At 38.7% G+C, this 490900-nt stretch overlaps 4 protein-coding genes, 1 long non-coding RNA gene and 1 pseudogene across 9 annotated transcripts; 3 read left to right on the top strand and 3 right to left on the bottom strand.

Annotated features, from left to right (window-relative positions):
• Positions 1 to 3786: 3786 nt before the first annotated feature.
• Positions 3787 to 35961, bottom strand: LOC136262154 (tubby-related protein 3-like). 2 transcript variants are annotated; one of them, XM_066056312.1, is made up of 13 exons: positions 35610 to 35961; positions 35326 to 35377; positions 35108 to 35153; positions 32940 to 33032; positions 32600 to 32814; positions 32210 to 32541; positions 31439 to 31553; positions 26985 to 27097; positions 7924 to 8038; positions 7771 to 7869; positions 4181 to 4268; positions 4040 to 4123; positions 3787 to 3991 (listed from the first exon to the last, which is right to left on the bottom strand). In XM_066056312.1, exons 1-13 carry the CDS (start codon positions 35648 to 35650, stop codon positions 3858 to 3860), a joined length of 1527 nt encoding a protein of 508 aa, XP_065912384.1. In that variant the 5' UTR covers positions 35651 to 35961; the 3' UTR covers positions 3787 to 3857. The 2 variants fall into 2 exon arrangements, with proteins under 2 accessions (XP_065912384.1, XP_065912385.1); XM_066056313.1 differs by lacking the exons at positions 35326 to 35377; positions 35610 to 35961 and adding an exon at positions 35227 to 35268.
• A 283-nt stretch (positions 35962 to 36244) lies between these two features.
• On the bottom strand, positions 36245 to 80591 carry LOC136262157 (transaldolase-like). The gene is made up of 11 exons (XM_066056318.1): positions 80444 to 80591; positions 74513 to 74611; positions 74329 to 74452; positions 51533 to 51572; positions 47274 to 47341; positions 47092 to 47223; positions 45788 to 45848; positions 45551 to 45665; positions 43033 to 43162; positions 42917 to 42984; positions 36245 to 36581 (listed from the first exon to the last, which is right to left on the bottom strand). The coding sequence occupies exons 2-11, from the start codon at positions 74577 to 74579 to the stop codon at positions 36418 to 36420; spliced, it is 969 nt and encodes a 322-aa protein (XP_065912390.1). The 5' UTR covers positions 74580 to 74611; positions 80444 to 80591; the 3' UTR covers positions 36245 to 36417.
• Positions 53898 to 54398, top strand: LOC136260962 (uncharacterized). The gene is made up of 2 exons (XR_010703771.1): positions 53898 to 54151; positions 54204 to 54398. It is a non-coding gene; the product is annotated as an uncharacterized lncRNA (long non-coding RNA).
• On the top strand, positions 80550 to 471760 carry LOC136262153 (synaptonemal complex protein 1-like). Of its 4 annotated transcripts, XM_066056308.1 has the most exons (32): positions 80550 to 80691; positions 80738 to 80938; positions 80991 to 81142; positions 110573 to 110638; positions 158186 to 158253; positions 158301 to 158374; positions 158423 to 158481; positions 195356 to 195425; positions 206393 to 206466; positions 206524 to 206632; positions 218511 to 218605; positions 218657 to 218829; positions 218883 to 219012; positions 244416 to 244523; positions 265470 to 265564; positions 292468 to 292561; positions 292616 to 292686; positions 304132 to 304213; positions 305328 to 305390; positions 305436 to 305498; positions 305548 to 305610; positions 305660 to 305713; positions 305873 to 305935; positions 305982 to 306044; positions 306092 to 306202; positions 334669 to 334815; positions 371974 to 372045; positions 386135 to 386272; positions 433748 to 433849; positions 455193 to 455237; positions 455285 to 455362; positions 471386 to 471760. In XM_066056308.1, the coding sequence occupies exons 2-32, from the start codon at positions 80782 to 80784 to the stop codon at positions 471584 to 471586; spliced, it is 2940 nt and encodes a 979-aa protein (XP_065912380.1). In that variant the 5' UTR covers positions 80550 to 80691; positions 80738 to 80781; the 3' UTR covers positions 471587 to 471760. The 4 variants fall into 4 exon arrangements, with proteins under 4 accessions (XP_065912380.1, XP_065912381.1, XP_065912382.1 ...); XM_066056309.1 differs by lacking the exon at positions 371974 to 372045 and having other exon boundaries at positions 80603 to 80693; XM_066056310.1 differs by lacking the exon at positions 455285 to 455362 and having other exon boundaries at positions 80603 to 80693.
• Positions 237746 to 239795, bottom strand: LOC136259721 (uncharacterized). The gene is made up of 2 exons (XM_066053237.1): positions 239579 to 239795; positions 237746 to 239396 (listed from the first exon to the last, which is right to left on the bottom strand). Exons 1-2 carry the CDS (start codon positions 239716 to 239718, stop codon positions 237746 to 237748), a joined length of 1791 nt encoding a protein of 596 aa, XP_065909309.1. The 5' UTR covers positions 239719 to 239795.
• Positions 275277 to 276084, top strand: LOC136259713 (zinc finger BED domain-containing protein 4-like; annotated as a pseudogene).
• Positions 471761 to 490900: the final 19140 nt, after the last annotated feature.

Here is a 490900-nt window from a genome sequence, read left to right as displayed (position 1 = left end):
GGAAACATGTAGTTGGTTCTGTTATGGAATTTTTCCAAATCTGCCTGCACCTATACATACAATGAAGTGCATTGATCTGTTTAAAGGGCTTCATTCATCTACTTGTGTAGTTAATATGTATAGCAATACTTAATTCAGGTACACAATTTCCATTGAAAATGCTCTCAGATTCAATCTTGTATTGTTCAAATTTCAAAATTTTCCACTTTCAACATTATTATTCTAACATGCACCTATTCAGTGTTGTGCAATTGTGAGAGGGGTGCATCATGTACTTGGTTGTCTGTACCTACCCAAACTTTTCCATTAACAAAATGCTTCAGAGAGCCATACCTATAATCTAAAGGCAATATATAAAATATCTACAGGCAGAAAATATTATGAATTTTATGTAGAAATGTCTCCAAATTGCAGTATTTTAGCATATATTTTCAAAATTGCAGTATTTTAGCATATATTTTAAAAATTTCCCTGGGGGGGCATGCCCCCAGACCCCCCTAGTTCCAGCATGCTTCACACACCTCTACCCAAGAGATTAGTACCTTGAGCTAGCCCCCCCTTTTATAAATCCTAGATCTGCCCCTGGTACTATTTACAGTATGTAAACAAGAAAAGTATGTAAACAAGAAATTGGATCCTCAAAAGAAGAGTGTATATAGCAGCCGGATAAAGATGCAAACACAGTAAGGGGCCATGTTACACAACTGATAACACTTACGGAGTTCATTTTTTAAGTTGTTAGCTTTGCACTCAGTTAGAACTTACTAGCTACTATGCACGTTGTAATTGTTCTCCTTGCTTATTTACCCAATTTTGTTGTAAATTGTCAGTTATCCACACTTATAATTGCGTATATTATACCATCTGCAGGGGCGTAGGAAGCATGGGTGCTTGGGTACCCATAAATATTTCAAGTGGTCTAACTGATGTCAGGCCATTGTACTATATTACTGAAATGATCAAGATACTCTAATAGAGCAGTCAATGACTCTAATAAAGCAGTCACACCCGCGACGTTTTTTTTTTTGGGTCTTCAGCTTTATTACTGGGCACCCATAAGTTAAATATCTTCCTGCGCCCCTGATCTGATAGCTAAAGTAGCATACACAGTACCATTCATGTGAAGTTCTTCAGACAACATGTGATCATGCACATAAGACGTAGATACATCAGTGGAAAATGCATGGACAAGGCAAGGATAAAATGCATGTGTGCAATGTGCTGATGAATAAATTTATAGTTGCAGCTAAGCAAATTATTATTTTGTGTTCTAAGTTTACTCAGCTAGAAATGCTTGTAAAGGTAGACCCATTGTAGCTAGGTGATGGCAAGGCTAAAAGACACTGAGAAAAGGCATAATACGTATAACATGGTACATACCATACACGTATGCCTATATCGTACGCGTATGGTACGGAAAATCACACCGTATACTGTTTAGCCGTTGGCTGTATGTAACACGTACAGTCCCTGATACATCTTCTAGTTTCCAGTCACTTGAGAAAGCCTTATTGACAAAGTTTAGACTGCTCTTGACCCTCCTGGTGCTCTTCAACGTTCACTCTTTGTCCTTCCAACTAGATTTGGTGGTCTAGGCATTGTTGCACCTGATTCTTTATCATCTATTGAGTTTTCTGCTTCAATGTATGTCACAGCACCCTTACGATCACTCATTGTATCACAGAATTTTGGCTATACTGCCGATACTCGCTGTAGTCTGTACTCCCGTAAGCTTGAAATTAAACAATCCAAGACTATCAATTTGTCCATTCTTTCTAAGGAACTGTTCTCTAAGCTTACTCCCTAGAGGGCTGTTACTTTAGCGCAGGAAAAGGGTGCTTCTCGCTGGCTTACTGCCCTACCTGTGCAGGAACATGGTTTCTCCCTACACAAGACTGCCTTTCAAGATGCCCTTGCTTTGAGGTATGGCTGGATGCCCTCTCGTACACCTTCCCACTGTGCATGTGGTATCAACTTTTCTGTTGATCATGCCCTATCTTGTTCAAAGGGTGGATTCCCTTCAGTATGCCACAACGAAGTGTGGGATATCACAGCTGAATTATTATCTGAAGTGTGCCATGATGTGGAGGTTGAGCCTCATCTGCAGCCTCTAAGTGATAAAAGGTTTCAACAGAAGAGTGCTAACACTCAGGATGGCGCACGCTTGGACATTGCCATGAATGGATTTTGGGGTGGTCGTTATGAAAAATGTTATACGGACGTCAGAGTTTTTAACCCACTTGCACCGTCCAACTGTGGAACCACCCTTCAGTCATGTTACAGGAAACGCGAAATAACAAAGAGAGCTTATGAGTTGCGAATCCGTGAAGTGGAACACAGTTCTTTTACCTCTCTAGTGTTCTCTGCTTCCAGGGGAATGGGCCATGAAGCCAGTGTATTTTACAAGCGATTGGTGAGTTTATTGTCTGACAAATGGAATGACCTTTATGCCACAGTACTAGGATGGATTAGATGTAGACTGTCATTTTGTTTGCTGCGTTCAGCAATCCAGTGCACTAGAGGAGTACGATCTTCACAAGGTCATTACATCAAAAGTGCTCGTGTGGCCTTGGTGCAATCAGAGACTCAAGTTTTTGATTTAATTGTTTAACTGTTTATTTGTATGAAAAAAAAGAAAAAAGATTTCCGGTGAGATAACATCATCTTAATGTAAAAAAACAACAAAAACCATATATGCGTATAGTATGTACGTATGGTACATAATCAACCCACTATCGTGGTTCATGATATGAACAAACAGGCATATTTCAGTTTTGTCTGAAATACACATACTGTTTCCTTTTCACTTGATACTTACTAGTGGACCTATGCTCATTGCAAAGAACCACCAGAGGGTTGTTTTGAGTTGGAGGATGCTTTCCAAGGTGGTTTTTAGGCATGCGTTCTATTAGAGTTTTTGCCATAAACATGGGCGATCCCTATTATCAAGAGTACATAATAATAAAATATTATATTATGTACTCCTGCTATTATGAACCCACTATCGTGGTTCATGATATATGGTTTATGGCTGCTAAGAGTGATCCAACATTAATACAATTTCTTCAATTAAAAACTCAAAACTTTTTTAGTTGCATATTTACATTATTAATTTTATTGTGAGTGTTCTATTTAAAAATGTGTTTCTATTAGTAAAAAAAAACGAGAACAATGCCTACAGCTGAACTCGAACCACTAACCTCTTACTTTGAGAGTTGGTGTCTTACCACTGTACCAAATGTATAATCTGGCCAGCCCCCCTCACATCAACTACTGTACTTCCTCTGCCACTGATTAACAGTTTGGTACTTCCTGCTGCAAGCCTCCAAGTTCAAATTTCAGTGAGTTTCTGGAACCCCAGGAAACCACCCTATATAAGCCCCTGCTTTGTAAATGTGTGCACAAGCTACTAATACTGTAATTTTGGAACCTAAATGGATGTCCTTTATCAAGGGGTTGTCCAGGTCTCTTTTAAGAGGGGTTCCTCTGACCACTGTAATGGTTATTGTGCAGTAACCAAATAATTGACGTGTCCTAAATTCTGCCATTGCAGGCTGAGAGCATGAATGATGCAGTCTTCAAAAGTAGTCCTGTTATTCAAATTGAATGCTTGAAAAATGTAGTCTTCTATTTTTCAAGACAACTTATATCTTACTTGGCAATAACTAATTAGCTGAAAATATTAGTGCCCACTATCCCACTCATAACACTCAGGCACCAGCTATCATCTCACTTATTACCAAACCTTTTATGCAACAATTTAAATTGAACAAACAAACAAATATATAAAACAATCCATTTCTTACAATACAATAGTAAGTGACAGGGTTACCAGTCTGCAGAACACAAAATAATTGTCATTCACAGGCAAGTTTAGAGTCTAGGCTACTAAGACAAATGGCAAATGCTTGAAGAGGACACAAAGGAAATTGAACATCCATTGTAAATGTATCCTCTGACACTCGACCAAACTGTAGCACAATGTACTCAGCTACAAAAGAAAAATTAAGTATTTCATCACAACACTACAAATACCCACTATTTGCAGCATGAACCAACTGGAAATTCTTCACAGAAGCCTGTGTAACACGTCCATGGAAGTTAAGCACATATGCCTGGCTCTCTGTACAGAAACAACAATTATACATAATAAGAAAATTAAAGTGCATGACTATCATACCATCAGACCACTGGGGTTGTTTGTTCATTAGCATCAATAAGTCATCCATTGTGCCCAACTTGTATCTCTCCAGCAGTGTTTCTGATTCCTACAGGTGCACATACTGAATGTATTACCGCTGTTGCAGAGTTACCATGTATTCACAAGAACTTTAACACAACAAAAAGTAGTTATTTGTATTAATATGCTGAGACATTTAGCCTATTTGAATACCAGTATAACCAAAGAAGTACCCTAACTATTTGTTTATGAGTAGAGTTATGAGTAGCTCTCTTAAAGGGGTTGCAATAAGTCTCCTTAAGGGGGTGCAGTCTTTTGGTGTATGCATCTTACTTTACTGAGACTTGACATGATCACCCGGTAGACTAAGATGGAAGAAAACTATTGCTTATGACTTATATACAATACATACAGTGGAACCTCAGTTATCCGGATCCACTTACCTGGATTTTCAGTTAATCAAACTATGGAAATGACCGCTCTATTAGAGTAGTGACTGTTCTATTAGAGTAGTTGATAATACTGATATTATAGAAAATGTTCTTTATGCTATTTTAATGTTATTTATTTATATAAAGTTTCAGAGATATGATTTATGGACGTCTGGTCCCAGGATACCTGAGGTTCCACTGTAGCATGCAAATGTTTTGCAGATTCATCTGCCAGAATCAGTGTCACTGCAGAATCTAGTGTAAGTAGTGTTTTCTCCTTTATGCACACAAACACAAGCACACACAGTGCCATATACACATCCTATATAGCTAGTCAATAGTATAGTAGCACATTAATGATGTCAGATAGCTGCAAGGTGTGTGATATGTATGAGGCAGTAAGATAGTCTGGTCAACATTAAGCCATCTTGATACAATGTGGTTATACACTATGGCACTCACGAATAGTTTTAAATTTAACATAGAGGAGATTGGTCACGCGTCGTCAAACATCTCGTGATCTCAAAGAAAAGTTCAACCTCAGTATTGATATAAAGTATTCTAATACACGAATTGACATCTCCCTTCTTTCATATTTCAACGTAGCGCAATCGTGATCATTGACAGTAGCCCCATTCAAAATGGCGTACGATTGTTGCTATGATACTGACGTAATTTTTGGAATGTGTCTATAGCTGCACCATGGGCCTGAGGACTTTGCCTGATATGTAGCATAGTGGCGTATATAAAAAATACATGCTATCAGGAATACTATTTATACGGAAAGTTTTCATGTTTTATGAAAAGTACACAATTTAACTAATTTTGGGGATAGTGCCATCACAGATTTGACCTTTTGTGACCTTTGCGATTACTTTTGCACAAAAACTTGACCATTTCTGTTTTTATCTCCCCGAGACACTAATTGACGTGTTAAAACATGGTAACGAAGTAAAGGTCTTGTTGAACGAAACAACTTAGTTTTTATTGGAAGTTAATAGCCATAATAGGTAATACCATTTGAAGTTATGATCGCTTTTATTAGCAGCAAGTTTACCTGCCTTTGGGGTATAAATTGCCTGTGGGAAGGTAAATTATCAAAATTCATGGGTATTTTAATGATCATAATAACTTTGGAATGAAATCACCTATTAACTTCAAATAAAAACTAAGTTGTTTTGTTAACAAAAATTTATTCTGGTACCATGTTTTTTAAACAAGTTAATTAATGCCTCAGGGAGATAAAGATAGAAATGATCAAATTTCTGGGCAAAATGGCCATATAGGTCACCAAAGGTCAAATCTGTGATGGCACTATGTTTATATGAGGAATAGTACTTACATGGAGATTTTATGAAAAAGCAGACAATTTTTGCACTATGCCACTGTACTACTCAGGCCTATGGCTCTTGGGCAATCAAATAGCCTGAATTCCCCATGATACAGCTATATTATATAACACTTCCCATCTGGATAGCAAGGATAAAAATTTAACGCTCTTCATCTGAGTGGTTTTCATGGTGAACCCAAGTCGTGCCTGAGTGGTTTTCATGGTGAACCCAAGTCGTGCATACTGTATTAATCCCACAATCAATTTCGGCCTTAAATTCTATATAATTGCTGCCCAGATGTAGCCCGGGTGGCTACTTTGATCTGAAGTGTGAAAGTCTTACATACATACATACATACATACATACACTAGTAAATTAAAAATTAGACTCTATTTAGGCTGTTTTGGGTGGGTAATAAATCTCATATACTCCACCTTGTTTTCTAATATACTCCACGCCTTTAAGCACAATATGACATATGCTCAAAATCGGATTTGTCCAATCGCTATGCGTTGTTCACGTGCAGTGATTTAACGAGCGCGATTATTTAGTCACGTGAGGACGCATAGTTGCCATGGCGCTAGTATTATCGTAAGAAAACCAGCCGCTTTTGCCGAGCCTACAGCAGAAACAATCATGGATGAGGTAAGTGATCTGAGTGTAATGTGAAATAGAGTCTAAAGCAGTTATACGGGCACAATGTGGAGTCCATGAAATTTATAAATCCTCAGGCCCTTAGTAGCGCCCTCGCTTCGCTCGTGCGCTACAGCCCAGGCCTTCGGGTTTATAAATTTCATAGACTCCACATTGTGCCCGTATAACTATTATTTATTAATTTACAAATGAAGTGGGGATCCAAGTGATAAAATTAGCGAAATATGAGATGAATGATGGTATTGCAGCATAGCTTGGTGGGAAAATCCCTATATTGACATGTTATAACAATCATTTTGTTCAATGTCAAAGTAGGTATTTTCCACTGAGCTATGCTGTATTACCATCACATCTCTTGTTTCACTACTTTTTATCACTTGGATCCTTTACATCTGTAATATACTAGTTTGACTTTTTTTTGTTATAGCATACAGCTATACACGCATGAATGTTCTATTTGGGTGACTGCTGTATTAGAGTATCTTGAGTTGGCCTTTCACCTACCAGGGGTATCACTATTTCATATTTTCATTGTGATAGCATTAGGGCAATGATGACGGGGTGTGTCATTGCAATAGATTGTTAAGAGGTTTGGTCTTGGTGCTCTTGATTGATATTAATCAACCAAGATTACGTTAATAGATGTGGCAGTAAACCTATCATGAAATTACACGTATCTACTGAGTATTAAGTGCTTCTGATCAAGGAAAGTGTTGATAGGGAAAACTAATCCCTCGATGGGGTTTCACTGCAACAAGAAGGATGACCAGCCTGATTGAAAAGACAAGGTACACACTTATCAGAAATCCAAAAGGCACATCCCACTGGTGAGTTTGTTATTGTGGCGTAAATATGGTGGCTATGTGTGGTTTTCGTTTGGCTTCCAGCCTTGTCACTGTGGTCAGGCAGGTAGACGAAAATGGTGATTTAAAAAAATCTATATCTAGCCACCTATAATTATATTCTTGTTTTTAATGCTGTATTTGATGTTGGATGGACTAAATATTAATCCATAAAGGTGATTTTTGTTACATAAGGTGTTTTTAGGATGATTCTTAAAGGCAGAAGCGCATCATTTTTGAGGGGGGAGGGGATTCATACTTAAACAGTACAACTGTACTGTTTGATACATACATACATACAGACAGACATACATAATACACATGTATAGTACCTTAGTGGGTTGAACTACATAACGTTCAAACTCTGGAGTCATTGCAGGAATAATAACACTCATTTTTCGTGGACCTTTAAAACCAAACACATTGGTTTCCTGTTGATAAAACTATACATTTGAACAACTTTAAAACATCAAATGCAGTCTCACATAAACAATAGCTGCTAGTTCTTGTCGACAGTTTGAACCACCGGGCAGTGCTTCTCCTTTGCTAGGATTAACTCCATTATCATACACTGTAAATGAGGTACCCACAAAGTTGGCCCTAATAAAAAATAAAAAGCTTTGTTAACTTATTGTATATGCATCCTAAAGGAATACTACATACACAGTATAGCAACACAATACAAAAATTGTGCACTATTTCATAAAAGCATGAAACTTTCCAAAAAGTAGTACTCCCCAACTTTTTTTGACATAGTGCCATCACAGATTTGATTTTATGGCTATTTTTGCCCAGAAATTTGATCATTTCTGCCTTTATCTCCCTGAAGGCATTAATTAACTTGTTAAAACATGGTACCAATATAAAAATCTTGTTGAATGAAACAACTTAGTTTTTATTTGAAGTTGATAGGTGAATTCATTCCAAAGATATGATCATTTATATTACCCATGAATTTTGAGATACTTTACCTCCCCATGGGTAATTTACACCCCAAGGGCAGGTAAACTCAGAGAATTTTGGAGATAATAAAAGCAATCATACACTGTAATTTCAAAATGGAACTACTGTACCTATTTACTTCAAATAAAAAATAAACAAAAAGTTGTTTTGTTCAACAAGACCTTTACTTTGGTACCATGTTTTAACATGTCAATTAGAGATAAAGTCAAATTTCTGGGAAAAAATGGCCATAGAGGTCACCAAAGGTCAAATCTGTGATGTCACTATATCAAAAAATACATGTCACGAGGAATACTATTTATGTGTAAAGTTTCATGCTTTTATGAAAAAGTGCATGATTTGGCTAATTTTAGGGGCTACTCCGCTATACATGATGATAGACAAACATATGGTACGTTATATGGGCCACATTGTCACTTTGTTCTTTTCCTCTGTACCCTTGTGTGGGTATGTATACTTGTTTATGAGCTCTATTACAGTAGCTGACTGTTCTAATAGAGTATTATTTATTAAGAGCAGTGTACCATAGTACATACAAAATTTTGAGGCTTTTGTAGATCGACAAATTTCAGGATTTTTACAATTTTTTTTTTACTCAGGCTATCTGTTATTAGGCGTAGGGCAGTCTTGATAATTGCTAATTTTCGAGGATGAAAGTTTGCAGACAGCTTGGCAACTGTAAAAATTATGCCCCTTGAAGATTTATATGTAGTGGAGAGGTGTGTAAAGGATAAAAAGTGGCGAGGATTACTCCTGAGATACATGTAGAACAATGGAGTCAGAGAGTTGATTCTTCACCATACACTGCTGGGACTGATCGACAGAGCTACTGCTTCTTGACATTCCATTGCAATAGTATAGTGCCACTGTGTAAAGGATTCATCACTTTTGACCATCTCAGCAAAAACCCAACTTGTTTGCACAATTTCTGCAAAAAAAAAATCCTACAGTGTCCAAGGAATGGAATACCAAAGTTTCATCCTTTTGTGGTGAGTAGTTTTGGAATTATAGTGCTAAGACAGTAGGAAGAGCAACAAAATTGATTTGCACAGCAACTATACACTACAGGTACTTTGCAGTCATAAATTCTGTTTGCTTTAGTCTACAACGTTTGAATTTGGCTAAAAAGAATAGCAAATCAACCAAGGTATAGTGCTAGCCCTGTAGTCACACATATACTTGAAAAAATGATGGCGATATTGTTTACATTTACCTCATCTTAAACAAACGCACATGACACACATACCTATGGGCTACAAAACCAAAATCAAGATTTTTGAACTCTCCATGAGCAAATGAATAAGATAGTGTATAGTTTTAATCAATTTGAGCCTTCCTTCTTTGCGCAATTGCCCAATACAAGCTAGCATATTTTGTCTTTGTAGCAACGTAAATTTCATTTTTCTCAAAATGTATGCTTGTGCGAACAAGTCTTGAGACGGTCACATTTTACTACAAGATCTAGCTCAGGTGTAAGTGCTGTACAGCTGTGCTTTTGCATTAACATTTCAATATTTTGCTATTTGTTCCATTAGTAAACAACATCATTTGAGGTTGATATGATGCCACAAACTAGTCTGAGTGGCTCCACCACAGGGTGCTATCGCTGGGTGAAACTGACTTACTGTATCTTCTCTGTCTTACTGTATGGTAGTTATCACCCAGCGCAGCACCCACACACTGGGATTTAAGTCGTAATAGCTACCATCATTGTTTTCACTACTTTTTATAGCTGGAATGATTTTAATTGTATTATGGTATAGTTGTTTTGTGTGTATGGTTGTGACTCCCTCTCCCTGATTGTCTTGCACACTATGTTTACCATGTCTAGTTTTTTATAGCAAAAAACTGTAGCTTATTGCAGTTAGATCATTAAGGAGTGTGGTTATAGCATGCTTTTATTGTTAAGAGCAAGGCAGTATTAGTATAGCGGCATAACCAAAAAGTTGTGTACTTTTTCATAAAGCCATGAAACTTTCCACATAAATAGTAGTCCTCAATACATGTATTTGATATAGTGCCATTGCTGATTTGACCTTTGGTGACGTTCACTGCCATTTTTGTACAAAAAATTGATCATTTTTGTCTTTAACTCCCTGAGGCAGTAATTAACTTGTTAAAACATGGTACCAAACAAAAGATCTTGCTGATAGAAACAACATAGTTTTTATTTGAAGTCACTAGGTGATTTCATTCTTAAGTTATGAGTATTTTTATTAGCTGCAAAATTTGATAAATTTATGCATAATTATCTGCCCAGGTAATTCACACCTCGAGGGCAGGTACATTTATCAAATTTTGCAACTAGTAAAAATGATCATAACTTTGTAATGAAATCACCCATTGACTTCAAATTATAACCAAGTTGTTTCTATCAACAAGATCTTTTGTTTGGTACCATGTTTTTAACAAGTTAATTACTGCCTCAGGACAAAAATGATCATTTTTTTGTACAAAAATGGCCGTAAAGTCATCAAGGGTCAACACAGCGATGGCACCATATCTAAAATTACATGCTATGAGGAGTACTATTTATGTGGAAAGTTTCATGGTTTTACGAAAAAGTGCACAATATTGCCAATTTTGGGGGCTACGCCACTATACTATATATGTTCTGATTATTTAGAGGAATTATATTTCAGAAGGCTCAGTCTCACGTATCAATGATGTTAGGCCTGGTTTCAGCTAGTTAGTTGTTAAAAAATATTAGAATACGAAGCTCATGCACTGTTGCGCATGTACGAGGCATTCATATAAAAACTGCCACGTTTTCACACCATTGGTCAATTTTTCTAGCTAGTGCTAGCCGTTTGTGAACCTACTCTACTGATTTATTGTTGTGATGTCGGGAGACAACTCAGAACTGCTTGCCGCCACGCAGTACACACTTCAACAGATGAATGATCGCCTGATGACTATGCGCGGATGTGGAGAGCTTGGAGTGCACTCAGTTTCCAGGAGGGCAAGAGCACGGTCATCAGCTTGGCACGTTACCAAGTAATATGGCGCCAAGCGTCGTTTCAACGCCTTTCAATGCCAGACAATGTATTCGGTGGTGATGATGAAAACAATGTCGCCACATGCCTGACCTGGGAACAGCAAATGGAGTTTGAAGATGACCCAGCAGACGTCAACAAAGTCGACAGGTCAGGGAAGCGCCCAAAGGGCGAGAAACTTTGCTTGACTAAGGTGGAGGAGAGTACAGAGGATTTTCTACAAGAGGCGTTTACACCCATGTCCAATGAGAACCAGAACGACCTCTGGGGCAAGTTCACTGTTGTAGACACGCCCTTCACCACTCAACCTCGTTTAGACAAACTGATGGCTACGGAATGCTCAAAGAACGTTAAATCCGCACACCAATCCCACTCCTGCATCCAGGCACTATTCCTGGATCCACTCACGTGTTTCAGCGAAACCCGTCTAGTTCGCACAAGCATGTGTATTGAGAAAATTCTAATTTAAAAATATTTCGTAAAATTATGCATGCTACAAGAAAAAATATGCAAGTTTTTATTGGGCCAGTACTTGAAGAAGGAAGACCCAAATCGATTAAAATTATACACCATCTTATTTGCCTGCTCATGGTGAGTTCGAAAATCTTTGTTTTTGTAGCTTCAACAGTATGGGTGTCACGTGTGTTTGTTTACAATGCGGTAAACGTAAACAAGATCGTCATCATTTCTTCTAGCAAACCGCCTTCAAACGCCTATGTACCAGTGACTGCAAGGCTAAAACTATACCTTGGTTGATCTGCCAATCCATGGTGAACATTGTAAGCCAAATTCCAACTTTGCAGACTAATCCAAACGGAAGTTATGGCTGCGAATGCAAGCACCTGTAGTTTATTTTTTGTATAGTTACTGTACAAATCGATTTCCTTGTTCCTCCTACTTTCTAGCACTGTAATTTCAAAACTACACATCACAGAAGGCTGAAACATTGGTGATCCATTCCTTGGACACTGCAGATAATGGCGAGTGAATAGAAAAATTTTTTAATTGTGCGAACTAGTTGGGTTTTTGCTGAGACGGTCACAAATAAAGATAACCCTATTGTTGTGGAGGACATGGAGGCCGCAGTAAAAACTATTCTTACTTTCATGGGGAATGCCTCTTCCCAATGTAACGTTGAGAGGAAGACACTCATTCTGGAGGAATATTACAAGGACTTTGTGGCATTTGGCCAAGATTCCGATCTATTCTCCTCAGCTACGACAACACTTTTCGGACCATCCTTTCCGGAGAAAGTAGTAGAACACCTGACACAGCTCAAGACCCTCTGCCAGACTCAAAGTGCTGGATCCAAGGTAAGCCAGGAATTTTTCAAGGCCTTCTCGCAATACACTCAGCAAGGCGGCAGAACCAAGACAATCTTGAGGCAACAAAATAGCCTACCATACTCGAGATGAGGGACCAGCTCAAGAGGAAAGGGTTCAGCAACTTATAGTCAGCGGGCCAAGCCCAACAAATGACTAAAACCCAACGCAATCATATCTTTGATGTCAAGTTTAAAAGAATGTGTAAATCATATTATTGTGAACCTTACAGAACAGAAAGGCTCAAATGATTAGCCGAATATTCGGATTAATATTCATTTGCTTTGTAGCCAAATAATAAAATTAACAAATGATTAATCGCACGTGATCATTTATATGGTGACACGTGATTAGCTGTCAGTAATTAACGAAGCGGAATTATGGCATCTCTTTCTTAGTAAAGTTATACATATGAAGCCACAAAGCTGTTTGTGGTTATTTGTAGGCTTCTTGGTAGTGGCCACCTTAATTACTGAATTGCAATGAAACCTTACACCGATTATTGAGCGAATATTTGAATACAGTAAACCAGTATTCCTTTGAGTCTTACAGAACAGGGTTTCGTGAAGCCACAGGGAGTAGCACTGTTGTTACTCAAATGTGGCTGGCAGGCTGCACCACTTTGTAAAGAATTGGCAAGCACTGACAAAAGACAAATAGGTAATCGAAACCACACAAGGTTTTCGAATTCCATTCTTCAACCCACTAGTGCAGGTACAACAGCCAAACCCTCCTATCAAAGTCTCTTGATATAGGAGGAAGTAAGTACCCTTCAAGAGAAGGGAGCTGTAATCAACATATCCAACTTGCAGCCTCAGGGGAGTTTTTACTCAACTCTCTTCCTAATACTGAAGAAAGGGGGTCAGATGAGATCAGTAATACCTCAAGAGGTTTAATGAATGGGTGAAGCCCCAGCACGTCAAAATGGAGGGTATAGGAACACTCAAAGAGTTACTGAAGGTAAGCGATTGGATGGTGTGGACCTCAGGTATGCCTACTTCACAGTTCCAATCCATGTGGATCACCAACCCATGCACTTCGATTTCAGGTGGGGTTGGAACACTATCAGTTCACATGCCTGCCAATTGGCCTGTCCTGTACACGGTTCCATAGAAAATGTCACTAAATAGGGGTGCTTTCCTACAGTAATGTTTAGTGCCTCAAACACTAAATTTACTGTAGGGAAGATTTAGTGCCGGGAAAGATTTATTGCCAAGGCATTAAATCTCCTGGTTGGCACTAAATCTCTTGGAAAGATTTCAAGTAGCAACACGGATCTCGAAGGTGGTTGTGATACCATGCATGCCCACAGAGAACAGCTGATACCATTCCGATAAGTGGGTGTGGCTCTACAAATCCCGTACAGACAGCAAAACATATTCCTGAATGGTGGGCGTGGTTCCACATAAGTTTCTTGAGTATTTACAATCAAGCTTGTTAGCTTAAGTCACACGTGATCTCATTCAGGTCACACCAAAATATTCAGTGAAATGGATAAGACCCACTTAACCCAGACAAAGTGACACAAATGACCAGACCCACTTACAACGTTGTTTCACACCTCATTTTAAAGAGAAGCCATATGCCATATAGCACAGCTCAACAACACATTGCAAGAAATGGAAAATATAAAACTACTAGTATTGGTACCTAACATACCATCTCCACATTAAACATTTTAATGCCGGGAACAGAGACCAAGCATTAATCACCAGTACTGCTCATGTTGCTATGTAGCGTGCATGGTGATTTTACTTTTAAAGAGTATGAAGTTTCCTTATGCCATCCTGCTGAAATTAATGATGTAAAACACCAAAGTTTATTGTTTGTGGTTTTGACAGGAATGTAGCTCAATTAGTCTTCCCTACCCTGCATGATCATTTTTTCACCATACATGTGCTTAAAAGATGGTATAAGGATCATTTACTTTAAAGCACTATAAACATGTATGGGTCATTCCATACCAAATCAACAAAAAAAAATCCTGACCCCTTTGGATTTTCATGAAATTTGGTGTAGACATGGACTCTACTAAGAAACTTTCTCACACCAAAATTTGGCCCATTCTATTCATCTCCCTTTAAGATATGACCACTCCAAGTTTATTACAAATACTACACTGGTTTAATAAAATGGTCTTAACCTTGTCATTGATTGTCACAGAACCTTTCTGTTTAGATTTTTGGAATGCTTATTAAATTCTCTTTCAAGTGATATATATAATTCATTATAACTAGGTGTATCCGTGCAAAATGCGCGTGATAATAAGACAATTGTTATGTGCTATTGTGTAAATACACTTAAATTTGAACATTACTAATGGTCAAGGAGTAATCAAATCATCGCATACCAACAAAGACATGATTACGCATAGCACACATAATTTCTTCAATGGTGTGTACATCAACAAAGAGTGACTGATATCATACAGTGGAACCTCTCTTAACAAACTCCCCGAATTAAGGACATAATAGAAAAAACCTCCATAATAAGAACAAATATTTTGGTCCCAACAGGTCTGGTTAATACATTTTTTACCTCTGAATGAGGAAAACCTCTATATTGCAGCAAAAAGTGGCCAAACATTCTGGGTCCCAAAATGTCCATAGTAGAGAGGTTCCACTGTAGTTTATGCAATGTAGGTTGGCCTTGTGCACCGGAATTTCTGCACATCTGTGCAGTACTCATGTAGATGGCTTATTAAGATGCATGTGTACACAGTCCTCATGAAGGTGGCAAATCAACATGTGTCCCATTAACCATGCACATACACAAAAGAGATTGGCTTTTGAGTGGCAGACAAATGCCACATTAGGGATGTACTCTACTTCATTTGGATGATGATGTTGTATGAACTAACAAAGTGTCTGAGTGTGGTATGAGGATCAATAGTTGGTGCATCACCACAATGACTAATTCAACTTGCATTTCACATACAGTGGTATATATTTAGTTAGATTGTGTTGTTAGAGTAACTGAATTGGAGTTACATTCTACTCCTAGTCATAATATTGCTGTGTTGTTTACTTATTACATGACAAAGTGTGTATGCAGTGCAGCAGGGATTTTTCTAGAAAATAAATTCAGGGGGGGCAATCCGAGTTTTTCAGAAATTGAGGGGGGGCAGAACTTAAATTAGGCTAAATTTGTTTTATTGTAGCTAGCCAGCCATCGACTAAATTTTATGATTTCAACAATTTATCATTGTTTCATCATTGGGCTGCTTGAGGCAGAGTTCAGGGGGGGCAGGATGCCCCCTTTGCCCCCCCCCCCCTAGAAAAATCCCTGGTGCAGTATTGAGTATGGGTATTCAAGTTAATTGGCTGTACTGAGCAAGAAGGTCAACACCAGCATGTGCATTTGGGTAGAGAAGAGTTGCTTATTATAGTTGCTCTCAGAATTAAGATATCAGCATAGCCCAGGTGAATCCTTTATAAGAAGAGCGGTTGCCCAAATAGAGGTCGTGTGTGTTCTATTAGGGTACACTGTAAAAACGATTTTGTCATTTTAACAAATTGTTTGTTACATCTTGATGGATGTTCTATTAGGGTAGTTAAACTAATAGAGCTTCTGGAAGTTTCAGCTGTCCCTGTAGAGTTAACCAAAGGAGTGAAAATGTGTCTCCCTACACATTCAAGACTGCAATAGCAACTTCATGATCTCGTCCATGATTCGTTGCTTGGTAAGGTAGATGTATGTTCTATTAGAGTAGTTGAAACTTAATCTTCCGTTCAGTTCCTCGCTCACAATAAAGTCATCCTGCAGGGTGCAGAGTGTGTCTTTTAGGCGAGTTTTCCTTGTGTAGTCTGTTAGGCAACCTGATTGGAGTGATCATCGTTCTCTAACTTGCCACACCCACTATGAAACTCTCCTTTTTTGACTGTTTCCTTCTCCCTTGCAGCGGTGTTGCTGGTAATCCTCCATTTTCGTGTCACAGTAGCAATACTTTGTCTATAGTGCACAGTGCAGCAGGGTACAGAGTGTGTATTTCCGGCGAGTCTGTAGTCTCTGTCAAGTAGCCTGATAGGAATGATCATCCCTCGTAGACTCGCCACACCCACTATGGAGAATTGTCCTTTTATACTGGTGGATGTGTTTGCTGGATGATAGCGTAAACACCAGATCACATGATCAAATTCGCTGATGTGACTGGTTAAATCATGAAAAAGTGATTGATCCTATCTCACTGTAAGCTTTTAGATATTAAATTTTAACCATGACGTCATCTGATTTCTATTCGCAACGCATATATACCGGAACGCCGTATACACGTATCATAAACTTATAATGGCCATTGACAGTGATAAGTATCTTGCAACCAAGGTTAGCACGTAATGATAGACAAGAAAACCACCTTATGACACATTGATTTGGATGGGTAGTTGGTCTAGTGAGTTTGAAGCTAATCGGGGGGAAAACCTGGGAGGAGTTTGTGTTTGAAATTTTTATGGCCTCGATTTTTACGTTTCTTGTTCTGTTGTCCACAGGGGAGAGAAACGTCTAGTGTAGGCTGGGATGGGGAAGGCTGGTAGCACGATAAGTGTCTTCAGAAATTTGTTTTGGCGAATTTGTGTCTTCCTCAGGTAGTTATGGTGGTTTAAAGGGTATTTCCTGTAGTTTAACGAATCGCCACCAATCCTGGATCAAAAGATTTGTCTCAAATTCTAGAATTGAATGGTACCGATCCGATTGGAATCTGACCAAGAATGACGGATCATTGCTCGAAAAACACGTGCGTGGGCAAAGAGAATTAATATCAAGACACACGGTAGTGTGTTGTGCGGCCCAAGAAGCCGGCGCGTAACACCCGTGAGTATATTGACAGGAAGAAAGAAAATGCAATTTTCGCACCTCCATAGCTCTGTGCTACCTTGATGAAACAAGACGATTTTTGCTGTGGAAATGCCCTCCAACTTCAGCATTCCACATTCCAAAATTTGAGCGAAATCGCTTCACGCGTTCCCGAGATATGCGACTTAAAAAATTGGCTTAGTTTCTTCGTTTTTTCTTCTTATCTTGTCGCACACTTACAAAAAATGCTATAAAACGCGAACGCCATATCCGATTGCCTTGAAATTTGGCACACAGAAGGGGGGTATAAAGGCGCATCTCGGTACCAACTTTGGCTGGAATACGATAAACAGGCAAAGAGTTATGAGTGATTATTCATGAAAAATAACACCAATATGTTGTCACGCCTACAGGGTAAACCGCGTATGGGAAGAAGCTGAAAATCGGTGGGTGAATAGGTTAACTATTGAACCTCAAACTTTTTGTGGTTTGAAAGAAATCGAGCTAAAAACCAGGAAGATAGAACGAAAAAACCAACAGTGTGTAACAATTATGCAATCGAGATTAGCTAATAAAAAAAACGACTGCTTGCCACGCCTACCAGATAAACCGCTTGGGGTAAAGCTTTGAAAATCGTTGTACAGATGGAGTAATCATCTTAGAAAGGCTCATCAATAGTGTAGAAGAATCAGACTTAAAGCCACGGAATTATAACACAAAATCCAACTTGGTGCAGCAAGTGCGAGATCGAGATACTCTAATAGAGCAGTCATCCTAATAGAGCAGTCACCCTGAATTCAAGAGATCAGCTAGAAACAAGAAACCTGTATAGAGATCAGCCACACACAAGTCATCCTGTAGAGAGATCAGCTAGAAGAAGTTACCTTGCAGAGAGTTCAGCTACAAAGAAACCATCATGTAGAGAGTTCAGCTACAAACAAATCTCCCTGTAGAGAGATTAACTAGAAGAAGTTACCTTGTAGAGAGTTCAGCTACAAAGAAACCATTCTTTAAAGAGCTCAGCTGCAAACAAATCACCTGTACAGAATTCAGCTACAAACAAATCACCCTGTAGAAAGATCAGCTAGAAGAATTACCTTGTAGAGAGTTCAGCTACAAAGAAACCACCATGTAGAGAGTTTAGCTGCAAAGAAATCACCCTGTATAAAATTCTGCCACAAACAAATTGCCCTGTAGAAAGATCAGTTAGAAGAAGTTACCTTGTAGAGAGAGTTCAGCTACAAAGAAACCATTCTGTAAAGAGCTCAGCTGCAAACAAATCACCTGTACAGAATTCAGCTACAAACAAATCACCCTGTAGAGAGATCAGCTAGAAGAAATTACCTTGTAGATAGTTCAGCTACAAACAAATCACCCTGTAGAAAGATCAGTTAGAAGAAGTTACCTTGTAGAGAGTTCAGCTACAAAGAAACCATTTTGTAAAGAGCTCAGCTGCAAATAAATCACCTGTACAGAATTCAGCTACGAACAAATCACCCTGTAGAGAGATCAGCTAGAAGAAGTTACCTTGTAGAGAGTTCAGCTACAAAGAAACCATTCTGTAAAGAGCTCAGCTGCAAACAAATCACCTGTACAGAATTCACTCAATCTCAATTCAGCTACAAACAAATCACCCTGTAGAGAGATCAGCTAGAAGATATTACCTTGTAGAGAGTTCAGCTACAAAGAAACCATTCTGTAAAGAGCTCAGCTGCAAATAAATCACCTGTACAGAATTCAGGTACAAACAAATCACCCTGTAGAGAGTTCAGCTACAAACAATTCTCCCTGTAGAGAGAGCATCTAGAAGAAGTCACCTTGTAGAGTGTTCAGTTACAAAGAAACCACCATGGAGATTTCTGTTATCAATATATGTATTATATAATTATATATAATTTGTACATTTACTGATAAAATATTTAAAGTACATCTACTACCCATTTCTTGGCCGCCACCTTGGATTATACATCTTTTTTCACCATAGCCTTTTTGAGGGCCGCACACTTTTTTACAGCTTGGCTGTTTTGGATTAGATATAGATTACTCAAGGAAAAGGTCAAACCACAAAAATGTGACTTTTTCCTTTGATCCTACTTTAAAAAAAAAGAAAGGGTATTTCAATTACTTTTATTTTTTGCTCAAATATTCTTCTAATACCCTTCTTTCATGACAGTAAGTGTGAAGTTGGGATGGCAAGTAGATCATGAGTTGTGGCTACGATGTAATTTTACATGCTACCGGGGGTATAAGTATGAACACTACTATAACAATACAAACTTTTAAATTAAATTATGGTATGGAATCTCATCAGAACGTGGCCAAGTTGCTATACACATACAGTTGGAGGCATAGTATAGAAGTATCATAAGGTGATTAAACAAAAGTATCAATACTCACCATTGCTGAAGCCACACCAATATCCCCTATTGCTATGTATATCAATGCAGTTATGATAACAACATGATTTGGGTGCAAACACCATCAGGAGTCCATAATAGAGATGTTATGAACTCCTGATGCCATATAGTGTGAGGGTTTAGTAACAAATTATCATATGATTTGTAAGAGAAAGGTTTGACAGAATTGTGGAAACTTCACAATAGGCCTCTATTAAAATTATGAAGTTGGTACAGTGACCGTATAGAAAGGCCACCGTATAAGGGCCAACTATACATTCTCCAAATGAGATACCTATACACTAATCCACCTGTCAAAAGCAGCCACTTGCCTGAAAGTCTTAGTGACTGGCCCAAAGTTTTGACCAGCTTAGATAGGTTCCAATGTAAATCATTCCTTATTCATTAAATTCTCCACAAATATTTCCTCCACCAAACTTTTCTGTTATTATGTAGTGTCTGCTGACATGTACAGATGTCCTATACAGAATAACAAAAGTTTAGCTGGCGTATTTGGTGAATAAGGAATGATTTATCCTCCAACTTCATAATATTAATGTGAAGTTTCCACAATTTTGTCAAACCTTTCATTAGATAATTTGTTACTAAAACCTCACACTATATGGCATCAGGAGTTCATAAAATCTCTATTACGGACTCTTGATGGTGTTTGCACCAAAATCATGTTATCATAACTGCATTGATAGACATTGGGTGACCTGCAGTTTGAATCCTGGGGTTGGAGGGTTTTTTTTCCTTACTTTGGCCCCTTTTCTGTTACACCTTATCAGTCAGTAAGTTAAGTCATTAGGTCTAAGTCCCTGAAATTAGGCTAGGTAATCCTAAGGCTGCAGCACATGTTGCTGTCAGACCTTCAGTGCTGGTCATTGTAAAGTGCTAATAATAATAATAATAATAATGATATGCATAACAATAGGGGATATTGGTGTGGCTTTAGAAATGGTGAGTATTGATACTTCTGTTTAATCACCTTATGATACTTCTATACTATGCCTCCAACTGTATGTGCATTGCAACTTGGCCACGTTCTGATGAGATTCCATACTATAATTTAATTCAAAAGTTTGTATCATACAGTACGGTAGTACTGTATATTAGGGATCATGGAGATTTGGGTTTTCCTAGCCAAAAAATTCACCCAAAAACCAGCTTCACAACTCTATCCTGGCACCTGGCAGTATTGGTTAGGTATAACCAAGCCCAAAAGTGCCTTCAGTACAATCCTAAAGGCTTCCAATAAATTGTTATGAAATTTAAAAAAAAATTTATACAATGGAATTTTCTAAGTGCTGACTAACTGCCTGCCTGCCTGCCTGATGCCTTCAGGCAAGTGTAACTCGATAACAGCTAAGGCTACGGGTTTGATTTTTTCACTGTTCGATGTCGCTTCGTCCCGAGTTGTGCCTTTAGGCATACCGTAGTATGTACAATGTACGCATCATGGACTTACCTTTGTCCTCCTTTGTGTCCATTTCTTTTTGCTGACAGCCATAGGTGCCGATTTGCGGTAGCGCGATGCATGGCTTCCCTACAGTATGAGAATCGTCCGTATTTTCCGTGGTGACTGGACTGATTGTAGAGATGATTCTAACACTGTTCTTCGTTTGTAACGCTGCTGAAAGCAAAGCGTAATATAGCCACTGCACTTACGAGGCAGTAACTGATAGTTGGGGGCACGCGAATCATCGTATTTTCGTGGTGACTGGATTGTTGCAGAGAGACTTCTTTTACTGTTTTTCGTCTGTAGCGCTGTGTAACAGGCTGAACATAGCTGAAATCAAAGCGTAATGGCCACTGTACTTTTGAAGTAGTTTGTGATAGCTGTGGCGCGTTCAGACGAAAACATTAATTCTGGCGCCATCCTTTCTTTTGATGCGCTATGTGTGGGTTCACCAGTCATAATAATGTTACAAATAAAGTAAACAAACAAGTTAAAGGAAAAATTAGAAATTTTAAGTTCGATTAGGGATCATAGAAAAAAAAGTAGGGAAACAAGGAAGGTTGCCTACACCTCCAGATATACTAGTGAACATTTAATCCCTAATTCAGTCTTGGTCTTGGGTATACAGTAGACTGGATTAGGGATTAAATGTTCGCTAGTATATCTGGAGGTGTAGGCAACCTCCCTTGTTTCCCTACTTTTTTTTCTATGATCCCTAATCGAACTTAAAATTTCTAATTTTTCCTTTAATTGCTATGGTAGTGTTCATACTTATACCCCCAGTAGCACATAAAATTACATACGTAGCCACAACTCATGATCTACTTGCCATCCCAACTCCACACTTACTGTCATGAAAGAAGGGTATTAGAAGAACATTTGAACAAAAAATGAAAGTAATTGAAATATCCTTTTTGAAAAAAAAGTAAGATTAAAAGAAAGTCACATTTTTGTGGTTTGACCTTTTTCCTTTTAGTAATTATAATGAATTATATATCACTTGAAAGAGAATTTAATAAGCATTCCAAAAATCTATACAGAAAGGTTCTGTGACAATCACTGACAAAGTTATGGCCATTTTATTGAGCCAGTGTAGTATTTTGTAATAAAACTTGGAGTGGTCATATCTTAAAGGGAGATCAATAGAATGGGCCAAATTTTGGTGTGAGTAAGTTTCTTAGTAGAGTCCATGTCTATGTCAAATTTCATGAAAATCCAAAGGGGTCGGGATTTTTTTTGTTTGTTGTTGATTTGGCATGGAATGACCCGTATGCTACACAGCAATATAGGACACTAACTAATAGCTACCATATTGACCGGTTAACAGAGTTGGGGTCGTTACACTAAAAATGTAACTAGTTACAGTACATATTACTTGTTACTTTGACGCGATGTACAGTAGCTCGCTACAGTTACATATTATTTACTGAAAAAAGTAATGAGTTAATATTACTCACTACTCTGAGGGCTGTAACTAGGAATAATATTATATATTACATTTGTTCGTTACAAACTATAAAGTAAGTCCAACCTTCTAAACACAAGCTACCAGCCTACAGCTACAAGTGACATCAGCAAGACACGTGTTTCGGGTGTAGTTCAGCCACAAATACATACTTTGTTGTATCTTAGCTTCAATAGCACTCCCCATGCACTATCATTCTTTGTCCATGCCTATAACGCTATCTCCAGTCTTGCCTGGACCCAAAATGCAACCAATCACGTGCCTGGATACAATGCGCCTTAAAAGGAAGTAACGCGTTACATTCGTTACAATTTCCGGATGTAATATCCATTACATATTACTCGCTACTTTGTCTTGTAACGCGTTACATTACTCGTTACTGTAAAAGTAATATTATTACATAACGCGTTACCCCCAACTCTGCTATAGCTGCAGCTCACATAATAGTCACCCCGGATAGTAGCCACAGCGCAACCTTGAAGTACTGTCATAAGAGCCACGGCTTGTATCTGAATATGCTGATACAAGTGTTGATGACACACGTTTGAAGGAGAAACTAAGCAAAGGAGTTGTTTTAAGCCTGGAAATAGCATTTCTGAGAGGAGCCAAGTGGATTAACAGTATTAAACGATGGCTACACAAGGTCAGCCATTTGATAATCTGTATAAACACCGCAGGCTACTGCCACACAAGCTCATAGTAGCCGCCCTCGGATAGTAGCCACCTTCGAATAGTACCCGCATCAGTTATAGTAACTGCATGGCAAGTTAGAATTACTTCCCCACGCTATGCACTTTCAGTTTTAATGTTGTAGTGACACATATACCTCTTGCAATACAAAACCCTGTGCAGGTATTTAAACATCACCATTAATATTGCAGATCTACAGTAAAAGGATATAAGCAGGAATAGTGAAATAGTTGTACAAAGATAAACTACATGTATGGTTTTGTATCCAAGTTGCTTATTTTCCACAGCAGTATGAGGTAGCTAAATCTGAACATTAAGTGGAAAGAACTTTTACATACATACCGGACAAACACACAGTTTGGTGGTAATTTGCCAGCCCTACCACAAAAGTGTTATAAGAGTCCCTATGATGTAAGGCAGCCTATAGCCAATGCTGAAAACTGTGAGCATAAGAATTTGTGGATAAACAATTGCATGGTCAGATAGAACCAAAAGGTGCATCAAAAAGGTCTCATAAGTTTTTTAAAAATTTATGGTTTAAGCGGGGATTGAACCCAGATTGGTTATAATAAGTTGAGTGCGCAAATTGCCACAGTATGATTTGACAGGAATGTAGCTCAACTTTTTAGTGATGCTTTCCTACACCAGTGCTTTCATTGCCCTATGAAGAACAAACAAAAGCGTATTGATTTGCTACAACAACGCTCGAGTTGCCAGATTATGGGCATTTGATTTCGCTAAAACTTTGCGTCGATACGTGCTTTGCATGCCAAGATGCTATGAGCTAAAAGTTGAGATTTAAAAAGGTGTGCACCAAAAGCTACTGTAAAGTTTTCTATATACCTTCACCTTCTACGCGTTGTAGAAAACGAACAGAAGCACATGTGAGCTTGTGATAATAATCTTAGAGTAGCCGGATGATGAGTGCTTTGTTATCGGCATAGATTGTGTCGATTCTCGCCAAGTTTGGAGAGTAAGCAGTGTGACAGTCAGACGGCTTTTTTCAGCTTTACATATATAGATTTCTCCTATGAAGGTATTCCTGCTATTTTTATATACTACCTCAATTTCTCATTAACACGTTCCAGTCATTTCCTAGATTTTGTTGATAATATTTTCTTTAATTACACTTAAAGACGATCGTTAATTTTATTACGCTTGTGTAAGATCTGTAAATAATGTAAGGTTATGCTGCAAAGTTGAGATAGGTCATATGTTATTTGATATAATATATTTAACATAAGCACTAGTTAGTGTAAGTTACTAGATACATAGAATGCCTAACCACTCATACCAGCTAATTAAGCTAAGCGACTGAACAAATGATTTCTAACCAGTGAAAGAACCAGTCAAACCAGTACTTGTAAATTAAATTTTAGCAGTTATGCAAGCTAGAAGGTGTTGTTGTTGAAGTATGTTACTTTGCGTATATGTTAAAGCATTGCCTTGCTCATGCTATATGAAAAATAAATCATTTAAAGCAATACCTTGCTTATTATACATGAGGTGTGTGGCCAAGATGCCAATAAAGCACGAGGTGGTTTTCTAGTCATGTAGCTTCACCATACACTAGGACCTGTAATCAACACAAGTTGCATGAATTATTAGCAGTCTGAAAGCACACAGACTGGTTTAACAAAGTAACTCACACATAGTTTGGCATGGTAGACATTCATTGCATATTTTGGCATGTTTTGGTCACAACCCACAATCGATTCTATTGTGACACATGGTGAAGTATTTCTGTGATATCTCCATTTACATTAAGAAATGAAACAGTAACATTACTTTCTCCCACCCATCATCAAAGCATTTAGGTATGTTTATAAATGCAATCTGGTGGTAGAACCCATGTTGGCTGGGGGTGACTGACCACTCAGCATGGAGCAGGCTATCACCTTCACTGGCTTGGGTGATTAGTCGTACTGGTATGAGCACCGTGGACTATTAGCCTGCACTAGAGCATGTGGGCAACTGTGCTTTATTGCCCACGAAGAGTGCTTTATTGCACTGCAAAAAGTGCTTTACTCATACAATAAAGCACTCTTTGGGCAAGTGTACTTCATGAAATGAAATTTAAAGTACACTCTTTCCTCTCAAGTGTACTTCATGAAATTTAAAGTACACTTTTTCCTTTGATCTTATCTATGCAAAGCTCTATAAATACAATGGTCCTAGAACAATGGCTTGGTGTGAAAAGCATTCATGCAGACCAACACAATTTTCTACAAAGGTGTGCATTTTAATAACGCTGCACCAATGTATGTTGAAATAAATAAAGAATGCACCAATGTATGTTGAAATAAATAAAGAATACAAGTACAATACAATAAAGAGTTTTTGCAAAGACAATGACATCTACATACCTCAACATAGTTGTTTTGGTACATTCAGTGCTACTGGCACTAAATCTTCTCTACATTACTGCAGGAAAGATTTATTACTACTGCCACTAAATCTTCCCTACAGTAATGCAGGAGAGATTTAATGCTTAGGCACTAAATCTTTCCTCAGTAATGTAGGGAAAATTTAGTGTTTGCGGCACTAAATCTTTCCTACATTAATGTAGGAATAATTTTCATTTAGTGACATTTTATCCTATCCCATATCCCACAGGCAGGCAGGCAGGTGGCAGGCAGGCAGGCAGGCAGGCAGGCAGGCAGGCAGGCAGGCAGGCAGGCAGGCAGGCAGGCAGGCAGGCAGGCAGGCAGGCAGGCAGGCAGGCAGGCAGGCAGGCAGGCAGGCAGGCAGGCAGGCAGGCAGGCAGGCAGGCAGGCAGGCAGGCAGGCAGGCAGGCAGGCAGGCAGGCAGGCAGGCAGGCAGGCAGGCAGGCAGGCAGGCAGGCAGGCAGGCAGGCAGGCAGGTAGGCAAAAGTTTCGAGTTTCAGTGATTTAAAAAAAAAACTATATCTGGCCACCTGTAAGTGTTTTCTTCTGTATTTGATGTCAGATGGATTAATACTATCCGTAAAGGTGATTTTCATCATGTAAGACGTTTCTAGGATGATTTTAAAGGCAGCATTTTGGGCAGCGCGTGTCATTTTCAGGGGGAATGCTACTTAAACAGTACTACTGTACTGTTTGATAAAAGGAAAGGCAAAGTGCATAAGTTAGACACTAAATGGTGCCAGAAAAGACACATGCCACCAGTGAGTTTGCTATTGTGGCATGGAATGATGGGGGTAGGTTGGCAAACCAGCTTTGGCAATTAAAAAAAGAATCTGTATCTGGCTGTCTGTGATTGTTTCCTGTTTTTAATCCTGGATTTTAAGATCGATGTACCAAGACTGTTCTGTAAAAGTCTGTGCGTATAAAGTTTCTAGGATGGTTGTTAACTACAGCATTTTAAGTGGCGCCTGTCATATGGGGGGGGATTTGAGTCAGGTAGGGCTTGGAGGCTTTAAGTAGACAATACATTCAACAAATTCTGGTGCTAAATTACATGTACATGCTCATAAGTACCTTAATTTCCCTATAAAACAGGAAGAGTTTCTCTTCAGTTCTAGTGGGTCCACGGAGATTGCATAATTAGCACTTTTACTTTTCTTCCTTAACCGAGCAGCCATCAGAAATACCTATATAAATAGACCATCACAATTGTAAAGAAAAATCATCTACTTCTACATTACGCACATATACTGTGCTTTGCGTGGGAGGATTAAAGCGATGCTGTGTACCGTATCGTCCATACAGTACTTATTAACTGCATAACTATACTGTATGAGTCATACAGAACAGTTATGCAACTAATTGAGCAAATACAGTACAGTTATGCGCTTAATTGGACAAATACAGCATACTTGGGCAAATACAGGTTATGCTGAGATTTATTTAAGGAATGTTACAAAAACAACACATTGTAAATCACTAAAACCAGCCAAAATAATTCTACCAGTTTGTTCTACGGCTAGAAAAATACAGCACTCAGGGGGTGTCTCGAGGCAAATACAGCACTTGGCTTCACCTCGTGCTGTATTAGCTTCTCACCACGCCCCCTTGTGCTGTATTTTCTGTACACACGTGTGGCGGTGCTTTAACTATAACGTACAGTATGCATTCACTCTGGTTTAGAAAAAATTATTTAACCAGCTCACTGCCATAATCACCATAGCGCTATGTTACTTCTGTGAAACGTTTAGTAGCCCTTTTGCTTATTCAATAGCGGTCATGCCCTTATAGTGAACAGGAACAGGGATAACCGGTACCTCGTGCACTATTACATGGCATCACCACTACTTTACTTGATATACGTACTAAGCACTGTACATGATTCTTTGAAGCGAAAATGGTAGAGAAACAGTAAGGAGATGGATTATATGGCATGTGCTACCTTTGTATGTCTTGAATCAGTGGCCTCATGCATATATGGACACTTGTTCAAACACCTAAAAACCAGACTTGGAAATAATCACTTCAACTATCAACAGGTTAGCGATGTTTACTGTGTTATTATAAACAATACTAGTCTGTTGTGAGAGATTTGATGAGTTTTTTTCACTTTAAAGTTACATAATGGTATTAGTGGTTGCATAAAGTGAATTCCCATATATTGTATGGTCATTGGTTTGTAAGTCATAGCAGTTTAGACTGGAGCATCTACAATTTTGATGGTGAGAGGGTTAAAAGTATAAGCTCAGTTTTGAGGGGAACACATACACCTTTATCACTTTTGCTAATTCCGTATAACAGTGCACACTAGTATGCGAAGCATGGTGTATGTGCCCAAGGAAATTTTGACATGTGATAGTGCAAATCTGAGAGTGATTTCAGCAGGCTATCAGAATATTACTAAATTTGACTACTGTAATAGAGTGACTGCTATATTAGAGCATCACAACCAGGATAAGTGTGACCGGATCTGCGAAAACCTGGTATAGCGGTGCAAGTCAGTTTACAGTATAAACCATTGATTGCAATGGGTAAAAATTCCATAAATTTCATCTTGTTCGCCTACTAAAGAAGAGTTCGAAAATTAGATTAACGGATACGTGAGATATGGGTATTTGTTTATGTCATGTTGAAGCGATTGTACACGTTCACTGATTCATCTTTGCATGTAGTGAAGATACATGATGGTGCAAGGTGCAACTCCGTATATCACTGCGTTCTTGTGTAAATTCCTGTAAACCATATACTTGCTGTACAAATCAATCTTTCAGTTGTTGCTACTTTCTACAGTTGTAACTCTGCTGAAACTCGCCAGAGCATACATGTGGTTAAGTAGATTATAAATATTCAATACTAAAGAATTTGAAAAATGCAACAATATGCTGGGTTTTGGCAGATCCAGTCACATATATAGTGTACATACTTTGATGCCAGGAGCTATGGCCACTGCCAAGCTGTAGTTTTCTTCATACATTCGTTACTAGCTTCTAATGCACTTAGCTTTGTTTAGTGTGCATTAGAAGCCAGTAACGAATGATGTGATATTTGCATCAGAGATTATCTGTTTTCCATGACACACAAAAGCACATGCAAAGTAGTGATGTGCGATATATCGAAAAAATATCGATTTCATGATAATTTTGTCGATATTGTTATCGTATCGATTTTCAATACTGCTTTAGCAGATTTCGATATTTATCGAAAAGGTTATATTTTACGATAATTATCGAAATATCGAAGAATATTTCGATAAATTTACAGCATTTAGTGTGTGATTGTGCAATCACGCTAGAAATGAAGGTTGGTTCTGTACTATCTAGCCACTTTAAAAACTTGTCTACCAGTTTTCTAGGCTTATTATTAGTTTTATGCAATAGTTTGTGTGTAAATTGTATTTCAAGCATATTTATAAATATCGGCCACCCACGCATTTACACCACCCACACAATTAAAAATTATCGAAAATCGTATCGAAATTTCGATATTTACCCCAATATCGTATCGATAACATATCGAAATAAAAATCCTGATATCGCACACCACTAATGCAAAGCTAGGTGTTCAGGAGCATGCTCCCCCAGAGAAATTTTTGAAAAAACAGTTGCTCTGAAACGGTATCCGGAGGTCATTTTACATACTGGCAATGGTGTGCTACAGCAGCAAGTAATTCATTTTCATGTCTAATAGCTAGCTGTTACTGTAGCTAAATTTCAGAAATTCTGAAAGTGAAAGCTTACATTTGGAAGTGCTTTTGAAATTGCTCTTGAGAGACATGCATGATCAAATAACCTAATGTAATTCCACGCAGGTGGCACCTTTGAAAAGTACAAGAAAATAAATGGCTTAGAAAAGCCAGTGTAATAAGAACAGTGGCTATATTCCTCTATTAGAATACACTGTATATTGTGATGATTGCTCAGTATCTTGATCTTTTTCCAACTGAAAGTGGTCCAGCCAATGGACTATGGCCTCTGGTCCTGCGTACAGTTCTTTTACACACAAAAACATTAGTCCTGTGTACAAGCCTAAAGTTTATGTGCTTTAAATGTCAACAAGCTTGTGAATGCTTTTGTAGGCCTGAAATGGTAGAGTGTACAGTCTTGTTACAAAATTGGTTACTAGCCTGATAACTTTAACTTAAAAAGGCATGCAGTGTACAGGCCTACTACAGAATCCTAAAAGTGCACACTCCTGGATGCACAAGTCACAGCACTGTAGCAGACGTGTTGGGCTGTAGGTATTTGAGTTTTGTACCTACGCAATGAAATATGACAGCTCTTTGCTATGATATAAAAAAAACAACACTTAATGGGTAGAAGGTAAGTCAATACATACAACTGATCTATGTAGGTGCTCCACTCCTATGTGAGTAATGCAATAACCAGTAGCAACAAAGGTAGCAATAGGAGGGTTCTATACCAAGAAGTTTCATCACTATACCGTAAAGTACTAAACCAACATGCCTGTAATATATAGTATCACAAGCCTGTGAGTCTAGGGATGGGCAGAGTTGCATTTTTGATGAATGGTACAGTATTAGGAAAAACACCTCAGTATCACTATAGTATATTTTACACTCTTGAGTACGTTATATCCCACTTTGTGTTTGCAGTAAAAGCTACAAAGTTTGGTTTGAAGTATGATATCTTAAAAAGGATTTAAAAAAATTGATTGTGAATACTTCCAACACACATATGTCTGTGCTTGTCCACAGTATAAACATGTTGCATGCTTGACTCATGTATGGCCACCACTAAATTAGCAAAACATTTTAAATTCGGTATTCAGTATTTTAGAAAACCACTGAAAGATACCTTTAGAAACTGAATACCTCCCAACCCTATATAGTACCTGTGACTGCCATTAATATTGCACTATCCTGTCACAATCCTATCACCAAACACAAAGTTCATGCTTGCAAGTCTATGATACAGGCCGGCCTAACATATTTAGCGGATTGGTCTCATGGACTGGAATCGCAGACTGGACTCATGGACTGAGCTGGAAACAGCTTTTAAACGGTAATCCGTGCATTATCCATCTCTTGCAACACTGGAGACACCACTATTGAGCTACAAATGCTGGTACTGCTCTTCCTTACATGTCATAAAGGTAGTGCGTGGACTAAGTAATTAGAATACGCTTACAATAAAACATCAACGCTACAATAGCCTTAGCCTCTATCATGCTTTATTACTACTAGTGCACGTACACGAGTATCGTAAGTATATTCTAATTAATTAGTGTACGCACTACCTTTGTGACTTGTAAGGAAGAGCAGTACCAGCAGTTGTAGCTCGATAGTGGTGTCTCCAGTGTTGCAAGAAATGGACAATGCCTGGATTATTATTTAAAGTGTTTCCAGCTCAGTCCGTGAGTCCAGTCCACGAAATATATTAGATCACACAAGCCTGTGACAAGCTTGCTATCATAAAACTGTGTAACAGTCAGAAAGTTTTTGTAAGGAATACCATGTGAAGAAGGCTAAAATAATGCTATACCTTATACATAATTATTAGAGCACATACTTTTTGACCATTACCACGTTCCAGATGTAAATGATAGATAGGATACATTCCATGGTCCAGTCCATGTTTATCCCTAGTAATTCTACACTGTAACATTGTATTCTGTGATACTGGTCTGCAAAGAAAGGAAAGATAGCATGCAATCAAGCGTAAATATCAAACTTACAAAAAGTCAGAAGTAATTGGCATGTGAGATGATTATAACGTAACTGACAAGGCATCAATCATGTGCTTATAACACTTTAGAGGGTTTTTAATTCTAATAAGAGCCTTTCCATAAATACATAAGCATACTGATGTGGCCTGAACTGGCTAAACCTTAGGGGCGGCATAGTAAGACTTTTGGTGATGCAAGTCCCTGATACATAATAATATAGCTAGATAATATAGCAAAGGCATATCTGCCAACAATTCATAATGTTTATTATTAGGGTGACCGTTTTATTAGGGTATCTACATGCCAGCATCTTAGTAGAATACCTCTAAATGCCTATTAGAGTACACCGATCTTGACGAATGCAATTATTGATGTCTGGGTCTAGGCCAGGTTCTGGCTATGCCCCTGCTAAGATGTGAGCCATCAACAGTACATCAGTAAATAAGTGTTATTAATAAATTAAAACGGCCACCAAGTAGTTTAATCCAAACCAGAGCTGTCACAATGGACATAATAGTATGAACCATAACATTAATGACAGAGGAGTTAAGAAGTTACGGTATTCAGATTTCCCTTAGTATTAATAAAATACTGGGGTCCATTATCAAACTCACTTTAGAGCAAACACCTCCAAGTTTCCAATGTTAGGAAGATCTTGCTGAGGTTTAGCAGCCACATCACTTGAGTGGGCCTCCTTTTGCTGTGACTGGGTAGGCTGTTTATTATTATTATTATGTGGCAACAAATCAGGTAATTGCTCTGGACTAGAAGTGGGAGTGAGACCAATAGGTACTATAGGAGCATTGCTATCATCATCACCATCATCCTCATCATTATCACTACTCAGCAACATTGTTGATGATTGCTTATCATCATAATCATCACAATAATCAACACTGGCTGCTATACCTAATTCTGCCAATCGTTTCTGTGTTGTGTTTGATTGCTATTGCAAACACGATGCACTATACATACAGTGTACTTAAATAAGAAAAATGCATCACCTTGTCAGCAACAATTTCAGGCTTAGTAGTAGTATCATTGTGTCTCTCCTTAACCAACAACCCATGATCAGAATCTGAAACAGGTTCCAAAGTGTGTTCTAAAGTATCAGGGTTTTTATCAGGAACTAGTAATTTAGGCTTGCTAGGACTTTGTATATCTGTATCTGTACTTAGGGAGCTACTACTAGACTGCAGCATCTGAGATGAGTTGCTGACTACAAAAACGATCACACAGCATTAACAATATAATGAGTTAGAATAAGTTGATTATGGGCAATGAAACATACTGTGAAGTCGGCTAAAATCACTGCATTGCTACAAGTACATGGCAGACTCTTACTTGTTGATGCCTGCGAGGAAGATGGCCGACTTGAGTTCTTTAACCCTCGTGATGACAGTGGTCTAGTAACACTGGAATTGGCAACTACCATACCTATATTGTAGAAGAATAAGTTGTCACCTACACATACTTCATATATAACAAATTTCTTTTTTCTACGGATTACTAAATCCATAAAACAACAAAAAAATGGGATTTCTGGCAGTTATAAGAACTGCAGTCACATAAGACAAGCACAGTGTTTTCTATACAGTGAGAAAGGGATTTAAGTGTTTTAGGCCACTCCAACTTGATTTCCTGTCCACTGCCCACATGGATTTTTTTATCAAGCAAGAAAAATTTCATTATTCTGCAAACTGACTTATTTTAAGTATCACATGATAATTTTACCCCGAATTCTTTATTAGACACAAGGGAAAGCATGACGCAAGCGAGTGCTGATAAATGCTGCAGGAAAACTGTTCTTAATTAAAAGTTAGTGACGAGGATACAGTCAAGTCTCGCCCACATCGAACAATCCTCATGTTGAACTGAATGGCCACAATTTATGCTGCAGGTGCAGCTGAAGTAGTAGTTAACATGGATTGTCCACTTGTAGCTGTGTAATAGACATGTACAAAACACGTGTAGCTGTCTTCATATGTAGTAGTTAGCATAAGGACGGGGAAACAGGAAATCTAGCTGGAGTGGCCTTATTAGAATAACACACGTGGTTATTGTATTAGGGTGACTGCTCTATTAGAGTATCTTGATCTGGCTGCTGATCTCAGGTGGGCCAGAGAAGTTTTCAACATGATTGATCAATAAGGAGTGTGGTTGCTGTGTCTTAGTTTCTGTGGCCAATTGTTACATGCATATGTGCAGGAAAATTTCTACTGCAGCATTTAATATAAAATGTAGGGATTTTGCCACATAGTTATGTTGTGATGCCATCACTTGCTTCACTACTTATTTATTACTTGGGTGCTTACTTCTGATATTTAATCTAAAATACAATACTGTGTGTATGAATGTATGTACATTATATGTCTGTCTTTTTGTACCCACATGAGTAAAAACAATTATGTTTGTGAGATACGAGTCCGTATATAGCCAGCATTAACTATCCAGGCGGCCAAGCGTTGTGTAAAGGCATTCCCATTTGTACTGGTGTTAAATACAGGTGAACCAAAAACATGGTAAATGCCTTTCCCAATGGGCTACAGGTGAGTATATGGGCAATGTACCACCAGTCCATGAGGTTGCTAAAACAGCAAATTCCTTGGAAGTTGTCTGACTCTTCTACACACATACAAGGTAGTCTTGAGGCTTTAGTCTAACTATAAACTAGTTACAATAGCATACTATAGAACCAAGAGTTACTGAATATTATACATGACTGAATACTAAACAAGGGATAGCTAGTAACTATAATGACTGGGTGCCTGGTTTTTAAAACTAGCAACTTGTTTACTTTGTGAATGTTTGTGACATGTGATGTACATGAGATGTTTCAAATTTAACAGACTACAAGATGCACATAGAAGTCAGTGATCTGTATGCTAGCTAGCTAGCTAGCTATCAAAGAGAAAACGAACGAATATTTCAGCACCTATACTGTGAAGCCTTAATAAAGCATTGTCCATGGGTACTTTGAGATAATAAGTCACTCTCTAAGGTTCCTATGGATAAAAATGCATGAAATTAACAAGGAGAAATATCCTGACTACCTAACAGCTCCTGTAAGCATCCGAGCATAAATTCAATGGCTGCCCAGGGATTTTCTTCTCCTTTCTGCAACTTAGCTACTGCACAAGGAATGGGATTATTTTGTATGCATCATTTTGGCTATAGGCACCATTTGGGCTGTAGGCACAAGCCTACAGACCTTTAGTACACCATGTGTGTTGTCAAATTCTTGTATCTCTGTGTGTACCTAAGCTCATGCTTGTGTGCGTACTATAAAGCATTAATAAATAAATAATTTTTCCATCCCAAAACTGGCAATCAAGTACCTCTCTATCTATTTCAAACCTCAATCCAGACTACGCCTGACTTTGACGTCAAATTAAAATTATGGCTGGTATGTACTTAATTGATTTATTATCCAAGTCACGGGGCAAGCTATCTAGCCTGCTTGACTTTCACATTAGAGAACATGAGTTCACTGAATTAGATTAGATACTTACCAGTGTACATTCTTTGCTGCTTCTTCTTTTGTTCCAGCAAAGCTCTCTAAATAGAATAAATGACAAACAGTGAATCATATCAATAAACATCAAAATTAGTTATATATTCCTAAACTCACACTGATGTTTCTTGGAACACTAAACATTACGTACAGCTAACGCAAAATAGTATATTAACACATTTTCATTACCATGGCGATAAATAAATGAAAACATACTTGTCGATCAAGCTTCTGCTGACGTGACGATTGAAGTCCATCTCCCGATGAGCTAAAATTTCAAAATTTTTACTTTAAAAGCGACGATAGTCACTAAGTAATTATAAAATACGTGCCCATTCCGAAAACAAGAACTACACAGAGTTCCACCAATCCGAATTATCATTATTAACGGTTATTAACACCTCTAGCGATTCCAAAATAGTGTATTAATTCGCACTTCAGCACACGTACACAGGACTTGCAGTTTAACCCAGCAACATTACCGTTAACATTTAGCTCACCTGCTGTACGCTCCCCCACTCGCGTACTTCTCAAACTGCATCACGGTGCCACCTCCAAGACTAGTGCACACAGTTGCGCTTTATTTGGAGTTTTCTCACCATAGTAACGGAATGCAAGGGGGCGGGCGTGTGAGAGTTCAAGGTTCACTTCTTGCGATTGCTGTTATTTTAAGGGGTAGTCACTTCAGTACCGTCTGTTAAAACACTTACGACCGGAATCAAGCGATCAAAGGGCTTTTTTACAATGAATCAAGCGATCAATACGTCCGCAAAAGTGACGATCAAGCACCTTTCAAAGCTAACTTTAGCAACATGATAATTTACTAGTATTTTACGGTAGACTATCAAGAATCAAGGCACTTTTAAAAGTGTAATCAAGCGATCAAGGTGAAATTTCGATGATCAAAATTTCTTGATCCAGGTCGCAAGTGTATCAACTGGCGGTATAGAAGTGACTACCCCTTGTTAGTGTGTAATCATAGATAATAGTATGTGTTCTTATAGGCTCTTTAGCCTTTTACTCTCCCCTGTGAATTTTCACAAATTAATAAAAATCAATCAAATCAATCATATTATGGTGTAAGATGTGTGATCAACTAAATAGAAATTCATTGCAACAAGTTGACCACTAGTGCTCAAACAGTAAACCGCAATTATATTATGCAATAAGGTTGTAGTGTACAGGATTGAAATGCTACATGATAATCAAAAATAGAGTTTACTACTACTACTACTACTACTACTACTACTATCTATCTATCTATTGGTACACTACCTCTAGCAAGTGTAACTCAGTTCTATTGATTTCTTATTGCTGCAATTTCTCACGAATAACTTTCTCCAGTTTGACAGTGTCAGCTGCAAACTTGCGAATTCCCTCAGAAAGTTTGTCTGTAGCCATTTGGTCTTCATTGAGCAGCCATCGAAATTGCTTTTCATCCAAAGAAACCTTTTCTAAATCCAATTGTTTAGCTGTTGTAGTAGATACAATTCATAATAACATGCCAACCATAAATTAAAGTATCTAATAGTTACTTTCTCAAACATAATTATTATATCAAAAATGTATATATTTAGATGTCATACCCTATAGAAGGAGGTTATTTTTGGAACAGAAAATTTCACAGAAGAGGTAAAATCTGAATTTTTAAGGAGTATTTTAAAATCACTAACAGATGCAGTATTCCCACAGTAATGATACTGTTTACCCACTACAATCATTAGTATTAAGCTAAAACTATGCGAGCGAATACAAACTCATGTCAAAATGTTGGATTACATTGAGGGAATTTATTTTCAAAGAATAACAGGACTTGTGAATCTAGTTTTGAAGAGAAGGGTGTCATTGAAATATTTGAATGTCTAAAAATGAAAATTACCTGCTGAACTGTACCAGAGAAACGCATGTCTCCTGACACTTGTAGTTGTAGGCTGGTAGAAGGTTGAACTTACTAGCTTGTAACGAACAATATTACTACTGTAGTTACAGCTGTTAGAATAATGAGTAATATGTAACTTGTTGCTTTTTCCTGTGAGTAATATGTAACTGTAGCGCATTACATTGTGTAGAAGTAACGAGTAATATACAACGAGTTACATTTTTAGACTAATGACCCTAACTCTGTATATATAGTTTGTTAATCAACCTTTTGTTAGAACATAGGTATGAAATACATGTGTAGCTGTCACTCCTGTATTAAAGTATCTCAATCTTGCCACTCACCTATGCAGTAGTGGCTGTGGCACAATTCCTTTTCCCCCTACTGATCTAGATCACCTACCGATCTAGATTGTTGTCGTGGAGTGTTCTGAACTTTTAAGGAGGCGTGGCAAGTGCAGCTTAACAGCTACCTGATGCTACAGTCTGTTAAGAGCCTCAAATATTTTAGTGGCATCTATTATAAATCTGCTCCTTCAAGGAAAGTGTCAATATAGAAAATTAACACCTTGGTATGGTTTCCATGAAGAAGATGATCATTTAATTGAAGATATTGTACTTTGCGTGGGAGGATCAAAGCGATGCCGCGTATCGTATTGTCCATACAGTACTAATCAACTGCATAACTGCACTGTATGAGTCATACAGTACAGTTATGCAGCTAATTGGGCAAATACAGTACAGTTATGTGCTTAATTGGGCAAATACAGCACACTTGGGTAAATACAGTACAGCTATGTGGCGAATATATTTAAGGAATGTTACGTAAACAACACACTGTAAATTGCTAAAACCAGCCAAGCTAATCCTATGAGTTCGTTCTACGGCTAGAAATAGATTATATAAACACTTACTGATCGTCTGATCACGAAACTTTTTAAACACGATACCACTAAGACAGCACGACTGATCATGTGCGTGACATTGTAAATCAATAAAACTAGCCAAACTAATCCTATTAGTCCGTTACTGTATATGACTAGAAATAGATATATGAACACATACTGATATCCATATCACCAAAAATCGTAGCGGTTTGAATACTAGAGAAAATTGCTCCGAGCCAGATGACCAGGAAGTACAATATAACACTTAAAGCACCGCCTTGCTTATGAGTACGAAAAATATAGTACTTGGGGGGTGTCTCGAGGCAAATACAGCACTCTGCTTTGCCTCGAGCTGTATTAGCCTCTCGACACCCCCCCTCGTACTGTATTTTCTGTACACACGCGTGGCAGTGCTTTAACTCTAACATATTGTACTTTGCGTGGGAGGATCAAAGCGATGCCACGTATCGTATTGTCCATACAGTACTAATCAACTGAATAACTGTACTACAGTTATGCAGCTAATTGGGCAAATACAGTACAGTTATGTGGAGAACTTATTTACGGAATGTTACGTAAACAACACACTGTAAATCATTAAAACCAGCCAAACTAATCCTATGAGTTTGGTTTACGGCTAGGAATAGATTGTATAGACACTTTCTGATCGCCTGATCATGAAGCTTTTTACACATGACTCTACTAAGACAGCATGATTGATCACGTGCGTGACATTGTAAATCGCTAAATTTAGCCAAACTAATCCTATTAGTCTACGACTAGAAATGGATCAGTTAAACACTTACTGATACCCTGATCACCACAAGTCGCAGCGGTTTGAGTACTAGAGAAAATTGCTCCAAGCCAGATGACCAGGAAGTACAATATAACACTTAAAGCACCGCCTATGCTTCTGTGTATGAAAATTACAGCACTTGGGGGGTGTCTCAAGGCAAATACAGCTCGAGGAGAAACCAAGTGCTGTATTAGCCTTTTGACACGCCCGATCGTGCCATACACATGCGCGGCGGTGCTTTAACTCTAACATAAAAAGGAATAGCAAAGCACAGAAGGCAGATATTCGTCAGAAAAGAAGGCAGATATTTATCGGACTACAAAAGGCACATCCCACGCTGGCTGGCAGGCAGGCAGGCAGGCAGGCAGGCAGGCAGGCAGGCAGGCAGGCAGGCAGGCAGGCAGGCAGGCAGGCAGGCAGGCAGGCAGGCAGGCAGGCAGGCGAAATGTCGAGTTATGGTAATTAAAGTAATATCCGGATGCCAGTTAGCGTTTTCTTGTTTTAAATGCTGCTGAATGGTGTAAGATTATTTCGTAAAGGTGATTTTCGTTGCATGTGATATTTCCGTGAAATTACATAAGATATGTTTATTAACAATACATTCACTTTTGTACATACATTATCTAAATAATATAATATATACAAGTACACAGAAAATTTGAAAGTTTCAAGTAGAGTAGGGACCCATAGCACATCGATAAAAAAAAAGCTGGATTAGTGCATGATATTAAATCACAGTAAAATAATAAGTAATAGTTGTATCATGTACCCGAGTGATTTGCCTGATATGTACATCCAAGCTTGAGGGCCGTTAGGCCCGACAGTGTGGGTGTACATATCAGGCAAATCACGAGGGCACATGATACAACAGATATGTACCATGTCATGCAGGCTAAGAGCCTGCTGGCGATTAATCACCCAAACCAATACAAGACCGACCACTGAATTTATTATAATTATAGACTAACTAGTGAAATTCGATTATGGGACAGCAACAACTAACGTTGTGACTACGTTTGTTAACATAAATGGGCAAATCCTATGGATATCACGTAAACACTCAATTTAGCGATTTACAAGTGTTTCAAAGTTGCTACATCACTTAAACACTGTTTACACAGTTTTCTAAACATCCAGAGGGGTAAGCTGCGCTGTAGAGTGGTTACCTCGTGATATACAAAGAGTGGGCGTGGTACGTAATCAAACACGCGGACAAGCGCTTGTAAATTACCCATGCCACTAGTTCTCACCTTGAACCTTCGTTTGTCAACTCTTAGGGTGGTAAGGGAGTCGAATTGCCTCCGTCTGAGTGCTGTAGGATGGAAAATCGGCTTCATGGATTTCATCACATGAGCAATAATAACTCCCACAATCGAATGCTGCCAGGATTCTTTTAAAAACAAACCAACATTACCTCATCAGATATCAAGGCCACAGTTTAACTAAAATAAACCATGGCCAGCCATGGTTTAACTTAAATGTACCATGGCAAGCCAGGGTTTATGAGATATGTACCCTGAAATTTGCCTTTGAAGTTAGGTGGCTTCATGGTACATGAAGTGTTATATCCCTACTATGCATTTTTATTATGGTACCTTGAGCACAGTAGGGATATAATTCTTATTGTTCACGGTGTTTCAATATCGTGCACTACTCCAACTTGTTTCAGTACTTTATATCGATGTGCTATGGTCCAGACATGGGGCCAAGTACATGAGTACTTATACTTAAGTACACTTAAGTACAGATTTGAAAGTACTTGTACTTTACTTAAATACTTCCTTAATTTCCCGGTGTACTTGTACTTATACTCAAGTACTTTGCTAAGTACTTGATTGTACTTGAGTACTTAAGTACTTGTAAGTACTGCAAACATTGTGCATAGTTTTTACACAGTGGGTACTTAACAAAATTGCATGAAGGTGCATTGTACAATTCTTCTAGTGCCTTCCCTAACCTTACTATGTATCATGTAGCCACGATTAATGATGTCATAGAATTCTGGCAAATAAAAACAATGCTGCTGCTGCTTAAGTTAGTGTATTTTAAATGTTTAAGAGAGTGAATAGTTGACAAAAACCTGAAAGTACCAACCCCACTAGGTACACTTACATACTACAATACACTGAATACAGTATATATTTTGCTACAGTAAAATGTACTTGTACTTTACTTGAGTACTTCCAGCATGTACTTGTACTTTACTTAAGTACTCTCTTGATTGTCGCCAGAGTACTTGTACTTATACTTGGAAAATTCAAAAGTACTTGTACTTTACTTAAGTACTTTCAAATGTACTTGGCCCCATGTCTGCAGTATGGTCCCTACTCTAGTTGAAAATTCCAAATTTTTCTGTGTACTTGTTTGTTAACTTTTTTCTGTAAATATTATTATTATGACTGGTGAACCCACAAATACCGTATCTGAAATGGCGCTGCGCACCCTAATTATATCAATTATCGTCTGAAAAGTGAAGTATCCATTAGGGCTGGGATGAAGCTTCGAATGTTTCGTGGTTTCAAAGGTTAAGTAAAGTTTGAATTATAAAAGTATCCTTCGAAGCTTCGTAATGCACTCATAGCCTATGAAAGAATTACAAATAAACGTCGTTATCTTCAGCACTTGTGCTGTAAAGCATGAATAAATCTTCAGCACTTGTGCTGTAAAGCATGAATAAATAAACTAGTGTCCATTTGGTTCTACTTCGGGTACTTAGAGATAATGAGTTACTCTCTAGAATTCCTATGGATATAATTACATGAAAATAACAAGGAGAAAGCATCCTGACCACCCGGTAGACTCCTGTAAGCGTTCGAGCGTAAATCGGATGGCTGCAGGTTCGAGGCTACCTAGGTCCAGTCATGGATTTTTTCTCCTTTCTCCAACTTTTCAAACACACCTTAAGTAGTTAAAGTCTAAGTAGCTAAGGTCTTTGAGCGGGCTGTAGGACCAGGTGCCCTACAGACCTTCAGCACTTGTGCTGTAAAGCATGAATAAAAAAAAAATAAAAAAAATAAAAATCTTTATTTCAGCTGCTTATTCGTCTTGCGTGATCAATGTTCGTCTGTTCGCGATCAATTTTCGTGTGTCACGCCCACTTTAAAACCATTGCAGTTCAGCTTGCTACCATAGTTGCAGCCTTAAAACACCTTATAAAGTGATAGATAATGCATTGGAAAACGTACTTTTAGCCAATACTTGGTGTTTACCTATGCATGATTGCAGTACTGAACATGCCCATTTGCAATCAATCGATCACGTTATTCAGTACTGCTGCTATGCACATTCCAAATGCTTACAAACTTATTAAATAAGTTTAGAAAGATAAAACTTAAGACGGATGTGCATAAATACAAGAAAACCTGTAACTTGAAAGCTAACACCGAAGCTTCGAATGTTCAAACATTTTATTAGCAAATATTCGAAGGTGAATTTCAATATTCATCCCAGCCCTAGTATCCATTATGCTTCGTTGTCAGCTATATTCAACTCATTACACAGCATTTTGGATCTAGAACTGTTCGAAAAGCACCTCTGCAACCCATGCATACCAAAAGAAATGGTGCTGTGCACCCAAGTTATATCAATTATCGTCTGAAAAGTGAAATATCCATTACACTTTGTTGTCGGCTGTGTTCAACCCATATGAATCGAGAACTGCTTGAAAAGCACCTCTGCAACCAAAACACCCACTATGAAAAATACAGACAATTTCCATTATGAAGGGAAGCCATAACATGCTATCTCCAAAACGACACTTTTCGCTGTCAGCAAAGATGAATGGGACACAAAGGAGGACACGGGTAAGTCCATGAAGAATGCATTGCACATACCGCGGTATGCCAAAAGGCACTTCTCGGGCTTAAGCAATGTCGAACAGTGAAAAAATCAAGCCCGTAGCCTTAGCCATTATCGAGTTATGCTTGTCTGAAGGCATCAGACAGTCAGGCAGTAGAAAATTCCATTAAATAAATTATTTTAAAATTCTGTAGCAACTTGTTGAAAGCATTTCGGCTTGATCTGAAAGATTGTTTTGGGCCTAACCAATACTGTCTCATCGTCGTCAGGGGTGATGTTATTTCGTGGACCACGCCTACTCCTTTGTGGTCCCTACTACACAGTACTATTACATTGTATAAATAATATATACACACATGTAATATACAGACATACTTTTGTACATACATACATATTATATATGGTACGAGTGAGTACGATGTTACTGTACGTTTGAGCGGTACCATACCTTTCTCAGCATCCAACTGTTTAGTAACTTGCTCAGAAGAGTCCTTCAGTTTGTCCAACAGTGCTGGACTATAACATTCATAATAAAGTAAACAATTTATATAATAACAGACTTACGAGATAGTAAGATTATCACAACCAGCAAGTGCAAGAATCTGTCCTGTGTTACGAAATGATGCTCCCATCACAATAGTCTTGTAGTCAAACTTCTTATAATAGTTGAATATTCTGGTCACTGATTTGACTCCTGTAAATTTCAAAAAAAAAAGAAAAAAAAAAAGTTGATATTGAGCTACTACCACAAACCAAGTGCCTATCCCTTGCATCAAGTATTAAATTAATGGACTTTATCCACAATGACGTCATAAGCACAAGATAGCCACATTATTGGTACAGGTGCTTATGGAGCAATTGTTTTGATCGATCATAGGGAAGGAGATATTGACCTCTAAGCAACAGGTATAGTTACAAAACAATTCAATATATGATTTATATTGCATGCTGGAAAAACATTTGCTTGTTTCTAATGGGTTTTTGTTACTTTATACTCATACCTGTTGGCTACTGGTCACTATATTGCTTCACGAGTGAAATATGATCGATCAAAACAATTTCTTCATAGGTGCCTATACACAAGTCCCCAAATAATGCAGCCATCTTGTGCTCATGACGTCATTGTGGATAAAGTCCATAGAGATTATTATTTTAAATTATTTGTTTTGGATAATGAATGATTATTTATTGTAATTCCACACATATATGTATTTTGTAATTCAATAATTATTTTGTAATTCACTTACCACACCTTATTGTTACTAAGGAAGTGTATCAAACCACTTTAAACCACAAACAAGGCTAAGAACTATCTTTTTAACAGTTTCAAGTTTGTCCATGAAATTTCTTAATTTCCTTGACAAAGTCTTAAGTCTTGTCTTTATCTTCCTTCGCATATGAGAGGGAAACGCCCCTTTTACTTAAAAGAATAATTTCTGGCCCACACTGTCTTTTTTTTGTTCAGCTTATTAGGTAACCTGATCACATTGCATTCAAGAACCAGTTTCATGTATGTTGAGGTGCTCAGAGTACAGCTAACCTGTATGAAATGTATTGCAATGCATTCACACTAATTATTTTAAACATAAAAGTTACTTTGCTGCATAAGTGCAGGTGTGGATGGACATAATAACAAATAAACATACACAAACACATGCAAAAAGCAAAGTAAAACATCTGGCAATCGTGCAAAACACAACTATTTCCACCCAGTGAACCAGCACTGAGATTCCTTTAGTCTTGCGTACTCCTGAGCAGGTATAACCCGCAGGAGGTATCACGGAGAGAGGCCATGGAACCCTACTGTACAGTAAGTTCCAAAACAACTGAAACACCGTTAAGCAAGACAAGGACAGTTGGGCATTTGCTTCCCAAATTAATGCCAGGCCACAAGGTCCCCATTACACAGCTAGGTACTGGTAAAGTTTCTTGCTTAAGAGAACACCAACTTGGCATAACCGGGTGGAATCCCTTTGATTACCAGGCCAATGCTCTATCTACTTGAGTATCATGTATGCATGCACCCATGCATGAACGACCACATGTATGTATGCACGGATGTACGGACACACCCATGCATGAACGTACACACACACACACACGCACGCACGCACACAAAAGGAAGAAATCTCAGAAAATCAGGTGCACGACAACAGTATTTAAAAAACAAACTGAGGCCTTTTGCATATTAGGCATTCAGCTACATATTATTCATGATTGTTGTTACAATCCCAACTAACACTACTAAACAGGAGAGTATATTTTTCATTTTTATGCTACTACTTTTATCAAGAGTAAATTATTTACTCTCTCTTTATGATACACAACACAAAGAGACATATTAGACAGACTGGCCTACATAGTACATACACAAAAACATCTGGTTTTACACAAAAGGGCCTATGACAACTATTAGACAGATTTATGGGGCAAGCATGACTGGGATATTTTACACAATACACACTCATTTCAGTACATGTGAACTTACAGCTGTGGTTAGGCATTAATGACTTTAACACGAAGCAAGATTCAAGCTTTGTCAAGGTAATGATTAGAGTATCCCTTGTCAGACTCCCAGTATCAGGCACAAGAAAGCTGGCATACCACCATAGACGTAGCAAAATATATTTACTGCCGTCTGTGAGTTATGTACTTTCTTTGATGTGGTATGTATTGCTCACCAGTCACAATTATGTTACACAAAAAGTAAACAACAATTACAAGGAAAAATGGAAAAAAGAAGAAATAAGGGAGAAGTCATCTAGATACATGTATACCTATGAAGCTGTAGATATACAGTACTGTACTAGTGGACATTTAATCCTAGTTCAGTCATGGCTATTAGTATACAGTAGATGCAAGTGTAGACAACCTTCCTAGTGCCACTATCTTTTATTTCTATATCCCTAACCAAACTTAAAATTCCTATTTTTTTTGTGCTTGTCTACATACAGGCAATTCATTCTAATGTTCTTAAATTAAAATATCCATACTGCATTTCATTTCCATGACTCCCACCATATTATGGCATTGGGATGACAAAAGCACATGATATCATTATACAGCATGAAACAAACTTTACCAGGGTCATCCAAAGGTTCAAAAGTCTTCTGGTCAGTATTCTTCACATACCAGTCAAAGATACGACCAACAAATGGGGAAATCAGTGTCACTCCTGCCTCAGCACATGCCACAGCCTACATTTGAACCATATTTCTCATGATCACACACACACACACACACACACACACACACACACACACACACACACACACACTATAGGGAGTGTAAAAAGAGGTACAGTAACCACCCTACGTACTTGTGCAAAGTTAAATAACAACGTCAGGTTGCAATGGATACCACAACTGCTCTCCAGTTCCCTAAAAAAGTAATAGTAAATTATAAAGTTATTATACAGTGTACAGCACTGCAGAGATAATTAAACTGGTCACATTTGTCCAGCTAATTAATATAACTACCCACGGGAATGATTCACGGAAGAAAACATTTGCGAAAGATCTACTATTTCCTCATTCACGAGAAAACATTCATGATTTATTGCATAAAGTAATTTAATTGGGTGTGTGCCTTCAATGGATTAATTAATCATGGATAGGGACGCTCGACTATATGGTTCAACACTGACATGTTGCGTACTATGCATACTAGTAGCTATGCATGATCACTGCTTCGCTGGACAATTAGGCATTCATGATAATGATGATAGGTACGCCTAGCCTTGCATGGGGGTGGCACTAAAAGCAAGGCTAAGACACACAATTCCGGCACAGTGAATTGCTGGGCTGCAATTATATTTGCCCCATTTCTCTTGCATGAGAGTAGCACTGATTTTTTCAGTCACTGAAGTTTGCATCTGTGTTTGAATTCAAATCACATGGTCTTGCGCCTCACCGGCTGTCACGCATATATAGCAGTTTAGAGAGTAGCAAGGCGAGTTGCTACCCGCTTGTGCACTTGTTAGACGAATACTGCATCAACTGATCTATGAAAATTTTTTTTTACCTGTAGGAATTTTTTTGCAAGAAAACATTCGCGAATACATCTAAAATCGCGAAATTTGCAAATGTTTTCTTCCGTGAATCATTCCTGTTCTTTAAATGTTATTTTCAACTGTACAAACAAGTGCACTGGGCTTTTGTACATAGTGCCAGTGTGAACATATCCAACCCAACCCAAAATAGCGTATCTGGGCCTCTGGGCATGACACTGATACAGCACTGTAGGTGCAAACATCTTAGAGGGTGTAAGGGCTATGCACCATGTGAAAGTTTCACCCTACATCATAGTAGTACTGTATATTAGGGATCATGAAGGTTTGGGTTTTCTGGCCAAAAATATCACCCTAAAACAAGCTTCACAATACTATGATGTAAGGTGAAAGACTACAATACTAGACGCTCTCATGCTATGCTGATATCTATGAGGGATTTTCCCTCTTGCTAGTACTAGGTTCATATTATCAATGACTGGGATAGCCCGTTTAACACAATACATCCAATTCTACAGAAATCCTTTTACATGAAACTAACAAACCTACTATTACACACCAATGACACTATGCTATGATGTAGACAATGAAATAATCAAGCACATAGTACAAACCTTCCAGCTTGAATACCCTCCCAAGTAGAGCTAAGTTTAATAAGCACTCTATCTTTACTGACGTCTGCTTTTTCATATAATTCAATAAACCTCTTTGCTTTAGCAATAGATGCCTCTTTGTCAAAGGAAAGCCTGGAAAAGGTCAATGGAATCAACAAGTCACTACAGTAAGTACAGCATACCTAGCATCAACTTCAGTTGATACACGGCCAGGAACAATCTTCAAAATCTCTACTCCAAAGTTGACATACTTAAAAAAAAAAGGAATGCCTTTGACTAGTCAAATTTCAGTATCTGTATATAGTAGTTATAGCTACACCAACAAATATCTGTACATGTGAGCAGTTTTAGTTAAACCATATGTATACTGTATACAGTACAGGGTGTGCTGTGCATCCCCACTAGTCAGACAGCTCAAGTTTACTTACTCTAATAGTACACACACCCCTATAATGGTTTAGTGGCTGTAATCTAATTGATGGTGCTGATAGTTCCCATTTAATAGCACTTTCAAAATAAAGTTCTGTTAATCCAGAAGCTGCATGGCTACCATTAATAAAGTCTAAACATGGTGCAGCCACTTATAGGATTGCTAAGCAAAATAGCCAAGCTGAAAATAGGGTGTACCATAACCCTTACACCTGCACAGAACTGTTTACATATTACAGGCATACGTACATGGCAATATTAAAAGAGGTATACACTATACAGCATATTTTGACTCCTTCCTAAGACTACACATTGATCAAAAGTTTGTTCCCTGGACTACTCTTTAGACCATCAAGCTATGGATATCTTCTTATAAAGGGTTTGCTTACACGGCATGTTTTGGCCTTACAGTTTAGTGTTAGGATAAAACCCTAGGTACCATTTAATCCCTATTACATTACCAGTAGAATACTGCGCATTGTGTAGCCACAGGAAGTATGCTTTGTAAGTTACAGTGCTTTGTTTAAGGCACGCGTGTTTTTTAAGTTTAGATCCAGTTACAAATTAACCCTGTAGAGAGCTCAGCTACAACAGATCACCTTGTAGAGAGTTCAGCTACAAACAAATCACCAGAGAATCCTGTAGAGAGTACAGCTGTAGCAAATCACCCTGTAGAGAGTTCAGCTACATTTCAAGTCATCCAGTAGAGAGATCAGCTGCAAACAAGTTATCCTGTAGGGTAATTGGCATGTAATAATATATAATATATATAATTTGTATATAATATATATAATTTGTATAATTAGAGATAAATCAAAAATAGTTAAAGTATTTAAAATATGCTTTAAATATTTTTCTTCTTCCTGTGGTAAAGAAAAAAAGATAGGTTAAAAAGCCTCAAAGCTGGTCTACGGCCGGCTTTGAGGGTATACAAATACAAAGAGAAGTGATATCTAATCCAAACCAAGTGGCACCAAATTCACTACAATTGTCGTTATTAAAATTTTTACCATTAACCTACCATCACAGCCATTTCTTGGCTGCCATCTTGGATTTCACATCTTTTTTCAACTAGCCTTTTTGGGGGCCGCACTCTTTTTTTACAGCTTGGCTGTTTTGGATTAGATAAGTATATACGCGGCAATATTACAACATATATACAGTGTGCTTTGATAAGAGTTTTAAGTACACTGTAGTCTGTTGCTGAACCACATGTGACTATTGTCTGTCTGCAATAACTCTGCATAGCCTTAATTACTGAAGATACATGGTGTCAGAAGTTGTATTCACTGACAATGACTGTTCCTTTACAACCTTCAGTTTTACCAAGGATCGAAAGTAGATTTGAACAATATCAAATACTGAATTGTCAGAGAAAAGGAATGAATGCCAAGCCAGAACACTTCTTTACTGTTTTGGCCCTGACACACATGATATCCTGACTATCACTTATATCTCAGACAAAAATGAGAAAAGTATATCCACCAAAGTTCTAGAGAGGTTTGACAAAAATTTTAAAGTGAGGTACAATGTCTTATTCAAAAGGCTCCCTTCGATCAATGATATGTGAAGCTAGCCTACAACCAATCCGATTACTCCAACTGTTGGAGGTGTAGTGTAAAAATTATGATTTCTGTTGCATTCTAGCCATTGGTGTGCTACCGCGAATTGACACTTTAAACTGCCAAATGGAGGACAAAGATACCGTACAGTAATTTCATGATATGACAATCAAGCTTGCCAGTAGCCTTGGCCATTATTGAGTTGCACTTACCTGCAGGCATCAGTAAGTGATTAAGTTAGAAATTAGATATTTCTACTAAATAAAAAGCAACTTTTTGGAAGCGCACACTGAAGGCTTCTAACCAATATTACCAAGGGACCATGAAGGTAACAGTTTTCTAGTCATTTAGTGTAAACCTTTATGATTCCTACTACACTGTATGTGGTACTGTACTGTACTCTGTGTGTGTATGCATGCAGTGCCAGAAATAAAAATTCGTCATTGACTGGTCAAAGGTCCTAGCAAGATTAAATTTGGTAAGCCGTTTCCAGATTTGATTGGCCATCTTGTGTCCTGGGAACAGTAAGTGGTATGTAGCTGATGTGCTTCTGAGGACAGCATCACAGGATATTATACTATTGGACACCATGAGCAATCCTTCACAGGTCACCAGCATATGGAACACCTAGAAACACTTCTAACTCCACCACATACATTTTAGGAGCCCATTTTCATATGGACTCCTATTAAATTTGTTAATCAAAAATTGTGTGCATTAACTAACTTATTATATGACTAGCTACCTTACAGCATGATGACTAAGATAAAGCACGTGAGCTACGAATATCTATCAGGTTAAATGCCACAGCTTTGGCAATAGCCACACCTCATCTTTAGAAGAAACGTGCTCCAGTACATAGATTAAACGTACTAACCACCACATAACAATGATTCAGCTACAGCAACAACCACTACCATCCTTTACGTTATCCATGCCGAGCCGGCTTACCCTTGGCCATGATTGTGGTGTGATTCATTGTCCGATATTGCTGGTTTCCACTGTTTTACTTCAAGATTACTCACTCAGTATATCCCTGATGTCAGTAACGCGGAAGGGGGCATCACTCCTGGCTAATGTGGCTCAACTGGATCCCGCCAAAAACTAGACACAAGTCACTTTAAATTCCTTCACTCAGTAGACTTGAATATCCTCAAATGTACATAGTCTAAATGCTTCCACTCTTCCAAAGTCTTCACAAAACAACTTAAGTTTAAATCCACCAACGTGTGCACCAAAATATTAGAAGGAGTCTCATGTCGTCTTTGGTCACGTGGTAACATCCTATGGGTTCCCCATCATTGCCGGGACATTGAGCAGCTGTGAGGTACGCTATCAGTTTGATGTGACATCTGTTATAGCTTGCTTGATTTTTAATTTATGAGCTTTTACCAACTGTCTTGCTGCTTGTTGGACGTTTGACTGAACAAGCCTCCAAAAAGTCGGTCAAAACGTGATTTAAAATGGCCGATGGCCAACTGTTATTTCTGGCACTGTGCATGCATGTGTACGTGTATACTATAAATTTAAAACTGCAAAAGCTTGCTCTATATAGTACATACAATACGCATTGAGCTGAGCCCTCAAAAACATTTAACAACTCAAGCATGGAATTACACAAGTTGTTGAAACTTGGCTCATTTACAGTATTGCTCAATCAGCTAAAAATCTTTTCATTTAAATGTCTGACACAACATTTATGACCAATCAAAAATTTTTATCATGGGAAAGCCATCAGTTCACCATCTGTTATGTCCCTTTCCTGAACTCTAAACTAGGGCTGAGCGATACTACCGTTTTAGCGATATATCGCGATATTTTAAAAGTATCGATATCACGATATTTTGTTATTAACTATCGTGATACCATGTCTGTACATTACTGTCATTAAAAATTCATTTGCTATGCGGTACTAGGCCAAGAATCCTTGTAAGTGATAAAGTCTACCCACCTGGTTTCCCCTGCAGAGAGGTGTGAACACCACAACATAACCTCAAAGCATGTGTTACAATAACTGTTACTGTAAACAAGAATGATAGTGGCTAGTTTACTATCACCTATAAGGACTTCCTGCAGGAATGCTGAACAATACAGTATGTAGCAGCAGCTATGATTAACTTATTCATAAGTATCGTGAACTATTCAGTATCGTGAATAGTGGCTTCAGTATCATGAATAGTGGCTTCAGTATCGATCGTGATACTAAAATGGCAGTATCGCTCAGCACTACTCTAAACCCACATGATTAAAAAAAATAAAAATAGGCTTTTTAATGCAGATAACTCTACATGGGTAAACTGTACCCACAGCTCCTGGTACTTTTGACCCTACTAATCACACCGTTGGCTGAAATGCTATTCCTTTTCATGAAAAAAAAATCCACTTTTCTTTTTTTAGCTGTTTTCTCAGGGCTCAGCATACTATAATTGTGCATAACAGTTATCAAATACCAGTTTATCAATAGCAGCTGTAACTTGCTCATCCAAATTACTACAGAACAATAGAACACAAGACAGTAAATAAACGCAACACATACAAAACCAAGTAAACAAATTTAATGGTCAATTAATAAAACAGGCAGCTGACAAGCTGCATGATGTACAGCAATCAAACTAATGTGCAAAGTACAAGTAAGGGGGACTAACTAAACTACTACTAGAGATCCTTCACATTACTAGATGAATAAAAAATTGGAAATTTTAAAATGGGAATAGGGATTGCTGAAAAAAGCCACCAAACAAGAAGGGATCGCTGGGGTGATAATGTAAACCACAAATCCCTATTTTGACTTTCTGTCATAAACCTTTAGTTACATGCTCCAGTCATTTTGAAATGAGTCAAAATAGGGATTTGTGGTTACATTACCACCCCAGCGATCCCTTCTTGTTCGGTGGCTTTTTCAGCGATTCCTATTCCCATTTTAAAATTTCCAATTTTTTATTCATCTAGTTTGTGTACTTTTTTATTAATCCAGTAATGGATTATGGATTTCTTTTGACAATGAAGACTGTTGTGAATAGTGTAATTTTGCATTCTGCATAGTAATGCTTTCAACGTTTCAGTACATACATGAAACTGATCAAATTGCAATCTGCAAACAGAATGAGAGTCTCCCAATATGAGCAATAATTCACATTATACTGGTGCCTTTAATAGCTGTCAATTTAGTGCAAGGGTTGTTGTTATACACTTGACTGCATTATTAGAGTATTTAAGTGACTGCTCTATTAGAGTATTTAATGCACCTATCAATGTAATCCCCGACTACCACTAATACGGGGGAAGGTGGGATTTGCATCACAGAAAATTACTATTCCCCACCTACTGGGGAAGTACTGGCGATGCAAACCCCGACCAAATCTCGACCTGCAAATCCCGGGAACTGGAGCTTGGTGGGGATTTGCATGGTCGTGTGGCTTTGGTCTAGTGATAAGTTAGTTCGAGTGGATTCTGATATGAACGTAGTAGCTAGCACCCGAGACACTACTTCCTAAACTGAATCATACACCTTTGCTGCCTGAGTGAATTTCTATAGCAAAGACAAATCCCCAATATGTCGGGGAAATTTAGCAATTAACTCCATCATCCCCGACCTTTCCCCACCCTCAGCCCATATCAGTGGTAGTCGGGCATTACATTGATAGGCGCATTATATGGATAACTCACTACGTACAATAATCACGGAGTGAAAAACCACCTTGCAACAAAGTCTTCAGCACAGATCAAGCTTCCTGGCCTATACTGAGTTTAATAAAGACAGACTCTATTAGCCACAAGCAGTGCACACCAAAAAACCTAACCATGAGTGCAATCTTGTATGGCTTCTCGTGCATAATGGCATTTTGGCAAGAAGAAATGGCCCAGTTTGGGCTATTTCCATCCGAAAACGAGAATATACTAATTTTGCATTCTGCATAGTAATGCTATTAACATTTCAGTACACACATGAAACTGATCAAATTGCAATGTGGATACAGATTGAGAGTCTCCTAATATGAGCTACAATTTACATTACTGATACCTTTAATAGCTGTCAAATATTGTTGTTATACACTTGACTGCATTATTAGAGTATTTACGTGACTGCTCTATTAGAGTATTTAATCTGGATAACCCGCCCAAGTACAATAATCACGGAACGAAAAAAACCACCTTGCAACAAAGTCTTCAGCACAGATTAAGCTTCCTGGCCTATACTGAGTTTAATAAAGACAGATTCTATTAGCCACAAACTCTGAGTGTGAGCTTGTATGGCTTCTCATGCGTAATGGGGTTTGGGCTGTTTCCATCTGAAAACAAAATCAAAAATAGGTCATGGACATGAGGAAGGACTCAGTAAGCACGGCTATATAGTTTTTAGCACGAAAAAGTGGATAACTTTTGCTGTACATGAATGAAACATAATAATATTATGAATAATATGAATAATGACTAGACATATTAAAAATAAGAAATAGGGATCGCTGATAAAAGCCACGAAACAAGAAGGGATTGCTGGGGTGGTAATGTAAACCACAAATCCCTATTTTGACTTTATGGAGCATTTATAGAGAGAATAGGGATATGTGGTTTACATTACCACCCCAGCGATCCCTTCTTATTTCGTGGCTTTTTTCAGCGATCCCTATTTCTTATTTTAAATTTTTAATATGTCTAGTTTGTGTATTTTTTCCCAAATCCATTTATGGATTATAAGTTAATTGGCACAATAGTGTAGTAAGCTAACAGATTCCTCAGTTTAAAAGGTTAAGGGTGCTAGCGGGTTTTTGAAGCCATTCAAGGGACAACCCACATAACCACATACGGCTGTTACATCATAATTGGCATACTCAAAGTATCCGTGTTAGGCGGCTGTGTTTTGCGCCAAAGGAATTGGCCAAGAAACAGCCTGTTTCGTTTGAAAACCATCACGAAAATGATCGTCTGGGTGTCCAAGAGTGAAAATAGAGTGAATTAGCCTGAAAGTTACTGCTAGTTTTGAAGATACGTGCGAACACAAGCCGAGACACAAGCTGATTTGTAGCCAACACACGTTCTTCCTGCGTTTTCTCGAGTGATAGTGTACGCTGGTAAGTTATATTTGTATTGTACACCTGTTCTTAGGTAGTGACGATGTTCCAGCTGGATTTATCACACATAACAAGACACTGACGGTGTGTTACGAGGCGTTACCTATCGAAGAGCAGGCTTGGCGACTCCACAAGCAACAGGAAGGTGTCCCAGTGTGTAAAGAAAAGGAACAAGAGCTTTTCTTTTGTTTAGAACTTCATTTATAACTGGTTATTTGATAAAGTTGGCATTTGTGGTTTATTGGAATTTGTAGTAATAACTGGTCGGCGTGCGCATGTTCTACACTGCATTGTAAAAGGCGATATTCTGGAATACACGATAGTCGGATCTCTACCAAACTTTTGGTGGACCATCAGTGATAAATTTGTAAACTTTTAGCGCATGGAATTATAATTGTTGTGATCCAGCACGGAGTTACAAGGCCCGGAAGTCGAAGTTCGCTCGCGGGCACTCACTCTTTGTTTTATAACTCAAGAAAGAAGAAGTGCAAAGACAAATCCCTGCGCTAAGTTTCCACAAGTTTGTTGAAGAACCTTCACAGCGAATTTGATGCCTGTGCAAGCAGCCAGTATCTCGGAATAAGAAAAATGTATGGGTTGACTTTGAGGGACTATAGCGCGTGAATGAAACAAGGTACAATCTTATACTTTGGTCTCTGTATAGTAGAAAGTTAGGTCAATCTTCGAAGCAGTAGTTTAGATTTCTGTAGCTTCCTTTTTGCCTGTATCAAAGGTAAAAACAACAGCATTTGTGTGGCTTCAAAAAGGCGCTAGCACCCTTAACTCAATAACTAGATATCTTAACGCATTATTAATTTTGTATTTATAGAGAGTCAAAATAGGGATTTGTGGTTTACATTACCATCTCAGCGAAATTTTTAATATGTCTATTTTGTGTACTTTATTCCAAATCCATTTACGGATTATAAGTTAATTGACACATTAGTGTAGTAAACTAACAGAGATCCCTTGGTTTAAAAGGCTAACTCATTAGATATCTTAATGCAATATTAATTATGATAAAGACTGTATTTTCATCCTGATTCATTTGTACACACACAAAATATAAAGCAGGATACCTAGTCTATACTCAGTGTTTGAGCCATCATCGTCACACTTGGTGCCATCGCTGAAACACACTGCTACCTACCTGTTAGAAGAATTACTGATTGTGCACCTATCATACAGGAGACAGTGTTGATGGCAGCACAGGAGACTTGAAGAAGAACAAGATGTCTTAGGTGTTTATTCTAACGGAAGGACAAGAATGAAACTCTATATATGATACAAGTTATAAGAATGGTAACTGTTAGTGTTATAATTCCTGTAGAGTCCAATTTTTTTTTCCATAAATTTTCACGTGATATAACGATGCATACATCAAGCACGTGCATTATAGGTGTAGAGTTGTCTAGCAGAATAGGTAGTGAAGAGATAGCTATGCATTATAGCTGTAGTGCTATTATTGTAGCGATGATGCTTTACAACACCTTTGTATAAATGAACGTATGAACAGGGCTGAATACAGTAGCAACATTGTGAGTTGGTATTAATCAAGCTAAATAGGAGATGGCTAGGCTTGGCTGTAAAGTCTTCCTATGCCGGTGTCTGCATGTACAAATCACAATGTCACTAATCGTGGCCAGTGGCGTAGCTAGTCTTACATGATATGGCAGTCATTACCCATACATGCAGGAGTACTTTAAACTGGCATATTGAGTTCCAATTGCCAGGACTTAGACTGGGCTCTAGCCCTGAAAAGCCTAGGTGTAGCCTGCTAGCAACAGTGTGTCACAAAGTGGAACACCATAGGTATGGTCAGCAAAGTCTGGTTAGCATGCATGTGGCCATAGCTAAATGTTTGCGACTGTCAATGTCACTAGCTGATTGGAGAATGTGCTAGAAAAAGTACACAGTAGTTAGTTACAGTGACATAAGCACAGTAGCACACAATCGTTCCATATGTAATAAGGCTCAATAATATTATACCTATGTAACACTGACATATACTAACTCAGGATATTTATAACTGACATGAACTGTAGCCGATCATATCACTTTATTGTACGCATGCGTGTTACCACTTGTTACCAGCGTTAGTTACCATGAAATAAAGTTAGTTGTGCCGTTATTGCTCTGTTGACAAGTGCCGTTAATAGCAGCCCACGCTGCAACATTGGAGGTCCTACCGAACCCTGAACTAATTTTAACGTGGTAACTCAAAGAAAGTCTAATTTGTGAGCTAATTTGGCTATGGCCGAGGGAGGCAACTACTCCGAACCGCACTCAGGAGCTGTGGAAATAGTGGAGGACGTTGGAACCATGTTTCCGACAGGGAAAACTTATCCCTTGAACTCTAAGAGGATAGTTGCTGACCAAATATTTGAATTAGCTACACTACTGGACTTACCGAGTGGAGCTTCGGGGACAGAAACCCGCCAACTAATTGAAGGAAGACTGTTAGAGTTGGGACACGAGCCCAGGAACGTGCAAGTCATTGTTCAGCTGGATGATGAAGGCAAGAAAAGTCAGGTTCCCGGCCACTTTCACCAGTAAGCGTTATTTCTTCTTGCCATGAATCATTCATTGATAATAATGTATTTTCATGTTCCACACACCACACTCGGTCTCCAGTTAATAATGGAGACGACGCGCTCGAGTTACGCAATGCACTACGCGAAGCGCGTCGAACCAATGAACAACTCGAAGAGAAACTTTGCCAACAGTCCACGCTTATAGACAAGTTAGTTGAACAACTGGACCAAGTTAAAGAAACTAACGAAAGAATACAATTAAAACTTTCTGAATTACAAACGCCTAATTCTCATGTGAGGAATTTAGAAGACGCGCATAAGGCAGAGTCAAGTAAGTCGAAGCGTCTGTGGATACAGAAGTGTGAACAGTTGCTCGCACATGAATCAGAAGTGGTAGAGAAGGAGTTGGAAATCGCTCGACTATGTTCCATGGTAGAAGAACTTACCTGTGGAGATAAGAGGCACGAGGAAAGGGGACCTACTGATGAGAGAGTGAGTGGCCATGACCACTGCCCCAGTAGAACTTCCACTGCGCAATCGAATACCCAATCACATGATGTCAATAGAGGGCGACATGGCAAGGCACCGCCCATCGAGTACTTCACTGGGGAAAACCCTGAGGTAACTTTAGATGAATGGCTACCCTCCTTACAGCGAGCGTCGAATTGAAATGGATGGACTTCAGAAGAAACTTTAATTCAGTTGGCAGGGCATCTCAAGGGTCAAGCTCTTCAAGAGTGGAATTTGTTAGAGGACAGTGACAAAGTAGGCTGGCAAGAGGCAGCAAAGGTCCTACAGAGCAGACTAGAACATGGCAATCGTACCATGGCAGCCCAAGAGTTTCGGCACTTGCGTCAAGGCACAACAGAAAATGTCAGTGAGTTTATAAGACGGCTGGAACGTACTTTTCGTGTTGCACATGGCAAGGGAATGATGGCAACAGAAAGTAGGGAAGCACTGCTACATGGTCAAATGCAGGAAGGCTTGCTACTTAAGTTAATGGAGAGCCCAGCAGTATCCGGAGCCCTAGACTACAAGAGTCTATGTCTTGCAGCCCAAAATGAAGAGAAACGGCTATCCGAACTAAGCAGAAGGTATCAATACCAGAGAGGGGACGATACTTACCTTAGTTCACAACAGAAGAAAGGTTTTCAGAATGAGAGAGCTTCACATAGGCAAGTCTATGACAAGAAGCAGACTCAGCAAGCAGGTACACAGAAGAGTAAAGGAGTATAGCAAACTCATGACTACTCTCCTAAGTGTTGTAATTGTGGTAAAGCCGGTCACCTTGCCAAGAACTGCAAGGCACCAAGATCAGAGAGTAGTGGACAGTCTGACAGGAAGACTTATGATTCTAACAAGAAGAATTCACATTCGTGGCAGGTTGGTGCACAAGAACCAACTACTACAGAAGAGAGTACTTCCCAAGTAGAAGTTACTGACTTACTTGAATCAGACTCTTCTAGTGACTCAGATGGTGTAAATGCAGTACATGTTGGTACAGGTCCACAGTGTGTCAAGGTAGCAATACAAGGTGTACCCATGTATGGTGTAGTTGACACTGGAGCAGACATTACTATAATCGGTGGCAGATTATTCAAGTTAGTGGCTACAAAGGCCAGACTTAAGAAGAGGAACTTTCACAAGCCTGATACAGTTCCACGTAACTATGATGGCAAAGTGTTTACTCTTGATGGTAAGATGGATCTGAAAATTTCATTTCAGGGCAAGGACATGAATACTCCAGTATACATTAAGATGGATGCCAAAGACCAGTTGTTACTCTTCGAAGTTGCATGCCGGCAACTCGGCATTGTTCAATATCATCCCAATGTGGAAGTGTGGAGAGGAGGTCATAAGGCACAGAGCACAAACCGTCAATCGTCAGTAGTTGTTCCAATGGTAAGAGTCAAACTTGTACAAGTTACTCGATGTCTTCCTCAGCAGACAGCTTTGGCTAGGGTACAGGTAGAGAATGTACTGAGTGAACAACCTGTGTTACTAGAGACTATTTCAGAACTGAGACTGTACTGGAATTAGACTCTGCTGTTATTGTACCAGAGATGAAGATGGTTATGCTTACATTACTATAACAAACAATGGTGGTTACACAGTCAAGTTGGATGCTGACACTGAGGTAGGACATGTTGAATAATTCGAGCCACACAAGGATGGCAAGTGGAAGAAGTCAGCAGTTCAAGTGATGGCTGTTCAGATTGTTAGTGTTCCAGAGAGCTTATGGAATTACTATCACACAGTATTGTGGGATCGGGCACAGATGATCAGCAGAAGGTGCGTAATTTGTTGTTAGAACACCATGAAGCATTTGCTCTTAGTGAGACAGAACAGGGTAGAACTGATCTTGTACACTTTAAGATTGACATTGGTGATGCCATTCCCAAGAAGCAGCCAGTACGCAGAGTACCATTTGCTGTACGCAATGAAGTTCAACACCAGCTCAAACTGATGGAAGAGATGGGTGTTGTTCAACCATCTATTAGTCCTTGGGCCAGTCCCATTGTGTTAGTCAGGAAGAAAGACGGAACCCTTAGATTCTGTGTAGACTATCGTGCACTGAACTCTGTGACAAAGAAGGATACATTTCCTCTTCCTAGAATTGACGATTTACTGGATCAATTAGGACAGTCTTGTTACTTCTCAACCTTAGATCTAGCCTCAGGTTACTGGCAGATTGAAGTACACCCTGATTCTCAAGAAAAGACGGCCTTTATTACACACAGGGATTGTATGAGTTCCGAGTTATGCCATTCGGGCTGTGTAATGCACCTTCAGCATTTCAGCGTTTGATGGAACGAGTACTAGCGGGATTGAATCCTGAGGATGACCCCTCATTTGTTGCTGTTTACCTGGATGATGTGTTAATATTTTCACGTACTCTGGATGAACACCTCACTCATTTACAACTAGTACTGGATAGAATCATTGAGGCAGGATTGAAGCCGAAGCCATCCAAGTGTAAGTTTGTCCAGCAAGAAGTCATGTACCTTGGTCATGTCATTACTCCAGCTGGAATTGAAGCCTAACACAGAGAGTTTCTGCTGTGAAGGACTACCCAACACCACAGAACATTAAGGAACTTAGACAGTTTCTGGGCTTGGCTTCTTATTACCATAGATTTATAAGACAGTTTGCCAAGATAGCTCAACCTTTGCATGCTCTGACACGTAAGAATGTAGACTTTGTTTGGACAACAGAATGTCAAGCTGCTTTTGATGAGTTAAGAGAGAAGCTGATCAGTGCACCAGTATTAGTGTACCCAGATTTTGATCATAGTTTCATACTGGAAACAGATGCTAGTGTCAGGGGCCTAGGAGCAGTGTTGTCTCAGATCAAGGAGGATGGACAGACACATCCCATAGCTTTTGCAAGCAGAGCATTGTCAGCACCAGAGAAGAACTACAGCATCACAGACCTGGAAACCCTAGCTGTTGTCTGGGCAGTAAGTCACTTTCATGCTTATTTGTATGGTCATGATGTTGAAGTTAGAACTGACCACAGTGCAGTCAAGGCTGTCTTGGGCACCTCCAGTCCCAGTGGAAACATGTTCGCTGGTGGACAAAAGTTTATAGTAGTGGGGTGGGAACAGTTATTATTACCCACAGAGCTGGTAAAGAGAACTCTAATGCTGATGCATTATCTAGGAACCCAAGCAATCCCTCCCCTCCTGAAGGAATAGGAGAAGGAGAAATGCAGATCTCAGTAGTGAGAAATAGGTCTACAGCTGAGTCAACCAACACGGGTATAGCTGATCTGTTGTCACAAGGACCTCAGAGTGATCAATTAACTGATTTTGCAAGTGAACAATGTAGAGATCCTGATGTTGTGAAGATCATAAACTTTTTGGAGGATGGTATACTACCATCAGATGATCGACAAGCCAAGAAGCTTGCACTTCAAGGTAATCAGTTTGTACTTGTTGACAATATTTTGTATTGTATAGATCCTAAGAACAATGGGAAGAAGTGAGCAGTGGTCCCCAAACAACTTCAGAAAGGTATTCTGGAGGAGAACCACAGGGTGGAATGGCAGGTCATTGTGTCGTGAGTCATTTGTATGCTGCACTCAGTCGTTCATGGTGGTGGGAAGGAATGTACACTAATGTGTACAAGTACTGTCGTGGTTGCCCACAGTGTGCAATAGCTACAGGGGGAGGAAGGAAGTCCAAGCCACTACTACATCCTATCCCTGTTCAGAGACCCTTCCAGATTATTGGGGTAGATGCTCTAGAATTACCCAAGACTGAGAGTGGGAACAAGTTTGCAATAGTCTTCCAAGATTTCCTGACTAAGTGGCCCATGGTCTACACAGCCCCAGATCAGAAGGCAATTCGAATTGCTCGTCTCCTAGCTGATGAAATTGTGCCCTTGTTTGGTGTCCCAGAGGCACTCCTGTCAGATCGTGGCACCAACTTGTTGTCTTACCTGATGAAAGACGTTTGCAGTTTCTTAGACATCAAGAAGCTCAATACAACAGCACACCACCCACAATGTGACGGGATGGTCGAGAGATTTAACTGTACTTTAATAGCCATCCTTAAGAAGCATGTTGAGAAGTTGGTATGCAATGGGACAAACATATTCCCGGAATTTTGTGGGCTTACCGTAATACGCCTCATCAGTCTACAGGAGAGAAACCTTCGTATCTGTTATTTGGGTTTGATTGCAGATCACCCACAGAGGCATCACTGTTACCAACCTCACCCAATGGTGAAGTTGACATTACTGACTACCGAAGAGAATTAACTTTGTCATTGAAGCATGCTCAAGAACTAGCAGCAGTATCAATACAGAAAGCTCAGACAAAATACAAGGAACAGTATGACAAGTCTGCAGCATCTACACCATTTACAGTTGGGGATATGGTGCTGGTACACTTTCCTCAAGAAGAATCTGGACCTAAAAGAGAATTGTCTCGGCCTTGGCATGGACCATACAGGGTTATTTCAAAGAATGATCTGGAGGTTGAGGTAGTCAAGGTTTACTTCTCACAGGAAGATAAAATTCTTAAGATTTCACCAGTCTAGAGTTAAGAAAAGTTCTCCACATTTCCCAAGTGGATACTAGTGGTATGGGAATAAGAGGCAAGGTCCAGGTCGCCCTCCCAAGGAGCTAGAAGATAAAAATAAATGTACATACCAGAACAAATCAAAACGGTCGAGACGACCTTAAGTTGAGGAGGGAGTGATGTAATAAGGCTCAATAATATTATACCTATGTAACACTGACATATACTAACTCAGGATATTTATAACTGACATGAACTGTAGCCAATCATATCACTTTATTGTACGCATGCGTGTATATTCGTTGGTTACCACTTATATAGACATGAAATAAAGTTAGTTGTGCCGTCATTGCTCTGTTGACAAGTGCTGTTAATAGTAGCCCACGCTGCAACACATATAAGACTGTCGGGCTTCACACCCTGTAAGTTGTTTGCATGGATACCATATGGGAGGGTTGTTGGTGATATGTGGTTAGACCACAAAATATTTTTTAAGTGGTAGGGTTGTAATAAACACCCCACCCAACCGTTTTTTGCATGTGAAAAGCAGCCATGATATCAGCGCTACCATTATCTTCCACCTATAATGGACAAACATTGCACTCACTGTGATGGCTAGGAAGAAGAATAAACTGGATGCTTTGCATGCGTGCTTGAACGGCTTCTCGTAGCGAAGATGGGCAGCTCACTAGAGACCCTATTATGGCGATCTTGTAAGGTAAAAGAGTGCTGCACAACTTCAATCTGCCATTTATTAACTATAGTCGAACAATACCATCCCTGAGAATGAGATACCACAATTGATACTTTTAGAGTTACAACATAAACGTAATTTTACGAAAATATGCAAGAATTTGGCCAAGAGTCAAGCACAGATTTTAGCATAAGTCAAGGGTCAAGGCTTATTTTTCGACTTTGACCGAGGACGAAGATCGGAGTACAGGGTATATAGGAGTGCCACCCCCTTGTCATGCAGTGAACAACCAGCTGATGACCAGTTGGGATACCAACTGATGAGCTCGTAAATAACCAACTGGAACAACAAGGTAATGAGTAATGTAATACTTGTATGGTAGTTGTATTATACATCTTCATCCTTCATCTGGCTTGCTAGCAGCTGGAATTATTTTCACTCGGCTTAATTACTACTCTACTGTGAGTCTGTAATAGCTAAACAAGAAGGTGATGCAGTGCTGCATATACAACAATGTGTAACTATCTCCTGTATGTTGTCCATGGCTGTATGCATAATATTATAGACTGTGATCACTGTGCCAATGCCACACTGCTGATATACTGGCACATCACCAGTGGCCTCTAGTTACAACAGAGTCTGTTGTGCCATATTGGTTTGATTGAGATCAATTGCCAATTGTGCCTTCACCATGTCCCTTGGTCTGCATAGCCTCACTTTACTGCTGAGTTATCTTCAGAGACAAGTCACACCTACAATATATAGCTACTTTCAATATAGCTAACTTAACTTGGTTTTTGTGTAGGTTGTGTTTTAGTAATGTGGTTTTCTGATGCCAATTAAACTCCCTTGCCTGTGTACGTATGCATATGTATCATTTCCACTGGTACACACTGTCACACACTGCTCTGAGTGCTGCCTATGGCACTGTTTATACTTGCCCAATGGGTAGGTTGCAACGTTGGTGTATGTACTTGGTTGTATGTGACGCGGTTCTAGTAATAAGACTAATAATAATATGAACAATTCGCGTAAAATTCGCAATTTTTGAATGTTTCCAAATTTCCTCTAGAACATTTTTACTGCTATATCACCATTTGTCTGAGTTCAGTGTTTGATAATAAGCCATCTGAGTGTTGTTTTATGCTCGAGTCTGCTTTCTAAGGCTGGTTTTAGGTGACTGCTCTATTAGGATTTTCAAAAATTCTTCTGCGATCCCTACTATGAACCCACTATCATGGTTCATGATGAAGATGAACAAAACAGCAAATTTCAGTTTTGTCCCAAAACACACATACTGTTACCGTTTCCTTTTCACTTGAAACTTACTAGTGGACCAATACTCATTGCAAATAACCACCAGAGGGTGGTTTTGAGTTGGAGGATGCTTTCCAAGGTGGTTTTTAGGCATGCGTTCTATTAGAGTTTTTGCAAAAAACATGGGCGATCCCTATTATGAACCCACTATCGTGGTTCATGATACAGTATGCACATACAGTGTTATGTAGTGTAATGTGCACTGTGCAGGGGCAAGGTAAAAGGGTAAAATCAAGTTTGACTCTTACCAATCCACAACTTGCTACTACAGTCATACACTGGGTTCTTTTTGAGGGCACTTTTTTTTTGCACATCATCTAAGGAGGGAGCTGATTTAGAATTATTTGCAATAAGTACCCATGAAATTTCCCATCTTGAAATTTACAGTTTGATCAAATGACATTGGTCAGTAATAACTGACCGACCAATGTCATTTTGATTAAACTGCAAATTGTAAGATGGGAAATTTCATGGGTAGCAGCCAATCCATGAAAAATTTCCCCCTTGGAAAAATCTTGCTATACAGTACATATATAGTGCTAACCCCACAAAGTCAACAATACAAAGAGCGAACACTAGTAAACAGCCCTCTAGTAAATAATTCTCTGGTGGGTCTTTGAAAGGAATATACTAGAAATGAAAAGGGAACGGTATCTATAATAGTTTCTTGTCACCACCTGTGTCGCCATTTTCCTAGTTGCAACAATGATTTCTGGTACCATTGCTGGCTGAACACAGACATTAAAACAAGAAGACTAAGAAAATTGTAATTTGAGTCATGTGAGCTATAGTATCTACAGTAAATTACTAAAAAAAATTGAAATCCACCTGCCTGCTTTGCTATTTTGAATAAACACTTGTACGAGAAACTAATAATACGGGTCTTATTATATTATTTTTAGTGTTGCACCGAAAATCGGTTGAATTATTGATAACTAATTTTACAAGTATCGATATCAATTACGAAGCAGAAATAATTTGCCAATTAACCAAAACCCACAATCAATAATCACTAATGATGACAATTTATTTATTGAAACTTCATAGCATAAAAGCTGAAGGTCTACAGGACTCAATGGTCCTGTAGCCTGAAAAATGCATACGGTGTGTGCATGAGTGAATTACAAGTAAATCATTAATCAGAGTTAATTGTGCTAAAAGCATGGAAGCTAGTTGAAATTGGAATGGCTGAACATCAATAACAGGCAATGAACAGGTGAAAGAAAAACAGTGAATTCAGCAGTAAGTGGTACAAAATTTATTGCTGTAACTGTTTTATAACTGTTTAGGCTTGTTTGATTGCGAAAGTGTGGCTACAAGGCTATAGCAGGCTGTGTACATTGGTTGGCCGGCCATGCAATTAGTCAATCACTCTTCACAAAGGGTCTGGAATCCCACCAAAAACAATGTTTGATAAGCTGGCTATAACTACTTGGCTTTCTGAGGGTTAGTGGCAAAACTGTAGCAAACATAGTAAAAATCGGCCACCCATGCAATCGATAACAGTGATTACATTATCATTACATATGGTATTTACACTTAGGTAACCTTCTGCTCCTCCTTCCCTGTTCTGAAGAATATTGGTTAATATTGGCATATAGGTAACAAAAATAGGAATTGGTATCGGCAAATGTGCAAAAATTTATATCAGTGCAACGCTACTGTAATTATTTCACAGACATAACTAATTTTAGAAGCAGAGTCTTGAAATAAAGTCACAATACTAGTTGAATGGACCAGTGTGCTTGTCTGTGGATTTACTTTTAATTTTGTTTTCAAACAGCCCTGTGTGTGCAAGCATGGATGTATTTGTGTCTTTGTAGTATGTGCACAAGTGCGTTATGTGTGTACACTTGTGTGTGTTGCATTACGACACAAAAGTGGAGTAAAGAGAAAAGGATGGGTAATGTGTCTGAGGTACGTTTTTAACTCATGCAATCAGAGGAGGTTGTTTCATCAAAACCTCAAAAAATTCCTCTTCATGAATATATGGCTTTTGCCAGCTCCAGAAAATAATCCGGTGCTTGACTTTGCAGTCGCATACTGAACAGTACTGACACACATGTATCTAACCTCCTCTGGTGTTACTCTCAAGTGCCAGACGGTGTGTTTGGGGACTGTAAGTAAATCACCTGGTCACTGTTCTTCACAATCCATGACCTATACCACAGCTGGAGTGTTGACAGGGCCAATCAGAGATTACTCTGCACTCTGTGTTGCAAATCAATTATTCACATTCTTTGCACAGTAAAATGGTTGAATGTTTTTTTTGTTGTTGTTGCAAAGTTTGAAAATACAATGGAATTGGGCTCTTGACTTCCTTAATACAGAGATTGGTTAATCTGGTTCACTATGGATTTATTAATATTATCACCTTTAGTACAAGTACTGTAATTTATTGTATTTCATGGAAAAAGTGTGTAACAGTGACCAGACGCTTTTTCTGCTGCCCACACGAAACGTCCAGCAGGTGAGGTGTAATGATTTATTTGTGATTTGTTTACGTAGAGTCTTATTTTGTTCTTTGATTGATTGTAATGCTCAGGTAGTCAAGAATGGCAAAGTTGTGTTTGTTTCTGATGACTCTCCCAGAGCAGCTGGAAACTCACAGTAATTGAAAATGTAACAAGACATGATGGATTATCAGAGTTAACATTTGACATCTGAGTGAGTAGTTGCAGCACCAACAGACCTGATAGCAGACTAGACTGAATAACCACAAGTCACAGAGGTGGTGGAATGTCAATGATTATACAGTTGCGATGTTCACATTCATCTGACATGTGGTAATAGCCTGGCTAGTTGTTGTATAGGGAATATAAACAGTGCTATGTATCCATGGTGATCTTGATGACAGTCTAACCACACTGCTACATGGAAATGGGTCCATATCCTTCATTGTTGAGATCAAGGAAGACACTTCATTGACTTTAAATTCAGTTTACAGTCTGGCGTACATAATAGGTTTTATTGCACCTACTAGTGTCCAGGGAGGGAAACACCCATACAAGTAGGCTAAAGTGAAAAGTTCTGTGTTACTGTACACGTAATCAAATGCTAAATGAGGTGTAATCATCAATGCTGAATTCAAAGGCTGTTAAAATAGATATACTCTAATAGAACAGTAATTACGTATCTTCTGTTGAATATTAATTGATCTCATACTCAACGATATTTGTGGTTCTACACAGGTAAACCAGGGAGATGTGAGAAGGATACCCACATCCTTTTCTTTTCATGTTTAAGCTAAACAATGCAGACTACAGCTTTTCAGTACAGCATGTATATGCTTTTGTTGGAGGAAGTGGAGGGGATCTGCCATTAGAAAGATAGCACGAGAAAGTTGTTAATCTTTGCCGCTTTAGTACAGTGGCTAAGCAAAAAATCGTTCACTTTTTTGATAAAAGCACCAAGCTTGGTAATGTTTACTTGATCCATCCTATTTCTTGAATCATATACTATTTCATACTACACAGTTAGGAAGTTTAAGTTCGATTAGGGATCATAGTAGAGAAACAAGGGAGGTCATCTACATCTGCATACTGTATTTGACCGGTTAATAGCCGCGGCTCGTATAATACAGTAGCTGCTCCACAGCCTAGAATTATTGTCATAAGAGCCGCCCTCGGATAAGAACCGCGGCTTGTATTTGAACATACTGTTGCAAGTGTTGACTAGACACGTTTGAAGCAGAAACCAGGCAAAGGAATTGTTGGAAATAGCATTTTTGAGAGAAGTTAAAATGAATGACAGTATTGACAGATGATTAAACAAGGTCAGTGACTTGTGAATCCATATAAAAGCCACGGGTTGCTGCCACAAAAGCTTATAGTAGCTGCCCTCAGATAGTTGCATAGTAACTGCAAGGTTTTGCTTGCTGAAAGTTATAGTAGCCGTGACTATTAACCGGTCAAATACAGTATATACTAGTGAACATCGATATAGTAGGGATTGAATGTTCACTAGTACTGTATATGTAGGCGACCCTTGTTTCTCTACTTATTTTTTCTATGATGTGCTACAAATGAAGAACAGTAGGAGGAGCGCTTCTGCAATCAATCCAGTTGCCATGAAAAATACGGACAATTTTGTGTGCCCCAACTATCAATTACTGACTTAAAAGTGAAGTGGCCATTACGCTGTACTTCACCCCATTATACAGCATTACAAATAAAGAACAGTACCAGAAGTGCCTTTGCAAAATACGGATGACTTCTGTTTACAAATGTAGAGAAAACATGCATTGCACTACCATGAATCAACACAGTCAGCAAAAAGAAATGGGACACAAAGGAGGGCAAAGGTAAGTCCATGATGTACTGTGGTATGCCAAAAGGTACGTCTTGGGATGAAGCGACATCAAATTTTGAAAAAATCATGCCGTTATGAGTTATACTTGCCTAAAGGCATCAGGCAGGCAAGGGGGTCATATTGAGGGTACTTTGGGCTTGGTTGTACTTAACCAATACTGCTAAGGCACCAGGATGGTATTATGAAGTTGGTTTTGTGTGATCTTTTAGCCAGAAAGACCCAAAGCTCTGTGATCAGTACTACTGTACTGTATGATATGGTGTCATCAAAATTACCAATCATATCATGCTCCAAGAAACTGACAAATGAAACCAATAAAATGTATTAAGGGAAGCCATAAAGGTACTCAATAGTACAGTAAATGTGATGAGACTTTGCACCTTCATAGACAAGCAAGGGATTTCTAAAAGCTTATTAAGGAGGTGTTCATCTAAGTCATTAGCTTGCAATGCTAAGATGCAGCCATAGAAATATATTATTTCTATTGGATTGTGCCTGTACCTTTTACATTGGTTCCATTAGACATATTTTACATTTTGAAATATGTTCTGATAGCATCTGTAAATTTAAATAAAAATGATTTGAATGCACTTGTATGGTTTCTTGGATAGCTAGATATGGGCTTATAACCTAGTTTAGAAGTTTTCAAAGGTGATGATTTTGGCGTGGCACTGTATCTCAATATACCTTATTCAACTTGCTCAGAAAATTTGGTGCTTTTATCACAAAGTGAACAATTTCATCAAAATTAGCTGCTCTATTACTTAATTATCATTCTTCACAATGCTTCAAGATGCCCATTCTTGTGACCAAAAAAGAAGAAGTCAGGTGCCATGAGACTAGGAAAGACATTTGACTTCACTTTTAAATTCCGTCATGCATGCTGGCTAAATAGACAAGGTTTAAAATAATGGAGCTACGTACACCAAACAGTAAGGTAGTACCGTTTAAGTAGGGATAGCCCACAAAATTTTGTAATTCCGCCTTTGAAAATCATCCTAGAGACATCTTACAGGTATGTGACTAAAATCACCTTTTCTTCTTCATCTAACGAAACCATATCAAGGTATTAATTTTCTGTATCAACACTTTCTTTTAGCAGCATACAGGGTGTATTTAGATGCCACAGAATTATTCCAGAAGTGCTTCAGTCCCGGCACTACTATAAGAGGTATACTAGCTAGATATCTGCAACTTTGCGATTGGGATCCCATTCACAATAAGTTTGCGACCACACATATCAAATAAAGATCTACGTGGACTAATAGTGATAGAGTACGGAGACCACACCTCTTAACAATCTAGCTTAACAGTAAACAAGATCACGGACCTCACCCCTTAATGGTCTAGCTACTGTAGCTGCACACCCCTTGAGATACTCTAATACAACTGTCGCTCTAATACAACAATCATGTATGATATTCTAATAGAGCAGTCACAAGTTACACTGTAGCTAGTTGTGCTAACTAAAACTAGTATTTTGAAAAAAATAAAAAGAAGTAGGGATCTGTGCAATAAAACATTGTGAATCATGAGATGAATGATGGTGCTTGGTGGGAAAGTCCCTACTTTGGCACATTAGCTATAACAATTATTTTGTTCAACGCCAAGGTAGGGACTTCCCACCGAGCTATGTTGTAATATCATCATTCATCTCTTCTTTCACTTGCCTACTTCATTTTTAAATTAACGATTTTTAAAAATACTATACTATAGACTGTAAATCTTTGTGGTAACTTTCTAGGTGACTTTAAAGAATGATTATAATTACTAACTGTATTACGGGAAAGCACATCACAGATAATTTCCGTTTATGCTTCCATTGCTAATTCCTTATTATAAGTCTAGTATTTATGATTAAACTGAATAGTAGATTACTGTATCATATAAGGAAGGTGATTAATGAATTGGTATATACAGTTGTAGGTTGCAGGAGTGCATGTTGGTGCTTTATATCTGAACCAAAACAGTCAATCTGTAAAAAAAAAGGGCGCAGCCCTCCAAAAAAAGCACGGTGAAAAGTTAGTAAATAAAAAAGAAGATGCTAATACCAATCATTTTTAATGATGGTTTTTCACCCTGGCCTTTGCTTCACTTCCTTTTAACTTGCTTTTTCTTTATTACAGGAATTGTCAAAAACTGCTATAATATGTAAATTTGAAACTGAATAATCAAACTATTATCATGTAGCTTTAGGGTGACTTGTTATTGTACAGGTTGTTTAGCATATATAGCTGAACTATCTACAATGAGATCAACAGGTGATTATACTACAAGGCTGAATGCTCTACAGGGTGACTTGTTTGTTAGCTGAAGTGACTCTCTATATGGTGACTTGATAAGCCTTGATTGAAAAGGAAGAAAAAATACGAAAACATAAGGACAAACTTTGAAGGCGCATGTCTCAGTGATGGCTGGGCAGATTTGACTTAAATTTGGAATGGGAAGTGTCCTAACCTAAAGAAGCTTCCACAGCAAAAATGTTTTTAAAAATTATTTTTTAAAGCTTTACAGCACAAGTGCTGAAGGTCTGTAGGACACCTGGTCCTACAGCCTGTCTCAAGTTGTTACAGAAAGTGTGTTTGAAAAGGTGGAGAAAGGAGAAAAAATCCATGACTGGAGTGGTTGAATACCGTTCAAGCACTATCAAGCTACGGATACTTGAAAACAGCATTTTCTTGGTTCTGTAAAACAAGACTGCCACACACTGCGCACTGGCGGTACTTGGCCACACAACACACTACTGTGTTCCATGATATAGCCTGTTTTAATATTTTGTAGTACTTTAATAGAGTACACGGTTTTTTAGAGCATTTCTAATACGACACACATAGACTGTTCTAGAACAAGCACTGATAGATCTATGTGATTTAAGTTCTATCATTCTAGTGTACAAACTAGAAATTTCATAGAAATTAAGCAGCTGACAGTAGTGGCAGAGTGGTAAAGGGTTTGGGCATATAGGTGTGGAGGTTCAATCCTGGAGAAAAAAATTCCGACAGCACACACATTCTTCTTGGTGACTGTTCTGTTAAGATTATCTCCATCATGATTGTTTGGTTATTGCTTTATATCTCTGCTTTGGATAATACTCTCAGTGCTTTCAAACAACAAAAGGTTTGCACTACAATAGTTACTTTATGTACAGATCAATTTTTAAGTTATTCCATAAGTGGATTACCCTGTGGGAGTGACAACAATGCCTTTTGCAATTTCAAAATTGAGCATAACTTCCTTCCTTGTTCTTAACTTATCTGTACGAAAATTGGACCACAAATGTGCCACATTATGCTCATAGTACTCTCCAATTTGAAGTCAATCAATTAAAACACATAACAGTTATTGCGATTCTTTTAAAAAAGAAAAAGAATTAAGAGTACGTAAGAAGAAACGTAGAAAGAAAATTTGAAGGTGCATATCTCAGTGATGGCTGGATGAATTCAACTGAAATTTGGAATAGGCAATGCTCTACCCTGATGGACTTTCCATAGCATAACTGGGTAATTTCTGTTTATTTCTAGTGTTGCACTGATATTTGGTTGAACTGATATTAGCTTATTTTGCAAATATCGGTATCAGTAACGAAGCAGAAACAATTAGCTGATTACCTGAAACCCACAATCAAGATGCAAAGAAACATGTGACAGTAAAGAAAGTGGTCAATACAGTGGTCAGTGGTAAAACATTTATTTATTGTAATCATTTTATAATTGTTTAGGCTTGTTTGTCTATATTAAAGATATGGTTGCAAGGCTATAGTAGCGGCTGTGTGTGTGTGTGTTTTATTTATTTATTAAGACTTTACAGCACAAGTGCTGAAGGTCTGTAGGACTCCTGGTCCTACAGCCTGTTTAAAGTTGTTACAGAAAGTATGCATGAAAAAGGTGGAGAAAGGAGAAAAAATCTATGATTGGACCTGGGCAGCTTTGAACCTGCAACCATCTGATTAACGCTCGAATATATATTAATCAGCCACCCATGCAATAAGTAAATATCACTTCGCAAAGGGTCTGGAATCAATACTATCAGAGAAGCTGGCTTAGTGAACTACTTGGGTTCCTTTTCCATGAAAGGGATTAGTGGCAAAGCTGTAGCAGAACTTGTAGACTTGGCTTCCCACACATTACCATTACAAATGCAATGTACGCACAAACTTTAGGTGATCTTGCAGCCCTTTGAAAGAATTGAAGAATATCGGTTATAATATTGGCATATTAGCAACAGGAACGGGAAAATAATCAGAATTGGTATCAGTAAATGTGAAGGAATTATGCATAATAATTGGTAAAACATAAATTGTCTTGGTGCTACAGTGTATAGGGGATTCCACGAATTTACTAGAAGCTGCTTATTAACCCACAACACTGTTTTTCAGTATACTTAACTAAGTAAAAAGACTAACTAAAGTGTATGTATAGGGGATTCCATTAATTTACTAGAAACCTGCATATATATATATTAAAAATTTTCATGGTTGAGGAGACTGGGCGTCCAAAAATTTCTGTGAATATTTCAGAAATTGTTTAAGAATAATTGGGGTGGTTAGTAGTGAAATTAAAGAGTACTTGTTGAACAAGTTGATGTTGTGCTACTTCTAAAAACCAGGCTAGCTAACTCATCTGGAATTAACTATAGACAGTATATGCTACTATGAATTAACCATCTATGTATTACTATTTTACAATAGGGTAGTTTTGGGTTGTGCAATAATATTATTAGATAATTCTCTCGTATTTCGTAATTCATGATTTTTCGTAATTCATTCAATTACGTTGCTATGCACTGCTAAGGGAAGTGTTTGTTAAACAAACCGCCTTTACCAACATATTACGCACAGAAGTATCTTCTAAACTGTTTTATAGTGTGACTAACGTGTTTTTTCCCGCAAATTCTCTCGACAAAGCCTCAAAGCTGCTCTTCATTTTTGTTCGTGTACGTAAGGGATACGCCCCCATTCAACTCGAAGTGTTAGGCTATTCCTGGTAGTGTACGAGGCCTGCACTGTTGTTTTTCAATTGCTAAACGCCTGAAAACCTCAAGGGGAAGGTAGTCTGAGGAAAGTCGCCACACCTGTATTTCAGTCCGTCAAAAAGAAACCACCTCAGAGCAAAGTTCACCTGTGCAGAAGTTTAATACAGACTTCATTTCGCTTTTACTTCTTACGTAAAAGCTGCTTTTACCATTATTTAATGATTTTGCTCACGTGGGTGCGTACAGACAAACATAGGTAGATAGGTACACACACACACACTTTTACGAAAACAATTTCAGTAAACCAGGTGCGCCCACTTAAAATTTTTGAAGGAAAGTTGATAAGAGGGTACGCTAAAATAACCTTAATTTGCGAGAAACCTTGGTTCGAAAGGCGTGATTTGTTCTGTAAGTTGCAGTTTCACAGCTACAATCTGGAAATTCTTTACACAGTACCCCTATGAATCTGTCAACAATATACACCCTGTATGTGTGTTTCAGCCCATTAGCATTGCTCACTTTTGAGATGCTATGAACAACTAACTCCCCATAACCAATCCTGGTTAAAGTATGGGGCGTAGCGTTAACATCTCGAAATGTTAATGGGCCAAGCATACACACATATGTATTGTTGACAGGTTCATAGGGGTACTGTGTAAGGAATTTCCAAATTGTAGCTGTGAAACTATGACTTGCAGAACAAATCATGGCTTTCAAACCAAGGTTTCTCGCGAATTAAGGCTATTTTAGCGTACCTTCTTATTAGCTTTCTTTCAAGATTTTTCGACAAGTACTCTTTAATTTCACTACTAACCACCCCAAAACTTTCAACTATTCTTAAAACCTTCTATAAAGATGGTTTCTAAAATATTTGTGGAAAATTTGGGATGCCCAGTCTGCTTAAGCTGGAAATTTTTTTTTCACCCTACTTGATTGAATGCATCGCATACTCACTAGGGCAACTCCTGCACCATAGGGAAGGTACAAGTACCAGTGCTAGTTATATATAAACTAGTGCAAAACAAATGAATACTCCGAAGTATATTCGCTTAAGCGCATGACTTGCTTTATCAGTATACTCACAGAAATTTTATACTCTTGTTTACACTGCAGCGCTTACTCTTAATGTCACTAATCATTAAATACTGCCATAACACTACTTGCAATGGTAAAACACAAAAACATCATGTACACTAGTGGTTTGCAAAACATCATAAGCGACAATGTTTTAATTTAAGGCAGTACAATACACATGGACTGCTGCTTAGGATTCATTTATATATTATACAGCAGCTTGAAATAAATCTCTTATATGCTGTGTGTACCTTGATGTTTCCTTTGCAAATTTGATTGCATCATCAACCAAATTCTGATATTCTGGCATTTGAGCAGCAGTACACAACAGAGATGGATTTGTAGTTGCATCAGTTGGTTTGAATTGGCCAATAGCTAAATGTACAAGAGACCACAAGTTATACATGTAAAAGCAATCTAATGTGTATAATTTACATTTAATGTCTCCAGTGTCTGCTACTACTGTAGTGTATTGCTTCAATTGCTCCAAAGAATTAGCCATTTTGTTGTAGATTCAGAATACACAAAATGTACCTAGAATAGAGAAGTATCTACAAACATCATCAACTTTACAGCAGAAACCTTTATACTCACACATGTGGCCATTCAGTTGCTTCAGTGTCATATACATGTATATGAAGGGTTCTAACTCAAGGTTGCATTGGACAACATAAATTTAGCACAGCTAAGACAAATCATGACAACTAAACATGCAACTAAGCAACACTATAGGCTGTGTAAAACAGTTGTGACACACACACATGAATCAGTCTCATCAGTGATTCTAAACTCCAGAAATTCATGCAGAAATAGGAAACTACGAGTCTTGCCAGTGATTTAAACTCCAGAAAGGCTGAAGTTTTGTGGTAATGACATAAGGTAATAATAACTTGGCCTAGTGCTAGAGATATCAGTTGTTTTGCTGTTGGATTTAAAAAGTTCTGAAACTTGCTTGTGGTGAAGTGCTTGAAATTTTGTTGCAGAACTGAAGACTCCAGCCTATAGAGTCATGTGACATCACAGGTGCAGCATTCAATTGAAATGTGTGACAAAAATGTGCAGCATTTGTATAGCCAGGTGCTGGAAAAATTGTGTCCTTTTTTTGTACAGCAACTAACATTTTGGTGCCGATAATTGTCTGTTACCTGATAATCATCTATTATCAGGTATTAACATACTAAGTAGTGGAGCATAGCCAGTCTGCTTTATGGCAACATGGTGAAAGAAAATACCATTTGTTCAACCACACATTGGTCTACTTGTGAGTTGGTATTGCTAAGATAAACTTCATAATTGCATCAGGAAAAATTCTTTTAACACAGTGGATAAACTGAATAGGCATCTGGCTTCGTGAGCATGCCAGCAGAAACAGAATTTTATCATAATCTTAGAAACCAGACCAGCTATGCTCTCGACATTCCAGTATGTCAATACCTTGTGATAGGTGAATGCAACACTATACAGTCGTCATACTTGCACTGTTGAAGCAGATTAGAGCATGCAAGCATTGTGGCAACGGATTCTTACCACACGTTTCGCTAAGTATGTCTAATGCAATTAATCCTACGCTATAGGGAATATCCTGACATTATCATACAGTACGGCAGTACTGTATATTAGGGATCATACAGTTTTGGGCTTTCTTTCCCAAAAATATCATCCTAAAACCAGCCTCAAATTTCCTCCATAATAGCTTGGCAGTATTGGTTAGGCATAGCCAAGACCAAAAATGCCTTCAGAGTGACCCCAAACCCTTCCAACAAGTTTCTACGGAATTTAAAAAATTTTCATTTAACAGAATTTTATTCTGACTAACTAACTAACTGATGCCTTCAGCCAAGCATAACTTGACAGTGGGTAAGGCTACAGGCTTGATTTTTTCACTGTTTGACGTTGCTTTGTCCCGAGACGTGCCTTTTGCCAACCGCAGTACATACAATGCACTATGCACATATCATGGACTTACCTTTGTCTTCCTTTGTGTTACAGTTCTTTTTGCTGACAACGTAAAGTGTCGATTTGCGCTAGCGCGAAATGGCTTCCCTCTGGCTGTGTCATGCTTTTCGCCCGCATTTTCTGTAGCAACTGGATTCACTGCAAAGAAGTTTCTTGTACTGCTCTTCATTTGTAACGCTGTGTAACGAGCGGAGCATAGCTACAAACAAAGCATAATGGCCACCTCACTTTTCAGTGCGTAATTGATTATTGGGGCGCGCATTTAGACGTAAAATTATTTATGGAATGCCTGGTGCCACTCGTTTTTTTTTTTTATAATGTGGTACATGTGGATTCAGTAGTCATAATTGTGTTAACAAACAAGTAGAAGGAAAAATTAGGGATCAAAGAACAAAAAAGCAGGGAAACAAGGACACAACTAAAAAGTTGTGAAACAAGGGAGGTTGCCTATACTTGCAGATATACTAGTGGACATCTAATCCCTACCCTTGAGTCTATATTAGGGATTAGATGTCCACTAGTATATCTGCAGGCATAGGCAACCTCACTTGTTTGACAACTTTCAGCTGTTCTCTTGTTTCCCTGCTTTTTTCCTTCTTTGATCCCTAATCCAGCTTAAAATTCCTAATTTCCCTTCTACTTGTTATAAAAGGCATTTACAGTAATTGGCTTTTTGACTGGAGCCCTTCATACTTATTCATCCACAATAATAATGGTTTCTCTCTTTAGTATCAGCAGCATTTTCCCCTTCTTTATATTAATATTTTGCCTATTGCTTATCAACCCCAACACAGAATGGCATAAGTGCTAGACAAAACTGAAAATAGACAATGCACAGTTAAGTACTAGATAGAACAGTCAAGGTGAACCTCTGCTAGGCGCAGCTCAGCAGAGGTAGAGATCTAACAGTTCTACTGCCCCGGATAACCAAGATGGTAAAACAAAGTACACAGAAAGACATGGAGGATCACATATCACATCAAAGATAGAGTCTTGGTATAAGGTGTGCCATACTTCTTGGAGAGTAAATCAGCTAAACGACTGTAGAATATACAGTTGCTTCCCTACCAAATATAGAAAAAAGGGGGGTAAATGTTCCAAACCATATCATCATATTTCACATTTTTTCCAACTAGTGCCTTCGGAAGTGATGCAGGTTGAGTCCTAAGGTAGCTTGGTGTGTTGGGGGTGAAAAACCCTTATATAAAAGAATGCATTCTGGCATCTACCCTAGAACTCAATTGCACAAATATCTACACTGCAACTATCCAGCCATCAAGTTCATTATCTGCTATATAAAGCTGAAAAGCTGTCTGTCTGTCTGTCCGTGATCCAGCTAACTCCCAAACCGTAGCACCAATTCACCCTGGATTTTGCTGTAATCACCAATAAGCTGAAGCTGGCACCAATGAGTTAATAGATAGAAATTTCTAGCATGTTCTGTTTGCTGCACAGTGCTGAAAACTCGCCATTACTGCAAGTCCAACAGGTTTTTCGAGCATAGCTACGTACTTCCCACTACAAGGAATGGCGATTGTTATGTTGATCTATATTATAATGAGCACCCTTGGTGGTAGTTATGTGGTGATTTCTATCGCTAGGATTTCATTATGGAATAGAAGTCTTCGATGTTTTCTGACAAGTGCCACGCCCAAATTTCATCAGTAATTAACTTCAAATTCTACAAGCCTACTCTCTACCCCAAATTGTGTATCAATGGTGGAAATCATGCCTATAACTAATGAACTAACTTACAATCCAGCATGATAGCAAGCAGACAGGAAAATTGAAGTAGAATATAAAATGAATTTACAGAAACACAGTAACCTTCAAATCCTGTTGCTATGTCAATAGTAATAATGTCAGATGCATGTGACGTGTTAAACTATTCTGCGCTATTAAGGAAAATCAGTTTCTGTGCTTCTAGAATGATAAATAGCTGGCAGGAGCTCATTCATGCCTTTGGTGCTTATAAGCTCCTGCAGCAAGGTAGCTACAATGAGGCAACAGTAATGTTCGTTTTACAACATCCATGCTAAACAGCACAAACTTGCGACACTGAAGAGGCTTGATATCTTTGGCCACCTGGAATATGAACTCTGGAGCCTGGAGAAGGATAAGAACAGAACAGGCCAGAACTGTATGGGATAGGAATACAGCTTTGAGTGAGCCAAAGACAAACAGAACCAAATTGAAAATTGACAAGCCCCTACCTACTGGGAGTGATCAAGACTGAGAGTGGTCAAGGCTACGAGTGGCTGAGGGGAACTGAATTACGTATGCTAGACTTCCAAGAGAATTACAGCTGTACGATGGAATTTCAAAGTCAATAGTTTGCACATAAACACAGCAGAATAAGAACTCTGGAGAAGGGAAGGAATAGCACAGTGTAGAACTGAAGGAGATAGAAGCACAGCTTTGAGTAAGCCGGCCAAAGGTAAAAGAATCCATTGACAAGTAGCTACAAGGAGCGAGAGACTAGGAGTGAGAGGTACTGGAACTGACTCACTCCATATGCTGTAACTCCCAAGAGAATTGCAGCTGGCATGGTGGAAGTTCAACACCAATAGTTTGCACACGGGCACAGTATCAGTAGGTATTTGCAGGCCAACCTTTAGTCTAGCTTTAATATCCTGATTCACATGATCATCTGACTACTTTAATTCTTCAATGTGTATTCAACTGATCAATCACAACTAACTCCATACATGTATGTTACATATGTACACTTGCAGTTTGATTTATTATTTTTACAAATACAGATGCATGTGTGCGTGTTAATGTAAAAGGGTATACGTAGACTTGAATATCTGCTGTATCTCCAGTTGGTGAGCTAAATGGATCAGATATGGACACTAGATAGTCTCACGTTGCCGACCCTATTTCACTGCACGATGCCTATCGATTGGAAATTATAAGTGCCTGCTCCAAAAGCAGGAACTTATAATTTCCAATCGATAAGTGCTGTGCACAGAAATAGGATCTGGCGCAATGTGAGACTAGACACTAGAGTGTATTTTGCTTTTACAGAAATGCATGTGTGGTGAAATACAATAATCATCACCTGCATGAGAAGCGCACAATATTATATCAATCACATAGTCCAACCTGCAGGTACCGCAGTTAGTAGTGAATAAACTTCCATGACGGCAAACCATAGCATGATCTACACTGATGGAGGTGCCACAAACACAGTGACTGGAGACTGCCATCCAAATCTAAGATTTAAACTATCACCGCAGTAGCAGCAGTGTGTAACAATACTATTAACACAACATGCCACACGTGTACCTAATTAATCAGGGTTACAACAGCAAACGGGACTGCCTATTGAATGCGGGTCTAAATAGTTCAGGATAATTTTCCTACATCGCACATAACACTTAGACAAATGTATGATGCGAATCAGATAACTATTTCATGCTCCTATTCCCTACAGTTTGGTCAGTAGCCTGCAGGGCTTTCTTCTTAAGGTCCCTGCCCAGGGGTTGGCTGTGCGTATATGCCAAGGGGGTGTCACTCAGGCTCTTGCTGTAGGTAGATCTGCGACCGCGGTCAAACTCTAAGTCAACGGTCAAGGCCACAAAATAGCTCTTACAGTGGGTCAAAAGGGTCAAGACGATACAGAAGGTTTGAAACCCACAATCGAAAACTATACGTAGCTATTATCAAGTTTACGGAATTATACGTAACTTACAAGAAGTCAGTAAGGATCTCCAAGATGTTTTAAAGCTCCAACAGGCATTTCGCCGTAATTATAATGATTTTTCTCTCACAGCTGCTGGTAGCACGCACTAAGAAAATATTATACTAGGTTACAAGCGCAGGTGCGTATAGGAAAATAGAGAAATAAGTGGAGGTCAAAAGTTCGACAAGAAACGCTCAAGTCACAGGTCAAAGACGATAAACGCTGCAAGTCAAGGGTCAAGGTGAAATTTTCCCCGGTCAAGACTTTAACCGCGGTCGCAGATCTACCTACAGCGTAAGCCGACGTGACACCCCCTTGTATGCTGGTGGTCCGTGCTGGTGGTCCATGCGGTGATTTGTAGGTTTGTGTAGGCTGTGTCTTTTACAAATTAAATTAGGTTTAACTTCTAGCTAGAGATCGGGGAGGATGGGAGTGCCATTAGGGCCGGAATTAAAAGATATATATATTTTAAAAATTAGATAACTACCGAACGGTGTCTTCTGATCCAGTGCTGCTGTGCATACCCCGCTGATACAGTCTCGCGTGGCCAGATCACTTTTTTCTCTTTTGTCATCGGGCCTACCGATGACAAGAGAAAAAAACGGTCTGGCCCAAGTGGTCTGGCCACGCGTGAATAGCCGATACAAACTCACTACGCCAACAAACGCTTTTAAATGACCCAAACAAACACTCTATATAAAAGCAAAGATATATAAACATACCAGTAAACGACGCAGAAGTAGATATACTTTCAGTTGACAACCCGTCCAGTTACAGGATATGCAATCAGTTTTTTTGACCTCTACGAGTCTACGTAAAACTTCGTGTGTCACTATAAACTTAATACGGTCGATTAAAGCGCGCGCGCTCGCTGACTCACGAGAGAGGCTTCGTTGCCATGTGTACGTGGATATTATAGAGTATTCTCTGGTACTACTAACGTTATCAGCGAGCTGAGAATACAGTTAATGTGTGAGTTTGCTTTGCAATTTGTGTGTTTATGTTTGTGTTTCTAGGTTAGGTACAAGCTCAGTCAGCTTAACTACTATCCAAACAAGCTATGCAACAACAGCCATTTTTCAAGATGTCAGGCAATGCGCATTATTTCTCGCTAGAGAGATTTAACTCTCATTTTGGACAAGAACCCAAGTCTGCAGTTCAAAGACAGAACACACAAAGTAATTTCTTCAAGCAACCAGCAATGGCTAAAGTTCAAGGCAAGTATTTTGTTTGACTCGACTGTCTTGTATAATAACAATAATTGTGTAGAAATGGGAAGTGAGGCAGAACAGCAGCAACAACAGCATTCATTTGAGTTATCAGGAGATGAAAAGATGTCAGGACTGTATTCACGGATTCATCAAGAAGCCGAAAAACTTCAAAAGTGGAAGACAGCAGTTGTAACAGAACTTAAAGAAAAGGTTAGGCGACTAGTACAACTGCTTGTATAATAATAATAATAATAATCCTAAGTACTAAAGATAATAAGAAATGAGGTTAAAATTACATCATTAATAAATAGATAATTTAAGTTTGAGAAAACTACAAGGCCTACGAACTTGTACTAACTGGCTGAGACGGATGCGGGAGTGTCTCCAAATACTGGTCGTCTCAGCTACCAGGTTCTCTTGCTGGAATGTTTGACGAAAGCCACTTGACTTCTATCACCATGCACCATGAGACGGGAAAGATTCTATATAATGCACACATACAGCTCACGTGTACAACCGCAATTGAAAATACCTATAGCCTAACCTAGTACAATAGGATAAAACATAAACTTGCTATATAAGAGTCAGTCAGTCTTCATTCTCGACATCCTCCGGGCGGCGGCGTAGCATTTCAGTCCATTCACTTAACTGCCTCCTTGCTCTTAAGGCTGCTCCCCTGGGATGTCTGTGAGAGATCTGGTTATTCTGTTGTGCTGGCAGCTCAGGTTCTTGCTCAAGTGTTTCCACGTCTGTTGGAGAATGTGTCACTTCCAAGGGATATAGACGTGCAATTGGACGATTAGTGCGTCCACTTGTCGTGCGCAATGTCACTGATCTGATAAATCCATCCTTCCTCTTCACAACTTCTTCAACCACTCCAAGTCTCCACTGGTTTCTAGGACAATCATCATGTATTTGCACCACATCGCCTGTCTTGACTGTTTGTTCTGTGGTGCCTGTTGTGCGGTGCACTTCTCGTAACGAAGTCAGATATTCCTTCTTCCATCGTGATTGAAAGTGCTGTAATAGCAGGCCTTGTCGGTCTATCTTACTTCTCAACTGGTCTGCAGAGTGGTAATCAGGGTCAGATATCTCTTCATCTGTAACATTTGGATGTGGTAGAGGAACAATTCGGCGCCCACACAACAAATGAGAGGGTGTTAATGGCTCAAGGTCTCCAGTGGCAGATGAGAGGTGTGTTAGAGGTCGATCATTGAGCACTGCTTCGACTTCAACAATGGTGGTTTGGAGGACAGTGAGTGTGATAAAGGCACGGCCTAAGGTCTTCTTCAGAGACATCTTCACCATTCCAACCAGCCTCTCCCAAAAGCCCCCATACCAGGGAGCTCTTTTGGGAATGAATTGCCATGTTGTGCCCTTGTGCATAAGAGCAGACTTCAGTGTAGGTGACTGGAACAATTCATGTAACTCCTTTGCTGCTGATGTATAAGTTGAAGCATTGTCTGATATGATCAGACGGGGCAATGACCTGCGGGCAGCAAACCTTCGGAAAGCCTGTAGAAAGGTTTCTTCTGTAAGGTCAGTTACAACTTCAAGGTGCACAGCCCGGGTACTAGCACAGGTGAACAAGCACACATACACCTTATACTCACCGACCATTCCTTCCCTCTTCACGTACATTGCTCCCGTAAAATCAACTCCAGTCACACTGAAGGGAGGGCCATCTTGTACTCTGGCCTGTGGCAGCGGTGGTGGATCAGGGACAGGGAATGGTTTTCCAGCAACTCTACGACAGATCACACACTTCCGAAGCAACCTCGCCACTACTCTCCGTGCTGCAGGAATCCAGAAACGTTGCCTCAGAGCAGTCACTGTAGTATCTGTGCCCCCATGTAGTTGAGTGGCATGAGTAGCATACACAATCAAGGCGGTTAGTCTGTGATTGGGGGGGAGAAGATAGGGGAACTTGGTGTTGTGGTGAACTGGAGCATTATGTATCCTCCCACCACAACGGAGGAAATTGTCAGAGTCTAAAAACAACCTGAGCTGTCTGACAAGTGGGAGACGTCTACTGGATGTCCGTCCCCTGTGTAAAGAGTGGATTTCCTTCAGGTAAGTTGAATGTTGGCAACTTTGGATCCACACATTCTGGGCATTACTTAGTTCACTGGCAGTGATCGGTCCTACAGGCTTGGATCCATGTGATTTGATACACTCAATAAATCGCAACACGTATGCAGTGATGTACAACAGTTTAGATAGAGTACCATACCTCTCTATGTCAATGACGGCTGCCACAGTAGGGTGCTGATCACCTTTGGTTGTTTCTTCAACTGGGTCCGGTGATTGCAACTCAGCATCTGTAACAGTAAGTTGAACATTTAGTATGTCAGTAGCACTCCATGTTGGCCTTAATTCTTCATGAACAATCCACTCTGGTCCATGTGTCCACATAGTTGAGGCTTGTAAAGCTGAGAACGAAATGCCTCTAGTTAACAAGTCCGCAGGATTGTCTGCAGATGGACAGTAACCCCACCATTGGACAGGGCAAGCTTTAGTGATTGCTGACACACGATTGGAAACAAACTGCTTCAGTTTCTTATCACTGTTGAGCCAATGAAGTACGATTTGGCTGTCACACCACATATGGACTGAGTTGATCCTGTGACGAATTGACGAACTGATCCAAGTAAACATCTGAGCTGCAGTAGTGGCACCCATCAGTTCTAGTCTAGGAAGTGTGAGTTGTTTCAGGGGGGCCACTCTGGATTTCGAGATCACAAATGATGTTTCACTGCCTTGACGAAAGTATGCCACTGCTCCATAAGCCTTAGTGCTTGCGTCACAGAATACGTGTAGTTCAATTGGAGCATCTGTACTTAATCCATCCTTAAAGTAACACCTAGGAAAGGAGATTGCGTGTAGTTGTCAGAGATCATCTAGAAGGCTCTGCCATTGTTGTTGGCTCTCTGCCGGGAGTGGACTGTCCCATGATAACTTGTTCTGCCATAGATGTTGTTGCAGTAATTTGGCACTAATCATAACTGGGGACGCAAAACCCAATGGGTCAAAAATCATGGAGGATTGCTGCAACACTTTGCGCTTTGTGGCTGGAGAATTGTCAAGTGGTAAGGCCTTCTGAGAGAGTGATAAATTGTCATTGGCAGTGTCCCACACAAGTCCAAGTGTGTTTATCTGTTTGCCACTATCCATAACTTGATCCTTCTCTGCTGCAGTAGTCAATTGTGCACTGTTAGATGCCCAGCTTCTTAAATTAAAGTTGGCGTCAGATAGTGCCTTTCTGGCCTCAGTGTAGTACACAATGGACTCTTCTTCAGTAGAACACCCTGACAGAATATTGTCCACATACAAATTCTGAAGAAGATCCTTGGATGTTGTCGAACTACAATGTGTGAGATGACAATGAAGGGCAGCATACAGCATAATTGGCGAGCTGGCCGATCCAAACAGGACAACTTTGAATCGGTATGTTTGAAGTGGGCTATTGGGATCATCAGGACAGCAGGGCCAGAGGAAACGAGTATAGTCACGGTCCTTGGTGTGCAACTGAACATGTAGGAATGCCTTTTCAATGTCAGCACTAATACCAAACTTGTGGCAACGGAATCGGATGAGGATAGCTGGTAGTTCTTGTAGAAAGGGAGGCCCAGTTTCTAGACAGTCATTGAGACCTGCCAAATGCTTGGCTTCACGGCTGCTGCAGTCATACACGATCCTGAGCGGTGTTGTTGCTGAATCCTTGTGCACACCGTGATGTGGTATGTAATGGCATGGCTTGGCTAATTCTGAGATTGGTACCTGCTCAATGAATCCACGTCTCAGTTGTTCCTCTATTATGCTGTGGTAAACTTTAAGCATGCCAGTAGTGTTGCTTAGTTTACGAGTAAGGGACCTCACACGTCGTTCACAAGTGGACTTGTTTGTAGGTAGCACGGGGTGGCTGGATTTCCATGGAAAGCTCACAATGTATGTACCATCACTCTGCCGACTTACTGAGTTGTGAAGGTACTCCTGTAGGAAGTCAAATGATTCCTTACTCAGCCCAAAGTGTGTGCTTTCTACTGGGGTGATACCACTTGAGTCGAACAGTGATGCTGAACTAAGATGAAATACACTGGATGCTATAGAGCTGGTGTAGTTGTATAGTGGTCCTGAAAGTAAGTACCCAATCTTAGTCTGAACAGCAGTAGGACCTGGTCCTCGAACTATGGCTTCCTGCACAATGGACCAGTAAGCATCGGCTCCTATAAGCATTGAGATGTTGATTGCATCACTGTCTGAGATTGCATGGTTAAGGTGTAGCCCCTTCAAATATGGCAGTTGCTTAATATAGGAAAAGGGAAGGTTACGGAGTGGCTGAGCGATTCTCGAAGTGACAAGAACATTGATAGGAATCTGAATGCCTTCTGTAGTTTCTAGGTAGATTGTAGCAACAGGAAGAATCTGGTTGGAAACCTCTGATGCTCCAAATGCAGCAATTGTAACTGATTCTCTTCTTTGAACATTAAGGTGCAGAGAGTTGGCGAGAGTTTGTGTGATAAATGAGCGTTGTGCTCCCTCGTCTAGTAATATATTTGCTTGTGCAGAAAAGTTGTTAGCTCTCACTGTAGCAACAGCTGTCTTCAGAAAGCATACCTTAGTTGGCTGAGGATGTGATATCGTGGAATTTATCAAATTCTGTGCAGTTTGAGTGGGGGGAGTACATTGCTGTTCTGAAGTTGGTCTCTGTGTGTTAGGAGGATTCTGTTGGTGATGTGTCCCTCGACACAAGCTGGTATGATGTCGCTCCTTGCAGTGTTTGCAGCGGCCCTTCGACTGACATTGACCAACTCTGTGGTGACCAAGGCAATTAAAACAAAGCTTATCACGCTTGACAATGTCCATGCGTTTAGACTGGTCTGGGATAGTGTCACACTGTGTAGCTGGGTGTGGTCCCTTGCAAAATACACACTTAAGCTTCCTAGGTTCAGGTTTGCTCATGGCTCCTGTGTGAAATGAAGCTGTGGAGTGGTGTTCGTCTGACTGAGATGGAGAAACTAGGGCACCAGCTTCAAGGACTCTTATCTCTGTGGCAATTGATTTCCTTAGCTTGTCAAAGGTCCACTCTAGGCTGCTGTGCTCTCTGGCCAGGTTTTTTCTCACATCAGCAGGAAGTCTCCCTAGTACCATAGGAACTAACAGGGCCCCATAACTCGTTGTTGATTGACCCAAGGCTGACAGACCACGAACATGATTTTCAATGGCATCATGGAAGGCCCTCAAACCAGTTATGTTGTGACTAGCACGTGGCAAGTTCATCAGTGAATGCATATGGGCATTAATGATTCTCTGTTGATCACCAAACCTGTCCTTCAACAGATCTAAGGATTGCTGGTAATTAACACTGGTCAAGGGAAAGCCAGCAATTGCCCTTGCAGCTTCACCTTCAAGGTGTGCCTTCAGATAGTTCAGTTTCTGAACATTAGTCAACACATTGTTGGAGTGCACAGCAGAATCAAAGGAGTCCCAAAATGTCTGCCACTTCAATGGGTCGCCTCCAAATGTGGGTAATGTTAGCTTGGGGAGGCGGCTGACATTCTGGGACATACCAGCAAAGGTGTTAACATACCCCTGAGCCTGAGCGAGATTTGCTCCTTCGTTGGATTCAGTTCGCTGCTGTTGTTGAGGGGTGTCAGTCACAGATGCATCTTCATTTGATGGTTGAACAATGGCTGAATGACTTGCTGATTGATCACTAACTGTATGGCTTGATGGCTGATCACTGATAGTGTGATTTGATGGCTGATCACTGACGGTGTGATTGGATGGTCGGTCACTAACCGAATGACTTGACAATTGATCACTGATTGAGTTACTGGATGGTGGGATCATGACACTCTGCGGTTGAAAGGGTAGAGCTTGAATATTGAGTGGCTTTGGTCTGGCCAACACTGCTTTGACTAATGTAATTTTCTCAGCCACATTGAACATTATTTCCTCGGAATCCAAAATTTCTGATTCAAGTGCTTCTGGATCCTCAATTGTAGCAACAATTTTTGTGTCAAGTTCCGCAATGGTACATTTCTTGGCTTCGAGTTGCTCTAACGATGTTTGAAGGGTGGCAATGTTTCTCTCATCAGGAGCATCGTTGCTCTCCAGAATGGCGTCAATCTTCCCAAAAACTCGAGTGAGGTGAGCGCGATGAGCCCTTCGTGACGCTCGGAGGTGTGAAACTTCCATCGTCATAATTTGCTTTCGGTAACTGAAATAAAACCAACAAGAACAGAATCAAGATAATGAGTCGCTTGCCTTACTGGGTACCGTTCTCCTTTGCCACGGTACCACGACTTTTAAGCGGCGGGTTAGAAAGTGTAAGGCTAACGACTTGCGACTGCGTCACAGCACCAATGAGACGGATGCGGGAGTGTCTCCAAATACCGGTCGTCTCAGCTACCAGGTTCTCTTGCTGGAATGTTTGACGAAAGCCACTTGACTTCTATCACCATGCACTACGAGGCGGGAAAGATTCTATATAATGCACACATACAGCTCACGTGTACAACCGCAATTGAAAATACCTATAGCCTAACCTAGTACAATAAGATAAAACATAAACTTGCTATATAAGAGTCAGTCAGTCTTCATTCTCGACACTGGCAGTGAACAAAGGCATGAATGTATAATAATTGGGAGTTTTCGTGCCAGTGATTGAAACGGTGCAGCAATTCTATTTAACGTCAATCAAGCACATGATTTACATTCCAATCAGTGCTAATCTAGAGAGTAGTCAAAGCGACGAGCCATCATTGACATAGAAATGTTAGTGTCAATTAGTTTCACTGGTGTATGCTTCTTGGCTATTTGCAGTTTTGCAGGTGACTGAGGTGGCTTAACGGCACTGCCAGTGTTTTGCCTGCTTGTCAGGCATTGGAGAGAGGACGCTAGCAAGATAATGTTGAAAGAAGGGTGAGAGTAAGTCTGTTGCATTGTATAGTACTGTACAATCAAGATACTCTAATGGAGCAGTCAGTCACTTAACTATAATAAAAGTCTAGCTCTCTACTAGTCCTATCCTGTTTACAAAAGCTAAGCTTTGTGTGTCCAGCTTGCAAACTTGGGCACAGATTGATATACTCTAATAGAGCAGTTGCTTACCTTAATATAGTAGGCATGCAGTTTCATACTGGTAATAACAATCTATACATTAATTCTCGAACATCCACACACATGTTTTTGAGTACTGATCTTGGTAAGATTTCAATCGCATTGTTACCATTGTAATCTACGATTGAAGGCGGATCTGTCTATCCGGGTTTGGTGTCGATTCGCTAAACTAAGGAAATACCCCTTTATGCTGCCATTGCTAACAGAAGAAGCTACAAATTCTCTGAAACTCACTGGACCTTCATAGCATGTTGACAGCCATCTGAGTGTGCCTTTGTTAGATTGTACCCATGAGGATTAGTAAATTCAAGGCCATAAAATTTTCAAACACGAACTCCTAGATTTTCCCCCTAATCGTTTCAAACTTGTTAGATGTACCTCCCGTCCAAATCAATGTGTCATAAGGTGGTTTTAGTGCCTATATGTACTGGCTAACCTTAGTGTGGGAACAATTCTCTTAATAATCATCATTTTAAGTTTACGGAATAGGTTCACGGTATTCTGGCAGTCACACCCATCTGTACAAAAGGGAGAGTTTTGAAGTACAGTATGTATAAGTTGAGCTGGATCCTGAAAAACAGCTAAAAGTGGATTTTTTCCCCAAGAGAGTTAACATTTCAGCCAACCAGATGATTAGTGGTGACAGCAAAGGTGTCAACAACAAACATGTACGGTTTGGCTCCATTACAAAGTCTACATTTTATGGCTTCCCCATAGGAAATGTATGGAGAAAATTTTGTTTGGCCGTGAATATTTTGTCAGACATTTGAATGAAAAGATTTTGAAATGTTTTTAGCGGGTCAAGCAGTGCTACAAATTAGCCAAATTTCAAGATTGTGTGTAGTTGCATCATTAAGTTATTAGATGTTTTTGAGGATCCAGCTCAATGCATACATACAGTACTGCCCAGAGGTAACGTTACAATCCCTCGCAAGTGCTCAAATCCAGGACACAACGCACGACTGGAATACATCACGTACGAAGGCATGCAGTTACTGGAGTAGCCACCGTAGGAAGCTCGCTTGTTGCAGCTACACTTGGTGAGTTAGCTAGCGCACACATGCCAAAGGAACTCACGGTTCAACAATGGGCTACATGAGTGTCAACTGCTCACGAGTGTAACGTTACCTTGGGCGGTACTGTACTATAGGTGTGTCAAGATTTTTACTTTCCACTACTTACTGTATTACCAGCAAGGAAAGCTACAAAGAAAAAGACAAGATTCTGCAATACACGTCTCTGCCTGACACCGCTCTGAACAATGAAGAATCGAAGATTACGCTCAATTACTCTAATAGAATGCACATCTACCTTACCAGGCGATGAATTGTGGATGAGATCATGAAGTTGCCATTACGATTTTCGATGTCGAGAGTAGAGGTGTACCGATATAAGAAAACTAAACCGATCCGATACCGATACGATATGGATTAATCATTTTGATACCGATACGATACCGATACGATACCGATACGATATACCGATATAACTAAGTGTAGCTATTTATATTTGAGGAACCACATATGCCATGTTCAACTTTATTTTAGTTACTGAAGACAATTTTAAGATTATTAGCTATGCTTGGTTACCCATGGTGGTGTGGCCTCTATTGACAGCTCAGACTATAAGGCATGCTCTTAGTTCATCTTTTTGCTGTTTTCCCAGGCCCACCACTATGGGTGTTTGCTGTATGATTGGTAAGCTTTGTAACAACAAAACAGTAATTATCCATACACTTAGATGGCTTCGTGTAGCATACTGCTTTTAGAAAAGGAAGACAACTACTGTTTCCCACCCTTGTTAGCTAAATAATAGGCTTTATAATGTGGCTTGATCATTGGACAGTGTCCTCAAGATAGTTCAATTGTATATCGGTGTATCGTATCAGTTTTTAGCAGCAATATCGGCTCCCACTGATATAGTAGAAATGCCTATATCGGCCACCGATACGATATGTATCGGTATATCGGTACACCTCTAGTTGAGAGATACATTTTCATTCCCTGATTAATGCTACAGAGACAGCTGAAACTTCCACTTCTATGACTAGAAGCTCTATTCTGTTTAACTACCCAGGTAGTAGAATGTATATCTACCCTAACAGAACACACACACACACACACACACACACACACACACACACACACACACACACACACACACACACACACACACACACACACACACACACACACACACACACACACACACACACACACACACACACACACACACACACACACACACACACACACACGACTTCTAAATGAGAAACCACTGTTTGTATGAAGGATTCTCTTGGGTTATGCTGATACCTTTTTTCTGAAAGCAACTATCACAAACAACTACATTATATAAATGTTTAGCTTCTTTCTACAGCCAATTAATTTGAATATTATATATATGCAACAACAACAGTACCATAAACAAACGAAACTCCAATTCAGTTACTCGAACAGAACACACACTGATAACAACATCTAAAATGGTCAATATCAACTACTGTATGTGAAACACACAAGTTGAATTCAATCATTGGTGATGGAAACTGATCATGCCTTTGAATCAGCTTGCCACGGCAAGCCTCATATCACTATGTTAGTCCATATGCATGCAACACCATTGTCCAAATTTTAAAGAACCCGTAACTTTATGAATGGATGCATCTTGTTACGCCACCTTCATGAGGACTCTGTAGATGTTAAGGCATGTGTATGTGGCATTTAAAAGAGTCTGTAACTGGAACACATGCATCGTGATATGCCATCTTCATGAGTACTGCACAGATGCTCAAGCAGAGCAGAAATTCCAGGCTAACTGACATTATCAAAGCTATGACATCAGTCACTCTTTGTTTATGTGCCAGGTCACCAATGTGTGACATTATAGATGTTAGTGTGCAACACCCCTTTGAAGAAACTATGCATGCACATTAGTAGCTATGCCAAAAATCATGTTTATGTAATGATGTGATTACTCTTCTATTAATTGTAATGTTCAAATGTAAGTGTATTCACACAATAGCGCATAAGAATCGTCTTAGTATCAAGCTCATGTTGGATGGATACAACTGGTAATATTCATATTGCTGTATCATTAAGTATGGTAGTACTTAATAAGTAGGGATCGGTAAGAAATCATATGGCTTTGTAAATTTTTGCGCTCTGAAAAGCAGCCTTGCAGTACGTGTTTTCCAAAAATAACCACCTGGAATGCATTAGTACAGCTGTAATGATGCTGTACCTTGGTTAAACGTAGTGAAAAGTTGACTGTTACAATGTACAGTGAATTTTAAAAATTTCTAAATTTACCTGCATTTCATCTGCCTGACTGCCATAAGACCCGGTAGTGCTAGGTGTATGCTGTAAGACCCGGTAACGCTAGGTGTACGGCTCCAGAAATTTTAGACAGCCAAGGTAATGACGGCAGATTCACAAATCTGTTGTTTCGATTACGTTTTGTCCACTGCACAATGCTGTTCGTGTTCATCATTCAATGACCTTCCTTCTTCCCAAAAGATAATTGGTAGTTATTGTGCACGTTACTGCCTTAACACGTGATTTTTGTACATGATTTTAATGAAGTGTCACATGTGTGCCCTCATAAGATGGGCGTAGTAGTCAAGAAATCGCTATCTCTAGTTGTTTTATGGTCTTACCAGTTTAGTTTTTGGCGAGGTAGCTAATCATTCCTTTAAATGGAACAAAGGAAAAGGCTACAACCAAAATCACAATTTGGAAAACAAAGAGAAGATAGCTGAGAAAAAAGAAGGAAAAGCAAGGCTGGTATAATAGTATAGCGGCACAACCAAAAAAATGTGAACTTTTTCATAAAGCCATGAAACTTTCCACATAAATAGTAGTCCTCAATACATGTAGATATAGTGCCATCGCTGATTTGACCTTTGGTGACCTTTATGGCCATTTTTGTACAGAAAATTGATCATTTTTGTCTTTAACTCCCTGAGGCAGTAATTAACTTCTTAAAACATGGTACCAAACAAAAGATCTTGCTGATAGAAACAACTTGGTTTTTATTTGAAATCAGTAGGTGATTTCATTCTTAAGTTATGAGTATTTTTATTAGCTGCAAAATTTGATAAATGTATGCATAAATATCTGCCCACAGGTATAGTATAGTGGCGTAGCCCCCAAAATTGGCAATATTGTGCACTTTTTCATAAAACCATGTAACTTTCCACATAAATAGTACTCCCCATGACATGCATTTTTAGATATAGTGCCATCGCTGAGTTGACCTTTGGTGATCTTTACGGCCATTTTTGTACAGAAAATTGATCATGTTTGTCTTTAACTCCCTGAGGCAGTAATTAACTTGTTAAAACATGGTACCAAAACAAAGATCTTGCTGATAGAAACAACTTGGTTTTTATTTGAAGTCAATAGGTTAATTCATTACAAAGTTATGATCATTTGTACTAGCTGCAAAATCTTATAAATTTATGCATAATTATCTGCCCACAGGTAATTCACACCTCAAGGGCAGGTAAATTTATCAAATTTTGCAGCTAGTAAAAATGCTCATAACTTTGTAATGAAATCACCTATTGACTTCAAATAAAAACCAAGTTGTTTCTATCAACAAGATCTTTTGTTTGGTACCATGTTTTAACAAGTTAATTACTGCCTCAGGGAGTTAAAGACAAAAATTATCAATTTTCTGTACAAAAATGGCCGTAAAGGTCACCAAAGGTCAAATCAGCCATGGCACTATATCTAAAAATACACCTATTGAGGACTACTATTTATGTGGAAAGTTTCATGGCTTTATGAAAAAGTGCACATTATTGCCAATTTTTGGGGGCTACGCCGCTATACTATAAGTACTATACGGCTACTATGGCAGTGGCTGTAGCAGGTTTGCTAATTGAAAAGTATCGATACACTCTAATAGAACAGACAGGCAATAAAATACTCTAGTAGAACAGTCATCAAATAAACAACTGATTTCTGTCTGAAGACACTCTCAGATGCAATCTCAGAGTGGCTATTTGAATTTTGTCCCAGATGGAGGCAATCCAGACCCCTAAAAAGCATGCTTAGTAAACAAGTGTTTTGCATAGAGCTTTAGTAGTACCAAGAGTCCATAACAAAAAGGACTCTTGGTATAGAGGACTCTTAAAAAAGAGGAGTCCATAATAAAGAGGACTCTTTATTATAGATTCTTGGTAGTACCCTATTTATAGTATGTTCACGTTGAGCTGAATCCTCAAAAACATTTAATAACTCACGGATGCAATTACACACGGCCTTGAAATTTGGCTCATTTGTAGTACTGCTTGACCCGCTAAAAATATTGCAAAATCTTGTTGTTCAAACGTTTGACATAATATTTATGGCCAATCAAAATTTTCACAATACATTTCCTATGGGGAAGCCATATAACTACAGTGTCCATTACAGCCCTTTCCAAACTTGTAATGGAGCCAAACTGTACGTGTCTGTTGTTGACACCTTTGCTGTTACCAATAATCATCTGGTTGGCTGAAATGTTAACTCTCAATTTTTAGCTGTTTTTCAGGATTCAGCTCAACGTGATCATACTATAGTAGTAACCTGACTCTAGCCATTACTTTGTCTGACCGGGTCATTCCGTACCAAATCAACCAAAAAAAATCCACACCCCTTCCGATTTTTTTGAAAATTGGCACCCATGTTGGGTCCATAGAGAAACTATATCAGACAAAAATTTGGCTCATTTCGATTACTCACCTCTGAGATATGACCGGACAAATGTTGTCAACTTTTGAAACTATAATTTACATTGCATTATTTAAATTACCATAACTTTGTGTGTGTTCAACGTAGAGCCTTGCAATTTGATTTACTGAAATGCTTATTAAATTACCTTTCAGATGATATATAATTCATTAGAATTAAACAAAAGGAAAGGTCAAACCACATTAAAGAGCTAATTTTCTTTGATCTTTATTTATTCAAAAACGGATATTTCAATTAATTAAATTTTTTGTGTCCTTATAGTTGTAACATATGTCTTTATCTACTGTGAGTTTGAAGTTGGGATGAGCTTTACATCATGAGTTATGTGTGCTATATCATTATGTATCATTTAATTAACAGTCTGTGTAAAATAGAAACATTTTATATAAACAGTAAATTATTTAATTGCTAGCACTTCTGTGTGAATTACTCAGTTGAACTGTTACACTTCTTCCATGCCTTAAACTTGTCAGTAGCATACTTACTCTCTTGTTTTGTGATGGTGTATGTACGACCTGTGACAGTTCTAGGATCAACTTTTGTTAGAATATTTTTTTGAGGAACAGACAAAACATGTTGCGTCAAAGGGTAGCTAAAAGCATGAGATGGACCATGAGGGTTCAGTAAAGTTACTAATATTTTCCCGGTCTCTTCTTCTTCCACTCGAAGTACACAGCCAACCCACCAATGGCCACTCTCTACCACAGTGATGAATCCATTGATTTCTTCTAATGATAACTCTGTTGTTTCAGATAATGTAACCTTCTGCTCTTTCTGGGTATCAGAGTTTGAATATACCTTTGTAGATACAGTGGTTTTAGAAATAGGAATGAAACAGTGAAGCTTTTGTGTGCCTGGGATGGTTCTGGACTTCTGAAATCTACCTTGTAATAAAGTTTCTACTCTTGAGTAATCGTCAGTTGTACAATAGGAGAAAACTACATTTGAGATATTTTCAGAAGCCCATTCAAACAATTGCCTAGGTGTCATTATTTGATGATCATATGGTCGCTGAAGGCTGGCTCTTGCAGCCAGCCTTTTGACTGTGCCTCCTATACCATCACAAGGACCTTTGCCATGAGAAGTTGCAAAGAAATGCCATTCAGCATCAATCCCAAAGTCAGCTTTGTGGTGACATAAATTTAAAAATTTTTTACGATTTTTATATTGTGCAGCTGCTCCATCAGAAAAATAAAGAATTTTTTGAGGAACAAATTTTGTCAATAAAAATTCTATAAGACATTTTTGAAATACATAAACAGCAACTGTGTCGTGGTGAAGACAGTCTGATATAATAACATAAGTTAGCTGTTGTAACTTGCCTGATTCCATGTAGTAGACCATGAAAGGGTGAACAGTTGCTTGAGAATTGTTCCAGTGAAAACCTTGGGCTTCGTCTTGTAGCACAAAAGAATAATTTTCAGAAAAATCTGCTATTACTTGGAATACACCTGCCTGTAAATAAGATTTTACTTCCATCTGAAACAAAGACTGCTGCTTGGCAACAAAAGAATGAGTTAGAAGGAGTTTTAACTGTTCGCAAAATAATTCAACAAATTCATCAGCGGTTTTAGTGATGGTTTCAAGCGTTGATCTGTCTGTTGAAACCCACTGTTTGTATTGGACATAGTCAATCATATTGCAGGCCCGTAGCCAGGAATTTTGAAAGGGGGGTTCTTTTTGACCAAAAGTGGACCTTTACTTGCATGATGATTAATAAAGGTACTGAGACTGGGTGTGCGAAGCACACCCAATCTAGGGGGGTCTGGGGGCATGCCCCCCCAGAAAATTTTTTGAAAACAGATACTAAAAGGTTGAATTTAGTGGCATTTCAGTCAATAAAAATAACAATTTTTTTAGGTAAGCTGAAGACCAGCTGTATGAATGATATCTGGAAAAATATCTCTACTGCTACTGTAATTATACCATCTGCACATGCATGTGTCTAAATATAATATATTGGAATGTCACAATGAATAAGAATGGGAAAGATTGAGCACTCTGCCATGATCAACAGGGGCAGTGTAGCAGAACAAAGGGTGTCTTAAACAATGAAATTTACACATTGCATGGAGTTGAAGCATGGATGCTATTCGTGGGCTCTGCATGGAGGGGCTTGTCCACCAAAATCTTATATTTTAATGAAAGCTCGGTTTAGACAATCTACATGTAAATTAAGTAGCTTTTAAAAGAAAATGTAATTGTGACTGTTCTATTAGAGTGATTGTTCTATTAGAGTGGTTGACTGCTCTATTAGAGTATCTCGATCTTGCATTGCATTTAATGCAAGCACTGAATGAGTTACTCGGAGCACTTATTTTAGCTTCTTATTATAGTGGTATCTAGTAAACTGTAGCTAATGGACTTTTGCTCCTGAAAATTTGGACTTGTATACTAAAATTGTGGACCTTTTTGCTAAAATTGTGGACCTTTTACTGAAATTGTGGACCTTTTTTCCAAGAGGGCGGTTCTTCAGAACCCCCCGAACCCCCCCTGGCTACGGGCCTGCATATTGTCATCAATTAATTCATATAAATGCTCCTTCAAGCCTGAAAGTCCAGGGCATGAGTTACAAGCCTGAAAGTAACAATCTGGCTGAGGTGGATTACAAATGATTTTTGCAAGACAGTGGCTGTATTCTTTAAGTGGAACCTCATCTTCAGCAGAAATTTCAGGAATCTTTCCACCAATCATCATCAGTTTAATATTTTGGTGAATGGTACAAACACATACAGCATGTGTCCCACTTGCCCCTGCCAAAACACAGTGTTTTGGACGAAGTTCAGCAAATTTTGAGAAACCTATTTTTTCCAATGGATGCTTTTCCTTAAATTGCTGATATACTTCCTTTAAATTGTTCAGAATTAATCTCTTTTGAACATGAACTCGCCTATCTCCATGTTTGATAGATACAAAATCTTTTTTACCTGGCATTATTCGACTAATTTCATCTGATTCATAAAAATCTTCTACAACAGAAATAGTTACTAGTGGTAATGTGCAGCCATGTTTTGGATTTGGAGATGACAAAATACCCTGTTCTTTAACGAGGTCTTTTACTTTACGTGCCATGTAATTGCTTACTGCAAATTCTTCTTGGATCTGTTTTCTACTCCAACTTTTGGGCAACATAGTGAGAATTCGTACTTGCTGACTTCTATCTGTGGTTTCAATAAACTTTTCTTTTAACTGCTGAATAATTTCTAAGCCATCATCAATTTTAGGCATTGTGCTATTGGAAGGCAACATAGCTTTTGCAGCAGCATCTTTAATTTTGCTTAGCTTTTGTTTTGAATAACTCTTGTGCACTAATTTCTTTTTAACAACTGGAGTTTCCCCAATAGCTTGTAAACATTCATTTAGTGATTCTAAGTTAGTTTGCTGGCTACTATAGCTACTATCTGGATCATCAAAGGAACTGTCAAGTATATTTGGCACTACTGTTAGTTCCTTTCTACAGCTATCACAAATTTTACCTCGCAGCGTCAGAGTTGGGATCTTTTCAATCATCCATGGTTGAACTGGTCTTAGGGTTTTCTTCTTAGAGAAATGTCCCACTTTGTTAAATGGGTTACAGCATGTATTTGTCCATGTTCCTTGCTCCATGTAACTCGCAAATCAAATAATCACTTAGATAGCATGCTAACTCCAAATACTGAATATTAGAAGCTTTAAATTCTATTAATATACTACCCTGCTTATTACATCATATCTTTTTTCAAAAGGATAAGGCTGACCCACTAGTCTTTAATGCCCACTTTTAAGTTTTTGGGATTCAAAATTGTCTACAAGTGCAATTAGTAGCAGACTTATTTAAACACCTGATTGTCTGCTCATGATTATGCCCTGTGTTGGTGTTTGTTTATTTTTCAGCCAATTAACATTAAATTAATTTTATCCTGACTCCAACAATTGATCCAAATTTGCTTTATGTTAAAGTGTACAAAGGGAGCTACACAATCATGACCTATTCACAGAATCCAAAGCTTATCATCAGAGGAGGATGGAAACAATCTAGGCACTACTTGAAAATATTACCTTAATTGCACAGTTTTGTTGGCAGTATCACGTGAACATCAATAGTCCCAATACAAAACTAGCAAATGCTAGATATTTCAGTTGTGCATCGTGTAAGGATTAAGACTACGCACTTTGTTTTCAGTAAAAGCACTTAGTTTTCAAAGTAAAACTGATGGAGCAATATTTCGTGCGTAGAGATTCTAGAACTAGCCAGGTATTTGTATTCTAAACCAGACAATGATTCCAAACTTTGTTACATCATCCACACATTTTAGGTCATCCAGAAACCTATGGTTTTGCATAATTCATTTTAATGGCGCTTAAACCACTTCCACCCTCCTCTGGGTTAACATCACATATGTAAACATTTGTTTTGGCTTGCCACTGCTATTAGCACTATATACAAAGTTAGCTAGGTTCGTTATTTCTTTGGATGAATGCATTATAGTGAAATACTGATAGGAGATGTGCAAAAGTACACAAGTAACTTATATTATAATTATGTAACTCATGAAGTAAAGCTCATCCCAACTTCAAACTCACAGTAGATAAAGACATATGTTACAGCTATAAGGACACAAAAAAATTAATTAATTGAAATATCCGTTTTTGAATAAATAAAGATCAAAGAAAATTAGCTCTTTAATGTGGTTTGACGTTTCCTTTAGTTTAATTCTAATGAATTATATATCATCTGAAAGGTAATTTAATAAGCATTTCAGTAAATCAAACTGCAAGGCCATACATTAATCACACACAAAGTTATGGTAATTTAAATAATGCGATGTAAATTATAGTTTCAAAAGTTGACAACATTTGTCCGGTCATATCTCAGAGGTGAGTAAATGAGCCAAATTTTTGTCTGATATAGTTTCTCTATGGACCCAACATGGGTGCCAATTTTCAAAAAAATTGGAAGGGGTGTGGATTTTTTTTGGTTGATTTGACATGGAATGACCCGACCTGCAAATTGCAGCTTCCACCAGCCCTGCTAAAAATCCAGAAGAATTAGAAGGGCATGAACTCTATTCTTGTGTTCAAATGTAGTGAAAGGATGTGATTGTGTACAGAATAGTTAGCTAGCTAGAAATAAAAAGTTAACAAACTAGTTATTAAAAAATTAAACATTTAAAACAATATGCATGCTATAAAGTAAGGAAACATTTACAAGCTTACAGCTGAAATGGGAATGATCCATGCAGTAAATAGTGAAACAAGTCAAACGACTACTTGCTAAAATGAGAAGCATTTTAATCCATACTTTTGGCTAATTTGATATGGCTAGTCTCATTTCAAGATGTTAGCCAAAAGTAGGCATTCAAATGTGACCGGATCTGCGACCCAACCTAATGGTGCATTTTTCAAATTCTTTATTATTGAATATTTATAATCTACTTAGGCAAGGGTATGCTGTGGCCAAGTTTCAGTCTTGTTTGCCAACACCTTTTGGAGTTACAGCCCTACAAAGTAGCAATAACAGAAAGATCGATTTGTGCAGCAAGTCTTGGGAAAATACATTACAGATGCTACAAAAATGGCTGTAACTTACAAACGTAACGAATTACAGAATTGCAACTTACACTGTCATGTTTGCCATGAACAAGGGGTCCATTACTGGGTAAGTTTTTCCTTCCATCACCTTTCTTCATTACTTACAGAGGCAAAATCAGTGAAGAAAGATCGATCAGCGTTTCCTTCATTGGCTTTGTAGCAAGGCAGCCTAGTGATCATGTCTCCATACAGTGGCTTCTTGCTCTTGTTGGTATTCCTTTCCGCTACTTTGTTTATGCCTGTTATGTAAGTAATGGATTGAAGTGTAGGCATGTGTGAGGATACTATAGGAATCTTTGTATAAAGGCAACCTTGGTTTGTGGCCTGTGGCTGCTTTATAGAGATATGATATTGAGTTAGGTAGCCACCTCTGTAAGGCCAAATATTTCTAGCCTGAAGGTAACCGCTTTAGACAGGTTCCACTGTATTTAAATTATTATTTAAGTAGGGATCTAAGCAATAAAAAGTAGTGGAACAAGAAGTGAATGATCATATTACGGCATAGCTCTATGAGGAAATCCCTACATTGCCATGTTATAACAAATATTTTATTCAATGAAATTTTCTCATTGAGCTATACTATACTGCTGCCTTGTTTCACTATTTATCATTTAGATCCCTTAACCCTTTCCTACCGAAGTTATTTCGTAAAACCGCAGAAAAACCTCAGGAAATGAAATTTTATGGCTTGTGTGATCTTTGCGCAATATGTGAGGACCCCACCCATTAATTAACACGGAACGCTATATACCATATGAAAGTCATCTTTCCCTTCTACCCAAACATCTAAAAACCTTACAACAAAACATATAACTCACGCGCTTTGAAGTGAAGAAAGGCGCATTGTTATTCTTCACCATAGCAGCGAAAGATGGACGCCGCCATCTTGTTATAACCCGGTTAAATCATACTGTATATTTTTAGAATCCTTATCACGTGAGGAGTAGTTTTATTCTTAGTAGAACACACCATGATGCTCAGCTAGAGCGAAAGTTATTGAAATTTAAACAGGTATAATTGTTTTTGATGTGTGTTTGTGTGTTTATAAGTATTGATAGTTCCCCATACTTGTTCTTATCGCTTCGCGTTAAACTTTATTAGAAACGCCTGGGCCTACTCAAAAAACTGGTGGTTATTTCAACTTCATAGCCCTTAGGACGAAAGAGTTATGGGTCCATTTATAAAGGGCACCCGTAACATGCATTTTTTGGCAATATATTAGCCATTCGGTAATAAAGGGTTAACCCTTAAACCCATAGAGAACTTTTGGGGAATGCATGTTTACACAATATGGGCATGCATGCATGGTGACACTAGGTGGGATAATATAAGTTTTACAGCTAGCCTACAAATACACATCGATTAAAAGTTTATTCACTGGGCTAAGTACTTTGAGAAGGTTCAATGAATACTGTAATTACAGTAGCTTACTTGTTATGGAGAGATGAACAGTGGCGAGTCGCGTCTCCATGTTTCAAAATTCTTGCCACATGTTTAATTTTGATTGTGGTTTTACTCATGTGAGTCATATATGTATGGCCTGATAGAAAATTTAATGGCAAATTGAACGGAAGTTGTTGCAAGGTGATAGGGGCAACCACCATCGAGTTATTGATCATTTTACAAAGGTATGTAAAGGGTTTGCGTGTTTCCTTACCGAAAAGTTATTTTCACGGCTAGTTTTGGCCTCACCATTTAGCGTTTGGTTAAAACCCTAGGTATCATTTTAATCCTTGTTATATCACAAGTAGAATGACATAAATTGCATAGCCATAGGATGGATGCTTCAAAAGTTACAGCACTTTGTGCAAAGAATGCATATTTATTAAGTTTAAATCCAGTTTTCTGGAGCTTAAGGGTTTGTTCAGTTTTTATTTATAGCTATACACTTGTGATTCTTCTATTAGGATGACTGCTGTATTAGAGTATCTCAAATCAGCCTGCCATATAGATTGTTAAGAGGTATTATCTCCTTGCTCAACTGTTATTAATCAACTAGGATCGTTAATGGGTGTGGTCTCAAATAGTGATGTGCGATATGGTTTTTTATTTATATTGCATATTGCGACTATTGCATACAAAATTATCACGATTACGATAATTATCACGATAATTAACATTGTTGCATTCATGTAAGTATATTGATGAATACTGGACACACAAGTTTGAATTACATAGTACAAAATTGTAAACTTGAAAAAAAAACCACCTTGCTGCTACAAAGTATTAATCACGACAATTGTACCAATGGTTGTACAGCAGACACTGTTACAAAGCATAGAAACTGTGTGTAAGAACAATACAGAAAAAGTATTCGCTAAATCATAAAAAATACTAGAGGTATAGTGATAGGGAAATTTTGAACCGATCTGATATAAACCGATATACTGAGTCTGAACACCGATACCGATCCGATATACCGATATAACTAAGTGTAGCTATTTATATTTGAGGAACCACATATGCCATGTTCAACTTTATTTTAACTATACTGAAGACAGTCTTAAGATTATTGGCTATGCTTGGTTACCCATGGTGGTGTGGCCTCCATTGATAGTTCAGACTATAAGGCACCCACAAATATTTTAATACATACCCCTGCCAAGATTAGTCTAGATTAGTCCAGATTAGTCCAGATTACTCCGCATTTTAATTGATTGTAGAGATGGCTGTTTGTTTTATGCTGTTCTCTTGGTTCATCTTGAGAGTAAGGATGTTGCCAGCTGTTTAAAATATCTCCTCTGATCTCACGCTGGATGCAGGTAGGGACCACATTCTTTGGACTTGTGCTGACAGATTAGGGTAAGATGCACTCCTTACCTTCCACCACTCTAGAGGGTCACACTCAAGGTCCAGGGTTTCCTCATGACTATACCACAATAACTCGGTCTCAACCTTTTCTCTGTTAGTAAGTGATTGTCCTGTTGGTATGTCATTGTCATCATCGTTAAACAGTATGTTGAGTGCAATTTTTTTTCTTAGGTGGCTGAGCACCAGTGGATTCGCAGGACTGATGATGCTCCACTTCACTGCAGGACTGATGAGGCTCCACTTCACTGACCTCACATGACAAAGACTCGTCTGATGCTGCAAGTAACATCTTCACTTTCATTCTTTCAATTGTATCTCTTCTTTCATCATCAGACAGAAAATTAAGTTGCTTAAATCTAGGGTCAAGAAATGCCGCTTCTTGCAACAGTTTAGCAGTGTCTCCTACATAACGCTCCTTTAGGTCTGACTGAATTGCCACCTTAATCTGCTTTAAATTCTTGCTGTCATCTTCTTTCCTATCAAGGTTTGAGCAAAACTTGTGAATAAGAGGAGAGACAATGCTTATAGTGCCATAGGATGACCCACTTAGCACTGTAGTAGCAAGAGTAAAAGGCTTCAATATGACCATCAACTCTTCAATCACACTCCATTCTGCTCCATCAGGAAGTAAACTACGTATGTACAACCCTGTCTTGACTATCCAGCAATATAGCACAAAGTGCTTGTTGCTGCTCTACTACCCTTTCCTGCATAGCAAATGTTGAACTCCATCTTGTTTCACATTGCTGTACAAGAGCATGCTCAGCTACTCCTAACAACTTCTGTTTCTGTCGCAAAGCATATGTGGCTTTAGTTGACTTGTAGAAATGTTCCACAAGTTTACAAACACGCCCCAAAACACGGGAGACAAACCCAAGCTGTAGTCTTCTATTAATGCTCAGCTGGAGGGTATGCCCAATGCATCCAAAGTGAGTGAACTCCAAACTATCCACAGCATTCTTAACATTTCTAGCATTATCAGTGGTGATTCCAATAACTTTGGTGTCCAATTTCCATTCAGCTATAATAGCCGACAGCTCATCAGCTATATTGTCGGTAGTGTGAGCACTGGTAACCTCACGAGTAGCAAGACAAAAACTCTTCATCTCCCAGTCATCACTGACAATATGAGCAGTCACGGCCATGTAGGAGCGGCTATGGCACCCAGTCCACATATCTGTAGTCAGTGAATAGCAGCTAGCATTACTTAATGTATCTGTCACAGAGGCCTTAACGGTTTTGTACTTGGCAGGTAATAGTACTCGAGTAGAGTGGGCACGAGAGAAAGGCTTGTATCTTGGATCCAGTGTCTGTAGTAGTGCTGTTCCAGTATACTTTTACTAATACTTACTTTGGGGAAAGTATGGCGCTTTTTCTGTTAGTATTACTTACTAATACTATACCACATGTTGATTTACTAAATAGATACTCAATACTTTAGTAAAGGGATGGTTAGATACTAAATACTTACTCTTTGCTTATAATTAGATTTGGTTAGTATTTTCATAAGTGACTGATTCGTTTATTCAGTATTTCAGCTGAGTTCTTACATTATTTATAGCATATAAACTTTTGAAGATTTCTTTACAAAGCCACCACAAGTAGGCAAGCCTTAAAAGTGTTCCTTGTGCTTAGGCTCAAATAATCACTTTACTCATGTTGTTTGGTCTGTCATTAGTATAGAGTATATTAATTGCTTAGTTCGCTTTGGTATCTGGAATAGACGCTTTGCAAAACCACGCCTTCTTTTTAAAAACCATAGTAACCGAGCTGCCGCCATTTTCATTGGGGCCAGTGTTCATAGTGGCGTATGGCATATTCCTTTATACTGCTTTGCAGCACCGCTGTTTAGTTCCTTTTGGAAAAGGAGAAGTGTGTTTTCGGGAAATGATGAAGTGTTGGGTGAACTGAGCTTGGAAATCGACACCCAGCCGCTGCTTTTGGAGAATTGAAAATCTGGCCGTGGTGAAGAAAGTCGTTTTGATTAAAAGTTTCACTCTCCGTAAGTTTGTTAACAGACAGAAGTAATGAAAACTTTTTGTGAGTTGTAATATACAACTCACAAATACTGTCTTCTGTTATTCAATGTGTTGAGACTGAGTCCCACCCCCATGACTTACGCTTGCCACTAGTACTAGCCAGCTACTGTGAGAATATTGGAATGATTACTCTGTAGTACTTGCTGGAAAAGCCAGGAGCAGAATACATTAAGTTCAACATTAAGAGACTATCCAGAAAAGAGGAAGGGCTACATGTTAAGTTATATATTCAAAGTGAAGTGTAAAGCTGTTAGTGTATAGTGTGGTGAGTGTACATACCCCTCTTGCTCTCACTTATCTGAAGATAGCATGCTGTATCTGACAGAGACAAGACGTAGTGTGGTACATCAGTAGACACTAGTACATGAGGATATGAGTTTTAGTTGTGTCATTATGCATATGGCTATCTCTGTACACTCACAAGAGTACTAGCTATGTTACACACAGTATATGAAAAGGAATGGATGATTAACAACTACTTTATGTGTTATAGGAACAATTGATAATTCCACAGCCACGGCAGCTACATGAAATTAGGATGGCATATTGGATGGTGCTGTTGTTTGCAATCACTGCTTGTGGTGCTGACACGTATCTTTGTAGATCCCCAGATACTGCTTTCAAACAGCTTACAAGCTGATAACCCAAACTGTATACATAATTATATACAAACTTTTCAGATATTAATTTGATTTTTCGTTCAAAAGATGTATGCATATACCGGCACGTGGAACAGAGGTCTTGGTGAGCCACATTGCTTGCATGGCAATGGCTTCTCTTGTTTCTGCAATTTAAAATACTCAATGTGTATGGCACACACCTTGCAGAGCAGTACTTTTATGTATTCATTCACCTACTGAGGATACCGTCTTCAAGTATGTGGAACTGAGGTCTTGGTGAGCCACATTGCTTGCATGGCAATACCCTCTCATTTCTACAATTGAAAATTCACACTCCTTGCAGAGCAGTGAGTGCTTTTATGTATTCACTCATCTACTGAAGATACCGTCTAACTATTCTTCAGTGATGTCTGCAGCAGCTGAGAACACAGTATATACCAGCACTGTCGGCTTGTACTGACTAGCTTAGTAGTCGCGTTTTGCGCCCTGTTCAACCCTGTGACCAGCTGCATCTAATCAGAAACACTAATTTTAAAGTTCTGAACACTCCCATAGTCTGAACATTGTTCAACAATATTGCTCTGCTTGAGGTGCTGTCAACATCGAATTTCAATGCTGCGCAATCACAACTATTCGTACCGGCCCCAATGAAAATGCCGGCCGGTTGGTTACCATAGTTTTTAAAAAGTGGGCGTGGTTTTGCAAAGCGTCTATTGTTGGAGTTCATTGTAACTGTTTGGGATTTGGGAGTCATTAAATAATCACATGCCAGTATAACCATTGAAGAGCATAGAATGGATCCATTAGATTACTGGGTTGGGAAACTGAGGCATTTTCCAGTATTTGCTCCTTAATGGCCTGATATTTTAGCAGTACCAGCCTCAACGAACACATTTTTTCAACTGGTGAGGATGCTACTAGTGGAAAGAGAAACAGAAAAATATTTAAACAGAAATATTTATTCGAAGAAATCTGTAGATTGCGCCGGCAGATTCAGACTAATTGTTACTAACTGGCTAGATATAATTATGTTATGTACTAACTACTTATTATAACTTTTGGTAACCTATACTTTACCAAATCAAGTTTTGGTAGTAAATACTTTAAAATACTTACTTTTAAAATTTACATACCAAAAGTAATACTAGTACTTTACTATTGTTGAAAGTCAAGGTTAAATACTATTACCAGATTTCTTAATACTGGAACAACACTAGTCTGTAGTAGTCGAAGAAACGGAACACTGTCAACTGTTGTAAGTGGTTCCATGTATTTGCACACATACTCCATCACCGACTCCTCACATTACTTAAAACGCTGGCTTCCTCGAGTGCAAAGACCTTTCACAAAATAATCCATTGTTTGTTCTTTTTTCTTTGACTTTGGTGTTGATGGAGACGGAGTTGACTTAGCAAGAAGTGAGTGCTCTTCATCGTGACTATGCTTAAGGTGGTGAGTTAAGTTCGTCGTATTTCCCGAGTACAGTAAAGTCTGCAAGCAAACCTTGCATACCACTTCTCTTCTGTTCAAAAAATGGTTCCAGTTCCATCAGTTCTAAATCCAAAATAGCGCCACACTTTGCTCTTGCCACTGGGGAGCAGAATTAAGTTAGACGCCATTTTTCCATTGTTCATGAAACGCGATTAGGGCGCATGCACATGCAGTACCATATCGCGATATAAGCTGTTGGTTAATTGTCATCACGATATTTAAAATATATTGATATAATCGATTAATCGATTTTATCACACATCGCTTGTCTCAAACCTATCAGGCATCTACCAGGTGTCCAGTACCTTCTACACTAGCATAAGCGCTTCAAATATTTTTATGGCATCTAAATGTTCAAGGAAAAGCATTGATATGGAAAATTGACACGTGGATGTAGTTTTGTTGCATGAAGGGGACAACAACCAGCCTGACTGAAAACAAAAGGAAAGACAAGACACAGAGGGAGACGACTGGTTGAAGACATAAGGAAAGACAAGACATGGCACATACTTGTTGGAACTCTAATAAGTACATCCCACAGTTGAGTTTGTTATTGTGGCGTAAAATAGTGGCTGTACGCTGCTTTGTTTGGCCTCCAGCCTTGCGACTATGGTCTGGCTGGCAGGCAAGGAGTTTTTTTTTTAATTCACCTGTGCACGCAACAAGCTTTATAATTTATGCAGGAACAACGAAACCCTGTTTACAATTTTGAACAACATGGTTTGTTATTGCCACAAAGGGACAAATGTGGCAGCAGTGGCTATACTAAGTGAACACTAGCAAAGCTGTAAAACTAGACAGCAGTATAAAAGGCAAGGTGTAACAGCTGTACCGATAGACTAGCTATAGTTATGAATCTAGCTAGCTATACTGTAACAAATGCATTGAGAAACTGGCTCATTATCAGCACAGCTACAGTTGGGCTTTTTAGCTAGCAAGTATATACATAGGTAGAATTTTCAGTTATAACTCTAGTGCTGGTATGCCTGATGGAGGCACTGTCCTATTCATTTAACCCAACAATAAAACTACTAATTAAATCACTGACATGAAATCCCACATGTTAGCGCAAACCTAATTTTAGAATAGAATGCAATATAAAATATTTACAAAAAATTGTAAATTCTTTGAGTGCTTGTTCACAGTGAAGGAAGGTCTAATGGCAATCTTGATAGCATTGTGATCCCTAAAGCAAGAAGAGTTTGTTTTGTGTAAGTCACCCCAGGGAGATGGATAATATGAGCATTAGTCTGTCTTGCATTGGAAGAGCAGCTCACTATCATTTTCTCATGTTTTTGCTTTCACCCTGGTTGTAGAAAGGGACAAAAATTTCCAAGCAATGTATCTGTTCAGGGAGAACCTGATGGCAGAAGTTGCAGACGGCATTCGTAAGTTGACGATCATTTAATTAAGTGCCTGTAATTTGTTTTCCATATCATAAGTACGATAGTACTGTACAGTAGGGACCACAAAGGAGTAGGTGTGGCCCACAAAATAACATCACCCAAAAACAGCCTCAATTTTCCCTGATGACAATGAGGTAGTATTGGTTAGGTAAAACTAAGCCCAAACAAGCTTTCAGATCGACCCGAAACACTTTCAACAAGTTGTTATGGAATTTTTAAAAAATCATTTAACCGAATTTTCTAGTGACTGACTGATTGAGTAAGTAACTGATTCCTCCAGACAAGCATAACTTATAACGGCTAAGGCTACGGGCTTGATTTTTTCACTGTTTGATGTTGCTTCAGCCAGAGAGGTGCCTTTTGGCATACACCGCAGTACGTACAATGCATTCTTCATGGACTTACCAGTGTCCTCCTTTGTGTCCCATTCATCTTTGCTGACAGCGAAAAGTGTCAATTTGGTGGTAGCACGTGATGGCTTCCCTTCGTAATGGAAATCGCCTGTATTTTCATAGTAGCTATTTTGTTAATAGAGGTGCTTTTCGAATGGTTCTTGATTCGTACTGCTGTGTAACGAGTTGACCATAGCCAACAACGAAGCGTAGTGGATACTTCACTTTTCTTCTCTGACGATAATGGATATAACTGGGACGTGTGGCACCATTTCTTTCGGTATACAGGGATTGCAGAGGTAGTTTTCGAGCAGTTCTTGTTTCAAAATGTTGTGTAACGGGTTGAACAAAGCTGACAATGAAGTGTAATGGATACTTCACTTTTCAGACGATAATTAACATAGCTGGGGTGTGCGGCGTCATTCCGAATGCGGTATGCGTGAGTTCACCAGTCATAATAATTATTACAAAAAAAGGTCAACAAACAAGTACACCAAAAAATTTGGAATTTTCAACTAGAGTAGGGACCATAGCACATCGATAAAAAGTACTGAAACAAGTTGAAGTAGTCCATTATATTAAATCACAGTAAAACAATGAAAAATGTTATATCCGTGCATTTCTGTTACGGTATCTTGAGCACAGTAGGGATATAACACTTCTTATTGTTTTACTGTGATTTAATATCATGGACTACTCCAACTTATTTCAGTACTTTTTATCGATGTGCTATGGTCCCTACTCTAGTTGAAAATTCCAAATTTTTTGGTGTACTTGCTGTCACTGATTTTTCTGTTGTCACCACTTTTGTATAATGCAAAGTTCTTGGCTTCTAGAGCTGAAATTTTGGTTGACCATTCTTTGGCTATCTAGAAAATATAATAAAATTTCAAAAAATTGCGTGGGGTTCTTGCAAATCTGGTCACATATTCATCACTTTGAAGTGCATAGCAGCGATCACTCAAGCCTCTAAAATGAAATTTATAAACCTCACCTCAGTTGTCTAAGTGTATTAAACTGTGTCAACAAATTATTCATGCTGCTTTCTGATTAATAGATGACCACTGAAGCAGGGACCGAGAACAGTACTTTGAAGTGTGTGTGTGTGTGTGGGGGGGGGGGGGGCAAGGTGACTGTCAGCAGTTAGGAATCACTTAAAATCACTAAATGTGAAGCATGTCAATACCAGGGGGCCTGTAGTGGGCATGCCCTCTTCCCTACATGAAAAATTTTAATGCTTGAGATTTAATCTGGTACCATATGATAGGAAATTGTGACGAAAGAAAAAATTGACAAACCAGTTACATTCGTCAAATTTTAATTCATCAATAAGTGCCTCAAAAGTCAGCATTTAGATTTGTGATTTCTTGCTTTTTGTCAAATTTTTAATTCATTATTGTGAATTTGTCAAATTTTCCTATTTTCAATATTTCCTGTCGTATGGTAGTAAAGTATAGGATATTCCTTATGGCAATGACTATACTGTACAAGAAAGCGTTTGAGATAGACTCATGCACTTGATTTTGTATATACATCTGAATGAATGTTCTATTACAGTAGTTAGTGTATTAGAGTATCTTGATCTCGTGTACTCCCAATACCATTTCAGATATAGTATTCCACTCATGAATACCTCTCTATTACATCAAGACAATTAAAGAAAGTACTGTCAGTTAGATAAATAGTAAAAAGAGGTGCAATAGTATCAGGGGCGGATATGGGGGGGTGGAAGGGGGCTCTTGACCCCCCTCCAAAAATTTAAGTATACTAAGATCGAGATACTCTAATAGAGCAGTCACCCTAATAAAGCAGTCACAGTATAAGAGCAGTGTAGTGAGCTATTAAAGGATTTTTTTTGTACTTTAATAGCGATAAATGTGTAGCTGGTGAGGTGTGTGGGCAGCTATTGTCAGCTGGCTGTGACCTTCACCTTACCAAACCGGACAATGTAGTGCCTCAGTTCATTTTGACCCCCTTTTCCATAAGTCTGGATCTGCCCCTGAATAGTTGTTGACTTTGGGCAATGGAAATAGCAAGGGGCAGTGCCTCTCCACTCACTATGTAGCAAAGCCTATATCGAATTTAGTATTTGAATAGTTTGAATGGTACAATGAGCAAGAATATTTATGTTATTTAGTATTTAATTGTAATTATCGTGGTACAGTAATAATTTAGCATACAATACAATTACACTTTCACTACCTAATTAATTAGATATGGACATTAATTACAAGTAAAATCGAAAAAAGCTTCCTAAAATCCATCACATATACCAAAATTATTGCTAAAGGTTTAATTGCTTTGTATTTGAATAATTACTGAGGTATTTGAATACTTGCATGAAAATCTGAATGTTTTTTTTTTCAACTGTAGTAGCTAATAAGCTCATACACAATAGTATTTCTGATTTTGAAAGGTTTTATGAAATTGTCACTTTTGAACAGGAGCAGAAGTTAGAAGAAGCTAGTGGTAACAATGAAATGCTAAGGAAATCACTTGTTGATCTACAGGTACATATTCTATTATCATTTAAAATTTTTATGTCATATATCTATGTGTTTACGTACATTCTCTATACCATAATTTGCCAAATTGTGTTACCTTTGTGTTTATCTTGCGTGTATATATAATACAGGTCTATAATTTTGTTGTAATTTTAAGGTACTGATTGTTAAGTAGGGAGTACCCATAAGATGATGTGCACTGCCTAATACACTGCCTAGTACACTGCCTATAAAAAAATACATCTTACACAATGAAAATCACCTTTATGGGGTCCATTAACATCAGAATACAGCATTGAATACACTTACAGGCGGTCGGGTATGCCTGCCTGCCTAATCACAGTTGCAAGGCTGGAGTCCAAATGAATTAGTTCACAGCCACCATTTTATACGAACTCACCACCAATGGCATATGCCTTTTGGAGTTCTATTGACTTTGTGTGTCTTCTGCACAGTCGATCAGGCTGGTCGTCGTCTTCATGCAATGCAGGTGTTGATCGACACTTACCTTGAGCAGCATAGATGCCACAAAATTACTTACAGTACTGTAAAATGGTACTGGACACATCTGTAAGGTTCAAGACCACGCCCATTAGTAATCTAGGTTGATTAATAATGATCAAGCAAGCAAGCACCTCTTAGAAATCTATTTACTCGAACATGATGACCTCATTCCTTATTGGTCTAGCTGTGATAGTATGGAAGTGACCACACCTCTTCGTAGGTGAGAGGCTGACTCGAAATGCTCTAATACAGCAGTCATCCTAACACTCTGTAGAAGAGTCACACTTATATAGCTGTTTCACTACCTTTTAGCTATTCCCTTCTTTTGCTACTTTTTTCTTTGATTCCCAATCCAACTTAAAATTCCTAATATTTCCTTCTACTTTTTATTTATTTACTAGGACCGGGTCACAAACAAGCAAGTACATACACAATGCGACAATCCCCTGCTGAGGCATGCACTACTAAAACAATAACGATACCAAATCAACTGAATATGGTACAGTAGTGACAGATATAACACAACATTGGTATCGTAACTAGAGGCCATCAGTAGCTTAGTGCTGGTACATCATTGGTATGGCAATGGCACAGTGATGTGTACACAGTATGTGTTCATACAAAACATACAGGAGAGAACTATACATTATTGTAGTATCATACAGTACGATAGTACTGTATAGTAGGGGTTGGTAAGAAATCATAAGGTTTCGTGGATTTTTATACCCCAAAAAAATGGCCTTGCAATAAGTTTTATTCGAAAAAACCACCTGGAATGCATTAGTACTGTTATAATGATGCTGTACTTTGGTAAACAAGCGAAAAGTCGAATGTTTTGATGTACAGTGAGCTTTAAAAATTTCAAAATTCACCTACATTTCGTCTGCCAGCCTGCCTGCTGTAAGACCCAGTAGCGCTAGGTATACAGCTCCAAAAATTTCAGACAGTCAAAGTAATGATGTCGGATTCACGACTCTGTTGTTTCGATTACGTTCTGTCCACTGCACCATGCTGTTTGCTTTCATTATTCATCCGCTTCTTTGTTATTCTCAAAGGATAATTAATAATTGCGGCGCTTAATAGTTGCGGCGTGCCACAACCCAAATATGTGATTTTAACGAAGTGTGAATACGTGTGCGTAAGGTGAGGGTGAATGGGTGTAGTACCCAAGGAGTTGTCTCTAGCATTTGTTAACGCTGGGTAGTCATCTTTTTGTGAGGTAGCTAGCTAATAATGTCTTTGAGAGGTGGATCTACTTCTGGATCGAGACTTCTAAAAGCGAGGGTTCCACTCTAATATAGTGGTGGACTCTCCAGTGGTGTTTTACTGTAAAATCATCAACATTTAGGCCATTAGAAGTGCAGCTGAAGTGCAGCTGAAGGGATATTTATACTATGTGGAAAACAAAAAGAGTATAATAAAACAGTTAACAAACTAGCTCTTTAAAAAATTAAAAATTTCAAAAGGAAGTAGGGGTTGATATGTAATAATAGGTTAGATAGCTCACAGCAACTTCTTCCTCAATATCACAACACACTTCTTTACAACACCATGAATAATAATTGTTAGCTAATTTACAACTAAAGTGTACAATCTAGTGCGTGGGTATGTGTTAATAGTATACAAGTAAATATGAAAATATAATAAAACATCAATGTACAGATATAGAAACACATACTAGTGTTACATCATCCCTCTCTTTGAGAAAAGCATGTCCCATGCTTAGTCATCTCCATATCTTGCAGGTCTCCGTCGATTGGATCTCAGTGGGTATCTTCGTTCCTCTTGGTGTGCAAGAGTGTTAGAAGGGTTCCTCCTTTCCCCTTGTGGTTCAGTGTCATCATAACCTTCTACAAGTTGCAGGACTGTGCCAGGAGGTGGTGGTCTACTACTCTGTGTAGGAGTCCCAGCAGTAGTGGCTTGTTGTCGTGGTACATCTGGCTTTGCTTGAGTTCGAATGTTTTGAGGGCAGGGCTTAAGCCGGTCAAAATGTACAACTTGCCTCCTTCTGCTTGCTCTAGTGTCTTGTATTCTATATACACTATCTGACAAGCACTTGACCACCTTGTATGGGCCAACCCAAGGGCTGTGTAACTTCTTTGAATTTCCTTTAGGGACCACTGGATTACACAGCCACACGAGCTGTCCTGGAGTAAACTTATCGCCATGTATCTTGTGGTCATAATTCTCCTTTTGCCTGTGAGCAGCTGTCTGCATATGTTGGCGTGCCAGGTAGTAAGCTGATTCCATTGTTTTCCTTAAATTGGCAACATACTGACAGTGCTCTTGAGTTTGGGTTGGTGCAACTCCATAAATGACATCCAGTGGCATATGTGGCTGACGGCCAAACATTAAAAAGAATGGGGTGTAGCCAGTGGATGCATGCTTGCTGGTATTGTATGCAAGACATACCTTTAGTAAACAATTTTCCCAGTCATTAGACTGACTGTTAGTGGCAGTTGTTAACATATTCTGGATGGTGCGATTGGCCCTTTCCACTAGTCCATCTCCTTGTGGATGATATGGCGTCGTGTGGGTCTTGTTTATGTGTAACATGTTGCATATTCCCCTACTACCTTAGATTCAAACTGTGCCCCCATATCAGAATGCAGCTGCTCAGGGAGGCCAAAATGGCAAAACATGTTATCAACCAACTTCCCAGCTATTGTAATTGCCTCCTGATTGGGAATGGCATAAGCCTCAACCCACTTGGTAATATAATCTGAGGCTACCAAAATGTACTTATTCCCATTTGTAGTAGTAGGGAATGGGCCCTTAATGTCTGCTGCAACCATTTGCACGGGGTATCCTGTTAATATGTTTTGAAGTGGGGCTCAATGCTTACGTGGTGGAATCTTTCTATTGGCACAGTTAGCACAGGTTTTGCACCACTCCTTTACCGCAACAGAATACCCTGGCCAAAAGAACTTTTCCTTAACCCTTGCAAGTGTTTTGTCTTCTCCTAGATGGCAACTCATGGTACCAGCATGTGCCTCTTCTAGTACTTCCTCCCGCAACCGTCTTGGTGTTACGAGTTGTAAATGAGAGGTTCTTCCGCTGCTTTCTTCAAACTGCCGATAGAGAATTCCTTCATGCACAACTAACTGGTCCCACAGCTGGGAAAGCTGATGAGCTTCTCTTGGTTTTCCTTTCAATAATTGTACATCTGGCCTCTTCTGAGCTACCTTTGCCTTTAGAACAAAGCCAATAGCCTCATCTTCCAGCTGCTCTTTTCTCAGGTAGCTGCACTCTGTTGTAGTAGAAGGTTCACTAGAGAGAGACGTCCTCAACACTTGGAGCTGTGGCTCTAGATCACTAGAATCATGACTCTGTGAGTCCGGGACATCTGGTCTCCTTGATGGGGCGTCAGCATTCTGATGTTGCTTCCCCTGTCGATGAAGTATGGTGAAGTTATATTCTTGCAGCTTCTCTATCCACCGTGCAAGCTGCCCCTCTGGCTCCTTGAAATTGTGCAGCCAAATTAGTGAACTGTGGTCAGTTCGCAACGCAAAGTTCCGACCTAAGAGGTAAGGGCGGAAGTGGTTTGTGAATACAACAACTGCTAGTAGCTCCTTTCTGGTGACACTGTACTTCCACTCAGCCTTACTCGGCGTTCTGCTTGCATAAGCTATAACCTGCTCATTCCCATCGCAAATTTGAGACAGGACTGCACCGATTCCTTCTTGGCTGGCATCAGTATCTAGTATAAATGGCCTCGAAAAGTCTGGAAAGGATAGAATTGGAGCACTAGATAAGCGATTCTTTAGGGTGGCAAATGCCGTTTCACATTCACATGTCCAGACAAATTTTCTGCCACGCTCAGTCAACCTGTGCAAGGGTTTGGCGATTTCTGCAAAGTTTCGGACAAATCTGCGATAGTAGGATGCTAGTCCCATAAACTGTCGCACCTCCTGGACTGATGTAGGAGATGGCCAACTGGACACCTTAGCTGTCTTCTCAGGATCGGTTGACACTCCTTCTCTTGATACGATGTGCCCTAAATATGAAACGGATTCCCGGCAGAATGAGCACTTGCTTGGCTTAAGGCGTAACCCAGCCTCCTTCAGTTTCTGCAGGACAACACTTAGGTTATAAAGATGCTCCTCAAAATCTCGTCCAATAATAATTACATCATCCAGGTATACTAGGCATTGTGTCCACTGTACCCCCGCCAACACCAGATCCATGAGTTTTTGGAAGGTAGCGTGGGCATTGCAGAGCCCAAATAGCATTACATTAAATTCATATAGCCCTTCGCGTATTGCGAATGCAGTTTTAGGTTTGTCCTGTTCTGCTACCTCCACCTGCCAGTAGCCGCTCAATAGGTCGAGTGTGGAGAACCATTGAGCTCCCGAAAGGGTGTCGAGAGTGTCGTCTATGCGTGGAAGGGGGTACGCGTCTTTACGCGTGATTGAATTTAGTTTGCGGTAATCAATGCAAAATCGCGTTGAGCCATCTTTCTTTTTTACAAGTACAACTGGTGACGCCCACGGGCTGGAGGATGGTTGAATAACTTTGTGTGCCAACATGTCTTCTAACAGTTGGTGAACCTCTTGTCTCTTACATGAAGGTATTCTTCTTGCCTGTTGCCTTATTGGATGGTGATCTCCAGTGTTAATTGTGTGCTTTAGCTGTTTGGTTCTTCCCAACTGGTCATTACTCAATGCAAAAACATCTGCATAGCTTAATAGAAGATTAAAGAGGTTGTGTTTCTGCTGCGTGTCTAATTTGTTACCACTATTTTCTACCAGCCTCCACAGTATCTCTTGCTCCTCGGACGTCACTTCCAAAGTTGGTTCACCTACTGTCTCCGTAGTACTTGCTACTGCAGCAAATGGCCATTCGAGCGTCGATGCACACGCTACCGCCTTACCCTTATGTAAAACAACGGGATCTTCCGAGGTGTTTAGAAGCCGGATGGGTATGCTTGCAATCTCATTGTTCAATCAAGGAGTTACCAGTGCGTTAGCGACAACTAAGTTGGGTTGTCGGGACAGGTCTTCAACCAAAAGTACGCCAGCACATTGAGCTACGGGTGCCTCGACCTTTGCCATTACTTCCATCACGCTCTGTGGTGGTAAGATCACTTGCTCCTGTATTACAACCTTAACTTCGTTCACTTCCTGGCCATTGCCGGTATTTGGATCCCTGGTCAGAGTTAGGGCCCTCCCCTTGAGATGTAGCACTTTCTGTTCAGTATTAATACAACATTGGTTATTCTCTAAAAAATCAAGGCCCAGTATGGCTTCAGAATTCAGGGCGCTAGCTACAATAAAGTCTCCCTGCACTTCAACGCCCGCAAAATTAATGTTTAAATTCTGAGCCCAAAACTGGGATTGCGCTCCCCTCGACGTCAACCAACTTGTGCCCGTTCCAATTAGCCAGACTCGCCTCTTCACCAATTAGACCCCACGTCCGATCGCTGATCAGGCTAATAGCTGCACCTGTGTCAAGCATAAAGCGCACGTCCTTACCGCGCACGGAACCAATAACATGATACACGGTGGCAGGGTTTACCGCCAACAACAATGTTTTAAAATGATTTAAAATTGTGTTCTGTTGTGCATTAATGTTTATTTGGGTCTTTTTATCACAGCCCTCGCTTGCATGACCCACAGCATCGAGGGCTAATCGTTTCCCGCCTTACGTTGGGCACATCCTCTGGCGAAATGTCCTTCTTGTCCACATTTCCGGCAAACAATAGGTTGACGAGGCTGCTCCAGAGGCTTTTTGCTTGGTGATTGGTAGGCGTGCGACTTCTCTCCACTGGCCACTATCCGTTCTACATGCTTGAGACGGATATTAAAATTACGGAGCATGTCCATCATCGCGTCCTGTTTACGCAACACTGCTGCCACAGATATTGTTGTCTTGGATGGAAGCTGGATGCCTGGAGTGTCCACCTCCTGTTCTGGTATCACTGCGGTTACTGCTGCTGCCGGCCGCGTACTTCCAGTAGTTATCATGTAGGACTCCATCTCAAGAGTGTACGCGACCGCTTCGTCAATACTTTTAGGACGCTTCTGTTTAACTGCCAAAGCTAACTCTGGCTTGCCCAATAACGCAAGGAATCTATCCAGCGAAAGTTGTTCCTTGGCTTCATCTTGCAAATGAGGAAAGGCTTTATCAGCCAATAAACGTAGTGCGTCAGCAAGCTCTTCCCACGCTTCTCCACTGCCACGCTTCCGTGTCTGAAACTCCAACACATACAGATCTCTCCTGCTGTCGGGCTCAAACCTCTTCCTCAGTGTTGCCTTCGCTGTGCCATAGCTAGCTTTGGCTTCAGTGCTGATACGTCTCCACGTGCTCTTGGCCTTTCCTGTCATACGAACCTCCAACCAAAGTAGCCGGGTGGCGTCGTCCCAGTCATTGACGCAAGCAACACTTTCAAAGTGTCTGATCCATTCGTCCCAACTTAACTCCCCATTAAATGCATCAGGGGTAATAACAGGGCGTACCTTCTGTACGGGCTGGTTTCCGGCTCCACCTTGATTATCGTTCTGTGACATCACGTTCCTGGCCGTTGGTGTTCACTCTGCAACAACTGATCTGTATATAGAGAGACGAGAACAACTGCACAGTTATGGTGAATAGTGTTGACCTTCTCCGGTACCGTTTTAGACAAATTAGAGATCATCAAACCACGATACAAGGTTAGTCGCTTGGGGTTCAAACAATTAAGAGTCCGGTTACACAGCATTTCGGATCAAGAACTGTTCGAAAAGCACCTCTGCAATCCATGCATACCAAAAAAAAGAAATGGCGTCGTGTGCCCCAGTTGTATCAGTTGTTGTCTGAAAAGGGAAGTATCCATTATGCTTCGTTGTCGGCTATCATTATACACGGCAGTACGAATCAAGAACTGTTCGTAAAGCACCTCTGCAATCAAAATAGCCACTATGAAAAGTACAGACGATTTCTGTTATGAAGGGAAGCCATTACGTGCTACCGCCAAATTGATACTATTGCTGTCAGCAAGGATGAATGGGACACAAAGGAGGACACTGGTAAGTCCATGAAGAATGCATCGTACGTACTGTGGTATGCGAAAATGCACCTCTCATGCTGAAGCGACGTCTAAACTGTGAAAAAATCAAGCTCGTAGCCTAAGCCATTATCGAGTTATACTTGTCTAAAGGCATCAGTTAGTTACTTGCTCAGTCAGTAGAAAATTTTGTTAAATAATTTAAAAAAAATTTCCATGGCGACTTGCTGAAAGCTTTTTGGGTTGATCTGAAGGTTTGTTTGGGCTTAACTAAGGTACTGAGGGCTTCATTTTCAGCTGTGTTTTTCCCATTACACAGCATCTACTTTTGTATGTACTGTGAGTAGGTAACTCCTTACCCATGGCTAGAAAGTAGTTGTGTACCGATAATCAGATCGCCTAAAATATCGGCCATCGATATGGTAAGTTTTACCCATATCGGTATCGGTACAGAACAACAGGAGGACCGATATCGCTACTGATTTATACAGTAGCAATAGTTTGTACATAAACGGATTATGCATTGGTTTTCTACGTTATCCATGTGGCTCTTTAGTGCCAGTGACTTATTGTTCACTTTGCAACGAGCTTAACTTAGCACTACGCTACGAGAAGCCATACTAAAATACACATGATTCTAGTGTTTGTTGCTGGAAAGCTTATCACAGTCTTTACAAACAAGCAGTTATAGAGTACCTTTGTAATAAAAAGAAAGGTCACAGGATATATCAAGGAAACTTAGGCATTGAGCAAAATTATAGCTAATGTGCCAAAGTAGGGACTTTCCCATCGAGCCATGCTGTAATACCATCATTCATCTCTTGTTTCACTACTCTTTGTTGCATAGATCCCTACTTCATTTTTAAATTTGCAATATTTTAAAATACTAGTTTGTTTAATTTTTTGTTGTAGCACAGTTAGCTAGTTACAGCTTATTAAAGTACATCCTATGCCAAAATTGGAAGCATATAGGCCCATAGTAGCATGCGTAGCTTACCTATGCTTTGATTGTAGTAGCAATGGCGTTCAGATCTATGACCTACATTCTCAGTACGATGGTCCGCGTTCTATTCACCCCGGCCGGAAGTTGTTCGAACAAACAGGCCCTTTCAGTTGTTTGGAGCTTAGTCTCGACTAACAGGATGAAGTATAATACAAAGTACTATCCAATCACATGAATCACTCGATGATCTTGCCATCCGGCACTGAGTGGCTGAGTCAGTGTGTTCAGAGGAACAAGCCGTCGAGTATCAGTCCGTCTCAAGTCTCTTTGTTGATTGCAGTCCAGGCTTTGGCAAAAGTCGAAGAGACAACTAATGTTTTACATGCAACGCTTGAAATTATAAGCGCCCCGCTCTTTCAGCAGCATAAACGCTTTCTGAAATAATTTATGGTGTCTACAGAAAAGTGTTGATGCAGAAAATTAATGCCTCGGTATGGTTTCGATGCTTGAAGAAGAAGACAATTAACCTGATTGAAGATAAAAGGAAATACAAGGTGCACAGGGCGTACACTCTTTGGAACCCCAAATGCACATCCCACCGGTGAGTCTGTTGTTGTAGCATAAAATGGTGGCCATGCACTGCTTCGTTTGGGCTCTAGGCTTGTGACTGTGGTCAGGCAGTGAGTGAGGCAGTGAGTGAGGCAGTGAGTGAGGCAGTGAGTGAGGCAGTGAGTGAGGCAGTGAGTGAGGCAGTGAGTGAGGCAGTGAGTGAGGCAGTGAGTGAGGCAGTGAGTGAGGCAGTGAGTGAGGCAGTGAGTGAGGCAGTGAGTGAGGCAGTGAGGCTAAAATTGGAGTTTTTGCGATTTAAAAAAATTTTATATCCGGCCACCTGTAAGTGTTTTGTTGTACTTAATGCTATTTTACGTATTATATGGATTTGTACTATTCCGTAAAAGTGATTTACGTAAAATGTCTGTAGGATGATTTTTAAAGGCGGAATTTTGGGCGGCATGCAAGACATTCACCACGATCCCTACTTAAACGGTACAACCGTACTGTTTGATGAAAACATTTGTGAGTACCTAATTGCCTGGATCGCACAATAGAAACCCAAGCTGTATACCACCACAGGCAGAGTATAGCAACGGAAACATGCACATGTTGTGGTAAATGTATACTTTTGTTTGCTTAAAACTATAATGCAAATATCGGATTGACTATCGATTATCGGCTTCTTTTGGTTGCATCAATATCAGATATCGGTACATGCCAAAAACCCATATCGGTACACCTCTACTAGGAAGGAATCAAATGCTGGTATTCCAGTATAAAACTTGTCAGTCTATCATTTTCTCCAGCAATTACATCTCATCCAGGTCTCCCCAACAGCACAAATCTCAACATCCTATTCTCTGCCTGTAGTCTTGCAACTAATTTCCATCTGATATTAGAGCTGTGACACTTAACCGGTTAATCGACCAGGTATTTTTATAAATTCAGTTATCAATTATTTTTTCTCATAACCGGATAACTGATCCATTTTTCAACAATGATATCATATTTGTTGTAGGATTTAGTTTTACATATTTGGCCGATACAAGTATATTCAACTATAAATTTTAAGGTGAACATAGCTTAAAAGCTAAGTCCAGCATAAAAATTAGAGAAAATTTCATCAAGTTCAGTTAACCAGATAACCAGCAGTTATGATTTTCCCAGTATCTGGTTATGATATTCAGTTTCACAGCTCTATCTGACATTCTGAAAATGTTATGCTGATAGCTAATATCTACAGTACTTCATACAACACTCAGTGCAAATAGCTCTCATCACCACTCTGACTCGATTGCAAGTACAGGCTACATGAGAGGCTATTAATTCTTTGCTAGCTGGTGGATGATTACTTCTGCTAGTACAGTAACTCCTATGTTGAAATGTCTACAAACATGCTGGTTGATGATAGAGGTCTTTCTTCTTCCTTTCTCCTTGCTACTTCCTTTTCTCTCTCTTCCAGTTCTACCTTTCTGTGATAAAGATCTTTGTTACACACCCCTAAATTGTCAGTTGTGTATGGCTTCAAATTTTTGCTGAACTTGTAGTAACTTGCCGAACTTAGCTGAATACACTCGATTACGTGACTTTAGAACAAACAAAAACATTGGTACCTGCTTTACATGCAGGGCAACTAATGTGACAATAATTAATATATTGGTAACCAAACATAAATATCTGTGTCTTATATTTGCTGTGTAGCATGCACGTTGATAGTTGTAAATTACATGCTTAATTTTTAAAGTACATATAGTGAAATAATGAACATGCAGGGCTAATTAGTTAAAATGCATGCGAGCTAAGGCAATACAGTATACCTACATTACAGGTGGTATACACATGCAGTTTTAGTTTCTACATGATGTGTTTACCTTACTGTCAACAAAGAAATGAACTCGGGCATATAAAGCCAACGTAATTTGCAATGCATGGCAAGCAAAGGTTCAGAACTTGTGCTATGCACTTTCAGTTCTTATGTTGTAGTGATGCATATATCTCTTGCCATACAAAACCCTGGTTTAAAACACCTACAGTGTAATAGGTAATGATGTATGGAGTGAAAGGATGTAATCAGGATTATGTGCCTAGTCAGACATAGCTTCTCAGTATAAACTACGTTATTTGCATGGCTCCAGTAATATCATTTTTCAGATGCACAGTAGTCCCTGTCCTGGACAATCATGCAAGTTACTTATTTACTACAACAGTAATGAGGTGAATTTGAACAAACAGTTTTGCATTTCAGTGCACACCTACCATATAGCGGGAAAATGAAATTTCGCACAAGAAGCAAGATCTGAATTTCGAAGGATTTTAATTTCGAAGTGTGCATATTTCGAAGTCTGGATGGGTTTCAAATCAAAGGAAATTTGTGTCACAAATTATGAAGATGCGTGAATGTTTGCCAAAAACTGAATTACTGATGGAATGATCCCCATTCCTGTGCACTGGAGAGAAGACTGAGGGAGTTTCGAGTGGAGTAAATTCACTGGCTCGTTCATAGCTAGCACAGATTCTAGATCAATTCCCATTCTGGATCACCTGTTTTCTGGTTATTGGCACAGTAATGATACAGTTTACCCATTATCATCAGTAATACTGAGCTATAATTCGAGGAATACACAAGCGAATCGCTGAAAGTTGGATCGTTGCTTTCACTTGTGGGAATTTATTTTCAAATAACAACCGCCCGGACATGGGAATTTATTTTCGAAGAGAAAGGCCTCTTCGAAAGATCCTAAAATAAAAACCTACCAGCCATACAGTATGTGCTTAAAACATAGAAGTAGATATTCTAGATACTGCAGCTGTAAGTGTAAAGAAGCTTTAATACTGCAACACACTGGACCAACACACAGATGGACAAACATGTTGGCAATTCACCTGCCCTACCCCAAAAGTGCTATAACTGTCCCTATGATGTAAGGCAGTTATGTGCCAGTGCTAAAAACTGAGCATAAGAGTTTGTAGATGAAGACTTACATGGAAGAGATAGAACAAAAATGTGCATCAAAAGGTCTCAAAAGTGAAAAAGAAGTAAAGATCTAGGCAGGGATTGAACTAGGGCTGAGCGATACTGCCATTTTAGTATCACGATCGATACTAAAGCCACTATTCACAATACTGAATAGTTCACGATACTTACAAATAAGTCAATCATAGCTGGTGCTACATAGTGTATTGCTCAGCATTCCTGCAGGAAGTCCTTATAGGTGATAGCAAACTAGCCATGTTTACAGTAACAGTTATTGTAACACATGCTTTGAGGTTGTTATGATGTTCACACCTTTCTGCAGGGGAAACCAGATGGGTGGACTTCATCATTTACAAGGATTCTTAGCCAAGTACTGCATAACAAATGGATTTTTAATGACAGTAATGCACAGGAATGGTATCACGATAGTTAATAACAAAATATTGTGATATTGATACTTTCAAAATATCGTGATATATCGCTAAAACGGTAGTATCGCTCAGCCCTAGATTGAACCCAGATTGGTTATAACGCACCTATCAATGTATTGCCCCACTACCACCCCTTGGGAAAATATGGGGGATTTGACACAGGCGAATGTCAAATGCCCCATAGTAAGGCAAACCTATCGTGTCAAATCCCCACTGTTGGCCCCAGTTGCAACACGGGGATTTACTTGGAATTTGACATATAGCATAGAAAGTTACAACAAAAAGCACTTGGGTGCTTGATGAACGATTGTCAAATGCCCCATAGTAGGGCAGCAGTTTCGTGTCAATCCCCCCTGTAAAGCCCCACGTATGCCCAAGGGGGAGTGCTGGGACAATACATTGATAGTGCATAATAACTTGGGGTTAAGGGAGGTGTGCAAATCGCCACAGTTGTGATTTTTGACAGGAATGTAGCTCAACTTATTAGTGATCCATCCTTACACCAGTGCCCTCATTGCCCAATATAAACAAACAAAAGCACGTATTGATTTGCTACAACAACACTTGAGTTGCCAGGTGATGGGCATTTAATTTTGCTAAAATTCCATGTCGTTATGTGCTTTGCATGCCGAGATACTATGAGCTAAAAGTCAAGTTTTAAAAAGGTGTGCAGAAAAAGGTACTGAGTAGAAAGAAAAAATAACTGCCAACATATGGATTTGAACCCACAACCTCCTACATACTAGTCAGGCGTTCTACCACTTGAATAGTATGTGCTGTGGTTATCAAAGGAATGTTGCTCAAGTTTTCTCTATACCTTGGCCTTCTATGTGCTGTAGAGAACAAACGGAAGCACACGTGAACTCATGATAACAATCTTATAGTAGCCATATGAAGAGTGCTTCGATTCGTGCTAAGTTTGGTTAGTAAGCGGTGTGACAGGCGGACAGACAGATGACTTTTCAGCTTTTTTTATATAGATAGAAGACTTCAATTTGCTTTGTTTTGCACTTGAATAAGTAAATATATGTTGTCTTCCACATATGCACTGGGGTTTCTGGCGTTTAACTACTATATACTCCCAGTTTTTTACTTTGATGTAGGGCTTCAGTGGGATAGAATTACTTATATTTCTATGTTGTATCTCCTCACGCTATAGTATGATCTTGGCACGCAGCCAGTAGATTGACTCGGTATGTATGGAGTTAGTAGTTATACCAGTGATAGTATTGCAAGTTTTTACATATACTGTAGAACAAAGTAGTACTACACTTGAATTTGAAGTCAGCACTCCTAAGATGGCAAGTATTAAGAATTTTAAGTTTGATTAGGGATCATAGAAAAACACGGTAGGGAAACAAGGGAGGTCACCTACACCTGCAGATATACTAGTGAACATTTAATCCCTAATTCAGTCATTCACTCTACAGGTGTAGGCGACCCAATCCGCATCAAAAGAAAGGATGGTGCCAGAGTTAAAGTTTTTGTCTGAACGCGTGCTCCAGTTAGAGTTGAAAGTGAAGTGACCTTAACGCTTCGCTTTCAGCTATGTTCAACCCTTTACACAGCACTGCAATGAGGAACAATGGGAGAAGCGCCTCTTCAATCAATCCAGTCACCATGAAAAGTACGGATGATTCACGTGTCCCAACTATCAATTACTGACTCGAATGTGAGTTAGCCATCTATTTTCAGCCTATCACATAATGTTATGAGAGAAAAACAGTATTAGAAGCGCCTCTGCAATCAATCCAGTCACCATGGAAAATACGGACGATTATCGTTTACTAACGTAGGGAAGCCATACATTGTGCTACCACGGATTGGTACCTTGAGCTGTCAGCAAAACAAAATGGGACACAAAGGAGCACAAAGGTAAGCCCATGATGCGTGCATTATACGTACTACGCTATGCCAAAAGGTACGTCTTGGGACGAAGTGATGTCAGTATGGAGTTGGCAGGCAGGCAGGTCGATGCAGGCAGGCAGGCAGGCCGATTTTGTAATTTAGTAACAATCGCAGTCAGGCAGGCACTGATTTTGTAACAATCGCAGGCAGGCCGATTTTTAAATTTCGTAACAATCTATTGGGAGCATTTAGGGTTGTACTAAAGGCTCTTTTGGGCTTGGTTATACTGTATAGCAAAAAAAACTTTAGCAGTAAAAAAGTTTGGCGATAACCCACTATTGCAAAATTGACGAAAAAAACTTTGGCGCTTACCTGAGCTACCACGTACTGTACCCCTCAAATGCAATGTCGCTACATGCGAGTGATTAAATAACTCACCAATTAAGGGTTGTGGTAGACGTTTCGATCCCAAGTCTTTATCCTTCACATTGAGGGACAATGACTCATGATGGAAACGGCTACCACAACCCTTAATTAGCAAGTTTTTTAATCGCTTGCACTTGCGCGCAGCGACATTGCATTCAAGTGATACATATCTACCGTAGAAGTGTATATGCATCGTTCACTGGTTCTAGTAATGTCAAGAGCAATGTTTGGATTTTCGTGAACTCTTGTGGGACAATGAACCTTGCGACAATCAAAGTAAATGCTTGGAAATACCCACGATACCTGTCACGATACTTCGATACCCATCCTTTAAACATGGCATCTGCTCAAGTGATTGCTAAAGATAAGAAACTTTGGTGACTGTAATGCTATTCGCCAAATTCGTCAAAGTTTTTACCTGGCCTTAATTTTTCTACCTGACCTCCGTGGAGCAAATGATGACTCTGGAAGTGTAGTTCCTGGTGTGTTGTGCTCTTCTGATATCAAGTTTTCAGTTGCACTTTGGTTGTCAGAAGGGTTTGCAGACACCTCATTTTCAGGTGAAGCCTGTTGTTCTGGTATTATAGGTTCTTCAGTAGGATCTTCATTTGTTAGCTTACAGGCTGTAGGTTCATTTGTTTAAAATCAAGTGCTGCCGATTGTGTCTATAACGAGCTCCTCCTACTTGGATTTTGTAACTGTGTGGGCCCACCAATCCTCAACAGATTCCAACGCTCCAGGTTGCTTTCCCAGGCAATTTGATTTGTACACTCTGGCTGGTGGGTATTGGTCTTTGCTCCTTTACATGGCGATTATAGTAGGTCTGTTGTCACTTTCGTTGCTTACATTGTGCTTCTGCATCCTTGTCTGTGGATAACGCTGGTTGGAGCCTGGACGTTGTTATATGTTACACTGCCTTCCTAAGAAACGCTGTGCTGGGCTGGTGCCAATTCCCTCTGATGGTGTATTCCTCCAGTCCAGTAAAGCCTGAAATTCTGATTGACCTGATTCCTGACACTTTGAAAACAGCTGTTTAATGGTCTAAACAGCATTTCCGCTTTGCCATTAGATTGCAGGTAGTATGGTGAGGATGTTGTATGTGCAAAACCCCACGCTTTTGCAAATGATAAAAACTCTTATGATGTGAATTGGGTACCATTATCCGTAATCACGGTATCTGGCACACCATATCTCGCATACATAATCTTCAAGGCCTTTGTGACTGTTCTGGTGGTTGTTTTGGACAGGTTTTCCACTTCAATGTAGTTACTGCAAGTCACACAACTAGCAATGTACAGGGTGTATGCCCCCTCAGCTTACAGATATCTGTCCCTATTTTTGACAATAGTCTATCTGTAATATCATGTTGTATTAGTGATTCTTTTGCTTGTGAAGGATGGTGAGAGAGGCAAACATCACACTTTGAAATGTTTTATGTAGCTCTGTCGCCAGTTGTGGCCAAAACACGTTATCCCTAGCTCTCCTTATGCACCCTTCTATCCCAATGTGAGTAACATGCATCATTTCTTTGTGCAATGCTGCAGGAATGACTACTACATCTCCTTTAAATAGTACTAACTCATCTTGAGTAACTAGTTCATCTCGAAAATCAAGAAATGCAAACAATCACACATAGCTCTTTTGTTCTGGGGCCACCCACCCAGTATTGTGCATCAAAGTTGTTGTAATACTGAGTCATCCCTTGATGCGTGTTTTACTTGTTGTAGGCATTCAGCCGTTAACGATAAATAGAGTGTGTGATCGGTATTCTCTAAGCTGTGTACAAAATTTGTACAAAATTTATACAACCAGCATCCTCTAGGTAAACCCTGCTCAATGTATCTGCCACATACATATGTTTCCCTTGTTTGCATATCAACTTAATGTTTTATCTCAGTAGCTTAAGCAGCATCCGCTGCAACCAGCTTGGTGCCTTGTATAAGGGTTTTTGCATGATCAGTATTAAAGGTTTGTGTTCCATTTCTATTTGTATGTTATCCCTTCCATATATGAAAGCATCATAATGCTGACAGGTGAAGACAATGGCTGAAGTTCTTTTTCTATCTGGGCATAATGGACATAATGGGTCTCCGCTGATGTTAAGGCACGAGAGGAATATGCTACTGGCTGTCCATTCTATAGAAGTACAGCACCCAAGCCAGTCTGGGATGCATCACGATGAATCGTTACCTCATTCTGCAGTGAGTAATAGTGCAACACTGGTGTGTTGGTGACTATTTGCTTCAGGGTGTCTAGATCCTTTTGCTGAGGTTGCTCCCAGGTTCAGACTGTTTCCTTTTGTGTTAACTCTCTTAAGGATATTGTGACATCTGCCATAATGCAGAAGGAACTTACTTAAATACTTTGTGAAAGCCGGCAGACACTGAACGCCTGCCACATCCTTTGGTATGGGTATCTCCACTATTGCTTTAACTTTCTATGAGTCCACACAGAGACCATCTTTGGTGGTTACATGGCCAATTAATGGAACCTTGTCTTTAGTGTTGCCTCGATACATCGATAGTATCGATATAACAAGGTGGTGATATGATATGATATGATACCAATTGATACCAATCAGTTATATTGATGGTTGCGCAATAGTGGTGCCACTTAGTGTAATGATGTGGGGGAGGCCAGACATGGTATTTGGCATTTAATTAAGTTATGTGTTGATGGTGTAGTGTGGTAAACAAGCCAACCCCAAAGTAAACTCGGAGGTTTTAAAGTTTCTATGTAGTGCCAGCCACTTGTCTCAACTGTAAAGCAGTAGCAAAATGCGTTTAAAACCTGATAAACAAGAGTAACTTTTGCTTGTGGTATACATTTAAACTTACAGTGAATATGTTTGTCTTGCAAATGTTATAGTTAGTTCTATATATGTTCTCATCGTGATATAAACCTTGGTGATATATGATATAGAGTTTTTCTATATCGTGGCAGCACTACTTGTCGTGTTTGAATTGCTGGGTTTAACTTCATAATATGCTGCTCACATCTGGATAGCAGCCCTCCTCTGTTCTTGTCATGTTCTGCCACTGCCTTTTCTATGGTGTCACCAAATCCAATGACTACAAAATCGTCTGCGACTACTTCAACACCCTTTAGCCCTTCAATCAGTTCATGCATCCTTCTATGAAACACCTTTGGTGCTGATGATATTCCAAATGGCATTCGTATCCAACAGTATCTAACAAAAGGAGTATGAAAAGTGGTGAGTAGCAAGGATGGGTCATTGAGCTTAGCATACCAGAAGCCTGACTGCACATCTATGACTGTAAAACTTTAGCCTTATCAAGCCGTGTTGCATGGGTAACTGATAGTGCTCTCGCTGTATATAGTGATTGAAGTCCGCGTATTCTTAATGTACCATTCTTTTTCAGCACTGCTACCATGGAATTGATCCATGGTGTTGGCTCTGTTACTGGAGCAATAATCTGCTGCTTCACAAGGTGTGCCTTGCGAATGCTCTCTCAATACCGCAGGTACTCTTCTTGGACAATGTTGGGTAGGAATTGCATCAGGACTAAGTCGTATATGGTAATCTCCCTCCAGCATCCCCACCCCCTTCTGAAAAAAACAGTTGGGTGTAGTTTGAGTAAGTACTCCTTGGAGTTGTATGGTATTATCTCTAATGCAAACACTGTCACACCTTTTGTGTCTGATCTATTTATGTCATCATTGTCAAGGTATCTAATTATGATTTTCCGGGTGACTGAAAGCATGGCTTCCCAAATGAAGATAGTCAACAAACATCTGATACAGCAGTGCATACAGTAAAGGCATTAGGGCAGCGCAAACCCAATAGACAAACCCCCCAGCAAAAACGTGCAGACCCCCAGAAACTGCAATGAGAATGCTGGAATTGTGGGCAGGTACGTACATGATGTCACAAATAGGGAGGCTTGCCCTGCATTTGGAAAGGAGTGTAAAAAATGCCACAAGCCGGGTCATTTTGCATCAAGATGTTGCAGTAAATGGCCAGCACCACAGAGGGTAAGAGCTGTAGACACTGAGGAATGTGAGGAATTTCCGATGGAAGTTGCTCCAGTACAATTGGATGATACCCAATTAGTCACACTAAAATTTGAATCTGGTAACTACATTAGATTGCAAGTGGATGCAGGGGCACAGTGCAACGTGCTTCCACTTGCAGTATACAACAGGAGGTTTTAGCTTATTACATGTTATATCAGCACAGACAGCAGTTACAGCAAATAGAGGACACTCAATACCAGTCACAGGTACAGCTCTGCTAAAGGTGTGGTGAGGAGACTACCATTGTAAATTAGACTGCAAGTTAATAAATAGTGACTGGATTCGGCTTCTACTGGGGAGAAAGACATGTGTGGGGATGAAATCTCATCCGTTTTTGCTAGCATTAGGCTACTTTCTCTAAGCAAACACTCTCTAACTTGTCATCTCTTATACCAAACACTAAGCGATCACAAAGGATTTCGTCAGTTGTAATTGTCTGGAACTCACAGCTATCTGCTAGCATTTGCAGAGTGGTACGATATTGATCATATGACTCCCCAGGCTCTTTTGCCCAGAGGTTTAATCGGTAGCGCTCAAACAGTATGTTTTTTATGGTTCACTATATGCTTTAAATTTATCTATCCTTTACTGATCTTTGTTTGGTCTTCCTCAGCCTCCCATCTGTAGGTAGCAAATACTTCTCGAGCTTCTTCACCAATTACAGTAAGCAATGTGACCACTTGTGTATGGCCTCTGACTTCTTATTGAATTCGGTCGCAATAATGTAGCTACTCCAGGCCCTGGTAAAACTTCTTCCATTTCTCCAAGGTATTGACGCCATGAATCTCCAACAGAGGTGGCAGAGACAGACTATTACCAGATGCCATATTGTTTAGTTCAGTGTTCCAATTAGAGTGCCAGGGAGAACAGCAAAAGTAGCGATGACACGTGTAACTGGCTTTAACAGGTACCGTTAGTAGTCTACAGAACCACACGGTACCACAACATGAGCACTTGTACTCCCATCGCCATTAAATGTTATTCAGCACTCATGTTCACTGACTCTGATTCATTCAATCTACAGATCACGTGAGTCGGCCTATTGTACAATGTAACTACATGTTACAATGACTAGAACAATTATTTGGTGGATGCGTATTTCTACCCACCACAAGTAAGCCGTTGAGCAGCCCATAGAACAACACAACCATGTTGGACACATTGAAATAGGTTAGTAACTTATCAAACAATTCGGTCGTGTTATTTAAGTAGGGATTGCCCCAACAATCAATGGCACCTGCCAAAATGTCAAAAACCACCCTAGAAACATCTTAAGGGTTTACAGAAGAGTTTTAGTGTATCTTGAGTCACATATAGCGTTAAGCTTACAAAAACCATATGTATGCCATAATATTGAATTGTTTTTTAGATTGGCCAACCCAATTTTTGGTCTGCCTGCCAGCCTGCTGGTCACAAGGCTAGAGGCTAAACAACTCATTGTATGACCACCACTTTTTGCCACAATGACAAACTCACCAGTGACATGTACCTTTTGGGGTTCCGACAAGTGCTTGCCCTCTGTGCCTTGCATTTCCTTTCTGCTGGTTGTCTTTGTGTTAGGAAACTGTTTTTAGGTGTTAATTTTCTGTATCAACACTTAGGCTCCACAAGTTTATTAAAACACTTACACTGATATATTACTAGTAGGCAGTTGGTAGATCCTGTGCCTGCACAAGGTCATGTGACAACGATAACTAGTACCATGTGGCAACAATAACTGGGTCATTATTAAGAACAATGCATGCTTATATATTGTGTGCATTTTACACGTCAAGGTGTCAATGATTTTTAAAGACTAATTACAATATACAAAAATAAGGTTACCATAAAATCTGTTACTCTGTTATACTCTGTTACACTATCCTCCTCTTTCAAGTGGACTGCCCACAGTCCAGGAACTAGTGTCGTAGATAATCATCATAACGTGTAGGTGGATGTCTTGTTCTATCAGGATACCGGCGTGGTGGTGTCAGAGTAGTAACTACTTCTGGTCTTCCATTGTTTTCAGATGAAGGAGAGTTCACAATTGGAGTTTGTACGTCGTCATCATCATCATCAGGAACCAGTTCTAGATTTTCACTAAACACATGTCCAGAGGTAAGTGTAGGCATGTTTAGCTGTCGGGAAGTCTGCTGTCTTGCTGTGTTATCAAACCTCATATTTGGTGGGCAAGGTTTCAAGCGATCAAAGTGCACAACTTTCCTTTAATTTCTGTGTAGTGTGTGTTGAATGCGATAAGTGGCATTTGACAACTTCTTGACTACCTTAAAGGGGCCAGTCCACTGATGCTGTAGTTTGCTTCTGGGACCTTTCTTTGCGACTGCAGAGTGTAGCCAGACTAAGTCACCAAGTTTGTGTGGCTGTCCATGAACTTTCTGGTTATACAGCTGTTTCTGCCGAAGGTGTGCCTTAGATGCTTTCTCTCTGACCAAGTCGTAAGCAGTTCTCAATTGCTTTTGGAGTGCTACAGCATATTCTCCAGGGCTAGCATTTGCAGGGGAAGGTGGACTAGTCTCATACATTACATCAAGTTGTAAGCGTGCCTGCCGGCCAAACATCAGATAGAACGGCGTATAACCAGTGGAAGCTTGCACACTGCTATTGTATGCCATACACACTTTCCGAATATAATTTCCCACTAAAAAGGATGGTCCTTGGCACATGTTGAGAGCATATCAAGCAGAGTCCTATTAAATCGCTCTACTAGGCCATCGCTTTGCGGATGGTACGGTGTGGTTCTTGTCTTTTCAATGTTCAATAAATGACAAATTTTTGCAATAAGCTTTGATTCAAATTGACGGCCTTGGTCAGAGTGTAGTTGCTCTGGGATGGAAAATTGCATAAATACCTCATTAACAAGCTTCTCTGCTACTGTGGCTGCTTCTTGGTTGGGAATTGGGAAAGCTTCCATCCATCGAGTGAAGTAATCTCCAACCACCATTATATAGGAATTCCCCTCTTCACTCTCTGTCAATGGTCCTAGTAAATCAACTGCCATTATCTGGGTAGGGTATCCAGCTGAAATAGTCCCAAGAGTTGCATGTTGTCGTGGAGCTGGTGTTTTTCGTGTGGCACATGTGGGGCATGTTTGACACCAGTTACAGACATCTGTGTAATGGCCAGGCCAGTAGAAATGCTCCTTCAGTTTGTTAAGGCACTTATCTTGACCTAAATGACCCCCACAAGCCCCTTGGTGAGTTTCATGTAGCACTTCAGTGCGCAGGTTGGTTGGTACTACTAGCTGTTGCCAAGAAGCTCCACTTGTTGAGTGCATATAGCATCTCCACAGTACTCCGTTGCGTACAATCAGCTGGCCCCACTGTTGAAGGAGTCGACAATATTCCAAGCTCTGACCTTTAGCTAGATCTGGTTCAATCTGCTGATTTGCTCCTATCGCTCTGAGAATGGGACCTACACAATTGTCATTCAGTTGGAAGTCATGCATATCCTCAGAAGAGTAACCACAGATAATCTCACTTGCTGCAATAGTTGAGATCACTTGTTCTGTAAGATGGGATTCTCTGCCACACTGCCGACATGGATAACGTGAGAGGGAATCTGCATTAGTGTGCTTTCGGCCTGGGCGATGAATGATAGTAAAATGGTACTCTTGCAACTTTCCAGCCATCATGCAAGCTGCCCTTCTGGCTCTTTAAACTGCTGGAGCCATGTCAAAGCCCCATGGTCTGTTCGGATGGTGAATGGACCACTGAGAAGATATTGCCGGAAGTGCTAGAGAAAATACACCACTGCTAAGAGCTCTTTCCTGGTCACACAATAATTCCTCTCTGACTTTGTGAGGGTACGGCTTGCATAGCAAATTACATGTTCAGCTCCATCAGCATGTATTTGGGACAACACTGCTCCTAACCCCGTGTCACTTGTATCAGTATCAACAATGAACTGCCATGACCAGTCTGGAAGGGCCAATGTTGGTGCAGAGGTAAGATGTATCTTCAATGTTGCAAATGCATTTTCACACTGTTCAGTCCACTTAAAAGGGGCCTTCTTCTCAGTCAATTGGTACAGTGGTCTTGCAACAGCAGCAAAATCCTTCACAAAATGTCTATAATAATTTGCCAGGCCAATGAATTGCTGTATTTCCTTCCTGAACTGAAGTGGGCTTGGGCCATTCTTTCATTTTCAATGTCTTGGAAGGATCTGGTTCTATTCCTGTGGATGACACAATGTGGCCTAGAAAGTTGACACGGTGTGTAAGAACTGACACTTTTGGGGATGTAATTTTAGGCCAGCCTGTTTCAATCGTTCAAGAACTTGCTGTAGGTTCCTTAGGTGCTCTTCGAATGTCCTACCCATGATAATAATGTCATCAAGGTAAACAAGGCAAGATGACCATTGAAGTTCGGCTAGTACAGAATCCATTAGACGCTGAAAAGTGGCTGGAGCATTACAAAGCCCAAAGGGCATTACGTTGAACTCAAAAAGGCCTTCCTGAGTACAGAATGCAGTTTTTGCACAGTCTTCCGGTGCTACCTCAACTTGCCAATAGCCACTTTTCAGGTCTAATGTTGAGAACCAAACCGACCCTGCTAGGGTGTCCAACGTGTCATCTACCCTGAGGAGTGGGTAAGCATCTTTGGTTGTTATGTTATTTACCTCCTATAATCTACACGAAAATGTGTGGTACCATCCTTTTTCTTGACAAGGACAATCGGAGAAGCCCATGGACTCTTGGATGGTGACAGTATTCCCTTATCTGTCATTTCCTGTAAAAGTTGGTGTACAGTATCACGGCCGGAGAGTTGTACCCTTCTTGCTGGCTGGTGGATTGGTGGTGAGGTACCTGTGTTTATGTTGTGTTGTAAAATACTCATTCATCCTAACTCCTCAGGATTAGTAGCTACTACATCAATGTAATGTGGGAACAATGCTATGAATTGTTCTTTCTCAGTATTAGTGATGTCATCAGGAAGGGGGTGTGCTAGTGCAAACTGGCAATTCATTGTTGTGGAGAGATCTCTGTGAAGGTGTACAGTCTTCACTTCTTGTGGTGCTACATATGTTGGAGTCATTTATCAGTTCAGCGATAGCAATTCTGCTCTTTCTATATAGAGTTGCTGGTGTTAAGCCAGTATTCACGACCCCCAGTGGCACAGTATCACCCTGGTTTAATACTAATGCCCTAGCTACACAGATAGGTAATGTATTGGTGTCATCGCTTTCCACCAACCATGTACCCTGTACAGCTGAGTGTACATGACCCGTGATCTCAAGTTTACTGCCAGCAGGAACAGTTACTGTATCCATCACTGTAACCTTAGCACACCCCACTGTCCCAACGCTAGTATGTGATGAAAGTGCAACTATCTTCTCATCTATATGTAATTCTCCCTTGGCAAGGTTTAGCACGCATTTGTTTGCTTCCAAAAAATCTAGCCCCAATATTGTATCAGCTATAATTTGGTCAGCCACAATAAACATATGCTGAAATTTAACCCCTGCAATTGTTAATTGAATAGTTGCTGAGCCTTGCACCTTTATGGGTATACTATCAACCCCAACTATTGGACGTGCCATGATTGGTTCAAGCTTATTGGTCTCAGACTTTACATGTTCCCAAACTTCACTTTTAAGAAAACACACCCCTGAAACGGTATCAATAAGGAAAGATACTGGAAAATTGTTAATGGTACATTATAAGGTGTAACTTGAAACATTATTGATTGCTATAGTTTGCAGATTGTGTTCTTGAATTCTAGCACTGTCTGGTTTTCTTAGTTCTTGGTCTGTTCCCCTTGATGTATTCCTCATGGCACAGCCCCTAGCATAGTGTCCAATTTCTCCATACTTTTCACATACAACTTCATCACAGCTCTGTCGACCAGAGCGAGCTGGCTGTCTATGATACCTCTGTCGTGCATTAGCCTCCAACTCTTCTACTCTACCAATTAATTTCTCCATTATTTTCAGCGTGTCTGTTTGTGTGGATTCATTGGTGGTAACCACAAGGTGGTCATTGTTTGCCTGGAGCTGTGATGTGTCTGGGAGGGGCTCACTGATAAAATGTAAGTAGGATTGAACTCTACAGTGGCACTAACTGCTTCTCGTATATCTTCAGATTGCTGCTGTTTGACAGCCAGTGAAATCTGTGGGTCCTTTAGCTGGTTCATATAATAATTTAATGCAATCTGTTCCTGTGCCTTATCTTGAAGTGTAGAGAACGCCTTGCTGGTTAATTGAGAGAGTGAATCCCCATAATCAGCCCAGCTCTCTCTGTCCAACTTAACTCTTTTCTCTAATTCCACTCTTTACAATTCATGTTTGAATTCTGGCTCAAAGCGACTATAGAGGACTTCTCTTGTGGTCGAGTATGATTGTTTTGTCACGTGAGGTAATCGACCATATGCCACGTATGCCTTACTATTAAGCCTGACCTTTAGCAAACGTAGTTTGTCAGTGCCACTCCACTTGTTAAGGTCTGCCACTCCACTTGTTAAGGTCTGCCACATCTTCAAATCAACTGATCCACTTGTCGAAGTCCCCTTCTCCATCGAAGGTGTCTGGCAGAATCAGTGGGCAGATACGGTGCTCTCCATTCTCCTCCCTTTCTTGGCTGTTCCTCAGCATTCCCTGGCAAAATATCAAACAACAACACGAGTCCTATGGCGGTGGACTTAGCTTGTCGGGTACCGTTAATTGAATTCGCCACGGTACCAAAGCCTCACGCCTGGAATTACAAAATTCCGCTGCCGGTGGTCATAGACCAGTGTACACTCTCAGTCAGTGCGGTCAGGTAGTGCCGACTACGACAGTGTGACAACGATAACTAGTACCATGTGGCAACAATAACTGGTCATTATTAAGAACAATGCATGCTTATATATTGTGTGCATTTTACACCTCAAGGTGTCAATGATCTTTAAAAACTAATTACAATATACAAAAATAAGGTTACCATAAAATCTGTTACTCTGTTATACTCTGTTACAGACATTTTACAAACTAGCTGGACCAATAACAATTGAGTGACATGCTACTTTATTTAGAATGGTGCTATGTTGGCTATAGAGGCCTAAACTGTTGTTGGAATATCCTTCCTGGTCAACACCTTTTTCTCGGTAGTTGGAATGATAATACTGGAAGCAGACAGCTGTTGTAAGGTTTCATTCCCATATCTGTTTGATATCTCTTATTGGTTGAAGTAATAAATAAGATATTGCAGTGCACAAAACTGAGTGAAAGAACATGCTCCTCTCTCACGAGTGTCAGCAAGCCAACTCCGGTGACTAAGCAACACTAGTACTCACCAAACTGGACCTGTTCAACTTCTTCATGTAGCTAAACCATATTGAGGCATTAATTTCCATATTGAACTTTCCTTGAGGAGCACATTTAGATGCCACAAATTTGTGTAAACACTTGTACTACTACTGTAAGAAGTACTGGACACCACATAGATCCTTTGGCTTCATACTAGGTTAAAGATCATGCTCCTTAATGATGTAGGTTCAACGATCAAACACAGAGACCACACCTCTTACAATCTATTTAGAAAATGATGACCACACCCCTTTAGAATGATAACATGATGAAAATAAAGCATACTGAACATGCCCATTGAGATGTCCGTTTTGGCGTACCGCAGTACATACAATATATTCTTCATGGACTTGCCATTGTCCTCCTTTGTGTCATTTCATCTTTACTGACAGTGAAAAGTGTTGATTTGGTGGTAGTACGTGATGGCTTCCCTTTGTAATGACAATTGTCCGTATTTGTTATGTGGCTACTTTAATTGCAGAGATGCTTTTCGAACAGTTCTTGATTCGTAATATTGTATAACGGGTTGAATATAGCTGACAACACAGCGTAATGGATATTTTACATTTCAGACGATAATTGATATAGCTGGGGCGCGCAACACCATTTTATTCTTTTGATGCGGTATGCGTGGGTTCACTAGTCATAATTAAGGCTGAAACAATTACTTTAATACTTGGTGAGTACTCGTTAAGGGTTTTGGTACTTGGATAGTAAAATTGGTATTCGAGTACTCGTTGAGATCACGTGACCCAGCTCACACGATGTAGTTGTCATCAGGAGTGACACGATGAAGGCTGTAGAGTTTGCTTGGCATATTTTTATTCAGGAACACAAGCATCAGTACTTTAGTGTTGTTTTAGTACAGTGGAACCTGTGTTACGGTCACCTGGATTAAGCGGTCACCTCTGCATAACGGCCATGATCACAAGGTCCCAAATATTTTCCCATACAAATGTATGTATTGTGGTCTGCATTAAGCGGTCACCTGTCTAACGCATATAACGGCCAACCAAGAATTCACCTATGAATCACTTTGTACATAACTTCATCCTTCGTATAGCAGTCGCTTCCTTTTATGGTGGCTTGTTAAGCCAATAGTCTGACACCATGGCACTGTTTCAATTAATGTGCAATCATCACACTTCCTGCCTTTCAATGAATGCTATACAAACTATCAGGCTCCATTACTTAAACGTATGCAACAGCTATAACCAACATTCATAACAAGCTCACCTTGCCCTTTCTGTAAAAAGACTAGTAAAATTATACTCTATTGCGGTTGGCGCGAGTCTCTTAATAATAATAATTATTCATTTATAATGGTCATAGCCACTGAAATGCTGCAGACCACCTTATGCAGGTTTTCTCTATAACAGTCACCTGTATATAAAGGCCAGATACATCTGGTCCCAAGGTGACCATTATAGACAGGTTCCACTGTGTTACTATAACTAAAACTAAAATAGTTTTAGTTAGGCATTTTCAATTTTAGTTTACTAATTATATCTAAAATTAATATCCTTAGCATTGATAAATACTAATCAAAACTATAACTAAATTAATTTTCAATTATGGAAACTAATTGAAACTATAGCTAAAACTAGCGAAAATAATATTAGTTTACACTTGTAAAAGCTTCATTACAGTCCATAGCATCATGTGATATCAAAACTAATTTTGTGTGTCAGTATTCTCAGCATCCCTTACATATGCTTGCTTCATAAACAAATACTTTGTGGCACCTGCTTTTTTGCTCTACTGCAAACTAGCTGGATGTAGAATAGTCTGGAAGTTGTTTATTGCAAATCTATCAGTTCAGGAACATTGGGGTTCTACTCAGCTGGGTCCATCAGACACAAACACTGTAAGCACCTGCATCCAAACGATTCAAGCATCTTAATGCACTGATTACGAAGCGTCTACAGGAAGAAGGAACTACATCTAAGAGTTGTACTGATCAATTGATAAACCAATATTTTAACACCTGTGAAGTAATGTAAGATGACACACCTATTATTTACTGGTTACAGCGAAAAGAATTATATAAAGAATTGGCTATATTCACATTGGATATTTTATCAATACCAGCATCATCTACACCCAATACCAGCATCATCTATACCAGTGAAACGTGTATTTTCTACTGCAGGACAATGTACCTCTACAAAGAGAAACAGACGCACTAATCAAAACTTGGAAACTGAAGTTTTAATCAAAAACAACTAGTGTATTGTAATAAAATAGAGAAATGCTAAAACTAAACTGTAACTAAAACCTCAGTATCATGAACCATGATAGTGGGTTCATAATAGGGATCGCCAATGTTTTTTGCAAAACCTCTAGTAGAATGCATGCCTAAAAACCACCTTGGAAAGTATCCTCCAACTTAAAACCACCCTCTGGTGGTTATTTGCAATGAGTATTGGTCCACTAGTAAGTATCAAGTGAAAAGGAAACAGTATGTGTATTTGGGACAAAACTGAAATTGCCGTTTTGTTCATATTATTATTATTATTCATGTTATTATTCTTTTGTTTCACTCATGTACAGCAAAAGTTAGCCACTTTTTCACGCTAAAAACTATATAGCCATGCTTACTGAGTCCTTCCGCGTGTCCATGACCTATTAATACGTAAGCCCGTATTCCACAGATCGCTAACCACCCTACACCTCAAATTTTTCTAAGTTCTCTTCGCCATTCACTATTGGCAGCAGTTCCATATACTAAAGAAGCCGTATGACAATAAAATTACAGGATTCCGTTGCGTGAACTCCTTGGGCTTTGTTGAAGCGTTAGTCAAGGCTGGAAGCTGAAATAGCACTTCTTATACTTACACACATAGCGTCTCTACATGGTAAATATAGTCTACTTCTCCCTGTAAGCGCACAATCGCGATTTGCTACGAGCGACCATACAAGCGCTCTCTCAGAGACATAACAAAGTGCTGATACCAGAGATTATTCATTGCTATGAATATAGTTTCTAAAAACCATATTTCCTTTCCACACAAGTCTAAAGTTGGGTGGAGTCAGTGTATTTAGTCTTGTTAAAATTAATAAACTATTTGTGAGAACCATAGCTAGCTAATTGTCTGACTACATTGTGTAAACAACATGGCTTCGTGCTGCTGATAACCCATGGTTTACACAGCTACACAGTATCTGACTTTATTGTTGTGAATGATGTGTGTGCATGCAGACTAGCTACTGTACAGTCTACAGACTAACTGTTATATGATGTAGTGTATATGAAACAATTTAATTTATTCGTAGATGCCACATATTGTTTGTGGGAAGCCATATGCATTCATAAATGTCCACAGCATAGATTTCACTGTAGTCCGTATAATATTTATTATTGTAGTCCATACAGCCCTGAAAAATCTGTATGATTCTTATTGTGTACGGTCTTGATAAATGCACAAGCACTGAGTGTTTAATTTATATCCTTGTCAGAGCTCCATGCATGTCTTGTGACAAGTAGCTAGCTCAATATCATACCATCTGGTGAGTATTCATGAAAATTGCATGAAGATACTGCAATGACTGAAGATACTACAATGACTATAAGTGTCCTGACACATGTAGCAAGTCAACAGCTGTTGAATATTAGGAATGTGTAATGCATGTAATGTACATGTATAGTCTTGTCCACAGTCATGTAAATACTCTAATAATGCATTCAAGTGTGTCTGATAACAACAAAGCTCATACTGAACTAGACGGCCACTAATTATAATGTAAATTACTATAGGTATTACAGCAATTCAAAAGCAAATCCATTGCTGGATTAATAAAAAGTACACAAACTAGATGAATAAAAAATTGAAAATTATAAAAGGACAGTATGGATCACTGAAAAAAGACATGAAACAAGAAGGGATCACTGGAGTGGTAATGTAAACCACAAATCTCATTAAAAATACATGCTCTATCATTTTGAGATGAGTCAAAATAGGGATTTGTGGTTTACATTACCACCCCAGCGATCCCTTCTTGTTTCATGGCTTTTTTCAGTGATCCCTTCTTGTTTCATGGCTTTTTTCAGCGATCCCTTCTTGTTTCATGGTGTTTTTTTTTCAGCGATCCCTATTGTCCTTTAAAATTTTCAATTTTTTATTCATCTAAACTACGTAATTAAAACTAAAACTAAATATCTCTAAAACTTAAAGTAAGTAAGCTCAGCTAAACTAAAACTAAAATATTTTTTCTATACTAAAACAACATTACAGTGCTTCAATACAGTATGTGTGTGTATACTTGAAAAAGCTATAAGCTGTTTTAAGGTTGGTACAAAACATGCCAAATGGGTATGACTACAAGTAGCTAATATTCGTGAGTACTCGATTGTTAACTCTAGAGAGTACTTGAATACTAAAATTCCATGATCGTTTTAGCCCTAATAATCAAGACACACGGGAACAAAATTTCGTTTTAATTTCTTTGTTTTTTCTTCTTCTACTTCTTCATTTCGCACACTTCGCAAAATCCGCCATAAAACACGAATGCGTGCTCGGATCGGGCTGAAATTTGGCACACTTAAAGGGCTCATTAAGGCGGATCTCTGTACCAACTTTGGTAGGAATCCGATGAACATTCACGGAGTTATGACCGATTATTTGCGTAAAATAAAGTCGAAGGTCTGTCACGCCTACAGGGTAAACTTCTTTGAGGAAACAGTTGAAAATTACTATGTAGATGGAGCAACCATCGTAGGAGTGTCTTTTAGTGGTTTGAAAGGAATCGGGATAAAGACCACGGAGATATGACACAAAACCCGACCTGTGTCAAAATTACGCGATCGATTTTTATGAATAAAAAACTATTAGTTTTCATGTCTATCAGGCAAACCGCTTAGAGCAATGAGCTGAAAATCAGTATGTAGCTGGAATAATCATCATAGAAAGTCCTTGCAGTAGTACAGAAGAATCGGATTACAAACCACTGAATTATGATTCGAAAGGCAACTACGTGTAGCAAATGCAAGATCGAGATACTCTAATAGAACAGTCACCCTAATAAAGCATTCCGCTGCATTTATAATTTACTCAATTATATTACATTGGAAGTTATTCTGTAGGGAATTCAGCTACTAACAAGTCACCCTGTAGTCATATCAGCCAGAAGAAGGTATAGTAATAGAGAGTTCAGCTACAAAGAAACCATCATGTAGAGAGTTCAGCTCAAACAAGTTGCCCTGTAGAGAGATCAGCTAGAAGAAGTTACCTTGTAGAGAGTTCAGTTACAAAGAAACAATCATGCAAAGTGTTCAGCTACAAACAAATCACCCAGTAGAAAGTTCCGCTATGAACAGATCACACTGTAGAGAGTTCAGTTAGAAACAAGTCATCTTGTAGAGAGATCAGCTGCAAACAAATCACCCTGTAGAGAACTCAGCTACAAACAAACATGCCCTGTAAAAAGATCAGCTAGAAGAAGTTACCTTGTAGAGAGTTCAGCTACAAAGAAACCACCATGTAGAGAGTTAAGCTGCAAACAAATCACCCAGTAGAAAGTTTAGCTATGAACAGATCACCCTGTTGAGAGTTCAGTTAGAAACAAGTCATCCTGTAGAGAGATCAGCTATAAGTATCACCTTGTAGAAAATTCAGCTATAAACAAATCACCTGTAGAGAGTTCAGCTACAAACAAATCACCCTGTAGAGAGATCAGCTAGAAGAAGTCACCTTGTAGAGAGTTCAGCTATAAAGAAACCACCATGCAGAGAATTCAGCTGCAAACAAACACCCTGTAGAGAACTCAGCTACAAACAAATCACTCTGTAGAAAGATCAGCTAGAAGAAGTTACCTTTTAGGGATTTCAGCTACAAACAAATCACCCTGTAGAGAGTTCAGCTACAAAGAAATCATCCTGTAGAGAGTTCAGCTAGAAGAAGTCACCTTTTTGAGAGTTCAGCTACAAAGCTACCACCATGTAGAGAGTTCAGCTGCAAACACATCACCCTGTAGAGAATTCAGCTACAAACAAATCGTCCTGTAGAGAGACCAGCTAGAAAAAAGTCACCCTGTAGACAGATCAGCTAGAAACAAGTCACCTTGTAGAGAGTTCAGCTAGAAGAAGTTACCTTGTAGGGATTTCAGCTACAAACAAATCACCCTGTAGAGAGTTCAGCTACAAAGAAATCATCATGTAGAGAGTTCAGCTGCAAACAAATCATCCTGTAGAGAGTTCAGCTATGAAAAGATCACCCAGTAGAGAGTTCAGCTAGAAGAAGTCACCTTTTAGAGAGTTCAGCTACAAAGCAACCACCATGTAGAGAGTTCAGCTGCAAACAAATCACCCTGTAGAAAATTCATCAGCTACAAACAAATCGCCCTGTAGAGAGACCAGCTAGAAACAAGTCACCCTGTAGACAGATCAGCTAGAAGAAGTTACCTTGTAGAGAGTTCAGCTGCAAACAAATCACCCTGTAGAGAATTCAACTACAAACAGATAACCCTGCAGAGAGTTCAGCTAGAGTCAAGTCACCCTGTAGAGAGAATCCTGTAAAGAGTCCATCTACGTACAAGCAGATCACCCTATTGACCAAGCGGCACCAAATTCACCTGAATTGTCGTTATTAAAATTTTTACCATTAACCTACCATCACAGCCATTTCTTGGCTGCCACCTTGGATTTCACATCTTTTTTCACCATAGCCTTTTCAAGGGCCGCACTCCTTTTTTACAGCTTGGCTGTTTTTGATTAGATAATCATTTACAAAAAAGTTAACAAACAAGTACACAAAATCTTTTTGGAATTATTAACTAGAGTAGGGACCATAGCACATCGATACAAAGTACTGAAACAAGATGGAGTAGTGCACGATATTAAATCACAATAAAACAATAAGAAATGTTATATCCCTACTGTGCATTTCTGTTATGGTATCTTGAGCACAGTAGGGATATGACACTTCTTATTGTATTACTGTGATTTAATATTGTGCACTACTCCAACTTGTTTCAGTACTTTTTATTGATGTACTATGGTCTCTACTGTAGTTGAAAATTCCATGTACTTGTGTATATATCAAGACTGACCCAAGAAGCCGGCGCACCACACCGTGAGTATATTTACAGGAAGAAAGTAAATGCAATTTTCACACCTTTGTAGCTCCGTGATTCCTTATCTGATTGAAACCAAAGTTGCTAAAGAAGTGCCAGCTAGGTAGGGGAGTCCACATTCCAAATTTGAAGAAAATCGCTCCAGCCATTTCCGAGATACAAGCGGCTAAAGTTTGGGTTTTTTTTCTTCATTTTTTCTTCTTCTTTTCGCACACTTTGCAAAATCCGCCATAAAACACGAATGCGTGCTCTAATTGGGCTGAAATTTGGCACACTTAAACGGCTCATTAAGGCGAATCTCAGTACCAAGTTTTGTAGGAATCCGATGAACATTCACGGAGTTATGACCAATTATTTGTGTAAACTAAGGTCGAAGGTCTGTCACGCCCACAGATTAAGCTGCTTGAAGGAATGAGCTGAAAATTGCTATGTAGATGGAGTAACTATCGTAGGAGTGCCTTTTTGTGGTTTTAAAGGAATCCAGTTAAAGGCCTCGAGATATGACTCAAAACCCAACCTGTGTCACAATTATGCGATCGATTTTTATGAATAAAAATACTATTAGTTTTCACGCCTACCAGGCAAACCGCTTAGAGCAGTGAGCTGAAAATTGGTATGTAGCTGGAATAATTACCATAGAAATTCCTTGCAGTAGTACAGAAGAATTGTGTTACAAACTACTGAGTTATGATTCCAAAGCCAACTACGTGTAGCATATGCGAGATCGAGGTACTCTAATAGAACAGTCACCCTAATAGAGCATTCAGCTATGTTTATAACTTACTCCATTATAGAATTATATGATATTGCAAGTTATTCTGTTGGGAGTTCAGCTACAAACAGTTAATCTTATAGACAATTCAGCTACAAGCAAGTCACCCTGTAAAGAGTTCAGCTACAAATATATCGCTGTAGAGATTCAGAACATTATAAGTCACACTGCAGAGAATTCAGCTATAAACAAGTCACCTTGTAGAGAGTTCAGCTACAACACGTCACTCTGTAGAGAATTCAACTACAAATAAGTCACTGCATAAGGGTTCAGCTGCAAAAAAAGCTACCCAGTAGAGAGTTCATCTAGATTTGCTACAAACAAGTTACTTTATGCAATGTTCAGCTACAAGTAAGTCACTCTGTAGAGAGGTCAGCTACAAACAAGTCACTCTGTAGTACATACAAGACACCGTGTAACTGGAGAGTTCAGCAACCAATCAAAAAAACCACTCTGTAAAGAGTTCAGCTATACAAACATGCTATAACTCTATAGAGAAAGTTATAACTCTATAGAGACTTAGAGAGATCAGCTAGAAACAATTAGTCATCCAGTAGAGAGATCAGCTACAAGACATCGCCTTATAGAGAGTTTAGTTACAAAGAAACCACCATGTAGGGAGTTCAGCTGCAAACATATCACCCTGTAGAGAGTGCAGCTATGAACAGATCACCCTGTAGAGAGTTCAGCTAGATAAAGTCATCCTGTAGAGAGATCAGCTAGAAGGATCACCTTGTAGAGAGTTCAGCTACAAACAAATCACCCTGCAGATAGTTCAGCTACAAACAAGTCACCCTATAGAGAGATCAGCTAGAAGAAGTTACCTTGTACATACAAAGAAACCATCATATAAAGAGTTCAGCTGCAAACAAATCACCCTGTAGAAAATTCAGCTACGGATCACCCTGTAGAGAGATCAGCTAGAAGAAATCACCTTATAGAGAGTTCAGCTACAAACAAGTCACTCTGTAGTACAACCAAGTCACCGTGTAGCTGGAGAGTTCAGCATCCAATCAAATAAACCACTCTGTAAAGAGTTCAGCTATACAAACATGTTATAACTCTATAGAGAAAGTTATAACTCTACAGTGAGATCAGCTAGAAACAATTAGTAATCCAGTAGAGAGATCAGCTACAAGACATCACCTTATAGAGAGTTTAGTTACAAAGAAACCACCATGTAGAGACTTCAGCTGCAAACGTATCACCCTGTAGAGAGTGCAGCTATGAACAGATCACCCTGTAGAGAGTTCAGCTAGAAAAAGTCATCCTGTAGAGAGATCAGTTAGAAGGATCACCTTGTAGAGAGTTCAACTACAAACGAAATCACCCTGCAGATAGTTCAGCTACAAACAAGTCACCCTATAGAGAGATCAGCTAGAAGAATTTACCTTGTACATACAAAGAAACCATCATATAAAGAGTTCAGCTGCAAACAAATCACTCTGTAGAAAGTTCAGCTATGGATCACCCTGAAGAGAAATCAGCTAGAAGAAATCACCTTGTAGAGAGTTCGAAACCACCATGTAGAGAGTTTAGCTGCAAACAAATCATCTGTAGAGAGTTCAGCCTGAAACAAGTTCACCCTGTAGAGAGATCAGCTAGAAACAAGTCACCCCGTAGAGAGAGCAGCTACAAAGAAACCATCCTGTAGAGAGTTCAGTTACAAGCAGATAACCCTATAGAGAGTTCAGCTAGAAACAAGTCACCCTGTAGAGAGTTCAGCTAGAAACAAGTCACCGTGTAGAGAGATCAGCTAGAAACAAGTCATCCTGTAGAGAGATCAGCTAGAAGGATCACCTTGTAGAGAGTTCAACTACAAACGAAATCACCCTGCAGATAGTTCAGCTACAAACAAGTCACCCTATAGAGAGATCAGCTAGAAGAAGTTACCTTGTACATACAAAGAAACCATCATATAAAGAGTTCAGCTGCAAACAAATCACTCTGTAGAAAGTTCAGCTATGGATCACCCTGTAGAGAGATCAGCTAGAAGAAATCACCTTGTAGAGAGTTCGAAACCACCATGTAGAGAGTTTAGCTGCAAACAAATCATCTGTAGAGAGTTCAGCCTGAAACAAGTTCACCCTGTAGAGAGATCAGCTAGAAACAAGTCACCCCATAGAGAGAGCAGCTACAAAGAAACCATCCTGTAGAGAGTTCAGTTACAAGCAGATAACCTTATAGAGAGTTCAGCTAGAAACAAGTCACCCTGTAGAGAGTTCAGCTAGAAACAAGTCACCGTGTAGAGAGATCAGCTAGAAACAAGTCATCGTGTAGAGAGATCAGCTAGAAACAAGTCATCCTGTAGAGAGATCAGCTAGAAACAAGTCACCCTGTAGAGAGATCAGCTACAATCAAGTTACACTATAGAGAGATCAGCTAGAAACAAATCATCTTGTAGAGAGTTTAGTTGCAAACAAATCACCCTGTAGAGAATTCAGCCACCCTGTAGAGAGTTCAGCTTGAACAAGTCACCTTGTAGAGAGTCCAGCTACAAAGAAATCACCATGTAGAGAGTTCAGCTGTAAACAAATCACCCTGTAGAGAGTTCAGCTAGAAATAAATCATCCTGTAGAGAGTTCAGCTAGAAACAAACCACCCTGAAAAGAGTTCAGCTACAAACAATGAGAGTTTTAGCTACAGTTCAGTTATGTAAGAAGTCACCTTATTAACTACAGTATGTGATAATCATCATTCAATGTTAAATATACAAATATTTCATCAGACAAAAGCTATACACACAATTACTTCCTTTCTTCCACAATTCCTTACAAGTTTAAAAGAAGCATCAAAGCCATATGGCCAGCTTTGTGGTTTGTAATGCAAAAAGAAGTGATATCTAAACCAAAACAGCCAAGCTGTAAAAAAAGAGTGCGGCCCCCAAGGTGAAAAAAGATGTGAAATCCAAGGTGGCGGCCAAGAAATGGCTGTGATGGTAGGTTAATGTCAAAATTTTTAATTGCGACAATTCAGGTGAATTTGGTGCCAAATCCTACAACACAAATTCACCTGAATTGTCGTAATTAAAAATTTTGACATTAACCTACCATCACAGCCATTTCTTGGCCGCCACCTTGGATTTCACATCTTTTTTCTACAACACAAATTCGCCTGAATTGTCGTAATTAAAAATTTTGACATTAATCCTTTATTATCGAATGGCTAATATATTGCCATAACGAGTGCCCTTTATAAACGGAGCCATAACTCCTTTTTCCTAGGGGCTACGAAGCTGAAAATGCTAGCAAACTGCTCAGAAGGACCGGGCGCTTCTAATGAAGTTTACCGTTCCGCGATAGGAAGAAGCATGGGCAAGTTATGGCACTTGGCAATATAAAATAGCGTATACAAAACAATAATACCTGTTAAAACTCCATGTTCGCCTTCTCCCTGCTACTAGGAGGCTTTACTTAGAATTACTCCATTCCCCACGTGATAAGGATTCTAAAAATAAATAGTGTGATGTCATCGCGTTGATTAGTAAGATGGCGGCGCCCATCTTTCAATGCCATGGCGATACGGAGAAGATACGCTTTCTTCGCTTCATAGCGCGTTAGTTGTGTGTGTGATCTGTAAGTATTCTAGCTGTGTTGGTAGAAGAGAGAGATGGCTATCAAACGGTATATAGCTTGATGGGTTAATTAATGGGTGGGGTCCACTCGTATCGCACACAGTTCACACAAGCCATAAAAGTTTTCACACTTGTGGTTTTGTAAAAAAAACTTCGGTAATAAAGGGTTAACCTACCATCACAGCCATTTATTGGCCGCCACCTTGGATTTCACATCTTTATTCACCTTGGGGGCCGCACTCTTTTTTTTTACAGCTTGGCTGTTTTGGTTTAGATATATATACACATACACACACATATATATGTATGTACCACTTTCACGCCTCAGATCAAAGGAAAGCCAGTGCATATATATCACATATTACACTGACTCAAAATGTTAACGAGATATACACACTGCTACCAGTGTGTATATCTTGTTAAGGCAGTGCATATATCTTATTACACACTGCCTTAGACTGAGTGTGGCTCTGACATTGGGTGACCTGCAGTTCGAATCCTGGGGTTGGAGGGATTTTTTCCCTTACTTTGGCCCTTTTTCTGTTACACCTTATCAGTCACTAAGTCAAGTCATTAAGTCTTAAGTCCTTGAAATTAGGTTAGGTAATCCTAAGGCTGCAGCACATGTTACTGTCAGACCTTCAGTGCTGGTCACTGTAGAGTGTTAATAATAAATACTTTAGGTTTAAGGAAGAAAATCCATCCCTCCTGTAGGAAGACTGAGTGTCGTCCCAACTAGACATTGGGTGACCTGCAGTTCGAATCCTGGGGTTGAAGGGATTTTTTCCTTACTCTGGCCCCACCTTATCTGGCACTAAGACAAGTCATTAAGTCTAAGTCCTTGAAATTAGGTTAGGTAATCCTAAGGCTACAGCACATGTTGCTGTCAGACCTTTGGTGTGGTCACTGTAAAGTGTTAATTATACAACTAAGTACTATAGATAATACGAAATGCGTATGTCATAAGTAATGAGTGAATGAATAATAAATGAATAAATAATCAATAAATAAATAATAAATGAATGAGAAAACTACAAGGCCTAAGGCTTCGCACTCACCTGGAATAGAATCCATGTTGTATGAAGAGACAATCGTATAATGGGCGGGTGCTTTCGTGGAGGTGATAGAAACACAAGACGGTTCTATTTAACGCCGATCAAAACAGTTAGCATGTGACACCTACTAGACAGGCGAACTACTGTTTATTTGTGTTTGAAAGTGGGCGACAGCGACTATTTCGACTGGAAGACGATGCAGTTTCTAGCTGGTAAGTTTGTGTGATGATGCATAGCTCTCCACCTGAAGCCTTTTAGTGCCAGTAGTGCCCAGATTGATCACTGATATGGGCCCCAATACATCCCTTATGTATATGTGCCAGTCAATTATACACTAGGATTGTATTACTGTGCATCTTTTCTACCTGTACACACTGTGTTGGCCATGCACTGTTTGTACATGCCCCATTAGTAGGTTGTCCCATTGGTGATTGTACTTGGTTGTATTTGCCCCGGGCCTAGTAATAATAATAATAATGAATAATGAGATATATGCACTGCCACCAGTGCGTATATCTTGTTAACTCAAGACATTGCACATCTAATAGGAGTGCACACTATATCCAGAAATCATCAGATTTGTTTGGTATTATACTGTTATCCTCTTCTCTTATATAGGGAATCAACCAAACTGTGATTGTGGGACTGAATTTTGCCAAAAACCTGTGATTGTGGGATTCAATTTTAATAAATCAACAGTAGTTTATTTTTTACTTTTGTAAATGTAGTAATTAAAACATAATAAGCACTAGTCTCTTAAAATTACTATTTTAGCAAAAGTAAAATCAAAATACTGTTTGATGCACTAAAATTAAATCCCACAATCACAGCTTGTTTGGAAAATTCAATCCCACAATCACAGCTTACTTGGTTCCCTATATAAACGAAGGGCATAATAATTAGAGATTTTTCCAATTAGGTAAGGGGTGGTCCACAATTTTCTGCTTTTTTGCGAGTGTACAAAGAGTACTTTTTTTTCTAATTCCCTCCCCCCAGGCCAAAGTGTACTGTATAAATGTTGACACATGGATGTATTGTACGAATATAGCAGAACAAACACATGGATACTTTTTTAATATTGCAAAATTCATGTATGATATTTGTTTTGTCTTTGAGGCAGCTTATTATTTTGATGCTTTTGAAACTGATACCCTGAAAGAAACATTCCTACACACAGCGGGCATTAGTATCTGATGCACATTTGCAATGTGTACATACACATAATAGAAGCAGTTCTTGGCTATCTTCAACGTGTTCATACAAACCAACACTGGCAGTAGCAACAGTAGTACTAGTTTGTTGGGTATTCACCATAGTCTGAGGTGGACTGGAGTGAGGAGATGTGGGTACACTCTGCAGAGACAGGTTTTCTCTTAGGCAACCCACAACTACCACAACTATGTAGTGTAAACAAATTAGTACCCACATAATCCAGCCTCCCATACCCAACAGTATTCCTAAACCCACAACAACACCTTCTGCAGGTAGAAAACAAAAGCAACAAGCAGTGTAGCTACAAGCTATTCAGTTGTAACCGTTTATCAGTGTTAATTGCTAGGCTAAGACTAAAGAGAAAGAAAAGTAAGTGCTGTTATAAAAGTATATCAAGCCTGTAGTACGCGTTATCACGCTGATAACCGTCTTACCTGTAGATTCAATGAACTTTATCTTTCCTTTAGCTTATTAAGCTTCTTTTCATTGGTAGCTAACCCTAGTTACACTGTTTTCTAGAGTTCGCTGAAGCACAATTTCGTCCAATCATGTGTTGGCTTGGTCCCATTCATTAACAGCATCAGCTCACTTTAATCCACCGTTTATAATTGGACACTGAATAAGTAGCAGTAGAGGTTTACTACTAGAGCCTTATCACTACATTCGGATTCCTCGCCAACTCACGTGATCGACATTTTAAAAAAAGCGTACATGCGATTTTACCCCCTCCCCCTAGTGTACGGTTTGTACGTTCATGAAAAAGCAGAAAATGGTGGACCACCCCTAAGTCTGCATGCTAAAGTAGAACATATTAGTTATGCCACGAGCACTTGTGGTTTGCCTGTATATATGCACTTGCCTTGGGCACATGCGTTTATATATCAGGTAAGACCACCTCTAATAAAACCACCTCATTATAGTAGTTATGTCAAGTAGGTCTGGCCAATGTGTACTTATAATGTAATAAAGTATCAATCAATCAATCAGTGAGTACTTAAAAGTTAAAATGACAGCTGCAGGGTTGTATAAAAGGATATACTATCTTACCGGGCCAAGACCTAAAGTCCACGGTCATGTCACAAATGAAAATGGAGAAATTGCATGCATAATTTACTCCACTGATACTGGAATTGATAATGGATTTCTCATGAATTGTGCATGATTTAAGAGTTGCATAGTTAAATTATTAATGATTTTGTACTTTGTGTCTTGGTAATAGTTAGATAGGTGTCTTCGAGGATTTAAAAACATATCAATAATTACCTACGCCTTAGTAATTATTGATGCCACCTCAGGTTTTTAATCTTCGAATATGCCTATTACGAGTGCCTAACTATTATCAAGACATAAAGTCCAAGATCATTAATGTTGATTTTGTAACTATGCAACTCCTAAATCATGCACAACTCCATTATCAAATCCAGTATCAGGGGAGTAAATTGTGCATGCAATTGATTCATTTTCATTTGTGACAAGACCATGGAATTTAGGTCTTGGCACAGTAAAATAGTATATCCTTTTGTACAACCCTGCAGCTGTCATTTTAACTTTTTAAGTACTGACTGATTGATTGATTGATTGATACTTTATTACGTTATGAGTGCACTTTGGCCATATTTGTTGGACCTACTTGACATAACTACTATAATGAGGTGGTTTTATCAGAGGCAGTCTTATCATACAGGTGGTCTTTTTACAGAGGTGGTCTTTGTTAAGAGATACCTTTTAATATGACGTTTTGACCAATTTTAATTTTTCAGTTTTCCATTTCAGCTGTTTCCAATATCCCAGAGTGCACACCATGTCCAGAAATCATTACCGTATAGCCGGAAATTTTTGAGGGACGAAACTTTCGCGAGTTATGATAGCTTCGTGAAAATATAATCGTGAAATTTTCAGTTTGTACACATAGCTACTACCCGCTTTCTAGACTTTCGTGAATTTAAAAACGTGAAAATCATATTTTTGCACAGTCTCGCGAAGGTTTCATCCCTTGAAAAATTCCCACTATACGGTAGATGTTATACTGTTATACTCTTCTCCTATATAGGGAATCAAGCAAGCTGTGAATGTGGGATTGAATTTTGCCAAAAAATCTGTGATTGTGGGATTCAATTTTAATACATCAGCAGTAGTTTGTTTTTACTTTTGTTAATGTAGTAATTAAAGAAACATAATAAACTTTAGTCTCTTAAAATTACTATTTTAGCAAAAGTAAAATCAAGCTGCTGTATGATGTATCAAAATTGAATCCCACAATCACAGCTTGTTTGGCAAAATTCAATCCCACAATCACAGCTTACTTGGTTTCCTATATAGGAGAAGGGCATAACAATTAAGGGTTTTGCCAATTAGGTAAGTATGCATGCTAAAGTAGAACATATTAGTTATCTAATCCAAAACAGCCAAGCTGTAAAAAGAGTGTGGCCCTCAAAAAGGTTATGGTGAAAAAAGATGTGCAATCCAAGGTGGCGGCCAAGAAATGGCTGTGATGGTAGGTTAATGATAAAAAATTTTACTAACGACAATTCAGGTAAATTTTGGTGCTAAGCCCTTGGATTTCACATCTTTTTTCACCATAGCCCTTTTAAGGGCCGCACTTTTTTTACAGTTTGGCTGTTTTAGATTAGATTTCTCTTCTTTTTGTATTTGTATATCCCAATGGCTGACTTTGGGACATTTTTAACCTATCTTTTTTTCTTTACCACAGGAAGAAGAAAAGATGAAGCAGATGTTAAATACTTTACATATTTCTAATTTTATCATTAAATGTACAAATTATATATATAATACATACATTTATTACAGAATTCTCTACATGGTTTTTTCTTTGTAACTGAAAACTCTACAAGGTGACTTCTTCTAGCTGATCTCTCTACAGGGTTAATTGTTTGTAGCTGAACTAACTACAAGGTAACTTCTTGTAGCTGGTCTCTCTACAGGGTGATTTGTTTGTAGCTGAGCTCTTTACAGAATAGTTTCTTTGTGGCTGAACTCTCTACAAGGTAACTTCTTCTATAGTATGTTCACGTTGAGCTGAATCCTCAAAAACATTTAATAACTCATGGATGCAATTGCACACGATCTTGAAATGTGGCTCATTTGTAGTACTGCTTGACCCGCTAAAGATATTTCAAAATCTTTATGTTCAAGTGTTTGACATAATATTTACGGCCAATCAAAATTTTCACAATATATTTCCTATGGGAAAGCCATATAGGTACATTGTTCATTACAGCCCTTTCCGAACTTGTAATGGAGCCAAACCGTACGTATCTGTTGTTGACACCACCAATAATCATCTGGTTGGCCGAAATGTTAACTCTGTTGAGATAAAATCCACTTTTAATTTTTAGCTGTTTTTCAGGGTTCACTCAACGTGAACATACTATAGCTGATCTTTCTACAGGGTGATGTGTTTGTAGCTGAATTCTCTACAGAGTGCTTTGTTTGCAGCTGAACTATCTACATGGTGGTTTCTTTGTAGCTGAACTCTCTACAAGGTGACTTCTTTTAGCTGATCTCTCTACAGGGTGAATTGTTTGTAGCTGAACTCTCTACAGGGTGATTTGTTTATAGCTGATCTCTATACATGCTGCTTGTTTCTAGCTGATCTCTTGAATTCCCTTCAGGGTGAATGCTGTATTAGGATAACTGCTCTATTAGGATGACTGCTCTATTAGAGTATCTTGATCTCGCACTTGCTGCACCAAGTTGGAATTTGTGTTATAACTCTGTAGCTTTAAGTCTGATTCTTCTACACCATTGAAGAGCCTTTCTAAGATGTTTACTCCATCTGTACAGTGATTTTCAAAGCATTACCCCAAGCGGTTTTTCTGTTAGGCCTGGCAAGTAGTCGTTTTATTATTAGCTAGTATCGATTGCATAATTGTTATACACTGTTGGTTTTTTCGATGTATCTTCGTGGTTTTTAGCTCAATTTCTTTCAAACCACAAAAGTTTTGAGGTTCAATAGTTAACCTATTCACCCAGCGATTTTCAGCTTCTTCCCATAAGCGGTTTACCCTGTAGGCGTGACAACATATTGGTGGTATTTTTCGTGAATAATCGCTAATAACTCTTTGCCCATTTATCGTATTCCAGCCAAAGTTGGTACCGAGATGTGCCTTTATATCCCCTTTTGTGTTCCATATTTCAAGGCAATAGGATATGGCGTTCGCGTCTTAGCAGTTTTTGTTAGTGTGCGGAAAGAGGAAGAAAAAAAACGAAGTAGAAGAAACGAAGATACTAAGCCAATTTTTGAAGTCGCATATCTCGACACCCACAGCAAAAATCGTCTTGTTTCATCAAGGCTGCACAGAGGTGCGAAAATTACATTTTCTTTCTTGTCAATATACTCACAGGTGTTGCGTGCCGGCTTCTTTGGCCGTACGACACACTACCGTGTGTGTTGATACCACGGGCACTGTCTGTATGTATGCACTTGCCCTCGGGCGCGTGCGTATATATCAGGCCACTTGCGCCTGTGGTATCACTTACATATAACACTTTCACACCTCATATCAAAGGAGCCACTTGGGCTACAATTGGGCAGTGATTATATAGATGCTGAGGCTAAAATTGATTGTGGGATTGATTAATACTCATGTGATTAGGATGCATGACTTGGATTTCGCCATGAAAACCACTCGGACAGAGAGCATTTTGTTATCCTCGCCATCTTACGAGTTGAAAAACGTTGGGCTTAGGTGAGAACTAGTGCTATAGCTTATTCACTGATTGTTTTCGCATGTTGTTTTCGAATACGGACACGCCCCCATCCTGAAGCTACCAACCTGCACGGAGTATCCACTCTACAAGCAAACTTATCTATCTAGGCCTTTAGTGAACTCTGTAATTTTTTGCAGAAATGATTCAATAGCACTGATAAGAACATTAACCAAAATTTTCCATGATATCTCTAGGATATGTCCGTTCATTGTAATGCACGTAACCAGAATGTACTAGCTGTTGACCATATTCAAAATTTTTAAGTATACATATATAACGTATCCAGTTGCTGTACTTTTATTGGCTTGGGTGATTAATCACCCTGAGCAGGCTATCAGCCTGATAAGTATTACATATTGGCTATAAAACTGGGCATTCGGGCTTTGCCTGATATGTATGCCCGACTTCCCGAAGACCACAGGGTAGTCGGGCATACATATTAGGCAAAGCCTGAATGACCCATGTTACAACTATTACATATAAATATGCAGCGGTTTTTGTATATTGGCTAGCAGACACTGCATGACACAACACCTGAATTCCAGCTGTACGCGAGACTCAACGCCCACCCATATCTTATTATTATATCATGTGCACATCATCAAATAGACGCACAGAGTTACAGTAGTAGTCACTAAAAAGTTCCTTTTTCATTTGTGTTTCCGTTGGGTTGCTCTGCGTTTGCGCTGCGGTTACATTGCGTTCGCTAAGTGTTGCATTTGCGTTCCTTGTATCCTTCCGGTTTTCATGTGTTTTTAGGCTTACCAGTTTACAGAGCGTTGAAGGAAGGCTGGTAATGAATGGATGAGACACAGGATTCGGCAGCATGATGGTCTATGTATCAGGTTAGCAATCATATAGCTATCTTTTTGTATCTGTACATTTCTATAATTTAGATTCCGTCGAGAGCGCCTACGGTGACCAGCCAGGAAAGTCTACTGAGTAGGAACTGGACTGAAAACTACCACAAGCACACACACTAACACTATGAAATAATTAGCACGTCATATTTATTGAAAGTTTAATAAGCGATTTGTTTGCTGACAGGCTGTGACTGGGCTCAAAAAGTCTACAAAGCAGCTGAGTTAGTCGTGTATGAGGATATATCCATGAAAGCTGCCGTGAGTTACATGAAATACAAACTGATTAAGCTAACCTGTGGCTGTGAGAGAGTAAGTTCGAACCCAAGCTGCCAATCACTAATTGGGCGTGGCAATGGGGTTTATACGGTAAGGGTTTTTTTTTTTCTGTTCTGAAATGTCAGTTGGGGCAAAGCCACTACTCGGCTACGTAAAATGAGCTTCCTCATACTGATGTTAACATAATCCAGAACATTAAATGAATATCTCTAGCTACATAAGAATGAAGAGTTTCGTCTTCGGTCTGTAGGTTAGCCAGTTGGCTGCATCTCCTCTTCAAGCTCCTCTTCCCCAAGTTCGCTACTGCTGGCAAAGTAAGTGTTGGTTGTCTAGCTGGATAAAAAGAAATAGACACACATGGGTTAGAAACAGCTATAAAAACTATGGTAGCTATCGGATAGAGTACAAGCTAGGCGTAGCTTTTGTTTGTAAACACCATTCGCTTGCCATTAGGGACTCACGAGATTACAGCTAAGTTATAACAATAATTATAATAACCTTTGACTATTAACTAAATCGTATAGACAATGGCTGTTATTATCAATGGCTTAGCCAACATTTCACTGTTGTAGTTTGACGGAGGTTTTTACCACCGTATACTTCTTTTTGCTAGTAAAGCGTTTGCATTCTGTTTGCGTTCTTGGAAGCCTTCTCTAAGCGGAGCAATTGCGTTGTGTTTGCATTGTGTTTTTTAAAACGCTAGACAAGCGCAGATGCAACAGGAACTTTTTGACCGCTACTGTATTATTAAAAATTATCACATATATATCACTTATACCATGACTGTGTCTGGTTTTTTGCTGATATATACACCCTTAGCCCTAGGGAGCATATATCAGCAAAATTCCTCACAGCCGTGACTGGTGAACCAGCACATACTGTATTAAAAAACTAGCACTGGGTATAATTGCTTGACTAAGCATACACCGTGGAATTACTGAAAAAATGATTTCACTAAGGAAGGACAGAAAAGTGCAAACCTTTATGATCCCTACTATGCAGTGCTACTAAGAGTACATAATGGTACCCAGGAATGTTTCATAGTAAAAATATTTCTTTCATGTACTGAGTTATTGATGTAAAAATCACCATTTTAGTTTCTGTATAACACTAAGTCACTGATTTGTCTTCCTTTGGCTGCGTTACACACTGTCATGTGTCTTACTCAATCTGTATGTGTATTAGCGTGCCATGACATAGAAAATTTTTATGTCACATATCATAGAGGGTTATGTCACGTCATGTCATATGTCACGACATAGCTAAGTAATTTCACAATTGAAGCTGTTACTTATGAAATTGTATAGCTATTTTGATTCAAACATACAAAGATATTAACTTAAACATCAGCAATATTAACATCATCAACAACCAACATTGTTCATACTCATTGTCAATTTTTCTATTTATTGCATCAAATTTGACCAAAATGAATGGAATAGTGTGCATTATTAGTAGAGGTGCACCGATATCAATATCGGTATTGGTATTGGTATCAGTGAAAAGTTGACTTTTTAGCAGATATGAGCAGATATTACACATACGTATTATAATTGTCCAAACTATGCTATAGTTGACTTCTGGGGCTCAAGTTGTGAGATGGCCAGGGTTCAAATCCTGAGTTGGTCATACTTTTTTTTCTTTTTTGCACACCTTTTTTGCACACCTTTTCACAATTCTTTGTTTTTTTCTTTACATAGGTTTCAAGTGACCACCTTTTAAGCTTTTTGCCACATTTTTAAACATTTATTGTAGTGTCCATAATGAAAACCTTTTATTTTCAGATATCGGTATCAATATCAGAATCGGTAATTTTTTTAGCCAATATATCGGTTATCGGTATATTGGAAAATTTTCATATCGGTGCACCTCTAATTATTAGGAGATATTAATTTATGTTACAACATAAAGAAGCATATGTCATATCATATCATGGAGTTTTATGTCATGACATGTCATATGTCACGACTATCGTGGCATCCCTAATGTGTATGTTGTTGTATCTTTTCAATGTTAGGTAGTGAATGAGAATCTAAGTTCTAACTTGCAAAATGAGAAGTTAGCTAATCAGGAGATCCGACAACAGTCAGTACTAGTACTTTATGAAGTGTCACATTATCATCCTTTTGCAGGATGCTTACTACCAGGAATATGTGTATGGCATTAAAGGACCATGTCACCAGAGTAGAAGCAACCATTGAACAAGGTATGTTTGCTTCTATTATTGTTTAACAATATGTTGTTGCTGATTTAGAAGAGGTAGATAAAGAAATAATAAAAGCAAATGATCAGGACGTTGTCAATACATATCAGGTGTGTACTTCTATCATTTTATGTAACTATGTAATTTTATGTAACTATGTAGTGTTGATCTTTATGTACTATAGTATGTTTAAAAATAAATGGAGTGGGGATTCAAGCAATAAAAAGTAGTGAAACAAGAGATGAATAATGGTATTACAGGTAGGAAAAGCCCTACATTGGCATGTTATAACAATCAAAATTTTTGTTCAGTGCCAAAGTAGGGATTTTCCAACCATGCTATGCTGTATAACTATGATTTATCTCTTGTTTCACTAATTATTATTGCTTGGATCCCTACTTCATTTTTAAATTAATAATTTTTAAAATATACTAGTTTGTTTTGTTTTTTTTTGTTATAGCATACAGCTATACAAGTGTAATTGTTTCTATTAGGGTGACTGTTGTATCAAGACACACGGTAGTGTGTCGTGCGGCCCAAGAAGCCGGCGTTCCACCCGTCAGTATATTAACAGGAAGAAAGAAAACGCAATTTTCACACCTTTGTAGCTCTGTGATCCCTTATCCGAGTGGAACCAAATTTGCTAGAGAGGTGCCGGCCAGCAAGGGGAGTCTACACACCAAATTTGAAGAAAATCGCTCCAGCCATTTCCGAGATACGAGCGAACAAAATTTCGTTTTAATTTCTTCGTTTTTTTCTTCTTCTACTTCTTCATTTCGCACACTTCGCAAAATCCCGTACCAACTTTGGTAGGAATCCGATGAACATTCACGTAGTTATGACCAATTATTTGCATAAAATAAGGTCGAAGGTCTGTCACGCCTACAGGGTAAACTCCTTTGAGGAATCAGTTGAAAATTGATATGTAGATGGAGCAACCATCGTAGGAGTGCCTTTTTGTGGTTTGAAAGGAATCGGGATAAAGACCATGGAGATATGACACAAAATCTCGACCTGTGTCAAAATTACGCGATCGATTTTTATGAATAAAAAAACTATTAGTTTTCGTGTCTACCAGGCAAACCGCTTAGAGCAACGAGCTGAAAATCAGTACGTAGCTGGAATAATCCTCATAGAAAGTCCTTGCAGTAGTACAGAAGAATCGGATTACAAACCACTGAGTTATGATTCGAAAGACAACTACGTGTTACAAATGCGAGATCAAGATACTCTAATAGAACAGTCACCCTAATAAAGTATTCAGCTGTATTTATAATTTACTCAATTATATTACATTGCAAGTTATTCTGTAGGGAATTCAGCTACAAACAAGTCACCCTGTAGTCAGATCAGCCAGAAGAAGGTACCTAATAGAGAGTTCAGCTACAAAGAAACCATCATGTAGAGAGTTCAGCTCAAACAAATTGCCCTGTAGAGAGATCAGCTAGAAGAAGTTACCTTGTAGAGAGTTCAGTTACAAAGAAACAATCATGCAAAGAGTTCAGCTGCAAACAAATCACCCAGTAGAAAGTTCCGCTATGAACAGACCACACTGTAGAGAGTTCAGTTAGAAACAAGTCATCTTGTAGAGAGATCAGCTAGAAGAAGTCACATTGTAGAGAGTTCAGCTACAAAGAAACTACCATGTATAGAGTGCAGCTGCAAACAAATCACCTGTAGAGAGTTCAGCTAGAAACAAGTCACCCTGTAGAGAGATCAGCTAGAAACAAGTCACCCTGTAGAGAGTTCAGCTAGAAGAAGTCACATTGTAGAGAGTTCAGCTACAAAGAAACTACCATGTAGAGAGTTCAGCTGCAAACAAATCACCCTGTAGAGAACTCAGCTACAAACAAATATGCCCTGTAGAAAGATCAGGCTGAGCTAGAAGAAGTTACCTTGTAGAGAGTTCAGCTACGAACATATCACCCTGTAGAGAGTTCAGCTGCAAACAAATCACCCTGTAGAGAACTCAGCTACAAACAAATATGCCCTGTAGAAAGATAAGCTAGAAGAAGTTACCTTGTAGAGAGTTCATCTACAAAGAAACCACCATGTAGAGAGTTCAGCTGCAAACAAATCACCTGTAGAGAGTTCAGCTAGAAACAAGTCACCTGTAGAGAGATCAGCTAGAAACAAGTCACCATGTAGAGAGTTCAGCTAGAAGAAGTCACCTTGTAGAGAGTTCAGCTACAAAGAAACTACCATGTAGAGAGTTCAGCTGCAAACAAATCACATTTAGAGAGTTCGGCTAGAAACAAGTCACCCTGTAGAGAGATCAGCTAGAAACAAGTCACCCTGTAGAGAGTTCAGCTAGAAGAAGTCACATTGTGGGGAGTTCAGCTACAAAGAAACTACCATGTAGAGAGTTCAGCTGCAAACAAATCACCCTGTAGAGAACTCAGCTACAAACAAATATGCCCTGTAGAAAGATCAGGCTGAGCTAGAAGAAGTTACCTTGTAGAGAGTTCAGCTACGAACAGATCACCCTGTAGATAGTTCAGCTACAAACAAATCACCATGTAGAGAGTTCAGTTACAAAGAAACCACCATGTAGAGAGTTCAGCTGCAAAAAAATCAATCACTCTGTAGAGAGTTCAGCTAGAAGAAGTCACCTTGTAGAGAATTCAGCTGCTAATAAATCACCTTGTAGAGAATTCAGCTACAAACAAATCACCCTGTAGAAAGATCAGCTAGAAGAAGTTACCTTGTAGAGAGTTCAGCTACAAAGAAACCACCATGTAGAGAGTTCAGCTGCAAACAAATCACCTGTAGAGAGTTCAGCTAGAAACAAGTCACCCTGTAGAGAGATCAGCTAGAAACAAGTCACCCTGTAGAGAGTTAAGCTAGAAGAAGTCACATTGTAGAGAGTTCAGCTACAAAGAAACTGCCATGTAGAGAGTTCAGCTGCAAACAAACACCCTGTAGAGAACTCAGCTACAAACAAATCGCCTGTAGAAAGATTAGCTAGAAGAAGTTACCTTGTAGGGAGTTCAGCTACAAACAAATCACCCTGTAGAGAGTTTAGCTACAAAGAAATCATCATGTAGAGAGTTCAGCTGCAAACAAATCATCCTGTAGAGAGTTCAGCTATGAAAAGATCACCCTGTAGAGAGTTCAGCTAGAAGAAGTCACCTTTTAGAGAGTTCAGCTACAAAGCAACCACCATGTAGAGAGTTCAGCTGCAAAAAAATCAATCACTGTGTAGAGAGTTCAGCTAGAAGAAGTCACCTTGTAGAGAGTTCAGCTGCAAATAAATCACCCTATAGAAAATCCAGTTACAAACAAATCACCCTGTAGAAAGATCAGCTAGAAGAAGTTACCTTGTAGAGAGTTCAGCTACAAAGAAACCACCATGTAGAGAGTTCAGCTGCAAACAAATCACCTGTAGAGAGTTCAGTTAGAAACACCTGTAGAGAGATCAGCTAGAAACAAGTCACCCTGTATAGGGAGTTCAGCTAGAAGAAGTCACATTGTAGAGAGTTCAGCTACAATGAAACTCCCATGTAGAGAGTTCAGCTGCAAACAAATCACCCTGTAGAGAACTCAGCTACAAACAAATATGCCCTGTAAAAATATCAGCTAGAAGAAGTTACCTTGTAGAGAGTTCAGCTACAAAGAAATCACCATGTAGAGAGGTCAGCTGCAAACAAATAACCCAGTAGAAAGTTCAGCTATGAACAGATCACCCTGTTGAGAGTTCAGTTAGAAACAAGTATCACCTTGTAGAGAGTTCATCTACAAACAAATCACCTGTAGGGATTTCAGCTGCAAACAAATCACCCTGTAGAGAGTTCAGCTACAAAGAAATCATCATGTAGAGAGTTCAGCTGCAAACAAATTATCCTGTAGAGAGTTCAGCTATGAAAAGATCACCCTGTAGAGAGTTCAGCTATAAGAAGTCACCTTTTAGAGAGTTCAGCTACAAAGCAACCACCATGTAGAGAGTTCAGCTGCAAACAAATCACCCTGTAGAGAATTCAGCTACGAACATATCCCCTGTAGAGAGACCAGCTAGAAACAAGTCACCCTGTAGACAGATCAGCTAGAAGAAGTTACCTTGTAGAGAGTTCAGCTGCAAGCAAACCACCCTGTAGAGAATTCAACTACAAACAGATAACCCTGCAGAGAGTTCAGCTAGAGTCAAGTCACCCTGTAGAGAGAATCCTGTAAAGAGTTCATCTACGTACAAGCAGATCACCCTGTAGAGAGTTCAGCTACATTTCAAGCCACCCAGTAGAGAGATCAGCTGTAAATTATCCTGTGGGGATTAATTGACATGTAATAAATATATGCAAGAGTTCATAATATAATGAACTCTTGATATATGCATTATATATATAATTTGTACATTTACTGATAAAATCAGAATGAGTTAAAGTATTTATAAAATCTGCTTCATCTTTTTCTTTTTCCTGTGGTAAAGAAAAATATATAGGTTAAAAAGCCCCAAAGCTGGCCATAGGCTGGCTTTGGGGTATACAAATACAAAAAGAAGTGAAATCTAATCAAAAACAGCCAAGCTGTAAAAAAGGAGTGCGGCCCTTGAAAAGGCTATAATGAAAAAAGATGTGAAATCCAAGGTGGCGGCCAAGAAATGGCTGTGATGGTAGGTTAATGGTAAAATTTTTAATAACAACAATTCAGGTGAATTTGGTGCCGCTTGGTCTTGGCACAAAATTCACCTGAATTGTCGTTATTAAAATTTTTACCATTAACCTACCATCACAGCCATTTCTTGGCCGCCACCTTGGATTTCACATCTTTTTTCATTATAGCCTTTTCAAGGGCCGCACTCCTTTTTTACAGCTTGGCTGTTTTTGATTAGATTAGAGTATCTAGATTCAGCCTTCACATACCAGTGGTATGTCACTATCTAAACCAAAACAGCCAAGCTGTAAAAAAGAGTGCGGCCCCCAAAATGGCCACGATGAAAAAAGATGTGAAATCCAACGTGGTAGCCAAGAAATAGCTGTGATGGTAGGTTAATGGCAAAAATTTTAATTACGACAATTCAGGTGAATTTGGTGCCAAATCCTAGTGGAGGAGGCAACGCAAATTCACCTGAATTGTCGTAATTAAAATTTTTGCCATTAACCTACCATCACAGCCATTTCTTGGCCACCACGTTGGATTTCACATCTTTTTTCATCGTGGCCATTTTGGGGGCCGCACTCTTTTTTACAGCTTGGCTGTTTTGGTTTAGATAAGCTAATCAGTAACAAACACCAAATTATATTTTTATATGGCTTCTCAAAGTGTAGTGCTTTTGAACAATAAGTAAACGGATTATAGAAAACCAATACATAATCTGTTTGTGTACGAACTATTGCTACTATATAAATATCGGTAGCAATATTGGTCTTTCTGCTGTTCTGTACCGATACCAATGTTGGCAAAAATTACCATATCAGTGGCCTACCTTTTAGCTGATCCGATTATTGGTGCACCTCTACAAACTGGTGTTTGAAATGGCTAATAATAAGTGTGTGGCTTTGCCTATAACTTGTGGTATAATTTACTGATACAACTTGGTACCCAAAGAGACTGAAGGTCTCTTTGGGTACCAATCTGGAAGTCTTGAATAGTCCAATCTGGAAGTCTTTTGTGTTGTTATGGTGAGGAAATATATAACGACTTACGCCATTGTCACTTTTGCTAGTAATGACAATCAGATACTTTATATAGATGCTATACACAGTGAAATGTTTTACACAATATGTTGGCACTGGTGGGAACACTATATGTATACAAGTTGTAAGTATCTGAGGGAAGCAATTAGAACCCCTACAACACCGTAATCATCAATGGTGTCAAGTAACTTGGCATTTGACACAAAAGCCCAACAATGTATGTGGTATAGTTTCAATATGATAGAGATGTGCAATAGATATGGTTTATGACAAGATGCTTTACCACATATGAGTGAGTTTGTCAGTAGCTAATTAAACAAGTATTCACTTAAAGTGCTACCTCATCTAATAATGGGTTTCATGACTTCACACAAACAAAGGATTTACTGAGTGTCGGTGAATCCCTTGTCACTCTGTAGTGTACAGACATGAAGACCATTAACTACAAGATGGAGTTAAAGGAAGATTACCACTTATAGATGATTACTTGCTATTCAACGTTACCATTTCTTTGTGAAATAGCCTTCTTCTTTGCCCACACAGAGACGAACTGGCAAATGCTATATGTGACCCAGTCTGAGAAAACCGGTCTTATCGCCCATGTCAGCAGATTCGAGTTTTCACCCAGGACACAAAGCTACATGAATAAACTATCTAATTCCACAATCAAAATCAGTTAGACTTGAGTGGTCTGGTTTTGCTGGCTGCTTTTCTCAAGCCCAGTGGCTATCCGTATGTGTGGTGTGGGGCCTTAATGGAGCTCTGGTCAACCTGGGGATGACTGTATGTGGTTGTACAGCTCTGTGATGTTGCATAAGTACTTCTTCTGTGAATTTCCTTTCATTTTAGCCAGTTTTGAGACCTCACTGGCCCAAAACTTGGCCTAATTCATCCCTTGGCCTTCCTTTTCAATTTTTGAACACCATCTTGCCCACCTTCCAGGGCCCCTCCTCCCACCCAATTTGCAGCTCACCTGATACAGTCAACCTCAGTTTAAAAACTATCTAAAATGGCGGGAAACTTAGTTGTTGGCTACTTGCACAGTGGATCCTCTGGAAGGTAAGAAATTGGTTTAAAACGTGTGAAAATTTGGTACACATAGCTTCAACCATTGGCGAGCTACAACACACTAAATATTTAAAACCGGCATTTCTCGATACTTTTATATAGGCGATAAGCCCAGTTTTCCCAGATTGGGTCACATATGTGACTAGGCCTACAAGAATAGGGCATGTGGGAACATGATTTTTGCCTATTTTTTTCAGCATTTTGTACCAATATGTTATGGTAATGCAGTTTTCAGTGCTTCGTAAGCATTTAAATGGCTTTATGATGTAAATTACAGAATGCAAATATTCTGTTCCTGTACTGCGATATTACCTGTAGTGTGATGAATTGTAGTTTGTGCCCACATGCCTTGTTTTTGCAGGCCTGGTCACATATCTTAGTTGATGTGCCACATGGTGAACAGACTGAATCCAACCCCGTTTTGTAGCTTGTTTCAGTTGTACATTATGATCAATTTAATAAGTGCCTGTAGTTTATTTGCTGTAATGTTTCTGTACAAATCTAGTTTATTCCTGTTCCAACTATTTAGACTATTCATCATAAAAGGCTGAAGCTTTTGGCTGTTTACTCCTAACAGAGAAGCAATAAAAATGAATTTGAGGAATGTGCAAATTTTCACTCAACAAGTCACAATTATTACTGTATATGTAATCTAATCCAAAACAGCCAAGCTGTAAAAAAGAGTGCGGCCCTGAGAAAGGCTATGGTGAAAAAACATGTGAAATCCAAGGTGGCGGCCAAGAAATGGCTGTGATGGTAGGTTAATGGTAAAAATTTTAATAACGACAATTCAGGTGAATTTTGTGCCAAGACCAAGCGGCACCAAATTCACCTGAATTGTTGATATTAAAATTTTTACCATTAACCTACCATCACAGCCATTTCTTGGCCGCCACCTTGGATTTCACATCTTTTTTCACCATAGCCTTTCTGAGGGCCGCACTCTTTTTTTACAGCTTGGCTGTTTTGGATCAGATTTCACTTCTTTTTGTATTTGTATACCCCAAAGCCGGCCTATGGCTGGCTTTAGGGCTTTTTAACCTGTCATTTTTTCTTTACTACAGGAAGAAGAAAAGATGAAGCAGAATGATTTCTTTGTAGCTGACCTCTCTGCAAGGTGATCCTTCTAGCTGATCTCTCTACCGGATGACTTGCTTGTAGCTGAACTCTCTACAGGGTGATTTGTTTGTAGCTGAACTCTCTACAAGGTAACTTCTTCTAGCTGATCTTTCTACAGGGTGATGTGTTTGTAGCTGAATTCTCTACAGGGCAATTTGTTTGCAGTTTAACTCTATACATGGTAGTTTCTTTGTAGCTGAACTCTCTACAGGGTGACTTGTTTCTAGCTGATCTCTCTACAATGTAACTTCTTCTAGCTGAACTCTCTACAGGGTGACTTGTTTGTAGCTGAACCCTCTACAGGGTTATTTGTTTGCAGCTGAACTCTCTACATGGTAGTTTCTTTGTAACCGAACTCTCTACAATGTAACTTCTTTTAGCTGAACTCTCTACAGGATGACTTGTTTCTAGCTGGTCTCTGTACAGGGTGACTTGTTCCTAGCTGAACTCTCTACAGGTGATTTGTTTGCAGCTGAACTCTCTTACATGGTGGTTTCTTTGTAGCTGAACTCTCTACAAAGTGACTTCTTCTAGCTGATCTATCTACAGGATGACTTGTTTCTAACTGAACTCTCTACAGTGTGATCTGTTCATAGCGAAACTTTCTACTGGGTGATTTGTTTGCAGCTAAACTCTTTGCATGATTGTTTCTTTGTAACTGAACTCTCTACAAGGTAACTTCTTCTAGCTGATCTCTCTACAGGGCAATTTGTTTGTAGCTGAATTCTCCACAGGGTGATTTATTTGAGCTGAACTATCTACATGATGGCTTCTTTGTAGCTGAACTCTCTATTAGGTACCTTCTTCTAGCTGATCTGACTACAGGGTGACTTGTTTGTAGCTGAATTCCCTACAGAATAACTTGCAATGTAATATAACTGAGTAAATTATTAGTGTTGTACCGATATCCGAATTAGCCGATTATTCCGATAACCGATATTAAGCAACAGAATTAGCCGATACCGATAACCGATCCGATATACACTGATAACACTAACACTCATCCTCATCATTATTAAATGGCTCATATTAGTGACATAACCACTGACATACAGCTAAAATGTAAAGTTAGATGTATACCACAAGTAAAAGTTACTCATGGTAAACAGGTTTTAAGTACATTTTACTACTGCTATACAGTTGAGACAAGTGGCTGGCACTACATAGAAACCTAAAAACCTCAGTTTATTGTTGGGCATGGCCTAAACCCTGACAGTTTATTATGGGCATGGCTTGTAGTCACCGCTAAACCATTAACACATAACTTAATTAAAATGCCAAATAACTTATGTCTAGCCTCCCCCACATCATTATACTACACAGCGCAGTGGAGATTAACATCGGCCTTGATTTAATCAAAACCGATTAATCGGCTAGTAGCCAATATCGGCCCGATACCGATTATTGAACCGATTATCGGTGCAACACTATAAATTATACATGCAGCTGAATGCTTTATTAGGGTGACTGTTCTATTAGAGTATCTCGATCTCGCATTTGCTGCACGTAGTTGCCTTTCGAATCATAACTCTGTGATTTGTAATCCGATTCTTCTGTACTACTGCAAGAACTTTCTATGATGATTATTCCAGCTACATACTGATTTTCAGCTCGTTGCTCTAAGCGGTTTGCCTGGTAGACACGAAAACTAATAGTTTTTTATTCATAAAAATCGATCGCGTAATTTTGACACAGGTTGGGTTTTGTGTCATATCTCCATGGTCTTTATCCCGATTCCTTTCAAACCACAAAAAGGCACTCCTATGATGTTTGCTCCATCTACATATCAATTTTCAACTGATTCTTCCAAGGCGTTTACCCTGTAGGCGTGACAGACCTTCGACCTTATTTTACGCAAATAATTGGTCATAACTCCGTGAATGTTCATCGGATTCCTACCAAAGTTGGTACGGAGATCCGCCTTAATGAGCCCTTTAAGTGTGCCAAATTTCAGCCCAATCCGAGCACGCATTCGTGTTTTATGGCGAATTTTGCGAAGTGTGCGAAATGAAGTAGATGATGAAGAAGAAGAAAAAAACGAAGAAATTAAAACGAAATTTTGTTCGCTCGTATCTCGGAAATGGCTGGAGCGATTTTCTTCAAATTTGGTATGCAGACTCCCCTAACTGGGCGGCACGTCTCTAGCAAATTTGGTTCCAATCGGATAAGGAATCACAGAGCTACATAGGTGTGAAAATTGCATTTTCTTTCTTCCTGTTAATATACTCACGGTGTGGCGCGCCGGCTTCTTGGGCCGCACGACACACTATCGTGTGTCTTGATTTCATATTTTCACAGCTTTAGCATTATGAATGCAGCTAGACCAATAATAAGGGGTGTGGTCATAAATAGATTATTAAGAGGTATGTACCCGTGCCCAATTGTTATTAACCAACCAAGATCATTAATGGGCGTTGTCTCGAACCTGTCGTGAAGTTACAGGTATCTACCGAGCATAAACACTTTAAATAATTTTATGATATCTAAATATGCTACTCAAGGAAAGTGTTGATACGGAAAATTAATGCCTCGATATGGTTCCATTACATCAAGAAGATGACCAGCCTGATTGAAAACAAAAGGAAAGACAGGGCACAAAAGGCACACACTCATTGGAATCCTAAAAGGCACACGGTGAGTTTGTTATTGCAGCGTAAAATGGTGGCCATGCTCTGCTTCGTTTGGCCTCCAGCCTTGTGATTGTGGTCAGGCAGGCAAGCAGGCACACAAAAATTCTTGAGTTTTGGTGAATTTTTTAATTTTATATCCGGCCTCCTGTGTTTTCTTGTTTTTATGGACTAATATTACTCCAGAAAAATGATTTTCATTGCGTAAAATGTCTCTAGGATGATTTTAAATGTAGTATTATAGGCAGTGTGTGTCACTTTTTAGGGATCCCTACATAAACAATACTACCGTACTGTTTGATAAAGTGCATTTATTACAATAAAGTTTGACATGATAGAAAGATTAAATTGCAACATGCTGTATTGCTTTGTGTCTACTGCTTAAACACGTGCTAGTGTCTACCGTAAAGCTAAATAGTTATATGTAATATCTGTGCTGAAATATTTATTAATAAGCCTATCTGCACAAGTATTAGAAATTTTAGGGATCATAAAAATATATCTGCAGGTGTAGGTGATCTCCCTTGACTCCCTACTTTTTTCTATGATCCATAATCAAAGTTGAAATTCCTATTTTCTTTATACTTGTTTGTTTACTTTTTTTTTGCAACATTATTATGACTGATGAACCTGCGCATACCACATCAAGAGAAAGAATGGCTTAATGTTTTTATCTGAATGTGCGCCTCAGTTACTGTTCTGATCATCCAGTTAGTTATCCCACTGGGTGATAACTAACTTATCACTAGGTAATAACTACGTAACTTATCACTGGGTGATAACTAACTTATCATTGGGTGATCAAGACACACGGTAGTGTTTCGTGTGGCCCAAGAAGCCTGCGCGCCACACCGTCAGTATATTAACAGGAAGAAAATGTGATTTTCACACCTTTGTAGCTCTGTGATCCCTTATCCGACTGAAACCAAATTTCATACAGAATTGCTGGCTAGGTAGGGTTCAAATTTGAAGAAAATCGCTCCAGCGATTTCCGAGATACAAGTGACCAAAGTTTGGGCTTTTTTTTTCTTTTCGCACACTTTGCAAAATTCGCCATAAAACACAAATACATGCTCTAATTGGACTGAAATTTGGCACACTTATAGGACTTGTTACAGCGGATCTCTGTACTAAGTTTGGTAGGAATCCGATGAATATTCACAGAGTTATGACCGATTATTCGCGTAAAATAAGGTCTAAGGTCTGTCACGCCCACACGGTAAATCCCTTGAAGGAATGAGCTGGAAATTGCTATGTAGATGGAGTAACTATTGTAGGAGTGCCTTTTTGTGGTTTGAAAGGAATCCAGATAAAGGCCATGGAGATATGACACAAAACCCAACCTGTGTCACAATTACGTGATTGATTTTTATGAATAAAAAACTATTAGTTTTCACGCCTACCAGGCAAACCACTTAGAGCAATGATCTAAAATTCGATCACGTAATTGCCATAGCAACAAAAGTTTAATTAGCTGCATAGCAACCATACAAATTTCACAAAATAGCTTCTGTGGGTTTCAATTTTACCCAAAATTGTTTGATAACCTGACCATTTAACAAATCTGAGGTATTACAATTAATGTCAGAAAAAAAACTGAGTAATTAAATAGTCCCATAAATCCCTGAAGGCATCATTATGCATACCGTAGTTACGTATGTCTCAATAATTGTCATAGGCCCTGTGAGCACAAACTACACCCTGTCACACAACAGGACGTATCTCAGTACTGGAGTAAAATATTTGCATTCTGCTACTTGTATTATAAAGCCAATCAATTGCTTAATACCTGCTTAAATTTTCAAAGTAGGTATTAAGATGGTACATAAACGTATGGGTGATTAAAGTTAAAAAAAGTAGGTTAATTTTATGTGCTCACATGCCCTATATTCACAGGTCCAGTCACATTTGCTCTCTTGACTTTCTTAGTTTGCTTATTTTAAAAAAAAATGTTTGTTTCGGCTTAAGCTATACTATAATGGTTACCATTACTTTTAGACTTGAGAGAACAAACACAGTTTTTTTATAGGAAATTTAATCTTGCCTTTTCCTATTGAATGCTTCTAAATCATTATGATAGAATCAGGTGTCTCGGTGATAATGATTTGCCTCTGTTTGGTTTTGCTAGTGTGGAAAAGCTCAGTTAATACACCCTTTCTCCAGCTAAAGTCCACGAAGTGCAAACGATTTATCAGGTGTAGTATTACAAAATGTTCCATATTCCATAACATTGGTGCAAAAAATAGAATTTGAGTTTTATACATAAAGAAGTTAATGTACATGTATGTAGATCATCAAATGTAGGCTCAATAACTACTTGCTATACACTTGCAGAGTATGTCACAAAGCACTCACTATACAGTGAATAGCATATGTGTGTTCTTCAACTTTATGCTTATTAACTGCCTGGTGTTTAGATTCCTCACACCTGTTCCACTATCATCTAGCTCACTTAGCTTATTTTCAAGAAATAATGGAAGTTATACCTTATTTGGGGCATCATCATATGTGGTATCCATGCAGTACAGTAGATGCCTCTTGTACCCCCTATATACCCTGAAATGTGGATACCGTGATAACCAGAATATTATTTTGTATAAGGTCCCATTTGTATAAAACACACATATAATTAAGCCTCTGAGATCAGGACAACTTTCCAATAAAAAACAGTATAGTGGGGTCTCAGAATAGTATTGTGAGAGCCTCTAGCTATATTTTATATAGCTAGAGGATCTCACAATACTATTCTGAGGCTTCAGAATAGTATTGTGAGAGCCTCTAGCTCGGAATAGTATCGTGAGAGCCTCTAGCTATATTATATAGCTAGAGGCTCTCACAATACTATTCTGAAGCCTTTGAGATCAGGACAACTTTCCAATAAGAACAGTATATTGGAGTCTTAAGGTGTCCAGAATAGTGTTGTGAGAGCCTTCTAGCTATATTTTATATAGGATACGCACACATGTATGTATGACTGTGTGCTACCTCTCAATCAATATTTTTATGTGCAGTAAATAGATCATGACATGCCCTTTGTATACTGAAGTTATGTCTGTTCTCAGTCACTTCTGTCTGTATCTTTTGTTATTTTCACTGAAATGGCCATCAAATCAAATTCTTTAAGGTGTGCTATTCTGCATGCTGCTCCTCTTGCATGAGAATTTTGGTAACCTTACAATTTGGCATGCAAGAGAGAACTTTCAATGATATAAGTGCTCAATGTACTAGCCATTTTGTGACCAAATTTCCAAGAAAGGTCTTCCACACAACAACTTTTACCGCTTTAATGATTCATAACTTAATTTAGATTTGAAATAAGTTATTGATTGAAATTTTGTCGGCTGTAAGCCATAACATAGAGCATTGGAGGAAGAAAATTTTCAGAAACAAAGTTATTCATACAATTGACAATTGCGTGTGGAAGACACAAATCCAGCCTTTAAGAGCATCCATCACATTATATTGCACAAACAAAAGTGGACTTAAAAGTCTTTCCTGCTGCCACCTGTTTGCTGCACTAGTGATTTCCTCTAGCTCTATTGGCATTTATCAACATCATATGTTGGGGTCAGCAACAGCCTGCCATATGTATGTGTGTGGCATACATATGCGGTACAAATTTGGTTTTACAAATAATTCATAATAGTGCATGCTGAATGCACACATGTACTTACATGTACAGCCGGTGTTCTATGAAATGCAGTGGTAGACAGGGACAGTGTTCGGTTACAACAAATCCATAACAGTCAAACTGTGCAAAGGGTGTAGTGGTACTACAACTGTATCATTCAGAGTTAGCTATAAACTAAAAGTAAAAAGTATTGATCTAGCTGAATTTTAATAATTAGAGTAATTTCTTGGTGATTTACTTCACAGTTTGGCTATTCTGTCTGCAGCATGGCTATTTTGGCATGGATCCCATCATTTACTACTTTACATGTGCTCTATTCAAGGAAGGAAGTCAAGCTGATGTTGAAAACAGAACTTAGACAATTTACTTATATCTAAAACCATTTAGTTAATGAGATTACATTAATTTAACTAGTATAAATTTACTTAATTGCTCAGCATAAAAGTAATAGTGAACTTGTTCATTCCGGTCACCTCTCCCAGGCCTGCCTTATTAAGGAGGTGGTTGCAATAAACATGTTAAAGTCACTGTGTACACAAATGACACAATTAGGAGACTGTTACAATGGTCAGTTTAAATTAGGTGACCTTATTACACAGTGGTCCAGTTGGACAAGTTTCATTTATATAGTTGAATATTAGAAGTATTGTGCAATCACAAATGCAGTAAAATACCACTAAAGGAAACAGGGGCGGAATGTGATCAAAGGAATCAAATGAAACTTGGTGTATGACTTTGACTTATGCTACACTGTCTTTGTGCCAATTTTGAAGAAATTTGAAAAGAGTGGGTTAACATTAATTTTAATTCTTTGATAATTTAGCATGGAATGACCAATATACTAGAATTTCTTGAGTTAATATCCCAATTTTCCCAATGCTGACGGACGTCCAGCAGGTGGTTTTGAGTAGTCCATAGTATGGAGAAACTATTTGTGACATAAAATAAACTATAGACCATATTGCAAGGTTCAGCCAAAAAAGCCACTTATTCTACCGGACTATTGTCATTTGATTAAGATGAAGTAGCTCCTGTGTCAATCATGGGAGCCAGTTGGAATTACGACTGAATCTAATAGCTAGCCCACAGTATCTGTTAATTATGTGACACCATCAGTTAGTAATCTGGTTTCATAAGCTTTGCTTTTATACATTGAAAAGCAGTTTAGTCCATGCACCACATCTGTACTAAGGCAACCTCAAAACGAGGCCATTTCACTATATGGACCACATATGTGCTTACAGTAAACAAGCTTGTATCTGTATTTGATACCACCATTTCATTGATGTTTTGGCTTAGTTATGGTGGCGTGTATGCTATGATGGCGTGTATGCTATGATAATCATCCCATGCATCAAGTGGTGTCTTTGTTTCCATGAGGGACTTACCTGACCTGATGAAAGGGGAATAAATGTGTTGAGTTTCCTGAGTAGTATGGACAGATTCTGACACCTAACCTGACATCTCTGTCACTACCACAATCGCCATATGGAAGATTTGATTATAAATGGCTGTAGCATGACTTTTAAGTACTTCGTAGTTTCTGTCAAATGTTTTACTGACCAATGCACTTATCCTGTAATGGTCAAGCCCTTAAGTGAACATGAGCCAATGCACTTATCCTGTAATGGTCACGCCCTTAAGTGAACATGAACCGGGATAAGTGGTCCGTCACTCATGATTGTGGAAAAGATATAACACTATTGCGCATGTTTTGATGGTGGATTCGTTGAAGTGGTATTGGTAGTGTTGCACCGATATCCAACTTAGCCGATTATTCCGATAACCGCTATTAAGGTTACGGAATAGTTTAAAGTGCGTGGGCGGAACAAATTACAAAACCTGCTTTAAACCAAGCAGGGATAAATAATTTCAACAACTGTGTTGTGTTAGCAATACAACTAATTGTGCTTGTTTGTTTTAACTGCAGAACCACGACTGTTTTTGGGTGTGTGGTCCACAATTGAGTGATGTTTTATAAAAACGCGCCGCCAAGAACCAGACTAACAGATTGCTGAATCCTTACAATTTCAACACAAGTGATTAAATAACTAAAATATCTAGGTCCTGTGGAAGCGATTTTTAAAGTTACTGGTTGTATAGACAATTTATTGAACTTTTAGTGGCTTTTTCGAGTGAAACAAGCTCTTTGAAGGCTTGTATCTGAGTCACTGGGAAGAAACACGCCAAAAACACTTCCACAGGACCTAATAAACTTAATATACAGTATCACTATGCCCAAGAAATGCCAATAGAGCCTACAGCTTTTGCTGTATTTGGCAGCGGAAAAACATGGTAGTGACAGCTGGAGCAGAGCGATGTATCGGCTAGCTTACTTGTGTTACTACAACAACTTGTAGTGTTTCACCTGCCTCAAACTACACTGTAGCTACATAAAAACATTAAATATGAAGGGCTTCACCTTCATTTAAAACTTTTCACACTGCTAGACTGGTTTTATGGGCTTCTCAAAAAGTATCAATAGGCATTCAAAATTTTGAATGATTGCCCGTGACTATACCGTAACCTTAAGCAACAGAATTAGCCGATACCAATAACCAATCCGATATACACTAACACTCATCCTCATTATTAAATGACTCCTATTAGTGACATAGCCATTGATATACAACTCATTCTAGGCTACAATGTAAAGTTAGATGTATACCACAAGTAAAAGTTACTCATGGTAAACTACTGCTATACAACTGAGACAAGTGGCTGGTACTACATAGAAACCTAAAACCTCAGTTTACTATTGGGCATGGCCTAAAACCTGACAGTTTATAATGGGCATGGCTTGTACTCACCACTAAACCATCAACATATAACTTAATTAAAATGCCAAATAACTTATGTCTTAGCCTCCCCCACATCATTATACTACACAGCACAGTGGAGATTACCATTTAATCAAATCCGATTAATCAGCTTGTAACCTGTATCGACCTGACATGTACCAATATCAGTCTGATACCGATTACCTGTACGGATTATTGAACCTATACGAACATTGAACCGATCATCAGTGGATATTGGCACTACTAACAACTAGGGGTGGGCGGTATTGATCAATATATCATACCGTGGTATTTTATTTATAAATATTGTGGTGTTGCTAAATACCCATATTTATACCCACTAAATATGTATATAGCTTCCATTGCATCAATAGCCTCATTGTAGACTCTTCAGCAAATTAGAGGTATTAGTAAAGTTTTTCAACAGAGGTGACAAATACCACTCCCATATTTGGCTGGTCTCCTATTAGTGCATTTCTTGTAGTCCCATGCTCCACTTCTTCTAACGAGTTCTGCCATAGAACTGTTCGAATAATTTAAAAACTGATAATTTTCGGTGTCGGTACGCGGTATTAATAATTGTAATTATTCAGTTAATTTAATTTAACTCATTGAATACTAACTTCCGGGAGATAAAAAAATATACATTTTTTTTTGCAAAATTCATAACTTTAATTCTGCTCATGGAAATATGCTAAAACTTGGTGGAATTATTCAAAATATAGCACATTATGTTTGAACAAAGTCATATAGTCATACCCACTATGTGACAAGAATTGTGCACCTGTCAACATTTAACAATAATCTTTGAAAATTTGTATGCAAAAACTAATAACTTGAAAAGTAAAATAGGTACAACTTGCAAATTTGGAACACAAGTTGGTGGACAACTGTGCCGTACACATACCAAACTTGAAGGAGATTGACCATTCCTTTGCTGAGAAACAACTGCCGCAATCTCTATAAATAGACATTTATTTTTGTAATAATAATCAATTTCTTTGCATATAATCATCACAAATGCTACAAACTCACTACAACTGTTATGTGGCATCAGTAATGACGGTTTAGGATGGTTAGTTCTTGATAAACTTCATCACAATTATTGAAGAGTACAGCAGCGTTGCCATAAAGGATGCTTGCAACTATGTCTTCTAATGGCGTCATTTTTAACTCAACTACTTGCCTCTTTGCCTTCTTTGGTTTCATTGTAGTAATTAGAATGCTGCAGTGGCTGTATTTGGTATCAGGTAGTGAATCCACCAAGATGAGAGTAAAGACTTGAATTCGCTTCATCCCAAATGGCTACGTTATATCGCGGATCTTTTGACCAACTTCACGGCGCTGTATCTCTGGAACACAGTGTTATACCAACTTGTAATCACCACCATCTTGTTGGAAATTTAATTATCTTTCAAGTGGCGCCTAGTATAAGGGTATAGGATGTTTGGTGTACGCGCTGTGCGTAATATTTGAACTCAAATATTTGCAGCTGAACTCTCTACGTGATGGTTTATTTGTAGCTGAACTCTCTACAAAGTAACTTCTTCTAGCTGATCTCTCTACAGGGTGATTTGTTTGTAGCTGAACTATCTACAAGGTAACTTCTTCTAACTGATCTTTCTACAGGGCAATTTGGTTGTGGCTGAATTTTCTACAGGGTGATTGCTTTGCAGCTGAACTCTCTACATGGTGGTTTCTTTGTAGCTGAACTCTCTACAAGGTAATTTCTTCTAGCTGATCTCTCTACAGGGTGATTTGTTCGTAGCTGAATTCTATACAGGTGATTTGTTTGCAGCTGAGCTCTTTACAGAATGGTTTCTTTGTAGCTGAACTCTCTACAAGGTAACTTCTTCTAGCTGAACTCTCTACATTGTAATTTGTTTGTAGCTGAACTCTCTACAAGGTGACTTCTTCTAGCTGATCTTTCTACAGGGCGGTTTGTTTGTAGCTGAACTATCTACAAGGTAACATCTTCTAGCTGCTCTCTCTACAGGGTGAATTGTTTGTAGCTGAACTCTCTATGGGGTGACTTGTTTCTAGCTGATCTCTCTACAGGGTGAACTTGTTTCTGGCTGAAATCTCTACAAGGTGATTTCTTCTAGCTGATCTCTCTACAGGGTGATCTGCTCATAGCTGAACTTTCTACAGGGTGATTTGTTTGCAGCTGAACTCTTTATATAGCGGTTTCTTTGTAGCTGAGCTCTGTACAAGGTAACTTCTTCTAGCTGATCTCTCTATAGGGTGACTTGTTTGTAGCTGAAATATGCAGGGTGATTTGTTTGTAGTTGAACTCTCTACAAGATGATCCTTCTACCTGATCTCTCTACAGGATGACTTTTTCTAGCTAAACTCTCTACAGGGTGATATGTTTTCAGCTGAATTCTCTACATGGTGGTTCCTTTGTAACTAAGCTCTCTATAAGGTGATGTCTTGTAGCTGATCTCTCTACTGGATGACTAATTGTTTCTAGCTGATCTCTCTATAGAGTTATAACTTTCTCCATAGAGTTATAACATGTTTGTATAGCTGAACTCTTTACAGAGTGGTTTTTTGATTGGTTGCTGAACTCTCCAACTACACGGTGACTTGTTTGTACTATAGAGTGACTTGTTTGTAGCTGAAGTCTCTACAGAGTGACTTACTTGCATAACTCAGTGGTTTGTAATCCGATTCTTCTGTACTACTGCAAGGAATTTCTATGATAATTATTCCAGTTACAAACCGATTTTCAGCTCACTGCTCTAAGCGGTTTGCCTGGTAGGCGTGAAAACTAATAGTTTTATTATTCATAAAAATCGGTCGCGTAATTGTGACACGAGTTGCTTTTTGTGTCATATCTCGATGGCGTTTAACTGGATTCCTATCAAACCACAAAAAGGCACTCCTACGATAGTTACTCCATCTATATAGCAATTTTCAGCTCATTCCTTCAAGCGGTTTACCCTGTGGGCGTGACAGACCTTCGACCTTATTTTACGCAACAAGAATACAGCTTTCCACTAAACGCAGCTCAGTGAATTCAGCAGGGAGCTATGTTGTCTAGATTTCTGCTCCCACGAATAGCCAGTATAGCAGAACATAATAGTGAAAATGACAAAGCACAGCGTATCCAAGAAAGTGTCTGGTTGTTAGACATATTGTGCTTCTGTGACAAAGTGATCTCACTCCTGGCACTGAAGGGCTTCAGGTTCAGAGCTATGTATTTTCACACACAAACTTATCAGCTGAAAACTGTGCCGGCGTTAACGTTCTCCACACAATGGCATGCCAGGCCCAATGCAAAACTACTGGTAGCTGAGTGCTGGTACATTAATGGTGTGGCAATGGCAAAATGATGTATAACACAATACTGAACAACATACAGGAGATGCAGTTTATACCAAAGAACTGTATGCAGCAAAGTATTATTGGCACTAAACACTGGAGATGGAGCTAGCAAACCAGGTAAAGGATGAACAACAAAAGTATACAAAATAATACAAATACACAACAAACAATCATGTTAACATACTCTTAATCTTGTTCATCACCTGTAACGCGTCAACTGGCACCTGGCATCAGACATACCAACTCTCACGCATTAGGCGTGAGTCTCACTCTTTGGCTAGTAATCTCCCACTCTGACACCTAACCCTCTGTTTCTCTCTCTTTCAGCTTAGTTCTCACACATTTCTCAAGCCTAGTCTGCTTCATCATTAGCCCTGTGCTTAAAATTGGATGGCCCTGTGCTTATTTATGTACTTTGAACATGCGGCGACCTTTTTTTTTTTTTTTTTTATCTTCACTACCAAAAATCATGGAGCTGCACTTGAGTCTAGTCCACATTTAGTGTTTGAGGTCTTACTCCTAAAATTGTTCAGAGGTTGGCATCTCTGTGGCATTGCGACTTGGAACTCAATGTGCCACCTGAACATACTTGTAATCTTGTTGTTTACGCGTAAAGTGGCCTCTGGCTTTCCTACAATCACTCGTGCCTGTTCACTAATCTTCTTTGCACAATCTGAAATTACAGCATGGATGTGGTACTGGGCGTTATATAGAATTACACGTACGTGGAAGTCATCTGCACGAACAGACGCAATGATTATACAGTTGTACCTTTGTTCACAGGCGAATGATCCCTGATTATAGTATATTCACGTTGAGCTGAATCCTGACAAACAGCTAAAAATTAAAAGTGCATTTTTTCTCAACAGAGTTAACATTTCAGCCAACCAGATGATTATTGGTAACAGCAAAGGTGTCAAAAATAGACACGTACGGTTTGGCTCCATTACAAGTTCGGGAAAGGGCTGTAATGGACACTGCACTTATATGGCTTCCCTATAGGAAATGTATTGTGAAAATTTTGATTGGCCGTAAATATAATGTCAAACATTTGAACAAAATGATTTTGAAATGTTTTTAGCAGGTCAAGCAGTACTACAAATGAGCCAAATTTCAAGATTGTGTGTAATTGCATCCATGAGTTATTAAATGTTTTTGAGGATTCAGCTCAACGTGAACATACTATAGTTTATGTCTCTAGGCCTCGTAGTTTTCTCAAACATTAAGTATTAATTATTTATTTAATTATTTATTTATTTATGACATAATTTCAACCGCATTTCGTATTATTCTTAGTACTTGGTTGTATAATTATTTTTATTTTTGGCAAAGAAGCTAAAATAGCCTGTACACCATATCATGATAGAAAAAGATACATATTATTAGTCCAATGCATATCCAGCTCTGACTTGAAGTCATTCAATGAGCGTGCCTCAATAGTATGCTGCGGTAAACTGTTCCAAGAATTCACTACACGATGAGAAAAAAAGTTACTTCGTAGCAAACAAGAATAATGGCACTTGTAAAATTTTAAATTATGTCCTCTGGTAATTCCTGGTTACTGTATGAAAAAATCATTTACATTGATAATCACTAAATTATTAAATATCTGATATAGAAGTATCATGTCACCACGCTGATGGCGATAATTAAGTGAAGGCAACCTTAATTCTGTGAGTCTTGTGCCATAATCACTATCATGCAAATTGTTAATCAATTTGGTTGCTCTTCGTTGAATTGTTTCAACTTTCTTTTGATCTTGTAGGTAGTGAGGTCCCCATATTACATCACCATACTCTGGTATAGGACGTACCATAGATCTGTAGAGACAAACCAACATGTTGGAGTCTAAATAAGAAAAACTTCTTTTAATCTACCCAAGTATGTGATTTGGTTTGATTTGCTTTTGCTTTATATTTGAAGTTTGCCCATGAAACTTAAGATCTTGACCAATCATAACCACGAATGATATTGAAAGGTTTAGATTTTAAAACATAGTGGGATTAAAATCTTAAATCTTGCTATCAGACACATATACCGATAGGCCAGGAATTAACTAGCTACTTTTATGCTAAATATACACCATTGTTTATCGTCTAGTGGTTTGTGATCAGCTTCTATTTGAAATGTAAGTCCAATTAAGTAGTCATTCACACGCCCATGTCACAGCTAGTGCTTCTTTTCTATCTTAGCATATATTTTCTCCGTTTCAGTGAGAGACCTGGAAATGAAAGCAATAGGACACAAATTGCCTTTTGAAATAAGGAGACATCCACAGACACAATAGTTGGATTGTTAGGATTGTAAAGGCCCACAACTGGACTTGATCCCAGAGCATTCTTGATGTCAGTGAAAGCTTTGCTTGACTGTCACTCACATCCATTGGTTCTTGGAGCTCAGTAAATCTCTTAGTGATTTTGTTTGATCTGCTAGGAAGGGTGAAAATTTACTCCATTAACTGATCATACCTACAAACTGACATAACTTACGAGTGCTTTCGTGACTCTGATAGCACTACTCTCTAAGGATCAGGATGTACCCCTCCCTATGTGATCAACTGGTAAGAAATTTACTTTGATTTGTTAAATTCACACTAGTCTTTGCTAAATTTTAGCCCAGCTTGTTGATATGTTGAATAGGGTGAACATGGTGTTTAACTTAATTTGAGCCATGTCATTCACTAAGCAAACTACTCCATGCTTTATGGACTTACCTGTGTCTTCCTTTGTGCCTCATTTATCTTTGCTGACAGGGTAAAGTGTCGATTCATGGTAGCACCTGTGATGGCTTCCCTACGTTTAACAGTAATCATCTAAGTTTTCCATTGTGACTTCATGGATTGATTGCAGAGGTCCTTCTCCTAGTGTTCTCTATTTGTGACATATCTGAAATATATAATGGCCACTTCACTAATTCCCACATTCAGGATAGTAATGCTACAAAATGTAAAAAAACAAGTACAAGGGGAAAAATTAGGAATTTTAAGTTTAATTAAGAATCATGGGGAAAAGTTGTAAAAGAATGGAAATTGCCTATCCCTAAAGTTATACTATTGGACAATCAATCCCTAATTCAGTCATGGATATTGACTGAAGTAGGGATTTAATGTTAGTGTTGGGAGATATTGCCTTTTTGATAATCTAGATTACTTTTTAAAAAATAATCTCAGTAACTTTTGCTGCTAAGTCGAGGTGTCCACCTTCCTTGGTCATAGCAAAACTTGGATTGACTCTACTTCGAGTTACCACTGTCTCAACTTTTCTATCTCGGTAGGACCTCCAATGTTACAGACTAGGCTGTTTAAATCCAAGAGCGAACTTAGACACTGCTGACTTTTTCTGCCACTAAGTGGTAACTAACATGCGTACAATAATAATAATTTGATTGGCTATAATTCATGTTCTAAATGTCTGGAGTTATGTATACTAATAATACGTCAGTGTTACGTAGATATCAATTATAATATACTTTTTATATAAGTATAATTATTGGGGAATAATAATAATAATAATAAAGTCAGAATCATAAAAGAATAATCAGCATATTGATGAAATTTTGGGGAGAATTCAGAATAGATTAATGTTGGAAATTTGAAGCATAATTCCCACAAGCCAAGCTGCTATATGGCAGCAGTAACCACATTTGTCTGGTAAAAATAGGTCATGGACATGAAGAAGACCTTGAAAGGAAAACTCCCCACAAATTTTCCTTAGATAAGTGGAAAAATAAGAATGATATAACCAAAATGACATATTTCAATTTTTTAGAAGGGTACTTTTATTAGTTCCTTTTGACTTCATATTTTCCAGTGGACCTACATGTATACTTCTTCCCAATAGACTTCTAAGGCTTCACTAGTGGTTGGGGAGCTTTCTAAGGTGGTATTAATATTGAGTGAGTGTTCCATTAGGATTTTAGCAAAAATATTGATGATTTCTATTAACCACCATTGTGGTTCATAATATGATTATTAACAAAATAGCAAATTTCATTTTCATTTGAAATACGCTTATCGTTTCCTTTTCACTTGATACTTATTAGTGTGATACTTACTAGTGGACCTATACTATAGACCTTTTTCACGTAACACGAAAATATAACGTAATTATACGTACACGTTTCCAGTGGTAGGTTGTGCGTAACCGCAGTATAATTAATTATAATAATTAACGGCCACTAGTTAATTGTCATGAATAAGTGGAGAATGCCAACTAGCTGTGTTGTAGTTGATTGCTACAACCATCACCAAACGGGAGGTGGCATAAGTTTCTATCGTTTTCTGGCAGAAGATTTAGAGAGGTGACGAAAGTGGATTAGCTTTGTATCACAAAAGAATGAAGATGGATCGCCCTGGGAGCCAGCAGATGGTGATAGGTATGTTCTGCCCATTTTATCTCTGGAAAGATGTCTGATGATGCTGGTGATCCCAATTTTGTTCCATCCATCTATCCCAAGACAGCTTCTAAAAAACTAAGTTCTACTCGCACAACGGCGAATGTGGAGAGTGTAGCTCGTTTCAATTGTGCAAAACGAATATCTTTGGTTAAAGAGATAGAAGTGGAAGAGAGAGGAAAGGAAGTAACAAAGAGAAAGGAAGAAGAAAGACGTGCTATCGTCAACCAGCACGTTCGAAAGGCATTCCAGCATGACCACGGGAGTTACTGTAGCAGAAGTAAGCATCCACCAGCTAGAGATGAATCGATAGCATCCTCGTGTAGCCTGTACTTGCAGTCGAGTCAGAGTGGTGATGAGAGAGTCATTTGTGCTGAAGTAGGTAAGTCATGTGGAATCATGAATATACCTACTGTAGGTGTTAACTATCATGATAACATTTTCAGAATGCCAGACGGATGAAGATGGAAATGTAATTGCAAGACTGCAGGCAGAGAATAGAATGTTAAGATCTATGCTGTTGGAGAGACCAGAATTAGATGTGCGATGGCTGGAGAACAATGATAGACTGACAAGGTTTTATACAGGAATGCCAACATTTGATTCCTTTTTATCCCTAGTTGAGTACTTAACACCTTAGGCTAAGGAGCTCAGGGCATGTAAAGGTAGCAGTACATCATTAGAGGAGAAGCAGCAACATGGTTCACAGTGTTTTGGTGGCTTATCAATTGCCAACCAGTTGTTTGCCATTCTAGTACGATTAAGACTCGCTCTACCATTGACTGATGTATGCACTCATTTTAGAATGGCAGAGGGAACATACAGTCGAATGTTTACAACATGGATTTGCTTTTATCTAAAGAGCTTTATTGATTTTTCCCTTCCCTTCACGTGACCAGGTTACACAATGGATGCCAAGACGATTCAAGAAGCATTTCCCAAACACCAGAATTATCATAGATTGCTATGAAATCGAATTCCAGCGACCCTCAGGGCTAATGAATGCTTCAGTCACATACTCGCAGTACAAAAGCAGAAATACTTGGAAAGTTCTGGTAGGCTGTACTCCTTCTGGGTTGGTTAGCTTTGTATCAGATTCTTGGGGTGGACGAATTTCTGATTGTGAATTAACAGAGAACTTCGGACTTTTAGACTTGCCTGAACCGGGGGATATGATAATGGCTGACAGAGGCTTTGACATACAGGAAGCAGTAGCCCCTAAAAGAATTTTGGTCAATGTGCCTCCTCGTTTGGAATCTAGACAGAAGCAGATGGCAGCACATGAAGTAGAGAGGACAAGGAGAATTGCTGATTTAAGAATACATGTGGAGCGCGTTATTGGAAGAGGTCGACGTTTTGATATTCTTAATCAAAAATTTCCCAACACTATGCATGATTTAGTTAGCAATGTTAAACTTGTTTGTATGTATCTTACTAATTTTGATGTACCACTTGTTTCATATTAAATATTAAAACCATTTACAGAAGTAGAATTAGCAAGTGTGTATACAATAGCTGATTACTATTTAAGTATGTACATGTTGTAATTACATCATAACAAGCATACATTGTTGTTAACAAGTACAGGACAAGATAACTAGTTCATTATACATGCATAGCCTGTTGACCACAAACCGAATCATTGAACTAACACTTAGCACTGGTATTCCTCTAGAAAGATCCTTCCAGACAAGATCTCAGGAACCATATAACGGACATAGAACTCCTCCAGCTTTTCTTCTAGTGTACCCCAGTACTCCAGGTCTGCCAATATACGGTCAACAACCACTTCTCCATTGCTATACACAACAAAGTCACACCATTCTCTGTTCATTACAGCCAGCTCTCCCTGCACTTGTGCAAAATAACGATGCTGCCGAGAAAGGTGCAACTCTCCATCTTCTCCTCTTTTCAGAAAAAAACTTCTCTCCAAATTTGTCAGCAATTTCACCTGGTGTCATCTCCACAGTGATGCATTTGACAATGCTGTATGGACACTTGATTTCCAAACAACCACTACAGCATGTGTCCACACTTGTGCAGGTAACATTGCCATCAGATGATGCACCAAGATAAGCTTTTTCTGGCAGAAGATGTAACCCACTGTCCTCTACTATCATTGTCTCACCAGCGTGATGTCGATTATCTATGTAGCATTTCCGTGCCTTGTCTTCATTCTCCTTCCCCGATCTAATCCGTGGTGGTAGTATAGTCATTGGCCCACCATATCCCATAAAATCTCGAATTACCCTTCTTGGATTGGTAGACTCTCTTCGATGGAGTATCTCTCCAAATCTTGAACTAGTTATCCTGCCATTCCTCAGTACTATCCAAAGGTCATTCTCTCCTTGCCCTCTTGTTGCTTCTTCAATCTTTGCAGCTTCATCACTTGATATGGTCATATCACGAAGGTAGTCGTAACACTGTGCAACCTCTGGAACAAAAAAATTTTCTTGCACTACTGTAGATGCATGCTGATGTGAAAAAATAACATGCTGCCACAAAGTTTCTACATGGACCTGGCTTCCTGAGTGACCAGGCTGCCAAAATTGTATCACTCCAGTGTTTGGTACAGTTTTCTCCAGGCGGACCATGAGCTGTTGCAGTCTTTGTTTGTGTAATACACAATCTTCAGTGCGACGTGGATCAAATGCACTGCGACGTGGATCAAATGCACTGCGACCTGTAGACTTGCTTGCTTCGTGGACATCACCATGACTTGGTTTAACAAAAGTCATATCACTTGCACAAGCCGGATTCACTGCTTTCTTGGGGGGTTGGTTCCATTTCATAGGGACAGAAGTTTTAGAAAGCTCCACTGGTAATTCAACATCTTTGGCATGGTAGTCCATGAAAAACAATAGTGCTGCTGGTTACAAGCTTGTCCCAGTCTGTATAATAAAATATAATATAGCTAATTAATATTGATAATTTTAACAATCATAATGAGTATAGATAATTAGCTAATACTGATTGATAATTTTAAGAAATCACATAATGGAATCAATTATGTTGGTACAATTTATGATTGTTGTTATCTCACAATGTTAGCTAATGACTTACCCAGAATCACAAGCACATTGTCCAGCGTAAACATCTCCATTATCTCCATTGAGTGACACACACTTCATAAGGAGTGGTGAAAGTGATAAACAAAGGCACTGAAATACAACACTCAAGTTTAACTGGTTTTCACTTGAGCACTGGTACACCCAGACGTTCTTGACATAGCCATCAAAGAAGTACTTGTATGCTTTCAGAGACTTGTTGGCTCTCAATGCTTGCATGTAAAAAGTTTTATCCCGTCCATACACGAGATAAATTACTATATTGATCAATGTGAACTCAGCAAAGACGCCACTCAACTTCTTGCTCCACTGCATAACATTTGAAAGCGACGGCAAACTCTTGAGAAAAGATTTTACTTCTTCGGTCAAGTACGAAATAGCTATCACTCTCTTCGCCAGATGAATCATTAACCGCCCCTATCTGTGCCATTCCAACTATCCTGTCTACGATGTCCTTCTTACGGGTGGAGCCGGTAAGGTGAACGGACAAGCTACTCACAATCTTCCGCAGCTCATTGATCTTCTTCACAACCAAACCGTTCCTTAGTACAGCTATATCGCTGTCTGATAGATCATTTCCTTTCAGTAAACGAGAGTGAATAGATTGATCCAGTTGATCTGCCATGCATCGGTTAGTTTACTTCAAATTGTCATTAAAGTAACATACAGCTACAGCTTTGTTACAACGGAAGTTATCTATTACCTACCACGAAACGGAAAATTGCACTTGAATGGCTTCTCCATGTTATGTGAAAATGGTTTATACTCAGTACAATTAACCTCCAGATAGTTGTTTTGAGTTGAAGGATGTTTTTTAAGGTGGTTTTTAGGCGTGCGCTCTATTAGGATTGTTGCAAAAATATGGACAATCCCTAATATATACAAGTACAAAAAAAAATTTGGAATTTTCAACTAGAGTAGGGACTATAGCACATCGATAAAAAGTGCTGAAACAAGTTGGAATAGTCCATGATATTAAATCACAGTAAAACAATAAGAAGTGTTATACCCCTAGTGTGCTCAAGATACCATAACGGAAATGCACAGTAGGGACATAACACTTCTATTGTTTTACTGTTAATTATTATCTAATCCAAAACAGCCAAGCTGTAAAAAAAAAGAGTGCGGCCCCCAAAAAGGCTATGGTGAAAAAAGATGTGAAATCCAAGGTGGCGGCCAAGAAATGGCTGTGATGGTATATAGGTTAATGGTAAAAATTTTACTAACGACAATTCAGGCAAATTTTGTGCCAAGACCAAGCGGAAAATTCACTTGAATTGTCGTTATTAAAATTTGTACCATTAACCTATATACCATCACAGCCATTTCTTGGATTTCACATCTTTTTTCACCGTAGCCTTTTTGGGGGCCGCACTCTTTTTTTACAGCTTGGCTGTTTTGGATTAGATTTCACTTCTTTTTGTATTTGGGTTCTTTATCATAGAAAGAAGAAAAGATGAAGCAGATTTTAAATACTTTAACTATTTCTGATTTTATCAGTAAATGTACAAAATTATTATATATATATCAAGACACGCGGTAGTGTGTTGTGCGGCCCAAAAAGCCGGCACGACACACCCATCAGTGTATTGACAGGAAGAACGAAAACGTCATTTTCACACTTTTATATCTTGGTGATCACTTATCTGATTGGAACCAAATTTGCTTAACAATTGCCTGCCAGCCAGGGGAGTCTACATTCCAAATTTGAAGGAAATCGCTCCAGCCATTTCCGAGATACGAGCTGCCAAAGTTTTTTTTTTTTCTTTCTTCGTTTTTTCGTCTTTTCGCACACTTGCAAAAATTGCTATAACAAGGAAACGCGTACTCCGATCGCCTTGAAATTTGGCACACAGAAAGGGAGTCCAATGACGAATCCTAGCATCAAATTTGGTGCAAATCCGATGAATGGTTCAGGAGTTATGACCAATTATTCACATAAAACAAGATCAATTTGTTGTCACGCCTACATGGTAAACCGCTTCATGGAATGAGTTGAAAATTGCTATGTAGATGGAATAACCATCGTAGGAGTGCCTTTTGGTGGTTTGAAAGGAATCGAGATAAAGACCATGGAGATATGACATAAAACCCAACCTGTGTCACAATTACGCGATCGATTTTTATGAACAAAAAAAGTATTAGTTTTCACGCCTGCTAGGCAAACCGCTTAGAGCAATGAGCTGAAAATCGGTGTATAGCTGGAATAATCTTCATAGAAAGTCCTTGTAGTAGTACAGAAGAATCGGATTACAAACCACTGAGTTATGATTCGAAAGCCAACTCCATGTAGTAAATGCGAGATCGAGATACTCTAATAAAACAGTCACCCTAATAGAGCATTCGGCTAATTTATTTACTCCATTATAAAATTTTATTATATCACAAGTTATTTTGCAGGGAGTTCAGCTGCAAACAGTTAATCTTATAGACAGTTCAGCAAGAAGCAAGTCACCATGTGGAGAGTTAAGCAAATATATCACTATAGAGATTCAGAACATTACAATTCACACTGAAGAAAGTTCAGCTATAAACAAGTCATGCACCCTGTAGAGAATTCAGCTACAATTAAGTCACTCTCTAGAGAATTCAGCTACACAGAATTCAGCTACACACAAGTCGCTGTGGAGAGAGTTCAGCTACAAACAAATTACCCTTTAGAGAGATCAGCTACAAACAAAACACTTTGCAGAGTGTTCAGCTACAACAAATCAACCTTCGGAGCGATCAGCAATGAACAAATCAACACAAATTTACCTGTAGAGAGATAAGCTAGAAACGAATCACCCTGTAGAGAGTTCAGCTACAAAAATCACGCTGTAAAGACATCAGCTAGAAACTAGACACAATGTAAGGAGTTCAGCTACAAGTAATCACCCTGTAGAGAGTTCAGCTACAAACAAATCACCTTATAGAGAGTTCAGCTACAAACAAATTACCCTGTAGAGAGATCGGCTACAAACAAATCAACCTGCAGAGAGATCAGCTACACACAAATCACCTTATAGACAGTTCAGCTACAAACAAATTACCCTGTAGAGAGATCAGCTAGAAACTAGACACAATGTAAGGAGTTCAGCTACAAGTAAATCAGCCTGTAGAGAGTTCAGCTAAAACAAATCAACCTGCAGAGAGATCAGCTACAAACAAATCACCTTATAGACAGTTCAGCTACAAACAAATTACCTTATAGAGAGATCGGCTACAAATTAATCAACCTGCAGAGAGATCAGCTACACTCAAATCAACTTGTAGAGAAATTAGCTACAAACAAATCACCCTGTAGAGAGATCAGCTAGAAACTAGACACAATGTATGGAGTTCAGCTACAAGCAAATCACCCTTTAGTGAGTTCAGCTACAAACAAATCAACCTGCAGTTAGATCACCTACAAAAAAGCACCTTGTACAGAGTTCAGCTACAAATTACCCTGTAGAGAGATCGGCTACAAACAAATCAACCTGTGGAAAGATCAGCTACACACAAATCAACTTATAGAGAGATCAGCTACAAACAAATCACCCTGTAGAGAGATCAGCTAGAAACTAGAAACAATGCAAAGAGTTCAGCTACAAGCAAATCACCCTTTAGTGAGTTCAGCTACAAACAAATCAACCTGCAGTGAGATCACCCACATAAACGCACTTGTACAGAGTTCAGTTACAAACAAATCACCCTGTAGAGAGATCAGGTAGAAGAATTCACCTTGTAGAGAGTTCAGCAACAAAGAAACCACCATGTAGAGAGTTCAGCTGCAAACAAATCACCTAGTAGAAAGATCAGCTAGAAGAAGTTACCTAGTAGAGAGTTCAGTTACAAAGAAACCATCATATAGAGAGTTCAGCTACAAAGAAATTACCCCGTAGAGAGTTCAGCTAGAAGAAGCCACCTTGTAAAGAGTTTAGCTACAAAGAAACCATCATGTACAGAGTTCAGCTACAAAGAAACCACCATGTAGAGTGTTTAGCTGCAAAAAATCACCTGTAGAGAGTTCAGCTAGAAACAAATCACCCTGTAGAGAGATCAGCTAGAAGAGGTCACCTTGTAGAGAGTTCAGCTACAAAGAAACCACCACATAAAGAGTTCAGTTGCAAATAAATCACTTGTAGAGAGTTCAGCTACAAATAAATCCCCTTATAGATAGATCAACTAGAAGAAGTCACCTTGTAGAGAGTTCAGCTACAAAGAAACCATCATGCAGAGAGTTCAGTTACAAACAAATCACCCTGTAGATAGATCAGCTAGAAGAAGTTACCTTGTAGATAGTTCAGCTACAAACAATTCACCCTGTAGAAAGATCAGCTAGAAGAAGTCACCTTGTAGAGTGTTCAGTTACAAAGAAACCATCATGTAGAGAGTTCAGCTGCAAACAAATCACTCTGTAGAGAGTTCAGCTACAAAGAAACCACCATGTAGAGAGTTTAGCTGCAAACAAATTCCCTGTAGAGAGTTCAGCTAGAAACAAATCACCCTGTAGAGAGACCAGCTAGAATAGGTCACCTTGCAGAGAGTTCAGCTACAAAGAAACCATCCTGTATATAGTACAGCTACATTTCAAGTCACCCAGTAGAGAGATCAGCTGCAAAGAAATATCCTGTGGGGAATAATGGGCATGTAATAAATATATGTACCATGAAACCACCTAACTTCAAAGCCAAATTCCAGGGTACATATCTTATAAACCCTGGCTGGCCATGGTACATTTAAGTTAAACCATGGCTGGCTATGGTACATTTAAATAAACCATGGCTGGCCATGATACATTTAAATGGCCTTGATATATCTGATGAGGTAACGTTGTTTGTTTTTATAAGAATCCTGGCAGTATTCGATTGTGGGAGTTTATTATTACTCACGAGATGAAAACCATGAACCCGATTTTGCATTCTGCAGCACTCATACGAAGGCGATTCGACACCCTTACCACCCTATGAGTTGACAAACTGAAGTTTAAGGTGAGAACTAGTGTCATGGTTAATTTACAATCGCGTGTCCGCATGTTTGATTACGTACCACGCCCACTTTTCGTATATCATGAGGTAGCCACTCTACAGCGAAGTTTACCCCTCTTGATGCTTAGAAAACATTGTAAACAGTGGTTAAACGAAGTAGCAACTTTGAAACACTTGTTAAATCGCAAAATTGAGTGTTTCCGTGATATTCATAGGATTTTCCTGTTTATGTTAACAAACGTAACTGCAACATTACTTGCTGCTGACCCATAATCGAATTTTACAAGACTATCTATATAATAAATCCAGCGGGTTGCCTCGTATTGGCTTGGGTGATTAGTCGCCCACCACAGTAGGCTATTAGCCTACGTGGTGCATATCAGTTGTATCACGTGCCCTCGTGATTTGCCTGATATGTACACCCACGGATTTACAACTATTATACAACTATTACATGTATATAATTTGTATAATTACTAATAAAATCAAAAATAATTTAAGTATTTAAAATCTTCTTTAAGTTCTTTTCTTCTTCCTGTTGTAAAGAAAAAAACACATGGGTTAAAAAGCCCCAAAGCCAGCCATAGGCCGGCTTTGCAGTATACAAATACAAAAAGAAGTGATATCTAATCAAAAACAGTCAAACTGTAAAAAAAGGTGCGGCCCCCAAAAAGGCCATGGTGAAAAAAGAAGTAAAATCCAAGGTGGCGGCCAAGAAATGGCTGTGATGGTAGGTTAATGTTTACATTTTAATAATGACAATTCAGGTGAATTTTGTGCTGCTTGGTCTTGGCACCAATTTCAGTTGTTATTAAAATTTAACCATTAACCTACCATCACAGCCATTTCTTGGCCGCCACCTTGGATTTCACTTCTTTTTTCACCATGGCCTTTTTGGGGGCTGCACCTTTTTTTACAGCTTGGCTGTTTTTGATCAGATATATATATATATATATATTACAAATATTTATTACAGAACTCTCTACATGATGTTTTCTTTGTAACTGAACTCTCTACAAGGTAACTTCTTCTAGATGATCTCTCTTCAGGGTGAATTGTTTGTAGTTGAATTCTCTACAGGGTGATTTGTTTGCAGCTGAACTCTCTACATGGTGGTTTCTTTGTAGCTGAACTCTCTAAAGGTGCAGCTGAACTCTCTACATGATGGTTTCTTTGTAGCTGAACTCTCTACAACGTAACTTCTTCTAGATGATCTGTCTTCAGGGTGAATTGTTTGTAGTTGAATTCTCTACAGGGTGATTTGTTTGCAGCTGAGCTCTCTACATGGTGGTTTCTTTGTAGCTAAACTCTCTACAAGGTGACTTCTTCTAGCTGAACTCTCTACAGGGTAACTTCTTCTAGCTGATCTCTCTAGGGTAACTTCTTCTAACTGATCTCTCTACAGGGTGATTTGTTTGTAGCTGAACTCTCTAAAGGTGTAGCTGAACTCTCTACATAACGGTTTCTTTGTAGCTGAACTCTCTACAAGGTAACTTCTTCTAGCTGATCTCTCTACAGGGCGATGTGTTTGTAGTTGAATTCTCTACAGGGTGATCTTTTCGTAGCTGAACTCTCTACAGGGTAACTTCTTCTAGCTGATCTCTCTACAGGGTGAATTGTTTGTAGCTGAACTCTCTACAGGGTGATTTGTTTGTAGCTGATCTCTATACGGATTACTCGTTTCTAGCTGATCTTTTCAATTCTTTTCAGGGTGACTGCTCTATTAGGTTGACCACTCTATTAGAGTATCTTGATCTCGCACTTGCTACACCAAGTTGGATTTCGTGTTGTAACTCTGTGGCTTTAAGTCTGATTCTTCTACACCATTGAAGAGCATTTCTAAGATGATTACTCCATCTGTGCAGTTAATTTCAAAACATTACTCTAAGTGAGTTTTCTGGTAGGCATGGCAAGTAGCCGATTTTTATTAGCTAATCTCGATTGCATAATTATTACACACTGTTGGTTTTTTCGTTTTATTTTCGTGGTTTTTAGCTTGATTTCTTTCAAAGCACAAAGGTTTGAGGTTCAATAGTTAACCTATTCTCCCACCAATTTTCAACTTCTTCCCGTAAGCGGTTTACCCTGTAGGCATGAAAACATATTGGTGTTATTTTTCGTGAATAATCGATCGTAACTCTTTGCCTGTTTATCGTATTCCAGCCAAAGTTGGTACTGAAATGCACCTTTATACCTTCCTTCTGTGTGCCAAATTTCAAGGCAATCGGATATGGCATTTGCGGTTTATGGTAGTTTTTGTAAGTGTGCGAAAAGAGGGAAGAAAATAATAAGATAAAAAATGAAGAAACTAAGCCAAGTTTTAAAGTCGCATATCTTGTGATCGCTTAAAGTGATTTTGCTAAAATTTGGTATGTGGAGTACTGAGTTGGCGGGCGTGTCCATAGCAGCAAAAATCGTCTTTTTTCATCAAGGCAACACAGAGCTACGTAGGTGAAAAAATTGTGTTTTCTTTCTCCCTGTCAATATACTCACTGGTGTTGCGCTCCGGCTTCTTACACCTCACATCACGCTACCGTGTGTCTTAATCACGGACTACTCAAACTTGCTTCAGTACTTTTTATTGATATGCTATGGTCCCTACTCTAGTTGAAAATTCCAAATTTTGTCGTATACTTGTTTGTTAACTTTTTTTGTAAATAATTTCATTATGACTGGTGAACCCACACATACCACATCTGAAATGGTGCCTTGCGCCCCAGCTCTTTATCATCTGAAAAGTGAACTATCCCATTACGCTTTGTTGTCAGCTATGTTCAACCCATTGCAGGGCTGAAGCCCAGAGATTTTGAGTGGTCCGACCATCCATGGACCGGACTGCAATAGTCATGCACACTACTCAGTTTTTATAGATCTAATATGATCTGTAAATCAGAGATTATCTACTTTGGTGCATTACTTATCTGCATGTGCTATAAGCACACACAGCATGCTAAGCTAGAGGGGTCAGGGGGCATGCTTCCCCAGGGTAACTTTTGAAAATAGATGCTCTGATTGGCATCCGAAGGCTATTTTACATGCAAAGTCTCTTCTTTTATTATCATCAATGGTAATTTTGTGCTACATTACCAATTAGTTGAGTTTTACATCTGACTATTATAGCTAGTAGCTAATTTTATTTTCACGATGTATACAAAATTTCTCAATGTGAAAGTTTAGTTGTAACTGCATGGTAATGCATGACCAATTAGCTCAATGCAGTGTGCCATGCAGATGACTCACTCGGTAAATTTAAGATAGTTAACTGGCTTAGACTATAAGCTATATTCTATACTGAATGCTTTATTAGAGTATTACGATGACTGTTCTATTACAGTATATTTTGATCACTGCTTTATTAGAGTATCTCGATCTTTTCACTAAAATCAAGTAGCTGAAAAGTGATTGTCCAGACTGACTGGACCGTGGGCTCCGGCCCTAACCCATTGCACAACATTTTGAATCTAGAGCTGTTTGTAAAGCATCTTTGCAATCCTCGCATACCAATAGAAAGAAATTGTGCCGCGCACCCCCATTATATTAATTATCATCTGAAAATTGAAGTATCCATTACGTTTCGCTGTTGGTTAAGTTCAACCCGTTACACAGCAGTACAAATCAAGAACTGTTCGGAAAGCACCTCTGCAATCAAAATAACCACTATGAAAAATACGGACATTTCCATTTCAAAGGGAAGCTATCACGTGCTACCACCAAATTTACACCTTTTGCTGTCAGCAAAGATGAATGGGGCACAAAGGAGGACACTGGTAAGTCCATAAAGAATGCATTGTACGTATTGCGGTATGCCAAAAAACACCTCTCGGGACGAAGTGACATCGAACAGTGAAAAATGAAACCCATAGCCTTAGCCGTTATCGAGTTACACTTGTCTGAAGGAATCAGTCAGTTACTCAGTCAGTAGAAAATTCCTTTAAATAAAAATTTTAAATTCCGTAGCAACTTGTTGAAAACGTTTCGGGTCGATCTGAAAGCTTGTTTGGGCTTAGTTTTACCTAACCAATACTGCCTCATCGTCGTCGTGTGGGGCTGGTTTTTAGGTGGTGTTATTTTGTGGGCCACGCCTACTCCTTTGTGGTCTCTACTACACTGTATGCAGTACTATTGTATTGTATGATGAAATAATAGGACTTTCATATACAATTTTGGGATTTTAGAGAGTTGTTAGCAACTCTTTATAGGAAGCTACCAGGAATAGTATATCCTTCAAAATGAAAAAGGATCATTGTATACAAGTTGATAGTCTCCCTTGCTAATGTACTGTTTAATATAGTGACCCCTTCTAGCTTGTTATTTTCCTTATGCTTGTGTGAATGTTAGACTTGCTATCTGCATTATACATATATAGGAATTGATGGATCAGTTTAAACAACTTCAACTAGAATCATCTAGTAGACAAGAAGATCTGGAATTAAAAGGTTTGGATATTTCTGTTACTATAGTATGTTCACGTTAAGCTGAATCCTGAAAAACAGCTAAACATTAAAAGTGGATTTTTTCTCAACCGAGTTAACATTTCAGCTAACCAGATAATTATTGGTAACAGCAAAAGTGTCAACAACAGACACGTACGGTTTGGCTCCATTACAAGTTCGGGAAAGGGCTGTAATGGACATTGTATTTATATGGCTTCCCATAGGAAATGTATTGTGAAAATTTTGATTGGTCATATATATTATGTCAAACACTTGAACAAAAAGATTTTGAAATATTTTTAGCGGATCAAGCAGTACTACAAATGAGCCAAATTTCAAGATCGTGTGTAATTGCATCCATGAGTTATTAAATGTTTTTGAGGATTCAGCTCAACGTGAACGTACTATAGGACCTCAACTAAGTGCACATACACCAACATGACAATCTAACAATATTAATCTAATCCAAAACAGCCAAGCTGTAAAAAAAGTGTGCGGCCCTCAGAAAGGCTATGGTGAAAAAAGATGTGAAATCCAAGGTGGCGGCCAAGAAATGGCTGTGATGGTAGGTTAATGGTAAAAATTTTAATAATGACAATTCAGGTAAATTTTGTGAAGCGGCACAAAAATTCACCTGAATTGTCGTTATTAAAATTTTTACCATTAACCTACCATCACAGCCATTTCTTGGCCGCCACCTTGGATTTTACATCTTTTTTCACCATAGCCTTTCTGAGGGCCGCACACTTTTTTTACAGCTTGGCTGTTTTGGATTAGATTTCATTTCTTTTTGTATTTGTATACCCCAAAGCCGGCCTATGGCCAGCTTTGGGACTTTTTTAACCTATGTTTTTTTCTTTACTACAGGAAGACGAAAAGATGAAGTAGATGTACTTTAAATATTTTATCAGTAAATGTACAAATTATATATATAATACATATGTGATCGGATTTGCGAAAAGGGGTCTTCCACACACATCCAATTTGCCAACTTTGACAATTGATAACTTCAGATTGGAAAGAGCTATTGCCTTGAAATTTGGGCAGTGGTGATTTCTTTGCAGCTGAACTCTCTACAAGGTAATTTCTTCTAGCTGATCTCTCTACAGGGTGATTTGTTTGTAGCTGAACGATCTACAAGGTAACTTCTTCTAGCTAATCTCTCTACAGGGTGGTTTCTTTGTAGCTGAACTCTCTACAAGGTAACTTCTTCTAGCTGATCTCTCTACAGGGTGATTTGTTTGTAGCTGAACGATCTACAAGGTAACTTCTTCTAGCTAATCTCTCTACAGGGTGGTTTCTTTGTTGCTGAACTCTCTACAAGGTAACTTCTTCTAGCTGATCTCTCTACAGGGTGATTTGTTTGTAGCTGAACTACCTACAAGGTAACTTCTAGCTAATCTCTCTACAGGGTGGTTTCTTTGTAGCTGAACTCTCTAAAAGGTAACTTCTTCTAGCTGATCTTTCTACAGGGCAATTTGTTTGTGGCAGAATTTTATACAGGGTGATTTCTTTGCAGCTGAACTCTCTACATGGTGGTTTCTTTGTAGCTGAACTATGTACAAAGTAATTTCTTCTAGCTGACCTCTCTAAAGGGTGATTTGTTTGTAGCTGAATTCTGTACAGGTGATTTGTTTGCAGCTGAGTTCTTTACAGAATGGTTTCTTTGTAGCTGAACTCTCTACAAGGTAATTTCTTCTAGCTGATCTCTCTACAGGGAGATTTGTTTGTAGCTGAACTATGTACAAGGTAACTTCTTCTAGCTGATCTCTCTACAGGTTGATTTGTTCGTAGCTGAATTCTGTACAGGTGATTTGTTTGCAGCTGAGCTCTTTACAAAATGGTTTCTTTGTAGCTGAACTCTCTACAAGGTAACTTCTTCTAACTGATCTTTCTACAGGGCAATTTGTTTGTGGTAGAATTTTATACAGGGTGATTTCTTTGTAGCTGAACTCTCTACAAGGTAACTTCTTCTAGCTGATCTCTCTACAGGGTGATTTGTTTGCAGCTGAACGATCTACAAGATAACTTCTTCTAGCTAATCTCTCTACAGGGAGATTTCTTTGTAGCTGAACTCTCTACAAGGTAACTTCTTCTAGCTGATCTCTCTACAGGGTGGTTTCTTTGTAGCTGAACTCTCTAAAAGGTAACTTCTTCTAGCTGATCTTTCTACAGGGCAATTTGTTTTTGGCAGAATTTTATACAGAGTGATTTCTTTGCAGCTGAACTCTCTACATGGTGGTTTCTTTGTAGCTGAACTCTCTACAAGGTAACTTTTTCTAGCTGATCTCTCTACAGGGTGATTTGTTTGTAGCTGAACGATCTACAAGGTAACTTCTTCTAGCTGATCTCTCTACAGGGTGATTTGTTTGTAGCTGAATTCTGTACAGGTGATTTGTTTGCAGCTGAGCTCTTTACAGAATGGTTTCGTAGCTGAGCTCTCTAAAAGGTAACTTCTTCTAACTGATCTTTCTACAGGGCAATTTGTTTGTGGCTGAATTTTCTACAGGGTGATTTCTTTGCAGCTGAACTCTCTACTTGGTGGTTTCTTTGTAGCTGAACTATGTACAAGGTAATTTCTTCTAGCTGACCTCTTTACAGGGTGATTTGTTTGTGGCTGAATTCTGTACAGGTGATTTGTTTGCAGCTGAGCTCTAAACAGAATGGTTTGTTTGTAGCTGAACTCTCTACAAGGTAACTTTTCTAGCTGATGTCTCTACAAGGTGACTAGTTTGTAGCTGGATTCTCTACATGGTGGTTTCTTTGTAACTGAACTTTCTACAAGGTGACTTCTTCTAGCTGATCTAACACAGGGTGATTTGTTTGTAGCTGAACTCTCTACAAGGTAACTTCTTCTAGCTGATCTCTCTACAGGGAGATTTGTTTGTAGCTGAACTTTCTAAATGATGGTTTCTTTGTAGCTGAACTCTCTACAAATTAACTTCTTCTGAGTAGCTGATCTCTCTACATGGTGATTTGTTTGTAGCTGAATTCTGTATAGGTGATTTGTTTGCAGCTGAGCTCTTTAAATAATGGTTTCTTTGTAGCTGAACTCTCTCAAGGTAACTTCTTCTAGCTGATGTCTTTACAGGGTCACTAGTTTGTAGCTGAATTCTCTACATTGTGGTTTCTTTGTAACTGAACTCTCTACAAGGTAACTTTTTCTAGCTCATCTTTCTACAGGGTGATTTATTTGTAGCTGAATTCTGTACAGGTGCTTTGTTTGCAGCTGAGCTCTTTAAAGAATGGTTTCTTTGTAGCTGAACTCTCTACAAGGTAACTTCTTCTAGCTGATGTCTCTACAAGGTCACTAGTTTGTAGCTGAGCTCTCTACATGGTGGTTTCTTTGTAACTGAACTCTCTACAAGGTGACCTCTTCTAGCTGATCTTTCTACAGGGTGATTTGCTTGAAGCTGAACTCTCTACAAGGTAACTTCTTCTAGCTGATCTCTCTACAGGGAGATTTGTTTGTAGCTGAACTCTCTACATGATGGTTTCTTTGTAGCTGAAGTCTCTACAAGGTAACTTTTTCTAGCTAATCTCTCTACAGGGAGATTTGTTTGTAGCTGAACTCTCTACATGATGGTTTCTTTGTAGCTGAACTCTCTGCAAGGTAACTTCTTCTATTGATCTCTCCACAGGGCGATTTGTTTGTAGCTGAACTCTCTACATGGTGGTTTCTTTGTAGCTGAACTCTACAAGGTGATTTTTTCTAGTTGAACTATCTCTTTCCATAGTTGCATGAACTCCCTACAAGGTAACTTCTTCTAGCTGATCTCTCTACAGGGTGACTTGTGTGTAGCTGATCTCTATACATGTTTCTTATTTCTAGCTGATCTCTTGAATTCTCTTCAGGGTGACTGCTCTATTAGAGTATCTCGATCTCGCACTTGCTGCAACAAGTTGGATTTCGTGTTATAACTCCGTGGCTTTAAGTCTGATTCTTCTACACCATTGATGAGCCTTTCTAAGATGATTATTCCATCTGTACAACGATTTTCAAAGCATTACCCCAAGCGGTTTATCTGGTAGGCGTGGCAAGCAGTCGTTTTTTTTATTAGCTAATCTCTATTGCATAATTGTTACATACTGTTGGTTTTTTCGTTGTATCTTCCTGTTTTTTAGCTCGATTTCTTTCAAACCACATAAGGTTTGAGGTTCAATAGTTAACCTATTCACCCACCGATTTTCAGCTTCTTCCCATACGCGGTTTACCCTGTAGGCGTGACAACATATTGGTGTTATTTTTCGTGAATAATCGCTCATAACTCTTTTCCTGTTTATCGTATTCCAGCCAAAGTTGGTACTGAGATGTGCCTCTATATCCCCCTTCTGTGTGCCAAATTTCAAGGCAATCGGATATGGCGTTCGAGTTTTATAGCAGTTTTTGTAAGTGTGCGACAAGAAAAAGAAGAAGAAAAAAAAACGAAGAAACTGAGCCAATTTTTGAAGTCGCATATCTCTGGAACGCGCAGAGCGATTTCGCTCAAATTTGGAATGTGGAGTGCTGCAGTTGGAGGGCATGTCCACAGCAAAAATCGTCATGTTTCATCAAGGAAGCACAGAGTTACGGAGGTGCGAAAATTGCGTTTTCTTTCTTCCTGTCAATATACTCACGGGTGTTACGCGCCGGTTTCTTGGGCCGCACGACACTACCGTATGTCTTGATGCTAACACGACAAAGCATATATGGTGGTATTTAGCCACTTCACTGTACCAAGAGAACTATGCATATACTAGTGTATTAAAAATTATCAATTTTAAGAATGAAATAGGGATCCAAGTGATAAAAATAGTGAAACAATAGATGAATGATGGTATAGCAGCAACACATTGCAAAACAGTCATGCAGGTGGCATAAGTGTTCAAAGCACTTGGACGTTGTCTCACTTTGGTTACCCATTTTCATCACTCTAACAAATTGGCTTTTGTTATAAAACAGAAACAACGAGATCTACATTCTGATGACCTGAGTTTATCTCATTATGTTGGAACTCGTCCTACTACATGTCAGAACGTATCATTAAGCTGCAACAGCCACTATGTGCTGTCCTTATTGCGGTACATAGAACCGACTTGATGCCAAGTGACACAGAGATATCTGCCATGAAAATACTCATTGAAGTTCTTAAGCCAGTTGTGGAAATCACAGAGGCCATAGGCAGGGAAAAATCAGTTACCATTTCACCAATCAGGCCACTTCTGTATAAATTATTATCAAAGGAATTGATTGACAATCCATAAGATAAGCCTCTTACCAAAACACTAAAACGTGTAATGCTAACTGATCTTAAAGATCACTATGATTTTAAAGAAGATTTACTAGACAAAGCAAGTTTATTGTTGCAAGGCACTGTCTTTTTATCACAAGCAGTGAGGAATAACATAATTAATATGGTTAAAGAAAGGCTTTGGAGATAGCAATGACACCATGGCCATCTCCTGAAGCTGATGTAGAAGTACAGCCTCCACTAGTTGATCCACCTGCCAAAAAGGAGAAGGGTCTGATGTCCTTACTGGAAGATATCATTCAGTGACAGCACTGCTTCGGATTCTACACAAAAAAAGAAAGAGGGTAAGTAGTTACCTTTGCCTCAGAGTGAAGTTGTCTGAAAATCCACTTTAGTGGTGGCTAGACCATGGATGACACTTTCCTATTCTGTCTCTCATTACTGATAAATATCTCTGTATCCCTGCAACATCTGTGCCCTCAGAGAGTTCTCTAGGATAAGTTTTAAATGTGGAATTTTAGGTGGCATGTGTCAATATTGGGGCTTAAACAGTTAACTACTAGAATTATGGATAAATATAATGTATGTGCTCTATAACACAGTTAAGTGCTGCCCTTTAAGGACTACCATATTATAAACAGTTCCTACTCTAAATTCACAAAAATTACACATTCCAAAACTAATTAAAATAATATTTTAGTGGTAGAATTACCCCAAACAAGGTTAAATCTTTTAGAAAAAGTATGGTATAAAAAACTGGCCTAACAATAGTCTACAAAACTATCTAATAAGTCTACAAAACTATCTAATATATGAGTATGTAGAACTAACCTTTTTGAAGAAGTAAGGTATGAGACTCCTATGCCAGTGCATGATCAGAAAACTCTACCTGTTTTCTTTTATTTACAATGGATATGTATATGAGGTGATGCAGTTCTAATTAGGGAGCACTATGAATCTTATTTGGTTGGAATAGGAGCAGCAGAGAAGAAGTTACAGAAAATAATATGTTTTTAGGAATTTTAGATTTAAGTGTTTTTCAAAGTGGTATATCAATAGATAGCAAATGTAATGGACCTAATTGCATGCCTATTGACACAAGTGTCATGCTCTTTGTTTACTACCTATATACCTGGACATAATGTTATGGCAGCAGGATTTCAAGCCTTGGATGTAGAATTACGGTAGCAGTCTTCAATTAATTAATTAAGTAACATTCTACAGTGTTGTACTGATATACTGATACCAATTATTTTCCCATTCTTATAACTGATATGCTGATATTGTAACCGATATTCTTCAGAGCAGGGGAGGAGGAGTAGAAGGTCACCTAAAGTTTGTGTGTACATTGCATTTGTAATGATAATTCTGTGGGCGGCCTATAACATGTTTGGTTAGCACATCACAAAGCTATAAAATCACTGCAATCACACACATCCCATAACTCACATGTGTGCACCTATATCTAGTCTATTTGTCACATCTCACTTTCTACGAAAAAATAAAATACCTATACACAGTCCCTCATCCATGCTAATTTCTTTTTGGCATGGGGTCTGCTCTCCATGGGTGACTATTTTTTCTGCTTGAAGTAGTGTAAATTACTAATTATCGGCATAAATTGATTATCAGTATGAATTGTTGGCACCATGATATTCAGGATTTTACAGCACTTACCTGAATTAGTGATCACCTGATTCGCCTTGTGTCAAACTTCTTCGATCTTCTTGTGCTGAATCCCTTGGATTAAACCTTCACAGTGTATATTGAGCTGCTAAATATGTTTGGTATTTATGTCTACCTCTTTTTGTATTATAGGTAATGTCCAAAACTGATCGCAGAAGGAAACGTCTCTTTTGCCATTTCCCTATCCTCACCTCACAAAGCGAAAAGAACACAGCGAACTGCAGACTCATTTCCATGTACCTGCTGGTATGAAATAGTCCATAGAGTTCTAAATCATTTAAACCAAGCTGAAAAGAGGAACTAATTCACGTAGAGGATGGGTAGTTGCAGTAGAGAAGGAAATCTTTTAAACAGATAAGAAATGAAACCAACAGCTGCAAGAGGTTGTCCAGAATTGTTATTTTGGAAAGGAGATTATAGGCACTTAATGGACAGCAGACTTCCCACTGAGCAATATTTTGCCTTGTTGAAGGTGTGAAAGAAGAAGTATGGCCTGATCGAAATATATGCATTTGATTGAAACTGCATGTTACTGTATAGGCAATTGCTGTATCACAGACTACTACACATTGTTAAAAGGTGTGTTATTATTCATCAGGTAACAAGAACAAGTCACTATGACAATATTGTACTGTTTTTGCTTTCGTTAATGCTGCTGGAAGTGCTACGTCATAATAGATGCTATAAACTTGGAGATAGAGCTGAGCGATATATCACGATATTTTGAGAGTATCGATATCGCGATATTATGTTATTAACTATTGTGATACCATGACTGTACATTATTGTCATCTAAAAATCCATTTGTTATGCAGTACTAAGCTAAGAATCCTTGTAAGTCATAACTTGGTTACCGCTGCAGAGAGGTGTGAACACCATAACGTAACCTCAAAGCATGTGTTACAATAACTGTTACTATAAACAAAGATGATAGTGGCTAGATTGATGCTACCTTTAAGGACTTCCTGCAGGAATACTGAGACAATACACTATGTAGCACCAGCTATGATTGACTAATTTGTAAGTATCGTGAACTATTGAGTATTGTGAATAGTGGCTAAAATGGCAGTATTGCTCCGCCCTACTCGGAGGGGCCCATCTTGTGCTTATCCTCAGTCTCTTTTGTTTCCCCACCCCACCCATTTTGTCCAATTTATGTTCATTCTTGCTGAAGGGCAACATACAACCTTCAGTTCATCTATACCACCACTGAATAAAGTTAAGTTATATGTATCTAATCCAAAACAGCCAAGCTGTAAAAAAAGAGTGCGGCCCTCAAAAAGGCTATGGTGAAAGAAGATGTGAAATCCAAGGTGGCGGCCAAGAAATGGCTGTTATGGTAGGTTAATGGTAAAAATTTTAATAGCGACAATTCAGGTGAATTTTGGTGCTAAGTCCTTGGATTTCACATCTTTTTTCACCATAGCCTGGTAGGCGTGAAAATTATTGGTATGTTATTCACGAATCTCGATCGCGCAATTGTTACACACCTTCAGTTTCGTGTCATATCTCCATGATCTTTATTTCGATTGCTTTCAAACCACCAAAAGGCACTCCTACAATGGTTGATCTATCCACAAAACAATTTTCCACTCATTCCAAAAAGCGGTTTACCCTGTAGGCGTGACAACAAATCGATCTAGTTTTACACGAATAATTGATCGTAAATCCTTAACCGTTCATCCGATTTACACCAAATTTGATACTAGGATTTGCCTTTGCACTCCCTTTCTGTGTGCCAAATTTCAAGGCAATCGGAGTATGCGTTTGCATTTTATAAATTTTTGCTATTGTGCAAAAACACGAAGAAGAATAGGAAGAAAAAAACCAAGAAAAAAACCCGAAACTTTGGCTGCTTGTATCTCGGAAATGGCTTGAGCGATTTCCTTCAAATTTGGAATGTAGACTCCCCTAGCTGGCGGGCAACTCTGCAGCAAATGTGGTTCCAATCGGATAAGGTATCACCGAGATACAAAGGTGTGAAAATGACGTTTTCTTTCTTCCTGTTAATATACCCACAATGTGGTGCGCCGGCTTCTTGGGCCACACAACACACTATCATGTGTCTTGATTTACATTATGCAAGTGCGCTGTAATTGCACCCAAATATGGAAATTATTATATATATTTTTAGATTCCTTGGTACCATTGCTAAGACCCTATATGGATACCAGAGTGACCATCCATTCTTAGTACGATCAGCAAGCCCAAATTTAGCTGAGGTGCCGATAATTGTAAAGCTGATAATGTACAGGAACCGATAATACATACACGGTGACGATAAATGATTACTTACATTGCCTCACATTTATTAACACCCAACGGAAATGATGTATGTAGAATGACATCATGCAAATCGAAAGCCTGAAGATTCAAGAAATATGAAAGGCAGTAGAGTAAAAAAAGTTCGAATATCAACAAAGGGTGTGAAGTGTCCTAAATTTTAAAACTTCATGATGATAATTTGTAACTTACGCTGCTATGTTATCTTCTGTTGCTTTGTCACTGTGTGGGTATCTGCGTTTTGACAAACACTGAAATTAGAAAACAGCGATTTTCATTTGTAATTAACCGGGTTTACTATGATAGCATTTTAGCCAAATGTTCAGATGATTTATGGTGACAGTAAAAATGTCAAGAACTGACATGTGCAATTTGGCTCCATTATAATTTTAGGAAAAGGCCATACCAGAATGTGTAGTTATGGCTTCCCATGTATGGTGAAAAATTTGATTGCACGCATTATAGTGTGTGCGTGTGCGTGTGCGTGCTGGGGGTGTGTGCAGTATCAGGCGACTGTGTTAGTTTTACTATTGTATGAGGCTGAAACGCAGACTTTTAAGGCTCCCCATCTGAGGCATTTGACTGATTTTCATAATCATTGTATCAGAACCATTTTGGGTGACTCCAGGTATGGATAGTGGCAACAGTACTTTACTTTACACGATTGAGCAAATATCTAGAATAATCATGGAGCGATGTATATGTTGGCTGGTACTGGTTGGTACTACATAACTGTGCACGTGGCTCATGCCAATAATGCAATGCACATCATGTACTAAACTATTTAGATTGTTCCTGTATTGTTTCAATCACTCGCATGAAAATATTTGATTATTTGACATTTGTGCCTTTGTGGCTTTGTTAAGTTTGTAGACCTTGTAGTTTTTTAAACCTACGTATCATCCTTATCTCGATAAGTCTTATGATATCTCAATAATCAAATATATCTAGATAATCGCACACCTAATAACAATGTGTTGCTAGAATACTGTGTGTTCAAGAGTAGCTACGTAGCTACTCCCAGTGGTACACCAGTTGTGTAAGTTTTATGCAATTATATTACATGATTTTCTAAGATAACCTTTAGATGTGACTGCTATAGTAGAATTAAGGGTATTAGAGTAAGAAACTGCTCTGGTAGATGTGCATATATATTTGCAAAATGTACATGGACTTAGCTCCTTTACACTCTTGTAAACAGTATAAACTTTAGGGTACCTAACCAAAGATGGCACCGGCAATTAAAAGGATGTTCTCGATTACAGTTAAGTGACTGCTGTATTAGAGTATCTTGATTGTACAGTATTTTGATTTACTTCTTACAAACTGTCTCTATAGCAGTCTGACACACTGGTGAAACATTAATCTGTAAATCAAAAAGCTCTGAAACACTTGTGAAACTGCATAAAATAACACTGACCTGTTCTATATCTGCTTTTACAAATGACAACCCATTGTCTCTTTATGATTATTATTGGTAGATATACATAGGCATGAACATACGCACACTATGCAATGTGCATCACATGTAAAGCTGTTTTTATTGACGTTCAATAGAATTGTCATATCGTTTTAATATCTCCACGATCATACACGTATGCCTTTGTTCGTCAGTCACCATATTCCTGGTTAGAACAGTTTTGTAGCTTATGATTTTTGTGTACATTAATGTAGTTCATTGTTTTATTTTTTACATAACATTTTGTATTATTTTTAGTACTTGATTGTATATGTAGTACTATTATTATTATTGTATTATTTTCTGAATAGTGGAGCATCACGAAAAACAACAGGCTCTTTTGATTAGTAGCCATAAATCATCAATATTCACTTCTAACCAGACGGTTAGTGATAATGATTAATGATTTGTTTGTTATAATTGTGTATGTGTTTACTTTCAGATTCAGTCTTTAGAAGATGATATAGCTAATCTCAAGACAGCAACAGAACAGTTACAATGTGAAGTTGATAACAAGGCTGGTCGTTGTGTTGAATTGCAGGAGAGCTTAAGTATGCTTGCTGCAGTAGAGTACTACATCAAAACAGTATGGTAGTACTGTTTAAGTCAAACCTTAGTTTCTGGTCACCTGCCCACATGGAACCCAGTTTATAAGGACTATTGATATGCGTGCACGTGACCCAGTAAGGACACTGATTTTTGTAAACACCGCAAAAGATTGAGATACTCTAATAGAGCAGTCAGGGATTCTAACAGAGCCGTCACACTATCCTTAACTCTAATGTTAGAACAGTGAAATATATATGCCTCATTACCAAAAAATGTTTCTTGGTCCTTCATTTTATAGCTGTTATTAATGCTCCAAATTAACTTCAGCGTGTAGCATCAGATAGGCTATGACTTTAACTTTCCTCGCAATTCAAATGTGATCCTCTAATGATTAGTATAGTAACTCTTCTAAACTTCGATTTCCTTATCACCGATCACTGGTACACTGACTGGAAAGGTGGTAACATTTGGTGAGCTCAAACTTTTCCATGACTAAATGACTGTTTGGTCCTAGATTGGCAATCACTGAAAACTACTAGCCTAGTGCACTCAATGACTCAATCTTGTGATAGTTACTTTTCTCAAGGTTTACTGAACAGAAAGCTGGAAACACATATTGGGCTAAGGCAAATGAAGAATTTCTGATTTGGATCATTTGAACAACTTAAATAATACTTTCCTGAGATAGCTAATGAGACATTTCACTGGGAAAGCAAAAGTAGCTACAAGCAGACCTTAACTATGCATTGTTGTGCTCAGCAGTGTATCTAGCCATCAACAATTTTCCTATTGCAATTTTGTAGAAGCATAATTACTTACCCTGTAAGAATGTTGGTTATTACACTGAAATCAACATTAATTGCCTAGCTAAATTGAGCAAAATAATAATATTATACAGTGTGTCATACCAGTATACATTACTGGTGTATATGTAAGAGTCTATAGTCCTGAAGTCCTGATCATTCACCCACTTTTGTTTGCTAAGGAGTGACCAGAAACTAAGGTATAACTTGGAGTGGCCTTGCATGTAGTACAATTTCCACCTGAAGTGATGTGTGTCACCCAAATGTTACTTCTAAAAACCATCATAGAAATATCAAATCACCATGTGGTACATACATGTTAAGCCGGATCCTCAAAAGAAATAACTCATGATTGCTACATTACACAGGCCTCCTATATTGCTCGGTAGCGCCTCTCAATCTGTTAAAAATTTATTTAAAACGCTTCATTCGAATGTAAGACACTCCAGTTATGATGCCATTCTTGGGGTAAGTGTAGTCTTTTGATGTTTATGTTGACACATGTTTCAGTTTGTGGTGAAGCCACACGTCACACTCTCGCCCTCATCATGCATGATTTCAATATCTGCTATGTGGCTGTAATATATTTTTGTAACATTATATAGTACTGTAAATAACAAACTATCATTACATCAGATGAAGTAGGTTCAGAAAAAGACTTGGACTCAGTGGTGGTGGTGGCGGCGGCGGCGGTGGAAGTAGAGGCGGTGGTGGTTGAGGCAGTGGTGGTAGAGGCGGTGGCAGTGGTGGTGGTGGTGGCAGTGGTGGCCACCATCGTCATCATCAAAGGTCTAATGGGACTGACACACAAGATAGCAGTGAGATTGCTGACATTTTTAACAAATACTTTTTAAGTGTTTTTACACCATCAGATGATACTACAGTTGCAGGATTCCAACTTAATCATGAAGTATCACCCATCACTGATATTGATATCAATGCCAACATTGTTTAAAATAAGCTTATTAACTAAAAAAACAGATAAATCCCCTCACTTTGATGGTTGGCCTATCCTCGCACTACAAGAAACAGCACTACAAATTAGTACCCCTCTTGCTATTATTTAAAAAATCTTTTCAACAAAAAATTATACCTGATGGTTGGAAATGTGGTCACATAACCCCTATTCACAAAAAAGGCTGCCGTCATTCATGTAATAATTATAGACCAGTTAGTCTTACTTTACCAATTATGAAAGTGATGGAGTATATCATTAAGGACAATATTTTCTCTTATATGTGTAACAACAACTTATTCTCAACATGGTTTTACCACAAGAAGGTCTTGTACTAGCCAACTGCTTCATGCAATTAATCATTGGACACAGTGTTTGGATGACAGATGTTGTGTACTTGGACTCCAAAAAGCATTTGACTCAGTTCCACATAAGTGTTTGCTAAGTAAATTATATGGATACGGTATTCAGGTAACCTGCTATCTTGGATTGAAGCTTTTTAAACTGGAAGGAAACAGAGAGTTGTTATAAATGGTCATTGTTCTACCTGCGCTGATGTGATTAGTGGTGTGCCTCAGGGGTCTGTTTTGGGGCCTCTGCTTTTCAATTTGTATATGTATAAATGACATACCTGATGTTGTTAAGAGTCCAATCCTACTTCTTGTCAAGATTTTTAGACATATAAATACCCATGAAGACTATACCCAGCTACAGCTTGACTTAAATTGTCTCTCTGAATGGTCATTGAAGTGGAAATTAAAGTGGAAATTAAAGTTTAACATTAGTAAACGTAATGTCTTACACCTCGGAACTGCACAACAACACACTTATTACCTCTATTACCTTTATGGCATTGCTATCTAGCCAGCACAATCTATCAGAGACCTTGGGGTTGTAAATTTCACCAACACACCTGTACTTGGGTTGATCAAAAGAAGCTTTGCTTACTTGGACCCTAATATGTTAGTTCATCTTTACTAATCTATGGTGCGTCCCATACTTGAGAATGGTAACATAATATGGGGACCTCACTACTTAACCCTTTAAGGACCACCGTTGTACATGTACATCCAAATATAGCCTCACGCGAAAGCCCAGTGTCGTACATGTACGTCCAAGATATTAAGCAGTAAACAAAGAGCTATATCTTCGCAGTGTTAGAAGCTATGGGCTTTAAGCAGACAATTTTGTTCACCAGTAGTAGGCGATTCTTTTGATATACAATGCCAATATATTACGTGAAACTACGTTAGAAAGAACTAGCCTTCTAATTTTAATTAGAAAATAGTATGCATAATATGCTTTGATCTTTGAAGGATAATGAGGTCTTTAAAATCCACTAAGAGACCTGCTAGCAGGTTCTTAAAATGGTTAGAAACCTGCTAGCAGAAAAGACCTCAAGCATCACAAATCTCACTTTTGATCATTGATTTGCAATGCTCCCTCCAAGCATAATCAGGCTGATAGCCTGCAGTGGGTGACCAGTCACCCAGGCAAGTCACCCAGGCCAGTCACCCAGGCCAGTCACCCAGGCCAGTCACCCAGGCCAGTCACCCAGGCCAGTCACCCAGGCCAGTCACCCAGGCCAGTCACCCAGGCCAGTCACCCAGGCCAGTCACCCAGGCCAGTCACCCAGGCCAGTCACCCAGGCCAGTCACCCAGGCCAGTCACCCAGGCCAGTCACCCAGGCCAACATATGGTTAACCACTCTATTCATTTTATAGGCATACCTAAAAGAATTCGATTATGGGAGATACAATCTAACGTTGTAAATACATTTGTTGCTATGAACGGAGAAGTCCAAAAATATCACAGTAAATTCTGTTTAGCGCCCATTTGTTTCTAGAGTGTTTTATAGCTGTTTTCGTTGTCTATTAAACTATGGATGAACTTTACCAAGACCTAACTAGGTAAGCTTCCTTGTAGAACATTATTTTTCGCTACATGTAATGTGGGTGTGGTCCATATTAGAAGCCGTGCCTGTTCTTCATGCTACTGTGGTGCCACTGAAGGCACAACTTGTGACAACTCGTCCCATCGTATATAATCTATTCTTCGTTACACTGCTGTGATGCCATTGGCACTGGCTACCACTAACCCGGCTTGACATCATCGATCACTGCCGTTTCCCAGCTGTGCCAGATCCAATTAGTCTAACTTGCGAAAGGAAGAGGTGCGAGCCTTGATTTTTTTTCAACACTTCAACAAAAACATGTTCACTCTTCCGTGATTATTTTAACATTATACGACAATTTCAGTACGACATATAACCCAATCCAACAATGACTTCACCTACATGCCCATATATAATGCATACATTTTCTAAGTCAGTTAGAGACCACGCCCTCGGATCTTCATGTATTTTATAAACTTTGCTTTGCTCGGTTTTTAAAATCCACGAAGATCCTCTTGCTAGGTCCTTAACCTACACGTATATTATATTTACACAATAACAAAACTTACCTTGTACAAATCTGTCCACAACTTTCACCTTATAGTTGGTATTGAGCTACAATAAATTTCCCAGCACTCTTCATTTAGAGATGCATGCAAGATTACATGATGGCACTATTTAAAAGGAGTAAAGCAATGACTTGTAACAGATCGCATTGCGAAGAAGACAGATCGTCACCGGTGTTAACAAATCGCTTTGCTAGTTGAAAATGGTTAGTTCTACACATTTATAACTTAGATAGTTTTGCTTATTATTGATAGGCGAATCTGTACTACAGTTTGTATTAGCCCTTACTACTTCCTGCGGTTTTGGTGACGCTACAAACTTGCTAAGTAATAGAATACGCAAATTTCATAAAATTTGTGGGTTTTCAGGGTAGGCACTGCGTAAATTATTGTAGTCCTTAAAGGATTAAATTAATGGACCAAAGGAAAGTTGAAACAATTCAACGTAGAGCAACCAAATTGATCACCAGTTTACATGACAGTGACTATGGCACAAGACTTGCAGAATTAAGGCTGCCTTCACTTAATTACTGTCATCAGCATGGTGATATGATATACTTATGTCAGATATTCAATAGTTTAGTGGACATTGATGTTAATGACTTATTCACACCATCAGTAGGGATTACCAGAGGACATGAATTGAAACTTTACAAGTACTGTTCCTCTTGTTTGTTATGAAGCAACTTTTTCTCTTACCGTGTAGTGAATGCATGGACCCCAGCATGTTATTGATGTATGCTCTTTAGACAACTTCAAGGTTAAACTGGATACACATTGGACAGTCAATATGTACTTATTTTAAAGACTGAAGTTAAGGAACTGGTTTATCAAGGATTTGAGACTGTTGCATCTGAGAGGTGGTAATCCTTGACAAAGCACGTTCAAGAAAAAGTTGACAACCAGCAATCTGACTACTGGCCACAATTATAAATTTCCATTTAGAACTTTTTGACATCTGTATTGCAGTCGCATAGTTTTAAATGGAATAAATGTTCCTTTATTTTGGAATCAACAACAACACACATATAATGTACCTTTACTTCCAGCATTCTCATACCCTTTAGCAATCAGAACATGCCAGAAGACCTTATTGACCCAGCTGCAATCGGTAGTAATAGTGCAGGTGACAAACTGCTAAATGTGCTTCATTTTTAAGCAGGTAGCACTCCCTTGGCAACTTAATTATTTTAATACCATCGTATAAGGTACCTTATAAATAACTTATTTTTATTTGTTGCTTGTCCGGAATCGCTACAGAAGTACACAAACTGGTTACCACACAGTTCTGCTGCTCCATAAGCTTTTAACCCGACTTTTTTTTTATCGCTGAAAATTATGTACATCGCTTGCCTCTTGCCTAAACTATAAACAAATATTCGAGGTAGCTTATGCTGCTATTCGGTAGAGTTATAGCAATAGGTAAATAGTGCATGCACTTTATAACTACACAGTAAGGACTGGTATCTGTGAAACACCTTAGTTAAGTCGTCACCTAACTTCGCAGCGTACTAGCCACGTATACTGGCTTATGGCCGCGTATATCGCAAATCTGTTGTGATAGAAACCGGCTCTGAAACAGAAGGTTTGTGTACCAAAACAAATGTTAAACATCAAAAGAAACAACAAACACCAGTGCTGACAATGTTTGAGTAAGTTACTTACTATGCTGGGCATAACTGTACGTTGTATTAGAGAGTTTAGGAGGCTTACTTATGGTACGCGTTTATAATAACCGTAAGTTAGTACTAAATTCGATGTACAGTTAGTGTATTAGTACAATAACCTGTGTGCTTAATCTGTTACTTATTGTTAGTGTCATGAGCCAGGAAATCCCCCCCTCCATGTGTATCCTTACATAGACTACAACATCATATTGACTCTAACAGATTTGTACTTGTATTCATTTTACCATGCACTATTGCAATCAATGCAACTACCTACTGAGGTTTCGTATGAGTGCTAGTCGGTGACTTTCTATTGTATTCTTAAGTTTAGCCTAGTCATATAGCCCTTTGAAAAAATAACATACAATGCTATAGTGCACATCATTTGTATATATGTCAATTACACAACGTTTACATATACAATTCTTCTCTATACAAGAGCTTGTGCCACTGTTCTGCTGCCAATCATAAAGTAGTGAAGTTTACTGAGAGAAGCTGGAGAACTTTCAAAACATCAGCCGAGACACATCAAGACAGCGTTTACCAAGATTGTTTTGGTGACAAAGCATCCACCGATATTACTACACCCCATAATGGCTATCATCGTTTATGTTATCAATTGTACACAAGCAGTAGCAAACTTAAGAAATTTACAGATATTATGCCATTGGGTAGTCAGTGCACTCCATCGCTTACATCAAGAAGAAGGTCTGTAACAAGACTGTCAGTGCCAAACTTTGATATAAGTTGCTGTTTATTTTGCCAAGACACCAAATTTGTGCACAAATTTGCTAGTAGAAGAAGAGTAATAGCCCCACTGAAAAAATGTTGTACCCTTGCTGCTGCTAAGAAAATCGAAGATGCTACCCAGGCCAGAAATGATGAAGCTGTTTTACGAAGAATTGGAGGAGAAGACCTTGTTGCAATGAACATTCTTTACCACAAATCATGTTATGCAACCTTTACCAGCAAAGAACACATACAGCGAGCTATTACACCCAGGATTGCTTCAGAGTTTGATCCCTGCAAAATATCATTTGATTGTATTCGTGAGAAAGTACATACATACGTCATCTACAATAAAACTATTCTACCACTGTCATTGTTAAAGAGTATTTATATCCAGGAGCTTAATCGAAATGGTGTTACAATATCACATTATCGCACAGAAAAACTGAAGCATCGCATTGAAAAAGAATTTGGAAATGCAGTAGGATTTTACTTGCCAACTGATACCTCATAATATTATACAACACCAGTGAATCAGAACTTCTGGAAATTTTAGAAGTAGCTCGTTATAATGTAGTGTCACCATCAGAAAGTACAGATGCTGGGGACAATGTCGAAAGTGTGGATGCTGTTGGTAGTTATAGGAGCTAGATTAGATCTACTGCATAGTGCACTATCTGCACGGAGATCAATAAAATCACTAAACAATGAAATACCATGGCCAGGTGACACAAGTAGTTTAGAACCAGAAAAAGCAGAGAGCGTAATTCCAGCCTGTTTGTACAATCTCCTCTTATGGATAATTGATGGTTATCAAGACAGTAGTGATGTTAATTTGGAAATCAAGCAGCCAACAGAAAACAGCATTGTCCATCGTCAAGTTGTATCAATAGCACAGGATATCATTCACTCCACATCAAAGGGTACCCCTAAGCACATTTTATTACCACTGACCATCCATAGCATGACAGGAAGCAAAAATGCAGCTACCCTTCTGAATCGGTTTGGTCATGGAATTAGTTACACCATAGATAATAGAGTAAAGGGATAGGAAACGCAAGCGATTTCCGGTTTAATTTCCGTTACGCGTGACTTGAAAGGACAAGACAGTTTTGTGCTCAAGCATGAGAATTGGTGTTCTAAGCAGCGTAAATAGTAATCCAACAGACTACAGCAAGTATTTAGGCCTATGTGAGAGATTTTGGCGAGACAATTCAGACCGTAGATTTTGTAACAAAGCGTATCGCATTAACCGTGTTTGTTACACGCTGTCACACTTTCGCTCATAGTACCTTCATGCCTCGTCCATACCGCTTCTTTTATAGCCGGTTCCACTTTCGAATCTTGTGGTAAGCTAGGCGTGTCACCAACACAGTCTTTTACCGTTGCGTTGTACTGCAAGGTGGTTTAAACTTTTGGTTAAAAATGGAAGATACTTAGTCATTTCTTCAAGCAACAGTTCCTGTTTTGCTCCGATATTTCCTCTGGTTCCCTCTGTTAAATGGTAAGGAATAGGTTTATCACAGTTAAAAGGATAGAATATATTTACGAAGAAAGTAAAGTGGTTTAAAGTAATTTTTGGGCTGTTTTTTTCACTTTCAATCTCCTTTAATTTTGCGTATAACTTCCTTAGGGTTGGTACCATCCTATTTCCCTCGATTACTTACTTGAGTTCACTGTAGCAAAGTTTCACAGTCGTTGGTTACAAAATTCTGTCGTTACAACAATTTGTTTCTCTTTGATACAAGCGCAGCAAGCGTAACGAGTATGTTCGTGACGTGCTACACGGAATTCCAATAGAATTGTACGTATTTTGTGACGTCACGTTATTGCGTTTCCTATCCCTTTTAAGTACTCTATTATCTATGGTTACACTCAATTAGAGGAAGTGCAGACTGCTATGGCAGAACGTCATCTTGAAAGAATACATGAAGATGAGGTGTTTTTTCCATCCAACGTTAACCCATCATCCAGAGTAAGTTTGTGTTTTGACAATAATGACATTAATGAAGAGACCCTTAGTGGTTCAGGCACAACCCACTGCACCAATGGCATAATGATTCAGAAGCAAATGGACTCCCAATATGCTGTAGATAGTAGCAATGTAGCTGTAGGACAGAGGTCTAAAAGTAGAACAATAATACCACCTGCTCCATCAATTGAACAGTACTATCATAATCAGTGTTGTGGTCCCAGAAATATGGAACTGAATTTAACTGAAGTCAACCCAAGATTTTGGAGCTCATACATAAATATGGTACAACTGCTCTTATCATTCACACGGGCACCACGGGAAGGGAACTGGTAATTACATCTTGAATGCATTCGTCATATGCTACCATGGTTTTTTGCATATGACAGAGTCAACTATTGCTGTTTCCTAACAGTGTATCTGGCAGAAATGTGTAATTTGCCAAGTAAGCACCCTGAAGCACATGAGGCTCTTAATTCTGGTGAATTTGTAGTGCAGCAGAGAGCTAATAGTTTTAGCCAAACTGTAGTGGATCAAACAATAGAACAAACTGTTAATCGCAGCACTAATTCCAAAGGTGGTATCATTGGCTATAGTCTCAATAGTGGAGCAGTGCGCAGATGGCTTGTTACTGCACACGAGCGTGCACAATATTGTGATCTATGTTGATACCATGCAAATTGTACTACTAGCAAATCAGCACCTAAAGATTGCCATTTTAATCGAAAGAAACGTGATGAAGAAGATATCACAAAGACCATGACCACTCTGACAACATGGTACAATCCATTCACAGACCATGGTAATGATAAATTACTGAATATTTCATCAGGCACAGTTGCCACTGAAACTGTTACAGATCATTTGCTTAATGCATACACTGTGGGTGATGAACGCTTTAAAACTTTCATCTCAGAACGAATTGTGCAACCCAAAATTTGCCTGTTTGAACCAATCAAAAGTTGAATCTGGGCAATTTTTCGTTGTTAGCATCAAAGTCAGTTGTTAGCACAAAAACTGGGAAACAAGTAACCTTAAAAGCAGATCGCAATTTGCTAGCTCTCATGCTAGTGATACTACAGGCTCATACAAACACTTTTAATCTTCGAAATGTACTGAAGTACAGCCTTGGTCCACTTTCCTGCTCCATAGCTAATACAAATGGCTCTCTAATGAGAACTAACAAATCAAAACTTCTTGAACTGCTGGAAAGCCAAGCCTCACCATTTGATGTGACCATCAACCAAGTATCAAGTTGGATGTATGATGGCATGGCTCTCATCCAATCTATCAATTCTCAAGCCATACCAGACACTATGCCACAACTTGCACAGTACATCTTTTCTCTAATAATGGAGCACACAAATAATGAAATGCGTGTGGACTTTGTTTGTGACACTTACCCAGATGTATCAATTAAGAATGCTGAGCAATCTAGAAGAACTAAAGGTGATGTCATACGTACAAGAATACTTCATTGTGATCAGCCCTGTCCAAAGCAATGGAAAAGGTACTTGTCAGTTCGGGGAAATAAAGAAGAATTGATTGAGTTTCTATTTAATCAGTGGCATCAAGATTGCTATGCACCTTACTACAGAGGAACACTGTACATAACACATGGAGAATATTGCCACTGCCTTAAAGTACTGAAAGAACATGTAGTTTGCACTGAAGTAAGTGAATTGTGTAGTTCTCAAGAAGAAGCTGACACCAGACTATTACTTCATGCTTTCCATGCTTCACAACAGGTAAATTGGGATACTATCATCATTCAAATGCCTGATACTGATGTAGCTGTATTTGCTTGTTGAGTAGCACATAAAATACATTCACGGATACTCTTATACACTGGGACTAAGTATAGACAAAGAATTATCAACATCACATCAGTAGCTAACAATGTGGGAATCAATATATGTAAGGCATTACCAGGCTTTCATGCATTTACTGGGTCTGATTCAACCAGTTCATTTTGTGGCCATGGCAAGAAAGTTCCATTTGAATTAATGATCTCCAGTGAAAGCACTTACCATCTATCTACAATGATGTCCATAGGTGAGACAGTTAGTCCATCACCATCACTGCTTTCACAGTATGAAGAGTTTGTCTGCCACATGTATGGGAAGCGTGAACTTCAAAGCGTAAATGAAGCTAGATATCAGTTATTCTGTGGTAAAGGATGTTCCTCTGAGCAACTCCCAGAGTTGTATTTGATGTGAGCATGCTACCAAGCTGCTACTTGGAAACGTTGCCTTCATGCAAGACCTCCAGACAACATCAATCCTAGTCCAAATGGTCATGGATGGAAGGTAGAAGGAGACCAAATATTAATAATTTGGATGACACAACCTCCAGCTCCAGATGCCATTCTCTCCTCAATATGTTGTGGGTATAAGTCAGGTTGCTCACCTGACAAGAGAATGTGCTCTTGTGTAAGACAAGGACTTCCATGCACAGATTCATGCAAATGTGTTGACTGTGGAAACCAATCAACAAATGTATCCTGTTCAGATGACCAGCAAGGGGACACAGACACAGAAGATTAGAGTGACAGCTCTAACATCTTGATGTATGGTGTACCTGCATGGAAAAAGTACTGTAATCTGACATAAACATGTGAAATTGAGCAAATAATGAAATGTACCATATTATGTATATAACATATATGTGAAAGTCACAAATTGAATATTTTAGAATGTGCAATTTATTATCTTAACAGCTTTATCTAATGCAAATTGTGGTACAGACATAGATCCAAAAACACAATAAATACCCTCAGCTGCAGAAACACACTTTGGTAACAGTTTTTGATGAGCAACAACTTTAACTAACATTATTATGAACAGAATTAACTATCTTAGCCAAAAAAACAAAAATTACCAGTGGGATGTGACATAACATTGGATTTTGAGTTTTGTCATCCAGACTATAAGCACAACATGTCATTCAACCATGCTCAATCTATTGTATATGGCTTAGCAGGTAGCAAGATCAAGATGCTCTAATAAAGCAGTCATCCACCATGCATGTTATAGCTTTGTTATAACAAAAGTTAATAAACTAGTGTAATTAAAAGGAAGTAGGGTTCCAGCAACAAAAAGTAGTGAAAGTAGCTAGCTAGTGGAGAAATCACTACTTTGGCATTGAACAGATGGTGGTAACATGTCAATGTAGGGATTTTCCCACTGCATGGAAGAGCTATCTACCTTTGTTCATACACTACTTTTTTATTGCTGGAACCCTATATGTAATTTTTAACTGCCCTGGTATGAATTTGCTTATTGATATTCCTAGATACAGTGAATGTAGAACTACAGAGTAACAAGGAGGAAAATGACAACAAGAGAATCCGAATTGAAACTTTGTCAGGAAATTTAAAGACAGCATTAGTGAGCAATCATATAGTCCACTTTTGCATTATAAATGTTACTATTTAATAGCATGATAATGAGTGCCTTCACACAAAGATGGACCAACTTACCCATGAAGTTGAAGAGACTCAATTAAAATTGGCAACCAAAGAAGAAATGCTTTCATCAATGGAACAATCCAATTGTCAGTTACAAGGAGAAGTTGAGCATCTTTCTATGACAGTCAAGAGTAGTGACAAAAAGTTTGTGTTTGTTACTCAATTACTTACGCTTGTGCTTTATATTATACATGTAGGTTTGAACTTTGCCAAAAACAATTAGCTGAGGCCAACAGTAATGTTGTTAAATTACAATCAGATGCTACTTCTCTTAAAGATACATTGGAGAAATATGAAGTTGACATTCGATTTCTAGTAAATGATAAGGTAAGCATGTACTTTTGTAGTTTTATTTTTTAATTTAGCATTCAGGGTATTATGGTACAGTAGGACCTAGAGCTGTGTGATTAAAACAATAAAACGACTATCTCGATATCTGTTGGTAGTGTGATAGCAAGTACATGTGCTTGTGATTGCTTTAGTTTGACACGTGACTAATTGTTGTGGTTTAATATTTTGACTTCTTCTAATTGTGTATGTTAGCACCTTAGACAATAATTTAAAGTCCATTGCTAGTGTTTCTAGTGACAGTGACAGTGAAGACTTAAATAGTGAACATTGTGAAATGCTGCCACTGGATAAGGCACAAAGAGCGGAGTATGAAAACACTTTGATTTCCTTGCGAAAGATGGTGAATTTAATGAAAATCGACAACCATTTATTGTAAATTGTGCCTAAAGAAATTAAAGTATTTAGGAAACACAATGAATATGATGGTTCACTTAGAGTACAGCCGCTGTGCCAAATTTTGAAGGTTAAAGCAACCCAACAGACCATGATGAATTAGAAGAATAGTAAGAGTAAGACCAAGTTGATGCTGCGCTACTTCCAAAAACTCGACGCCCACTAAATGCTATCCTTGAATTAGTCAATTCTTTATAAATTAAATATACACACAGTATGCTATAGTTATTGTAGCTTTGTTTTCCGCCTTGTTTTGTAACAATACTCAAATTAAATGTACCATATTTACTCGATTTGTGCCCCAGGGTTACTATTATATTTTGCCCAACAATAAGCCTTCAAATAGTGCTATACTATGGTATTATTCGAGGGTGCGCTACTAATATTTTAAACCTGCCACTGCTATAGCGATTCTATATTATAGTCTATAAAACGATCACAACACGTTGCTACTTACTTCTTCTATACAAGACCTTTCTTTCACTCAAGTCCTTGTAGCACGCCTCGTACTACGTGGTCAATTTACTAACTAATATCCGGAATTTCGATTATGTGACAGACGTAAGTTTTACCAGGTTAATGCCTTCTTTAATCAAGATGGAGATTAATACTAAAGATATGAGAGCACTAGTAAAGAGTAATTACGAAAGTATAGTTAGTATAGCGGCACAACCAAAAATCGTTCACTTTTTCATAAAGCCATGAAACTTTCCACATAAATAGTAGTCCTCAATACATGTAATTTTAGATATAGTGCCATCGCTGATTTGACCTTTGGTGACCTTTATGGCCATTTTTGTACAGAAAATTGATCATTTTTGTCTTTAACTCCCTGAGGCAGTAATTAACTTGTTAGAACATGGTACCACGCAAAAGATCTTGCTGATAGAAACAACTTGGTTTTTATTTGAAGTCAATAGGTGATTTCATTACAAAGGTATGATCATATTTATTAGCTGCAAAATTTGATAAATTTATGCATAATATCTGCCCACAGGTAATTCACACCTCAAGGGCAGGTAAATATATCAAATTTTGCAGCTAATAAATATGATCATAACTTTGTAATGAAATCACCTATTGACTTCAGATAAAAGCCAAGTTGTTTCTATCAGCAAGATCTTTTGTTTGGTACCATGTTCTAACAAGTTAATTACTGCCTCAGGGAGTTAAAGACAAAAATGATCAATTTTCTGTACAAAAATGGCCGTAAAGGTCACCAAAGGTCAAATCAGCGATGGCACTATATCTAAAATTACATGTATTGAGGACTACTATTTATGTGGAAAGTTTCATGGCTTTATGAAAAAGTGCACAATATTACCAATTTTGGGGGCTACGCCGCTATACTAAGTGTGGTACAATTAATATTATCTTCAAACACAAGGATAAAGACCATCGAATAGTACCACACTGCAGTACTATTCTAGGGTGCAGCACAAATCGAGTAACTACGGTATTTCATAATTCATTAATTACATTACTATGTATTGCTAACTCAAGGATACCACTTTATAACACAAATTACACACAGAAGCATCATTACTGTTTTATAGCTTGTCTATCATGTTTTCATATGCAAATCCTCTACACAAAGCATCGTGGCTGCTCTTAATTTTTGTTCGCTTACAAAAGGGATACGCCCCCTTGAACTTGAAAAGATGTGCCATTCTTGGTAGCTTACAAGGCTTGTTACATTGTTTTTCAGTCCTGTTACAGCATGTAGGCTAGCCCCTACTTAACTGTTTCAACTGGTTTCAGTTACCAGCCATCAAGTAAACGTGTTGAAAACAGAAAGTTAAACCAAGATTTAAGCTCGAAAACAGCCTTGATTCATTGAATGAAGGTTTACAATTTATAAAAATAGGGATTTTAAACTAGAGTAGAGACAATGTAGTACTGCTGCAATAAAAAGTACTGGATCGGAGTAGTACATACTGTTCAAAAACAATAAGAAGTGAATATCCGTACTGTGCTATGGAAATTCTACAATCAAAATGGTATTCACTGCTTACTGTTTTACAATATCTGGACATTACGTAATACTCCTTGGTTCAGTACTTTTTATTGCATAAGTTCCACATTGTCCCTACTTAGTTTAAAATTCCTATTTTTTCTTATACTCGTTTGTGAACTTTTTTGTCAGTTTATGACCACTATTAAAAAGCTAGCTACTGTCAATATGTTAATAGCTACAATTCTCATATTCATGAGTGAGATCATGATCTGCAGCAATCATGAATCTAATAATCTATTTATAAAAGCACAAGGGCTACTCATTTACGTTCCAGCTGCACCTATACTACTGATATGCACCAACGGCTCCAATGGACATTTGTGTAACCAGGCTAGCTTACAAGCAGCTATGCAAGACTAACTCATGCACTGACAACATTGTGTAACAACCTGAGTGGACGCTTACGCAATGGCTCTCAAGAGTTGTTTTGGTCACTACGCAACTGGTGGCAACATTATCATCACGTGACTCAAAACAATATACACATAGTTCTAAGTAGATAGCATAGTTTTTATTAAGGTGCTCCTTCATTCTAAATAATAGTTAGACACCAATGCCAAGGAAACTAAGCAATTTAGTAACCCCGATGGCCCGAGGCTGTAGCATCCCAAGCACAGAGAGGGCACTACTAAGGGCCTGAGGGGTTACTAAATTGCTTAGTTCCCATTGGTCGCGGTGTTTAACGTATTTAGACTGGTTTAAAGTACGTACCTTTATAGTCAGAGCATGAGTATGGGCTGAAAGAGCAATGCAGAACAGCGGAACGGTTTCTTCCTGAAATCCTTACAGCACCCACAAAAATATATATTCGACCGGTAACCAGAGTAACGGCTAGAACTACAGTAGATACACTGCTTAGTGTACTATTTGTCCAGATTTTTTTGTAGAACACGGAGAAGAAGAGTATTATAGTATTATCGAGTACTGCAGCGTGCCTTTCGTGTTATAATTATTTATCATGTACAAAATTGCTTGAGGGCGGGTGACTAAGTGAACATGTGTAGGTAACTAAGTGAACATGTCAGGTGACTAGTAAACCTCTAAATGAGCCGTACCATAGTCTAAGATTCAACAATAAATAAAATATGAGTCAATACAATTAAGGTGAGTTACTTTGGACACATTATATTTCCCCATCCTCATTCATCATGTCCCTGTGATGCTATCCTTGAGGTTTGTTGTAATTAAGTCATTACAAGAACGAATACTCCCTGATTCTAATACAGCTACATCTGTATTAGTGCTGTGCACCGGCGTGCAAAAAACCAGTTATTAACCTTTCGAAAACCAAAGTCCAATATATTGGACACAAGTACATGGGCTGGTATAAGCTGTTAAAACTACTTATCAGCACACAATAGAAAGAAATGGCTAACACCACGATACTCGCCATGAAATTCCTGACAAAATCACACCAAAGTATCGCTTTGTTTTAAGAGAATCTCCACTGCTAGGCTGCCAAGAAAAAGTAGCTCTTCCATTATCGTCTGCCATTACTCTACACCTGCTACTTTGATCAGCCATATCTCGATGGTACTTCGTCCTAGCGCATCAAACTAAACGCCATCAAGCTCAGCGCATGATGGCGATTCAATTTGTATACAAAAGATTATGTGACTACCCCATGAATTTGCGATAAAGAAATAACGAAGCGGACGTTCAGTGGAGATGACATTGCCCATTCATCACTCCATATCACAAGTACTGTTTTGTGTAGAACAAAACTGTTATGATATTATTGTTTTGTATGAAATTACCATTAAGTCAATGCCAAACAATAATCCGTATTTGTTTTACAGAAAACCACTGCCTTCCTTATAACACAAAGTTACGCATTCCTCCATACTTGAAAATTGATTTGGTCCTAAGCGGGTTAATCAGTGTTGTATAGGTCAGCCAATAACCAGTTAAGAAACCTTTAAACCGGTTTTTTCCCACCCACTTGGTAAGCCATAACTTACCCCTGCTGACAAGTGTTAACATCATAACATAACCTCAAAACATGTGTAAATATTTGATTGTAATAACTCTATTACACCTTATCAGTCAGTAAGTCAAGTCATTAGGTCTAAGTCCATGAAATTAGGTTAGGTAATCCTAAGGCTGCAGCACACGTTGCTGTCAGACCTTCAGTGCTGGTCACTGTAAAGTGCTAATTATACAACCAAGTACTAAGAATAATACGAAATGCGGTTAAAATTATGTCATAAATAATAAATAAATTAATAATGTTTGGGAAAACTACAAGGCCTATGAACTTGCACTAACCGGGGTTCAACTCACCGGTGAACAAAGGCACAAACGTATAAATATTTATGCCTGTTCATGCTGATGACTTGAACGAACGTGTAATTCTATATAACGCCCAGTACCACACCCTTATTTCCAAAGACCATCTGCAGGTCTACTACTAACTTGTCTACTAATCGTTTGTGTCCAGATCTTCATTTTCTAAGTGTTCATACAATTGCCAGGTGCCACTGTATGCTCCCAAGTCGCCATGCCAGCTGCCAGTACATGCCTTCAGGCTGATTATTAACAGAGGTATACTATGTTTTCATGTTGTAATACTGTTTGCATTGTTTGTTTCTGCTGTGTTTGTATTTAACTACCCAGTAACAATAATAATATCTCCTGTAGCTGTGAAATTCCAATCACTACAGTAGAGTACTGATGTGCCATATCCATGAGTATTCCTTTGAAGGCACTGCCACCTTTCACAGCGATCTGCTACAGATTTTATTTCATCTTCCAGTGTATCCAAGACATCATGTGACCATACCGGCCCATCTCATACTTAAAAATGTCACTCAGCAGATGGGTCAGATAACGGTTGTGTGTGGCAGTGGAAATACTCGGCTTCTTTTGTCCCAGATATCACCGTGGTCTGCCCTTGTCAACTCCAGCCATGTCATAATCCATCACCCTGATCGATCCTCATTTAAACAACTGGTATCACATGATGAGGATACAAATTGTGTACAGATATACATAAATTAATATCCTAGACTTAATTAAGCGTTTGTTGGTCAGTATGACTTCTGAGGGCCTGCTATATATGTATATAATAATTCACGTGACTGTTTGTTGTCGTGATTACCCAATAAAGCTTAAACATCTGATTATAATTTCATTTATGTGCCAACACATACACACACGCACACACACTGTACTGCTCATACATTGCCTTATTGGTAGTTTGTCCCGTTGGTGATTCTACTTGGTTGTATGTGCCCTGGGCCTAGTTATACAACCAAGTACTAAGAATAATACGAAATGCGGTTAAAATTACATTATTAATAATGAATGAAATAAATAAATAATAAGTAATGTTTGAGAAAACTACGAGGCCTAGAGACATGAACTAAGTGGGGATAGATTCGCCTGTGAATGAAGGCACAACAGTATAATAAGTACGCCTGTTCGTGCTGATGACATTACCGTTTCTTGTAATTCTATATAATGCCCGGCACCACACCCTTATTTAATTACAGATTGCTCGAAGGAGAAGATTAGTAAACTAAATGTTTGTAACTGTGTATTTTGTATGCAGGATATGCGCTCCAGACGTCATGCAGTGAACAACCAGCTGGTGACCAGTTGGGATACCAGCTGATGCGCTCATAAACAACCAACTGATGCGCTCATAAACAACCAGCTGGAACAACAAGGTAATGAGTAATGTAATACTTGTATGGTAGTTGTATTATACATCTTCATCCTTCATCTGGCTTGCTAGCAGCTGGAATTATTTCCACTCGGCTTCATTACTACTCTACTGTGAGTCTGTAATAGCTAAACAAGAAGGTGATGCAGTGCTGCATATACAACAATGTGTAACTATCTCCTGTATGTTGTGCATGGCTGTATGCATAATATTATAGACTGTGATCACTGTGCCAATGCCACACTGCTGATATACTGGCAAATCACCAGTGGCCTCTAGTTACAACAGAGTCTGTTGTGCCATATTGGTTTGATTGGGATCAATTGCCAATTGTGCCTTCACCATGTCCCTTGTTCTGCATAGCCTCACTTTACTGCTGAGTCATCTTCAGAGACACGTCACACCTACAATATATAGCTACTTTCAATATAGCTAACTTAACTTGGTTTTTGTGTAGGTTGTGTTTTAGTATTGTGGTTTTCTGCTGCCAGTTAAACTCCCTTGCCTGTGTACGTATGTATGTGTATCATTTCCACCGGTACACACACACTGCTCTGAGTGCTGCCTATGGCACTGTTTATACTTGCCCAATGTGTAGGTTACAACGTTGGTGTATGTACTTGGTTGTATGTGATGCGGTCCTAGTAATAATATTAATAATAACTGTTATTGCAAGACAGGATGTTGATGGTCACTTGGTACCACCCTAAACCTTCCAGCAGGCTTGTTGAGTACATATTATGTCCAGAGATTGAAATTGAAAACTGAAACTGAAAAACGAAAATTGGTCAAAACCTCATATTAACAGTTACCTCTTAACAAAGACCACCTCTATAATAAGACCGCCTCTAATAAGATTACCTCATTATAGTAGTTAGTCAAGTTGGTCCAACAAACATGGCTAAGGTGGTATTCATAATCTAATAAAGTATTAATCAATCAATCATTCAATACTTAAAAGTTAAAATGACAGTTGCAACATTGTACAAAAGGATATGCTATCTTACCGTGCCAAGACATAAAGTCCATGGTCATGTCACAAATGAAAATGGAGCAATCGCATGCATAATTTACTCCACTGATACTGGATTTGATAATGGATTTCTCATGAATTGTACATGATTTAACCTCTCATTATCGAATGGCTAATAGATTGCCAAAAATGCATGTTACGGGTGCTTTTATAAATGGATCCATAACTCCTTCGTCCTAAGGGCTACGAAGTTGAAATAACCACCAATTTGTTGAGTAGGCCCAGGCATTTCTAATAAAGTTTAATGCGAAGTGATAAGAATGAGTATAAGGAACTATCAACACTTATATATAAGCACACAAAAATGCATCAAAAACAATTGTACCTGTTTAAATTTTGATAACTTTCGCTCTGAGCATCATGGTGTGTTTTACTAAGAATAAACTCATGTGATAAGGATTCTAAAAATATACAGTATGATGTAACCACAAGATGATGGCACCCATCTTTCACTGCTATGGTGAAGAATAACAACGCGCCTTTCTTCACTTCAAAGCATGTGAGTTATGTGTTTTCTTGTAAGGCTTTTAGATGTTTGGGTAGAAGGGAAAGAGGGCTTTCATATGGTATATAACGTTCCGTGTTAATTAATGGGTGGGGTCCTCACGTATCGCGCAAAGATCACACAAGCCATAAAAGTTCATTTCCTGAGGTATTTCTGCGGTTTTACGAAATAACTTCGGTAAGAAAGGGTTAAGAGTTGCAGTTAAATTAATGATCTTGGATTTGTGTCTTCATAATAGTTAGACACTCGTAATAGTTAGACACTCGTAATAGGCGTCTTTGAGGATTTAAAAACGATGCCTATACGAGTGCATAACTATTATCAAGGCATAAAGTCCAAGATCATTGATGTTATTTTGTAGCTATGCAACTCCTAAATCATGCACAATTGATGAGAAATCCACCAGTTTCAGCGAAGTATATTATGCATGCAATTGCTCCATTCATTTGTGAAATGACCATGGAATTTAGGTCTTGGCACGGTAAGCCTTTTGTACAACCTGAAGCTGTCATTTTAAGTACTGATTGATTGATTGATTGATTGATTGATTGATTGATTGATTGATTGATTGATTGATTGATTGATTGATTGATTGATACTTTATTACATTATGAGTACACCTTAGCCATATTTGTTCGACCTACTTGACATAACTACTATAATGAGGTGGTCTTATTAGAGGCGGTCTTATTATACAGGTGGTCTTTGTTAAGAGGTACATGTACCTGTTAATATGAAGTTTTGACCAATTTTTGTTTTTCAGTTTCAGTTTTTTAGTTTCAGTTTTCAATTTCAGCTGTTTCCAATGTCCCTTTTATGACTGCCACTATCACTTTACTACACACAACCAATTAACTGGTTATTGCCAATTATTGGTAGGCAATTAACCAGTATCAAAAATTTTGTAGGTGTACTGCACTAATCTGTATCTTGACTTTCTATCTGTAACATCCTAGTGTCAAGGTCTTTATCACTGTCAAGTAACTCTTCAGTAGTAGTCTCCCTTGAGAAATCATTTATTTCTTTTGGGCATCGTCTGATACAATTTAATGCCACTCGAATGCTTGGAGAATTAGACTTATACTAATCAATAAAAATTCAGCTCCGTTTAAGAAGCTTCTTAAGGGTGCTAGCGCCTTTTTAAAGCCATACAAATGCTATATTTCATGCTGCTCATGCAGCCAAGGGAAAGTTCTTCTAAGCTCTAGTGGTGGTTTTCATGATGCTCTCAACTATCTACTTCAATAAAATTCAACTCACAAAGCTGTGGCTTCCTTTGTAAACACGATGCCACCCGTTAAAATGAAGCCACGCTTATTCCCAGATAACCATGCTGCTCACAGCCATCCCATTCATTGTGAAGCTTCTTCAGTGGCTTATTAACACTTTAGCGTATGGATTTGTCTCTGTGATATCGCTTTCTTTAGAAACAAAGAGAAAAGTGACGCTTCGTAAACAAACATCAACTTTAGAGCCACATAACTTCCCGTTACATCACTTTTAAAGAAAAGCCTTATGCTGAAGTCTAGAAAATTCATTATTGATTATCCAGTAAAAAATTCACAGGGCTGTGATTATCGCATAACCAGGAATATCTTCATTTGTAAAACAGTGTAAAGCCTGCACGCGCCGGTTATAACGTTATGTGGTATGTTAAAACATTCCTTTCAACCACTAGTATATACAATGAAAAACATTCAACATAAGAGATAGTTTATGGTGTTTTATTGACTCTAGGTTTATGCCTGTCTTCCAGGATTCTACCACAACATGATCAAGGTTATCACCTTCCTTCAGTAGACAATTCCTAGAGTAATTTACCATATAAGATAGCTAGGTACAATACAATCAAGAGTTCATAATATTTGCAAGAGTTCATTATATTTGTATGGGCCCCATACAAATATTATGAACTCTTGATACAATGTTGCAAAGTACGTACCACATCTTATATGTGGGTCTCAATCTTCTAGGAGTCTACCACTGAACCATTACCTTATTTCAGTACAGAATACCTAGAGTAATCAAATTTGTATATAACAAGCATAATACAATATCACAAAAGTACCTACAAAGTGAAGTGTGGGACTACTGTGTTCCTTAGAGAAACTCTTCTGTGAATGGTCCACACTTTCTGTATGGTCTATGCATTCACTACACTATCATGCATGAACAGACACAACAAATCATAGATAATATTTAGTACCTTACCTGAGATTAGAAACAGAGGCAATTAACATCAATCAACAGATTCACTCTGCGTTGCAGAAGAGCAATTTTAGTGTAAAGTTAACTCCATTACATTAGTCCGTGTTGTCTAAGAAAACTTGAGCTGGAATGAAGAAAACAATGCATGGGAATGATGGTGATGGTCCGTTGTCGTTATTAAATAATGGTAGGGATAATGTTTAAATCTTAAGGTGGCACTGAAGTAATTATGTGAAGCCATTCAGTGCCCATTTGTAATGATTATGATTCGCCCACCCTATGATTATGATTCGCCCACCCTCCTAATTAGCTATTTTCGGGTGGTGAAAGAACTCTACTTGTAAACCATGTAGTCTAGGTCTAAAGGGTTATTATGATAGTCTATAATGTTGTAGCTTAACATACCAAGTTTAGTGAGATCACCAGCTTTAATTTCATACCTATTAAACTGAACTTACAAGCCATTTTTTAAAACAACTCACCCTAGAAACAACCTAGCATAAGTTGCTTTGGCTCTTATGGTTTCTCACCTTGTAGAACAACTGTATGGATTCCTTTTTAACAATAACAATGTGGAAACTGGTGTAAATGCAAACTCACATCTTTCGACATGGGATAACACGCCCATCAAGAGCGAATCATGAAAAATCGATGCATAGCCTATAAAGAAATGATTCCCAGTGCCTCTGCCAAATTTTGAGGGTCTGTGGTACATAAATATGGAGTTATTTCGCTAATTGTGAGACAGTGTAGCTGGCCAGGGTGCACTCCGTAAAGCAGTAATCACGTGATGGCAGCTGGTGTTGTTCGCCTGTGAAGTTACCAGAATTTTGACAAGGTGATGAAGTTAGTAAGTGAATATCGTTGCTTGTATCAACAATAGTATCCTGACAGTCTGATAGAGCTGGTTCTTTCAATACTTCAAAGTACTTCACTTTGTTTATTTTTTATTTTTTGCGCATGACCATAAACACGATGTCCCATTAGCCTTGTAAGGCTTCATTTGATTACTTCAGCACCACCTTAATACTTGTTTGCAAGCTGTCGTTTAGTGCTGTGTGTGGTAGATGGTTATAGATAAATTGAAATACTGTCTCTGGTTCTTTTCATTACAGGTAGCTACCAAGGCAAGAGACACTTGTGAAGCACTCACAATGGAAAAAAATAAGTAGTGAATACTTCCGTGACATCATTGTTAGTGATGGTCACTAAAATGTACAGCCAGTGACATTAACTTTTTTCCACAGTATTCATCTTTTAGTACTGTGCAGACTGGGCATATTAGAGATAATTCTTTTAAATTTAAGTCCACAGAGTCAAAGATGCAAAAGGAGTGCACAGAACCTGACTGGTGTTTTGCTGCTGAAAACAGTACCAGTTTCAATGAATTTGCTTTGAAATTGTCAAGAGAATTGCAGCAGGCAATGAGTTCGTGTAAAAAGAAATCATGTAATCGAGTTGAGAAGAAGCTACAAGCTATCAACTAAAATGGGCATGCAGCACTCAAAAAGATTACATCACAGAGACTTGTACAATAGCACGTTGTTCATAATGCTATAAATATTTCATTGCAGCAATTAATACATATAATTACTGGTACAACATAAATATGCAAGTTTTGTAAATAAAGGTAGTAGTTTCCATAGGAGCAACTTCACCCTGTAGGAAACAAAGTATTTGCAAATAATACCTGAGGGGATAACAGCACACTGCTTCAGTTTACAGCGCATTCTAAAGACTCAACAGGTGTCAGTGCATGAAGGAAGACATAGGTAGGGGCAGTGCTAGCAATAAAAAGTGCTTTCAGCCTAAACCCTGAAATTGCCGGTATTCATCCCATCGAGAGGGCCTCATTTAAAGTGCTAAGTTTTCTATGACCTCTCCTTTCATTTACATGCAAAATATAGAGTGCAAATAATAATCATTGTAAAATTGTAGCTATAGCTAAAATGAAATATTTGCATGTACTTTAAAGAATTGAATATTTCACTACATCAGTCCAGGAAAATACATTCTAAAATCCATCTGGCTTACTTATATATGTATGAATTACTTTAGAAAGTAAGCTGAACACGTCTAGGAAAAGGCCTGTGAGCTCCGAACTTTAGTACTACAAAAACACTTGCTTCGTGGTTTGTGGTGTCATTTGTGAACAAATACACCTCAAAACATGGTGATTTTGGAGTTCATTGTTGCTCTTGTAGAGGGAGTCTGAAGGGTATAAGCTTGAAGTAGACTTCCAACAGGCAAGTGTGCACCACTACTAGTAAGGGGTACTACTGGCATCACTGTACTGTAAGGTGTTGGGTGAACAAGAACATCTGTTCCTCGGTAGGTGTGGCTACCGGAAACACTGGTATGAGCTGTGAGTGGAGCAGTGGGCATCAGAGGAAATAGGTTTCCACTCGACAAGACCCCGCATCTGCTAATCGAATTGTCTGGTTGGCTACTACAATAGGATTTATCAAGGAGTTTGTTGATGCAAGGGTGCTTTCTGAAGTGGTGGACGTGTCTGCCGCTGTACAGGTCTGAATGGGAAAGGTACTACTTCGTGAGCTCCAACTATTGTAGGGGCTCATCGACTCAGGTGCTTTATTACTTAGTACTGCAATGCGTGACGCACACGCCTCTTCGAGCTCAGCGACCAGTCTCACTTCTCTGATCTCCCATGTAACACGCTCTGCCTCAACAAAGTGATAACACTCGAGCTCTGTGCCCTCTAACACCCACTTCAATTCACTCTCTAACACCTCGCACTGGGCCCATCTCTCAGCGAGTTAACACTCCAGCTGTTCATTGTGACGCTGGAGCTTATGTCGCTCCATACATAGTGTGCAAAATAACTTTTTAGACTTGTGCTGACACACTGTCAGGGCAACATGAAAGTTGAGTGGGCATCAATCAATTTGTTTGGACATTTAAATTTTTTGTATTTCTCCTTTCCCGTATGTGTTATGCCAAATTATTTGTTTCAAGCATTGGGGTCGCCAATGTACTGAACAACTGATTACTACTCATCCACTCACTAACCATGACAGATCAGACAAACACAGCATTGTAGGGTTCTGGTCACATATAAGAGCTCCTATCAATTCAGTGCTGTTACAGGAGCATTTGTAGGAAATAATTCTAAGTAGGAAAATTTACCTCAGTAGTACTATAGCTATGTGGTCAAACTGTACTTTTGCTGCTATGAAATATTGTCTCTTTCAAAATGAACATAAAATGGACTTCAGCTCAAAATATAAGCTGGGTGTACAAATGAATACCACAAATAAAAGCTATAGTAATGGTTATAAGTACATTTGCCAAGTAACTAAGTCAAATAGGCTGGCACAACATGTGCACTGTAACCTGTTGGTCTCTTGGGCATGGCTTTGTCGCCAGGCATCTGGATTCAGTGGAATGGAATGGTGGAATGGAACGGTAATTATGTAATTTCACTTAGTAGTCACCTCTTTATAAAGACCACCTTCTCCAAAAAAAACCTCTTTATAAAGACTGCTTTATTTTAGTGTAGAGTTCGTCGCCTTTGCAGTAGTATTCGTCCTGTTTGCAATTGAATTTGCCGGTTTTGCAATTGATTTTGTTGGTTTTGCAATTGATTTAATTGCTTTTGCATTAGAATTCATCAATAGAATTCATCAATAGAATTCGTCCATAACAAGATTGCGAGCTGCAGTAAACACGAAAACAAGATGTAGCAGCTGCTCCATGATCTTTTTGAAGTACAACTGTTGTAAACAACTCTTTATAGGGTGATAATTCTTCTGCTACAGCTTCTTCACCAACATTCACAACTGTTCTTCGCCATTGGCAATGGGTGTGGTCACTCTCGAACACGCTAATTAACTCGACAGGCAGTTAATGGCTTTGCGTATAACCAGCTTCAATAGACACTATCCAAAACCATGCCCACTTTTCGGATGCCATTTTGAATGGGGCCAATTTCAATAATATACTGACTGCACTGCATTGAAATTCAGCGATGAAGAAAGCTCAAACTATGTGGTATTGTCAAACAATAGTCCATGGAAGCTTTCAATGCTGTAAATTCCTTGTTCTGGCTAAAGGCAGGTGATTATCAGGTGATGAACAAGGCACAAAGGGCTGACGACACTAATTCCCTTGTTTACCTATACAAGGAGCGCCTGGATGGGCAGTTGCTACTATAGTTACTATCACTAATAAATGCCGTAGTAATGAATACTAAAATACTATCTATTTGCTTCGCAGTGCTTCCTGTGAGAGCCAACAAGGCAATTTGGGCTGTCGATGCTTCGCGCCTTGTTCAACCCTGATATCCACCTGCCCTAACCAAATTTACAACCTTGAAGACTTCCACGGCCAATTGTTCGACAATACCCCCTAGTTCGAGCTTTATTCATCATCGGATTTCAATGTAGCGCAGTCGTAATAGTTGATATTTGCCCCATTCAAAATGGCATAAAGCTGTTGCTATGACAATTACGTAGGTTTGGATTGTGTCTATTACTCTCTAGTGTCTCAAGTGGTATTATCCATGGCGAAAAAGATTCACCTTGTGATGAGTGGCTGGTATCTTACAGTCAATGTAGTTATGACGAATTCTTGTGCAAACACAACGAATTCTAATGAAAAAGTGACAAAATCAATTGCAAAACCGATGAAATCAATTGCAAAACCGACAAATTCAATATGCAAACGGGACGAATTCTACAGCAAAGGCAACAAACTCTACTGCAAACAGGATGAAGTCTATTGCAAAGGCGACGAATTTAATTGCAAAAACCTGTAATGACGTTTTAACGTATAGATAATGTTCTAACCCACACTATTAAAACCATGATCAATCTTCAGATGCAACTGTATATAACAAACAGGGTGAGTTCTTGTTAGTCTTTTTCACCTATTAGGTGAGTGCGCCCAAAGTGATATATATCACTTATACCACGGCTGCTTGGTATTTGCTGATATATACGCCTGCAGTCCTCAGGCTGTGCCCTCGGGCTTTGGGTGTAGATATCAGCAAATCCCTCGCAGCCGTAGTATAACTATTAAATACATTATCTAATTATCAAATTAAATGGCACCAAGTTTCGTCAGATAGGTAATACCATTATCGCACAGCTTTAGTGGAACCTGTGTATAGTGGTCACCTTTGGACCAGAAAGTGGTGGGCTGTTTATACAGGTTGCTGTTATAGAAAAAACCTGCTTAAGACGGTTGGCAGCATTTTAGTGGCTATGATCATTATAAATAGGTAATTAACATAAAAGAGGCTTATGCCAACTTTAAAACTAATGTTCTGTTTTATCAGTACAGGAAAAAGGTGAGAATGTTGCTAATGGCCATTGAATACTTTAAAGTTGAAAGGTAGGAAGTATCATACAGTATGGTACTGTATATCAGGGATCATGAAGATTTGGGCTTTTCTGGCCAAAAATATCATCCTAAAATCAGCCTCACAATATCTTCATGGCATCTTGGCAGTATTGGTTAGCCCAAGAGTGCCTTCAGTATGACCTGAAACACTTCCAAAAAGTTGCTACAAAATTTAAACAAAATTTATTTAATTGAATTTTCTGCTGACTGACTAACGCCTTCAGATAAGCGTAACTTGATAATGGCTAAGGCTACGGACTTGATTCTTTCACTGCTCAACGTCACTTCGTCCAGGCACGTGCCTTTTGGCTTACCGCAGTACGTACAATGCATGCATCATGGACTTACCTAAGTTACCTTTGTCCTCCTTTGTGTCCCATTTCTTTTTGCTGACAGCTCAATGTGTCAATTCATGTTGGTAGCTAGCACAAAGGCTTCCCTACAGGAATTGTCCGTATTTTCCATAGTGACTGCAGAGGCACTTCTTCTACTGTTCTTTGCTTGTAATGCTGTGAAACATGCTGAGCATAGACAAAAACAGAAGTATGATGGCCACGTACAAGTCAGTAAGGGTGCGCAAATTGTCCCTATTTTTGTGGTGACTGGATTGATTGCAGAGGTGCTTCCTTCATTTGTAGTTCTGTGTAATTGGCTGAACATAGCTGAAAGTGAAGCGTAATGGCCATTCACTTTCGAGTCAGTAATTGAAGGCTGGGACACGCATTCAGGCAAAAACATTAACCCTGGTGCTCTAATTTCTTTTGATACGGTATGCACATTCATAATAATGTTACAAAAAAGTGAATAAACAAATATAAGAAATTTTTAGTTTGATTTGGGATCATAGAAGAAAGTAGGGAAACAAGGGAGGTTGACTACACCTGCAGATATACTAGTAGACATTTAATCCCTAATTCAGTTAGTATATCTGTAGGTGTAGGCGACCTCCCTTGTTTTCCTAATATTTCTTTTTATAATCTCTAATTGACCTTAAAATTTCTTATTTTTTCTTATACTTGTGACAATAGCGTGTTAAACAGTGCCAACTGTCAATCATGTTACCAGATTACTGGCTGAATAAACCTCTTACTTTTTGTTATAATTAATGCCATATGAGTGTTGAAGTTATGTATACAGTGATGATTTGTTAATTATTGGCTGGCTGCTATACGCTGCTATACTTGTTAGACAGGAATACAGACCACAGTGTATACATTTGTATGAAAAAAAGTAGTGCTGTACACCAGTGTTCAATTAACCAGTTATTAACCAGTGTTGTCTAGGTCAGCCAATAACCAGAGAAGAAACCTTTAAACTGGTTATTGCCCACCCACTTGGTAAACCATAAATTACCCCTGCTGACAAGTGTTAACATCATAACATGACCTCAAAGAATGTGTAAATGTGTGATTATAATAACTGTTATTGCAAGACAGGATGTTGATGGTTGCTTTGGTACCACCCTAAACCTTCCTGCAGGCTTGTTGAGTCACATTATGTCTGCCAATATACAAACAAACCAATTAACCAGTTATTGCCAATTATTGCCAATCATTGGTAGGCAATTAACCAGTGACAAAAATTTTGTAGGTGTACAGCACTAGAAAAAAGTAATTGGGACATGGTGACAGTGGCCAATATACAAAGGTGTTAGCTTCATTAGACAGGTTCCACTATACTGTTTACATATGTATGTGTATTAAAGCAGAAAATATTTACCTAAAAATGCTCTAGCAATTAGTATGATGCTTTAAGTAAACATCGAATCCAGACCTGTAGTCATGTGGTTGAGAATAAAAATCTTTGAATCGAACAATAGTGATCTGTAATTTTTATGTGAAATTTAAATCTTGGGCAGAGACTTCTGTGAAATTTAAAGTACAAATCCTACCATGAAAATTTCCTGGTATATGGTATGGCTTCTGCTGTATACAGTCTAAGAAATGATCATATTGGCACTTTTTATTGTGACTTCCTATTGTGGTGCAGTATATGGTTTCTTTGATACCTGAAAACTAATGGCACATTTTCATAACGAAAAAATAGAACATTAGGAATTACGGAACGGGGGGTTGCACGTGTATTAGAAATAATTTTTACAATGGTTCATTCTTGTTGTGTTCCAGGCTGCAGTAACGATTCCGTGAAGAAGCCTGGTTTGTCGTATCACCGACTCCCATTGAAAAGAAAGAAGTTGATGAAGGTATGGATACACAAGATAGGTCGGAAAAACCTACCACTCAACAGAAACACCAGGGTTTGTAGTGACCACTTCGTGAACTCGGTAGGACGACGGCTACGAAAGGATGAATTCCCAACACTTAATCTCCCGATACTTCCTACGTCAAAAACTGTGCCAGTTAAGCGAAAATCTCCAAGAAAGCGGTGTGAGACTCCACCTGAAGATGATGGAACCAGCGAGGAGCTCGAGAGTGAATCAAGTAGTGATGAAGAGATTGTAAGTGATGAAGAATGTAGTACTGAGCAGCTTACCATGGTTGATATTAAGCAAATGGAGGAACAGATTGAAGCAATGAAACAGAAGATAACAGAGTTAGAAAAGGAAAATAAATCATTAAAATTTAACCTTGATAACATTGCATACACAGATAAGAAAGTGTCATTTTACACTGGGTTCCCAAGCCGTGCAGCTGATGTCATGCTTCAAGTTCCTTGGCCCAGCAGTCAATGAACTAATATACTGGAACTCCAAGGTAGATGACACTGCAAGTGGAGTGAAAAAGAAGGGTCGTCCAAGAAGCTTGGCTCCAATTGATGAGTTTTTTCTGGTTCTGGTACGACTCCGACTGGGTTTGCTAGAGCAGGACCTTGCTGATCGAGTAGGGTTATCCTGTGCTACTATATCAAGAATATTTACTACTTGGATCAACTTTCTTTATTTAAAACTGAAGGAGATTCCACTGTGGCCACCAAAAGATGTTGTTGTAGCAAACATGCCAAAGTACTTCCAAGACCTGTACCCAACAACACGAGTCATCATTGATGCAACTGAAGTGTATATTGAAAAGCCGTCATTACCAGATCTGCAGCAAATGACTTTTTCAAATTACAAAAACAGCAACACATTTAAAGCTCTAGTGGGAATTTCCCCTTCTGGAGCCATAACATTTGTTTCTAGCCTTTACTCGGGTTCTATTTCAGACAAGGAACTCACAAGACGAAGTGGAATACTGGCATTGCTTGAGAAAGGTGATTCTGTTATGGCGGATAGGGGGTTTGATATTGAGACTGATTTGATACCACTAGGAGTAAAACTGAATATTCCTCCATTCCTTAAAGGTAAATCCCAGTTGTCAGAAAAGGAGATGATTGAGACACGTCGTATTGCCTCAGTTCGAATTCACGTCGAAAGAGCTATGGAACGTATCAAGAACTATCATATATTTGACAAAGATATACCATCCCATTTGACTTATCTAGCTGACCAAATTTTTTTTGTATGCTCTGTATTAAGTAACTTCTGGCCCCCACTTTGTGAATAGTATTTTTGTAGCATCATTTTTATAAGTAATATGAAGATTTGTACAATGGATACACTATTTCCGGTAACATTTCACACTCAAAGTAATCATTTAATTGTGGGATTGCTCTGTTAACCCATTCACTGTCAGAATATATACGTTCGATCATTAACCCCTTGGTGGTATAGACGCAAAAGTCACACCATTCACACAAGTCGGATGATACATACAGCTGTAGCTGAACTTGATCATAATACTGGTGACACCTTTTCAAAGTAAATTTCCCATCATCAGCTATGTAACAGTAGAAGTTAGGATCTTTGCATGCTTCTGTTGGAGATACATCCCTCTTCGTATACGGGCATTTGACTTCAAGGAGTCCCTTGTAAATACTGTCTACACTGTCAATAACAACTCCATCTGGAGATGAACCAAACCATCCCTCTCGTGGGTGAATAATAAAACCTGCCAGCTTTACTGCTATTGTGGTATGGCCACTTAGTTGCATAGTTTTTACGTATGCTTCACGTGCCACAGCTTCATGTTCTTGTCCCCATTTTATTGGTACAGGAAGGGGAATAAGTGGCTTACTGTACAACACTGACTTCAGTAGTGCAGGGGTTCTTGTCTTCTGCCTCAAAATCTGTCCACACTTATATCCTGTAATTCTTTTCTGTCTTACTTCATACCATAGATAGCATTGTGACTGCAAACGGGTAGCCTCTTCAATCTGCTGTCTTACACTACTGCTAACTTGCAGCCCTTCTTTCACAACGACACATCTCTCTCTCATTTCACTGGCACTGAGAAGGCAAATTGCTGGTGTAGGAGGTTGCTGTGCAGCTTCTGTTGCAGAATCAGGAGTGTCTCCCTCTGGCTTTCTGCTATAGGAATGATCACGTAGAGCTCTCTCGGGGCAAGGAACAAGTACACTATTAAATGCTGAAGGCTGGTTGAAACTGAGCAAATCTGCTCTAAGGATATCAAGGGCTTTGGTACTGGCAGAACGTAAATGCAGAGGTCTTGGATCAAAATTAGAAGGAGTACGAGAGCTCTCTCGCTGATTTAAATTGACTGCATTTATTTTAATTTTGTGTTCCTTCAGATCAGTTACTGGCCTAGCATCTAGCTTCCTTGCTCTTGATTGACCCCATTCTTGTAGACGTTGAGTACATGTAAAAAATTCTGGCATTGTCCCATTTTCACAGAAGCTTTGAAACAAATAACAAAGGGCACCAATATGTTTACATGTAGCAGCAGGTCCTTTCCCAGCTGGACATCTACATATAGCACCAGAAATTTCCCATTTCCCATTCAAAATAGACAATTCAACCTTATAGGTTATATCTTTCTTCATCTCTGGAAGACAGTATGCTCGCAGCCACAATGTATCATGGGTGTTGAATACTTCCACTTGCTGAAGGTGGCCACAACGGAAAAGATTCATAGCTGATTTGTTGATAGCCTTAAAATCACCACAAAGGCGTGTATCACAAACTTGCCGTGTTACAAAGTAACTGACGATCTGTGCATTGGTAAAATTGGGAACAGTGTCTGGTGAAGTATAAAATTGTTTGATGTCGACCCAATCACTGGTATCTGGTGCTCCATAGCTTTCATCACTAGTAGCAGAAACATTGTCCGGATCCACTAGGGTGTCTGCCCAACCATACTGTATGTATGCTTTCACCCTATAAAATATATGGACAAGTATATATGGACCCACACACAAATATACACAACATATATTGTTTGACTGCAGAATTAATTACCAACATGAAAAATGATCGCACACTACTTCATAACAAGGTAAACAACAAGGTAATCAATTGCTAACTACTTCGTAATAAGGTAGGTATAATAGATTACAAACCTGGCTACTAAATCCGCCTTCTTGCCTTTCAATGGAGCGCCTCTACACGCCAACCAACGCTTCAATTCTGGGATTTTCAATTCGTTAGGCTCCCGACCACGCAATGAAGCACCAGGAATGTCCTCCTCTCGTAGCTCCATCGCTTTAAATCACTCCGTGACAAATAATAGCACTCCAACACCGCAATAAAAACTGTCTAATAAATGCGCAACCCCCCATTCCGTAATTCCTAATGTTCTATTTTTTCGTTATGAAAATGTACCATTAACGTTTAGCTTGTGGGGCTGTAGGTTGTTGTGTTTCAACCATTTTGTAGTATGGTGTGTTATAAGTATATCTAAACCTGCTACCAGTGATATAAATCAGTTGTATACCATTTACAATTAATGGTATTATCAGGCTAAGTACCTCCTTTTGGCCACACAGTTCAAAGGCATCATACACTATGCAGACCAATACAGGAAGTCACAATCCAAGGCAATGAATTGGAGAATACCATCAAGCTGACAAATTGCTCTTGAATGAATATTTGCAGCTTCAGTTTTGCACGTACTAGTCGGAATAACTGGGAGGAAGTACAACTGCTGGGCTGATATGGTATCCATATACTACCAGCTTGTTTACCAATAAATGTGATCTGTCTTATTGTCACAAATGAAATAATTAGAATTGTAATATTCACTGTGTTTCCTTTAAAGAAATTGTGCACCTGTTGGAGTATTTCACAGAGTTTATTGTTATTCAAGATACTGACTAATGATGCAAACTACTGTAAAGCTGTTTGAATCGTTGAAATGCCTTTTTTGGTCATAAATATTTGAGTTGTTAAATATGACATTAGGACTGATTTTCCAAAATCCAGCTGCAACTTAAGGTATATTGTTTTCCTTGATAGCAAATGCTAGCCTGACTCAGCATTGAAACTGGGTCGGGTCAACTGGATCACATTTCTCCGGGTCATCTGGGTCCGACCCAGTTTACAAATTATCCGGGTCTAACCCGGATTGGATCACATGAGAAACGAAATTGTTCGTTTGATGATGTGGAAACTTATAAATGCTAGTCGTGTAGCTCTTTCGTGAGCCACGCCCACTTATCGCATTACAAACATATGCTCAGCCACGCCCATTTATTAGTGAGTGCAGTCTGTAGCATGAAACTGTGTCCGTTGGTTGTCTGCAAGGTTACATGGAGCCACGCCCACTAATGGATTATTGTAAGAGTTGTATATAGTCCAGTCTTGCAGCAGGATAAGTACTTTTGTTAGCCACACCCACTTCAATATATCGGGAAATTGTAATACAATATATGCATGTAGCCACACCCAATTGCTGTCTGTAAACTCACAGTAGCTAAATGGAACCAAAACCAACTGACTGATTTTAAATTATAAACTTATCGGCTTAGTTATCACATAACTACTCGTTTACTCAACACGAATTGAATGTTCAAAACATAGTCTCGCTCGCATGAGACTACCCAAAACATAGCTCTTATTGCACGCCTCGGCTTTAATTAATCCGGGTCAAATCCGGTCAGTTAGTCATCCGATTCAGCATTAGTGACCCGGTTTCAATGCTGGCCTGACTTTCTTGCTCCTTCCATGTTACAAATTGGCACCTTTTATCTGTGCAAGCCCTATTCCACATATCAGACATAACACATACCCAGTTTGTATGTGATTCTTCCCTCAGGCCCACAGGCCCAAGGGTGTTGCATTTACCAATCAAATACAAACATTGCACATTACACCACATGCATAAAATGGGTTACATATGATTTGTAACACTGACAGCAGCCTTTTAATCTACCATGCACCATATTACAAAGTTACGTTTTTTTTTTTAAATGTTAATTTAAAAATGAAGTAGGGATCTGTGCAATAAAAAGTAGTGAAACAAGAGATGAATGATGGTATTACAGCATAGCCCGGTGGGAAGTCCCTACTTTGGAATTGAATAACATAATCGCTATAGCTATAGTGTGCCAAATAGGGACTTTCCCACCAGATTATGCTGTAATACCATCATTCATCTCTTGTTTCACTACTTTTATTGCATGGATCCCTACTTCATTTTTAAATTAGCATTTTTAAAAAATACTAGATTGTTTAGTTTTTTGTTGTAGTACAGCTAGCTAAAATGAACTTGTGACTGTTCATACATGACTGTTGTATTAAAGCATATAAGAGGTGTGCAGCTACGTAGCTATAGACCAATGAGGGGAGAATGAGGTCATCTTGTTTACTGTTAAGTAAACAGCTAAATTGTTAAGAGGTGTGGTCTCCGCTGGTACACTATCACTATTAGTCTACCTTGAAGTTTAATTAATGGGCGTGGTCGCAAACCTATCATGAACGAGATCCCAATTGCAAAGTTGCATATATATAGCTAGTATATCTCGAGTCAGCCAAGAGGTGTGCAGCTAGCTATATAGCTAGATCAATGATGGGTGAGATCATCTTGTTTATACTATTAAGTAAATAACCAGGTTGTTAAGAGATGTGGCCTCCATACTCTATTGCTATTAGTCCACCTAGATCTTTAATTGATGGGCGTGGCCACGAACCTATTACAAACGGTATCCCAATGAGCCTTTTCCACAATCACGTCACAATGCAAAAATGGCAAAAGGTATGGGGGCACTTTGTATAGAGAGCCATTGGAAGGAAAACAAAACCAGACCGTAGGACTATTCGAGAAGTATGAAAATGCTTTGAGTTGTGACATAATTGTGGAAAAGGCTCCTCTTCTATGGGAGCATATGAGCCTTTTCCAAGGGAATTTTATTCATCCTTCCCCACTTTACCCTGAAAAATGTCATCCTTTTCCAAGGGCATTTTTTCAGGATAAAGAGGGAAACCTGAAAAGGTTCCCCCTCTACCCTGTATTTATCCTTCCCCACTATTCCCAGCATCTCCCTTCCAACTTGACTGTATATTTAGTATAATTGTTTTAGCTCTTGTGTGTATATTGTAGTGTTTACATATGTGTAGATACTAAGGCTCAAACGATTAGCCGAATATTCGGATTAATATTCGTTTACTTTTTGTCCAAATAATAAAATTAACAAACTATTATTCGCACGTGATCATTTATATGGTGACACGTGATTAGCTGTCAGTTATTAACGAAGTAGAAGATGATGTTATTGAAAGTAACGAAAAGGAAAGGACTATGGCAATAAAGCGAAAAGTAGTAATAGAATTAGGCAGCCACTAATTGGGGAAGATGTACTAATTCCACGATGAATCGCCGTAAGCACAAGACTTCATACGGATTTGTGGCTCAGTACTCCAGGCACTTCTACTTTGTTACAATCACTTTCTATCACAGTATCATTGTGATAACCCTTTCAGAAAGGGCATTATGGCATCTCTTTCTTAGTAAAGTTATTCATATGAAGCCACAAAGCTGTTTGTGGGCTCCTTGGTAGTGGCCACCTTAATCACTGAATTGCAATGAAACCTTATACACCGATTATTCAACTAATTTTGTTAGAGCTGAGCGAATATTTGAGTACAGTAAATCACTATTCGTTTAAGCCCTAGTAGATACACAAAAAAAAGAGAAAAGGTTTATCGCCAAGTTGCATATATCTTAGTATATCTCTTATGGTAGCACCGCCAGGACTGAAGCGCTTCTGAAATACAGCTCTGAAATAATTTTGTGGCATCTAAATATACTACTGAAAGAAAGTGTTGATGCAGAAAATTAATGCCTTGATATGCTTTTGTTGGATAAAAAAGACAAGCAGCCTGATTGAGGATAAAAGAAAAGACAGGGCGCAGAGGGCCTACACTTGTCGGAAACCCACAAGGCACATCCCACTGGTGAGTTTATTATTATGGCGTAAAATGGTGGCCATGCGCTACTTCATTTGGCCTCTAGGCTTGCAAATGTGGTCAGGCAGTGAGGCAGACTAAATTTAGAGTTTTTTCTGTATCCAGCCATCTATTAACGTTTTCTTGTTTTAATGCTGTATTTGATGTTAGATGGACTAATATTATTCCGTAAAGGTGAATTTCATCACGCAAGATGTCTCTAGGACAATTTTCGAAGGCAGAATTTTAGGCAGCGTGCATCATTTTCGGAGCAATCCCCACTTAAACAGTACAACTGTACTGTTTGATGACTGGGATTTTCTGTTTCCAAAAACCATCTTGTATATAGCATTACTCAGTGCAAAACAACCCTCAGGTGGTTCTTTGCAATGGGTATAGGTCCACTAGTATGAATCAAGTGAAATGGAAACAGTAAGTGTATTTCAGACAACCCAAAACTCAAATTTGCCATTTTGTTCATCATGAACCACACTAGCTAGTGGTTCATAAAGAGATATCACCTTTGTTTTTTTCCAAAATCCTTAATAGAACTCTCACCTAAACACCACCTTAGAAAACTCTTCCACCCTCAAAAAAAATCTTATAATGGAAGAAGTATAGGTCCACTAGTAATACGAAGTCAAAGGACCTACTTTTTAAAGAAGTGAAATCTGCCATTTTAGTTTTAACACCTTACTAGACAATATGGTAGTTATTGCCTGGGTAATAACTACTATATTATCCAAGTAGATTTTTTGAAGTATAAATTCACTGAGAAACAGGTATGACTCATTAAATTATAACCTTTGGATTAAACCATTAGTTGCTTAGGTAGGCAGTTAATATAGTCAGTCAGTAGAAAATTTGAATTTCATAGAAACTGATTGAAAGCTCTTAGAAAGCATACGAAACTTATTAACCAATACTGTCAAGTCAGGGAAATACAAACCCTGATGATTCGTACTACACATTTATTGTTAGTAATAAGATTGCAGTGAGACTACTTACTTGTAGGAATTATTGGGTGAGCAGTTGATTGAGGCTAAGGATGAGTTAAAACATACAATGCAAAAAATGGATGAGGAAAAAATATTAGTGTCAGATGAGAAGGCATCAGTGGAGGTAAGCGAGAGGATTGTGTATGTGAAACATGCATTGTAGTACATACTACAATTTACAGTGTATAATCGGTATGCTGATTATTGGGTCTTCTTTCTAAGGTAGCTTTTCAGATGGCTGCTCCATTAGGAGTTTCTGAAAAGTTCTATCATGAACCTACCAGCTGTAGCTCATGATACAGCTCAAATGTGTCCCAAAAGCCATTAAATGTAGCAACAATAGAAAAAAAGAATCATTTTCATTGCTACTTGCTCATAACACTCACACGACTTCTTATCAAGGATAAATGGTGGTATTGCAGCAAAAATGGTCAGGGAAAAATTGGGGACATTAAAAATTGCAAATTTTACAGGAGTTGTTCATCATAATATTATCTAATCCAAAACAGCCAAGCTGTAAAAAAAAGTGTGCGGCCCTCAGAAAGGCTATGGTGAAAAAAGATGTGAAATCCAAGGTGGCGGCCAAGAAATGGCTGTGATGGTAGGTTAATGGTAAAAATTTTAATAATGACAATTCAGGTAAATTTTGTGAAACGGCACAAAAATTCACCTGAATTGTCGTTATTAAAATTTTTACCATTAACCTACCATCACAGCCATTTCTTGGCCGCCACCTTGGATTTCACATCTTTTTTCACCATAGCCTTTCTGAGGGCCGCACACTTTTTTTACAGCTTGGCTGTTTTGGATTAGATTTCATTTCTTTTTGTATTTGTATACCCCAAAGCCGGCCTATGGTCAGCTTTGGGACTTTTTTAACCTATGTTTTTTTCTTTACTACAGGAAGACGAAAAGATGAAGTAGATGTACTTTAAATATTTTATCAGTAAATGTACAAATTATATATATAATACATATGTGATCGGATTTGCGAAAAGGGGTCTTCCACACACATCCAATTTGCCAACTTTGACAATTGATAACTTCAGATTGGAAAGAGCTATTGCCTTGAAATTTGGACAGTGGTGATTTCTTTGCAGCTGAACTCTCTACATGATAGTTTCTTTATAGCTGAACTCTCTACAAGGTAATTTCTTCTAGCTGATCTCTCTTCAGGGAGATTTTTTGTAGCTGAACTATCTACAAGGTAACTTCTTCTAGCTGATCTCTCTACAGGGTGATTTGTTTGTAGCTGAATTCTTTACAGGTGATTTGTTTGCAGCTGAGCTCTTTACAGAATGGTTACTTTGTAGCTGAACTCTCTACAAAGTAACTTCTTCTAACTGATCTTTCTACAGGGTGATTTGTTTGTAGCTGAACTATCTACAAAGTAACTTCTTCTAGCTGATCTCTCTACAGGGAGATTTGTTTGTAGCTGAACTCTCTACAGGTGATTTGTATGTAGCTGAATTCTGTACAGGTGATTTGTTTGTAGCTGAATTCTGTACAGGTGGTTTCTTTGTAGCTGAACTCTCTAAAAGGTAACTTCTTCTAACTGATCTTTCTACAGGGCAATTTGTTTCTGGCAGAATTTTCTACAGGGTGATTTCTTTGCAGCTGAACTCTCTACATGATGGTTTCTTTGTAGCTGAACACTCTACAAGGTAATTTCTTCTAACTGATCTCTCTACAGGGTGATTTGTTTGTAGCTGAACTATCTACAAGGTAACTTCTTCTAGCTGATCTCTCTACAGGATGATTTGTTCGTAGCTGAATTCTGTACAGGTGATTTGTTTGCAGCTGAGCTCTTTACAGAATGGTTTCTTTGTAGCTGAACTCTCTACAAGGTAACTTTTCTAGCTGATGTCTCTACAAGGTAGCTAGTTTGTAGCTGAACTCTCTACATGGTGGTTTCTTTGTAACAGAACTTTCTACAAGGTGACTTCTTCTAGCTGATCTTTCAATAGGGTGATTTGTTTGTAGCTTCACTCTCTACAAGGTAACTTCTTCTAGCTGATCTCTCTACAGGGAGATTTGTTTGTAACTGAACTTTCTAAATGATGGTTTCTTTGTAGCTGAACTCTCTACAAGTTATTTCTTCTAGCTGATCTCCCTGTAGGGTGATTTGTTTGTAGCTGAATTCTGTACAGGTGATTTGTTTGCAGCTGAGCTCTTTACAGAATGGTTTCTTTGTAGCTGAACTCTCTACAAGGTAACTTCTTCTAACTGATCTTTCTACGGGGCAATTTGTTTCTGGCAGAATTTTCTACAGGGTGATTTCTTTGCAGCTGAACTCTCTACATGGTGTTTTCTTTGTAGCTGAACTCTCTACAAGGTAACTTCTTCTAGCTGATCTCTCTACAGGATGACTTGTTCGTAGCTGAACGATCTACAAGGTAACTTCTTCTAGCTGATCTCTCTACAGGGAGATTTGTTTGTAGCTGAACTCTCTACAGGTGATTTGTTTGAAGCTGAACTCTCTAAATGATGGTTTCTTTGTAGCTGAACTCTCTACAAGTTAACTTCTTCTAGCTGATCTCTCTACATGGTGATTTGTTTGTAGCTGAACTATCTACAAGGTAACTTCTTCTAACTGATCTTTCTACAGGGCAATTTGTTCGTGGCAGAATTTTATACAGGGTGATTTCTTTGCAGCTGAACTCTCTACATGGTGGTTTCTTTGTTGCTGAACTCTCTACAAGGTAACTTCTTCTAGCTGATCTCTCTACAGGGTGATTTGTTTGTAGCTGAACAATCTACAAGGTAACTTCTTCTAGCTGATCTCTCTACAGGGAGATTTTTTTGTAGCTGAACTCTCTACAGGTGATTTATTTGAAGCTGAACTCTCTAAATGATGGTTTCTTTGTAGCTGAACTCTCTCCAAGTTAACTTCTTCTAGCTGATCTCTCTACATGGTGATTTGTTTGTAGCTGAATTCTGTATAGGTGATTTGTTTGCAGCTGAGCTCTTTAAATAATGGTTTCTTTGTAGCTGAACTCTCTCAAGGTAACTTCTTCTAGCTGATGTCTTTACAGGGTCACTAGTTTGTAGCTGAATTCTCTACATGGTGGTTTCTTTGTAACTGAACTCTCTACAAGGTAACTTTTTCTAGCTCATCTTTCTACAGGGTGATTTATTTGTAGCTGAATTCTGTACAGGTGGTTTGTTTGCAGCTGAGCTCTTTAAAGAATGGTTTCTTTGTAGCTGAACTCTCTACAAGGTAACTTCTTCTAGCTGATGTCTCTACAATGTCACTAGTTTGTAGCTGAGCTCTCTACATGGTGGTTTTTTTGTAACTGAACTTTCTACAAGGTGACCTCTTCTAGCTGATCTTTCTACAGGGTGATTTGTTTGAGGCTGAACTCTCTACAAGGTAACTTCTTCTAGCTGATCTCTCTACAGGTAGATTTGTTTGTAGCTGAACTCTCTACATGATGGTTTCTTTGTAGTTGAACTCTCTCAAGGTAACTTCTTCTAGCTGATGTCTTTACAGGGTCACTAGTTTGTAGCTGAATTCTCTACATGGTGGTTTCTTTGTAACTGAACTCTCTACAAGGTAACTTTTTCTAGCTCATCTTTCTACAGGGTGATTTATTTGTAGCTGAATTCTGTACAGGTGGTTTGTTTGCAGCTGAGCTCTTTAAAGAATGGTTTCTTTGTAGCTGAACTCTCTACAAGGTAACTTCTTCTAGCTGATGTCTCTACAAGGTCACTAGTTTGTAGCTGAGCTCTCTACATGGTGGTTTTTTTTGTAACTGAACTCTCTACAAGGTGACCTCTTCTAGCTGATCTTTCTACAGGGTGATTTGTTTGAAGCTGAACTCTCTACAAGGTAACTTCTTCTAGCTGATCTCTCTACAGGGAGATTTGTTTGTAGCTGAACTCTCTATAAGGTGATTTGTTTGTAGTTGATCTCTCTGCAGGTTGATTTGTTTTAGCTGAACTCTCTACAGGCTGATTTGTTTGTAGCCGATCTCTCTACAGGGTAATTTGTTTGTAGCTGAACTCCCTACAAGTTGATTTGTGTGTAGCTGATCTCTCTGCAGGTTGATTTGTTTGTAGCCGATCTCTCTACAGGGCAATTTGTTTGTAGCTGATCTCTCTACAGGGTGATTTTTTTGTAGCTGACCTCTCTTCAGGGTGATTTGTTTCTAGCTGATCTCTCTACAGGGTGATTTTTTGTAGCTGATCTCTCTTCAGGGTGATTTGTTTCTAGCTGATTGCTCTACAGGTTGATTTGTTTGTAGATGAACTCTCTACAGGGTAATTTGCTTGTAGCTGAACTCTTTACTTTGTGTCTAGTTTGTAGCTGATCTCTCTACAGGGTGATTTGTTTGTAGCTGAACTCCTTACATTGTGTGTAGTTTCTAGCTGATCTCTCTACAGGGTGATTTGTTTGTAGCTGATCTCTCTACAAGTTGATTTGTGTGTATATAGATGATCTCTCAGCAGGTTGATTTGTTTGTAGCCGATCTCTCTACAGGTAATCTGTTTGTAGCTGAACTCTCTATAAGGTGATTTGTTTGTAGCTGATCTCTCTGCAGGTTGATTTGTTTTAGCTGAACTCTCTACAGGGTGATTGCTTGTAGCTGAACTCCTTACATTGTGTCTAGTTTCTAGCTGATGTCTCTACAGGGTGATTTTTTGTAGCTGAACTCTCTTCAGGGTGATTTGTTTCTAGCTGATCTCTCTACAGGTAGATTTGTGTTGATTTGTTCATTGCTGATCGCTCTAAAGGTAATTGATTTGTTGCAGTTGAACACCCTGCAAAGTGTTTTGTTTGTAGCTGATAACTCTAAAGGGTAATTTGTTTGTAGCTGAACTCTCTCCACAGTGACTTGTATGTAGCAGAATTCTGTGTAACTGAATTCTCTAGAGAGTGACTTAATTGTAGCTGAATTCTCTACACAGTGCATGACTTGTTTATAGCTGAACTTTCTTCAGTGTGACTTGTAATGTTCTGAATCTCTATAGTGGTATATTTGCTTAACTCTCCACATGGTGACTGTCTTCTTGCTGAACTGTCTATAAGATTAACTGTTTGCAGCTGAACTCCCTACAGAATAACTTGTGATGTAATAAAATTCTATAATGGAGTAAATAAATTAGCCGAATGCTCTATTAGGGTGACTGTTCTATTAGAGTATCTCGATCTCGCATTTGCTACACGGAGTTGGCTTTCGAATCATAACTCAGTGGTTTGTAATCCGATTCTTCTGTACTACGGCAAGGACTTTCTATGAAGATTATTCCAGCTATACACCGATTTTCAGCTCATTGCTCTAAGCGGTTTGCCTAGTAGGCGTGAAAACTAATACTTTTTTATTCATAAAAATCGATCGCGTAATTGTGACACAGGTTGGGTTTTGTGTCATATCTCCGTGGTCTTTATCTCGATTCCTTTCAAACCACCAAAAGGCACTCCTACGATGGTTATTCCATCTACATAGCAATTTTCAACTCATTCCATGAAGTGGTTTACCCTGTAGGCGTGACAACAAATCGATCTTGTTTTACGCGAATAATCGGTCATAACTCCTGAACCATTCATCGGATTTGTACCAAAGTTGATGCTAGGATTCGCCTTTGGACTCCCTTTCTGTGTGCCAAATTTCAAGGCGATCGGAGTACGCGTTTGCTTGTTATAGCAATTTTTGCAAGTGTGCGAAAAGACGAAGAAGAAAAAAAAAACGAAACTTTGGCAGTTCGTATCTCGGAAATGGCTGGAGCGATTTCCTTCAAATTTGGAATGTAGACTCCCTTGGCTGGCGGGCAACTGTGTAGCAAATTTGGTTCCAATCAGATAAGTGATCACCGAGATACAAAGGTGTGAAAACGACGTTTTCGTTCTTCCTGTCAATATACTCACGGTGTGGCGCGCCGGCTTCTTGGGCCGCACGACACACTACCGTGTGTCTTGATCTAATCCAAAACAGCCAAGCTGTAAAGCGGAACCAAAATTCACCTGAATTGTTGTTATTAAATTTTTTACCATTAACCTACCATCACAGCCATTTCTTGGCCGCCACCTTAGATATCACATCTTTTTCCACCATAGCGTTTTTGAGGGCCGCACTCTTTTTTTACAGCTTGGCTGTTTCGATTAGATTTCACTTCTTTTTGTATTTGTATACCCCAAAACTGGCCTATGGTTGGCTTTGCGGCTTTTTTAACCTATCTTTCTTTCTTTACCACAGGAAGAAGAAAGGATGAAGCAGATGTTAAATACTTTAAATATTTCTGATTTTATCAGTAAATATCTATATATTAATTCTCTTCGCCCACGCAAGTGTTTTTCTAGCACTGATCCTTCATTCTTGGTCGGATTTCAATCGGATCGCTACCATTCAATTCTAGAATTTGAGACAAGTCTTATGATCCAGGATTGGTGGCAATTCATTAAACTACGGAAAATACCCTTTAAACCACCGTAACTCCCCGAGGAAGACACGAATTCGTCCATAACTTTCTGGAGACCCTTATCGTGTTACCAGCCTTCCCCATCCCAGCCTACACTAGACGTTTCTCTCCCCTGTGGCTGACAGAACGAGAAACATTAAAATCGAAGCCATAAAAATTTCAAACACAAACTCCTCCCAGGTTTTTCCCCCGATTAGCTTCAAACTCGCTAAATCAACTACCCGTCCAAATCAATGTGTCATAAGGTGGTTTTCGTGTCTATCATTACGTGCTAACCTTGGTTGCGAGATACTTATCACTGTCAATGGCCATTATAAGTTTACGATACGCGTATACGGCATCCCGGTATACACGCGTTGCCAATAGAAATCAGATGACGTCATGGTTAAAATTTAATATCTAAAAGCTTACAGTGAGATAGGATCAATCACTTTTTCATGATTTAACCAATCACATCAGAGAATTTGATCATGTGATCTGGTGTGTACGCTATCATCCGGCAAACACACTCGCCAGTATAAAAGGAGAAGTTTCATAGTGGGTGTGGCCAGTCTACAACTACTTGACAGAGACTACACAAGAAACATTCATCAGGAATACACACTCTGCACCCTGCTGCGCTCATTACAAGGATAGACGTCCTGAGGCCTACACCGCTGTCCGCTAGACGAAGTATGACTACAGCGACACGAAGACAGACAGTTCAGGGAAGCCTAAAATTGAGGATTACCAGCACACCACTGCAAGGGAGAAGGAAACAGTAAATAAAGGAGAGTTTCGTAGTGGGTGTGGCAAGTCTACGAGTGATGATTATTTCTATCAGGCTACTTGACAGAGACCACACAAGGAAGACTCGCCGGAAATACACATGGTGCACCCTGCTGTGCTGTCCACTACAAGGATAGACGTCCTGAGGCCTATCCCGCTGTGTGCTAGACGAATTATAGCTACTGTGACAAGAAGACAAGCAGGTCAGGGACTATAGACATACCTAAAACGGAGGATTACTAGCAACACCACTGCAAGGGAGAAGGAAACAGTCAATAAAGGATAGTTTCATAGTGGGTGTGGCAAGTTAATGCGGGATGATCACTCCGACCAGGCTGCCTACAATGACACACTCTGCACCCTACAGGATGACACCTTTGTGAACAAGGAAAATTACGTTCAACTACTCTAATAGAACATACATCTACCTTACTAGGCAATGAATTGTGGGGACTAGATCATTTAGTTGCTATTGCAGTCTTCAATGTGTAGGGAGACACGGACACATTTTCACTCCTTGGTAACTCAACAGGGACAGCTGAAACTTCCAGAAGCTCTACTGAGCAACCACTCTTCGTATGAAGGATTCACCTGGGCTATGCTGATATACAACTCTTCACATATGCTGGTGTTGACCTTGCTCAGTGCAGCTGATTAACTTGAATACCGTACTCAATACTGTACTGCATACACACTTTGTCATGTAATAAGTAAACAACACAACAGTACCATGACTAGGATGTAGAAATGAAACTCCAATTCAGTTACTCATATTGACTAAACAATCTATCTGAATAATACCACTATATGTGACAAATGCAACTTGAATTAGTATATAGCTCATTGTGGTAATGCACCAACCATTGGTCAACTGATCCTCATACCACACTCAAGCACTTTGTTAGTTCATGCAACATCATCCAAATGAAGTATAGAGTACATCCCAATTGTGGTATTTGTCTGCCGCTCAAAAATAATTTTATGTATGTGCATGGTTGTAATGGGACCTGCATGAGTACTGCACAGATGCGCAGAAATTCCAGTGCACAAGGCCAACCTACATTATAAAAACTATAACATCAGTCACTCTTTCTTCATGAAGCCACCAACATTATAGCTAGATTTTAGTGCCACACACAATTGAAGAGATTATGCATGCACATAAGTAGCTATGTGTAATCATGACTTTGTTGGTATGTAATGATGTGATTACTTCTTGATTATTAGTAATGTTCAAACTTTAAGTGTATTCACACAATAGCACACAATTGTCTTAGTATCACGCGCATTTTGCGCGGGTACACCTAGTACAAATTATATATATAATACATATATTTAATACAGAACCCTCCATGGTGGTTTCTTTGTAACTGAACACTCCAAGGTGACTTGTTCTAGCTGATCTCTCTACAGGTTGAATTGTTTGTAGCTGAACGATCTACAAGGTAACTTCTTCTAGCTGATCTCTCTACAAGGTGATTTGTTTGTAGCTGAACTATCTACAAGGTAACTTCTTCTAGCTGATCTTTCTACAGGGTGATTTGTTTGTAGCTGAATTCTGTATAGGTGATTTGTTTGCAGCTGAGCTCTTTACAGAATGGTTTCTTTGTAGCCGAACTCTCTACAAGGTAACTTCTTCTAGCTAATGTCTCTACAAGGTCACTAGTTAGTAGCTGAATTCTCTACATGGTGGTTTCTTTGTAACTGAACTATCTACAAGCTGACTTCTTCTAGCTGATCTTTCTACAGGGTGATTTGTTTGTAGCCGAACTCTCTACAAGAAAACTTCTTCTAAATGATCTCTGAACAGGGTGAATTGTTTATTGCTGAACTCTCTACAGTGGAACTTTTTCTAGCTAATGTCTCTACAAGGTCACTAGTTTGTAGCTAAACTCTCTACATGGTGGTTTCTTTGTAACTGAACTCTCTACAAGGTGACTTCTTCTGGCTGATCTTTCTAAGGGTGATTTGTTTGTAGCTGAACTCTCTACAAGGAAACTTCTTCTAGCTGATCTCTCTACAGCTGATTTGTTTGCAGCTGAAGTCTCCACATGATGGTTTCTTTGTAGCTGAACTCTCTACTAGGTAACTTCTTCTAGCTGATCTCTCTACAGGCCTAGGACGATTTGTTTGTAGCTGAACTCTCTACATTATGGTTTTTTTGTAGCTGAACTCTCTACAAGGTGATTTCTTCTAGCTAATCTTTCTACAAGGTGATTTGTTTGTAGCTGAACTCTATACAAGGTAACTTCTTCTAGCTGATCTCTCTACAGGGAGATTTGTTTGTAGCTAAACTCTCAACAGGTGATTTGTTGTAGCTGAACTCTCTACATGAAGGTTTCTTTGTAGCTGAACTCTCTACAAGGTAACTTCTTCTAGCTGTTCTCTCTACAGGGTGATTTGTTTGTAGTTGAACTCTCTACGTGGTGGTTTCTTTGTAGCTGAACTCTACAAGGTGATTTCTTCTAGCTGAACTATCTCTTTCCATAGTTGAACTCCCTACAAGGTAACTTCTTCTAGCTGGTCTTTCTACAGGGTGAATTGTTTGTAGCCGAACTCTCTACAGGGTGACTTGTTTGTAGCTGATCTCAATACAGGTTACTTGTTTCTAGCTGATCTCTTGAATTCTCTTCAGGGTGACTGCTCTATTAGGATGACTGCTCTATTAGAGTATCTCGATCTTGCTGCACCAAGTCGGATTTTGTGTTATAACTCCGTGGCTTTAAGCCTGATTCTTCTATACCATTGAAGAGCCTTTCTAAGATGATTACTCCATCTGTACAGCGATTTTCAAAGCATTACCCCAAGCAGTTTATCTGGTAGGCGTGGCAAGTAGTTGTTTTTATTAGCTAATCTCGATAGCATAATTGTTACACACTGTTGGTTTTTTCTTGTATCTTCGTGGATTTTAGCTCAATTTCTTTCAAACCACAAAAGGTTTGAGGTTCAATAGTTAACCTATTCACCCACCGATTTTCAGCTTCTTCCCATAAGTGGTTTACCCTGTAGGTGTGACAACATATTGGTATTATGTTTCGTGAATAATTGCTCATAACTCTTTGCCTGTTTATCGTATTCCAGCCAAAGTTGACACCGAGATGCGTCTTTGTACCCCCATCTCTGTGCCAAATTTCAAGGCAATCAGATATGTCGTTTGCGTTTTATAGCAGTTTGTGTAAGTGTGCGAAAAGAGGAAGAAAAATAAGAATAAATAAAAAAAAACAAAGAAACTAAGCCAATTTTTGAAGTCGCATATCTTGGGAATGCTAGAAACGATTTCACTCAAATTTGGAATGTGGAGTGCTGAAGTTGGAGGGCGTGTCCACAGTAAAAATTGTCTTTTTTCATCAAGGCAACACAGAGCTACAGAGGTGTGAAAATTGCGTTTTCGTTCTTCCTGTTAATATACTCACAGGTGTTGCGCGCCAGCTTCCTGTGCCGCACAACACATTACCGTGTGTCTTGATATATATATTACACACGCATCCATATTAGTATGTATCAGTGTTCTATTCCTTTAGGGGAAGGTGTGGGGGCAGTACCTTAATCTGACCATGTGAATGCTCTTTGTTATCAGTCAACACTGATTGTTTATTGCAAATTATCCTTTGCCAAATTATTTCAATTTGTATGCTAAGGAGGCATGTGTTAAGGCACTACAGAGGTGCACACGTTCAACCGGTGGTCCACTCCAGGGCACTGCGGAGCCTGAGACCAAGGAGTGTCCCTAATAGTAAAGCCCCAACAGCATCTATGGAAGGGGGTTCACCTACGAACAACAAAAACAAATATATAGTAGCTAATTAGAACTTGCTTGGCATCAGTGATACATAGGTTTAGTTAAGACGGAGCCACCTCGTAACCTCCTGGACAATTTTGGGGACGTTGTTCCCCAATGGGGAGCTGTTTAATAGCCTCCGTTTGTTCCTGTATTAGCAGTAACTTCCGTTAAGTTCCCTGACTTTTCTGTTATCTCCTGGTGTAAACCTTTACTGCAAATCTTCTCTGCATCTTTTAGGTGGAATATCGACGAATGTACTGGAAGTAACTTCTGGTCTAGTTCCTTGACTGTTCTGTGACGTCCCTCCTGTGTGTTGGAATATTGACGAAACAATGAATGTATTAAATTGGCAGCATTGAACTTCCGATATAGTTCCATGACTGTTTCATTTTCTGCCATAAAGCCCCTCTTGTAGCATCCTTTAGATGGTATATTAACGAAACGACAAGATTCACTATGCCATGCAGCACCATGCGTTTTAACACCTCTACATGCACCTTTTTCTTGGAATGCTTGTGCAATATTATTCTCAATTATTGCCAACCCTTCTGTGTGTGCCTGCCCAATCTTCCCTCCTGTCATGGTGGAGCTTCGGGTTAGTCACTATCATAATACACTGATGCATGCTCGACTGCAACATTAACCTAACTAAACTCCATTTTGGGCATGTGAAAATTCTGCCTGTACACCTTAGGAAAGAGAATCTCAATTGAGACAGATCACAAGCCATTGTTTCCCTTGCTAGGCCACATGCAGCTAGGTGCTAGGTAACCTGCCTTCCAGAGTGTTATGCTTCAGATTAAGGCTTGTGCGATTTGATTAATCTATTAACGCACACCTGGAAATTTATAGTCTTATACACTTCTGATATGCCCTTTCTAGAATCCCTCTACTGAACCAACCAGACAGAGTCACGATTGAACAACAAGAAGATGTATAACTTTTCATATCAACAGTTACTTCACAGTTACCTGCCAGCAGTGAACGGCTCTCTACATTCGCCAAAATGCAGTTAGAACACAAAACATGTAGCAATGTCATTGACTACTGCGAGCAATGCTTGCCAGGTAAACACAAAGTGCCCACAGACTTGATGGTTAATATTGTGGTCAATTTAGTCTTCACATTGAGCTCCTATTGTTTGGCAACAGAATAGTGGTACCCAGCCACCTCAAGGGTGTAGTGTAGCTGGGGGGAGGGTTTGGATGGTTCGGACGAACCCCTCTTCAGAGGCAGAATTTTTAAAAATTAAAATCACAAAATCTTACAGCGCTGGAGCTCTCCAGTAGCTACTTACGCACTAGTACTCCTCTGTACTACTCTTGAAGGTCACATCGCATTGATGCTAAACTATTGCAAATAATCTATTGCATCACGTGATCAATTGTGCACGTGATGCATGGTGGACTGAGTGAAGGACTGCAGGTTGGTTAAGACGTATTACAAGGCAGCAGCTGTGATAAACTTGAGTGGTCGTGTTATACATGTGTCAGGTTAGCATAAACTGTGAATGGTTGGTGTATATTTACCTGATGAAGGGTTTGATTATTTGTCACATTTTGCAGGCATGTGATGTTTCGAATATATTTGAGTATAAGCAAAGTCTGAAGTTACTGAATATCAATAGGAGGACTGGCCGAGAATGCATTCCTGGAAGAAAGTGTTGCCAACTATGGGACTCAAGTGTGGAGGGCTCCTGTGTGCTAGGAAATTGAAATTGGCTGTCAGTATGTCATCTGGAAGTGAAGATTAGTTAGTAGCTATTACAATAAGTTTATAGTTTTCATAAGCTGCATAAACAGCAGTTTTGCTAGTTAGATGCACAAACAGCACTTACTGTTACTGCCTAAGGGCACGTTTTGTGTATGCATCGTTTTCATTCAAACTTGGTCGAGGAGAAGCACTCGCGCCTTCCCTTAAAGGCATTCCACTTCTAATCCAAACCCCCTTCAAGAAAATCCTGGCTACACCCCTGCACCTACATAAAGAAATCCTCACAAGCTTCACCAAGGCCACCAAGGGATCCGACGATGTTAACTTAGAATGGTAACCTCTGTCTGGTGGCCAGAAGCACTGACAGACATTGAACCATTGATACAAAATTGTCCCCAGTGTTGTAAGATGGCTACACCATGCAAGAACCATTGATTAGTTCATCCTTACCTGCTCATCCTTGGCAAACAGTGCAGCTAACCTATTTGAACTAAATGTCACTTCTTATTGACCACTTTTCCAGGTTCCCATAGGTTGTACAACTAACCAGCACAACTTCCATAGCCATCATCCAAGCATTCAAGACCATTTTCTCTCTTCACGGTATACCATCTGTTCTTCGCAGTGAAAATGGTCTTCAGTTTGTCTACTGAAATGAAGCAGTTTGCAGAGTCCTATTCCTTTTATCAAATCACCAGTGGTCTGAAGCATCCCCAAAGTAATAGTTTGGTGGACAGAATCGTGCAGACAGTAAAGGGGATTAAGAACAATTCCATATACCCTTGTATGGCTCTACTCAGTTACAGGGCGACACCCCTACCATGGTGCAAACTTTCACCTGCAGAACTTTTCATGGGGAGAAAAGTAAGAGCAGACATACCTCAAGCTTCAAGCCAGCTATGTGGCATATTTGACTACTTTTCGAGAAAAAGACAGAGAGTACAAGCTACAACAGAAGAAACAGATGACCAACAACACAGAGTGAAAGATCAAGAACCTTTGGACATTGACGTGCCAATCTGGATGACATCAGAACGTGAACCCGTTTCTGGCTGAGTACAGGTTAGTCTTGACCATGTAAGATTATACATCGTCTCTACACCTACGGGACTTTCTCAGACAAAATAGACAACATTTGAATCAAAAGACAGGTAAAAGAGATCAATCCCCACCAGAGCCGTTGTCAACCACAGTTCCTCCAAGTGAACATAGTGAAGACCACAGCAGTTACAAGCATGAACAGAAAACAGTCCACCTGGTTGCCTGTGGTTCTAATGAGCTTAAGGGGGAGACGTGGAATAAGACTATTATGCACACACAAACTTTAATAGGGCCATGCATGTTTTGTGATAGGTTCACTTTAGGGTTGTAGAATTATGTTATGGCTTGCAGTGGAATTTTGTAGTCTATTGTTGTTGTATGGGAGTGTACACTTCCAATAACCACTCGCAACAAGGCCATGCCATGTTTATCTTACAGAGTGAAAGTGTCTAGGTACATTGCAGCCTGTATTAGTGACGGCCTGTATTGAAAGACCACCTATGTGCTGCTTTAATTAGATATTAATGTGTAGCCTCAAAACATCAACCCTTTCTAGAAAATGCTTACGTATTAGACAGTTGGACTTAAATGAGATCCATGTGAATGTTGTACCATCTCTACAGAAATACCTTATTTATTAAGTCAAATCCTGCTATTGTGCACTTACATACGTATATAGCCCCACTCCACACTATTCAAGTTACGTACATGGCTGCATAGATACAACAGACTTCCTCAAAGAATATACCCAGGTACCTTGATAGCCAGGATATGCGTTCATTCACAATTGTGGAATCCAAGAAAAGTTTGTGGTTTCTCAAAAATGAACACTTTATCAATGGTCCAGGGAATAGAAGAGTTACAATGTATACAGTAGATGCATTACTTCTACCAAGAGTTTTTTATATTTTGAACACTTGCTTGCACCTCAATGTGTGATTTATAGTACTGTAATTACTAAATGGTTTTTCGAAATATTTGCGTTCTCACTTTGAAGATCAGACAGGCAAATGTTATATACACATAAAAATGTGGTCAACATGTTTACTTGAGTATGTGCATGAATTTATGACTTGATCTTCAAAGTGGTCATAAATATAAAATAATGTAGTATTTAATTGCGCGCACCACAACAAAAACTTCAAATCAATTATCTCTGAACCTTTTCTGGTGCCTATTAACACCCGGCACCAAGGAATGAAACACCTGTGGTTAATTTAGGCTCTATTCAGCCTAATGTCTTTGAGCAATCTTCCGTATTAAAGTTTTTCACTAGAAGACTCGTCACTCTGTCTTGGTGTTTCTTCTGCCAGACAAGCCCCCACTTTTTACGGCCACGTCTCGTCTGGCTTAAGTGACTTCACTTCGACACACTCTCACTTGTGCGCCAACTGTTCAACTCATTAACAACATGATTATTTCTCACGTGACAACACTATTTTATAGCGTTCACGTGACAAGATAATGTATGATCCTTTACAGTGAAAGGATGTAAGCAGGATTAGTGAAACAGCAGTGCCAGGTCACACGTAATTCCTCAGTGTAAACTACGGTTTCTGCATAGTTCCAGTAATGTCATTTTTCAGATGCACAGTAGTATTTTTCCAATCATGCAAGTTGCTTATTTACTACAGCAGAGGTATATCTGAATAAACAGTTTTGCATGTCAGTGCACACCTATGTGGTTAAAACATAGATGTAGATATTCTGGATACTGCAGCTGTAAGTGTGAAAGAAACTTTTACCTACTCTAATACAACAAACTGGACCAACCACTGATAGACTAAATATGTTGGCAATTTGCCTGCCCTATCCCAAAAGTGTTATAAGAGTCCCTATGTTGTGAGGCAGTTAAGTGCCAGTGCTGAAAAAGTGAGCATAAGAGTTGTAGATGAAGACTTGCATGGAACAGATAGAACAATTAAAGGTGCATCAAAAAGGTCCCAAAAGTGAAATATAAAGTTATGACCTAGGTGGGGATTGAACCAAGGTCGGTTGTAATAACTTGAGGTTAGGGGAGGTGTGCAAATTGCCACAGTTGTTTATCTATGGTTTTGACAGGAATGTAGCTCAACTTTTCAGTGATCCTTCCCTGCACTGCTTCATCGCCCTATAAAAAGCAAACAAAGCACGTATTGATTTGCTACAACAACACTCGAGGTGCCAGATGATGGGTGTTTATTTTTGCTAAAATCCTGCCAGATGATGGGTGTTTAATTTCGCTAAAGTCCCGCCTTGATACGTGCTTTGTATACCAAGATACGATGAGCTAAAAGTCATGTTTTAAAAAAGGTGTGCACAAAAAGGTACTGAGTAGAAAAAAATATCTGCCAGCAGGTGGATTCAAACTCACAAACTCCTATACGCTAGTCAGGCGTTCTGCCACTTGAACAGTATGTGCTGTGGTTTTCAAAGGAATGTTGCTCAAGTTTTCTCTACATCTTGGCCTTCTATGCGCTGTAGAGAACAAACGGAACCACACATGAACTCAGTGATAAAAATCTTAGAGTAGCCGGATGATGAGTGCTTCATTATCAGCACAGATTGTGTCAATTCGCGCTAAGTTTGGTAAGTAAGCGGCATAATGGGTGGAAAGACGGACAGCTTTTTATATAGATGGTAGCCATCGGATAGAGTACGAACTGGGCATAGCTTTTGTTTGTAAACTTCGTTCACTTGCCATTAGGTAGATCACAGCTAAGTTATAACAATAATCATAATAATCTTCGACTATTAACTAAATCTTACAAATAGCTGCTGTTGTTATCAATGGTTTAGCCTACATTGTACTGTTGTAGTTTGACAAGGTTTTTACCACTGTATACTCCTTTTTCTAGTAAAGCGTTTGCATTGCATTATTATTCTCTGAGGCGTTCTCTAAGCGAAGCGATTGTGTTGCGTTTACATTACGTTTTTTAAAACACTTAGGTAAACACAAATGCAACGGGAACTTTTTTTTTACCGCTACTGTATACTAGTCTCATTATAATGTCACACCTGCTGTTGCCATTCTGTGCAACACAGCTGAGAAGTTCAAGATGTATGTTGACTTCCCATAATTATATTGTCATCCAAATAGACACAGATACCAGCTAAACCCTTCTATTGCTCTTTGGAAATTAGCAGGAGCTGCGGATACTTCAAATAGAAGCCTTTAAGAATGTTGGTCGTCCCAGTGGGATCTGCACTGGCCAAATCAGGCTTTAAGGTGGCGATAAAGCAATGACGCGCACAAGAAGCCATAGCAAATACATATGACGTAACATATCATATACTACGCAATTTGTGGTAAATCAGGCGGGCTAATTCGGCGCAGAACCATAATAAACTTACCAAGTGTAAAAAACAGCCACGAATAACAGGTGAGTTGTTAGCAAAAACAACAAGCAGCTGCTGTTACACATTTCAGGTGGAATGTAACTCACCTTTACAACAAATTGACAACCTTGACAATGTGAAAACAAGCACTACTAATAATTATTATTTGTTTCGACTCACCTTACAGCCTGTTACAAACATTATCTTTTCTCTGTAGACACTAGACACGGGTTGAACAGCCACGAAACCTCTTATGAATGGTAAGCAATAGTGTCTGAATAATTCTACATATCGGTATATCATATGTCCATTCTATGGCTTCTTCGCTTGGTGTGAACGGTGAAACAAGGCTATCATCTGCTTTTAAACGCCATATATTTCGACTTGTAAATCGCTTCCACTTATTGATACGTAGGATGATTCTTGTAATAGTATGCTTTCATCATGTGAAGTATTGGAGCTAAAACTTGAGGTTATTGAGAGATAACGCGTCTTCTGTGGTCCACTAAGTACCACCGATTTCTTGGTTTGAGAGCAGTTCTACGCTTTATACTCTCTACGAATGATAGATTCCTGTATGCATAGTTTATTTGTATGCAAAATTAAGTACTAGCTTTCAATATGTCTTAAATTGAGACCATGTTGAGACACAGCAGATTGTTGTTAAGAATGCGCATTATTACTTTAGCGCCACCTTAAGAAGATCTGGTTTCCAGCTAGCACTGCAAAAAGGTCATTGATCTTGGGTAAAGGATAACTGTCAATTTTAGCTGCTTGGTTCACAGTATGCTTGTAATCACCACATATTCATACAGTTTCATCATTCTTTATCACTGGGACAATCCATTCTGAAAAGGTTATTGGCTCCATTACCCCCTACTGTGCTAAGCAATCCAACTCTTCTCAAATAACCTTTTTAGTGAATAGGGCACTATTCTGACATTGCAAAAGCAGGGCTGTTGTGTGGGGTCCAAGGAAATTGTTACTGTACAGTTTCCTTTAGAGTTCCCAACTCTGAAGAGAAAACTGCCTGGATGCTCATCCAGTATAATACCCCTACAGGGAGACAGAAGAACATACATGGTTAGCACACAATTGATTCCAGTCCAAGCAAAGTTTCATCAGCCAGTCTTTTCCAAACAATATTACTTCATTTCTCAAGCCACTGCTAACAATGCTTTGAGTATTTGAGCAGGATCACGTGAACGCAAGTGCACTGTTGCATTAAATGTGTACTCCACTAAAGCCTTCAAAATTCAGAATTTGTCTTTTCTGCAATAGTTTTTGACTAGGTGTACCCGCGCAAAATGCGCGTGATACTAAGACAATTGTGTGCTATTGTGTGAAATTACTGTGAATACAAAGTCATGATTATGCATAGCTACTGATGTGCACGCATAATCTCTTCAATTGTGTGTGGCACTAAAATCTAGCTATAATGTTGGAGGCTTCATGAACAAAGAGTGACTGATGTTATAGTTTTTATAATGTAGGTTGGCCTTGTGCACTGGAATTTCTGCGCATCTGTGCAGTACTCATGCAGGTCCCATTACAACCATGCACACACATAAAATTAGTTTTGAGCGGCAGACAAATACCACAATTGGGATGTACTCTACTTCATTTGGATGATGTTGCATGAACTAACATAAGAGTGTGGTATGAGGATTAGTTGACCAATGGTTGGTACATTACCACAATGAGCTATATTCTAATTCAACTTGCATTTGATTATAGTGGTATATATTCAGATAGATTGCATTGTCAATTTGAGTGACTGAATTGGAGTTCCATTTCTACACCCTAGTCATGGTATTGTTATGTTGTTTACTTATTACATGACAAAGTGTGTATGCAGTACAGTATTGAGTACGGGTATTCAAGTTAATCGGCTGTACTGAGCAAGAAGGTCAACACCAGCATATGTAAAGAGTTGTATATCAGCATAGCCCAGGTGAATCCTTCATACGAAGAGTGGTTGCTCAGTAGAGCTTCTGGAAGTTTCAGCTGTCCCTGTTGAGTTACCAAGGAGTGAAAATGTGCCTGTGTCTCCCTACACATTGTAGACTGCAACAGCAACTAAATGATCTTGTCCCCACGATTCGTCACCTAGTAAGGTACAGTAGGGGACTTTAAAAAGTTTACATTTGGTTCAAAAAGAACTATTGTAATACTATTGGTAATACTATTAGTAATTACCATTGGTTTTTATGATTGCCTTAGTAATTACAATAGTAATTATGATTGCTTGTGTTGTGTTGTATGTTGTACAGGTATTGTTTTGTTAATTGACTGCTACATGACAGCTACTAAGTTACAAATTTCACTGCCCTTGCTGTTATCAAGCTTGTTGCCAGCTGGTAGTTACACATTTAATTTGTTCTTGCCCCTCTCTGTGTGGTTGTGCATGCAACTGGCAACTAGACTGTTTTGTTTCAAATATGTAAACATATGTAAACATGATAGTAATTATGATATGTTTGGTGTTTACCATTACAAAGGTCATCATAAAACTATTACATTACAATGGTCTTTACAAAACCAAATGTAAACTTTTAAAGTCACCTACTGTAGATGTTCTATTAGAGTAGTTGAACGTAATTTTCCTCGTTCACAAAGGTGTCATCCTGCAGGGTGCAGAGTGTGTCATTGTAGGCAGCCTGGTCGGAGTGATCATCCTACGTTAACTTGCCACACCCACTACGAAACTATCCTTTATTGACTGTTTCCTTCTCCCTTACAGTGGTGTGCTGGTAATCCTCAATTTTAGGTTTCCCTGACCTGCCTGTCTTCGTATCGCAGTAGTTATACTTCGTCTAGCGCACAGCGGTGTAGGCCTCAGGACGTCTATCCTTGTAATGAGCGCAGCGGGGTGCAGAGCGTGTATTCCCGGTGAGTCTTTCTTGTGTAGTCTCTGTAAAGTAGTCGTAGACTGGCCACACCCACTACAAAACTCTCCTTTTATACTGGCGAGTGTGTTTGCCAGATGATAGCGTACACACCAGATCACATGATCAAATTCGCTGATGTGATTGGTTGAATCATGAAAAAGTGATTGATCCTATCTCACTGTAAGCTTTCAGAAATTAAATTTTAACCATGGCGTCATCTAATTTCTATTAGCAACGTGTGTATACCGGAACGCCGTATACAAGTATCGTAAACTTATAATGGCCTTTGACAGTGATAAGTATCTCGCAACCAAGGCTAGCACGTAATGATAGATATGAAAACCACCTTATGACACATTGATTTGGATGGGTAGTTGGTCTAGCGAGTTTGAAGCAAATCGGGGGGGAAACCTGGGAGGAGTTTGTGTTTGAAATTTTTATGGCCTCGATTTTTACATTTCTTGTTCTGTTGTCCTCAGGGGAGAGAACCGTCTAGTGTAAGCTGGGGATGGGGGAGGCTGGTAACACGATAAGGGCCTCCAGAAAGTTTTGGACAAATTCGTGTCTTCTTCAGGTAGTTACGGTGGTTTAAAGGGTATTTTCGGTAGTTTAACGAATCGCCACCAATCCTAGATCAAAACATTTGTCTCAAATTCTAGAATTGAATGGTACTGATCCGATTGGAATCCAACCAAGAATGACGGATCAATGCTCGAAAAACACGTGCGTGGGCGAAAAGGATTAATATATAGATATATGGTAAATGATGCATCACTAAGTGTTAATTTAGAGTAAGTTTTAAGGCTCAAACAAATAGTGGATGGTACTATTCGAATATTCTTTATTCATAACTACCAAATATTCGAATATTCTGGTGTGGACGAGATATCAATAATCCTGTTGTACCAATGTCAGTGTGTAGAGTACATAGAAATTCTTGATCCTAAATAACTGATCAAGTTATGTAGGATCAAGAATTTCTATGTACCGTACACACTGACGTTATATATTTCCTTTAAAACAAATATTCAGCAAATTTTCAAATAATATAATATTCGTTTGAGCCCTACTTTTCATATATTATGATTCAAATTGCTTATGTGTAATTATTGTTGTGATCGAATTCTGCATATTACAGGCAGAACTAAATAAGGTTACCAAGGAACACAATGAAGAGATGGAATTAGTTTGCAGGAAACTGGCAGAAACTTACCAAAGCGCAGCTATTACAAGGTTTTGTGTAAAATCATACAGGTGTATTGTATGTTATGTATATTCTGTAACATTAGTTTTAACCCATTGCATATATAGTGCTGAAGGGTGTAAGGACATTTTAGTCAAGCCATGATAGTATCATACAATACTGGATTTTTATTAGCACATCGCAAAATCGACAGTCCAATTAAGCTGAAATTTGGCACAATTAATGGGATTGCCAAAGTAAATCTCAGTACCGATTTTGGTGGAAATCCAACAGAGTTGTGACCAATTATTTGTGTAAAATTTTAGTTCAGATGAACATTGGCTTGTAGCTAGGTTAGCCATTGTAGGAGTGCCTTTTGGTAGTTTGAAAGAATTTTATTTCTATTATCCCTCCCTAATGGCACTCACTCCTTGCATCTCTAGCTAGAAGTAAAACCTAGTTTAACAAACTAAAAACGAAGAGAAAAAAAAAACAGCTATCCTACAGAACCTATGTTGACCTACAAAACACCTGCCAGCATGCGAACAACCCCCAAACAGGGGCATTAACAAGAAAGTTCTGCAGCCTAAAACTTGAGTACACTGCAGACAGTGGAAGTAGAAGGAAGAGTAGAGGACTTCCAGGCAACAAACTGAACAGATGTAAAAAAGTTTGAGCATTGTGGTGCCTTGGAAAAACAGAGAGTTGCTTCAGCAGGCAAGACTGCAAGAGATGCCACTCTTGGTGGTTGTCGACCTGCAACACAGGATGACTAGCTGTTGATCACAACCCTAAAGATTTAACCACCATATAGATAAAGACACCATCAGCAGTCCGTACAAGCTCATCATGTTGAACTTCCTTATCCACACAAGTTCATCATGTTGAGCATTCTTATCTTCTCCTCTAGCAGCATCCACACAAGCCATGACTGCAGACTGACTCAACAAAGATTCCTGCAATGGACACAGGTCTGCCATGTACAAAATCCAGGATAAAGGATGTTCCCTAGATGATCCAAACGGGAGCCAGCACACCACTGTTCTTTGCTGCTACTGTCCTGAAGAAGAGCATGGTATATCACATCACAAAAAACATAATACCTATGAATACCTATGGTCCATGTTTTAAACAGCCAATGATGTAATCACCATATTGATCAACAATGCTATCACAAGGTTAGTAAACAAGAGAAGTGGAAGAGAATACATGGACACCAAGCTAGTATCAATGAGATCATGGGAGGACATGGTAGGCCCAAATAATCACAAGGAATGGCCCAAGGTCATGAACTAGCACAGGAGTCAGCAGTAATTCAATGGATTCTGGCTAGGACCTGAACAAAGATTATAATTAAGCAAAATGCAACATCAAGTTCATGTTGAATACCTATTTCTCACGTTCAGGATGGATAAGGTCAGGAAGGGAATCACCAATAATCAAGGCAGAAAGATTGAAGCAGCAACATTCTGACCTAGGATGGAAGGAAACATGTCAGGATCCCACCCCCAAGAGGACGTACACAAAAGAGCGCACAATTCAGAGAGCTCTTTTACTGTTGGGCATATACAGTAACGTTTTATTATTGTGATACAACTTCCTACACATAACTTTCTATAATGTATATATGGTGACAAGAATTCATGATATATGACTGGGGTTATAAAACCAGGGACAGGGCATGTGGGGACATTAAATTTACCTACTATAAAAACCTGCACGAGCCATAACTTTCAATTTTGCTATGATGATGCAAGTTCCCACTCTTATTACATTGCTAGCTAAATGTTTTTTTATATGCAAGTTAATTGATGTATATATTCCATCCCAGTAATGAAATTTAATCTGTTATGTGTTGGGTGTAGTTGTGTCCACACGTCTGGTATATAATATTATATCAGGCCTATTGATCACCATCATGCTACTAGCAAGAGTCCCAACATTGTCAATGGAGTCTTGCTTATAGAAAACCTTGTTTGCGAAAACCCCAAGAAGGGTTTCATACAAACTGAAATCTCCCACTGAACATGGTAAAGTAGCCTGCAACCAAGTAAAATCAGAAATAAAGGACCTACAGATGCAAGCTAGAGCAGGTTGAAGACTATAGTCAAAACACCTTAGCTGTGAGATAACACAATTTGAGTGAATAGTATGCAGGACACCTAAGCAACTCTGGAGGAGAGGAGCTTACTTGAGGGTTCCCCAAGTCCTTAACCATTACAGATAAGCACTTGCAAAAGGTGGCAAAAGCAGAGTTAGTATCCACCACAGTACCACCATCCAAGTACCACAACTAAAAGTCAGTCCAGCAGGAAAGTGGCACTGGATAAAAAAGTCAGTAAGGACAAGGCAAAACAGCAATTGGCCACGAGGATCACTTTGCTGTACACCAGTTGAGGAGGTGATCTGATGAGGACCAAATCATAGCTCCCTGATGCAGCAGTAAGGCCACTGCACCCAGCTAAGCAATTCTGGGAGGCCAGATTGACAACATGATAGAAAAGAATCCCAAGTACAGTGGAACCTCTATTAACGGACACTCCGAATAGCGGACACCTCCGTGTTACGGACAGTAAACTATGGTCCCAGCCGTTTGCTAATTGTTTTCAATGTATTAATAACCTCTGCACAACGGACACCTCCTTGTAACGGACAACGGACAGTCGACAAGTACCCTCTGGTACCATACGCGTATGCTCTTACCTCTAAATAACGGACGCCACTGAAGCGCTTAATTTAGGTGCTTGAGAGGAATCACTATAGTATAATGATATTTACATATTCTACACAATTTACAATAACTTTTTTTTCTTTCAAAGGTGCAATTAATTCCTTCAGTTTGTTAATGTAAGGTGCAGGTCCATACAAGCGGTATTTGCAGGGTAACTCGACGCCATAGCCAGCTCCTCGGTTAACTCTCTCACCGGTTACTTCCACGAAGCCTACGTTCACATCTCTTTGAAGAAATTGTGATATTAATCTAGTTAAATTAAATGGGACATGTCTAACTATTTCTTCGTCTTTCATGATGGCGACAGAGTTAACATCGACTTCATTGTCAGGCTCCCTTCTTAACGGTAAAACTTCGCCAACTTCATATTCCCACCTATCCATGTATGCATGGTACCCTCGGATATATGAATCAAACTCGAAGAAAACAACACGCTCAGGATGAGCAACAATGTGAGCCATGATGACGCTTTTCTACACTTTTTACACGCAATAAACACGTGTTATAACTAATTGTACTTGTCAGTAACTAATTGGCGACAATGATTGCACCTGTCTATAACTAATTGGTATAATCAGTGACAATGGCGGATTCTTGCTCAACACGCCGAAAGCACCTGACGCTCAAGCAGAAGATAGAAGTTATACAAGAGGCAAAGAAAAATCCTAAGCTAGGGGTCAGAGGTTTATGTCAACGTTTTAACTGTGGGAAGACTCAGATTGCAACTGTTTTAAAAGAGAAAGAGCAGCTATTGGCTTTGTATGAAAGTAATGCCTCTGATAAATCTTGCAAAGTAAGCCTCCGCACGCGAAAGTCTGACTTCAGTGAAGTAAATGAAGTATTGTATAAGTGGTACCTGTTGGCTTGTTCTAAAAACATTTACCCAGCAGGCCCACAGCTTGTAGTGAAGGCAAAAGAAATTGCAGAGCGTCTAGGGAGAGGCGAATTCAAAGGCTCCAATGGATGGCTGGAGAAATGGAAAAGAAAATACAATATTAAACAACTGACAGTAAGTGGAGAAAGCGGTGATGTTTCTGGTGCAACTGTGGACTCGTGGAAAGAGCGACTCCCTGAGGTTTTACAAGGCTATGCAAAAAGGGACATATGGAACCTAGATGAAACTGGTGTGTTTTGGAAAGCATTACCTGAACGTGGTTTTGTTCAAAAAGGTCGGTCTTGCAAAGGTGGAAAGAAAAGCAAACAAAGGTTTACCATAGCATTCATCGCAAATGCAGATGGTGGTAAAGAAAAGCCTGTTGTTATCTGGAAGTATGAGAACCCGAGATGTTTTAAAAATCTTAATAAGAGTCTTCTTCCTGTCTCTTATTTCAGCCAGTCCAAGGCATGGATGACTGGAGATATCTTGGATAGGATTCTTAAAAAGATAAATCAAAGTTTGAGGGCTCAGTCTCGGTTTGTTGCTTTACTGATGGATAATGCTGGATGCCATCCCCCTGAAATAAAAGATAAGTACAGCAATGTTAAGGTTGTATTCCTTCCAGCAAATACCACTTCTCAATTGCAGCCACTAGATCTAGGGATAATTAAGAATTTCAAATTTCACTATCGCCAGTTGTTTTTGCAATATGTTCTTACCAAAATTGAAGAATGTGATACTGCATCACAGGTAGCAGAGTCGCTGAATGTTTTGAAGGCCATCCACTTTGTCAGCGAAGCTTGGGAAAAGGTGAAACCAGAGACTATATGCAAATGTTTTCGGTCAGTTGGTGTACTTGACAAAGATCTCAATGTCACCACTTGTAATGTGGGTCAAGATGATGCTGATCCATTCCTAGCAGTAGATAGCGAATTTCACCTCCATGATTTGATCCCTCAAGTTGTAAGTGATGGCGCCTGTTCTGTTGACGAGTACCTTGATGGTGATGGATCTTTACCAGTGTGCCGTGAGCTATCTGAGGAGCACTGGGAAGAAGAGTTCCTTGCTGCAGCCTGCTCCTCTGAGCCAGATCCAATAGACGATGAGGAGGATTGTGTGGCAGGTGACGTAGAAATGGAAGTTGTTGAAGCTGTACCAAAGATTGACACATTCAAGGATGCAATGAAAAATCTAGAAGATGTCCAACTATTTCTACAAAACAAAGGTTTTACAGAAGAAGCTTTGAAAGTTGGTTCAATGGTTACTACTGTAGCTCGCCTGTATTGTTCATCTCTTGTATTTAGTAAGCAAACAACTTTAGATAGTTATTTTTCAAAGGAGAGTGAAGAACAGCTTAGTGACTGACTATGTGCATAGGTGTGAACTGTTGTTATAGTGTAATCAATCTTCAAACATTATAATTATGCTGTGTATGATATTATATGCATAAAATATTTCAACCTCCTTACAAAGGACACCTCCATATAAAGGACACTTAAGGTTGGTCCGTGGGTGTCCGCTATATAGAGGTTCCACTGTATACTCAATAAAAGCGTTAGTCAGATCCACCTTTAACATATTAATGGCCACTGATGCCATATGGTGGCAGGCATAGCAAAGTGTAACCTTTCGTAATAGGCAATTAAATCGTTCTTCAAGTTAAAAAGTCTAATTTGAAAGTGTTATCAATAGAGACATGTAAATTTGACAGTTGGCTGCTTTATGCTGGACATGGTGTGGTGGACATGAATGCATATATACATGTACAACAGCAAAAATGGGACAAATCACAAAGATACCAGAGGGAGCAGTAAACTGGGAAGCAAATTATGCACAGATACGCAACACACCTTGCTGACCATGCAGTGAAGAGCCTCACCTACAATAATTGAGCAAGCTGCATGCTATGAATAGGTAGATACATGTACCAGACTATATATGTAGCTTCGCACGTAGCTAGCTGCAGTCTACCAGTTATGTAAAAAGGAGACATTAGTATATAGATACACACACATAAATAAACATTTTAATAAGGTCCATGCAGTTGAGCTCTCGAGTAGTGAGCATACATACGATACCACTCAAATGCAATGTTCTCTCCGTTTAATATATTGTTAGTATCTCGCTGTGTCACTTTTAAGCAATTTTTGTATAGTTTTCTTTGTAAACCTAAATAATTACTTTTGTGTATCTATAGTTTTGTATTACCTGTATTGTCTATTTTTGCTGTTTATCTTATTGTTGTTTGTTTTACTTTTTGTAGGTGGTACCCCTATAGGCTTGATTCACCTTACCTTTGTGGTTAAACTAGTAAAAATTAAGTCTCGCACAATACAAGCAATTAAAAAACTTGCAAATTAAAGGGCTTAGCACCATTTTCGCTTATGAGTATTCATCCTGTTGATTCCTCATGAGCAAAATGAGTAGGCATGAGCGATTAATTCAATTAATATGTGATCAATCACAATTGTTATTAACAATCTGATAGCTACATACAACACTTGCTGCGATGTTTTCAATTGCATTTCCAGTGAATCTAAGTAAGAACATTTACATCTCCATTGTGCAAAACCATGCCCTAAAACTAATGCTTCACTGCATTTCAGTTTGTTGCATTGGAATCTGGACATGCATACACTAATTATTAAAAATCGTATCACAGAGTGTAGAGTTTACCATGACAGACTCTACAGAATTTTTGCCACTTGAACATTCAACAAGTATCATATAAAGGTCTTTTGGATTGCCAAAAAAGGACAGTAAATTGTGGGGGCTAATAAAGAGAATGAAGGTGGGTTTATTACAAGCTTTGTAGATGCAGTTGGTAATACAAGCAGCATGTATCAGCATTTAGAAGAGGGTCACATTGAGGTATATCGCAAGGTAAAAGAAGAAGGTAGTGCCTCTGAATCGTCGAACCATAAGGAAGACCAGAAAGCAATGTACATCCAACACTTACGGAAATGTTTCAGGTCAAGAATCCATAGCCTTGGAATTCTACATGATGGAAGACCTTGAATTATGTGGTATGTTTCTTTATAGCTAAGGATATGCAGTATTTGCAACCACAGATACTATACTTACAAAGGATTGGCAATGCGCGATTAAAACAATAGTGACGTTGTATCCAATCCTCGTTATCGTCCGTCCCCAAACAGACCCGCCCTTTTTTCATTGCTAGACACACTATGTTCTTTTCCGGCAAACCATTAGTACGGTAGTGCTGTCTGTATCGATGTTTAACCTACTTCAGTCAGGCGTAGCATTACTAAGGTTAGTAATTCGTAACAGAAATTAGCTAACTATTAAGTACAGTTTCGTACAGCACAAACGGAACTTCTCGGCTAGTGGTGTATTCTCACTTGTGAAGTTTTAAAGACAAAGTGATAACGTTTTATCGAAAACACTTTATTTACCAGTATTAGTGACCACACATGAAATACAATGCTATATTTTTTATGGTTGAAACAACTTCATACACTAAGCTAAATAGCTGTTTCGTTGTGCTGGGTTGTGGAGTTTTTTCATGATTCTAAGTGAAGTGATGGTGTTTTACTGTGCAGTATAAGAGAGCTTAATGTTACGGGAATGCAACGCTAATACGCATTAGTTTAAATTTTACTTTGGCATTACAGGTATTAATGGGATATAGGAAGGTGCGTATTGGAATGTGCGTATTGGAAGGAGCTGCAAGAACAGAGAAAGAAAACAACCAAGTCATAGACCACCAGGACGCCCAAGCAAGAAGAGGGAAAATGTGTGTACTGGTGAATGTGCATCAATAAACAAGGGCTGTTTCTGAGGTCTCCAGAAACTAGTCAAGCAAGTCAGGGATATACCCTAATAGAGCAATCACTCTAATAGAACAGTCACCAAATATCAGTATACCACAACAATACAACATACAGATGTATTGTTGGCATTTTGGAAAACTGTTGCAATTGCTCTCAAGTTCAGCTACAGAGACACACACGCAGTACTTAAAACATATAGTAGAAATTGAAACTTCAGGTTTCCAGAATTTGGAATCTATTACAAAGCTGGACACATTTTTAAATTTTTATATCTTAGTCATAGTAAATAAATAGTTTTTCACATGGTATATAGCAACACTTATATAGCATTGTTCTGGATTTTGGTGAAAATATCGAGATATATAATAAAGCAGTCAGGCAATATAAACTATAGATTATAGTCTAATATAACAGTCACCTAACTGTAGTTCAAAATTCTTGCATGTGCCCTTGGGGCATGCCTCAAGACCTCCTTATATTGGCATGCTTCATTTGCTAGTGTGCACTGTTAAAACTGATGTGCTATGGTAGCACCTAAAAATGCTGTGGTGTAGCATCTAGAAGTGCAAAACTTTAACTGCTCCAGTCAAACAATAGCACCTATAGAGATGCTACTATAGTGCTTCGTTTAAACTGTACACTATAATTAAAGTATACTTTCCTTTCTACATAATTTTATATTATAGTTTTAAAATCTATTCTACAGAGCATACACTATACTCTAATTATCTAAATTTACATAAGACATAGTACAACTTCGGTGGCAAATATATATATATATATATACATATTTAAAAGCTATTTGTTGATGTTTAGATTATTGAGATAGCATGGTAACATGCACTTTGTGCATTATGATGATGTTTAGCTGCAAACATGCAAACAATTAAATGTACATGCTTGCATGCAGTTGACGTAATACACTTGAGCACAAGTATACAGATTTGTATTAGAGCTGTACCGATAATCGGATCGGCCATTATATTGGTTGTCGATATGGGAAAATATAGCCATATCGGTAATCAGTATGGCAAAAATAATAACCGATGTACTCACTGATTTTTCTCTATTTAATTTGCATTAATTGATTGATGGCCACGTTGTAGAAAGTTATGACTTCAGCTCTGTGTAACTCGCCAGTTTCACCGGTACTGTTGTTAAATGATTCACAGTCGCCACCATCATGTGATGAATCACCTCCGTCGTCACCAAATTCATGCTATGATTCTCCTTCCGTGTCGAACGATTCTCTTTTCATGAATACTTCAACTTCATCTTCAACTGCTTCAGTAACTCCACATTCACATAGTAAAAGAACCTTGAGAAAGCTCCAACCAGCATGGCGCTCACCTGTATGGAAATTTTTCTCCGTTGCGGAAGACACCAAGTTTGCTGAGTGCAACAAGTGTAAAGATCTTGTTGTTCGTGGTGGAGACAACACGAAGAGCTTCAACACTAGTAATTTGGTACAACACCTAAAGTCTAAGCATTCTGGAGAGTATGGCAAGTTTTTAAAATTGAAACAAGAGAAGGAGACGGAAAGAGCAGACATAAAAAAGAAAATGTCTCAGAGAAAATCCATGTCTGGATTACACCAGCTAACACTCCAAAGAAAAGATGATCAGTCACCATGGGATATAAATGATTTTAGAGCTCGTGCAATTCATAAAAAACTGGGAGAAATGATAGCGATAGATAGTCAACCAATATACATTGTTGAGGATCCAGGGTTTATTAGTTTTGTCAAAAGCCTTGAGCCTCGGTACAAGATTCCAAGCAGGAAATATTTCACTGAGAAAGTATTTCCTAAGATAATCAATGGGGTTAAAGTTGAGGTAGACAAAATTTTGCATAGTCCAAATGTTAAACATTACAGCTTTAGCACAGATATTTGGAGCACCAATACTGCTCACAGGTGTCTACTAAGTATGACAGCTCACTGGATGTCTGATGGTTTTGAAAGGATTTCAGCTGTATTACATGTTACTTTACTGGAGGAATCACACACTGGAAATTACATATGTGAAAAATTTTGTCAGATGCTTTTGACCTGGGGGATTAACAAAGAAAATGTACATATTGTACTCCGTGACAATGCATCTAACATGGGGAGAGCAATGAGAGATGCAAATTTGTGTGGTTATGGCTGTTTCGCACATAGTTTGCAATTGGTCGTAAATGATGGGGTGTTGTCTCAACGTGTTGTGTCTGATTTATTGGCTGTCTGTAGAAGCATAGTAGGACACTTCAGGAGGTCTACTGTAGCTTATGATAAGTTAAAGAAAATCCAGCAGCAACTTGACATTCCAGAACATAATCTCAAACAAGACGAGCCAACAAGATGGAACTCTTCCCTCTACATGCTACAATCTGTAGTTGAGCAAAAAATGTCACTTGCTGCTTATAGATCAGATGGTTCTATCCCTGTTCTTACATCAACCCAGTTAGATATAGCCAACAAGGTTATAGATATATCACCAGTAGAAGAAATTACCCGAACCATTTCAGAAGACAAGGCATGTATATCTGTCATTATCCCTATGGTTAGGGTATTAAGAAAGACACTTGAACAATCTGGCGAAGACAGAGGTGTACATTCCATGAAGTCTGCAATGCTAGAGTCATTACAGAAGAGGTTTTATGACATTGAAGAGACTGGTATTATCCACTATGTTAGATCCTCGATATAAAGACAGATTTTTTAGATCAACAAATTCTCGTAAAAGTGCTAAGGACCTACTTGAAGATGTTTACAAATTCCAAACATGTGAAAGTGATGTGCAAGAGCCAGCTCCAAAAAGAGCTGCTACTGATAATGAAAGCAAGATATGGGGTTGTCTAAATGACATACTCACAGAGTCAAATGCTTCAGTAGATACAAGTGCACTTACTGAAATTGATAAATATCTTTTTGAACCATTGATTGATTTAAAGAAGGGAGATCCATACAAGTGGTGGAAACTTAACAATGTGCGTTATCCTGTACTTTCTCAATTAGCCAGAAGATATCTCAGTGCTCCACCCACAAGTGTCCCCTCAGAACGATTGTTTTCAGGAGCAGGTGCCATTTATAATGACAAACGAAGCTGCCTAAAGCCAGAGTTTGTGGAAGATTTGCTGTTGATAAAGTACAACTTTCCCACTGTTGGTAACTGTTATCAGGTTTAGCAAACTTTAAACACAACTGACTTGTTATGTATTTGTATTAATCACTTACTTGTACTTGACTATTTGGTTTTAAGTGATGACATTTCACATGTTTAAGAGTATTGTCAACATTGTCGAGTTACTTATAATTAATGAAATAAATCTTTGATACTTTTCTCAATATCGGATCAGCCATTACATATTGGCTTTCTGAAAAACACACACATCGGTTATCGGGAATGCTTTAAACCACACATCGGTACAGCTCTAATTTGTATCGGTATAGCTACATATCATATCAATTTGTTTATAGAAACCAATCTCATCACATTCCTTGACCATAGATGAAAGACCATTATCTTCAGTCCCATTGCCAGCACCTGTACCTACAACACTGCTACAAACATCATCTCCGCAATCTCCTTCCCCTTCACTGATACCCATACCACTACAATCTTCACCAATATCTGTGTCTACAACCCCACCATCATCACCACAATCTCCAACACCATCACCAATATCTGGGTCTGCAACTTCACCATTATCACCCCAACCTCTAACCCCATTGCCAATATCAGTGCCAACAACTCCACTGCAACCAATATGTACTCAAGTCCAATCAGCAGCATCTGAGTTACTGTCAACTACTCTGCCAGTCATGCCTTTAACTTTTATCTCAACAATGATGAACACAAAATTGCCATCACAGGCTTGGAATGTGCAAAAGTCAGAAGAGAATTTACAGCTGTTTATTTATAAAACACACCAGAATCCATCATCAAGCAGCCATCCTTTAACCATTTCACATTCTGTGACCATATGTAGCACCAGATTTTTCTTGCAAAGTAGCTGTGCATGGGCATGAAATTCATAGTGATGATCTTTGCATTCCACCAAAGATAACCGAAACCAGTTTACAAATATTCCTTGAAAAACTTGAAATGCTTCACATTTGTCCAGACCATCCTGACAAACAATTTGTTGAAATGGTGAAGAGCAGGAAGGGATAGCTATTTAATTCATCAGGACAAGTAGGTGCATACTTAGAGAGTGGATATCAAATAACTGATACCAATGAAACATTTACGGAAACTGTCAGGACATCTGCATGCTTGGTTCTGACAGATAAGAAGAACAGGTGTGACCACTGAACATCATACAGAGATACAATACAATCCATTTATCATAAATGGTCAAAGCAATGTGATGAACCCTTGGCTATCAACACCAGCAGTCACTTTAGTGAACGGTGGCTTAACATCACACGAAAGAAAAGCATCCCAAGTGAAGTCCAGATTGAGAAAAACAAAAGAAATGTCATTATATAGAGCAGAAGATCCAAGAATCAATTGAAAAGAACCAAATTGAAGTTGATGAGCTACTAAACAATAGTTTGCATGAAGTGATGAAAGAGTACTCTTATGAAATAAGTCGAAGATACGAGGAAAATAGTTTCCACCATCTTTTCTGGAGCCAGCAATTAGAAAACTTGAAGAAGAACCCTAAACAGCGTCGATGGCATCCAATGCTTATTAGATGGTGTTTACATCTTAAAATGTTGTCAACAACGGCATATAATGCCATGAGAAGACTGTTGGTGTTGCCATGTGGTCGGACATTGAGAGATTACACTCATTATATACAAGCAGGTTATGGGGTGCAAGCAGAAGTGACCAAACAATTGATGGAAACAGCTAAATTAGAGAGTTTAGAATAGCACCAGAAGTATGTTGCTGTGATGTTTGACGAAATGAGGATAAAAGATGATTTGGTATACAACAAACATGAAGCTAGAATAGAAGGCTTTATTGATCTGGGCAAAAGTAACAATACTTTGGCATCATTTCAGCAGTCCTTCAATGAACCATCCTCAGGGAAGCCTTCCTTAACTATTGCAAAGCATATGCTAGTGTTTATGGTTAGGGATTTGTTCATAAACGTAGAATTTCCATATGCACAATATCCTACTTCTGACCTAACAGCTGATAGTCTGTTTCCATTGGTATGGGAAGTCATACGTCATCTGGAGGGAGCTGGTTTTAAGGTGATTTCTTTGACAGCAGACAAAGGATCTTATAATCCAAAGTTTTATCGTCTACATCACAAGGTCAATTTCACTCATCAAGGTGTAATATACAAAGTTCCCAACCCTTACACCAGTAAAAATCGTGGTATTTTTTTCATTTCTGATGTTCCCCATCTGATAAAAACTGTAAGAAATGCAATGTCAAATTCTTTTGAGCACAATAATGCTAGAGCGCTGTGGGTGAGTTAAGTTTATTCAGATCATTCAATTATATATAATCATTTATTTTTCTTCACAGATAAATGGACAGTACATAAGTTGGCAACATGTGAAGCAATTGTATGGTAAAGAAACCATTCACTTAGTGCCAAAGTTAACTCTTAGGCATATCAACTTAACTTCTTATTCTTGCATGAAAGTTGACTTAGCAGCACAGGTAACAACCATCTATATTATGTAGTTGTGATAATATTGTACTAAATTTGTACAGGTTTTAAGTAAAACAGTTGCAGATTCCTTAGAATACTGCAGTGATCCAGAAACCTTGGAAACTGAACGCTTCATCAGAACATTTGATAAGTTTTTTGACATGAACACGATGTTTAGAGGAGGCCATTCAAAAGCTGAAACCTATCTTGAAGGCATTTGAAAAACCAGATGATCCTCGTTTGGATGTAAGTCATGCAGTTTTATGATTGTCACACATTATTTGTTTACATAACAGTGGCTTGAAACTGAGTTTATGGGGTAGTTAGATGAATGGGAATTAAGTGTGAAAGGAAGGAAAGGGTTTACACCTGCACTGAAGAAGATGATGCAGCTTAGCATAGAATCACTTGAAGGATTACAAATTACAGGTGATGTAATTTCAACAACTGCATAATATACAATTAAATTTATTATATTTTCAGTTAAGGCATTTGTTGAAATGGCAAGGTTTCTACTAAAGTTGCCAGGTGTAAAGTATTTACTGTCAGAAAGATTTTGCCAAGACCCTCTAGAAGAGTTTTTTGGCCAACAACGAGCACAAGGGAGAAGAAATGACAATCCAACCGCATCAGAGTTTAAGAAAACAACAGTGTCTATTCGAATCCAAGCATCAACAGCTACAGATCCTCTTCGTGGAAACTGCCATGGCCAAAAAAGAGCAAAGGAAAAAATAATAATCGATGATACACCACTTCCGAAACGAAAGAGAACAAGATCAAAATAACACCCAAGCAATTCACCCACTATGATACTCATGTATAACAATATAATTATACTTATATATACAATACATAATACTGAGATTCCATTATGGACTCTTGATAATACTCAATGTTCATGGTAAAGTTCAATATAGCTATAGCGGCTATCTATATATAGTTCAGTATTAAATTTATTTCTTTTCTTTCTTTAACTCCTTTCTTAAGCTCTTTCTCTTCTTTGTTTCCATACTTAAAATGTGTTTGTAGTCTTCTATCCATTTCTTAGCATAACTGAATCTTTGAATGTCTAGCCAATATGTTACAATGACTGTGAGCAATTCTTTGCTGTTATCCTCATTCCGGATACAGTTAATATTGTCCCATATGCATTGAACTTTGGTGTTCTGACAAACAGAGCCAATCATGACCTCCTTCTTTCTAGTTGCTTCAGTAGGTGACATTGTGCAACTGGCCTTGATGTGCTCTGATAGTTGATGTTGTAGGACAATTTCGATTTCGCGAAAGAGCAGATAAGCATTGTCACTTACTTGATATAATCTTCCACGGTTGATTAGACTTTGTAGCATAGGCAAGAAATGATGATGTTTCAGTTTGCTGGTCATCTGCTTGTAATTTATCCAAACATTCTACAAATTCTGCTACCTTCTCTCCTTGCATCTTGAGGTACTTTGATCGAATCTTTATTCCAATATAACCACATGCATACCTGATTATGTTCTCTTCATCTTCATTAAGAGTCACTACTGTGACACACTCTTGCACACAAGGCTGCTGGAACATTTTCATTATGAGATCTTGAAAAATAGATTGACTAATTATTTCCATTGAGAGTGGCTCATTGGCAATATGTTCACAATATGCTTTGCTTAAAAATTCACTCCATATTCTTAGCAATTTTCTGGCTCTTATAGCAGCATATTCTATCCACATTTTCTCCTTTATCTTCAGCACAATTTCTGGCTTCGTAATAAGATGTAGTGGCTCCTTCAATGACATTAAAAAATCGTATGAAAACTTTCCACTACGGGTGTTAAGCGGACGTCCGAACAAATGAGAATTAGCTCGCTGTGATGTCGCTTTACGATACGAATTCTAGGGCTGTCTGTCAGCAATTCTGGTCTTTTGCTCAACGATACAATAGCATTAACAATGATGGACTGGCCAGTTTTTATCTTAGCTGACCTATGCAACCATGACGATACGCGCACGCATGTTACATAAGAGCTCGCGTGACTAACGAGAATTGTCGAACGGTTGTTATGCGCGTTACCAATCCTTTGTAAGTATATTATCTGTGGTGCAACCATATCGAACAGTAAATGATTTGGATTTTTGACATATACTGCATGCCTTTGACCAATTGTGCCACCCTCCAGACAGGAAGGTTCTGTCTACTTAATTCCTAAGCTGTATGATAGAAATGAGAGGAAGTATGTGAGTCCTGCACTAACAGATGGCAGTTACAATCTTCAGAGACATCTCCTAGAAGCTGTAGAGTTTCTGGAATCACAGACTGGAGTCAACATTTCTGAAGAATTGATAAATATCTTAGAAGACTGGTAATAGTCACAGGATAATTTGTCAGCTGTGACTAATTACAATTGCATTAACATTGTGCTTGCAATGGAGCAGAGTATCATGCTTTTTCACACATTGCAACTGGCAATTGAAGTTGTACTAAGCTACCTGAGGTTACCTGAAGTGAAGCTATCTGAATTGTCTCGTACACTAGCTAAATGTAGACGACTTATTGGACACTTTAATCGTTCAGCTAAGTCCAACTACTTGTTAAAACAAAACTGATTTACATCGCAAGCAGTTAGCTTTTATTCAAGATATCAGCACAAGATGGAACTCTTCCTACTATGTGGTGGAGAGAATTCTCTCTCAACAGCAATCACTCTGTGCAACTCTCTTGGAATTACACAAAAAAGATATGATGCCGTCGGATGCACACTGGAGATACTTGTAAACATTATGAAGCCACTGGTGGAGATTACAAAGAATATTGGTGCAGAAAAGTAGGTTGCCATTTCTGTAGTTCAACTGGTGATACACAAACTACTTGAAAGCCTACTCCAGGTGACACAAGATTGGAGAAAACTATGAAAGAAGCTATGCACAGTAACTTTTTCCACCGTTACACAGGGTCAGTGTTGATGCTACTTAACAAGACAGCTTTTCCTGAGTGCTCAATTTAAAGCTTTACCATTTCTTTCAGATGAAGAATGGCAAAATTTACTGTCATCTGTAAAGGCAGAAACTGTTAAGTTGGCATTGAGCATTACGGCAAACAGCACAGGTACTCCCATGGAATTCAAAGAAGATGAACCAGATAAGTTGCCGTTATCAAAGAGGTGTCATGTTTCCAAGGCTGAAAAGGGGCTGTTGCATTTTGTTGATGACATAGTGAAGGTGAGTCAGAGAAGGCTAGAGGAGATACACTGAGGAAGAGCCATCAGCTGAAAGACTACTAGAGTGGTGGAAGACAAACTGCACAAGGTATCCTTACCTTTCAAATCTTGCTAAGAAATACTTGGCTATTCCAGCAATGTCAGTTCCTGGCATTTAGTATTGTTGTAAACCAAAAGAGATCATGCCTACTGCCAGAAAAGATGAGTTTTTGGTAGAGCTGTAAGTTGCCAAGTGTGTTGGTATATGACTGTACTGTATGTATTTTTTATTTATTTTTTTAGTTTTACAACCACACCATATATGTACAAATATAGTTGATTACAAGACTGAAAATGATGATTGGTGATTAGAATAGGGTGGCTGATAGCTAAGTGTATACAAGTTGGTGTAGTAGTATCTTTGTAGTTGCTGTACTTGACTTTTATATGTACTTGGCAGTTTTTTTATTATCTTGTGTTAACTTTTTGGTTTGTACTTGAGTAACATCACCTTTCTATCTGAACTTGTTGTACGTTATTGGCTAATTTAGCTTTGTTTGTTAAATGCATGCACAATTAAACTGCTGAAATTCCACAGTCATGATTGATATCATCATTGTGATGTGTAAAGTTTTGGAATCATAATAGGTCAAAATTCTCACAATTGCTCTAAAAGTGGATGCCACGTCCTACGTCCTGTGGTATATAACTGATATACCACGCTTTGTGGCTACATTTACCATATTGGCATATATGGTGTAACTTCACACATTCTGCAAGATCCTCATCTAAACAGTAAACAAGTCTCTAATAACAAGCACCTAAATCAACCAACAATTATTCACTGAGCAAGTTTTGATGAACTCTTTGTCTCCTTCACTAACTCTTGTCTCCTTCACTAACTCCTGTCTCCTTCAATAATCACGAGTAAATGGGCGTGGCACCGCTATAGAGTCTAAAACGTCTGATCCATCAAGGATTTCAAGTCTCCTAATACTGACAAGCACCTAGAATCATTCACCTGAGCAAATAGGATTTTCGATGAACTCTTGTCTCCTCCACTAATCGTGAATAGATGGGCGTGGCACTGCTAAAGAATCTAAAACATCTGATCCATCAACTGGAAATTCCAATAATTGATGGATCAGAAGCTTCAATATTCTGTATGTTGCCCAGAGGTATTTGTATTGATAAATGAAATTTAACTTGTTAAACAAAGTTAACAGAAGGAGATAATTTGTATTTATTTCAGTGGTGTAGCAACACATTGCAGCTAGCCAGCATTAGATAGGTACGTAGCACACCTGCATCCCAATACTGGATGTAGTATGGAACAGTAGGTATTAATTGGAAAACACTACGAACGCATGCGCAGGAAAAATACCACATGTATGGGTCACTTCAAATGTGTAAGCAGGTGGAACAAAGTCAGTCTCATTGAGGATGCTGAAAGGACCAGTGATGTTGGGAAGTCGCGGGTGTACTGGAGAGTCCGGTTCGGAAGTTGTGCCACTACTGGCATTGTGGGTAGGAGCCGGAGTGGCAAGACACGTGGCCGGTGGGCGATGACATAATTCATTATTCAGACGGTGGATTAACCAATTATCTTAATGCCTGTCCAGTGAGTTCTTTCCATGCATTGCTGTGCACGACTTGTATGTATGCCAACAAACCAATGTGTTATTCGTCTCAGCTGTAAAAACCACAAAACCTCCGCGCGGAATGCCCCACGCGTTTAGGGATACTCAGTGTAGGCATGCAGAGCGTAGATTTATATTGTCTTGAGTTGTGTAGTAGGCATTAAATAAGGTAATCTTTGACAACAATTACCATAAACGATTTTGTTTACGCATGCATCGCCGAACCGGCTCGAGTGGGGGCGTGGCCAGATGCGAAAATCACGTCATTTAGTTTAGGTACAGGGTACTAAGCTGGATGTGCCTGTTGTGGTTAATACACAAATAATGATTGGGTTGGGTGAGCGAAGTTAATATATGTACAGTATCATAATGAATATAAACAATAGTCATTTGTATTAAGGTACAGACAATGGGGTTGGTATGTGCTGGCAAATGTTAATGCCTCTGGTGGAGTGTGGTTCGTGGTCTAATAATGGGAGGGTACTTCAGGTTTTCATTGTAATACCATTATAGTACTTCTTGTATAACAATGTAGCATATATTATGAAGTGTGGCTTGCTACAGTGTTATGTATTCAGCTATCTATGGGGGTATGACTTGAGCTGAGTTCGATATAAATGACATCATTCAGCAGACTCTAAAGATACTGTGAGTAATACAGTGGTACTCGACCTTAGGTGACCAAAGGGCCCATTGACAAGTTAACACACCTCAGTCTTGGGAACCCCCTGGGGTTTACATTGTGATGGTCCACCATGCACCTTTGTGGCACCCCGTGTGTGTCTTCATAGCATTAAATAGTGTGTGGCACAATGCTGTTCCAGTCTGGCACTGGCATGACCCTCCTTTTATTTTTTGTGTAGTACAGGCACCAGTGAGTTGGTTCACAGAATAAATAATTTTTTTTTAAATTATTAAAAAAGGGTTAGTAAAGAATATTAAGCAAGTGATGTGTGTTCCATGGGCCTCATTTTAATTCCTTTTGTCACAAAGCAGCCTACCCCTACTCCTCCGCTTCCACAACAAAAATATATATATATATTTATATATATATATATATATATATATAAATAAATACCCCTTCCCCCCCCCCCCTCCCTCCTTCCCTCCCTTCCTTCTCCACCTGGTTACATCGTATACATTCCACCGTTTAATTACAATTTTCTATATGTACAGTATCATAACAAACATAAACAATGGTGCAGGAAACAGGGTTGGTATGTGCATTTGTACCATATGTGTGGGAATAATACAGTCTTCCACCCAACTGTTCAGCTATACGCAGATTCTATTACAGTGAACGAATGTTCTATTAGAGAAGTCGATCATCTGAAGTTTCTCCTTACTAGCTATTTACAGTTTCTCAATTTCACATGTAACGAGTGGTTATATATTACTTGGCTTGTCCATTTCCAGTCTGATGGTTCCCCAGTTTGTAGGTCAACTGTATTTGAATAACTCTTATTCAGTGTAGAGGCCATAAGACTGGGCAACAATTATGCACAAAACAGTACATTGCGCTGGTGCTGGATGATATATATATATATATACCAGGATACCACGGTATTATCACTGAGCTGGTCGAAGGTATTCACTTTCGGACATGCGGGTGTGTTGATATGAATGCCATTAGGTGTGTTATGCTGTGAAGGAAGCCAGACATCAGGTTTTTTGGCATTTGATTGGTTATGTGTTGATGACCACAAGCCCTGCCAAAAAAGTGAACTGATTACAATGTAGTACTAGCCTACTATAGCAGTTGGCAAAATACATTTATAACCTGTTGGATGCAGATAGCTTTCACTTGTGGTAGCTCTCAACTACAGAGTAATTGCTGACTGTTTTGGGCAGGAATAAATATTACCAGCTTGATTTAAAAGGGAACAAAAATGCAATACCACCCAGCACTACATGATACAACACAGGCATTACATAACGACAGTGTAGAAGTACTAATAGTACTCAGAGGACCCAGGTGAGTCAGAAAAAAATGAAAGATATATATATATATATAACAGTATCTGTAGTTATTACTCAGTATTACAGTATTGCAAGTATCGCTTAACACTGGGTACGTATAACTACTGTATGACATTATCCACTATCATCTTATTGCATACTATTCATACTTGGTTAGCTAATACTGCCAGGGACATGGATTTTGAAGTAGTGCTATCTTATCCCCCCCCCCCCCCCCCCCCTCCCTTTTCTCTCTGTGTCCCAAACACATACACACTTGAAGAAAGCTCTCACCTTTGCAGTTATCAATGTTAGTACCACCTAGGTAAAATAAGGAGCTGTCTTGTAGGATTACTATAAAAAATTCTGTAGGCACAGCTACAACCATTATTATGTCTCAGGAATGAAGGCAATCACCCAAAGTCCCACTTGGCCATTGGTGTCAGTGAGCATTCTCTTTCAAACACTGGTTACACTTTGTACGCGTGTGACACATACATTGCGTCCCCAGAAGGGATGCATACACATGTTAAGTGTGACTGCCATAATCAATGCATAAAGGTAACTTCATATGTACCTACATAAATACCTAACACTATATATTGATACTTGCAATCCGACACTGGTAGGAACTGACAACTTGTTCTCCAAACAATGCACATACATGCACTCCTTAAGTACAGATACATGCTCAATAATTGTCACCACTACCAATCTGTGTCACTGTCAAGCACCCCAGCTGGTGTGTGTACACCCAATGTAGAATTCTGGTGGCAATTGAGTATGTAAAGTATATTTGGTCAACAATTGACACATTATACAACACTATGCAATACCAACAGGAATAGGCTATAACACTGCTGCACATAGTTATTTGTTATTGAGTATTGTGTAGTTGTTTAAGTTCCCATTATTATTCAGACAAACACAGTTGACAGTCACCACTGCATATATATTCTCTGTAGCTGGCTGCTTAAAATATCACATACACTATACCTCTAAATAATGTTACTAAAGGCTGGGTTTATACCTCTTCCAATATTATCTCAGCAGTCAGTATATAGTACATCGCTAGTATATTGTCCTAATGGGTGTACCACATTGATGCAAAGACACATGACATATTTAAGGAAGGAACTATACCTGTCTTTGTTTTTGGAATTATTGACAGAGATGCAAGCACATGCAGTATGTGCTAGGGCTGAGAAATACTGTCATTTTGGTATCACCATCAATACTGGGGCCACTATTCATGATGCTGAATAATTCACGTTACTTACAAATAAGTCAATCATAGCTGGTGCTACATAGTGTACTGCTCGGCATTCCTGCAGGAAGTCTTTAATGGTAACATCACTATCATCCTAACAGTTATTGTAAAACATTTTTGAGGATATGTTATGGTGTTCACACCTCTCTGCAGGTTATGACTTACAAGGATTCTTAGCCTAGTACTGCATAACAAATGGATTTTAGTAGCAGTGGTGTGCAGGCCTGGTATCACGATGGTTGATGGCAAAATATTTCAATAACGATGTTTTCAAAATATCACGATATATCGTTAAAACGATAATACCGCTCGGCCCTAGTATGTGCAGTAAAGACGGCCCACCATTGGGATTGTTAGTGCTCCATAGGCTGGAACTCTGTTATGGCACTCGGTGGTTAGTAGTGCTCACTGTCAGTTAGTTGGCAGTGCTGAATTTGGCCTCAGCTAGCTGGATGGACTTTCATTATCATAGCCTTCACATGGTGTGGTTATCAGGGTGCATATTAGTATTTTAATCCAAAAATAAAATATATAAACAAAAAATAAAAAACATGCAGCAAGTTATATTTACTCTTGCATAAAACAATATATATTGGCCACCATTGTGCAGTGCTTACAACACATTGCACACGATTACATGGACTTCCTATATTCATTTCATTAACTCCGTCATCAATCCTATCCCCCCCCCCAATATATATACAGTAAATGAATAGTTGCAACACTCCCATCTATTGTTTTCTGTCTGTGGCCTAGCTAGTTCATGATGCCTACTTAATATGAATCGATACTTCGTTGTGGCCTAGTGAGAAATGGACATTTTCTAATTGGGACTCAGGTTTTTGAATCCTCTATCACATCATCTTACACAATCATTCATTCTTATAGGTTACATCCCATCTCTGCCTTGTTATCAATGCAGGGATCAGTGTTTTGGCTAGTGGTGCAGTGTGGGGTTCCTATGTATGTGCGGCTAGGAGGGAAAGGCTGTAGCCTTTCTATGGCCTTAGAAATCCCTGTGGCTTCAAAGTTGGGAACCCCCAGGTATTTCGCCCCCAAGCCTCATGCAATTGGGAGCCACAATTTGTGGCTGATCATATCAATGGTCCTATTGAAAAATTGTATAGGAGAACCATGGAACCCTGCACAATTACCAAAACAACCACCATCATTGGACGGCGGTTGACAAGTGAACAATATCAGCTTGGAACAAAAGGCTGATTGTTTGTGGTTCTCTATTAAACTACTGACATTAAATGAGATTATGAAGATATAATTAAGAGGTGACTGGATTCATCTAGTGAACACTGGTGGTACCCTTTTAATGCATTTAGTACTGTGAATAATTTTGCATATGTTGCTGCTATATTGGCTGCGGCTTGAGCAAGCATGAATGATTGGAACTGATCTCTTTGCACATACTTGTTAAGATGGGATAGGTCTACAGCTGTACATATACTATGATGCACTTAGGAGTGACAAAAGTAGAGGCACACCACTCTGTAACTGTAGAGGCTGGGATAATTATATTTTGTGATAGTAGTAAATCCTGCTAATCTTTTAACTTGTCTTGGTAGACAAATGGGATTGAGCATTGTACCTTAATGCAGAAGGGCTGCGCATCACGTGTAGGGCTGATATGGAATTGTTCTTCTTCCAAGGTTCTGATCTAGTTGATAGATGAGAACTCTGAGATCAGTGTGCATGATTGTGGTAGACTGAACTGTGAACCAAAAGTGGTATCGTATAAATTCAATTGTGGACATCACCAGAGCGATTCTCAGTTTCCATAGCCTTAGAAATACTACCCAAATGTTTAGAGGTGTACCGATAAGGATATTTCAGTTGTACCGATATCCGATTAATCTGTACCTAAAACAGCCGATACCGATTATGCCGATCCGATTATTGTATATATAATCTAATCAAAAACAGCCAAGCTGTAAAAAAAGGAGTGCGGCCCTTGAAAAGGCTATGGTGAAAAAAGATGTGAAATCCAAGGTGGCGGCCAAGAAATGGCTGTGATGGTAGGTTAATGGTAAAAATTTTAATAACGACAATTCAGGTGAATTTTTGTGCCGCTTGGTCAATTGGCACAAAATTCACCTGAATTGCCGTTATTAAAATTTTTACCATTAACCTACCATCACAGCCATTTCTTGGCCGCCACCTTGGATTTCACATCTTTTTTCACCATAGCCTTTTCAATGGCCGCACTCCTTTTTTTACAGCTTGGCTGTTTTTGATTAGATTTCACTTCTTTTTGTATTTGTATACTCCAAAGCCGGCCTATGGCCAGCTTTGGGGCTTTTTAACCTATATATTTTTCTTTACCACAGAAAAAAGAGTAAAAGATGAAGTAGATTTTATAAATACTTTAACTCATTCTGATTTTATCAGTAAATGTACAAATTATATATGTAATGCTATTATATCAGTAAATGTACAAATTATATATGTAATGCATATATCAAGAGTTCATTATATTATGAACTCTTGCATATATTTATTACATGTCAATTAATTCCCACAGGATAATTTGCAGCTGGCCTCTCTACTGGGTGACTTGAAATGTAGCTGAAATCTCTACAGGGTGATCTGCTTGTACGTAGATGAACTCTTTACAGGATTCTCTCTACAGGGTGACTTGACTCTAGCTGAACTCTCTGCAGGGTTATCTGTTTGTAGTTGAATTCTCTACAGGGTGATTTGTTTGTAGCTGAACTCACTACAAGGTAACTTCTTCCAGCTAATCTTTCTACAGGCGATTTGTTTGTAGCTGAGTTCTCTACAGGGTGTTTGTTTGCAGCTGAACTCTCTACATGGTAGTTTCTTTGTAGCTGAACTCTCTACAATGTGACTTCTTCTAGCTGAACTCTCTACAGGGTGACTTGTTTCTAGCTGATCTCTCTACAGGGTGACTTGTTTCTAGCTGAACTCTCTACAGGTGATTTGTTTGCAGCTGAACTCTCTACATGGTGGTTTCTTTGTAGCTGAACTCTCTACAAGGTAACTTCTTCTAGCTGATCTTTCTACAGGGTGATTTGTTTGCAGCTGAATTCTCTACAAGGTGATTTATTTGCAGCTGAACTCTCTACAAGGTGACTTCTTCTAGCTGATCTCTCTACAAGATGACTTGTTTCTAACTGAACTCTCTACAGTGTGGTCTGTTCATTGCGGAACTTTCTACTGGGTGATTTGTTTGCAGCTGATGTCTTTGCATGATCGTTTCTTTGTAACTGAACTCTCTACAAGGTAACTTCTTCTAGCTGATCTCTCTACAGGGCAATTTGTTTGAGCTGAACTCTCTACATGATGGTTTCTTTGTAGCTGAACTCTCTATTAGGTACCTACTTCTGGCTGATCTGACTACAGGGTGACTAGTTTGTAGCTGAATTCCCTACAGAATAACTTGCAATGTAATATAATTGAGTAAATTATAAATGCAGCTGGATTCTTTATTAGGGTGTCTGTTCTATTAGAGTATCTCGATCTCACATTTGTTACACGTAGTTGTCTTTCGAATCATAACTCAGTGGTTTGTAATCCGATTCTTCTGTACTACTGCAAGGACTTTCTATGATGATTATTCCAGCTACATACTGATTTTCAGCTCGTTGCTCTAAGCGATTTGCCTAGTAGACACGAAAACTAATAGTTTTTTTATTCATAAAAATCGATCGCGTAATTTTGACACAGGTCGGGCTTTGTGTCATATCTCCATGATCTTTATCCCGATTCCTTTCAAACCACAAAAAGGCACTCATACGATGGTTGCTCCATATACATATCAATTTTCAACTGATTCCTCAAAGGAGTTTACCCTGTAGGCGTGACAGACCTTCGACCTTATTTTACGCAAAGAATCAGTCATAACTCCGTGAATGTTCATCGGATTCCTACCAAAGTTGGTACAGAGATCTGCCTTAATGAGTCCTTTAAGTATGCCAAATTTCAGCCAGATCCGAGCACGCATTCGTGTTTTATGGCGGGTTTTGCGAAGTGTGCAAAATGAAGAAGTAGAAGAAGAAGAAGAAAACGAAGAAATTACAATGAAATTTTGTTCGCTCGTATCTCGGAAATGGCTGGAGCGATTTTCTTCAAATTTGGTGTGTAGACTCCCCTAGCTGGCCGGCACGTCCGTAGCAAATTTGGTTCCAATCGGATAAGGGATCACAGAGCTACATAGGTGTGAAAATTGCGTTTTCTTTCTTCCTGTTAATATACTCACAAGTGGCACGCCGGCTTCTTGGGCCGCACAACACACTACCGTGTGTCTTGATCTGTAAAGTGTAAAAGAGAATTACAGGTGTATATCTACTGCATGGTGCATATTCTAATGATTTTTAGAGAAAACAGAAGTGATGCAACTATAAGGCACAACTATAAGGCATAACTATACCTGGTCACCTTTAGTTGGTGTGGCCTCTATTGCACAACCAAGACAATTAGGCACCACAAATAATTTTTTTAAGTGCTCCCTTGTCCATGTTTTGATTAGTTATCAAGATGGCTACTATACAGATTATCAATTTTGCTTTCCTGTGGTGAAGTTCTTGATTGTTAAAAGTGTAACAGCTAATGTTTTAAGGAGGTCTGGGTAAGAATGTTTTAACACAAATAGCAGTACTTACACAAGCAGTCATATAGCTTCTCTCGTAATTAGCGCTTTTATGGAACAGCATAGAGAGACTTTCTATTTGTTTGTAGTGAGCAAAAAGGCTTTTCATTATTTCATTGTAAAAAGGCTTTTCATCACTCATATTTGCCATGTAAACTATCGGCAGCAATATCAGTTCTCAGAGTGTTTGTGCCGATTACTGGTATGGTAGAAATTGCCATATTGGCAACCAATCCGATCACCGATCCGATTATCGGTGCATCTCTACCCACATCCTGTTGATCTCAAGCTCCACCCACAGGTAGATGTGCACGTTGATGATGCATCGCCTAGTACCAAGTTTAAAAAGTGTAAAGTGTGTGATGTGGATACATCTTATGGCCGTTTGCAGTGTGAGTGACAATGTCATAGACACGCCAGCAGCTGATATATCTGCTTCTCAGTATAGCAGAACGTCTGTAAACATTAACCATTCAGTGCAGTTAGGCTGTTTAATAGTGGATAATGGGACTCTCTCAACACCTGTGTTAACCTGTAACTGTATTGGTCTGGTTGATGGAAGTAGGTTGGGACAAAGTGGCTGCTGGGCTTGCTTGGCATGGCTTACACATGCATAGTAACTGACCTTTTGGCAGTAGTGAGTGACATGTTGTAAAATACGGTGGCAGAAACTGCAACCTTCTTGGTGAGACTTTCCTTCACTTAGGCTAAGTGGATATCTTGTTTTCGTAAGTCGAGAATACTATTACACTGTGGTAGAGGGATCTCAAGAGTGTTGTCTCTTTGCTGCTTCTTCAGCTCTGCTTGTTGTAACGGTGGTGTCTAGATTAAGGATTATAGGATGGTTTAATCTTGTTTAGTCACAGTACTTATCTCTTGCATTAATTAAAATGCAGGGCTTGGTGGTATTTTGATTACGCTTCAGACGTTTGCTGTGCTTAGTATTGTTTTTGGGATGCTGTACTGTAGGCTATACTAAAAAATCCATGTTCTATGCTTGTATGAGCTGATCCATTTGCTAGTTTTTTTTCCAGTCCATTTTTGTGATTTAGTCACATCCCTGTAGCTTGTTAATTTCTTATTTTCCTTACTAATGTGTTTCATTTCAGTGAGGGCATGACTGATATAGGGATTAGTATATCTACAGGTATAGGCGACCTCCCTTGTTTCAAAAATATTAACACATACTATAGGCCTAGCAACTCAGCAACATTGGTTGTTTCAGGATGTTTTCTTTTATATCAAATTGTATTTATGCAATAATGGTGTCTTTCATTTTTATAGCAATTGTACCATGGAAAATATTAATGGAGAGAGTGCTAGCGTTGTTGTTGGTTTAATTGCCAGTTGCTTAGCTATTTTGCAAAGTAAACAGGAGGTAAGTCTTTGGTATTTATCTATGGATTGTGATTTAGTGTGATTTCTTGTGTAGGAGGCACAGTTAGTAAGCAGGAAATATGCTAGTAAAATAGATGAATTGGAGGACAGAGTGAAAGAATTGCAGTAAGTGTTTTCTATAATAGCAAGTATAAGAAAAATTAGAATTTTAAGTTTGATTAGGGATCATAGAAAAAAAGTAGGAAAACAAGGGAGGTCGCCTACACCTGTAGATATATTAGTGGACATTTTTAATCCCTACTTCAGTGACTGAATTAGGGATTAAATGTCCACTAGTATATTAGCAGATGTAGGCAACTTCCCTTGTTTCAGTACTTTCTTTTACCATGATCCCTAATCAAATTTAAAATTCTCAATTTTTTCTTACACTTGTTTGTTAGCTTTTATAATTAGTGAACCCACACATACCACATCAAAAGAAAGGATTGCACCAGTATTAATGTTTTCATTTCAATGTGCACCCCAGCTATCAACTACTGATTCAAAAGTGGAGTGGCCATTGTGCTTCGCTTTCAGCTATTTACACAACACTACAAACGAAGAACAGTAGATGATCCTCTGCAATCAATCCATTCACCACAAAAAAATACAGGTGATTCATACGCCCCAACTATCAATTACTGAACTGGCCAAGAAAATGGCCATTACGTTTTGTTTTTAGCTATATTCAGCCCATTTCACAGCGCTACAAAGTAGAAGCGCCTCTGCAATCTATCCATCATTCTTGTTAAGCCATTGTGCTACTGTATATCAACACCTTGGGCTTTCAGCAAAAATATGTGAAACACAAAGGAGGAAAAAGGTAAGTCCATGATGCACACAAGGGAAAGGCAAAGCAGACAGGCAGGCAGAAAGGCAGGCAGACAGGCAGTTAGTCAGTAGAAAATTCCATTGAATAATTTCTGAAATTTCTATTGGAAGCATTTAGGGTCGTACTGAAGACGCTTTGGGCTTGGTTATAATACTGCAAAGGATGGCATCAGGATGGTGTTACCTTTGCAAATGGCTTCGTCCTATTTGCAATTGAATTTGTCACTTTTACAAAAGGAATTACTAAAGATCTAGTGTTTTCAGAGGTGCTATAAAATTCGAGTGTACACTAGATGGCATATTGCCCATCTATAGTGAACTACTGTCCTTATCAAGTGTGCTGTAAACAAATTAAGTACTGAATACAACTAAAATACTACAAGTTATTGTTAGTCAACAATCATTTCAGCTGCTTCACATATAAAGGTCTTGGTTAGCTAGATGCTCACTGATTAGTTGTGGTGAAATTTCCTGCAAACATGACAAATTCTAATGCAATAATATTGCATAATTGTACTGCAAGTGGGTTGAATTTAATTGCTAAGGTGACAAATTCTATTGCAAAAGCAACAAATTCTGAACAAAGCTAATTCGCAATGGGACAAATTCGATAGCAAAAACCTGTATTATCAAGACACATGATAGTGTGTCGTGCGGCCAAAGAAGCTGGCTCGCCACACCGTGAGTATATTGACAGGAAGAAAGAAAACGTTGTTTTCACACCTTTGTATCTCGGTGATCCCTTATCCAATTGGAACCAAATTTGCTACAGAGTTGCCCGCCAGCTAGGGGAGTCTACATTCCAAATTTGAAGGAAATCGCTCCAGCCATTTCCAAGATACGAACTGCCAAAGTTTCAATTTTTTTCTTCGTTTTTTTTTTCTTCGTGTTTTCGCACACTTGCAAAACTTGCTATAAAATGCAAATGTGTACTCTGATCGCCTTGAAATCTGGCACACAGAAAGAGAGTCCAAAGGCGGATCCTAGCATCAAATTTGGTGCAAATCCGATGAATGGTTCAGGAGTTATGACCAATTATTCACATAAAACAAGATCAATTTGTTGTCACGCCTACTGGGTAAACCGCTTCATAGAATGAGTTGAAAATTGCTATGTAGATGGAGTAACCATCGTAGGAGTGCCTTTTGGTGGTTTGAAAGGAATCGAGATAAAGACCATGGAGATATGACACAAAACCCAACCTGTGTCACAATTACGTGATCAATTTTTATGAATAAAAAAGTATTAGTTTTCATGCCTACTAGGCAAACCACTTAGAGCAATGAGCTGAAAATCGGTGTATAGCTGGAATAATCTTCATAGAAAGTCCTTGCAGTAGTACAGAAGAATCAGATTACAAACCACTGAGTTATGATTCGAAGTCCAACTCCGTATAGCAAATGCGAGATCGAGATACTATAATAGAACATTCACCCTAATAGAACATTCAGCTAATTTATTTACTCCATTATAGAATTCTATTACATCGTAAGTTATTCTGTAGGGAGTTCAGCTGCAAACAGTTAATCTTATAAACAGTTCAGCAAGAAGCAAGTCACCCTATAGAGAGTTCAGCTACAAACATATTGCTGTAGTGATTCAGAGAGAGTTCAGCTATAACAATTCATGAACCCTGTAGAGAGTTTGGTTACACTTTCTAGAGAATTCAGCTACAAACAAGTCACTGTGTAGAGAGTTCAGCTACAAAGAAACTACCCTGTAAAGAGTTCATCTATACAAACAAGTTACCCTATACTATATAGAGATCAGCTGTAAACAAGTAACCCTGTCGAGAGCTCAGCTACAGACAAGTCACTTTATAGTTTATACAATGTTCAGCTACAAGTAAGTCACTCTGAAGAGAATTCAGCTACAAACAAGTCACTCTTTAGAGAAGTTTGCTACAAACAAGTCACCGTGTAGAGAGTTCAGCAACCACAAAACCACCCTGTAAAGAGTTCAACTATACAAACAAGTTACTCTGTAGAGAGATCAGCTAGAAACAAGAGAGAGCTAAATTAGAAGAAGTCACCCTGTAGAGAGATCAGCTAGAAACAAGAGAGAGCTAAGTTAGAAGAAGTCACCCTGTAGAGATCTCAACTGCAAAGAAACCCTGTAGAGACAAACAAATCACCCTGCAGAATGTTCAGCTATATACAAATCACCCTGTAGAAAGTTCAAGTAGAAACAAATCACCCTATATAGAGTTCAGCTACAAACAAGTTACCCTACAGTGAGATAAGTTTGAAACTAGAGATTTTAGCTACAAACAAATCACCCTGTAGAGAGTTCAGCTATACAAGTCACCCTGTAGAGAGATCAGCTAGAAGAAGTCACAGTCTAGAGAGATCAGCTAGAAGCAAGTCACCTTGTAGAGAGTTCAGCTACAAACAAACCACCCTGTAGATAGTTCAGCTAGATAAAAGTCACCCTACAGAGAGATCAGGTTACCCTATAGAGAGATCAGCTACAAACAAGTCATCCTGTAGAGAATTCAGCTACAAACAAATCACCCTGTAGAGATTTCAGCTACAAACTGATCATCCTGTAGATAATTCATCTATAGATACAAGTCACCCTATAGTAGGAGAAGTCACCTTGTAGAGAGATCAGCTAGAAACAAGTCACCTTGTGGAGACCAGCTACAAAGAATCCATCCTGTAGAGAGTTCAGCTACAAACAAATCACCTTGTGGAGAGTTCAGCTACAAACAAATCACCTTGTGGAGAGTTCAGCTATGAACAGATCACCCTGTAGAGAGATCAGCTAGAAGAAGTCACCGTCTAGAGAGATCAGCTAGAAGAAAGTCACCTTGTAGAGAGTTCAGCTGCAAAGAAACCATCCTGTAGAGAGTTCAGTTACAAACAAATCACCCTGCATAGAGTTCAGCTACAAATGAATCACCCTGTAGAGAGTTCAGTTGCAAATAAATCACCCTGTAGAGAGTTCAGCTACACACAACTCACCCTGTAGAGTGTTCAGCTAGATAAAAGTCACACTAGGGTCACCATATAGATAGATCAGCTAGAAGAAGTCACCTTGTAGAGAGTTCAGCTACAAAGAACCCACTCTGTAGAGAGTTCAGCTAGAAACAAGTTACCCTATAGAGAGATCAGCTAGAAACAAGTCACCCTGTAGAGATTTCAGCTACAAACAGATCATCCTGTAGATAGTTCAGCTAGATACAAGTCACCCTCAGTGTAGAGAGATCAGCTGGAGGAAGTCACCTTGTAGAGAGATCAGGTAGAAACAAGTCACCTTGTAGAGAAGTTCAGTGACAAAGAAACCATCCTGTAGAGAGATCAGCTAGAAACAAATCACCCTGTAGAGAGTTGAGCTACAAACAAATCAACCTTTAGAGAGATCAGCTAAAGGAAGTCACCTTGTAGAGAGATAAGCTAGAAACAAGTCACCTTGTAGAGAGTTCAGTGACAAAGAAACCATCCTGTAGAGATATCAGCTAGAAACAAATCACCGTGTAGAGAGTGCAACTCCTTTATTGCATGATTACTATAAATAACATCTCCAATCTTTGTGGCTGCCTGTTGTGTGATGCAGTTGTTACCGAGGTTAAGGTACACTAAAGAATTGATTTTTACCAATGCATCAGCTATTGCTACAACCGCATGCATGATCTCGTAAACTGCAATCATTTATATGAATTGTCAATACAGCAATTAATATTATGTCATTCTAACTTGGGTTTCTGTGAAAACCATGGAAACCCACCTACTGTTTTCAACATTAAGAGTACGCTTATTCTAACAAAAAGGTTGAAATCCCATCTAAAACAGCTTATAGCTCTAAAAAAAGTGCTCGTCCAAGTAAAGCAGATTTAACTGCAGGCCTTAAATTAACGTGCATTCAACAGACAAAATCTGCACAAATAGCACAATATCTACACATAATTAGTTTTGGTCAGACACAAATGTCCTTGCAAAACTGCTGTCAGCTAACATCCATTTCAACTACCATATAGTGGATTATTGTAGCATCTGAAATTTCCCGTAAAATTAAAAGATAGCGGCAGAGAATTTAGCGATTAAATGGTAATGCTAAAATTTAAATCTATCTTTTGATCACTATATGTGCAAAAATATGTAGTAACACTTGTAATAAGTGAAAACTAGTTTGGTTTCAACTAACAGAGTGATTCGTTGTGCATGGCATCATACACACAACCATTGCATAGCTTTGTCAGCTGTCTTTCGCATCCCTGGTTGTATCCATCATTACACATAGCTCTGCATGGGCTGGGAGAAAGATTTAATAGAGAACTGGCCCTTGCTAGTAGGTCTGCAGGCTACATCACAATCATTTTTAGTTCGAGCCATTAGTTAGTTCAGGTGACGTGCACCTTTAGTACTTCTTGCTTCAACTCGCATTTACTGTTCACAGCTTTATTCCTGGCTTTAGCTTGGCAAAAACGTATCTTTTCAGAGTGCTTAGTTATGAAGCTGTGACCTTAGACTATATCATGCAATGAAATTATTATCACGATGCCAAAATTCTCGCGAATTAAATTTTAGCAAATGACCCAAAACACTAAAATTAATTCCTCACTATGAAAACCTACTATACGGTATTACACCCTTAGTAACACTTTACCTTTCATCTCGCACTGCATTAATACTCTAATAGACCAGTCACAAAACAGCTTTAATACAGCAATCGCCACTTCTGCCTAGCATTGCATTGCATAGTTAATTTGCTAGCTACTTATAGACTAAAAATACAGCACTTATAGAAACATGACTGTTCTATTAGAGTGATTAACTGCTCCATTAGAGTGTCTTCGTCTAATTCAAGCATTCAAGAAGAGAAGCCACACCACTGCCCATATCAGTACAACCTCTTGTGAAGTGAAACTAAAGAATTGGCGAGTATATACAGAGACAATTGAGGGGCACATAATTATGTCCTATCGTAAATAAGCGCCTGTAAAATTTATATTACTAATAAATAAGCGCACCAAAATATGCTATGATCTTTGTGCAAGAATTTTAAGGCTGTTGTCTCACCCCCCGAAGGTTGTCGTTTCGTATTGAAGAGATTTAGTGGAACTGAGACACAATTGGTGAGTTTAACCATACTTGTATTAGTGTTGTAATGAGTAGTTTTAAAACGTAATTAGCGCATACCATGATAACAAATATTTTGTATGGTGGAGTTTGGAGGTTGTCAGGAGATGAGACTGTGGTATATATTTCCAGTATCTCGATAATCCTTCACTAGCTTATTAGTGCATTGAAAACTGGTCATTGCAGGGACAAAATTTTCTGACCTAGCTAATTAAGGAGTAGGCTGCATTTTGCAGTATTAAGCAATTGGTAAGAAGCATCTGCAAGGAAAACAACAATATGGCTTTTGTATTTGGCCTCTAGGTCAACTGAGGACGACTGAAGCTTTGTTCGGTGCTGAAATTAAGACTGTAGGGTAATGATGTGTGGTGAAATTGATGATGTGAATCTTGAGGTGATTGAGCAAATGTTGAAGCGATTATAGGGTAATGAATGTTCGGAATGCACAAAGGAACCTCAAGGCATCAACCTAACCGCATGCAAAAAAAACCAAAAACATGAATCCTCCCCTTTGATGATGGCAATCTCGATCTCGAAACAGTCAACATGGATTTGCTTCACTATTTGTGGAGTAGTTACTAGGGACACGATGAGTTCAAGTCTACAGTTTCAGAGGGATAGCGTAAATGACGTGCGAGTTACAGGCAGGCTGAATTTGTACAATGTTCGTTCCTGTGAAATCCTCACATGTAGTGGTCACATCGTTTATTGTCAGTGGCGCATGTTTCTGCTATACTGGCTGTGCGACTCACTACCATGAGTCTTGTAATGGATTTGTTTTTATTGATAATTATGATTGTTGTAGATAGAGCAATGTACATTAGTGCAGTGTGCAATATAACAGAAAATTATTGCTCGGACAGAATGGCCAATCAAAAATAAATTTGATTTGCCATTTATGAAATTGCATGGCCGTAAGATAGCTGCAGTGCGAAGCGCAAGCCTTCTAGGGAGGTTTGGTGGTATGCTTCACCATCCCCCAGGAAACTTTTGAAAAAGGATCACTCTGAGATTGAATCTGAGACCACTTTAGGCTATTTATCACTTAACTTTATGCACATGCATTATACAGAGAATTAATTGTGTTTATTAGTAATACATGTACAAAATTTGTATTGCTGCATACATATTTTACAAAGAACTATGAATCAATGTATTGTACAGCCAGTTTGTAGACTTAGCTGGGCTAAATGTATTGTTACAAGTGGTATTGAGTCAGCACATATTTAATTATAACTATCCAACTAGCTATTGCTAAAATTTCTCTTGTGAATAGCAATAGATCAAAACTTACTCTCGAACTTGCTGTGTGAAGAGCACTTTTATCACCTGACTTTCATTCCACTCTCTCCAGCCAGTACATTCTCTACACATTCTAACCACAAAATGGCCATCTTATACTTAATCTTTTCTTCTCCTGGAAAGTGCCACTCATGTAGTCAGTGTAGTGATCGCTTCTTCACAACATTGAGTGTAACCCACATCCGATAATTGGGGTAAACACGAGATTCAGCTCACCAAAATTTCTGCTTATACAGTAATTGAGTGTTCGGTTAGCCAGTGTTTGGATAGTCGAGATTTCACTGTAACTGCTTATCAGAGTTTCATTTCTTGTGACAGGTAGCTACTGTAGCTCAGTATACATAGCATCTTGTGTGTTTTCATGTTCACTCCATGAGGATGCTAATGTCACAACAGTGCATGACTAAGAGTCCTGAGACAGGAACCACACATGTAGTATGACAACAGTTGCTCAATTAATATTAATACTAGTGGGGCAAAAAAATTATTAATTTTCAACAAGTAGAATAGGGATCAAAGATTTGATTTTGAAAAAAACTGCGTAAACAAGAAGTAATAGGGATGATAATCCACAAAATTCTATGCATCATCAGTTCAAACCAAGTTATTTGAATAGTGTACACTCAATTTGCGATTCCTATTTCAACATTTTAACAAAATTTAACCACAAGTTGAAATAGGAATCGCAAATTGAGTGTACACTATTCAAATAACTTGCTTTGAACTGATGATGCATAGAATTTTGTGGATTATCATCCCTATTACTTCTTGTTTACGCAGTTTTTTTCAAAATCAAATCTTTGATCCCTATTCTACTTGTTGAAAATTAATAATTTTTTTGCCCCACTAGTTTCATGATTTTTTTCATGTCCATGCACATGGACTACTTCTTAAATATACGTTCAACAGTACATGATTGTTTAATAAAGAAACCCATTGTAATATCAACTGGCAATAAACAATTACATAAATAAGTTTAATAAACAATTAGTTAACAATACAGTTAACAATACAGTAAACAATACCACTTTCCTTTGACGAGTAGATAAATCCACTAGTGTGACCGTTTACTGCAACGAAGCGGTGCGAAATCTCAACACGAGTAAAACACACGCTTGACAAAACGTGGTCGACTCCAATTAAAGTGCTGAGTATACGGAGTATCCCGCTTTTTATTTTTCAATCGCGTACGGAAGGGACACACCCCTTTTCAATTCGAAATTTACCAGTGTGTTCCAATAGCTTACAAGCCTTGTTATGTCGACTCTTAGCTGGTAAACAGCTGAAGAATATAATAGAAAGTATACACGAAAGGCGTACAGTAATAGTTTAAGTGACGAGGTGCGGGCCACACCCCCTTCACTGTCTCGTAATGAAGGAAGTCTAAAACCCGAGTTTCAGTGAACAATAGTTATGTTTAATGTTTAGTGTGATACAACTTGATGCATTTTAGTCCTGTGAGCTAAAGCAATGGAATTTTAAACAATTCTATATTATCATCTGTATGGCTTCTCGATCGAATGGCGTCTCGAAGAGTGATTCTTGCTCTATATCTCGCAATCGCATTAGAGAGGGAAGATTTTAATACCACACAGACCTGGGTACGAATGTTTTTTAAATATGCCATACGTTTTTAGGGCTGATATCTACTTCCTACGAGCTGTAGGCGCGCGAAACAAGAAAGAAGAAGATGGAGAATCTAACCATTTTCAAAATTTTAAAAAACACCTAAAACTATTTCCCTTACTTTTAATACTTGTTGGCTAGTGTTGTAAACACAAAAGAAAGGTCTAGAATGTTTTAGAAATAAAATCTAAAGCCCGGAAGGCTGCTTTTGGCGTGCGTTCTATTAGAGTGTTTTGAAAAATTTCTGCCTGATCCCTATTATGTACCACTACCGTGGTACATGATATAGTTTCAAGCACAGCCAAGAGCAGTCACGCAAACACTCTAATATTGCAGTCAAGTGTATCTGATAGCAACAAAGCTTGCTTTGAACTTGACAGCTATTAAAGACACTAATGCAGAGTACAATATAACAGTCAGCATTTCCAACCAAGTGATGCTGTTTACCGATCAATGTAGCCGTTGGTCGGCCATTTGTGCCGATCAATTTTCACAGCTGTAATTCTTTATTATTAGTCTTTATTACTATAGTTATTATTATTTTTGTTTCATTACCTGGTGCAGTGCATGCGCATCGAGTCGATGCTTCAATGGGATCAAGACTTCATGCAGCAATTAAGTAGCTTCGGTAAGGAAAGGTAATGATACAAAAATAATAATAACTATAGTAATAAAGACTAATAATAAAGAATTACAGCTGTGAAAATTGATCGGCACAAATGGCCGACCAACGGCTACATTGATTTGTAAACAGCATCACTTGGTTGGAAATGCTGACTGTTATATTGTACTCTGCATTAGTGTCTTTAATAGCTGTCAAGTTCAAAGCAAGCTTTGTTGCTATCAGATACACTTGACTGCAATATTAGAGTGTTTGCGTGACTGCTCTTGGCTGTGCTTGAAACTATATATTAATATTAATTGAGCAACTGTTGTCATACTACATGTGTGGTTCCTGTCTCAGGACTCTTAGTCATGCACTGTTGTGACATTAGCATCCTCATGGAGTGAACATGAAAACACACAAGATGCTATGTATACTGAGCTACAGTAGCTACCTGTCACAAGAAATGAAACTCTGATAAGCAGTTACAGTGAAATCTCGACTATCCAAACACTGACTAACCAAACACTCAATTACTGTATAAGCAGAAATTTTGGTGAGCTGAATATTTGACAATTTCTCGATAAATTGCATTTGGCGAAAATTTATTTTGGCTAAATGTATTATGTGTAAATGTGCGTGTCAGCAAGCCTTTCAGCGACATGGAATTCCATCTGGAGTTACACATGGTGAAAAAGTGTGTACGTGGCTAACGTCTGGTATAAAATCAGGCAAAAGAAAACTGAAGATTGGAGTCGATAATTTTGAGGTTCCAGGAAAAGGGAGCATGCAGCAGAAATCTTGCGTGGAATATTATGCCGAATCATGTTGCTTCCTTTCTCAGTGATGGCTATAGTATAGCGGCGTAGCCCCCAAAATTGGCAATATTGTGCACTTTTTCATAAAGCCATGAAACTTTCCACATAAATAGTAGTCCTCAATACATGTAATTTTAGATATAGTGCCATCGCTGATTTGACCTTTGGTGACCTTTATGGCCATTTTTGTACAGAAAATTGATCATTTTTGTCTTTAACTCCCTGAGGCAGTAATTAACTTGTTAGAATATGGTACCAAGCAAAAGATCTTGCTGATAGAAACAACTTGGCTTTTATTTGAAGTCAATAGGTGATTTCACACAAAGTTATGATCATATTTATTAGCTGCAAAATTTGATATATTTACCTGCCCTTGAGGTGTGAATTACCTGTGGGCAGATAATTATGCATAAATTTATCAAATTTTGCAGCTAATAAATATGATCATAACTTTGTAATGAAATCACCTATTGACTTCAAATAAAAACCAAGTTGTTTCTATCAGCAAGATCTTTTGCTTGGTACCATGTTCTAACAAGTTAATTACTGCCTCAGGGAGTTAAAGACAAAAAATGATCAATTTTCTGTACAAAAATAGCCATAAAGGTCACCAAAGGTCAAATCAGTGATGGCACTATATCTAAAATTACATGTATTGAGGACTACTATTTATGTGGAAAGTTTCATGGCTTTATGAAAAAGTGAACGATTTTTTGGTTGTGCCGCTATACTATCTACCATATGAGCTTAACAAACAATATGCGCTTAATAACCATGTGTGCCTAATAACCAGAGTCTACAGTAGGCCTTTGAGTAAATGCAAGAAGTCAATATCTTGACATACATAGTAACTTGGCTAGAATGTGAACAATTATCAAACCCACTCATGATTTGTTCTTGTATCAGTTTAGTGTAGACAAGCACTAAAATGCCACAAATTCTGTAATTAGGGACTTCCTCTGCATATAACATAGCCTCAAGCAACATTAATGTTTTTCATCTTATTGTAAGTGTTACCAAATTGTCCCTACTATTAAGTGCTGCTGTACAACAGAGATTTGAGAGATAAGTATACCAGTTTCAGGGGCATATCCAGGATTTTTCCAAGGAAGTTTCCAGGTTTGGCAGTGAGTTATAGGTGCAGGGGTCAGGGGGTGCAGCCCCCAGCCACTGACAGATTTTAAACTTAAATTACTTCAATATTTACTGGTAAATAATATTCCTTAGGCCCATTATGTTTGTCTCTACTGTACAAGGCAAGCATTATTATAATGTATCATTCTCTTTAAATAGTGTGATACCTTTATAGGCAGTCACTGAGTGATGTTAATGTGAAGCTGGTGCAACAAGAGAAGCTACTAGCTGATAATGAGAAAACTGGACAAAGCAATGTTAGAAATATTGTATAGTACAGTGAAACCTATCTTATCTGGGCAGTCTGGTTCATACTGCTATCCATATCTCTATGTCTCTGAAATGTCTATTACTATGAAATGCCTGCTAAATGCTTATTTAAATGATAGAGGTGCACTGATACAGAAATTTTGAACCAATCCAATGTATTCTGATATACTGAGTCCAAATGCATTTATCAATTTGATATACCTATTTGATTAGAGGAACCAACAAAATTTTAATTTACTAGTGATTACTGGCAATGCTGGGTTCTCTTGTGGTGGAGCCTTTATATTACACAACCGAAACAATAATGCACCCACAATGCAGGCCCCTGTAAATAGATTGTGTATAGCTTGTAAAGATAGCTGGTTGTTCCATACTGTGTATCCTGATTCATCCCATGTTTAAAACTCACCACTTTCAGGGTTTTTGATAAGTATTTTAACTCTGAGCCAAACTGGCCCAACCCAGACATCTATTTCTCCAACAGTAGTATACCCACTGGGCCAATTAGCTTGTGTTTGATGTGTATTAGTCACAAAGCTGAACTAGTGCTGAGAAAATTGGAGAAGAAGTTATGAGTTGTGTGGGTCTTTTTGTGTTCTCACTGAGCCAATGGATTGCCATATTGCCTTATCAAATACCCTGACCACTTCTATCATAAGTATATACGGTAGCACTGTATATTAGGAATCATAGAGGTTTCTACTTTCACTTAACTGAAAACCAGTTTAGTACCTTTGCAGTGCTTTGACAGTATTGGTGTTGTATTACCAATTCTCAATGCCTTCCCATCTTCCCCTATGAATAGCAACTAATATAATGAATATATGGGTCCATTATAAAGATTGATTGCCAATGCTACTCAATTCAGACCTGCTTCTGAGTAAACACTTATTGTTGTTAATTTACGGGCACTGTGACAGAGTATGTACCCATGCAGTAGTGACCTGCAGAGTTAGGTAAAGAAAATTTGAGGTACATACTACAAAATCCTGGGTCTCTGGTCCTTGATCCTCAGGAACACTGTTTATACCAGTGCATAGCTGAGGCCCCTGGGTAAACAGGAGAGGGATTTTACTGTACAGTATGTTTACCTACTAATAGGTTAATAGTTTGGAAAAAGAAGTAAAAGCTCTGACTAAACAAGTGTCTAGTCTAACATCTAAAGTAAGGATTAAGTTATGATGTCTAAGACGTTACATAGAAATGCAGAACTCCAAGTTACAAGCACAGTTGGAAAATAAACTACGGACAATTGATGATCTGAAATCTGAGGTTTGAATACATACAAATATCTGCTGTGTACACATTCAATGATTATCAGGTGAAAAAGTATCATGGTAGTGACAAGGAGACAGGAAAGTTGGTATCATCACTCAATCAACAGGTTGGTTATTTAGGTCTAATACTTCCTTGTATTGTTGTATTCACCATAGCTTGATCGTGCTGTCAAAGAAAAGGATGATTTTATATCTCAGTACACTGTGCAGGTCGTAACTACATGTATTTGTACTTTATGGTAATAAATTCAAAATTGTAATTATGAAGATACAGAAGTAGCTGTATGATTTTAAAAATTAAATGCAGTAGCATTTTACCATATCAATGAATTTGTTTTGTCCGCATTTAAAAAAATCAACTCTTCATAGATTGAGCAACTGAATCAACTGGTTGTCAGGAAAGATGAAACTAATACAGATCTTCAAGAAAAGGTGCTTACTGTAAATACCTTAATCTAAGATCATGATTTGTTCTTAGGAGACTACAGTTAGAGCAGAATTGACCAAAACTACAGAACTATTTCAGAATGCACTAAATGAGGTGCATATTAGCATTTTAAATGTGTTTATATGTGTGTTTCACAACAGACCAAGGCTTACAAAGAGCAATCATTAACCTATCAAAAGCTACAGGATGATAATAAGAAGAAATTTGATCAAGAGATTAGTGAGATGTGTGCTACACTGGAAAAGTATAAGGTTTGATATTCTTCGTATATGTTGTTACAATTGATGCATTTATCATTTAGTCACAATATACAATGATGTCTCATATTTTACTGCATATTTGCAAATGGATCATTACTCCACATTAAATTAAAATGCACTAATACTCATCTATATGTGGGAAATTGTCTTGGGTGTTGTGCACTGCCAGTACCCGAGCCTGGTTCCGCCTCGACAAGCCTTCCAGTAAAGGATACCAGGAAGTGAATATCACTAGCTGATGAGCCTGGAATGAATCTAGTAAAGACACTGGTTTCTTTAGTTTACATTGGCTAATAATCACTCATCAAGGTAAACTATGTGCGAACAAGTACAAACATACGTGAAGCAATTGACAAATCCTAACTAATGTTATACATCATGTGTGTGCATGTATAATATCCCTCCCAGGATTAAAGGTAGGAGGTTTTATTGCAGTTACAGTTCAACAATGGGTTGCGATCTGATTATAGGTCTGATCTGTTGACTGTGTTGGTACAGTTTCAGAGTGTAGCGATCGAATACAAAGTTTCTGCAAACTTTGCCAGATTGTGTGTCAATATATAGAATCTTGGAGTATTAGCTTGTCACACAGCTCTTCCAGGAACATGTTTGTTGTTGGTAGCAACCCATACTGGTGTTTTATCTGGCAGAGATGCCTTACTCTATAGTGTTTGTCATAGTTGCGTTTCTGTTCTGCCTTGATCTTGTATTCTGAAATTGTCAAGGCAAGGCCATTTAGGGATATATGTAGTCTTTAGCTGGGAAACATCTGTACGAATCTGACGACCCATAAAAATTCTACTGGGCTGAGATTACAAAATGGCAGGGGAGTAGCTCTGTAGCTCTGAGAGCCATGTATGGATCTGGGGAGTTGGCAAATAAATTTTTTTATGGTCTTCACTGTACTCTCTACTAAGCCATTTGATTGTGGATAGTGTGGGCTACTAGTCACATGAGCAAAGCCATAACAATCTGCATCTCTTGAGAGTCAAATTGTGGCTTATAACAGTAGCCAGGATACCATGACAAGCGAATATAGCTTTTAAAGCAGTTACCACACTAGCTTAGGTGTTGAGCTCAATGACTGCACTTCAACATATCTTAAAAAATAGTCAACTGCAACAAGGTAAGACTTCCCTTTTAGCTGGAACGGGTTTGCTGCTACTCTCTCCCATGGATGATTGGGAAGCTTTGTGTGTAAAAGTGGTTCTGTGGAGGGTGCAGTAGTCTGTTAATAGACAGGACATGATTTGATGTAATCTTCTATGTCTCAGGAAATTCTGGGCAACAACACTGCTGTGGAAATTTGTTGATGACACCTCTGAATGCCCTAATGGCATTGATGTACTTTCTGCAAGACCTCTGCTCTCATGCTGTGGGGAACAACAATGCGATTTGCATACAATAACAGATTGTCAACAACTGAAAGGTGCAGTTTAGCAGCACTGTACTGTAATAAGTCACTCTATATTGTTTGGCCATCCTTGTCTGCAAAAGGTCATGAGATTAGCACAAGTAGAATCTGCACTTTAAGCTTAGCAAAAATTGTCTAGTCTGTCTTTGCTTGCTGGTAGGTATGAAATGACACTCTGTACAAATAGCTCTGCATCTTGGTCAAAATGTTGTAAATTTGCATTAGAAATAGGAGCCCGGGAAAATGCATCAATTGTGTAAAGAAGTTTACCGGATACATGACTGATTGTATAGTCAAACTGCATCAGGCAGAGTCTACATCAAAAGACACATTGTGACAAATAGTCAAGATTTGTTTTACTGAGCAGGGGTTTCTTCAACCTTAGGGAGCAGATAAACTTCCCTTACACCACTGTCATTTAAAGGTTGGAAATCAACACAAATATGTATTGAGTCAGAGGACTTCTTTGGAACAACGACCATCCCGGCACACCAAGGTGTTGGTTCGTCAATTTTTGAAATGACTTGTAGTGACTCCATCCTTTCTAGCTCCTCTTCTACTTCTTGCATAAAGAAAATGGTACATTTCGTTGAGTAAATAGAGCAAATGGTTGAGCATCTGGTTTTAATCCATTAACGGCAGTAGCCACCATATGGAGGAAGGCATTATAAATCATGAATAAAATTAAATTTAGCTTTGCTATTAACTGTTTAGTGCATGTAATAGTGAGATGAGCTAGTACTAAAGTGGACGCTCCCATAGGGGTCCTGTTTCTGAGATAACCAGATCCTTCCCGGACTAGTGTGCATTTGTTATGTAATGGCGTAAAGTGTAATCTTTCATATTAGGCGAATTTTGAGTTGAAAACACAAGTTGTTAATACCAAAAGAAGTGTTATACATCGATGGAGACGGGTAAAGTCAACTGTCGGCTGCTTTATCCCAGACATGGCATGGTGGTCATGACTGCAGATACAATGCAAAACAGCAAAAATTGAATAAAACACGAAGAAACCAGCTGTGAAATGGACCGCACTGTAAGTAAATGGTATGGAATAGTTCTTTAGAGTGTAAGGCACCTTTATAGATAGTTAGTTGGGATTCTGTTGTTTGTTTGGGCTTGTTTTTACCAATGTTTGGACTTTGCTGAGAAATAACTTCATTGCGGATAGTATTATGTAAACAAAAACAGAGCAATCGAGTTCCTTATTTCATAGCGAGTATTTAGATGTATGGTTACTAAGTAGTTCTGTAATATGATGCAATTCAGCGATTAGGCTAGTAGTCGCCAGGAATTCAGCTGGCAATGGGTTAATTAACTTGATGTCATTTGCTTCAGGAAAGGTTCTCAGACCTTTAAATAAGGTAGGTTACTGGTCAGGAATTCTTTGGCTAACTGAATTAAGTAGCATTAGTAGGTGAAGTACTTTAATGGTTGGCAAGCCAAGTAAGTTCTGTTTGAGGTGTCTGACCACATAGACTTGCTGGCTACAAGAGTTGTTGTAAGAAAGTGTCACTAATGACTCCCCCAGTACCTCCAAAGGTTTCTGGTCTGGCCCACACAATCTTTTCGTTGTCTGTTGCAAATTCAAACCATTTAAGGAATTGTTGATAACGTTTTCACTGTAATAACTGACACTTCAGCACTTGTGTCAATTTTCACTGAAACAGGTTGGTTGTTTACCAGAACTGTGACTTTCCAAGAACTGTGGCTCTCTGCATCAACTGTATCCAGTAAATAACAGAATGTAATGTAACTTCACATAAGGTTTTTCATTCTGCTGTACTTAATCATTTTGCATGTACAACTTCTTGTTTGATTTTGTTTTTTGTGTTATGTAAATTTTTGTAGTTTGTGTTGTGTGTCGTTATTTGTCTGGGGGTGTTCCAATAGGCTCTTAGCCTTTTACTCTTCCCTGTGAATTTTAACAAATTAATAAAATCAATACTCACTGTCTATAGAGTCTTCAGAATGTGCCGCTGTAATTGTAATATCTGACACTGCCTTCTTGAGGCACTGGGAGCTAAAACGGCCTCTCTTCTTGCAATTGTAACATTAGCCTCCTTGTCAGGGCATGGAATTCTTGAGTGAGGCTCCTTGCCACATCAAGGACACGTACTTGTCATTGTGCTGCTTAGTATTTTAGGCTGATTTGTGTTGAGGTTGTCTTGATAGTTGTTTGTTTCCTTTCTGGAGCCTACGTATTAAAATCGCCATTCTTCAAAATCCCTTGGTGTTTTGGACTGCCTCACATTGTCTGACAAGTTTATTTGCTTTGGCTAGACTCAAATTGGCATCATTTGCTGGAGTTCTGAGAGGGCATGTTGCGAATGCCTACGACAATGCGATCATGGATCATTTCGTCTCTCATTTGTGGGTCATGAAAGTTACAACTCTCTGCCAGCTTGTATAAAGTAATGATAAACTGCTCCACTGGCTCCTCTTTAAATGGTTGCATCAGTTCAAACGTGCATGCTCAAATATGACATTCTTCCTGACTTTGAAAACACTGTCAAACTTGGCAGTAACCGTATCATACTTCTTTCTATCTGAGTTGAAGATGTTCATTCAGCTTAAGGTTACAGGATACTGTAAACCCCACATGTACAGTATCAATCATTTTTCATGATTAGGGGTTTGATTTTTCTTAATGCATTGTTATCAAATATTTATGCATTCTTAACTTCTCATTAATCAACATAGAATTCAAATGTTGTTATGGAAACATGAGTTGTCCCCATGCCAATTAGTGAAAACTATGAACCAAAAATCAGACCAATGAAGAACCATGAGAACTTACTAACAATTCTAAGGTTTGAAGAACATCATTTGTGAGGGCGGACTGACAAGAGGGTTTGTGAATAATGTGTATAGTTGCTGAAATATGACTACAATTTGGCCTAAAGAAAGACACTGGTCACAAAATTAATTTTTAAATTGATATCACAAGCACTAGAAACATTATTTCTAACAAATGGCTCCGTCAGGATCTAGACAAGAAGCCAAACTAGTAGTCTGTTTATACAAAATGTTAACAACTAGTTTGACAGTTCTGATTTTTGGTTCAGGAAAGTATCGCCATTAGTCAGCAAAACTACGCATGCGCTTACAGGTGCGCCAGTTGCTAAGTGTATTGTATCTATGTTATCTTGTACTGTTATGTGTGTTTTCTTGTACCTTGTACCTGTCCAGTCAGCACAGCTTGCTATGATTCTCCCAACAATGCAAGCTTGTTACCAGCTGATACACAACACAACAACACCAAGCCCGCCTTAATTACATAATAAAATTTTTGTTTGACAGTCGCTCAGTATCCCAGAACCTTAATATGTCATCCGCCTCTTCCCCCATACAATAAAGTAGTGCACTAATCTATCCAAGATCGTCTTCTGCTGATAGTTTGGATGCCAGACGAAACTGTTTAAAATGGTGTTTCCAGCTGGGCCATTCATCAGGAATTGAAAACAGAAAATACAAAGGAGTTGAAATTGGCCTAAATGGTCGAATCTGCAGGAAGAGCGAGGACATTTTGGATTGGATTCTCATTCCATTCAAGGCATATACAGCTTGATGAGGTAGAGGAGGTACCATTGGAAAGCTGTTGAAGCAGTCTGTACAACAAGGGTTTGGGTGATAGATAAGAGCCTCCAGTTGGTGGGCACTCTGGGAAAGCCATCTTCCACACAGTGATGTCAATGGATGACCATTCTGGGATGGTAGTTGTATGATCACAACACGAGGAAGCCACAATCAGACTAATAATCACACGTGATACATCGTACAACATATTGCATAACCTAATTCCTACATCTCCCCCTTTTCAAGCATTTGTAGGGGAATAAAATTACAAAACAAATGCTACACAAATCAAAAGCAGTCCTAATCAAAGCCAAAAAAAAATCAATTGCTAATCTAAGCTATATAATAATTATAATTACAGTCAATTGGGTCACTTAAGTCCAGTTTGGATCCTCAATCAGCCTTCTGGTGGGGCGTTTGTCCCGAGTAGATCTGCGTTGAGTATGAAAAGCTCCAGATGTGGTGGAGTCCATGGGTTTGCAAGGTCCAAGTCCATTGGGTACTGAGGTTGTGACACGACGGCGTAGGAAGCGTCTATTGCGGACTAGAACTCTGCCACTTGTTGTCTTGATATAATATCTACGGTGTGGACCAATCTCTGTTACTATCCCATAAATGTCCCAAAGTCGAGACTGAGGATTTTGTACTGCAACATGTGACCCAACATGAATGTCTGGCAGGTTGTGAGTGTAGAGATTGTAGTAGGCTGCAGATGATTTGGTAGTGTCTTCGGCCTGCTGTGTAGCCTCTTGAGCTGGTCGCTGCCACTGTGGTAGGAAGGACCGCCTGTGAGCTGGTAAGATATCTTGCACAGGGTGGCCAAACAGTTTCTGAGCTGGTGACAAGCCATCCTTTCTACTAGGTGTATTGCAGTATTGTAGCAATGATTGACAAAATTTATCATCATCTAGGGCTCTGTCATTCCATGAGTTTTGAAGTAGTTTCTTCATGGACTTGACAGTAGCTTCAACTTTGCCATTACTCTGGGGATATCTTGGTGAGGAAAGTTTGTGTAGAAAACCCCAGCGCTTTGAGAAGTCAGAAAATGCCTTGGATGTGAACTGTGGTCCACCGTTAGACCATACAGTGTCAGGTATAGCTGTACGGCAGAAGGACTGCGGGAGAGCTGAAATGACTGTATAGGTAGTAGTATTAGGGTGTGAAGGGATAACAGCTGGCCAATCAGTGTGGCAATCAACTATGATCAGGTAGGTGTGACCTGCGTGTGAGCAGAGGTCTATTGCAATCTCCTGGAATGGGCGATCTGCTCTTGACTTTTGAACAGTTGGTTCTCTAGCATGGCTAGGGAGATGGTCTTGGCAATGCTTACAAGACAGGATGGTGTTGTCAATGTCATTGTCTATTCCTGGCCAGTACACAGAAAGACGGGCACGTTGTTTTGTCCTTACGGTGCCCTGGTGAGATTCATGAAGTTGAGACAAAATTACAGGTCGCAGTTTTGTGGGAATAAGAAGTCTGCAGCCATAAACAATGAAGCCATCATTAATGGTGAGGCTGTCTTGAGTGTTCCAGTATACTTTGCAAGCATCTGGTAGTTGATTACGATGGAGTGGAAATCCATGTAAGATAACATGTTGGAGCTGTTGATATTCCGTGTCTTCTTTGGCTCTTTTTCTGAGGTCATCTAAGCGATATGGTAGTGGTTTAGTTTGTGTGAGAGTTCATATCTCAGTGATGGACAGGGCTGGTTGGCTAAGAGTATCTCACTCAGCAAGGTGATGGGTCTGTCACTGGGTCCCTTGACAGGGCATCTGGGGCATCATTCTTTGTGCCTTTCACCCATTCTGTCGTAAAATTGTATGCCATCAGCCTAATCTTTAATCTCTGAAGACGTGGATTCTCTATTTCATCAAGTCAATGATGGTTAAGGATAGGGATAAGAGGATTGTGATAAGTGATAACTTGAAAGTGTTGTAGTCCAGCTAGAAGCAAGTGGCACTTCAAGGTAGCCCAAGCAACGGCCAACATTTCCAGCTCTATGATGTCGTAGAGAGATTCAGCATCGGTGAGAAATCGAGACCCTACCTGAATCAAACTCCAAGTGCCAGAGTTGTCTTGCTGTTGTAGTATGAATCCAAGACCTTGGCAGCTATCATCTGTGCATAGTCTAGTGGGTTTACTCATGTCAAAAAATGACAACACAGGAGCATCAGTAAGGGATTCTTTGGCTTTCTGAAATGCTTGGTCGTGGGTGGCTGACCAGTGGAAGTCGTTCTTTGTACTGAGCAAAGGGCGTAGTGGTGTGAGTAGTGTGGAGATGATGTTTGTGCTAGCTGATAGTTGATTAACTAAACCAAAGAAGGATCGGAGATCTGTACGGTTGGCAGGAGTTGGAAATTTTGAGATAGCATCTATAATAGTGTGGTCTGCTTGGTGGCCTGTAGCAGAGAGCTGGAATCCTGCGAAGGTAACTGAGGACTCACAGAACTTGCACTTGACTAGGTTCAGGGTGATCTTTTTCTCAGCACATCTTTGTAGAAATTCTCGGACATGTGAAGCATGTTGTGTGACATCACTGTTATAGATAACAATGTCATCCACTATGTGGCAAAAACCAGAGAGACCTTCAAAGGCTTCATACATACGTCTATCATAATGTTCAGATATGGAGGAAATTCTGTATGGTGCACGCATATACTTAAATCTGCCAAATGGTGTTATGAACGTGGTGAGAAACTGACTTTCTTGATCAAGAGGACATTGGTGATAGCCCTTCATAGCATCCAAAACAGTGAAAAACTTAGCTTGGCAAGTAGATATGTCAGCAATGGCCTTGTCTGGGGTATTTGATTGGTACCTTTCTCTCTTTACATATCTATTTAAGCGTGAGAGGTCAACACACATACGTATTCGATCAGTATTCTTCTTGGGTGCTACGACAATAGGGGCACACCAGTCAGTGGCTTCGATAACATGGGCGATGATGTTCTGTGATTACAAGAGGTCGAGTTCAGCTTTCAGCTTGTCACAGTAAGCGTATGGAATAGACCTGGTGGTGTTAACACAGAATGGTCTTGCATCATCAGTTAGGTAGATATGGAATTCTTCACCTTCCATGCTGTTAATGTTAACATCAAATACGGTGGGGAACTCCTGAACTGCAGAGTGCTTGTCAAGGGATAAATTAGCAGCTGGAGTGGTGGCGGCTACAGAATTGACAGTGTTGCTGGAAATGGTTAGGTTGGGATAGCAGTTTGGTAGGATTCCAAGTTCTGTACATGTCTTCCAGGACATCAGTGTACCCGTAACATTAGGATAAATGTGCAAGTCATCAAGGTGTTCCTTGTTGCCAATCTTGAAACATACCGGAAGCCTGCCAACAGGATGCATCTCTGTTCCATTCGCAGCTTTAGGAATGACAGAGGAAGGTAAAAGGTTGTCAATGTGCTCATTAAGCTGAGAGAGAATACTAGTACCAACTGCTGAAATATCTGCACCCGAGTCTGGAAGAACAGCTGTGGTGGTGGCACCGTTAAGGGTGGTAATGTCAATCTTTAGCTTGGGTGCAGGGTCAGTAGATGTGACATGGTGGATGTTAGACAGACCTGCTTGTTCGGACAAGGAGCTATCAGGCTGAGTAGATTGAAGAGTAGAGGTATAGGGCCGCAGTGGATGAGGTTGTATGGGTTTGGAACTGCAGACTCTGGAGAAGTAACCCAGTTTCTTGCAATTGTGACATGACACACGATATGCAGGGCATTGTGTGCGACCTGCTGGATGTGGTTGGGCCCCGCAATCAGGACAGAGAGGTTGTGGTGTATATGTCTTCTTCTGTGGGTGTGTCTTAAGAGCTGCAACAGATTCGTAGGGATGACCAGGTCCTTGCTGTATGGCAACTCGTTGTTTCTTGGCTGCCTCTTGGGATCGACACATGTGGACTGTTTTATCTAGAGAAAGGTCTTTTTCTTGTAAAGTTGTTCGACAGTGTCACCATCAAGGAGGCTTTCAATTATTTGGTCACGTAAGCTCTTCTGTGTGCAAGCATCATTGCAGAAGTTGCAAGTTTTCACTAGTTCTCTCAAAGAAACAAAGAAATAATCGAAGGACTCCCCAGACTGCTGTGTTCTGCGATGGAAATTCCGTCGCTCCACTGATTCATTAATGTGTCCAGCGACGTACTTCTTGATGGCACTAATAATGGAGGTTACATTTCCATGGTCCTCGGTGGTGAGGCCAAGGTTGTTGACTATGGTAAGAGTTTTGCGTGAAAAACATAATGTCAAGGCTTGTATTTGCTTCACAGCAGTTTCTTCGCCAAGTCCGAACAGGCTCATGTACGATTCCCACTGCGCTTGCCAGGCTGAAAAGGCAGAGCCACGGTCGATTTGTAGGTCCAACTTAGGAAAATCTCCTTGGCGAAAAACATACGACGACCGTGACATGTGCGATATCTGGAGAACAAAATGGCGGGAACAAACAAAACACTTTAAAACAAAGGTATCACCTGATGGGGTGCCTCAACCCGGCACCAAGGATCAGCGATGAGGGTTAGAAAAATGAGGTTGACGGTTACAATAGTGAGATGAGGCGTTCTACTGCTAGCAGCGCCATGCATGATCACAACATGAGGAAGCCACAATCAGACTAATAATCACACGTGATACATCTTACATCATATTGCATAACCTAATTCCTACAGTGGTAGCCGAAACTTTCAGGTAGAAGCATCTGTCATAGGTAACCCAGCTGTGTCACTATCATTAATTCACATGTGTATGCAAGTATTCAAATTCATTATATGCACTGACAACCTCTCACATGACAGTCATACAAAGTATGTTTCAGAGTCAGCAGCACCAAGCCATAACATATCCACTCTCCTCTTTTATAACCTTGATGATTGCTGATATCCCGATGGCAGCCCACACACAGTCATACAACAAATGGCTGTTCCACTGGATGTCCCATATGACAGGGGTGTCAGAAAGAGTCCGTGTACCACCAGCAGCCAGAACTGTAATCACCCCACTAGTTCCAAGTAATTGGCTTGCTCTACTCAAAGAACACCCCTGATAAACTATTAGTCAAATCCTTTGTAACAGGAATCACAAATGGCTTTAGGATTGGCTTCAACCATCCTCCAGCACCTCTGGTGTTAGCAACGAAGAACCTGTATGGTGGGGTGCAGCATCCTGGGGTTGTGAATCAATACCTCTCAGAAAAACTGTTGTGTTGTTGGCCCCTTTCACTCATGATCTGATTCCCAGTGCACACGTTAACAGGTTTGGAGTAATAACCAAAAATCATCAGCCAAACAAGTGGCATCTAATAGTGGACTTATCTCATCCCTCTGGACACAGCATCAACAATGGGATACCCAAGGATTTCTGTTCACTGACATACATAACAGTCGATACTGCCATTACACAGATCATGATACTAGGAAGGGTTACACTGCTGGTGAAGATATGGTGAAGATAGATGTCAAGAGTGTATTTTGCCTTCTCCCGGTTCATCCTGCCGACCATCACCTGCTAGCCATGAAGTGGCACAAACAGCTATACATCAATACATTCCTTCCATTCGGACTGCACTCTGTTCCAAAGCTATTCAATTTCTTAGCGGATTTGCTTTCATGGATACTGGAGCATATAGGAGTATTACAAATCATGCACTCGGGTGCCTCCATCTGCCTTCATACTCTGCAGGTCATCAGAGAGTATACCAATACTTAGGTGTCCCACTTGCAGTTGAAAAGGTGGATGGACCATCTGAATCACATACTTTTTTAGGCATAGTACTGGACACTAAGAACATGGAGGTACATCTTCCTCAAGATGAACTACACCGCACATGTGTGTCTAAGTTGGGCACCGGAGGATAGGTTTTAAGAGAAAAAGTGAGATAGTAATTATTTACAATATAGCTATGACTTGATAGAATAACAACGAGAGCTGTGTTATAGCAGTGGGTTAATAGCCATGTGCAACTATCTTCGTACAGCAAGTATGTTGCATCTGCCCCAACGTTTTTTTTGCATATACCCAAGCAATTCGTTTGCAACTTCCTACACATTGTATGAGTTTCCTATTTACAATTATTTACAAGAAATCCTCTCAATCGAATAACAATGGGCTGGGTGGGGTGAAAGGTAAGGTCTACCATCTATCACCACGAGCAACAGTAACAGCATAGCAATAAGGCATCTACAGCATAAGAGTAGTGTTAACAACAAAACTGGCGTAATTTACCATACATTAATTGACACATCGCTCGGTTGTTGGGACTAAATAGGTGTACTTATAAGTTGTGAGGCTTACTGGTTTTGACCCCTGGACACTTGGCTACTCTCACTCCTCTGGTGGCTAGCTGTTTTGTTCCAGGAGCTGTCTCAGTAGGCTTCATCTTCACTGTCATCAAAAGGCTGATCCTTACACTCTCTCCGAGGGTTGCTTTAGCGGGTTTGACGAGTAGTTCGTCTGCTGTCTTAATGGTCTTTCTGGTGGCCTTTCTTTGATAGACTTTTACAGACTTTTTGGATTTATTCGGGAGATCCGCACTAGTGAGGGGTCGTAGATTGCTATTCGCAGTCTTCTGGGCAGAATTCTTCTGCATGGTCTTCTTCATGGTATTGGGATATTTCGTTCCCGGGGAGTTTTATTGGCTAAGCTGGTGGAACGCTTCTGTCTTAGCGTCACGAAGCGTGAAGACTGGTGCTTGGTACCACTCTCCCATGTTTACCAGATTACGAGGCATTCATAATACTAGTATTTTAAAAAAGGGGTCTTTGCAATAAAAAGTAGTGAAACAAGAGATGAATGATAGTGTTACAGCATAGCTCTGTGGGAAAGTCCCTACTTTGGCAAATTAGCTATTATTATTTTGTTCAATGCCAAAGTAGGGACTTACCACTGAACTATGCTGTAACACCATCATTCATCTCTTGTTTAACTACTTTTTATTGCATAGATCCCTACTTCATTTTTAAATTAACAATTTTTAAAATACAAGTATGTTTATTTTTTTGTTGTGGCGCAGTTAGCTACAATATAACTTGTATTAATCCACTTGTATTTTCCACATCTGTAGGTGTGGGAAAGGCAGAAACCATCACTTATAAACATTTTGCCCATTTGCTTAATGAGAAGTTGAGTTCCCCATATTCTGTGGTTATAGGCAGGCTTCGCTGTAGTTTGAGGTTCTCCTTGCTGCACTCTTCAGCAATGAGTATCAGGGATCGCATTCTAGATGCAAGCGTCCCTGTGTGCCTCCAGCCGTCGATCTTGCTGTTGCTGATGGTTACCTGTCGACATCCTTTAGAACAATATTATACTAATTTTATATTGTGCTAGCTTCTTTTTCTTATAATAATAACTATGTCTTCTAGAACAACGTAACTTGTTACTTCTCCATTGAACATGACTGTTGTATTAGAGTATATCTCGAGTCAGCCAAGGAGTATGCAGCTAGCTATACCAATAAGGAGTGAGGTGATCTTGTTTATTGTTAAGTAAACAGCTAGATTGTTAGAGGTCTAATCTTAGTACTATTTCGCGATTATCTTTATTTGTGGGTGTGGTCGCATACCCATCGTGAACCGAATCCCAATCGTGAAATTGCAGATATCTAGCAAGTGTAACTCTTATAGTAGTGCCAGGACTGAAGCGCTTCTGAAATCCAGCTCTGAAATAATTCTGTAGCGTCTACATATGCTGCTGAAAGAAAGCGTTGATAAGGAAAATTAACACCTCGTATTATGAAGAAGACAAGCAGCCTGATTGAAGATAAAAGACAAGGCGCAGAGGGCCTACACTCATTGGAACTCCAAAAGGCACATCCCATTGGTGAGTTTGTTATTGTGGTATAAAATGGTGGCCGTGCACTACTTCGTTTGGCCTCTAGTGTTGCGAATGTAGTCAGGCAGTCAGGCAGTCAGTGAGACTAAAATTCGAGTTTTGTTGATTTTTTAAAAATTCTATATCCAGCCACCTGTTAGTGTTTTGTTATATTTAATGCTGTAGTATGTATCTAAGTTAAAACAGCCAAGCTGAAAAAAACAGTGCGGCCCTCAAAAAGGCTATGGTGAAAAAAGATGTGAAATCCAAGGTGGCGGCCAAGAATTGGCTGTGATGGTAGGTTAATGGTAAAAATTTTAATAACGACAATTCAGGTGAATTTTTGTGCCGCTTGGTCTTGGCAAAAAACTCACCTAAATTGTCGTTATTAAAATTTTTCTACCACCATAGCCATTTCTTGGCCCGCCACCTTGGATTTCACATCTTTTTTCACCATAGCCTTTTTGAGGGCCGCACCGGCCGTTTTTTTACAGCTTGGCTGTTTTGGATTAGATTTCATTTCTTTTTGTATTTGTATACCACAAAATAGGCCGGCTTTGGGACTTTTTTAACCTGTCTTTTTTTTTCTTTACAACAGGAAGAAAAAAAGATGAAGCAGATGTACTTTAAATATTTCTGATTTTATCAGTAAATGTACAAATTATATATACAGTGGAACCTGTGTTACGGTCACCTGGATTAAGCGGTCACCTCTGCATAACGGCCATGGACAAAAGGTCCCAAATATTTTCCCATACAAATGTATGCATTGTTTTCTGCATTAAGCGGTCACCTGTCTAACGCGTATAACGGCCAACCAAGAATTCGCCTATGAATCACTGTATCAAGACACACGGTAGTGTGTCGTGCGGCCCAAGAAGCCGGCGCGTAACACCCGTGAGTATATTGACAGGAAGAAAGAAAATGCAATTTTCGCACCTCCGTAGCTCTGTGCATCCTTGATGAAACAAGACGATTTTTGCTGTGAACATTCCCTCCAACTGCAGCACTCCACATTCCAAATTTGAGCGAAATCACTTCGCGCGTTCCCGAGATATGCGACTTCAAAAATTGGCTCAGTTTCTTCGTTTTTTTTTTTCTTCTTCTTATTTTTCTTTTTCTTGTCGCACACTTACAAAAACTGCTATAAAACGCGAACGCCATATCCGATTGCCTTGAAATTTGGCACACAGAAGGGGGGTATAAAGGCGCATCTCGGTACCAACTTTGGCTGGAATACAATAAACAGGCAAAGAGTTATGAGCGATTATTCACGAAAAATAACACCAATATGTTGTCACGCCGACAGGGTAAACCGCGTATGGGAAGAAGCTGAAAATCGGTGGGTGAATAGGTTAACTATTGAACCTCAAACCTTTTGTGGTTTGAAAGAAATCGAGCTAAAAAACAGGAAGATACAACGAAAAAACCAACAGTGTGTAACAATTACGCAATCGAGATTGGCTAATAAAAAATCGACTACTTGCCACGCCTACCAGATAAACCGCTTGGGGTAATGCTTTGAAAATCGTTGTACAGATGGAGTAATCATCTTAGAAAGGCTCATCAATGGTGTAGAAGAATCAGACTTAAAGCCACGGAGTTATAACACGAAATCCAACTTGGTGCAGCAAGTGCGAGATCGAGATACTCTAATAGAGCAGTCATCCTAATAGAGCAGTCACCCTGAACAGAATTCAAGAGATCAGCTAGAAATAAGAAACCTGTATAGAGATCAGCTACACACAAGTCACCCTGTAGAGAGATCAGCTAGAAGAAGTTACCTTGTAGGGAGTTCATGCAACTATGGAAAGGGATAGTTCAGCTAGAAAAAATCACCTTGTAGAATTCAGCTACAAAGAAACCACCATGTAGAGAGTTCAGCTACAAACAAATCGCCCTGTGGAGAGATCAATAGAAGAAGTTACCTTGCAGAGAGTTCAGCTACAAAGAAACCATCATGTAGAGAGTTCAGCTACAAACAAATCTCCCTGTAGAGAGATTAGCTAGAAGAAGTTACCTTGTAGAGAGTTCAGTTACAAAGAAACCACCATGTAGAGAGCTCAGCTACAAATTAGTGACTTTATAGAGACATCAGCTAGAAGAAGTTACCTTGTAGAGAGTTCAGCTACAAAGAAACCATTCTTTAAAGAGCTCAGCTGCAAACAAATCGCCTGTACAGAATTCAGCTACAAATAAATCACCCTGTAGAAAGATGAGCTAGAAAAAGTTACCTTGTAGAGAGTTCAGTTACAAAGAAACCACCATGTAGAGAATTCAGCTACAAACTAGTAACCCTGTAAAGACATTAGCTAGAAGAAGTTACCTTGAGAGAGTTCAGCTACAAAGAAACCATTATTTAAAGAGCTCAGCTGCAAACAAATCACCTGTACAGAATTCAGCTACAAATAAATCACCCTGTAGAAAGATGAGCTAGAAAAAGTTACCTTGTAGAGAGTTCAGTTACAAAGAAACCACCATATAGAGAATTCAGCTACAAACTAGTGACCCTGTAAAGACATCAGCTAGAAGAAGTTACCTTGAGAGAGTTCAGCTACAAAGAAACCATTATATAAAGAGTTCAGCTGCAAACAAATCACCTATACAGAATTCAACTACAAAAAAATCACCATGTAGAGAGATCAGCTAGAAGAAGTTTACTTGTAGAGAGTTCAGCTACAAAGAAACCATCATTTAGAGAGTTCAGCTTCAAACAAATCACCTGTAGAGAGTTCAGCTACAAACAAATCTCCCTGTAGAGAGATCAGCTAGAAGAAGTTACCTTGTAGAGAGTGAAGCTACAAACAAATCACCCTGTAGAAAGATCAGCTAGAAGAAGTCACCTTGTAGAAAGTTCAGTTACAAAGAAACCACCATTTAGAGAGTTCAGCTACAAACTAGTCACCTTGTAGAGACATCAGCTAGAAGAAGTTACCTTGTAGAGAGTTCAGCTACAAAGAAACCATTTTGTAAAGAGCTCAGCTGCAAACAAATCACCTGTACAGAATTCAGCTACAAACAAATCACCCTGTAGAGAGATCAGCTAGAAGAAATTACTTTGTAGAGAGTTCAGCTACAAAGAAACCACCATGTAGAGAGTTCAGCTGCATAGAAATCACCCTGTATAAAATTCTGCCACAAGCAAATTGCCCTGTAGAAAGATCAGTTAGAAGAAGTTACCTTGTAGATAGTTCAGCTACAAACAGATCTCCCTGTAGAGAGATCAGCTAGAAGAAATTACCTTGTAGAGAGTTCAGCTACAAAGAAACCACCATGTAGAAACTTCAGCTGCAAAGAAATCACCCTGTAGAAAATTCTGCCAGAAACAAATTGCCCTGTAGAAAGATCAGTTATAAGAAGTTACCTTTTAGAGAGTTCAGCTACAAAGAAACTATTCTGTAAAGAGCTCAGCTGCAAACAAATCACCTATACAGAATTCAGCTACGAACAAATCATCCTGTAGAGAGATCAGCTAGAAGACATTACCTTGTAGATAGTTCAGCTACAAACAAATCTCCCTGTAAAGAGATCAGCTAGAAGAAATTACCTTGTAGATAGTTCAGCTACAAAGAAACCATCATTTAGAAAGTTCAGCTTCAAACAAATCACCTGTAGAGAGTTCAGCTACAAGCAAATCTCCCTGTAGAGAGATCAGCTAGAAGAAGTTACCTTGTAGATAGTTCAGCTACAAACAAATCTCCCTGTAGAGAGATCAGCTAGAAGACATTACCTTGTAGAGAGTTCAGCTACAAAGAAACCATCATTTAGAAAGTTCAGCTTCAAACAAATCTCCCTGTAGAGAGATCAGATAGAAGAAGTTACCTTGTAGAGAGTGAAGCTACAAACAAATCATCCTATTGAAAGATCAGATAGAAGAAGTCACCTTGTAGAAAGTTCAGTTACAAAGAAACCACCATGTAGAGAGTTCAGCTACAAACTAGCCACCTTGTAGAGACATCAGCTAGAAAAGTTACCTTGTAGAGAGTTCAGCTACAAACAAATCTCCCTGTAGAGAGATCAGCTAGAAGAAATTACCTTGTAGAGAGTTCAGCTACAAAGAAACCATTCTGTAAAGAGCTCAGCTGCAAACAAATCACCTGTACAGAATTCAGCTTCAAACAAATCACCCTGTACAGAGATCAGCTAGAAGATATTACCTTGTAGATAGTTCAGCTACAAACAAATCACCCTGTAGAAAGATCAGTTTGAAGAAGTTACCTTTTAGAGAGTTCAGCTACAAAGAAACCATTCTGTAAAGAGCTCAGCTGCAAACAAATCACCTGTACAGAATTCAGCTACAAACAAATCACCTGTAGAGAGTTCAGCTACAAACAAATCTCCCTGTAGAGAGGTCAGCTAGAAGAAGTTACCTTGTAGAGAGTGAAGCTACAAACAAATCACCCTATTGAAAGATCAGCTAGAAGAAGTCACCTTGTAGAAAGTTCAGTTACAAAGAAACCACCATGTAGAGAGTTCAGCTACAAACTAGCCACCTTGTAGAGACATCAGCTAGAAAAGTTACCTTGTAGAGAGTTCAGCTACAAAGAAACCATTCTGTATAGAGCTCAGCTGCAAACAAATCACCTGTACAGAATTCAGCTACAAACAAATCACCCTGTAGAGAGATCAGCTAGAAGAAATTACCTTGTAGATAGTTCAGCTACAAACAAATCACCCTGTAGAAAGATCAGTTAGAAGAAGTTACTTTGTAGAGAGTTCAGCTACAAAGAAACCATTTGTAAAGAGCTCAGCTGCAAACAAATCACCTGTGCAGAATTCAGCTATGAACAAATCACCCTGTAGAGAGATCAGCTAGAAGAAGTTACCTTGTAGAGAGTTCAGCTACAAACAAATCTCCCTGTAAAGAGATCAGCTACCTTGTAGAGAGTTCAGCTACAAAGAAACCATCATGTAGAGAGTTCAGCTGCAAAGAAATCACCACTGCCCAAATTTTAAGGCAATAGCTCTTTCCAATCTGAAGTTATCAATTGTCAAAGTTGGCAAATTGGATGTGTGGAAGGCCCCTTTTCGCAAATCCGGTCACATATGTATTATATATATAATTGTACATCTACTGATAAAATATTTAAAGTACGTACATCTACTTCATGTTTTCTTCTTCCTGTAGTAAAGAAAAAAAACATAGGTTTAAAAAGTCCCAAAGCTGGCCATAGGCTGGCTTTGGGGTATACAAATACAAAAAGAAATGAAATCTAATCCAAAACAGCCAAGCTGTAAAAAAAGTGTGTGGCCCTCAGAAAGGCTATGGTGAAAAAAGATGTGAAATCCAAGGTGGCGGCCAAGAAATGGCTGTGATGGTAGGTTAATGGTAAAAATTTTAATAACGACAATTCAGGTGAATTTTTGTGCCGCTTCACAAAATTTACCTGAATTGTCATTATTAAAATTTTTACCATTAACCTACCATCACAGCCATTTCTTGGCCGCCACCTTGGATTTCACATCTTTTTTCACCATAGCCTTTCTGAGGGCCGCACACTTTTTTTACAGCTTGGCTGTTTTGGATTAGATACATAACTTTCTCCTTCATATAGCGGTCGCTACCTTTTATGGTGGCTTGTTAAGCCAACTGTCTGGCACCACGGCACCGTTTTAATTAATGCACAATTATCACGCTTCCTGCCTTTCAATGAATACTATATATAATCTATCAGGCTTCATTGCTTAAACGTATTCAATAGCTATAACCAACATTCATAACAAGCTCACCTTGTCCTTTCTGTACTAAAATATTACTGCATTGCGGTTGGCGCGAGCCTCTTAATAATAATCACTCATTTATAACGGCCATAGCCACTAAAATGCTGCTGACCACCTTCTACAGGTTTTCTCTATAACAGCCACCTGTATATAAAGGCCAGATATATCTGGTCCCAAGGTGACCATTATAGGCAGGTTCCACTGTATAATACATATATTTATTACAGAACTCTCCATGGTGGTTTCTTTGAAACTGAACACTCTACAAGGTGACTTCTTCTTGCTGCCCTCTCTACAGGGTGAATTATTAGTAGCTGAACAATCTACAAGGTAACTTCTTCTAGCTGATCTCTCTACAGGGTGATTTGTTTGTAGCTGAACTATCTACAAGGTAACTTCTTCTAGCTGATCTCTCTACAGGGTGAATTGTTAGTAGCTGAACAATCTACGAGGTAACTTCTTCTAGCTGATCTCTCTACAGGGTGATTTGTTTGTAGCTGAACTATCTACAAGGTAACTTCTAGCTGATCTCTCTACAGGGTGAATTGTTTGTAGCTGATCTCTCTACAGGTTAACTTGTTTCTAGCTGATCTCTATACAGGTTACTTGTTTCTAGCTGATCTCTTGAATTCTCTTCATGGTGACTGCTCTATTAGAATGACTGCTCTATTAGAGTATCTCGATCTCTCACTTGCTGCACCAAGTTGGATTTCGTGTTATATCTCCGTGACTTTAAGTCTGATTCTTCTACACCATTGAAGAGCCTTTCTAAGATGATTACTCCTTCCATACAGCGATTTTCAAAGCATTCGCCTTAGCGGTTTATCTGGTAGGCGTGGCAAGTAGTCGTTTTTTTTTTTTATTAGCTAATCTCGATTGCATAATTGTTACACACTGTTGGTTTTTTCATTGTATCTTCCTGGTTTTTAGCTCGATTTCTTTCAAACCAAAAAAGGTTTGAGGTTCAACAGTTAACCTATTCACCCACCGATTTTCAGCTTCTTCCCATGCGCGGTTTACCCTGTATGCGTGACAGCATATTGGTGTTATTTTTCGTGAATAATCAATCATAACTCTTTTCCTGTGTATTGTATCCTAGCCAAGGTTGGTACAGAGATGCGCCTTTATACTCCCCTTCTGTGTACCAAATTTCAAGGCAATCGGATATAGCGTTCACGTTTTATAGCAGTTTTTGTAAGTGTACGAAAAGAGGAAGAAAAATAAGAAGAAAAATTAAAAAATGAAGAAACTATGCCAATTTTTGAAGTCACATATCTTGGGAACGCTTGAAGCGATTTCGCTCTAATTTGGAATGTGGAGTGCTGAAGCTGGAGGGAGTATCCACAGCAAAAATCGTCTTGTTTCATCAAGGCAGTACAGAGCTACGGAGGTGCGAAAATTGCATTTTCTTTCTTCCTGTCAATATACTCATGGGTGTTATGCGCCGGCTTCTTGGGCCGCACGACACACTACCATGTGTTTTGATTATATGGCCTTGTGCTATTCCGTAAAGGTGCTTTTCATCACGTAATATCTCTTTAGGGTGATTCTTGAAGGCGGAATTTTGGCGCCGCGTACCCCAGCATCCAATTATTGTCTGAAAAGTGAAGTATCCAAATGGATGAATAAAACCAAACTGACAGCTGCTACAAAGCCACAGACAAATTAAGTAATTACTGGTAATCATAACAATCTCATTAGCGCAAGCCATATAACAGCTAGCCATGCGGACTACACGAACTGTACAGAATACTATTAAACTTCAATTCTCCAGATGAATGACCCAAGTGGCATCAACATTTTGAACAGTTTCAAGTAGCGTTTTGATTGTGCAGAGAAGACGAAGAAAGGCAAGTTAGTATGCTTCTGTATGTTTGGGCAAAGATGCTGATGATGTCCTTACTTCCACTAATATTTCCAGTGAGAATCGCAAGAAATATTCAGCGGTACATGGATTATTTGACAGCCAATTTACTGTACGTAAAAACATCATATTTTGAGCATACTCGTTTCAATGGCAGAATACAAGCTGACATGGAATCCGTTGAATAATACATCACTAGTCTCTACAGCTTGATAGAACACTGTGAGTACAGCACACTGAAAGAAGAGATAACACTAGACCAGCTAGTTGTTGGCATCTGCAATAGGAGTTTGTCTGAAGACACTCCTGATACTGAGCACAATCCCCAGAACATAAGCAACAAGTCTGAACTAGGGACCCACCGATTATGCTCATTATTTTACCTATAATATGCTATGCTGCATTGCTCAAAATTTTACCTATTATGCTTAAATTAATACTCATTATTTACCCATTATGCTCAAATTATGCTCGAAATTTCCCATGTTTTCTAGTAAACTTATATTGGAAAACAGTAAGTTGCTGAAGCACAGACTCTAAATCCTTGCTTGTAAAAATGCATGTCACAGAAAATATCGATATTCCCTAATAGAACAGTCAGCTACCTGATTATTTTCTTACTGATCTATAGAGTATATCAAACTTTTTCTGTGATATGTATTTTGATAAGCAAGAATTTATGGTAATGCACAATTCTTCTGCCTATTATGCTCAATGCTTTCAAGCACCTATTATACTCATTATTGTGCCGGCATAATCGGCAGGTCACTATAGTACATTCGTGTTGAGCTGAATCCTAAAAAACGTTTAATAACTTACGATTGCTACATCACACAAGCCTCCTGTATTGCTTGACATGTAGCACTTCTCAATGCACTTAAATATATACTAAAAGCGCTTCATTCGAATGTAAGACACTCCAGTTATGACACTGAAAGTTTTGCCATACATTTCAATGGGGAAGCCTCTAAAGCGTGGTCCTTTAAAGTTCATGTTGACACATGTTTGTGGTGAAGCCAGACGTCACACTCCCGTTCTCAATACGCATGATTTCACCGTCCATTATCTAAAAGACTGTAATACACTTCTGCAAGAAAAATAAAGTAGTTTTTTGTGTGTAAAATGAGTAGAAGAACTGGTGCCACTGTTGCACCATATTTAGAAGATAAGTGGCCTACGTATGTTCAGAGAAAATACTTCCTCAGCCTCAAAAGAGGAAAAACCCATATTACAACAGCTCAAAATCTGTTATGCAGCATTGGTGTACCTGTGAGTGAGCCAAACAACTTGTATTTTACTTCACATTTACCACACAGCTGCCCATTGTCTTCTATTCCCAATTAGTCAATTTGTCGTTTAAATCATTTTCTCATCACTTCGCCACACATGTACACAGCTATTCCAGCCAACATTTTGTTTTTGAAGTCACATTCCCACAAAACTCTAAAAGTTTCAACTAATGAAGTAATACTCTTTGTATGAATTTGGGCTGATAGTACCTGTAGTGACTTCCAAACACTCTGCACTGATCAAACATACAAGGTATGGTATGTTCTGCTTCTGCTAGCATAAGAAAGCAATAGTATTTTTTATTAAAGTGCACGCACTTACACTTCACCTGTATTTTCATGTACTTCACATACTTTAATCCCAGCTATCTGATGACTCCTAGGGAACATCAAGTTGTAACACCAATGCTTCAAATATCAATTGGAGTAAACTCAGAGCACTTGGACCTTCAGCTGCTAGTGGAAGAGTCATTAATACCACCATCACCACCATCACCATCTTCACTATCACTGCTGATTTGGATGAGGAATTGCTCTAGAAATTCTTCATTACCCAAGTCTCATCCAAGTACACAACTGGTCTTCCTTCAGTTCTGTTGCACCTCATTTGTCTTTAATATTTATGAAGCTGATGAACTATGCAGGAATGCTCACAGTATACCCTGCGTATTTGTGTAGTGACATTAAAGCACAAACTGTTGCAATGCTAACGTCTTGTCATTAATTGTCTTGTACTTAAATCCCATATCACTCAACACTCTTTGAAGCTATATTCTACCCCCATCATTATTAAATTTGGCCTAAGACGGAGTATGCCACAAAGTACCAGGGTTCAAAATTTAACTTAACAAAATCTTTTGAGAGCGATAGATTTTCCTTCCTTCTGTACAATAAATGGATCTTCCGTCCGATAGCATCTCGGTCAAAACAGTCTGCATCAACACGAACTCGTGAACTTTGGACCTGATGATTACAATTGAGTGGGCTGTGCAAAGTGGTTTTTGTACCTTTTTCTTGGCATAGATAAACCACCTTTCTTGCAGTACTCCATTCTAACTCTTACAATGGATGTCTTTGAAATCCCTGCGTGGTGTAATGTATGCCAAAATCCAGCAAAGTAGGTATTACCAGTGGCCTTCGATATTCTCTCCTTGATGTTGGCAGAAATTTTACACTTCTTTGCTTCTTGCTTTAAGTACTCCCATAGTTTCATAAGTGGATACTTCGTTTGGCTGTTTAACCTCTTTCCAAGTAGGTTTCGCTTCGCACTCGCTGACGCTGCACGGGATGCTTGGCTGGATGCCATATTCTCAACAAATAAGTGCCTACCCATAACACGACCTTACGAATAAATGCGTCATCAACATCACGTTTAAAGCCTTTGATCTTGTATGACTTTTTAATCAACAACCTAGGATTCAGCTCAACGCGAACATACTATAGTTTGAACAGTCCATCACAGCCTGGTACATCCAAGCAATAGTAAATAACAATAGATAAACACGAATTGAATTTTTTTTTTAAATAGCAACAAAACAAGAAGGGATTGTTGGTAAGGTAAACCACAAATCCCTATTTTGACTTGACATAGCTTTCAAAGACATAATAAGGAAGAGTCAGGTCAAAATAGGGATTTGTGGCTTATTTTACCACCCTAGTGATCCCTTCTTGTTTTTTATCAATCCCTATTTTCCCTTTTAAATTTTCAATTTTTATTTATCTGGTTTATTTACTATTCATAATGAATTATACTGTTATTGTGCCACGTTCAGATTGTAATATAACTATTATTATTGGTACTTGCCATATATATCATGACTAATATTATAATCAGATATTTCAAATGGACACCTCATTTTGAGATGGAGACATCTTGTGAAAGCTGAAGGGTGGGGGAACAAGATACATGTGGACAAGGAGAAATATAATGTTACAACAGGAGTCATGTAAATGGAAAGTTTGCATCAGTGGCAAACACATACACACACACACGCACACACACCCTACACCTCACATGCACACACTAACCATCTAAAATGCAAGACTCTGGCTCAATTTACTGAGCATGCATCACTCCCCAGCAATGCCAGAAGGATATGTTATTGTGATTAGATAGGCAACTAGTTGATGGAACAATGTTATCAACAAGTTGTGATCACTGAGTGTGGGGGCTATTTAAAAATTATGGTGAGACAATATGGCACCACCCACAAATAGTTTTAATTTGAAACGCAAAAAAGTACTACTGTACTGTTATGACTTTATAGAATAGAGCTGTACAAATAGAGAAATTTTAAACCGATCCAATACATTCCAATTGAAAACACCAATACCGATCCAATATAACTGATATTATAATCAAATTAACTTAAAGGGCATAATGAATCAGAAATACACTTTACTACTTACTAGTGACATAAGCGATCAATGAATACAATTAACTTAAATAGATCAAAAGCCATAAAAATTGTTTAAGGTTACAATGTATCCTTTGCAGTTTGCTTACTATTATTACATTTTGACTTTATTGTTCTTTTGTATATAGGTTGCAGTGAAAGCAGGTTATGCTTAGCATCTCTAACCTTTCTGCCAACAGACATCATCTCCTGTTACTTACCAGCATCACTAAATAAGAATTCTAAGACAAATGATGATGGTTGGGCAGATAAATACTTTCTAGCCAGTGTTGCCAACACCATAATATAGCATTGCTTGTTGAATTTCCAATACTCCAGTAGGTTCTTAAACAGTTTGCAGTCTTATGATTACAGACATACTGTCTTTCTGTTTCTAAAGTTCACGGTAGGGGTTGACCTTGAGCCTGGTTGATTATTAAAGCTTTTTGATATGAATCATACACACTGAATCCTTTATTCTTTATACAGCTTGTAGGCTCCGTAGAAGCAATGTAGAAATGCAGCAATAATTGGCCTTGTTTGTTGGTTGTTAGCTGGTGAAGGACGAGGTAATGCTCATTTCCGTCCTTATGCAGCCGTAGAAATGTGGCAATAATGGGCCTTGTTTGTCAGCTGTTAGCTGTTGAAGTACGAGGTAATCTATTGATCTTTATTCCTAAATTTGTAATTTGTCACCACTACCACAAGAAGATTGCATAGACTTCATTCATGATTATGATCCTGCTGTTTGCCTGAGATCCTCAATCTTAAGAATGGGAATCTGATCCAAATGGACAGCTTGGTTAACAGTTAACCCTTAAGCCTACATAGTCCAGAAAACTGTCAAAATATGTGTACCTTGCACAAAGCGTGCTCTGGTGGTTCGAAAGTTTTTTGTAGCATCGTTCCTATGGCTAAACAATTTATGTTGCTCTACTTGTAGTGTTATAAGGATTAAAATGATACTAAGAGTTTCTCCGTAACGCTAAACAGCAAAATTAAACACAGGGGACGCGACTTGCTATTGTTCATTGTTTCATAACAGGTAAGCTGCCGTAGTTACAGTGTTCATTTAACTTTCTCCAAGTAGCCCAGTGAATAGACTTTTAATCAATGTGTAGTTTTAAGCTATAAGAATTAATTTACCCCATTAATCGTTGCCATGCATGCCTGTATTGTGTAAACACGCATTCACTAAAAGTTCTTTGTGGGTTTAAGAATTATAATTTAGTCGCCATGCACATAAGCAGATGGCTTATTTGTTGCATTTTAGTACTGGTACCACAGAAGCAGCCCATTCAGAAAATGCAATTGGTTCAATAATGCCTGCTCCACTTGATCATGCATTGCATATGGTAAGATCTGGCGTTGTAAAATTTTGGGGATGCTTATAGATCTACCACTAGTTTGACTTTAGGGTGCCTAGCTCATCATGAAAAATGGCGTCCTGTACTGATATATACTTGTAGAACTTGCTTAGTCATTTCTGGCCAGGCAAATTGAATGTGTGTAAGCCAGTTTCGCTTTAGTAAGGTGGGCCCTGGTGTCTCAACAATGACCAATAACAGCTGGCACTTTGGTTTTGGTGTTCAACATTACATGTGATTATGCCAACTGTTTTCAAAATATCCCCTTAGTATGTGGTAAGGTTAGTATTTGTAGGCTTCAGGTTAGGAACATTACCTTGTGGCCACTGCTGTTCATAAGTAACCATTGTCATAACTGAAACAGCTGCCCCTGTGTCAATTTGTATGGCAACTGAGTGACCATTAATTGTCATGGCAACAGTTTTAAAAAAAATCATTATCTAATTCACTATAATATAGTGTTGTTACAACTATTAACAGTAAACTTTGGATTGTACTCACTTGGTTGTTTTTGTTTATGGTCAACAAAATTAGTAGGCCTGGTATGTTGCTTTCCTATATATCCGCAGTTATTGCACACAGCTTCTTTGTAATAGCATTCTGTACCCTTGTGGTTGGATTTCCCACACTGATAACTTATGCTGGTGGTTCAAGACAATTGTAATCACAGATTGAAAGTTGGATTAACTGGTTGTGGTGTGTCGTTACTATCTGGTATGGCCTTGGAATCCTTTATGAGCTAGAGCAATCTCAGTGGCATTTTTTTCAGATTCAGTTATGACTCAGATAATAGCTCTTATTGCAGTGCAGTGGCATTGATTCCCACCACAAACCTGTCACAAAGCATTTCATCCAATGGAGCACCATAATTGCAATGTTCTGCTATATGCCACATAGCGCTGCCAAGTAGGTTGCCACATTTTCACCATACTTTCATACAAGTTGAAATGAAATCTGCCGAAAGTTGTGGGTTGTAGTCGTCCTTTAAGATGATTTGAGCAAACAATTTATCAGATGGCTTGCTTGGTAATATGAGGCAGTATATGAGCATCTAACCCCATAACGCTGATCAATACAACTCGTTTCTTATCAGTTGCCTGCGCGAAGTAGTATTCCGAATGCTCAATAAGTCTTCGCAGTAAAAATCTGCTATACAGTGCTTTACACCAACTCAAGTACATCACACTATGGTCAAGAATTGGCCAAAGTAATTGTGAAAATATAAGACTTTGGGAAGTTACCTTATTGTCTTGAATTATGGCCCGGGTGTTTATTTCTTTCAAGCAACTTTTTACCCTGGCTACTAAACGAGACCGGCATTTATATACCTGATCAGCATTCACGAGACAACTTCATATTGTACCTTGGTGTTGTACTCTCCTGGGCTCTCCTTGATGTCTCCCTCAACATATTTCTCAGATTCAAGCTTTAAAGGAACTCTATAAAACTCTCTTCACTTCATCATTTATAACACCGCCTGGAATTGTTACACAGAAAATTTTGGAATTTTCAACTAGAATAAATTTTTAACTAGAGTAGGGACCATAGCACATTGATAAAAATTATTGAAACAAGCTGCAGTAGTGCATGATATTAAACCACAGTAAAACAATAAGAAGTGTTATATACCTACTGTGCATTTCCATTATGGTATCTTGAGCACAGTAGGGATATAACACTTCTTATTCTTTTACTGTGATTTAATATCGTACACTACTCCAGCTTGTTTCATTAATTTTTATTGATGTGCTATGGTCCTTACTCTAGTTTAAAATTCCAAATTTTTCTGTGTGCTTGTTTGTTAACTTTTTTGAAAATATTATTATGACTGGTGAACCCATGCATACCGCATCTGAAATGGCGCTGCGGCGCGCAGCGCTATTTCAATTATCATCTGAAAAGTGAAGTATCCATTACGCTTCGTTGTCAGCTATGTTCAAAGCATTACGCAGCAATTCGAATCAAGAGCTGTTCGAAAAGCATCTCTGCAATCCAAAAGAAAGAAATGGTACCGCGTGCCCCATCAATTATTTCTGAAAAGTAAAGTTTTCATTACACTTCGTTGTCGGCTATATTCAACCCGTTACACTGTAGTACAAATCATTAACTGTTTGAAAAGCACCTCTGTTATCAAAATAGCCACTATGAAAAATACGGACGATTTCCAATACGAAGGGAAGCCATCACGTCCTACCACCAAATCGACACTTTTCGCTGTCAGTGAAGATGAATGGGACACAATGGAGGACACTGGTAAGTCCATGAAGAATGCATTGTGCGTACTGCAGTATACCAAAAGTCACCTGTTGGGCCGAAGCGACGTCGAACAGTGAAAAAATCAAGCCTGTAGCCTTAGCCGTTTTCAAGTTACACTTGTCTGAAGGCATCAGTCAGTCAGTTACTCAATCAGTAGAAAATTCCATTAATTTTTTTTAAAATTCCATAGCAACTTGTTGAAAGCATTTTGGGTCGATCTGAAAGTTTGTTTGGGCTTAGTTTTAACTAACCAATACTGCCTCATCTTGGCAGGGTAAATCGACGTTGATTTTTGGATGATTTTATTCCGTGGGCCACTCCTACTCTTTTGTGGTCGCTACTATACACTACTGTCGTAGTTTATGATAATGACTGCACTAGACGTTTATTTGAAACCCGGCGTTTATTCGAGACACGGCATTGATTTTTGTTATGATGCTGTATACCCCTGGCAACTAAACGAGACCAGCCGTTTATATGAAACCAACCGTAATTCGAGGCAATATGGTATGTGAGATTAAATACAAAATGTGGTTGACAATTGACGACTCACAAATTTTTGTTTGCGTAGCCATTTATCTGTTTAAATTCCTATAGTGACATTGTTGATAGCTCGTCATTTCTGTGGGTTGTGTTACATTCACAAAAGTGTGTTTAGTTGCCACAAAGGAATATAAAGCACTAGTATGCTTTCTTTCCTTATTACACATTATTGGTCTCCCTACTATTCAAAGAGCACATTAGGCTGCAAGGTTATATGTTTTATTGATTTTAGGCAGAAAATCAGAAGACAGTTGTACAAAAGGATAAAGAAATACAATTGTTAACAGAGAGAAGCAGTAATGCAGCTGAAGAATCTCTTAAACTGCAAGCAGAGTTGACAAAGTTAAAATGGTCATTGGATAATCTCACTCAAGAAAAGGTTCAGAAGTTAATATGTTATGTGATGTTCGTATTGGGTCATTCCATACCAAATCAACAAAAATAATCCGAACCCCTTTCAATTTTCATGGAATTTGGTGCAAACAAGATCCTATCAAAAAACTTTAAATTTGGCTCATTTCATTGGTCTCCCTTTAAGTTACGACCACTCAAAAGTTTCTGTTGAAAATTTCATTTTGCTTATACTTCTTCCCATAACTTTGCTTGTGATTGATGTAGATATTAGATTTTTAAAATCCTTATTAAATTCTCTTTTAGATGATTTATAATTGCTCAAAAGAAACTGCAAAATGTGGCTTTTCCTTTGATCTTAATTTTTAATAATATATTTAATTTTTGGTATACATGTTTGCACTAATACCAAGAGTTCATAATATCTATACTGAGGAAAGTATCCCTGTAGAAGGGCGTGTTGTGAAGTTATGATGTAACGACAAGATGTTGTAGTTTATGACGTACAAGCAGCTGTAAAAGTGTAAGAATTAGTATAGTGGAAAAACCCCACAAAATTGGCAATATTGTGCACTTTTTCATAAACCATGAAACTTTCCACGTAAATAGTTCTCCTCATGACATGTAATTTTAGATATAGTGCCATCGCTGAGTTGACCTTTGGTGACTTTTACGACCATTTTTGTATTAAAATTGATCATTTTTGTCCTTAACTCCCTGAGGCAGTAGTTAACTTGTTAAAACATGGTACCAAACAAAAGGTCTTGCTGATAGAAACAACTTGGTTTTTATTTGAAATTAATAAGTGATTTCATTACAAAGTTATGAGCATTTTTACTAGCTGCAACATTTTATAAATTTACCTGCCCTCAAGGTGTAAATTACCTGTGGGCAGATAATTATGCATAAATTTATCAAATTTTGCAACTAAAAAAAATGCTCATAACTTTGTAATGAAATCACCCATTGACTTCAAATAAAAACCAAGTTGTTTCTATCAGCAAGATCTTTTGTTTGGTACCATGTTTTAAAAAGTTAATTACTGCATCAGGGAGTTACAGACAATAATGGTCAATTTTCGGTACAAAAATAGCAGTAAACGTCACCAAAGGTCAAATCAGCGATAGCACTATATCTAAAATACATGTATTGAGGACTACTATATATGTGGGGAAAGTTTCATGGCTTTATGAAAAAGTGCACAATTTTTTTGGTTTTGCCGTTATACTATAACTGATGCCTTTAGTCAAGCATAACTCGACTTTGGTTAGAGCTACGGGCTTGAGTTCTTTACTATTCAATGTCACTTCTTCCCAAGATGTACCTTTTCGCCAACCGCTGTAGTTACAATGAGTGCATCATGGACTTACCTTAGTCGTCTTTTGTGCCCCATTTTTTTTTGCTGACACCGCAAGGTGTCAATTCGCGGTAGCACGCGATGGCTTCTTAATAGTTTTCTATGCAAAAATCATTCGTATATTTCATAGTGAGTCGATCGCTTGTACAGGCAGTTGTCTTACTGTTCTTCATTAGAAATGTTGTGTAACATGCTCAACATAGCTTGAAACGAAGTGTGACAGCTACTTCAGTTTTCAGTAATGGATAGTTGGGGCACTTGTCAATTATTTGTAGCAAGTGATCGTACTTGTAGAGGCGGTTGTCATACTCTTCTTCGTTCGAAATGCTGTGTAACGTACTGAACATCTTAACATGAAACGTAATGGCTACTTTACTTTTCCTTTATTGATAGTTGGGGCACGTGTCTAGACATTATTAATAATGTCAGGCGCTATTCATTCTTTTGATGCGGTATGCACAGGTGTACCAGTCATGATTATGTTACAAGAAAAGTAAACAAACAGGTGCAATAAAAAATTAGGAACCTCAAGTTCGATTAGGGATCATAAATAAAAAGTAAGGAAACAAGGGAGGTTGCCTATACCTGCTGGTATATAAGTGGATATTTAATCCCTAATTCAGTCATGGGTATACAGAGTGGATTAGGGAGTAAATGTCCACTTGTATACCTGCAGGTATAGGCAACGTCTTTGTTTCCTTACTTTTTATTTCTATGATCCCTAGTCGAATTTGTTAGTAATAAGGATGCCATCTGCCTTAGTACTTTTTACAAGTCAGGGTGCCATCTTTAGTTATGTAGGTCTATGTAACACAAATTAGTTACAAGAATAATATCTGTCACTCTGCATAGTTAATTTTTTGCTCTGATAAATCTCTGTTGGCTATACCAAGATGTCTAACAAGTGAATCCATACTGGATTTAGAAAAAAGCACATAAGCTAGATAAATAAGAAATAGAAAATTTCAACAGGGAATAGGGATCGCTGAAAAAAACCCACAAAACAAGAAGGGATCTCTGAGGTGGTAATATAAACCACCAATCCCTATTTTGACTTAACTAATGTAGCAAAATATTTCCGTGACAGAGGGATTTGTGGTTTACATTACCGCCCCGGCAATCCCTTCATGTTTTGTGGCCTTTTTCAGCTATCCCTATATGAAATTTTCATTTTTTTTGTCATCTTTCTTAGTACTTGGTTGTATAATTTTTTCCACAGGGCTAGAGCAAAATATGAGTACTTTGTGGGGATAAAAACTACATAGCTTTCCTTCATATGTCTTTTTTCACATCCATGATCTATTTTTAAATGCATGTTATAATGATAACACCTGTTTTCAAGCAAATTTGCTTCTTATAGGTTCACTTATCCATTCATCTCCTGACTTAGTTTCTGCAAGGGTAACCAATGTGTTAATTATGTTAATAAGTATCCAATCTATTTATGTTAACAAGTTCAATTGGAAACCTTATATCATAACCTATATTTAACCACAGTTCATACCAGAGCAACAATGTTGTGTACCACTGTGTACTTGACTTACTATGATCACAAGTAAGAAGCCATACTATTGCTTACCACAGCATACTATACGCTGGGTATTTCAAAGCTGTATAGTACAAGGTACATTCAATAGTAATGAAACAATACACTGGTGTTTGCTAACTCTGATAATATTAGCTGACTATAGCTACTTAATAGCTACTTAATAGCTACTATACATGATGACTAACTTGGTATACATGTTTAGTACTGTGTATTATTAGCAAATCTTATTATCATGTTAGCTATCCATAGATGGGTTTATAAAAATTTAACAAACTAGTGTAAAAATAATTTTAAAATTAAGACATGGGAATAGAGATCGCTGAAAAAAATAAAGAAACAAGAGTCAAACAAGCCAGCATGTTAAATACACGAAGATCTCTATTTGGACTCAAATAAACATTATATAGAAGCATTCTCAGTACTTGTCTGCTCCTGATTTATGGAAAAACTACTGTTTTTTTCCTTAGTTTCTACCATATCCATTGAGTACAAATGGAGATCTCTGTGTGTTTAGCACGCTGGCTTGTTTGACTTTTGTTTCTTTACTTTTTTCAGTGATCTCTATTCCCCTGTTTTTATGATAATATTATTCTTATTCTATTTCACTCATGTACAGCAAAAATTATCCACTTTTTTGTACTAATACCTATATAGCCGTACTTACTGAGTCTTTATGCATGTTCATGACCTACATATTAATAAGGCCTTATTCCGCAGATTGCGAACCATCCTACACCTCAAAAAGTTCTCTTCACCATTACACTATTGGCAGCAGTCCCGTATACTAAAGAGACCGTATAACAATAAAATTATAGGATTCCGTTGTGTGAGATCCTTTGGGCTTTGGTGTTGCGTTAGCCAAGTACTCAAGACTGTAACAGCACATCTTTACACTTAGAAGATCGCGCATAACGTCTCTGCATGGTGAGTACAATTGCCATTTGCTACAAGCTACCATACAAGCTCTCTGTCAAATCCTAAAGTTGGGTGGAGTCAGTTAGTCTTGTTAATTAAACTACTTTTAGGTACCATAATTGTCTGATTACATTGTGTAAGCATTACTATGGCTTCAATCCTGCACAATAGTATGTAGTTAAATCAAGACACATGGTAGTGCGTCGTGCGGCCCAAGAAGCAGGCATGCCACACAGTGAGTACATAAACAGAAAGAAAGAAAATGCAATTTTCACACCTACAGTAGGGGACTTTAAAAAGTTTACATATAGTTCAAAAAGATATATTGTAATACTATTGGTAATACTATTTGTTATTACCATTGGTTTTTACGATTGCCTTAGTAATTACAATTGCTTGTGTTGTGTTGTATGTTGTACAGGTATTGTTTTGTTAATTGACTGCTACATGACAGCTACTAAGTTACAAATTTTACTGCCCTTGCTGTTATCAAGCTTGTTGCCAGCTGGTAGTTACACATTTAATTTGTTCTTGCCCCTCTGTGTGTGGTTGTGGATGCAACTGGCAACTAGACTTGTTTTGTTTAACACATGTAAACATATTGTAAACATGATGGTAATTATGATGAGTTTGGTTTTTACCATTACAAAGGTCATCATAAAATGATTACATTACAATGGTCTTTACAAAACCAAATGTAAACTTTTTAAAGTCACCTACTGTATGTAGCTCTGTGATCCTTATTCCGATTGGAGCCAAATTTCCTACAGAAGTGCCAGCCAGTTAGGGGAGTCTACATACCAAATTTGAAGAAAATCACTCCAGCCATTTCCGAGATACGAGCGAACAAAGTTTTGTTTTAATTTCTTCTTTTTTTTCTTCATCATCATTTTCATTCCGCACACTTCGCAAAATCCGCCATAAACCACGAATGCGTGCTTGGATCGGGCTGAAATTAGGCACCAACTTTGGTAGGAATCTGATGAACATTCACGGAGTTGTGACCGATTATTTGCATAAAATAAGGTTGAAGGTCTGTCACGCCTACAGGGTAAACCCCTTGGAGGAACGAGTTGAAAATTGATATGTAGATGGAGTAACCATCATAGGAGTACCTTTTTGTAGTTTGAAAGAAATCGAGATAAAGACCATGGAGATATGACACAAAACCCAACCTGTGTCAAAATTATGTGATTGATTTTTATGAATAAAAAAACTATTAATTTTCACATCTACCAGGCAAACTGCTTAGAGCAATGAGCTGAAAATCAGTATATAGCTGGAATAATCATCATAGAAAGTCCTTGCAGTAGTACAGAAGAATCGGATTACAAACCACTGAGTTATGATTCGAAAGCCAACTACATGTAGCAAATGCGAGATCGAGATACTCTAATAGAACAGTCTCCCTAATAGATCATTCAGCTACGTTTATAACTTACTCCAATATAGAATTATATTGCATTGCAAGTTGTTCTGTAGGGAATTCAGCCCCAAACAGTTAATCTGATAGACAATTCAGCTATAGACAAGTCACCCTGTAGAGAGTTCGTCTAGAAACAAGTCACCCTGTAGAGAGATCAGCTAGAAGAAGTCACCTTGTAGAGAATTCAGCTACAAAGAAACCATCATATAGAGAGTTCAGCTGCAAACAAATCACCCTGTAGAGAGTTCAGCTACAAACAGATCACCCTATAAAGAGTTCAGCTACAAACAATTCACCCTGTAGAGAGATCAGCTAGAAGAAGTTACCTTGTAGAGAGAGTTCAGCTACAAAGAAACTACCATGTAGAGAGTTCAGCTGCAGACAAATCACCCTGTACAGAGTTCAGCTACAAACAAATCACCCTGTACAGAGTTCAGCTAGAAACATGTCATCCTGTACAGAGTTCAGTTACAAAGAAACCACCATGTAGAGAGTTCAGTTGCAAACAAATCACCCTGTAGAGAGATCAGCTAGAAGAAGTAACCTTGTAGAGAGTTCAGCTGCAAAAAAAATCAATCACCTTGTAGAGAGTTCAGCTACAAAAAGATCACCCTGTAGAGAGTTCATCTACAAGCAAATCACCCTGTAGAGAGTTCAGCTACATTTCAAGTCACCCAGTAGAGAGATCAGCTGAAAACAAGTTATCCGTAGGGAATAATTGACATGTAATAAATGTATGTATTATATATATATAATTTACTAATAAAATCTGAATTAGTAAAAGTATTTTAAATCTGCTTCATCTTTTTCTTCTTCCTGTGGTAAAGAAAAAAGATAGGTTAAAAAGGCCCTAAAACCGACCATAGGCTGGCTTTGAGATATACAAATACAAAAAGAAGTGAAATCTAATCCAAAACAGCCAAACTGTTAAAAAAAGAGTGTGGCCCTCAGAAAGGCTATGGTTAAAAAAGATGTGAAATCCAAGGTGGCAGCCAAGAAATGGCTGTGATGGTAGGCTAATAATAAAAATTTTAATAGCGACAATTCAGGTGAATTTGGTGCACCATTAGCCTACCATCACAGCCATTTCTTGGCCACCACCTTGGATTTCACATCTTTTTCCACCATAGCCTTTCTGTGGGCCGCACTCTTTTTTTACAGCTTGGCTGTTTTGGATTAGATAGACTATATGATTTAGGCCTATAATGTGTGAATGTTGTAGTACATTATTCTAAGGGATCGCGTGAAGTTAATTATCAGCCTACTTATCACGTGACGCTGCGAGTAGCAAAGAAATCTTCTGAGGAAATCGCTACATAAGCCAGTTCCTGTTTGTAACTACAGTCTTGATTCCCTGGTGCCAGTTAGAGGCACCCGTGCAGGTATCTGTATAGTGCGAAGTTACACCTGTTTCTGCCATTGTTTTTCTCCTGGGTGTAGGAGGATCCGATGTCGACACCACTCCCCGAAGCTGCCCCAGGGCCATCCTACACATTCAGATTGAATGATCTACCCAAGCTAGATCTGCAAATAGACAGAGGGACCAATTTCACTACATGGCGACTACAGTGGAGATCCTACTGCAGCCTATCTGGACTGGCATCAAAGCAGGTGGAAGCATTAAGTTGGTGTTTTTCACGAGAAACTTTGTAAACAGTTCAGAAAATAGGCCTTACAACCGAGCAAAGGAAAGACGTAGCTAACATTATTGAGGTGCTTCAGTGCTACGTCGATGGTCACTTAAATGAAACTGTTGATCGCCACAATTTCAATCGAAGGTGCAACAACCTGGAGAATCATATGATGACTTTCTGATTGCACTACATGAACTGGCAAATTTTGCTCTGATGCCTGTATGTAGAAGAACATTCACAACCAAATCATCGAAGGTCCCAGTGATGGCGATATGATCGAATATTTATTACAAGAGAACAACCTCACCTTAGCCAAGATAATTAGTATGTGTCGTAGTCGTGAAGCTTCAAAGAAACATTGCTCAAACATACATGTGCCGGGCCTGGGAATGGTGGCAGCTTATCACCAATGTAGCCAAGCACCAACACAGATGTGCTCAGGATGTGGATCTAATATACACAAAGATGGATGCCGACAGTGCCCTGCCTACAACCAAGTGTGCATGTCCTGCCAAAAGGTTGTCCACTTCGCCAAAGTGTATCGAAGCAGGGGCGTTCGACAGTACCCTGGCAACACTTTACAGCTACCACAACCGCGATCATCACCATCTCAACAGTACTGTGGCACCACACAGGAGCTGGCTGTTCCTCAGCTCCAAACAGGTGTAAATGCCATCCAAGTGCAGTCTCAGCATCACAGCCAGGCTAACCAATTGCAGCTATACAAAGTGGATGACACTGCCACAGAGCCGGTGCCAACCATCACTGTCAATGTTTCATCACCTACTGGTTCCCACTACATTGATGTACTCCCAGATTCAGGAGCAGAGATTCCAGCTGCAGGGCAGGAGATGCTTCAAATGCTAGGCCATCACATTGACAACATACTCCCATCAAACATCAGTCCAAGAGTGGTGAATGGTTCAAGCATGGTACTACTGGGTAAGATACCAATTACTATCCAGGTGGGTGAATTGAAGTACAAAGATGAGTTGCACATATATCCTGGAGTAACAGGTGCACTGATTTCATGGAAAGCTGCCAAAGGCTTAAGAATACTGCTGTTGTACTACCCACAACCAGCAATCCAGCTACTGTAAGTAGTGACACCTGCATGTACACCAGTCCAACAAATTGAGAGCCAGTCAGTGGCCTAAACCCTAGTGGCCCAATACCCAGCGGTGTTCGATAGCCAAATCCGCGTGATGGAGGGACAGCAGTTCCATATTACCCTGATGGAGGATGCTGTGTCATTCTGTGTTAAGACGCCAAGGTCAATCCCATTTGCCTGCAGAGACAAGTTTCAAGCAGAGCTTGATTTATTGCAAGAACAGGGTATCATTGCCCCAGTTACTTAAGTGACTGAGTGGTTAGTAATCCCTAAGAAAGGCTTAAATAGGATCCACATGTGCGTTGACCTTTCCCGTCTTAACCGGTATGTCAAACAATAGCGATACCAGTCTCCAACTCCTGCAGAGTGGTAGCAGATATCTCTGCCAGTGAAGCAAAGTACTCCATGGTGATAAATGCAGCCAAGGGGTACCACCAATGTCCACTTGATGAGGAAAGCCAGTTGTACACCACCTTCATTACTCCATTTGGTAGGTTTAAGTACTTAAGAGCCCCATATGGGCTATCATCCATAGCAGAACATTACAACCGTCACATGGCAGAAGCATTTGAAGGCCTATCAGCATTCCGCAGAGGGGTGGATGATGTGGTGATATTTGATAAGGACAAGGACAGTCATGTCGCACATGTCAAACAGTTTCTGCAGCTTTGCCAAGACAGCCAGATGTTGCTTAATCGTGATAAATGCTCATTCTGCCAGACAACAATCACTTTTGCAGGTTTCAACTTGTCCACCGAGGGTTACTGCATTGACTCATCAATCACTGATGCCATATCCGCTTTTCCTGTTCCCTTCAGCCGCTCTGACCTTCGCTCTTTCTTTGGCCTTGTTAATCAGCTCTCATCTAGTACAGACACAATTGCTAAACTGCTAGTACCATTGCACTCTCTGCTAAGCACAAAATATGGTCTGCTGAACACGAGCAAGCGTTTACTAAGGCAAAAGAGCACCTTACAGAAGTCCCCACATTGGCATACTTCACTCTAGAAAAACCAACAACGCTATGCACAGATGCTAGTAGATATGGGTTAGGCTTCATCTTACAACAGCAGTGGATAAGTACAGAGCAATGGTCCATGGTACAGGAAGGCTCTCGTTTTCTCACACCAGCAGAGTCCAGATATGCCGCCATAGAACTATAGCTGTTGTCTGTTGCGTAGGCAGTCATGAAGTGTAACGTGTTCTGTAGAATTTTCAAGTCTTCACAGATCATAGCCCGTTTGTGCCCATTCTTAACAACCGCCGACTAGATTAACAACCACCAACTAGACGAAATTGATAACCCTAGATTGCAATGCCTGAGGACCAGGCTGATGGCTTATAATTTCACGGTAGTATGGTGTAAGGGTAGTACGGATACAGCACCTGATGCACTGTCATGCTACCCAATCAAGGAGCCGACACAAGATGATGCAATTGCAGAATGTGAGGAGGACCATACCCCAACTGTTTCCATTTCCAAGATGAGAGTCCGACAGTCAGGAAGTACAGAAGAGAGTGTACGGCTCTAAGACCTGCGACAGCAGGCTAGGCAGGATGAAGAGTACCAGCAATTGAAAGGCATATTCATTCAGGGATTTCCAAACCATAGAGGAGACTTACCAGAGTCTTGTAAACATTACTGGCAGTTGCGACATCACCTCACTGTTGATGATGACCTAAATGTATATGGTTGGCGCCTGCTGATCCCATCCCAGATTTGTCAGGGAATCCTCAATCAACTGCATGAATCACACCAAGGAATGGTACATACCAAGAAACGTTCACAGCTCACAGTTTACTGGCAAGGCTTGGATAATGACGTAGACAACATAGTCTCACAATGTACACAATGTCAAGCTCATAGGCCATCGAACACCAGAGAGCCAAAGCCATTTCCATCCTGTCCTTTCAAAGAATTGGCAGCTTAATTCTGTTATCATGGAGGCCAATGTAACCTTGTTATTGTGGACTGCTACACTGATTGGTCCACCGTAGTTCCCATTGGTAAATCGGAAAACACCGCGAACTTAATCATCGTACTCAGAAAGTTTTTGCATACACAGCAATCCCGGATATATTTTGGTCAGATGGAGGACCACAATTCTCTTCCAATCAGTTTCGTCAATTTACTACACAACGGAAGTTCTAACACCAGATATCATCCCCACACTACCCCCAAAGCAATGGCAAAGCAGAAGCCACCATTAAGTCCATGAAGAAAACCATCCGTGTGGCTTGGAATGGTAGATATTTAGACGGCGACAAGCTTTGCAGAGCTTTGCTACAGTATTGAAGCACACTTTCAGTGAAAGACGGGCTGTCACCTGCACAGAAGTTGTTTGGACACCCAATACAGGACACTCTCCCTGCCCACACCAGTCATAGAACACAATTGCAACAAGATTAGGGTAGGGCCAAGGCAAAAAAATCCAGCAACAGGCCACAAATTATTATAACAGAAATAAAATACTTGCCCGCTAACAAACATACGGTTACAGTCCAAACTAGCTCTGCAAAATCGTGCAACAAAATTATGGGACACTTATGGAGAAGTCATTGCAATTGGACCATATTGCCAGTACACAATTACAACGTCATCAGGAAAGATCCTTATAAGAAATTGAAGATTTATCCGACGCAGAGTACCATTGTCATCTCTACCACAATCACTCAATCACAAGAACAACAATCCTCACCAGTGGACTTGTCATTGCCACGACATTCTAGCTGAGTCAGGAGGAGGCCACAGAGACTTATTGAGGACCCTACCTGGCAGGCCCCCTGTTAAGCTTTTTCACATCTTGTGAAAAGCTTGGTGGGGAGGTGTAGGAAATAGTTGAGAATGGACATATGGGACAGTAGTATGTAGTTAATTAGACTATATGATTTAGGCCAATAATGTATGAATGTTGTAGTACATTATTCTATGGGATCACGTGATGTTAATTATCAACCTAGTTATCACAGTGAGTATGTGTTAATAGAGTTTGAAGCTTACCTGAAAGCTCAAAGAATACATATTTCATGAGCTGACTGTACCATACTCACCAGAACAAAATGGTATAGCTGAAAGGATGAACCGCACTTTAGTTGAATCAGCTCATTCCATGCTGGTCTTCCTTAAGTTTATTGGGCATAAGCAATAACCACAGCAGCGTATGTCAGAAATCATGTCTCAACAACAGCTTTCAAATAAGACAAGATTTGACCCATTTGAACAGTGGTATGAATGAAAGCCAAATGTAAGTCATTTGAAAATGTTTGGTGGTATGATGTACAGAGACAAAAGCTTGACAAGAAGTCTGAGGAACTATTTATTGGGTACAGTACTGATACATTCCAAGGGATAGGCTTTTTTGATGACAAGACACAGAAGGTGGTAATAAGGTGAGATGTGCCCTTTAATAGGCAGAGTTTGGCCAGATGACTAAGACAGAAGCATAACCTAATGACACAATTGATGTGGAAATAAATGAAGAGGCCAACACACCTCAAGTGGCACATCAACGTCCACAAAGACAAAGAAGACCACCTGTTAGATATGGTCAAGATGAGTATGCAGATACAGCTATGGTACAGGAACATGTTTACCAGGTTGCATATACAATGCTTGCCAGATCAAAGAGCTTGATACATTGAAGAAGGCAAATTTAAGATTTAAGCAATGAAAAGAAGGTTTTGAGATGTTAGATGATCCTGACTGACCTATTAAATTAAGTAGGAGTGTTGTAATATGACATAACTTTAGTACTTGTAACTAAGTAATTAGACAGGTTGACTGTGTAACTTACATTATGGTTTATGATCTAGGTTTTTGTAATCATGTTCATTTATGTAGTTGCATTCATGATGTTCTAGAACTCTCTAGACATGTACAGAATATTTTTGTGGGTTTACAAAAGGAGCTGTAAGTTTGCTGTACACTAGAGTAGAGGAGAGTAGAGTGAATCAAGTAGTTGTATGCTGTGTGTCAGATTGTTTGAACGTTTGAATAGTAGTTACTTGATAGTTGTTATTGCCAAATTGACTAGCGCATCTGTTAACATATACTGTATGCATTTCAAAGTTACAATTTATCCAGAAGTAATCACATCATTACATATTGACAAAAAGACATCATTAGCTTCGTCTTGGCACCAAATTCACCTGAATCGTCGTTATTAAAATTTTTACCATTAACCTACCATCACAGCCATTTCTTGGCTGCCACCTTGGATTTCACATCTTTTTTCAACCTGGCTTTTTGGAGTCCACATCCTTTTTTCACAGCTTAGCTGTTTTTGGCATAGATATCACTTCTTTTTGTATTTGTATACTCCAAGGCCAGGCTTTGGCCAGCTTTGGAGCTTCTTTTATTTATATTATTTTCTTTACAGAAGGAAGAAATCAAGAGCCGAATTCTTTGTATATAATGATGCATTTCAAAGAATAATACTGAATTATTACATCAGGTTGTCTGGCTTGCAACAGAAACCTCTACAACTACAAGGTAATACCCAAACTCTCTTACAGAGTGCCTTCCAATGTAGCTAGACTCTCTATAGGCTGATTTGCTGAAGTTGAACTCTTTACACTGAAGCTGAACTCTTTACAAGATGTAACTAAATTCACTGCAGGGTGACTTGTTGTAGCTGAATTTGTAGCTGAATACTCTACAGGGTGATTTGTTTGTAGCTGAACTCTCTGCCGGGAGACCTATTTGTAGCTGAACTCTCTTCTAGCTGATCTCTCTACATGGTGGCATTTTGTAGCTCTGAACCCTCCACAGGATGATTTGCTTTTAGCAGTGTGTGTTGCAGGCTTCTATCTAATTAGTGTGTACATTATGTCACATCTCCCTTCTGAGTAAATGCTTCTTCTTGAGCTGGCCCCCAGTTCGCTGCTGAGTAGTTCTCTCATTGGCTTTGAAAGTTCAGCAATTTGGGGAGAAAATTTTCCCAGCTGATTGACCATCCCCATGAAACATCTTAGCTCAGCGGTAGACTTAGGTGAAGCCATGTTGTTGGTTGCTGCTGTTTTTATGGGGATCAGGAGAGATTCCTTTTCCATCAATAGTGTGTCCTAGGAAAGTCAATGAGGTTTTATTGAACTCACATTTATCCTTGTTGAGTATCACACCAGCTGCTTGGATTCTTTCCAAGGCTGCAGTCAGTCTAATATCATTTTCCTTCTGGTCTTTACCAAAAATATGAATGGTGTCCATTAGGCACAGGACACCTACTAGACCATCAAGGATCGTGCTCATTCTTTTCTGAAAATGTTCAGGAGCACTTGAAATGCCAAATGATAATTTATTAAAACAGTAGCACCCAAATGGTGTAATAAATGTGGTCAACTCACGGGACTCCTTTGCCAGTGGTATCGGCCAGAATCCACTGTTAGCATCTAGTTTGCTCATCACGGTAACTCCGGTTAGTTGTGCCAGTGTCTCATATACTCCAGGTAAAGGATGTGTTTCTCTGAGAACACTTTCATTGAGAGGCTTCAAGTCAATACAAATTCTGACATCACCAGACTTCTTGGGAACCACCACCATTCCAGCATACCAAATGGTTGGTTTGTCCACCTTGGATATCACCCCAAGCTTCTCCATGCGTTCCAACTCCTGTTTGACTTTCCCCCGGAGTGGTATTTGAACATTTCTTGCAGTGTAGAGAGCATATGGCTTAGCATCTGGTTTCAACTCAATCTGGTAATCTCCTTTGAGAGTGGCCAAGCCTGCTGAACATTTCCTGTTTGTATGCTATCAACCTTAATCAATAGTTGTAAGGCTGTGATTGCTGGTAGTCCCAATAAATTGTTTTTCAAGTCCTTTATCACGTAGATGGGCTGTTGGCAGGATCTCCCAGTTATACAATAACTTGGCCCAATTCTTTTAGGCGTTGATTGTTTGGTCCACACAGAACTTTAGCTGTCTGCAGTAGTTGAATGTTTATAAAAGTTTTGAATGTCTTTATTGACACTGCAGTAGCCTCAGTTCCAGTATCCAGCTTAAATACTCTTTCTTGGTCATTTACTCAGATTGCAGCAGTCCATGAAGTACCTCTTGTCTCACTTATAGTGTCTAGAGAGCCATTGTCCTCTGGTGGCTCTTCAGAAAGGGTAGCAACTGCTTTGCTACAAAAAAACTGAGCTGTAATGACGTTTTTCTTGCATTTATGACACGCTATTTCCCTGGCTGGGCAGGATTGTTTTTGGGTGAGGTCCTTTTCCACAGTAGGAGCACTTTTGTCCACAGTTGACAGGCTGAGGAAGGTGCAAGCCTCAGCTATTTGCTGGTCGCTTGAGTGGCTTCTGTGATGTGAAAGCTTGGGAAATAGTTCCCCATCTGGTTTGCTCAGGATTACCTGTTGTCCTTGTACAGCTTCCTGTTGCCGAACCAGTCGTTTTGCCTTTTCAAGTGTAAGTTCTGAGTCCATCTGCAGCTTTGCTGAGAGTGAGGAGTCACAAATACCCACAACAATTTGGTCACAAATCAGCTGCTCTTTGAGGCCGCCAATTTCACAGTCTGCTGCTAGGCTGTACAAGGAGGTAATGAACTATCCTGTTTCTCCTTGAGAGCGTTGGTTGAACTGGGCTCTTGTGAAGATCACATTCTTCCGGACATTGAAGAACTCGTCATATTTCTGGATGACATCTTCCGATTTTCAGGGGTAATGTTCATTGAGGTCAGCACATCATCAGCTTTTTCCCCAAGGCAGTAAAGCAGAGTGTTCATTTGGAGTTCGTCATCTTCATTGTGAAGACCTGAAGCTACTCAGTACTGTTCGAAGCATCTCTTACACTTCGGCCACTCATCAGGTGAATACATAAACGTGAGTCTGCATTATAGCTGCTGGGTATGCCATCTGACCACGTCCCTCAGCTTCTGACACCATGTAGCATCACAGAATATATAATTACAGTCTTTATTAGTGATATTACAACAGCAATGAATACAGGGTACAACACAACTCAATTTATACTACAACATGAATACATATAGATACACATGTTTACAAAAGTGTTAGTAAGTATATTGCAAAAACAACTGTGTTTACCCATTACAAGATTACCATGTGTAAATTACAAACCAATTATGCATACACAGCAAACAGTGTGTGTTGCAGGCTTCCATCTAATTAGTGTGTGCATTTTGTCACAGCTAAATTCTCTACTATGTGACTTTTGTAGCTGAACTCTCTACTGGGGGACCTGTTTGTAGCTGAACTCTCTACAAGTGACTTGTTTCTAGCTTATCTCTGTACATGGTGTCTTTTTGTAGCTGAGCTCTCCAAACAGTGATTTGCTTGTAGTTGACTCTCTACTATGTGATTTTTTGTAGCTGAGCTCTCTACTGGGGGACCTGTTTGTAGCGAACTCCTAATAGGCAACTTGCTTCTAGCTGATCTTTCTATAGGGTGGCTTTTTGTAGCTAAATACTCCAAAGGGTGATTTCTGAGCTCTCTATAGGGTGACTTTCTGTAGCTAAATATTCCAAAGGGTGATTTGTTTGTAGCTAAGCTCTCTACAGGGTGACTTTTTGTAGCTGAACTCTCTACTGAGTGACTTGTTTTAGCTGACCTCTCTATTGGGTGACTTGTTTGTAGCTGAACTCTCCACATGGTGATTTGTTTGTAGCTGAACTCTCTACACAATGAGTTGTCATGTAGCTGAACGCTCTAATAGAATAACTTACTAATGATACTGAATACTCTAATAGGTTGACTGTACTATTAGAGTATCTTGATGGCACACTTACTACACACAGTTGGATTTTGTATTATAACTCAGTGGCTTTTACTCTGATTCTTCTATACTACAGCAAGGTCTTTCTATGATGATTATTCCATGAACATACTGGTTTTCAGCTAATTATTCTTGGCAGTTTGCCTGGTAGGTGTGAAAACTAATGGTTTTTAATCATGAAACTTGATTGCTTAATTGTGACACAGGTTAGGTTTTTTGTCATACAGTAGCAGACAAAAAAAAATTTCCCGTCCAGTTTGCATTCCGTTCCATTTAGCGTTTAATGCTACCTAACCGTTTTCATTTTGTAAGCGTTTTGCTACTAAGTAAATTGTTTTGCTACTAAGTAAATCGTTTTGCTACCCCAGGTAAGCAGTAATGTCTGAATATTTCATGTGCCTTCACATACATTCTTAGTAATAGACTCTTCAAGAATGTTCATTTCAATGGGACTGCCCTCGGGACTGCCGAAAATCGGACATGTAGGGAAAAGCGGCTCTACAGAAGCTAAGGCCATTGATGATGCCAGAAATCCAACACGCACACAGTGTATACAGCACATAACAAAATATATTATGCTGTATTCCATACTTTATTAGCAAGCTATTTCTTCACACTTTTATTGTGCCAAGCGAATTTTGTCGCCATATAGTTACTGCTCAGTCCAGGCCATCTAAACACTTGGCAGCTACTATATACTTAATATAAAACTAACCTGGACTGTCGAAGGGAAGTACATGCGTTCTAACCACGAAGTTACAGCAGGGTACATTTAATAGAATGGCAGCTGGGTGGGGGGTTTACATGGTATTGCAGCTGAGTAACAAAGTGTTTATAAAATCAAGCTGAGCTACGCAAGAGGAACTATATACAAATAGCAAATATTTATACATAATATATAAAGGCTTTAATGTCTGCTTCTATCGTATTCGTCGATGTCAGTAGCTAGCCATGGCCTCAGCCAGTCAGCTGTGGTGGCACCTTGATGGTGACCAAGTAAGAAGTGGTTCTCGAATCTAGCTGGATAAAAAGAAATAGACACACATGGGTAAGCAACAATTATACTGTATTTGTGTGCAAGTCTCACCATGCTTTGCAATGGAGTTTAAACTAGCTGATTAATAACAATAATCATAATAATACTCGCCACTTACTGAACTTTGCTTTAGTTTTACAAGTTTAACTTCTCTTTGCTAGTATTATACTTAGCGTTCCACACGCTTTTTCCCTAGCGTTTTAGCACCCTGCAAGCATTTTGTTAGCATTTTCTTCTAAGCGTTTAAAAACGCTAAACGGAATGAAATGCAAACGGAACGGGAACTTTTTTTTGTCCGCTACTGTATGTCCTTGGTCTTTATCTCGATCCTTTCAAACTACAATAAGGCACTCCTACGATGGTTACTCCATCTACATAGCAACTTTCAACTCATTCCTTCAAGGGTTTTACCTTGTGGGAGTGACAAAAGTTTGATCTTATTTTACACAAATAATCGGTCATAACTCTGTGATTGTTCATTGGATTCCCACCAAACTTGGTATGGAGATTTGCTTTAATGAGCCCTTTAAGTGTGCCAAATTTCAGCTTTATCAGTGTACGCGTTTGTATTTTATAGCAGATTTTGAAAAGTGTGCCAAAAGAAGTTAAAGAAAAGAACAATGAAAAAAATCCAAAACGTTGGCCACTTGTATCTTGGAAATGGCTGTACCAACTTTCTTCAAATTTGTATGTAGACTCCCCTACCTGGCTGGCAGTTCTGTGTCAAATTTGGTTCTAATAGGATAAGAGATCAGGGAGCTACATATGCGTGGAAATAACATTGTCTTTTTTCCTGTCAATATACTCATGGTGTGGCACGCTGGCTTATTGAGCCACACAACACACAACCATGTGTCTTGATTACAATATCAAACCTCACTTGTATTATTACCACTAAATTATTGTAGTTAACCATATTATATAGATATAGATATTCAATCATTAACATATAAATAATGTTAGTGTAGTATTTGTCTGTACACTACTTTAGCAGTGTATGTTCCACTACGGTGTTGCCCTTGTCTAGTAGAATCCAGAACTTCAACTGTAATATCATCTAATCTGCGTGCTCTAGACAGAGCAACGTACAACTGTCCATGAGAAAACCGTGGTTTCTCCATGTACAAACTGACTTTGGCAAATGTTTTCCCCTGGGCTTTGTTTATGGTCATTGAATAATATGCCAGTCTTAAGGAGAATTGACACTGTGATAGCACATATGACATATCAATGTCTGATGGTGATAGCTGTGTACAGGGTATCAATACTCTACGTTTTACTGCCATCCCCATCAGCACCTCAGCATCAATGCAATTGTTAAGCAAATGTGATATTTGTAAGTGTGTTCCACTGCACTGACCTTCACCATTATTCTGATTCCTGAGCAGTATTACAATTGCACCAATTTAAGTCTATGTCTGTATGGAGGCATTCCTGATGGTGTCAGAATTCTGTGCACCAGGAGCTCATAAGTGCCGCAAGTCAACTGGTAGGGTAGTTCAAAGAATCATTTCAACATAGTTCTGTTTCTGGTCCTCTACTGCACAGAGTGCTTACAAAATGGTTATTGTTGAGAGTTGTTCAGGCTCTTTTAGTTTACAAATATCACACACAAGTACAAAGACTCATAAAAAAAACCAGTATCATAAACAGATTGAAGGTGATGGTGCAATAAACCACTTAGCAGCAGTGAATATAGGGTGAATGCCCTATATGGACTTGAGGTTTAAGAAATTAGTCAAATATTGGAACCACTAGTATCATGCTCCTTCACTCCTACGGCGCTGATAAGCTCCTGTGTGCACGTTCTTCATTATCATCTGACACAATATCATCTGAACTAAAATACATGCGTTTGCTGACCTGGAAGGAGATGATTCTATATTGTCTCATCAAGTTTGAATAATTTCTCAAACAATATTACTCAGTCTGCATGAGCCGGTTGGACGAAATCATCACTAAAGACTAACTACACTCCTGAATCTGTTACACATCAATCATATATTCTAATGCAGTCTTCAAATAGTGGCATGTCTCTAGTTGGTAACTGCATGACATCACCCAGATCCAAAACCATTTACCAAATTAAATTTCATCAATACATCAGTATTTATTCTCATGTAAATTGTGAGTCGGTATTTGGTTATACATGGCTAATGTCTGGGACATTGTTAAATGATGGGAGATGTGTGTCCATGACACATAGCTGGAAGAATTTGACAAAAGTTGCAGCCCCACAGAAAAACTGTACCATCAAAAGCAGTGTCACATCCAGTGATGTCTCTAAATAATTGGTCAATTGTATCAAAGGCATGCACTGGTACCATGGACAATTTGTCCACAATGAATAAGGATACTACTCTAAGCATATCAGCATAATTCAATGTCAGTGAAATGTTACATGAGCTGGTATCATTCAATGATACAGTAACTTGAACAAATTATGTACAGTCCGTCCTCCAATCAACAGGGTGGCTGCAATGCCAGTCCATGCAGTAGTAGCAACTTTGTATCCCTGACTACGTAGCTTTGTAACTCATTAATTGTGCGTGAAGGTCTTTCCACTTCCCCCTGGTCCATCTAATTCAGCGTTGACTTAAATTCATTAGGTGACATGACAGAGTCTAACAGAGCATTTGCAATGTAACTCTGTTGTACATTTAACATTTCACCCAAGATTGCAGCTTGATGAATGTCATATTCCTGTTGTGCATTCAACATTTCACCTAAGATTGCAGCTTGCATCACATTCAGAGAAGTGCTCATCTGGTAACGGAATATCATAATCAAGTAGGGATTTGCCAGCTTATGTAAGCAATGAGTTTAATTCCTTCGAGCCGCATTGTGCAGCTTCATTGTACAACAGGTGTTGCAAGTATTCCTCTATTAGGTATGCCTAATGATCCATTCTTTGGTACTAATACGGTAAATTTGGTGGGTGTAGATGCGAATGAGTCCTCGTAGGATGTCTCACAATGTATGCCAGGTGAAGTTTGTCTCATATACATGGCGGATTCCACAAAGCGATACTACCTTCATATTGTACTATTGCATACCCCTGGTACCAAGAGCTCATCAATATCTGACGCTTACATCTAAAATACCTATTGCATAAACACAGTTAATCAGTGTATGTCGATGTTGATCTAATCCACTTTCGTTAACCTCCAGGAACTTGCTTGATACCTGACAACACAAGAGACCAGTCCTCCAACAAGCAGGAACTGAATTATGCAAAGAAATAATATGCCAGGCTAGTGGATCCTCATGGTTTAACTATGGAGTAACAAACGGACATTAAATATAAATCGCCTAAAATCTGAGTACAATGGAACCTCTCTTATCCAGGCAGTGTGGTACATACTACTGTTCGTATATCAGAAATGTCCTAAATTATACTAAAGTGACTAACTTAAATATAAGTAATGTTATTGCTATCAGTTAGTACTGTGCAGTTTAGTGTTCAGAAGGGGAACTCACTACAGAGCATTCATGGTCACTCCCCTGGCTGTAAAAATGCATTATCACCTTGCAACCAAGTGGTAGTTATCATTAGTAGAATAAACAAGCCACTAAGCAGGTGAACAGTAACTTTTAGACTCTCCTTGTGATTTCATCTAAAGTAAACTTCATTATGGTCAATAAACTACAAGCCGCATTACTACTTTGAGCTATGCAGACAATGGAGGTGCCTAGATAATAGAGGTGTCCCAATAATAGAGGTGTCCAGATGAGGGAGAGTTGCAACTATACAATTCCTCTGTATGTTAAGTGACCTGAATTTATGACACTCTTTTTGATCTGAGTTCCTGTATGGTTCCAAGTAATGCAAGACCACATCCAACTGCTGTTACAGGGTAAACCGCTACAACTAGGTGGCCTACAAAAGCGAACAAGTGGGCATAAATAGAATATGCCTAAAATCTGGGTACTGGAAAATATCACTGTATTAGCACCACGGGTATTAGAGTTTGGTCCCATCATAACAGTACATACACCTGATCCTGGAAATTCAGAAAACATATCTGGGATACTTTCAACTGCTACTGCTAGTGGGTAAACCGTATTTTATGATCAGATTACCTGTAAAAACTGAAAGGTGGACATTTAAATACATATATTACACCTAAAACCTGTCACTGTTTACACAAATGACACAGTTGAGGATTTAAAAAAAACTATACAGAGACTCAACCTGCAGGAAAAGTTCCTGGACTTCTGATGATGTTAGTTGGTCCATACACCTTGTTGACAATCCCGCCATGTGATCATACTGGAATTTGCTTCTACTTAGAAGCATTAGAAGCTCTGCACAGGTTGAAAAACCATATCGAATAAATGTGTGTGTGGTTATGTGGCACTTTATACTAACTTCACTCCTCGTTTTGTTAGCCTTCAATACCAGCATATATCATCGAGTAACTCAGTATTCAGACTCTTACTTCTTCAAGTGGTGCTCAAGCAGTTTAGATTCTCATTAAAGTACGCCTCACCATAATACCTTGTACACCGAATAAGAAAAATGATTTTATTTGTATTACGGCTTTACTTCAACTTATTTATTTAAGCATTCGCATATTACCTGTGTCCGATTGAGATGTTAGGGACTTTCCTAGAGATTTCCCCTAAATAGATCACATGATAATTGTCAATCTGGACTCTGGTGGTACGCATGGCTCAAAAATTTGGTATGCATACTTTAATATTGTAGCTATAAGCTGTCAAGAATTGCTTGTGCGCTGCTAAACTATTTTTGTATGATGTTTTGACAGCAGTGACTACTGTGATGGTAGGGCAAAATGCCCACCCCTATAACTCTGCCTAGGGGCATTACTGAACTAGCATTATCTACAGCTACTGTATATGTTACTGATACATCAGTGGCACCAGAGTAAACGAGCAAAGTTTCTCCCATCCGAAACAGCACTCAATAGAGCAGCTTGATTGTTACAAAAAAAAGGTGAATGAGGTATTAGAGCTCAATCCTATTATTCTGCTGAACAGGCAAGGGAGTCTGGGGGCATGCTTTCTCAGGAAAATATAAGTAATGCAACTAAAATTTTCTTAATTTCAGTCAAAAAGTGGTGATTGAGGCTCTTAGCTGGTCTTATGCTCTGGTTGCATCTATACTGTACTGTGACACCCTTGAGGGGTTAATAATGGCATTGTCCATGGAAATACCAATCCATCTCCCCGAGTCTTGGTGATTTAGTCCTCTATTCCTTTCTCTGCTGATCCAATCCTGAAGCTGTGACCACAATGCTAAAAAAATGGTTATAATATTATGATAATAACAATCAAGAGTCCGTAATGTATGTAAACTCTTGATAATAGTGACAATATATGTCTTTATAGTTGTGTAGCAACTGTGAACTAATTAGGCATTTGCAAATTTAATTTTGAGGATAAGATGTCTGAAGCATTTAACATGCACAAATTTGAGATATATGCGTCACATTCTCTAATAGAACAGTCATACTACACTGTAAATTCATACTTCGGAATTTATGGTGTTATGAAACAGTCTTTAGTGTGTACGGATTTTTATAACACTAGATGACAGGTGTATCTTAGACTCTCCAAGGTAATAATATTTTGCATTAATTTAATTGCTCATTTCCCAGTATCATCTAAAAAAATACCTATTTTACCAATTTGTAGAGTCTATCATTGACAAAAATGAGTGATATCCACCCAAAAAACACCTTTGCTGTAAAAAAGCCACATCCAAAGAAGTACAAGTACCTGAAACCCAATGTGGAAAAAAACAGCTCAGCTGAAAAGAAAAGTAAGCTGAATTATGAATGTTCAATGTTAAATTTTTGAATTAGTTGTGTTATGAACATTCATTCTTGGCCGCTTCAGATATCAGCTGTTTCAGTTGCCAGTTACTTTCATGTATACACCCGTTTTACAGCCAAGTTGTTCTTGCATGGATTAAAACTATAGTAATTGTAGTTAGTTCTATTCTTGGCTACTCCAGATATCAGCTCTTTTATAAGTTACCAGTTACTTGTCTTTTCAGCTGAGCTGTTGTTGTTTTTTTTTCACATTGAGTTCCAGGTACTTGTAGTTTCTTGGAGGCACCTCTTTTTACAGCGAAGGTGTTTTTGGGGAGGTAGAGAGATTATCCAGAAACAAATCACTCTTTAGAGAGATCAGCTAGAAACAAATCACCTTTTAGAGAGATCAGCTATAATGCAAATCACCCTGTAGTGAGATCAGTTAGAACAAGTCACCATGCAGAGAGTTCAGCTATATTTCAAGTCAGCCTATAGAGAGTTCATTGGAAACTAGCCGCCCTGTAGAGAGATCGACTAGAAAAAAAGTCACTATGGATAGAGGGTTCATGTATTATATAAGCAAGTCACCATGAAGAGAGATGAATTAGAAATTACCCTGAGATCACCTATTATGCTTTTTAAAAATACCCATTATTCCCTAAATTTATGCCAACATCTATGGCCAATCATTTTAGTGTAATGCCGTATTAGACAATTTACAGTACCGCCCAGAGGTAACGTTACACTCGCGAGCGGTTGACACTCGTGTAGTCCATTATTAAACTGTGAGCTTCTTTGGCATGTGTGCACTAGCTAGCTTGCCAAGTGTAGCCACAACACGTGAGCTCCCTCCAGTGGCTGCTCCAGTAACCGCGTGTCTTCGCACGTGATGTGTTCCAGTTGTGCGCCATGTCAAGTTGTGGCCTGGATTTGAGCACTCATGAGGGATTGTAACGTTACCTCTAGGCGGTACTGTATATTGATGTTTCAGCTTAAAATGGTTAACTGGTTGCTATATTTAACTCTGTAACTGCTTTATTAGAGTAGTAATATTGTGGTTGTTGTATTAGAATTTCTGACTACTCTATCTTGAAATGGAATGGTGTAATCTGCAAATTTTGCCACTATCTAAGCTTTATAATCACCTAAAAATGATCCTAATTCCCACACATACCTACTATTCCCAAATTATGATGCGAATCAACACCATGCGTTGTCAGAGAAAATTACTGGAACACTAAGGAGGACAAAGGCAAGTCCTTGATCCATGAAATTGTACGTACTGCAGTTGGCGAAAAGGCACATCCCAGGATGGAACAACATTGAACAGTGAAGACATCAAGCCTGTACCTATATCCATTGTAGAAGGTAGTCAGAATAAAATCCTGTTAAATAAAAAAAAATATTTAATTCCATAGAAAAACTTTTTTGAAGGGATTTGGGTTAGACTGAAGACATTTTTGGGCTTGGTGGTGCCTAAACAATACTGGCAAGTTGTCATGAAAGGTAAATGAGGCTTGTTTTAGAGTGATATTTTTGTCTGGAAAACCCAGTTCTTCATAATCTCTAATACCAAGACTCACGGTAGTGAGACGCATGGCCAAGAAACTACGCGCATGCCCAATCAAAAGATGCACAGCCACCACTGTGAGTTATTTACGTGTAGGGACGGTTTTGCAATATTAAGCCGTCATCTCTCAATGTATTTATATTGCATTATGTAATAAAAAAAATCTTCAGTTGTCGTCATCATAATTTTCTTGTGACCTCACTCAATAAAAAGATAGCCATATTTAGACATATTTCACTGTATTTCTCTACCTTGTGTTACACTTACCTTCATGTTATACCAGTCAACATACCAGTGTTTGTACCGGCCATCTAACACTGACATTATCTAATTCTGGTTTGCCCCTACGCATATTTTCTTCGATCAAACCTTTAATCCGTACAATCATACACTACGATAGTAGAGTATAGACCTTTTTCACGTAACACGGAAATATAACGTAATTATACGTGCACGCTTCCAGTGGTAGGTTGTGCGTAACCGCAGTATAATTAATTATAATAATTAACGGCCACTAGTTAATTGTCATGAATAAGTGGAGAATGCCAACTAGCTGTGTTGTAGTTGATTGCTACAACCATCACCAAACGAGAGGTGGCATAAGTTTCTATCGTTTTCCGTCAGAAGATTTAGAGAGGCGACGAAAGTGGATTAACTTTGTATCACGAAAGAATGAAGATGGATCGCCCTGGGAGCCAGCAGATGGTGATAGAGTATGTTCTGCCCATTTTATCTCTGGAAAGAAGTCTGATGATGCTGGTGATCCCGATTTTGTTCCATTCATCTATCCCAAGACAGCTTCTAAAAAACTAAGTTCTACTCGCACAACGGCGAATGTGGAGAGCGTAGCTCGTTTCTAGAGTGCAAAACGAAGATCGTTGGCTAAAGAGATAGTAGAAGTGGAAGAGAGAGGAAAGGAAGTAACAAAGAGAAAGGAAGAAGAAAGACGTGCTATCGTCAACCAGCACGTTCGAAAGGCATTCCAGCACGACCACGGCAGTTACTGTAGCAGAAGTAAGCATCCACCAGCTAGAGATGAATCGATAGCATCCTCGTGTAGCCTGTACTTGCAGTCGAGTCGGAGTGGTGATGAGAGAGCCATTTGTGCTGAAGTAGGTAAGTCATGTGGAATCATGAATATACTTACTGTAGGTGTTAACTATCATCATAACATTTTCAGAATGCCAGACGGATGAAGATGGAAATGTAATTGCAAGACTGCAGGCAGAGAATAGAATGTTAAGATCTATGCTGTTGGAGAGACCAGAATTAGATGTGCGATGGCTGGAGAACAATGATAGACTGACAAGGTTTTATACAGGAATGCCAACATTTGATTCCTTTTTATCCCTAGTTGAGTACTTAACACCTTAGGCTAAGGAGCTCAGGGCATGTAAAGGTAGCAGTACATCATTAGAGGAGAAGCAGCAACATGGTTCACAGTGTTTTGGTGGCTTATCAATTGCCAACCAGTTGTTTGCCATTCTAGTACGATTAAGACTCGCTCTACCATTGACTGATGTATGCACTCATTTTAGAATGGCAGAGGGAACATACAGTCGAATGTTTACAACATGGATTTGCTTTTATCTAAAGAGCTTTATTGATTTTTCCCTTCCCTTCACGTGACCAGGTTACACAATGGATGCCAAGACGATTCAAGAAGCATTTCCCTAACACCAGAATTATCATAGATTGCTATGAAATCGAATTCCAGCGACCCTCAGGGCTAATGAATGCTTCAGTCACATACTCGCAGTACAAAAGCAGAAATACTTGGAAAGTTCTGGTAGGCTGTACTCCTTCTGGGTTGGTTAGCTTTGTATCAGATTCTTGGGGTGGACGAATTTCTGATTGTGAATTAACAGAGAACTTCGGACTTTTAGACTTGCCTGAACCGGGGGATATGATAATGGCTGACAGAGGCTTTGACATACAGGAAGCAGTAGCCCCTAAAAGAATTTTGGTCAATGTGCCTCCTCGTTTGGAATCTAGACAGAAGCAGATGGCAGCACATGAAGTAGAGAGGACAAGGAGAATTGCTGATTTAAGAATACATGTGGAGCGCGTTATTGGAAGAGGTCGACGTTTTGATATTCTTAATCAAAAATTTCCCAACACTATGCATGATTTAGTTAGCAATGTTAAACTTGTTTGTATGTATCTTACTAATTTTGATGTACCACTTGTTTCATATTAAATATTAAAACCATTTACAGAAGTAGAATTAGCAAGTGTGTATACAATAGCTGATTACTATTTAAGTATGTACATGTTGTAATTACATCATAACAAGCATACATTGTTGTTAACAAGTACAGGACAAGATAACTAGTTCATTATACATGCATAGCCTGTTGACCACAAACCGAATCATTGAACTAACACTTAGCACTGGTATTCCTCTAGAAAGATCCTTCCAGACAAGATCTCAGGAACCATATAACGGACATAGAACTCCTCCAGCTTTTCTTCTAGTGTACCCCAGTACTCCAGGTCTGCCAATATACGGTCAACAACCACTTCTCCATTGCTATACACAACAAAGTCACACCATTCTCTGTTCATTACAGCCAGCTCTCCCTGCACTTGTGCAAAATAACGATGCTGCCGAGAAAGGTGCAACTCTCCATCTTCTCCTCTTTTCAGAAAAAAACTTCTCTCCAAATTTGTCAGCAATTTCACCTGGTGTCATCTCCACAGTGATGCATTTGACAATGCTGTATGGACACTTGATTTCCAAACAACCACTACAGCATGTGTCCACACTTGTGCAGGTAACATTGCCATCAGATGATGCACCAAGATAAGCTTTTTCTGGCAGAAGATGTAACCCACTGTCCTCTACTATCATTGTCTCACCAGCGTGATGTCGATTATCTATGTAGCATTTCCGTGCCTTGTCTTCATTCTCCTTCCCCGATCTAATCCGTGGTGGTAGTATAGTCATTGGCCCACCATATCCCATAAAATCTCGAATTACCCTTCTTGGATTGGTAGACTCTCTTCGATGGAGTATCTCTCCAAATCTTGAACTAGTTATCCTGCCATTCCTCAGTACTATCCAAAGGTCATTCTCTCCTTGCCCTCTTGTTGCTTCTTCAATCTTTGCAGCTTCATCACTTGATATGGTCATATCACGAAGGTAGTCGTAACACTGTGCAACCTCTGGAACAAAAAAATTTTCTTGCACTACTGTAGATGCATGCTGATGTGAAAAAATAACATGCTGCCACAAAGTTTCTACATGGACCTGGCTTCCTGAGTGACCAGGCTGCCAAAATTGCATCAGTCCAGTGTTTGGTACAGGTTTCTCCAGGCGGACCATTAGCTGTTGCAGTCTTTCTTTGTGTAATGCATGATCTTCAGTGCGACGTGGATCAAATGCACTGCAACCTGTAGACTTGCTCACTTCTGGGACATCACCGTGACTTGGTTTAACAAAAGTCATATCACTTGCACAAGCCGGATTCACTGCTTTCTTGGGGGGTTGGTTCCATTTCATAGGGACAGAAGTTTTAGAAAGCTCCACTGGTAATTCAACATCTTTGGCATGGTAGTCAATGAAAAACAATAGTGCTGCAATATGGTTACAAGCTTGTCCCAGTCTGTATAATAAAATATAATTACAATCATAATGAATATAGATAATTAATACTGATTGATAATTTTAACAAATCACATAATGGAATCAATTATGTTGATACAATTAATGATTGTTGTTATCTCACAATGTTAGCTAATGACTTACCCAGAAACACAAGCACATTGTCCAGCGTAAACATCTCCATTATCTCCATTGAGTGACACAAACACTTCATAAGGTGTATCAGTGGTGAAAGAGTAATAAACAAAGGCACGGAAATACAACACTCTCAGGTTTTCACTTAAATACTGGTACACCCAGACGTTCTTGACATAGCCATCAAAGAAGTACTTGTATGCTTTCAGAGACTTGTGAGCTCTCAATGCTTGCATGTCAAAAGTTTTATCCCGTCCATACACGAGATAAATTACTATATTGATCAATGTGAACTCAGCAAGGACGCCACTCAACTTCTTGCTCCACTGCGTAACGTTTGAAAACGACGGCAAACTCTTGAGAAAAGATTTTACTTCTTCGGTCAAGTACGAAATAGCTATCACATCTTCACCATTCTCTTCGCCGGATGAATCATGAACCGCCCCTATCTGTGCCATTCCAACTATCCTGTCTACGATGTCCTTCTTACGGGTGGAGCTGGTAAGGCGAACGGACAAGCTACTCGCAATCTTCCGCATCTCATCGATCTTCTTCACAACTATATCGTCCCTTAGTACAGCTATATCGCTGTCTTATAGTTCATTTCCTTTCAGTAAACGAGAGTGAATAGATTGATCCAGTTGATCTGCCATGCATCGGTTAGTTTACTTCAAATTGTCATTAAAGTATAAACATACAGCTACAGCTTTGTTACAACGGAAGTTATCTATTACCTACCACGAAACGGAAAATTGCACTTGAGCGGCTTCTCCGTGTTACGTGAGAATGGTCTATAGTAGGGACCACAAAGGAGTAGGCGTAGCCCACAAAACAATATCACCCAAAAACAGCCTCAATTTCCCCTAACGACAATCGGGTAGTATTGGTTACGTGAAACTAAGCCCAAACAAGCTTTCAGATCAACCCGAAACGCTTTCAACAAGTTGCTACGGAATTTAAAAAATAATTAAATTAACAGAATTTTCTACTGACTGAGTAAGTAGCTGACTGACTGACTGATGCCTTCAGACAAGCGTAACTCGATAACGGCTAAGGCTACGACGGGCTTGAGTTTTTCACTGTTCGATGTCGCTTCAGCCCGACAGGTGCCTTTTGGCATACCGCAGTACATACAATACATTTTTCATGGACTTACCAGTGTCCTCCTTTGTATCCCATTCATCTTTGCTGACAGTGAAAGTGTCAATTTGGCGATAGCACATGATGGCTTCCTTTCGTAACGGAAATCGTCCATATTTGTCATAGTGGTTATTTTGACATCTGAGGTGCTTTTCAAACAGTTCTTGATTCATGCTGCTGTGTAACGGGTTGAACATAGCCGACAACGAAGCGTAATAGATGCTTCACTTTTCAGACCATAATTGATATAACTGGGGCGCGTGGCACCATTACTTTCTTTTGGTATGCGTGGATTGTAGAGGTGCTTTTCGAATAGTTCTTGATTCGAAATGCTGCGTAACGGGTTGAACATTGCTGGAAACAAAGCATAATGGATACTTCACTTTTTAGACGATAATTGGGGCGCACAGTGCAATTTCAGATGCGGTATGCGTAGGTTCATCAGTCATAATTATAAATTACAAAAAAAGTTGACAAACAAGTACACAGAAAAATTTGAAATTTTCAACTAGAGTAGGGACCATAACACATCGATAAAAAGTGCTTAAACAAACTGGAGTAGTGCACGATATGAAATCACAGTAAAACAATAAGAAGCGTTATATCTTAAGATGCCATAGTGATGAAAATGCACAGTAGGGATATAACACTTCTTATTGTTTCACTGTGAATTAATATCATGCACTACTGCAGCCTGTTTCAGTACTTTTTATCGATGTGTTATGCTCCCTACTCTAGTTGAAAATTCCAAATTTTTCTGTGTACTTATAATTTTTAAAGACACGACATGGACACAAACTCTAATGTCTGATAAACAAGCTGTGAAAGCATGCAGAACCGTAAGTTACCTAGGGATGGTGTTTTAAGCATAAATCTTTTAGATTCCAATTAGTGCCATGCCCCATGCGAGCATTTAAACAAGGTGTGAAGAGCATTTATAGTCGCCAGATGCCTTATAAACAAGGTTTGAAGAACAAAGTCACTAGGGAAGGTGTTTTAAGCATAATCTTCACTTTCTCTATTTAATTTAAGGTGAATGCAAAAGGCAAAAAGCCTATAGGGGTTACCACCTCTATGTAGTGAGCACCATGGAGCTTGTGTTGTGGCTTTCATTACTCATTATGTACATACCATGATGCAACAAAATTTTGTAATGGAATCTAGCTGGTTTGCCAGTGAGTGTGTATGAGCTGTTATAGCTTTCTTCAAGTTTTGTAACATATTGCTGGAATGTGTTTTATAGTTTGCTAGTGATTGTGTATATGAGCTGGAGTTGTTCCACACAACTTGCCCAATATTCAAATTTCACAGATAAGATGGCCATGAAATCCATGAAATCCATGAAAATTTCTTGCCTTATGGTAAACATACAACAATGCTATTACAACAAATAACAACTTTAATCAACATCAAGATGTTACTAATAATAATTTAATACCAGTGATGACTTCTTGGATGTCTGCTTAACGACACGAAAATTAACTGAGACCAGTACAAGAACAAGGCAGGCACTGAATTTTACCTTGAACTAAACACACACGTAATTAGCCTGGAACACTGGTCACAACACCAAACACACTGCTGACAACACAATTGGCCTACAAAGATCAATAAGCTGGCATTAAATACAATGTAATCCAAAATAGCCAAGCTGTAAAAAAGAGTGCAGCCCTCAAAAAGGCTATGGTGAAAGAAGATGTGAAATCCAAGGTGACGGCCAAGAAATGGCTTTGATGGTAGGTTAATGGTAAAAAATTTAATAACAACAATTCAGCTGAATTTTGGTGCCGCTTAGTCTTGGCACAAAATTCACTAACCTACCATCACAGCCATTTCTTGGCCGCCACCTCGGATTTCACATCTTTTTTCACCATAACCTTTTTGAGAGCCACACTCTTTTTTTACAGTATGGCTGTTTTAGATTAGATTTCACTTATTTTTGTATTTGTATATCCCAAAGCTGGCCTATGGCCAGCTTTAGGGCTTTTAAACCTATCTTTTTCCTTTACCACAGGAAGAAGAAAAGATGAAGGAGATGTTAAATACTTTAAATATTCCTGATTTTATCAGTAGATATACAAATTATATATATTATAACAGAACTCTCTACATGGTGGTTTCTTTGTAACTGAACACTCTACAAGGTAACTTCTTCTAGTTGATCTCTCTACAGGGTGATTTGTTTACAGCTGAATTCTACATGGTGGTTTCTTTGTAGGTGAACTCTCTACAAGGTGACTTCTTTTAGCTGAACTCTCTCTTTCCGTAGTTGAACTCCCAACAAGGTAATTTCTTCTAGCTGATCTCTCTACAGAGTGAATTGTTTGTAGCTGAACTCTCTACAGTGTAATTTGTTTGTAGCTGATCTCTATACAGGTTACTTGTTTCTAGCTGATTTCTTGAATTCTCTTCAGGGCGATTACTCTGTTAGGATGACTGCTCTATTAGAGCATCTCGATCTCGCACTTTCTACACCAAGTTGGATTTTGTATTATAACTCTGTGGCTTTAAGTCTGATTCTTCTACACCATTGAAGAGCCTTTCTAAGATGCTTACTCCATCTGTACAGCAATTTTCAAAGCGTTACCCCAAGCGGTTTTTCTGGTAGCATGGCAAGTAGTCGTTTTTTATTAGCTAATCTTGATTGCATAATTGTTACACACTGTTGGTTTTTTTGTTGTATCTTCGTGGTTTTTAGCTCAATTTCTTTAAAACCACAAAAGTTTGAGGTTTAATAGTTAACCTATTCATCTACCGATTTTCAGCTTCTTCCCATAAGCAGTTTACCCTGTAGACGTGACAACATATTGGTGGTATTTTTCGTGAATAATCGCTAATAACTCTGCCTGTTTATCTTATTCCAGCCAAAGTTGGTACCGAGATACGTCTTTATACCCCCCTTCTGTGTGCTAAATTGCAAGGCAATCGGATATGTGGTTTGCTTTATAGCAGTTTTTGTAAGTGTGTGAAAAGTGGAAGAAAAATAAGAAGAAAAGCGAAGAAGCTAAGCCAATTTTTGAAGTCGCATGTCTCGGGAATGCTTGAAGTGATTTCGCTCAAATTTGGTATGTGGAGTACTGAAGTTGGCAGGCATGTCCACAGCAAAAATTGTCTTGTTTCATCAAAGCAGCACAGAGCTACATAGGTACGAAAATTACATTTTTGTTCTTCCTATCAATACACTCACAGGTGTTGTGCGCCGGCTTCTTGGGCCATACGACACACTACCGCGTGTCTTGATATGCCTAAAATCTGGATACTGGAAAATATCTTTATAAACATGACATATAAATTGACAAGAGGTTTCATCATAACAGTACCCTGATCCAGAAATAATAAACAACTATATTCCTTATTATATACAATAGACTGACCTGGAAGTTCACTACACCCTTAATGTCACTACAGTCGATCCATGTACAGTTGACAATTGAGAGCTATAAAAGGAACACACAATATAATACAATTCCTCTGTATATAAAATTACCTCAAATTCATAACTTCCTACCTGGTCCCTAGTTATGTATGTGCTGTGACCACATCCAACTGCTGCTATTTACTATAACCAATTTAATTACCTGTAAAAACTGACAGGCGAGTATAAAATACAACACACCCAAAATTTATGTCACTTCTTACACAAATAAAACATTTGAAGATTTACAGGTTGGCCTGGCAGTGACCTTACTACTCAGTGTCCTGATTAGCATTAGACAGGTTTCACTGTGCACAAATGTAGTTATTTAGACCAGTATGCAATGTGAATGAGTATTTTTTTTGTATAAGCATCATGTACATTACCTTACTTCTTATACCTACAGTTCCAGAACTGGCACTAGAGTTACAATACTGAAAGCTTTTTGGTCTGTACGAGTATACCCTTATTGGCAATCCATCCATGAGATAATTCCAATCCGGATAATACTGGTATTTGCTGCTACTCAAGTTCGTACCATCAGAAGTTTTCAGCTTGGTCTCAATGAATTTGCCACTAGTCAGTGCAGACGTCTGGCAGTCTAAAAACCAATTGCATACACGTAGTTAATCAGTGTAAAGCAATGTGGCACTTTCCCTGGGCACTTTACATACTAGCCTCATCATTCTTCACTCCTCCTTTCGTTCCTGAACCTCCACGACAAGCTGAATACATCGGTATTCTCGAATCTTTGCTATCCATTCGACTTCTTGTACGTATTTTAGTTTCAAATCAGTTAAAGTGCGCTTCACCACTCCATTGAAATCCAGTTACAATATGACAAATGTTTATCATTCATATTTTTCAACATAGACTGCCATCAATAATTAATGCAAACTGCATATCACTTCTGTTCACTTTAGTTGTTACAGGGACTTTCCAAGAGATTTCCCTTAAACAGGTCACATGATCGTTGTCAGTCGGGTGGAACTTGTTCTTAATTATGGCTCTACAATGCGGTACGCATACTTTATGTATTTTAGTGTTCATACTTATGAATCGCGTATCACGTGTGTTCACTTTTCACTTGAGGCGTTACTGTACAGTGACTTTCCTAGAGATTTCCCTAAATAAGTGATGTGATAATTGTTAGTCAGATGGAACTTACTTATTTCCATTAATGCACCATGGAGCTTGTGTTGTGGCTTTCATTAATCATTATGCACATACCAGGGTGCAACAAAGTTTGTAACAGATTGCTGGAATGTGGTTCGTGGGTTGTCGGTGACTGTGTATGAGCTTGTGTATGAGCTTGTGTTTTGGCTTTCAACTTTTGTAACGGATTTCTTGAATGTGGTTCGTGGTTTTCCGGTGACTACATGTGTATATGATTTGGGGTTGTTCCACACAGCTTGTACAATATTCAAATTTCATGAAAGTCTGCATGACAACACAAGATTAAGTGAGACCTGTAAAAGAACAAGCAGGCACTGAACCTAACCTTAAATTAAACACACATAAAACTAACCTGGAACATCGGTCACAACACTAAAGAGACTTTCTTGGATATCCTCATAGCTTAACTATGGAGTGACATGTGTAATTAATGTGCACTAAACAGAATGTACAACACAATTTTCTTTTCTGCAAGAACTTTTAACACAAAGTAAGGGCACTACCAGCTCACCTATAAGAGCATTTCACAAGTGATGTGATATAACTTGTTTATATCAAGTATGTGGTGTATGTGTGTGAACATGTGTGTATAGTGTTTGTACATTTTGTGTGTGTGTGTTGTGCTTGTATATGATTTAAGTATGTGTTTGTATGTAGTGAAATAAAAGTAATAGTGTGATGTTTGTGATCTCTTTCATAGCCCTCAGCAAAGCATCTTGCTCTGTGAGTGGCAAACCAAGTTGATAAGTTGTCCTCAGGACACTACTGCCACTATTGCAGTGGCCATAGCAGGTTTTATTCATTGATAAATACAGAATGATCGATATACACCAATAGAGTCAGGCAATAAAAACTCTAATAGAACAGTCATTAAACAATATAGCTGAATATTTACATCTTGTCTGAAAATCCCAAATGCAATCTCAGTGTTGCTATTTCAAGATGGTGGCATTCCCCAAGATCACCTATAAAAGCATGTTAAGTGCTTTACACACATCTTTGGTAACCCTGACTGTGGCCATTACTGACCTGACCAGTAAATTGCAGTAATTTCCACTGGATCTTGCCCTAATGTAAAATTAACCGCTACTATAGGATTTCTGTTTGGTTGCAACACCTCTACAAAGCAGAATTCATCATACACCCCCCATGGCTTGAACATTGAGTCTGTAAATTATATAACTGACAAAATTAGTGATACCCCCCCCCCCCCCCCCCCAAACACCTTTGCTGTAAAAAAAAGATGCATCCAAGGAACTACAAGTATCTGTAACTCCATATAAAAACAGATAAGTTGTAGAACTGGTGATTGAAAGAGCTGATATCTAGAGCAGCCAAGAATCAATGTTACTACAACTGACTATGATTACCAAAGAATACCTTGACTGTAAAATAGGCAAATAAAAGTAACTGGCAACCAAAACAGTTGATATCTGAAGCGGCCAAGAATAAAAGTTTAGTTGATACAACTGACTACGATTATTAACTTGCAACATTGGATCTTAATCATTCAACTACCTTTGCTGTAAAAAAAGACGCGTCCAAGAAACCACAAGTATCTGTAACCCTTGTAAAAACAGATAAGTTGTAGAACTGGTGATTGAAAGAGCTGATATCTAGATCACCCAAGAATCAATGTTACTACAACTGACTATGATTACCAAAGAATACCCTTGGCTGTAAAATAGGCAAATAAAAGTAACTGGCAACCAAAACAGCTGATATCTGAAGCAGCCAAGAATAAAAGTTTAGTTGATACAACTGACTATGATTATTAACTTGCAACATTGGATCTTAATTATTCGACTGTGATATCTAGAGCAGCCAAGAATCAATGTTATTACAACTGACTATGATTACCAAAGAATACCTTGGCTGTAAAATAGGCAAATAAAAGTAAATGGCAACCAAAACAGCTGATATCTGAAGCAACCAAGAATAAAAGTTTAGTTGATGCAACTGACTACGATTATTAACTTGCAACGTTGGATCTTAATCATTCAACTATGTTCTATACATTCACCCTTGCTACATCCTAAATTAATTCTTTGTAACTCTAATATGCTGGTAATTTGGCTGCCTTTTTTTCTTTATTCTGACTATTGAAAAGGATGGCCAAATTACCAGCCAAGTAGAGTTACAAAGAATTAATTTAGGATGTAGCAACCTGGTTGAATGTATAGAACACAGTTGAATGAATAAGATTCAATGTTGCAAGTTCATAATTGTAGCAACTAGTTGTATCAACTAAACTTATATTCTTGGCCGCTTCAGTTATCAGCTATTTTATTTGCCAGTTACTTTTATTTGCCTGTTAGGGTATTCTTGCATGGGCTTGGTAAATCTTTGGCAATCATTGTCAGTTGTAGTAACATTGATTCTTGACCGCTCTAGATATCAGCTCTTTCTGTTACCAGTTAATTTCATGGAGCATTTTTCTACAGCTTATCTGTTTTTACATGGGGTTACAGATACCTGTAGTTTCTTGGACACACCTTTTTTACAGCAAAAGTATTTTTGGGGGCACAGGGGGAATGATCACCTACTCAGTGCGCGAAATAACGGTCGGTCACCGGACAATTTCTGGTCAATTACACCGGACAATTTCCGGTCAATTACACCAGGTGTCAGCCTATAATTGAATCTGTCCAGAGATACTGTCCTTTCAAAGTTCATAGTGTTAGGATTGAACTAGGAGGGAGGCCAGACATGACATGTAATTAAGTTATGTGTTGTTGGCTTGTACTGACCAGAAATGCATGCCCAAGTTAACCTCTCAGGTTAACAGTTTACTATGTTGTGCTAGCCTACTTGTATCAGTCACCTGTACTGCAGTAGTAAAATGTATTTGTAATCTGATTGCCATTAGTACTTTTACTTGTGGTATTCGTGATATCACCTGCACAACCAGATTTTAAGCTAATGCATCTATTCATATTAGAGATAGAGCCACTATATATTCTAAGCCTAAGATAAGTTTGACCATATGCAGGGTAGCTATATCATTCCAAGGCAAGCAGAAGGTCTTGACTGAAGTCCTTATGACTAGTTTCCTACAAAGACCAAATTGATTTCATAGAAGCCCTTTCATGTGGCCAGTAGCTACTCTTTAAAATGCTGTACTATCAGTATCGGTGAGTGGTTGACAAGTAATCAGCTCTACAATACATTGGTTGCCCCAATGTTTGAAACAAACATACAAGTGGTAGAAACACAGGAAAGGAGAAACAATAAAAGTTAAATGTCCGATCAAATTGCTTGATGTCCACTCAAATTTCACAATGCCCTGACAGTATGACAGGACATGTCTGAAAAGTTGTTTCACACACTGCCTAATGTGCAACTCTACTTTATCCATGCTTATTATCTACTGTACATGAGACAAAGTAGGAATTAAATTATGCTTCAGGTGATCATCCCTCTTGATTAAACACATTTTATTACAATGACCACTACTAACTTATAAAATTCCTATTTCCCTTACATTTGTACATATGCAATAGAGATGTATGTATGGTATTTTCCTTACACACATGTGGTGTAGCGGTTTTACTGGTACTTATTGTATAACACTACTATACTAATGATTTGTAAACTGTAGGAACTGGTAGTCGAGCAGCAGCGGTCAACAATGCAGCTGGTGGAAAGCTTAAAGCAGGAGTTAAGTGAGAAGGTATTGTTGTTTGTGTTTTCACCGCTATGATAAAAGAAATATTGTTTCCTCGAATTCTAGATAAGGTAGGCGGGGGTAACTTTGTGAATACTTTGCTTTTTCGTTTATAAGTTTCAATCTACTGAATCGATTTTAACCAAAGTTCATTATGTTTAGTGCGTACATATGTACTAGTGGTGTGCGATATCAGGATTTTTATTTCGATATTATATCGATACGATATTGGGGTAAATATCGAAATTTCGATACGATTTTCGATAATTTTTAATTGTGTGGGTGGTGTAATTGCGTGGGCGGCCGATATTTATAAATATGCTTGAAATACAATTTGCACACAAACCATTGCATAAAACTAATAATAAGCCTAGAAAACTGGCAGACAAGTTTTTAAAGTGCCTAGATAGCACAGAACCAACCTTCATTTCTAGCGTGATTGCACAATCACACATTAAATGTTGTAGATTTATCGAAATATTCTTTGATATTTCGATAATTATCGCAAATTATTACCTTTTCGATAAATATTGAAATCTGCTAAAGCAGTATCGAAAATCGATACGATAACGATATCGACAAAATTATCGCAAAATCGATATTTTTTCGATATATCGCACATCACTAATATGTACTCTCAGCATACCAACTTACAAGAGATTTGAGCTTATCACTGAAGAGATATAGCGCTAAACATTCGGTGGTGTCAAAAAATGCGTTTGGGGATAACTTCGTGAACTTACGTATTCTCGTTTTTCTTCCTATAGAGTCCGCGATTGCTGTCAGAAAGAAGTTGCATACAATGCTTAGCTTGTTCCCCGAGTTTTTCTATGCCAATAGAATTGAAGACAAATTAGAGAACAATTTGTATGGATCGGATAATCAAATAGTGATTTGAAATAGTGTAATATATTTGATCATGGGTTTTGTTTTATCACTATCAGTGTTGATATACATGCTATAAATATTTGGTACTAATAAACTTGGCTTTCTTCTGAGGCTTCCTTTTGTACCCTGCACACCAGTAATGGTACCACCTCCTGCAACCAAGGTGATCACATCCTATCCATGCTCTCTGGGAATCTTCATCATAGTTGCCTCCACATCCTTTTCATTATCCTTGTCTGCCTCCAGACCTATAAATAAAGTATATTTATTTGCAATTTTAACCATCACATTTAATTTTTTTTATCTTTTGGAACAATGGCTTACCTTAAGATTCATCTGCCTTTCTTTTTCTTGTTCGTTTTGGCTTGGGCTGCTGTTGTGTGTAGTTCACAGCATTCACTTCTACATCTGCATGTGTATTGCACGTACATTGTGTTTATGATTATGCACAAATTACCATGAGTCTTCGTTTTTCTTCCTTTTGTTGATGAACTTTTCCCTGTACCTATGTGCTTAAACAGAAACAATCATATTCTGTCACTATGTAGTGCTTCATTTTCATGCCTTGAGTATCATCATCCTTTCTCTTAGACTTTTTTAGCAGGGAACTTGTCTGTGGTTCTGCATCTATATGTATGTGCAGAATTGATCAGTATATCACATCAATATGTACATTGGTTTTACAAGTGATATGACTACCTTGTTCATTGTTACGCTTTCTTTTTTTTCCTTTGGCTTTTTGTTTGGCTTGTTTCATTTCTTCCTCTTCTGCAATTCTAGTAATTATTTCGTCTTTTGTTAAGGCCTCTCCATAGTAACTGGGATTCACTCTTTTCTTGTCTTTGTCTTTGACTTTGTCATGTTGTTGTTGAAGATGTTTCGAAAAATATGCAACTACATGCAATTGCACTGGTGTCATATCATTACCACATTTCTTGCATGCCAGTTGTTGGCATGTAGTGGCAACTGCAGTTGATGAAGTGGAGCTTAAACTTGTCTCACTTGAACTTGTAGATGGTACTGAAATTGAAACTGATGCAGGGCCTGACACTGACTCAAAGGGAACTGATGGAAGTAATTTTTTTGTGTCTATTGCTTCTCAGTTCACTGGGTACAATCCGGTTGCTCGAAATCCACTTTTAAGGTGGTCAGATTTAAATGAACATTCCCAAAGCTTGGCAATCAAGCCTATAGAATGATAGGTTGTCATATACCTTTAGTCTTCTACAGTTTATAACATTGATATAGTAACATACTGTATATGTGTAAAAAATTTTTGAGGTATGTAGTTATCGCATTTTTAATTTCAAGGTTCACTCGTCTTCCACATAGATTGCCCCAGCAAATAGTTTTGAGAATGAAAATTTCATGGACAGCCAAGCAACTGCAATATCCGTGAAATTTACGTACCTCAAAAATTTGTATGTACAAAAATTATGGTATTTAACCAAATAATGGAACTGTGTAGGAAGAAATTATCATTTTAGCAAATTGTGTTAAATTTTAAGATTTACACATTAACTATAACATCTTTATAATATGTCTGTATATGTTACCTGGAAAAACTTCTTTAGTTATGTTAGCAGCTAACGTCTCTGTTTTGTAATCTTTCATAATTTTTTCCAGGCTTGTTTGATAGGGCCATAGACACCGACATCGAGAGGTTGCAAGATGTCGGTGGTATGGGGAGGAAGGCAATACAAATGTATCCCTTTCTCCTTGGCAATCCTGATCAGCTGCAGGGATAGATGGGATTGGTGCCCATCTATGGAAAGCGCAACGGGCCCTGTACTCAGAAGGTGATTGACTGATGGGGCGAATAGCTTGAGGAACCACTCAATGAAGTAGTCAGCCTCCATCCATCCACTCTTGCTGACGCTGTACAAGGTTTCCGCCAAGCCATCAACTGTCCACCGTTTGTGAAGGTGCACACCTTTATACAAAATGTAGGGAGATATCCTGCTTCCATCAGCTGAGCCACAGCCAACTACTGTGACATACTCTCTGCCAGTGCCACCTCCTGTTTCATGGACATCTCTGGAGCCTCTCTTCGCCAAAACTTGGCCAGATGCAATTGCTAGGAAGAACCCAGTTTCATCAGCATTCCAAAGATGACTGGCCAGATCTGATGCATCAGCTATTTTGACTTCCTCCAAAAACATCTTCATTTTGTCAAACCAGCTGTAAATGATCTGTAAATAGTACGTATACATGTATCTATATTTGGTATGACCTGTCAATGTGAACTGCCTTTTAAGTATTAATTAAAGAGGTGCCTTTTGCATAAACACAATTGCAGGGCTCTTGGCCATGCATTGTTGTAGACTATGAACTAAATATAGTTCATTTTATGTATGTACATGTATATTATTATTATGCAATTACAATTTTAAAATTATGTAGCAAATAATTTTTTACCTCGGCTTGTCCACCAAGGGCCCTGCACTTGGGAAGATGTTGTGGTTTACGTTTCACCAACTCTGGCCACCTCCGCAAGAATCTTTCCCACCAATTCCAGCCTGGTATGGAGTTTGCAAAAGGATTCCTCTTGATGTCATTCAAGTAGTCTCAAACTATGATACCAACTGTATCTACATTCAGAGGAACCCAAACTGTTGTAAGACCTGGCAGCTACGTTAAATTTCCCTCTCTTCATCCATGGTCATAACAGTTGAGGGGCCACCATAGCGCTTCTTACTCTTATCCTTTAGGTGGTCGCTTAGTGTGCTATATGGTATTCTGTAGCATTTGGCAGCTTGATTAGTGTTCAATTCCTTCCCTCTTACAGCTGCCATGGCTTTGTCAAGCTGTTCTTGACTCCATTGGTTTTTAATCCCTGCCTTTTTGTACTCTCGAGGCATAACTATGAATATTTCAAAAACTTGAAATTCGCGCAAGCACGTAATGCATAGAGTTTCCAGAAAGAAATGTACCATTACTAGTTGTGGGTTGTTTTTTTTATCATTCTTGGTTGATTAGAATAGGCAGTACTTAACAGACAGTTGATTTGGGAAGGAATTTTCCTTATAGAAGTGTTTAGTAGTAGGTTTTGGTGTGCCTATTAAGTTTTTAAGTAAAAATTGTGTTACATGTTCTTGAAAAACTAATGATTTTGCAAAACTCAGAAAAGCTAGACACTGGTGCTTTGATGCAAATTAATCGCTATATACTAGCGTATCTTCACAGCAAATTTCAAAGCATTCGGTTAAGCCATTGAGGAGTAACAGCCAATCAAAGTTAAAATTCACGAAGTTACCCCCGCCTACCTTACACCTGTCTATGTATACAATGACCCAAAATCAAGGCACACGGTAGTGTGTCGTGCGGCCCAAGAAGCCGGCGCGCCACACTGAGTATATTTACAGGAAGAAAGTAAATGCGATTTTCACACCTTTGTAGCTCTGTGATTCCTTATCTGATTGAAACCAAAGTTGCTACAGAAGTGCCGGCTAGGTAGGGGAGTCCACATTCCAAATTTGAAGAAAATCGCTCCATCCATTTCCGAGTTACGATCGGCCAAAGTTAGGGTTTTTTTTTCTTCGTTTTTTTTCTTCTACTTCTTTTTGCACACTTTGCAAAATCTGCCATAAAACACGAATTCGTGCTCCAATCGGGATGAAATTTGGCACACTTAAAGGGCTCATTAAGACGAATCTCAGTACCAAGTTTGGTAGGAATCCGATGAACATTCACCGAGTTATGACCGATTATTTTCGTAAAATAAGGTCAAAGGTCTGTCACGCCCACAGGGTGAACCGCTTAAAGGAATGAGCTAAAAATTGCTATGTAGATGGAGTAACTATCGTAGGAATGCCTTTTTGTGATTTGAAAGGAATCCAGTTAAAGGCCATCGAGATATGACACAAAACCCAACCTGTGTCACAATTACGTGATCGATTTTTATGAATAAAAAAACTATTAGTTTTCATGCCTACTAGGCAAACCGCTTTGAGCAGTGAGCTGAAAATCGGTGCGAAGCTTGAATAATCATCATAGAAAGTCCTTGCAGTAGTACAGAAGAATCGGATTACAAACCACTGATTTATGATTCCAAAGCACGTGTAACATATGCGAGATCGAGATACTCTAATAGAACAGTCACCTTAATAGAGCATTCAGCTAATTTATGTACTCCATTATAGAATTCTATTACATTGTAAGTTATTCTGTAGGGAGTTCAGCTGCAAACAGTTAATCTTATAGACAGTTCAGCAAGAAGCAAGTCACCCTATAGAGAGTTCAGCTACAGATATATCGCTGTAGTGATTCAGAAGAATCAGAACTTTACAAGTCACACTGAAGAGATTTCAGCTATAAACAAGTCATGCACCCTTTGGAGAGTTTGGCTACACTCTCTAGAGAGTTCAGCTACAAACAAGTCACTGTGGAGAGAGTTCAGCTACAAAGAAACTACCCTGTAGAGAGTTCATCTATACAAACAAGTTAACCTATAGAGACCAGCTGCAAACAAGTAACCCTATAGAGATTTCAGCTACAGACTAGTCACTTCATAGTTTATACAATGTTCAGCTACAAGTAAGTCACTCTGTAGAGAATTCAGCTACATACAAGTCACTCTGTAGAGAATTTTGCTACAAACAAGTCACAGTGTAGAGAGTTCAGCAACCAAAAAACCACATGTAAAGAGTTCAGCTATACAAACAAGTTACTCTGTAGAGAGAACAGCTAGAAACAAGAGAGAGCTCAGTTAGAAGAAGTTGCCCTGTAGAGATCTCAGCTGCAAAGAAACCCTGTAGAGAGATCAACTACAAACAAATCACCCTGCAGAGTGTTCAGCTATAAACAAATTACCCTGTAGAAAGTTCAGGTACATACAAATCACCCTATATAGAGTTCAGCTACAAAAAAAATCACTCTGTAGAGAGTTCAGCTACAAAGAAACCATCCTGTAGAGAGTTCAGCTACAAACAAGTTACCCTACAATGAAATCAGTTTGAAACAAGAGATTTCAGCTACAAACAAATCAACCTGTAGAGAGTTCAGCTATGAACAGATCACCCTGTAGAGAGTTCAGCTACAAAAAAATCATCCTGTAGAGAGATCAGCTACAAACAAATCACCTTGCAGTGAATTCAGCTACAAACAAATTACCCTGTAGAGAGATCGGCTACAAACAAAACACCTTGTAGAGATTTCAGCTACAAACAAATCAACCTGCAGAGATTTCAGTTGCAAACAAATCACCCACTGTAGAGAGAGCAGCTACAACCAAATCACCCTGTAGAGAGATCAACTACAAACAAATCACCCTCTAGACAGATCAGCTACAAACAAATCACCCTGTAGAGAGTTCAGCTACAAACAAATCACCTTGTAGAGAGTTCAACTGCAAACAAATCACCCTGTAGAGAGATCAGCTACAAACAATCACCCTGTAGAGAGATCAGCTACCCACAAATCACCCTGTAGAGAGTTCAGCTACAAACAAATCAACCTGTAGAGAGATCAGCTATATAGACACTAGACACAATATAGGGAATTCGGTTACAAGCAAATCACCCTGTAGAGAGATCAGCTACAAACAAATTACCTTGCAGTGAGTTCAGCTACAAACAAATTACCCTGTAGAGAGATCGGCTACAAACAAAATACCTTGTAGAGACTTCAGCTACAAACAAATCAACCTGTAGAGATTTCAGTTATAAACAAATCACCCACTGTAGAGAGAGCAGCTACAACCTAAATCACCCTGTAGAGAGATCAGCTACAAACAAATCACCCTGTACAGAGTTCAGCCACAAAAAAAATCATCCTGTAGAGAGATCAGCTAGAAACACATCACCCTGTAGAGAGTTCAGCTACAAACAAATCACCTTGTAGAGAATTAAGCTACAAACAAATTACCCTGTAGAGAAATCAGCTACAAACAAATCACCTTGTTTACAAACAAATCTACCCGTAGAGATATCAGTTACAAACAAATCACCCCCTGTAGAGAGATCAGATCACCCTGTAGAGAGTTCAGCTATAAACAAATCACCCTGTAGAAAGTTCAGGTATAAAAAAATCACCCTATAGATAGTTTCGATACAAACAAATCACCCTGTAGTAGGGTTGGGCGATATACCAGTATGATGGTAACAAGGGGATATTACAGCTGGCAATAACAGATACCGCCTTGTTTTTGAAAAACCACCATACTGGTATAAACGGTTATTGCGAGGAATACAGCTGCAACTACACACTTACACGTGTTAACAACGCCATATTGTACTTGTCAATCAGTGTTTCAGCTTCCTTGTACTAGCAAACAAGCCTAACCCATGCGCTACTACACAAAGCGTAGCACTACTGTGATTGTGGGATAACAATTCTGGCTTCACATTAGTAAGCCTTAGCAAATTATCTGCTAGCTATATACATAGAATCTAGCTATGTCTCCTTCAAAATTTATATGTACTCCATGCTCTATAAGTTAGGATGGTTTTTTCAAACTCCTTGCGGTTGTGGTAGCTGGTCACCCGTAGCTGGTAAACAAAGTTCACCCATGCAAATATACTGTGTAAACAGTTTTGAGTGTACTTGCTGTAGTTCATTTCAATACCGTGATATTTGCAATAATTGTGATAATAAGCTCCACAATAACCGTGGGAGGAAATTTTCAATATCGCCCAACCCTACCCTGTAGAGTGTTCAGCAAGATAACAATCACCCTGCAGAGACATCAGTTTACCCTATAGAGAGGTCAGCTAGAAAAAGTCACCTTGTAGAGAGCTCAGCAACAAAGAACCCAATCTGTAGAGAGTTCAACTAGAAACTAGTTACCCTATACAGAGATCAGCTATATGTAGAAACAAGTCATCCTGTAGAGAATTCAGCTACAAACAAATCACCCTGTAGAGATTTCAGCTACAAACAGATCATCATCCTGTAGATAGTTCAGCTATAGATACAAGTCACCCTGTAGTAGGAGAAGTCACCTTGTAGAGAGATCAGCTAGAAACAAGTCACCTTGTAGAGACCAGCTACAAAGAAACCAACCTGTAGAGAGTTCAGCTATGAACAGATCACCCTGTAGAGAGTTCAGCTATGAACAGATCACCCTGTAGAGAGTTCAGCTATACAAGTCACCCTGTAGAGAGATCAGCTAGAAGCAAGTCTCCTTGTAGAGAGTTCAGCTACAAACAAATCATCCTGCATAGAGTTCAGCTGCAAATAAATTACCCTGTAGAGAGTTCAGCTACAAACAAATCACCCTGTAGAGTGTTCAGCTAGATAAAAGTCACCCTACAGACAGATCAGGTCACCCTATAGAAAGATCAGCTAGAAGAAGTGATCTTGTAGAGAGTTCAGCTACAAAGAACCCACTCTGTAGAGAGTTCAGTGACAAAGAAACTATCCTGTAGGGAGTTCTTCTACAAACAAATCGCTCTGTAGAGAGTTCAGATGCAAACAAATCACCCTCCAGAGAGTGCAGCTACAAACAAGTCAACCTGTAGAGAGTTTAGCTACATTTCAAGTCCCTTAGTAGAAAGATCAGCTGCGAACAAGTTATCCAGTAGGGAATAATAGACATGTAATGAATATATTTATGTAATTACTGATAAAATCAAAAACAGTTGAAGTATTAATAATCTGCTCTGTCTTTTTATTCTTCCTGTGGTAAAGAAATAGGATAGGTTAAAAAAGCCCCAAAGCCAGCCTATGGCCAGCTTTGGGGTATACAAATACAAAAAGATGTGATATCTAATCAAAAACAGCCAAGCTGTAAAAAAAGGTGTGGCCCCTAAAAAGGCCAAGGTGAAAAAGATGGGAAATCCAAGGTGGCGGCCAAGAAATGGCTGTGATGGTAGTAGGTTAATGGTAAAATTTTTAATAACGACAATTCAGGTGAATTTTGTGCCCCTTGGTCTTGGCACAAAATTCACCTGAATTGTCGTTATTAAATTTTTTACCATTAACCTACCATCACAGCCATTTCTTGGCCTCCACCTTGGATTTCACATCTTTTTCACCTTGGCCTTTTTAGAGGCCGCACCTTTTTTTACAGCTTGGCTGTTTTTGATTAGATAATCCTTGCTGCAGAATTGTAAAAATATACAAAACTATGTATCCGTATTAGCCATGTAAAACTTTATAAAGCACACACACTGTATCCGTATAAGTCACTAAAGTAACAATTGATCTTCATTAATCAATGACTTGTACACTAAAGATCACATGGACATGTAATTTAGATTTTTAGAATGCTGACATCATATGGTGCACACATTTACTGGTTGCAACATTCCTTTACCGACCTTCAACACAGGGGTGTAGTTCATGTATTGAAATCACCCTTTAGATTGTGAACTCTGTAGATTCTTGTCTTGTTGAAAATTAATTCATCGATCTTCAATTTAGTATTGTCCACTGTGGCACTGTTCAAGCAGCGTAATCTTCAGAAAATCACTCAAGATTGGTAGCCTTGTTGTCATCTTCATGAGTGGAGTGTTCAACTGAGCTAAAGGCAATGTTTGTCCATGTAGGATATAGGTAAGTATACATGACCGTGAAACAAGTAGAGAAACAGCACTAACTACGTTACCCCAGAGTAATTAGTTTGTTGCCGTCATGTCATACATTTTTTTACGTTTTTTTGTATTACCACTATAGTAGCCTTTAAGGGATTTTATCACTCACTCACTCACTCATTCACTTACTCACTCAGGCAATACTACAGGATAAACAAGTAGAGTTACACACTGAATTCTTTCATGGAGAGTAATCACTTGCATTTGAGAAGTGATATTTGGCATTCCAAAGGAATAATACTCTTTAGGATTGATACTCTGTGGCATTCCAAAGAAGTAATATACTGTTTGGCATTCCAGTACTAGTGGTACCTTGTTATGCACACAAAACAGCCAACTGTGAAAAAGTTTGTTATCTTAATAGCCAAGGTGAAAAAGTTGTGAAATCAGAGGTGGCAGCCAAGAAATGGCAGCAATGATGCATAAAACAGTATAGTAGCACTGTTTAGAAGCGTTATCGCCTAAAATTGTATGTGCCACCCAAACCACCTCCTCTAAAAATCATCTTAAAGACATCTTACGTGGAAAAATCACCTTTATGAAATAATGCTTATCCACCTACGTATGTAACATCAAATACAGCATTAAAAACCAGAAAACACTTATTACCATATCACCTTGTTGCAGAGAGTCTAATAGAACTGACTTATGAGTAATCTCTGGGTTAGATATTCAGCCACCCCAAATTTCAGAAACAAAAACTTACTATGCCAAATGGTGTGCATCCAATCGGTACTTTCCAGGTGATTCTACTTTTGTACTTTTGAAGAGAAATTATAAGTTCAGATGGCTGTTGACATTCAACTTCATAACAGTCAACAATGGTCTTGTGTTTGAAAAATGTTTCTTAAACTTTCAAAGCATCCATTGAGAAACTTGTTCACATGATGGAAAAGGAAACACTTAACAATACTCTTTAGACAGCAAATGTATCAAAATAGTTAACATGCAACAGTAAGTAAGTAGCTTCTAGGATTTTGAATCACCTACTAATATCAGTGAGTGGGAATGCAGGTCAAAGCCGAATCAGAACTGAGAACAATTGATGGGCAATAGAAACATTGTGAGGCATATTGCTTCTTTTCTAAACTAGTACTGCTCAGGCTCTTATTTGCTTGCAAGATCTGTAAATTACTGTTCATTGGTATTCCTTTTAGGGCTGCACCGATTATGGTATCGGTATCGTGCCGATACTGCTGTTTTCATGAAGTATCAGAATCGGCCATTATATTGTTGCAGATACCGATTCTTATCACATGCGAGAAAAAATAACGTTCGTTTGTACTTGCTTATTTTACTAGCACAGTGGACGCCTGAAAGCACAAGTGTAACACTAATAACTACCAACAAAATTACTGATCTATGCTGAAACCTACGTGTGAAAACGCTTTTCTGAGAGAAGATCAATATACTCTAGTAGAACAGTCAATAACTCTAATAGAGCAATCAGGTAGAAGTGACTGTATCAGTATTAGAATATTTTGTGTTTTTGTAAGCACCATTATGATATTATCTACACTTCTCCAGAAGAGTACTGGAATATTCACTGGTTTGCATTTCAGTGATTTCCTTCTTTGTAAATCTTGATTGGCTACTTCATGATAAACATGAACCATACTGAAAACGTGTACAAGAATACCATGAAATGCACTATGAAGTAGCTACTTTTAGGTACTTGGTATTTGTACTCGTACTTGCAGATACTTCCCAGCTGAGTACTTGGTATTTGAAATATTGGTAAAAAGTGGAATCAATTCAGCCCTAATTCCTTTATAATATTTAATAGATATACAATGGCCACGAGGGATTTGCCTGATATATATTCCCAAGTCTGAGGGCATATATATCAGGTAAATCCCGAGTGGCCATGGTATATATAAGTAATAATTATATGTAGCACTTTCACACCTCAGATCAAAGAGCCGTCTGGGCTACATTTTGTATGTAGCCCAGCTAGCCGGGCTACATACGAAATATAGACTAGGCTACAACTGGGCAGTGTTTATATAGACGTCAACGCTGAAATCGATTGTGAGGATCAATTAATACTCGCGTGATTAGGATGCATGACTTGGATTTCGCCATGAAAACCACTCAGATGGAGAGCGCTTTGTTACCCTCGCCATCCTAGAGTTGAAAACCAATGGGCTAAGGTGAGAACTAGAGATATAGCTTATTCTCAGATCGTTTCAACACATTTCAAACACGGATACTCCCCCATCACGAAGCTACTACTCTGCATGGATTGACTACTCTACAAGGAAGCTTACCTATCTAGGCCTTTAGTGAACTCCATACTTTTTTCCATAAACAATTGAATAGCACTGATTAAAAGATTAAACTTGCATAACCAAAATTTTCCGTAATATTTCTAGGATATGTCCGTTTATTGTAGCCGGATGTATTCAGAACATGCTAGCTGCTGACCCATAATTGAAAATTTAAGGTGTGCATATATAACACATACAGTGGCTGCACTCGTATTGACTTGGGTGATTGATTGCCCTGTAGAGGCTATCAGCCTAAAAAATGTTACTTATTAGCTAACCCATGTTACAACTATTACACACCGCCATGGTATAAGTAATATATACCTGGTATGCTCACCTAATAGGTGAAGGAAGACAAACCTGCATTCACCACATTACTTTATACAGAGGTTTGCAAACATCGATTTTGGGTTTAAATTGTGGGCATGAAAAAGAAATGATTGTGGGTTTCACTGGTTGTAGTGATACCATTTTAAACCGAATAACCACTTTGTAGATGAATAAAGTAACCTAAGGTGCTAAAATAAACACTTAGACATATAGGTTGGGAATGTTTGAGACATCTTTTTATGCAGTTGAAATGTACTCTGTAGACAAACAATCCCCACATTGCAAATATGATTATTTAGTGATGCTTAGCAACTAAACTATGCAATGCTGACTCACTCAATTCTTTTTGCTTCACAACAATGCCCCTAACTAAACAAACATGTTTAACTCAAATCCACAATACAAAACTTTATGCAGTTTTAATTCAAACTCTCAATGCAAAACTTTAAGCAGCTCTATATAAATAATCAAAGGAAACTGATGCTTTGTAGCTGCCTCAGCATCAAAGGCAGTTGTGGTCAGGGCTATATCATGATATCGCCCTGTGGTCAGGGAAATATGTTATATATAACCCTGTGGTTTCCTTGGATCTGAGGTGTCAAAGTGGTATAACTGCATTTATCAAACTGTTCATTGGTATTCCTTTATAATATCTGAGCTTATCATTGTCATTCAGCATTGACACATCAAATTAGACTCCTGCTAGCATTTGAGCATTAATTGAATGGCTGCAGGTTTGAGGCTGCCCAGGTCAATTCATGGATGTTTATTCCTTTCTCCACCATTTTAAACATACTTTCTGTAACAACATTAAACAAGCTGTAGGACCAGGAGTCCTCAGACTTTCAGCACTTTTGCTGTAAAGTCCTCAAAAATAGATAAATAAATAAGTTCTTGACTTTCTAGCAATGAAAACTTTTAATATACATATTATATATTTTACAGCTTTGCCACATCATTGACATTCTGAAAGGCAATGCTTAAAGTACATCATCACCACTAGCTAGTGAGCTTATGTAAATCTGCTGGAATGCTAGGAAATTGGTTTCCTGTACCCTATCTGAAAGGCTGAAGAACAATCACTGTTCTGTCTCATTGGCCTTCTTTTCTTTAGCCTTAGAATACCATCCATGTCATGCTCAATAGCCTTAAGTACTTTCTGTGTGAAATTGTAGGTATTCTCCACTGCCTTTCTTTAGCTACTTGTTCTTGTCATTGAAAACAGAGTGTCATTGTGCGCACAAAGCAAGCCAGACTGTCAGCATTGTTAAAATTAGTAGGCTTCTTTGCCACAGTTTTTGGGCAAATTGATGGCACAATATCTGGATTATTGACTTAGTCTGATTTGTTTCCAGAAACAAAGTGTTCTAAACAGAGGCAATCTCCTTCTCCCAGTTCCTATAGTGTCCCATCTTCATTCTCTCAGGAGACAAAATTTATCCACTTACAATGCCTTTTCATATCATCTACACAATTAGGGAAATGATAAAAACTGACGTTGCAGTCCTTAAAGTAATGGTTGTTACAGCCAACTACAATACATGTAGTTGGCATTCTGAACCAACATTCATGCCTGTATACTAGCTTACCTACCATGATAAAAACTTAGAATTATAGTCTGCGATATGTGAGTACAGCTTTTTACTCACCAAACAATCAAGTCTACTTGTGACTCCAGAAAACAATGTGAGCAAGTGCAACATTACGTTTTAGTAGTAATGTAGTGGGGGTACAGTGGCCATCACACATGTACACTTTTTGGTACAACTTTGTTAGTAAAAGAGAAATGACTCAGCTTTATATGGTATCAGAGTTTATGTTGGTGTTGTTTGCAATTGGAAGCATTTCTACCTGAAAAGTACTCAAAGTAGTTGTTTTGTGGAATGTTTATTCAAAAATAGTTATTGATCAGTGCATATCATTTCAATGTTAATACAGCAGAGTGTTTGGCTCAATGGTGAGATGACAGTGCAGAAGCATATTTTATTTGTGTTAATACGTAAATATTGTATGCGCAGGGTGCACTACTGTAATTATTGTGTTACAATCAGCATGACTATTTTACTTTTAAAGGTTTCCATATTACCAGTAGAAGCTGTCAGTACTCCACAGCTTTCAATAGCTAAAGGAATATTGCGACAGGATAATGCAAGCCGGAGTGGAAATAAAAGGGTAGCATTTGTATCTAGTGGATCAGATCATTCTGATACGGTATTTATTATTGTATATAAATATCCACACAAAATGGACAAGCTGTGAATAAATGGTGCGGTCTTTATAAGTTGGGATGAAAAAAGTTGTAAAATCAAGGTATTCGTTGTTAAAATTTACATTATTGTAGCCATTTCTTAGCCACCACCTTTAATTTAACAAATTTTTTCACCTATGCTTATACAAAAACCTGCACCATTTTTTTGCAGCTTGACTGTTTTTTGTGGATTTCACTTCTTTTGTACCTTATAAGTCCCCAAAACCAGCTATAGCTGACTTTGGTGTTCATGTTTCTTCTTATCTATACAGTATAAGACACAGTGATGATTACTGATGATAGACTTGCAAATGTATTTTATTGCATGTTTTATTCAATATTTGTTATTAATGAGTGCACATTTTTGAGGACTTCTAGTAGAATACACATACAATGTTCCTAGAATTTCCATTGATAGATCTATGAAATTATAAACGTTAAACAGCCAATATGGTTCAGTGGTTAAGGTTACCGGTTACCAGATAAATAATTTTGCAGGCGCTTTGTGTATAGTTCTGTTTTAACCGTTTTGCATGGAAGAACTCACTAAAATTACATGGAATATTAACGTACAAGTAATACCATAATCGGTGATACACTCAACAAGGGAAGCATTTGTACAGAAATGCAGGCACTAAACAGTGAAACTGTTGATTGCTATTCATCAAAAGCCAAGTTTCATGGGAAGCCACATCGTGATATTTAGCATTAATAAGCTATTACTTAGTGATTTCTAGGTCCTCACGAACGAATTGAGTTGCTATCCGATTGTAACAGCACTGTAGTGGCATCGCGGTATTTCCGTAGCAGAACTACTTGCCATTATCCTTGAAAGATACGATAATTAACCAGCCTCTAGTCAGTTTTCCCACAAAGTCTCCACGACAGGACCTAGATAATATAACCACCCGCTTATACTGTCCTAAAAAATTAGTACTAATTGGCTGACAGCTGCTATTTTTGATGAATAATAACCACATTAAGCAGTAGCGCTAAACGCTGGTTCAACCATATTGTGGGAACTTAATTTTACGCTTGACTACCTTCCGTAGTAAATTATTGACACTCACTTTGTATGATTCCTACGTGGCTATACAACATTTTGAAGTTAACAACCTTCTCACTAACACCTTCTCAAGTTTCGTACTAATATTGCACCATCCATTATCGCGCATCGAAAAATAATAACCTATTATTAAGGTTTAGGCGCTTAATAATAGGTTATTATTTTTCGATGCGCGATAATGGTTGGTGCAATATTGGCACGAAACTCGAGCAGGTGTTAGTGAGAAGGTTGTTAACTTTAAAGCATTGTATAGCCACGGGATAAAAGCGGAGGAATCATACAAAGCGAGTGTTAATAATTTACTGCGGAAGGTAGTCAAGCGTAAAATTAAGTCCCCGCAATGTGGTTGAACCAGCGTTTAGTGCTACTGCTTAATGTGGTTATTATTCATCAAAAATAGCAGCTGTCAGCCAATTAACACTATTTTTTTATGGCAGTGTCAATGGGTGGTTCTATTATCTAGGTCCTGTCGTGGAGACTTTGTGGGAAAACTGACTAGAAGCTGGTTAGTTATCGTATCTTTCAAGGATAATAGCGATTGGTTCTGCTACGGAAATACCGCGAGTGCACTACAGTGCTGTTACAATCGGACAACAACTCAATTCGTTCGTGACGACCTAGAAATCACTAAGTAATAGCTTATTAATGCTGAATATCATGGTCTGGCTTCCCATGAAACCTGGTTTTTGATGAATAGCAACTCAACAGTTTCGCTGTTTAGTGCCTGCATTTCTGTACAAGCGCATCCCTTGTTGAGTGTATCGCCGCTTTTGGTATTTCTTGTACGTTAATATACCATGTTATTTTAGTGTGTTCTTCCGTGCAAAACGGTTAAAACAGAACTATAAGCAAAGCGCCTACAAAATTATTTAATGGGTAACCCGTAACCTTAATGTTAGGCATGGAGGTTCCTGGCTTGAACCCTGGTAACGTTTTTTCAACATTTTTGTGTGCATATTTTTCACCCTATGGCATTAGGAGTATGTCAATCCTGCAATTTTACACTTGTTTATTGTTTGTTTTATAACTCTAGCTATAACTCCATTGTTTTCAAGCCATCCAAAGATGTAATACTGCAACAATGATCAGCCTATGTACACACCAATTTTCAAGTTATTTCCATGCTCGGTTTACCCTATAGCTGGGAGTAAAGTTTGATCTTTTTACCGGAATAAATGTTCACAACTCTGTGAACAGATTCATAGTAAACTTAGAATGTTAATTCACCTTTATACACTCTGACGTTCACAGCAGTGAAGTTACATGTATGTCTTCTATAATAATTTTTTGCAAAGTGTGCGAAAAGAAATCAAAGGAAAAATTCAAAACTTTGGACATCATATCTCACAAATAGCTGGTGAAAATTTAATCAAATTTTCTGTGCAGCCTACCCTACCTGACAGGCAGCTATAATACAAAAAGGAGAAGGGCTATGCATGTGTGAAATTCTCATTTTCTGTCAATATATATATAATATGAGTTACTCTCTAGATTTCCTATGGATATAATTACATGAAAATAACAAGGAGAAAACATCCTGACGACCTGGTAGACTCCTGTAAGCGTTGGAGCGTAAATCGGATGGCTGCAGGTTCAAGGCCACCTATGTCCAGCCATGGATTTTTTCTCCTTTCTCCAACTTTTCAAACACACCTTCTTTAGCTAAAGTCGTTGAGCAGGCTGTAGGACCACGTGCTCTACAGACCTTCAGCACTTGCGCTGTAAAGCATTAATAAATAATATCAAGACTCACAGTAGTGAGGTGCACGACCAAGAAACCACAAAGCGCATGCCCAATTAAAGACGTGCGGCCACCACTGTGAGTTATTTACGTGTAGGGACAGCTTCGCAATATTAGCCCTGGATCATGCAACATCTCTCAATTGATTTGTACTGCGTTATGTAATAAAAAAATCTTTTGTTTGTCATATGGTAGTAGTTTTCTAGCGACCGGTATGAACTGTATTAAAACGCATATTTAGACATATTTCGCTTTATTTCTCAACCTTGTGTTACACCTAGCGTCACCTTATACCAGTCAACTTACCCATGTTTGTACAGTCCATCTAGCACTGACATTATCTAATCCTGGTTTGTTCAAACACGTATTTTCTTCTATCAAACCTCTAATCTCTACAATAACCCCTAATGTCTGATAAACAAGTTGTAAAAGCATGTAGAACCATAAGTTCCCTAGGAAAGGCGTTTTAAGCTGAATTTTTTAATAAAACTCCATATAGTGCCACGCTTCATGCAACCGTTGATAATTGGCAGATGTCTTATAAACAAAGTGTGAAAGCATCAAGAACGTACAGTCACTAGAGAAGGTGTTCCAAGCATACTTCTTGTTGCCACACCACACATGGTGTATAAAAATTGTTTCATAAATCTTCTGGTGGTGCTCAAACCAGCTTGTTACATAGCATTACCCACCCTAATAGCAAGTAGTCACTCCCATTGTGGCTTTCATCATGCAAGTACACATGTTACATAACAAAATGCATCACATCAATTGTTTGTGACATTAACAATAAAATTCTGAAAATAGAATGGGATAGTTACATAACCTACAAATTAGTTTACTCCCATCATAACTGTATGCCTCATCCTGGAAAGAAGATTATAATCAACTGATTTATAATGCTAAGATCTTACCAGGTGAGATGAATCTCATGTACAATTGAGAACTACTGAACACACAACATTATAAAATTCCTCTATCTATAAACTTACCCCCCGAACCTTGATCTTAGTTGCCAAGTTTAGAGCTCTAGTCAAGTTACGTATGTAGCACTGCTAGCGAGAGAACCACATGCTATTACCAAGTACCCTGTACCTGTAAAATTGACAGGCACGCATTAATACAATACAGCTAAAAATATGTCACTTTTTATGTCAATGACAAATTTGGGGACCTGAAAATTCATCACACCCTTGAGGTAATACAAAATTTCTTAGTATATACACAGACTGACCTGGAGATCCACAAAGTCCTTGATGTTACTTACAGTCCACGTACACTAGACAATTGAGAACTACAAAAAGATTGAAAGAACTACAAAAAGAACACACATAAAATTCCATATAAACTGAACTGAACCTTGATCTTAGTTGCCGACTTACATATGTACCACAACTGTTAGTGAGAGAACCGCATGCTATGACAAATTACCTGTAAAATTAACAGGCAGACATTAAATACAATACCTATGTCACTTCTTTACTATAATGACACATTTGGGGATCTGGAAATTCTACCATAAAAAAAATAACTCATATGCTAATAAATGGCTTTTGACGGCAGCAGTTTGCTGAACCAAAAATTATTTTATAGGTGAACCAAATCCCCTATAGAAACCCTCTATCGAGGTGGAGACATAGTGAGGTTTTGACAAGCTTCTTAGCCCCAGTACTGGGGAATTGGACACTAGACTTTGTCAAATCCCCTGTATTCCCCCATAAGCACAACATGTAACCTGACATGGATATTAGTTTGGTGCTATCATAAAAGTACCTCTGATCCAGAAATAATAAACAACTATATTCCTTAGTACATACATAGACTGACCTGGAAATTCACTACACCCTTGATGTCACTACAGTTGATTCAGGTACAGTTGAGAATTGAGAATTATAAAAAGAATACACAAGATAATAGAATTCCCATGTATGTAAACTGACCTGTAATTCATGACTTCCTACCTGGTCCCACTGCCCAAGGTATGTATGTACCATGACCACATCCAACTGCTACTGCATACTATGACCATATTATTTACCTGCAAAAACCGACAGGAGGCCATTAAATACAACACACCCAAACTCATGTCATTTTATACAAAAATGACGCATTTGAGGATTTACAAGTTGGCCTGGCAGTGACCTTACTACACAGTGTCCTGATTAGACAGGTTTCACTGTACATAAATTCTTCAACCTACAGTTCTGAGACTTCTAAATTGGCACTAGAGTGACTGAAAGTTATTTGGTCTGTATGAGTACACCTTGTCGACAATCCATTCATGAGATAATTCATCCATGAGATAATTCCAATCCGGATAATACTGGTATTTGCTGCTACTCAAGTTGGTACCATCAGAAGTTTTCGGCTTGGTCTCAGTGAAATTTCACTAGTCAGTGCAGACATCTAACAGTCTAAAAACCAATCGCAAATATGTGGTTAATCAGTGTAAGGCGATGTGGCACTTTACATACTAGCCTGATGATCTTTTTTCACTCCTCCTATCGTTACTGAATCTCCACTCATCGTTTCGTTACTAAACATCCACAACGAGCTGAGTACATCAGTATATTCTCGACTCTTTAATATCCATTCGACTTCTTCAAGCGGTGTATACGTATTTTAGGTTTCAACTTATTAATAAAGAACGCTTCACCACGTATTCCATTGAAATCCAGTTACAATATTGCAATGTTTATCAATCGTACTTCCCTTTCAAGACATGGTCTGCCATCAATAATTATTGATTAACATAAACCGCGTAGCGCGTGCGTTCACTTGAGGTGTTACAGGGACTTTCCAAGAGATTCATCCTAAATAGATCACGTGATCATTGTCAGTCGGGTGGAACTTGTTCTTAGACATACCTCTACAATGCGGTATGTATACTTTATATATATATATTATTTTAGTATAAGCTGTCAAGAATTGTTTGTGCACTGCTGGAATTTATTTTGTGTTTGTGCGCTGCTGAGAAATGTTTAATTATTCATTCATACTTCCCTCTCAAGACATGGACTGAGATCGAATTGCGTATCATGTGTATTCACTTTTTACTTGAGGTGTTACTGTACAGGGATTTTCCAAGAGATTTCCCCTAAATAGGTGACGTGATAATTGTCAGTCATCAGGTGGAACTTACTTATTTCCATTAATGCACCATGGAACTTGTATTGTGGCTTTCATTAATCACTATGCACATACCATAGTGCAATAAAATTTGTAACAGATTGCTGGAATGTGGTTCATGGTTTCCTTGAGACTGTGTATGAGCTTGTATTGTGGCTTTCAACTTTTGTAACAGATTTCTTGAATGTGGTTCATGGTTTGCCGGTGACTGCATGTGTATATGAGTTGGGTTGTTCCACACAGCTTGCAAAATATTCAAATTTCTTGGATGTCTGCATGATAACACAAGATTGGGTGAAACCTGTGAAAGAACAAGCAGGCACTAAACTTATCTTTATAATAAACACACATGCAACTAACCTGGAACATCGGTCTCAACACCAGCTTGGATATCTGACAACACAATCTAGCAGACACTGAATTAAAAAGAAAATGTACAAAAAATCAATATTCCAGGCTGGTAGATCCTCATGGCTTAACTATGGAGTGACATGTGTAATAAATGGGTACAAAACAGAATGTACAACACAAGTACAATTTTCTTTTCTGAAAGAACACCTAGTAAGGACACTACCAGCTCACATACAAAGGCATTTCAAGAGATGTGATATTAACTTGTTTACATCAAGTAGAACCAATATGTGGTGTAAGCGTGTGAATACGCATGTACAGTGTTTGCACATTTTGTGTGTGTCCTGTGCTTGTCGCAGATTGAACTGAACTATTACATTAGAGTTGAATGTTGTATTAGGTTTAGAACTTTAGATTGTGGGTTTTTGTACCATTGTTCATTGTGTGTCACATGAGTAAGTAAGGTGCGATTCCCCCTCGTGGTCCGAGAAATGAGAACCTGTTCACTTACCGCTAGACTCATCACATTGGTGCTGTGATTACTTGTCTGTTCATCGATCGCCCACAGTTATTTTCTAACCAGAAATGCATTAGCTGTTGTACTGTGGCACCTGTTTGAGAACGGTACCCTCAAAGGCGAGCAAACTATATTCAGAGTGACTGTGTTTGTTTGTTTATCTGTTTTAGAATGGAGGAATTGCAACGTAAGAAGGCTTCGCAGAAATGATACGGGTCCCATTTAACACGCCTCTTTAAGAAGATGGACGCAATTATGGACTCCGAGAGTACACCAAGTGAGAAAGACTTCGCGACTCTGACTAGTTCCCAGAGTTGGGGTAGTTACTTCAGAAAAGTAACTAGTTACTAGTTACACGTTACTGTTATCCCATGTAACTTAGTTACAGTTACTTTTCAAAAGGTAACTAAGTACTCTAGTTACTAGCTACTTTCGTAGTACAAATTATGACTTGTTTTAGCTTTTGTAACATGAATTTTGCTCAGATATGCATCAGTAAGGGATGCATTATATAAGTGCACTTAAAATAATAATTCTGTGGCTATTTCAGGTCAATTCTAAATACTGCTACGTCTGTTACTCAAGCTGAATCATAGAGAACAGTACACAGAATCTATCTACTTGATGTGTATGTAGCATATATGCCACAAAAATTGAAGTGCTCTTGCTTTTAAAGTATAATTAATCAGTTATAGCTACAATGTAACTATTGTAACTTAGTTCTTTTCAGACAATTACTCCTAGTTACAAGTTACTAGTTAGAAAGCAAGTAACTAGTTATATTACTAGTTACTTTAAAAGTAATCAGTTACGTAACTTAGTTACAAAAGTAACTAGTTACCCCCAACTCTGCTAGTTCCATCGATCAACTCTATGAACGAGCGAAGTTATTACAAGAAGCAGACCAAGAGATTGCCAACACAATCGCAGGTGAAGATGAGCTGGAAGCCGAGATTGTTGAGAGTGCAGCCATACAAGAAATGATTTGTGATAAGATAAACCAAATTAAGAGTATCATACACAAGCTTACTGCCCCTACCACTACAGCTCCACCTGTCACGTTGAATGTGTCTGCTGCAAAGTTTGTACCACCTCAACATCCAACAGTGAGAGAGCCAGCTGCTCAGTTACTCACTCCTCCACCCACTGCCAGACAACCCGTAAGTCGACTGCCCAAATTGAACTTACCTACCTTCTCTGGGAATCCCCTAGCATTGCAGAGTTTCTGGGACTTGTTTGATGCAGCTGTCAACTCTAACACTGCACTAGATGGCATACAGAAGTTTAATTATCTTCGAGCTCAGATCCAAGGTGAAGCATCACAGGCAATTGCTGGGCTTCCTTTGACAGGTGCAAACTATGATCACGCTGTAGCACTTTTGAAGGTGCGCTTTGGGCAACCCCACAAAATCATCAATTCCCATGTGCAAGCTCTGGTAAACACCCCCAAACCAGTTAACACCTTATCTAGTTTAAGACTCTTCCACTACACAGTGGAAAGCCACATCAGAGGGTTGACAGCTTTAGACAAGCGTGAGGACTCCTACGGAGCGCCTTGTTTGTACCAATTATTCTTGGAAAGCTCCCTCCAGAGACAAGGAGAAACCTCGCTCGTGCACACACCGACCAAGAGTGGACACTTACTGACTTACAAGATGGGATTTTATTGGAGATTCAGATACTGGAATCAGGAGTGTCACTAGACTACACTGAATCATCAAACAATGCCGTATCAACCATGACAGCTTCACTTCTCACAGGAGCCAGCAGCAATTTCAAACAGCGAACACAATCAGCAAAGCCTGCATGTTGCACCTACTGTAACTCAACAGATCACTTGTCATTTGCCTGCAATGTAGTTGTTGACCCAAAGAAAAGAATGGAGATCGTCCGGAAAACCAATCTGTGTTTCAATTGTTTGGCGCGTCATGGAATCTCCCAGTGCAGATCAAAGACTATACAAATGTAGGCACTGCAGAGGAAAACATCACTCTGGCCTCTGTGAGACCACTGCTAGCAAGGATCAGGACAATACAGGAAAGAAAGCAACTGCACCCACAGTCAAACAGAACAATTCTCAAGATGACTCAACCGCTTCACTTACAGTCTCAGTTCCATCCAAGCCACCAAGGACTGACCTACTACCTGGCAGTACAGCCTGCCTTCTGAAGACTGCTATAGCTGAAGTACGCTCAGGGCCCAATCGTTGCAAAGCACAAGTATTATTTTATGAGGGTGCACAAAGATCCTTCATTACTCAGCAACTGGCAGACAGCTTGAAGGTTGACTCGTGCAAACGTCAAAGGATATGTATTTCTGCATTTGGGGGAGAATCTATACCAAGAGAATTGCAATCAACCTCTATTGCAATACAAACTAATGACGGTGGAGAAGTTCCCATTTCAGTACTGGTTGTACACAAGATACATGTAGCAACACCTCTTCAGAATGCCATACCTCTACCTGATAACCAGTACCCTCACCTTCACAGCCTTCACCTTGCTCACCCAGTGGGAAGTGACAACAAATTCGAGATCACCTTGCTAGTAGGTGCAGATTTTTACTGGAACCTTGTCCAAGACAAGATAATTCGTTGCAACGGCCCCACTGCTGTTGAATCAAAGATAGGGTACCTTCTTTCAGGTCCTCTTTCCCCTTCAGACACCAAGGCCAGTGTCAGTATGTTTCACGCATCAGTCATGCAGTGTAATGAGCCAAAGTTTTGGGACACAGAGCAATTGGGAACATCAGTCAATACCCAATCCTTACTAAGCAGTACACTGCAACCCACCTCCTTTATTAACTGCTCAGTCCGTCGAGATACCAATGGTTCATAGATTGTTGGTTTCCCTTGGAAGACTGATCATCCTCCTTTGCCTTCAAATCGTGGCGTGTGTGAAAAAAGAGCACGGTCTCTTGCACACAAACTAGCTCAGACACCAGAACTGCTAAAGATGTACGGTGCCATTATTACAGATCAACTTAGCCGAGGATTCATAGAGAAAGTCAAGGAAGCTGATGCACCCCAGAACTTCCATTTTATCCCTCACCATGCTGTCAAGAAGGATTCAGCAACTACCCCAGTGAGGATAGTGTATGACTACAGTTGCCGTCTTTCCCCCAACCATCCCAGTTTGAATGATTGTCTTGTGGTTGGGCCTCCATTTTTGATTGACATGGTTAACTTATTACTGAGATTCCGTACCCACAAGTATGCACTCACTACAGACATCAAAAAGGCCTTTCTCCACCTGCAACTGGCTGAAGAGGACCACAGTTACACTCAGTTCCTTTGGTTATCAGAGCTAGATAATCCTAACTGTGGCCTTACAATTTTCAGATTCCGGGTCGTACTATTTGGCTCTGACAGTTCACCTTTTATGCTACACACTGCCTTGAGACATCATCTCACCACTGAAACATCTACAACTGCCAGCGATATTTTAACTAATCTTTTATGTTGACAACGTCGTGTCTGGCTGTACCAATGAAACGTCTGCTGTGGACTACTACACTGAAGCTCGAGAATTGATGTCAAAGGCCAACTTTAACCTGAGAAGCTGGGCCTCAAACAGTCCAAACCTAAGGACAAAGGCAAACCATGATCAAGTTGCCGATACTAATACTGCTGTCAATGTCTTAGGCCTACTGTGGAATACAGCCAGCGACACGCTGAGTCTGATGCCAAAGTCATTACAAACATCCCAGACAACTCACCCAACCAAGAGAACTGTGTTACAAGATCTGTCAAAAATCTTTGATCCTCTAGGAACACTCATCCCAGTAACCATATCCGCTAAATTATTTATGCAATAATTGTGGCAGCAGAAACTTCATTGGAATGAGCCCCTGAACTCCACCCTGACATCTGAATGGCACTGCATCGCTGGTAACTTAACACAGACACCTCAATATCGCATTCCACGTTGGTACCTGAAATCCATTAATACTGAACAGTTGACTCTTCATGTATTTGTAGATGCCAGCATGAAGGCCTATGGTGCAGTGGCCTACATCTGTGATGACACACATTCATCCTTCGCTATAGCTAAGGCTCGAGTTGCTCCACTGAAGAACCATACTCTACCACAGTTGGAACTGATGGCAGCTGTTACTGGCTCACATTTGTGTAAGTTTGTTATATATTCGCTTGACCGTTTTCAGTTCAAAATCACAATGTGGTCAGATAGTCAAATAACACTTGTTGGATTTCCAGCAAGAAAAAGTTACCACCCTTTGTTGACAACAGAGTAAATGAGATACATAACTTAGTACCTACTGCTACTTGGATGTATTGCCCCACCCAGGATAATCCAGGCGACCTAGTCACTAGGGGGATTTCATTTAATTCTTTAAGGGATTCACGGTTATGGCAATATGGACCAACTTGGATGACATGTAAATCACAGTGGCTTAAATGGGAACACTCAGAGACACTTCACCTACAACCTGAGGAGGAACCTGTAGAGGAGCCAAGAAAGGTTGATAGTGTTCCCCCACACCAACACGACCTTTGCTCAATCATGGACATTGACCGCTATAGCACTCAACAAAGATTACTTAGAGTGTCAGCTTATGTACTACGTTTCATTCATAACTGTAGGCAGTCCAACCCAAGTCTCAGGTGTACTGGTCAGCTCCTTCCAAACGACATTGATGCAGCATTTAATGCGTGGATCCATTGTGCTCAACAAATCTCATTTCCTGAGGAGTCTCTTACTCTTCAAACAACCAACAAGACCAGTCGACCTCCCTTAATTTGCCAACTCAAGTTGTTTCTTGACAAAGACTACATCATTCGTTGTGGCGGGAGGATCCATAATGCCAAGTTGACAGTGAGACAAAGTTTCCTTGCCTTCTCCCAAAGAAGCTGCCTTAGTAATACATCACACACACAAGATACATCTCCACACAGGAGTCAATGCCGCTGTCACATCACTTAGACAAAAGTTTTGGATTCCATCAGCCAGGCAAGTTGTAAGATCTTTGCTATGGAAATGTGTTACTTGTCGTCGAGTCAGTGGAAGGTCATACTCCAGACCAGAAACTCCTCCTCTTCCCAGTGTGCGTACCAAACAAAGCAGACCATTTGAAGTTACCGGAGTTGACTTCACTGGAGTTCTCCACATTAAGACCATGGATGGCAGTAGCAAGGTATATGTGTGTCTATTTACATGTGGTGTAAGCAAAGCAGTGCACCTAGAAATTGTTACTGACTTATCTGTTGAGACATTCTTACAGGCACTTCAAAGGTTTGCTGCCCACAAGTCCTTACCATGTATTATGCTCTCAGATAATGCTTCTACCTATGAAGCTGCAGCAGATGAGTTAGGGCGTCTCATTAACTCTGACAAGATGGGAGAGTCATTATGTACACTTGGAATCCAGTGGCGATTCATACCCAAGAGAGCCCCATGGTATGGGGGGTTCTGGGAACGTCTGATAGGCCTTATGAAAACCACCTTGAGGAAAGTGTTGGGGAAAGCCCTTGTAACCCTACCCGTGTTACAGACAGTGATCGTGGAAGTCAAAGCCGTACTCAATGACAGGCCACTGACTTATGTATCTGCAGACTTAAGAGACCCAGAACCCCTGACACCATCTCACCTTCTTTGTGGTCGACGTGTCACCTCCTTACCACACACAATCATGGATGATGAGATAAGTGATCCTACATATGGAGTACCTTCAGTCAGGGAAACAGCGAAAAGACAAAGCCAATTGATTCGGCATTTCCAATCCAGGTGGAGGAAAGAGTATTTAACATCCCTTCGTGAGTACCACAAGACATCTTGGAAAACCAAACAGGAAATTCAAGTTGGAGATGTGGTTATTATACATGATGACATTCCGAGGACCACCTGGAAACTAGCTGTTGTGGAGAAGCTGATCACTGGATTAGATGGGATCATCAGAGCTGCTGAGATAAGAACCGCAAATGGAAGGACCAACCGTCCTATAACCAGATTGTTCCCACTGGAGGTCAAGGAGGATGAATCTTCAAAGGAAGTTCAGCAAGTTCAACCACCAGAAGCTGATGTCAACACAGAAAATACAGTGTTGCGAGATAGATCTACCAGGGAGGCTACTGTTGCAGCACGTAAGAGATTGAAGCAGTGGGCAGACATAATTCGTGCGCCCCCGGAGGATGTCGCAGATTGAGCTGAACTATTATATTAGAGTTGGATGTTGTATTAGGTTTAGAACTTTAGATTGTGGGTTTTTGTACCATTGTTCATTGTGTGTCACGTGAGTAAGTAAGGTGCGATTCCCCCTCGTGGTCCGAGAAACGAGAACCTGTTCACTTACCGCTAGACTCATCACAGTGCTTGTATATGATGTAAGCATGTGTTTGTATGTAGTGAAATAAAAATAATAGTATATAATTACGATGTTTGTGATCTCTTTCATAACCCTCAGCAAAGTGTCTTGCTCTACGAGTGGCAAACCAAGTTGATAAGTTGTCCTCAGGACACTACGGCCACTGTGGCAGTGACTGTAGCAGGTTTTATTCATTGATATGTACAGAATGGTTGATATACTCTAACAGAACAGTGAGACAATTAAATACTCTAATAGAACAGTCAACTAACAATATAGCTGAATATTTACATCTCTATCTGAAAACACACCCAAATCCTAGATGCAATCTCATAGTTCCTATTTCAAATGGTGGTATTCCCAAAGATCACCTAAAGCATGGTTCGCAAATAAGTGCTTTACACATATCTTCACTGACTGTAACCATTACTTGGCCTGACCAGTAAATTGCAGTAATTTCCATAGGTCCTTGTCCTAATAAAGATTAACAGCTAAGTATACTATAGGATTGTATGTTATATGCTTACCACTTATCAGCAGATTTGTGTTTAGTCACATACAAGGCAGAATTAATCATACACCCTCGTGGCTAGAACATTGAGTCTGTAAATTATATAACCATCAAAAATTAGTGTTATCCCCCCAAAAACACCTTTGCTGTAAAAAGCGTGTGCCCAAGAAACTACAAGTATCTGTATATAGCCCCATGTAAAAACAGCTCAACTGTAGAAAAACACTCCATGAAATTAACTGGTAACTGAAAGAGCTGATATCTAGAGCGGCCAAGAATCAATGTTACAACAACTGACAATGATTACCAAAGATTTACCAAGCCCATGCAAGACTACCTTAACAAGCAAATAAAAGTAACTGGCAACTAAAACAGCTGATATCTGAAGCAGCCAAGAATAAAAGTTAAGTTCATACAACTAACTACAATTATTAACTTGCAACATTGAATCTTAATCATTCAACTGTGTTATATACATTCACCCAGGTTGCTACATCCTAAATTAATTTTTTATAACTCTAATTGACTGGTAATTTACCCGCCTTTTTTTTTTACACTGACTATTGAAAAAGGCAGCCAAATTACCAGCCAATTAGAATTAATTTACGATGTAGCAAGGGTGAATGTATAGAACACAATTGAATGATTAAGAGTTAGTTGTATCAACTTAACTTTTATTCTTGGCCGCTTCAGATATCAGCTGTTTTAGTTGCTAGTTACTTTTATTTGCCTGTTGAGGTATTCTTGCATGGGCTTGGAGTGTTTTTCTACAGCTTAGTTGTTTTTACATGGGGTTACAGATATTTGTAGTTTCTTGGACGCACCTTTTTTTACAGCAAAGGTGTTTTGGGAGATATATATATATATATACACACACGATAGTGTGTCATGCAGCTAAGGCAGCCAGTGCAGGCGCATGACAGAGAAGTATGTAATGTACAGTAACCAAAAAAACACCATTTTCACGCATCCGTAGCTCAATGGTGCCAGACTGGAAATTAACCATTTTTGCTGTGGAAACTCCCTCGGGGTGGAGTACCTCCGTTTCAAATTTGAGCTGAATCTGACAAGCCATTTCTGAGATACGCACCTTCAAAATTTGTCTTAGTTTCTTCGTATTTTTCTTCATCTTATTCTTTTTGCTTGACTTAGAAAAATTGCCATAACTCTAGCATGCTTTAGTCGATTTTCTTCAAATTTGGATGGCTGTAAAAACGTAATGCAGCACATTCACAGTACAAATTTTGTACATATTGCAAGGGAGTTAAACACAATTTTCGAAAAATTTGTTAGCAATTTTTTGTTAACCGCTTAAAGGAATGACTTGAAAATCGGTCTGTACATGGAGTAGCCATCATAGTGCAAACCTTTTGTGGTTTGCACAGACAGTCATGGAATTATAACAAAAATGCCAACTATATGCAAAAAGCACACTATCAAGTTTTGTTAATAAAAAAGTAATACTTGCCGCACATTAAACTTTCGATAAATATTCCATGCACATTATTTCATAATGTTTTTGTCTGTGTCTGTGTGAGTGTGTGGGTGCGTGCATGTGTGAGTACGTGTGGTAGTTTTCAGTCCAGCTCCTCCTTGACAACAGTGTTTCAGTAGACTTTCCTAGCTGGTTACCACAGATGCTTTACAAAAAGATAGCTACATGATTACTAACCTAATACATAGACCGTCACACTATTGAATCCTGTATTTCATTAATTTATTAGTTAGTTCCCAGCCTTCCTTCAACGCCTCGTCAACTGGTAAGCCTAAAACTTCACGAAAACCAGAACGCAGATGCAACACAAACTGCATACAGACAACAATGCAAACTCACCGTTTAGAGAATGCAATGTAAACACAGAGCAACCTAACTCAAACGCAATGGGAACTTTTATTACCACTATAGTAAATCAGGTCCCACAGGATCTATTATTATTATTATTATTACTAGCACCGCATCACATACAACCAAGTACATACACCAACGTGACAACCCCCTAGTGAGGCTATTAGGTGGTGAAGGCATGATCCCCAAATCATCTCAATATGTCACAGTAGTGACAGATATAACACAATAGTGGCATCGTAACTAAAGGCCACCAGTAGCTAAGTGCCAGTACATCATTGGTGTGGTAATGGCACAGTGATGTGTACACAGTATAATATGTATACAAAACATACAGAAGAATCAATGCAGTATTGTATGCAGCAATACATTATAGGAAACATCAACAGGTAAAAATTATTAGCCAATATATCTACATCAATTAGAGCTACATAAGGTTCATCACCTGTGTAGCAATGGCACAGTGATGAGTGACACATTATAATTATGCATACACAACTTGCAGGAGTTAGCTACACAATACTGTAGGAGTATGCAAGCCAGATGAACCAGATAAAGGTAGACAGCCAAGCCAGCCAGAGCCTAGTAGCTAAGCCAGGAGAAGGCAAAAAAGATTAAGCATGTATTGAATTGCCTGACACCAACACAAAGGAAGTTCACCATGCCAGCTGAGATTGCTTACTTATATTTTATATGTAACTACATTGTAAAGAGCGTGGCATGTGTTTTAATGTTTTCTTGTATTGTTTAATTACATATTTTATGTGAATGAATCCACTGGCAGCTGGCATACATTTGCTACATGGAGTTGGCTTTCAAATCATAACTCAGTGGTTTGTAATTCGATTCTTCTGTGCTACTGCAAGGACTTTCTATGAAGATTATTCCAGCTATACACCGATTTTCAGCTCATTGCTCTAAGCGGTTTGCCTAGTAGGCGTAAAAACTAATACTTTTTTATTCATAAAAATCGATCACGTAATTGTGACACAGGTTTTGCAACTTGAGGTAAAACATAACCTAACAGGTGAATGGTAGAGAGTTTGTACAAGCTTTTACTCAGACCTAGTGCTTCTGGTTCATGGCTTTCCTCATATATGTTATTGAGAGCATAAACTAAAGCACTATAACTCTCTTTTACAGCTTTTACACACCACTCATGTGATAGCCAGCGTGTGTCAGAAGGCTTAATTATCTTGAGTTCAGGCAGACAATAACACGCTGCATCTCTTTCAGCTGCACAGTTCTTTTCAGCAAGTAGTGGAAACTTTACACAATGCTATAAGGATTGTGTGGGCATGTTTTATGCCTATAGTGTGAATAGCAACTTGAACACATGCCAGCTGTAATAAATCACAATGGCAGTGCATGTAGAAAGCATATGGAGAATTCTTTCGAAGTAAACTCTGCACACCATAATGCTTCCCCGAAAATTTTGCAGCTCAACATATCCCATTCCAATAAGCTTACTAAGTTGTATTTCCTTGTCAGCTTAAAATTCAACTAAAGTGGAATAAATTATTACTGCATTGGCGATCGATCAGCTCCAGCAAGATGTCGCTTCAGGGTAATTGTTTGTGGACCATAAATTAGTATATAATACTAAGTTACTAACCACACTCGGGGCCACTCATTTAAACTAGACACATTACCAACCAGAATAAATGCTTACTATGATTCGCTTTTCCCTTCAACCATCATTTAATGGAACAGTCTACCAGAGGAGGTTGTCACTTTAGAATATATTGAAAAGAATTATAACAGTTATTTTATAAGTGACTATATGAATTATTTTCTTATCAAAATATGTACATTTTCCTCCTAGGCCACATAAACTTAATTATTAGTTTCTTGTCCCTACCTGCATCACCATTTTTCTTACCACATCACGGATTTTTTGCACCACTGGTGTATAAGGGGGCCAATTAGCTCCTTTTATAGTTGGTATCTTACTAAGAAAATTGCATTTTGAGTCATTTTAGCTAGCTAATTCAGCTATCCAGTTATATAGTAAAAAATAAAATATAAATCTGCCCTTCTGCACTGCTATTTTGAGTACAGGAGGATAAGTTTATGTGGCCTAATAGAGGTTGTAGCTACATTAACAAATATAATACAAGATTATGCAGCACATAGGCTTGCGCCAATTATGCCAGCATAATTTCCAGCATAATAGGCTAGCAAAAGCATCAAGCATTATGCCAGCATAATAGGACGATTTTCAACAATTTTAATTTAAAAAGTGCATTGCGTGCACCAAAATAGCACAACATGAATACACTACACATTTTTGCTGCATTTCATATTTAAAAACCTTGCAGTGTTATTATTTTACTATTTTATTCACACTTTATGGAAATAAGATCGAGATACTCTAATAGAGTAGTCACTTACTCTAATACAGCAGTCAGTAAATGCAGATATACTCTAATAAAACAGTTAGCTCTCAAGCAAGCATAATTGGCTCAAGCCTACAGATGAGCATGCATACCAGCAGGGCTGACTGTTCAGTATATATAATATATGAATAGATGGTTGTCAAAAAGTTTAAAAACTGTCATGCATGGAGTGGTCTTCAGGAAGAAGGGTCACAAAGCTCGATTCCAATTCAACAACGATGTTGAAGATCATTTCACCCACGCCCTGGCTGAATCTACAAAGCTCCTGGTTAATGAACTTTAAGTGTTCGATTGTTACTTTCCTTAACCAATTTTTAGATGTAAGTTGAACATCAAAGAATATCACTGATGACTTTGTGACACTGTTAACTTTGGGACACTGTTAACAGTTAACATAGATGCAAACGATGTGTTACTTCAGACTTCAGTGCTGGTCACTGTAAAGTACTAATAATAATAAATACTTAGGTTGAAAGGAAGAAAACCCGTCACTCCTGGAGGAGACTGAGTGTGGCACTCAACTAGACATTGGGTGGCCTGCAGTTCGAATCCTGGGGTAGGAGGAGTTTTTTTTCTTTTCTGTTTCACCTTATTGTTAGCTAGGTTAATTAATCATTTGAAGTCTCCAGTTCTTATCAGGTTAGGTAATCCAAAGGCTGCAGCACATGTTGCTGTCAGACATTCAGTTCTGGTCACTGTAAAGTACTAATAATAATATCCATGAAATTCTGGTATTGCATTTCAGCCACATTTGTTCTCCAATTCTTCAAAAACAGCTTAGAATTAAAAGTGGATTTTTTCTCTCAAGAAGGTTAACATTTCAGCCAACCAGATGATTAGTGGTTAAAGCAAAGGTGTCACCAACAGACACATACAGTTTGGCTCCATTACAAGTTTGGGAAAGGGATACAATTGACACTGCACTTTTACGGCTTCCCCATAGAAAACGCATGGTGAAAATTTTGATTGGCCATAAATATTATATCAGACATTGAACGAAAAAATTTTGAAATGGTTTTAGCGGGTCAAGCAGTACAACCAATGAGGAAATTTTCAAGATCAGTTGTAATTGTATCTATGTAATTGTATCTATGATATTCAGCACCTCTGTGATGTTGATCAGTTATTGAGCACATTTTTAATGTTGACCAGTTATGTGGTGTTACCAAGTGTGGAACTGAAGGTGCCATCCATGCCATGCATGAATAGTTTTTGTTAAACAGCACTTCATCTTACCGAGGCATTTTACTTGTCGATGCCTCCAGCGCCTTTAACAGCCTTAACCATGCTGCTTTGCTATGGATAGAATGTTTGCTGTGACTCCGTAGCTCCTGTTTCTTGTTCAACACTTATCAATGTTGGGATATCCTGGTCATCAGCGGTTCTGAAGAGCCCTTTACTCAAGGTGATCCCTTGTCAATGCTTTCACTCAAATATGGTATGCAGATGATGCATTTGCTTCTTGCTGGTATTCGTCAGTAGTTTTGATCTGCTCCTTCAACGTGGCCCTCTCTTTTAGTACTACATTAATCCCCAAAAGTGCTTAATCTTAGTGTCATTTCAATCAAGAGTTTGTCAAGGTGATCTGCAGTCATCTTTTCTTAGGTGGCGTTCTAGGTGATATTTCTGCTCTGGAGAATTTTGTTTTGGAAAGGTCCACCAATGGGCTCTTGTTGTTGTGAACACTTCCTGTCTGGCTGTGCCTCAACATCAGGCTGCCTTTGCAGCTTTTACCAAATCTTTACAGCATGCTGTATAGCTTTGTCTCATCACACATGCTGTAAAAATTTGTCTCATACAAGATCTGGAGATCTGGACACAAGATCTGTCACACAAGTTCTGGAGCAGTCTGAGCATTCTGTTCTTAATCATACACATTTGTAATTATATAATTACATTTGTGTTTTGTACTGCTTATTGTAGCAGCAATTTAGATTCTTTTTTCCCACTTTATCTGTGTATAATTATCTTCTGTACAGAAGTTTTACACAGTAAGGATAATGATAATAATTATACAACCAAGAACTAAAGATAATAAGAAAAAGACAGTTAAAATTATGACGTAATAAATAATAATAAATAATGCTTAAGAAAATTACAAGGCCTAAAGCTTCACACTCACTGGGAATTATATCCATGTGTATCAAGAGTCAATCGTATAATGAGCGGGTGTTTTCGTGGAGGTGATAGAAATAGTACGATTCTATTTAATGTCGATCAAAACAGTTAGCACATGACACCCACTACTAATCAACCAGGCAGATTCTATTTAAATGAGTGAACTACTGTTCATTTGCGTTTGAAAGTGTTGCCAGCTGGCACACCAAGTCCCAAGTCGCTATGCAGGCTGTCAGTATATGTGCTCCACGTAAACAACTAGGTAGTTAAGGCGGCTACACAGACACCAATACAAAGGAAGTTCGACATGCCAGCTGCACAAGAACAGGATTAATAGTGGTGTGTTTTCTTGCATTTTTTACTTGTATTTTATATTTTTTCTGGCTTGCTAGGCTCTAGGTTGGCTTGGCTGTCTGTTTGTACAAATGTATTGTAAAGAGCTTGGTATGTTTTAATGTTTTCTTGTATTGTTTACTTGTACTTTGCCTTTACCTGGCTTACTAGGCTCTGGCTGGCTTGACTGTCTTCTTTTATCTAGTTCACCCGACTTGCATACTTTTATTAACTACTACAGTACTGTGTATCTCCTGCAAGTTGTGCATGCATATAGTGTACACCCATCACTGTGCCATTCCCACACCACTGATGAACCGTATTTAGCTACTAGTGACTTCTACTTGATGTTGATACTGTGCTGTATATTGGCTATATGGCTTTGGTGATGTTGCCAATAATGTATTGCTGCATACGATACTGCAGTAATGTATCAAGACACACGGTAGTGTGTCGTGCGGCCCAAGAAGCCGGCGTGCCACCCGTGAGTATATTAACAGGAAGAAAGAAAACGCAATTTTCATACCTATGTAGCTCTGTGATCCCTTATCCGATTGGAACCAAATTTGCTAGAGAGGTGCCGGCCAGCAAGGGGAGTCTACACACCAAATTTGAAGAAAATCACTCCAGCCATTTCCGAGATACGAGCGAACAAAATTTCGTTTTAATTTCTTCGTTTTTTTCTTCTTCTACTTCTTTTTCATTTCGCACACTTCGCAAAATCCGCCATAAAACACGAATGCGTGCTCGGATCGGGCTGAAATTTGGCACACTTAAAGGGCTCATTAAGGCGGATCTCTGTACCAACTTTGGTAGGAATCCGATGAAAATTCACGGAGTTATGACCGATTATTTGCGTAAAATAAGGTCGAAGGTCTGTCACGCCTACAGGGTAAACTCCTTTGAGGAATCAGTTGAAAATTGCTATGTAGATGGAGTAACCATTGTAGGAGTGCCTTTTTGTGGTTTGAAAGGAATCGGGATAAAGACCACGGAGATATGACACAAAACCCGACCTGTGTCAAAATTACGCGATCGATTTTTATGAATAAAAATACTATTAGTTTTCGTGTCTATCAGGCAAACCGCTTAGAGCAATGAGCTGAAAATCAGTGTGTAGCTGGAATAATCATCATAGAAAGTCCTTGCAGTAGTACAGAAGAATCGGATTACAAACCACTGAGTTATGATTCGAAAGGCAACTACGTGTAGCAAATGCAAAATCGAGATACTCTAATAGAACAGTCACCCTAATAGAGCATTCAGCTACGTTTATAACTTACTCCATTACAGAATTATATTACATTGCAGGATATTCTGTACGGAATTCAGCTACAAACAGTTAATCTGATAGACAATTCAGCTACATGCAAGTCACCCTGTAGAGAGTTCATCTAGAAACAAGTCACCCTGTATCAGCTAGAAAAAGTCACCTTGTAGAGAGTTCAGCTACAAAGAAACCATCATGTAGAGAGTTCAGCTGCAAACCAATTACAACTCAGCTACAAACAAACATGCCCTGTAAAAAGATCAGCTAGAAGAAGTTACCTTGTAGAGAGTTCAGCTACAAAGAAATCACCATGTAGAGAGTTAAGCTGCAAACAAATCACCAAGTAGAAAGTTCAGCTATGAACAGATCACCCTGTTGAGAGTTCAGTTAGGAAAAAGTAATCCTGTAGAGAGATCAGCTAGAAGTATCACCTTGTAGAAAGTTCAGCTACAAACAAATCATCTGTAGAGAGTTCAACTACAAACAAATCACCCTGCAGAGAGATCAGCTAGAAGAAGTCACCTTGTAGAGAGTTCAGCTATAAAGAAACCACCATGTAGAAAGTTCAGCTGCAAACAAATCCCCTGTAGAGAGTTCAGCTAGAAACAAATCACCCTGTAGAGAGATCAGCTAGAAACAAGTCATCCTGTAGAGAGTTCAGCTAGAAGAAGTCACATCAGAGAGAGTTCAGCTACAAAGAAACTACCATGTAGAGAGTTCAGCTGCAAACAAATCACCCTGTAGAGAACTCAGCTACGAACAAATCGCCCTGTAGAAAGATCAGCTAGAAGAAGTTACTATGTAGAGAGTTCAGCTACGAACAGATCACCCTGTAGAGAGTTCAGTTACAAACAAATCACCCTGTAGAGAGTTCAGTTACAAAGAAACCACCATGTAGAGAGTTCAGCTGCAAAAAAATCAATTACTCTGTAGAGAGTTCAGCTAGAAGAAGTCACCTTGTAGAGAGTTCAGCTGCAAATAAATCACCCTGTAGAGAATTCAGCTACAAACAAATCACCCTGTAGAAAGATCAGCTAGAAGAAGTTACCTTGTAGAGAGTTCAGCTACAAAGAAACCACCATGTAGAGAGTTTAGCTGCAAACAAATCACCCAGTAGAAAGTTCAGCTATGAACAGATCACCCTGTTGAGAGTTCAGTTAGAAACAAGTCATCCTGTAGAGAGATCACCTAGAAGGATCACCTTGTAGAGAGTTCAGCTACAAACAAATCGCCCTGTAGATAGATCAGCTAGAAGAAGTTACCTTGTAGAGAGTTCAGCTACAAAGAAATCACCCTGTAGAGAGTTCAGCTACAAAGAAATCATCATGTAGAGAGTTCAGCTGCAAACAAATCATCCTGTAGAGAGTTCAGCTATGAAAAGATCACACTGTAGAGAGTTCAGCTAGAAGAAGTCACCTTTTAGAGAGTTCAGCTACAAAGCAACCACCATGTAGAGAGTTCAGCTGCAAACACATCACCCAGTAGAGAATTCAGCTACAAACAAATTGTCTTGTAGAGAGACCAACTAGAAACAAGTCACCCTGTAGACAGATCAGCTAGAAGAAGTTACCTTGTAGAGAGTTCAGCTGCAAACAAATCATCCTGTACAGAGTTCAGATACGAACTAATCACAGATCAGCTGGAAACAAGTCACATTGTAGAGAGGTCAGGTAGTATAAGTTACCTTGTAGAGAGTTCAGGTACAAAGAAACCACCATGTAGAGAGTTTAGCTGCAAAAAAATCACCCAGTAGAAAGTTCAGCTATGAACAGATCACCCTGTTGAGAGTTCAGTTAGAAACAAGTCATCCTGTAGAGGGATCACCTAGAAGTATCACCTTGTAGAGAGTTCAGCTACAAACAAATCACCTGTAGAGAGTTCAGCTACAAACAAATCGCCCTGTAGATAGATCAGCTAGAAGAAGTTACCTTGTAGGGAGTTCAGCTACAAAGAAATCACCCTTTAGAGAGTTCAGCTACAAAGAAATCATCATGTAGAGAGTTCAGCTGCAAACAAATCATCCTGTAGAGAGTTCAGCTATGAAAAGATCACACTGCAGAGAGTTCAGCTAGAAGAAGTCACCTTTTAGAGAGTTCAGCTACAAAGCAACCACCATGTAGAGAGTTCAGCTGCAAACACTTCACCCTGTAGAGAATTCAGCTACAAACAAATCGTCCGATAGAGAGATCAGCTAGAAACAAGTCACCCTGTAGACAGATCAGCTAGAAGAAGTTACCTTGTAGAGAGTTCAGCTGCAAACAAATCACCCTGTAGAGAATTCAACTACAAACAGATAACCCTGCAGAGAGTTCAGCTAGAGTCAAGTCACCCTGTAGAGAGAATCCTGTAAAGAGTTCATCTACGTACAAGCAGATCACCCTGTAGAGATTTCAGCTACATTTCAAGTCACCCAGTAGAGAGATCAGCTGCAAATTATCCTGTGGGGATTAATTGACATGTAATAAATATATGCTCTCTTTTTATATTATGAACTCTTGATATATGCATTACATATATAATTTGTACATTTACTGATAAAATCAGAATGAGTTAAAGTGTTTATAAAATCTGCTTCATCTTTTTCTTTTTTCTGTGGAAAAGAAAAATATATAGGTTAAAAAGCCCCAAAGCTGGCCATAGGCCATCTTTGGGGTATACAAATACAAAAAGAAGTGAAATCTAATCAAAAACAGCCAAGCTGTAAAAAAAGGAGTACGGCCCTTGAAAAGGCTATGGTGAAAAAAGATGTGAAATCCAAGGTGGCAGCCAAGAAATGACTGTGATGGTAGGTTAATGGTAAAAATTTTAATAACGACAATTCAGGTGAATTTTGTGCCAATTGACAAGCGGCACCAAACTCACTTGAATTGTTGTTATTAAAATTTTACCATTAACCTACCATCACAGCCATTTCTTGGCCGCCACCTTGGATTTCACATCTTTTTTCACCATAGCCTTTTCAAGGGCCGCACTCCTTTTTTTACAGCTTGGCTGTTTTTGATTAGATAGTTCTCTCCTGTATGCTTTGTATGCATATACTGTGCACGCATCACTGTGCCCGCATCACTGTGCCATTGCCACACCAATGATGTACTGGCACTTAGCTACTGGTGCCCTCTAGTTACGATGCCACTATTGTGTTATATCTGTCACTATTGTGACATATTGAGTTGATTTGGGATTATAATTATTTTGATTGTGCCTTCACCACCTAGTCGCATGCATAGCCTCACCAGGGGGCTGTCGCGTTGGTGTATGTACTTGCTTGTATGTGACCTAGTGCTAGTATTAATTATATGGTCTGGTGCTAGTAATAATTATACAACCAAGTACTAAAGATAATACGAAATTCGGTTAAAATTACGTCATTAATAATCAATAAATAAATAAATAATAATGTTTGAGAAAACTACAAGGCCTAAGGCTTTGCACTCACCTGGAATAGAATCAATGTTGTATAAAGAGACAGTCGTATAATGGGAGGATGTTTTCGTGGAGCTGATAGAAACGTATGACGATTCAATTTAACACCGATCGAAACAGTTAGCACGTGACGCCTACTACTAATAGACCAAAACGGATTTTGGATTGTAGACAAGCAAACTACTGTTCATTTGTTTTTTGAAAGTGGGCGACAGCAACTATTTTGATTGGAAGACATGTGGTTGCTATGCCTCCTTATAAACAACATGATTGGAAGTTGCTACTAATCACTGGAAGTTGGTTTGTTTAAAACACTTTTACAGTCTTGTTTCTTTAGTCTCGCGTAACTAGGGTACCTTCACTTGTTGATGGGATGGGAGAAAGCCTCACCTGGCAAGCCATTGTGCAAAGAAGGTGCAGTTTCCAGCTGGTAAGTTTGTGTAATGATGCAAAGCTCTCCATCTGAAGCCTTTTAGTGCCAGGAGTGCCCAGACTGATTACTGATATGGGCCTTGAGAAAACTACATAAATATTTTCTGCCAAATTGCATCCCACGTAGTTAGTGAATGCTGATGGAAAGAACAAACACAACATATACAAAATGTGCCCTTAGGCTGATAATTGCTGTGTGCATGGTTGTGCCTGCCATCATACAGTACGGTAGTACTGTATATTAGGGATCATGAAGATTTGGGTTTTCCTAACCATAAAATTCTCCCAAAAACCAGCTTCACAACTCCATCCTGGCACCTTGGTAGTATTGGTTAGGTATAACCAAGCCCAAAAGTGCCTTCAGTACAATCCTAAAGGCTTCCAATAAATTGTTACAAAAATCAAAATAAAATTTATTCAATGGAATTTTCTGCTGATAAACTGCCTGCCTGATTGATGCCTTCAGGTGCAATGGAATTTTCTACTGACTAACTGCCTGCCTGATGCCTTCAGGCAAGCGTAACTCGATTACAGTTAAGGCCTTGGACTTGATTTTTTCACTGTTCGACATCACTTCATCCCGAGATGTGCCTTTTAGCATACCACAGTACGTACAATGCACACATCATGGACTTACCTTTGTCCTTCTTTGTGTCCCATTTCTTTTTGCTGACAGCCAAAGGTGTCCATTCACTGTAGCACGATGCATGGCTTTCCTACATTACATTTGTAAACGGGAATCGTCCGTATTTCCGTGGTGACTGGATTGATTGCAGATATGATTCTAACAGTGTTCTTCGTTTGTAATGCTGTATAATGGACTGAAAATAGCTGAAAGTGAAGTAGCGTAATGGTGGCGAGGAAGTAATTGATAGTTTGGGGATGCAAATCGTATTTTTATGGTGACTGGATTGTTGCAGAGGCATTTCTTCAACTGTTTTTCATCTGTAGCACTGTCTAACGGGCTGAACATAGCTGAAAGCAAAGCGTAATGGGCACTGCACATTCAATAGCTGGGGCGTGCGACGTTCAGATGAAAAATATTATTTATCCTGGTGCCATCCTTTCTTTTGATGCGGTATACGTGGGTTCACCAGCCATAATTATGTTACAAAAAAAGTAAACAAACAAGTTTAATGAAAAATTAGGAATTTTAAGTTCAATTAGAGATCATAGAAAAAAAGGTAGGGAAACAAGGGAGGTCGCCTACACCTGCCAAGACCAAGACTGAATTAGGGATTAAATGTTCACTAGTTAGTGGACAAAAAATTCCCGTTCCATTTGTGTTTTATGTTTTTGGTAAGGCGTTTCCGTTTCATAGCGTTTCCGTTTTCTAGCATTTTAATTATTGCTGAGAATGCGTGTTTTATTTGCAGAGGAAGTGGAGTGAATGAAGAGTTGCTAATAAATAAGTGATTACTAATTAATGCTAATACACTAATGTATGTGTACTGCATGTCTTTCTCTACGTAGAACACTACTGCTTACTGTTACAAGAGGCGAGGCTCATGGAAAATAGCTAACTGCGACAAACGGCGAAGAAGACTTATAACCAACTGTTCTATTGTTTATTAAATCATATTTATGTATAGCAACAAGTATTTGAGCGAGCTTTTCCTAAAATACTAGCACCTACACTATTACACTTTCTCCTAATTAATGCTCACTACTTATTTATCTTAACAGAAGGAAATTTTGTTACTTAATTAACAGTGTGCCATCGACAAAAGTGAGTTAAAGTATATAGAAATATATCATACATTAAAATATAACTTTTAGAAAAGGAGACATTAGTAGCATCCTGGATGGTTTTACTTTCTGGCACATGGTGGCTTCATAGCAACAAATCTGTAATTTTAAAAAAAAAAACACAATAAAACTAGTTGTTTAACAATTGTACTAACCTTCTGTAGGCGATATTACAGTTCTTTTATTCCGCTTAGTGTTATATTGCTTATTTAAGTTGACGTGAATGTTAAACTGCCACTAGCTTCCATCCCAGACTCTCGGAGCATCATAGCAACGATTTTGCTGTCCAATGGTGCACAGTATTATTCATCATCTTGAATAACTTGGCAATGGCTTGTACAACTGACTTATACATACTACTAGCTATTTTAAAAAATGAAAATTTTAAAAGGAAGTAGGGTATAATACTAGACATATTAAAAATTTAAAATAAGAAATAGGAATCGCTGGGGTGGTAATGTAAATCACAAATCCCTATTTTGACTCTCTGTCATAAATCCTTAGTTATACATGCTCTGTCAATTTGAAGTGAGTCAAAATAGGGATTTGTGGTTTACATTACCACCACAGCGATCCCTTCTTGTTTTGTGGCTTTTTTTAACGATCCCTATTTCTTATTTTTAATATGTTTAGTTTATGTACTTTTGCAAACCCATTTATGGATTATAAGTTAATTGACACATTATAGTGTAGCCTAAGCTAACAGAGATTCCTCAGTTTAAAAAGTTAACTCATTAACTAGATATCTTAATGCAATATTAATTTATAATCTATGATGAAGACTGTATTTTCATCCTGATTTGTACACGCGTAAAATATAAGGCAGGATACATTAATTCCTAGTCTACTCAGTGTTTCAGCCATCATCGTCACACTTTGTGCCATTGCTGAAAACACACTACTACATGAGCTAGCTACGTTTCAGAAGAATTACTGATTGTGCACCTATCATACAGGAGACAGTGTTGATGACGGCACAGGAGACTTGAAGAAGAACAAGATGTCCTAGGTGTTTATTCTAATAGAAGGACAAGAATGAAACTCTATGATACAAGTTATAAGAATGGTAACTGTTAGTGTTATAATTCCTGTAGAGTCCAATTTTTAAAAGAAAGAGAAGAACAATGCATACATCAAGCACGTGCATTATATGTGTAGAGTTGTCTAGCAGAATAGGTAGTGAAAAGATAGCTATACATTGTAGCTGTAGTGCTATTATTGTAGTGATGACACTTACAACACCTTTGTATAAATGCACATATGAACATGCAAGGCTGCATGCAACAGCAACCGCGTGAGTTGCAAGCTAAATAGAAGGAGATGGCTAGGCTTGGCCGAAGTCTTCCTATGCCAGTGTCTGCATGTACAAATCACAATGTCACTATACTAGTGGCCAGTGGCGTAGCCAGTCTTACGTGATTACCAGAGATTTGGCAGTCTTATTCTTACCCATGCAAGACTACTTTAAACTGGCATATTGAGTTCCAATTACCAGGACTTAAACTGGGCTCTAGCCCTGGAAAGCCTAGGTGTAGCCTGCTAGCAGCAGTGTGTCATAAAGTGGAACACCATAGGTATAGTCAGCAAATTTAAGTCTGGTTAGCATGTGTTCATAAATGCTTGCAACTGTCAATGTCACTAGCTGATCGGAGAATGTGCTAGAGTAAGTACACAGTAGCTAGTTACAGTGACAATAGCACAGTAGCACACAATCCTCCCATATAAGACTGTCAGGTTTCACACTCTGTAAGTTGTTTATGACATGGATACCATATGGGAGGGTTGTTGATGATATGTGGTTAGACCACAAAATATTTTTAAATGGTAGGGTTGTAATAAACATCCCACCCAATCTTTTTTGCGTGTGAAAAGCAGCCATGATATCAGCACTACCATTTATCTTCCACCTATAATGGACAAACAAAGCACTCACTGTGATGGCTAGAAAGAAGAATAAACTGGATACGCGCTTAAATGGCTTCTTGTAGCGAAGACGGGCAGCTCACTAGAGACCCTATTATGGTGATCTTGTAAGGTAAAAGAGTGCTGCACAACTTCAATCTGCCATCTATTAACGTTATAAAGACTATAGTCGAACATCCCTGAGCACACAAGATCCCGTAAATTTGTTCTTCTATGGCTTCTTCCGTATACGGAACAGCAGGCAATGGTGAAGAAGAACTTAGAAATTTATCGAGGTGGAGGTCGGTTAGCGATCTGTGGAGTATGAGTTAATTAAAGGGTCATGGACACGCGGAAGGACTCAGTGAGTAAGGCTGTGTAGTTTTTATCGCGAAAAAATGGAAGTCTTGGGCTGTACACGACTGAAACCAAATAATAATAATATGAATAATATGAACAATTCGCATAAAATTCGCAATTTCTGAATGTTTCTAAATTTCGTCTAGACCATTTTTACTGTTATATCACCATTTGTCTGAGTTCAGTGTTTGATAATAAGCCATCTGAGTGTTGTTTTATGCTCGAGTCTGCTTTCTAAGGCTGGTTTTAGGTGACTGCTCTATTAGGATTTTCAAAAATTCCACTGCAATCCCTATTATGAACCCACTGTCGTGGTTCATGATGCATGCTACAAAAAGTAAGGAAACAAACTCAAAAATATTACAGCTGAAATGAGAAACGATTCAGCAGTAGACAGTAAGGAAACAAGATTAGATGACTACTTGCTAAAATGAGACACACTTTAATGCCTACTTTTGGCTAGCTAGCATCTTGAAATGAGACCATCAAATTAGCCAAAAGTAGGGATTAAAGTGTGTCTCATTTTAGCAAGTAGTCATCTAATCTTGTTTCCTTACTTTTTACCGCTGGATTATTTCTCATTTCAGCTGTAACATTTTTGAGTTTGTTTCCTTAATTTTTGTAGCATATATATTATCTAATCCAAAACAGCCAAGCTGTAAAAAAGTGTGCGGCCCTCAAAAAGGCTATGGTGAAAAAAGATGTGAAATCCAAGGTGGCGGCCAAGAAATGGCTGTGATGGTAGGTTAATGGTAAAAATTTTAATAACGACAATTCAGGCGAATTTTGGTGCCGCTTGGTCAATTGGCACAAAATTCACCTGAATTGTCGTTATTAAATTTTTACCATTAACCTACCATCACAGCCATTTCTTGGCCGCCACCTTGGATTTCACATCTTTTTTCACCATAGCCTTTCTGAGGGCCGCACACTTTTTTTACAGCTTGGCTGTTTTGGATTAGATTTCACTTCTTTTTGTATTTGTATACCCCAAAGCCGGCCTATGGCCTGCTTTGGGACTTTTTTAACCTATCTTTTTTCTTTACCACAGGAAGAAGAAAAGATGAAGCAGATGTACCTTAAATATTTCTTATTTTATCAGTAAATGTACAAATTATATATATAATACATATATTTATTACAGAACTGTCCATGGTAGTTTCTTTGTAACTGAACACTCTTCAAGGTAACTTCTTCTAGCTGATCTCTCTACAGGGTGATTTGTTTGTAGCTGAACTATCAACAAGGTAACTTCTTCTAGCTGTTCTCTCTACAGGGTGATTTATTTGTAACTGAATTCTGTACAGGTGATTTTTTTGCTGCTGAGCTCTTTACAGAATGGTTTCTTTGTAGCTGAACTCTCTACAAGGTAACTTCTTCTAACTGATCTCTCTACAGGGAGATTTGTTTGTAGCTGAACTCTCTACAGGTGATTTGTTTGCAGCTGAACTATCTAGACGATGGTTTCTTTGTAGCTGAACTCTCTACAAGGTAATTTCTTCTAGCTGAACTCTCTACATGGTGGTTTCTTTGTAGCTGAACTCTCTACAAGATAACTTCTTCTAACTGATCTTTCTACAGGGCAATTTGTTTGTGACAGAATTTTCTACAGGGTGGTTTCTTTGCAGCTGAACTCTCTACATGGTGGTTTCTTTGTACTGCAGCTGAACTCTCTACAAGGTAATTTCTTCCAGCTGATCTCTCTACAGGGTGATTTGTTTGTAGCTGAATTCTATACAGGTGATTTGTTTGCAGCTGAGCACTTTACAGAATGGTTTCTTTGTAGCTGAACTATCTACAAGGTAACTTCTTCTAATTGAACTCTCTACATGGAGATTTGTTTGCAACTGAACTCTCTTCATGATGGTTTCTTTGTAGCTGAATTCTCTACAAGGTAACTTTTTCTAGCTGAACTCCCTACATGGTGGTTTCTTTGTAGCTGAAGTCTCTACAAGGTGACTTCTTCTAGCTGATCTATCTACAGGGTGATTTGTTTGTAGCTGATTTTTTTACAGGGTGATTTGTTTGCAACTGAACTCTCTATATGGTGGTTTCTTTGTAGCTGAACTCTCTACAAGGTGACTTCTTCTAGCTGATCACTCTACAGGGTGATTTGTTTGTAGCTGAACTCTCTTCATGATGGTTTCTTTGTAGCTCAACTCTGTACAAGGTAACTTCTTCTAACTGAACTCTCTACAGGGAGATTTAATTGCAGCTGAACTCTCTTCATGATGGTTTCTTTGTAGCTGAACTCTCTACAAGGTAACTTCTTCTAGCTGAACTCTCTACAGGTGATTTGTTTGTAGCTGAACTCTCCACATGATGGTTTCTTTAAATTTGTAGCTGAACTCTCTACAAGGTAACTTCTTCTAGCTGATCTCTCTACAGGGCGATTTGTTTGTAGCTGAACTATCTACAAGATAACTTCTTCTAGCTGATCTCTCTACAGGGTGATTTGTTTGTAGCTGAATTCTGTACAGGTGATTTGTTTGCAGCTGAGCTCTTTACAGAATGGTTTCTTTGTAGCTGAACTCTCTACAAGGTAACTTCTTCTAGCTGAACTCCCTACATGGTGGTTTCTTTGTAGCTGAACTGTCTACAAGGTGACTTCTTCTAGCTGATCTTTCTACAGGGTGATTTGTTTGTAGCTGAATTCTGTACAGGTGATTTGTTTGCAGCTGAGCTCTTTACAGAATGGTTTCTTTGTAGTTGAACTCTCTACAAGGTAGTTTCTTCTAGCTGATATCTCCACAAGGTCACTAGTTTTTAGCTGAACTTTCTACATGGTGGTTTCTTTGTAACTGAACTCTCTACAAGGTAACTTCTTCTAGCTGATCTTTCTACAGGGTGATTTGTTTGTGACTGAACTCTCTACAAGGAAACTTCTTCTAGCTGATCTCTCTACAGGGTGATTTGTTTGTAGCTGAATTCTGTACAGGTGATTTGTTTGCAGCTGAGCTCTTTACAGAATGGTTTCTATGTAGCTGAACTCTTTACAAGGTAACTTCTTCTAGCTGATGTCTCTACAGGGTCACTAGTTTGTAAATGAATTCTCTACATGGTGGTTTCTTTGTAACTGTACTCTCTACAAGGTAACTTCTTCTAGCTGATCTTTCTATAGGGTGATTTCTTTGTAGCTGAACTCTCTACAGGTGATTTGTTTGCAGCTGAACTCTCTACATGATGATTTCTTTGTAGCTGGACTCTCTACAAGGTAACAACTTCTTCTAGCTGATCTCCCTACAGGGCGATTTGTTTGAGCTAAACTCTCTACATTGTGGTTCTTTGTAGCTGAACTCTACAAGGTGATTTCTTCTAGCTGAATTATCTCTTTCTATAGTTGCATGAATTCCCTACAAGGTAACTTCTTCTAGCTGATCTCTCTACAGGGTGAATTGTTTGTGGCTCATCTCTCTACAGGGTGACTTGTTTGTAGCTGATCTCTATACAGGTTACTTGTTTCTAGCTGATCTCTTGAATTCTCTTCAGGGTGACTGCTCTATTAGGATGACTGCTCTATTAGAGTATCTCGATCTCGCACTTGCTACACCAAGTTGGATTTCGTGTTATAACTCCGTGGCTTTAAGTCTGATTCTTCTACACCATTGAAGAGCCTTTCTAAGATGATAACTCCATCTGTACAGCGATTTTCAAAGCATTACCCCAAGCGGTTTATCTGGTAGGCGTGGCAAGCAGTCGTTTTTTATTAGCTAATCTCGATTGCATAATTGTTACACACTGTTGGTTTTTTCGTTGTATCTTCCTGGTTTATAGCTCGGTTTCTTTCAAACCACAAAAGGTTTGAGGTTCAGTAGTTAACCTATTCACCCACCGATTTTCAGCTTCTTCCCATACGCGGTTTACCCTGTAGGCGTGACAACATATTGGTGTTATTTTTCGTGAATAATCGCTGATAACTCTTTGCCTGTTAATCGTATTCCAGCCAAAGTTGGTACAGTGATGCGCCTTTATACCCCCCTTCTGTGTGCCAAATTTCAAGGCGATCGGATATGGCGTTCGCGTTTTATAGCAGTTTTTGTAAGTGTGCGAAAAGAGGAAGAAAAATAAGAAGAAAAAAAACCCGAAGAAACTAAGCCAATTTTTGAAGTCGCATATCTCGGGAATGCTTGAAGCGATTTCGCTCAAATTTGGAATTTGGAGTGCTGAGGTTGGAGGGAGTGTCCACAGCAAAAATCGTCTTGTTTCATCAAGGCATCACACAGCTACGGAGGTGCGAAAATAGCATTTTTTTTCTTCCTGTCAATATACTCACGGGTGTTACGCGCCGGCTTCTTGGGTCGCACGACACACTACCGTGTGTCTTGATACCAATCCCTACTTCCTTTCAAAATTTAAATTTTTTTAAATAGCTAGTTTGTTTACTTTTTTTGTCTAGCTAGCTAGCTACTCGTATATTATACTAACTTTTTGTTTTCCACATACTGTAGTATAAATGTCACTTGAAGCAGCTATCTTTTACCTTCGTATGCAATAAGCACCTCTAAAAACAATTATTGTCTAGTCTTTTAAAACTATTACAGCAACTGTTAAAGGCTTCAGCTGCACTTCTAATGGCCTAAATATTGACAATTTTACAGTAAAGGCTTCAGCTACATTTCTAATGGCCTAAATATTTATTTTACAGTAAAGCATTGCTGGATAGTCCACCATTAAGAGTGAAACCCTCACTTTTAGAAGTCTGGATCCCGAGGTGGATCCTCCCCTCAAGGACATTATTAGCTAGCTACCTCACTAAAAAATAAACTGATAATTAAGAATATATAAAACAACTACCCAGCGTTAATTAATACTAGAGACAACTCCTTCAGTACTACTTACACACACATACTCACACTTCGTTAAAATGACGTGTTTGAGTTGTGGCGTGTGGCGCAATTATTAAGCGACTCAATTATTAATTATCCTTCCAGAAGAGCAAAAAAGCGAATAAATGATGAAAGCAAACAGCATGTTGCAGTGGACAGAACGTAATCGGAACAGCAGATTCGTGAATCTGCCATCATTATATTAGCTGTCTGAAATTCCTGGAGCCGTACATCTAACGCTACTGGGTCTTACAGCAGGCAGGCAGGCAGGCAGGCAGGCAAATGAAATCTAGGTAAATTTTGAAATTTTAAAAATTCACTGTACATCGAAACATTCGACTTTTCGTGTCATTTAACTGAAGTACAGCATCGTTACAGCAGTACTAATGTATTCCAGGTGGTTTTTCAGGTAAAACTTATTGCAAGGCCATTTTTAAAGTGTGAAAATCCATGGGACCATATGATTTCTTACCCCGGCCAATTACATGGCATAGTGTCTCAACATGCCAATGGATTTTACACCAGGACGTTTGTTCAGTGCAATCAATCTATTGGAAACTAAAGAACATATATGGTCCAAACAAATGACTGAGTTAGGCCAGGAAAGCCGTAGCATCCCACAACCTGAAACTGTGAGCACTAAATCTTAAAGGGGCATCACAGCCACCTGAGCCAGCACCACCCTGAAGAAAACATGACTACCAGTGAGTTCAACATCTTCAAGTAGATGTAGTGGGTTTGTAGTATTAGTTTATGCATGTATGATACCGCCCAAATGTAACGTCACACTCGCTCGCATGCATGCAATTATGCGCAATTATAAAACTTGCTAAAAAGTGGGCATGGCTATCGCAAGTCTTCATAATTCAAATCAACAGGTGAAGACTTGCAATCAAAACAGGTGCCATACCCCCTTTTTAGCTACTTTTTAAATCACGTCTAATTGCATGCGTGCGAGCAAGTGTGACATTACACTTGGGAAGTACCGTATGTAATATTATTAGAGTGCACGTGTGTAATTGTATTCTATCTAATTGGTGCAAATGTGATTGTAGTTGTATTATTATTGACTTGTAATTGTGACTATCAATCATCAGTCGTTGTTGACCAGTTAACATTTATTTATTTGCGTATTTATTTGATTTAATGCACAAAGAACTCAATCATTAGAGTATAAATATGCATGTGTGTAATTTAGTTTGAAAGTCATCAACATTTTCAACAGCAACAACTTCAATAGGGAGGGAGTTCCAGATTCTGATGGTTGATGGCAGAAAAGAGTGGTGGTAGCAGTGACCCTGGTAGGGATGAATCTTTGATTGTGACCACGTGTAATTGTGGAGTATGGATGAAAATATAGTAGAAATTCAAATGAAACTGCATTATGTAGCATTTTGTAGAACATAGTAACTTTAGCATAATTTCTCCTGTCTTCTAGCACTATATGGTGTCACAATGGGGTTTGCTGAGCAATAGCAAACTGGAAAGAAAAATGGAGAGTAGAAAATGGCGACTTCTTTTCAAATCTCCACCCCTGAGATTTTTAGTTCATGAACCCAAAAGAATGGCTAAAGTGAATGCGAAGGTTTGAAAGATATTGTGTAGCTAGTGCCCTACGTAATAAAACAACAGAACTTTAAGTGAACTCCCTGATCTATCACATGGGGGAGCAAGTAGATGACATACTAATTTCTGTTAGACTATCAGACTGTAGGATACTGTTCTACTTAGCTCACTGGTGTATCACATGTGATATGTCTATTGTTAATGATATTGATTAGTTCTCACATGGTACTGCGAGCTACTACAGAACCCTAGATAGTAGTGACTTTAACACTATCCTAACCCTCCAACTGGTTCCCTGGTTCCAGCAAGAGGCATCCAGAAAGGTTACATGTTACTTGTCTACAGTGTTGTTTTTTGCCACCATTTCTCCCCAGTAGATCTTGTTACTTTGATCGATTATACCGGACCTGTTCACCCATCCCCCAAAAGTAGGCGACATATACTTTCCATCAAGGAAACCTCCTAAGTTGGACCTACAGATGGACTGTGGATCCAATGTTGCAGCATGGAAGCTACAGTGGGACTCCTACTGCAGTTTATCTGGACTCGCCAACCAAGACACTGCCCAACAGGTAGAAGCACTCACCCTTTGCTTCTCCCGTGACACTTTGTCAGTTGTCCAGAACTTTGGTTTAACCGACAAAGAAAGACCGAGTGAGGATTCTATAGTTAGCACCATCAAACGATACATAGTTGGCCACGTAAATCAAATGGTAGAGCGAAGGAACTTTTGCAAATCTACCGAACAAGTTGGCAAATTGTTCAATGATTTCCTTTTGTCCCTCTGTGAGCTGGTGAAAGCATACAACTTCTGCTCCGACGCCTGTACTCCAAAGAACATCAGGGACCAAGTCATCGAAGGTCTATTAGATGCAGATATAGTGGAGGATCTCTTGCAAGAGACCAACCTTACATTGGCTACAGCTGTGCACAAATAAATATCAAGCACAGAAAGCTTCAAAGAAGCAGTGTGCTAAGTTGCATAATCCAAAATCAATAGCTACACTTTGAAACAACAAAACTGGAAATCTCATCCCTCTACGTCTACATTTCAAGGATGTGGTGCTGTATCCCATCCAGCTGGCTGGACCCAATGCCCAGCCTATAGTCTCGCTGAGAAACTGCAGTTAAATTAAACCCACTTGAAAAAAGTAATCACAACAGTTTAGCAGCCTGTAACAGTGAAATAGCCACAAGTGACAGTAAGATAAGAAAATCCTGGTATAGAGAGAGTAAAGAAATCCTACAAAAACAAGAAATCTATGCCCATCACTCGTGTGCCTCAGAACAACACCTATGACAGATGTGAGAAGTCACCATCCCACCCTCGACAGTACTACCCTGCAAAAGAAGCAACACGTCATACGTAAATGCAAAAAGAAAGGACATTGTCAAAACAATTTGTAAGTCGAGGAAAAAGGTAGACAATGTATTTAGTGATACACATGAGGAAAAACCATAGACAATTTTATTGGAGCAGTTCATTCCTCAGAAAGCAAAGCTTTGACAGTGAACCTGTATCTAAATGACACACAGCTAGAATTCAAAGTTGACACTGGTGCAGAAGTGACAGTGATTCCAGAGTCAGTAGCCACCCCATAATTACATTTCAGTCAATTTTATGAACATATTCACAAGGACTTCAAAGACCAGGGAAACCTATTTACAAGTTTGTGGACAGTTCACAGGAACATTGAGAAAAGACACTCATGTTGTGAAAAAAGATCTATTTCGTGAAAAGCCTTACTGAAAGCAATTACCAACCTTAACCTTGTTGCCAAACTTTGTGATGTTAAGTTGAACAGGGATATTGTTGTTTCAAAATTTCTTATTGGTTTAGGAAAGTTGCTGGAAAAGTATGGCTCAAATTATAAGACAGTGTAACACCCTTTGCCCTGACAACCTGTAGACGTATTCCACTGCCACTGATTGCACAGGTTAAAGACAAGCTTGACATACAGTGTACTGTAATGAAATAAGAAAATATCATCTCCAAAGTAGAAGGCCTTACTGATTGGTGTGCTGGTATTGTTGTGTGGTACCTAAGCATTAGCATTTCTTGTAAGCTACAAATACGTGTTTATTGGTTACAGCTGAGTTACTTACCACTTACACTAATTAGAGGCTGGGTTGGTTATGGATACTAGCAAGTAGCAAGCAACAGTGTAATAAGATGAGCTGAAGTATAGTGTTTCATAATGGTTGGGCAAATTCCGGAAGAAATAAAAGGTGCAACATCATTTGTTTGCAGTACTTAACTTCACTTGTAGCAGGTAGAGTGGCTTTGCTAACCAGATATACAATGTTTCACTGTATACTCAGACTGTTTTGAAGCGACAGAAAACAGGCGCTACTTTGGGCAATTGTTTTACCCAATTTGAAAAAATATTTAACTTGGGTAAAAATTAATTTCAGTATATCGAACATTTGTTTGGTTGTGGCATAGAGACTACGTTAAGTTAGCTGGTAGCAATGCTGCTGAAATATTTGCTGACACTTACCTGCTACTGTAGTATCCACCTGTCGCCAATGATATTCCCTCCAATATCCACAAATATACGGTGTTCTTAATCAGTACAAAACACAACACAGTAGACAAAGTAAAAGAATTGTTTACACCTTAAGATAAGCGAGACAAATCTCCAAACAGCCCCTAAGTACACAGCAAACAGCCTCTTGGTGTTTTGCGCACCGTAACAAGGGTAGGTGATTATTTTAATATGCGTTTCCAATCCATGGTTCATACATTATCAATGGTTACATTAAATAACTAAGCAAGTATCAATGTTAATTGTAGTTATCAAAACACATAGTAGTGTGTCATGTGGCCCAAGAAGCTGGCACGCCACACTGTGAGTATACTGACAGGAAGAAATAAACGTCATTTTCACACATGTGTAGCTGTGTGATCCCTTATCCTATTCTAACAAAATTTCCTACAGATGTGCCCTCCAGCAATGGGATCTACATACCAAATTTGAAGTAAATTTCCCTAGCCATTTCTGAGAAAAGAGCAGCCAAAGTTTTGTTTTAATTTCTTCATTTATTTCTTCTTCATTTTGCACACTTTGTAAAATCCTCCATTAAACACCAATATGTACTCAGATCAGGCTGAAATTTGGAACACTTAAAGGGCTCATTAAAGCGGATCTCAGTGCCTAGTTTGGTAAGAATATGATGAACGTTCGCAGAGTAATGACCAATTGTTTGCATAAAAAAGGTCAAACTTCTGTCATGCCCACAAGGTAAACCCCTGAAGGAATTAATTTGAAAATTGTTATGTACATGGAGTAACCATCGTATGTGTACCTTTTTGTGGTTTGAAAGGAATCGAGATAAAGACCATCACAAAACCCAACCTGTGTCACAATTACGCAATCGAGTTTCATGAACCACAAAAAAAAATATTAATTTTCATGCCTACTAGGCAAACTGCTAAGAAGAGTGAGCTGAAAACCAGTATACTAATGAAATAGTCATCATAGAAAATCCTTGCAGTAGTGTAGAAAAATCGGAGTAAAAGCTATAAAACAAAATCCAACGATGTGTAGCAGGGGCACGATCAAGATACTCTAATAATACAATCACCCTTTTAGAGCATTCAGCATCATTAGTACTTAGAACATTCAGTTATGTAACAAGTCACTGTAGAGAGTTCAGCTATGCAACAAGTCACCCAGTAGAGAGTTCAGCTACACAACAAGTCACCCAGTAGAGAGTTCAGCTACGCAACAAGTCACCCAGTAGAGAGTTCAGCTAAAACAAGTTAACTAGTAAAGAGTTCAGCTACAAAAAAAGTTATCCAGTAGAGAGCTCAGCTACAAACAAATGCTGTGGAGTATTCAGCAGCAAAAAGCCACTCTGTAGGGAGATCAGCTACAAAAATCTACCATATAGAGAGATTGGCTAGAAACAAGTAGAGTTCAGCTGCAAACAGGTCCCCCAGTAGAGAGTTCAGCTGCAAAAAATTATCCCGTGCAGAGTTCAACTACAAAAAGGCACCTTATAATACAGAGATCTGCTATAGAGAGTTCAGCTACAAATAGGTCCCACAGTAGAGTTCAGTTGCAAAAAAAAGTTACCCTGTGGAGACTGAGTTCAGCTACCATGTAATAGAGAGATCAGCTAGAAACAAGTCACCTGTAGAGAGTTCAGCTACAAACAGGTCCCCAGTAGAGAGTTCAGCTACAAACAAACAAGTCACACAGTAGAGAGCTCAGGTACAAACAAATCACCCTGTGGAGAGTTCAGCTACAAAAAGTAACTCTGTAGAGAGTTCAGCTACAAGCTAGACCCAATAGAGAAGTCAGCTACAAACAAATCAACCTGTGGAGAGCTCAGCTACAAACAAGTCACCCTTCAGCTATATACAAGCTAGTCATTTGGTAGAGCATTCAGCTACAAACAAGTCACCTGTAGATAGTTCAGCTACAAATAGGTCAACAAGTTGAGAGTTCAGCTATGAAAAGGCCACCTAGTAGAGAGTTCAGCTACAAACAAGTCACCCAGCAGAAAGTTCAGTAGTCATTCAGTAGAGAATTCAGCTGCAGTACAAACAAGTCACCTGTAGAGAGTTCAGCTCCAAACAGGTCACCCACTATAGAGTTCAGCTACATACAAACAAATCACAGAGTCATCTACAAACAAGTCACCCTGTAGAGAGTTCGGCTAGAAACAAATCTCCCTCTAGATCTAGAGAATTCAACTACACACATTGTAGAGAATTCATCTACGAAAAAATTACCCTGTAGAAAGTTCAGCCACAAATAAGTCACCCAGGAGAGAGTTCAGCTATAAACAAACCATCCTGTAGGAAGTTCACTTGCAAGCAAGTTATTGAGTAGAGAATTCAGGGGTACAAACAAATCACCTGTAGAGAGTTCAGCTACAAACAAGTCACCCAGTGGAGAGTTCAGCTACAAAAGGTCTCATTGTAGAGAGTGCAGCTACCAACAAATCACCCTGTGGAGAGTTCAGCTACAAACAAATCACCCTCTAGATTTAGGGAGTACAGCTACAAAAAAGTCACACTGTAGAGAATTCATCTACAAACAAATCACCCTGTTAAAAGTTCAGCTACAAACAAGTCACCCAGCATATAGTTTAGCTATGTACAAGACACCCATGCAGTAGGGAGTTCAGCTACAAATAATTCACTCTGTAGAGAGTTCAGCTATAATCAAATCATCCTGTAGAAAGTTCACTTATAAGCAAGTCACCCCGTAGAGACTTTAGCTACAAACAAATCACCTGTAGAGAGTTCAGTTATGCTCAGTAGAATTCAGCTACAAACAAACCTACAAACAAATCACCCTATATAGAATTCACTTACAAACAAATCACCTTGTGGAGAGTTCAGCTACAAACAAATCACCCTGTGAAGAGTTCAGCTATTAACAAATCACCCTGTAGAGATTTCATCTACAAAAAAGTCACCCAGTTGAGCATTCAGCTACAAACAAGTTATCTTTAGGATTTCTGCTACAAACAAGCTACCCAGTAGAGAGTTCAGCTACAAACTAGTCACCCCAGCTCCAAAATAAATTGTAACAAGCTGGATAGTTATACACTGTTGGCCTGTTGAGAAAAGTAAAATTTGTGCAACTATAAAAATATATGTTTAATCCTTTGCATCTTAATTGTTTCTCCTTCCTGTAGTAAAGAAAAAGACAGGTAAAATGGCTGGGCCTATGGCCTGCTTTGGAGTTTACAAATGCAAAAAGAAGTGATTTCTAATCCAAAACAGCCCAGTTGTAAAAAAAGGGTGCAGCCCCCAAAAACCATGGTGAAAAAAGATGTGAAATCCAAGTTGGCGGCCAAGAAATGGCTGTAATCATAGGTACAGTGTAAATGGCAAAAATTTTAATAATGACAATTCAGGTGAATTAGTAGTCATTTCACATCTTTTTCACCATGTCTTTTTGGAGTCGCACCCATTTTTACATACATACAAGACTGCCACTTTATTGCACACGCGCTCCTTAATAATGACGTGGTTTGTTAATAAACTTGAATGGCTTCATGTAAAAACAATTCACCACACATTGCCCTTTTATATAAAACTGAAATATGCAATTCTACTTATCTTATTACTGTATTTTTTCCATAGGGCTAGAGCAAAATGTGAATACTTTTAAAAGATAAAAACTACAGTACGTAACTCTCCTTTCTATGTCTTTCTTCACATCCATGAATCCATTTACAATGATAATGCCCATTCTCAAGCAAATTTGCTTCTTGTAAGTTCACTTTGCCATTGATCTTCTGACTTGGGTCTCTGCAAGGGTAACCAATGTGTTAATATGTTTTAATCAGTATTCAATCTATTCATGTTAACCCTTTGGCCCCAAACGCCACAATAGTGGTTCTAAAAAATGTAAAAACCTCTGTAATATCTGCATACAGAGATGGGATAACGTTTAATGGAATCCTTGATGAATAAGCTTTTGAATGATATATGTGACCGAATTTTGGAAAACCGTCAATATACGCACAACAGTACTTTTGTAATAAAACGCATTTAAAAATTATGGGTTAAAAACGCAAGCTCAGAAAAAAAATTATGCAAGTTTTTATTGCCGCGCTGGTGGGTGAATTAAGCTGCCAATGGATACATCCTGGGCATCATCGTGTTCGCCTGTTCATAGGGACTACAAAAATCTTTGTTTCATCTCCATGCATGAAAAGATTCCAAAGTTACAGACGTTAGTTTACGTTACGCTGACGAAAGAATTTACCAACGATCGTTTTTCCGTGAATTTGCATTCCTTTTCGAACACAGAAGCATGCCTGGAGAAAACACTATACCTTGGTGGATGCACAAATTCATGGCGAACACAATGAGCCAAGATTCAATTCCGTACATCCTTATATCGTAAGTTATGTTCGTTTATGTAAGCGCCTGTAGATTCTTTTCTCGATAGCTTCTGTACATATCAAATTATTTGCTCGTCCGGCTGTCTAGTGTTGTATTTCCAACGCTGCTTAACTTAGGAAGCTGAAACTTAGCTAGTCCATTCCTCTGTCGCTGTAGAAGACAAAGAACAAATAAAATGCAATTTGAAAATTGTGCGGATATTAACAGTTTTCTAAAATTAGGTCACATATAAGTTTTAGCGATTGGGCAAAGGAGAAGGCAGTAAAAGCCGTCGATATCGAGATGATCAACACGTATAATTCTACTTCAAAACATTGACGTCCATATATTCCATATACTTTAGTGCACGGACTTGAAATAAAGTTTAACAAATTCGCCATGTCATGGCCAGCAAGATGACAGTTGGTTTTTGTCAATAACCCAAACTGCTGCTAGTTACGAATGCTTTTGTACAACTATGTAAAATTGTCAAGGTAGAAAGTTCCAAGGCTGCTGGCAATGCTCAGGTCTCCGGACAAGGGTGACAGTCTTTGAAGAGGTTCGCCAACGAATGGGGATCGATTCCATCTAAGAAACTTTCAACAAAGATGAGCGATATAGACGATACAAGGTTAAAACGAACAAAATAGCAAACCGGAAGTGCTTTTTAGGATTTTCTCAGGGTAAACCCTATCTAATCCAAAACAGCCAAGCTGTAAGAAAAGAGTGCTGCTCTCAAAAAGGCTATGGTGAAAAAAGATGTGAAATCCAAGGTGGCGGCCAAGAAATGGCTGTAATTGTAGGTTAATGGTAAAAATTTTAATAACGACAATTCAGGTGAATTTTGTGCCAATTGACCAAACGTCACCAAAATTCACCTGAATTGTCATTATTAAAATTTTTACCATTAACTTACCATCACAGCCATTTCTTGGCCGCCACCTTGGATTTCACATCTTTTTTCACCATAGCCTTTTTTAGGGCTGCACTCTTTTTTTACAGCTTGGCTATTTTGGATTAGATATTTATTACAGAACTCTTTACATGGAGGTTTCTTTGTAACTGAACACTCTACAAGGTGACTTCTTCTAGCTGATCTCTCTACAGGGTGAATTGTTTGTAGCTGAACTATCTACAAGGTAACTTCTTCTAGATGATCTCTCTACAGGGTGATTTGTTTGTAACTGTATTCTGTACAGGTGATTTGTTTGCAGCTGACTCTCTACATGATGGTTTCTTTGTAGCTGAACTCTCCACAAGGTAACTTCTTCTAGCTGATCTCTCTACAGGGTGATTTGTTTGTAGCTGAATTCTTTACAGGGTGATTTGTTTGCAGCTGAACTCTCTACATGGTGATTTCTTTGTAGCTGAACTCTCTACAGGGTGACTTCTTCTACCTGAACTCTACAAGATGATCTTTTCGTAGCTGAACTCTCTACAGGTGATTTGTTTGCAGCTGAACTCTCTACATGGTGGTTTCTTTGTAACTGAACTCTCTACAAGGTGACTTCTTCTAGCTGATGTCTCTACAGTGTCACTTGTTTGTAGCTGAACACTCTACATGGTGGCTTCTTTGTAACCGAATGCTCTACATGGTGATTTCTTCTAGCTGATCTTTCTACAGGGTGATTTGTTTGTAGCTGAACTCTCTACATTTGATTTGTTTGAAGTTGAACTCTCTACATGATGGTTTCTTTGTAGCTGAACTTCTACAAGGTAACTTCTTCTGGCTGATCCCTCTACAGGGTGATTTATTTGTAGCTGAACTCTCTATATGGTGGTTTCTTTGTAGCGGAACTCTCTACAAGGTCACTTCTTCTAGCTGAATTATGTAGTTGAACTCCCTACATGGTAACTTCTTGTAGCTGATCTCTCTACAGGGTGAATTGTTTGTAGCTGAACTCTCTACTGGGTGATTTGTTCGTAGCCAATCTCTATACAGGTTACTTGTTTCTAGCTGATCTCTTGAATTCTTTTCAGGGTGACTACTCTTTTAGGATGACTGCTCTATTAGAGTATTTCAATCTTGGCACTTTCTACACCAAGTTGGATTTCGTGTTATAACTCCGTAGGTTTAAGTCTGATTCTTCTACACCTAAAGAGTCTTTCTAAGAATATTACTCCATCTGTACAGCAAATTTCAAAGCATTACCCCAAGGCTGTTTTTCTGGTAGGCCTGACAAGTAGTCGTTTGTTTATTAGCTAATCTCAATTGTATAATTGTTACACACTGTTGGTTTTTTCATTGTTTCTTTCTGGTTTTCAGCTTTAATTTCTTTCAAACCACAAAAGCAGTAGTTAACCTATTGACCCATCGATTTTCAGATTCTTCCCATAAGCGGTTTACCCTGTAGGCGTGACAACATATTGGTTTTATTTTTCGTGAATAATCGCTAATAAGTTTTTGCCTGTATATCGTATTCCAGCCAAAGTTGGTACAAAGATGTGCCTTTATACCTTCTGAGTGCCAAATTTCAAGGCAATCAGATATGGAGTTCACGTTTTATAGCAGTTTTTGTAAGTGTGCGAGAAGAAGAAACATAAAAAGAAAAAAAAATGAAGAAACTAAGCCAATTTTTGAAGTCGCATATCTCGGGAATGCTTGAAGCGATTTCGCTCAAATTTGGAATGTGGAGTGCTGAAGTTAGAGGGCGTGTCCACAGCAACAATCGACTTGTTTCATCAAGGCAGCACAGATCTACTGAGGTGCAAATATTGCGTTTTCATTCTTCCTGTCAATATACTCACGGGTGTTGCACGCCGACTTCTTTTGCCTCACGACACACTACCATGCGTCTTGATATCACTACCTATATTTAACCACAGTATATTAAGGTCATACTAGAGCAACAATGTTGTTGTGTACCACTGTGTATTTGACTTTTGACTTATTGTGATCAGACAGCTACACAAGTGTGCATGCGTATATGATAAATCAAAAGCCATACTATTGCTGACTACAGCATGCTATACTGTAGTTTGATATGTCAAAGCTGTATAGTACAAAGTACATTCAATTGTAAAGAAATAATACACTCGTGTTTGCTAACTCTGATAGTATTAGATGACTACTTAACTGCTACTGTACATGATGACTAACTTGATACTATTACTGTGTAATAACAAGCACCACCACCACCACCTCTTTTAGCTATCCATAAATGATTTATAAAAAGTAAACAGACTAGTGTAAAAATAAATTTTATAATTAAAACATGGGATATAGAGATCACAGAAAAGTAAAGAAACAAGAGTCAAACAAACCAGCATGTTAAACAGACAGATATTTCTATTTGGACTCAAGTAAACATTTATACAGAAGCATTCTCAGTACTTATCTTCTTCTGATTTATGGAAAAACTATTATTTCCCTTAGTTTCTACCATATACATTGAGTTCAAATAGAGATCTCTGTGTGTTTTATATGCTGGCTTGTTTGACACTTGTTTCTTTACTTTTTTCAGCAATCTCTATTGCCATGTTTTAATTTTTAAAATAATTTTTACAGTATTTAACATATCACTGTTATGTAGGGATCACTCCCAAAATGTTATCTCTAAAAGCCACCCTACAAATATCTCAAGTTGCAAAAGGTATTTTAACAAAATAGTCTTACATGTGCAATACTGAATTTAAAATAAAGAATGACAAAATCCTAAATTTAGTCTGCATGCCTTACTATTTTTTCTGTCTTCCTACCTGCCTGCCCACCCACCTGCCTTCTTTTCCACAGTGGGAGGAAGTAAGTCCAAGCTATTACTACATTCAATCCCTGTTCAAAGACCCTTTCAAATTAATGGAGTAGATGTTCTAGAATTACCTAAGACTGAGAGTGGGAATAAGTTTGCCATAGTTTTCAAAAATTTCCTCACCCAATGGTGGAGTTGACATTGCTGACTACCAAAGAGAATTAACTTTGTCATTGAAACATGCTCAAGACTAGCAGCTACATCAATACAGAAAGTTCAGACATAATACAAGGAACGATGTGTCAAGTCTGCAGCTTCTACACCATGAGATATGGTGCTGGTACACTTTCCCCAAGAAGAGTCTGGACCTTAAAGAGAACTGTCTCGGCCTTGGCATGAACCATACAGGGTTATTTCAAAGAATGATCTGGATGTTGAGGTAGTCAAGATATGCTTCTCACAAGAAGATAAAATAAGACTTCACCAGTCTAGAGATATAAGATCTAAAGTGTTCTCCACATTTCCAAAGTAGATACAACTGGAGACAAGCTCCAGGCCTCCCTCCATAACAGCTATAAAATAAAAATAAATGTACACACCAGCAGAAATCAACAACAGTTGAGACAACGTTTAGTTGAGGGGGTAACGAGGCTCAATAATACTATACCTATGTAACACTGACTTATACTAACTTAGGATATTTATAACTGAGTAGCCAATCATATCACTTTATTGTAAATATGATTGTCAAGTGCTGTTAATAGCAGCCCTCGCTGCGACAACAGGGTAAAGGGGGGAAAAAAAGAATCATAAAGCAGTATAATATGTTTTTGGCCAATCTAAAGACACTTGGACTAACTAATGCTGCCAAGGTGCCATGAAGGTATTGTGAGACTGGTTTCTGGTCAGTTTTTCTGTGAGAGTGCAACCATACATCATCCCTAGTATACAGTGCTGCCATACTGTATAATAATCACTGTGACTGTGTTGTCTGATTTCACTGTTAAGACTATTTTCTATGTTTATTTTACAGGAGACACTTGAGGAAAGCAGGAAATTGCCAAATGCTCTATTAGCTGAAAGATCAACTCCTTCTCCAAATGTAAGGGTGGCACCCACTTTCAGACATAAGCAAGTAAGTGTGTACTTTATTATTTGTTTACTTACATCTTTGTGCATGCACATAATGAAGAGTGTCAATAATACTGTATACATGTATCTTCTCTCTCAAACTCAGACTATCTAATAAGTCAACAATATTCATCAGTTTTTACAACTGAAGACCTTTCTAACATGCCTGCATCAGTGCCCACATAGTTTCCATCTTTAATGATATCACTATTACAGTACACAGAATTAAATGCTTGCTAACTAACTTGCCAACTCACAAATCTTCAGGTCCAGATGAGCTATGCAGTAATTTTAAAATTATGCGCAGAAGAAATAGCTTCTATGCTTAAAGGACCTTACATCCAACCTCTTAACACTGGAGTTTTACCACAGGACTAGAAATCTTTAAATATTGTCCCAATTTTCAAGAAACCATCGAACTACAGACCCATCTCACTTACTTCTAGCTGTTGCAAATTATTAGAGCATATTACGTACAGTCTTATTATGGATCATCACCTCAACTACTTCAGTATTCTATCATCTTGTCAGCGTGGATTTAGAATAATAAACCGACAGCAAAGAGTCATCAATGATGGCGCGTCTTCAAATACTCAACCTGTATTATCTGGGGTACCACAATTAAGGTACAGTGCTCAGCCCATTAATGTTTCTTATTTTCATAAATAATATTACTACTGCTATATCCTCTCACTTACTTTGTTTTATGATGACTGCATAATATATTGACCCATCATCTCCCAAAATGACTGTACCATCGTTCAGAATGACCTGACTACTCTTGTTGTCTGTGCACAACTTCGGCAAGTGGAATTTAACATAAACAAATGTTATACTTTATTAAAATGCACTAGATCACCTCATACGTAGCTACAAATACTTGTTAAACAGCCAACCTCTAAGTAATACAGACCTACATACTTACCTGTGTATCCTAATTGATAAATCAATTACATGGTTGCCTCACATCAAAGTTATATCTGCTAAATCTATCAACACGGTAATTTTTTGTGACGCAACCTGTGTGACTGTCAACATGCTAAATTTATTGCGACACAACCTGTGTGACTGTTCTAAAGAAACTACAACTACTGCTTATATCTCCCTGATTATAGACCATTTCTGGAATATACTAAAGATTTCCACTTTTACTCACACACACTAGAGCTTGAAAAAGTTCAGCTTAGAGCTGCCCGCTGAGTGTATTCTGACTGCAACTTTAACGCAAGTGTCACTGCCTTATTAAATCAGCTTTCCTGGCCCAACACTGCAAGAACGAAGAAAATCTGGTAATGTTACACTGTTTCATGATGCTATTCACCACAATACAGCTCTTCAGATTCCATCTTATTTCAGACTATCACAATCATCTACAAGAAATTTTTTATCTATTACGATTTATCCCACTTTTAACTACAACATCCTCTTATCAACATAATTTCTTTCCCAGCACCATTAAATTATGGAATATATTACCTAATACCATACCTGTTTCACTGCCCATACAAAAGTCTCAATAGTAGCAGTGAAATTTATCCCGTATTTCACTGGTAGCAGTGAAAAAGTTGTAATTGCAATTTCATTGGCTAGAATTTATGTTAGCAATGTAGCGCCAATTAGTGTTTACGCGTGTTTAGTACATAGTGAAAAATTGCGTACATAGCAACGCTAATGCACAGCATGCATATATGCAGCGAGTATGGTATTAACTGGGAATAGCATGGGTAGCAGTGAAATTTGGGATAAATACCACGAGTGTTGTATTGGAAATGGGAATAAATTTCACTCGGCTTCGTGGGAATAGCATGGGTAGCAGTGAAATTTGGGATAAATACCACGAGTGTTGTATTGGAAATGGGGATAAATTTCACTCGGCGAAAAGCTACCCATGCTATTACTAGTACAAATCACTTACTTGACTGCTACCCTCGCAATCAGTTTTCCTCTAATTTATTTACAGCTGTAAGTGCATGTTTAAGTAAAGTGCTCTTGTAAACTTTTTTTTTGTATGTTTAAGTAATGGGCTGTTGTAAACTTTTTTATATGCTTCTGCATGATTGTATATTGTATGTTACTTTATGTTTTCTGGCTATTTGCCACCTGGGCCTCATCAGTTGATCTGAATGCCCAATACAATCATTAAATCTTAAATCTAAATCAAAAACAGTATGGTAGTACTGTATATTAGGGATCATGGAGATTTGAGTTTTTCTGGCCAAAAACCAGCTTCACAATACAATCCTGATGCCTTGGAAAGTATTACCAAGCCCAAAGGTGCCTTCTGGATGATCCTAAATGATTCAAATAGATTGCTACTATTTTTATTCTATGGAATTTTCTACTAACTGCCTGCCTGCTTGCCTGCCTGCCTGCCTGCCTGCCTGCCTGCCTGCCTGCCTGCCTGCCTGCCTGCCTGCCTGCCTGCCTGCCTGCCTGCCTGCCTGCCTGCCTGCCTGCCTGCCTGCCTGCCTGCCTGCCTACCTGCCTGCCTTCCTGCCTTCAGATAAGCATAACTTGGTAACTTTAGTCTGACAGGTACCTTTTGACATACTGCAGTGCTTGCAATGCACACGTCATGGACTTACCTTTGTGTCCCATTTATTTTTACTGACAGCCCAAGGTGTTGAGTCATGGTAGATTCCCTACATTTATAAACAAGAATCATCTGCATTTTCCATGGTGACTAGATTGATATCAGAGGCACTTCTCCTACTGTTCTTCATTTGTAATGCTGTGAAACGTCAGAAACATAGCTGAAAGCAAAGCATAATAGCTATTTCACTTTCGAGTGAGTAATTAATAGTCTGGACATGCGTTCAGTCGAAAACATTACCCAAATTTGACTAGAGATCATAGGGTAAAAAACTACAGTAGGGAAACACGGGAGTTACTCACACCTGCAGACATACTAGGGAAAGTTAATCCCTAATTCAGTCATCGATAGACTAAATTAGGGATTAAATGTCCACTAGCATATCTGTAGGTGTAGGCAACCTCCGTTGTTTCCCTTACTTTTTCTATGATCCATAAAATTCTTTATACTTGTTTACAATTATGTACTGTCCAACACATCTATACATCTACTACCCATACTAATACAGCATTTATTCCAAATTATTCAATCAACTTCTGCAGTAAGTAGCCCATACTATTAAGCATTTGACTTTGTTGCTGACTTTTTCAGTATGATGACCATGGATGCCACTATTAGCTATATCAGGATTTTATGCTGTAACATTTAACTTTTCAGAGACCTTCAAACTATGTTTGAATGCTCTTTTGACATACCATCCACAGAAGTATCAAGGATTTTCCGAAGTGGTTTCCAGATTTGATAATGAGTTATAGGTGTAGGGTCACCCCCCAGACACTGATAGCTGTTTAAGGTTCAAAGTTTACTAGATTTATGATTTCATGGTAATATAAGCTATTTTCAATATATGCATGATTCCCCTCTAACTGTCAATTATGATTTATAGCTTCCTATTTTAGTGATCCTTGCAAATACATATCAAGATCCTTCAGGTTGCTGTAGACATACTATTCAACACACAGCAGGCAAGGATGTAGCACGACACTATATTTTGTATGTAACGAGCTACGTAAACATCAACATTTGCTAGCTAGTCCATTGACTGACGCCTGCAGATCCAGTACCAAATACTGGAAAAATGCCAAGGAACTAAAACACTACAATAACAGCCTATGTCACTATTGGCATATGCAAGGAGTGTAGCTAAGTGTTTCATAAATATTCAAATAAATTAGTGTACATGCTACTTCATGATTTATAGCCATAAGCTAGGAAAAGCAGTAACTATTAATCAAATCTCAGTATTGAAGCTTAAACATTCAACAAACAGTTAGTAAAATCTATACAAAAACAGCCAAGCTGTGAAAAAAGGGTGCAGCCCCAATAATCCAGTGTGAAAAAAGATGTGAAATCCAATGTGGCAGCCAAGAAATGGCTGTGATGGTAGGTAAATGGCAAAAATTTTAATAACGACAATTCAGGTGAAATCAGTGCTAAATCCTAGTGAAACTTGGAGAAGGCAACACAAATTCTCCCGAATTGCCGTTATTAACATTTTTGCCATTAACCTACCATCACAGCTATTTCTTCGCCACCTCCTTGGATTTCACATCTTTCTTCACGCTAGCTTTTTTGGGGCCGCACCCTTTTTTCACAGTTTGGCTGTTATTGTATAGGTATAACTTCTTTTTGTATTTGTATACTCCTAAGCCAGCCTGTGGCTAGCATTGGAGCTTCCCTTTTCTTTAGTGCAGATAGAAGGTAGAGATAAAGAATGGAATATTTTGTATTTATTATGCTACATTTTTGAAAAATATAATACTGTATTATCAAGACTCATGGTAGTGAGGCGCGCGGCTAAGAAACTACAAAGGGCACACCACAATTAAAACATGCGCAGCTACTACTGTGAGTTATTTACATGTATGGGGTAGTTTTGCAATTTTATCCCTGAATTATGCTCAATAGAAATGTATTGTACAGTGGGAACCGGAATTGTAATTTTGTGGTTATCTTGTTGCAACCGCGAAAATAAGATCAGGTTCACTTTATTACACTGATATCTTGGCTTGTGTTAGCGTTATCACCATATTATCATTGAATATAATTGCTTTTTGTGGAGTAATACTAGCACAGGAGTTTTCTAGTACTGGATTGACTATACAGTGGATTTGCTTACCAACCAGACAATAACTTTTAAAGAGGCGATGTGGATATAAACCCAACGCTCATATAAACATACTGTGAAAGCATGAAGAACGTCTTCCCTAGGGAGAGTGTTTTTATGACAACTCTGTTTAGCACCAACTGTGTGCTATCACGTGATTGTCTTTATTCGTGTAGGCATTAATCTTCACTCTCAATTCAGACCTAACTTTGTGACGAAATGGTGTTCAAGCACAATGAAGCCAAACAGCTAGTGATTGACACATCCCATGTAATGCAAACTAATTGATACATGCAATAATACAGTATTTCACAAAGTGCACTTTAACAGTGCTCTGTACAGTTCCATGTATGGCTTCTGAGGTTAGCACAGCTGGAGTTTAGTAATGGATTCCCATGGTCACCAGTAATTATCTAATTAGTCTGTGGCTTGTTTAACGTGTGGCACGCCCAACGAGAAAATGTCTTTTATGATGAAATAACCTACCACAAACGAAGAAACAAGAGCGATATACATGAAGGAAGCGAAGTAAGTGTTGTATCTTCTTCATCGTAGTCTAATGAATATAGTGATTCGTAATTTACCGATTATCTTCCGGTTATGAAATTAAGAAACAATAACTGTGGCCATATAACAGCTGCGGGCGCCTCAGTTTCTACACCTTGATACTAAAATTAGACCTAGTTCGTCATTTTAGACCCAATAGGCACGAAAATTTTAGATAGGCAACCATGGTATTTGTGCATTAAAAGTATGTTTGTCATTTTTTGATAGCTCCTTCTAGCGAGTAATGGCGTGGAGGTAAAGTTAGTGCCAGCACAAAAGCGGAAGAAGAGTATCTGATAACTGAGAAGCCAGAGAACAAAATTAGAAACACACGTTGCTTGTACAGTTTTCAGTAATGTATTTTTAAAGAATCAAGTCTCTAGGACGTAAACTGTGAGACTAGTTCTAGTTTGAAGCGAAAAATTATAACTCACCTTCTACAGTGAGTTAAGACATGGGATTTGTACTAAACTGTGCAGTAGTGATAGCTTATTGCAAATAAAAAGAGTTAAGCAGAATGGTTTAATCCGTTCATAAGTTATAGCAGAAAACATAATTTATGGGAAGCCGTACGCGGAACTGTACAGAGCACCCTTAAAAGATATTCCACTGTCCCATGTTGGTAGACAAATAAGAAACGATTATTGGCTTTGCTTCTTAATGTTGGATCTTCCATCGTGTGCTTGTGGGGACACCAATCCTCTGTGCATCCTGCCAAGATGGGGAGGGGGGGGGGGGGGGTAGGCAGTCTGTAAATCCTCTGTATTCAACTTTCCAGCACTTGACAGCCAGTGGGGGTGGTGGTAAGGGTGTTCCATATAGCCTGGGAGACAATCCACCATTGTCACCCCCTACTCAACTGTGGGTCACATACCTGGATTTAAGAATAATGATATGAAGTTACGACCAATACGAAGTTAGTACAACCAATATTTTGTGTACGCATGTATATTTTAATGTCCGTGTATATTGTGTGTGCATCTTGTGCTCATGCATGTACAATGTATGTGTGTGAGAGTGCAAATAAGTGCATGTGTACTTGCGTACCAGTTTGTGATTGATCTCCTATACAAAAAGTGTGGTCCGTTCACACATAACAAGTGCTTCAAGTGGCAAACCATTCGTTATCCTAGCTAATGGGATGCCTTCCCCCGATAAAACAATGTCTGAATTTCACTCGACCTGCCAAGAAAAACAACACATTAATTGTGTGGTCAATCTGAAGACAATAAACCTAGGTACTGTAACAAGTTTGACATGCACTGTACAGCACATTAACCATGCACCGACAGTCGAAGGTTCTACAAAATCTAATTACACATCAGTTTACCTGGAAAACCAGCACACATTCATAATGAGGGTTGTCTCATGATCTAGACACTGGTGGTTGGTGCCATTACTAGTAATTGATCTGTAAAATAACTGGTGGTGGGACAAATATCTGAAAATTCGAACATTTGTTCGTTAAGGAGATATGTGACAAATGCATTTTACCAACAAACATTTGTTACCATGGCTACTGTGGTATATAAGCATATTTGGAAAATTAATTCAGTTAAATTTAGATTACATTGAATACACTATCTCAGCGACTACAGTACATTGCTGCAAAAATATATGAATTCGTATTGCACTGAAATATTAGAAACAAACCTTCGAGCACTCATTTGTTAAGTTTACAGAACCTTTGAATGTGAAATACACATTCGTTCCAGTAACTAGGTAGGGAAATAAAATGGTCTGACCAACAGATCCGTGAAACTATTGGAACACCAAACATCTTACTATAAAGTACGTAACACGTGCCTGACTTTAAAATACACAAATCCAGTCATTTAGACCATCGCCAGTAAACACAGAGCCAAAAAACTCTTTTCACACAAATATTCACTTGTGCTTTATCTTCTACCTGCAGCCCAATAACACAGTTTTCCAACACTGATTGATCAACTCCACACTAGTTGCTCTGTATATATTCAGTCAGTATGTCAATATGCAGCCGGTCAAGACTCATGACTATAGTGACATCTATAACTGATATCATACTTTCCCACACTACTGAGAACACATCGATCTGTAAACAGCACGTTGGAAAAGTGGGCACTACAAAGAAATTAATGTGTAAAAATAGAGCTCAAGATACTCAAGCATGAGTCCCTGAAGTATACTCACCTGGAGAATTACGATACTATAATCACAATGTATTCATTGGTGCCCTAACACAGACGTCTGAAAATGGTTCCATTCCTTCTTTTTTTGATATAATTTGTTGGTGATGCAGTAGACCACAATAATTAGACCTTGACAATGTCATGCAGTTAAGACCTCATAGTATAAACAACAAACTGGCACTAAAAATAGGAAACACTATTTCTTTCACCAGGCTACTTAAACATCTGGCAAAACCATCGCCTTAGGAAACTTACTTCAGTACTTCTTGCATGAAGAAAAACATGCTGCTGACATATAACAGTGCGAGGTAGACCTTCAAGTGACCTGCAGAAACAACCATTGGAACACCTGATAAACATATAAAAAGAAATAACTTGTTTTGTTCTTTGCACAGTTTAGTATGTAACAGGAGCACAGTGCTGTCTAGCTGAATACTTTTAACAACTATATAAAGTAGCAACCATTGTCTCAGGTTCCTCCTAATATGCACCAACTGCTAACTCCAATTAATTCACTAATGTTCCGCAAGACTGAAAGAGAAGGACTGAAACACCTTATTTACACACATACAAAACCATTTTATAAAATGATATTAACTTACAGTTACTACCTTTTGAAAAGTAGGTCACGATCAAAATGATGTGCCATTTAACTATCCTGTGAGGCATATGTATACCACAGCAGATCCCCATAGTTGGCATGCTCTGCATGTGAAAAGCACACTATTGTGTATGTCCTCATATCCTCAGGTCCCTACTGTCAGAAAACGTCAGGGCTACATGCACCCATCCTCCCTTCTAAAAGTTGTTTCCTCTGCCTCTGTAATGGTACTCAAACACACCAGTACATTCTACCAACATAACAAAAGAGGTAATCATATTGTAAGATAATTCATACACTTTAACACAACAATGGTAATACAGTACATAAGCAATTAATATTAATTTCACATTGCAACAATTATTGTGATTGAATATGATGTCAACGATAATCTTTCACTCCCCAGTACCTATGTTTGGAACAATGCAAGAACTTTTCAACAACTAGTAAGGGCACTACTAGCTCATCTACGAGAGCATTGTGTGTGTTAACTTGTTTACATCAAGTACAACCAATATGTGTGGGCATGTGTAGTATGTATAGTTTTGGCACATTGTGTATGCCCGCGTGCGTGTGTGTGTGTGCGCATTGTGCCTTGTGCCTGTATATGATGTATGCGTGAAAATAGTATAATCTGGTGTTCCACATTTGTGATCTCTGTAATAGACCCTCAGCAAAGCATCTTGTGCTGTGTGTGGCAAACCAAGTTGCTGAGTTGTCCTTAGGACATATTCATGGAAAAGTATCAATATACTAGTCAGGCAGTAAAATGCTCTATTAGAGCAGTGATCACACAACATAGCAGAAAGTATTTAATTTCTGTCTGAAAACACTCCCAGGTGTAATCTCAGAGTTGCTGTGTCAATTTTTTTCAGATTTTGTATCCTCCTAGACAACCTAGAAAAGCATCCTTTGCAAATAAGTGTATTGCACGCATCTTTGATGGTAACCCTGACTGTAGCCATTACTTGGCCTGACCAGTAAATTACAGTTTCCACCAGCCGGGTTCTAATAACAATTCACAGTTACTAAGAAACTTTGATAAATGTTCACCACTTTTTGTTTGGTCTCAACACCTCTACAATGCAGGATTCATCATACACCCTAATGGCTTGATCAATTGAGTCTGTAAAATATATAACTGATAAAAATTAGTAGTATCCTGCCAAAAACATGTTTGCTGTAAAAAAAGGCACATCCGGAACTACAAGTACCTGAAAAAACAGCTCAGCTGTAGAAAAACACTCCATGAATTTAAATGGCAACTGAAAGAGCTGATATCTGGGGACATGACTGAAATACGGAATGGACTGGGAAAACAGACTCACAAACAGATTGGAAGGAACTTCCCTGAAAACGTTTTTTTTTTTGCTATAGAAACTCACTATATCACTGCTAAATAGAGTATAACACGTAACAACAGCCTCTGAATGCATGCTCGAGCCGCCATTAAACCCTGGGATAATGCGCCAGTGTGCTGGCAGTGTGAGTGCCTGTGACAGCGAAGTTATCAGTTGGTGTTGTAAACAAGTTTAAACAAACAAAATAACACAGATTGTGTTTGTAGTAGCCAATGCCTTGCCAGCTGATTGAATACAACGTGAAGCCTACCTGTCATGAGCTGTCACCTGTAAAACTGAAGATCAGCCGTCAAATTAATTACAGCAATTAACCAGCCCATGAAATCCAAGTAACATAGTGTCTTAACAGGCTTAAAGCTTGTGTCTTGTCTTGTTTACACATGCGAAACGGAAAGTATGCTTTTAATTAAACATAAAATGAACTTATTTTCAGACTATCTTTAAGCACAGGGCTTAATATCGGCTTGAGCACACTTCCAACATTGTGTTCAGAGGTTTGTTTCAGGTTATCATTGCATGTTATATTCTTTCTAGCAGCTATAAAGTGAATTTCTATGGCCAAAACTGTTTTCTTACAAGTTCTTTCCAGTTCATATGTGAGTCCATTTTCCCAGTCCGTTCCATGTTTTAGTCATGTCCGATATCTGGAGCAGACAAGAATTAATGTTACTACAACTACCAAAGTTTTACCAAACACATACAAGAATAACTTGGCTGTTAAACCGGTAAATGAAAGTAACTGGCAACCAAAACAGCTGATATCTGAAGCTGCTAAGAATAAAATTTATGTTAATACAGCTAACTAAAATTATTAATGAAGCTGTAACATTGAATCCTAACATTCAAATGTGTTTCATCCCTGCTACATCGTAAATTAATTCTTTGTAACTCTAATTGAGAATTAATTTACGATGTAGCAGGGATGAATGGCTAGAACAACACAGTTGAATGATTAAGATTCAATGTTACAACTTCATTAATAATTGTAGTTAGTTGTATCTAATCCAAAACAGCCAAGCTGTAAAAAAAGGAGTGTGGTCCTAAAAAAGGCTATGGTGAAAAAAGATGTGAAATCCAAGGTGGCGGTCAAGAAATGGCTGTGATGGTAGATCAATGGTAAAAATTTTAATAACGACAATTCAGGTGAATTTGGTTCCGCTTGGTATTGGCACAAAATTCAACTGAATTGTCATTATTAAAATTTTTACCGTTAACCTACCATCACAACCATATCTTAGCAGCCACCTTGGATTTCACATCTTTTTCACCATAGCCTTTTTGAGGGCTGCACTCCTTTTTTTACAGCTTGGCTGTTTTGGATTAGAGATTTCACTTCTTTTTGTATTTGTATACCCCAGTACCCCAAAGCTATCTTTTTTTTTCTTTACTACAGAGAGAAGAAAAAGATGAAGCAGACTTTATAAATACTTTGACTAATTCTGATTTTAACTGTAAATGTACAAATTATATGTATAATACATATATTTATTGCACGTCAATTAATCGCTACAGGATAACTTTTTTTTGTAGCTCATCTCTCTACTGGTTGACTTGAAATTTAGTTGAACTCTACAGGGTTATTTGTTTGCAACTGAACTCTCTACAAAGTAACTTCTTCTAGCTGATCTGACTACACGGTGAGTTGTTTCTAACTGATCTCTCTACAGGGCGATTTATTTGTAGCTGAATTCTCTATAGGGTGATTTGTTCGCAGCTGAACTCTCTACATGGTGGTTTCTTTGTAGCTGAACTCTCTACAAGGTGACTTCTTGTAGCTGAACTCTCTACAGGGTGATCTTTTCATAGTTGAACTCTCTACAGGGTGGTTTGTTTGCAGCTGAATTCTCTACATGATGGTTTTTTTTGTAGCTGAACTCTCTACAAGGCAACTTCTTCCAGGTTATCTGTCTACAGGGTGACTTGTTTCTAGCTGATCTCTCTCCAGGGTGATTTGTTTGTAGCTGAACTCTCTACTGGATGATTTGTTTGCAACTGAACTCTTTACATGGTGGTTTCTTTGTAGCTGAACTCTCTACAAGGTGACTTCTTGTAGCTGAACTCTCTACAGGGTGATCTTTTCGTAGCTTAACTCTGTACAGGGTGATTTGTTTGCAGCTGAACTCTCTACATGATGGTTTCTTTGTAGTTGAACTCTCTACAAGGTAAATTCTTTTTTCTAGCTGATCTCTCTACAGGGTGAATTGTTTGTAGCTGAACGCTCTACAGGGTGATTTGTTTGCAGCTGAACTCTTCTATAGGGTGGTTTTTTGTAGCTGAACCTTCTACATGGTGACTTCTTCTAGCTGATCTCTCTACAGGGTGACTTTTTTCTAGCTGAATTGTTTATGTAGCTGAACTCCCTACAGAATAACTAGCAATGTAAAATAATTCTTTAATAGAGTAAGTTATAAACGTAGCCGAATGCTCTATTAAGGTGACTGTACTATTAGAGTATCTCTATCTCGCATTGCTACTCGTAGTTGACTTTCAAATCATAACTCAATGGTTTGTAATCCGATTCTTCTGTACTACTGCAAGGACTTTCTATGATAATTATTCCAGCTACACACCAATTTTCAGCTCATTGCTCTAAGCTGTTTGCCGGGTAATCGTAAAAACTAATAGTTTTTATTCATAAAAATCAATTGTGTAATTGTGACACAGGTTGGGTTTTGTGTCATATCTCCATGGTCTTTATCTCAATTCTTTTCTAACCACAAAAAGGCACTCCTACGACGGTTACTCCAACTATATATCAATTTTCAGCTCATCCCTTCAAATAGTTTACCCTGTGGGCGTGGCAGACCTTCGACCTGATTTTACACGAATAATCGATCATAACTCCGTTAATGTTCAACGGATTACAACCAAAGTTGGTACTGAGATCCGCCTTAATGAGCCCTTTAAGTTTGCCAAATTTCAGCCCGATTTGAGCTCGCATTCGTGTTTTATGGCAGATTTTGTGAAGTGTGCGAAATGAAGAAGTAGAAGAATAAACAAACGAAGAAATTAAAATGAATTTTGTTCGCTTCTATCTCGGAAATGGCTGGAGTGATTTATTCAAATGTGGTATGTTGACTCACCTAACTGGCCGCAATTTCTCTAGCAAATTTGGTTCCAATCAGATTAGGGAACATAGAGCTACATAGGTGTGAAAATTATGTTTTCTTTCTTCCTTTTAATATACTCACGGTGTGGCGCGCCGGCTTCTTGGGCCAAACGACACACTACGGTGTGTCTTGATCAACATAGATTTTATTCTTGGCCGCTTCAGATATCAGCTGTGTTTGTTGCCAGTTAATTTCATTACACCCAACATATTCTTGCATGGATTTGGTAAAACTTTGGTAGTTGTAGTAACATTGATTCTTGGCTGCTCCAGATATTGGCCCTTTCAGTTGCCAGTTAATTTCATGGAGTCTTTTCCTACAGCTGAGCTGTTTTATCAGGACATGTAGTTCCTTGAATGCACCTTTTTTACAGCGAAGGTGTTTTTAGCAGGATTACATCTGCAGGTTAACTGGCCTGTAGCAAAAATTCCTATAACTACAAGGTAACTCTTTTGTAGCTGAACTCTCTTACTGACTGACTACCAATGTGGCTAGACTCTCTATAGGGTAATTTTTTGGAGCTGGACTCAAGTTACAAGATAACATGTTTGTAACTTGACTCTCCACAGTGTGACTGTAGCTGAACTCTCTACACAGGAATTTGTTTGTGGCACAAGGTGATTTTTTTTGTTGCTGAATTATCTGCAGAGTGATTCATTTGTAACTGAATTCTCTACAGGGTGATTTGTGTGTAGCTGAACTCTCTACTGGGTGACTTGTTTCTAGCTGATCTCTCTATAGGGTGGCTTTTTGTAGCTGAACTCTCCACAGGGTGATTTGTTTACAGCATATCTCTTTTACAGGATGGCTTTTTGTAGCTGAATACTCCATACAAGGTGATTTGTTTGAAGCTGAGCTCTCTACATGGTGACTGTTTTGTAGCTGAACTCTCTACTTGGTAACTTGTTTCTATACTGGATGACTTTTTACATAGCTCAACTCTCTACACAATGACTTCTTTCGTAGTTGAACACTCTCATAGAATAACTTGCTAACAATTCTGAATGCTCTAATAGGGTTACTATACTATTAGAGTGTATACCTCTATCACGCACTTGCTATACCTACTGTAGTTGTATTTTGTATTATAACTCTGTAACGTTTACTCCGATTCTTCTATACTACTGCAAGGACTTTCTATGATGATCATTCCATCTACATGCTGGTTTACTGCTCACTTTTTTTTAGCGGTTTTCCTGGTAGGCGTAAACAGTAATAGTCATGAAACTCAATCACATAATTGTGATCAAGGTTAGGGTTTGTGTCATATCTCCATGGTCTTCATCTCGATTCCTTTCAAACCACAAAAGGCATTCCTATGATGCTTACTCCATCTACGCAGGGATTTTCAGCTCATTCCTTTAAGGGGTTTACCCTTTGAGAGTGACAGAAGTTTGATTTTATTTTACACAATTAAATCGGTCAAAACTCCGTGAATGTTCATTGGATTCCTACCCACTTGGCGCTGAGATTTACTTGAATAAGTCCTTTAAATGTGCCAAATTTCAGCTTTATCGGAGTACACGTTTGTATGTTATGGCATATTTTGCAAAGTGTGCGAAAAAAAGTAGAAGAAAATAAAACGAAGAAAAAACCCTAAACTCGTATCTCGGAAATGGCTAAGGCAATTTTCTTCAAATTTCATATGTAGGCTCCTCTACCTGGTGGACTCTTCTGTAGCAAATTTGATTGCAATCGAATAAGAGATCACAGAGCTACATATGCATGAAAATCCCATTTCTTTCATCCTGTTAATACTCACGGTGTTGTGTGCCGACTTTTTGGGCTGCATGACACTACTGTGTGTCTTGATTATTTTATGATATTTAATGTGTCACAGTTGTTTAAATGAGAATAGGCCAGGTGGAGTTGCCAAAAGTAGACACAGTGAAATGTGGACACAGAGTATTTCAACTATCTGTCACCTAGCTACAAATGTTGTCTGAGTTGTATTTTTAATATGAGCTGGCAGGGTTATTTGTCATCAAATGTAGAGGTGTACCGATAGAGAAATTTTGAACCGATCCGATATACAGTAGCGGACAAAAAAAAGTTCCCGTTCCGTTTGTGTTCCGTTCCGTTTAGCGTTTAAATGCTACCTAACCTTTTTCGTTTGTATCCGTTTTGCTACCAAGTAAATCGTTTCGCTATCAGGTAAGCAGTAAAGTCTGACTATTTCATGTGCCTTCACATACATTCTTAATAATAGACTCTTCGAGACTAGTTCATTTCAGTGGGGACTGCCCTTGCGACTGCCACCGAAAACCGGACATGCAGGGAAAAGTGGCTCTACAGAAGCTAAGGCCATTGATGATGCTAGAAATCCAACACGCACACAGTGTACAAGCATATAACAAATATATTATGCTGTAGTCCATGCTTTATTAGCACGCTATTTCTTCGCACTTTTATCCTGCCAAGCAAATTTTGTCGCCATATAGTTACTGCTCAGTCTAGGCCATCTAAACACTTCGCAGCTACTGTATACTTAATGTAAAACTAGCCTGAATTGTCGAAGAGAAGTACATACGTTCTAACCACGAAGTTACAGCAGGGTACATTAAATGGAATGGCAGCTCGGTGGGGGGTTTACACGGTATTGCAGCTGAATAACGAAGTGTTTATGATATCAAGCTGAGCTACGCAAAAGGAACTATATACAAATAACAAGTATTTATACATAAAATATAAAGGCTTTAATGTCTGCTTTTATCATATTCGTCGATGTCAGTAGCTAGCCATGGCCTCAGCCAGTCAGCTGTGGTGGTGCCTTGATGGTGATCAAGTAAGAAGTGGTTCTCGAATCTAGCTGGATAAAAGAAATAGACACACATGGGTAAGCAACAATTATACTGTATTTGTGTGCAAGTCTCACCATGCTTTGCAATGGAGTTTAGACTAGCTGATTAATAACAATAATCATAATAATACTCGCCACTTACTGAACTTTGCTTTAGTTTTACAAGTTTAACTTCTCTTTGCTAGTATTATACTTAGCGTTCCACAAGCTTTTCCCTAGCGTTTTAGCACCCTGCAAGCGTTTTGTTAGCATTTTTGTTCTTAGTGTTAACCGCTAAACGGAACGAAACACAAACGGAACAGGAACTTTTTTTTGTCTGCTACTGTACTGAGTCTGAACAGCAATACCAATCCGATATACCGATATAATAAAGTGTAGCTATCCATTTAGAAACTAACATTTTATTTTCATACATTTAGTAAGTAGTTCAAAGTGCTAACAATCACTGACAATGCTTGAGTGCCTGTGGTGGTGTGGCCTCAATTAACAACCTAGACAGTGAGGCACCCACAAAATATTTTAACACGTGTTCCCACAAAGATGAGTCCGCATTACTCCTTATTTTAATGGCTTGTAAATATGGCTGGTTGTTTCAAGCTGTGTTTCTAGTTTATAATGGTTGCTTTTTATAGCTTTCCACTATAATCATTTGTTGTATGGTTGGTAAGTATTGTAACAATGAATGTTTGCTACGTGCATATTTCTATGGCTTCTTGTAGTGCAGTGCTTCTTTTCAGTTGTATAGAAAATTACTGTTTTACCAGCTCTGTTAGCTATATAACAGAGGGTATAGTGTGGTTCCACCATTGCAAAGGCTATTCAGTTTAATTTTGGTATATCGTATCAGTTTTGGTGGCTATATCAGGAACCAACTGATATTAACAAAAATCTCCATATTGGCCACCGATGCGATATGTATCGGTATATTTGTACACCCCTAATCAAATGATCACTTAATGCCACGGATACACTGTAAGGCAAATTCAAATTTATGGAGCAGTTTACACAAGTACAATTTCAGTGTTTGCCAGATGGTTGCAAACAGTATAGCTATGTATAAAAATATGGTTTTAACAACAGTGGAGGGGTGAATATATCACAAGCACAATCATGCATACAACAATAATCAGCTTAAGGGTGCTCTGTACAATTACGCATATGGCTTCCCGTAAATTATGTTTTCTGATATAACTTATGAACGGATTAAACCATTCTACTAAACTCTTTCTATTTGCAATAAGCTATCACTACTGCACAGTTTAGTCCAAATCCCATGTCTTAACTCACTGTAGAAGACGAGTTATAATTTTTCGCTTCAAACTAGAACAAGTCCCACAGTTTACACTCTTCTTCCGCTTTTGTGCTGGCACTAATCAGTCTTCTTTACCTCCATACCATTCCTCGCCAGAAGGAGCTATCAAAAAACGACAAACGTTCTTTTAATGCATAAATACCATGGTTGCCCATCTGAAATTTTCTTGCCTATCAGGTCTAAAATGACGTATAAGTTCTAATTTTAGTATCAAGGTGTAGAAACTGAGACACCCGCAGCTGTTATATGGCCACAGTTATTGTTTCTTAATTGCGTAACCGGAAGATAATCGTTCAATTACGGATTGCTATATTCATTAGACTACGATGAAGAAGATACAACACTTACTTCGCTTCCTTCATGTATATCGCTTCTTTCTTCGTTTGTGGCAGGTTATTTCATCATAAAAGACATTTTCTCGTTGGGCACGCCACACGTTAAACAAGCCACAGACTAATTAGATAATTACTGGTGACCATGGGAATCCATTAGTAAACTCCAGCTGTGCTAACCTCAGAAGCCATACACGGAACTGTACTGAGCACCCTTAAGGACACGTTTAGTGTGTTGTGTTTGTTCTCCCAATCAGGGTTACATGGGATGTAGTTATGGCAGTGGTTATTTACACAGTTTTGTCTTAGAGAGCATGTTAGAGCTATGCATCATCACATAAATTACCAGCTGAAAACCATACCTTCTCTGCATGATGGCCTGCTAGGCAAAGCTGTTCATGGCCTGAGACCAAAACTATGAGAATGTGAATGCGAATGCAAACTAATTTCCAACAATAAGTAGCAACTGCTTGTTAAGCAGGCATGTCAACCACCTGTGTGCACCTCGAATCATGCCTGCTCGCCCAAACTTTTAATAATGACGATTCAGGTGAATTTTGTGCCACATGGTCTTGGCACCAAATTCACCTGAATTGTCGTTATTAAATTTTTACCATTAACCTACCATCACAGCCATTTCTTGGCCACCACATTGGATTTCATATCTTTTTTCACCATGGCCTTTTTTGCATTAACCTACCATCACAGCTATTTCTTAGCCACCATCTTGGATCTCGCATGTTTTTTCACCATTGCCTTTTTATGGGCCACAGTTTGAGTGTTTTTGATTAAATATCACATTTGTATACACCAAAACCGTCTTATTGCCAGCTTTGGGGTTATTTTAACCTATTTTTTTTCTTTACTACAGAGAAAGAAAAAAGACATTCAAGCAGGCTTTTCTACTGTATTCTTTATTTTATCAGTAATTATACAAAATTTGAAATTATTACATGACATTTCATATTGCAAGAGTAGCTGATCTCCACTGGGCGACTTAAAATGTAGCTGTACTCTCTACATGGTGACTTAAAATGTAGCTGAACTCTTTAAGGGATGATTTGTTTGTAGCAGAACTCTCTACAGGGTGACATATTTGTAGCTGATCTTTCTAAAGGGTTTCTTGTTTCTACTAGCTGATTTGTTTCTAGCTGAACTTTCTACTAAGAGATTTTGCTTGTAGCTGAACTCGCAACAGGGTGATTTGTAATGTAGTTGGACATACTACAGAGTGACTTGATCAAGCTGATCTCACTACAAGGTGCCTTATTTCCAGCTGATCTCTCTACAGAGTGATTTTTCTAGTTGATTTCTCTGCCGCATGATTTGTTCTAGCTGATAATTGTACTGGGTGACTTGTTTCTAGCTGAACTCTCTACAGGGTGACTTAATTCTACCTGGTCTTTTTACAGGGTGACTTGTTTCTAACTTATTCTTCTACGGGGTGATTTGTTTCAAGTTTGTCTTTGCATAGAGTGATTTGAAATGTAGCCAATCTCGCTACAAGGTGACTTGTTACTAGCTAGCTGATCTCTCTACAGGGTGACTCCTTTTTGGCTAAACTCTCATTTTGTTTTGAGCTGATCTCTTTACTGGGATGCTTGTTTCTAGCTGATCTCAATACAGGGTGACTTGAAAACTAGTTGAATTTTTGCAGCGTATCTTGTTTCAACTTGATCTCTCTAAAGAGTGATCTGTTTCTAGCTGATCTCTCTACAGGGTGATTTGTTTCTTAACTGAATGCTGTACACGGTAATTTGCTGATCAGTTTAAGATTTGTTTGTAGCTAAACTCTCCACAGGGTGACTTAAAATGTAGTTGGAATCTGTGCAGGGTGATTTTATCAAGCTGATCTCTCCACAAGGTGCCTTGTTTCTAACTGATCTCTCTACAGAGTGACTTGTTTCTAGCTGATCTCTCTACAGGGTAATTTGTTTGTAGCTGAACTCTCTACAGGATGATTTATTTGCAGCTGAACTCTCTACATGGTGGTTTCTTTGTAGCTAAACTCTCTACAAGGTGACTTCTTGTAGCTGAACTCTCTACAGGGTGATCTTTTCGTAGCTGAACTCTCTACAGGGTGCTTTGTTTGCAGCTGAACTCTCTACATGATGGTTTCTTTGTAGTTGAACTCTCTACAAGGTAACTTCTTCTACCTGATCTCTCTACAGCGCGAATTGTTAGCAGCCAAACTCTCTACAGGGTGATCTGTTTGTAGCTAAACTCTCTACAGGGTGATTTGTTTTCAACTGAACTCTCTACATGATGGTTTCTTTGTAGCTGAACTCTCTACATGATGGTTTCTTTGTATCTGATCTCTCTACAGGGTGATCTGTTCATAGCTGAACTCTCTACAGGGTGATTTGTTTGCAGCTGAACTCTCTATATGGTGGTTCTTTGTAGTTCAACCGTCTACAAGGAGACTTCTTCTAGGGGTGACTTGTTTCTAGCTGAATTTTCTATAAGATTAACTGGTTGTAGCTGAACTCCCTACAGAATAACTTGCAATGTAATATATTTCTGTAATGGAGAAAGTTATCAACGTAGCTGAATGCTCTATTAGGTAGAATGTTCTATTAGAGTATCTCGATCTCACATTTGCTACACGTAGTTGGCTTTCGAATCATAACTCGGTGGTTTGTAATCCGATTCTATTGTACTACTGCAAGAACTTTCTATGATGATTATTCCAGCTACACAGCTTATTGCTCTAAGCAGGTTGCCTGATAGGCGTGAAAACTAATAGTTTTTTTATTCATAAAAATCGATTGTTTAATTATGACAGGTTGGGTTTTGTGTCATATCTCCATGGTCTTTCTCTCAATTCTTTTCAAACTACAAAAAGGCACTCCTACGATGGTTTCTCCATCTACATAGCAATTTTCAGCTCATTCCTTCAAGGACTTTACCCTGTGGGCATTACAGACCTTCGACCTTATGTTACACAAATAATTGATAATAATTCCGTGAATGTGCATTTGATACCAACCAAAGTTGGTACTGAGATCCGCCTTAATCAGTTCTTTAAGTGTGCCAAATTTCAGCCCGATTGTTGCACGCATTCGTGTTTTATGGCGGATTTTGCGAAGTGTGCAAAATGAAGAAGAAAAAAACGAAGAAATTAAAACAAAATTTTGTTCACTCATATCTTGGAAATGGCTGGAGGGATTTTTTTCAAATTTGGTATGTAGACTCCCCTAACTGGCCGGCACTTCTCTAGCAAATTTGGATCCAATTGTATTAGGGATCACAGAGCTACATACAGTAGGTGTGAAAATTGCATTTTCTCTCTTCCTGTTAATATATATACTCACAGTGTGGCGCACCGGCTTCTTGGGCCACACGACGCGCTACCGTGTGTCTTGATATCTGGTAGCTTAGTACCAGCACATGAAACTGCCTTTTCCGGTACTTTATCATAATAAACTGTTGAATGTGCACCATACTCAGCAGTTTAGTTTCAAGGGTTGGTACAATAGTCTAGCTGTTTCAAAGATAATGGGACTACTAAATATTCGTGTTAGCTATGGCTTTCCAAAAGCCACTTCATAATCATGCTCATGTTATTTTCCATTTTGTTTAAAGTCAGTGGATAATCCATTTAGCTTATTAAATTAGAACGTGAAACGGAAACGAAATGGAAAGTTTTTTGTGTCCTCTACTGTAAGCACAGAGTGTAGAACTAGGCCTGTAAGAGGTGTGGTCAACGCCTATGTGTCCAAGCTTCATTAAATAAAATTATATGTTTACTGCAAAGTTCATTCTCTTAATATTCTCCTCTTCTTTTTACAACACCTACGATTGATAGACACCTGAAACAACGGGTTGTGGACACAAGCAAAAGTCATTACTCCGAATAAACAGTTTGGTTTGTAAAGCAACCATTCATACAAATGATTAACCATCAAAATGAAAACAAAGCACATTCGGCTTACCAATATTACTTCATCTCTCCATATAAAGTAGTTCACTAACTACGTGAGTTTAGGGCGAGGCTGGTACTTCATTAATGTTCTAGTGTATAAGTGCAATAAATTACTACATAGCTTTAAAGGATAAACAGAACAAAAGATTTATCTTAATCTGTCTCGATTTGCCAACATGAAGTATTTGACAGTAAACAGAAGTTAATAAAATAAAGAATTGAGCAATTTCGTTTTCAACAAATGACAAGAAAATGGAATGCAGGATGATGCTGAAACTTTGCATACAAGTGCTGTACATTGCATTAAACAGTCTATAGTTAAAAATGTGTTTGTGAAATTTCAGGAAATAGCCCAGTTTTATCAGACCTGGTCACCACATATTATGACCTTTAACAGTACTCCTTCTGTGGTCACCCCATTTTTACAGTTCATGAGCATTAAGTTGCTCATTACACAATGCTTACCTATTGACTTCTCTCTGTTTACAGAAGGATGATACCACTGTCAAAAGACTCCATACCAGTAATAAAAAGGTAAGAAAGTGAGCTTTGTAACCAATTGTGTTATGTCTGTATTGCAGATATGTGTTACACCCAATGATGAAATCAAACAATTTAAAGAGCTTTATCCTAACTATGCCCCCCTCAAAAAATCAAAGGTACATATATAAGGCTGCATTTTGTCAAAGATGTGCAGATTGACTATATGCTTAAATTATTGTCTTTACAGCTCTCCTATAATAGTGATAGTGTGTACCTCTCCTAAAGAGAAAACTAAGAACTAGTAGGTATCACAATAAAAAATGTTTAAACGAGGGGTTATCACCCGAAGGGAAACTTTAATCCTCTACTTTAGCCATGCTGGTTTATTGCTGAATATGAGCTTGCATAGGTGTTGATCCTTCTTATTTAAGTCATGCTTGTAATCTTCCATATACAGCTATCACAGTATGAATATTTCAATGTTGGTAACCAATAGGGAGTATCACAAAAGTAAATTGATATTTATTAATTATCATAAACCACGATAGTGGTTCATAATAGAGATCGGGGTAAAATTTTTTAAAACTCTTTAATAGAACGCATGCCAAAAGCAGCCTGCCAGACTTTGGATGTGTTTCAAAAACCCTCCAGACCTTCCTCAAGTGTTGTAAATACTGACCTGGAAGTATAAAACACAAGGGAAGTGGTTTTGGGAGTTTTTGAAAATTTCCAAAATCACCCCAAATCTCCATCTCGTTGTTTCGCGCATCTTCAGCCCACAGGAAGTAGATATCAGTCCTAAAAACGTATGGCGTATTTTAAAATCATTCCTACCCAGGTCTGTGTGGTATTAAAATCTTTGCTTTCTAACTTTGTATGCGATTGAAAATTAAGGGCAGCTCCAAGGCTTTGGGGAAAAAAAATTTGCATAAGAAAACAGTATAGCCTTCCAGTATATGTGTCAGGCCTTATAATTGTACATTATAATTGTTTTTTTCTTGTATATCTGTGTATTATACTCTGTATTGAGTACTTAACATTAACAAATAAATAAATAAATAAGCTACTGGAAAGAACAAAATTAAAAAGAGGGCGTGTCTCCTTCGTACATGATTGACAGATTGAGAGCAGTTGCCTTAAGGATCTGCACAAGAGAAGACTTACTTTTTACAGATTGGTCGGGTTTTCCAGCTATATAATTTCAATGCCATCAATGCCTTTATTGTTGTGGATAAAAGCATTTAACACATTGGGTGAATACAGCCTGTTGTATGATCATGCCTTTTCAGAGTCTATAGCTATTCCATAGACTGATCATGAATACACACTCTAGCTAGTAGACAGATGTTTGAGCATCATGGAGCAAGCCTTCATATACTACTATATTACTATTTTACTGCAGTACTATATATTACTGCATGCAGTGCACACCAGCCAAAAAATTTTGTTGTCCATGTGCATTTCAGCAACTGGGGGGGGGGGGCAAAAAATTGTAAATTTAAACAAGTAGAATAGGGATCAAAGTTATGATTATGAAAAAAAACTGCGTAAACAATAAGTAATAGGGATGGTGATTCACAATACTGTTTAATACGTCAATACAAGCCAAGCAGTTTAATTTGTGTACTGTCACGACGCCGGAACAACGAACCTGTACTATAGCATATAATAGTTGTAATATTGCATGCATGATCACGTACGTGTCTATAGAGTTTCAATAGTGGGTTCCAAGTGTGCGCATGTGTGGTTGAATCCCTCTCCTGCTCACTGATCCTAAGGAGAACCTGGTCTTACTAAGCAAAATCATACATCATTTTTGGTGCTGTGACCACAGGTACGATACTGCTATAGTATTACAACCGCCACTACATTTTTGATGCTGTAACCACAGGTACAATACTGCTATAGTATTACAACCACCGCTACATTTTTGGTGCTGTGAGCTATCAACAAAGGATCATAGCAGAAGTCAAGAGAACCATTAGTTCTCGACGAGGTTATTGCGCACACCTCAAGAAACTGCTACAGAGTGTAGCGAGTGTCTGGCTTCTTTCCCACCCATCGCTGCAGATCAAATAGCTACTCTGAGGGATCTCCACGAGCAGTTTCAATGTAAACAGAATCTGTTAACAACGTTGGACGCTAAGCATTAGACAATGATGACGAGATAGAGGCTGAAGTATTGCAAACAGAAGAGATTGCCTCATTGATATCCACTGCTAAAGCCAAGATTAATCACCGCCTTACTTCCACTTTTCCTCAAGCAAGTGACACTAGATGTGAAGATCCATCTTCCACAGCCCACCCACCACCTGTTTCTGAAGATCGCCACACCAGAGAATCAGTCTCGCTTACTCGTCTCCCAAAATTGGACTTGCCACAGTTCTCTGGCAACCCACTGTATTGGCAAGCATTTTAGGACTGCTTCGAGGCAGCTGTTCACAACAACACATCTTTAACTGGAGTCCAGAAATTAAGTTATCTGCATGCACCACTTAAGGAGGAAGTATCCTACTGTAGGTCATTGCTGGATTTCAGCTGATAAATACTAACTACACGAACTCAGTAACTTTGTTGCAAGAGCACTTTGTACAACCACATAAGCAAATTGATGCACATATGCAAGTTCTTATCAACCTTCCCTGTTCCCAATCAGTCACACTCCAGTTTGCGTGAGTTCCATAATACCATCAAGAGTCACATTCGCAGTCTTATGTCACTCGGGAAGAAAGAGGACTCCTATGGAAGCTTGCTTGTGTCAATTATCCTTGGAAAGCTCCCTGGAAAGATCAAGCAAAACCTAGCACGGGCACATGGTAAGCAAGAGTGGACTGTCGGTGAATTACAATCTGCCATTCTTAATGAACTGTATATTATTGAGATGGGATCTCAAGTAGAACCTCCACTGCCACCAACTGCAGCGTTTGTCGCTGGGACTAGCAAGCCCCCTGTTAAGTTGAAACCACAATTCCCTTTCTGTAAAGGTGCTCACTCTCCCTCATTGCGCAACACCATCACAGACCCGAAACAACGCAGTGATATCATACGCCAAGAGAGATTGTGCTTCAACTGTCTATAACACCACAAGATCTCTGCTTGCAACTCTAAACATTGCTGTCATCACTGTCGCCGTAAACACCACACAAGTCTTTGTTCACTTGGACACCAGGGTAGTGACACAGTTAATCTCAACCAACCAGTCTGACACAACCAAATTAGCAGCAGAATTTGACAGCCCCTGTTCAACTTCAACCTGCTGGTGTACACTCTGTGACCTCTTCTCAACCTCAATCGACTAGAGTACACCCTACATCTTCTGTCCATCACCAACCTGCTGTTCAACATCAAGCTGCTCCTCAGCTTCAGCCAGCCACTCAACCTACTGGAGCATATACCGTGACCCCCCTCCCCAGCATAACAAAGTCTGCCTTCTTAAAACAGCTATAGCAAGAGTCACAAACCGAAACAGATATGCTGAAGCCAATATATTACTGGATGAAGGGTCCCAAAGGTCTTTTGTCACTGAAGAACTAGCCAGCACTCTAGAGCTCCACCCCTACTCAAAGGAAATTATCACTATCTCACCATTTGGCACCAAGCACCCCACAAGTCGTCACCTCAATTTTAGCATGATTACCTTACTCACCAAGAGTGGAGAAGAAATACAAATATCTGTACTTGCAGTGCCATTCATTGCAACACCAATACAAAATTGTACCTGTCTTGACTTCTCACAGCTTCCATACCTCCAAGGTCTTCAATTGGCTCATCCCTTTACCTCAGACAGAGAGTTCACAATCTCACTTCTAGTAGGAGTAGATTACTACTGGGACATAGCCGGAGACAGTTGTGCATGGCAGTGGACCAACCGCAGTTGATAGGCTACCTCCTTTCAGGTCCCTCCCAACAGAAGTATCCTCACTCCATGGCAACCAATGTCTCAGTGATTGTCACCCCAACCCAAAGTCACTTTGATTTAGAAGATCATCACGTGATCCATCTTATGCACATCAGTCTTAGAGTATAGCATGTCTAATATTGCTATAAGCTACAGCCATGCAGATTTACATTAATTTGCAAACTAAAAACATTACTTTCTCTACAGTTATATCTCTTTGCTACCTCCCTCAATGTTATTGTATAAGCATTCTCCAAGTCTTCCTCTGTTTGAGCAATCATTATACATTGTACTTCTTGAGCTCATCTGATTAAATTTGTCTCTCAACTGTGACACACTTTTAGTGCCACCAGGCATAAATATCCATTTTTAAGTCAAAGGTCACAGGTATAAAGTTTGTTGTGCAATGCTTTACATACCATTTAATTAACTTTTACGTGATCCAATCACATTGATTTAGTGAAGCAGGAGAGGGCTCACTATCAACAGTGCTGCAGGACTAACAGTGACAATTTTAAAGCTGCCTTTCCTACGGTTCCTCTTCCAAGCTGCTCATTACCTGCAAATTCAACAGACACAACCATTCACTATAGTTTTGATATGGCCCACAAAGTAATAGCAAATAAAATTTGATGGTATATACTAAGATATATTTCAAAGGTTCGCTATCGCTGTGATGCTTTTCAACCAGGACCAATCTACTTTTTAATGCCAAGGAAATGTGCGATATTTGTCATGTTTTGTGTAGCTATCCCCAGACAGGTAGGGCCACATAGTGATAAAATAAATGTAACTGTTTCTCTTCCCCACCATTTTGCTTAGTCTTTAGTGTCAAAGAATTTTCAAATTGCTAAAAATGCCTGCCTACTCTTAACATTGTTTGAGTATCAGAGGATGAGAACATAATGGCTTTGCCTTATATCACAATTCAGTGTGGCCAAGAGTTGTTAATATGCCTTGGTCTTTTCTAGGTCAACTACTTGATTGATGAAGCCTGTAATACTGGCAAGGGAGGTAACACCATCATTCTTTGGTCCACCATTACTTAGCTGTCCATGGATTGGGAGAAAAGAATGTCCATTTCCACTGTGATTATTGCACAGGCCAATATAAAAAAACAGGTTTCTCATGTTCTACATGGTGTACCAGATTCTGTTAGGGCTACATGACAAATAAAGGTGTCATTTCTGCCAGTTGGCCATGCAAAGTTCTCACCTGACTGGTGCTTTGACCTTCTAAAACAGTACTTCAAGCGGTCCAAGGTTGAATGTCAGGATGATTTAGGGAGGGTAGTCAATGAGTCTGCCTCTCCCAATGTTGCTCAGCTAGTGGGATCTCAGTCTGGAGAAATGATTGTCCCCATGTATGACTGGAGTAGCTACTTTGACAGTAACACAATAAAAACCTCCTTGAAAGTCATCACACAGATGTACCATTTTACATTCAAAAAAAGAAATTCCTGGAAAAGTAATTGTTCATAATAACATAACAAACTCTGAATGGGAACTTGCCTATTAAAGGAGAAGGCCAGATGACCTACCTCAGTTGATACCACCACCAGGCCTCTCCCTTGAGTGAAGATGGTATTTACATGACAAGATTAGTAGTCCGTGAGGCAGCCACCCAAATTTGACTGATCGGTACCATTCAAGGTGGCCAATTCTGTCATGCATTTCCTGAAAGATACATGTCTATAGATTGTATATTGGCATGATAGCAATGCTGAATCAGTAGCTTTCCCACTGTACGGCCCCTGTTTATGTTACCATGGTGCAACAAGGTATCAACTCCTAGATAATTTTAAATTTCACACGTTTGATTATAACTTCAGATCTATATCACATATCTTAATTCTGTTTTTTTGCACATGATTACCCTCAAGGGTTGTTACTTATTTGTATAATTGTTGCCATGGCAACCACCACCTATTTGTGTATTTATGTTTTTTTAGATTAGTAGTTAGCCCTCGAGTCACATCAGTACCATTTATGGTGGTCAATTCTATCATGCATTTCCTGAAAGATACATGTCAATAGGTTGTATATTAGCATGATAGCAATGCTGGATCAGTAGCTTTCTCACTGTATGGCCTCTAGTTTATGGCACGACAAGATATATCTCCAAGCCAATTTTATATTTCATATTTTTGATTATAACTTTTGATCTACACCACATATTTTAATTCTGTTTTTTGCACATGATTACTCTAAACGGTTATCACATGTTTTTACACTTGTTACCATGGTAACAACCACAATTATGTCACTATTTGTGGTTTTTAAATTAGTAAAGTTTAGCCAATGAGTCACAATGGTTGGTTGGTGCCATTCAAGGTTCTGCTGGTATATAAAATATTTCATCAGCAAAACAGTAAACACTGATTTGTTCCATGCTGCCTCAACAAAAGTATTAATTTGCTGTTGTTGTGTGACACAGTATGTTCAATGTGAACTGTTTCAAACTCTTAAAGTTGTGAAGTTCACACAATTAACAAATATGTTAAAGGAACACATGCTGTCACTTGGAATAGAAATACAAGAATGCACTAAGAAACACCTTCGAAGAAAACTGGAAACAGATTTTGGGATCATGTTGCACATAGTATCTAATGCATCAGGGAACTGTTGGTATTTCCAGACAGCTTAAGTTCAGACAATCTAGTACGTGAAAATCAAGAGCTGAAGAAAGAGCTGAGCATGCTAAAAGAAGATACTGAAAATGTCCTGCATGTTTTAGCAAAAGCAGCCTTGCATTTATAAAACATCTGGAAAAAAGCAACAATTGGCCATTTCCACCGTCAGCTTTGACTGACCTTCAAATTCCAGAAGATCTCACTAATTTTATCTTTACTTAAATTACTGGAGAGATGCTCCAAAAAATCCAACAAAATTTAATGTAGTTTACTTCATGTTGACTCAATTGCTCAGGATATTGTTTATGCTGTGAGTGGAGGATCACAAGTGCCTCCAAAGCATATTCTTCTGCCAGTAGTTGTAAAAGCATTGACTGGCAATGTTGAGCTTATACGAATTTTAAACAGGCTTGGACATGGTGTGTCATACACCAAAGTGAAAGAAAATGAAACTGCTCTGTGTCTGCTTAAGATTTCTGGTGCGGCAGATGAAGTTATGTTGCCTGAAAATATACTTCAACATTTATTCACTTTAGCCTGGGATAACATGAGGAAATGCTTACAGGAGAAGGTACAACTCACAGAGTTAATGACATCATTGTGCAGCCAAAGACGTTTGGATCAGAGCCAACCAAACCACTGTGCCCAGCTGTTCAGAAAGACACGAAGAGAAATTTAACTTTAGATGGAGATCCATTGCCTGTTTATGTTCCAGGTGAGCGCACAGGTCCTCCTAATCTCCAAAGTGTAGACTTGCATAGTTCTGAAGTCACTATCAAAGCACACAAGAAAAACCTTGTATGGATGCTTACCAGACAAATACATACAGAAAATCAACAAGTGATGGGGTGGACAGGCTTCAGTATTGTCATCATCAGAAAGGACCTAATAGATAGAGAGGATATAATTGTTTACCTTCCAACTATTAATGCCCCTGCAACTGAAATGACAACTGTACATGAAAAACTGAGACAATCAGTGTTGATCCACAACAATCTTGGTCTTTCTAAAATTGTGGTCATGTTTGATCTGGCAATATCTGCTAAAGTTGTGGAGATAATTGACAAGTCCAAAGATGTATTCTTGCACATGGGAGCATTTCACATTATGTGCAATCTAATATCTATCATTGGAAAACGGTTTCAAGATAGTGGGTTCCGGGTTCCAAAGACATCATAATAGAAGCTGGTATTGTAGCGCAGGGATCTGTTGCAGGTATTCTGGAAGGTCGTCAATACAACAGAGCTGTAAAAACTCATAAGTGCATGTATGAAGCTTTCCTTCGCATGGCATTCAAGGAATTTTCCATTTGGATGGAACAAAATCATTTGCTATGCAAAAGGATGCATTGATGAGAGAGTAAAAGTTATCCAACAACTACATGAAGATCTTTCTCCAAAAACGTACAATGATGCTATGTCAGTTACACGGCTTGATTGTATTCTTCATTGCTTCGAATTATTCTTAGATTTTCTTCGGAACAACAATATTAATGGTGATTTGTCTGCATTTTGGTTGAGCTACATTGATATGGTCACTGTTTTGCTAGGTTTCTTAAGGGCTTCAAGAGGAGGCAATTAGGATCTTCATGTTGCATGCATCCGCTATATGCTGCCTTTGTGCTTTGCATATGACAAAGTCAATTATGCACGCTACCTTAGTGTTTATTATGCTGAGATATCCACCTTTATGAAACACACATCCTGATGATTATGAAGGTTTCAAACAAGGTTGGTTTGCTGTTCAGATAGGTGAGTCAACTACATTTGGTCACATTCCAGTTGATCAGACAGCAGAAGAAACAATCAATATACAAAAACTGCAGGAGGAATGTGTCGTTTCAGTTTAAATCCTGGTGCTGTCAGACATTACTATTTAACTTCTGAGTACAGAAGTGCTTACATTGGGATGTTGCGTGAGATGGTTCAAGTAAACAAATCTGATTTACAGCATACAGATATTCACAGCCCTTGAATTATCAAAAGATGAGAAAGCAGTTAGCAAAGTTATTGATGTGATTGGTGACTTGGTACATCCCTTCAAAGTAGTGTTGCACCGATATCCAAATTAGCCGATTATTCCGATAACCGATATTAAGCAACATAATTAGCCGATACCGATAACCGATCCGATATACACTAATAACACTAACACTCATCCTCATCATTATTAAATGGCTCATATTAGTGACATAACCATTGATATACAGCTCATTCTAGGCTAAAATGTAAAGTTAGATGTATACCACAAGTAAAAGTTACTCATGGTAAACAGGTTTTAAGTACATTTTACTACTGCTATACAGTTGAGACAAGTGGCTGGCACTACATAGAAACCTAAAAAACCTCAGTTTATTGTTGGGCATGGCCTAAACCCTGACAGTTTATTATGGGCATGGCTTGTAGTCACCGCTAAACCATTAACACATAACTTAATTAAAATGCCAAATAACTTATGTCTAGCCTCCCCCACATCATTATACTACACAGCGCAGTGGAGATTAACATCGGCCTTGATTTAATCAAAACCGATTAATCGGCTAGTAGCCAATATCGGCCCGATACCAATTATTGAACCGATTATCGGTGCAACACTACTTCAAAGATTCTAGTGAACTACTCAACGTTGTTTGCACCAGATAAAATCACTGCATATCTTATGCAAGCACATAGACATGGTAAAGATGCTTATAAACAATTTAGATTGCAGTGACTTGAGGCAAATCCTCCATTGAAAAGTTGTTTATGACACCCTTCCCAAAATGAAACTTAAAACTTTTAGTGAGACTTGCAAAATGAAGAAAGTGAAAAGTAATGGTAGGGACATTAACCACTGAACTGTTTGGGAATATTTTGATGATGGCTCAGATCAGACAACTTTACATGAAAGAAATTTTAAAGTCCCTTGCCATGGTCTCTTGCTACAGCTGATGACTTACCTAGGAAAACAGCGAAGTCCACACTATCCAGGGAATTACAAAAGAATGTTCCAGCATCTGAATTCATCTCTTTGTCATCTGCTTGCATGGTTGATGGAATGGCAATTGTTCACAATGTAAAAGGAGAGAAGAAAACATTTTGGTGAAATTGCATCTTTGATTTTGCTGAAAGCTGTGTTCATGAAGCTTCAAACAGTACTAGGCTTGACATTGTCTTTGATGTTTATAACCAAAACTCCATAAAAAATGCTGAACGATATTTGCGGCAATCAGCATCTGGAAATGTAGAATACAAGAACATTCAATCAAAGCGGCTTGTAGTACAGTGGAGAAAATTTCTTACTTCCACAAGTAACAAAACATCCCTAGCTCATTCAGTTTCTCACTAGTGAATGGAAGCAGAAGAAATACATTGAGAAACTTAATGGAAAATCTGTTTGTGACATGCAATGAAATCTGTCACTGCATGAGGCTGTAAAGCAATACCAGAGCTAGAATCTACCCAACAAGAGGCTGACACACGGATTCTTTTGCATTCAGCTCATACAACAATGTCTGGTTTTGAAGCAGTTGTGACTGTTTCGGATGACACAAATGATCTTTTGTTATTGATTGCTTTCCAAAATGAAATCACTGCTTCACTTCACTGGAAAAGTGGGACCCAGGCTAGGGTGAAATATATTGAAATACGGAAAATCGCAAGAAGTTTTGGAGAGTCTGTTTGCAAAGCCATTATAGGACTCCACAGTTTTACTTGATGTGATTCAGTCAGCACTTTTGCTGGACATGGGAAGCTGAATGCATTGAAACTGATGATAGAAAATGCTGAGCTACAGGAAACATTTGGTGGTCTTGGAAGAGAATGGATTGTACCAAACCATCTTTTTGATAAACTAGAGTCATTCCCTTGCCAATTATATTTGTCTCAAACATCAGCAAATAAAGTTGATGATCTGTGCTATGGGCTCTTTGCAGCAAAAAAGAGTAATGTTGAACCTCATCATCTTCCACCCTGCAGTAATGCTTTGAAGAAGCATATTTTCTGTGTAAACTATCAGACAGCGATTTGGAGAAGATGTCTTATACTGAAGCCAGAAGTACCACTGCCCAATGGGCATGGTTGGAAGCTGGAGACCTTGAGAGGTCAATGCACTCTTACAATTGATTGGATGGAAATTGGTACAGCTCCAGAGCCAGTTATGGCACTCCTTGCATGTAACTGTGCTAAGTCATGCATTGCACAATACCAAAAGTGCAGCTGTGTTGTCAATGGACTAAACTGCTCAGAATCTTGCAGACTGTCATCTTGCGAGAATCAGCCTACAGAAGATGTTCCTCAAGGAGGACAGTTAGATGGCATCAATAATACAGATAGTGATGATGATTATGAAGATTTAATACTACTTTTATTAGCAAATCACGGTAGTTGTAACACTATTGCATTAAATATACAGTTTATTAAACTTCCTATCTCTGAACAGTAACCAGATCAACTAGTGGGTATGTAACCTCACTCCACCATCAGAAATCTTTAACCTGGCTTCTTTGATTTTATCACAAATAAACATTCACATGTATAATATAGTTAAACCATAACCAAGATGTCCAATGAAATGCATGGAAGAATTTTAAACCTTGATGACTCTGATCCTTGTTTGGTTACAGAACAAAGCACTTTTGGGAGCTGGCATCAGACTTTCAAGGGCTTGCTAATGGTGCAAATTTGAAATTCATAGCTTATTGCATTAGCAAGTTACTATTAATTTTAAGAGATTCACATGAATGCATAGCTACTGAATCAGCATGCCAATAATAATCTATATACATTCCTTCTTCAAAAAATGCAAGGTAGAATTGGTTACCTTGAATGGTATCAATCAGTTAAATTTAGATGGTCAGCTTACAAACTAATGGTCTGAGTGTAACTACATAATTATTTTATCAATAGTATCATCACAATCTGAGCTATTGTACACATGCAAAGAAGTAAAGTCTGCATAGTCGTACAATCATATATTATATATAGGTTTAAGGATAGCACATGCATGTGAAACTAGGTAGATATGCTTTTCTAAATTGCACAACAACCACAACATAGCGTTCTTTCAGGTGCTACAAATTTTCAACAATAATGAAGATTTTCATTAACTGAAATATTATTACAAAATTTAAAAGTATAAAACTAGATACAATAGATCTAAAACCATGAATAGTAGCATAATTGTGGTTGTTACCATGGTAACAAATGTACAGAAATGTGATAACCCTGGAGAGCAATCATGTGCAAAACACAGAATTAAAATATGTAGTGTAGATCAAAAGTTATAATCAAATATATGGAATTTAAAATTGTCTTTGAGTTGATATCTTGTAGCGCCATACACTAGGGGCCATACAGTGAGAAAGCTACTGATTCAGCATTACTATCATTCCAATATACAATCTATAGACATGTATCTTTCAGGAAATGTATGATAGAATTGGCCACCTTGAATGGTACTGATGCGACTCGAGGACTAAATACTAATCTGAAAACCATAAATATACAAATAGCAGAATAATTGTGGTGGTTGCCATGGTAACAAGTATACAAATACATGACAACCCTTGAGGATAATCATGTGCAAAAAAAAACAGAATTAAGATATGTGATGTAGATATGAAGCTATAATCAAAAATGTGAAATTTAAAATTATCTAGGAGTTGATACCTTGTTGCACCATGGTAGCATAAACAGGGGCCGTAGTGGATTTATTTGAGTTGTTCCATCAAGAATACCTGTTCAGTGCAAGTTATTCGACGTATTCCAAAGGGTGTATACAGACTGCTCAAGCACTCACAACTATCATTAATGACTGTATTTCTGGGATTTCTGGTGTCTTACCTGTGGAAACTTCTGTTTTTTGGCTGCACAGCTTTAGCTATCCCTGACACATCTAGTAGTGATTCATCTGGCCCTTCTCTTACCACTATTGTAAAGCGTCAAGTTGCAGCAGCTCTATGGATTTCTTTCCTCTTCTGTACAACCAGCGTTCTCCTACAAGGCCTGACCCATCTTCATCTAATGACTCAAATCTGCGTCACCGAGTGGAGGCCAAACTCTCGGATGGTGATGTTACTGGTGCAGTATGCCTTGCTAGTTCCAATGATACTTTGGCACCTTTTGATGATGAGACATTATCTGGTCTTCAGTCGAAACATCCATCCTCTCCTCCCTACTTAGAGTTTCTTGAACTACCTGATGATTCTTCAGAGGTTTTGTCAGTTTTATGTGCTATTGTTACTCATGCTATCTGTAGCTTTAAAGCTGGTTCTGCAGGTGGTCTAGATCAACTACGCCCCCAGCATTTCAAGGAGTTGATTTCCAAGTCTACTGGGGAAGCTTGGGTTCATTTGTTGAAGTCACTTACCTTCTTGGTCAACTACATGTTATCAGGAAAGTCCCATCCTGTTTTTCAACTATTCATTTTAGGGACAAATCTTGGGGCTTTACAAAAACCTGGGGGTGGTCTCCGCCCAATTGCTGTTGGTAGTGTTTTTCGTCGTCTTGCTGCAAAAACTGCTTGCCTTTGTTTAGGAAGTGAGTTGGGACTTTTCTTTTGCCCAGTGCAGTTAGGTTTTGAATCTCAGGTGGGTGTGAGGCAGCGGTTTATGCTGCCCATCAGTTTTTGTCATAAGTTCTCACAGTCATCCACTAGTTCTACTCAAGGTGGACTACCGCAATGTTTTCAATAGCGTCAGGCATGACCACTTTCTTTACGTTGTGAGGGAGAAGTTTAGTTGTTTATTTCCCTTTGTCTGGCTTGCTTATTGTACCTTAGCTCACCTGTTTTTAGTGACTCCATCATTCCATCTGCTACTGGTGTGCAGCAAGGTGACGCCAAGCCATCCATTCCTTGGCTAGTGAGCTTGTATCAACATTTAATGTTTGGTATCTTGATGATGGTACTCTCGGCAGCTCACCACAGTCTGTTTTAGCAGATTTTGCAACTATTCTGGAACAATCTTCTTCCCTGGGGCTCTCCTTGAACCTTTCCAAATGTGAAGCGTACATTGCAGGTACATTGCAGGTGCATCTTCCTCCCCCTTTGTTGACAAACTACAATCTGTTGCACCTGGTGTCCATCTCCTTGAATCTTCAGAGGTGACTTTGTTGGGTTCCCCTATTACTTTTGATGCACTACCTTCAAGTTTCAAATCCAAGCTTGGATGTATTCAGACTCTTATTTCACATCTGGAGACTTTATTTACTCATGATGCCGTTTATCTGCTGTGTCATTGTTTTTCCATTCCCAAACTCCTTTATCTCCTGCGCACTTCTCCATACTGGAGGGTTTCTGGATTTTTAGAGAAGTTTGATGAGTTCATCCGCACTTCCCTCCAGACTGTTACCAACATAAACATCAGTTCTTCTGCGTGGGTTCAGTCTATTCTTCGTGTAGTTAAAGGAGATTTGGGAATCTGTAGTGCTATTGATTTAAGTCTGCCCAGCTATCTTTCTTCCCTTCATAGTACCTCCGAACTAGTTTCTTCCATCTTGACTCCTTCCGGCTTAACTTTTGAATCTTCTCTCCTCCACAAGGCTCTTGACCAATGGTCTGCTGAGTATCCTATGCCCCCTGAAGACAGCAGGCATCTTCAACATGGTTGGAACGAATTGCTTTATGAACACTATTTTTCAACTCTTGGACTCTACCTCTGATGCTAAAACAAAGGTTTGTCTATTGTCAGAATCTTCCTCAGCGTCTGGTGCGTGGCTTGGTGCTCTACCTGTACCTTCCTTGGGCACTAAGCTTGATAATGAATCTTTGAGGATTGCCCTTGGTCTACCTCTTGGTGTTCCCATCGTTGTCGGGCATGCGTGTGTTTGTGGCAGTAAAGTTGATGTATTTGGAACTGATGGTTTGTCTTGCAGGCGTAGTGGAGGTCATATTCCTTGGCACGCTACGGTGAATGAAACTATTCATCGTGCTATGGTGTCTGGAGGTGTACCTACTGTTTTGGAGCCAGTTGGTGTGTTTCGTAATGATGGTAAGAGGCCAGATGGCATGTCATTGATTCCTTGGTCACGGGGCTTACCCTTGCTCTGGGACTTTACCTGTTCAGACACCCTGGCCCCATCTAATTTATCTACTTCTGCAAGTGGTGCCAGCTGACTGACAAACTCTGCAGAGTCAGCTAAGTTCAGAAAGTATTCTTCTCTGATTCTATCATTTCACTTTCCCCTTTATGTGTTGAGACCCTGGGTGCTTGGGGATCATATGCACGCTCATCAGTGAGGCAGATAGGTTCCCTGGTAATGGAACAGTCTGGTGATAATAGGGCCACCCAATTTTTGATTCAGAAGGTTGCCATTGATGTTCAACGTAGCAATGCTGCTTCTGTAATGGCAACAATACGATCATCCCAGGATAGGGCAGAGTTTGCCTCTCTGCCCACTGTTTACGCATTTCTTATTGATTTATATTACTTTTAAAAAACTTTTTTTTTTAATCATGCTTCTGCACACGTGATTGATCTTAATTAGGCATCACAGTTGATATCATTGATCATTTCACTAATTGGAGCAAACGAAGTGATGTGTTGACGATTTATTTTGGTAATTACTTACGAGAATAAATAGAGTCTATGATCCCTGTGATAATACCACAGACTAAAAGTTAATATTCAATGTATTGTACATGTTTTCAATAATATCTCGAAGAAAATTTTGTACACCGGCTTCAAACTTTACAAAAAAGTCATTTTCCAAAATTCAGTCACATGGATACTTTCAAAAGATTGTGATATATCACTAAAACAATAATATCGCTCAGCCCTACATTACAGCAGATAAATTATAGGCGCTTATTTAATCAATCATAACTCATGACTGAAATAAGCTGCAAAGACAGATTTGGCTCAGTCTGTTCACCATGAAATGGCAAATCAATCAAAGTGTAATGTTTTCCCCGGTATGCACTGTACAGACAAAGCAGAAGGCCATTCCAACTATAAAATAACAAATGCAGAGCTTATGATAATGTCCGGACACCAGACAAAATCTGGTCAAATTGCATAGATGTTTGACCATAATGCAATTTGTCCGGACACAGTGTCCCATCAAAGCACAAAGAAGGAGCCTAAGCCCTGAGCTGGCATGCTATCAACAATAACAGTCACTTGGTTGCCAGGAGATTATATACATTCTTACAACCCAAGGGAGTGACCACAAATGAACCATTGCCAACCCTCTGGTGTACTGTAACCACATAACAGCTGCAGTAAGACATGTGACATCTTGCCACTATAATGTTTATTTGCTATGCTACAGTGGACATATTGGGGCATTCATCTTCCACATGTCCAGTCAATTTTGGCAATTGTCCGGCCAATTTTGGTTTGCCAGGACATTGTGGCAGGACAACAGAGAATTCTTATCATAAGCTCTGAAATGTAAACTTTAATTCTACCCCATAGTAAATAAGCACCCATAACTCACACATATTAGTGCATACCGATACAATTAAAATGTGCATTTTTTTTATGTAGCACACATTTTTACCCAGTTTATTTCAAACATTTTTATTGCAAAATAGAATTATGTGAAAATGGCCAGTTTCACTCAGTGGGTCACATATTCATTGATAAATAATGTAGTGATGAAGCAGTTTTCTTAGCTAAAGCAATATTGCATTGTTTGTATTGTCAATGCTAAGATGTTTGATGATATGCATAATTCTTTTATGTAGGAACTGAAAGTTGGCTCTAAAAAAAGCTCTAAACCTAACCTTGATGTAAAGGGTACCCCAAATAAATCACTGAAATACTCATCACTTGCTAAGCAGAAGAAAAACGTTTCAAAGGCTACCAGCAAAATAGGAGATGGCAAGCAACCAGATATGTCTTGGTTTGAACTAGATCCCATATTTGGCTTCTCTGCTGAAGACTAAAATGCTCGTATATAACAATTACAAATATTTGTATACTTATCTTGAGCTGGACTCAATTGCATGCAATTCCATTATATGTAGTAACTTCCTTACAACTGTGTATGTACAACTATGCATACATAGTTTGTGATAATTTGTTTGTTGCTTTTAGTGTAACCAATAATGCTTAACATAATAAGGTCAAAACCAAGATTTCATTTGCCTACTGTGAAAACCTTACCTATGCAAGTACCAGTCATTGAGGACACATATAGCAACACACAATTCATACATACGTGCAAGACATTTCGACTGCAACAAGTTTGACACTGAAATCTGATTGGCTGAAAACATGGTCTCTAAATCCTGTAGTACCACACTTGTGTCCTATAGAAGTCATGTTCTGTGGCAATGCAACATATGGGCATTTTAATGGATAGTAACAGCCATACTAAGGGGCTTGTTTGTACTAATCAACACTACATTTCTTGTGTACAAGTAGCTGTCAAGGCACAACAATGAGTTGTAGTCCAATTATTTATACTTTGAAACATAACATGGCTGACAATGTGTAGACGTTTAAACAGATAGCAACAGCCACACTAAATAAAAGGCAGGTGTAGATGGCTCGTTTTTACTAATTAATGGTACATTTCTCTGTCAACTCAAGATACAACAACGAGTTGTACTCTAAATAAGTAAGACATTAAGAACCAACAGGTTCTATGGAATTTAGAAACCCTCAAGCCCTTAGTAGGGTGCTATGGCCCAGGGCCTTCAAATTTTTGTAGAACTCTGGTTCTTGATATCTAATTATCATATAATCATCATTTACAAAACACAGAATCATTATACGTAACTGGATTTTGGAAAAACAATCCAAATCGCACATTAGAAGTTTCGAGATAAACAGTTTTAAAGAATTCAAGCCAGCATAACTATCCAAGGATAGCAAGCACGCGTATGAAACTTACACTAAAGATGCATCAATCTGTTACCTTTCAGACCACTTCCAGTACTTGTAGCTGCTTGTAGAGTTTCCCGCCAGATTAGAAAATCTGAGCTGTGGGACGAGCGAAGTAGTATCACGAGTGCTCACAAAGGAGTGGGGTGGGCAAGGGTTAGACCTCAAAATGGAGGCAGACCATGATTGGAGTGCAGAGACGAGATTGCAGGACTGTGCTGGCACCTTCGTGGTTGATATGTAGCAAAATCCACAGAAAAAAATGTCTGGCCTACATTATAAGGCTGTCCACCTGCAAACCACTGATTCTTGCCAAGCCAGGTCCTTCACAAGGCCTAAAACTGCCATTCGAGCTCTACACACCCACCAGAAAATACGTGTGTTGAAACCAGCCTTGAGTAGTTTGAGTGGTACTGAGTATCAAAACTACTAGTACGATAGTGTAGCTATCCACTGGTGGTGTTAGTTTGATTTAGCCTGATGTGCGATTTGGATCGGTTTTGTAAAATCTGGTCACATATAACATCAAAAAATTTATCATGAGTCTATAAGAGTAAGTGTAGTTCGTCAGAGAAATCTCTTGCTATCATCATTTTCTGAGTGGTTTTATGTGCATCTTGTCCTTAAATTACATCTCCATCACTATGCTGTCATATTGTTATGGAATTGTAATGTGTGTAACAGTGGCAATGTAGGTAATAAGCATGAAGCACAGTAGTGGTTCATAGTAGAGGTCAACCCTGTTTTTTTTTTCCAAAATCCCAATAGAACACTCAGGTAAACACCACCTTGAAAATCTATTCAAATCTCAAAAAGAAGCCTTAGAAGTTAATTTTGAAAAGGATTAGGTCCACTGGCTAAGATGAAGCCAAAGGACAAAAGTACTTTTTTTTTTAAAGAATTGAAATCTGCTATTTTAAGCCATTTCATTAATCTTAATTATTTTTCCACAGAGCTAGAGCAAAATGTGAGTACTTTGGAATAAAGCCTACATAACTTTCCCTCCTAAGTCTTCATCATGTCCATGACCTAATTTTGAAATGCATATTGCAATGTCAACATCCACTTTCAAGTAAATTTGATTCTTGTAGGCAAAGTGAACCATTTATCTTCTGACTTAAGAGAAACCATTGTGTTAATAAATATCCACATTAGCATGTTCATTTCGAAACCTTATATCATTACCTATATTTTAATCCACCCCAAAACACCTTTGCTGTGAAAAAGGCACATTGCAAGAAACTACAAGTATCTGTAATGCAATGTAAATAAAGCTCAGTTGTATAGAAAAACCTCATGAAAGCAAAAATAACTGGTAACTGAAAGAGCTGATGTCTGGAGCGGCCAAGAACCAATCTTACTATAACTACAAAAAAACCAGTTTTAATTCACACAAGAACACCTTGGGTGCACCCAGTGGCATAGCTACCATTGAGGCAGCTATGCTCAACAGTGCAGGCTGAGAAGGCCTGAGATTTGGCACCCCAATTATTCTACTCAAACGTTACTAGCCAGTGTTTAATACTGTACCACATAGATAGAATATATGGCTATTAGTATAGCAGCGTAGCCCCCAAAATTGGCAATATTGTGCACTTTTTCATAGTCATGAAACTTTCCACATAAATAGTACTCAATACATGTATTTTTAGATATAGTGCCATCACTGATTTAATCTTTGGTGACCTTTACAGCCATTTTTGTACAGAAAATTGACCATTTTTGTCTTTAAATCCCTAAGGTAGTAATTAACTTGTTAAAACATGGTACCAAACAAAAGATCTTGCTGATAGAAACAACGTAGTTTTTATTTGAAGTCAATGGGTGATTTCATTACAAAGTTAGTCATTTTTAGTAGCTGCAAAATTTGATAAATTTATGCATAATTATCTGCCCACAGGTAATTCATACCTTTAGGGCAGGTAAATATATAAAATTTTGTAGCTAATAAAAACGATCATAACTTTGTAATGAAATCATCTATTGACTTCAAATAAAACTACGTTGTTTCTATCAGCAAAATCTTTGTTTGGTACCATGATTCAACACGTTAATTACTGCCTCAGGGAGTTAAAGACAGAAATGATCAATTTTCTGTACAAAAATGGCCATAGAGGTCACCAAAGGTCAAATCAGCCATGGCACTATATCTAAAAATACATGTATTGAGTATTATTTATGCGGAAAGTTTCATGGCTTTATGAAAAACTGCACGATTTTTTGGTTGTGCCACTATACTATATGGTACTAAGCAGGACTGGAGCTCGTGATGACACGGTCTGGCATTGGTTGGACCACTTTTAGCCACTTGAATTTGTAGGGAAAAGATTGAAATACTCTAATAGAACAATCATCGTAATAATTATACTCTAATAGAGCATACAGTATAGATTATAGCCACTGTTCTCATTACACTGCATGCTTAGTCTAAATCATTCACATCTACTTTTCAAAAGTTCCGGTGAGTAAACTGCATGGCATTCATTGAGCTAATTGATCATGCATTAGCAGTTACAATCAAAATAGCCATTTCAAAGCATATATTTTCAAAATTTTCCATCCTCCCAGACTCCCTAGATTGATATACTTAACAAGTGCTGTTGAACATTACATGAAAAAGATAATCTCTGACTTAAAATATCACACCAGATCTATACAAGTATAGTATGCATGACTATGACCTCCTCCATAGTTAGTTTCACCACTCAAAGTATCTCTGGAGTAAGTCATTTTTTTTTGTAGTTAAACTAGTCAAATAATTGCAGCAATTACATGGTATCCACATAATATAGCATAACTATGCTAGAGCATTAGCTAACCTACCAGAAGAAACCTGTTAGGATGGAGAAGGAGGCTGGCTGCTCCTATTCTGGGGATCGAACACACGATACCAGCACCATCCACAGGGTTTCCCAATCGGTCTCATACAACCACAAGTTGTACACCATCTGGAAAGTTTAACCATACATATCTCTATTAGAGCATACATTGAATGACCAGTCCGAAGCTTTCAAAAGGGTGAACAACTTTGAAATGGTTGGCGGATTTCTTTGTTCTTTATGTTTAATTGTACACAGCAACAATCTAAGTTGTACACCATCTGGAAGTATTTTAAAAAGTTTAACCCTACATATCATCTCTATTAGAGGATACAGTGAATGACCGGTTTGAAGCTTTCTAAATGGTGAACAATTCTGTAATGGTTTGTGGATTACTTGGTTCTTAGCATTTAATTGTATATAGTAACAATCTAAGTTGTACACCATCTGGAAGTATTTTAAAAAGTTTAACCATACATATCATCTCTATTAGAGCATACATTGAATGACCATTCCGAAGCTTTCTAAAGGGTGAACAACCCTGAAATCATTTGTCGATTACTTTGATATTTTTGTTTAATTGTATACAGCAACAAAGTTGTACACCATCTGGAAGTATTTTAAAAAGTTTAACCATCTATTAGAGCATACAATGAATCACCTGTTTGAAGCTTTTTAAAAGGCAAACAACCCTGAAATCATTTGTAGATTACTTTGTTCTTTGTGTTTAATTGTATACAGCAATAATCTAAGGTGTACACCTTCTGGAAGTATTTTAAAAAGTTTAATCCTACATATCATCTCTATTAGAGCATACAGTGAATGACCAGTCCGAAGCTTTCAAAAGGGTGAATAACTTCGAAATGGGTGGTGGATTACTTTGTTCTCTGTGTTAAATGGTATACAGCAATAATCTAAGTTGTACACCATCTGGAAGTATTTTGAAAAGTTTAACCATACATATCATCTCTATTAGAGCATACATTGAATGATCATTCCGAAACTTTCTAAAGGGTGAACAACTTTGAAATGGTTGGTGGATACTTTGTTCTTCGTGTTTAATGGTAGCAACAATCTAAGTTGTACACCATCTGGAAGTATTCTAAAAAGTTTAACCCTTCATATCATCTCTATTAGAGCATACATTGAATGACTAGTCCGAAGCTTTCAAAAGGGTGAACAACTTTGAAATGGTTGGCGGATTACTTTGTTCTTTATGTTTAATTGTATACAGCAACAATCTATGTTGTACACCATCTGGAAGTATTTTAAAAAGTTAACTACATATCATCTCTATTAGAGCGTACATTGAATGACCAGTTTGAAGCTTTCTAAAGGGTGAACAACCCTGGAATCATTTGTGGGTTACTTTGTTCTTTGTGTTTAATTGTATACAGCAACAATCTAAGTTGAACACCATATGGAAGTATTTTAAAAGGTTTAACCATACATATCATTTCTATCATCTCTATTAGAGCATACAGTGATGACCGGTTTAAAGCTTTCTAAACAGTGAACAATCCTTTGATCATTTGTGGATCACTTGGTTCTTAGCATTTAATTGTATATAGCAACAATCTAAGTTGTACACCATCTGAAAGTATTTTGAAAAGTTTAACCATACATATCATCTCTATTAGAGCATACATTGAATGACCATTCCGAAACTTTCTAAAGGGTGAACAACCCTGGAATCATTTGTGGATTACTTTGTTCGTAGTGTTAAATGGTATACAACAATAATCTAAGTTGTACACCATGATGCAGGGACCTTTCCGCCATCCAAAAACTAACTTAAAGCATAAAACTTTAGTACTTGGTGCGCTGTGCACGTTAAACGCTAAAGTTTTATGCTTGGACATTATTGAATAATGGAATTGATGAAATCCAACTCAACTTATATTTTAAGTGCCAAAAGCCTTTAATACGATGGTATCTGGCTGTTGTTGCCTATAGGCGATAATTAAAGAAATTGTATATAGACCATACTGTAAGATTTTCTGTCTCCAGTAGGGTTTCTGTGTGGCAATTGCTTAAAGGAAGAATGCTAAATGTATATCTACATTATATAGCTACAGGCTTTGAGCTGCAGCTCTTGCTAAAGATCGAACTACCCTAATAGAACAGTCAGTATAGTCATAAATGAACAGATGTAAGTGTTCATGTTGTGTTGTATGTGATGTGCCCTTTTGGTTTATTTTATAGCTATACATATATATAGCTGAAAAAAATCACTTACTCTACCACACAGGAGGCTGGAAAACTGCTTGTAAAACTGTGCATAAGCGGAAAAGTTGAAGTTAATAACTGTCACATTTCATCAAATCACATGATCTGTTAAGAAGAGTGGTAATATGTAGTAATATGGTTAGAGATTTGCCTTGTGGCACCCGACCCTTCGGGAGGGATGCATACCACCAAAATATATTGTATTATTAACAGGTAGCTACACAGTATGTTCTATAACGACACACAATTGGAACATGGAGGAAATATGTCAGCAATCTGGTAGATTACAAGTGGAGCTAGAGTTTCTGATCATCGAGAATAGTTTAGTAAAGTTACTAAGTGCCATGACTATACACTACTGGACAAATTGACCTTAAAAACCCAAAGAAAATTTTCAAGCAACCAATGAAAAAAATTTCATTGGTGGAATCAATGAAGCATAATAATTGGGCATAATTTGAGCATAATCGGTAAGTATTGAGCATATATTAAAGCAAAATACGTAATTTTTTAAGCAGTGCATCATAGCATAATAGGTAAAATTATGAGCATAATCGGCGGGTCCCTAACAAAGTTGTGTACTGCACATGCATAAATCACACTTTGTTCAAAACAACTCATGGTTATTTGTGTATTATGCTAAATGAAGTAGCTACCTAGTAGCTGAAGTAGTTAAATGAAGTTGTAAAAAAGCTGAATGTCTGTTAACTTAGCAAAATAAATTACTCCATGTAATGTGCCACACATCGTAGCTACGTATATTTACGGAGCATGCCCAAAATCAAAAGAAACAAAGTGCTGTCATATTATTGTACCTCTTTGACAGCATTGGCTACTACATCTAATTCAGGTGTTCTGAGCCGGCTTGTTCTGTGTATGCCTTTATCACAGCAGAACCTATAGAATGAACCAATGACTGCATGTTAATTATTTAGTAAACACATGCAATATTACAATTGAATTCTTAATTTACACTTGAATACATGGTAATCTGCCGTACATTAAGTAGCTGCACTATATAGCTAGCTACTAGCACATAAAATTGGTAATATCCTCCTTTGTGTCTCATTCATCTGTGTTGACAGCAAAAAGTAAAGTCGGGGGTTAATCTAGGGGGGGTGGGGGCGGGCACAGGCACCCTCTGGGTCAGCTATTGCCCCCCCTAGGTTTATACCGAAAGCCTTGAGAAATGGAAAGGTTTAATTGATCCCAAAGTTGTATAATCCAATTGTCAATATTCAATGGCATTACAGTAAAATTTCACCAAAATTGAGTACTGATATCTACACCTAAATTTTCAGAATTTTCCTGGAAGAGCATGCCCCCAGATCTCCCTAGAATCCTTCTTCGCCCCCTCTAGGTTTATATTCAGGGTTGAGTCCTGAAAGTGTTAAATTGGCGATAGAATGTGATGGCTTCCCTTCACGTAATGGAAATAGTTCGTACTTTTCATAGTGGCTATTTTGATAGCAGAGGTGCTTGTGTAACAGTTATTGGTTCGTTCTGTTGTGTAATGAGCTGAACACAGCCAACAACGAAGCGTAATGGATACTTTACTTTTCAGACGATAATTGGAGGGCTCGGCGCCATTTCAAATGCGGTATGCGTGCATGTACTTACAAGCTTGACTAATATTGCATAATTTATTGAGCCTAATATCACACAGTATCATCTCAAAACATGAAAATGATGCCAAAATGATGTAATGTAGCACCCTTTAGTTCTGTAGCACTCTATGTCAGGGAGTTATGGTTACATCTATTCTATCATACACCATGTATAGTAGGGACCGCGAAGGGGTAGACGTGGCTAACGATATAATATCACCCAAAACTCAACCTCAATTTCCCCTAATGACAACCAGGCAGAATTGGTTAGGTGAAGCTAAACCCAAACAAGCTTTCAGATCGACCTGAAATACTTTCAACAAGTTGCTATGGAATTTTAATAATTATTTATTAAAGCTACTGACTGTTTATTCAAATTTCAATACTACTGAGCTCTAATCTACACACGTGACATATATATGTACACACATGTGACATATATACACAGCAACACATTCCCGAGCATTGGATTGGTATAGTTGCGTCTGTTAAGGTTGTGGCTGCATGTACCATCTAAAACATAAAGAAAAACCAGAGGTCATTGTACAGTATTCATTACCCATTAATTTGTGTCACTATGGAAAACCCAACTCTTTTTATTAGAACAACTGACGTTATTCACACCTTTAAACTATTTGCTTGCACCAGCCACCAACTCAATCATTGTTATAGAGACTGTGCCCTGAGTAGCCACAGTGTCTCCTTTGTCTCCTCTACGTGTTTGTTTTTGTCACTAAAGAAGTTATGTTACTTATAGAGATTCTGGTGTTACTTTTTCTAGTACACCTAAACTTTTTATGTGATTAAAGTGTCACTGTATAGTTCCCAATGCTTTGAGTGTCACTGTTATGCTTGTCTGTCTAGTACTGACACACATTACCATATGTTTCTGAGGGTGTCCTTCTTGACACTAACTATCCTATGTTTCTGGGTATGTCCTGTTGGACACTACAGCCCCAGTCACGACTGTCTCAAATACTTAGTATCCTGGGATATTAGGTATGTACTGAGGATCCCTAAATGACACAGCTGCTAAGTCACTACTGTCTTGAATACTTAGTATCCTGGGATACTCTGTGTATTATATTGATGATTCAAGACATTTTGCTTCTTTAATTATACTATGTTCACGTTGAACTGAATTCTCAAAAACATCTAATAACTCATGGATGCAATTACACACGATCTTGAAATCTGACTCATTTGTAGTACTGCTTGACCCGCTAAAAACATTTCAAAATGTTTCTGTTCAAATCTTTGACATAATATTTATGGCCAATCAAAATTTTCACAATACATTTCTTATGGGGAAGCCATATAAATACAGTGTCCATTACAGCCCTTTCTCGAACTTGTAATGTAGCCAAACCATACGTGTTTGTTTTTGACACCTTTGCTGTTACCAATAATCATCTAGTTGGCTGAAATGTTAACTCTGTTGAGAAAAAATCCACTTTTTATCTTAGTTTTTTTTTTTTTTTTCAGGATTCAGCTCAACGTGAACATACTATAGGTGATGACATGCAGAGTAACGGTCACCATTTCAATGTTACGTATAAAATTGTAAAACCTACTTAAGTAAAGCCAAAACTTGTGCTACAAAATTTTCCTGCGTATATAATGCTCGTACATTTCATTAGCTGCCCTATTTTTCACCCACATATACGATACGTTTTTTGTCAATTACTGTCAGGGGCAGTAGCTGGTCGAATGATGAGGAATGCATGTGCTGTGTCAATTTCAAATTTCTCTCTCCAAAGTTTATCTCCATATGGTATTTGAACTCTCCCAGCTTTAAAATGCTTTAATGTTAACACTAGCATGATCATAACAAGGCTTGCAACAAGTCTGCTTATTAAAGTTACAAACACGGTATCCGATCAGCTATAGTGCTATTATGCTATGCAGGGCCATCATACTCTATAGGGTGCAGCATTTTGCAATAAAGTATGTACACCTTTTATTTTTAGTGTTGTCCAGAAACCCCAGTTACATGGAATTTTCTCATACTGCAAATATATACTGGAGTTCCTTATATCATCCTATACGTTATTATCCACAAATTATATGAGCTAAAGTCAGATCCAATGAGCTACAAGTTAGCAATAAGCATTTTAGAACCTGTTTTAGTCTTGAGAACAAATGAACATTTTTTTTGTGTGCAAACTTTGTATGTACGATAATCAATATAATAATGTTACACATCCTCTTGCACTATTTACCTCCTGTACATTGTTGTGACAGCTGTTCTTTTGGTGAGCTACAGTAGAACAAAGTTTACTATCATCTATATAATAATTCTATTAACTCTTTTCCGGCACTGTCCCGTCCTTCTTGGTCGGATTCCAATCGGATCGGTACCATTCAAATCTAAAATTTGAGGCGAATCTTTTGATCCGGGATTGGTGACGATTCGTTAAACTGCGGGAAATATCCTTTAAACCACCGTAGCTACCCGAGGAAGACACGAATGTGTCCAAAACTTTCTGGAGACCTTTATCATGTTACCAGTCTTCTCCATCCCAGCTTACACCAGACGTTTCTCTCCCCCTGTGGACGACAGAACGAGAAACAGAACATCGAGGCCATAAATTTTTTAAACAAAAACTCCTGGTTTTTCCAACGATTAGCTTCAAACTCGCTAGACCAACTACCCGTCCAAAACAATGTGTCATAAGGTGGTTTTCGTGTCTGTCATTACGACCTAACCTTAGTTGCGAGATACTTATCACTGTCAATGGCCATTATAAGTTTACGATACGCGTGTACGGCGTTCCGGTATACACGCGTTGCCAATAGAAAATCAGATGACGTATTGGTCTAAAAGCTTACAAAGAAATAGGATCAATCACTTTTTCATGATTTAACCAATCACATCAGCTAATTTGATCATGTGATCTGGTGTGTACGCTATCATCCGACAAATTAAAAAAAATTTTAACACACCTACCAGTATAAAAGGAGAATTTCGTAGTGGGTGTGTCAAGTCTACGAGCTATGATCGGGCTACTTGACAGTCTACATAGGGAAGACTCGCCAGGAATACACACTCTGCATCCTGCTGTGCTGTCCACTACAAGGATAGAGAAGTGTCAGCTACTGCGACATGAATATAAGCAGGTCAGGGACTACAGACAGACCTAAAATGGAGGATTACCAACAACACCACTGTAAGGGAGAAGGAAACAGTCGTAGTAGGTGTGGCAATCGAACTGTGGACAACATCATGAAGTGACTGTTGCAGTCTTCAATGTGTAGGGAGACATAAGATACGTTTTCACTCCTAGGTAACTCCACAGGGACAGCTGAAACTTCTAGAAGCTCCGTTGAACTACCCCAATAGAACATACATCGCGATATCTACCCTAATAGAACACACACAACCTCTCTACCAAAAGTCAATCTCTCAACCTCTCTAGAGCAACCACTCTTCATATGAAGGATTCATCTTGGTAATGCACCTTGATTCAGAAAGCAACAAAAGAACTCTTCTCTATCCAAATCCACATGGTTGTGTTGACCTTGCTCAGTACAGCTGATAAACTTGAATACCCATACTCAATACTGTAATGCATACACACTTGGTCATGCGATAAGTAAACATTACAATACCATGACTAGGATGTAGAAATAGAACTACAATTCAGTTTAATACCCAAATTGACTACATAAATATACAAAATGAATGTGACAAATGCAAGTTGAATTAGAACATAGCTCATTGTGATGATGCACGAACTATTGTTAAATTTATCCTCATATCACACTCAAAGACTTTGTTAGTTCATGCAACATCATCAAAATGAAGTTGAGTGCATCCTTGCCATTCAAAACTAATCTTTTCATGTATATGCATGATTGTAATGGGACACATCTTGATACGCCACCTTCATGAGAACTGTATTCTGCGTGAATACTGTACAGATGTGCAGAAATTCCTGTGCACAAGGCCACCAACATTACACACAATTGAGGAAATTATGTATGCGCATCAGTAGCTATGCGTAATCATGTCTTTGTTGATATGTAATGATGTGAAGTAATGTTCAAATTTAAGTGTATTCACACAATAGGACATAACAATTGACTTAGTATCACACGCATTTTGCACGGGTACCACTAGTTATTAATAGTGAGATATTTCCATTGCATGTGATATACACAATAGTTGTCATCATGATAAGTATGTATACTTAGATATATACTATATGATACCATAATCATGCAGCATTGACATTATGACATTGTGATATAGACATTAACAATAATGACATAGACCTTTGCCGTTGTGATATATATAGGCTTTTACCATTATGACATAGACCTTTGCCATTGTGATAAAGACTTTCATTATGACATAGACCTTTGCCATTGTGATATAGACTTTTTTCATGATGACATAGACCTTTGCCATTGTGATATAGACTTTTGATTATGACATAGACCTTTGACATTATGATATAGACTTTTTTCATGATGACATAGACCTTTGCTATTGTGATAGACTTTTTCATTATGACATACACCTTTGCCATTGTGATATAGACTTTTTTCATTATGACATAGACCTTTGCCATTGTGATATAGACTTGATTATGACATAGACCTTTGACATTATGATATAGACTTTTTCATTATGACAGATCTTTGCCATTATGATATAGAGTTTTTCATGACAGACCTTTGCCATTGTGATATAGACTTACCATTATGACACAGGGGCGGATCCAGGGCGGGTTCCAAGGGTTCCATGGAATCCCCCTTTTGAAAAGCCTGTCTCACTCAAGATACTCTAATAGAGCAGTCAAATGGAGATACTCTAATAGAGCAGTCACAGTAGTCTTTTGAGGAGCAGTGTAGCAAGCTATATATATCTAGTTATAAAATAAGGAAGGAAATATAGTTGGTGAGGTGGCAGCTATTGTCAGCAGGTGATGACCTTTTTTTTTTTTTTTGGTCTTCAACTTATACAGCTAGGCTCAAGTTGTAATTTAAAAGTGGAACCCCTTTTGAAAAGTCTAGATCCGCCCCCATGACATAACCCTTTGCCATTGTGATATAGACTTTATCCATTATGACAACCCTTTGCCTTTGTCAGGGGCGGATCCAGGAGCCAGCAAGGGGAGGGGCACAAAAAGGCTAAGTTGTAGGTGGTTGGGGATATCCAGATTCTCTTGCTAGTTGTTGCATTTTTTTAAACAGCAAATAATCACCTCTTTGTAGTGTCTCACTGATGATTGTTGCCATTTTGGCCCTTGAAGACTTTTGTGAAGTCTTGAAAGCTGTTAAATGCTCCAAATGTCTTAAACAACCGCAACACGATCGTTAATTTTAGAGTACGCACGAAGGTGCTGGGCAGAATGTTAGGTAACAATTTAACAGCTAGTTTGACATTGTTTTACTTCAGTTTAAGGTGAAATTGTAGTAAAATGTACATATTTTCACGAGTTGTATAGCTAAATTGATCTTGGCCTGAGTATTTTAATCACAAGTATGGCTGGCTCTTCCGAGAGGGGTGGGGGGGGGGGGGGTTGGGGGCATTTGCCTGAAATGTCCCATTATGGATCCGCCATTGGTCATAATGAAAAGTCTATATGATAATTGCAAAGGTCTATGTCATAATGAAAAAAGTCTACATCATAATGACGAAGGTCTATTTCATAATGGTAAAAGTCTACATGACCAATGGTTGGATCCAGGATGGGGCATTTGGGGCAAATTCACCCCTTCAAGAAATTGCATACAAGATAGAGATACTCTATTAGAGCAGTCAATTACTCTAATAAAGCAGTCACAATTGAAGCCATAAATATGATTTTATTTTACATAACATACTTGATATAATATATTTGGTAAAGGATAACTAGCTATTACTGCTGACCTTTTTTTTTCTTCAGCTATTTTTTAGCAAGGTGCCCCCCTCTTTACAGACTCTGGATCTGCCCCTGATGACATAGATCTTTGCCATTATGATATAGATTTGTAATAATGTGATATAGTAAGCTACAGTGGTAGATCTTTGGGGAGGTACTCCAGCAACCAATTATTTACATACTTGATAATACTATCTAATAGAGCAGTCAGGTGTATATTCTTCTATCACAATTGAGACTATGTTAACCAATATCTATTTTAATTATATCTAATAGCAGATCTAGAATTTTACAGAGGAGTGCTAACAAGTGCATTTAAAGTAGGGAGAAGAGGTGGTAACTGGTTTATACATCTGCTAGTATATGCATTATGCAAAGCACAAGGTCCCGAGCATGCATGCATGCTCTATCTCAAGGGGGCCTGAACCCTCACCCCCCACAACATTTTTTGCAAACTTAGACTTCTAACATACATTCAATTTGGTAAAAATTTGACTGAATTAGTATAAGCATATTGAGCTGTCTGATCCTGCCTGATACATGGGAAATACTTTGTAAAAGGCTGCCTGAGCACGGCTGGCTGTGGTGTAAAATTTGCAGTGTAGCTATTGGTGTGCCTAGCTATATCCATACACAGTGATAAGTTAGTTTCAAACTTTCTGTGTCATGTACATGCAGATTGAGACTAACCTTTTTATTTTAATCTTCACATGCATGAATTTGATGTAATACATGATTTATATCAAGAGTTAGCTATAATGATAGTAGAGAGATTGCTGTTCTCTCAGTGTAAGATCACATTTACTAGTAAACATTTTGCACCTCTGAAGATCATTTCAGTTATTTAGGCCTATACAGTGTTAGGTAATTAAAACAATCCTCATCTGTAGTGAATACTACAAATTAGCAGAAAAGATGCCGTTGAATTTCTCAGGATGCAATGTTACACACTCTCACCAACATCAGAGTGTCTAACTACAGTATGGGAGTGAGTCACTTTCTCAGTATCATTTTATAAGGCCTATGCAGTGTTATACCTACTCATCAACAGTTATTTGGAAGTAGGATAGTGGTGTACATATGTTCAAGAGTATTTTTACTCTTGATATGATCAGAACTTGCAGAAGTTCTTTTTACAGACCATATATACCACCATGTAGTCACTGTCCCCTATGATTGTATTAACTCATGATATTACCTGTATTGATCATGTCGCAGTCTAGTAGAAAAATAACTAAAATACAATTAATAAAGAAATTTACCGTGAAACAATATAAATTTGTTATCCTAAGTAAAATTGTTATCCTAAGTAAATTTGTTATCCTAAGTAAAATTGATTATTTGTTATCCTAAGTAAAATTGGGTCTAATGCCCTCGACGGTCAACATATGTGCATATGTGACCATCTCAGCAAATTGCAGTCTAGTTTGCAACTAAAGCATGCTGATGAATAGCTTAAAGGATCATGTACAATGCGTTAGGTTTAATCAAAATCACCATTTCTTCTTTTAAAATTCCTTCATACTTTGCACAAGTATTAATGCAGGTCTAAAACTGTATATAACTTGCTTGACTTGTTAATTCATAGTGAGCATTATAAGTCTATATATGCAAACGAAAGATATGGCTACAAATTCAGTTATCAGGGTAGTTGCTGAACAAATAAATTTTTTCTATGTCTTGTATCTAGCACTTTAATTCCAAATCTACCTACTTCAATAAGTTCTGTGGAGGAGGCACCTTTTTAGTGGGATTTAAGGTGTTTTTAGGGGACTACTTTATTAGGATATATTGATCTCCATTATATTAGTATCAAGAATCTGTAATACAGAGGACTCTTCATTATTATGGACTCCTGTTAGTGTCTAGTAGATGGAGATGTACATAGGAGGATCCCTACTCCAAAGAAATCTTTCATCAGCAGTGACCACTAACACAAGTGTCACTGTTGTATTAGGATGACTCCTCTATTGGGGTATATTAATCTTGTTACAATTATAGTCAGGTGTTGTGAACAAATGGCAGTAATGTAATCAGTGAAAGCTGATTACTTGGAATTCCTCTTTGAATAGCAATAATTGCAAGTAGAAGAAGGTGGAATTGTAGGCATAGCTAAGGATTTGTACACTCAGACATTAGCTGTAATAAATTAGCACAGTTGTTGCCAATGTTTGATGACAGACATGCCTTCCATTCCCTTCACACTGCCCAAGCAATGGTTGAAAATTTGATAACATTTTGGAGACTGTATATGATGCAGAGACCAAATAAAAAAGTGTGAATTACATTAGTGGATCATCTTTGTTGAGATGGTCACAAATATGAAGCAACTTACAAGCAACCATCTGAGATGTACTTGTAAAGATGGGTAGTGATAAAAGGTAATACACCATGCATTATGTACTCATCAGTGGCTAATGCATTAGACAAATGTCACAACAATGAAAATTCTACCTTTGCCCCTAGCAACCTAAATTTTACGTTATTTATATCTGTCAAGGTCTTAAATTACTTCTCCAAGTTTTACAAAGATATCATAAATATGTCATGAGAACATTTAGATATTATATTTTGAAGTTGCAATATTCCAAAACATTGTCAATGAGAGCGGCAACAGTTGTCCCTTCTTAGCAATCACACAAATCATGGGACTCGAACGAAGTCATATCTTATGACCTATACAATATCCATTTAAAACTTGGAGAGATTATTGTTAACATTTACGACAACAAATTATGTAATGTTGAGATGTACGTACTTTCTAATTTTAGAATTTGCATGTTGAAATACCTCATTTTGTGATTTCCTAGAAGGGGTAACTGTAGCACTCTCACATAGATATGTATGGAAAAACCACAAATTTCAAAACGTTATCTTATGACGTGCTATTTTCAAAATTAGGAGAAGTTACTTTAGGCTTCATCACCTATTAATACTGGGAAATTCAGGTTACTAGGAGCAACCATTATTTCTATGCTATAAAGCCTTATTATGGAATTTGTCTATTAACAACAGCTATTAAACCACAAGAGTTAATTATACAATCTCTTCCTTCCCAGCGATGTTGCATTTCCCTAGTACTAGAGTTCAAAATAATTAAAGTGTAGTCACTTCTATAGGTTTTGTGTCAGTGCTTGAACCTAGGATAAAAATGCAATGAACTGATGAAGAAAGTCTAGATATAAAGCAACCTAGTACTTCCAATAACAGTTGAACGTTATAATTTCCAGATCATTATAAGACATCCTGCTTAAAATAACAAGCACAAATTTCAGCTGAAATCAAGTGATCAAAGTGAATATTAACAATCAAATCACTTGCTTCCAGTTGAATGCCTTATGATGATGAATACCCCTTTAAAGGACTCGAAAGAACAACACACTATTTTATAGTTTAATGTTCATTATTTTGATCATAAAAGTAAAAGTACTGATATAAGTAATCCATAACTGAATTTGGAATTAAATGTCCAGAGGTATATCTTCATGTGCTTAGATGATCTTGTTTCCATTCTTTGTATTTTATTATCCCTGATCGACCTTGTTTTCTTTGCCTATACTAGTTTGCTTACTTTAGATAAATGTGATTATAACTGGTACATCTACTTATACCATATCAAAATGAAAAAAAGAAGCATTATATGCAGACTGTATTCAAATGAACACATACCCCAACTATTAATTACTACTGAAGAGTAATGTGGTCATTGTGCTTCAATTTCAGTTATTTGTTAGTCGGTTAAACTGCATTACAAATGAAGAATAGTGTAAGGAGCTCTGCAGTTACTATAAAATGCAGTTGATTCCCATTACAAATGTAAGAAAACTTCACAAGCTATCACAAAATAACACCTTGTGCAGTCAGCAAAAATTAAATTGGATAAGGAAGACAAAAGTAATTAATCCCACCATGCATAGCGCAGTAAGGCACCTGTCAAGCTGAAGTGATGCCTATACACCCAGTAGAGAAAAAAAATCAAGACCAAAGCCTTAACTGTAATGTAATTAGTTATCTGAAAGCATTGGATAGTTAAGCAGTAGAAAATTTCTCTTTAAAGTTACCAAAAATTGTGGCAACTTATAGGAAGTGTTTAGGTAGTACTGAAGGTACGTTTAGGCTAATTAATACAGGTACCTAACAGATAGTCAAGATGCCATGAAATTAATGTGTTGCTGGTTTCAGGCCATGATCAAGTGTTTTCTTGTAAACCTCCTTGGTCTATAACAGCTATACTGTACTTATATTGTTGTGTATGCTCAAACATAGCGGATGAGTTTGGGTGACCAGACTTCTATTGAAAGCACTTGCAAGCCATTTGACCATAATGCCTAACGTCATGAGTGATAATTTTATTTTTTTCTCTGCAATCCACCATTTTAGCTAAAAGTCACTTCCATACATAAATAATTGTCAGTTGTAATTCTGAAGTATTCTTTTTACACAAGAATAGCATCCAAAGTCCCACTTGAACCTTACCTGTAATGTGTGAGGGCATTGAGACAAGGACACCAATTACCACCAGGTCTAGCTAGTCTTTCACAGCACAGCTAGGTGGGCTGCTTTTCCTTTCCTAGTTGACACCAACTCCCCATTAAAACAGCTGGATAGAACAGAGCAATGTGATATATGTGAGTATAAAGTTTCTTGTTCAAGAAAACAAGAAATCTCCAAACATCAAACGTAAAACATTTTAATTACAAAATTTAGCACTCGGATCATGCTGTTTCTCTCTCTCTCTCACACACACACACACACACACACACACACACACACACACACACACACACACACACACACACACACACACACACACACACACACACAAACGCACACACACACACACAAACACACACACACACACATCAAATATCAAAGCAAAGCCTTGATGTTTGGCGATAGCACTATAAAAATTATCGGATACACCTATCCAGTGAACCAGCACTGAGACACACAGAAGTATGCACACATGATACTTATAGCTACTCATACACACACTACTTGCACACATCTTACTTAGAAAGTTGGACTGCCAATGCTGTCGCTGCTGCTAGTGGTATTGCCACCATTACTGCTCATGCATCTTCCATTCAGGTACTGTCAGTAGAATGGATTACATATGTATACACACTACATCACACACAGAAATTTTGTATAACTTGAATTTAATTGCAACTGTGAAGTTACCCTACTTTTTTAACTACTACATCTAAGGTATGCATGCACTATTAGGTTACTTCAATGCTAAGGGAAAACACCTATATAAATAGCAATATCAATGAATCTGAATTTCCAAAATGGAAATGATTTACATACATACATGCATACCCTACTGTTGTAACATAGATTCAATAATTGCATGGTCGGTGCTATGGTGCTATGCTGAAGCCTGATGTAGTGTGGACTCGTCAGATTTTCCTTCAACAAATGTGTTGTACAGTAGCTGCATCATGTAGGTTGGTGACTTATAATACTAAGGTGGTTGGACAGGTTGGCATATAGTTGGACGGACATCAAGACAAGCTCCACTGCACTGCCATGACTTTGGGTCAGCCATTCACATCAGAATAGTTGAGTACTGCTCTTTTAACCATTTATAAAATATATAGGACCACCTACTTAATTCGATCTAGAAATACGTTTGTCTGTAAAGCAGTCTTAAAATATATTACCTTATATATTTTATGAAGCAATATTAATTGATATTGATGGCTACTTAATTATTACGGAATTTTCGGAGTGGCTATTAGTACGGCAGTCTCGCAATTCATAATAAACGAGCTAGTTCAACTATTTTTGCATTCCGGAAACTACAAGTGGCTTTTGGCGCGTAAGTTTGGTGGTGT

The sequence above is a fragment of the Dysidea avara genome, chromosome 7 (assembly GCF_963678975.1).
Source record: "Dysidea avara chromosome 7, odDysAvar1.4, whole genome shotgun sequence".
Lineage (NCBI taxonomy): Eukaryota > Metazoa > Porifera > Demospongiae > Dictyoceratida > Dysideidae > Dysidea > Dysidea avara.
The sequence above is the reverse complement of the archived record's forward strand: the minus strand, read 5'-3'. Positions and strand labels throughout refer to the sequence as shown.

What these genes read in the sequence shown, in the direction of transcription:
- LOC136259721 (XM_066053237.1), bottom strand. Translation starts at nt 239,718, where the DNA reads ATGGAGCTACGAGAGGAGGACATTCCTGGTGCTTCATTGCGTGGTCGG. An exon ending in AAGGCGGATTTAGTAGCCAG is followed by an intron (nt 239,397 to 239,578) that starts GTTTGTAATCTA and finishes TATATTTTATAG; the next exon opens with GGTGAAAGCATACATACAGT.
- LOC136262157 (XM_066056318.1), bottom strand. Translation starts at nt 74,579, where the DNA reads ATGGCTAATTCTTTGGAGCAATTGAAGCAATACACTACAGTAGTAGCA. An exon ending in TTTGCAAAGGAAACATCAAG is followed by an intron (nt 51,573 to 74,328) that starts GTACACACAGCA and finishes ATTGTTCTGTAG; the next exon opens with TAATTTGGATGAGCAAGTTA. An exon ending in TGTTATTTAACTTTGCACAA is followed by an intron (nt 45,666 to 45,787) that starts GTACGTAGGGTG and finishes GTTCAAATGTAG; the next exon opens with GCTGTGGCATGTGCTGAGGC.
- LOC136262154 (XM_066056312.1), bottom strand. Translation starts at nt 35,650, where the DNA reads ATGCAGTTTGAGAAGTACGCGAGTGGGGGAGCGTACAGCAG. An exon ending in ATGTAGTTCAACCCACTAAG is followed by an intron (nt 4,269 to 7,770) that starts GTACTATACATG and finishes GTGCACCTGTAG; the next exon opens with GAATCAGAAACACTGCTGGA. An exon ending in GTTGGTTCATGCTGCAAATA is followed by an intron (nt 3,992 to 4,039) that starts GTGGGTATTTGT and finishes TTTCTTTTGTAG; the next exon opens with CTGAGTACATTGTGCTACAG.
- LOC136262153 (XM_066056308.1), top strand. Translation starts at nt 80,782, where the DNA reads ATGCAACAACAGCCATTTTTCAAGATGTCAGGCAATGCGCATTATTTC. An exon ending in GATTTCTAGTAAATGATAAG is followed by an intron (nt 219,013 to 244,415) that starts GTAAGCATGTAC and finishes ACTTACTTGTAG; the next exon opens with GAATTATTGGGTGAGCAGTT. An exon ending in CAAAGCGCAGCTATTACAAG is followed by an intron (nt 265,565 to 292,467) that starts GTTTTGTGTAAA and finishes TCATTTTTATAG; the next exon opens with CAATTGTACCATGGAAAATA.